Raw genomic sequence first — 576,716 nt, 5'->3', positions numbered from 1 at the left:
ACTGGGAGTTACCTGGAAGGGCTCTCTTTGGGGCGGGGTCAAACTCGTTTGGAGGTGGTACTGTATTCTCTTCTCTTGTTATTTCCTCTTACCATTATTATCATTGGTGGTAGCAGTAGTGATTTGTGTTACACCTTTGTTACTGGGCTGTTCTTATCTCAACCCCTGGGAGTTACATTCTCTCAATTCTCCACCCCATCCCTTCGTGAGTGGCGGGGGGGGTGGGGGTGGGGGTGGGGGTGGGGGTGGGGGTGGGGGCAGGGGGAGGAAAGAAAGAGGAAGAAAAGGGGGGAAGTGAGTGAACAAGCTGTGTGGATCGATTTAAACCACGACACTCTGTTCTCTTACTCGTAATTTATTCAAAATGTCTATTTGACTAACATGTATTATTTCATTCCCCAGGCTAATAAATGTCCTGAAAGCTAGAGCATCTTGTTAGCATTTCTGCTGCCATTTTACACGTTTCATATCTTCAGTGATTCGTTGCTGAATTTTCTAGATTTCCTCGTGTGTATTTGCATGCTTGAAAGTATTTCTGAAAACAGTTACACTGAAGGCTACAGCTATATCAAGCTTTTACATTTTTATTTATCTATTTTTATTCTGAAGGTTTGGTTAAGGTTTTTCAAACAATTTTTTCACTGTTTTTACTCATGTGTGAAGCCTTATTTAAAAGGATGTTCACATTTTTCAGTCTAAATATAAAACTACAAAAAAAAAAGTATTTTGATCCCTGTGATTTATTGCATAATTTATAGCCAGAATCTGAAAAAAGGGCATTTAAAAATATTACTTCCATTGCTTTAAATTAATAACTAACATTTAATTTTCTTCCAGTTTCCAGGATACTAATTAATTTCAAATTGCTACAAATAAAAGGAAAGATCTCTAGTATAACAGCGTTAAGTGGCTTATAAAAAAGCCATTACATCTTAACCTTCCACATGAAATGTACACAAAAGAGTAACATGCAGGTATGTATGATAGATGACATGAGCGAGGGAAAACAAGAAAATGCAAAAATGATGGGCTGATGACTGAAAACAGCTATGAGGTGCCAATATTACAGAAAATTTCAGTGTTAAATACTTATAGTAAATCATGACAGTTTCCAGACAGCCTTTTAAAAAACAAAAATAAAAACCCCAAGGATAACTATGCTGTACATCTTTTCTCTAAAACCCAACCATATTCTATTTGTTTTCTTTACTTTCTCCTAAATGTTCTTAAAACCAATATCCTAAAGGAGTACCTATACAACTGCATGGAATTAGGTGCTTTCTGCTTGGGGCATTAGTTTTCTTTCTCATACAGCATTTGCTACATGCTGCAGTAATTCCACAAAATCTTTAACATAGAAAATGAGGAAAAAAAATAATAAAATCCCTATTTCACATTTTGAAAACTGAAACTTAAAAAAATGGGGCACAAATTACACTAAGCTGCTACAGAACAAGTACACTGTAAAAGAAAAGCTGACTCTCAGTATTTAATACCAAGATTATGTAAATTTCTAGTGCTATTAGAAACAAATGCCTTCCTTTCAACTACTCAGGAATAAAAATTAATACATAAATTGGAAATTTCAGCCTTCCAATACCTAAAGGGGCCTACAAGAAATCTGGAGACGGGCTTTTGACAAGGGCCTGTAGTGAAAGAATAAGGGGGAATGACAGAGAGGAGACTGAGATTAGACATTAGGTACAAGTTGTTCCCTGTGAGGGTCGTTATGCCCTTGCACAGGTTGCCCAGAGAAACTGTGGCTGCCCCATCCCTGGCAGTGTACAGGGTCAGGTTGGACGGGGCTTGTAAGTAACCTTGTCTAGTGAAAGGTGTCCCTGCCTATGGCAGGTGGTTGAAACTGCATGATCTTAAGGTCCTACTAATTCCAACCCAAACCATTCCATGATTCCATGAAATTTCGTTTTTAAGCACTGGTGTGGAGTCCCTATAAACACAAACAGGACATTGACTAGGAATCACTGATACAGATAGAATACACTGAAACTTCAAGAGCTAGCTCATGAGACTTTTGCTAAAACTCCAATAGCCAGTTACAAGAGGAAGTAGAGGCTAGAAGTTGTTACCACCTGTATTCATGTCTGTTAGTAAAGACAGAAACCTCATAAACTTTTCACTAAGGATACTCTTATTTCCCCTCTCCACTTTTACTTCCGCCATCCCGAAAGAACTATATGGCAACTAACACCTCGTGTTTCAATGGAATTCCATCAATTAAAGCAAATCAAAACAAGAGAGTAAACTCCTCATCACTAAACCAGCAGGACAGACTACCTTACTGAACTAATTAGCCATTTTATGTCCCCTCCCTGGGTCATGCAATTACAACTCTCCTAGGTAATAAAAGCCACTGATTATTTAGTGAACAGTTCGGATCAGTTTATCTCCTCTATATATTTAATTCAATGAAAATAGTCCATTATCTGGTCAATAAAGAATGGGTAAGTCTATAAGTGAAATTGGTTTTTGTGGACTGTAAGACACTATCCTCCAAACACCTGAGGCAATTTCCAGTGGTGCTGAAATCAAAACACACCTATTTCAGAACTTTCTTGATATGCATATGCTGCTGTATGTGGAGAACACAGTGAACAGCACTTGGCTAGTAACAGACTGGAAAAATATTAGAGGGTCAGAGAACATCCTTCCATGCATTCTGGGTTGTCTTCCCTCTTTACACTTTGTTTTACTTATTTCTTCATATTATTTTAGCTGCCACATTATGAATACTAATGAAGCAATACTAACTACAATGCTAGTAATTTCTCTCAGTTCCTCATATAATGCAACTCCATCTTCACAGATCAAAAGTACTAGGAAACCAAGCAAATCAAAGTTAGATGAAGTATGGATTTCTCAATGTCAGGTGTTCTGCTTGCTATCTGTAGTTATGGATATTGCTCAGTTCTTCTGAACTGTAAAATGAATAATTTCCCCCACCTCAAAGCATTAGTGACATGCAATTACTCCCTCCAAAACACTTTGTAATTTTCAGATGCTGGACTTAAAAATTTTGCAAAAAGCACTAGAAAAAAAGAGTAACAAAGCAAGTCCCAAATCATCGTATTCAGTGGCTGAACACAAGTATGAAAGCTACCTTCTAGCTAAAAGCACACTTTTTCCATGGAACCTTTAGTTCCTCCAGCTCTAAGAGAAAAACATATTATCATTCCAGAAACAGTCTGCATTCCACTGCTCACTCTCATTATCATGATAGTAAGCGCTACCATTTAAAATGTTTTATAGCATTGTAAAGAACATATTCCCGTGAACTAAGTTTTGGAAGATCACAATAACCAATGGGCAAACTTGCAGTAATAAAAGCAGAAGAAAAGAAGAAATATAAAAGCATAATAAGGCTTAAGCATCCAGATTAACACACGATAACATGGCTGAACTAAAAATTGGTTGGTAAGTTGGTAAGGAAAGGATCTGTGCATAAACGTACAGATTTCTCAAAAATAACACAACTACATTCAAATACAAAATACGTTTCTCAGGTACCGGGAGGAGTTGTGTTTTTTTAAATGCTGTAAGGTTAAACACATTGTTGATTGCAGTGTTCCTAATTCAAAATTCCAAACACCTGTGCATTTCTAGTTTAATTCCTACCCTCAAAAGATGTATTGGTAACTGTTACGTTCCTCATTTTCTCTAAGTGCTTTGCTCAACTGTGGCATGAGTCACAGTAGATGATAGAAAAATACAGCATTCTATCCAAAACTGCAGAGTGGTTCAAGCGGACAAAGCATATTGCTTCTCCTGTACAGACTGCACAGCTCGGTAAGGTTAAGCAGTTAACTTAACCCTTAGTTCTACTCCACAAACCTTCATGCTATTTACTTTCCTATGGCTACGTTTTTCAAACAAGTGACAGCTGTCCTGCAGTGTACAAACATAACAAGAATAAACTTCTTAATAAACTGCTGTACAGAAAAACATATTCACATTTTTTGTACCACAGTTCATTACCACAAATGCCTTCACATACACATACTTGAAAATGAAGGTATGATGTAAGATTAAATGTTTACTTATTGCACAGTCATTTCTGATGAACAAGACAGTATGAGAATCAGCAGATTATATTCATTTTTATAGTCTGCAAAATGGTCAGTTACTAATGAACAAACACACAATCACAGTAAGGTATACCAAGAAGTAGGTACAAATATTTGGCATAAATTAGGTACATTATTTATTTTTGCAGAGGAGTAGCAAGCAGTGGGACTTTGAACAGAATACTTCCCACACTTGTCATATGTTAATGTTTCAGAGTGAAATCTCCTATTTTACTTCTTGACCCTGACGTAGATCACTCAAACCTCAAAGGTCATATCTGGAAAACCCTTTGGAGGTATAGAAGTGAAGCACAAATGCTATAAACGTTATCACTTCTCACAGTTGTCACTTCTGGTCTCCTAATACTTGATGTTTGGTGCAAATAAGTTTATTTCTTAGAGTTGAATAACTCTAAGAAATTGTGTTAAGTATATAAAAATTGAGATTCATACTTAGAACTCTAAGAAATGTGTTAAGTATGGATCTCAATTTTTATTTAAAGAGAAACTGTTTCAGATAGATAACTCTGAAGAAGAGACTGGAAATGAGTTTGGAGATAAGAGAGGAGTAAAATGAAACTCAAGCTTTCTGTTTAAAGAATGTTTTGCATCTTTAAGTGATGCAGTATTTTATATAAAACCAAGATCGACAATCCTGCATGGCAGAAAGTTATGCTGATCCAGACTCCTGCTCTGAGGAGCAACAAGGTCACTCTTGCATCTTGAAGCCTTCTCGCCTGCCTGCTCTGAGTACATTTTTACTATGAAAACACCAAGGTCACTGTCACACATTATACAGAACTTGTTATCTACAGCAGTAATGATGGAGGAAAACTGGGCAATTGTAAACTTATTGTTTGCGGCTCAGAGGTGGCTCAGGAGACTATACAGATCCACGGACACATTATAAACCTTTTCCCTTCCTTGCTTTTTACTGAGGAACGTTACTATGCATCCTACATTTTCCTACTAGGAAAAGGTTTCTGTATCAGCTCTTTTAGAAGAGATAAAGATAGGCATAGCAGACAATGCACAGCTCCTGAAGAGAATCAAAGTGGTAGACTATGAAGATGGAAATAAAGCTATAAATCAATACATCATCTATTTTTTTCCCACCTTTTTCCTATTTATGAGGTTTTCTTTACAATGCCTGCTTCTAGGGCAAAAACATTCCTATAAGCAGCATCTAATGTTTTCCTTCTGCATTTTCTCAACTCTTTTAGAACTTAATAGTTATTGTCTGCATTTTTCTGAACAATTATTTTGATTATAACTGCTTCACAGTTATTTTAGACTCTAACACCCTTCTTTGCATTGATATCTCTGTAGATTTTTACAACCCACTTTTCCTGTGCACTGCTGGTTACAGGTAATGTGCTGAGGAAAATGAGAGACTTAGGAGTGTCTAATGTTTGGGGCTCTTTTTTCCCTTGTACTTCATTTATATCTTGAAACAAAGGCTCGTCCATTAATATCTTTTGTGTGCTGATTTATTTCATTTGGCAGGAAAGCTTACCTCATTTTTGTCAAATGTGAATAACATAACAGAGTACATTATTACTTCCTGCAATTTTATAGCAATACTCAACCTTCTATAGGTAGCTGGTTTTCCTTTCTAAAATTCAAATTTTCAAAATCAAAAGATTTACACAGCATACATTTTATAACCACAAGAAAATCCTTTAAAAATTAGATCTGTGCAACTGCACAATAGCCTATCCAGCTATTTATAATTACTATTGTATAATGTAATGGCTACACCATGAGAGTGAACTCTAAAAAGAAATTTACAAGAAGCAATCCTAGTGTTAGTCTTTATGCAAACTAAGGGTCTGGATAGTTATCAGACTGGATGATAAGTAACTTTATGGAAATACTACAATATTAGGGCAACTGGAAAGTGGAAAACACTTCCCAGAAATCCCCAGTGACAAGACACACAGAGGAATAGCACCACTGCTGATTCCATGGAACCACTCCTGCAGTCTTGACACATTACAGAACATAAGAAGCACAAATACGGATACATTTATGATGTGCATGAGATTTTTATTATTCCTTAAAAATGCATTTGGTATTAACTGAAATTAAATGAAATTGAGTGTCTAAAATGTCATTATCCAAGCTGGACAATTAACCAAGAAGGACCAGATCTTAAGTTTTCATTTTGTGCCTAAGAAGGTTGCAGTGGATGTAATTCACAACCTCAGATGTTTTTAATTTCCAAAATCAGGCATACAAGTAGACTGTACTATTCATAGTAAGGCAAACAATTTTAAAGCAAAAATTTCCACAAGTATTTTATCTTTTACAGAAAGAACTAAAAGGAAACTCAACAATAAAGCATATTATTATACTAACAAGTGTATTTTTGGTGATAATATCATGGTTTTAGTCAACCTGTTTTATAACACAACACTTGCTACTATAACAGTCCTTACAATTGTACATATGGAGGATGCCTCAATCTAGTTAATTCTCAATTTAGTTCTGAATTAATATCTTCCTTATTCTATTCTATCGTATAACATCAAAGTATCATTTATTTCTCTGTACAGAGACATTAAATATTGGTTTAACTTGTTTACAAAGTTGGCAACATCTGAAGAGGGAGACCAGATATCAAAGATCATATTCACTTGTTCATCATACATCAGTGTTAGAAAACCTGGCATGCTGAATTTGAAGGAAATGGCTAAAGCAAAGTAGCTTCAAGAGCTGTCTTCCCGATGATCAAGTTTTCTAGAAAATAAATTTCTTGTTTTATTAAATAGACATTTCCTATGCTAATATTAGTATGTGTTGTATTAAGTTTAAAAAAATAATTAATTAATTGAAGACTAATAACCAAAAAAAAGAGTATGAGAAATAGATGAAAAACACTGCAACTGGAAGTGGAGGAAAAGAGAGCAGAGAAGTAATAGAACCAAATACTGCTAGATAAAAGGGTTATGTTGTAGTCCTAAGCTTTGTGGCTAGAATATAAAAAAAAAACCCAAACCCCAACCTCTTGAGTTTTTAAGAGAAAGTCATAAGGAAAATCAAAAACAAAGAGAGAGAAAAGAACGAACCATAATTTAAAGCAATTATTACACTGTAGGTGTTTCTTACTTAGAAAGGGAAATATTTCAAAGGACGGCACAAGCATGATATGCCAACAAAGCAGTCTTGGCAATGGAAACTGATTTGACAAAGATATATAATAAGACTTCATTAATTCATAATTTTCTAATCTGAGTAAAAAACTGTATCTCTCTACTTTTAATTCAAGTTTATCAATATATAATTACTGGCAGGTTAAAATATTTTAGTATTATAAAATTAGTCTGTTTTGTAACTGCAATAAATGAATTAAAACCATTGAAGATGGTAAAATGAGGGTGAATAATAATTTACTAATTGTCCTAGACATCTTACTAAGATTTGCAGTTAGCCTACAGAAATACAAAAGAAATTTTATCCAGCTAAGACATTGTAAAGAATTATATACAGAAATTGAAAGGAATAAATTGGTCTATTAATTTTCTGTAAATTCAATTAGGAAATAAATTGAACCTCCCTTCCCCCTTTTTGTTGCTATTACTTAAAATCTACAATAGGTTTTCTACCTCAAAATTAAACATAAAGGTGGAAGAAAAACTTTGCAATTTTTTGGTCATAAGAGGGAGAAGAAAGTATTTTGACAATTTGGGTGGGGTACCTGAAGAAACATGAGATGACAGTGTGCTGATTAACGATCAATCAGAAGATTAACAGGACTGCCACAGCAGGATAATTGACATGTACATGACCAAAGAGAAAGGAAGAAAGAGAAAAAAGGAAAGAAGGAAGGCAGGCAGGCAGGAAGGCGGGAGAAGCTTGTAACATGAATTCCCAGAAGCTCACAGTAGAACAGCTCTACAGATTTGTTTTTACTGTACATTTATTTCAGTTTCAAACAAAATGCACAGAAACTGATATAAGTAAATTCAAGATAGCTTTTAAAATAAATTTAATAATGGGCAGACCAACAAAATTTCAAATGCATTTTGTGACACAAGCTGCTTATTTATGTACAGAAAAGTACTATACATGTTGCCACCTGGGTACAGGTAGGTTCCTAAAAAGTCAGATGTTGGAATTTTAAATCACTGCTACATTGCCTATATTATTTGCCTCAAAACCTGAATCCACTGCATAATCACTGTAATGTAGCCTCCCCTTTCAAAAATATTGAACTTTCCTACTACCAAAAGCATGGAATCACAGCATAAATACTAAAACCCTAGGCAATTCTAAAAAAGCTGGTGAGAGATGTGGTTGCAATTTCATGAATTTGCACTGTCGATTTGAATACAAGACTGATCAAAACCTACAGAAAATTCAGTAAGTGACAATCAGTCCTTTTAGTACATCAGGGACTGATGAGACCTCATCATCAGCATTCTTTGCAAGGAGGAGATGAAATAGGAACTTCGAAGATGAGGGTTCTAGTTTTAATTATTTTGAATTTTAACCTATTTAATACCAGGGTGCATTCAAAAGGTCACTGACAGTATAAAGTAAGACAAGCATCTCAATCCTTAAAAGAAAGGCTTCCACATAGGCCAGTTGGAGGCCGGTAACCAGCAGTGTAAAACAGGTCAATACTGGGTATGATCCTGCTGAACTTAATTAATGATCTGGATGATGGGGCAGAGTGCACCCTCAGGAAGTTTGCTATGCCTCCTTTCACCAAGCAAGGCATCAACTTCCTGCCAGTTCTTACTGGCAGTAAATGTTCTATTCCTCTACACAGCTTAGCTCTGCTGACTTCTTTTCCAATATAAAAAATTTACATACGCCTGATCAGAGGGTTACAGGAGATAGGAAATATTTTGCCCGACTGTTGTAACAAAATATGTCTGCAATCTTAACCATGATAAAGTAATTGTAGTAATGCAGTATCATCAAAGGTAATCATAATTATTTATAGCTTTGACTTGGGAACATGACTTTCTCCTGCTCATTAATCCATCTGCGGGTCCTGAAGAAGCTGGCGAATGAAGTTGCTAAGCCACTGGCCATCATTATTTGAAAAATCATGGCAGTCAGGAGAAGTTCCCAATGACTGGAAAAAGGGAAATATAACCCCCATTTTCAAGAAGGGGAAAATGGAAGACCCGGGGAATTACAGACCAGTCAGTCTCACCTCTGTGCCTGGTAAAATCTTGGAGCACATTCTCCTGCACAGCATGCTAACGCACATGAAAAACAACAAGGTGCTTGGTGACAGCCAGCATGGCTTCACTAAGGGGAAATCCTGCCTGACCAATTTGGTGGCCTTCTATGATGGGGCTACAGAATTGATGGACAAGGGTAAAGCAGTTGATGTCATCTACCTGGACTTGTGCAAAGCGTTTTACACTGTCCCACACGACATCCTTCTCTCTAAATTGGGAGATAATCAATTTGATGGATGGACCACTTGGTGGATAAAGAACTGGCTGGATGGCCGCACACAAAGAGTTGTGGTCAACGGCTCAATGTCCGGCTGGAGGCCGGTAACGAGTGGTGTCCCTCAGGGATCAGTGTTGGGACCGGTCTTGTTTAACATCTTCATCGCTGACACGGACAGTGGGATTGAGTGCGCCCTCAGCAAGTTTGCTGATGACACCAAGCTGTGTGGTCCGGTTGATATGCTGGAGGGAAGGGATGCCGTCCAGAGGGACTTTGACACGCTTGTAAGGTGGGCTGATGCCAACCTTATGAAGTTCTACCATGCCAAGTGCAAGGTCCTACACCTGGGTCGGAGCAATCCCAGGCACAGCTACAGACTGGGCAAAGAAGAGATTCAGAGCAGCCCTGCAGAGAAGGACTTGGGGGTGCTGGTCGATGAGAAAATGAACATGAGCCGGCAGTGTGCGCTCGCAGCCCAGAAAGCCAACCGTATCCTGGGCTGCATCAAAAGGAGCGTGACCAACAAGTCGAAGGAGGTGATCCTGCCCCTCTACTCTGCTCTTGTGAGACCTCACCTGGAGTATTGTGTGCAGTTCTGGTGTCCTCAACATAAAAAGGACAAGGAACTGCTGGAACAAGTCCAGAGGAGGCCACGAGGATGATCAGGGGACTGGAGCACCTCCCGTATGAAGATAGGCTGAGGAAGTTGGGGCTGTTCAGCCTGGAGAAGAGAAGGCTGCGTGGGGACCTAATAGCAGCCTTCCAGTATCTGAAGGGGGCCTACAGGGATGCTGGGGAGGGACTCTTCGTCAGGGACTGTAGTGACAGGACAAGGGGTAACAGGTTAAAACTTAAACAGGGGAAGTTTAGATTGGATATAAGGAGGAAATTCTTTCCTGTTAGGGTGATGAGACACTGGAATCGGTTGCCCAGGGAGGTTGTGAGTGCTCCATCCCTGGCGGTGTTCAAGGCTAGGCTGGATGAAGCCTTGTGTGGGAAGGTTTAGTGTGAGGTGTCTCTGCCCATGGCAGGGGGGTTGGAACTAGATGATCTTGAGGTCCTTTCCAACCCTAACTATTCTATGATTCTATTCTATGATTTCCTACAATTATTCTATGTATAAACAGCAGACGTCTCAGGGCTTCCACAGTCTGAGGAAGCAAAACAAATAAAAATGAAAAAAAATTATCGAAAATAAAAGGAACGGTAGCACCAATGGTAAAAATCGTGTAAGTAAGTACAAGTTAAAAGCAGGAAGTCAAGTATTATTGTTATTATGAAGCTATTTATAAGGCAAGGAACAAAAGAAATAAATTAAATTATTCAGAACAATTGGAAGAGTAGAGTTATGAACTGGAAATGGCAATATAAATTTTCAGTATTTCTCCATGGGTTTTAAAAGTATGTTAGTGACACAGTATGTGGAATCATGGATAAAGAAGTAACATTCACTAGCTTTTCTTAAAGGTAAGAAGAATAAAACCAAGTTCATAGAAGTGTGCATATTAAACCAAAAAGAAAGATAGGTTAGGTAATTTGGAAGGGATATTAGGTAATCTTGTCACACATGAATTTTAAATATTTATCTCATATGTGTTATAAAGGAAAATACATTAGTTAACATTGCAGTCCAACATAATACGAGAGCTGTAGGCACGTACAAAACCTCTAAACTCCACCTACTGCAATTAAACAGAACTGAATCATAAACTGAGGACATTACAGGAATTCTTTCCATTCATCCCAGAACCATCTTTTATTTACAAAAGAACAGACACTTCCACAACAATTATCTAATGTATAAAATGCTTGAAACAATGCTTCTGAAGAAAAGCAATAATTTTAATAGGGATCAGAGATCAAATTTTAGCCTATCATACCTTATGAGGTAGGCAATGGTAGTGCTTTCACTTAAAATCCTTACTCTTTAATTTTTACTCTGCAAAAATATGGGGGTTTGATTTGTAATGAATTGATAATTGATAAATGCTGAATGTTCAGTTGATCCCACAGTTCTATATGCCCACACTGAAGCACTTCTCTTCCATTTTTTGCTAGATGGCTCTCACTGCAGAAACTGGGCATTTGTCAAAGTGATGCAGGCATCTCTTGGAGTACTGGGACATCCTTTCCACAATAGACCGTGCAATCTTTTAATTATGTTTTTCTTTCATGGTTTCTAAAACTTATAATCCCATGGTGATGGTGGCATGTCCATCTGGAAAGCCTGAGATCAATTCCATTATCTAGTGACATTAAAAATTACTAACATCCTTCCTCAACTGCAGCTATCATGCTACAAATCAAAAGATCTGACAGATTTCTTGCATTCACTTTTTAATTTTACCCTTCTAGCCTTTTTCTGGGGATTTTGTAATCACATTACTGGTGAAAAGATTTGCCTGCTTCTCCTGCATCTCTGTTTCTTTGAAAAATGTTTAGCTAAAGTATATGGAATATTTAGGGGACAAAGGGGTAAACTGCAGCTGGGGCAACACCACTGTGATGTGTGTGGAATAGTTTTTGTAACACACAGTTTCTACAGGACTAAAGTTCTATGCTATTTGGATATGCAAGTCAACTGTAAGTAGGACTGCTTAAACCATCACTAAAGCTGGATTTAATGATGAAAACAATCCCCCAGAAAGAAAGCCCCAGTCTTGAGCTCACAACAGAGACAAAAGTCTGAAAGAGATGAGGTTGAAATATAAACAGATAATGAAGTTGGCATTGTGAGCCAAATCTTCCTATGTGTAAATAAAAAAAACAAACAAACAAAAAAGTACTTTGTGTACAGTTAAAACACTCCATGTCTCTCTCTTAACTAATTATTTAATGTAAATGTAAACCACAGTGTGAAATACAATCCTGGTTCTACTAAAGTTAACTAACTTAATGGAACTAGGATTTCAACCACTGTTTTTAAGCTGAATTTGTTAAAACATTTGACTAGACTTTCTTCCAACTTTGTTCAGCTTTTCTAAAAGCTGATACAGAGAAATTATGCACAACTGCTCTGCATATTAATTAACAGGGGAGTGATAAACAGAAAAGTGGGAACTAAGAACTGCCCCGGTGACAGGACAAAGTAAATTTCCTTCTCCCATAAAGAATAAAAATATCAGCTTCTATTAGAAGCACATAGTTGGTGTTTGGTGGCTGCAACAATAGCAACTATGGCACTAGCATCATAAGAAAAGAAACATAGTCTCCATATCTATATTCTAGTTTTCCCTAGCTTGGGTCACGTTTACTTCATGCACTCCCTTCCATATATACACAGACTCTAAGTGATACAATATTCAGCTTCTGTTTTGAAAATATTTTCATTAGATCAACTAATAACAAAATCATTTTACTGTTTTTAGTATTCACAATGAATTTGTTAACTTTATTGGATAATTTAAAGCAAGCATTTTTATCCTTTGCATTTTTATTATTCAGCTTTCTCTGTCCATCAGTTTTGCCTATACTTCTGTTTTTCTCCCAAAGTTAGTACATTATTTGCCACTTTCTAATATCAGTGTCCAAGAGCTGCATGCAGTGTTCTGTTCACTGTATCTCACTGCTCCCTTACAGACTTTTTTCTACTGATTTCTAGTATGTGGAAAACTATAGCACCTCTCTAAGTACCTCTGTAGAAGAGATACAGGTGATACAATATACTAGATATGAAATTAATTTGTCTTGAATATACATAGAAGAAACATAGAAGCAGCATACAATTCATCAGTGAAATGAAATTTGTGTCTATAGGCCAGAATCTCTGGGGAAATATCTGAACAATATTTCAGGGTTGGTTTTTTTTTTTTTTAATATTGTCAAGTAGCTGCAGATAGCAACTTAGTCTATGGAGATTTGAATCATGTCCAACAGGCACCTCCACATTAGCAAATAATTCAGTGCAAGAGAAGCGGATAAACATACTGAAGAAGCTGGTGCAGAGGCTCCTCCAATTTCCATCATATGCAGCTACAGAGGGATTAGATGTAGTCTGGTTCTGTGTGCCAAACATGGTCTCACACTGTGTGCAGCAAAGCTACCATACAAATTTTGGCTTCCTGAAGTGCAGGCTTCTTTAGGGAGCACCATTTTTTCCTTTTCCCTACCCCATGCCAATGTCAGCAGCACATGCCCACATCAGAGCCCCTGTCACTGTTGCTCATGGAAGACTCCCCATTATTTCTGCTCATTTCCATAGCAGTTTTGAGTTATGTCATTGCTCCTGATGACTATCGTACCTTCCAGCTCCACGTTTAGACAACATCTACTGCAAGGGGTTCAAAACATTAGTAGAGGTGAGCAATATAGGTTAAAACTATCATAGAAAAATACCGGCTCACTGTCAAATGTAAGAGATTACCAAGTACTATATCAATTGCTACAAAATATTCTCCAAAAGTAAGCTGAAGCACCTCTATTTAATAGCTACTTGATAGTTAAAAAAAAAAATAAATCAAGAACTGCCTGTTTAAGAAAGATGTCTTTGTATTTGACACAGACAAATCTTTCAGAACTTTTACAGTCTTCTAAGCATTCTGTCTGCCTAACTCTCTCTGAAGGTTACAATACTCTCTTGTGGCAGGAAAGATGGTTACTTACTTGCAAACAACTAGTTCCAATTTACAACTGAAGTTCAGCTGTGTGATAGAAGAAGAATGAAATACACAGAAGTTAAACAAACCTTTAAAAACTAAAATACCTTAATACATAACCAGGATAAATACACCTGTAACCACAGTAATATTATTTCACACTTGAGTTCAGCTAAAATAAGACAATAGCAGCATGGGAAACCCTGTCATATGTTTATGATACTCAGAATTTCCATTCAGGAGCATGATAAACCCTGGTCATTTCAACCTGAGAAATACCAAATACGTATCTATGCTAATTTTTTTTTTAATCTAAGCATTTACAATAGCTCCCATAAGGATTAACTGCAATACAAAAGGGAGGCAAGTCAAGAGAATGAGGAGACAGTAGGACTTTATGATTCCATTCATGAGCCTGCAAGATGATAAGAAACTAGTGCAGATAATTATGTGCAAGAGAGTATGGTCTGCAAAAGCAATAATGGGAAGAAAAGGTGGCTTCCTTGAAGTGAATGATAAGTGAAGAAGGTTTAGGATACCAAACAGGAAGAACAGTCAGTTCATTTGGTACTGAATTGGAATGGAGGTGTTTATAAACAACTAAGAAGTAGTATTAATAGCAGGAAAGTTTAAAACCTCCTTATTTAAGAATTTTAAGCTTGCTCCTCAAAAATCAATCTCCAAAATCCCGCCCAGAAATTACTTCAAAAGCAGGAAGCCTTTTGAATCAAGTATTTTACTTACTCTGCAATCCTAACTCCTATATATAGTTTTTTTTAAACTGGGACTTGGCCCTTATTTCACTGATCTATTTTTATTTCCCAGAACCCGTAAGACTTGATGAAGTACCTAACATCCAGCTTTGCCAGGAGCTTTTTCTGTCAGGCTTGAGTGACTCAGCTTAAATCTGTGAACAACAGAATCCTGTAACATTGATTCAACAATTCCTACAGCTCCATGCACCTTGATGATCTCCGTCAATCTTCCAAATCAGTTAACATGCCAATAAGGCTTTCTTCACTTTACACTGCCTTACATAAGGGAATTTGAAATAGCCTTTGACAATGAGTCAAGTCCCTATTTCAATCAATATTCCTAGTGACTTAAAAATGTTTCATAAAAGCATATCCCTGCACTATAATTCTGTCAAACAAGATATAGAAAGGCTGAGAACTACAAAGCAATGACAAAAAGTGAGAGAATAACATGCACTTAGCATACAGTATGTTTTATTCCATTAATTCTCAGCTTCTGTGATTCCTTTAAAATGCATTAGATCAGAATCTTTTTGTGAGCAGTGTCTATGAGAACTGAATTTACCTTCAAACTGGTTTGATCATGCATAACTTCACCTAAGTTTCTCTCAGGTTTATGAGAAAAATATCTTGATTCTCAAAGATTAACAATAAACTGGGAAACAAATTTCTTTGGTATGCAGAACTACATGCCATCTATTATACAGAAGCCATATATTCTCTAAACCATAATATTTTTCAGTTGCATTAACTTTAAAACTGATTTCTTTCATGAAGGCACACTGAACCCCATTTTACATTGTTCTTTAAGCTTTTTTTTTTGCTGTGTACACAGCAACACACCTACGGTGAATGTGATACTTCAGTGGAAGAACTACAGGTGTGTGAGCCTTGGAGGCACTTCTTAAAAACCTCCTAAGGCACTGAAAGAATTACAGTAGAGTAAGGTGTATCATCAATAGTACTATCTGAAAAAAAAATAGTGGATAAACATTTCGTCAAATACACAAAACAGGTGTAACCTATTATTACTGCTTACATAAATATTTATGTATGTGTGTATAAAAATTAGAAAAGGGAAATATGTTTATTTTCCTCAGGAAAGCAATTTGCAAATTTATTACTCATTACCATTGACACACAGCCTACGATTTTTTTATTAAAATCAAAGTAGTTTCCTGTCCAAGACAACTGGAGTACATTCCTCTTCAGAAAGGCAAGAATCAGTATCAGGAAGCCAATAAAATACTGAACCAATACATGATATCTCTGTGCAACGTGTATTTCCTTTTCTAGAAACACTAATGAGAATTTTCTGCTGTTAAGAAAGTAAACACGAAAAGTTCTATACCCTAAGGAAAACAAAACAAGAAAACTTTGGGTTTACTAAACAAACACTGAAACAAACGCTATGGTCAACAGTCTCTGCTCACAGAACTACCCCACACCTCATTTCTAAAATGACTGGCTTTTAGTTGAATGCATTCTTCCTTTCCTCCCCAGTCTATCTTCTACTTTTGTCTTATCCTATCTTCTAATGCATTGCTTATCACCTACCACTAATGCAACCTTTAACCACTGCAAAAATGAAATCCTGCAGTTCATCTTTCTCTTCGGTACACATTTTCACAAAATATAGTTTAAAAATGCTGTGGAAATACCAGCAGTGGTACAGTCAGCCAAAGACATGGTTTGGATCTCCTGGTTCTGAAGTATTTGATACCTGATATTGAATTTCAATGGGAGGTTAGGACCCTTAGTTGAATAATGATTTCTCTTGACATCTCTTCATACTTTCAGGCTCACACCTTAACAAACATTTTCTCCCAATTATTATTACTAAAGCTACAATGTTCACCATATATCACTTTAAAATCCTTTAAAAACCCCTGTTTAAGGAATAGACATATACTTCAAGAAAGTGGATAACAGAGCTATTCCTGAAAGAGTATGCAAATGTTAAACTGTTAAACATTAGGTGCATTTCCCTCTCTGGAAGGCATTAGGGAATTTGAAACATATTTGCAAATTATGTGATTTGCTTCACAAATACACTATACACAAACTATCAAAATCTGGAGAAACACATCTAATGGCATACTGGAACTTCTTGTTCTTCCTCTTAAAAGTTCCACAGTAAGTAATAGAAATTTAAACCCTTGTTCCATAATGAAAGCTAAGAGAACATGGAACTGTCAAAAACAAATCACCTGAAACTAAAATACGAAGTACAGCTGTCTACATGCAACAGTAGCCTAATTAGTATCGCACACATATTGAAAGTAAATAATCTCTTTTCTGTGCATGCTTCTGCATAAAGTATACAGATATGTCCTTTGACAACAGCTCCAGAGTACATGCTTATTGACCCTGTATAACACAAGACACAAAATTCACAGACCATGAACTTCAGCCTTGTTATTTCTCTAAACAGCAGATGTCACCAAGCTTTTTACTTTTACCACAGAAATTAATTACATTTCATCCACTATTCTCCACTGCAACACGACTATGCAAGTAGGGAGAATATTATTTATACTATGTAGGAAAGCTATACAACTTTATCATCACCACAATAGCTTTCACAAATACTAGCTCTATGTTATTTTCATCTGTTTCAATATTCTCTACTCTCATTTTTTACTTTTCACTTAATTAGAGCCTGTTGCCCTCATGCAGTGAGTAGATTTATAATTATAAACCAATGTTATTAAAATGATTTTGCACGAATTATACTTGTAAATTCCTAATATTTAGCAACAAGAAGTAGAATTGCAGTTAAACAGAAACAACCCTAACATGAGACCATAACAGTCAAAATACTACAGCTTGCTAAACAGGGTGAGGGAGTCTATGAAAATTTGCTTACACTTCTTTCAATTGCATTTGCTTTATCTAGTAAAGCTTACTCATTTTTCAAGAGGGAGATTTCCATATCAGGGATATCACAGATATACACTGACTCAACTCCACAAAGGCAAAAAAATAAGATATTTTTCAGAATATGCATCTTCTGGAACAAAAAAAGACCTAAACCTTCTTTGAAATTTCTTATTCTTTATCACCAAAGAATTTCTTCTGATTTCTTACAATAATATCATTCTTTCTATAATCAGCTTTTGACACTTAAGTTTCTCCCCACTGCATAAACCCACTAATTTTTCTAATGCAACTTTGTTTTGGTGTTACACATAATAAGAACAGCTGTCTCATAAGTATAAAATAGATACACTTCTAAAAGAACAGATCATGTAACTAGATGCATTATATAAACTATTTACTACAGCATCTCAGAGTATTCTGAAGACACACTTTGTATTACCCTTTTTGACCCTCTGATGAGACTTGAGACCCAAACATGAGTTCAGCATGGCATAAAGACGAGACCACTATCTGAGATGTTGAGGTCTGGATTCATTGTTACTCACTCAAACACATAAGAGAACAAATAGCTGGTAGCTATGAAAACAGTTGTGCTTTACCTATGCTGTAACAAGGACAAGTAATATTTCCTTCCTAATAAATTTTCCTTTTGCAATTTTTTTTCTCATTCTCAGCCAATTATGCTATACAACTTGGAAAGGCAAGGACAATCGAAAGGAAAGGTACAAAATCTCAGAATGAGAAGCCCTGGACCATCAGAAAGTAAAGAAACATTCAATGTGGGTTTAGGCTCATTTTCACACAAAATATTATCCTAAAACTGGCACTTTTCCTTTCCTTTTATATTTGTATACAATGTAAACAATGCGTGCTCCTTGGCAAGGATTTCTTGTGTTCATAGAATCATAGAATAGTTAGGGTTGGAAAGGACCTCAAGATCATCTAGTTCCAACCCCCCTGCCATGGGCAGGGACACCTCACACTAAACCTTCCCACACAAGGCTTCATCCAGCCTAGCCTTGAACACTGCCAGGGATGGAGCACTCACAGCCTCCCTGGGCAACCGATTCCAGTGCCTCACCACCCTAACAGAAAAGAAGTTCCTCCTTATATCCAATTTAAACTTTCCCTGTTTAAGTTTTAACCCGTTACCCCTTGTCCTGTCACTACAGTCCCTGAAGAAGAGTCCCTCCCCAGCATCCCTATGGGCCCCCTTCAGGTACTTGAAGGCTGCTATGAGGTCTCCACGCAGCCTTCTCTTCTCCAGGCTGAACAGCCCCAACTTCCTCAGCCTGTCTTCATACGGGAGGTGCTCCAGTCCCCTGATCATCCTCGTGGCCTCCTCTGGACTTGTTCCAGCAGTTCCTTGTCCTTTTTATGTTGAGGACACCAGAACTGCACACAATGCTCCAGGTGAGGTCTCACAAGAGCAGAGTAGAGGGGCAGGATCACCTCCTTCTACCTGCTGGTCACGCAGCTTTTGATGCAGCCCAGGATACGGTTGGCTTTCTGGGCTGCGAGCGTGCACTGCCGGCTCATGTTCATTTTCTCATCAACCAGCACCCCCAAGTCCTTCTCTGCAGGGCCGCTCTGAATCTCTTCTTTGCCCAGTCTGTAGCTGTGCCTGGGATTGCTCCGACCCAGGTGTAGGACCTTGCACTTGGCATGGTTGAACTTCATAAGGTTGGCATCAGCCCACCTCACAAGCGTGTCAAGGTCCCTCTGGATGGCATCCCTTCCCTCCAGCATATCAACCGGACCACACAGCTTGGTGTCATCAGCAAACTTGCTGAGGGCGCACTCAATCCCACTGTCCGTGTCAGCAATGAAGATGTTAAACAAGACCGGTCCCAACACCGATCCCTGAGGGACACCACTCATTACCGGCCTCCAGCCGGACATCGAGCCATTGACCACAACTCTTTGTGTGTGGCCATCCAGCCAGTTCTTTATCCACCGAGTGGTCCATCCATCAAATTGATTATCTCCCAATTTAGAGAGAAGGATATTGTGTGGGACAGTGTCGAATGCTTTGCACAAGTCCAGGTAGATGATATCAACTGCTTTACCCTTGTCCATCAATTCTGTAGCCCCATCATAGAAGGCCACCAAATTGGTCAGGCAGGATTTCCCCTTAGTGAAGCCATGCTGGCTGTCACCAAGCACCTTGTTGTTTTTCATGTGCGTTAGCATGCTGTGCAGGAGAATGTGCTCCAAGATTTTACCAGGCACAGAGGTGAGACTGACTGGTCTGTAATTCCCCGGGTCTTCCATTTTCCCCTTCTTGAAAATGGGGTTATATTTCCCCTTTTCCAGTCATCGGGAACTTCACCTGACTGCCATGATTTTTCAAATATGATGGCCAGTGGCTTAGCAACTTCATTCGCCAGCTCCTTCAGGACCCATCTATGGATTCCATCAGGTCCCACGGACTTGTGCGCTGTTGTTTCTTCATGATGTCAAATCACCTTCCCATCCTGCGTGCCCAGGAACCCAGCTCCATGCTCAGTCGCATTCCTTCCCACAAATGCCTGGGCAAATGCCTGGAGAGTTTCATCACCTCCCATCTGGAAACTGCTCCCATAGCTCCCTCCACCCAGGCCCTGCGCCCCACCCCTCCCCCCCCCCCCCAACATTCTGATTTTAGAGATTATATCCCAGAGATTTTCAGTCATGTTATCATTCAGGCATCGAGGTCCTTGAACATGGAAAAGCTGACCAGTTCATTAGAATAAGGATATGATTATATGGGTGTAGTTCTTTAAAATCAGTTAATACTGTAAAATATTTAATTTACAAATGAACTTGGATACCATGATAATATTACAGTACTGTCCTGGGTTTAGCACTAGCAGTAATTCTTATCCTTCTTAATGGCTGGTGCAACACTGTGTTTTTGATTTTTGGCCTGGGAACAGAGCTGATAGCGCCCATGTTTTTAGTTATTGCTCAAATGTTTGGTCTGGCCAAGGACTTTCTGAGCTTCATGCTCTGCCAGGGAGGAGGGAAGGCCAGGAGGAAGCAGAGACAGGACACCTGACTCAAACTAGCCAAAGAGGTACTCCATACCACAGCATGTCATGCCCAGGATGTACTGGAAGTTACCCGGAAGGGCTAGGGACTGCAGGGCTGGACGAGATATTGGTCGGTGCTCAGCTGGGGAGAGTGGGGCGAGTTATTGGTCGGCTGATGTTGAGCTGTTGTATTCTCCTCCTCTTGTTATTTCCTTCATCATTATTATTATTGGTGGTAGTGATTTGTGTGATACCTTAGTTACTAAACTGTTCTTATCTCAACCCGTGGGAGTTGCATTCTTTTCGATTCTCCTCTCTGTCCCTCCGGGAGTAGAGGGAGGGAAAGAAGCGGGGGGAGTGAGAGAGTGACTGTGATTTATGGATGACTTTTGTTTAAACCATGACAATATTATGACTTTTATTTTCATTAATCTCCCCATGTTACATTAGGGAAATTTTGGTCTGCCAGTGCGTCCATGAATGCACTGAATGGAAAACCCAAGTTATGATCTTCTACCCCTCTCCTCACCCCCTTCTCGGCAGTCGTCCCCCTCCCCCCCCAACAAATCCTTAGTTAGCACCATGAATTTTCAAGAAAACAAGAATGGGTTTTAGTAGTGTAAAAAATGGGTGTTTTCAGCTACAGATACTAACTCTGGAAGGTCATTCACTTCAATGCAGTCCAGTTCAGAATGAGGCAAAATGGATGTTCCCAGTTAACTAGCATGTAATATCTTACATTCAATATAAATCCAGTGACTGTCATTATCAGTTTTCACATGGCAAACAATGTTTTCTTTAATGAAAAGACAGAGCAGAGAGGCCAAGAAACTCTAGTGGCCATGGAAACCCTGAAATCTAAGGAAATCTTTTATATCACCACATATATTTTTATTGCAATAGTTTATGGTCAATATGGATATTGCATTTTTTTTTTAAATAACAATGTCTACAAAATAATTCTACAGTAATATGCCAAACAATTTATTCTTATCTTTAGTTTAACTCTATGGGACATTTTATCCTCATCCTCAGTGACATACTGAAACATCAGAGGTCAGAAATAATTCAATATTTTCCCCATTTTACAGGGAACACATAAAGGATGATAGTCAAGCACAAGTTGAATAGGTAGCATTGGGGAAAGTTTCCTGTAAAATTAAAATATCAACATAATTGAAACCTTTAGCTGTCACTTCAAAGCATTAGTACAAAGAACTGTGTTTGGCTGATCATGCTAGATTACCCCTGGTGCCATTCAGCTGATACACAGACTGTTTATTAGCTTGATATCAGATTACATATAAAGGAAATTTCAATTAAATAAGATTAAACGTTATAACTGCCTTATCAAAAGAAAATTCAGTCAATGGCAAGAAAAACTTAATTTCCCTCTATTAATTTCATATGAAATTAACTGCAGTTTGCCATTCCAAACTGAGAAACATCCTATACTAAATCTGCCTCTGGGAACTATTAATTATTAATATTAGCCTCTGAATGACCACAGTTAAACTACAACTTTGTTTTGCACTTGTATGAATAGATGCCTTATAATTTAATATTTAAAAAGAAGAGTCACAAATGGTAGAGATAACTGGTGATGCAAATACCCAACGGCAAAAAAAATCTGTCCTAATAGCAGTTCAATAAAGTAATGTGCTATTCTTAATAAAAAAAAAAAGAAGACACCAGAATTTCCAGTTCTATCATTAATGTGTTGATCATTTAGTTAACATAACCATACGTATAATCTACTCCTTATTTATGTAATGTAAACCACAAAAATCTCCAGTTCAGAAATATATTTCCTATATATTGTGACCTCTTACCCCTCTGGTAACAGGTCTGCATTAAGCATAATTCAGGAATATATGAAAGATAGCATGGTCTTCCTGAGATAGCATGATATGTTGAGATTTACAGTAAACAAAAATGTATTCAGGAATCTTTTATATCATATTCTGACCATACAAATCCATGCATCTGCTACCCTAATTAGAAGTCTTCTGCAGCTGTGGCAAAGCTAAATCTGAGATACTAATCTGCTTATAAGAAAGGTCATGGGGAATTTCAACTAAGGCACAAAAGGTGAAGAAGTATCAACCTCTGCAACAAATACAGAATTTGTAAAGAAAAAAAATATCACTCTCCTTTTTAAAATCTTTTGTTATTCATCCATTCCAGAATTCAGTAGCTCAGGGAAACAGATAACAGATTAGAAGGCAGCTCGCTTTATACTGAGAAGCAGTTTTCATCATAGTTCACATTACAGCATGCTTAGAATTCAATAATATTTCTAATTTATTATAAAAGTTTAAAGTATACAATATCAATAGTATTTAATGTAGTGGTAGTAATATTTAATGGGTTTGGATATTTATGTTTTCCCCAGTTTTTCCTTAATACTGACAGATCAGAATCATGCAAGCTCATTGAAGAAGAAAAATAACCATGCTGCTCAAATAAGATTTCAGACAACCACAAGTACCAATTCAGAAGTGATTCAACTCAAACTGTAAATGCACTTCTCTAGAATCAATCTACATTTACCAATATGACAGTGGAGATGACTGTAAGTTTCAGAAAAAAAATCCCTTGAAAACCCTTGAAAATCTATTTTTAAAAGGAGAAACCTGGGATACAATACCATAATATATTCCCATATGAAAAAAAAAATTTCCTGGAGCATTTGAAAGCACTGACGTATTTGTTTTGATAAATATGGTCCAGAATGGAGTTTAGATAGCCACTGAGGAAAAAAGGGATCTTCCGCAGACCCACTGCCTTAACCTCTGTGCACCTTGGAGCACAGAGACAGGCTGTCAACTTCAAGAGTCTTGGTCCAGTGTGCTGTACAGCTGACTTTCTGGGCTGCAAGCACACGCTGCTGGGTCATGTTCAATCTTTCATACAGCAGGATCCCCAGGTTCTTCTCCACAGGGCTACGCTCAATCCATTAAGCCCCTGGTCTGTGTTGACACTGGGCATTGATCTGACACAGGTGCAGGACCTTGCACTTGGCCTCGTTGAACCTTGTGAGGCTCACATTGAATTATTTATAAAAAAAAAACCAAACCCCAAGCCCTGGTTCTTAATGTATTTGTAAAAGCTCTTAAAAAAGCTAAACATCAATCTACTTCTCAAGTAAGGCATAAACTGTGTGCAGATCACTATCAAGGAGCACAGTAGCTAACAGAAAAAAATAAATAATAATTTCTGCCAGTTTCAGTTAGGTTTATACATGCATTAACTGTAGACAAAGCTACAACACAATTTTCCACAGAGATATTTTTAGGACCTAACTGTATTTTTTATTTTGAAAGTTTGTACTATCAAATGATAAAATCAGAATAAATCCTACTCAAAATTGCTTCTCTCAATATTAAAATATTTTTCCAACTGACTTCTACCAGAATCTGAATTATTTTCTTTACAAAATGATGGTGGCAATGACAGTTGAAAATAAAACAAAAAACAGGTATGTTCAAATTCTCTGAATCAGATAGCTGCAGCTTCTTTCTTATACTCCTACAGACTGGTTTGGAAACTAAACATAAATTAGGAACAAATGCATTCATCATATGCAAATCAAATACTGGAAAATATACCCACCCATAAATACTTATTGAACCAACTGAAATTACTGTATCTCCATCTTTATCTTCTCTTTCTAATTAATACAAAAAAATGGAACTATCTAAACAATGCCATATGGTAAAAATGAAAAGTGAGAATTCTTCAAAATTAAATGGAGATGAAATGATTACATTCTTCTGTATATATTCAACCACTCTTTTTATTACTTTTAATAACATCTTTTCATGCAGCTTTTTTCTTCTTTTTTTCATTTAAGCCCACTCATTTCTGCTCTTTAAACAGAACAAAGAGCAAAGAACAAATGATATCTTGATGCCTGGGGAGATGAAAATGTGGATCAAATAATCACTCATATGCATTACACATTCTAACTCTGACAAATTTTCACGTTAGATTTCTAACTATTGAAACACCACAGCACACAGGAAAATAGAAAAGAGCGAGCAGATTAGGTGTTGCACTGGCTTCAGTACTGAAAGGCTAAGTCAATATATTACTCAAACAGCAATTTCAGAAAGCTAGTATAGATTTAGGTAGAATTTTAGAATATAAAGGCTAAGTATAGCTAGTATACTTAGTATACATAGTATACTATAGGTACACTATAGTATGCTGTATAGGTATATAGGTAAGATTTAGGTAGAATTTTAAAATATGAAGGCTAAGTATAGCTAGTATACTTAGTATATACTAGTATAGGGTCTACGACTAAAAAGTGGCATTAAAAATAACTTTCTTAGACTGATGAGCAGCCTTTAGTTTCACATTAACAAGAAGTCAAACACACGTGGTACTAAATTACAGCCACCTAAACTACTAAAAAACATATGAGGATTCTGAAAACAATCTGCAAAAGAAGAAACAGAATACTACAGAAAAGCAAAAGCATGAAACAAAACAATTCTGTTTTGCTGCAGCCTACATAATAGAAACTATTTCTAATTACATATTACTCATCCTTCTTAACATTAATCAAAGTAACCAAAGCCTATGAACTTTAAACAAAATAAAAAACATTCCACTGCTTAGTCCATCTTTACCTGAGACCACTTTCAGTTGATGAAGTTTCTGACAAAAAAAAAAGTTTATTGTTCTTTCAAAAAATAACTATTATTTTAACACAATGTTAAATCTTCTTCCTACTGCAAACTGATTTCTTCCATTCTAATCTACCTGCTCTTAACATTAAATGTACAAACTACTAATTTGTCTTACCTGACCTAAAAAGGAGGAAACAAGGCCTCCCAAATTCCTTGCTAGATCACACAGTCACACAGCTGCACCTTCAGTGCCTGGGTAAGAAGGGGCTGAATCTCCAGTAGGGTTCTGAGTTCTGAACGCCTGAAGCTTGCTTATACAGCATGAAACAGTTTGATTTTTCCCTGCTAGCCTGTCATTTCCTTGTCTTGTGCATCTGCAGCACAGCACCAAGAGTGTTGTTCCCACCATTGTGCAACAGGCTCAAAATACCCAGCAAGTAACAGATGCTTGGCACTTCTGTGGCAGACAGCATTTCCAGACAAATGCATCCCTAGCCACCCCTTCTCCGGAAGCCAAGAAATCACGGATAAATGCTCAGACACCTCAAGCAGGGGAACAGACCTACAAAAATGTGTATGCTAATCCCACTGAAGTGCAGTTTAGCCTTTGGTAAAATTCAGTTTAAAAATTCAAGACTGACTTTGTTTTTTTGGTAAGCATTTGCCAATTAACCTGTATTAGCAATTCAAAAAACCTCTCACTCAGAAGTCCGTCAAAAATTTCTGCTAAAATCATCTATTTTAGCAGAAATTTTAGATTGTTGCCCTGATTCAGAAATTTTCATTATATTTACCTATCAGATTCAGAAGAATTAGCTCATAAATATAATAAACATATATTATGGCCAACCACATAAAACTGGAAATAATCCTGAATATCCCAGAAAGTAAGTCTGATAAAATAATAATGGAAATGCATATTTTGATTTATTAACCTGTGAGTTTCATAAAAGTAAGCCATTTTCCTGAAGTCACTCTTTGCTTGATTGGTTGCACTTCAAAATTGTAGATTTTGTCAGGAGAGGTCTACTAAAAATTTTGTTTCTCCCATTAAGGAAAGTGGTAGCTCTCTCTGATAACCTCATATGACAATCTCTGATAAGAATAAACAAACTTTGTGAAGATTTTGAAAGTTAAAAAGTAAACACGGTGAAAGAACCCTTTCCCTACTTGTACTACAGAATGTTTAACCCAGGCTGTGTGCATTGGCAGGTCTATGGTGCCCTTCTATGATGGCGTTACAGAACTGATGGACAAGGGTAAAGCAGTTGATGTCATCTACCTGGACTTGTGCAAAGCATTTGACACTGTCCCACACAACATCCTTGTCTCTAAATTGGAGAGATATCAATTTGATGGATGGACCAGTCGGTGGATAAAGAACTGGCTGGATGGCCGCACACAAAGAGTTGTGGTCAACGGCTCAATGTCCGGCTGGAGGCCGGTAACGAGTGGTGTCCCACAGGGATCGGTGTTGGGACCGGTCTTGTTTAACATCTTCATTGCTGACATGGACAGTGGGATTGAGTGCGCCCTCAGCAAGTTTGCCGATGACACCAAGCTGTGTGGTCTGGTCGATACGCTGGAGGGAAGGAATGCCTTCCAGAGGGACCTTGACATGCTTGTGAGGTGGGCTAATACCAACCTTATGAAGTTCAACCATGCCAAGTGCAAGGTCCTACACCTGGGTCGGAGCAATCCCAGGCACAGCTACAGACTGGGCAAAGAAGAGATTCACAGAGGCCCTGCGGAGAAGGACTTGGGGGTGCTGGTTGATGAGAAAATGAACATGAGCCGGCAGTGTGCGCTCGCAGCCCAGAAAGCCAACCGTATCCTGGGCTGCATCAAAAGTAGCGTGACCAACAAGTCGAAGGAGGTGATCCTGCCCCTCTACTCTGCTCTTGTGAGACCTCACCTGGAGTATTGTGTACAGTTCTGGTGTCCTCAACATAAAAAGGACATGGAACTGTTGGAACAAGTCCAGAGGAGGGCCACGAGGATGATCAGGGGACTGGAGCACCTCCCGAATGAAGATAGGCTGAGAAAGTTGGGGCTGTTCAGCCTGGAGAAGAGAAGGCTGCGTGGAGACCTCATAGCAGCCTCCCAGTATCTGAAGGGGGCCCATAGGGATGCTGGGGAGGGACTCTTCATCAAGGAAGTTTAGATTGGATATAAGGAGGAAATTCTTTCCTGTTAGGGTGGTAAGGCACTGGAATGGGTTGCCCAGGGAAGCTGTAAGTGCTCCATCCCTGTCAGTGTTCAAGGCTAGGTTGGATGAAGCCTTGTGTGGGATGGTTTAGTGTGAGGTGTCCCTGCCCATGGCAGGGGGGTTGGAACTAGATGATCTTAAGGTCCTTTCCAACCCTAACTATTCTATGATTCTATAATTCTATGATTAAACAGATCAGACTATAGCTCTGTTTCCCAACTTGCGATCTGCATGACATTTGTATTTAGCATTCTAACTGAAAGCAATGACGCAATCAAATCTTCATATGGTAAGACACTGCTACATATATCTTCTCTGTGAAATATATTCTCTGAATCACTATTAGCTTTTTCAACATACCTTAAGAATAGCTGGTCCTATTCACTGCTAAAAACGAGTGCGCCTTTCAGAGCTACACTGAAGCCACATTTTGATCTACAGCTATTAGAACAGTACTAGCCCACACAGACATGCAGAGATACCTTCTTCCCAGAATTGAACAAAAAAAGGGGGGGAGAAGAAGGGAAAGTATTTCTCAAAAAATACTTTTTTTGTAAAATTATTTATATTTTGGAGGCATTGCTCTACCATTTAACAAATAAATACCTTACTCTTCCTCAGTAATTACAGTTATTAACTAAGACATGCAACAATACATCTCTAATAAGTTTTAGCTGTTTGGCAATTATTTTTCCCTCTAGTTTTAACTTATAAGAACACAGGAGTTCTAAACAGGCACTTTTGATTTAACACCGATCTGACAGTTACAGAAATTATTAGGCATTAGAGCATTTATGTGGCTTGTGTAAATCCCTAATGCTGTGACTTGCTCTGACTTTTTATGTTATTTTCTCGGCAAACAGAGCCAGGCTCTGAAACCTATGACACAATGCTGGGACCTTAATCCTATTTTTTGCCATGGTGCTTATAATGCTTTTCTGGGATTTCCCAAAAGGAATATTCCATAGTTTTATATTGTGTGTTTTAGGGTATTTTTTTTTTTTGTTCTTTTCAGTCCTTCTTTTATATCATGATCCTGCATAAGTTTTCAAATTAACTTGCATTTCCAAATATTTTTCGAAATTTTGCAAACAGAATAAGATTACTATTCCATTTAAGCTTCCTTTGAGACAAGGGGGGGGGGGTGTGCAAAATTACAAAATGGAATATGTAAACCTTTAGAATCAGTTTTACGTAATGTGAAGTTTGATGGCTTTGTAACGGTAGCAGTGGGAAAATTACTGAAGTGCATGATACATAAAAAAAAAATAGAGTACAGCGGGAGAACATACTGAGAATTCTTGTACAAGATAAATCGTTATAGTTGACATAGTTTTAAGAAAAACAGTCTAGAAGAACAGGATGCAAGGGTAAGGAGTATCTGGGAATGGCAGGTGTCCAGGATGGACTACAGTTAAACCAACCGATAAATAGGAGGACAGGAGGATTATGATGTCTGTGGTGCTAATGAACCAATTAAGCTGGTATAAGCATCAAAGGCTGCCAGAAGTGATGAAGATTGTTGGAAGAAGTAAACGACCCTCAGAGACCACCACCACAATTCTGTACGCAGGTGGGGAACTTTCTGGAAAATGATGTAATGTATGTATGTCCAGGGACTATATAAGGATGGCTTGTGTATCAATAGGAGAGACACACGTTAGGAGGAGCTATCCCCCATGTCTCCCGGCGCCTCAATAAAGAATACCTGCTTGTCAGCTTGAAAACTTTGTGGGCAAGTTTGTTCCTGGAGTTTTCTCTGAATCAGTTTGGCACCACAGATGGGACCCTCTCTGCTCAGCTGCAGGACCTGCTGAGGACAGGGCTCCCTAGGGCCCTCGGGAATTTTTCCTGGAGGGACCCCTCGACTCATTCGGATCACTGCGGAAGCAGACAAGGACCATCTTCATAAAAGGTATTTTTTTCTTTTGTCTGTAAAGTGCAGGGGGTATCTTGCATAAAGACTAAATTGGTAATTGGGTATTGGTAATTGGTAATTGGGTTGGTTTGGTAAGCGTACACAAGGTTTGGAAGCCTTCTATAAATCGAGATAGGAAATCTCGTAGGTAAAGGCGTATACCCAGCTGCTAGCAATCGTTTGGTATACACCCACTAGAAGCAGGGGGCTTCTTGTGGTTTGGGTCCTACAAGACGCAGGGGGTGTCTTGTGGAAATGGTTTTGGATCCTGTTGGTATTTGATTTATTTTGTGGCTTGTTACATTAAGGATTTTGGTCTTGTGATTTTGGTATCAGTGACAGACTATTATAACTAAGCAGGGGGTATCTTGTGGTTTGGGTCATACAAGATGCAGGGGGTGTCTTGTGGAAATGGTTTTGGGTCCAGTGTGCTATCAACAGCCCATAAGGGATTTGATTAGTGATGCTGTCAGAGTGGGTCCCTGAACAGGTTAGTCGAATCACCCTCCGATACAGTGGGCTGTCCAGTACGGTTCCCACAGAGGGACACAGACGGGCTGGTCAGACATAAGGGTCTTGTCCTTCTTGGGACACTGACAGGCTGGTCAAATATAAAGGGTTCAAGGAAACCCTCCTATTAATGTTACAATATGGCCTGAGCCGTAGCGGTTAGGAAGTATTGCTTTTGATTCTACTGGTATTCATCTTATTTTGTGACATGTTACAGTAAAGATTTTGGTCTTGTGATTTGGTATTGGTGACAGGATGTTATAACGGTGTTATTAGTTGTCGTTTGATTGAATTTTAGTCTCTGTCTCAAGTGTTGTAACTATGTGGAGTGTGTCTGTGGGATCCCGTGCGTGTGTGTGAATGTGAGATTGATAACGGAAAATCAGCAGAGTGAAGAGATCTTGAAAAAGAGTCCTTTAGGGTGCATTTTGGCACAGTAGAAAGAATTTGGAGGGTCTCCTGGGGGCTCAGGAAATAAGAAAATACTGGTGAAATACTGTAACTGATGGTGGCCTTTGTATACTTTGGAAGATCAGGAAAAATGGCCTAAAAATGGAACTCTGAACTGTAATACATTGTTATAATTAATGTTGTTTTGAGGAGGCAAGGAAAATGGGATGAATTAATGTATGCAGACATGTTTTTCACTTTAAGAAACCACCCAGAGTAACAGACTGAATGCAAAAGTAATACAGCTCTGCCAGATCCCATAACTTTGGCTTTGGAAAAGGACAGGGAAAACTGAAAGTTGAGATGGAGAGATGCTGTTCAGCCTGTGATACTGGGGATTTTTAAAGTTAAAAAACAGTAATCACGAAGATAGGCTGGAAAATTATGTATCATAAATACCTTGAAGAGTAGCACCCTCTGCATCTGTCCTATCAGATACTGATAAGGAGGAGGAGATTGCTGTCACTGGCAACAAGCAGCAGATCCACATTCAGATTTAAGAAAGGGTTAAACCAGAAGTGCTGTTGCAGAGGCAGGCATCTGTAACCACTGGAGAGTAGGGTGAGCAACTCTGAGGAAAAAAAAGGGAAAAACCAAGGGGGAAAGGATGGGAGCTAGAACAGCCCAAAGCACAGGAGGAGGCATGTCAGGCAGAGGTGGGGGAGTGGGCTCTTCTGTGAAAGTGGATCCGTGTGCGTGCTATGGGGAGTTTGGATGTTGGAAGTGAGACTGCCTGGGGGGGGCGGGGGCGAGGCGCAGTGCCATGGGGTGGCTCTGGTGACTGAACTGGAACTAGACTGACAGGGAGCTGGGGAATATACCCTACCAGATCCACTGGTTAAATTAAAACTAGGGATTAGAAGAAATAAAGTGGAATTTTAGTGGATACAGGAGCAACTTATTTGGTCTTAAATCAGAGAGAAAAGAATTCGTTACAGATGTGGGAGCTACTGGCCACCAAGAAAAAGAAGAAAAAAAAAAAGAAAAAAAAAAAAAAAGAAGAGAGGCATTCTTTCTGAACCCTTTAAAGTACAAATTGGGGAAAAAAAATAGCAATGCCTAAATTTTTATGCATGCCAAATTCTCTAAAATCTTTAGAAGAAAACCTTAATCAGATATATCTGGGAGTATGGGCATCTGAAGTTCCAGGCAAGGTGAAAAATGCTTTGCCTGTTAAAGTGGAAATAAAAAAGGGAGGGGCTTGCCCAATTAGAATAAAACAATATCCCTTAAAATTAGAAGATCAAAGGGAATCAAAAAAATCATTGATAAATTTTCAAATATAGATTATTAATTGAATTTGAATTGGAATATAATACTCCTATCTGGACAGTAAAGAAATATGATGGGAAAAGTTGCAGATTGGTTGAAGATCACAGGGCAATCAACAAAATTGCAGAGGATACTCGTCCAGTAGTAGCTAATTCGTATGACTTATTGACTAAATTGAGTAATAATCAGAAATGGTTTGCCATCCTGGATTTAAAGGATGCTTTCTTTTGCTTACCATTGGCCAAAGAAAGCCAAATTTACTTGCTTTTGAATGGGAAAATCCTGACACAGGTAGGGAAACTCAATTAACTCGGACGGTAGTACCTAAAGGGTTTAAAAACAGTCCAGCAATTTTTGGAAACCAGCTAGCACGAGAACTAGAATCATGGAAGCCACCTACTCAGACAGGGACTCTGTTACAATATGTGGATGACTTATTAATTGCTACAGAAACAAAGGAAGAATGTATCCAGTGGACACTTGAATTATGAAATTTCCTGGGACTGAATGGTCATAGGGTATCCAAACAAGAGGCCCAACTAATCCAAACCTGAGTTTCCTACCTAGGATATGAAATAGCAGGAGGACAGACAGAACTTGGAGTTGCTAGAAAAGAAGCCATTTGTCAGACTCCATGACCGTCGACCATCAGGGAGCTCCGGACACTCCTGGGAATGACTGGATGGTGCAGACTTTGGATCCATGATTACGGTGTTCTGGTAAGACTACTATATGAACCATTGAAAGGAAACCCTCCCTCTTTAAAATGTACTGATAAAGCAAGAGAGGGCTTTTAGAAATTTAAAAACAGAGCTAATGAGAGCTGCAGCTCTGTGACTTTCGGATGTGACTAAATCCTTTAGGCTATATTCCTATGAAGAACAGGGAATAGCTTTGGGGGTCCTTGCTCAGAAACTAGGACCATACAGAACGGCAGTGGTGTATTCAGAGCAGCCCTGCAGAGAAGGACTTGGGGGTGCTGGTCGATGAGAAAATGAACATGAGCCGGCAGTGTGCGCTCGCAGCCCAGAAAGCCAACCGTATCCTGGGCTGCATCAAAAGGAGCGTGACCAGCAGGTCGAAGGAGGTGATCCTGCCCCTCTACTCTGCTCTTGTGAGACCTCACCTGGAGTATTGTGTGCAGTTCTGGTGTCCTCAACATAAAAAGGACATGGAACTGCTGGAACAAGTCCAGAGGAGGGCCACGAGGATGATCAGGGGACTGGAGCACCTCCCGTATGAAGACAGGCTGGGAAAGTTGGGGCTGTTCAGCCTGGAGAAGGCTGCGTGGAGACCTCATAGCAGCCTTCCAGTACCTGAAGGGGGCCTATAGGGATGCTGGGGAGGGTCTCATCGTCAGGGACTGTAATGTCAGGACAAGGGGTAACGGGTTAAAACTTAAATAGGGGAAGTTTAAATTGGATATAAGGAGGAACTTCTTTCCTGTTAGGGTGGTGAGGCACTGGAATCGGTTGCCCAGGGAAGTTGTGAGTGCTCCATCCCTGGCAGTGTTCAAGGCCAGGTGGGATGAAGCCTTGTGTGGGATGGTTTAGTGTGAGGTGTCCCTGCCCATGGCAGGGGGGTTGGAACTAGATGATCTTGAGGTCCTTTCCAACCCTAACTATTCTATGATTCTATGATTTTTCAAAACAGCTGGATGAAGAGAGCAAAGGATGGCCTGGATGCCTAAGGGCTGTGGCAGCAGTTGTCATGAACACTGAAGAGGCTCGCAAATTCACCTTGGGACAAAAGATTGCTGTGCTAGTGTCCCATGTGGTATCAGCAGTCCTGGACCAGAAAGGAGCCCATTGATTATCTCCTTCGCTTTTTTTAAAATACCAGGCCACCCTTGTGGAACAGGATGATATAGAAATTGTGGTCACTAATGCTGTGAATCCAGCATCCTCTTTGCAGGAACAATTGACAGAACCACTAACACATGACTGCTTGGCCACCATAGAGACTGTGTATTCGAGCTGACCAGACTTGAAAGAAAAACCCCTTGAAGATGCTGATTCTTGGTTTACTGATGGTAGTAGCTTAATGAAAAATGGTAAACAAATGGCAGGATATGCTGTAACCACCACTTCACAGGTAATAGATGCTAAACCTTTACCCTCAAACATCTCTGCCCAGAAGGCAGAAATAACAGCGTTAATGAGAGCCCTGGAATTGGCTAAAGATAAAAGGATAAATATTTGGACTGATTCTAAATACGCATTTGTTGTGGTACACGCACATGGTGCTATCTAGAAAGAATGAGGACTTTTGAACACATAAGGGAAACAGATTAGTCATGCTAGAGAAATTCTACTGCTACTGGAAGCTGTTCAGCTACCTGAGGAAGTAGCTATTATGTACTGTAGAGGGCATCAGCAAGGTGACTCTGATCAGGAAACTGGAAATAATATGGCCGATTTTGAAGCAAAACAAGCAGCTGAACAATTTAAAATTATGTCCTTAATCCCTGATGGCAAACTGACACTTGAGAAATCTAAACCTAGGTATTCAAAAGAGGATAGAAAATCAACTGAAGATCTAAAAGGACAGGAAAATAAAGAAGGTGGGGTTCAGATACCTGATGGGCGAATTGTAATCCCCTATAACCAACTCTGGAAGTTAGTTCAGGAGGAACATAAGAAAACTCATTGTGGTAGTAATTCTTTGTATAAATACTTAAACAAACAAATTGTAGAAAGAAATCTATATACTATAGTTCAATTAGTGACAAAACAATGTCAGCTGTGTCTTAAGAATAATCCTAAAACTGAAAATAGAAATAAAATTGGGACAATTGGGAGAGGAAGTTATCTGGGACAGCAGTGGCAAATAGATTTTTCTGAATTACCAAGAAACGGGTTTATCAATATTTGTTGGTGTTAATGGATACTTTTTCAGGCTGGCCAGAAGCATTCCCTTGTAAGATAAATTATGCAAGACAAGTGATTAAAACATTATTTAACGAGATAATACCTCGTTTTAGAGTACCAGAGACAATTTCTTCGGACCAAGGTTCACACTTTAGTGCAAAATTGTTACAAGAAATTAGCAAAAAATTGAAAATTGATTGGCAACTGCATGTTCCATACAGGCCTCGGGTCAGTGGGCAACAGAAAAGATGAATCATCTGATCAAACAACAGATAAGTAAAATATGTCAGGAAATAAATGAATTTATATTGGTACCAAGCATTACCACCAGCTTTATTAAGAATTCGAACTAAACCTCGGTCGAAAGAAGAGGTTAGCCCATTTGAGATTCTGTATGGAAGACCGTATCAGTCTCAGTTTAAAGGAGAAAGTCTTCAGGATGTGGGGGAAGGCTATCTCTGACAGTTTCTGATCAATCTGGGAAAACAATTGGAGGAGATAAATAAGAGAACAGTAGGGAAAAGAACAAGAGGTTTGGATTATCCAATTCGCCCTTTCAGATCTTGAGACTGGGTTTATGTTAAGAATGTTTCAGGAGATCCTCTACAGGAGAAGTGGAGCGGACTGTACCAGATATTACTGACCACCTTTACAGCAGTGAAGATAAAGGAACAACCTGCTTGAATACATTATTCAAGAATAAAGAAACCACCAGAGCCAGAGAAGACATGGAGGATCAAACCTTCAGGACCCTTACGTATGAAATTGCGCCAGTCATAATTTGGACTCATATGGTAACTGGCGCACAAGCTTGGAACCAGAATTTATACCTGAAATTAGTGCAGAATGTCACTAAGGTTTTAATTGTAGTGACTGTTGGGTGTGTGCACAGTTGCCTAAATCAGGAGAAAGCCTGGATCTCCCATTAACTGGAGTTCCAGTTCCTAACACTGTCTCATGGACAGATTTGTGGGTGAACACTAGCAATCTGTATTCAAAGGAAAGATTAAAATTTGGAATAGTTAATCCTAATAAGGGTAATAAATATTACACCTGTGCACAAAAATGTATTACACCAGGAACCAGGGTAGGAAATCATGCTTGTTTAAATGCCACAGATGTAGGTCACCATTCAAACTGCAATCATACTATTAATATAGATGGTATCGTAGTCCAGAGGTGGCCCGTTCCTAAAGGGAAAGGATGGTATTGGTTATGTGGAGAAAATGCTTATAAGACTCTAGCCCCCAGCTGGAAGGGGGCATGCACCTTAGGTGCTGTAATACCCAATTTTACTATTATCGACAGGTATCCTTCCAGGACCTGGATTAGAAATTTTGCTAAACGGATTAAGCGAGGATTTAACCCTACTATTGAATGGCACACTGTATTTCATAGTTTTGTAAGAGGGCTAATTCCATCTTTGGGAATAAGTGAATTAGAGAAAGCAATTGTATCTCAGCAACCATAGAGGAAATAGAAAGTAAAAAAAATTATATAATCTAGGCAGACCAACAAGAGATAACCAGCCTATCTAAGGTGGTATTACAAAACTGAATGGCTCTAGACATGTTATTGGCATCACAAGGAGGGTTTTATTCCATAATCAATGAAAGTTGTTGCTCCTATATAGACCAAAGTGGCAGAATTGGAAGAGATCTGGAGGAAAATTGGAAACAAACTAAGATATTTCATGAAATGGCCATGGATGACACCTCCTGGGGTTTTGAAGAAATATGGCAAAAGTTAACTTCATGGTTACCTAATCTCTGCTGGTTGAGGCAACTGGTTGCGGCAACTGGTTGCAGGAATATTGATGTTAATTATTTTAATATTGATTACTTGTGCTATGATACAATGTTCCCTCTGGTATTATAAAAGGTCTATGATAAATAATGAAAATTGGAAGAGAAATTAAATCAAGCATCAAGTAGAAATGGGAAATTATTTCAAAAAGACTTTAGACGGCAATGGTAGTATATAAAGTGTTGCAAAAGAATTTGCAAAAGGACAGAAAAAGGGGGGATTTGAGACAAGGTGCCCAGGATGGGCTACAGTTAAACCAACTGATAAGTAGGAGGACAGGGGGATTATGATGTCTGTGGTGCTAACGAACCAATTAAGCTGGTATAAGCATCTACTGGGCGTGCTTCAAAGGCTGCCAGAAGTGATGAAGATTATTGGAAGAAGTAAACAATCCTCAGAGACCACCACCACAATTCTGTACGCAGGTGGGGAACTTTCTGGAAAATGATGTAATGTATGTATGTCCAAGGACTATATAAGGATGGCTTGTGTAGCAACAGGAGAGACACACATTAGGAGGAGCTATCCCCCGTGTCTCCCGGCACCGCAATAAAGAATACCTGCTTGTCAGCTTGAAAACTTTGTGGGCAAGTTTGCTCCTGGAGTTTTCTCCGAATCACCTTAAATCAAGTTCAACACAAAAAAAAAACAAAACCCAAAAACAAACAAACAAACAAAAAAAAACCCACACAAAAAATACATAAATGACACCTGTGATAATACTGTCAGATTTTATAAATAGGTTTTAGGCTCACTGTCACTGGAAGCGTGTTTTTAAAGATTGTCGTGGTTTAAACCCAGTCAGCCATGAATCACGCAGTCGTTGTCTCACTCTCCTTCTTTCCCTCCCCTTACTCCTGGAGGGAAGGAGAGGAGAATAGAAATGAATGCAACTCCCACGGGTTGAGATAAGAACAGTTTAGTAACTGAGGTATAACACAGGTCACTACTGCTACCACCAGTAATAATAATAAAGGAAATAACAAGGGAAGAAAATACAACACCTCAGCACCAGCCGACCAATAACTCACCCCACCCCGCCCGACCAAGCACCAACAGAAACCTCGTCCAACCCTGCAGTGAGCTAGCCTTCCGGGTAACTCAGTTACATCCTGGGCAGGACGTGCTGTGCTATGGAATACTTCTTTGGTCAGTTTGGTTCAGGTGTCCTGTCTCTGCTTCCTCCCAGCTTCCCCTCCTCCCTGGCAGAGCATGAGGCTCAGAAAGTCCTTGGTCAGACCAAACATTTGAGCAGTAACTAAAAACATTGGTGTTATCAGCCCCGTTCCCAGGCCAAAAGTCAGAAACACAGCGCTGCACCAGCTACCAAGAAGGAGAAAAAAATGACTGCTACTGCTGAAACTAGGAAAAAGATATATCTACTTCTTGACCTGCACGGTTGTGATTGCAAAATTCACTGTTAATAAAAACATACGAGAATACCACTCAGGTCTCCGATAACAGCATTCATCAGAATGATGCTAAATATGAAACAGACTGATTATGGAAGTGAAGTGGCACACAGTTCACATACAAATGTTCTATAACTCAAAGCAGAAGTTATGTTTCAACATAACAAATGAAAACTTGTTCTTCAAATTTTTTTCTGTCAAGTGGATTATCATCATGCTTATGTCTCATATTTCAGCCGTATCAGTGTAGCAGGGTATGCACTGTCATGTTTTTGGAGAAAAATAGGTGGAAATTGAGTACATTCCCTTTGACACAAACTAAGTACAAGCAGTGCCATGGCAAAGTCAAACTGGAGAAGAAAAACCAAAAAGGCATGTTATGAAGAGACATTTGGTACCCCAAGAGCATAATGCCTGATAATCTTCAGTATCTTAGAGAAAGCAGCATAGGTAATTAATATTTTAATATACAGAACTCTAGTTTTTTCCCTTTATTATCTGAGAAACCAGTGCATTTTTCTGACACACACTCCAAATGTAATTTAACTTCTTTATTGGCCAGGCAAATCTGTGAATTTCAGACAGGAAAGCCTCACAGTTTGCTTTCTGCCATGATTCACTGTCACTGTATGGATGACACTTCTTATAATGCAACTATTATTGTGAAAAATCATTATTAACATCTTAATAGCAACAAATGATACAGATCTAATAATATCGTACTTATTTTTACCCAAATGAACACAATAGTTTTAAATTAGCCAAGCAATCATTATTTGTACTAGAAATAGTCAATTTTTTGTTTCCATTGTAGACACCACCCTTGTTGATAATATGCATCATATATACTGAAACAGACAGCATTTTCAATTACGAAAATTATAGTAGTATGGGGAAAAAGAAATCTTTCTTACCTATGTATACAATTTTTGGATTCGAGATATGCCATACCAGAAGCAGCATCCAATGAAAATTTCACCAACTGTTTTGTTTTTAGATCATCCTTCTTTTTTCTCAAAAAGGACAGGAAATCACCTCCTAGCAGAACAGACAGATGGACAGTGAGACACAACAGATAGTGTACTGGCATTTACTTCTCTGAGGGGTGCAAAACCAAACTAAATGCAGCTATTTTCTCAACCCATCTGTTTGAGGTTAGCCTAAGAACACGGAACTTACCTTCCAAAATGCAGTTTCCCTAACTTCCCTTAAATAGTAAGTGCTTAAAGTGAAAACTGCACAGCATGTTTCTAATATACCCAAAATCTTCACCAGTGTACATTAAATCCAGACATATATGAAAATTGTTGACAAAACCTAATTTGTGATAAATATACTTAATCACAGAATGGTTGCTGCAGGGGGTTACAAAAATTCTGAATTAAGAGTTTAGGTCCTACTAGTTAGATCAGTGTAATTTTTAGTTGATCATTTGCATGTGTGTATCTCAAATTCTACACTGATGTGTTTGGAGGGGTATCAAATTGTTTTGCTTCTCAGGCAGTGTTAACTGCATATTTGACACTGTCAACTGAAGGCAAACAATGGTTGCTGTGACTTCACAGTCTTCTGCCTTGGAGGAACAAAACTACTGTCCCTCTTGTCTGAGGAGGAAAGGGGTCAGTATGGAAGATTTCAAAAAAAGGCATTTGTGTTTGCAAAAAAAAGTCTCTGAAAATTAAATTAGGACAAAGATAAGCAGGAGAGACATTACATGTCTGCATATATTATATGGAGACATTATATGGACTGCAATGCCATTTTCTGATTGTTATTAACTGTGTTAAGTATTTTTTCTAAAATATACTTTATTGTTCCAGACAAGGACAAAAAATTGTAATGGAGCTTTCCACATCACATTATTTATTATGTATTTATTCAACAGTCTGCTCAACCAGGGCCCCCTAGAGCTGGGTACCCAGGACTATTCCCAGATGGCTTTTGAGTATCAACATGCATGGAGACGCGAGAACCTCTCTGTGCCAGTGCTCAGTCACCATCACAGGGAAGTATTCCCTGACGTTCAGGAGGAACCTCCTATATTTCAGTGCGTGCCTATTTTCTCTCTTCCTGTTACAGGGCATGACTGAAAAGAGCCTGGCTCTGTCCTCTCTGCACCCTCCCTGCAGGTATTTGTATACATTGATGAGACCTCCTGACCCTTCTCTTCTCCAGGCTGAACAGTCCCAGCTTGCTCAGTCCTTTCTGCTCCAGTCCCTTCATCATCTTGGTGGCCCTTTGCTGCACTGTCTCCAATGTATTCATGTCTGTCTTGTACTGGGGAGCCCAGAACTGGACCCGCTCTTCCAGATGTGGCCGCACCACTGCTGAGTAAAGAGGAAAGATCATCTTCCTTGATCTGCTAACAACACTCCTCCTAATGCAGCCCATAACACAAGATACCACTGGCCTTCTTTGCAACAGGGGCACATTGCTGGCCTATGTTCAACCCTTAGTGTCCACCAGGACTTCCAGGTCGCTTTCTGCCAAGCTGTTTCCCAGCTGGGCTGTCCCCAGCATGTTCTGGTGGCTGGGGCTGTTCCTACCCCTCAGCTGCAGGACTTTACTCTTCTCCTTGTTGAACTGCATGAGGTTCCTGTCAGCCCATTTCTTCAGCCTGTCCAGGTCCCTCTGGATGACAGCACAACCCTCTGGTGTATTAGCCCCTCCTCCCAGTTCAGTGTCATCTGCAGACTTGCTGAAGGTGCACTCTGCCTATCATCCAGACCATTAATGAAGATGCTGAAACAGGCCTGGACACAGTATTGACCCCTGGAGTACACTGCTCCTTAAGGACCTCCAATTTCCTTAATACTGTGATTCCAGTTAAACAGGTGAATAAATTTACCTGATACATTCTTTCTTCAGTGACAGATTTCCAGCAATTTTTAAAAAGCAGTGCACATAACAGCAAAAGAGTCTCTTTAAGGCATATATAGTCTATTTTTCCATTTGTAAGAGTAACAAAGGGTTTGTATAAACCACATAATCCAATACTATGGATCATCTAGGTATTTAACTACCAGACTGCCAGAATACATTTTTCAAGTACAAGGATGAAAGCAAAGGTGAGCAATCTTTTTTATTCACAATGCTAGGAATTGCCCATTTTGGGCCAGCCAGAATCCCTTAGGAACTACTAAAGATAAAGATTTTTAAGATATTAGAAGTTAACCATATGCATTAAAATTTAGAAATAATACATGTTACAAATTTGTTCCTAATATTCTTAGGCAATCAAATTACGATCCTAATCTTCACCAGTTTGTTTCCGAACAGGATCAAAAGCTGCTCAGTTCCTTACACTAGAATAAGCCAAACTCGCAAGAGCAGAAACCTGTAACTTCCCAGTGCATAGCAGCCTCCCAGTATCTGAAGGGGGCCTATAGGGATGCTGGGGAGGGACTCTTCATTAGGGACTGTACTGATAGGACAAGGGGTAACGGGTTCAAACTTAAACAGGGGAAGTTTAGATTGGATATAAGGAGGAAATTCTTTCCTGTTAGGGTGGTGAGACACTGGAATGGGTTGCCCAGGGCGGTTGTGAGTGCTCCATCCCTGGCAGTGTTCAAGGCCAGGTTGGATGAAGCCTTGGGTGGGATGGTTTAGTGTGAGGTATCCCTGCCCATGGCAGGGGGGTTGGAACTAGATGATCTTGAGGTCCTTTCCAACTCTAACTATTCTATGATTCTATTGTATTCTACACCGCTACATGTTATTACAGTTAATGGCATTCGACATTTATCAGGAAATGAGGTTTGCTCCAACCACTCTAAGTACTACAGAAATAATTAGACCATTACAGTATTATCACCAAACAGAAACTGACTGCCTGTTTGGGGTTTACAGGAGGATAAATAACAGTACAGGAGTGTCTGCCTAATACAATAGAATTATTTTACTAAGTAGATGACAAAATGTAGTACCTAACCAGAAGCTCCATTAGAGCAGACTCTAGTAACTGGATTCCTGAAAACACCCCTTCATGTATTTCACTGCAAATGTGAACTATTTTGCATTATATGCAGAATTTTTAAGCATAACAATACCACATCCCAGCATCTCCTAGTGTTGGCCATAGTATATAGCGTAAACTTTATGCTGTATGTTAAACAGTATTTTATGGCAATATAACAGTTCCATTAATGGTGCACACAAAAGTAAGCTGATGTTTTGCAGGAGAAGAAAAACTATCTTTGATCTATGAGAATAAATCAAAATACAAGAAACACCAATGAAATAATTTCTAACTTTAATGGCATTTATGATCAGATGTGAGCACATAATTCAGTGTTCTCCTGAGCTGGTGCCCAAAATGGCACGCATCTACTTGTTCTACGCAGTCTTGGCACTCTGAATGCCAAGAGTGCCAATATCCACACTGAATTAAAAAACAGATTTGAAATTGTGGTGTGAAATCTCTCACTTACTGGTTTCTAGATATATAGACATACATTATATATTGTATCTCTACGTGGCATCACATAATTTAAATAATGTTATGAATAATAATTATGTAAATATGAATGTGTTAACATAACAGCAATAATTAAGAGTGATATGGAATGATAAATTATTATTTACATATAAGTTTTAATAAAGTGAGAGAATTTCCTTTATTAAACAGCCTTGTTAAGTAGCAGTTTGTTTAAAGAATCCAGTTAATTCTTCTTAAATTTATACATGTATTAATCAAGAAGATGCAGCATGCTTCTTGGCCATATTACTTAATGGTCACCTAACACAGATGACTATTTAGCGGACGAACCTGTGATGAGACCACATCTTGCACTGTGGAAATGTGGAGATGTGCAGGAGATGACCCACTATCACAAAATAACTAAATTACAGTAAAATGAAGAAGGTTGCAACACATAATGTGCTATTTCACTTAATTTAATTGGGATGACAGACTATAGATTTATAATACTGAAAATGAGGAAAATACTGACAACGGTCAGTATTTTGGATTTGTGGTGGACCAAGTAGCTACAGTGTGAAGCCAACAATCTTTACCACATTAACTAGTTATTTCCAAATGGTATAAAAGCCTGTGAAAAAATAAGTCTGTCACTATTTGTCAAGAATAAAGCAGAAATCATAGCAAGAAATCAATAGCCACTATCCCTTGTCCTCTATGCTGCACAAAATAATGCTGGCTAGACTTCTTGGACGCTTATGTTTTGGCATTGTGGCTATAAGAATACAGGACTATAGGAGTGCGTAGGTACAACCTACTTCAGAAATTAACTAAAAGGAAAATCAACTCAGGAAGTTTTGTTTCAATTCATTCTGTTTTGTTTCAATAATTCCTTTAATCAGACTATGGTTAAAAACCAATAATCACTAGCCTTGAAAAGGATTCCGATTAGAAAGTCATGACAGCCCATGTGAAGCATACGTGAAGAACATTTTCCTAATCTACAGAAAAACAATGAGGATATTTTTAAATGCACACACATTAAATAATAGATATTTTTACTTAAAAGTTGTTATAGGTAAAGCAAAAACAATTATGTGAAGGAATACCAATAAATAACAATTAAGAAATAATATGCATATAGGAGTTCTTGCCGCCACAAAAACACTACGCTGACTTTTTATGCTTGGGTTTTTTTTCATTCAGTTTTCAGATTTTCCAGTTTCATCTACTTGGTGATATATTTTTGTACAATCTCAGTACAGAATATAGTATCATCAAAGCCTAAAATATTGGAAAATATAAAAAACAAACTCTAATCTCAAATGTTATATTAAAAGAAGATGTACAGAGGGCTTCTGGTTTTGTTTTACCAAATAGAGAATCTCTGAGCCTGAAGGAGTTTTTAATCACTACCACCTACACCCTGACAAAGGAATCTGACTGCTTCCTCTCTTAATATCTTCATAGTTGGAAACCATGCAGCAAATACCAAGGCAGGGGCCCATATGAATGTACAACACAAAGAAGGGAAAGGATAAAGAAGAAATGGGGTCTGTATATCTGCATGTAAGTGTATACACCCAGAGGGCTTGCGAGGGTGAAGTTGGACATACACATACACAGTGAAGGAATCCACGGTAGGGTCACTGGTTCATAGGGTGACATGCCCAACAAGAGAGAAGGTGGCAGAAGCAGAACCATGGCAGGTTGCATGTAAGTAGAGACAAAGAAAAACGGAAGCTGGAAGCTTAGCTGAGCACAAGAGGAAAGAAGAAGAAAAAGTGCAGGGCAGACAGAAGGTGGCTTTAGCAACAGCTAGATATTGAGATAGATAAATCATCTGACTAGGAAAAAAAAAAAAAGAATGGAAAACAAAGCCAGTCACTACCATCATTAAAAATCTACACCTTATCTCTGATTTCAATTTGGCTAGGATTTGATCTTTTTTTCTTTCTGCTGCATTGATTTTTTCACCAGCATGCAGTAAAGATTCAGGATGTGACTGCAAGCTAGGACATAGAGCTGAAATTTGCTGGCAAAATTGCACAATACAACCACAGGGGCAGATCATGCAAAACTTTTTATTAAAAGTTTAAAGTGATGTCTGACAAGAAGCAATTGAGGAAAAAAAAAAAAATCTCTATAGAGATTTCAATCTCTCCAGAAGCAGGAAAGTGAAAAAAGCACCACCAAAGTCGAAAGCACAGCAGCTGAATCACATAACATGAAACTGAAAGTTCCAATTTTTTTCACCATCAACATTTCAAGAAAGTCTATGAAACTGGCTGCACCTGAGACACAGCAGGGCTAACGTTAAGCTCAGATAAGCCACAGCATATATGTACTTTAGCTACTCTTAGCATTAGCTCTCCCTTATTCAACATGATAATTCATAGAATCATAGAATGGTTAGGGTTGGAAAGGACCTTAACATCATCTAGTTCCAACTCCCCTGCCATGGTCAGGGACACCTCACACTAAACCATGTCACCCCAAGGATCTGTCCAACCTGGACTTGGACACCACCAGGGATGGGGAATTCACAATTTCCTTGGGCAATGCATTCCAGTGCCTTACCACCCTAACAGGAAAGAACTTCCTCCTTATATCCAATCTAAACTTCCCCTGTTTAAGTTTGAACCCGTTACCCCTTGTCCTGTCACTATAGTCCCTAATGAAGAGTCCCTTCCCAGCATCCCTATAGCCCCCCTTCAGATACTGGAAGGCTACTATGAGGTCTCCACACAGCCTTCTCCAGGCTGAACAGCCCCAACTTCCTCAGCCTGTCTTCATACGGGAGGTGCTCCAGTCCCCTGATCATCCTTGTGGCCCTCCTCTGGACTTGTTCCAACAGTTCCATGTCCTTTTTATGTTGAGGACACCAGAACTGCACACAATACTCCAGGTGAGGTCTCATGAGAGCAGAGTAGAGGAGCAGGATCACCTCCTTTGACCTGCTGGTCACGCTCCTTTTGATGGAGCCCAGGATACGGTTGGCTTTCTGGGCTGCAAGTGCACACTGCCAGCTCTTGATGAGTTTTTCATAGACCTATACCCCCAAGTCTTTCTCTGCAGGGCTGCTCTGAATCTCTTCTCTGCCCAACCTGTAGCTGTGCCTCGGGTTGCTCCAACCCAGGTGTAGGACCTTGCACTTGTCATGGTTAAACTTCATAAGGTTGGCATCAGCCCACCTCACAAGCGTGTCAAGGTCCCTCTGGATGGCATTCCTTCCCTCCAGCGTATCAACCAGACCACACAGCTTGGTGTCATTGGCAAACTTGCTGAGGGTGCACTCAATCCCACTGTCCATGTCACCAGTAAAGATGCTGAATAAGACTGGTCCCAACACCGATCCCTGAGGGACACCACTCGTTACTGTTCTCCAGCTGGACATTGAGCCATTGACCACAACTCTTTGTGTGTGGCCATCCAGCCAGTTCTTTATCCACTGAGTGGTCGACCTATCAAACCGATGTCTTTCCATTTTAGAGACAAGGATGTCGTGTGGGACAGTACTGAATGCTTTGCACAAGTCCAGGAAGATGACATCAACTGCTCTACCCCTGCCCACCAATTCCGTAGCCCCATCATAGAAGGCCACCAAATTGGTCAGGCAGGATTTCCCCTTAATGAAGCCATGCTGGCTGTCACCAAGCACCTTGTTGTTTTTCATGTGTCTTAGCACGCCTTCCAGGAAAATCTGCTCCAAGATTTTCTCAGGCACAGAGGTGAGACTGACTGGTCTGTAGTTTCCAAACTACAAGTTCTAGATTACTGATGTTCTTCTTAATACTAACAGGTTCCAATAGTCTATTTCTTTCTAAGCAGATTTTTTGAAAGGTATGAAAATCTTGGGCAGTATACATCAACTTGAGAATTGTACTCTGCTTTTTCTCAAGCTGATCTGAATAATTTTACTTTTTCAATACAGGATTCAAAGTTCAGGGCATGATATTGCAATTATAGTAAGATTTAGTTCACTGACATGGAATTCTCATTACCTATGTGCTAACACAGCATCTGAAATCTGTTCTTGGGCAGTAGAGACAGAAAAAGAAACAGGCAGTCAAATGCTGTTTCCCTACATCCAGTAGCCTCACTGACATCAGAATCAGTAGAGAGACTTTACCCACTGAATTGTCCCAGGTATTGCTGCAAGTTAAATCTCAGGGTCATAGATCAAGTTTACAGGCTCTTTACCTGAATAATGTCTTAGTATTAAAACACAATCCTCCACTGGATGCATATCCTTCCTGTGCATACGCTATGCAGATTATTAGCAAATGCTCAACAAATTCGTATGCTCTCTGGCTCAGGCCATCACACCATGTGCTCAGAGAGCTGAGATTACTGGAGTCTATGCATCTAGAGACCAGCATATCTGATTTACCAAGTAAGGGCATGCGCATATGCATTGCTCAGGCTCATCCTAAATTAAGAGACCTAATAGAATATGAACAGTAGAAGCTAGTAATATGAAATCAGATAATATGAGCAAAGGTAAGTGCACAGCAAATGACAGATAAAAGCCCAACCCCTATTAGGAAAACAAACAAATGCAAAAAAATCAGTATAGAAATGTATGTGTGTTGAGCTCCTCATTTTCTTTCTTTTTAACAGTCTTAATATTTTCAAATTGTTAACTACAGTCGTCATAGAGAAAGAGTCATAACTACCAAACAAGAGGAAATCTCTCTGAGATGTTCTCCATTAGCAAATGTTGTAATACAAAGATTATTACCAATACAGTTGTTTTCTCAGTTCTTAGTCTATTGAAAAATTCACAGAAAAAAAAAACTATGACATCTTAAAACTCAAGGCTAATTTTTATCACATGGTGGCTGAGAAGACAGCAGCTTCACCATTGGGCCCTTGTAAGGATCTGGGCCCAGCATTTCAATGTCATTTAGGTAAAAAAGAATAAAATTATTTGCCAGAATGCTTTAAAAGTTATTACAAATGTATACATTATGCAGTCACAAATCAACATTTTAGAACCACCTGCTTTGCTAATTGCTTTTTCAGAGCAGCTAACTAGTGCAACTTAAGCCTGCAATTCAGATTTTTCTATATATCTCTGTTAAAACGTTTGTAAGAAAAAGATTTAAAGACTGACTCAATTTCAGCAGCTCTCTTGGCAATTTTCTGAAGGTGAGGGGAGGAGAGGGAGAACAATTTGCGTGGGATTTCAAAAATCTTAGATTTTATATTTTGCTAACTCTCATAGTAAATTTCTGAACGGCAGTCTTACATCACATCTCTTCTATACATTTAACTTTCCATGTATATATGAATGACATAGTTGCTGTTACACCCCACTTTAGCTTATGTTTATACAAGACAGGGAATATTTAAATCATTTTTTAATCCATTACAAGAATAGCTTTTATAAAAGCAATAATAAATCTAAATGAAGCAATAAATAAATATTGTCCTATACAAAATAGAGCACATAGCTCCCAAACAACACTATTTAGAATACTTGATTGGGAGTTTCTTATCAGTAAGTAGCCACCACAGCCTACTGAGATACTTATTTGCGGTATGTGTGTCAGAAAGAATAAGAAACAATTAGAAACAGTTAGAAACTATTATACACCTTTACTTGGGCAATATTACAGTTGCCCACCTGGAAAACAGAACTCAGCTCTTTAAAATAATTCCAGTAGCTTTTTTTCCTATATTAAATTGCATGTTGCCTGATATACATGCTTTAAAATGTAAGAAAGATGCTTATCTTGTGATGGTCATTGGGCATATTTTATTAGAAACTGTAAATCACATATTTCTTATTTTTTATATATGTCATATATGCTATATATATGACATATGTAATGTGTATATATATATATATTTCTTTCTTCAGAAAAAATTGTCTTTCACCAGATTACTAGACTCTCTTGACATAAAAATCATGCATAGCTATTTTATAGCTTTTACTGTTGTATCTTCAATCTAGTCAAGAACACATTCTAAATACATGTCATCACAACAGGATTATCATGAAAATACTGTTATGTTTTTCCAGGCCTTCTCCTTTCTCAATTTAAAGAACTGCTGCTTTCTATAGATGTTATCTGAGAAACTAGAAGGACCAGAGTAACCTCATCCCAACCTACTCTAAGATGTCACATTCTGTTCCTCCCCTTCTCACCTGTAGAAGTTCCCGCAGAAACACCTGCAGGACAAGACTGAGAAGAGGCCTGGCCCTAACAACACATCTGATGTCAGGGAGACTGGATATATTTTTCCATATATGCATGCCTTAAAGAGAATTTATGTAAAACACATACACATGACATTGATGAGATACTACCCTCATTTCTTTACAGGTGGTGGATTGAGAAAGAGATAACAGGGTCTTTCTGTACTGGAGTAATCTATGATGGATTGGCACAGGGTGGACATATACAATGAGATCAGTATGGGCAACGGCAAGTAAGGGAATAGTAATTGATGGTTCTTTTTCATTAACATATATAATTTCTCATCTACTTTTTCACTTTGGCTATGTATCTGAAACATGCTCTTCTACTTATTTACTATTTCAGTTAATCCTTCCTACATCACCTATCTTGAAATTTCTTTATGTGATTATTACTTTATGACACGTCCCTTGTTATGTTAACGCATACACCAAGAAAAGGGACAAAGGATAACTGTCTTTGACAATTTGCTTTACTTCTCTGTTTTCTGTTGGCAACATCTGGACTATTTCTGCATGTAACAATGGGTGCACAGATGCTTAAATATGCATCTGCCACCGTCTCTATTGCTTTTACTGATGACTTTATGCAGATGCATAGTTTTAAAACCCATTTACATTTGCAACAAAGGAAAAAGACTCCTTTGCAGAGATAGCTTATGACAGAATCACTAATTGAGTAGCACCTATCTACATAAAGCGCTAAGTTTCAATTACATTTTTAATACCTGAACAAATTAAGAATCTGAACTGAAATCTGAATCCAGAGTGACAAGCAGAATTAGCTGGTACTGAGCCACACCACAGCAGTCTATAAAGATACAGTATAGTAAGTACATAGCTGACATGTATTTAGGATATAAAAACAGTAGAAAAAGTGCAAGCATTAAACAGAACAGAAAACACAAGAAGAATTCCATATTTTATGGAGATGTTTCTAATTTTTTCCTCATAAAAGCTGTCAGACATTTATTAATTATAGGCATCCTCAGCCATACATCTGCAGAATACAATTCTAAGCTAACCCATACCATTTTTAGTTATTAAAAATAATGTCACTGCTTAAACACCTTCAAGCATAAACACATTTAAAACAAAACACAGACAAAGCAGATACTGAGGGAGTTTAGTTGAGTTCAAGTCAACAAGCCTACTGTTATTTTGTTCTTCAGAGGGCAGCATTAAATACGAAATCAGAACACTAGTAATTATTATTTGAGGAAATCTCATCCAAACTTGCTATTAGAAAACAGAAAACCAGTAACAACAGAATCACTGCTTGTCAGAACTGATGCATTTTATCTTTCCTCTGCCATTTTCTTCAGAGTTCCTTATTATAGCCGATTTGGTCAGTCTCATGGTGTGCTAGCAAAGGCATAGAAGAACATGGAAAAGTGTAATGGCTTGAACATAATACAGCGTTTATGCGGACAGGCAAACACAGAAGCTATCCAGAGGAATTGAAGACCAGCAAAACAGGGTAAGAATTCAAAGAAATTCAAAGCCAGGACACAAAAGAATTTTTGATAGACTCGGACTGCAAAACAGGCATAAGAATCAGAGAAAGGTTTTCACTAATTCCTCCTCAAATTGTATGAGTATATTTCAATAGTTTGTCCTAGGCTCTGAAAACCCTGAACCAGAATGATAAAGGTGTTAAAAGATCAGGATTTATTTTTATCTTCAGAGATGCCTGGAGAAGCTAATTACTAACGTATGCCTCGAAACCTAGGACACTGCTTTTAGTCTCCATTTTAATAAAGTTAATCACGCTTACAAATAAAATACTCTAATATAATTTAATTGACTAAAGGCAGAAAATTCCAATAGGTCCTCCTGTACTAAAGCCAGTACTCAAGAATTATAAACAATCTTAAGTCTTCCTGAATGAAAGAGTTCTTAAAACAGCTTGCTCCGTAATTTTGAAGACAAACCCAGTGATATGCAAAACAAATACAGCATTTCAGTACAAAAGGCTACCAAGCTCACACATTTTTCAGCTGTTGAGAAAACCAACAAAGAAATAAAATTGTCCAATAGCTGTTATCATCCCAACACTTGAAATTCTCTCAAGCCATTCCCGAATAACATGAACTCAAGATTACAAAGATAAAGCAAAAGCTATTCATAAACTGAACATAAAAAAAATGTTGATAAAGAGAAAACCCCTTTTATATTACCAAAGATGACCCAAATCTGTATTATTAAAATTGAAACTTTACATAGCCACGACGTTTCTTTAAATAAAAGGATCTTAGCATTCACTATGTAACTCAACTGTTAAAGGAAGAATCATGTAGTATCTTGTCAGAAGGAAAACAGAGATAGAGCTGAGATACCTTTCAGCACACTCTATTATCTGCAGTGCCTCCAGAGAAACTCACAACAGATTTGTGGAGATCCCTCCACTCCAAATCTATCAGAACCTAATATTTCAAAAGATTTGCAAGAGAGGTGACTTTTGAGATCAGTCATAAGAATGGAGAAAGGCAAATAGAAAACAATACATTTTATATTATGGAAAAAATACCTGAGAAAATATGCTGAAAAAAAGGGGAAAAATTACCTGGAACAAGTTCCATAACAATATAAATAGGCTGTCGTTGTGTGCAAACTCCTATAAGTTTTACAATATTAGGATGATCATACTGTTTGAGTATTCTGCAAAACATACAGCAAGTTTATTATATTGACTTTATTTTACATTATTAATTTTATTGTACAAACTGATTGAATAACATAGGAAAATATTTTAAACCCTTAATTTTATTTTAATGGAACATGCCATTATTGTTATCATAACAAAAAAAAAAAATCAATGTAACATATCAATCATAATTCTGTTTGAAATGGAAGGCAAACTGATTCACTAATAAATCAAAGATTGAACACTGTAAGTTTACCATTTGTCCACATAACATTTGCCTATATTACTGAATAATGGCCTGACAGGTTCGCAGTTTCTCAAGAGCCCTTGTAATTAAACAGAATTTCAGTGGTGGACCAGCAGCAGAGCTACATCAAAAAAGCATGCTCAGCATGCCTCTACATTTCCATGCCTCTACATATCCCTGCTTCACTTTTCAAAAGCACATTCATTCCACTTTTACTGTCAGAGATTAATTAATACAATAAGTTTCAGAAGAATATAAGGACAGCAATTTTAATTTTGGGAAATAAAAAAAATTATATCATCTCAAGCAATACGTTATTAATAACATTTGCAGCCTAAACAAGCATGCTACAATTTATAAGTGAAATGAAGGGCAAGGAAGAATTCTACAGAGACCGAGTAACTTAAATGTTTTTTTCTACTATCTGTTGACTTAAAACACATCTTTTTCCCTCTTTTATTTCTGGGTTCTCAAGTAAAATGATAACCTACCTGGTGTATACATGTCTAGTGAGAAACAAATTTCATTTTATTTCAGACTAACACTACTCCATTAGCAGCAGACTGCTTAACAAGTGGCACTTGCCAACTTCTATTATTCAACAGATACAGTGGCTGATCTTCATTCTCTAAATGTACATTGTATCTTGTACTTTTCCATATTGATCATACTAGTTTGGGAGTAAAAATGAAAACATATTAAGCTTCAGAGCAAAAGTGAAAAAGTTAATTTAAATAATTGTGAAATTATCTCAACATACGCCTTTACTGTGAGGTCTCAGAACTTACCTATCTACATCAGGCTACTTAGCATATTGTGGCATGAATATAACTTGAAAAATAAGTATGCAATCACATGCTGCTTGACGCAACATAAAATATCTCTACTGGAGTGAACTCTTCTTACAAAGAAAATTACTAAATGGAATCTATTCAGTAACCTTGCCACATTTGATCAGCTCTACTAGTCACACATGTAAAGTAGGATTTATGACTGGTATAATCTTACTAAATCTGCTCATGATACATCTCTGAAGTTCCAAATGGAAGCACTTAAAACAACATAATTGTGTTTTATAGGCATAGCTTGCTTTGCCAAAGAGGTAGCTTCAGCAAGTGCAGATGCTACTGCATTCACATGCTAAAATGCACATCTTTAGTTACAAGGGAAACAGTTCCAGAATATACTCAGGGGAAAGGAAGGAAAACTTTGACTATTGCTTCTGTGAATTTTTCTGAAGGTCAGATTTTGTAAATTCACCTAGTAACAGAACTTGAAAAAACCCCACCCGATGACAAGTATACATTTCAATTAAATTTAGAGAACCTACCTGGCTTCTGACAGAAATTTTATTTTCAGTTCCTGAGGAAGATCTTCTTTACAGGTTTTTACAGCAACAGGAGTTTTATCTTTTAATGTTCCCTTATACACCTCACCAAAATTACCCTGAAATCAGGAAAAAAAAATCTTCTAAATAAAGAAAATCTTCACAAAACTCCACAAAAATAATGCAGAAAGCTAATGTAACTAGTAGAGAACTTTGAAATGTGTTTATGAAGCCAAATGAGGTTTTCTTCCAGTATCTGTCCCTAACACAATGCAATTCACACATAGTTATATGGACAGACATCTATTATATGGGCACAGTGTATGAGTCCTACTTTGACCTTGATGGCAAAAGAAAAAAAAACATTAATTGTATAATTACAATTTTCTCATAAAACCTCTTACTAACTTCTAAAGTAAACAGACATTGACAATAGTGCAGTTTTTTCTTTTGTTACTCCTGCACTCTTTCATTTCCACACTACTATATTTTATAAACAATTTCCAACTTGCAGTCTGTAAGTGACCACAAGATGATCTGTGAAACTAAGAGAAAATACATTCATAATAATGTATACATTCTCACATATACAGGAAATAAAAAAATGCTAAATAAGAAAACTGAATAACTTAAGGCCGCTTCAAAAAATACCTTGTCATGTCTTCCCTGAGAAAGTTACATGATTCACTCTTTCTTTTTTTTTAAACCTAAGCTCAGTACTGCTCTATATATTTGGACAAGACTTTAGAAGTAGCTCCTTTTATAATCATTTTCAGGTTTTCCACAACATACCCCAAGGGTAAATTTTTTGGTTTGGGTTTTGGTTGTTGGGTTTTTTTCATAGAAGAAAACTGAAGTAATACAGAGCATAGAATAATCTCCGACAGATGTAATATTTACTTAAATAAAAACAAAAGGAAAATTAATTAGAACACAAATGGAAGGAAGAAGGAAATTGTGGGGTACATGACAAAACACTGCTATCAATGAAAAAAATCCAGGAGAAGAAAAAAAACCTCCCAAAATTAAACACCTCATACTTTTATTAAAGTTCTGCATTTCCCAAAGAGTTAGTACAACTTAATTTAAATTAGGCATCTGATAAATTTCCATATGAATTCTACTTCTGTGTCCTGGTATCTGGGGCTGCAAGTAACTTCAAAAACCAGCAAAGCTCTGCTGGAAATGTTTTTCTTTCTTTGCTTAGTGATGAAGATTTCATTACATCATGCATTTGATTATGGTATTCCCAAAGCAAGAAGACAGAAAAACTCATGAATGGAAAATAGTAATGTACTGCTAGTAACGAGGGAAGAAATTTAGGCCTAAACACAGGTTTCCAGTATTATTTAGTATAACCTAGGATAAAGGAAGATGTAGATGGCAAGGACTGCTTAAGTACTGAAAATGTTGCTTGGGTTTTTTTAAACTTTATTCAAAATATTTCATTATTATTATAGATACATTTTTTAATACAGCATCTTTCATACAATTTTCATTTTGTGAGGTACGATAGAATTAATACTGAGTAAATAAACAGACCATTAACTCCAGAGGTGAAGGAAAATCTTCATGTTTTCTGAAGTTTGAGTTCTCTCACACATTAAGCTTTCATGATATTCCTCCTAACGTTTTCCAGGCCACACAACATTTTAAAGACCCTCAGATTTCTCACTTCCACGGTGAACGGCTGTAGTTCAACTTTTATCATACAGATGCTGATGGTCCTGTCATTTTTACCTTTTCCAGTTTGACTCTTATCTTTCTATAGATGGAGGCATAACAGATTTATACTGTATTCCAAGAAAGTTTGTATCCTTTTCTGTATATTTTAAAAAACACACCCTTCCATAATAACTTTTAAGCACTGAGGGGTCCTTATTGAATGTTAAAAATGCTTTGTGCTAAAAATACACAGTGCACATGTAAATTCAGTTTACTAAATTTTCAGATTTCTTTAACTGTCTTTACTCATCAAGACTAATCCATATTTATTTTTTAGCAAGACAAAGCTTTTTAATGCCTGAAACATCTTAATTTTTCTCCCTTGATACTGTTCTGTTTAAGAATATGAAGCTGTCACATGCAGACACAGTTCTGTTTACCAGCAGATAAGAGTTTTATGTAATCTTATGGTGCCAAAGAGATTTTGTCCTGGGTAACACAACTTTCTGATAGTATTTAGCTCACCCACTCCATGAATAGTTCATCAATTCTTTTAGTGTGTATCAAAGTAAAGTGGCAATTACTGCTTTCATTTATCTCCTCATTTAAGCTTATTTTTCAGTTTTAGGGAAATCCTTTGTAACAGTGTCCAGTGTGACACTTGGACTGTCTTTGCAGGTGCAAAGATGCTAAAAATTTAAGTGAGTTATGAGGCATACCTGATTTCAAAGAGTTGGAGCTCTGAAGCGGAATTTGTGGTATAAACTACATTATACAATTATTAATGTTGTACGTACATGCTTGTGAAGTTGCTAACATGCAATAAATCACACAAAATAGAGAACATTTGTCTGAACAAATTTTGATTTAATCTCATTATATAAAATGTTATATATAATCCCAGAAATGTCACAAATACATAAGAATATATTTTTTGCAATTTTTATATTTTGCAACATTTTTGTAAGACTACAAAAAGTAAGACAGTCACATTGTGCTTTATAGAAATCTAGTTAGCTTAAAACCCTTCAAAAAGCTAAATACTTTCAGCATACACATTCTATCTTTTACCAGTAAATGTGACTTATATAAAGTGCAATGCTGTCTTTTCTATTAAAGTAAAAGAATTTATACAAAAATCATGTACCACAGTAATTTAAAAGATACAGCAAACCAGGAAATGGCTCAATGATTAACATATACTTATTTAATCGTTATTTAGCTCCCCTGATTACTTACTTTACCCAGTAGTTCTCCCAATGTGACATCTTCATGATTGAGAACCCATTTCTTATCCTATAGAAAGAAATGTAAAAAAGAATTTTCAGTCTGTGCAAATATGTATGATTTTCTATAAGATACTTTTCACTAGTAGAAGCATTGTATTCAGACTGCTCAATCAAAAACATGACAGGAAGTTTTAAATCTTAAACTGTTATAAAACAGTTCAGAAGATTTGCTATACAATAAAATATTGAAATATACCACACAGCAAATTTCTATCAGAAGATTAAGCCTACAACAAGACAGTATATATGCAGATAGAACACTATGCAAATTTTCATACAAGCCTTGGAAATGATACCTAGCACCTGTTTTTAACAGGTCAAAATCAGATAAGAAAACTTCACTTTAGTGTATGAAATATAACATGAAATGTGACATGAAATGGTAGATTAAAAAAAACCCGAATTTTTTCTTCTCACTGCACATGAAAAAGAACAGATTTTTCTACGTATTAAGGAGACACATATTTGTGTCTCTTCTGTGGTAGTTTGAAGTATTGCAGGCAACTACTTGAAAAGACAATGTAACAAATGTCAGTTGAAGTATTTGTTGAATGCTGATGAGCAACAGTACAAATACTCTGCAACAGCCCAAAGACATAAAAAACAATTACAAACTTCTTGCTACACAGACATATTTAATAAATACCTAGCTAAAATGTTAGAATAGGATATTTTAAGTCTTAACCATATTCACTATTTTCCCATTTTACTCCTCTGTTAGCACCTCATCTACTTATCACCTCACAAACACGGTTCCCCATGGTAGCAGTAAGGCTCTAAGCATTCTTTATTACTAATGAAAAAGGCAAATATCTAAACAAGTGTACGCCAACTTATTAAATCATTTCTCATTAAAACTCACATAAAACCTAGCCAAACATGCTGGCTTTGAAGTACACTTAATACATCAGATTACCAGGTTTTCTGGACCATGGTCCAGAAGTTTCATATACTGGATCACTGTATGATCCTGACCAGAAGAAGACAAGATGCACATCACAGTGTTAGTGACCCACACAGCAGTTAACCAGAGTGAGCCCAGGCCTGTGCTCTGCTGTGCAGCTCCCTTGTCTGCAGGAGGAACTCGGCCACTACTCTGCAATGGTGCCCATAAGCAGCTCCCGCTGGGTACTAGCAACCACAGCACCTGCATCACCTTACTTTTATCTAAAAGTGCCCCAAGAATTTTCATGTGGATGTCCTATTTACCAGTACAAATAATGAACAGAGTTGCTTCCTTGTAAGAAGATCCTCTTACAGGTCGAATAACCAAAATGTGAGAATCTCTACTACAGGCAGGGATTGTTCAGCATGCTGCATGTGGAATAGTGGCCCATTCAGTACTATACCACCTGGGGCTCCCACTGTCTAAAGGGGTGCAAGACTGTCTACATTACTCTCTCCTTACAGTGTTGGCTGTAACAGACAGTATTTTAAATTATATCTTCCAGACTCTAAGTGCTTTTCCTACCGGAATCATTAACAGCACCTCCTGGTGCAAAACAGGACCTTTGCAATGTGTATAAATACCTGATGTCAGGGAATGAAGAAAATGGAGCTAGACTCTTCTCAGTGAGTGGTGCTTAGAAACAAAGCGAGAGGTAATACGCACATACTAATGCCCATTAATTAAACCATGAAATTAATTCTGATCATGAGGAATTTACTGTGAGGGTGGTCAAACACCGAACGGGTTACCCAGAATGATTCGAGAGTATTCATCTCAAATCAAAAGGCAATCAAAACTCAACTGGACACAGTCCTGGGAAACCCACAGTAGTTGAACTTGCCTGAGCAGGGCGATTGGAGGAGAGAATCTCAAGAACACCCTTCCAACCTAAATAAGCCTGTAATTTGAAGACAGAGAAAAATATTCTGTGTGTAAACAGTCCATTGAATCCTACAATGGTCTGCAGTAGAAGGGACCTTTAAAGAGAATCTAGACCAACACCCCTGCCATGGGCAGGGACATCTTTCTCTAGATAAGGCTGCTCAAAGCCCCATCCAACTTGATCTTGCACACCTCCAAGGATGGGGCATCCGCCCCTTCTCTGTGTGATCTGTTCCAGGGTCTTACTACCCTCACAATAAATAATTTCTTCCTTGTACCTAACCTGAACCTACCCTCTACCAGTTTAAAATAATTGCCCTTTGTCCTGTCTCTAAAGGCCCTAGCAAAAAGACTCTCTCTGCCTTTCTTGTAAGTCAACTTTAAATACTAAAAGGCTGCATGAATGTCTCCCCAGAGCGTTTCCTTCTCCAAGCTGAACAATCCCAACTATGTCAGCCTCTCTTCATAGCAGAGGTGTTCCACTCCTCATATAGCTTTTTGTGCCCCTCCTCTGGATGCATTCTAATGGTCCATATCTTTCTTGTATGTGGATCTCGGAGAACACAACCAGTGAAGTCTGCTGTCAACTCCTAAGGAAGGTGGAGGCTTGTACTGACTGATGGCTCCCTCTTTTTGCAAGGAGGAAATTATTCATCAGATAAGTCAGAGATGTTCTGGGCAACTGAAAGAATTAAACAAGTACAGAAGATTTAAGCTGCACTTGCTGGGAAGGTGGCTACCCATTTGTATCCTCCACATTTTTTGACTGACATGAATTCAGCAGAGAAAAAAAAAAAAAAAAAGCATGCGTGTGGGGTGTCATTGCTATGGTGACTTCTGTGGTTTTTTTTCTTCTTACATATAATGTCACAAAATCACACAGACCACTGCTCCTGTAAGCTGTGCTGTGTCCACATTCTAGAGACTTTCTGAATGCTTCTGTTCCCCCACACTTCCAGCATGCAACTCCTGTCAGCCCCATCACATGAATTTCTATGCCACGCCACCATGCTGTGATGGGATCCATACTCTGCCACTCCTACTCTTCTTGTGAGGAAATACCCTACCAACATAGACTCATAAAACAGTTTGAGTTGAAAGGGATCTTCAATATCAAATGATCTTTCTCCTATAGGCAAGATTCTTGATTAAAATACTGGCTCACTGATCAGATTGTAAGTAATGTATTTCCTTGATCTCCTCCTTTTGATTGTAGCAGAAATCATACATGTTTTATTCACTGAAGATTTTCTAGATTTATTTTTTGCTGATTGGATACCTCATTTAGAAGCTGTTACACTACAAACAGATAGCAAGAGTCATCAAAGTGCACACTTTAGCAGTAAAAATATAAGTTTAAGAAAACAATTTGCAAGTAAAGCTGTAAAGAAAAAAAAATCACAAAAATGATTACTTGGAGGTATTAGCAAATAATGGGTTTTAACATTGAGATGCAAATGTAAAAGCAAAAAATTTATACAATTAAAATATAGTGGATCTTTTACTGCTTACTTCCAATGATACAGTACTTCAGTGAATGACATTTTGAAAATATTAAAAACATGGCATTTCAAAGGCTTGTTTATGGGGAAAAAATCTGATGCATAGCCCTTCAGAAGACTAATCAAAGCAAATTGCAATATAGACTGGAACCAAGCAATCTGTGGAAGGATTTGCTATCACTGTATCAGTACACTAATCATTATCTGTACTTTTCATGAAAACTTTCAGTTATTTACTATACCAATATAACCCATTCACTACATTATCATGGTTCTGCCAGAGCTTTCACAATAAAAGGATTGTTCAAAGTTTGACCATCTTTGTAACTGAAGCTCCCGTTATTGGTTTAGAAAAAATCTTTAATGATCAGCATATGCAAATTATGCAGCCTTGCTATTACCAGTTTCACAAGGTATCAGCAGGTGAATATTCACCTCAGTGGTACATAAATGGAGAGTCTGCTGTTTATGAGATCTTTTTATGAATAGAAATCCTGAATTAATTTTGTAAGTATATAAACTACATCTTAAATTCAGAAGACTTATATGTCTCACTCCTGTGGCTACACGGTTGAGCCAGCAGACTTAAAAGGAGGCAGGTGCTGCTTCAATGATGCTTTCTGCTCCCAGATGGAATCTCTTCAGAACTGTTCTTTCACTACCCATCAGGCACCACCTGCACAGACCTCAAAAGCAGACAGCTCATGAAAATGATGCAACCCTTAGCATGTTGTACTCTTTTTGATTGCACCTCTCATAATTTGTTTAGTCTTTTAACTTATACATTTATAATGGAACCTGACACTGGCAGTATTTGCCAGATGATCCGCATGAGATTAGCAGAAGGTATATACTTTGACATAATTAACAGAACAGAAACTGTAACCCAGAACTTTTCTTTCTTTCTTCCTTCCTTCCTTCTCTCCCTCCCTACTTCCTTCCTTCCTCCCTTTTTCTTTCTCTCTTTCTTTCTTTCCATCCATCCATCCATCCATCCATCCATCCATCCATCCATCCATCCATCCATCCATCCATCCATCCATCTCATTTCCTTCCCCTCACCCATAAGCTTCTGTGTCATGCTTCGCCCTCCTGGTTTCCCTCTTTCAGATTTAGTGAAAGCCTTAAAGACTATGAGTACAGTATTTATTTCTTTTTTCCCACTGGGAAGTATCAAAACACAGTTCTCCTTCCCCTGCATCTTATATAGCCTTGTCTGAGTGTTAACATTGAGCTTCTGGATAAAAGGATGGCAGCTTTCACACTGCACTGTATTTTTCTATTTGCAAAGTAAACTGGTTCACTTGAGATACCTTCACCTGAGACACTCAGGTGCTGCAGGGCATAGGAATTACACACTGTAACTCCTATGCAGACAGAAGTGCCTAAGCCCTAGCACTAGCTAAGCCTGAATTTTCTCCTAAGACTGTAATTTCCTCCTGAGGTACATGACTCCTCATGCTGTGAACAGAGAGGCTGGAAACCTAAAACAGAGTTTAGTATTCTGGAATGGTAAGGAAGCACTTCCAATTACGGTCCCTAAGTCCATTTCTGAATTCAACTCTGAAGCTGCATTTAGTCCCTCTGTCCCATAGCACTAGTAATGTTAAAGAAAGCATTTCAAGTGAAATATTAAGCTAAAAAGGCAGCATGCATTGCAGTTTTATCTAGTATCTTCAGGCACTTGTGGAGTACTACAACCCCAAACTGTTGTTGTCACCTGCATCACACCAGTGTATAATTCTGGCGCTTGTCAAAAATCAAACTCATCTGTCAAGAAACAAACCCTATTTTCTAACTTGCAGTGTGTTGCAGATCCCTTTAAATACTGTTTCAAAACAAAGTGTCACTGGTTCAGATTTATCTTTAATTAATAAACAGCACTGCAGGGTGGATACTAACAAAGAAAAGATTCCTTCTGCAAGTATGTTGTCTCACTAATTGTGTTCAAATTGCACTGAGTTGAATAGGTCATAATCCAATATTTTTGATAGCTGCCAGTAATTAAATAAATCCTTTAAGCACACAAAGGAATGGAGGCATACTAGCATACCATTAAAAAAAGTCAGAAATAAAGACTTTTCTCCTGTCTGATCATAAATTTCATGATCTTCTAGAAGTGCTTACTTCTGATTGGGAATAAAAAGTAAGTATTTCTCAAATTGTTAAATGTGATTACTCTACAGACTAATCATGCATACAAAAGATACTGAAAGTTAGAAATGTGACAGAAGAATGTAAAATAAAAAATAATTTTTAGTGTAGGTATAGATAAACAGACACTGTAATGCCCATCAATTTAAGTCACAGAATTTTTTTTTCAATTGAGCTGCTTCGACATCAAATAGAGCAAATCCACCATGTTTCCATACCTAATCATAAACTAATCTAAATGAGAGAGGACAGAACTCTGGAAACTATTAACGCACTACTATTCCTTCCAGAAGAAACCTGCTTAGCCGCCTTCTGTAAGACAACTATAAATCTCTCTTTCACTCATGCTTGTTCAGATTTTTCTATTGTTAATATTGGGCCACAGAATATAAAAGCACTTTAGACAAATCCAGTTACAGAATTTAGTGCTTGAGTATGTTTGGCTTTTACGTTAATAATAGATCTTATTTCCAAATGGAATTAAGAAATACAGGACTTTACCACATTCTACTTTATTTATGTCCTATGTTTTACCCCATGAGGGGAAGGTGAATTACTTGACTGTCAAACTTCTTAGGCAAGCACAGTAACCAACGTGGCTCAGATCAGATACAGCTCCAGTGCCTCTTGGGAGATAACCCCTTATCAGACATGAGGAGCTATTTGGCAAAAGCAGGGTTTTGAGATTCTCTATGGAAGAATATTGCAGAAATTACAAGATACCTAAATAATAGGAAGGAACTGCCTCAAGGTGGACTTTCACCTTCCTCTTGAGAGGGAAGTCAAGATGAGCAGGAACCCTACTGAGACCACTCTAGGCAGAGATATTCTTTCTTTCCTGGCTGGGAAAGGCATCACTGTCTTCTGAAGCCATATCCTCGTACCTATTTTGTTTAAGGGCGTTACTTTTCCTTGCTTATTCATCCTCCTGATTTCCTGAGCAGCAGAGCAACAGTGTGTTGTTGTGAGAGCTGGTTGCTCCCTGGAGCCATGGGGGACCCCTGAGGCTCACCCACACCACTGCCACCAGCAAGGGAGCAGGGCAGGCTAGGTGGACAGCCCCAAGTTCAGATCAGCCACGTCCTTGGTGATAAAGCAGGTCTGGGGCCAAGCCAGGAGGTCTGCCTGTGAGTCGGGATCAGGGTGAAGGCCAGTGAGAGGAACCGGCATCAGACACAGCCCATGACTAGTTCATAGAGACAAGGCAGTGCCAGGCTCAGTCTGGAAGCAATCTGGGACTCAAGGGCCAGGGCCTGATGAATAGAGCACATGAACAGGCACAGGGCTGCAAAGCAGTGGGAGCTGGGGCTCAGCTGAGCAGCTGAGCCTCAGACAAAAGCTGCTCCCACAGGACAGGGTCTGGCTCTGCCTCAGACCTTCACCAGCTGAGGGTAGAAGGAGCAATCCTCAGTTGCATTATTTTGTTGGTGCTAAGCGCCACCCAGGATCCCATCTCAAGACCCTTACTGACCTAGCCTTTTACTAATAACATGTTTGGAGTCGTATCTCCACATCTTCCCTTTGAAGATACTGCAAGATCTGTTGGCAAAATGGTAAGAAACAAGGTGTCAACTAGGCAATCCACACAGTGGAAAACTTGGTCAGCCTTGACACTGCTACCCTTCCCCAAAGCTCAGGTACTAGCTAACTATCATCATATTGAAGGTATTTAACATGTGATTAAAGAAATAAACACCCAACTGTGAAAAAAAGTACTTCAAAAACAATCAGAAATTTCTCTTTTTACTTGTGAAATAAAATTCTCTGAATATAAGATATTAATTATTAAGCTTCATGGTCCCCTGGACTACAGTGAGTTTCAAGACCTAAGCAGTCAGTAGGGAATCAGTTGGTCCTTTCTTCAGTGAAGAGGCAGGTATTAGAGTTGGGTGCAAGGCCACTGAGGCCAAGGTATGAACAGCAGATGGTCACTGTACAAGACATAACCTCATTTTTCTTCTTCTGAGCTATGAGACTGAAACATTATCACTATTGCCCTGAATTTCTTCAAGGTAAGCTCAAGTCTGAAGTGTAGCCTTCTTCCTGCTATCCGCCTTCATTTGCAGAAACCACATCAAAGAAATCACAAATTATTATGCCAGGAAGCAGTCTTATAAATTAATTGCAGTAAATTATAACAGCTTTCAATGAGATGAAAAACATAACCCAGAACAAATACTTAGCATTCACATTCCCCTAGCACTATTTTTCTATAATTTTTGGTAACATTTTCAATCATGAAGTACTCCAGAATGGTACTTTTTCAAATTAACAACGAGCATTAACGCAATTACATATTAAGCATCTTTAAAACAGACATTTAGGGAATTAGATACGAATTTATGAGCCTCAGCTTAAACATTTGTCTTTAAAATCTTACCATTTTTAATAGGAGAGAGAAAAAGGGATAAAAAGAAAATGCCACCTGTGCTTATATTCAGTTTCAGAGTGTCATCAAACAAAACCAAGATTCTTACCCAGAAGCCAAAGCAAGATTTGTGAAAGAAGAAGAGTGAGCAAATCCTGATAAGGCTCCATCACAGTATGAATAAATAAGAACTCAATGTTATCATCACTTTATTTACTTATTTCATGCTCTCTGTCACATTATTTACTCTAGCTACTTCAGACCACATTAAAATAATAAAGCTGCATGCCATCATGCTAATGAAGGCAGTATCTACAGCAAATTCTGCCACCACTTTTAATCTTAACAGTAGGAGTAATAAAAGCAAAAAAGGCTGAAGACCTCTAGAAATTGGAAACCTTAGCTGACTTGGAGAATCCCAAAATGGCTGAAGCAAAAGGAAAATATATTGCTTTAAAAGAACTGAAAACATAAGCCTTCCTAACCTAAGAATCCACCTGAACACAGCATGGAGAATTTATGAGAAGCCTAAATATCCCTCCCTTTTTCCTCACCCCAGTAAATTAATCATTAATATTACTCAAAAAAAAAAAAAGAATTATAGTGTTAGCCTCTCACAAGTACGGTGCATAAGCATGCATTATGCTCATTTTTCCATGCTGTACACAGAAAAAATGCATTCAGAAAAGTTTTTTGGAAAGTAATATTTGCTCTCCTTCTTCCAACTGACATAGAAAATATCAATACTATGAACTACTGCAGCTAAGAGACATATTTCCACAAGAAAAACAGACAGAAAAAGTCAATCTTTCATTTTCAGTATTACTGATAATTAGAGTAAGACTCTTTTTAACGGATAAGAAAATAATAATCAGATAATTTTTTATCACATTTAGATACCACTTAACAGAACTTGATGAACCAGAGGAAATAAAGAAAGTGAGTAACAGTTGTTACATGTGGATAAGGCCTAAAAATGTGGAAATGAGAAATTATTTTCTTAGAGAAGTACTATTTTTGACATAACTTATGCCAGTATATCTAATGTGCATATCAATTTCATGAATCATAAGCTACGTGTTTCAAGTCTTTCACATTAAGTACAGAAATAAAAGTAGCTAGTGGAAAAGATTTTTCATAAGAACAAGTGAGTTTTACAAAAGGGGTTTTAAAAAAACCCTGAGGACAACTTCTTTAAAACTGTTTCAGAATAAAGACTCATGAGCTGTAAAAATTGTTATAGAAGCTGCACTATTAGCAGCACTGTATTAAGTCACACTGATGAAACTCAATGTGAGATGTAAACAGAATAATAGTGCAAATAGCTTTACTTCCTTGGAAATAAAGCGCTATTTCATCTGACCTGTTATTGTTCTATAAAAAACCACTGCGTAGTTCAACCTTTCTGCTAAACCAAATTCTAAGTCACCATAAATCTAGAGGGTAGAACTGAGATTTGTAAAAGCTACTATCCAGTGTATAAGCTGCAGAAGAGACAGATTTACAGCACAGCTTTCCTTTGAGCATTCTTTCTTGAAGATCAATAGACAAAATTACTGTGGAAGTCAACAGGCAGATCCAGTTTTCTTCAGTTTTTTAGTTGAAGGATGTGCAGTATTTCCTTACGTTTATACTCTCTTATTCATCAAAGTACTAGAAAGATGCTAAGGATCTTTCAGGAAAAAATACAGGAAATAAAAAATAAGAAGGAAAAAACCCTGAGAAGGAACCAGACATAGAATGTGAAATCCTTAAGCATAGGAAAAGGAAAGTCAAGTTTATATCAAAACCATTATATTTTAAACACATTAAAGAAACTTACAGCACTCCTCTCTACCTAATACAGTAACTCCAGCCCTCAAACCAAAGTACTCTGAATCACCTGTTAATCAAATATATGCAAACAGAGAAACTATCTGCCCTTTATCAGGTAATGCCCTCCAAAATAGTGAGAATCTTCCGTATGCTCCAAGGCAAACAAAACTGCGTGATAACATAGTTTCCCATTTAAACATTCCTTATGATTTAAAAAGAGAGGAATGCAAAGAGCCTGGCTCCATCCTTTTTGCACCCTCCCTGCAGGTGCACCCTTTAAAAGTATCATCTTCCAATTTTATTCTAAACCTGATCACAGAAAGAAATACCATACAGACAATGCTGAATCAGAAACATTCAGTAGTGAAGATTTTCAATGCTATGGCCTTTTAAACAAAGCTACAGAAAACTTTGATCACTGGATATAAATCAACTTCGTTACTCTTTGTTCAAGTTGCCTTATGTGCCTCTGCTATTATAACATATTTTTAAGAGATTTTTTGAGAAAAAAATACTCTAAATTTTAAAAGTAGTCAAGATACCTGAAATTACACATACACTTGGTTTAGTACTTTGTTAGCATAATGAGAAAATTACTCTCCTTTTTACCTTTTCTCATTAGGATGCAATATCTTGAAAGTGCAGACCAGCATTATGAAAGACGCATTCTTATTACTACCTGACAGAAATGCAACACTCTCTGCCAAAAAGCCTTAAAAGGAAATCCTGTAACACATCTATGTTCAGTGGAAATAGGAACCTAACTGAAATCCATCTCTAGTATTAAGATATGAAACTCTGCTATCAAATACCAATAGCTGCAGCCTTCTCTTCAGATTCTAGAATCAAACTTGAAAACCTACTAAAAATCTGGCCAAATTATCCTAAAAAAAAATACTACCAATTTTCTTGACATAGGAATCAAAAGCCTTCTGCATGATCATCATAATACTGAATGGCAAATACGTGGCAAAAGATTCATTTTGTGCTTATGCAATAGATACAATCATTTTCTGTAAGTACATCTTTTACTTACCATAAATCCTCACTTTGCGCTGTGGTTTCAATTTCCTTAGAGAAAAGATATATTTTAACATTTAAAAATGCATGTATCAGACTTCATGAAAATTAGAGCTTTGGGCCAAAAATCAACACACATTGACCATAACCACCAGGTGCTTCTCAGCATTGCTGCAAGCCTGGTCAGATGCATGGGTACCACACTTGTAATTCACAGATGGATCCTCCTCAGAGCTACAAACCTAGCACAGGTAAAACTGCAGTAACTGAATTGCTCACTGCTGCAGCCTGCTTCTTCCTTTCCAGCTGAGATTTCTGCTCCCTAAAGAGCTGTCCTCAGATCAAACAAATGCAAGATGATATTCCCAAAAGGCACACCATTACTGCAGCTGTTTCCCTTTCCTGTCACAAGATGAGAATTTCTAACTGAGTGATGGGATGACTTTGTGATAAACTTGAAAGTCTCTTTGGTAGGTCTGTTTGCTTCAGTGAACTTCAGCTTGTTTTTCAAAATAAAGCAAAACCAAACCAAACACCAGTAAATCCAACCAACACTAAAGAGAGGCAAAACGCAGGAAAACAGCTTCTGTTTAGCTTTCCATGGATAAGTGCATGCTAACTAAATGTTAAAGGAGCCAGTATTACTTCTGTGGTACTACTAAGAAGCTGAAACATAGAGCAGATACACTTCATGCTGTTCACCTTTGAAAGCTGAGCTCAAAGACTTGTAAAATGCAAACTACTCGAATTGGTTCAGTGACTTAAAAGTAAGCATCACGTCAGATTTTTATGAGTGCGTTTTCATGAAAGCAGTGTTCTCCATTAAATGTATATTTCTTCATCATTTCTTTCCATGTCTAACACTAACATACTCTGGCAAGACAGCATCAGATTCACAGAATTCTTACATCACTTGCAAACTTATTCATCAGTATTAGAACCACTATAACAAATCACTGTGGGTTTTTTTTCCTTAACAATTTTCATTCGTCTCACTCAGCATTAACTGGTTCATCATCTTCCCATGTACAGAAAATGTTGAGGCCGTATTTCAGGCTTTTTTGTCACATTAAAATGGAATCGGTTTTAAAATGAAAGTTACTGGCAATGTATATATGGCCTAATTATCTGACAAAGAAAAAGGGTTTTTTTCCATCACCTCAGAATCTGAATTTACTACAGAGGATCACAGAATCATAGAATGGTTTGGGCTGGAAAGGACCTTAAGATCATCTAGTTCTAACCCCCTGACATAGGTGGGGTGCCTCACCATAATCCATGTTGCCCAAGGCTCTGTCCAACCTGGCTTAGAACACTGCTCGGGATGGAGCATTTACCACTTCTTTGGGCAATGTGTTCCAGTGCCTCACCACCCTCACAGTAAAGAACTAATTCCTTATATCTATCCTGAACTTCCCCTGCTTCAATTTGAACCCATTACCACTTGGTTCTATCGCTACAGTCCCCAGTAAAGAGTCCCTCTCCAGCATCCTTTTAGGCCTCCTTCAGATACTGGAAGCTGCTATGACATCTCCACACAGCTTCTCTTCTCCAGGCTGAACAGCCCCAGCTTTCCCAGACTGTCTTTGCATGTGAGATGCTCCAGTCCCCTGATCATCCTCATTACCCTCCTCTGGACTTGTCCCAACAGCTCCATGTGCTTCTTATGTTGAGGACACCAGAATTGTACGCAATACTCCAAGTGAGGTCTCATGAGAGCAGAGTAGAGGGGCAGGATCACCTCCTTCGACCTGCTGGTCACGCTCCTTTTGATGCTGCCCAGCACACGGTTGGTTTCTGGGCTGTGAGCACAAGCTGAAGCTGGCTCATATTCAGTTTCTCTTTAACTAACACCCCCAAGTCCTTCCCTGCAGTGCTGCCCTGAATCTATGATCTGCCCAACCTGTAGGTGTGGCTGGGATTGCCCTGACCCTGTTGTGAACCTTGCACTTGACTTGGTTGAACTTCATGAGGCTGGCACTGGCCTACCTCTCAAGCATGTTAAGGTCCCTCTGAATCCCATCCCTTCTCTGCAGGTAGCAACAAGACCACAAAACCTAGTGTTGTCATCAAACTTGCTGAAGATGCATCAATCCCTCTGTCCATGTTGCCAACAGAGATGCTGAACAAGATCAGTCTCAACACCAACTCCTGAGGGATACCATTTCCTACTGGTCTCCAGCTGGACATTGGGCTGTTGACCACAACTCTGTGTGCGGCCATGCAGCCAATTCTTGATTTACCAAGTGGTCCATCCATAAAATTGATGTCTCTCCAAAGTAGAGACAAGGATGTTGTGTGAGACAGTGTTGAATGCTTTGCCCAATTCCAGGTAGATGACATCAACTCCTCTGCCGCTACCCATCAGTCTCGTAGACCCCTCACAGAAGGCAACTAGATTGGTCAGGCAGGATTTGCCCTTTGTGAAGCCATGCTGGCTGTCAACAAGCACCTTGTTGTTTTTCATGTGCCTCAGCATGCTTTCCAGGAGAATCTGCTCCAAGACTTTGCCAGGTACAAAGGTGAGACTGAGTGGTCTGTAATTTCCTGGGTCTTCCATTTTCCCTTTCTTGAAAATAAGGGCTATTATTTCCCTTTTCCCAGTCATTGGGAACTTCACCTGACTGCCATGATTTTTCAAATATATAATTTTCTTTGATCTTGGATCCTTTTTGAAGGATCCAAAGACTAGGACTTCACTGGCACTAGCGATCTTGACAATAGCAGACCTGTCAAGTGAAATGGTGCTGAGAACCTGAAATGTGCATCTGGTGGGAAAAACATTATTTCAAACTAGATGTCTACTGCTTCTGAAGACCCAATGGCCTCCCATAAGCAGATGTGCACCTTCCATTTCTTTTTCAGCTGAATGTTTGAATCCTCAGAGACTGCTCAATGATGGAAGCAAAGCATCCTAAGTGGCATGGGCAGATTTGTTTCAAAAGCGTGTTTCTGATCCAAGTGAAAACATGAATGCACATATATCCAAGTAAATATGGCATTCCTTATTTCTTGGATGATTCTCTTTTCTAGTATTTAAACTGAAGCATATTCACAACTTAAAACAGTTTTCTTACATGTATTTTAGAAAATTTTAAAACCTTCTCAAAATGATGTTAAGGATGTTAGAAAGTTAAAACCTATTTCATACGGTTAAAATAGAATTTATTTTAACAATGTCCCTGGGTGTGCACTGAGGTTATTCAGCAGCTTTACATACCAGTTACCTCATCAATAATCAACTGAAGAACCTAACATACATTTTTTCTAAAATATTATAAATATATATGAGAGACTTTCTCATTAAAGAAATCACTTGCAGATATGTTTTTAATACCTTCAGTTTTTAAATTCTATTATTACAGTATCATTAAAATTCCAAACAGACAGATTTGGTCTACATGAAATGGGATGTGGGACAAGCCTTTTGTGACACAATTAAGATTGCTCCTTTCAAGGGCAACGTCACAGAAGGTGAACACTAATATGGTAAAGAAGAATGAATGACTGGGAATCAAGGAATGTAAAAACAAACTACAAAGCATACATTTTTTTCTGTGAAGTTTTGTCATATTTAACTTTCATTTCCTAAGTAGGCTGTTACAGAGACAACAATTTGCATAAAAAGATTAAAGACTGCACAAAATGTCAGACTGCTTTGCAGCTATAGTACAAACAAAGAAAACACGGTCTTGAAGATCTTTGCAGATTAAGGAAATGATCAAAAATATTCTGGTAATAGCATATGATGCCTAAAATACCCACAACACTAGGTCACAGTGCACATGCTATTTCTGAATGCAACTTAAAATGTCTCCACTTGCCCCTATAAAAGCCAGAGCTCCATGCAAATTAAAAAGGAAAGCTCATAACACTCTTTGTCTTAGTTCTGAAATACTTTTTCCAACAACTAGTTTTTATCAGATGGGAGAGCTAAAATTATCATAACATCATAGCTCAGACTGAAAGGTATTACAAAACAAAATGATTTAGTTGGGTTTGTTGTTTTTTGGTTTGTTTGGTTTTTTGGTTTGTGGGTTTATTTGCTTGGTTTTTTTTGTTTAACAACAGCTGCTGTAAAACAATTTAAATCATCCAGCTAACACCCTTTCAATACTGTCTTCCTTGGTTCAAGTTACTGGTCATGAAGCAGTAGGTACACTATACACTGGTTTTAGCTTGCACAAAGTATAAGCACGTATTAGACACTCAGATAATATTTCATATATTCTTGAAGGCCTATGTACAATATAGAAAATATATAAATTACATAATGTATTACAAAAAGCCTATAAAGTCTTCTGTCACCCAATACTCTTCTCAACACTAGCAGTCAGTATTACCATGGACATCCTTTCCATTACTTTGTATAACCTATCAGAATGAAAACTGAAATGTTCATTAACCCTAAAGGAAATACTTCTGCATATTAAGACTGATACAAACCAGCACTAAATAAGTCATATGAAAAATAAATGGAGCCTGTGTGACTGGATTTTATGGATTACTTGCAGCACTTCAGGAAACCTGAATAGCCAAAAGTACTTGCACTGCAGCTCAAATCTACTACCAACTGGTCATAAAACTAGCATGATTCTAGAAGAAATACTAGTATTTCCACTAATTTTAGTTAAGACTAACTCAACAAGTATGGAGAGGAGAAGTCTTGCTTCATTTTCCCCCTAAAAATAAAAAAAGAATTAAAAAAGGCAACAAACCAAACAAAAACAAAAACGAAATCACACACACACACAAAAACAAAACAAAACAAAAAACCAAATAAACCAAAACCAAAAACTGTGACAGTAGAAAACCCTGTCTTAAAAGTTGTTCTCCATCCCTTTGTAATGAGATTATGACACAATGTAGTGGTATGGGTTCAAGCCCTGGAAAGACCAACCATACATATCTGCATGGTTATCACTGAGGTATTCACATGATCTCTTCGTACATTTATATCTCAAAGGCCATGAGATCAAGTACAGTCATGGAGAAATAATCAGGAAATTGATCTGGGACCGTATTTCTTCATAGTACAGGTACTGGAAAAATTTTTTGCCAATCGATAGTTACATAAAACTGCGCATAAATTAAAACTTGACTTTATAAAAAAAAATAGAGCAAAACAAAAATACAATGTCAGGAATAGAGACTCTTTGTCTTCCAAGTAAATAACAGAGAATGAAGAGATGATGCTTTCCAGATGATGTTTTCCTATTTGACTTTAACAGAGAATAACTAAGTTCTGATATCATTCAGTATGTAGTAACATACTGCACTACAGTTTTACATTTGCTAAAATAGGCCTGCTCTCACAGTAACAGGAAACAGAGAAGTCCTTAAACATTTAAGCCAAGTATTGTATTATTGTCATGGTTTAAACAAAAGTCATCCATAAATAACACAGTCGCTCTCTCACTCCCCCCCTTCTTGCCCTCCCCCTACTCCCAGAGGGACGGAGAGAAGAATCGAAAAGAATGCAGCTCCCACAGGTTGAGATAAGAATAGTTTAGTAACTAAGGTATAACACAAACCACTGCTGCTACCACCAGGAATAATAATGCTAAAGGAAATAACAAGGAAAAAGAATACAACACCTCAGCACCAGCCGACTGATAACCCCCCCAACCCTACCTGACTGAGCACCAACAGATACCTCCTCCAACCCTGCAGTCCCCTAGCCCTTCCGGGTAACTCCCCCTTACATCCTGGGCATGACGTGCTGGGGTATGGAATACCTCTTTGGTCAGTTTGGGTCAGATGTCCCGTCTCTGCTTCCTCCCAGCTTCCCCTCCTCCCTGGCAGAGCATGAGGCTCAGAAAGTTCTTGGTCAGACTAAAACACTTGAGCGGTAACTAAAAACATTGGTGTTATCAGTGCTGTTCCCAGGCCAAAAGTCAAAACACAGCGCTGCACCAGGTACCAAGAAGGAGAAAAACAACCGCTACTGCTGAACCCAGGACAATTATAGAAGACAAAAATTTGCAAATAGGTACAAAAGGGTATTTTCAGTTTGACAGCCCTTTAGCTTAAACAGTTTGTACCAAAATACAACTTATTCATGCATCAAAAATAACACCTGACATTTTCTCATATGTTCCACAATGACTTTAAGCAATATTTTACATTCAATAAAGTGCCAAGTTGGTAATCACCAAGACATTAGCCAAACATGTGTATTTACATAGCCCCATTCTTTAAATTTCAAAATAAAATAATTTGGTAAGCAAAGATAAGTGTTAAAAACCCCCACAATTCTGAGAATGGAATATGCTTTAATTTTTTAGGATTATTAGGGAAAAATGACTAGAATATTGGGGTAGGAAAGTAACTCTGAAATATAAACTGTTATGCTTCCTGAAATTCTGTACACACAGAAGGTGTTTTACACATGCTTGAAACCAGTCTTAAAAAAAAAAAATCAAGAACAAATGGCTTACTCGTAGTTAAAATGCAAAGATTTAAGTGGAAAAGAGTTTGCTTATGAATGAAACATCAATTTAGTAGATATTAAGTGCAAAACTACTTTCTAAACAGTGATATACTTTAGTATTTTCATCCCTTTAATTTCCCTTCTGAAAGACTTTCTGCAATAGCTTACTGATTAAAGAGGGACTTTTTATTTCAAACTGCAGTGATGCTGGAATGACAGTACCTTTCTCTGTGTCTGTATAACTTATTTCTGACACATAAAATACAGACAAAAGAGTTGCCATAACTTCCAAATTTTGTGAGAACTTTACCAGTTAAAGAACTACATTTTATCAAAAAAATTTCTTCATCACAACTTTATGGGCAACGAACTACTACTTTCAATTACTTGGAAATTAAATCCAAATGGAAAACAAAAAACAAAAGTAGGAGGATAGTTTGCCATTCTTTCAAGATAGTAAAGATTTACTACAAGAACTGGGATGGAGCACTATTTTAAAGAAATGTGTTGCATGGAGGAGAGAAGGTCGAAAAGCTCGGTTACAAAATGAGCAAGAACTGAAATATCTTCCAAGAAGTTGCACAGAAACATAATTTAAATAACAATACAAACATCCTCTCCAAATTCTTTTCAATTAAACAAAGTTCTTGGAATGTATGCACTACCTTAACAACAGGATTCAGCAGAACAACACCCGATTTCTTTGTAATAACTTGCTTCGTTGTGTAATGATGTTCTATGAGCTGAGGAATATTTGGAAATCCAGTTCCTTCAAAACGATACTGATTCTGTATGGAGGTAAAACGAAATAATTGTTTCTATGCAAGCAATATTTTGAACAAGAAACTGCAAAAGCGCATGACCGAGCTTCCCTCACTAGTAACAAAATAAATAAATATTTGCTTTTACAGAGCTAGATTTTTTTTCTGATCTACTTAATAGCATTTCTACTGAATTAAATGGAATGATAGTTAAGAAGATGATAAATTAGTAAATGCAAAATTACTGCATCACTCATTTATGGCAACATGATAAAATAATTATTTATTTAAACTCATAATTTAAATATTTAGGACAGTTAAAGCCCTGACAGAGTGAAAAAAAAAATTCTAAACTACAAAAAAACCTCCAACTTCCTAATTACTTAAAGTTCTAAGAATTACAGACAACAAACTAAAAACTAAACATCTGGCAATAAAATAAACAGGAGATGAGTAACACTATCTAACTTTGATCTTACTGCATTTACAATGTTTGATACAATTAATAAATCTCTAGCACAGAGCACAAGATGCATGACTGGTCTTTAATAAGCAGTATAGACCAGAAGAGTCTACAGCAGCTAAAAAAAAAAAAGGGCAGGTTATGCACAGAATTCACAGAGAAGCTGGGCAAGACAGAATTCCTCCCTCACTTCATAAATTTTTTTTTTTTTATGTATATAATTAAACACAATGAAAATAGTTAAATCCTTACTAGTTTCTTAGAAGCATGTAACATTTTCTTAGCAAAGACTGCTATGACATATAATTTTTTCAGGTTTTAAGGAGAAAAACTGGTATTGACATTGCTTACCTTTGCCCACACTCTTGATGGGGAAAAAAACAGCAAAGAAGTATTTATTTCATTCTCCTTAATGTCTTACTAAGATCACTAACATTTCTATATAGCACAGACTCAAGAAACAACAGCAACCTTGAATGACAACAGTGAATTTTGGTGCTTAAAGCTGAACACTAAAGTCATTTATCACACACATAGTTGTATTAACATTAAACTTCAAAATAATAGAGAACACTTTTGGACACCAAGTTTGGTCTCCATATGGGGACTTGTCAGGGATCCAAGAGTGTGATTTGACCCATCACAGAGACCTAATTCCACACTGTTCATACCAATGGTAACAAACAAATCCCTTGCACTAAGCTCTCCTCAAACTTCCCTACCAAAATGCTCATGAATACAATCCCTCTTGTTATGTGACCATAACAATCCCACCATCTAAACACTTCTTAGAGCCTAATAAGCCTTACACTCTCTACAATTAATGCTTTTTTTTTTTTTTTTTTGCCACAATAAATACACAAAATTCATCCCATAGGAGTACATAAAGAGTCCTGCATTTCTTTAAGAAAAAGGTTTTAACTTCTATGATTGTCAAGGAAATCAGACACAAATGCATCCCAAGAGCAGATGAAAATAATGCCTTATTACTAAACTTAAAAGCAGAAAAATTGAGTGACCTGATGATGTTTAGGCCACCCAAGCTACGCAATATTAAACAGCATCAGTCTTACATTTCAAATGTCATTCCTAAGAGAAAGTAATGAAATTATGGAAATAAAGACAGCTTTTTTTCTGGTGGAAAATTCTAATACAAAAATGAGTCATCTTACAGGCAAGCCTCAAAGTAATACTTATTAAACAAAATCCTCTATTTTAACTGACTAGGAAGTCCAATCTACATTTCTATGATCTACATGTCATGTATTTTACGCAAAACTGTTCCAGCCACATGAAGTATATAATGTGCATTTATTTCTGTGGTGTCAGCATCAGAAAGATCCAAGCACCTTGTAAGACTGTGTATCTAGGTACAGGTAATTTAATTGCTCCTATTTTCTCATTCTGCATCCTGCCATGTCAAAATGCTTTCAGGATATAAAATCAAAATAAAATCAGGTCTGACTTTGTGTAAAGGTTCACTTCTATAATGAAAACTCTAGGTGAAAATTAATTAAAACTCCAGCTGCACCGGGTTAGGGTTAGGCTTGCGGTTAGGGTTAGGGCCCATAATGATTGATATATAATTGGCTTCTGTAAGCAAAGCCACCCAACTTCTGCGAATTTTTAAAAATATCACTTCCTCTCATTAAAAAAAACCAAACAGGTACACAATGTTGACTTCACAAAGGCATGCTGCATCAGCTGGGGACTTTGACAAGTAAATCTCCCTTTGTAAATCTCATTATACGATTAAATTTGTGGGGTTTTTCCTGTATGTGGGAGACTTTATTGCAAGAGACTTAAACATGTTTTGGCAGCATTACTGAATCAAAACTGAGAATGATTTGCTGATATGTCATACTTCAAGAAGAACTTCTAGTAATGTTATAAGAACTGTCATATTTTTAATAAGTTTGAAATTCTGTAAGGTAAAGCAAATAGTACATTAAAAAACACACAATGCATTAAGAAGAGTAAGAAGAAATACACTGCATAAAGTCATATAAAAATTAAAATACTGTTTAAAATGGACAATTTTTCCTAAGTTAGAGCAACAAGGAAATAAATTCTGGTCCTTAGAAGCATATGAGCTGCGCAACGTCCACAAGTTTGTTATACTGAACAATATCCTTAGGGCTAAAAAGAACAGAAGTGCCTCTAATGTAACAGTTTAAATTCCCAGCCACAAAGAAATCAACACAGATTACTTTCTCCTCTGTGCATGTTTGTAATTTTCAATGGAATCTTTACAGTCTGAATTAAAAAGTAGCCTAGTAAGTACCAATTAAGAAAATGGGTTTAAAAATAAACGTACATGCATAAATTAGTAATAACAAATTCTGGATTTCAAAACATTTACAGAAATATCTTGACCTTTCAAAGTAAGATAAAAGATGTTGAATAACCTCATACTTCATAATTTTAATTTGTTTCCAAAAATTATCTTTCCCCTCCCCCTATTTCAGCATTGATGGAAATATTTCCAAGGGCTTTCATATTTTCGTATAAAGGCTAAAGCCATTTGCCATAGTAAATTATGCATAGGTTACACTGGTTAGCTGAAATTACAAATTTCCTAACATTTATAATATTTAGTACTATGTCAGAGACGTACATCAGCATATTGTATGATAAAGTGTCTCCGTTGTCCATCTGAAAACACAGAAAGGACATATTCACCAGGTTTCCCGTGGCTCTCTCGCACCAAGAAGTCTCCTTGCTGTTTTAACAGCTCCTGGGCTTCTATTCTTGGAATTGCACCATGATACCAGTCTTGCTCGGCCAGCGGTTTCTCGGTGGTTGAAATTACATCAAAGAACTTTGGAAAAATATTGAAGAAAAATGTTACTCTGACAGCTTATTTTTAGTTTTCTTTTACATGTAAAACATGATAAACAATGATTTCTATTTCTGTATCTAAACTATGTATTTCTGTCAACAAACAAAATCAAGGCTCTTACATTTTAAAAAATGACATAGTGATCACCTTCTTTTTATCACCTAAAAAGTTAACATATAAAAAGCAAAATATTATGGAAACATCCATAAAACTATTTAATATTTTTCATTTGCCTTCCATTTTTCCAGAGTCATACTGACCAACTCTTTCTCAAACATCACAAGTGTTACTAATAACAATTCAAAATGAACCATTTCTTTTTAAAGACAGCAACTCCTCAAATATAAAAACATAAGAAATTGATTTATACAAAGCATTCGAATTAGATATATTGTTTTCACCAGTTTATTTACCAATTGCATCCCAAATCAGTTAATAGCTCCACGATATATTTTTCTTAGCATTTACGCTGTAACACAGAATATGTACCTGGGTGTACTGGCTATAAATGGGAGCTAATGACTTATAACCACCAATTTAACATATTAATTTTAACATGCTTACATTGTTTAAGAAAACACCGAGGAACACTTAGGATTTTGGTTAGTGAACACTTTAGATTTATTTGTTATGGCTAGACAGAAAAGCCCTTACTTAAGCTCTACGTCAGTCAAAATCATTAGTGCCAGCACTCACAGAAATTCTCACCACCAGAGTAGTAAAATTGAACAAAATAACAGTGCATTCTGTATCATGAGTTGAACAGGCATGCAAATGTGTCCCGGCAAGCCTGCTGAGCTGCACTTTAGATAACAGTAGGAAGACCCATACCTCAATTATGCACAAACATATACAAACAAAGCATACAGTTCTGAATTAACCTCTCCTACTGCTCTGCCTTGATGAAAAACATCCCTTCTGAGTGGAGGGAAATGCCCTCCTATACTTCATCATGCTAGTACTGTCCTCTTTACTTATTCTGAGCCCAAATTCTCTCTCCCTATTTAACAATCCATTGAAATACCTTTTTTTACAACAATAAAATGAAGCAGTCCCAGCTGCTGCCCTTATTCAAGAGAAAAATTGAACAAACAGCAGTGTATTATTTCTAACTCAAAAAAATTACACATTATTCCTGTACTTATGCTGTCAAGGAAAAGAAAATAATAATGGGAATGATACTGTATTAAACTAATGACGCAGTATTTCCACATATATTCTGAGCTCAGACTTTGTATACTTCATTATTTTTCACCTTTAAGCAAGCAAAACATTTTCTCAGGACATTTTTGCCCCCAGTATAAAAGAGGGGCACAGCCATATATAAGAAAGAAAACCCATAGATTTAGGTTGATAAGTCATAAAAACATAGAATCATAGAAACATAGAATAGTTAGGGTTGCAAAGGACCTTAACATCATCAAGTTCCAACCCCCCTGCCATGCGCAGGGACACCTGACACTAAACCATCTCACCCAAGGCTCTGTACAACCTGGCCTTGAACACCGCCAGGGATGGAGCATTCACAACCTCCCTGGGCAACGTGTTCCAGTGCCTCACCACCCTTACAGTAAAGAACTAATTCCTTATATCTATCCTGAACTTCCCCTGTTTCAGTTTGAAACTGTTACCCCTTGTCCTATCACTACAGTCCCTAATGAAGAGTTCTTCCCCAGCATCCTTACAGGCCTCCTTCAGATACTGGAAGGCTGCTGTGAGGTCTCCACATAGCCTTCTCTTCTCCGGGCTAAACAGACCCAACTTTCGCAGCCTATGTTCATACGGGTGGTGCTCCAGTCCCCTGAGCATCCTCATTACCCTCCTCTGGACTTGCCCCAACAGCTCCATGTCCTTTTTATGCTGAGGACACTAGAACTGCACATAATACTCCAGGCGAGGTCTCATGAGAGCAGAGGGGCAGGATCACCTCCTTCGACCTCCTGGTCACACTCCTTTTGATGCAGCCCAGGATATGGTTGGCTTTCTCAGCTGCGAGTGCACACTGAAGCTGGCTCATGTTCTTTTTCTCATTAACCAACACCCCTAAGTCCTTCTCTGCAGGGCTGCTCTGAATTTCTTCTCTGCACAACCTGTAGGTGTGTCTCCGATTGCTCCGACCCAGGTGTTGAGATAACTATCCTATCTTTTGCCTCCGTATACCTGGCTCATTCATACATGCTAACATACCATATGAAAGCAACATTAATTGCACCTATTAGCCTATAAATAACAAAAAAGTTATGAACAATAATAGATGTCTGCGCTAAGCTCAAATGCCGCAGTGGCAAAAAAAAACATAGGCAGTGGGGCACATACTGGTATTCATGATGCTATGCATTCCAGCTCTTCACACGTTCATTCGTACTACTGCACTACATGTACATGAAAGTTGCCCCTTTTCTTGTGTTTTCACTCCTCATTTCATTAAACTTATGTCTCCTGCTTCTACAGAAAACTGGCTAGAATTTTGCTCACAAAAAGTCCATGAATTCTTAACCTTGCTCTTCAGACTATACTTTTTCCCTATATTATCCTTTACCTTCACATTCTGACAGCACATAAATAATTTAAGTAACAGCTGCACTCCTGGCTGCTTTTGGAAGTGCAGTTTCTCTAAGACTATGAAAAAAACCTGTTTTCTCTAATTACACAGAAAATCCAACTTCTCCCACCAGTTAAATATGGGATGGTGTTTTAGAATAGCACTGTATTTAAACCAAGATATGGCTCTACTTCTGAAAGTTTCAATACACTTAAAACACATAATATGAAAACAGCTAGTTCACATCACATTTTTTCCTATTCTGCTTCAAGATCGTTTTTGGTCTTGATCTATTAAAAAAAAAATAATAATCCTTTTACATGTGTTAAAATTATTTTATATCACACCTTCAATAATCACTTTGTATACTTTGTTGATGGATAATAAGTTTTAAGTACCAGTTTACACATTTAGCAATAAGCACAGTGATATAACCATCAGCTGGAAAAAGCCTAGCAGCTGACCACATTAGGAGCTAAGTACTAATTTGCAAAGTAAATTTTAGCTGTATATGCATGGTTAGCTTTTCTAACACACGACAAATTGCTGAATCAAAATGCGGTAAAACTGAAAATTGGTTAGTTTATATATTGTGACTCTGAAACTCATTTAAGTGACAAGTAATCAAGAGTACAGTTGTTATTCAGATTTTACTTTCTGCCTCAAATGACCCAATTCAGATCTCACTTCTCTCAAACATACTCTAAGGTTTCAGCAATCCTACCCACCATATATACACACCCAGGTTTTCACCAGCTGTCATGGAATTAACAGTGATACAGATTGGAAAGAATATCAAAATGATCCATGTAAGTTCTTTAAAACGTCACTTAAAGCCAATGCAGATTTGCCATCGACTTCCCTGACTTAATCTGAAGTGTTTTATCTTGACTCTCTTCTTGCAATTTTTTCTCTTCAAATTTTTCTCTGAAGCAGTTCTGGGTAGTATTTTTAAATATTAAAAAAAAAAAAAAAAATTAAACAAATTGCACAACACATACAAACAGACAAAGTTGTAGGCCTACACAAAGAACAGAGACCATAGCAATATACATTTTAATACATTTTTAATATGAAATGTTGCATGTTTACGTCATCTACAAGTTTTATAAAGCAAAGATTAGGATACTGTGGAGATTTTATGTATCTCCAAGGACATCTCAATATTTTAGAAAACAGTTGCATATGTCATGCAACTTTCACACTTTTCATAGGAAGAGTCTTTCTGTACTGATTTTATTTCGTTATCATATTTATTACTCCATTCCTTTATCACTATATACAATTTTCCCATGCATACAAATACACACATATATACATACATGTTTATATGCATATATGCAACTGTAACTTCTTCCACACATTCTGAAGTGTTTAGTCTAAATAAAGTTTACTGGGTCCTTTAACGGGTCCTTGGATGCAGTGCTGCAGCATAAAACAGAAAATTCATTCAGTCTAACATTTTCTCAAAAATGCTGTTTTGTTTTTTTGTGAGGTTTTTTCTGTTTGTTTGTTGTGGGTTTTTTGTTTGTTTGTTTTGGTTTTTGTTTGGTTTTGGTTTTTTTTTGGGGGGGGGGGGTTGGGTGGAGCAGGGAACGGTTAAGATGTTCCAATTCAGGAAAAAAACACAAAAAACTGTCACCTCCAGTATTTTAATCAATCTTGCAAGCTTCTTGAAAACAGTCAATACAAAAGCAAGCAAAACAAGAAAGTTTCTCCATCCATTAGGTAACCTGAACAAAAGCCAATTAGAAATAAGAGATACTCAACAAGCACCTTTAGTGGGGATCGAAGAAATATGTATAATGCCTAATTACTTAAATAGTAAAAGCTATTGAGGAAGTACAAGTAGTAGTAGTAGTAGTAGTAGTAATATGCTTATATACTGGTGCCTTTATAACAAATATGGGGAATACAGTTATTGCAACAATTTAACAAATGCATGACCTGCTACAGGCTATGACAACATGCTGCATTTCCAATAAATCAAACTCCCTGGGAAGGGTACTCCTGAAAGTATATCACCAGTCTTAGAGCTGTAAAAACCATGTAATTCTCTTTTTTTTTTTTTAAATGCAGTAAGTTGTTCTCACATACTAAGTCACAATATTATGTCTGCTGATCAATCAGAACACTGCTTTTATAACATTATTTTAACGTAATTTTTGTACATATAGGTGGAAATTCATGATGTTTCAGGGAAAAAAAAAATCCCACTTAAACTGTAAAAAAAACACAGTGTACTACAACTAGCACATTATTGAGGCTACTTACCGAGGATGAGCCCAGCATGGATTTTGGAGACCTTATAATTCCGGCTATGGAATGGCGTATAGTATCAAATCTTGAGACTTTGTCTTTCTTGTCCTAGGAGAAAAAGCAGTATCTCCAGTGAAACCTAGCAAATTGGTATGACCACTGAATTACTGAAGAAATGCAAACTTCAGTGGGATAAAGCTAATCCATTTACAAGTTCTACAATTTCTTAAATATTTTGTGTAATTATTTTAAGTATCCGTATTCCTAACTATAAAGGGAACTGAAATTATTCTTCATCCTAAAAGTACAGGACATAATTCTCAGTTCACTCTCTCCTGAAATATCTATTGCTTTAAAAGGATACTGATTTTAAAAACACGGAATGAAAAAAAAAAAAAAAAAAGCCCATATAGCAAAACAAAAATACACAGGTACATTGGCCTTGCTTAATATATGCTTGGGTTTTTTTCCTTGCATTTAAATGTTCTTCTCTAACAATAGACTACTTGTAAATACTAGTACCAATCAGTGCAAGTTATAGAATCCATCTGCTTTCTGGCATTACTGTAAATCATAGGTGCAGGTACCATCTGGATTTTAAACTCTGTAAGTACAGGGATCTAACTGAAACACTAAAACAGACCTTAAGCACCTCTAGTTCAGCACAGGTCAACGTAAATTCCAAGGTGCTCATAACCTGATTTAGCCCAAAGATTGCATATAACTTAACCTCTGATTTACCATCAACTCCCTAAGTTAGTATCAAAGAATCTTTCAAAAAACACAAAAATTGATTTTTTTTTTAACACTGACAAACTGATATAAGATATTTTAATGAGATTCTGCAAAGCAATTAAACCTGAAGCAGAGAGATCACACATGAACAACCTCATTCTAATTAGCTATAGGTTATCCATAAGCAACTGATAATGGAGACCGACTACAACTGTTTGCGAGTGTTACAAACAAAAGTTGCTTCCAGGTTTTGGACACCCTTGACTGAAGAAATTGAAAATCTGACAATATAAACGTAGCTTCGGTTTATTCCAGGACTTCAGAACGAGCAACAAAAACTGTTTATTCTGTACACAGAATATACCAGTCCTTGAAAATGACTCAAATACAATTTACTTAACAGGATACAGGTTAAACATTGTCTTAGTAATAGAAATTTATTTATTTGGCAGTAGAATTCTGCAATGTGCTTTAATTTGTATGCTGTGCAAAAGAGTACAAAACCCAGTCAAATGGTCAAAACACTAATAGGGATTTTATTATTCCTTGAAATATTCCTTAACTATGTGTCCACCAATAACCTTTTTATTCCTTTTATCAGACTCAAGTAATATTATATGCCAATTAATTTTCTTATAAGAAAAATCTCTGTGCTGGCACCTGATTTTTATTTTTGCAATATTGATGAATTAACAAAAAAAAAAATCTTATTAATGACTGAGGGTGACAGAGACTAATTTTGTTTGCACGCTGGGCATCGAATGATCCACTCATTTCACACATCTCTTCAGAAGTGAACCATGGTATTTAACTGCACTTAAATGTATTCTTCTTATAGATCAGGAAAAAATAAGTGACCAAAAAGATGCATGAATTCCATTTACCCTTCCCCTAAACAAACTCAGAAGTTTTCTTTCTATTTTCTGCTAACAGCATGTTTATCTAATGACAACACCAAACTACAAGTACGGTTCTACATTCACCAAATTCTCCTTACTGAAAAATGTTTTTTAACAACAGGGAGGTTTATTGACTCCTAAGTACCAGAAAGCCTCATGGACTCAGACACCAGAGGACTTTGACAAGCAGCACTCTAACGCTTCACGGAGGCTAATAGTCACATTAAACAGAATGAGCATTAAAATGCAGATTAAAGGGCTTTGTTCAAAACATGGTGCAAGTCCTGTTCAAACTACAATACATTTATGAACACTGTTCAGTATTTTCACAGCACTTTCTCTCTGCCATACTGAAACTATTCTGTATCTTACAGCAATGAAGACTTGTAATTTGTCGGCGCAGCAGGTATTATCAAACACGTGACACACACAACTGTAGCTTGTACTGAGTTTATTTATTCCATTTAAGAATTTTTAGGGCAACCTGGATAAAACTGAAGAGCAGCAACAGTGCTCTTTTAAAGAATTTTTCTTTTTTTTTTTTTGCCATTCCTCAGCTGCAGACCACCTTAGAAGGATCTATTTAATCTTGCAGGAAAACAGTTTTCACTGAGAACAGTATATTCACCAGCGTGAAGAGGGTTTTTTTATGCATATTGTGTATATTTTTTTCCCTAAACTTGTATAACAATACAACCCAGAACAGCCCATCTACTTTTTTTATATGCATATATTTATGTGTGTGTACAATCTTACTAGTTAAGTCAGAGCATTATTTTAAGTCTACTTTCCAAAATAAAAGGAAATGCTCATCAGAGCTATCGTTCAGTGATCTCCATCCTAGTCACATCAAATTTTGAATCTTTTAGCCAAGGCCCTCACAATTTAGCAAAGGGTTTAGTAGATGAAAGGATTATCTCAGGGTATCAGGTTATTCAAAACTTCTGAAGGAAGATAACAGAGAGCAAAGACTCTCCATGTCCTTAGGAAGAAAAGTTCATTGTAATTCCACACAATACACACTCCAACAAACATCAGATATCAGACCAACCAGGACAACCTTGCTGGCTATGTAGTCACTACATATACCTCAGACAAACTCATAAGACATGTTACTATCTTGTCTAACAAACTCAAGGAGGACATGGGAAAGTAATTGGGAGCTCTCCATGAGGGATGCTGTATAGAGCATTATGGAGTAGCATGGTTCCTAGCATACACGATCCAGCTACTAAAACATACTGGCTGATTCAGTTTCATTTTGGTTTAAATGAATGACTTTCAGAAATGTTAGCAAAATCATACTATGATTTGTCACTTCCTTCATTTTATACTACACCAATTTCATTAAAAAGAAAACTAATCTGTGGGCCATAAGATTTTATGCAATGACTGAATTATTGTTGAATAAATTGTAGTTTATCATTAAGAAGCTAGATACATATAAAAATATATACTGTCATTAGAGAACACTTACAACCTATTTCTTTGATTGTGTTTAAGTGTACTTGTGGCATGAGAGCACATCATACAAGGAATTACGAAAAATTCATCGACTGACAGTTCCCTTTTAGGACTAGTTGGTTTTCTAATTACTCTCTGGAATGAATTTAAATGAGTATCCACCACATTTGGGACTGGCACCTAGAGCAGGTAATGAATTTTCTATACATTGGACAATTACACCTACCAAAACTGCTGAAAAGCCAACTACTTACCCTGGACTGATAGAAGACTGAATGCAAAGAACCGTTTTATGGGTGGGAATTATTGTCATTATCCTGTTTGATAACAACACAAAGCACTACTGCTTTTATTTGCAAATAATATAGAAAGGATTTATTAAGAAAATGAGCTTCTATTGAGAAACTTGTTGACAGCAGCTACTTGTAACCATCAGATTAAAGTGCTCTTGTCATATTTTACAAATCAATTTTGGATGCAGCAGTGTTGTTATAATTCTGCCACAAAACAAGGAATGCTGAACTCCTGTTTCCTGCTGTATACATTTCAGTGAGACTTTTGTTCCAGTTCTCTTTTCCTTCTTAACAGTCAAAACAATTACCTCAGCCCTTTTCAAGAGATGTCACAGCAGAAGACAACCACTCAGGCACTCTTAATTTTACTTTCCATTTTTCAATTTTGACAAGATGGAGAAAAGAAAAATGAAACCCCAAAAGAAGTGCAGGATTCAGGGCAGCAGTAAAATGCAAGGGAAGCACTCCCTGGTTTGGTTGAGGATTTCCTTAGGTGCATCTTTCTATACAAAACACAGAAAGCCAAGCTTCTCTCTTTCATATGTTCACTTCAGGGGATTTTTTGCGACATGAGTTCCTGTCCATTTTAATGGATTTTTCCCTAAAATTTATCTTCTATGGCCATGCACTGCAACTGTTAGGGTCTTGTGGACAAAAATCTCCTTTTTGCCAGACATACAGTTCTGTCACTGGACAAAATCACCACAGAACTTGGGGTGCATGAAAAATAATACAACATACCCAGAACTGTGCCACAATCAAAATGACAGGCCTTAAGAATCACATTCACAACGGTATTTTGAATGAACCTAAGCAAGACAAAGCAACAGTGCAAAAGATTTTGCTTAAATTGAGCTGCAATAACATAAAAGTCCCAAGGAGCTTTTTAGCTGTATAAATCCAGAAAAATAGCTGTATCTTAGATGTTATTATAAAATATATATATACATATATACATATATATATATACACACACACATACTCTTTTTAGAAAAGCAAGGAAGAAAGAAGCTGGAGAGGGATCTAAGAAAGAAAAAAAGAGCTAATCCTCCCAAACGACAGGCTAATAGTAACATATCTCTACTGATCAAAAGGTAGAAGTTTAGCAGTAAGAGGGACAACGGACAATGCTGCATATATTTAATACTGGTAAAAACACTAGCCAGACATGTACATATAGGTCACATGAACAGGCAAATACTTTAATATTATTCCATTAAAAGAAAAACTGCCTAATGAGTCAGATACAAAGCACGGATACAGAAGTTGAATGTGAGCTTGCAAATGGAATCAGAGAAGCTTCATAGGAAATTTAGAGGAAATATGATAAGAACCCTCCAACTGAAAGAGGAATTTAATTCTCAAGAAAAGGACATTTCATCAGAAGAACATTATCAGCGACATTTAAAAGGTGAGCATGATAATACTGTTTCTGTAACTTGGATTGCTCTTGCAATTTGCTCTTTCAGCACAATACAAGAGCTCTAATAAAACCAGAAGGGAGGGGTTCCTGGTAGTTGTTGAAAATGATATGTTCAAGGGAACATACAGATAAAAAAGACATACCAGACAGTATCTGCCAGAGCAATTAAGACGTTCTCTTTCTCATAAAGTAAATGCTTCAATTTTCCTGATGAAAAAGGTACAGAACAACATTCATCTTAAGGCTTCAAATCCACATAATGGGAAGAACAAGGAAAATTTTTGCTTTTAGAAGGCTATAAATGTCTGGAATGAGAATGGAGTTTAGTGATTTATAATCAAGAATTCTTCAAAGAAGCTTTAGAGAAAATAATTTTCTGAAAATGGATCTCTGCATTAGTCACTTCAGCAGTGGGTACTAGAAGTTATTCAGGAGACACCCTAAAACTATGTAACAAACAGACTGTAACAGCAACTCTAGCCTGCCTATTGATGACTGGATGAGGATTGTAACCACAAAATCTTTGTGTGTCTGTTTTATAAGTATTAGCACACACTCGGGGAGATGTAAATGCTGATGTATGTTAAAACCTGAACAGTAGATGCCTGATATCCTTGAAGTCTATGATGTTATTTCTGAAGTAAGACTAATCTCATACCTAAAATGCCTTTTTTTTTTTTTTTCCTCTGGGTATCCCAGAAAGACCACAGGTAGAAAACAAGATAAAGAATCACACTATCTTTAGCAAACAAAACAGGATATTTTAAACTATTAACGTGGCACTCACAAATGGAATGAGTTGATGGCTGAATATGAGCTGATTATCTGAGCTGAACAGAGATCATTATTCTCAGAGCACCTTCCCAGGAAATAATAAATATGTGTTTTCTTAGTTTGTTATCATAGATATCTAGAACTGAGAGGGGCACTGTGCAGAGCCATGAAGACAGAACACAGAGTTACTAAAAATTAAAACATTCAAAGATAATTAAAAATATTGACAGTACACAGTTAAACCAATTAAAAAGCACAGCTATTCAAAAATAATTTTTTTATAAGGTAAGACTTTTTGTTCTAAACACAAGCAATAGCTTCCAAAGCAACAGAAATTATGCATAATTGAGGTACACATACTGTAAAACACTGTACTGGATGTAAATTAATGTTCTGCCTTTTGAATTGCAGGGTGTAGCTTGAAAAACACAGACTTACTGGTGTGAAATTTAAGAACAGCTATGTTTTTCTCAGACAAAAGATACATCCCAGGCTATGCCAGTGGCCTAACGGCCTGCAGGAAAATACAAATGATAATTCTTTAGAGCATATGTTTGTCTTCTTAAGTTCTGTGGTGTAAGATCTGCCTTGGTCATGTAAGACGTTATGTTTCTACATGTAACAGTTATGGAAGGAGTTTTTTCAGTTGCTTTCTGAATCTATATGAACTACTACACACCACTGCTGTGGCAACCAGTTGCACAACTTCATTACATGTTTTTGAAGAACAGGTTTGTCTGCTTGCTTTGAATCATCTGCCTCTGTGGTTATTTTGGTTATATTGTGGTTATATAAGAGACTGAACAACCAGCATTCCACATTCACTTTCTCCATGTCACCCAACACATTGTATATATCACATAACCCTTTAGTCTGCTTTTCAAGTCTGTGAAGCCCAATCTACTCATTCACTAATTCTACAGAAACTCCTCCACATACTTGAGCATTATTTTGTGTTTCAGAATTCTCCTACATAAATTTCATAATTTACAGAGCTGAAAATAAGTGATTACATGGAGGCAGATTCTTCTAGGTGATATACAACACAAGGAAAACAGCAAGAGTAGAATTCCAGTTAGATATCGAGGGGAAAGGAATCACAATAAGGACAGTGATGAAATACTGAAATAGATTGTCCACAGTCTTCCATCACTAGAGCTGCCAGAACCCCAACTGCAAGAAGGCATTTTGCAGCCTGACATAACATAAAATATGACCCTGCTCTGAGCACGAAGCAAGACCAGATGGCTTCCCTGAGATCTCTTCCAATTTAAATTATTCTGCAGTTCTGAGATATATGGGAAGCAGGTGCACATCAATTTAGAAAGTGATGTAATGTTTTCTTCTCTATCTTCTCCCCCTTTCCACAAAACTTCTAGCATAGTTTTTGGTTTAGAGCACTAACATAAATAGTGACCTGATATCCTCAGGAACATTCAGACCTTGTTTTGAGCGGTAACTCTGACTTCACTACTGCTATATGTGAAATCAAGCACTGTTACGACAATCCGTTCTGCAGGAATGTAATTACTCATATATAGCACTAACATAAAAAAAAACAAATACAGATATAATTTATAACAAGGAATTCACTCAACTTACTACCAAAAATATTTGCTTTATTTCCAAACAAAGTTTTCTACTATTTTGATTACTTATATGCATATTATTACTTATATACCAGAATCTTTAAGGTGCAACACAGACTAGAAAGTGGGTTTTTTCTGTTCAGAGAAACAGCAATAAAAAAGATCATTACACAAGAGACTGGTGAACTATTTGGAGACGAAAACCTGGAGACAAAAAAAATTTGGCAGATTTTACTTAGGAAAGCATCAGATGTCAGCATACACTTTGTATAAATGAATTAATGTTTTTAAAAGCAGCATGTATTCATGACTGACCCTTTGCTTTCTTTTTGAACGACTATCAGAACAGAATGTACAGTTAAGTTGACTGCACTGTTACCTGTTTTAATTAGAATTTCAGAGGACCAATTTTTCAAGCTATGTATAAAATGTCAGGGAAATGTCACCTTCATCTTTGAAATAATTAGTAAATCTTCCAAACACACAAATGTGTATTAGACATCTTTAAGGAAGCAAAGCACCTCTTAGTTGGGGCTAGCAATAAGGTTTCCAGGGACATGGTACATTTTAATTTTTACATGCTAAACAACCTTTTTATTAAAGGCAAAAAAATAAAGAAAAAAAAAAAAGCTGATTTCATCTAATTACCATCAAGAATGTCAACAGTTCTCTAGAGAAGATGATGACTAAATGTACTGCACCTAAGCTGAGATACAGATATCCTGCCCAATCCCTTTTTTTGTGAAAGGAAAACGTAGACAGAGAAATGCTTTTGCAAGGCAGACAGAATTTAGTAAGGAATTCCTGCTTTGCTTAATGAATGTATCTCTACACCATGAATACACCTCCATCCTCTGATCACGTAATGATGCCAAACAAAGGAGAACTGATTTCAATAAAGGCAACTTAACAAACCAGATCAGACTTCTGAAAGCTTATAGCCAAATTTGGAATGAATACATATTTTTGAAAAATTAAGATTTCTTGACCTATGCTCAAGAAAGCCATCAAAACAGGGCAATTTTAACAGAGGAAGAATTTGGTGAAAGACAGCTGTATAGGCAAATAATACAGAAAGGTGAAGAACCTCTTAAGGCTACATTTTGCATGAGGCATGACTGATTTTACAGTGCAGGTGCCTGAAGTACAGTGACTCACACGATGAACTCAGCAGATTAAACAGATATAAACACAACTTCCAGGCATTTTTACATGAGGATCTGGACCATTGAACATTAAGAAGTGTTGCACAAAATGGCAAAAAAACCCTCAATTCCTAATGGTCTCTGCAATGGTCAGTAGCTCAAGTCAGGAAAAGATGATCACTCACAGCTACTGTAAGCATGTTGGTGAAGCCCTGGAGAGCAGTGTACATGCAAAGAATGCCACACAGAATTGGAATTACCTTTACTAACCACAAACTTAAAATGACAGTAATAGGCTTGCCAGAAATCTATGTAAATTTACATACCTTCCTGACTGAGAAACACAAACCATTCTCACTTCCTCATTAAGAGCAAAAAACCCGTGTTCTGGTTATTTTAGAACTCAAAAATTGCAGATCAGAAGCCAACCTACATTTCAGCAAGGCACAAAGCATGAACTGCTCTCAGTCACTTATTCCTGATCTGCACAGGCAAACCTCCTCCAGTTCCACCAACTATAATGGCACCAGCACCCTGATGAAACATGATCCCAAATCTGTTAGGCAGTTTGCAAGGAGGGCATTAGGAGGCAACAAAGACAAAAATTGTAGCTATAAGCAGGTGAATTATTGCTGCTACAAATGCTACTTAAAAGATGTTACAGAAAAATATAGGGAATACAGAGCAAAGGTAACGGTCACATGAGAAGGGCAGTTTGGGGGCTTCTCCTTAGAGATAACTGAAAACAAAGTTTCATGTGTCCTCAACTTGAGCAGAGGTTCCCTCTAAAAGGAGATTTTTCTAAGGAGGACTTCGGAATTCAGCATTTTGTATCCAAACGAGAATAAATTGATAGACAACTGAAGCAACTTACAGATGTTGTACAAGCCACATAAAGTTAGGACTGAAGCTATGAGAGCAAGTAGTCTGTCCATCGGCCAACAAAGCAGGGCACTGTGCCAGCTGACAGCTATGCATCCCAAAAGATACCCAAATACAGCATTTATAAGTACAGCATGAACTGAATTTAGCATGCTGTTAGTGACTGCACTTAGTATGCAGGTCAATTACTTTAATTAGAATGCATTAGTCAGTAGCAGAAGGAATGACACAGTCTTTCCAGATCTCATTAAATATATATTCTAAAAGCTGTGGCTTGTATTTGGTTGCTTTTTAGTAAAAGATACATCACAGTATGTCACACAGTCACAGTAACGCCTGCTAAAGAAGTATGTCTGACAAATCCAGTGGTGGAGTCCAGATTTGAGGCATGCAAGGCCAAGAAAGTCTGGTCCCTGGAATTACATTAGAGGCACTGAAGCAGCTATACCCTGAAGTGCCAACAGCTGCTAGGGAATCAGTGGCCAGAAGTCAACATGTAAGGAAGGAACAGGGAAGAAGAAAATGCTCTTCATATTGCATGACCCTGAAATCCACAAGCAACCATTAATTCCTTCCAGGGTCCATGAGACACCAAGAACTAAGTTGCAGACTCCCTGGCTGTAAGCGGGGACTCACCCCTCAACTTTAGCACTGACCAATGCCAACCTACAGAAGACAGTACTCCATTCAGGGGAGAAGAAGACCCATATTTTCCCCTAACCTCAATGGAAGTTTCTAGAGGCCCATGAGGAACCCAGTCTCCCCAGCCAACCATTACATGCACCCACGAGAAATGAGTTGTCTGTAACTTAATCATACCATTTTGACTGGTTTAAAGTAACATTCATTGGATTCTGCACTCTACACACTGCCACCCAGAAACTGGCACCTAACAATGAAGATGCCTTTTGTGACTCCAAATGGCTGTAGATGACTCACTGACTAGTTTTAATGAAGCAGCCATGGCAAATGCTACATCAAGTGATGTGAAATAGCATTAAACACGTTATGTGTTCTGCCAGAATGTAAAACCTCTTTCTTCCCTGAACAAATAGCATTTTTAAATATAGACTTGTGATTGCATCCTGTTTTGGTAACTGTATTGTGAGATGATGCATTTGTTGGATCACAATAAAACAAAGCTTGACAAGTTAACCCTGAACAACTTCAGTCAGATGAGACACAACAGGTTCTTAAGCCATATACACACTTAAATTAGCTATTTAAAGAATAAAACTGATACTTTCATAACCAGGAAGATTTTGTAGTGCAACTAGATTCAAATTTGATCAGGTATTTCTGTTGGACAGCTAGCACAGTGAGAATGTGATGCTCTTTACAGATCCCTGCATCGGCTTATTAACAAACTCAGATTCATATTAATAGATAAAATGACAGCAACTTTGAAACAGCTGCAATACACAACTTCAGCAGCTTCCTGAGGTAGGATTAATGAGTAATCTTTGTAGGGTGCCAATTTAAAAATAAGCTTTCATTTCTATAAATAATATCTACTGGCATAACTACTAGAAATAAACTAGTATTTTTGTTCAGAACTGACACACGTAATACACAAATACCCACTATTTTTTCCATTAAGAGAAAGAGCAAACCAACATAGTGTTAAAGGTTTTTATACATTAAACAATACCACAAATATCTGTCAAACAACAGAACATGGAAAATGCAAACCCAATAGCCAGTGTTCAAATTCTAGTCTGAGTAAAGCGTATTGTCCACTGACCTCATGTCATACATCACAGGTGTATAAATCATAAGCACAAACAAGACTACTCTGAAAATACAGATATTGGAAGGAGGAAACACAGTGTGCAAGTCTCAGTAATGGTATGAGAGAGTAACAGATTTCAATCCTATCCAAGCTGAAGTTCATAAACCGTATCTAACACAATGAGCCAAAATAAATTATGCAGCATTTTTCACACAGAATTACAAAAAGGCTGTGAATTTTTATGCTCAGTAGTCAACAAGAGTCTTTCATGTGTTTCACTCATTACTCATTAAAAGAAAACTTGTCCAACCAAGTGGTCTCTCCTCAAAGTGCATCAGTAGTACCTCCTAAGCATTCTCAAGAAACTTCTTTCGCTGTCCGCTTCTCCCCCTCACCCCCCAAAGGACCAATAATTTCTACAGATTATGGATATAGTTATACATGACTCAATGAGGCAACTTCTTAATAAAGACGTTGAAGAAAGGAACTGACATGATACTCCAGTTATCCTAGTTGAAAATCCTTATTTCCTCACTAACTTTCATCACATTATAAAGCTCCATTTTTCATTATCACACTGCTCCTGAGACACATCGATGCCAAGATCGCACTGTAGATACTATGATCCATATACATAGAGTTAATTTTACAATGATACATGTAAATCCCGCAGACTGAAGAGACAACCACACAGCAGCAGCAAGCACCTGAGATGTATAACCCTCTCTAATACACACCCACAGTTTGGATACTGTCACACTGGCTCTCTCAGCAGAGCTCTCCTAAGAACTAAATTAGGGACAATAAAGAGGATGTTTCACCAACAGCCTTAGAAGAAAACTCATATTTTTCAAAAAGCCACTTCATTGCCCCATACAAAAACTACCTGAAAATAAATCACCCCTCCATCAATGGTACTTATGTACGTAAGTATGCCACATATTACTGTAGCTTGGAACTCTCATTCACAATTACTAAACAAGCACAACTACACTGTAATGAGACATCCCATTAGGTAGGAAATGCTCTCAATTCCTACCTGCAGGTTTTGTCTTTTTGTCCCACTCGTTGAGATGAGAGTCTATCCTCTCTATGCTATGATAACGGCAGACTTTTACAGCAAAAAGTTAATTTATTTCAGCTGTTCTGAGCCCCAATTTTCCTTAAAGAGAGGGGCTTCCTTTTCAGACCCATGAAAGATTTTTGTACCTAAAAGTTTATTCTTTTTTTAATTCAGAATTTACTATTTCACTTTTTTTTCAGAACTCTCTGAATATATCTTCCCTCACTTAAAAATACTAAAAAATATATTACTGAAGGATGACCCAAAAATAAATAAGTAAATAAATAAATAAATAAATAAGTCAGTGATCTCTGAAACATGCTATTTTATTAACCCACTATTACAAATCACTAACAGTAAAATATAAAAAGAGGAAAAAAAATTACTGGGTCTGTATCTTAAGGGTAGGACTCTGAAAAACAGATTAGAATGCCATTCTGTTTTCTCAGTCTGTAGCAGGTAAGAATCTCCCCACAGCTTTTTGCCATACTCTACTTACAGCAAAAAAGAGCAGAAGCCACAAAGCAAACCATAAAATCATACAATTCAATCTGGCACTAAACTACCAGTGGCACTAGATGAAACCCATAAATTCTAATTCCAAGAAGACCTTTACAGTGCATTTTAACACTTTTAGAAGCATAATAATTGCCTTTAAGAATAAGGGTATTTTTAACCATCCACTTAAAAAGGGAGATGATCTGAAGCAGCCAAATTCTATCCCACTATTACCTGTGTGTTGCCTAGGGGGTATGAGAAGTTAATAATCACACAAATCCCGTCCCATCACTATGAAAAAGATGCAAGAAGCTCATCATGATAATTCTGGCTGAGAATTACTACTTTCCTCCCAGCACACAGACAAACATTCCGAAACATACTGAAAGTTACACTGGATAATTGGATATAAGGAGGAAATTCTTTCCTGTTAGGGTGGTGAGGCATGGGAATCAGTTGCCCAGGGAGGTTGTGAGTGCTCCATCCCTGGCAGTGTTCAAGGCCAGGTTGGATGAAGCCTTGCGTGGGATGGTTTAGTGTGAGATGTCCCTGCCCATGGCAGGGGGGTTGGAACTAGATGATCTTGAGGTCCTTTCCAACCCTAACTATTCTATGATTCTATGATTCTATATTTTTGGCTGTTCAAGAGAAGTATATGTACTTATCTTAAGAACATATATTCTCCTTCATACACAGAGCACAAACTAATTCAGCACTTAAAATATTCTGAGAGTTTGTTTACTCTGAATGAGTCACCTCCCTCAGTTCCTCCCCAGTTCTAATTTTCCTTTCCCCAGTACTTTTTGATAGATAAAATGATAACTTTAAGAAATACATAATTTCTGAACCTTAGTCTGTGAAAAGGTTACAGTCATGCTAATCTTTCACTTCAGATGTTCCCAGGCATGTTCACTGGAAAGAAACTTTACAACTCCACTGATCTTCCACCTTGTAAATTTGGGACCACTCAGTAATGCCCACATGGGACAAATTATGACTGAGTTCATCTGTCTATTTCCTTAGTATCTCCTTTTGGATTGTTCTTACTTTGACGCACGTCCATCAGACAAGTAGGATTTACAAAGAGAAGAAATAGAACATGCTCATTCTGCGAGCAAGATGAACAGAGTTCATCCTCCACAGTTCCTAGAAGCATCTGACATTTGGAGCATTTTTCTCCATGTCAAGTTTGGCTGTAAGCCAGAAACACAGATCCCAGCCAGCAAGCTTGGAAAGTGGCCCAAAGCAAAGATCACACAGATGAACTCCAGCTGTCCGGGCAACAAACAAATGCAACTGTTTATTTCCGAGGCTTTTATGAATTAATAAGCACAATTTCAACATGACTGCACTGGCAGCATTTCCTCTACTGAAGAAAAAATCATTGAGAGAACAGTTAGGGATACCAACACTGCATAAACTTACTTTGGCCCAGTTTCTTTTGACAAGAAACTTAAATCCTTGGAATAGCACAGTGGAAGTCTACAAGATTTATAAATACAGAAACAACTCTGAAGGACTCCCCTACTACTTCATACTACATGCCCTCATATAATTTTTGTTTTTTATGTCATGAGACACAAATTAGTAGAGAATTACTTATATGGACAGATAAGCAAGGGAGCTGTCTGGTGGATTTAAAAAATTTAGAACTAACAAATTGATAAATTTGTCGATTATGATTTTAGTGAGAATCCCGAAAACATTTCCCTCAAACCCAAACCTGCACAGGAAGATTCTTAAGACTGCTATTTGCTGATCGCACTATTAGAAGGAGCACTGAGTCATTGAATTTAGAAAGTGGGCATGTAAATATAAAGCATTCATATTGGAAAAATACTGTTTCATGCATTTCATATTTTTCCTCCATAACCACTGAGAACTTATTGGGGTTTTATACCATAATCTTTACCGAAACCTGGATTATCTTACTTTTAAAGCTTTTACTGAGAATAGAATAGGATCTCTGAAGCCTTTGTTGAAGGAATGACAAATAGTAAAACCAGTGAGATATGACATGAACTTCTATATATTTTTTTCCTTTTGGATAATTCTGCTATAACAGATAAAACTGGAATTCAGAAATGCAAAATCTCTACAAATACCATAGTGTACCTCACTGCACACACTTTTAAGCATATCACTCTCCTGGAGGAGTGCATTATTGGTGAGATCAATCCCACTGGCTGCATCACGATATTGTGATGCTTCAGCTTCCTTCTACTCTGTGTAGCTCTCATGAATTAATGTTATCAGAGACATTACAGTCTCCTTCCTGACTCATCTGCACTCCAGAGAGCCTTCCATCCTGACAGCCAACCTGGACAGAGAGTCTTTTAAGGAGTGTATGGAAAAAGAACAGTGACATCGTACTGTTGCTCCATGGACATTCTAGCTACACAGCTGTTTTAGTTGCCTTACATACTGCTGGAGATTATGAATTAAGTTCTTTCTACAATACAGTTACATGTATTTTTTATTATTTGGAAAAAAAATACGAACAAAACAAGAGAAAGCCATTATTTCAGATTATTTAGATGTTGGACAGATGAGAACACACATTTTTTTCCTCCACATCTGTGTGCCTTACATGGCTTTTTTAAACATATGTAATTACGAAAAATTTTGATTTTCCGTCATAACTTGTCTTCCGGCACTTAGCTCCACCTGCTGACAATTCTTTTAGTATTGCAAAGTCTGCATACCAAGTCTCAGTTTTATCAGTGGTTCCAGTATAATGCTGTAGTACTCAACTCTACTTGACACATTTCTACAGGGAGAAAAACATATAAAGACATATTCTTAAAAGTAATGGGATTGCACCTATATAATATTTGCTTTTACCATGTAAAGAAAAATGAGAAAACATTTTAAAGTGGTATACAGATTTCACTGTATTATTGCTAAACAAAATTAATTACTATTTTATTTTAACTAGGCTTAAGCACTTCACTAAGATTTCCTGCTCTGTAACAACTTCCAAGCTGAAATCGATGCTGTAATTTTAAACCTTTGAAATGGAAACCACCATCATTGTACTTAACCTGAGTAAGTGTTTAACTGGCACTGCAATATTCCAAATATTCCTGGTGTTTTTATTTCTATTCAGGTCTTAGGATATGTGGTGTTGTTGTTGTATTTCTTTTAATTACAATGGACTACTGCCATGCTCTGTTAATCATACTCATATAGCAAGAACAGCATTTATACCTCAGTACAAAAGACAGGCCATACATCCATTGACCTAACACCTAAACATGAAACACTAGTTCAACCTTCCAGCTACTGGTTAATTTTTTGTAAAGTAACATAATACATATCCAATCAATTTGGATACATTTGGGAAATGAACCCAGAAGTTTACAAGGAACAACCACCTTTTTCTTAGTATTTATCTCTTAAACGTAAGTATAGAAGAAAAAGTTAACTATGATTTTTTGGATTACATAGTGCATCATATAAACTTGAAGGGGCTCAAAGCCATTATTTTAAACCTGTAGCAACTTAAGCATTATCTCTGTCTTGCATGGTTATCCCAGTAGAAAGGCATAAATACTGCGAAAAAAATATTTTTCCACATATGACGCCAAAACTGATAAATGCAATGTTCAGTAATGGCCAAAAGTAGAATTTTTTTTTTCAACTCTTTGCTATGGTACATCATTGCACAAAAGAGAAGCATCCAGCAATTTCCTTTTTTCTTAAAATGTACACATGAACACCAATACACAGCTAACATTCTGCAAACAATAAAATATATTGAATAAACCAAACCAGATTGAAGACACTAACAATGTGTGCAGTCTACAGTTAACACAGGCAAAAAAAGAGCAAGGAAACAAAGGAAGGTATAACACACACGTATAACACTGTCTATAAAAACACATCAAAAAGCATTTCAGAATTTCATTCCTTGTTAGTATTCTAGTGTACTGTTACCTAATGTATGAGATGGAAAACAACACAATTTGTGCAGTAATCTACTATGAATTTGATTGTATTTATATGACAGCATATAAATGCTCAAACAGAAAACTTTACAAAATGTTTTGTGTAACATATTTTTAATTTTATATTACAAAAAAAATACTCACTTGTGACTGAATACATTAAAATTTACTTCATATGCATGCTCACAATACAAGCCAACTATGATTTTGTCATTCCTAGGAATAGAATTCGTAAAACAAGCATTTATGATGAAGTTCTTAAGAGGAATAAATAGCCACATTCAAATGTAGTATCAGACAACATTTAGATGAACTGCTTTCGGATACAGACAAGAAACCTAAACAGAATCATAGCTGAAGAAACAACAATCCTCTTGAATGATACCACAATGAGCAATCAGCAGTAAGAACATTCCATTTTAATCATTTAACAGCTGCATAATTTTAATCAGTTTTATTAAAATAAAAAAAAAAATCCTATTATAAAAAGCATCAGGAAGCTTATTTATTTGAACAGCCTATCGGTGTATTATTTTTTCATCTTGAAATACAGTCAAGGCTGCCCTCTCAAGTTGCAGGAATTTGAAAAAAGTTACATTTAGATTTGCACTGTATCTACCACTTTTTTAATCAATTTTACTAGCACATGATATTAACTTAATGGTTACATAAAATTTAAGTGGTATCTGCCTGTTCGAAATAAATTACTCAAGGGAAATCACCCAACATTTAAGTCAAATTCCATTATTTTTAATGGTACATACAAATTATAAGACTAAATTCTCTGAAGCCAAATTAGCAACATTTTTCTTACTCTCAGCACACTTAATATATGCAAAAATGTATTTCCTGCATCATACCAGAAATTTCAGTATGCAGACACTCGGGGGTGGGGGGGGGGGAACAAACAAAAAACACACCAACAACAAAACCCCACCACAAAATTATCATGGATAACTTTTATTCCAAAAAAAATTTAGAGGTGAGTATTCTCTACTTTGTGTTGTACGTGTATGCAAGAATTATTTTCTCATACACACTGAAACAGAGATTTGGACACAGGATGACAGTTTTTAGTAACTGTACACTGAGGTAGAAGAATACCAGTCTCTTGATTAGACTCACCATCTCAACTAACCCTTACAGACAACATGCACTAGCACTACTACAGGATGCATAGTAATACTACATATAACTAACTATGAAATACTATAATTCCTATAACTAACATGAAATAACTAGCAAGATAGCCTACCCCAAAAAGATTCCAAGACTTTTAATATTTCACAATCATTACCCTGATCTTTCTTTCTCCATCTTTTTGTGCTTTAGCAACTCCTCCTAAGCATTTGTGAAATTATGTTTTGTACCAGTGAAAATGGCAACAACCTGCCAGTGCCTTGTAAATATTAAACAGTAGTGGAAGTAAGAGAATACTGATAATAAAGCCTATCTGTAGAAAGAGAATGGAAATAAAAACAAACTTGGTTCCACAAATAGAGAAAACAAAAGCATTCCTACCAGAAATAATTTCATTATTATTTCACTGAGCTAGTGCTCTGTGGGCCAAAACAAATGGCAAGCTAAACCTCCAAAGAAAACAAGTCACCAAAATCTCATATATGTCAAACCTAATCCATGAAAGCAAACACTACTGCTTTTCCCTTTAGAAAACAGAGTTTGTTTGCTTTTTTAATATAGCCTACTGTCCCTACACATAGCTTCATACAATTGAGAAAAGGAAGTCACAAAATATTAGAAAAGTACTTATTAAAATTACATGGGGCCTCATCATAGTACAAAATGTTCCTTTTGATAATTAAGAGGATGTAAATATTTAAAAGTAAGTTGCAAAGAAACCAGCATTTGTTTCTATTCAAAGAAAAGAGTAATTACTACACATAAAAGTCACTTCTTAGTTACGCAATGTGTGCAGCAATTCCAGCAGCTTTTACTGTTATATTTCTATCTACAACTGTGAAGGTTCAACAGAGGCAATCAAATTACCAATAGCTACTCAGCCATGTTTACTAAATCTATTTAAGGTTTTATACATTTGATTATAAAACAGTCTAATGAGAATCTAAGCATCAACTGTACAGAAGAACAAACTAAGCCCACAGACATACAGACAGTGTTACAAGTCATTCAAATTAAAAAAAAAAAATAAATAAAAAAAAAAAATCACACAACTGGACCTTTCTTTCAGACAAGCCTCCATAAATGGAAAGTGAGGTTTACTCACTTCAGTCACTATCCCTGTAAATATCTTGGGACTCTATCCAGAACCAAAGAACAAGACAAAGACTGCACAATTCAGTAAAAGAGATGTAAACTTACCATAGAAGTCACTGATCTGTCATCTTCTTCATAATTCACTACAGGTGGTGGCTCTTTTCCATCATTCTCTTGAACTTTTTGTTCCAGTAGTTCTTTCTGGGCTGCAAATTTTGCCTCAGAGCATCTTAATTGCTGAACTGTTTGCTTAAGTTCTTCCAGTGCTTGCTTTTGGCTCAGTAAGAGTACAATACTGCAGAGAAAAATAACAAACCATTTTAAAGAACACATGACTTAAAATACATAGTTTGTTTCATTTTTTTTTAAAGACATACAAAAAGTGCATGAAAACTTCTCAACAGAACTACCTGTTCAAAGGCATAAACACATGACACAATTCTAGAAAATCTCCAAAGCTATAAGGCAATGAAAACATCTACTTTGCCATTCTCTTCCCTCAATCTATCCCAAAATCATGTTGTAATAAATATAGATGAAACTCCTATTTTTTGTCCATTTTTGACTGAATTTATAAACACTAGGGTTCACCATTCTTTAGAGAAGAAATATAATTTTGGTTTATGATTTCCAGCAGTGAGAAATCCACTGCAATCCACATAGTTGTTGTAATACTAATTAGCACTATTAAACTCACTTTACATCCAGTATAAATTCATCTGGTGTCAAGTTAGATTTACCTGCTGTGCCTTCTGGACTGAAAGGTCCTCTACTGAATAGGTATTTCTGGACTGCAGTACAGCATTCTGCTATACAAGGCTAAGTAAAAACACTATGAGGAGCTAAAAGCAATCTGTTCTTGCCTTTTGCATGTTTCATGGCTCTTCTGTGAATACCCCTTATGCCCCTGAATACTTCAAAACAGACATAATTCAATCACCATTGAAGGACAAGCAGACCAGTTAGAACATCCGCAGGCACCTAGATGACTCGATTATCCCCAAGAACTGCCAAAACCAAAGGTGGACAGAAGCTGCCTGAAAGACAGAACCATCCACAGTACTATACAGACATCCTTAAAAGCACCCAACCGAAGCCCAATGACATGTCATCTATAAAGAAATGCAGAGTTCTAAAAATCTGCAAGCACAGGTGAAGGAGGCAGAGGGACCAGAACTATAAAGAATGAGGACAAGCTAAAGAAAAATCATAGTATTCCATTCTGATAATCCCTGAAGATGAGAGCCTCCTGCATGGCCTACCCTTAGAGAAAAAAAGTCACAGATACTAAGATTCACAAACTGATGCTGTACCAAATGACTATTCAAACAGGCTCACAAATGATAACAGAACCATGTCATAAAATCCTCACTGGCAAGAAAAGATAAAAATCATACCCCTATAGATGAGCATTGTACAAAGTCACCAAAGAACAGAATTCTCTACAATCAGCAGAATGATCATTCATGTTAAAATAGTAAGTATGATGTATAAAGACACAAATAGAGGACTTCAAACAAGGAAGTGGTGGCTACCCCATCCCTGGCAGTGTTCAAGGCCATGCTGGATGGGTCTTGGAGCAACCTGGTCTAGTGGAAGGTGCCCCTGCCCATAGTAGGGAGCTGGAACTAGATGATCTTTGAGGACCCTTCCAAACCAAACAATTCTACCATTCTGTGAAACTGAGGTTTGTCATGGAGACTGCACACATTTAAAAGCACCACACAAACAACAATTATTCTGACATTATCCTCAAGATAATGTTTTCACATAGTCCTCTTGAAAAAAGAGATCACCCTGTGAAAATGATGATCTTCCACCATCAGCAGGGCCTTGGTGATAGTGGCCAGAATGACACATCCCAAACACTGAATGGCTTCCTTCTTATCATGATCTGGAGATAACAAGACACGCCTTGCAAGTTAAAACTCACAAGCTACTCTCCCTCCTCAACTGCGGCAAAATGGATTATCATCTAATTGGCTTGCCCAAATCCAACATAGACTGCTCCCCAATCCATCTATGCATGAGGAATTAGAACCTATAAAACTATTTGCCTATGGCTTGCCTGAGTGCAAACTTTATAGTCCTTGTGGCATGTTAAGAGCTGCAAGATCTCGCAGAGTAAGATCTTGTGTGAAGAATCCTTGCAAGACCTGAAGAGGGCAACAGGTTGGGAAGTGGTTAAAAGGTTAACTGAATTAAAAACCAAATATTCAATATGCTATCATGTCAGGAAGGCAGATGGTATGTCTTACATACACATATACAAATAAAATACAAAAAACACTCCCTGTGTTATGGGTGATACTGTCATTTGAAGAAGCAATAGGATATTGATGCCAAGATAATAGCAGCAATACAGCTAATTATTGAGGAGAAACACAAAATCAGAGACCTGGAGATACAATTCTGTACATGCCCTAATTAAAAGCTTAGCACAGGCAAAGATCAATTTGTAGTTTTGCCAGAATTGGACAATGAGAAATGCTTTTAAGCCCCAACCCAGACTGCTGCTGCGAAGCCAGTAAACAACTCAGAACATGTTGTGTCATAAAGAAGTAGGAGGACAGCTGAAGTCCAAACTGCTTCAAGTGAAGAGACAGAAAACATGATTTTGCAGACTTTTACCATCATTTTGCCCAGATAAAGTAGACAAGTAGATTTCCTCAGCACTTAAGGTCAATGCTCAGCACATTGTGTGAGGCTCAACAATAACATAGGGTCTAGAGCTCTTGCATTTGGAGTGGGCCTCCTCACTCTCATTTCCTGACGACAGACTTGCACTTCACCAGCAGAATAACCTCTGGCTCAGGAAGCAAGCTTTCATTTTTTTGTTCAACTACCTTTATTTTTCGCCTTGTCTTGCAGCACTGATGCCAGTCCATATGCTATGACAGCTGTCAAGAGTGTGCAACAGTTGGATGAGAGATCTCCTGTGGACCCTAAGCACGTGCAAAAACATCCTGATCACTCTGAACTGCAGTTAAAAGGTAACAACAGGGTCTGTTGGAGGAAGTCATGACCATGACAAATCAGAACTGGGATGATTTCATGGAAGTTTTATCTGACAAATAGGTATCTAAACCAAATTTCATGACTTTTAATACAACCTACAAGTGTTGGTGCAGACTGAACTGGAATCATCTCAACACCACAAACATGTACGGGATCAGTCAAAGGAGTCTTCCCACAGTGAGAAACATAGGGATGGTCTGACCTGTTTTCATAGAGAGGTAACTAATAATTATACAGAGGAAAAAACCAAACCAAACCAAAAAGAAAATAAAAACACACCACCAAACTCATCTAGTTCAAATACAATTTAACTTAAAGGTTAAGTAACATGCAGCAAGGCAGGCAGGTCAAGAACCAAAAGACTGGAAAACATACTGTGCCAATATGTGAATCTCACCAAAGAAAGAACAGGAAAGTACCTAACCAAAACACTAATATCATATACATTACATACATGAAATTCTGTTTATGAATAAAATTATATCCAAAGTATCAAGTGACAAGCTGCCTTCAACAAAGAGCTTCAGACTTCTTCTGTGAATGAAGAAAGGAATACCTGAGGACTTGCGGTCCAATTCACTGGTGCACTAAGATAACAGCGCACTGAGAGAAGAGTGATGGTATATTGAAAATGTGAGATCTGAGCACGACATGATTGGTATGGAGTAAGGGGTGGATACTGTCCTGGGTTCAGCAGTAGCAGTTATTTTTCTCCTTCTTGGTAGCTGCTGCACAACTGTGTTTTGACTTTCAGCCTGGGAACAGGGCTGATAACTTAAATGTTTTAGTCTGACCAAGTACTTTCTAGCCTCATGCTCTGACAGGGAGGAGGGAAAGCTGGGAGGAAGCAGAGACAGGACACCCAACCCAAACGAGCCAAAGAGGTATTCCATACCACAGCACATCCAGCCCAGGATGTAATGGAGAGTTACCCGGAAGGGCTAAGGACTGCAGGGTTGGATGAGGTATTGGCGGGTGTTCGGTTGGGTGGGGTTGGGCGAGTTATCGGTCGGTTGGTGCTGAGGTGTTGTATTCTCTTCCCTTGTTACTTCCTTTCTCATTATTATTATTGGTGGTAGCAGTAGTGATCTGTGTTATATCTTAGTTACTAAACTGTTCTTATCTCAACCCATGGGAGCTGCATTCTTTTAATTCTCCTCTCTGTCCCTCTGGGAGTAGAGGGAGGGAAAAAAGGGGGTGGAGTGAGTGAACGAGCTGTGGGGTTGGGTTTAAACCATGACAGATCTTTTTGGCGCCCAAAGTGGGGCATGAGGGTTTGAGATAATGACAGATCTAACCGGATTAACAGTCACTCGTCACAATGCTGATTTATTGGCTCTCAACGTTGTTTCTCTTGATCTCACAGTTTCAGAATGCTGTACATAGAGCCGGTATTTGCTGTATTAGTGTTTATCAAGTGTGGGGCTTGGGCTAAGGCTCTTGTTTCACTGCACCTTATGGTAATGACTTGTAATACAGGCGGGCTGCGGCAGCAGGGAGGGATGGACGTGGCCGTGGACTTGTACCTGGCCGTCCCGCTGCTCTTCACCGTCCTGGCCCTTGTCCTTGCCTCCGTCTTCGTGAGGCTGCGGGGAGCCGAGGGGGAGCGGCCCCGGGAGCCGGCAGCGGGCAAAGCAGCCGGGGATAGTGGCCCTGGGGACCAGGCAGCGGTGGGAGCGGGGCTGGAGGCCGGGAGGAAGGTGGCTGCCGAGCAGCGGGAGGAGGCGGCCGAGGAGCCGAGCCCCGTGGCCGAGAGCATCCCCCAGAAGCCCCCCACCGAGCCCCAGGAAGATGCAGGAGTCCACACAGCATTTCCCAGCAAGGCAGAGGAGAAAGAGCTGCACCCAGGAAAAGAGAAGCTGGTGGTGGGAGAGCCAGCAAGCACAGGAGCTGCACCAGCCCCAGGGACAAGTACAGCAGCATCATTCGAGAGTTCTGAAGGTTCTGAACGGCCTTTGGGTACCCTTGGGACCTGCCTGATAAATGTGAGGGGGATGACCATGTTGGCACACACACAGAGTGTGTTCTACCCACGACCATTTTGTCTGATCTCAGAAGTGAAGCAGAGTTGGTTTTGGGTCTTGTCTAGGGTTAGACAACAACATAGGATGACCAGGAGATTTTCCCCAATGCTGGACAGTCATGAGTGGCAGTGTATGGGGGACAGTATGAGAGAGTATCTAGTCCACTGGGCGCCTCCAGTGCTTTGGAAATGTCGGAGATGGAAGGCAGCTGTATGGAGGCCCCAGCAACAAGCTGCAGAAACTGCTGAAGGGGATAGTGAATTATTTTGAGCCTGGTGGGCCCATGACACTTCAGGCCATCAGGGCAGAGATGCAACATAGAGATGGACTCATGATCAAGGGGTGGACTTAGTAATGGACACTATTGCCCAGGTTATTCACGAGTGTGAACACTGCACACAGCCTCTCCTGCTCTGAAAGACTGTTACAAGAGATGGAGCCTGCCATCATGGGCCAGATGGACTCAGCAGCTTTATAGGGACTGGTCCATGCACTAAGATAAGAGTGTACTGTGATGTAAGAGAGATGGTATATTGAAAATGTGAGATCTGAGCATGACGTGAATGGTACGGAATAAGGGGTGGATAATGTCCTGGGTTCAGCAGTAGCAGTTATTTTTCTCCTTCTTGGTAGCTGTTGCACCACTGTGTTTTGACTTTCGGCCTGAGAATAGAGCTGATAACATAAATGTTTTAGTCTGACCAAGGACTTTATGAGCCTCATGCTCTGACAGGGAGGAGGGAAAGCTGGGAGGAAGCAGAGACAGGACACCTGACTCAAACGAGCCAAAGAGGTATTGCATACCACAGCACATCCTGCCCAGGATGTAACGGAGATTTATCCGGAAGGGCTAAGGACTGCAGGGTTGGAGGAGGTATCGGTCGGTGCTCTGTCAGGTGGGGTGGAGACGAGTTATTGATCAGCTGGTGTTGAGGTGTTGTATTCTCTTCCCTTGTTATTTCCTTTATCATTATTATTACTGGTGGTAGCAGTAGTGATTTGTGTTATACCTTACTTACTAAACTTCTTATCTCAACCCCTGGGAGTTGCATTCTTTTTGATTCTCCTCTCCATCCCTCTGGGAGTAGAGGGAGGGAAGGGGGGGGGAGTGAGTGAACGAGCTGTGTGGCTGGGTTTAAACCACGACATATTATAATCTCATATTTATGACCAAGTTAGTAAGGCTATGACTGATTGCAACAAGAATCAGAAAAAGCATCACCACGAACAGGTACAACACATGTGTGTTGTATTAACTTCAGTTTAGACTGGGATGTGAGTACTTTCTCTAACCAGAGGTAGAAAAAACACCCTAAAGATCTTGTCCAATAATAATCTTTTAGCGATAATATAATAAGATTTTACTTATGGCACTGTAAAGCACTCATTAATCCCTCACCTTCATTATTTACAATGCTGTACTACAATATATCAGATCTACATTCAGTTTTGTAAAGAAACAAAGAATGAACTTAACCTGACGAGCTCAAACATATTCTTGCATAAGAAAAAGGACATCTTGAACATGAGTCTGAAAGTCTTTCGCGAAACTGTATCTACACAATAAACTCCACAGAGAGGCAATCTAAATTGACTGCTCTTCTTCTATCAGGCTGAAGTTACAAATGACCAAAGGTCCAATGCTCAAACATGTTCTTGCATAAGAAAAAGTACATCTTGAACATGAGTCTGAAAGTCTTTCATGAAACTGTATCTACACAATAAACTCCACAGAGAGGCAATCTAAATTGACTGCTCTTCTTCCATCAGGCTGAAGTTACAAAGGACCAAAGGTCCAGTGCTTAAGCCATCTCAACACTGTGATAATTATATTGAACTAATGGATCTGCTCAGTCCTCTACTGAATTAGGATCTGCAGTGGGTAGGGGTTATTTTAGAGGTGAGGTATTCTTTTTCAATTCTTTTCAAGATGGCTTGAGCCATCTCAACACTGTGACAATTATATTGAACTAATGGATCTGCTCAGTCCTCTACTGAATTAGGATCTGCAGTGGGTAGGGGTTATTTTAGAGGTGAGGTATTCTTTTTCAAAATAATCTCTTCTCACAAAAGCAGAACAAGATTAGCGATTGTTACTTCTTACTTACTTCTCAGGAAATCGATAAGGTACTTTTCCCTCACATTACTGTATTTTGAAATTTCATTTTGACTTACTCAGACTTCTTTTCACAAGTCTTAGAGGATTCTTCTATTTTTTTCTCCAGTTCCAAAACAAGCTCCTCTTTGCTCAAAAGGTTTTGCTGCGTCTGAATCAGTTCTTCTATTACAGTTTTTAACCTGCAAGATATAGATTTCAGAAACCCACATTATTAATATGCAAACTGTATATATTTGGGAATATTGTATTTTCTTCCTTAAGATGTAAAAGAGCATTACTCTTTACATTACCTTACTCAGTGCCTGGTGATCTTTTTTCTGTGGATGGATGTTTATATTATGTTACTAACTCAAATTATTACAGATCCCATACTAACTTCTGTACACATACAAGGTTATAGAATGATCTGCTGCCTGCAGGCTCTCCTGAAGAAAATTTCTTCCAGAATGTGTGATGAGTTCTATGAATTAATAACTTCCTAATATATTGATAATTTATGAGACATTTTATGAAAGATGAAACCCCTCCAAATACTCAGGCAAATGTTAAATACACTGAATCAGCAGCTGGGCTGTACTCATCTCTACAAATCACAAAAATAGAAATGGACACTACCTTAAGAGTGATTTGTATATTTTTCTCTACAATTAACTTTTTTTAAAGCCGCTCAATCTTTGGTAACAGTTAATTCAAATGAAAGATACCATTTATACAAGAAGGTATCAGTATTTGCTCAATACTAAAAGATAAGGGGTTATTGCACATTACAACCATTGCAATTACGCTGGCAAGCATTCCAATAACAAAAATTCCAATACACGTAGGCTCCTTCCAGAAGGCAACAGGAGACCTGGACATGGAGAAGACCAAGGCACTCAATCACCTTTTTGCCTCAGTCTTCACTGGCAAGAGCACCAGCCACACTGCCCCAGTCGCAGAAGGCTAATGTGGAGAGCCCATGGTAGTAGAAGATCAGGTCTGAAACCAACTAAGGAACCTGAAAGTGAGCAAGTCCATGGGACCTGATGAAACACATCCAGAGGTCGAGGAAACTGGCAGATTTGTCACCAACAAGCCATTATCTATTGTATTTGAGAAATCATGACAGTCTAGTGAAGATCCTCCTGATTGGAAAAAGGGAAATATAACCCCCATTTTTAAAAAGGAAAAAAAGGAAGACCTGGCTAACTACAGGCTGATCAGTCTCACCTTGGTGCCCAGCAGTATCATGGAGCAGATCCTCGTGGAAACTACACTACGGCACATGGGCAGTAAGAGGGTGATTGATGACAGCCATCATGACTTCACTATGGGCAAATTTTTCCTGTCAAATTTGGTGCCCTTCTAGGATGGGGTTATGGCATCGGCAGATAAAGGAAGAGCAACTGATGTCATCTACCTGGACATGAGCAAGGCATTTGACACCGTCTTGCACAGGATCCTTGCCTCTAAATTGGAGAGGCATGGATTTGATGGATGACCACTCAGTGGATAAGGAATCAGCTGGATAGTCAAACTCAAAGAGTTATGGTCAATGGCTCAATGTCCAAGTGGAAACAGTGATGAGTGGCGGCCCTCAAGGGTCAGTATTGGGACTGGTGACGTTCAACATCTTTCTCAGTGACATGGACAGTGGGATTGATGCACCTTCAGCAAGTTTGCCAACACCAAGCTGCGTGGTGCAGCTGACACAATGGAGGGAAGGGATGCCATCCAGAGGATCCTTGACAGGCTTGAGACACGGGCCAGTGCAACCTTATGGTTCAACAAGGCCAAGTACAAAGTCCTGCATCGGGGTCAGGGCAATCCCAAGCACAAAAACAGGCTGGGTGGAGAATGGAATGAGAGCAGTCCTGAGTGGTGTGTTGGTTGATAAGAAGCTCAATGTGAGCCAGCAATGTGTGCTCGCAGCCCAGAAGCCAACCATGTCCTGTGCGGGCTGCATCAAAAAGAGTGCGCCCAGCAGGACAAGGGAGTGGATTCTTCCTCTCTGCTCTTGTGAGACCCCACCTGCAGTCCTGCATTCAGGTCTGGGGCCCCCTAAGCAGATGTGGACCTGCTTAAGCAAGTCCAGAGAAAGGCCATGAAGATGATCAGAGGAGCACCTCTCCTATGAAGACATGCTGAGAGAGTTGGCCTTATTCAGCCTGGGAAAGAGAAGGCTCTGGGGAGGCCTTAAAGCAGCTGCCGGTACCTAAAGGGGGTAAACAAGAAATCTGGAGATGGACTTTTTACAAGGGGCTGTAGTGATAGGACCAGTGGGAATGGCTTTAAACTGACAGAGGGGAGATTAGATTAGACATTAGGAAGAAATTCTTTACTATGCAGGTGGTGAAACACTGGCAGAGGTTGCCGGGAAGCTGTGGCTGCCCCATTCCTGGCAGTGTTCAAGGCCAGATCGGATGGGGCTTGGAGCAACCTGGTCTGGTGAAAGGTGTTGCTACCTGAGGCAGGGCTTTGGAACTGGATGATCTTTAAGGTCCCTTCGAACTGTAACCATTCTAAGATCTATGATAACCAAAAAGTCAACAAATATACAAAACATTTGCACTCCAAATAATGCAGGAAAAATATGTACACCTTATTTCCTTCACAGCATTCACCTACCTGTCTTTTACTACCCTAATCTGCTGCCCCTGTATTTTGAAGTCCAATTTCAATTTTAAAAAATCTTGAAATAAAGAGTTGAACAAAGGTAAAATACACATAGTACTTGCAAATGCACAAATCTATTGCCTAAATCATTCCAGATTGGGGAGCGGCAAAGGTCAATTAAGAGTAATATACATGGACTCCAGATATCTAGGAGCCCTGTTCTACATCCAAATATACCAAACTGAATGATTTGATTCTACATGCTGATTTAGTTTTCTCTCTTCTTGATATATTTTATTCAATGTTGATTATATATATTCTTTATCCAGAGAGTTCTGCATCTTATCTTGGAAGACTTAAATTACTATAAAAAAGCCATACAGTGAATGATAAGTTTATTTCCCATATCAACAAGCTTTTGCATGTGTTTATTTTGAAGTGAGTGGAATACTCACAACATTTTTCTCAAATATCATCACAGCTCTCCTTTTAATAAACATTTTTATTGGGTTTAGGCTATAAAATTTTGTATGCTGACCTTCTCAGAAATTACAATTTTCTTACACTGGGTCACCAATTTAGTATCTACTAACTTTTTTTAGTACCTTGCTAAAAACATAATTACCAATTTTGTAACTGCAGATATTGCTCTGTGATCAGCTTTCTAATAAAAATTTTAATCAACATTGTATTGGCTTAATAACTGATTTACAGGAAGCAGATGCTACATCTAATGATCAAGCACCAATATTCAAGAAATTAAAATTGAATTAGTAAGACTGTTTATCACTGGAAGATATGAGTGTATACATGCAGAAACAATGTATTATTGTACCATTTCAAAAATATTAGATTTTATATTACAGCATCAGATTGAAACAGGAAGTTCACGTAGGTCTCCCTGAAACCTTTAAGATACCTTAAAATGTTTGTATTTACTTTAAAGGAAAAAAAACAAAGCAACCATATACACACTAAACTAACCTTTCTCCTTGTTGCAACCTCTATTTTTTGTTTTAAGCAATAATTTTCATTCAAACTGGCAAGAACTGACATATCTGCATCTGCCTTGTATTATCTTACTTGCAAGCTTTTTGTGGCCTCATATTTGCTTCCTGGATGAAATAGTTTACAAAAGGGTTTTTATTGCTAACCAGCTAGTCACTATAATCCTTCTTAGCTTTAACAGCCATGCAATCCCGAACTGTTAGGTTTCAATGGCATAAGAACACATAAAATGAGGAAAAAAAAAAAAAAAAAGAAAAACAAAACACCAACCAAAAAAAAAACAAAACATCAAAAAGACATCTTCAAACTAGGTTCTGGCTACCTGGAAAGCTGTCTTTCAGATTTCTTTAGTCATTAGCACTATTCTGCCTCAAATATCAATAAAAATAAATGCCTGTGCTTACAGACTCCTATTTTGAAGATTTTTTACATTCATTTGGATATTAATTCATACCCCCACTGAACAACATTCACTTAATCCTGGTTGGCTCCTCTCAGTTTTTAATGCATTCACCTTCAAAGCATAAACTGCCATTGTTCTACTTTTCAGAATATCTCAATATTAGTAACTGACAGTCATCAACATTTATCAGCAGAAATCATACCTCTCTCATTACTTACATGTTAGGTAGTCAACATTGACTTTTAACTACCTCCCTCTGTCAAAACATTATTTGTAAATATAAACTTCCCTAAAAAATGTAAAAGCAAGCCAGTTTTCTCCTCATGTTTCCTTACAATATTTTTTATTAAAACCTTTAAACAGTAATGTATGTAAACCTGTCATGTTTTTCTTCACAGTCAATAAACCAACTGATGCAACCAAAAATTATTGATTCCAAATCAATATACATTTTCATATCTATTAAAAGTCTGTAAAATAAATCCAGTGTGTGTACTGCATTTATTATATTTGGTAGATACTGAAGGTAGTTCTCTTCTGCCGAAACACATCTATGGATAAAGGATGTAATACTTAGCCTACTTGCCAATTTCTAGTCATACTCAGTGAGTTTATGAAAATATCAGTGCATTTTCTGGCTGTAGTGCTTTAAAAGGAAGACTAACAAATATATCTAAAAAGCAGTTAAAAAGGTGTAGGAGCAAAAGCAGTTACAGAGAACTAAGCCCTTCTAAAAGGAAAGGTTCTGACCTGCACTAAAAAGCAATTAAAAACAATTTAAAAAAAGGCCAAAGAAGATAAAAATGATTAAGTTTTACAGTGCCAAGAGCTAGAAGAGCTTTACAAAAATCAAGGACAGTTTAAACAGTGACAAAGAATGCTGACAGTACTGTTATTTGAGATAGGGGGAAGGCGCTGAAAGCGAAGAATACAAAAGGATTATTCTGGATCTTATGATACTCAATTACTGAACTGTCATTTAGAAGATTCATTTCAATGCATACTAAAATAGGCAAATATACAGTGGGGAAAAAACAATCCAAAGCTTTATTTATGTAGTGAACGGCTTTAAGGTGACTGTCACCATTCAGATACGAGATCTTGGAATTACAGCAGATGGTTCTGCGAAAGCACTGCCTCTTCTGACCACTGCAATGGTCAGAAAATCAAACAGAACAATTTCTTAGGGTTTGTTAAACACAAAGCAGAACAAGAATACAGGAAACCTCAGTACGCCTCTCTCTGAACTATGCATGTAGGTTACTTGTGCAGTTATGGTCATTCATTTCAAAAATACTACAGTAACCTCAAAAACATTCAAATAAAGATGACAATCTTGATAAAGGGTACAAGTAAATTTCATGAAAGAACAAACTAAAGCTAAAGATGCCTCTGAAAAACAGATCACCAAGTAGGAATATGACAGAAGTGTACTGTATCATAGCCAAAAAGGAATAGAATGTTCCCGTTTTCTTCCAAAACAAGGAGCTTAAGAGCCATAAAGCAAAGCTAAGAAGTAGCAGGTTCATATATGATGACAGGAAGTTACTCTTCGGAATTCCTTGACCAAAAATTCTGTGGACAACAAATACTTGAACATACTGAAACTGACTGTACAAATTCACAAAATTAAAATACCTCTGAAGGGTATTACAAACTATCTCTAAGGCTCTTATAAACAAATACTACTTCTACTACATTTCTGACCTGAACATCATGGAAAGCTAAGAGATCAATTCTGAGGAACAATCTGTTCTTGTCACCTCCAGATTTTTCCCTGTGGCTCAGTTAAAACTTTTTTGCTCAGTCCTAAATCTGTATCAGAAAGTGAACACCTTAAAGACAGCAATACTTAAAAGAACTATTTGATTCCTGTTTCAAAAATAGTCTCACACTATACAATTGCTCTCTCAAATTCACCAAAGAATTTAAAATGGGTGGATATAAGATTTCTAACAGGACATCCTGGAAATTGTATTGAAAATGCATATGTACAGGTAATTATGCAGACACACATTTATAAAAACAAATATACACTTCATGAGAATCTTTTACTAAAGAAGAAGCATTTCATCTCTTTGACTTAGATGTGCTAATGTCTTATTTCTAAACAATGCAATATGGAAGGCAAGCCCAAGAAGGTATTTCTCTTTTTGAGCTATAGAAGAGACAATCTTTGAAACATTGTAATACTTTCATGAAAAGCAGGATTTAGTATATGTATTTTTCTTGTTACTGTGCTGAAGTACATCTAGATGTACAACACTGGCATAGTTTAAGCATGAATAATCTCAATTTAGTAATGAAGCAGAATATATTATACACAGAAACATGTTTAAAGGGAAGGAAGAACTTCAGTTATCAAGGGATCCTTCTTCCCTTCAGAAAAAAGATTAAGTGTCCTCAGGATTAAGGAGTTTAACAAAGTAGGCTGAGACTTCATATTAAAAATATAATTTCAATACCTATTAAGGAATATATTTATGAAAAATAATAAGAATGCAAAGGTAAAAATGAAAAGGATGATTCACAGTCTTGAAAAGGAATTTATAATAAAGTCCAGAGATTCTGTCATGTTGAGAAAACACAGGGATATTACAGTAATCTGCAGAAGACACTGCAATGTATTTACATGTGAAATACATCACTGCTATTAGGACTCCCTATGATTTTGGTCTTCAGAAATACCTACAAGAAATATGGATCATAGACTGATTAAGCTGATGAAAAAATTTTTAAAAAACTTCTAAAACACCCACAACACAGCATTGATATTAGTTGAACTTTTTCTTCTAGAAAGCATAACTGATGCAACTAAGTCAAACACGGCTTGAAATACTGTAGAGACAACAAAAACATCATCAACAAATAAAATTCTGAATTTTCCATTTTAAATCACTATCATTAATATAAAAATAAATATATAATTAATAGTTGCAATCTCAGAAGTTTCTGTGTTAGACCATTTTATGTCAAATGTTGTGGCTGATAGAACATAATAACCTCAGCAGGAGATTTGCTCCCGAGGAACAAATAATTAAAGGTGAAGTTGGTAAAAGTCATGAAAAGATTTAACTAGACAATGTATTAACAAAATACATGGAGAGGTAATTTACCACTCCGAATAGCTGAAAGCTCCATGAAATGCAATACAACAGCTACACCTGTGTTAGTAAGTTAATCTGTTTTAAAGGTTAAAATAATGAATGTCTTTTGGAAAACAAAAGCAAACACTTAGAAAACAAGTAAAATACAGTCATGAAAATTTCACAATGCACTCTGTGGTTCCATCAGAAGATTTCAGTATTTTTCCTAGAGTACTGGATGCGGAAATATATTTGGGAAGATGAATCGGTATCAGCCAAAGGAGGACTCATGATGGATTTGGAGCATTATATTAATTGTCAAGGAGATGAACATATATTGAAAGTGCTACCAAGTTGGGGGGTACGACTGAGGCAGAAAATTTTGTGCAAAGGAACAATAAAACCAGCATGGAAAAGAGTCTATAGCATGAAAATGTTATTTTTAAGAGAGTACACTTTAAAAATGAGCACACCATGTGATGATTAAAGTGAGCCTAAATATAATGTATAACAGCATTTCCAAAGGTTGAAAAGTTTGTGAAGACTTACGTGACTTGTAAACTTTCTGCTGTCAGATTATTCCACATGATCTCATTAGCCTGAAGGTTTTCATTTTCTTCTAGTAAAGATGTATCAAACTCTATTTCTTGCTCAACAACTTCTGAAGACCTAATTTATTAAATAATTATAGTTTCAAAAATAACATTACCTTTGAGTAGATCATAAAACAAATCATTATGTATTATTTCAATAACTAGAATTAAAATTACATATGAAATAAAAGATAGTAGCTGGATACATATTCTTTTCCTTTTGAATAAAAATTGCAGTCTTAAAATCATACCAGGTAATAAAACGACATACAATTCTTTGAATCAAGACCACAGCATAATGAACGTTCTCAAGGGGTATCAATATGAATGGCTCCAATCTTGGCTAGTCCTGCTATAAACCTGCACATGACAATTATGAATTCACATGACAACAAAAAGAATGAAGTCTTAGGACTATTTCAGCATATACTAATACGGAGTAGCAGTTCAATAATGGTATAGAGTTTAGTTTTACAGTGAAAAATCTAAGTATCTATTTACTCTGTAGTTCCCAGGCACTGCTCAACCTGCACTAACTGCAGAGTGCACAGAGGTACCTAGAGTTCACTTTAAACTAGAACTTGGACAATGAGAGACATAAAGCAGAGAAAGTTTAGCCAAGAAGGCAAAGTGCATCCAAACAAACAGTGAATTAGCTTACACAGTCTGGACTGTCAGGCATAGTCTGCTGTAACTACCTAAGTTATGGTTCTTCACATATAATAAAGGTAACTGAAATTTTGTTTTTGTACTGCCAGCCAAGCTTTGGATGGTTTCAGAAAGTCAGGTACAAAACCTGACTTTCAGCCAGCTTTCTGCACATGCAAGTGGAACAATTTTCAAACTAGAGTAAATCTTTACAAGTAAAAATGTAAAAGGAGACAAACAGATACAAACTCAACTCATAAGCAGTGCTGCAGTTGAAAGCAGGGTTTTCCCAAGAAGGAACACAAACATGCACAAGGTGAAAATAGGTACCTGTGTGTATCTATGAAGTCATTATACTCAGAGTTAGGGTCTATCTGTTCAACCGAGGTCTGGATCTCTTTATGGACATTCACAATCTCTTCTGTTACAAGACTGGTGATCTGGCTATACTCATCCAAGATTCCTTTTCTAGAGAGGAAAAAAAATTCTAGAGTGTAACATGGCACTGAAGGTATAGGTGACACTGAAGATGCTTCAAACTTTCAATTTTCTGTTTCTACAAGCTCTTGCTACAACTGGCTAAAAAAAAAAAGGAAAAATAAGACAATATATTACTTGGAGAAATAACAGATCAGCTGGGGCCTTTTCTTTACAGATTGACTATGAGCCTTTAAGACCATGCTCCTTGTACTGATTTCAGTGCATCTACACACAGAGTAGCTAAAAACTGTGGGAATTACATGGAGAAGGTATCTATATAGCTCACTGATGACATTCTTCTTCACAAAGGACTTACCATGCTTGCTCTATCCTACACTAAAGCTTTTCATGTTCTGACTGTCAAAATAATTATATTCTGGCATAAGTCAAAGCAAGTCACAAAATAGTGTGCATTTCCTTTAAAACCGGTTTTCTTTAATGTTTAAACTTCTTTCATACATTTTATGATCTGTTATTCATACAAAAATAAGCATAAATCACAAGTTAGTATAGTTTTACAACAAAATCACACAAGAATTTCCTGTAAAAAAAAGTACAAGCCACACAGCCTTGTCTTTACCTGCTTCCCAGAGTGGGAAAAAACAGGTGAATAAGGAACAGCAAAACACTAGATGGTACTGTGCCACTGCTCTTCATAGTATCCAGTGACATATTCTCAGAACACCCTCCTATTCTCTTTAATTTTCAGTTTTCAATAAACAAACCCTCATAATTATTTCCTATTTCAGCTTTGTCTTCAGTAAACTTGCCAGGCTGCCAGGCCCTTAATCATGGTGAGACTTCATAAAATACGGATCACTACCGGACAGCCCAGACAAACTCTGTAGAAAAAGTTATGTGATCGGATTTTTTCAATACTTTTTCTGAGGAGGAAACAGACAAAAGAAGACATCAAATCTTGCTTTGCCTATGAACAACAGGTGTGAAAAGGCTCTAGAAAATTGTTTAAAGAATATGATTACAAGATAGGCAAACAGCAACTACAGCAACGTCATCTCAAAGAGAAAGGACATCTGTCAATTACAAAAAAAAAAAAAATCATTAGCAATACTAATCTATACTTATTCAAGTTTACTAAACTAATTTATGAGCAAAATCAGGTTATTAAGGAAGTATGTTTCACACAGATGGCCACACCAGGCTCTACACCTGAAATCACCACCTCTTTCTGTACAACAAAGTCAGTAGTCAGTAGAAAGGAGTAATTTTCCTGTACATTCAGATCTCACAAAAATGTCTATGTAGTGACAATTTTTCTTCACAGGTTTTCATTCCAGACATCACAAAGGTGAGAGGGTTAAATAGGTTCCTGTTCCATCATGAAATTCTTCAGTGAATTATCTCATAATTCTGAAAAATCACTTTAATTACAGCACAGAAATTCAACTGTAGCCTTTTGCTATGATTTTACATACAAAATTAAGATGAAAAGGTCTGTATAGAGACTACTACACAAAGGCATATTTCATTTTGATATTTGCACCAGAATCAAAGGAATTAGTATGATACTGCATAGGGCCATTAATGGCATCTGCACCATGTAAGCATGTAAAGCCTGAAATCTGCAATTCTCCCTCACTTCCTGTGTGCTGAAGTCACGATGAACACAGACTTCGGAGAAGGTAAGAAAATGAGTTAGCGTGCCTCATATCTAAATGACAAAAAAGGTAAGTTCCCTTTCTTTTAGGCTAAGTGATTTAAAGAACACCCCAGAAAAAGAGCTACAGCGCAGACTCCCATACCAACTCACATTCTTCACGAAAGACAGAGACAGCATGGTGGTTCAAAACTAGAAAAGAGAGCTTAAAGTCCTCTGAGATCATCAGCTTGCACACCTTCTGTAATGATGTTAAAAACTATCTATGATCTTTCAGGAAAAAGGTAACTGGATTTTTAAGGTTGAGCTCCTTACAGTGAGATCAGGATTATACGATCCTGTTACTTCCCCAGCACATATGATAAACCATGCATCTGCCTGGCCCTCCTCCACAATGACTTGCAAGACAGCTGGCCAGTTTAAATCTAAATTGTTGCTTAGGAGAGCTTTATAAAAATAAGACTACAGGAGATGCAACAAACTTGCCATAATATACCTGTACAGTATATATATAATACATCAGCTGAAGGACAAAGCATGAGCTCAGATATAAACACTGCACTTAATCAGTAATATTTTAAACTTTAATGACAAGACAGTGCCTTGCGACAATGTTCAAGTAACCACCCAAAAATACAGTGTGCATTTGTCAACTGAAAGATAAAACATCTTTTTTTCGTTATCCCTTGCTAAACAATTAATCACAGATTATTACTTTCAAATAATAATAAAAATTAATTAGAATGCTACATATATAAAATTTCACAAATATAAACATATAAGAATACATCTTACAGGGCTTTAATCATTTCTTCTTGCATCTTCTGTAGTGAATCAAGTAACAGAGGAAGTGTAGTGTCATAATACTGGTGCTGATGTAACTGTGCTCCTTTCAGTGCCAACACATACTGATTATGCAACATATGAAGCTTCATAGTGGCTTTCTCACACCGATCTTTTGCTTTCTCAGTCTCCTTTCCTAAGAGAAAATAAAAAAGAAGGATGCATGTGGTAACTTAGAGTATGTAAACTTGTAGATTACATAAATTTAGTGGATTTATGATAAGTTTGCACCTTTTTCTACAGTAGTCTTTTGAAGGTACTTCTCTGAAGAACACAAAATCTTACTGCTTTCAGATCACTAGCAAGACCAAATGTCTTGATTTTCTAGTTAAGAGACTAAGTAGGAAAAACCTGATGTTTTGGTTTTGGGTTTTTGGGTGTTTTTTAACAGCAATGTGAGCATTCTTTATCTAAAAGTGTATGAAAACCACTATCTACATGGTATTAAAATAACATAACTATGAAAAATATAGAACAAAACTCATACACAACAATCACAAAGCTAGTCTTATTTACCTCAAAGCAAATAATTTTTTTTTAATGAACAAAGTAAGAGATGTCCAACCAGGTCAGATCCACAGTTCAGTAAAAACCTGTCACTTACTGCAAGCAGAAATTCTATTGCTACATGTCATCCAAGTAAAGCAACAGTGCAGTCTTCATATTAGCAGCTGAACACTCACACTATTACTCCTGTCCAAAATGGGCAACTTCTCTACAATGATTTAACATTTCGTTATCACTGTTGGTATCCTAGTCAGCAGCAGGTTGGACTTACAATCTCAGCTCTATAGTGTTAGAGATTAGAAGACTTGAAATTCATGCTGACAAGAACAGTTCAGTGCTGAACTGAAGAGCTACAAGGTACTTCAAGAGGTCACCTGTTCAAATTTTTTGCCACAGTACTTGTACAAGTATATGGCATATGCTTTCATGATTTTCCTAAGATCTCCACTGACATAATTTTGCAACTTTCTAGTACCATTCAGGACTGGAGAAGGTTTCTCCTCACCTCCCTGCCCCTTCACTCTCCAATGTAAAACTTCACTGCTTTAATTTCAACCCTTACTTACTTCATATGTGCCATGGGGATAAAAAATAGATTCTACATCCTCTACAATCCATCCTTACATATTAGGTAACATACTCTTTTCTTCTGTCCAGTCTTCTAAACTTCATACTAACTGACTTACAGGTCTTCCCTTGTAAACCCTGTTGTCTTTTTTTAGTTGACTGGTTCACAATCTTACACAAGTACAACTTCAGTGAAGGCTTAAAGTCAAAGAATAACTTTACATTCTTGATGCTTCTAGCTCACTGAAAAAAAAAGTGTCTGTTCTGAATACCATACAAACATGGCATCACTCATTATTTTTGCTTTGGCATCTGATGCTGCCAAGTAACAATATTTTTCTGAGACTGACTTCTCAGTTTATCAAATTATTTCTAACTGTACAGCTGCCCTCCAATGCGCTTTTAGTCCCTTCAAAGCATAGTGATGCCTGGAAATGTAATAAGCAAACTCAGAAAGTAGGTAATGAAACACTGGCAGACCACCCAAATCTAATCTCAATAGACAACCTGCAATGTCACACAGGATACATTACTCTGCCAAGAGCTCATTAACAACAATTTTCCAAGCATCTTTATGAAAGTTTTGCACCTCTACTAGAGTATTTTCAATTTGGTTGGGCACTGCCCTTGTCATAAGAGGATATTTTTGGTCATCTGCAGACCAAGACTGATATATTATAAGGTCTTTAAGAAAAATGAAAGGCATGTGACATGGGGAATAATGGAAGGTGTCTGAAGAAGGTCTGGAAGGGAAGACGTCAAGTAGTAGTTACAGTGTAGGGTCCTAGATCAAAGAGGAGAGGATGAGGCAGGTGGAAGTCACTGGATCTAGAAGCATTAAGCTTCCCTTGCCCTGGTCCAATCCCTTGGGAGATACACTGGCCAGGGAAACAAAGAGGGGGAGAAGGCAGTACCAGAGTGAGAAATCCTGAATTATTCCTTGGCTTTTTTTGTATGTTTGGCCACCTCTACTCAAGCACGTGCCAGATTACAAAATCCAAAATTATCTTCATATGTCACAGTTTAAAATGTTAAAACCCACAACTTGTCCATGTATGTCTTTAAAATACACCCCCTATCAGCTTACCAAAATCAGCATATGTCAAATTATACTGTGTACCATCAGTACAGGCTTCTGACCTATGAACCACAACAAACAGCCTTTAACAGTTAAACTAAACTGAAGTTATCCTAAAGATCATCTCAACCAAGTAACTAGAGACTTAGCAATACTACCTCTCTCAGAAACTTCATTAATGGCTAAACTACCCCATTTTCCCTCCTGCCTTGATATACATTATTCCTCAGCAGAACACCTCTACTAACTGCAAAATAAATCAAATTATCATATATACTCAACTCCTGAATACAACCTTTGGACCTATAATTAACATAAGGAATGCAGCTACAGTATCATCTTCATATTGTAATTTTTTTTTTAAAGCAGCTAAAATGCAGTGAACCAGAGTGCACAGCTGTTCTACATGTCAATTAGCACAGAGGAAAACATCCAATTTTCTTTATCTGTATAATGAATTTCATAAATAGATCTAATTATAATCCCACTGCCATCAGTTGTTGACAAAACTGTTTAATGTTTATAGAAACTGACTGTGTATACAATGTCACTCCATAAACAGTATTATGAAGCTTGCAAAATTTAATTATGAAAGTTTGACATCTGCAAAGGCTGGCATTCTTTTTAAAGCATTCTACAGAGTCAAATATTTCAATTGCTAGTAAAAACTCATTCAGATTTTACTAAATACAGGAGAACAGAACTATCCAGAAAAAAATATTTTACGGTATTTTATATTAAAAAAGGCAGATTTGCTATTCTAAACTTCTTACTATTGTAAGTATTAGTCTCTTATTTATTATTCAGCTCAAATGGAAGAACAGAAACTGGATAGGACAATCAACTGAGGAAATATTCAGCTCATAATAATCACATAATAATCACACAATAAATAAGAAGTGTACAGTGCAAATGCCTCAAAGAAAATTACTTTCAGAATGGAAACACTGCATAGAGAAAAAAAAATCACATATTTTTGACTAAAAAGACATAATTATACTGAAAAGGTGAGGTTTTTAGCCCCTTACAATTTTTTCCAGCTGGTCAAAAATTGTAAGTCAAGGCTTACATTCCCTTATACGTTTCCTACATTTAGTTATCACTGATTTCAATAAAATTTAACACTTGTGAGGTCTTCAAATTTGCATTACAGAATTTAATGCTTTATTCAAACAGCAAAATTCAGAATCTGTGGAATACAGTGCAATGAACCCACTAATTCACATAGGACAAGTATCTGGATCCTGAAGGCTACCTGTAGCATGACATTTAAGACTCAAGACTTAGCACAAGCTTAGCTATTCAGATTTCAAATCCTGCTTCATGATAGCACAGGTTAAATTAATGACCGAGGCTTAATCTACTGTTGTTTCTGCAAAAGAAAGATCCAGTTAAGCTGGTTTAGTCACAACCCTTCCATGCAAATGTAACTAGTCAGCCTTTCAGCTCAGGCAAAATCCTATACCAATGATATCCCATTCTATAAAAAGATTATATTTTTCCATCTCCATGCTGCCTTGCAACAATGGTAAATAAAAAATGGCTACAAGACCTCCTGGAAGCATCAGCTATTAAGTTATTTGTTCTTAAGTTTCCTTTGTTTTTATTTAATTTGTTTCTTTTGGGACCTTTGAGGACAGAAAAGGAGCAAAAATGGAAAAAATAAAAACATCAAAAAGACACAAAAAGCTAAAAACTTGTCAACATCTAAGTATGCCTGAAACTCTCTAACTTTTGCATCTTTGTCCTTAAAAGACAATATGTATCATCACTGCAATTACGCAGGAGGCATAATTGAAATACTAAGTAGCTTGTGAAAACAACATAAATATGTCAGAGTTTGGCAAATTTTGGAACATCTATAATTAGAAAGAATTTCTTATCCAGTTTTCAAAAATGTCAGAAGAAGTCTGTCTTTAACTGTCTGTATTTCAAGACTTCCCTTTGCCTCCCACTCTTGGGAACTTAAGTGATACCAATAGGTATGACCTTCAGACATTCCGAAGTGATGACAAAGTTCAGTAAAGAGTCAGTGGAGATTACTGTAAAAGCTTAGCTTACAACAGATGAATTAACTTTCTGGATTTACAGCTCCTAGCTCTGAAAGTGACTTTTGGCTTCAGTGTGCAGTGAATGCTGCGGCATAGACAAACATTAATGAAGATAACATCCATCTGACAAAGGCAAATGTAATTTTATTACACAAGGCCAGTTTTTTGACAATTAATTTAATTCAGTTTCAATGAGGCACACCTGACATGGCAATGAAGGGTTATACACTCCCAACAAAAACACAGTGGGAAGACTTAAATATGGGATGACTTTGCAAACAGAAAAGCAGCAGAATTACAAGACAAACAAAATGAAAATTAAAAGGGCAACCTGAAAATCTACACAAGTAACAGGGGGAAAGATAATCTTTATACCTAAATAAGACTATGACTGACATCCACCAGAAACTTGGAGGAGAACATACATCAAGAATCCACATAACTGCCTCTGTAGTTCAAGGTGTGATGTGATAGGGATGGCAAAACAAAAAAGAAAAGTGGTGCCTTGTGTGGGGTCACCTCCAGCACCTGCGTACAGGGCATGAGGTGCCTACAAGGAACCACCATGGAAAAATCCCCCCAAATCCTCTTTAGGAACTCAAAATGATGGGGTGCCACCCTGAAGTGCCTGACTGTGGGGAATGAACATGGTGAGTTAAGAGATCTGTGTGCAGCAGGAATCATGGAGGCATAGTGGGATGGCTCTCATGACAGGAGTGTTGGAACGGATCGACATGGGCTCTTGAGGCAAGACAGTCCAGGAAGACAAGGAGAGTGAGTTGCCTGTCCTTCATGTGAGAGAGCAGCTGGAGTGCAGGGAGCTGTGACTAGGGATGACTGAAAAGCTGACAAGACAGCTTATGGGTTAAGATGGGCAAGGCCGCAGGAAAAGCCAAAAAGCTTGGCTTCAGAGTTGCAATTTTCTGTACAAAAACCTCACTAGAGTATCACATTTGATTTCACAAAATTTGAAAATTTAAAAAAAAAAAAAAAACAGGGAGTATCAGGGTTTTCTTTTCCTTTTTTTTTTTTCTTTTTTTGAATGAAGCAACGATTCTCCTCTGAGAAAATACTTATACTTTCAGTGTACAGTAATATTTCAGACAGAAAGAAATGTTTCTTTTTTGGTTTGCTTTAGAGTCTTTCATTTTTGTAAATATCAGCACTAAAGTATAAAGCTGCCAATGCATATAGTGATCTATTAGACATTTCCCAACTTTTATTATAGCAGTTTCCTAAAGCTTGACTTCAGTCTGCTTCCACATACTGATAAATGGAGAGAATACTACCGGGACCCCAGCATGATCATTCTCTTAAGTGAATTTTGGTAAGAAGTAAGCATTTCTTAAATTAAAGCAAATGTTTTTAAATACCTAGGTAAGACAGAAAACAAGACTATCCTTAGAGTGATATATCAAGCCAAGGTCATTATGTATATTCAGGGTAACTGATTCCCACTATGTGTTACGTATTGGGAATGCGGTTTTTATTGGATGTGTTACACAATTTGCAATGAATTCTTGAGAAAACTTGTTGCCCCCTTTTTTTGGAGGCAACCCTCTAATTTCTCCATTTCTTCTATTATGCAATTCCTCATACTTTGTTCCATTTTCCAAGCCAAGACACAGCTTATAGAACTTACTTTATAATTGATTAGTCTATATTACCCATTTAACTGATTTTGGGACCTTCATGACCCAAGTTATCTGCTTAAACTCAGTATTTCACACAATGCTGGGCATGTCTATTAATCTATTAATCCACTGCTGATTATGAAAATAATTTCCTCATACAATACTTCTTACAAGAAAACCAACAGTGACACAATTTTTACACAGTGACATGACTTAGTTTTTATGTAAACTGCATAAACATCCAACTAAACTAGGATGCTCTCACTGTTCTGTCTCAGGAAGCAAACTCAGAAATTTTGACTGACCAGCCTTATCATCACTCCCCACATAAAAAGATGGAAATGCAGTGCTCGTAATTAACATGGGTTTCACAAGACCAAAATCACAAAGACAAACAGAAAGATTAAATCTTGGCTTTTAATCTCTTAAGGTCTTTTCTCCCTTTATGTCTTTTCTCCCTTTATGTCTTTTAAGAGGCTTACATGAATGGAGTTTTTTTCAAGAAATAAAATCACTCACTCCCTCCTCCACTCAGCCTATTTTTAAGAAGAGGATAAGAATTTTTTTCAAATGTTGTTTAATGAATTAATGACTGCAAGCAACAATTAGTTTTCTAATGGGGAAAAGAAAAACCACTATTTGTATATACTTCCAGATTTCAAATTCACAGAATAAGCCTCTAATGCAAGAATAAGTTCAATTAAGATATCTGCTTAATGTTAAGATAAACAAATAACAGTATAAACATGAAAACTGAAGTGCAGTCTTTTGAACTGCTGTCAGACGTTTGAGCTAATAAGGACCAGTAATAAATTATATCGGAACTATGACTGCTAATCTGTGAAGACTGAGGACAGAACATCCTGGGGCTGCATGTCCATGTTGAGTGGGAACAATACACTCAAGCTGGTCTCCCACACTCCGAAAGAAGTCACCAAGATCTCTTGGCATTCTACAAGCTTTCCCACTCTAGAAGCTTTATTTTACACATAGAATCATAGAATAGATAGGGCTGGAAAGAACCTCAAGATCATCTAGTTCCAACCCCCCTGCCACAGGCAGGGACATCTCACACTAAACCATCCCACACAAGGCTTCATCCAACCTGGCCTTGAACACCGCCAGGGATGGAGCACTCACAGCCTCCCTGGGCAACCCATTCCAGTGCCTCACCACCCTAACAGGAAAGAATTTCCTCCTTACATCCAATTTAAACTTCCCCTGTTTAAGTTTTAACCCATTACCCCTTGTCCTGTCACTACAGTCCCTGATGAAGAGTCCCTCCCCAGCATCCCTATGGGCCCCCTTCAGGTACTGGAAGGCTGCTATGAGGTCTCCACGCAGTCTTCTCTTCTGCAGGCTGAACAGCCCCAACTTCCTCAGCCTGTCTTCATACGGGAGGTGCTCCAGTCCCCTGATCATCCTCGTGGCCCTCCTCTGGACTTGTTCCAACAGTTCCATGTCCTTTTTATGTTGAGGACACCAGAACTGCACACAATACTCCAGGTGAGGTCTCACAAGAGCAGAGTAGAGGGGCAGGATCACCTCCTTCCACCTGCTGGTCACGCTCCTTTTGATGCAGCCCAGGATACGGTTGGCTTTCTGGGCTGCGAGCGCACACTGCCGGCTCATGTTCATTTTCTCATCGACCAGCACCCCCAAGTCCTTCTCTGCAGGGCCACTCTGAATCTCTTCTTTGCCCAATCTGTAGCTGTGCCTGGGATTGCTCCGACCCAGGTGTAGGACCTTGCACTTGTCATGGTTGAACCTCATAAGGTTGGCATCAGCCCACCTCACAAGCGTGTCAAGGTCCCTCTGGATGGCATCCCTTCTTTCCAGCATATCAACCGGACCACACAGCTTGGTGTCATCAGCAAACTTGCTGAGGGCGCACTCAATCCCACTGTCCATGTCAGCGATGAAGATATTAAACAAGACCAGTCCCAACACCGATCCCTGAGGGGCACCACTCATTACTGGTCTCCAGCTGGACATAGAGCCATTGACCACAACTCTTTGTGTGCGGCCGTCCAGCCAGTTCTTTATCCGCCGAGTGCTCCATCCATCAAATTGATATCTCTCCAATTTAGAGAGAAGGATGTCGTGTGGGACAGTGTAAAACGCTTTGCACAAGTCCAGGTAGATGACATCAACTGCTTTACCCTTGTCCATCAATTCTGTAGCCCCATCATACAAGGCCACCAAACTGGTCAGGCAGGATTTCCCCTTAGTGAAGCCATGCTGGCTGTCACCAAGCACCTTGTTGCTTTTCATGTGCCTTAGCATGCCTTCCAGGAGAATGTGCTCCAAGATTTTGCCAGGCACAGAGGTGAGACTGACTGGTCTGTAATTCCCTGGGTCTTCCATTTTCCCCTTCTTGAAAATGGGGGTTATATTTCCCTTTTTCCAGTCATTGGGAACTTCTCCTGACTGCCATGATTTTTCAAATATGATGGCCAGTGGCTTAGCAACTTCATTCGCCAGCTCCTTGAATAAACAACCCTCATCTTTGAAAGCACTGGTAGTGTCTATGAGTTGAAATACTTAAAATAGGCAGTTAATTTGAAATCCATCCAGCCTGCTGACATCTGAGAATCAGACAGACCAGTCTGGCCAGTGTTACTTGTTTTGTCTTAACAATGGGAGAGCTTTAGTCAAAAATAAACTAAAAAAACACCCACTAGGAGTTTCCTTGATCTCAGCAATAGCTGAAGGCAACACATGCCACCAGGAAATGTAGATTTTACAGGCATCTTGGCATGAATGCACCAGCCACCTAATAAAAGTAGTTCCTGGCCACTCAGCTAGTAAAAAGAATAGTAGGACAGTAATTTGATTTAATGAACACTTTTTCAACAGCTCCTTTGTTATCACAGATATAGCTTATGGTGTCATGCAACTTTAGTATGTACCAGAGAAGTCACATCAATTCTGAAGTATTAAATCCCAGGAATTACAGGGATCAGAAAACATTCGTCCAGCAGATGCAATGTTGTATAATGTGCTGGGAATACTGTTAGTATTTCTAGTCTTCTCTAAATCGCAATGCTGTCAAAGAACACAAGCCAACCTAGGGAAACCTGGTAAAACATTTTTTTTTAATAGTGCTCTAGCAGCAAATAAATTATGACATTAGATACTTAGAATCAGTACCTTTTTCCTTTACTCTTTACTTCAGATCCATTCTGTCACACAATTATATGGTAACATAGTTTCTACATTCAACCAGTAATTAACCAGTAACAAGAATATGATAAGCAACTGTAATACATGTATTGAAATTCAAAGTGTAAAGAGATATCACTCTTGATATCTATAACTGTTCTACAGTTTCCATTTTCTGTTCTTAACCCATTATTTATGAAATTTTTTTAGAAGCTTTGTGATTTCTTTTTAGCCAAACAATGGCTTTATTGATTGGCATAAATTTTGTTCTGATGTGCAGCAGCAACATTAACATCCCACAATTTATACACCTTGTTATTGAACAGGCCTGGTGTGCCAGCACAGCACTGTAGGCTCCGAGTTGTACACAATCTGTCAGTGTTATTTTGGACCACTATTCTAAGAATTTTACACCAAATTTTTCTCAGTATCACACATCCAAAAGATTTCAGAGGCTATTTCACTATGGAAAATCAATTCAGTAAGTTTTATCTTATTGTTTGCTCCAATGACCCCAACATGCCCTAATGCCCCAATCTGGCAAACGAACATGCTGTGCATTCATAGTACATACTTTTGGGGTTTTAGAAAGCTTTTCAATCCAGAAGAGACTATGGAAATCAATCTATCCATAGACCTAGTTGCTGAAGTATGTCTCATCCGAGAGGCACTGGACTAATTCTTGCTAACTTTATTCCCTCTCAAATTGTTTTCTCTACCCATACATTAAATTGAATTAAAAAAAAAAGGGGGGGGGGGGGGGGCAAAAAAAACTTAGCAATCAAGTAACAACCAGACAAACTGCCTGACACCTGAGGTCTCCATCCCCAAGAACAATCACACAGGCTGCACTTGTGATTCCATGGTAGCAACAATACATGACTAAACGGAGTAAGGGATAGAAAAAGCAAGATAAATCAGTCAAGTTCTGACTGCGATGGCATGCAGCCACTGGTAGCCACAACAGGGCAGTGCAATCCAGTCTAAGAACTAAGTGGCAGACAAAGTTCACACGTGCACACTCTGCAACACAGCACATCTCACGGCTTCCCTGATGCCCAAGCAGAAGTGCTATGGAGGGTTAACCAGAACTCCTGAGCCAGCACCTCAGACACTTTCATCTTCCTCTAGATCTGGACAGCACAAAACCTTCCATAATTAAGCTTCCACGCTCTTCAGAAAGCAGTTCCCTCTTCCTCACTACAAAACTATCAAAAAATAACCACCAGCTTCCTCCCCACTGCCCTAATACAAACAAAAGCTATAACTAACCAGTACCATATTCAGCGCTAGGTCCTTATTATTATTACTCTTTCCACAGGTCCTCTTAGTGTTTTCACGAAAAACAGAAAATAATGTGCAACCCTGCATTAGTGTTACGAATCAACATGTTGATTCAAAGTGACTGTCCTGTTAGCTAGTAGAAAGCGTAACTCATAAATTCAAGTTTCCCCAAGTATACTTTGTGACTGCAGAAAAAAAAAAAAAAAACCATAAAAACAGAAAATCACTTTCCACTCTTTATAACTTTGCCAGACTTTACCCTTTTCAGTTAATAACCTCTATGGTGTGTGTGTTTAGCCCAGAACCTAGTATCACTTTTAACAACCCAACCAGAAAACTGGGAAACAGTTATTTTCCCAAACTAGAGAACCACTTCTATCTCTTCCACTAGCAGCAATTTACTCTCCACTAGGAGATGGTTCTGCTATTCCAAAGCAAAACACAAAAAAGTCACTAAATTTCAAGATCACTTGCAAAACAGATTATTCCCAAGTCCTTTCTTTGTGTGCCTTGCATTCTTTTCATGTAGAGCTTGTAGAGCTACAGGTACACAAATTTACAGCTAATTCAGCATACAGCCAGGGTTAGACAAACTAGTATGTCCTAAGGAGCAGTTGTCCTATTTACCTCCAGAAATGCAGGGCCATGAACTGTGATGGAGACTTGGTTTACCAAACGAACAGGATCTGTAGAGAACAGCATTACAGAAGTGGCCCAGGACTGGGTCTTTTAACTCATTTCTTACATGGGCTGGGGTCCAAAGATTTTGGGGTTTTGTCTAATAAAATGTTCCTGAGCATATTTCCAATATTTGATTATGCCCTCACAACTGTTCTGGTAGGCACTGTTCCTTACCTTGTTTTCAGTAGTTCCTGAAATCCTGAAAAACTGAACCAGTCTGTATATTAACAAAAGCAGTATTTCCTAGTGGAACATAATTTGCATAAGGACTAGCTACCAAGCTAATGCCTGCAGTAATGAAGCATTACAGTTTTTAGACTTCCCTAACTTCACAAATCAATTTGACAACTTCAGGGCTCAGAAACCCTATAAAAATACTATGGCTTAAAAAAAACCTCAAATAGCTCAGGTGATCTGCGGTCAATATACAGTTGTAGTAGTTCACCAACGACAAGTATTTGTAAACAAGAATATGGGCTGTGGTGCAACAGGGGAGAGGCAATTCATTTCTGGGAGAGAAAAATCTGCAACATTTTTCTGGAGGTCAGTGTTTGTTAAAATAGATTTACACTAAGATGTTAGGTAAAGTGAAATCAAATGTGAACTGTAGTAAGACTAAATGGAAGCTTGAAAGAAGGTCAAGGAAAACCACAGGAGAATTAAGTGTCTTACAAACAGCTATCTAAAGAAATAGTAATTCAGTTAATCAGAGCCACATCAAAACATCACAGCTGCTGACACCCAAAACACTCTTTGATTTCAATGGGAAAGTCTGGTGCTTTAGGAATGAAGAATGATCAGAGCTGTAACAGGAAGACAGGATAAAAAAAACATACAAAGATCACAGCACCCTATTAAATTTTCCATGTTATTACAATTTTCCATAATTACCATTTGGATGTATGTTCCCATGTTAAGTAGTTAATTGGAGGTAGATCAGGTAACCAAATTAAAGTTATATGCAGAAAACAGCTAGGAAACTGGACAAAATTAACAACTTAGATTTTTAAGTTAATATGAACATCAGCAAAATAAAAAAAAAAGGTGAAGCTAAACAGTGCTGACTGTAACTCTCTTATCTCATGGTGTTTTGTCATTATATTCATGTATCAGCTACTGCTCCAAATTTTAGAGAGATTTGAGAAGAAATAAATGTTCTCTCCACATTTACAGCTATGTTATTGCACTGTGAATTAGAATACAACAGAAAAAAGGACAGTAACTGTCACTTTTGGCAGTCATACAGAAACTTAAAGATGGAGCCTGGAATTCTATTTACACACTCTATCCAAATCATTTTTGCTTAACAAAAAAAAAAAAAAAAAATCTTAGAAAAGCACACATGAACAATAATTAACAAGTTATTTCAACACATTCTAGAACGCTTCATAGAACAAAGGCTCACATTTATCTTGTGATTAGCACATAAAACAATCCCTGCCATTTGGACACATCATTCCCCAAAAATATTTAAACATCTATGCAAATAAATTCTTTTCCTTTTTTTTTGCGTAAGGTTGACAAGGTCAAATCCATTACACTGCAAAGAACTAATGCTGATTCCACTAAAGCAACCAGAGTAGGTCAGGAGATGCAAGTAGCCTGCATCTACGATATGAATGAGACAGAGCTGCAAACCACTTACCACTGTCAATAGTTCATTTCAGCAAATTCTCTTTCCAAATACATTGACTGAATAAATAACAGAAGAACTTAACAGGATTACTATTCACATAAAAAGAAGGGCTATCCTTTATTTTCTCTTTTTTTTTAAAGAGTACCACCAAGTACACCTGACAACAATTAGCTTGTCTTACTTAAGATACTAAATGAGCTTTTATATTGTAACTGAATTGCTCAAAATAAAAACTTCACCCTGTTTCAATGTAAGAGTTTTAGCAGGTCTGAAGAAGTCACCAATAAATACACACAATTAATATAAGTCACTCATACCTTTCGCCACAGCTTCCTTGTACTTTTCTTTGGCAGAATTTACTTCTTTTATTAGTTGTCTATAGCTAGATTTTAGTTTCTCTAGTTCTGTCTTTGTGACCTTTAAGAAAACAGAAATGTAAGAAGTATTAAAAATACTTAATCACAACATATTAAAAAAAAAAACTCGTAGCATTAGCTTAAGAGAATTAGGAAGATTTATTTTCCAAAATGAGTATGTTAACACTTCCCAACGGCTTGAGATAATATTAATAGGATATTGCATGGTGTAACAAAATCAAATTCAACAAATGCATGGAATGAAATATGAGGCCTAGAAACATAGATCTCCATGCACATCAGTGTAATGAAAAATATGTTTAAGAAATCCAGCTAATCATAAGAATTTCCACTGCAATGACAAGATTAAAAAAAAAAAACAAACACCAAAAAGACACTTAATAAATCATACTAGATGAAAAATTTCTATGCATTGGAAGGAAAACCTTTAGCATCTTAAAAAAAAAAAAAAAAGAAGTCAGAATTTTTAGGTATTACAGTTCCTACAAATGGCTTAGAAACTGCAACTGCACATGAACCAGTCTAGCTGTTGTAACACTTAAACCCTAAATAGAAAAAGAAAAAAAGGAGGGAGAGGAAGGAAACAAACAAAGCCCCAAAACAAATTCTTGTGAAACACTGCACAGAAGAATCTTTTTGCAGTGGAAGCAGCCCCACTGAACATGACATTTTTGATCAAAAAAATAAAAAAGTTGTCTCTTCTATCCCCTGCTTACATTTACTGTTCACAAATAATCACAAAGCATGAACTTGCAAACAAAAGCTAGTAACAAACTAGCCACTACAATACCAAAAGGGTGGCATATATAGTAATGAAAAGTAAAAACTCTGACAAAAATAAACTCAAGATGGGAAAAGAAGAACTTAGTGTAATGGAAGTGCTCTCCACAATAAAAGTGCAGAAAAGGAAGTCCGTTCTACAGAAAAACTGTTTCTCTCACAGCTGGCGTGAAGAAAGCTGGAGTTCACAATTCTCCATTTTTTCATGAAGCAATGCCCAGATACCACTGCATTTACCCTTAACAGAATTCTTCAAAGATCCAGCAAGTTGCTATCTACAGCTTCTATTTCTGTACCAACTGTGCAAAGAGTTAAAGGCAGTAACTTCTCTCCGCATAGATCCCATATTCTCATCTGATATTTCTACACACTGTAAATTATACTCACAATTGTTGCTATTACAGACAAGAAAAAATAACTCTATGACAAACTTAAAACTTATTATAAAAACTCTATGAGAAACTGAGAAAAAGATGAAGTTAGGAATTAATGAACACAATTAAAACATAAATAACAAGGAACTGTTTATCTTAGGAAAAACCAGAATATAAAAGGCAGGCCTTTGCAGCAATTACAAAACGTATTTTACTGATTCTTAGACTGTGTTCTTCCAACAAACAAAACCAAGAGCACCTCCATCCCCAAACGACACTTAACTAAGATAGTCAAGAATTATCTTAAGTCAAGGTTGTACATGCATTGTATGCACAGTTGCATATAAAATAAGGAAGAAGTTCTTTACTGTGAGGGTGGTGAGACACTGGAACAGGTTGCCCAAGGCAGTTGTGAGGGCTCCATCTCTGGCAATGTTCAAAGGCATGGCTGGATGGAGTCTTGGGTGACATGGCTTAGTGTGTGGTGTCTCTGCCATGGCAGAGGGGTTGGAACTAGACGACCTTAAGGTCTTTTCCAACCCTAACTATTCTATGATTCTATGATCTTAAACCCAGTTTTTATAGCAAAAAGTCTTGCCTACCTAACTAGCACAGTACTCTACTTTTTTCCCCTCAAGTTTCACGGGAGAAAAAAAAAAAAAAAAAGAAATCCCATGTCTGAATGGGAATTGGAATAAATCTACAAGTTATGAGTTCTACTGCATTTGTGTAAAAGCCATAGTGTTTCACTGCCATTAAGAGTTTTACCAAAAGTTTCCTCAATGAAAAGGTATCTGAAAAAAAGAAAGGATGATACACATGCATTTCACCTAAAGGAAAACATATTTTTTTGCCATTGTATCCTATAAATATAAACTGCACATACACTGACCTTCACAAGGTTTGGATAATGTCCTGGGAAGTAACATGTTGCTTCTGCGTGTAACAAAAGCAGAAGTAATACAGAGACTATGAAAAGTATTTTGAATTTCTGGGAACCATTCTTTAAGTGTTGCAGTGACACAAAACCTTTGAACAAACAATGTCAGCTAACAATGCAAGAGCATATCATATCTAACCAGAATGCTATTCAATTGCCTCTTAGGAAAATCAGGAAGGGGAAAAAAACACCCAAACAACAATGCAAGCTTACTCATCAGGATACAAAATATTCGCATGGCCATGCAGCCCCTAATTAAAATCAATATGGTTTTTGAGTGCTCAATATACACTATATTTTTTTGAAAAGTCTTATTTTAAAAGACAGCTTTAGTAGAGTTTTTACGACAGTTAATTTATTAACAGAAAAAAAACATGTTTTGTGCAGTCTTTTTTAAAAGTATATCTGCACTTCCAACAGTCTTGTTTCATCTAGCCTCTCTTACATTTCTTTCTTTCTGTTTCCATTTCCTAATTCTTTGCATATTTAATCTCTATTATTTCTAACATATGCTACCAGTTTTATCTCTTCTTCCATCCTGAGTGTTTTCAGACACACCAATCCGTAAGTGGCTGTGAGTGATTATTTGGCTTGGGAATTTTATCAGATAAGATAGTCAACTGACCATGCAACAAAAAGGATGTATTCCCCACTGTCATTGCCTGGGAAAGGTGCCAAGATCCTAGCATATCATGGAAGCAGTCCCATTAGAGCCAACACATTTAACCTAGTATGTTTGCTCCTAAAGTTCTTCTCATAATTGGATGAAGAATCTTTTACTCATCAGTCCATGACATTTGTACCGTACTACTCAGATGTTACACTACTCTCAATTTCAAATTCTCTGCTGGGAGAAAGAAGAAACAGTGCTTCTTCTCTCTGCAGACCTTTCAGACTATAAATCTGAAATGTTTGACATTTGCAGTTAAACTTACCTCAGAGCACCTGAATGAAACCATGATTTCTGTCAGCTTTACTGACTGGATACACTGCTTTCAACATAAGCAGGACAACTGACATGTAATAGAAAAGGCCCTGAACACCTCCATCTGCAGCCACAATATTTGGTTTACACTTGATTTATATTTTAGAATAGAGACTAGAATCTTGTCCCACCCAAAAAAGTCTGGACTATCAAGAGCATTCATTCACAAATGTTTTCAGTGCCCTGGTCCTGTGGATGTCTGGAGTGGAATGAGAACAGGAAGAGAGATGGAACAGAGAAGCATCCAACAGAATCATCCTTTACTGGAACAAGAGCATTTCCAGTGCTACTTGTTCATATGAATTCATATAAAATAAATTTGTTCATCTCTGCCTTGTAAGGTAACAAGGGAGAGAAAATGCAGAGGAAACAGCTAAATTTTAAACTAGATTCTACGTATCACAAATCACAACATTTTTCATAGGACAACCATAACCACAAAAAGAATCCACTCTCAATAATGACTTTTAAACATATAAAACTATAATAAATTTATAAAGTACAATTAAATAACGTACCTTGTACATCTCTGCTTCAATTTGTTGATGAACACCTACAAAACTCTTCTTAACCTGCTGCTTATCTTTGATCATCATTGTAAGCCTATGCAAAGGCCCAGAATTAAGGTCTTCTGCATGTGTCTTCATTATTTTGCTCAGCTGTTCTGTTTGCTGTACCACAAGCAGCCAAGACTACAAAAAAAAGCACAAACAGAAAACACTCACTTATTCTGGCTTACAAATAACCAACAATGAACATGAACTGTGAGAAAGAATGCATCATTTAAAATTCAGTATCATTCAGAAAAAAACCCACAAATTTTAAACTTACCCAAATTCACTTCCAAAATAAAAGTTCTTCCTGCTACAGCAAAATCATGCCTTGAACTTACTCATAAAACCATAAAAAAGCACCAGAGATAAAAATACAGTACTGTAGGTTCACCCTTTCAGCATTGACTTAGTACTTCTAAACACTGATGAATGCTTTACAGCCTTTTTTTGGAATACATCCCCAACACCCCTGACAACCATGTTCGCATGTCCTTTATTTTCCTGTTTCCCAGGCACTTACTCTGTTCAAGCTGACTTCCCTTGTCTAAACACCTCACAGTAATATGCATTTGAGTGGTTACTGTTTAAGACCTGCTTCACATAACTGACAGCATCAGTCAGGCCTCCAGTACCAAAGCATAAAGTGCTTACCAAAGCTTAAGAGACACAAAGAGTTACTTCTCTGTCATAGTGATCTAGCATCTTTCTGTACCCTTATTTTAATAACTTCCTTGGCCACTCAGTCAATCTTTAGGACAGCTTAATGTGCTGTGTGTGGCTTTGAATTTTGATTTAGAACTCTAAGGTGAATAGAGACACTTCCAAAGCACCACGGATATAAATACAAAATTAAAATTCAGCTCAAACAAAAGCATTTGCTATCCTAAAGATCTCTGTCACAGTTTGTTGACAGAACAGTACTGTACTGCTTAGAGAGAACTCCCTGACACTGAATGCTATGCTGTATCTGAAATTAAAAAAAGGCTACATGCCATACAATTACAGGTTTTGAAAGCAGCTAGTATGTTAGTTTTACTAGCATTTATTTTACTCTTGCAAAAGACAGAAATTCACCTTAGATCATCAAAATTTAGAAAAATAGTTTGTTTGGTAGCTTTGGGGTTTTCCTTACATCTCAGATATAAACACACACACACACACTGAGGAAGTTGGGGCTGTTCAGCCTGCAGAAGAGAAGGCTGTGTGGAGACCTCATAGCAGCCTTCCAGTACCTGAAGGGGGCCCATAGGGATGCTGGGGAGGGACTCTTTGTCAGGGACTGTAGTGACAGGACAAGGGTAACGGGTTAAAACTTAAACAGGGGAAGTTTAGATTGGATATAAGGAGGAAATTCTTTCCTGTTAGGGTGGTGAGGCACTGGAATCGTTTGCCCAGGCAGGTTGTGAGGGCTCCATCCCTGGCAGTGTTCAAGCCCAGGTTGGATGAAGCTTTGGGTGGGATGGTTTACTGTGAGGCGTCCCTGCCCATGGCAGGGGGGTTGGAACTAGATGATCTTGAGGTCCTTTCCAACCCTAACTATTCGATTCTATATACATATAATATTTCCAAGTCTACATGACAATGCTGCAATGCAAACTGGATTCTTGAGAAGGAAACAAAAGGTAGTTAATTCCTGTATATACTATACCATCTTTAACATTTCTGTCAGTTTGTAAACATCCCATAGACTGTTTACCTCAGACTATCTGAGCTATCTTTACGTTGGATCTATCTCAGACTGCTTTAAAGTCTGGTGGTGTAAAATATCATGGCCTAAAGCTGCCCAGCTATGGCTGAACACTTTTCCACCTCTCCATTAAAGAAATCTTTCCAAATGAGATCAGAATCATAGAATAGTTTGGCAGGGTTGCCTCACCCTAGACCATGTTGCCCAAGGCTCTGTTCAACCTGTCCATGAATGTTGCCAGGGATGAAGCATTCACAACTTCCTTGGGCAACCTGTTCCAGTGCCTCACCTCCCTCACAGTAAAGAACTCCCTCCTTATATCTAAGCCATATTGCATAAACTAAAAATGTCATTAAACACCTGTCTGAGCGGAGTGGTTCTTGTGGTTACAGAAAGGTTTATAAGAACACTTTCAGAGGTGAAAATGTAGTCAGAGGTCTCCATTTTCTTTACGGCTGATTTATTATTGATGAGACAAGTACCATTTCCACCAACCCTCAAAATCACACGAAAAGCGTTTTCCAACAGGACAAGTACACTAAAGAAGTACTTAGCTTACAATCCACCAAATGAACATGAATAAGTCAGAAACACAGGAAAAATTTCCCTGTCAATTTTAAAAAATAAAGAAATAAAAAAAAATCATTTGTACATTTCCCTGTTCTCTACATCCCTCTTTCCATAATGACAAAACATCAAGATTTACATAGATTAGTAAGATTTCTGTGTTTGCTATGACTTATTTTAAAATAGGAAAAGCTGAAGTGAAAAAGTGTACTTGAGGAAAAGCTTTAAAAATAGAGATTTATATGGGTCAGAAAAGCAGTTGGGTAGAGATCAGCAGAAAAGGCAAAGTGTTTTCTTTCACAGAAAATAACCACAGTCCAGCAGAACCAATAAAATAAAGCATACTGTGGTTAAAGAGTATTTTTTAGACATGTACACAAAAAAGTTTGTACATATACACAACAGAGCTGTTGGTAAGCACTTAAAAATACTGCTTTTATAGCATTAGCAGTTGATGCTACTATGCCATCCAGCAAGCTTGCTACCTCTGCATAGAATAAACATAGGACAGATTTTCCCAAACATCTTTTCTCTCAAAGTGCTCATGCTTGCTGTATACCTAAAAAGAAAACAAAACCCAAACAATGGCACAGACACACACAACAACAACAAAAACTAAAAAAAAAAAAAAAAAAAAAAAGTATAGAATCACAGAATCTAGAAAGGTTGGAAAAGATCATTAATTCCAACTATTACCCCAGGAAAAAAAAAAATCAGATATCTCTGTATTTGGTTCTAAGGCCACATAGTATGAAATATTCAATATACAAGTATTTTAAATCCTAGAAGATTCAAGATACTAGATTTATGTCCGATAATATTTGGGTCATACTTTGACTCTGTAAAATGTGAGGAAGAGAGAAAAAGGCATCATGAAATAGTAAATTAGCATGAGGTGAGTGAAGTAAGCAGTAGTTTGGACATTTTAACTGCCAAAACCAGTAAGGCACTGTGTCACTACACAACTTCAAAATTCAAGGTGACAGTGAAATTTCAAGGCAAGCTCATACAAAAGATCTGTCAGTAGCATATGAATATATTTGCTTATATATATAAAGATGTAGAGATCAGCGTTTCTACTGATATCATTGAAAGAAAAAATGGTACCTCTCCAAGAGAAAAAAAAAAAAAAAAAAGAAAAAAGGAACAAAATAATCCTGAAAGAACAACTTACTCTGAAATCTTGTTTTGGACACAGGCACAAATTGGAAAACATGAGACACATGTACTTCTCTTCAACCCAAAAAGAACATGGCTTAAGTCAAATCTCCATTTTTTTTAAAATTTATTTGCTCACAGGAAGTGCCCATGTTACCGACATGAACCAAGGCAGACTGAGCTAGCTATACGAAGGTTAAAGATTGCTCGTACTTTATAATGCTAAATACCCTGATTTGTCTTGCTCCTTTACTTCTCTTGCCCTAATCCACCCTGTTTCATTGGCTAAAAAAACCTGCAAGACAGTTTAGCTAGCACAGAGGAGCAATATTAGTGGGGCAGCAATAGCAAGTATTATTAGTCACATCACCAATAATTCTATACAAAACTCCAAGATCCAAGAGTAGAAAGCTTGAAGACAACCCTGACTTCTGCCTATCTTAGTCTAACAACAATGCTTTCATGTTTATGTACCAAAATCATCACAACCTATAATAAACCATGTAGAAGAAACATAACTGGGTGAAATGCCTTTCAAATACACCACCAAAACACACCGATTAAAAAAACAAACAAAAAAATTTAGAAAAATTAAAAAAAAAAATTAAAAAAACAACCATCACTCTATCAATTTACACAACAAGAATTATCGTGGCAGAGGGAAGCAGCAACAGGTTTTGCTCTTGATAAACGTTGTGCAGTGCTACTTTTGGTGCAGCTGAAGCAGGATAGCTGTAACAGCGCAGCTTTCACGTCACATACCCCACCACTTTAATCCAGCATAAATCTAAGCTGTGGCACAAGCAGCAGTCACATTGCTAATGCTGCGCCATAGCAGCCACACCATAAACCCACTACATAAAAACTGCTTTGCCTAAAACTTAACTTGACCCAAAAAAGGGTGCTTTCCTGAAGAGATAAGATCAGATTCATGCCAGACTGAAGGGACTGTGGAACCACTGCTGTATCAGAAGGGCAGGGAATTAAGTAAACAGTCAAAACATAATAATTTTCTCTAGTCAGGATGGAATTCCAGTTCAGGAGTGAAGCATTCAAACAGGTGAAATATGCAAGTTTACTTCATAAGTACCTTTACTGAACTTGCTCTAAATCTGAAAATCAACAATTTTGAGGAAGGGCAGCACTACCTTTACAAAAAGTAAACACACACATTTTAAATTGGGTACAAAATAACTTCACAATTATGAGAAACATCCTGAATTAATGTTTTGTTTTTACAACACATGCTGCAGTGTGAACAACAGCTGGAATGCTAGGCTTCGCCTGGTTTCCTGGCATTTTTCTATTTCTGTCACAAATTCTATATAACATAAATAATAGTTCCTATTTAACTGTCTTAAAAGAAAAGCTTACTTACAGCATGCTATATTTTCAAAACACTAAATAAAGTAACAGGCTCAACCCAAGAACTAAAACACTGAATTTCAGAATTCAGGATTGATTCTACTTCAGTTGTTATTTTCAAAGCAAGATTGGAGCTCAAGTTCTTCATATTCCACTGAGGAACTGAAAGGAGCACATTAACCACTTTGGCAAGATTAACTCCCAAAAAGCTGAATGAACAGAAATCCACCTCAAACTAAAACAAGCAGAAATAAATCTAACAAACACTGTTATTTCCAAAGATATTCCAAATTCAAAATAGTCTTACCTTGGACACATTGCTGATAAAATCCAGTTGACAAGTGCTCTCTTTATCTACTTGATTACAAAGATTCTGTAAAGTGGAGGCATATTCCTTATCACTTTTTACTCGCATAACCATAAATTTCTTCACCGTTTCCAGCAGTCGCAGTTCCCAGTCTTGCAGTTTTAATAAAGCATCATGAGAGTACTTCAGCTCACCTCCAAACCCCATTTTTTAAGGCACTATATACCACACAGGGGAAAATACAAGCTCTTCACCACATCTGAAATCAGAACAAGATTCATGAGACACTATCAAACAAAAAAAAAGACACTTCCAGTGTGACAAAGAGAAACTATTAATGTCTAAACCCTGAAATAACTCAACTGCAAGATAAACTACATACATATACTTCTTCAAAAAAAACAGAGTCAGAGTGTTTCAAACACCCATCTATGACTGGAAGAGATCTCAGACTGTTCTCCAGTTTCCTTCTGCAAAATGCACCTCCCTAACTTAAAGTGAAACCACGGGGGGAACACATAAAAACACCTAAGACAGATACTAAAGACCAAACCACCTACTTAATCAAGTCAGTATAGCTGACAGTATTTCCACACAAGGACTGTAAACTACACTAACATACACTATCCCACTCCTGGTGAGCCAGAACATTTGTTTCTGGTGTTTACTGTCCTCTGAGCACAGAAAAATCCAAATAAAACATCAGCTCTCAAGCAGCGCACCTGTAGGAAATGGATAACTAGCTAGAAGCTAGTTTGCTCCTAAACATTAGCAGGCCATTAAACTTGTAGATTCAACCTCCCAAAAATCAGATAATATCCCAAACAAGGCTCCCCATGTAATTGTCCATTGCTCCCCCGTGACACACATTAGAGGGGAGTCCTTCAGTTCACACAGTTTCCCCTAAGGCAGTCCAGTCTTACTGTACTAAACGGAAACCTTTGATAAAACAGAGAAGAAGGGCTGCCTTATGAAATCCTATGACACAACCGCAGGTCAAAGTCATCTGTTTGAGCTAGCTCTAAAACACCTCCCTGTAATACTGATAAACATGCAGCCACATCATAGAAGACCTGAAGACACACATGAGTAATTTCCAGACTTCCACAAGTTGTAATGTGGGCTGAATCCTGTTTTCTGATCTACAAGAAACTGCTCCTACACTAAGCAGCTTCAAACTAGGGTAAGATGAATTCACACTAAACTGCAACTACAGCTCTCAACTGCACTGCAGATACAGCCTATGTACTCCTTAGTCACAAATTCTTGCACCCCAGCAAAGTCCTGGCTCTTTTGAACACAGGAGTATGATTTTTTCATAGGCTTTAAATTGCTACTTAAATTAAGAGAATGTATTTCAAATATTAACAGACTCATTTCCTAACAGCCCATGGGGTGAAGCAGCTTATTTTACACTGAGAGCTGAGACACTTAAACTAATGACAACACTGTACCAGCTAATACTGGAATGTACAGGGGTTTAAGAGCAGACTTTTCAGTGTCTAGCATTTTTAGCTTATCAAGTATCAAGAAAAAAGCAAGATGTTATCAGCTTCAGTTACCACAGAAAAATTCAGAAGATTTTGCAGATCAGCTGCCCTATAGGGTGAGCCCAACAGAACAGAGTATTTCAGTTTGAAGGGACCTACAACAATCATCTGGGCAAAATGATCCATTTAGATCAGCTCTCCATCTCCAATCATAGCACCAGGAGTTGCTGTTCAAGGACAGCAAACAAGTTGGGCTCCTATTTCTGGCATGATCTTCCTTCTGCTTCCCCACGTTCACAGTTACAGGATTACAGAAGACATATTAATAGTCCCATTTTTTGGCATTACCATACATTACAATGCTCAGATTGTACATGTAAGACAAAGATTCTGATTCAGATTTTGCAACCACATATTAGTGGCAAGATGAAGCAGTGCAACAAAATCTGACACCAGAAAAGATTTGCCGGAAGAAGATACAGGGAGTTTCTACTCCAGTGTTGAAGAGATGAAAATATAGTATCAAACATATTCTAAGGGAAACAAAATCTTGCCCAAAAGATTTTTGGGAGAATATTTTACCTTAAAGGAAAAAAAAAAAAAAAACAAACAAACAAGAAAAACAAAAGAAAAAAAGAACCCAACAACCAAAAAACACAGAGATGGCATCACGTTTTAAAGTAGCTGGATGGAAAACTGATGTCAAACATATGATATGCTAAATTCATACAGAAAAAAACTTTAGGAGTTACTTGCTCTGACTCTGAAGAGATCTTTCCTACTTCTGGCAGATACCCATGAGGCTTATCTCTTTTTCCATGTATGAACAATACTTGCATAATTTGACAAGCCAGCGAAGTCTGAATTCTAGCATGTTTTGTAAAAGTAGTATCATCCCAGTGGCATTAAATAGGACAAATTAGTTTCAGCTAGTTTATTATTTTGAAAAATACATATATATGCTACTACAAAAATTGTGGATATACAAATTAGCCAACCAATAGTGGCAAGCTTTAACAGTCAAATACGTATCAGAGCCAATTCAAAGAAAATAAGAATTTCTTTCTTTTTAGAATCACTCTCAAAAGAACAAGCTCATCACTGACAGGAAGTGAACACTCAATGTACATTTAACAACATATTGTGAATGAGCAATCAGACCCTGAACAGCAATAAATGTAAGCATAGTTACTGAAACAGCTTATAATTTGTCTTCACCACCACCACAGTGAGGCAGTCAGATTTCGAACAAAGTAATGTTTAGTTTTGTCAGCGTGACAGTAAGAAAATTCAACTAGTCACATAATTCTTCAGTACTGTAACACTTCCTTCAACAAGTAAAGCCAGTATTCTAGCATTAATAGTCTTCTTGAATTCCAGCAACAACTCTGAAGCAAATAGTTTTCATAGCAAATCTACATTTAATTTAAAGATTGCAATCTGACACATGACAGTGGCCATACCATGACAGATCCTGTGTGTCTGACAGTGGCTGAAATCATATGAGCAGGGAGCACATACATGACAACACTTTTCCATGATGCTGTCCTACTCTCATAACAACTGGTGTTTTCTGTTATATACTGCCATGAAATATATCCAAGACTGTGATTGCTAGTCTTAAAATAATGATGGATCTACATGCATCAGTGGTTTTACAATATCCATGGCAAGGTAAGCAACTGATAAACCACAGCCCAGAAGCACATCTGACCCCCAATTAAACTCAGAACAGGAAAGCACAGGACACATCTGGCCCCTACAGAGGGAGCAATACGGAATGGACATGCTGCACAGTACACTGTACTCACTCTTGATCTGCTGTCATCTCCCTTGATCCCAAACCTACACGGACTCCAAATCACTTAGCATGGCTTATAGTTTGCCTCCTAGAAACATTAATAATACTGCAAAATTGGACAACAGGAGGACTTGGATTCACAGGACAAACCCTCAAATGCAAGGCTTCTGTAGTGATTTAAAAGCAATTTTATACCAGATGACCAATTTGCTAAGACAGTCCAACTCAGTTTCTGAATGTCAGACTTATGGTAGTTATATTCCATTAAAACAATGAAGTGAATCATTCTTAGCCCTCCATCCACACATTAAATGAAAATTGAACTGTTAAAACAATTGACATTTCTGTAAGAGTAGGATCTATTCCTGGAATGTTCAAGACCATGAAACACAAAACACATGATTTAACTACTATTTGTTTATACTAACCACACATTCAGTATTTTAATGTGAAATGTATGGAATATGAACTAGCAGAATTAATATTTATATGGAGCTACTGCCATCAATAAACATTCAGAGTTGTAAACTAAAGCTAGCCTGATCATTTCAAAATTGGTCTAAATATTAGTCCACTCAAGGTAAAATAGCCAGGCTATTTTCAGGCAGGATTTTCTGCAAAACACAGCTCACATACCTTAAAAAAATGTCCTCAAGAAATGGTCCTTAGTACACTTCTCTCTATGTCAGCAGCTACTTCTGATTTTCACTTTATGAAATATACTTTTATTTTCTGGGGACTCTGGGAAAGAAAAAGAGATCAAACTTTTTTTATTATTTCAGCATTTTAAAATAAATTGTGAAACTTCAGGTTATGTAAGTTGCTTTGCATTTTCAGACTATTACCAGAAGACAGATAAATATGGGATTTTTTAAGATCATTCAAGAAAACCAAAAGAGCAGACTTCTTAAATGACTACAAGCAGCAGTAGGCTATCACTTCATACACCCAGTTCTGAGGGAAGAAATTATTTTGCCTCTACACATGTAACCAAAGATTGGGTTTTTTTAAGTTCTTGGAATTTCTTATGACAGAGTGTATTGTAGCCATAAAATTGAATAATTTCATATATTTCTGAACTTTGCCCTTGACAAAACAAAAAAGAAGCCAGTTAATAAGCAAAATGAAAGCATGAAAGGCCAAAATTCATCACATGAAAGACAAACTTGGTAGCACTGTAAGAAAACAAGTGTCAAAATAAGAAAGTGACCAATCAAAACAGAAATTTCTTATATAGCTCTGATTACTCCAGTATCTGGAGCAGTAAGAGGTCAGACAACTGCAGCACTAAAATTTCAAGCTGTAACTCTGAACTGCAATCTGGGTGAAGCAAACTGAAACAGAAGGCTGTATCTTTGAGGTTTTATATTAAAAAAAAGTATTTGAAATAAATAATAAGAAACAGGCTTTGCTATAGCTTACAAGTGTTAGATATACTGTGTAAGCTACATCTAGACCAGTATTAAGTGTTCACTCACACTCTCATACCAGAATGTCTCATCTAAAGATTTAGCTTCAGATGAGACATTCAATATTACAGAATCACAGAATCACAGAATCCCAAGGGTTGGAAGGGACCTCAAAAGATCATCTAGTCCAACCCCCCTGCAAGAGCAGGGTAACCTACAGTACATCACACAGGAACTTGTCCAGGCGGGCCTTGAATATATCCAGTGTAGGAGACTCCACAACCCCCCTGGGCAACCTGTTCCAATGCTCTGTCACTCTTACAGTAAAGAAGTTCTTCCTGATGTTAACGTGGAACTTCCTATGCTCCAGTTTACACCCATTGCCCCTTGTCCTATCACTGGATATCACTGAAAAAAGCCTAGCTCCATCATCCTGACACCTACCCTTTACATATTTGTAAACATTGATGAGGTCACCCCTCAGTCTCCTCTTCTCCAAGCTAAAGAGACCCAGCTCCCTCAGCCTCTCCTCATAAGGGAGATGTTCCACTCCCTTAATCATCTTTGTGGCTCTGCGCTGGACTCCTTCAAGCAATTCCCTGTCCTTCTTGAACAGAGGGGCCCAGAACTGGACGCAATATTCCAGATGCGGCCTCACCAAGGCTGAGCAGAGGGGGAGGAGAACCTCTCTTGACCTACTAACCACACCCTTTCTAATGCACCCTAAGATGCCATTTGCCTTCTTGGCCACAAGAGCACATTGCTGGCTCATGGTCATCCTCCTATCCACCAGGACCCCCAGGTCCCTTTCCCCTTCGCTACTTTCCAGCAGGTCAACCCCCAACCTGTACTGGTACATGGGGTTGTTCTTCCCCAGATGCAAGACTCTACACTTGCCCTTGTTAAATTTCATCAAGTTTCTCCCCGCCCAACTCTCCAGCCTGTCCAGGTCTCGCTGAATGGCAGCACAGCCTTCTGGTGTGTCAGCCACTCCTCCCAGTTTTGTGTCATCAGCAAACTTGCTGATGGTGCACTCAGTTGCCCTTTTAAGAAAGGGCATATTGAGCAAAACTGAAAGACAGTGTGTAAGGATAAACAGAATTATTTTCAAGATCACCACTACGTGAAACAAAGCACTAATCATGGACACATTTACAAAATCTTATGAAAGCATAGCTTTATTTTATACTGAAGCAGCCATTATTTAGTATTCCCTTCTGGTTACTTAGCGACATTCTAGAAACAAAGTGCTGCCTAATATAAATACAAAACTTCAGTGCTCCATGACCAAAAATAGAAAAGACTGTATGAGATGCTTACATGTAGTTACCGCAAAAAAACAGCAGCTATGCAAGCAGATACGAAAGGAGGGAAAAGAAATGCAGCAGGCTAGAAGCATTACAAAATCCACTACATTTTTAAAAAGAGATACAAAAATATTTGTTGCAAAGCCCAAGAGAAAGTCTTCACCAGCAAAACATTATAAGAAAGAGCAAAAACATTATAGTAAGCTTGGCTTTAGTCCTCCCATCACACATGCAAAACAGTTGGAAACACCAGCATATCATTGGACAGGAACACTAGTTTTAACCCCTTTCCTGGTTCAAACGGAACTCATGAAAGTAAAACACATATTACCACCAGCACCTGGCCACATTTAGATTTCAAGCAGATGTTAAAGCTCCATCTTTTGCTCTCTGCACACAGACAAAAAGCACCTTTTTTTTTTTTTTTTAAGAAAATAACTAATTTATCACTTATGGTAGAATGGAGAATTGTTTGTCAATATAAAACTAAAATGCAAACCCAACTTTTCTTTAGAATTCCACTTACTACTGACTTTTTATCTGTGTGCATATTTTCATCTGCATACAGGTCATTAGTAGAATTTAAAACCGGTAATACAAGTCCAATACTGATCTAACTGATAGGTGTATACTAGCTAGTACACGGAAGTATAATAAAAGCTTGCCAGTGAACTACACAACCATCTGTAAGAGAGCAATAAAATGCTATAGGACTCCCTTGCTGTTTCTGAGCTCAAACACAGTAGAATTTGATAGTTACAGACAGCTTGCTACCTCAATGAAATAAACCACTAGATAATGAAGATATAAAAGAACAGATTAAAAGATGATAAGATAGAGCAGAAAACCTAGGATGATCTGTTGTTTTCTGAAATTACTGCTGAGACACTCAAACCTACATCAGATCCCCTGGAGACTGGGGATATGTAAGGCATTCTCTCAAAATGAAGCATCAGAAGAGCATTAAAAAAATATCAAATTAATAGTAAGAATTCACCAGAGGCAGATACTATTCAGCTAATGTGTTAAAGCAGCATAAAATATGAAATTGCCAAACCATTAGTTTTGCAAAAACTTAGGCTTAAGGTGACCTAAGTAAAGAGGAATGGAGAATGGAAAATACATCAATTTTTTTCACAGTTTGACAAGACAATCAGCATAAGCACAACAAAGACCAGGCAAGGTGGTTAAAATCATACTGAAGAATCTGTAGACTGGAATGATAGGGATGATAAAAATACACCACCGCTTTTGTAGAAGAAAATCATGCTTTGCAATTTGAAGAGTTCTTTTAAGTAATCAAGGATCCTGTGGGTAAAGGTGTTGGAATTAGTGGTGAACAAAAGATTCCTAAGAAGTTTCTGCTGATCTTTCTCATTGGAAGCTACTACAGAAGTGAACACCTTGCAGGGTAAGACTTAGAGAGACAAAGACTCACAGGGGAGAGAGTCAGAAGCCTCACCAGAATCTAAGCCAGGTCTTGCGACTGCTGTTCAGAATGGTCACCTGCATATCTGTCATTTGTCATATACAAGATTATTATGAGCAATCAAAACTGACACATAATTAAAATTTTACATAAGAACTCCAGAACACTGAGCAACAAGCATATAAAACAGCAGATGAAGTCACGTGTCTGTAAATGCAATGTAACACACTGGGACAGAGAACTATAGGTTATTTAATGCCATTACCAGAAAAACATCTGGTAGTCCCTGAACATATACCTTCAAAAGTATTTGTTCAGTGGTTTCAAGCAGTCAGGTTAGGAACCACCCAGAATATCAGATTTTTTTTAAATGAAGGGAAGAGAGAACATAACATATTCTTACACTGCTGACACACTTGTGCTGATCTAAACCTTCAAATTATTCTAGCTCATGAAAAATGCAAAGCATCAAAAAAAGTATATGTATCCCTGCTCAGAATATGGAGCAACTTCTGCTCAAAGAAAGTAAAGAGAACCTCACAAAACAGGTAAGTATGACAGGGTGTCAGATCAAAGTACCAAAAAAAAAATTCTGATAGCACGAATTGACACAGTATGTCAGATCCCTGAAGTGTTTCTCAGAAGAACACAGGGACAGCAAATGAAATTTTTAAAAGTTGCTCTTGAGTACTTCTTTGCCTAGTAAATAATTAAATGAGAGAATTCAATGTCTAAAGATACTTTTGATACAAGAAACAGGTTAAAAAATTAGGATAAAAATTCATTAAGAAAAACACAGATCTGTTTAACAGCAGAACTTCCATCTCAAGACGTCAAAAAAGACTGCAAAAACAGGACAGGAACTACAATTCTTCATTTCTGCCAACATCCCTTCTTACCTGACTGAATCAAGTGAAGTATGTATCTCAATACCTGCTCCCATACAAGCATCTTCACACAATGTGCTCTCACTTTGTTATCCCTGCAGCTGTATGAAAAACAGCTTTCCCTAGCAGGTCTTGCAGCTGCGATCTTATTAAAAATATGTGCAAATAAGAAGGAATGAGCTCCATCAAAGAACTGGATTTCACTTGTCAGTAGTATAAAAAAAAAAATACACACACAAATCACCAAAAAAAACCAACCCAAAAACAAAACCCAAAAACCAAAACCACAGATGAAAGCACAGAAAACAACTCTCAGTCCAGATATAAAAAGTTTTCATTTACCTGTTTGAATTCTTTTCACATGTGCAACTGGTAGTAATAGACACGATGAAAGTAAGTCACTAATAATTACGTAGGTATAAGGCTTACTATGTAAAGAGCCTATCTAATCCTTTCCTGTTCCACTGAAGTACCACAGAAAGATTTTTGTCAAGACTCAGTCTTCTCAGGCTATCTGATTTAGCACTCCCTGCCCTTAGCACGAGTCAAAAAGTTTCTCAATGACCAAACCTAACCTTCCCTACTCTGTGACTGAGGAACAGAGAGAAATGACTAGTCACTTCTGTACAATCTGAATATACTATTTTTGGAATAAGCTATTTCAATTCTTTTAATTCTTCATTTTAAATAATTTTCTAGACCACTGCTGTCCTCTGAACACCCTCCAATTACAGAATCACAGAATCACAGAATCCCAAGGGTTGGAAGGGACCTAAAAAGATCATCTAGTCCAACCCCCCTGCAAGAGCAGGGTAACCTACAGTACATCACACAGGAACTTGTCCAGGCGGGCCTTGAATATCTCCAGTGTAGGAGACTCCACAACCCCCCTGGGCAGCCTGTTCCAGTGCTCTGTCACTCTTACAGTAAAGAAGTTCTTCCTGATGTTAACGTGGAACTTCCTATGCTCCAGTTTACACCCACTGCCCCTTGTCCTATCACTGGATATCACTGAAAAAAGCCTAGCTCCATCATCCTGACACCTACCCTTCACATATTTGTAAACATTGATGAGGTCACCCCTCAGTCTCCTCTTTTGCAAGCTAAAGAGACCCAGCTCCCTCAGCCTCTCCTCATAAGGGAGATGTTCCACTCCCTTAATCATCTTTGTGGCTCTGCGCTGGACTCCTTCAAGCAATTCCCTGTCCTTCTTGAACAGAGGGGCCCAGAACTGGACGCAATATTCCAGATGCGGCCTCACCAAGGCTGAGTAGAGGGGGAGGAGAACCTCTCTTGACCTACTAACCACTCCCTTTCTAATGCACCCTAAGATGCCATTTGCCTTCTTGGCCACAAGAGCACATTGCTGGCTCATGGTCATCCTCCTATCCACCAGGACCCCCAGGTCCCTTTCCCCTTCACTACTTTCCAGCAGGTCACCCCCCAACCTGTACTGGTACATGGGGTTGTTCTTCCCCAGATGCAAGACTCTACACTTGCCCTTGTTAAATTTCATCAAGTTTCTCCCCGCCCAACTCTCCAGCCTGTCCAGGTCTCGCTGAATGGCAGCACAGTCCTCTGGTGTGTCAGCCACTCCTCCCAGTTTTGTGTCATCAGCAAACTTGCTGAGGGTGCACTCAGTTCCCTCATCCAGGTCATTGATGAAAATATTAAACAGCACCGGTCCCAGCACCGACCCCTGAGGAACTCCACTAGTCACAGACCTCCAGCTAGATTCTGCGCCATTGACCACAACTCTCTGCCTTCTTCCTTTCAACCAGTTCTCGATCCACCTCACTACTTGATCGTCAAGCCCACACTTCCTCAGCTTATCTATGAGGATGCTGTGGGAGACAGTATCAAATGCCTTACTGAAATCAAGAAAAACTACATCTACCGCTCTACCATCATCCCTCCACCTAGTCACTTCCTCATAGAAGGCTATAAGGTTGGTCATACATGACTTCCCCCTCATAAAACCATGTTGGCTGTTCTTAATGACCCCCTCATCCTTGATATGCCTAGTGATGGAGTCAAGAATAAGTTGTTCCATCATCTTTCCAGGGATGGAGGTAAGGCTGACCGGTCTATAATTACCCGGGTCCTCCTTCTTGCCCTTCTTATAGATTGGTGTGACCTTTGCCATCCGCCAATCCTCAGGCACCTCGCCCATTTCCCACGACTTACCAAAGATGATGGAAAGTGGCCTAGCAATGACCTCCGCCAGCTCCCTCAGCACCCGTGGGTGCATTCCATCCGGACCCATCGATTTACAGATGTCCAGTTTGCATAGCTGATCCCTAACCCAATCCTCATCTACCAAAGCAAACTCCTCCTTTGTCCTGACTCCTTCTGGGGCTATAGAAATCCGGGGCCCTCGGGGAGAGTCTGCAGGAGTAAAGACAGAGGCAAAGAAGGCATTCAGCACCTCTGCCTTCTTTATATCCTCTGTCTCCAGGGTACCCACTTCGTTCAGCAGTGGGCCTATATTGCCTCTTGTTTTAGTTTTATTTGCTATGTATTTGAAGAAGCCCTTTCTATTGTCTTTAACCCAACTAGCAAGATTGAGTTCCAAGGAGGCCTTAGCTGTCCTAATTGCCTCCCTACATCCTCTAACAACTGTCCTATATTCCTCCCAAGCGGCCAGCCCCTCCTTCCATAATCCATAGATTCTCCTTTTCCACTTGAGTTTGCCCAGCAGCTCCTTGTTTAACCACGCCGGTCTCCTAGATCCCTTACTTGACTTCCTACTCATTGGGACGCTCCGATCCTGAGCTTGGAAGAAGCGGTCCTTGAATGCTAACCAACTATCTTGAGCCCCTTTACCGCCTAGTACACTTTCCCATGAGACTTCCCTTAGCAGTTGACTGAAGAGGCCAAAGTTGGCCCTTCGGAAATCCAGAACTGTGGCTTTGCTAGGTATTCTATTCCTCCCACACAGGATCCTAAACTCCACCATCTCATGGTCACTGCAGCCAAGGCTGCCATTGACCGTCACCACTTCGACCAAACCCTCCTTGTTGGCGAGTACTAAATCTAGCAGCGCTGCTCCCCTAGTTGGTACGTCCACCATTTGCATTAAGAAATTATCATCAATGCACTCGAGGAACCTCCTAGACTGTGAATGACTGGCTGTGCGAGTCTTCCAGCAAATATCGGGGTAATTAAAGTCCCCCACGACGACTAAGGCATGTAGTCGCGAGGCTACTTCCAGTTGCCTGTAGAAAGCCTCATCAACTCCTTCGTGCTGATCAGGAGGTCTGTAATAGACCCCCACAACTGTATCACCCGTGCCAGTCAGCCCCTTGATTCGTACCCACAGACATTCCACTTGCTCCTCATCCGACCCCGGACAGAACTCAATACATTCTAGTTGCTCTCTCACGTAAAGAGCAACTCCACCACCTCGCTTCGCTGACCTATCTTTCCTAAAAAGGACATAGCCATCCATGACCACATTCCAGTCATGTGAACTGTCCCACCATGTCTCTGTAATCGCCACTAGATCATAACCTTTAGCCCGCACACAGACTTCTAACTCCTCCTGTTTATTCCCCATGCTGCGTGCATTGGTGTACAGGCATTTCAGGGAGCCAGTCCTAGTACTCTTTTTCCCCTGCGGGACAGGGTCTAAAGAGCTATCCTTTCCCACAAGTGAAACAAGAGACACTATTTCACTTAGAGTTCAGAACCTAAAACAGTCAGGTACTGTACAATCAATTCTGAGAAAACCGGAGAGATTACTTCAGATTACTTCTGAGCTCCTGCCCAAGTGCTTCAGTCTCTTCCAAATAGCATGATACTGTGTCCTTCTTTCTTTGTGATCAAAAAGTTCCAGGTCCTTTTCCACAGAACTGCACCTTACCCTGTTTCTTCCCCCATCACATACTCATGCAGTCCAGCCTACAGACTGCATGTTGTTGCTTTTGTGCTGATCCCCTGCTCTGTTCCAAATGATGTCTCCCATCTGTCAAGATGATTCTGAACCGTAATCTCATTCTCTACAGCACCTGCAGTTGTTCCCAACTCCCCATGGCCTGAAATCTTCTGCAACATACCCTTTATTTTATCCTCTCGGGTTTCCTGTGAAAAATGTGCAAAGTGAAGGGCTGCCATGTGGTAGTGAACCATGCAGAAAGTATTCTTCAGCTGCAGTTATTCCACCACTTCTGCTTCCATTCTGTAGAATTTTCTGCCTCAAAGTCACAGGTAAATAGCAAGGCAGACACTGGAGACTGAATCGCACCAGGCAGAAAAGTACAAGAGAGTGAGGGCCTATAATCCTAATCTAAACCTAATCTACAGGTTAGGAAGAGCAGAGCTAGGCTGACTGCCACAAACCACACTCTGTCTATGAGCATCTGGACTCCATGTCATGCTCTTGTTAACACTGAAAATGGCAATGCTATGTACAAAATACCACACATGCACCTTGCTTTCAAAGGGTAAATGCACCTAGTTTCTTGCTACCTTCTACATGCTTACAAGTAAAGAAAGCTTCCCTTCCTCTGTTTTTTCCAGGAGTTAAGCTTTTCTTAAATTAAGTGCCAGGCTGCAAGGAAAGCCAAATAAAAGCCTGGCCTCAATACAAAGTACCTGACCAGTGAATTTCACTGAACTCTCAGTTCTGCAGTGCAGCCACGTTTATCTCCACACTAGATCATAACAGAAAAAAAGGATCGAGCCGGAGACTGATAAAAATTATTCTCAGGTGGCTGGCACTGCACTCCAGTATCTCAGACCCTGTTACAAGTTCTACCAGCTAAAAGACAGCACTGTTCTAGAGTTACAAAGACACATATAATGCTAGAATTACCAAAAGTTGGCCGCAAATAAAAAAAAAAAAAAAACCAACCTACATATACCAGTGACTCAAGCTTATGTACAGTGCATCTTATTTGGAAAAAAAACCCACAAACCTTATTTGGAAAAAAACCCTAAACCAAATACCTCTAAAAGTTATGTTTCCTCTCTTGATATCTATCTGCCCTGAGATAAATACATGTTAAGTCAGAATGAACACACACACACACCCCACACACAACAGAATCCAAGAGCAAACCCTCAATCCCTATACCACCTACTGAGGTATCTCTTCAGGAAGACAAAGAGGGAAGAACACTGAGGGTCTCTCATCATCACAGATTATCATGTAAAACTCATCCCTGGAAAGGTTTCATGGCCCCAAACTCTTCTAATTGCTGACATTGCACTTATAAATTTAGAAATCCAGAATACTGCTAGGAGCTTCCTCCAGAAGCACTGTATTACCTCTTGAGATTACGGACATAAAGTGTAGAGAAAAACAAAAATCCACAGGACATGAAATTCTTTTAAAAGTCTAGAGGCAGCTTAATTTCTTCCTATGGCCCAACATCCGCCAGAATTTCTCACTGCAGCCAAAAACAATTAGATTAAAAATCTGCCATTACTCTGTAAATATATAACAATACTGGTCTCCTCAGGAGAAACACAATCTAGTTCCAAGTATTCATCTCTCTTTGAAAAGAAAGTCAAAGAACAACCAGTGTGCTGCTGCTTCTTTCACAGAATCACAGAATCCCAAGGGTTGGAAGGGACCTAAAAAGATCATCTAGTCCAACCCCCCTGCAAGAGCAGGGTAACCTACAGTACATCACACAGGAACTTGTCCAGGCGGGCCTTGAATATCTCCAGTGTAGGAGACTCCACAACCCCCCTGGGCAACCTGTTCCAGTGCTCTGTCACTCTTACAGTAAAGAAGTTCTTCCTGATGTTAACGTGGAACTTCCTATGTTCCAGTTTACACCCATTGCCCCTTGTCCTATCACTGGATATCACTGAAAAAAGCCTAGCTCCATCATCCTGACACCTACCCTTTACATATTTGTAAACATTGATGAGGTCACCCCTCAGTCTCCTCTTTTGCAAGCTAAAGAGACCCAGCTCCCTCAGCCTCTCCTCATAAGGGAGATGTTCCACTCCCTTAATCATCTTTGTGGCTCTGCGCTGGACTCCTTCAAGCAATTCCCTGTCCTTCTTGAACAGAGGGGCCCAGAACTGGACGCAATATTCCAGATGCGGCCTCACCAAGGCTGAGTAGAGGGGGAGGAGAACCTCTCTTGACCTACTAACCACTCCCTTTCTAATGCACCCTAAGATGCCATTTGCCTTCTTGGCCACAAGAGCACATTGCTGGCTCATGGTCATCCTCCTATCCACCAGGACCCCCAGGTCCCTTTCCCCTTCGCTACTTTCCAGCAGGTCAACCCCCAACCTGTACTGGTACATGGGGTTGTTCTTCCCCAGATGCAAGACTCTACACTTGCCCTTGTTAAATTTCATCAAGTTTCTCCCCGCCCAACTCTCCAGCCTGTCCAGGTCTCGCTGAATGGCAGCACAGTCCTCTGGTGTGTCAGCCACTCCTCCCAGTTTTGTGTCATCAGCAAACTTGCTGAGGGTGCACTCAGTTCCCTCATCCAGGTCATTGATGAAAATATTAAACAGCACCGGTCCCAGCACCGACCCCTGAGGAACTCCACTAGTCACAGACCTCCAGCTAGATTCTGCGCCATTGACCACAACTCTCTGCTTTCTTCCTTTCAACCAGTTCTCGATCCACCTCACTACTTGATCGTCAAGCCCACACTTCCTTAGCTTATCTATGAGGATGCTGTGGGAGACAGTATCAAATGCCTTACTGAAATCAAGAAAAACTACATCTACCGCTCTACCATCATCCCTCCACCTAGTCACTTCCTCATAGAAGGCTATAAGGTTGGTCATACATGACTTCCCCCTCATAAAACCATGTTGGCTGTTCTTAATGACCCCTTCATCCTTGATATGCCTAGTGATGGATTCAAGAATAAGTTGTTCCATCATCTTTCCAGGGATGGAGGTAAGGCTGACCGGTCTATAATTACCCGGGTCCTCCTTCTTGCCCTTCTTATAGATTGGTGTGACCTTTGCCATCCGCCAATCCTCAGGCACCTCGCCCATTTCCCACGACTTACCAATGATGATGGAAAGTGGCCTAGCAATGACCTCCGCCAGCTCCCTCAGCACCCGTGGGTGCATTCCATCTGGACCCATCGATTTACAGATGTCCAGTTTGCATAGCTGATCCCTAACCCAATCCTCATCTACCAAAGCAAACTCCTCCTTTGTCCTGACTCCTTCTGGGGCTATAGAAATCCGGGGCCCTCGGGGAGAGTCTGCAGGAGTAAAGACAGAGGCAAAGAAGGCATTCAGCACCTCTGCCTTCTTTATATCCTCTGTCTCCAGGGTACCCACTTCGTTCAGCAGTGGGCCTATATTGCCTCTTGTTTTAGTTTTATTTGCTATGTATTTGAAGAAGCCCTTTCTATTGTCTTTAACCCGACTAGCAAGATTGAGTTCCAAGGAGGCCTTAGCTGTCCTAATTGCCTCCCTACATCCTCTAACAACTGTCCTATATTCCTCCCAAGCGGCCAGCCCCTCCTTCCATAATCCATAGATTCTCCTTTTCCACTTGAGTTTGCCCAGCAGCTCCTTGTTTAACCACGCCGGTCTCCTAGATCCCTTACTTGACTTCCTACTCATTGGGACGCTCCGATCCTGAGCTTGGAAGAAGCGGTCCTTGAATGCTAACCAACTATCTTGAGCCCCTTTACCGCCTAGTACACTTTCCCATGAGACTTCCCTTAGCAGTTGACTGAAGAGGCCAAAGTTGGCCCTTCGGAAATCCAGAACTGTGGCTTTGCTAGGTATTCTATTCCTCCCACACAGGATCCTAAACTCCACCATCTCATGGTCACTGCAGCCAAGGCTGCCATTGACCGTCACCACTTCGACCAAACCCTCCTTGTTGGCGAGTACTAAATCTAGCAGCGCTGCTCCCCTAGTTGGTACGTCCACCATTTGCATTAAGAAATTATCATCAATGCACTCGAGGAACCTCCTAGACTGTGAATGACTGGCTGTGTGAGTCTTCCAGCAAATATTGGGGTAATTAAAGTCCCCCACGACGACTAAGGCATGTAGTCGCGAGGCTACTTCCAGTTGCCTGTAGAAAGCCTCATCAACTCCTTCGTCCTGATCAGGAGGTCTGTAATAGACACCCACAACTGTATCACCCGTGCCAGTCAGCCCCTTGATTCGTACCCACAGACATTCCACTTGCTCCTCATCCGACCCCGGACAGAACTCAATACATTCTAGTTGCTCTCTCACGTAAAGAGCAACTCCACCACCTCGCTTTGCTGACCTATCTTTCCTAAAAAGGACATAGCCATCCATGACCACATTCCAGTCATGTGAACTGTCCCACCATGTCTCTGTAATCGCCACCAGATCATAACCTTTAGCCCGTACACAGACTTCTAACTCCTCCTGTTTATTCCCCATGCTGCGTGCATTGGTGTACAGGCATTTCAGGGAGCCAGTCCTAGTACCCTTTTTCCCCTGCGGGACAGGGTCTAAAGAGCTATCCTTTCCCACAAGTGAAACAAGAGATTGATAGTCCTCCTTAGCCCGCCATCCTTCAATCCCTAGCATGTTCCTCTTGGGCTTGTCCCCAACAGGCCCAGTTAAATCCCCTCCCCCCTTCATAACTAGTTTAAAGCCCTGTCAATAAGCCCTGCTAACTCCTGCCCCAAAACCCTTTTTTTTCTCTGGGACTGGTGTATCCCGCCTGTCACCAGCAAACCAGGTGTCCCATACAGCAGCCCGTGACTGAAAAACCCAAACCCCTGCCTTTGGCACCAGTCACGTAGCCATACATTAACCTGCAGAGTCTTCTTATATATCCCTTCACCCTCGCTTGCAACAGGTATGGAGGCAAACACCACTTGCGCTCCAGACCCTTTAACCAGCCGTCCCAGGGACCTGTAGTCTCTCTTCATTGCCCTTACGTTCCTCGTAATAATTTCGTCACTGCCAACCTGAAAAACCAGCAGTGGGTAGTAGTCAGACGGCTGCACCAGTTCAGAGAGTTTCTTTTTAACATCTCTAATCCGAGCCCCAGGCAGGCAGCAGACCTCCCTGTGGGGTGGATCCGGTCGACAAATGGGCCCTTCTGTTCCCCTCAGAAGGGAGTCACCCACCACAATTACTCTTCTTTTCTTCTTGGTTGGGGAAGTTCTGAGGTATGTGGGTGAGTGACTAGCCCTGGGTGACTCACTAGATAGATTTGCCTCACCATCTCCATTCACCTGGCCCTGAATTTCCAAGACCTCGTACCTGTTATTCAAGGGCAACTGGGAGGGAGGAAGGGATTGTGAGGGTTTTCGCTTACCTCTCCGAGGAGGAACTTCCCTCCATCCTTGTCCATTAAGCTCTCTCCTTCTGTCTGGTGGTAGGAGGGAAGGGGATCCATAGCTTGTTGAACCACTTCCCTCTGCCCTTGCCTTAGGGTGTGGTTCCACCAATCTATTTCACTTTCACACTCTCTAATGGCTCTCAACCTTTCTACCTCCTCCCTCAGTTCAGCCACCTGCCTGAGCAGGTCATTTATTTGCTCACAGCGAACACAAGCAGTATCACTGGCTCCCTCCAATACAAGTGCCAGGCTCAGGCATTCGCTGCAGCCAGAGACCTGCACAGCTGCATGTCTGCAGGAAGGCTCAGTCTGGATACCCACATTAGTACTCACTACAGCTTTCGATCGTGTTGTAACCATGATCTATCTGGTCAATCAATCCGTCTACGTCCCTCAGCACTCCTTCCCCTTCCTGTACTCCAGGCGAGTCCTCTCGATGAGGCGGTTGGAACGCTCCCCTGTCCGCTCGCCTGCCCGCTCGCCTGCCCGCGCGAACTGCCGCGCAAACTGCCTCGACGCTCTGTTTGCCGGCTCTGTTCAAACTGCCTCGACGCTCTCTGTTTGCCGGCTCTGTTCGCCGCGCTCCTGGTCGCCGCGCTCCCTGGGAAGGTTTTTTAGCCACTCCCAGCTGGTGCCACTCCTCCTGGCTCCGCCCCCTGTGAGTCAGCCCCTCGCGGGAGCTGAGCTTCCGAGTCCTGGGCAAGTCCTGTTGAGGACTTGAGGCTCCCTCCTCAGTGGCTCTTGTCGCTCTGAGGTGAGGCTCCTGGACGCTGATCTCTCCCCTCTCCGCTCCGGTGTTGCAGGCGTCCTCTCTCAAGCTACTCACCTCAGCAACTGATCGAGAGTGGCCCTTGATGGCCGGTTTGAATCTGACACCGAGCCTCCTGGCTCCGCCCCCTGTGAGTCAGCCCCTCGCGGGAGCTGAGCTTCCGAGTCCTGGGCAAGTCCTGTTGAGGACGTGAGGCTCCCTCCTCAGTGGCTCTTGTCGCTCTGAGGTGAGGCTCCTGGACGCTGATCTCTCCCCTCTCCGCTCCGGTGTCCTTCTGGTTCATTAAACCTTCTCCTTAGTTAACTCACTGTTCACTCAGTCTTCTCAAGGTCACTTATTTCCTTGGCACAATTATATCACATTTAATGTAGTCTGACTACACAGTACTCTGCACAGAAAATCAGTCCACAAGAAACACAGGTCCATAAGAAAGAGAGAGTCCTGTCACCTCCCAACAGACTGCTGCACTACAGGAATACATTGTGTGGTTCATTGAAAGGTGTTGCTTCAAGCTCACTCACATTCTCCATAACCTAGAAGATACTGTGGTAATTCTGTTAAATGGGATACAGTAACTCTCACTAAAGGCAGAGTCACCAGAAAGGCAGATAACTAAACTATGCATGTGAACCTTCTTAAGCACTCGAAGTGCATAAAAAAATTTAATGAGTATACTTTACAAATATATAAAGCTTATTTTTCAATGAGAAAACCTACCCTTTTTACATCCAGACATTTTTTTAGATAAGCCTTCCCAGTTACAGACATTCTTTCTGAAGAGTATTTTTCTCATTTCAAAATGCACAAATGGATCAAATTTTAATTAATGGGTATTATAACACTTAAAAGTTGTGAATGTTTAACCTCACAAGTCTCTGGGATAAATGCTGCTGAAGTCCACATAAGCAAAAAAAAACCCAAAACATATGCTTGGACTCGTCACAGGGAAATCTATTTGTATATGTAAGATTCAGCCTAACTGATCTTTATTGCAACAGATTATTTTTTTTGCCCCAGCTTTTCATTCTGCATATCAAAAGTATTCTTTCCACCGACGATATCAAGCAGCTAACTTTTACTTTATGAGGCCAGTGTTCTTCAGGACATAGCACCATTCATGAATGTTCTTCAGAAAAATATAAATAAACTAAGGGATAATAATGTTGGTATTGCAGAGAAAGGGTTATTTAGGTGTCTCCGAATTCTTGCCTTATTGTACTCAGAGTTGAAGGGAATCTGACAGACTGCATGTTTAACCCTGAAATCCCGCTTAATCTCAGAAAAACTCTGCAGAGGGACAGAAAGCATCTTACTGTAATAGTCAAAAAATGTTAACAACCATCTACTTAATCACTACTTGGAAATGGCCTCTCACAGCTGCTAAAAGACCCTGCAAACCCCTACATCTCCACTAGGCTCCCCATGTTGGGGTAGGGGAACTTTGGTGATGAAATACTAGAGTGCAAGGAATCATCACGTCACAGCCGTCAGAATGATGTTTCAGCAGCATGATACGCAGGGTATGCACTGAATGCTTTGCGGAAACATGAAGCCTTAGGTGTGGGGACACAAGACACACAGGATAGTAGACTTCTGGGACACGGTTTAGCTTAGGACACAAACCTGCTGCAGTGTGCATCCACATCGTGGCTGCAGCAAAGCCTGGAGAAACAAAAATCCCACCAGCTGTGGGCAAGTTTCCTTTCAGAGGGTACCAGCTGACACCAGAAAAGCAGAGTCAGGGAGCATGCAGCATGGAAAGCTAAGAGGCCATGGAGGAAGAGGAGAGCTGAATCAAACTGAGATTTTGACTTTAATGAGGATGTGTGTAATTACCTCCTCATATGAAAAAGGAACTATTCAGATAAATTATATAATCTAGATGCCAATTAAATTTGTTTAAATAAGTAGATTCAGATTTACTTAACACATTCAGTGATAAGTGATTTGCCACTCCAATGTCAACATCCACCCAACACAAATGGCAGAAGTGAGTATCAAATGGCCTTCTTCTACCTTTGTTACACACCTTTAACTCTATAATTCTTTGCTTTTTCAGCTGCACACTTCAACCACTAACATCTTTCTCCATTTGATGAATCAAGCATTTGCTTTTATCTGGTGAACTTCACTTATCACATCTGCTGAACTGATAAACAACCATATTACAAAAAATACGCAAAAGATATTCTCCTTTGGAGAAAGCACACTATTCTCAGCACCAGCAAACAAAAAAAAAAAAAAAAACAAAAAAAACCCATGCACAACAACAATAAATGAGTGTGTGGTTTTTGATTCCATGCTTTATGTTTTTTAATCAGCAAAAAGACATTCAAAAGGTGTATGATTTTCCTTAAAATTTGCTACAAGCACAATTCTCACATCATTTTGCTGAAGGGGTAGCACAATTGTTTTAAAATACAATTGTTTATAGTGTTTAAACCATCACATTTTTAAACCACAGCCACTTCACTTGATTGCACCCCTTATCTAGAATTCCTGAAACTTTCTTGAGATACAAATACTGTGGGGTACTGTTTTACATCTGTGAACATTCTGAAGCAGAAGCCACAACTAGGAAGTCCACTGCTGAAAGAAAACCAAAACATTAAAGAAAGCTGTAGCATAATTCACAAAAGCTGTATTTTAACAGACAGAATGGCAGTATGCTACACTAATGAGATTTTTAAAAACTTTCACAATTTAATAGCCAGTAAGTCAAGCTTTAGGTATTCAAAGACTAAGATTTATCTTAAGACCCTACTCTTATTTATTTATAGGTTCAGCACAGGTGAATTTCATGGTTTACTAGCCCAGCCACTAACAACTTCTACTAGCTGAGCCATTATTAATGTGTTATTTGTATTGTCTGAGCATTACAGCACCAAATATTCAATAAAATTATTCCTGCTTTTATTAAATAACCACTAAACAACCATCTATGCCATTTCCCACTCCAGTGTGTTTCGTACTGAGAAAAGCAACTTATTACTGCCATTCCCAGTTTGAACAGCAAACACTTATAAATGTGACGACAATGTAAGTTACAATATGCTGTAGATACATGGAATAAGATTTTCTAATTTTTCTAAACCAGAAAGTTAGGCATAAAGAGAACTGCACAAATGGAGTAAAACTGACAAATTAAGTACTGAAATTAAGAGATTCATAAATTGAGGATGAAAACCTACATGCCATCCTCTTTGGAATATGCATTATGTGGTCATGTAATAATTTCCATACTGCTTTTCTCCATAAACGCCTGCCTCATTTATTACAGAGGATGGACTGCTCTGGGGATGATTCAGCATTCTGTCTGAGCGGCTCATCTTCACAACTCTTATCATGCTCATTGCTGTAATTGTATGTCTCCCAATTTCTAAATAGGCAATTTCAAGGGAACAAAGGGCTCATGATTAATGTACTTTAACACTGTTCTGGATTCTATTTCTGCTTCTGGCAAGGAGCGCTTACATCATATGCAACAACTCACAAACTTTTCACAGGTTGACCCTACTTAAAAGGTAATTGATTTTTTATTAAGTCTTAATTATGGTACTTTATTTTGATGATTAAGCTTAATTTCTTAATGTCTCAGCTCCTCATGTTAAAATAAATCACTTCCAAAATCATAATATGAAAAAAGGTTTTGAGACTCTAAAAGCAAATAATGATAATTACAAGGGAGCTAGCAAACGACTGTCTTCAGACCAAGATTTGATTGCCATATAGGAAAATGCTACCATATAGGAAATACATGTATACGTGTATAAATACATGATAACTATCAAACATTTGTTAAGTATTTTCCTTACTACCGTTTAATAAGACAGGGTTCCAAATGGACTACAGTATTGTGTAAGTAATATTGCAAAGTATACCTAAAGGACAAATTAAACACTTGCAATGTTTTTAATTCTCTCTTAATAGTTGAAAGCTTCATGTGATCACCTTGATAGCGAGCCACCCCACAGAAACTCCTCACAGTACACAAATACTGCCATTACTCCATGTTCACCCTAACAAAATCTTAAGGACAAGACCTGGCCAGAGTAGTAACTTCCCCCACAACTGAAAGAGCAACCATATCAGAAAACCTAATGAAATACCCTCGCTGCTCTGGGTGCAAGTTCACAACACAGACAAGATTAAGCAGCCAGAGCTGTGTTCTAACAAGCTGATACATTTCAAAGATCAGGAGTTCTGACAAACCTGTACAACTGGCCAGAAAAGAGTCACTGAACCGCAGCACAGTTCTGAGTATGGGTAGTTGTCTCTACTCATGGTGACACTCTTGGTGAGTATTTAGTAACAAGTTCAGTTAGTGTATCATGAGCAGGCTAGTAACAAGCTCAGACATGGGAAAGAAAGTTTGAAATGGTATGTTATTAAACCATTTGGCATTTTCCCTCTAGTACAGACAGACAGAGATGTGAAGGAAGCTGGTGTCTACAGAGCAAGTGATAATCTGAGATCTAAAGTAGAATTATGTTATGAAGTACAATTCACTTAGACTAACAACAGCATTGTCTTAATTTATTAGGAATTTATTTTTATCATCCACAGGGAAACACACAGAACTGAAAAACTCCCTGCTACTTCAGATGCATTACACTCAAAAACAACCTCAATTCTGAATTCAAACTTGCAGAGGTAATTAAAAAATATTACAATCATGCTTTCAAATATGATTTCATGCTACAAGATGACAGGAATCCAGATCCCATGAAGCTGGCCTAAAAAGAGGCGGGAGAGGGAGGAAGCCATTTCAGAAGCACCCTTGCTGCTTTTTAAGAGCTATTACCAAAACTTTCTATGCACTGTACGAGACCACACATGTAGCTCTTACAAAGAAAGGTAACTACCTTCCCTACCCTTTGTCAAACCTGGGATACGCACCTACAAATGCCACTGACTCACTATGAAACAGAAATTTCTAAAATACAGTTTTTTAAAATGTGATAGTTACCTAATGCAAATATTATACAGTAGAAATGTGCTGCGTATTTACACACACAGTATTTCAAACCCTTTAATTCCCTAAAAGAAATGGATACTCAACAATTCCAAGACTATCTCTACTCTGTAATAAACCTCTCCATTAAGTTTTCAAAATACATTCTTAGAAGGCAAATACACCAACACTAGAATTCAGACAGTACCGAGCAGACAGGCTTATCTTATGACAGGAACATATATACTCAGCTCATATCCTGCTAGAGTGAACTCAAGCTTTCCTCTCTTCTCTTGCTGCTTCTCTTACCCCCACCCCCCCAACCCGGCAAGAGAATCCCCTTTCCTTTTCCTAGACCCACTTCCCACACAAGGCAGAAACCTCCTCCCTGTGCAGTGATGACCTCATGCAGCTAAGCCCATCTCCTTGTATGGAGCAGCTCCGGGCTGGCGGCCAGCTTCCTCCGCCTTCGGGCTGACACGCAGCGTATCTCCCTTCACCCACAGTCCCCAGCCCAAAGCACCCCGAGCCGCTGCGGGGTGAGCCGGGCAGGAAGGGGGGTGGGTCTCTGCATGGACAAAGAACTGACGCCAGGCGCCTGGCCCAAAGCACCCCGAGCAGCGGCGAAGTAGCATAAAACTACCTCACATCATCTGCTCCTCTCCACTGAACTATGAACACTTTCAAGCAAGGAAGTACATCCTATGTTACCTAACTGCACTGCAGCCCCACGCAGCTGGATCTTGCTTCCCTGTGTTAAATCTCTCGTTCCAGTGAGGCACACGTAGCGAAGGCTTTTCTCATCTTCCTTTGTGTCACTGTAGCCTTAAAATCCTCCTGCCCCTTCTTCACCCTGTCTTGTTTTCTCAGAGTGATTTCTACATAACTGCTTTACACACTGGCAATACAAATACCCACCGGAGAAGAGCCTTCCTTTGAATGACTCAGTTGCGACTTAAAAGTTACAGCTGCAAGGAACCTGAAAAGGACCACGGTGATGGATAACATAGCTTTTGCTCAGTTAATAAGTAACCTTGCTCTTCTCCTTCGAAGAAATAGCCCCAAAGCTCAGCTCTCCTGAGGTTAACATTCCACGCATGTATATTTTAAAACCGTAACAATGTACTGACAATCTGCTTCAACACATTAAAAAGGAATTTATAAAAGGAGAGAAAATACATTTGTCTCACCAATGATAACCACTATGGTACCTCAACCTGTATGTCCATCATTTGCAATTTGCTTTCACTGTGCGCACATTAGAATTATGAACATCTCACCTCCTTGAGTCTCCCAAGGACTAATGCATACAGGTAGTAAACTGTATCAGTCATCTCTTTATTACGTATTATTCAGAAAATAAAATTATCTTACAAAAGTACCTGGTAAACTCTTTTGATCAAAAGGCTTCAGATGTCACCCAGATTTTTCTTACACAGGAACTTGTTATAAGAAGCTGCACTGAAATACAGCAGAGCATCAAAGTCTCTTTGTGAAGGTTTGTTACAAAGAAGGAAAAATCACATCCACGTGTGGAAACACTGCTGCTTTCTTGCAAATAGAAAAAGAGTTGGCCTGTTTAAAAGTGCAATAAAACCCTGTGTATTCACATACGATGTGCCTCTTCCAAGGGTGTATGCTCATGTGAATTCAAACAAACCAGAAACATACTCCAACGTGAAAAGGAGTGTTTCACACCCTTCTGTGTATTTCGACCTCAAACACTAGATAAGTGAGCATTTAGGACTATCGCAAAGACCGAACCCACAAACACCACACAGCATAAAAATGCAAGTGAAAACACCCTGGGCAGCAGCACTGAGAAGGCCCTGCCTACGTCGGCCTTACATCTAACGCCTAAGCTCAGAAACTCCCCAGGCTGTACACTGGGGGACATCCAAAGCCTGGGGCGCTGCGTTTATTTGGGGGTGGGCACATATCACAGCTCCAAGCGGTGACTGGAGCGTCCTTCCGTTATTCGCGGCAGTCTCAGCCCGTGCCACCGGCCAGGAGCGGACATTCCGGGACCGGGAACAGACGCTGCAGGAACTGGCCCGGGCCAGCGGCATCCTCCCTTCAGCCCAACCCCGCTCAGGGCCCCGCGGCCCTGGCGCGGCGGCAGCCACGGGGGCGGGGATGGGCACCCACCGCCCTGCGGGCCCCGCTGGGGCGGAGCCGCCCCAGGGCAACAGGCGCCGCCGCCCCCGCTTGCTGGCACCACCATCGAGCAAAGACTCCAGATGCCACCGCCGCAGCACCCTCAGAACTAAAAGCGAGAGGCGCGGCTGCCCGCCCCGCCCACAGGTAAATCCCCGCACAGGGCCTACCCGCCCCCTGCACCAGCTGCCTGACGGACGGACGCGAGGGCGGGCAGGGCACGGCAGGGCAAGGGGCGAGCTCCCCCCTGCCCGACCACCGCTCCCGGGGCTGGACAGCAGTCGCGACGCCACAGTGAAGCGCACAGCACCTTCCTACCTGACAAGCGGGACTCCTCCGCCGCCGCGGGCGTCAGCCCTACCAGCACCGCGTGACCGCCGCGGGCCAATCAGCACCACGCTGCCCCTCTCCCTGACAGCCAATCCGGGAGCTCCCCGCCTTCTGATGACGCACTGCACTCGGAGACCAATCAGCGGAGTAAAATGCTCCGCCGCTCCCGCCTCCAGGCGCGAAGTCACGACGCGATTGGAGGAGAGCTCTGGTGCGTCTCGGGAGCCTGGCCTGCCGTTCCACCCCGCCTCCCTCGCGCTGGTTTCGTAGCAACGGCTGTGCTCAAGTCTCCTTGGGACGCCTCAGGGCCCGGGGAAGAGCGAGGGGGCTGGATCCGAGGGTCCGTGGTCCTGTGGGAGCAGAATCACAGCACTTCGGTGCAATGAACGCCGGGCCTGGAGCGCCTGTGTAGTCTGTGTGCTTCCATTCCCACTGCTCCACCGAGTTGACAGAAGGACTTGGGGGTGTTGGCCAGCTTCAGTGTGCATTCTCAGCTGAGAAACCAACCATGTGCTGGGCAGCACCAAAATGAACCTGACCATCAAGTCGAAGGAGGTGATCCTGCCCCTCTACTCTCCTCACCTGGAGTATTATGTGCAGTTCTGGTGTCCCCAACATAAGATGGACATGGAACTGTTGTAGCAAGTCCAGAGAAGGGCCACGAGGATGATCAGGGGACTGGAGCACCTCTCGTATGAAGACAGGCTGAGGAAGTTGGGGCTGTTCAGCCTGGAGAAGAGAAGGCTGCGTGGAGACCTCATAGCAGCCTTCCAGTATCGGAATGGGGCCTATAAGGATGCTGGAGAGGGACTCTTCATTAGGGACTGTAGTGACAGGACAAGGGGTAACAGGTTAAAACCGGGGAAGTTTAGACTGGATAGAAGGAAGAAGTTCTTTACTGTAAGGGTGGTGAGGCACTGGAATGGGTTGCCCAAGAAGTTGTGAATACTCTGTCCCTGGCGGAGTTCAAGCCCAGGTTGGACAGAGCCTTGGGTGGGATGGTTCAGTGTGAGATGTCCCTGCCCATGGCAGGGAGGTTGGAACTAGATGTTCTTAAGGTCCTTTCCAACCCAAACCATTCTATGATTCTGTGACTAATGGTGTCAAATCCTGAGAAGACAGCTCCTGGACATTGCACTTTATGGGCAGATAGACAAGGAGTCTGATGTTCGGTAACCTCCCAACTCAGTGTCAGGAGCAGAATAGAAGAAAAAAGAAACAAATGAAATCAAGAAGAGAAGTAGAAAACTACTATTGTTACACTAACTTGACAGGTTCAGGGAAACTTCATGGATATCAAAGTGTTGCATATCTTTTGAAATAGTTTGTGTTTAAAGTAAATGAACAAATTAATTTAATTCTGTAGCAATAACAAAGTTTGATACCACGATGCTTTTCATACATATGGAAGAACGTAAGATTAGAGTTGCAAACATCCTTTCTCAGTATGTCGACAGTGGCTGGTATTTCTGAAGGAGTCTGAAAAACAAGACGTGGGTAGAGCAGTCGTATTCCAAAGTAAGCCTTCTTTCTAGAACAGAGTGTTTAAAAAACACAAGAAACTTCACTGTGTGCAGCTTCCTACCTCTGTTTAAGGCATTTATGCTTTTTTCTTCCATAATGTTATAACACAAAAATAGTTTCCTTTATTTACCTGTTTAGCAAATAAGAAAGAATTAGATTCTTTTGTAGTGCATCCATATGGACCTTGAGGCAAGTTGAGACATATGTACAGTTAGAAGCAAGTTTTTATATTACATTTAAGATGTAATTTGCACTTAATTACTTTTCAATAATATTTGGGATAAAAATCTTCTATTAGATGCAAATAGTGAATTCAGTATAAAAACCATTAATATCAGAGCTTTATGACAAATTCAGGTGCAAGCAGCCTGACTCAGTTTTGGTTCAGCTATATTCAAAGATAAACTCTTTTACTGGGCAAACAATTCCTCAGTCTTACATGCCTAAAGACAATCTTTCGTGATTATGTCTGCAGTTCGGTAATTTAGCCAGCCCTGAGACGCCTGAATCTGATTAAAAGTAGTAGACAATGTTATGAGAGTAGAAAAATCTCTCATCATTAGTTTTTCACTTTGAATTTTTTAAATGTTACTGAAAAGCCAGCTTGCCTTTTAAGAAAGAAATAATTTCTTTTTCGTAGTAGGGTGTTTTTCTTTCAAAGCTTTCATATATTTGTTGAGTAAAGATGAAAAGAAAGTAGGCCTATAGTGTAGTCACTGCAGTATAAGTGTAGACATATGCAAACTATTTTGAAAATCAATTTGTTAATTTTATTTAGAAAGTGTAACAATGGAATATAAAAAGCTTTAAAATTATATTAGCACTTGCAATTAAGAGACAAATTAACAGCCTTATTTCTACAAGGCAGCAGATGCTGACCCTCTCTCTTCCCTAGCTTAGTCTTCTGGTTCTGCAGTCATTCCTCCACTCAGCTCCAGATGTGATTTCCTCTGCCACTTTCCTACCTGGCCTGATGTAGGTCCTGCTTCTAACTCCATAAGCAGAGAGGCTAGGTCCTAAATATCTGAAAGAGACATGGAAAAAAAGAAAAAAAAAGTCAGGAAAATTATTGTAGTGTTATTTCAGCACATTCTGTCAATCCGTGGACCTACATTCTTTCACCCTCTCCCCTTTGCTCCTACATTTTAAATCATACACGTTAAATCTATAGCTTCATGCTAAACCGCAGCTGACCAATGTGGGTATTTTAAACCTGCGGTTTTGACAAAGGTGACATTGAAGAATTGTTTCAGATCTTACCACAAAATTGCCTCCTGACAAACTCGGCAAGCACCTTGGCAGATTCTGAATTCCGTGGTGCGACAACACCTCAACACCTACGAAGCAGAGGACTTCATGGCTCAACTACCTGAAACTATAGCAGCTGTCTAGTAAACATACCTGAAAACTTCTGTTTACTATCCTGGGTCTGTCTTCTCTGACATGACTCATCTTGTATAAACTCATCTTCTTTAATCTCATCTGACTTCCCAACTACCAGAGAATTTTCAGCTATCATAATTACCATTGCAAACCTAGAAATACCAGAGGATTTGCTCCTTAAATTGTAAAACTCTTGACCTATTGGTTTAAGATCAAGGTTTCAAGAATCTTTTTGTTCTTCTGTTTGCTCCAACTCTTCTGGTGTACTGCCAGTCTATAATTCAGTCAGCACGTTTTCATAATTTTGAATGCTTCTTTTCTACCTTGATCTAATTTCTTTATCTATGGCTCATTGCCTCAGATTCCTGGATGTGACATGCAAGTTGTCTGCTTTGTACCGCTAATATGCATGTTGAAAAACCTTAAAGTTGTTCTCAGAGGGTAGATACTGTAACATTATGTTACTTAAGAATGATAAACTTTAAATTAGATTACATGCCTAGAAGGGAAATACGAACGTAGGAAAAACAGAGAAGGAAAGTTTCTCATTATCACTTCTTCAAAATGCTGAAGTAAAATGCAAGTCATTGCAAAGTCCAACATAAAAAAATCTCGTGGATATACTTAAGAATTCTATTATACACAAGTCAGTAATATAGAGAAGTTATTATAGCGGTATACTCAGAAGATTGCGAAGAGATGTCTGTAAGGGCTAAAAATAATAAATAGAGAAAAAAATCCCAGTAATCCCAGGGTTTTGACCAACAGTATGGTTCCTTTATCCCCAATAAGGGCATATTAATGCCTTCCTGTTGAGTTAGATTTGCTGTAGTTTCCTGATGAGTTAGGCATGAATGAGTATCTCTTTCTAAACTGTTGCACATCTTCAGGAAAAAAAAAATGAAGTTTACAATTTCACTAATTTTTTCCCTATTTACTATCAATATTACTATAAAGAAATACAGTTAAAAGTTTAAATAATTACACAAGCTGCTTACCATAGCACTGGAGTTTTATTGTCAGAAAAAGAATGCTGTTACTACCACTATTATTAAAATTACTCAGGTCCTTCTGTTACATATCTATATAATAACATCAGAGCTCTGTCATGTTAAAACAATGCAGCAAAGAGCTAAGCAAACAGCTGAACTGTCTTTTCATTTCTGCCATGCACATTCTACTAATGCAAAGGTCTCTTTGCCTCAGCATTTCTATCTATAAATGACAAGATCAATACTTTCCTTGAGGGATGTTTGATGATGTAGATTGTTAATATTTATAAAGCATTTTCAAATTGTTGTATGGAAAAGGTAAAAAAATGAAAATAATAATATGCAGAATAAGGATATTTTATTCTATCGTTTAATGGAAGTCTAATTTTCATATTCTTTTTACAGATTTTCATCATTGCATACTAGTTTTCTCTTCTCTAACCTTCTTGTCCCACCCCCATTTTGTACTTCATTTTTCGAATTTCAATGTCTGTTGCTATGACACCACCACTGTCTGACTAGTACTGCCTTCAGACCCCTTTCAAATCTACATCATGCTATTTAGAACTACCCATTTTATGTTAAAGGTGTCTGGAGATTTCCTTAGAATAACCTGACAGGTTTTTCCCAATCATAAGCTATGGTGAAGGTATGCATTCCTAAATCCTGGTACCTGCCACTGCTTTTCTATCCCTGTACCCATTACATTGAACAATTGCCTCTTTAGGACATGGCGCTAAATAGAAGATGGTGGGATTAATAGAAAGAAGAATATTTGTCAGTCTTTCCATATATATAAATATATATATATATAACACACATTTATATGTGTATGTGTATACAAAAAGGCAGGCACATGTACATATGCACATACACATTTGTTTTTCAGCAGTGTGGAAGCTGGAATCTGCCACAGGACTTCTTAGAGAAGTAAGAAAAGCCAGAAAATTCTATTTAATTTTAAAATAATGAATTAAAACTTAGCAGAGTTTGAGAAAAGAAGATTGGTGTGAGGGTATTTAAGTTGTGGTTTCATTCTGAAAAGGAAATGCTGATCCTTGCTAACGCCCAAATATAAAATACAAGCATGCAATGGAGGAGCCACTCATAATCCAAAACCAACGACAAGCATTCAAATCCTTGATACCTAAGACTATTTAAATTCCTGATAATTTTACTGCCATTGTCATTAATTAGAGTCATAGGCTGCAACCCAATAGATGGTCACAGATACGCTGCTTAAGGTACTGGAACAGACATACTGTAATCTAAATGTGGGATCTAAATGATGGACTGCATCAACTAGTGATAAAAGAAAGGACAGAAGTCCCATAGATATAAGTTCCTTAGCACTTAGACCTATTTTGAAAAAAATCACAGAGTCTATGCAAAGAATTTAAAAACACTTAGCTCCCATTCCTAACATGGTAAGCCCTAGTTTTATCCTGTACATCAGCCAGTGTTACAGACTGACACACTATTTTCATTTTCCTACCTCTAACTCTATGGAGCAAGTATTGCTAATCCATATGTCGTGGTTTAAACAAAGTCACGCAGCTCGTCCACTCACTCCCCCCCCCGCCTTCTTTCCCTCCCTCTGTTCCTGGAAGGACAGAGAGGAGAATCGAAAGAATGCAACTTCCACGGGTTGAGGTAAGAACTGTTTAGTAACTGAGGTATAACACAGGTCACTACTGCTACCACCAATGATAATGATAAAGGAAATAACAAGAGGAAAGAATACAACACCTCAACACCAGCTGACCGATAACTTGCCCCACCCCACCCAACCGAGCACCGACCGATACCTCTCCAACCCTGCAGTCCCTAGCCCTTCCAGGTAACTCCCCGTTACATTCTGGGCATGATGTGCTGTGGTATGGAATACCTCTTTGGTCAGTTTGGGTCAGGTGTCCTGTCTCTGCTTCCTCCCAGCTTTCCCTCCTCCCTGTCAGAGCATAAGGCTCAGAAAGTCCTTGGTCAGACTAAAACATTTGTGTTATCAGCAATGTTCTCAGGCCAAAAGTCAGAACACAGCGCTGCACCAGCTACCAAGAGGGAGAAAAACGACTGCTACTGCTAAACCCAGGACATTATAATATTATATTTCTGACTAGTAAAAAAAAAAAAAAAATGGTGAAATCTTCTATGAAAAATTGTTTGAAATTCCCCTTCAGCTGCTGGCTGAAGGGCTAGTTACTGCTCTTAAGCTTGAGGAATAGTAATGTCTCAGCTAAATATCTCTCCTTGAAAGTCACAGAATTTATATCTTGCTGCTTAATTAACTGAATGGGAAAAAGGCGTGAGAGGTGTTTATGATTCACACAACACAGAAGCCACTTTAAGAGTTCAACAGTGTTAAAGCGAATTAATTTTCCAGCTGCAAGAATGTGTAACAATTGTATACTGGTCTAACTAGGTAAAAGCAGACTGAGCCTCCTGTTAATATTTTATCTTGGACTGTACATTCATGATGTGAAATCTTCGGATACAATACCTTAAGTCAGGATTGCTCCCTCTGCCACCCTTCTACAGCCATGTGTTCCCCTCCTCCATCTTCGGCATGCTGTTCCCTCACTTCCGCCCTGAGAAATGTCTATGCAGTGTACCTGAAAAGTAGATATGGGAGATGACCCAGCTTAAAAAATAGTCCTGCTATTATTTTTAGATATATATAATTTCTTCATGTAAGTCTTGTTATGTTTTTTAAACCAGATGTGTTCCCTATCTGATTAACAATACAGCCAGCACAACTCAGCTGCACAAGTGTAGGTATCCTCATCAAGGGAGGAGCATGAGTGTGACAATACCTGAGTCTTCTATTGTTACTACAGAGTACAATTCTTGAAGCAGCAGGCTCAGATTACCTCTTTCCTATCCTTAGCCCTCAAAGCCTGGGATAGGAAATCTACCTCTTTTTCTGTGTCACTGCCTTTTCTGAGAAGCAGACAGTAGTGTAAGACGCATGCGAAGCTACTTCATATGTTTAAATAAATCGTGGCCTTCCCTGGTCATACATTTGTATGAAACTGTTGTCAGTGTATTAAAAAAAAAAGAGAAAAACAGCTTCAGGACAAATTCCAGCTGGCAAATTCCAGCTTAAGCCTCTCTCCCACAATGCACATTCCTTCACCTGTGCTGCATTAATGCTACTATGCTAGATTGTGCTGACACAACTGTTAGTAGGATTACATCGTGAACAAAGCTGATAAGCCTAAATAAAATCCTGCAAACAAACAAGTCTTTAAGACAGGACTTGTTAATCCATGATCTAGAAGTTGATCCTTCACCTTGAGACATTAGCATATTTTTCAGGACAGGTTCATGATTTAATCTATCCCCCTACGATGGTGAAAGAGTAGTCTTTCTAAAATGTAAGCAGCAGCAAAGATAAAAGTCATCTTGAAAATCCCCAAGAAGGCAGACAGAAAACAGAAGGGAGAATTTATAAGGCTACATATTTCTTAGGTGTTCTTCCTGTAAGGAAAACCTTTTAGGCTGAAGAGTTTGTATAAACAGTACCATAACTGGTTAAGTGGTTAAGCACCTTTATAGGTGAATTATGGAGAGCTGTTTCTCAGAGTTAGCACACCAATATATGTAACTCTTCCTCTGAATCTCTCCCTAGACCTATCAAATAAGTTGCACACACCTGGTTTATGGAATTAATTTACTCTACTTTTATTTTAGCCTTTGTTGGGTGCCAAGGGTAATTTCAGTATTAAAACCTGTATAAATCTTTTCCTCACTGTCGTGGTTTAAACCCAAGCACAAACCTCGTTCACTCACTCCCCCCACTTCTTGCCCTCCCCCTGCTCCTGGAGGGATGGAGAGGAGAATCGAAAAGAATGCAACTCCCACAGGTTGAGATAAGAACAGTTTAGTAACTAAGGTATAACACAAACCACTACTGCTACCACCAATAATAATAATGATAAGAGAAATAACAAGAGGAAAGAATACAACACCTCAGCACCAGCCGACTGATAACTTGCCCCAGTCCCCCCAGCCGAGCACCGACCGATACCTCATCCAACCCTCCAGTCCTCCCAGCCCTTCCGGGTCACTCCCCGTTACCTCTCTGGGCATGACGTGCTGTGGTATGGAATACCTCTTTGGCTAGTTTAGGTCAGGTGTCCTGTCTCTGCTTCCTCCCAGCCTCCCCTCGTCCCCGGCAGAGCATGAGACTCACAGAGTCCTTGGCCAGAATAAATATTACTTAGCAACAATTAAAAACAATCGGTGTTATCAGCTCTCTGCCAAGGCTGGAAGTCAAAACACAGAGCTTGCACCATTTACTAAGAAGGAGCAAAACGGCTCCTGATAAACCCAGGACACTCGCTTTCTCATTTTCATACTTGAGATGTTCTTTTCTGAGTGGTGTATGAGTTGCCTTATAATTTTAAAATTTTGGTTTTGCTACCTAGATAGAGCTCAAGGAAAAAGCAAAAAAAAAATTACCCTGATGTCAGAAAAAACTTATTAAAATCGCCTGTCTTTTCATAGTTGAACTGTCCTGTCAGACACTATTTTTCAGTATCTATTAGTAAGAAAACCTAGAAGGATAACATGCCATTGCAAACTACAGAGCAGGAGAATTTAAGAAGAGACAACACTGGAGCTCCCAAGGCAGAAAATGGCAATTTTGTCATTATTTACAGTGAAGGTTTTATGGAGAGACATAGGAACTTTCCTTAGAATGTAGCTAAAATTGAATTTCTTCTTAGAATCATAGAATCATAGAATAGTTAAGGTTGGAAAGGACCTCAAGATCATCTAGTTCCAACCCCCTTGCCCTGGGCAGGGACACCTCACACTAAACCATCCCACCCAAGGCTTCATCCAGCCTGGCCTTGAACACCGCCAGGGATGGAGCACTCACAACCTCCCTGGGCAACCCATTCCAGTGTCTCACCACCCTAACAGGAAAGAATTTCCTCCTTATATCCAATCTAAACTTCCCCTGTTCAAGTTTTAACCCGTTACCCCTTGTCCTGTCACTACAGTCCCTGACGAAGAGTCCCTCCGCAGCAGCCCTATAGGCCCCCTTCAGGTACTAGAAGGCTGCTATGAGGTCCCCATGCAGCCTTCTCTTCTTCAGGCTGAACAGCCCCAACTTCCTCAGCCTGTCTTCATACGGGAGGTGCTCCAGTCCCCTGATTATCCTCGTGGCCCTCCTCTAGACTTGTTCCAGCAGTTCCATGTCCTTTTTATGTTGAGGACACCAGAACTGCACACAATACTCCAGGTGAGGTCTGACAAGAGCGGAGTAGAGGGGCAGGATCACCTCCTTCGACCTGCTGGTCACGCTCCTTTTGATGCAGCCCAGGATACGGTTGGCTTTCTGGGCTGCGAGCGCACACTGCCGGCTCATGTTCATTTTCTCATCGACCAGCTCAGAATCACAGAATCTCAGAATCACAGAATCACAGAATCACAGAATCCCAAGGGTTGGAAGGGACCTCAAAAGATCATCTAGTCCAACCCCCCTGCAAGAGCAGGGTAACCTACAGTACATCACGCAGGAACTTGTCCAGGCGGGCCGTGAATATCTCCAGTGTAGGAGACTCCACAACCCCCCTGGGCAACCTGTTCCAGTGCTCTGTCACTCTTACAGTAAAGAAGTTCTTCCTGATGTTAACGTGGAACTTCCTATGCTCCAGTTTACACCCATTGCCCCTTGTCCTATCACTGGATATCACTGAAAAAAGCCTTGCTCCATCATCCTGACACCCACCCTGTATTTGACATACAAATATGTAACATATTTGTAAATATTGATGAGGTCACCCCTCAGTCTCCTCTTCTCCAAGCTAAAGAGACCCAGCTCCCTCAGCCTCTCCTCATAAGGGAGATGTTCCACTCCCTTAATCATCTTTGTGGCTCTGCGCTGGACTCCTTCAAGCAATTCCCTGTCCTTCTTGAACAGAGGGGCCCAGAACTGGACGCAATATTCCAGATGCGGCCTCACCAAGGCTGAGCAGAGGGGGAGGAGAACCTCTCTTGACCTACTAACCACACCCTTTCTAATGCACCCTAAGATGCCATTTGCCTTCTTGGCCACAAGAGCACATTGCTGGCTCATGGTCATCCTCCTATCCACCAGGACCCCCAGGTCCCTTTCCCCTTCGCTTCTTTCCAGCAGGTCAACCCCCAACCTGTACTGGTACATGGGGTTGTTCTTCCCCAGATGCAAGACTCTACACTTGCCCTTGTTAAATTTCATCAAGTTTCTCCCCGCCCAACTCTCCAGCCTGTCCAGGTCTCGCTGAATGGCAGCACAGTCCTCTGGTGTGTCAGCCACTCCTCCCAGTTTTGTGTCATCAGCAAACTTGCTGAGGGTGCACTTAGTTCCCTCATCCAGGTCATTGATGAAAATATTAAACAGCACCAGTCCCAGCACTGACCCCTGAGGGACTCCACTAGTCACAGACCTCCAGCTAGATTCTGCGCCATTGACCACAACTCTCTGCCTTCTTCCTTTCAACCAGTTCTCGATCCACCTCACTACTTGATCGTCAAGCCCACACTTCCTTAGCTTATCTATGAGGATGCTGTGGGAGACAGTATCAAATGCCTTACTGAAATCAAGAAAAACTACATCTACCGCTCTACCATCATCCCTCCACCTAGTCACTTCCTCATAGAAGGCTATAAGGTTGGTCATACATGACTTCCCCCTCATAAAACCATGTTGGCTGTTCTTAATGACCCCCTCATCCTTGATATGCCTAGTGATGGAGTCAAGAATAAGTTGTTCCATCACCTTTCCAGGGATGGAGGTAAGACTGACCAGTCTATAATTACCTGGGTCCTCCTTCTTGCCCTTCTTTAGACTGGTGTGATCTTTGCCATCCGCTAATCCTCAGGCACCTCTCCCGTTTCCCACGACTTACCAAAGATGATGGAGAGTGGCCTAGCAATGACCTCCGCCAGCTCCCTCAGCACCCGTGGGTGCATTCCATCCGGACCCATTGATTTACAGATGTCCAGATTGCATAGCTGATCCTTAACCCGATCCTCATCTACCAAAGCAAACTCCTTTGTCCTGACTCCTTCTGGGGCTATAGAAATCCGGGGCCCTCGGGGAGAGTCTGCAGGAGTAAAGACAGAGGCAAAGAAGGCGTTCAGCACCTCTGCCTTCTTTATATCCTCTGTCTCCAGGGCACCCACTTCGTTCAGCAGTGGGCCTATATTGCCTCTTGTGTTAGTTTTATTTGCTATGTATTTGAAGAAGCCCTTTCTATTGTCTTTAACCCGACTAGCAAGATTGAGTTCCAAGGAGGCCTTAGCTGTCCTAATTGCCTCCCTACATCCTCTAACAACTGTCCTATATTCCTTCCAAGCGGCCAGCCCCTCCTTACATAATCCATAGATTCTCCTTGTCCACTTGAGTTTGCCCAGCAGCTCCCCCAAGTCCTTCTCTGCAGGGCCGCTCTGAATCTCTTCTTTGCCCAGTCTGTAGCTGTGCCTGGGATTCCTCCGACCCAGGTGTAGGACCTTGCACTTGTCGTGGTTGAACTTCATAAGGTTGGCATCAGCCCACCTCACAAGCATGTCAAGGTCCCTCTGGATCCCTTCCCTCCAGCATATCAACCGGACCACACAGCTTGGTGTCATCGGCAAACTTGCTGAGGGCACACTCAATCCCACTGTCCGTGTCAGCGACGAAGATGTTAAACAAGACCGGTCCCAACGCTGATCCCTGAGGGACACCACTTGTTACCGGTCTCCAGCCGGACATCGAGCCATTGACCACAACTCTTTGTGTGCGGCTGTCCAGCCAGTTCTTTATCCACTGAGTGCTCCATCCATCAAATTGATATCTCTCCAATTTAGAGAGAAGATGTCGTGTGGGACAGTGTCAAACGCTTTGCACAAGTCCAGGTAGATGACATCAACTGCTTTACCCTTATCCATCAGTTCTGTAGCCCCATCATAGAAGGCCACCAATTTGGTCAGGCAGGATTTCCCCTTAGTGAAGCCATGCTGGCTGTCACCAATCACCTTGTTGTTTTTCATGTGCCTTAGCATGCCTTCCAGGAGAATGTGCTCCAAGATTTTGCCAGGCACAGAGGTGAGACTGACTGGTCTGTAATTCCCCGGGTCTTCCATTTTCCCCTTCTTGAAAATGGGGGTTATATTTCCCTTTTTCCAGTCATCAGGAACTTCTCCTGACTGCCATGATTTTTTCAAATATGATGGCCAGTGGCTTAGCAACTTCATTCGCCAGCTCCTTCGGGACCCGCGGATGGATTCCATCAGGTCCCACGGACTTGTGCGCGTTCAGATTTTTAAGATGGTCTCGAACCAGATCCTCTCCCACAGTGGGCCCAAGGTCTTCATTCTCACAGTCCCTGCGTCTGCCTTCTAAGAACTGGGTGGTGCAGTCAGAGCCTTTGCCAGTGAAGACCGAGGCGAAGAAGTTATTCAGAACCTCAGCCTTCTCCAAATCCTGTGTAGCCAGTTCTCCCGAGAGCTTCCTCAGGGGCCTATGTTATCCCTACTCTGTTTTTTGTTTGCTACGTACCTGTGGAATCCCTTCCTGTTATCCTTAATATCCCTAGCCAAGTTTAATTCTAACTGGGCCTTAGCCTTCCTAACCTGGTCCCTAGCTTCCCAGAAAACATCCCTGTACTCTTCCCAGGCCGCTTGTCCTTGCTTCCACTTTTTATAAGCCTCTTTTTTCCTTTGAATTTTCCTCAGCAGCTCCTTATCCATCCAAGGAGGTCTCCTGGCCCTCCTGCTGCACTTCATTCTAGTTGGGATGCGGCACTCCTGAGCTTGTAGCAGGTGATCCTTGAATATCAACCAACAGCCTTGGCCCCCCCTGCCCTCCAGGGCTATATCCCATGGAACCTTACTAAGCAGGCTCCTGAAGAGGCCAAAGTCTGCTCTTTTGAAGTCCACGGCAGTGAGCTTGCTACACGCTCTTCTCACTGTCCTGGGGATCTCAAATTCTACCATCTCGTGATCGCTGCATCCAAAGCTGCCCTGGAGTACCACATTCTCAACAAGCCCTTCCCTGTTGGTGAGCACAAGGTCAAGCATGGCACCTCTCCTTGTCGGCTCCTCTGTTACTTGCAGAAGGAAGTTGTCTTCCACACAATCGAGGAACCTCCTGGATTGCTTGTGCCGCGCAGTGCCATCGTTCCAGCAGATGTCAGGGTGGTTGAAGTTCCCCATGAGAACAAGGGCCTGCGAGCATGAGGCTTTTCCTATCTGTCTGTAGAGTGCTTCATCCGCAGGTTCTCCTTGGTCAGGCGGCCTGTAACAGATCCCCACAGTAATGTCTCCCACGGCTGTTTTCCCTTTAACCCTGACCCACAAACTCTCTGTAAACTGCTCACCTGCCCCCAGACAGAGTTCCATACTCTCCAGCCTATCCCTAACATAAAGGGCAACTCCCCCTCCCCACCTGCCAGGCCTGTCCTTTCTAAAGAGCCTGTAACCTTCCATTCCAACACTCCAGTCATAGGAGCCATCCCACCATGTTTCTGTGATGACAGAGACCAGCTCATTAGGACGCCTGAAGGAACAGACGGACTACAGCTCTGATGGCATGTAGCGAAGTTTATTATACAAGTTTCTCAATTTATAATCAAGCTAGATCCTGGTTACCTATGGCAAGATCCTGTTCTTAACATTGATTACATCTCTTTGGCTACTTTACAACTATGCGTGACAATTATTACCTGATCTTGTATTATGTTCTTAATTATGTTAATTATTTTGTCCTCATATCTTGCCAGATGCATTGAACCATTCGTTCTTACATTGTTGTTATGTTCTGTATGTTTTCTCTCCAAGGGAGGTTCAGGGAGAGGTCGAAACGTTCCCTTTCAGGAGCGTACTCGCCTTCATCTCACTAACCCTTTCAGTCCAGCTCGACTCCCTTCATCTCACCCTTTTTTCTTTTATTTAGAACTAAAGGAGAAGGTGTTTTGTGTTTAGATGTTTCTAATTGAACCTTTCTTAGCTCTACATTGATATTTTTTATTTGAGATCCAATACATCTGATAAGACAGGGACAAATCAATATGCCTATAAGGACAACAGCTGCTAAAACGATAAGGCCGTAAATATTGTTAAAAAAGGTCTGCATAGAAGGAAAGCTTGATTTTAAAGTGTCTATAAAGTCTTTTGCTGGTTGTGCTAGGGGCAGTGTTATTGGTTCAGCATTCAACATTTCTTGAATGTGTTGTCGCAGTTCTTGAAGATCCAAGGATGTGTTTGCATTATCCCAAATTCCTTGTAGATGGCGTTGAATCTTTTCCCAAGGAAACATTGTACTATTCCATTTTATTGGGATAACGCAAATTTCTTGATAGTCTGCGTGACAACGCAAGGATTCTTTTATTGATAGAATTTCTACTTGTTGACCTATTAAATCTACTGTATCCTTTATAGTATTTACCTTTAACTCAATCTTCTCATCCCATTCCTCTTGTAACTTAAAAGCATGTGATATATTTACTGACAAACTATTCACAAAAGCAGCTGTTTGAATGCTGGCTGATAGAGATATAGAAGCTATCGTAGTTACTGCGATTGCAGTGATTAAAGCAACAATTCCAGCAATTATTAGTCCTACTACTCTTTTTTCTCTACATAATAATTGTTTTGTCACTAGTTCCAGAACTTCCCTTCCACTGTCCGCATACCAATCTTGTGTGAGATTCACCGGTATAAATACATAATCAGGCTATTTTACCATCAAAAGGGAGGAACTGCTACTATTCACACAATTAGAAATTTCACAGCTGTTACAGACTAAAGTATCATTTTGTTTTGTTAAATTTCCACTTATAAAAGCATATGGATCAGGTACACATGCCTGCATATATATCCGAGTTATATTAGTCATTTCAGACATAGCCCAAACATGGTCAATCTCTGTCCAAGTAACGTTATTTTTTCTAGCCTGAATTTCCCCCATTGCCGCAACAACTTTCCATAACTGAGTATAGAAGGTTTCATTATTCATTGTCCAAATACCATAGACCAAATCTATAGGTTTTTCATTATCTATAACATTCCAATCACAGAAATAAGCTTGCTGTATTTTTAAACATGTTGTTTGATTATGATGGCATAAACGCCAATTGAGGCCAAATTTCCCTTTAATAGGGCCATTACGGCAAGGAGGGATACCAGGGGGAAATATACCTCGCCCCTATGTTGAATTTGTAAGAGACAGGTAGTACATATTAACTGCCCAATGTATGCCAGCTGTGACATTAGTATCCCAATCATTCTGTCTTACTAAATGAATACATTCCGGAATCGTTTTATTCTTTTCGAAACAAATAGGCAAATCATCACTTTTACCACTATAATTAAAGTGGGCAAAATATGGCTTAATGTGACGATTAGAATCAGGTCCCATAAAGGCTGTTTGGTTATTGTATACAGGGATGTCCACATTTTCTTTCCAAGTGACTGGGTGAATATCTGGAGGAGCTGGAACAAATGTCCAGTATTGTTCTGCAGCACAGCCACGTTGTAATATCCATAGAACACTAAGCAACAGGGTAAAAAGATACAATGACTGCACATCAGGAGGAGGACGTTGCCGTTCCAAGGTCAACCGCTGTATTTTTCGCCGTAGCTTTCCCATCTTGGTTTGGGGCATGTTTTACACAGCGCTCTGGGATCCAACGTGGAGACGGCTCGTCTGTTGGAAAAACACAAACATACCCTCAGCCCCACATTAATACTGGATCTGGACCTCGGATCGCATTATCCATAGGATCCTTCCAATAGACTAAAGGCCTTTGACTTCCAGATGGATGCCAATGACGATTTGCTGCAGATAAACCATCAGCATCAAGAATTAAAAAATTGAGAACGAAAAGAGCATGAGCTAAAAGGGAAGAAGGTGTATCCTTGATCTCCCATGTCCCCCTTTTTAGTTTTTTAAGTTGAGATTTGAGAGTGTGATTAAATTTTTCTACTATCCCTTGACCTTGTGGATTATAAGGGATACCGGTTTTGTGATGGATGGAAAATTGAGAACAGAAATGTTGAAATTTGGAGCTAAGATAAGATGGGCCATTATCTGTTTTTAAGTTTTTCGGAACTCCCAAAACTGCAAAACAATGCAACAGATGAGTTGCAACATGAGAAAATTTTTCTCCTGTTAAAGCTGAAGCTACAGCAAAGTGAGAGGAAGTGTCAATAGTAACATGAACAAAGGATTGTTTGCCAAAAGAAGGAATATGTGTAACATCCATTTGCCAAATATCATTAGGCAGTAGTCCCCTAGGATTTATGCCATAATGAGGAGTGGGCAAAAAGGAAACACAAGAAGAACAATTTTTTACAATTTCTCTTTAATAGTCCTGGTAATTTTTTATTGTTAGCAGTGATAGACTGAGCACTGTTTTTGCAATTTTTGGCAGTATGCCCCATTTGGCCACATGCAAAACAACTACCAGGCGGTCCTGGCACTCTGCCCCATTTTCCTTTAATTGCAGCCATTACCTGCTCTATGGGCATGCCTTTCATAGCAGCAGCAGAAACTACACCCTGTACACATAACACCCTGTACATAACTATATCCAATATCTGCACACAAGCGAATGTAGTCATTCAGGGTGGCTTTCCCCTTGCAAGGTCTAATTGCTGCTTGGCAAACGTTGTTTGCGTTTTCGAAAGCAAGTTCCCTTACCAAAATTAAGGCAGCATCAGTATCTTCTATCAATTTTGCCGAGGCTTGTAATAAACGAGATACAAAATCTTGATATGGCTCATCTGGCCCCTGCCATATTTTTGTTAATTCCTCCTTTCGTATGCCTGAATGCAGCAACTTTTTCCATGCAGCTATTCCCATATCCCTGACTAAATCATAAGCTAGAGGGTTTAGATTTAACTGCTGATACACATTTGAAAATTGTCCAATCCCCGCCAACTGATCATAGGTAATTCCCATTTGCATCACCTGCGGTCTTTGCGCAGTACTATTACAACGTTCAGCATATTCTGCAGACCATAGTAAATAATCTCCCCCAGATAGAACTGCCTTTGTTAAAGTTTTCCAATCTCCAGGAGGAAGCATATTAGAAGCAATCGTTTCTATAACAGCAATTTTAAAGGGTGCTGTGCGTCCATACTGTGCTGTTGCCACCTTTAATTCTTTTAATTGTTTTTATGGAATGGCTTCATAATCATTAAAAATAGCACCCATCCCATTTTGTCTCTGAATTACAGGGAATATCTGAGGAAAACCTTCTAAATCCTCTCCGTCCTTTTTTGCATTCTTTAAAGCCAATTGTAAAGGAGAACGCTGCATGAGAAGATCTTCTGGTCCTGGATGGGGGGGCATAGTTCCTGCTCTGAAAGCAGGCAACACAGTAGGAGCACAATTTTCAGTTTGAATCCCCATATTCTTTACAACTGGAAATATAAGCTCCTCATGATGATAGTCAGCAGCTTCTTTTTCTAATTCATCCAATTCATCAGGATCTAAGTCATCAACATTATCCTGTGGGACATCTTGTTCACGCAATTGCTTCACCGAATTTGATTTTAAAAGGAAAGATTCTCGCCGGAAATCTATAGGCTCCTCATATCTAGGAGGAGATGGAGGGGGAGCCGAAGGTAATTGCCCCAGCGATTTTGAACGAGACAAAGGTTTCTTATCATAGTGCGTTTCCCTAAACCAGTTTTCATCCCCAGTATCCCCTCGAAGACATTCTTTTACTAATGTCCATAAGGTAAATGTATCAATAGATACTTTCTCAGGTCCATGAACTGCATAATGTCCCTGAATCTTATCTTCTACTTTGATCCGAGTTTCAATATTAATTGTACCATTTTTCGGAAACCAAGGGCACGCTTGTTCAACAAATTCTAAAAAACGATCAATCTGCCTAGTAGTTACTTTAACTCCTCGTGCTACTAATAATGATTTCAACATAGATGCAAAAATCTTATGTTCTGTACTTTGTGCATTTCCCATCTTGTCTTTACTTAAACATCTGTCCTATAAAGTACTTCACCCCAAAATATACTCACCTACCGCGGCTTCATGGGGGAAGCGACGTCCCGTCCTTTAGTGTCGAGTTCCCCGGGTTTCGGCACCAACTGACAGAGACCAGCTCATTAGGACGCCTGAAGGAACAGACGGACTACAGCTCTGATGGCATGTAGCGAAGTTTATTATACAAGTTTCTCAATTTATAATCAAGCTAGATCCTGGTTACCTATGGCAAGATCCTGTTCTTAACATTGATTACATCTCTTTGGCTACTTTACAACTACGCATGACAATTATTACCTGATCTTGTATTATGTTCTTAATTATGTTAATTATTTTGTCCTCATATCTTGCCAGATGCATTGTTGTTATGTTCTGTATGTTTTTTCTCCAAGGGAGGTTCAGGGAGAGGTCGAAATGTTCCCTTTCAGGAGTGTACTCGCCTTCATCTCACTAACCCTTTCAGGCCAGCTCGACTCCCTTCACTGTGATGCCTGTTATATCATACCCCTGTAGACGTGCACACATCTCTAATTCCTCTTGTTTGTTTCCCATGCTACAGGTGTTTGTACAGAGGCATCTGAGCTGAGCTCCAAATGAAGCCGGCTCGTTGGCTGGAGTGGCTGGAATATATCTACATTGTTCTGAGCATTTATTATAGGTGTTGGCAACTGACTGGGTGTGTTGGGATGGAATGATGCCTCCCTCCCCCAACACATCTAATTTAAAGCCTCCTTTCTTATCAGAAACTGCTTTAGACTTCTGGAGCTAAGTCCCCTGGGATACTTTACGTATCATTGCGCTTCTTGGAACAGGCTGTATTTCACAACTAAAATTGCCTTTTAAGTGTTACATAGCACTGCAATAATAACTGGGTACAATGAGCTACCTGCCACACTGTTTCTGTTTCTCAGAGTCAATACCGAACCTCTTCCAACTATATAAGAGCTGACATATCCTTTCCTGGAAAGTCCATCTATTCAGGTCTTGGAATAAGCATACATGGCAAGTATATTCTCTCAGAAAGTAAACTGGGGAAAAAAAAGAAAGAGGGTGGGAAAGAGAGAGAGGTACAGAGAGAAAGGGGGTGAATAGCTTCCCCAGATTTTAATACATATTCTTCTACTACTACATGCTAGTGGTAAAAAATTATAGCAAGTTGATTATCTCATAGCCCTGGAATCAAGGTGGTGCTTCCGGCATATCTATCATGTTGTGCCACTGGACATTCAGCAAGTGTTTAGCAGATTGTGTGACATTTATACAGTTTAGATAGCCCCTGGCCAGCCTACACAATCTTTTAAGGATGAGTGAGTACATGCACACTTTCTAGTGAGACCTTTAATAAGTGAATCACACTGAAAACAACAGTAGAATTTGCAAAGAAGAGTTTTATGCAACAGCAATCTTTATTCTGCATAATTGGAAGCTTTTCCTATAAGGAACTGATACCTTGCATGTTGGAGCCAAAGCATATAGACATCAGTGGAGTGGGAGCACATTCAACAGCCAACGCTATAAATTCCACAGCTTGCAGCAAACCAAATGAAAAACTGGCAGATATCCATCTTCCAGGTTTGAACACTTGCAGGTGAAGCTATAACAAATTGATAAGGTGGTTTTTATTTTTTTTTCTCTTGTCTAATCAGCTGCAGTAAATCAGTCTTGCCCTCTAGAATCCAAAGCAGGATAATAAAAGTCTCTGACTTGATTCAGTTTCATTTTTTCAATATGAAAGTCAGCAAAAGGTGTTTTAAAAGAAAAGTTAATCAGAAGAGTTTGATTTGTTTCATAAGTCTTAACCTCATCTCTATTTTATTCATATCATATGTCATAAATAGCATTTCTTGTAAAACACAAGATTTTCCTCTGCTCTAATAGATAGTCTAAGATTATGATGATACCATTTTAGTAGAACCTGCACTAAAATTGTTGATGTAAGTGCAGGAAATGAAATGTCTGTAGCTTATCAGCATACCTTACTGTTAAATATTAAATTACAGAAATTGCTTGGCTAGTTTATATTAAATATCTGGAAAAATGTTTGCACTTAGCTAAAAATAAGCTTTTTCAACTGTAGAATACATTGTTTTGATCTGATTTATTATGATATTTTTAGATGATCGGGCTAGCGTATTTGAAGGCACATTCCATTTTTTTCATCTGAGTTTCTTTTTATAAGAGAATGTATAAATCAATGTAGCAAAACTGGTCTTGCTGCATTATGGTGAGTTTTCTTATTGCGGAAGACTAAGTATTCTTCAGATACTTAGATCTTCAAACAAAGTATAGAGTCCAGTGGGAGCTGGGCTTCCTTAGTCTAGAGAAGTCTGAGAGGGGATCTCAAAGATGGGTGCCAGGAGGATGGTGCCAGACTCATCAGTGCTGCCCAGCAACCACACAAGGAGCAATGGCCATAAACTAAAGCACAAGAAGCTTCACCTCAACATGAGGAAGAACTTCGTTACACTGAGGGTGGCAGAGCAATGGAACACGCTGCCGGGGGGTTTGTGGAAACCTGCCTGGACACATTCCTGTGTAACCTGGTCTAGGTGGCACTGCCTTAGGAGGGTTGGACCAGATAATCTCCAGAGATTCCTTCCAACTCAATGATTCTGTGATTCTGTGGTACTGTGATTTACATTGGCATCTTTTCTACAGATGATCCAAATAAATATTTGTAACTATCAACGTCTCACATTCAGTTCAAGCAAGACATGGCAGCATTCTTGTCTTGAATACCCTCTGTAGTAATTAGGAGAACTGTGAACCCCACAAGTACTTGTAATCCTGTGACAAGTTTGCATACCTGATTCCCAGACACCTATATATTTAAGCATTTGAACTGTGAGCGCAGAGAATCAGCCACTTCAAAATGTAATCCAGAACACAGTGAGGATCAGCTGCTTCCTAAGAGCCAATACCTCCCAGGCGCAGGAAGTCAAGGGGACCCCAGGGCTGACAAGGCAGGGGACCTCACCAGACATCTCATCACCCTAGGAAGGGATCAGGGCAGGTGCTATGGGGTGGTGAAGGAAAGAAAGCCCCAAGTCTAGGGCATCTCACAAAACTGAGGGTGGGATAGGTCCAAGATCAAACCAAGGAAATCAGACCACCAGTCAGTATTGATAAGGACTATGGGCAGGTGTGGCTGGAGACCAGCACTCCTGGGTAGGGACCAAAGGCCTAGAGCTGAACTTAAATGGAGTCCCTGTGCCCATGAGGAGGGTGGCAGTCTATTACATGTGTGAGGGTCCCATATGCAGTTGATTATAGCCATCAAGGCTTGTTAGTGCCCTACCAGGAGATTATCAGAAAGGAGATGAAGACCCTCTTGGTGGCCTTCTGCTTGACTTGCCCCAGTTTGTCAACATTTCTTGTACATGGTGTCCAAACCTGGATGCAACAGTATTCTAGATGTGCTCTAACAAGTTCTGCATAAGGCAGAATAATCAGTTCCCTTAATCTGTGCTAGTGTTAGTACAGACAAGGATGATGCTGGCCTTCCTTGCTGCCATGGCACACAGCTGTCTCATACTTGCTGTACACCAGGACCTCCAGCTTTTTCTGGCAGAGCTGCTCCCGGTTTGTTAGATCTTGCATCAGTAACATCTTAATCGGGATATAAGTATATTGCAGGGAAGGGTGTTCAGAGCCTTGTTAGTCTTGCAATATAGTCAGTGAATGAAGCTGCAAACCACAAAGGAAAAAAATAGTTCAAAAACTTAAAGGTTAAGACAGATGTTGCTTACAGGAGTTGAATTCTGTCCCTGCCTTTGTTGTGCAGACCTTATGTATGTTTGCATGTCAGTAGCAGTTCTGAGAATTATGAACTTGTGTTTTCATAGAATCATAGAAGGGTTTGGGATGGAAGAGACCATTAAGGGTAATCTAGACCAACCACCCTGCAATAAGCAGGGATACATTCAACCAGATCACGTTACTCAGACTGCCATCCAACCTGACCTTGAATGTTTCCAGGGATGGGGCATCTACCACCTTTCTATGCAACCTGTGCCAGCGCTTCATCACCCCCATCATAAAATATTCTTCTTTATATTTAGTCTGAATTTACTCTCTTTCAATTTAAAGCCATCATCCCTTGTTTTATCACAACAGGCCATACTAAAATGTCTGAACGATCTTTCTTACAAGCCCCTTTTAAGTACTGAAAAGCTGCAACAATGTTTCCTTGGCACCTTATTCAGGCTGAACAACCCCAACTCTGATTATCTTCATGGCCTTCCTCTGGACCCACTCCAACAGGTCCATGTCTTTCTTGTTTTGCAGGCCCCAGAGCTGGATGCAGGACTGCAGGTGCGGTCTCATGAGAGTGGAGGGGCAGGATCACTTCCCTTGACATGCTGGTCATACTCCTTTTGATGCAGCCCAGGACACAGCTGGGTTTCTGAGATGTGAGCGGACACTAAACCCAGGTCATGTTGAGCTTCTCATCAACCAACACTCCCAAGCCGTTCTCCTCAGGGCTGCTCTCAATCCCTTCATCCCCCAGCCTATATTGATACTGAGGGTTGCCCCGAACCAGACACAGGACCATGCACTTGGCCTCTTTGAACCTTATGAGGTTCACACATGCCCGCTTCTTGAGCTTGTTGAGGTCCCTCTGCGTGGCATTCCATTTCACAGGCATGTCTACCACACTACTCAGCTTGATGTCGTTTGCAAACTTGCTGACGCTTCACTAGATCCCACTGTTTATGTAGTTAATGAAGATATTAAACAGTACTGTCCCTCCTACTGGTTCTTTGTCTTAGAGTACTTGATGACTTGAGTACTAGCAACTTTAACAAGTTTATTTTAAGATAGGTCTTTATATGCACTTAAAATTTCACTAAGTTCACTAAGTTCTCTTCCCTGCAATTCTTTCTTTCATGCAGTACAGAAATCATTTAGCAACTTTAAATGCAAGCAGTAATAACTGTGTCTTTTGTGTTGGGTTTGTTGGTTTTTTTTTTTCCACCATTACTCAGATTATGCAAACAACAGCAGTATCTAAAAATGTTTCTCACATTCATCTTGAAATGCCATATGAATATTTAATAGTCCAGTTTCAAATCTGCATATGGCCAGCTGTCACTGGATGGTACTAAAGAGACTCCACTATAACTGGCATATGATATGGAATCATATCCAACCTTAAATATAAATTTACCTGACAGCTTAAAGACGTAGCTATCATCAAATCCAGGAATAAATCCTTTGCTGCTTTCATCTTGAATCTCATGGCTTAGTTGGCACAAACTGGCTTCTGTATATAATGAATGTTGAGTTTTACCAGTGAGCAAGCTGAGAAGTTTATTCTTTGTTGTGAAAGTCTGTAACATTTCACCAGAAGACCTGCAAAGGTATGTGGTATATTCATCTGGGTTTTGTTTTATCTTCCTTATCCTATCCCTGGAAGAAACTGGTTGACAACTACAATTGAAAATTATCTGATGAACCCCATTTAAAATAATCAGACTCATAAGTATTTTCCTAACTGTAAACAAATTGAGAGTCAGTATAGACTAGATGAGCAATAATATCATGACGCTGTAAAATGGTCACCAATATAGACAACTATCAAAATCTAATTGTTCACTTACTAAATTCCTTCTTTCCATTTAATTGATAGCATTCTTCTAATTTTCACATAAAATCAGCTGCACTTATTGAGAAAAGGGAAGATGACATTTCGCTTAAATGAAATTCAGCTTAGAATCCGCATCTTATTTTAATAAACAATGCCCCACGTTCCACCTCTGTATTAATTTTTTAAATTTCCTTCTCGTAACTCCTATCTGATAGGTATGCATTTGGGCATAAATTTCTGATCAAGACTGCATAAATCATACAGTGCTTTCTAGAATACTTTTAAGATTGGAACCCCTACTAATAAAATCTCTGAAATGTATGTGGCACTGATCATGCCCCAGAAACAAATACATGCTATTAAAATATCATGCTCAGTCTTCTATTTCTGACTTGAAATAATAGCAATGCAGTCCAGATCTGTGGGTGTGGGTGCATTTATGATAAGCCACGAAGATTACTTTCCTAGCTCTTAAATCCTAAGGCTACTAAACACTTTGGTGTCTATGCTAGGCAAATGTGCCTAACATTGCCCAAAGTTATCCCTGAAATGATGTGGGAGTCAGAATTCATTGGGGCCTTTCCCCTTCTGACAGGCACTTTGCTCACAGCCCCTCTTTTGGAGGGCTGTCTACAGACTTTACTAGAATAGCTGCACTCATTTTGTGAGTTGTTGGTCTCAGTTTTCACGAACACTTCCCTGGCACATTTTATTTACTGGTGTGAATGAAGCCTCTGAGTATACTCGGCACTAGCTGCAGTAGCACTCAATGTTGTTTCAGGTTGCATTCACATCTGCAGGGCAGGAGAAAGGGAAGTTTTCTCATTCACATGTATCTTCTAAAAGGAGCATCAATTTGTGCATGCTGAAGTGACCTAAAACTTACCCCTCATCATAATGCTCTCTGCAGAGTAGTATAAAAGCACTTCCCAGCTACTAATTTCCTAAATATATTCCAGGCTATGAGTCCCTAAGACTTACATACATTATCCTCTTTCATTATTTTCTGACACTGCACCTGCTGAAGAGTATCAGCATGTCAGCATCACTCAGACAGCAGAAATCATCTTGTCCAACGCTGACTGCATACTCATACATTAAATATTACATAAAATAAAAATATTAGCCATGCACAAGCTCTATGATGCTTAGGATCTCTGGTGTGTGTCCTGGGTTCAGCAGTAGCAGTCATTTTTCTCCTTCTTAGTAGCTGGTGCAGTGCTGTGATTTTGACTTTTGGCCTGGGAATAGCTCTGGTAACACCGATGTTTTTAGTTATTGTTAAGTCATCCTTACTCTGACCAAGGACTTTCTGAGTCTCATGCTCTGCAAGGGAGGAGGGGAAGCCGGGAGGAAACAGAGACAGGACACCTGACCCAAACCAGCCAAAGGGGTATTCCATACCACAGCACGTCATGCCCAGTATATAAACTGAGGGCAGTTACCTGGAAGGGCTAGATTGCTGCTCAGGTCGGGCTGGGTATGGGTGGGCAGGTGGTGAGCGGTTGTATTCTCTTCCCTTGTTATACTGGTGGTAACAGTAGTGGTTTTGTGTTACACGTTAGTTACTTGGACTGTTCTTATCTCAACCTGTGGGAGTTACATTCTTTCAATTCTCCTTTCCATCTCTTTTCCCTCTCTGGGAGATGGGAGAAGAAGCGGGGGGAGTGAGCTAGCAGCTGCATGGTTCTGGGTTGCCAACTGGGCTTAAACCACAACAACGTGTTACAGGCTTTCTACTAAGGACAGATTAATACTAATGATGGTGACAGAATTGACCACAAGCCGTTTTTTCTTGGACAAAACTCAGCAGCGTTTAACATCTATCCCTCATTTGTTAATGATTCTTCTGGGTCACAGTTTCAATGGATTGCTCCAGCAGCCAGAGACTGAAATACATAAATTCTCTTTTCCCATGACCACACAGTGGGACCATGAAGAAAGGTATGATAACACTGAAAGTATCTGATCAGGGCAATTGTAAGGCTTCTTCATGTTACCAGATCAACAAAGGCCTTCTGAACAGAGTAGGATTTCATTCCAGAAGATTTTCCTGTGTTAAACTGAGGGAATGAGGTCTGTAGTTATGAATTATTTGGGCTTTTCTTGCATATGGCTCCTTTTAAACAAAATAAACAATTGAGCTACATGTAGTAGTAAAGAGTGAAAAATGGCATAGGTTTATTCAAAATTTCAAAGAATATCTGCTTTTAACAAGGATTCTAAATTGGAAACTGCTTAGTATGCTTTTTAATACTGGATCTCTCGAGAAAGTGTCAGGGATCATAGAATCATAGAATAGTTAGGGTTGGAAAGGACCTCAAGATCATCTAGTTCCAACCCCCCTGCCATGGACAGGGACACATCACACTAAACCATACCACCCAAGGCTTCATCCAGCCTGGCCTTGAACACCGCCAGGGATGGAGCACTCACAACCTGCCTGGGCAACCGATTCCAGTGCCTCACCACCCTAACAGGAAAGAATTTCCTCCTTATATCCAATCTAAACTTCCCCTGTTTAAGTTTTAACCCATTACCCCTTGTCCTGTCACTACAGTCCCTGACGAAGAGTCCCTCCCCAGCATCCCTATAGGCCCCCTTCAGGTGCTGGAAGGCTGCTATTACGTCCCCACGCAGCCTTCTCTTCTCCACGCTGAACAGCCCCAACTTCCTCAGCCTGTCTTCATATGGGAGGTGCTCCAGTCCCCTGATCATCCTCGTGGCCCTCCTCTGGACTTGTTCCAGCAGTTCCATGTCCTTTTTATGTTGAGGACACCAGAACTGCACGCAGTACTCCAGGTGAGGTCTCACGAGAGCAGAGCAGAGGGGCAGGATCACCTCCTTCGACCTGCTGGTCACACTCCTTTTGATGCAGCCCAGGATACGGTTGGCTTTCTGGGCTGCGAGCGCACACTGCCGGCTCATGTTCATTTTCTCATCGACCAGCACCCCCAAGTCCTTCTCTGCAGGGCCGCTCTGAATCTCTTCTTTGCCCAGTCTGTAGCTGTGCCTGGGATTGCTCCGACCCAGGTGTAGGACCTTGCACTTGTCGTGGTTGAACTTCATAAGGTTGGCATCAGCCCACCTCACAAGCGTGTCAAGGTCCCTCTGGATCCCTTCCCTCCAGCGTATCAACTGGACCACACAGCTTGGTGTCATCGGCAAACTTGCTGAGGGCACACTCAATCCCACTGTCCATGTCAGCGACGAAGATGTTAAACAAGACCGGTCCCAACGCCGATCCCTGAGGGACACCACTTGTTACCGGTCTCCAGCCGGACATCGAGCCATTGACCACAACTCTTTGTGTGCGGCCATCCAGCCAGTTCTTTATCCACTGAGTGCTCCATCCATCAAATTGATATCTCTCCAATTTAGAGAGAAGGCTGTCGTGTGGGACAGTGTCAAACGCTTTGCACAAGTCCAGGTAGATGACATCAGCTGCTTTACCCTTATCCATCAATTCTGTAGCCCCATCATAGAAGGCCACCAAATTGGTCAGGCAGGATTTCCCCTTAGTGAAGCCATGCTGGCTGTCACCAAGCACCTTGTTGTTTTTCATGTGCCTTAGCATGCCTTCCAGGAGAATGTGCTCCAAGATTTTACCAGGCACAGAGGTGAGACTGACTGGTCTGTAATTCCCCGGGTCTTCCATTTTCCCTTCTTGAAAATGGGGGTTATATTTCCCTTTTTCCAGTCGTCAGGAACTTCACCTGACTGCCATGATTTTTCAATTACAATGGCCAGTGGCTTAGCAACTTCATTCGCCAGCTCCTTCGGGACCCACAGATGGATTCCATCAGGTCCCACGGACTTGTGTGCGTTCAGATTTTGAAGATGGTCTCGAACCAGATCCTCTCCCACAGTGGGCCCAAGGTCTTCATTCTCACAGTCCCTACGTCTACCTTCTAAGACCTGGGTGGTGCAGTCAGAGCCTTTGCCAGTGAAGACCGAGGCGAAGAAGTCATTCAGAACCTCAGCCTTCTCCAAATCCTGCGTAGCCAGTTCTCCCGAAAGCTTCCTCAGGGGCCTATTTTGTCCCTAGTCTGTTTTTTGTTTGCTACGTACCTGTAGAATCCCTTCCTGTTATCCTTAACATCCCTGGCTAGGTTTAATTCTAACTGGGCCTTAGCCTTCCTAACCTGGTCCCTAGCTTCCTGGACAACATCCCTGTACTCTACCCAGGCCGCCTGTCCTTGCTTCCATTTTTTATAAGCCTCTTTTTTCCTTTGAATTTTCCTCAGCAAAATTTTGTTTAATGCATTACAATTTGAAACACTATCATTTCTATGCTATTTTAGCTTAAGCCTCTTTCCCTATTGATAAATAAGCTGCAAAAAAGAAAGATCCATAAAATTACTATCTGAAAAAATTTGTATCTGACTGCACCAGAAATTTGTTTTGTGTCCTTGACAGATCACGTAAGTTTGTTGTTGATTTCTACCCCATGGACAAAGCAGGGTAGCAATATCTCCATTCTTTAATCCACAGTTTTCCTTGTCAGACATGGACATGCTTGACATTGTTACTGTGCTTAATTCCACTACTTTCACAGGGTCAGAGACTGAAGTGGTTTTGCCCCTTGGAAGTGCTTTTGTAATCGGATCCTGATCTCAGGGCATTTGGACTCTATTATAGTTCCAGCAAATAACAGCAAAGTGGCAGCATATATAAATAACACATAAAACATACATGGTGATTTTGAAAGATTAGCTGTAGCAAAATTGGCTTGCTTTCCTGCACAGGACAATATGCAATGATTCAGCTTGAAGCCCGTTTGGTAAATCAGTCAGGATATAAGTGGATTTTAACAATTTATGGCATTTAGTTTAGAGAGAGAATATTTTCCTCATTTTAGAAGGAGAATATATCTCAAATTGTCTTTGACTATGTCATAATCAGATCTACATCAGCAGACATATGAAAAAACAGAACAGTTGAAGAACACAAGAATTAAAAGTTTGTTCAAAGGAAGCAAATGGTTTAGGGGAAAGAAAAATAAAAGAGTATTAGTATTTACTAATGTAAAGAAGACTTTTTATTATATGCGGAATGAAAGAAATGCATAGTAATTAGCATAGGTATGTACATATATGTATGCTGTCACTGTGTCTTGCAAATATTCGTTACTGATAGTTATTATTACTGAGTTCTTAATAAAGTGTGGGAAATCCCACAGTCACCATTGCAGTGTAAGTTCATTCCAGTTTTAAAAAGTGGATATTTTTGCATGGCAGTGGGCGTCATGACAGCAGCACAATGGTAAAACACTATAAGTCATTAAAAGAAGCACTCAGGAATATTTCTTTTTTGCTACTTTTTCAGTGATATGGTTTCGATTTTGTTTTGCTGGAAGATGGAAGCTGATGACACCAATCCGCACATAGTAAGAAACAATCTATGGAAGATGCTGCTTAGTAACCCCTCTGGCTGCAGCAATTCTGTCTTGTAATTTTTGGCTATGTGGATGTATTTTATCTTCCAACATAAGCAGTTAAACTCAATAATCCCATTACTGTAGCAAAGCAGGATGCAAGAATCCTCCAAAGCAGAAAAAAAGCCAAAACTAAATTAAATACATTTTGAGACATCAAAATATCCTTTAAAAATCTGGTTTATACAGTGTTTGGATTTCTTCATAGATTTTTGTTATTAAATAAGCACGAGAATAATCATTAAATTATTTGTAGTTATTGTACCCTGAAAGATACTTGATTGGATTCTGTGTCACAGTTCTGCTCAATATAAGTATCACGCAATTGCCATTAGGGGAGTCTGTGAGGAAATACAGGTAGAAACATTTTCAAGACAATACCACGCACTCATCTTGTATCTGCAGCTCATCTCACACAGGCAGTGTGATCAAGCATCTCATTAAGAGCTTGGTAGAGACTGTGTCATGGTTCAGAGAAAATCGATTAAAGTTCAGTCGTGATATTAATACTAAGATGATGAGACTGGGGAAAGCAACCAGAGAGGATATGGAAAAGATGTCAGCCCTTTTATTGAGGTTGTGCATCCATCAGTTGTCAGTTCAGCTAACTCCAAAGTTAGAGGACATCTTATTAGATTTTCTACAGCTTTTATATCGTCATTCAACTGCTTTGATCTGGGTAGTATTTTATTTATTTTTAACCATGGATCAGGTCATGGTATTACAGCAGGCCCTCCAGCTCTGGAACTGATGCAAATGCTTTAAATATTACTCATAAAACAACTTTAAAATAGTTAAATGGAAGGCTTGTGAAATTTCTGGGGTGTATTTTCTCGTAAATAAAGGGCTGATCATAATACTTTCTACTTAATTATGTCATTCAATGAGCTCTCCTATATCTCCCTCATCTGAACAAGGTCTGTTTTGGGTAGAGATTGTGGAATAGACTCTTGTGGCCAGAAACTGTGGCTCTCTTGACAGCATACTGATAAAAGGTCAGACTGGGTATCACCTCTGTGATGATGAGGCTAGGACAGGGTAAATAACATGAAAATATATTGAGATATGTTTAACAAAAGCTGTGGTGCATTTAATAATTGGCTGCTTTTAGTTCTGGAGCTGTTATATACAAATCTTTCTTTATCCAAGCACCAGTAATAGGTATCACAGTGAACAGTATTACGCAATCTTGCCGAAAATATAGCTTTTTTTCCTTGATGAGTTTTCAGTTTCATCAGTTCCTTGGTCTGCCTCCCCACTTCGCTGCAAGAATGCCAGTGCCTGTATGAAAAAAAGTTTGAAAACAAATGTGAGTCTTAAAGATCTGTAGATATATCATCTTAGCAACAAGCATTACTGATCTGTTCTTTTCTGTATTCCAATATTTGACCCAGAAGCAGCTGTTTCTATATGCTTTCATAGATTATTTTGAATACCTAATTTCTATATGTTAATGAAAAAGTTTTTAAACAACAGTCAAAACAAAAATACAGGGATTAAATGCCCATAATATTAAAAATATTAAACTTCCCTTTAAAAAAAAAGCACAGTTCAGACTTCTTATACTAGAAAGGAAGAAAAAAATTTCATTGTCTCAGTCACATAGAAAATGCTGACTGCTGAATTTACGTTCTTTCTCTCCCGGACCTGAAAGTGGGTACCTCAATTTTTACAGCGCCAACAGAGGCAGCAGTTTGCACAAAAAGGGGCCTCAGCTGAGAGTGTATCTGCATTAGCCATGCCAGGTATAGTGGTAACGAGCCACAGGTCAGTCTCCCCAGCAGGTGTTGGAGTCGCTGCCCCAGCCAGAGTAGAGGCTTTCACACAGGCAGAGCCTCATATCGTGGATGCAGCCCTCCAAGCCCCAGGCTGCAGGGAGCACCTCGTGTCTCTCTCTGACGCCAGGAGCAATAGCCCTGTGTCCTTCAGTGCAGTCTTAGAGGACCTGTGCTGCCAAGTGGAGGAGTTACATGGAGAAGTGAGCTGGCTATTTAGCATCAGAGAAGATACAAGGGAGATAAACAGGATCTCTTCTGAGATGCAGCAGCTTGAAGAGCATCGTCTCCATCTGCAGCAGAGATGCTGGCAGTGTCTCGCCCTGATATTAAGGTAAGGGCAGCATGCGGAGAAGGTGAAGGGTGGAAGCTCATGACTTCTGACTTCAACGGGAAGGCTTCTGCCCCACCTTAGAGCTTACAACCATGAAACAGGTTCACCACCCTCAAAGTGGAAGAAGACCCAGATATACCTTCAAGAAAAGCATATGGGCCACCTGACTATAAACCATGCAAGGCCATCAGGAAGAAGTGGTAAGAGGTTGTAACGGACAACTCCCAGCTATGGGCGACAGAGACACCAGTCTACTGACCTGGCCTATCACCACGAGCTTTGCTCTCTGCTGGGGTTCTGGGTCCATTGTGTTGTGAAGGAACTGTCAAAGATACCACCCCCTCTTATTTTTCCATATAGGGACCAATGATGCTACCAGGGTGACAAACAAGTGGATGAAGCCCTCTAAAGATAGGATAAGGCCCTGGAGTGGAAAGAGACCCAAGAAAACTGGTTCATACTCAAGGATCACCTCCTCCAGGCTCAAGAGAAGTCCCAGCAAGTAGCAGTCAGGCAAAAATGCCAGGAGGGCTGCATGGGTGAACAAGGAGCTCCTGGCAAAACTCAGACACAGAAAGGAAGCAGACAGAATGTGGAAGCAAGCCAGGTAATGTGTGCTGAATATAGAAACATCGTCTGAGCATGTAGGGATGAGGTTAGAAAAGCTTAAGCCCAAATGAAACTGAATCTGGCCAGGGATGTCAAAGGCAACAGAAAGCCCTTTGTAAGTACATAGGTGACAAAAGAAAGGCTAGAGCACACTCATGAAGGATATGGGGGACCTGGTGACAGGACATGGAAAAGGCTGAGATACTAAACACCTTCTTCACCTCAGTTTTCACTAGCAAGACTGGCCTTCAGGAATACCAGGCCCTAGAGACCACAGAGAAAGTCCGGAGGGAGGAATATTCTCTTTCTTTGTGGAAGAGGATCAGGTCCGGGGATTCTTAAGCAAACTAGACTTATATAAGTCTGTGGGCCCTGACTGTATGTACTCATGAGAGACCTGGGGGTGCTGGTGGACACTAAGGGTTGAACATGGGCCAGCAATGTGCCCCTGTTGCAAAGAAGGCCAGGGGTATCGTGCTATGCGCTGCATTAGGAGAAGTGTTGCTAGCAGATCAAGGAAGATGATCTTTCATCTTTACTTAGCAATGGTGCGGCTACATCTGGAATACTGGGTGCAGTTCTGGGCTTCCCAGTACAAGACAGACATGGACACATTGGAGACAGTGCAGCAAAGGGCCACCAAGATGATGAAGGGACTGGAGCAGAAAGGACTGAGTGAGCTGGGACTGTTCAGCCTGGAGAAGAGAAGGGTCAGGAGGTCTCATCAATGTATATAAATACCTGCAGGGAGGGTGTGAAGAGGACAGAGCCAGGCTCTTTTCAGTCAGGCCCAGTGGCAGGATCAGAGGCACGGGACACGAACTGTGAGAGTGGCTGAACACTGGCGCTGGTTGCCCAGAGAGGTGGTGAAGTCTCTGTCCTTGGAGATATTCAAAAGCCATCTGGGAATGGTCCAGGAACTGGCTCTCGGTAGCCCTGCTTGATGAGAGAGCTGGAGCAGATGGCCTCCAGAGATCCCTGCCAACTTCAGCCATTCTCTGGAAAGATAAGGAATAAATTACATTGTATTTTCTGATTATTCTTTATAGCTTATATTTATTTTATAATCCATCATACTATATCATGTACGTACAGTACTGCTACAGTCTTTATGCTGACAAGACACATTTTCCTTGTCTATTTCTTAGAGCAGAGGCGAGTGCATTGTACTGGATGTTTAAAAGTAGTTTGCAGCTTTTAAAAAGAATATAACAGGCAGGTAATTTATTTAAAAGTAGTTCAGCAGCCCCATCTCTCAGTTCTTGAACATTTCACTGTGACTGGTAACAGGGCTTATGTTTAAACAAGGTAATATGAAAGTGTTCAGCCAGATAGGAGGGGAGACTGCTGTAATATGGTTATGAAGCTCAAGAAAGGAGCACTTTTGTAGGAGGCCAGAGGGAGAATGTTAGGACAGTTCAGTGCATGAAAACATGGTTACAGTTGCATGTATTCCTCTAAGTTCGGAGAATGAGTCTGGAGTGACTGATATGTTAATACTGACTGGTTAAAACTGGCTACATTTTACATTTACTGCAAACCGTGACATTTCTAATGCAAGATGGGCAGTCTGGCAGTTTTCCATCCTTCTGAAAAATCTTGTGAATGAAGAAGGAATACTTTGTTCCGTTATATAATCTTCACACATTGATTTATTTTCTTTTTTATTTTTTTTTAAGATGCTGTGTTCTGGCCATCTGGCTGCCTTTCACTTCTTCTGTTATTGAAGCAAACAAGACAGATAAACTGTTGAAAAGACCAATATTTAGTGAATCTCAAAGACATTCATGCTCAAGTTTCTCACTCTTCTGATAAGCTTTGTTGGAAATAAAACAGTCTGGAAATTACTGCATGTAACTTTATCAGTGTTTACTTACTGTGAGGGGAAATTCAAAAATGTCACAGTGTGAGAGCCTCAGTCTCTTTTCAAATAATGATCTCACACTAAAACCAGATTGCCCAAGCTATGTGTAGCCCAGATCCAAAAAAATGTTTAAGCTCCTAATGTCTGTTTAAGGCCACAACTTTCTTTCAATTTCCTTAACTAGACAGTAGTATCCTAAATATTCTGTTGTTTCTGTGACTAGTTATCTAATGATAGTAATAGGCAACAACTTCTACCTTGAGAAGATTCTACCTTGAGAAGAATCTATGTAGATTTTGTCTATGTACCTACATCTGTAATTTCCCATCTATTAATGAAATGCGTTGGGATGATTCATATAACAGATAAAAACTAGTTGTCGTAATCTATTTGGAAAACGTTAATTGTTCAGAAAGAAATAAGATGTGGTATTACATGCCAAAAATTCAAGTAATTTAATTCAAGTAATTTACAACCTGACAGCCAGTTATCTTGAAGGCATTGAATCTTGAATGGATTATTTTCTCATAGACCTGTGTCTTTTATACATCATATAAATGATATATATAATGAAATGTCACTGAAATGCTGGGTGAACAGCTCATTGCATAACAATATATAATGTACATGCCGGGGTACCTAATGTTGTCCCTCAGGCAGGAGACATCCAATACTCTTAAAGACCAGAGAGTTTCCAGCAGGCTTTCAGAGATAAGACACCTAATGAGGGAAGAGTAGGCTGTATGTCCAGCTGTTATGTCTATCTTCTATTTACTTAGATCCATGATAATAATTTTATCAAAAGAATTAAAGTGTATTATTGAATAGTAATTATATGAACTGCTTTGTAATATAACTTTAAGAGTAACTTGAATTAGTTTTTCTTGTATGACATGCTAACCTGAAGGCGAGTAAAACTAAGAAGCACTGTCAAGCAGGAACTGGCTGCTGTATATATTTAAAATGAAGGAACTTAAACATCAATGGCATTTGAAGCCCATATTTTATGCTTACCATCTTTCTAAAAATGGGCCTCTAAAAACAGGCATCTTGCTCACCCAGAGCCTGTAAATCAGCCTCCAGGCTGCTCTTGTACTGGTTTAACAGTAAGAACTATGATACTTGAACATTTAAACATCTTCTTATTCGATCCAATTCTAAGGACAAAAGCTTTTCCTCTTAATTATTAAATCTGTATGAAAGCAGGCTGAAGACACCGGGATTTTCACTCCAGTTCTGTCAAAAATTTTCTTATTTTCTACCAGCTACCTGATAGAATAAGAAATAGTAACTGTGAATTTTTAAAAAACATCAGTTTAAACAATTTTAACCTCTAGGTCAAGTTTTGGCCAGCATTAGCCAGCTGAAATTAAGTTTTTCTTAGACCTATAGTCTGATATTAGCTTTTACCAAATACTTCTCTTGCTAGCTACATAAGTCTGTCATCAACATGTAACAATTTCAAAATAAAATGGCTGGATTTTAGAAAAGCCATTTAAAATAGGTATCCTTTGCAAACATACATGGTTTTTCACATCCGTTAAATTACTTATATTCCCCCTTTCCCAAGGTTTGCTTAAGTGAGAGGAGCTGGCTACAAAGGGATTGCTGTGTCCTTTATACTTGCTTGGCAGGCTATGCCATCACCCACCTTGTCATGTCAGTTACTAAAAACCAGGAAAGGCTTAAGTTCAGGCCAATTAACATACTGTATTCAAATGAAGGAACAGGGAAGCTATCCACAAACTTAAGGACAGAACATCCAGCAAGTCTGTCCAGAATCATATCTTTACAAGAGTGTTTGCAAGTAGATGCAAGTTCCCTGTCTTTCTAAAAACATTTGAATCCAGGTGTAGCTGTATTTCTAGTTGTTCCCTAGCAACAAAAGATGGGAGCAGTTAAAACTCAAGAACTGACAAGATCTTGGTATCACTTTTTTGTTGGTGGTATTGAAAACTGCTGGGATGATCAAGCTGTTCATAACTGAGGAATGTTCTTTCTAATTTTATGAGATTCTATGGATTACTCTGAAGAGATCCAAGAGCAAATTACCAGTGACCTAGGAAACTTAAAATCTCTAGCTTCTTCAAGAATTGCTCCAGCAGAGACCTAAGGAGAAGAAAACATTTTCCCTGAAATGTGAAGTTATTAACTGTTAAAGATCTTCATGCATAGATGTTTTGCTTTCTCAAGTTCTTTAACAGATGCAAACCTTATTGCAGTGCTTTAAGATGTAATTTCCCCAGATGTGTGACTGCTCTTGTGCTGAAGAGTAAGTCCAGTAGCAGCATCAGAAAGTCAGTTTTTAAGATTCTGTTCCTCTGTAAGCCAAACCCTTAATGGAAAGTTTGGCTGACAAAGGTGGGCTGTATTATGGACCTGACCTCTGAAGTATGTTGACTTTGTCACATATAAGTGACTTCCACCAGACATTTGATGACAAGAAACTGCAAGTTCATAAAATCATAGATGGCCACAGCTCTTTGACCATATGTTTCAGAGTTCTTAATCTGTTTTCTATCTGAGGGATGCTTAATTTATCCTACATGAAATAGAGGTCTTTATAGTGCATTTCCCACAATCAACAAAACTCTTTAATGATTAAATTAAACACAGCTGATACACTGGTTGACAATATCACATGAGGGATGAGTAAATTTAATGACTGAGCTGCTCTTTTGTCTAAAATAGAGATCAAATTGCTAATTGCTTGTTTAGATATAGCACGAAGAATTACTTTTCAATATTTTTTTTTCTAGAAAAATACGCTTACAAGAAAAACACTGGGTTTTTAATTTTTGACATATATACCAGTCTATCAGGAGAGTCTTTAATTGGTGATTCTAAGCAAAAGCATTCACTCCCATCAACATATTAAAGACAGATTAGAGCAGGTACCCAAAAAGCTGTACATGTAGAGCCTCCTTTTGACCTGATGGAGAGCTGATGAGATGCTGAATGATTTTGTGTGAGCTTTATGAACTGAACCTGTCTAACACCAGGCCACAGGCACAATGAGCAGCATGGATTTGCCTCTTCATGCTACATTTATCCAGTTATTGGACCCAAGATAGAGAGATCAGGCAATTCCTAAGAAAGGCTAAAAGAAAGTGAGCTGGAATGGACTAAGTAGTATGTTATGGTTGCTTCTTCATTTCATCTCAGAGAAGAGAGAGGTAAAGGCAAAGGACCCTGGATAACTGAAACCTACTTGACTAGAGATTATTTTGCTTACATTTATTGTGCAGTTTTCATTTGAATGAATGGAGAGAAAGGCTTGAATACATTTTGGGGCTTCTATTAATTACTGTTGGAGTGATATGCCTTTAATTTAAAGGCTTTTCAGAGAACAATTTCTCCACAAATTAAAGGTTGAGCATTTCAGACATAATTCTTTAACATAGTCTTCCTGTGCCCAATATATTCCCATCCCCAGAAAGGTTGTACTGGCAACCCACTAGAACTTGGAGAAAATAAACAAGAAATCCAGTATACTTAAGAGTTTTGATGATTATCTGTCAACACCTGTAGCCAGTGAGTCCTTTGAGACCATGGAAACTGTCTAAAAATAAAATCAGTCATGAATGCGATGGCCTTTGTAATCATTACTATCACTGCTCTGCATAGTGGCTTTCATTTCTCACAGTCGTTTCTATCCGCTTAATAATCTGATCCTTCATAGACTTGGGAAGGCTTTGAGATGCGCAATATTTGTAAATAATAGTTGTTTTGGACCATGTTAATTTCCTAATGCTAACTCTATCCTAACTCCTAATCCTAACTCTACCAGTGAGATGATCCCATTGTCTCTAGAGCACAGTCCTTGAGTACGGTTGGCACAGGAGCACATGTTCAGTCTTTTGTATTTGCAAGGCTTCTGCCTACAAACATTTCCAGTGCTGATACTGAAGTAATATAAAGAACTCACACTATTGTTATTTCACTAAGAACAGGGAGAACAGGGTGTTTTTATTATAATATGACTCCTCGGTCACATACGCCCATGGGCAGGACTTTAAAACTACTCCTTTTCTTCTACCATTCAGTAATGCATGAAAGTTTTTCTAAAATCTGGTATTTACACCTTTCTAAGCTTATAAAACACACAAAACAATAACCTGTTTGAGGTTACAATGCATGCTAAATTTCTCTTGCATAAACCATCCTCCTTGCTCAATTGCTAAGATGAGCCTATTCAAAGATTCTTTCTTTTCTAGGTAACAATTAACCACTCTCTCTGCATTGCTTATTCTCCTTTCTGGACAAGTAAAGAGCATACTTTTTCACTGCCACCTGAGCTGTGTGACTTGGCTTTGGTTGTGCTGCTTGGTCAAATTAGCATCCATACCTTCTTGCCTTTGGCTTTTGCCAGGTCCAGCTCTTCAGTCGCAGTCAGCACAGGCAAAACAGCCTCCGTTCAAGCCATGGAAAGTTTCTATCAGGTATTAACTCACTTTTCCTATTTCTTTTTTATCCCACCCACAGGTGACTCAGCCCACAGTTGGAACGAAGATTCCTACTACATCTGTGAAGCAACATATTACAGTACAGATCTAGAACAATTTGATTCTTGGCAAATATTTTGTTTTCTCCCCAATACTGAGGATGAAACACTTTGGACTATCCAATGGAGTTTAATGAGTCTGGCAAAATAAAGCTAAGACTTCTCCAATGAGTGTGAATTTTTAAGTATGTTACTATATATTTAAACTCTTTCCTAGCTATCTGGTTTTGGCTACTTTTGCAGGTAAGTTATTGACCTTCAGTTTGACTGAGGAAACCTCTAGTATGACTTCTACATTTTTACAGAAAATGCAAAAATAAATCATTCAGGAAAAGAAAAGAAAAAAATTAAAGCGTCACAAAATTGAGATAAGTCTTCCTTTCATTATTTTTTCTTTGAAAATTTGGTGTAGGTGAAGCTGAGATAAGTATAAATTCGGGTGCAAATGAACTCAGGCAATTTTTTTTCCCTTCCCCCCCCCCCCCCAAGATATTCTGTGAAGCTGTTGGGACTACAGAAAACTTACTGCAAATTAAAATCTTAGTTTATTAGTCAGTGGTAGAATGTTTGCCTTGCTGTCAGCCATGCTTTTTCGTGCTGCATATTGCTTAGTCTCCACCCGGTGTGAAGCCACCTGTTGTGCAAACACAGCTACCTGGCAAAGGAGGGCCGCATGTACACACACGAATCTGAATTCTGAAACTTCTGTTTTGCTAAGTTTTTTGTCAGATTAGTTTCCTGGTTTTGTCTACAGGATATCCTCACAAGTAGTTGTGCTGGCAATACTAAGGATAAGGATGGAGGTGGATTCAATGTTGCAGAAGTAGGCTTGAGTCAGTGTAGTGAGTCAGTCAGTAGGGCTGAGTGAGTGGTTTTAGCTGGGGTATGGTTAAGAAATGAGGAGCAACTAAGTCAAAAGTAGAACTGTATCACTGCTGAGTGTAGACCTTTATTTTCAGGAAGGAGACATTAAAGTGAAATATATGCAGCCTACGGAAGTTCAACCATACCAGGGGCTTTGATGGTGAAATAAAGTTTACAGGATCTCTTGGCTTCTTTTCTCCCTCACCTCAAACATCATTCAGGACAATAAAATGGTTAATTTCTCAAGGCACCAGTAGTCTCCTCTTATGATAAGTTCAATTTAAAATCTTTACTCATAAATCTGCTGTGATGTGGTATAACGTCAGTGCTGGCAAAAATATACCAATGATGCCATTTGTTGTTGGATTGGGTACAGATGTCAATTCTTTAACTGGGCAACCAACCTGAATTGTTCACAGCAGGAATAAGTAGGGTATCCTCATTGATCACATCCTGAATTGGCAATCATGTTGACCAAATGGTAACTCACTTATTATTCAGCAGCTAAAAATATCCTCTTATCACAAATTAGACATTTAACTTTTACCCTTTTAACTTCTCAAGCTTTAAAATTAAATAGGAGTATGTTTCTGGCAACTGAAAATCAATCCGAAGGCTTTATGATCAGATATCTACCAATAATACACATGAACAAATTATTTTACATTTATTCTATTACTAAATATGAAGTTACAACTTAGTTTTCGATCTTTCTTTTCTGCTAGTGCTTTAAAGTTCATGCTTGTATCAATAAAGGTGAGAGGATAAATATCACAATGTAAGAATCACAAAGAGTATCACAATGTAAGAATCAATTGTGAAATGTTTAATGAAAATTCTGTGAACCCAAGAGAAGACCAGATGTGAACTTAGTGACAATAGCAGTGCCTTTTTTATATCATGCCAGTTCAAAATTAATGTGAGAGATAATGATGTATTACATGTAAAAGTATTATTACAGTCAGTGTAATATCCACTGTAATGTTTATTTTATATTACCTTCAAATAATTTCTAGCTGCTTTTGACCCAAGCAGCTAGACAAAAGCCTGGAGAATTGATGGTTGTTCTAATTAGGAAAAAGAGTGATGATGCCCTTTTAAAACCTCCATGCACTTTATTCAAAAGTAGCCCATTATTTTCCTTGTTTGTATTAACCTCTATTTTCCTGAATGCTGGAAAAACTGGACAAGAACATTTATCCCATGTTCAGTATCTTATGCTATGTCAACTATGCCTACATCAAAAGGTCATTCTTGAGTACTCTCTTGAGTAGTTTTAGGAGTAAATCCTGGTCTTCACATAAGATTTCAGCTTTACCTCAGGCTGTTTCATACCATGAACATAATGTACATTCAGCCCCTTACTCTCAGCCACTAACAACAGCATTGGCATCTCTTGCTTTTACAGAGTGCTGTGGTGGCATCTTCCTTGCACCTGGTGTTCATAAACCCCAAACAAAGGAGGAAAGGTTTGGACACAGTGCTGCAGCCAGTGATGAGCACCCCAGTGCACAACATGTCCTGCTACCATGGTCCCAAACACAGCTCCTCACTTTTACTGATTCAGCTTGCTATTCAAACGTAGGTTGCAGAGCACTGTTCACTAGGAAGAGGTAAAAAGTGTACTACATACTGTGGTTGTTGAACTCTGAACTATATGAGATCCTTGATTAGCATAAAGAATATCCTGGAAAAGAGCACAGTTGTGTGATCATAACGATCATACTTGATTGATCTTTTCAATTCTAGCAGCAGAGAGAAAAAGCAATAATACAGAAAGAGTTATAGTACTAGAACAGAGAAAATATGTTTCGAAAAAACATACATTAATCTATGCAAGTAACTATGAACTGACCCTGGAATGCCTTTGCTTCTATTCTGTGTCTCACTTAAAAGAGATTGAATGTAAGCAGCTGCTCTATACAATGGAAATAGCTTGTAACAGTTACTGTCAAATCTGGGGCAAAAACATTTCTAAATTAATTTTTGCACTATTAACACAGTCCAACTGGTGTTTGGTGAACCAGATCTGGCTCACAGGCTGCTTGCATCCAGCCTTCTCAAGGGCACCAGAGTGCCTACCTGCTCTGCCACAGAAACCTCAGAAAATGCTGCAGTTCCTGCTACTTGGGTATCCTTCTATGCTGTCAGAAACAGCAGTGGCTCCAGGAGAGCCCCAGACTTCAAGTGTAGCCACTTGGGGATTGCACTGGGGGTAGATAGAATAATCAGCCGTGGTTGCTTCTTCACGTCCCAAGAGTAGCTACTCTAGAATGAAGAAAGGTGGGTGTCAGTGATGTCCCCCAAATAACCTGTCTGCAAGCATATTCAAGCACCCCTGAAAATCCTGATCTTTCTGCTTAAACTCTGAATAAATATTCAGGTCAGTACTTCTCATTTTTAAATTCTGTCTGACGTTCTCCTTGAAGTAATGTACAGAAAAGATTGGACTGCCTCCATATCTGCAGCTGAAAAGACAGTCTTGCCTGTTACATCCTGTAATTCTGAAATACAACAAGAATTGTCTGATTTCAATAAAATTGCATTTTAATTATTTAGTCTCTTTATTATTGAAAAGCTCTTATAATATAGCTCTAGAAAACAGTCCTATACTAAACCGAGGTGTTGTTTTTTTTTTCTGGCATTGTATCAAAGATTTCTGATATTCTTAATTAATTATAGCCAGGTTATGTGCCCTATAAAATTAACAATATATGAAGCTTCAGTATTTCATTTGATCTTAAGAAGAATGGTCCAAGGGATCCAGTGAGTTTTTCAAACTAGATTAAGCTACAAAAATCAAATAATTAAACACAGATTTATTTTTAAAACCAGACTATCATTCTCACGTTTCTTCAGCACTTTCTGCAATTAGAATATTAGTATGTATATGTAAGCCTTTATCTAAAAGCTGATCCTCCCAAACACACTTCTCATTGAAAATAAAAAGAAATCAATATTTACTGATTGTGCACTTACAAATTCTCTAAGGATTTTGGAGGTCTGTAACTCTGATAAGGTTATTGGAAAGGAAGGTGATCCTTTAAATTCCAGCAAGCGTACTGTTGTGGTTCTAACCCAGTCAGCCACACAGTTTCTAGTCCCCCCACCTTTTTCTTTCCTTCTCCTCCCCCCATCCTCCCCTCCAGGGCCCCCAGATGGATGGGGAGGAGAATCGAAAGAATGTAACTCCCACTGGTTGAGATAAGAACAGTCCAGTAACTAAGGTATAACACAAACCACTGCTGCTACCACCAATAATAATAGTGATAAAGGGAATAACAAGGGAAGAGAATACGATACCACCCGCTGAAACAAGCCTGACTGAGAAGAGAAAGTGTCCTTCTGGGTAACTCTCAGTTACCTCCAGGGCATGACATGCTGTGGTATGGAATACCTCTTTGCCTAGTTTGGGTCAGGTGTCCTGTCTCTGCTTCCTCCTGGCTTCCCCTCCTCCCTGGTAGAGCATGAGGCTCAGAAAGTCCTTGGTCAGTCTAAGCATTTGAGCAGTAACTAAAAACATCAGTGCTATCAGCTCTGTTTCCAGGCTGAAAGTCAAAAACACAGCTCTGCACCAGCTACTAAGACAGAGAAAAAAATGACTGCTACTGCTAAATCCAGGACAGTATCCACACCTTATTCAATACCATTCACGTCATGCTCAGATCCCACATTTACAATATACCATCGCTCTTACATATATACATCCACGTGCACACACAGACAAAGAGATCATTTCTTAGTGCATGGACCAAACCCTATAATGCTGCTGAGTCCATTTGGTCCATGACGTCAGGTTCCATCCCTTGTAACAGTCTTTCAGGGCAGGAAAGGCTGCGTGCAGTGTTGGATCGTTGCCTGCTGATGCTGATCATTCCTTTACTGCAGAACTCGTCTGGTTCTATCAAAGTTCATTCTCTGTTGGGATGGTGGTTGGAGGGAAGTCAGGGCCAGCCACTGGTGACCTGAAGACATCTATTTGATGGGCTATAAAAATATTACATAGCAGGCAACAGCACATAATTAAGTTCATTGGTTGTTTTCCCCTAAAATCAAATCCCCTTGAGGTATACATTGGACTTCCCCATCTTCCCACATTACCCACCAGGTATGCGGGTCCCTGAGCAAAAGCAATCCCACGAGTGGGTTTGTCTTTACCTGAAGCAGGAATAACCCAGACTGTCTTCCCCAGCAAATTCTCCATGTGCGCCACAGGAACTTTGTCCCCCTCTACAATATGTGAAAGTTCTGACTGGGCTGGGCCAGCCCTGTTGGCAGATCCTCTGGTGTTGACCAACCAGGTGATCTTTGGTAAGTGTGTATCCCAGTGCTTGAAAGTTCCCCCACCCATTGCTCTCAGTGTGTTTTTTAACAGCCCAGTGTACCGTTCGATTTTCCCAGAGGCTGGTGCATGGTAGGGGATGTGATATACCCACTCAATGCCATGCTCTTTGGCTCAAGTGTCTATAAGTTTATTCCGGAAATGAGTCCCGTTGTCTGACTCAATTCTCTCTGGGGTGCCGTGTCACCACAAAATCTGTTTCTCAAGGCCCAGGATGGTGTTACGGGCAGTGGCGTGGGGCACGGCATATGTTTCCAGCCATCCGGTGGCTGCTTCCACCATGGGAAGCACATGGCACTAGCCTTGGTGGGTTAGTGGGAGTGTGATATAGTCAATCTGCCAGGCCTCCCCATATTTGTACTTCAGCTATTGTCCTCCGTACCAAAGAGGCTTTAACCGTTTGGCTTGTTTAATTGCAGCACATGTTTCACAGTCATGAATAACCTGGGCAGTAGTGTCTATTATTAAATCCACCCCTTGATCATGAGCCCATCTGTATGTTGCATCTCTGCCCTGATGGCCTGAAGTGTCATGGGCCATGGGGCCAAAAATAATTCACCCTTATGTTGCCAATCTAAGTCCATCTGAGCCACTTCAATCTTAGCAGCTTTATCCACTTGTTGGTTGTTCTGGTGCTCCTCAGTGGCCCGACTCTTGGGTACATGTGCACCTACATGACGTACCTTCACCACCAGGTTCTGCACCCGGGCAGCGATATCTTGCCACAGTGCAGCAGCCCAGATGGGTTTACCTCTGTGTTGCCAGTTGTTTCGCTTCCATTGCTGCAACCACCCCCACAGGGCATTTGCCACCATCCATGAGTCAGTGCAGAGATAAAGTACTGGCCACTTCTCTCATTCAGCAGTGTCCAAGGCCAGCTGGATGGCTTTCATCTCGGCAAACTGGCTCGATTCGCCCTCTCCCTCAGCAGTTTCTGCAGCTTGTTGCCGAGGACTCCATACGGCTGCCTTCCATCTCCGATGCTTTCCCACAATACGGCAGGACCCATCAGTAAACAAGGCATACTGTTTTTCACTTTCTGACTGTTTGTTATATGGTGGGGCCTCTTCAGCACGCATCACCTCCTCCTCTGGTGACATTCCAAAATCTTTGCCCTCTGGCCAGTCCATGATGACTTCTAGAATGCCTGGACGACTGGGATTTCCTATTCAAGCTCGTTGTGTAATTAGTGCAGCCCACTTACTCCATGTAGCATCAGCTGCATGATGTGTAGAGGAGACCCTGCCTTTGAAGATCCAGCCCAGTACGGGCAACCAGGGTGCCAGGAGGAGCTGTGCTTCAGTGCCAATCACTTCCGAAGCAGCTCGAACCCCATCATAGGCTGCCAGTATTTCTTTCTCAGTTGGGGTATAGCTGGCCTCAGATCCTTTGTATCCCTGACTCCAAAAGCCGAGGGGTTGACCTCAAGTCTCCCCTGGAGCTTTCTGCCAGAGGCTCCAGGTAGGACCATTCTCCCTGGCTGCAGTGTAGAGCAGATTTTTTACATCTGGGCCGTTTCGGACTGTTCCAAGGGCTACTGCATGAACTATCTCTTGTTTAATTTGCTCAAAGGCTTGTTGTTGCTCAGGGCCCCATTTAAAATCATTCTTCTTCTGGGTCACATGATAGAGAGGGCTTACAATTGAACTGTAATTTGGGATGTGCATTCTCCAGAACCCAACAGCACCCAAGAAAGCTTGTGTTTCTTTCTTATTTGTTGGTGGAGGCACTGCTGTTATCTTGTTGATCACATCTGTGGGGATCTGGTGATGTCCATGTTGCCATTTTATTCCCCAAAATCGAATCTCCTGTGCAGGTCCCTTGACCTTACTCCATTTTATGGCAAAACCGGATTTCAGCAGGATTTCGTTGTGTAATTGCTAAGCACTTCTATTATATACCTCCCAAAGTATAAACGTGGTGACCACACTGGGAACGCAAGCCAGATCAGTTTCATGATCAATGAGTCTATTGTATTACAAGTCATTACCATAAAGCACAATGAGACAAGAACCTTAGCCCAAGGCCCCCAGCTGATAAACACTAACACAGCAAATACTGGCTCTAAGTAAGTTGAAAGTAAGTAAGTATGTTGAAACTGTGAGATCCAGAGCAACAACTTTGAGAACCAATAAAACAGCATTGTGATGACTGACTATTAATCCAAAACAATGAATGCTTATCCCAAATATGATTAGACACACTCCGGTCAGATCTGTCGTTATCTCAACCCTTCGTGCCCCATGCTGGGCACCAAAAAAGAACTGTCGTGGTTTAAACCCAGTCAGCCACACAGTTTCTACTCCCCCCTCCCCCCCCCAGCTAGGAAGGATGGGGAGGAGAATTGAAAGAATGCAACTCCCACGGGTTGAGATAAGAACAGCCCAGTAAGTAAGGTATAACACAAATCACTGCTGCTACCACCAATAATAATAATGATAAAGGAAATAACAAGAGAAGAGAATACGACACCACCCGCTGAAAAGAGCCTGACCGAGAAGAGAAAGTCCCCTTCTGGGTAACTCCCAGTTACCTCCAGGGCATGACATGCTGTGGTATGGAATACTTCTTTGCCTAGTTTGGGTCAGGTGTCCTGTCTCTGCTTCCTCCCGGCTTCCCCTCCTCCCTGGCAGAGCATGAGACTCACAAAGTCCTATAGCCAGTCTAAACATTTGAGCAGTAACTAAAAACGTCAGTGTTATCAGCGCTGTTCCCAGGCTGAAAGTCAAAACCACAGCACTGCACCAGCTACTAAGAAGGAGAAAAAAATGGCTGCTACTGCTAAACCCAGGACACATATATTCTCATTCAGTCAAGGTCAGTTATCAATATAATGAATGCCATTTCATAAACACCTCTGAACAACTGTGTTCTATTATGCAAATGGGAAGGAGAGGTGTTAATGGGTGTCTAAGGAACAAATTCAGCTTGGAGGCACTCAGCTGTTAGAACAGTTGTGAACATGTCTGGCTGCTAATATATGTTGATTAGTATTAATATCATACGATGTCTGAAATGTGGCTGTCATGACATTTCTAAAACAATGAATGGTGATTACAGCTCTGTTTTCTTTATTCCCTTATCTGAGTAACCACTTCTGGCTGGGTGGACTATCAGGTTTGCAACCAGCACAGTACAGAGTTTGAAGATTTGTACCCACAGGCATCTTCTCATTGCTGTGATCCTGTTGCAGAAGGAAAATAAAGAGCATTTGACCTGTTATTTACTGGCAGCAAAGGATTCTGCATAGCCCATTGAGAAAGTCACAAGGACTTAAACTGAATTAGAAATACAAGCATATCTTTGTATGCTTGATACTTATGCTGACAATATATGCTTGATGTGTTGATGCTGACAACTCGAAGTAGTTTTCAAGTGCAGAATTACAGAATAAACTTGCCTTTGTAGGGTTTATCTTTGATTATTTTTCTTTTCCCTAACATGATGCATGACGGAAAAGTTTAGAGCCAGAGGAGAGACAACATTGATTAAAAGTATCAATAAAACAATGACAAAAGTTTAGTTGACTTTGCAGATGAGTAACCTGTCTACTGTGCCATTTCAGTAAAAGAATGCAGAGGGATTATGAAAAATTAGGGATGCCCAGACGTTCTGCACCATCCTAGTATATCTCACCATCCTATATATAATACTCCAGTGAAGAGAGCTTTGCAACGGAAATAAACTGGGGCCACCTGTCCTTGAAAAATAATCTCTTCCTAAAAACTATTCAGAAGAGATGATGAAATCAGTTCCCAGAAAACTCCCCCCAGTTTATATACTGGGCATGACGTGCTGTGGTATGGAATATCCCTTTGGCTATTTTGGGTCAGGTGTCCTGTCTCTGCTTCCTCCCGGCTTCTTGTGCCCCTACTCACTGGCAGAGCATGAGAGACTGGAAAGTCCTTGATTGGAGTAAACATTACTTAGCAACAACTGAAAACATCAGTGTTATCAATGTTGCCCTCAGGCTAAAGTCGAAAACACAGCACTGCACCAGCTACAAAGAAGGAGAAAAATGGCTGCTACTGCTGAACCCAGGACTCATGGGAACTACAAAGCTTCATTCCTGTACTAAAGGATGGAAGGGTATGCTTTTTCTTTAAGCATCTGCAACAGTAACAGGCGTGGATGTCCTCCTTACTTGATGGTCCATAACGCTTCCCTCTGTAGCTCTACTGATCCAAGTTTTACATCACTAGTATATCCCATGGCCCACACCTTATGGACCTCCTATGGACAATAAGAAATCTTTTTCTGAATCATGTGTCTTAGTCTGATTTTTCAGTAAAATTGCTGCTATACAAATGGTTCCATAAGAAACGGAGGTGTACATGATATCAATGACATAGGCTGACCAAGCAAACAAAAAACCTCTCAAAACCCCCAGCCAAACAGAAATATCGAGGAGCCATTTTATCTCACTCCAGACTTGGTTGTCTATAATTAAACAAGGTCAGACTCTGTGAGTAGTTGGTAGGAGAATTTAAAAGAAAGACTTATTCAAAAGAAAAGCTATCTAACTGGCCTTATGAAAAGATCCAGTTTTTGGTACTACTGTTTATCATCTCCTCTGCCCCATGATTTTATCTAAAGCCTTACCATACTTATTTCTGTAAAATCTATTGGGAAGCTGATTTGGTAAAACATGATTAAATGGAATTTTAATAGATGATGAGTTCAGATCAGATTTAATTTCAGAGTCTTATTCTGCTGCCTTGATATTGCACAGAACATTTTTCCACAAAGTTCTTACCTATGGTATCTCTACCTACTCAAGAAATATCAAGTTAAATGGAGGTCATGATTGAAAATGCTGAAGTGTTCACAAATGTGAGCGCAATGAATTAAAAAAACCCCTAGAAATTAAAGTAGTGTTTTTCTGCCTATCTGGGCATGCTAACTGGATTTGCTAGCACACAGTATAACATATAACATGCTAACTCAGTATCTAGGATGTATCAAGACAAACGTCCTTTTCTATCCTTATGACCCCCCAAAAGAATTGTTATAGGGTCAAGGGACAATTTAGTATTGTACTGTATAAAAGAGGCAATACATACATATATTTTTCACCTCATCCTCATCACTTCTTATTAATGCCACAAAAGGTTATAATTTCATAGGCAAGTTACTGACCTGCTTCTTTTGTAATGTTTTCACCCTTTTGTGATAAAATGTTAATCTTCAGCGCTTTACAAGAAATTACCAGAGCAAAATAGTTTTCATAGATTAATTCTTATTCTTCACATTGTGTGTGTCCAAGTATCAACGCAGTGGCAGGTTGGCAATGACCAAGATGAACCATACCACTGTGAAACTGTTGGAACCCTGGTGAAAATGGTCATCTGGATGTTATAACTTTCACTGTGCCTAGAAGTCATCACATAAAAGAGGTAAAGATTGTCTCCAATTTGGCCTTAAGTATCACACCACTGACAAAAGTTTGTCCAATTAATTTATGCTGTGGAATAGAATTTCAGTATATTTTCTAAATGTGCAGCAAAAAGGCAATATAAACCTGCCGCAGGTCTCAAGCTGGTGTCTCCTAAGGCTTCTAAGTTTGCAAGTAGCAGTAAACTGGCCTGTTGTGCTATGCCCTAAAGCAACACAGCAGTGTTGAAACTGTCTAATTAACCTCCCGCTAAACCTGAAATGTCAGGAAGGAGTATCACTAAGTCTCAAAGGCTTTTTAACCTAGTAGATTTGGATAGCACGAGTTTTTCTAGAATTCAAATCAATTGCACTAAAAATTGACTAGACAGTAATGGAGAGGCAGTTTGTGTTTAAAGTCCAGGATTTTGCCAAGAGGAAATTTTTAATTTTGTCTCTTTTTAATGTTGTCTATATTTTCAACTAGTGTGTTAGTGTCATGGTTAAGCTGAGTCAGTAACTAAGTACCACACAGCCACTTGCTCACTCCACCGTCCTTCCTCCCCGCTGGGTGGGATGGGGAAGAAATGTGGAAGAAAATAGTATATTACATGGTTCATATCTTATCCCAACTATAAGAAGTCTCTTTTGAATTAATGTGTCTTAGAATGTTTTGGTTTGGTTTTTATTTGGGTTGTTTTGTTTTGTTGTTTTCTTTTGTGTAAAATTGCGCTATACAAATGGTTCAAAAAGAAATGGAGGTGTACATTACATTAACAGCACAGGCAGAGTAAAAATCCCCACCAAAAAAAACCCAAAACAAATGAAAAGAAATATTTAGGAACCATTTTATCTCACTCGAAACTTGGTTATCTGTAATTAAGCAACATTGGACTCTGCAGAATCTAATATGTGAGATTACTTTTCTGCTTTACAGTTTTTAAAGTAAGGTTTATTTGTAAGCAATTGCTTTTTACTTCTGCAGAGCTTTCTGCTCCTGTGCATAGAACAATTTTAATTCATGTAAGTGTGGTAAAAAGAAGTGATCATGTGTAGTAATTTAAATCTGAGCATTTTATTTATGTGATTTAATTCTAGATTGTCAAAAGTTATACCTGGATATTATGCAAAAATATTAACATTTTTCTAGGTAGCTTAGTAAACCCAGATGAGGGGAAAAAGGAAAGCTTAGAAATTAAATCATCCTGTATAAATCTCTGGCTGGCTGTCCGAATATTAGTTGTCACATATCGATCTCGCAAGCATGCATCAGAAAATAGGGAATATAAATTTGAATATCTTAATTACAACTGCAGGTTGAATGAAATACACCATTAAAAATCTGGTGATTGCTCAGGTCACAGTTATCTTGTTTATTACATAGAGTTGAACAGGTTTTTTGCTTTTAATTTAACTTTTTCATTTTTATTTCTAGTATTTTTTCATGCCTCTATAGGCTATCAAATTTTAAAGAGATGTGACTGAGTGCTGTTTTAGTAATACTAGCTCTTTTGTAATTTTTTTTTCTTCCAAGAATTTATAATAATCTCAAGATATATAATTTAATAGCAATTATCACTCACAAACAACTTTCAGTATTCAGAAATGACAGGTATCTGACTTTTTTTTTTTTCCCATCTCAGAGACAATTACTTCCTGAGACAATGAGTTAAATTGAAAGAACATTTATAAAGTAGCAGTGGGATTTTAAGAACATTTCTTCTGTATTTTACATTTTACTGATAGGTAGGTATCTGTTCTGCCTCCCAGAACACCATGCAAATGAATAGACATGGAAAAAAAGAAAACCAAACAACTCCTATGGGACACATTGCTCTGGCTGGCTGAGTTAGAATTACAGTTCCTAGTGAGATAAATGTCTTTTATTTATTTAAAATGTCTTAATTACCACCTGCTTGACAAACTCCTTCTTAAATCTGGCAGATTAGTGGACCTCCCTTTTGCTTTGCCAGGCGTTTATATTCTGTCTTTGAAATCTGAACACAAGTCTCACATTTACAGAGCCATTTGACTCTGTCTTTTAAACTGTTTCATATAAAAAGTAATTTCAAAACAACCTTCCTGGGGTCATAACTAGAAGCGTGGAAGAGTGAACAAGTGGTTAGGTCCGACCTAAGGGCAAGGAAATGACCTCCCTTCCATTGCAGAGTCAAGGGATAAGCAGTATATAATTACGCTGCCTTTCTGCCTTTCAGTGCTTCCCATTGAGAGTGCCTTTAGAAATAACTTGTGTGGGAAGGTACAATTTCTCTGAAGAGCAGGCTGACTAAAGAGGTTGTGAAAAAGTAGGAAGAAAAAGCAAAAGACACACAAACAAAGCTAGAACATCTGCTTTAACTGTCTGGCAACTTCTGTTAAACACACAGACCAAGAAGTCTCAATAAGAAGTTCTCCAGCATGATAAGGGTGTGATTGGAATAGAACCATAGAATCATAGAACAGTTAGGGTTGGAAAGGACCTTAAGATCATATAGCTCCAACCCCCTGCCATAGGCAGGGACACCTCACACTAAACCATGTCACCCAAATGAATGATAGGAACCCACTGAGTTTCAGTGGAGCTTGTGTGTGCAAGAGATCCCATGCAAGTCCAACCATCCTCCATACTTTTCCTCTTTCTTATTTTCTTCCCCTTTCCTATTAAGAAGAGGTGAAAAGGATATGTTCTCCTTACATAAAGGAAGTCCTCCTTTGGAAATTGCAATCTGAATTCAGTTAATTTTTTCTTCTTTGCATACTAGAGAGTGCTTCAGCAGACAAGGGAACCCAGACAAAGCATTCAGTAACTGTTGTGCCAGCCAGTCTGTTAAGCATGGGGACTGCCACATTTCCAGTTTTTTAACTTTTTGTGTGTTTCATTTTCTTTTTTCACCTTAAAGTAAAATAAAAAGCAGTGTATCTGTCAGTCTTTAAAAAAATCCCCACAAACCAAAACCAAAAAACCAGCAACACCACCTGCCCCGTCTCACAAATGATTTTCCCTTCTGAAAACCATTCTGTTGTCACTTTTCTTTATTGTAAAATGTTGAGTTGTTTCTTTCTAAGTAACATTGCAAGTACCTCGTTTTGATAACAAGTACTTGACCAGTAAGGTTGACACATATTTTGTAAACAGTCTGGCCCCCAAATCAGTTTAAAAAGGATGTTGCTGGGCCAGAGTGTTGGGAATGCAGAACAAATTACAACTAAGTTTAAAGGTATATTTGCAGTCATGGCTGAATAGTGCTGAAGTAGTAGTATGCTGATCTTTCACTTTTGCACATAGAATCATAGAATGGTTTGGGTTGGAAAGGACCTTAAGATCACCCAGTTCCAACCCCCCTGCCATGGGCAGGGACATCTCACACTAAACCATGTCACCCAAGGCTCTGTCCAACCTGGCTTTGAACACCGCCAGGGATGGAACATTCACAACTTCCCTGGGCAACTCATTCGAGTGCCTCACCACCCTAACAGTAAAGAACTTCTTCCTTATATCCAATCTAAACTTGCCCTGTTTAAGATTTAAACCATTACCCCTTATTCTATCACTACAGTCCCTAGTGAAGAGTCCCTCTCCAGCATCCTTGTAAGCCTCCTTCAGATACTGGAAGGCTGCTATGAAACAAGGTCAAATTGTGTTCCAGCTATTCATTTTGCTATTCAAGATGAGACATTATCAATGCATTTTCTGAAAACTCAAACCAGATAATAGCACCATACTGAGTTGGAAGGAGATCTCTTACAAGGAATTACTCTTTTTAAACTTTAGATCAAGGGCTGAAAATCCAGAACAGATTTATTACCAAAAGTGAATTCAATAATACTAAATTACACATTTCTATTGAATATTAATGAAGTTTTTTAGGAATTGACTTAGAATTAGCTCACCCAATCAGACTGCAGAGAGTTTGTGCAGTTGCCGACCCATAATGAGGGGGTTTCTCTCAGCGTATGCATTCTGAGCGCTCTAGGTCACTGATTTGCGTAACACCATTATGTTGTTAATTCTCTAGGTAAAATGAAAACGTACATATCTCTAAAATGATCACCACAATCTCACCACTCTGGCTAGCTATAAGCCACAATTTTAAAACCTTTTTTCTGTCTGTATAGTCGTACATTCTCTGTTTCAACTTTCCAGAAAGTTAACAGTAACAAACACTTGCATGAAAATAGATAGTTTAAAAGTTGAAAAACTAAAGTTGTGATGTGAAACTGAGAGAGAAGGACTAAGACTGAAAGCAGCTACTTTTACTACACCCTTTCCTCCTCCTTTTTATCCAGTTCCCCTCCTTCCAGATTCTGGTTTTTGAGTGAGTGCAGGTTTTCTCTGCAGAGTATTCTTGCTTACCACAGTTCTTTCTGTAAGAAGTATCCCTTTTAAACTCAGTTAAAAATAATAATCCTAATAAACTATAATTTTCTTTTTTTTTTATTTGATTCTACATTTCTCTCTTGCACTAAGATGCCAATATATTATGCATCTTCTATTTTCAAAATAGTACATTTAGGTCAATGTTAGAATGAAGCCTGAAATGCACAGAAATAAGATTAACATAATAAATTCATAACAGCCTAGACAGCAGATTGAAAACAGAAACTAGAAAAGGTGTTGCTCATGCTTACTAGGATGATCAAGGGAACAAAGGATCCATATTAGAATAGGTGTCTGGAAGAGCACAGTTTTTCTTGTGCCTAGCAACGTGAAAGAGAAAACTGCTCTTCATATATGATTACTACGGAAACAAAACCAAATGGTTTTAAAATGCTTGTAAGTGTAACTAAGTTGTACATTACAGTATTGTTTCTTACTTTCAAAAGTGTTCAGCAACAGTTTTCCTGTGGAATAACAAGGGTTTGGGCTTCCTTTTGAAAGTGTTGGTGTAGCATCCTTGTCTAAAATAGACGAGATGAGAAATAATGAAATTAGTTGAACAACAGGTATCTAAACTCAAATCTGGCAGAACTGCTAACAGATTAAAGGGACTGATGAAAAGCTTGTCTCTTGCTGCTATTTTTAAAGAATATTATCTCCTACTGACAGGAAGTTAAGTAAGGAAAAAAAAGCTAGTAGAGTTTTGTCAAGCAAAAACCACCAAACTAAGTATCTATGTCTCTTCTGACACACAGTCTCAGTGGATAAAGGCAATGCAGCATATCTGAACAAAACTCATCTAACCATACAGCACAGATAATTCATGGAAACAGCAAGAAAATACTGCATTGTTAGCAGTATAGAGTAAGTGAGTACACTTCATCCTTAACAGGTAAATTCACAGCAATGAACGTAGCAATATAAGCACTCAATATGAAAACAAGCGTAGTTCATGTATTTAGTAATAACCTAGAGATGATGTTAATTGAACAATAATTAGCTTTGGTAATGAGAAAAAGACAACGGTACAGCAAACACAAAATGTTTAGTGTACACATGGTCTTATTTTTCTCATCTTCTTCTGATCTATGTGCTAGATAAATATTGAATATAAACCACCTTGCTATGATTATTATTTGTCTTTGTAATCTATTTTTCGTCTACAGAAAAATCAATGTAAGCTATACCATGTGTCTGATGCCAGAGAAAAGGCTGTGTAGGAAAAATTTCAAGAGTGCGATTTTTTGATTCAATACTCTGGGACTGAAATATTTTAAAGTTATTTTCTGCACTTGTGACTTCATATAATTTAAGTTATTCAACTCCTAGTACATTCCACGACCTCAGAACTATGAATGCTTTTCTGCTTATCTTTTTATTCTAGTTAAATGAAAAAAAAGAAGTATGAGCACTTATCAAAGCTGCTCTAGACAAAGACTCCTGTTGGTAAAGAACAGAAACTAGTCTTTACTTGGCTCTTTTTGCTAATATTGATTTTAAATAAAGAGGAAAACAAGCAAGGTGGAGTATCCATTCTTTCTGTTTGGGACACCTCCATGCAGGAATAACTGGAGAATAAAGCTTGGAAGAGAGTGTTAACTGAAAATCAAAGAAAAACACTGTGGGGAAAAAAAAGTTCTTCTGTAGCTATACTAAAAACTCACATATATACTTGATAGTTTTTGCTGCCTGCTGCTTTAAAGTTTAGGTTTTGAAGGAAAAATGGAGCCAATAAATATATTTGAATGGTGTTTATGAAATCTACTTAGATAATTGCCATGTGACCTTGCATTTGGTACAGCAAGAATGATAGTAGATTTTGTGAAAAGAATTAAGTCAACTTGGAAATGATTTTGTATTACAGAAATGTAGGCTACAGCCTCCTTGTTTGGGGAAGACAACTTACAACTATCTTGTCATGTCCAAGAGCAGAAAAGAGTCCCTGCTAGAAAAGTAATGCAGCAGTTACCGGGCTTTCTTCTCTATCTAGTTCTAAATAGATGTCTAGCCTCACTCAACTCAGCTTCAAAAATTTATTTCTATAATAAAAATGTAGTGTATTCAAGGTAATTTTTACTAAAGCATGTCACAGATTAATAAGAAATTCTGTGCCTTCTTCACATAGCTGAAGAACAAGCGCAGCATTATGTGGAAACACATGGGGTAGGAGCTGTGGGAAAGTAAGAAAAGGGCATAAAAAGATTATGAGAAATATGAAGTTTGAAAGATGTGACAGTTTTATAAATAACGTACATAAAGAGCAAATTCTGCAGGCAAGACCAGCAAGCCTCTGCATACAGCCTTCAGAGTCACGTAAAGCAGATGACAACATATGGTAGTAGATTATTAACTCTTCTGTGGATTGTCTCTTTAAGAAACAATAGACATTAAAAGAGGGAGAAAAACAGAAGCGTTCCTGACTCCAAATAATCTTGGAAAGAAAGAAAACTCATCAGAAAATAGGTATTCAAAAGTTACAGCTAGCTTGAAGTTACGATATAAGAAATCAGAATGAAGTTTTTGATGAATTACTTTTCAGAATAGTATAAATAAAATGTTTGCAAAACTAGCAAAAGTTTTTTCTTGGACTAATAGACTAAAAGTGTCAAAAGCATAGACTTACAAAATTATCTAAAGACTTCAGTGTTTTTTTCAGTGGAATTGATAATCTGGAATTAAGTATCTTAGCTATCCTGTTCACTACATGGAGATGATTAGGAACTTGTAGAACAGGAAACATATAAATCAGCGTTCTCTAAATATGCTTATCACATTGTGGCTCAAATGAGAGACAGCAGAACACCTTGTATCTAAATCTGGAATACATGGAGTACCACTAAGTTTGGTGTAGTTAAGATTCAGGTATTGCCCATGACAAAAAGTTGGAAGTAATGCTTTGGGAGACTGAGCTGGTGAAAATTCAATATGATGGCATTTTGCACCAGCTGAGTAGCTGTCTGCCAAAAACTGGGTTGGAATCTGTCTCCAGAAATACTGGTGCACTTTAGCTCAAGACAGAAGTAACAGTAGATTCAAAGGAGGCAAGATTCTAAATTAATAATTTTGAAGTGAAGAGGAAAGATAATTTAAAACTAGAAATCTACATGTTTAGGCTTTTTCACAAGTGTCTCCAGCTTTTTTTATTTGCTACAAATTCAGAACTTAATGCTGATTTGTTTCTTTTCCAGAAATGAAATATCCTGAAGACAGGATCTTGTCCTATTCATTTTACACTGCATTTTGTAAACATCAGGTTATATACTGACCTCTGCTCCTCCACATCAATATTTCTAATGTTTCACATCTCCAAATGGAGGAACTGCTGGGCTACAGTAAGCTGTCACAGATGGCTGCATGTCTGCCTGTCAGCGTCAGTACTCCTTTGCATTAGACTAAAGCATCAAGCAATAACCTACTTAAAGTCTATTCCTTAGAGGGTGTTTCCTTCAAGAGGTGAAAAAATTGATTTTTCTCTGTCAGTAGTTTTCATCTTATACCTGTATTGTTTATACCTAAATTGACATTGGAACAGGAATCATTACTAATGGATGAGCTTTAGCTTTTTCTGATAAAGTTCAGGTTTAAAGTTTATTCTGTTTTCACAATATACTCCAGCAATAGGTCTTAAAGCAGGACAGCACAAAATTCAACTAAAAGACCATTTTTTAAAATTCTAAAATAATTAAAATTGCCTAAACTTTTCTAGTGATACTTCTTTTTAACCAATCATCAATCGAAGATTGTCTTACTCAATAGGCAAACCCCCTCAAATTTGTAGGGTATTAAACATTCAGTATTGCTACTTCCTGGGGATAAGTTTCAATATTACAATAACCTGGGACTTGCACATTTTATGTTCTCTCACATTTTTTTAATCGCCAATATTTTACGTAAATGTCTTGTACTTTAGAATATGGCTTTAACCTTGAACTCATTGTATCTGAAGAAGCTGCTGTCATTGAATTTTAAGTGAGTATAGAATCCGTATTTATGGGTAAGCTCATAGTGCAAAGTGTCTCTCTAAAATACTAAGCAGCACTTGTTCAGGATGAATCTGATAGCTTTCATGCAACAAACTCACAGAAAAGGAAGCTAATTAAAAGTTTTTAAATTAATTACTAACAAATCTGTCATTAAGCATTCAGTTCCAGACACATATATATGACCTCTCTTACAGGTCAAAACTGACCTTCTCAACTTCAGGGGTTCTTCTTATGTATTTTTAGGCAGCCAGTAACAAAGCTGTTTGAGAGTTTCTAAATATAAAGGCTTTTTTCCTTTAAACACCGAAAGTACCTTTTGCATGTGGTAGCACCCTATCAGACGTATGCAGAAATACAGAGCTTAGGCTGAAAATTCGTGGTTGTTCATAGTACTAATGATAATAATTTAATTTTACGTATTCTGTACGTACGGAATGCTGTGCCAACATGCAAACCCCAAGTCTGAATCTTCTAAAAAGACAACTAGGCTTAAAGCAACTATTATTACAATGATTTGAAACTCTTTTAAACGAAAACATTAAAATTACTAATGAAAACTAGAAATTCTCTTGAAAAATACCTTACTGAATACCAAAAGCCATTATTCCATAGACAGAAGCTGAACTGTGCAAGAACTCATTTAAGGCAGATGTGGTGATCAAGCATTTTTCATGATGGATGTGCTTTCACATACAGTGTAAAACACTGAAACTAAACATCAGTGAATATAAACTTTAAAATGTAAACATGGGTTCTTAATGAGGAAAATTAGAAACATATCAATGGCCACTACAATCAAGGAATCAAGTAGGCCCCCTTAAGTCCTATCTTCAGATCATTATAAAGACTCCTGTCAATGTGTGAAGCTTTGGCTTTTATAGTGTTAACTGGTGGAAATATCAGCGTGACTTGCTGAACACTGACTGCCACACACCCATTACTCAGTACCTAGAATCACTGACACTAAGGGAGCACCTTAGGCACTGACTGCACTAGACTATCCCATGCAGGTGGCATGTAGTGTTATGGCTACAGCTTTCAGAGCTAATGTCAAGGAGCTGAAGGTTTTCCTGTAAGTGTAATCTTGTAATGTTTCAATAATTTACCTCTGAATTGATCAGCACAATGAAAGGACCCACCAAAAAGCGTTCTGAGCAAACTGTTTTACTATACATGAATCGTATGTCTGCAGCAGCATAACTATGTCAATGAGAGCATTGCTTTGATAACAGATACTTGACAACAAGGTGTAAATGGTGAAACTGTAGATGGTGACTTAGAAAAAGTAGAAGTTTCTGCTTTGTAACTGGAACAATGCTGGAAATTGTAGCTGTGAAGAATTAGATTGTGGACAAAAAAAATCAGTCCTACACCCTGCTTTGTTGTTGTTTTTTTTTTTTTAAATATTAACAGCTTTAATTCAAGATAATCACAACACTTATACTCCTTCAGAAGGAAGAAAAGCAGTTAAATACAGAATTGCATGCAGTCCTGGGACTGGAGTCCTTAGTGTTAGGACAGTATGATTGAAGAATGCAAAAAAAAAAAAAATACAAAATAATAGGCCAAACCCAGTCAAATATAATCAAAGTAATTTAACTGTAAGATGAAACCTGTAGTTCTGTCATTAACATGTTTGTCCAACAGTTGACAGTGTATTGGTTATTGTAAACATGGAATTTTGCAGACATTTTATTTAGTACCATATTACTTCAGTTGCTTAGCACAATGTTGTAAGGGTCACTTGTATTTCTTGATTCTTTAATGTATGTCATACTAATGCTTGCTGTAAGCTAAAAAAGAACATGCAATTGCATTAAAAATTCTTTCTGACAGACTTTAAAATGGTATCAAAGATGTGAGGTCACTGAACAGGGCACACAGATTTCTCAGGAAACAGGCACTGGCCCAGGATTTTGGTATCTTTCTCAGTAACTCAGAGGAAGTCAAGTCTCTACTGATAAGTTTTGACAATAACACAGTAGGAGATATTGAACTTGATGACAAGTTGCTGTTCACTTTAGATCACTTCCCTGGTTAAATGCTTGCACCCAGTGTGAGGCACTTCTAGATTTCTGGTTTGTGTATTGAACTTATACACTGAAAGGAAACCAGTCCCCAAGTCTGCAGTTTACATTTAGCATTTCCAGTCTGATAAAGAAAACCCAAAGCAGTATTTTGTATCTTACTTCCCTATGACACCTCTGCAGTTGCAATGTTTGGGGCACAGTTTATCACTCCTTTTTGATACTTCAGTTTTATTCATGTGCTCCTGGAGCTGCTGTGGCCCACCATGAAAAAATAGCTTGCACTGCAGGAGTGTAGCTGCCCCAACCATCAAAGCTGGTTCACATCATCAAGGAAGAAAGTACTGTAAGTTATATGGTGCTATATGCACAGGTCTGCAACAGAGGTACAAGCAGCCATATGGTCAGTGTATTTGGAGTGGTACTCAAGGTTTGGGTTCTTGTGCTCTTTCTACCTTTCTCTTGTTATCTAGGAAGAGATAAAGCTTTTCTTTTTTTTTTTTTGACAGTTGGGAGGGTGATGTTTTTTTTTTTTCTAGTGCGTAGATCCCTACTGTAACTCACTGAATGCAGCGGAAAGTAATTTTACATTAGTTCCTGGCCTACGGTGTTACTCCTATCACCTGTGAAGCTATAAATAAAATGAGATCATACTATTCATTGATGTTCAGCAGCTACAAATAATAAATGCACTTAAGCAACGAATATTACTGCCTTTTTTGAAAGCACTGTGACTCAGCAAGACAACAGAAGCAGCTAGTATATAACCTATTTGGCGAGTGACCAGTGACCAGCAGTGCTCCTCAGGGCTCATTTCCATTCTGTTCAATATTGTTAATGATCTTGACGCAGGATTGGAAGGCACCAGTAGCAAGTCTATCAATGATACCACACTGGGAGATGCTGCTGACCCTCTCAAGAGACAAGGTGCCTTGCAGAGGTATCTAGAGCATTGGGCAACCACCAATGGCATGAGATTTAACAAGAACAAATGCTGGCCTCTGCACTTTGGACAGAGTAACGCCAAACACAAGTATAGATTGGGAGCAGAGTGGCTGTGGGACAGCCCTGCAGGAAGGGATCTGGGGAGCTGGTTGACAGCAGCTCAGTGTGAGGCAGCAGTGTGCCCTGGCAGCCAAAAGGGCAAACTGCCTCCTGGGGTACATCACACACAGCATGGCCAGCAGTCACAAGAGGGGATTACACCGCTGTGTTCAGTGCTGGTACAGCCTCACCTTGGGCGCTATGTGCAGTGCTGGGCCCCACTGTTGAAGAAGAATGTGGATTCCTCGAATGTGTCCAGAGGAGGGCACAAAGCTGGCAGAGGGGATGGGAGGCAAGTCCTGTGAGGAGCAGCTGAGGACTCTGGGTTTGTCTGGTTTGGAGACAAGGAGGCTGAGGTGCAACCTCATTGCTCTTTGCAGCTTCTGAGGAGGGTAAGAGGAGAGGGAGGTGCTGAGCTCTTACCCCTGGGATCCAGTGATAGGATGCTTGGGAATGGCTCAGAGTTGAGTCAGGTGAGGCTTAGGCTGTACATTAAGAACCACTTCTTTAACAGAAGGAGTGGTCAAACACTGGAACAGGCTTCTTAGAAAGGTGGCCAATGCTTCAGGCCTGTCAGTGTTTAAGAGGCATTTGGACAACAAGCTTTGACTTTTGGTTGCCCCTGAATTGGTCGCGCAGTTGGACCAGATGATTTTGTCATTTTGTGTCTTGTGCGTGTTCTCCTTGTCTTTAAGCCTGACCCACAAGCTTTGCCATCTTTTTTATTCCCACACTGAATTGACAAGGGGGAGTGAAAGAACAGCTAGGTGGGTATCCGGCAGCCAGTGATAAAGAGAAAACTCTAGAACAAACTTGCCAACAAAGTTTTCAAGCTGACAAGCAGGTATTCTTTATTGTGGCACCGGGAGACACAGGGGATAGCTCTCCTAATGTGTATCTCTGTACTGCTACACAAGCCATCCTTATATAGTTCCTGGGCATACACACATATTCATGAGGCCATGTATGGATTACATTATTTTCCAGAAAGTTCCCCACCTGCGTACAGAATTGTGGTGGTGGTCTCTGAGGGTCGTTTACTTCTTCCAACAATCTTCATCATTTCTGGCAGCCTTTGGAGCACGCACAGTAGATGCTTATACCAGCTTCATTGGTTCATTAGCACCACAGACATCATAATTCTCCTATCCTCCTACTTATCAGTTGGTTTAACTGTAGCCCATCCTGGACACCTGCCATTCCCAGATACACCTTATCCCTGTGTCCTGTTCTCCTAGACTGTTTTTCTTAAAAAAACTATGTCAACTATAACAATTTATCTCGTACAAGAATTCTCAGTATGTTCTCCAGCTGTACTCTACTTTTTTTCTATGTATCATGCACTTCAGTAATTTTCCATTGCTACTGTTACAAAGCCATGAAACTTCACATTACTTAGAAGTGATTCTAAAGGTTTATATATTCCATTTTGTAATTTTCTGCCCCCCCTTGTCTCACCCGCCAAGGCTGACCCACCACAACTACTCTCCCCAAGTCCAGACTAGAGCTCTTTTTTTCAAAGAGATTTACTCCTATGAATAAGTTGCCAACAACTTTGCCTTGAGCTTTGGGAAGCTGAGAAGCAAGTAACATGATAAAGGCAACATCCTAATTGCACTTCCTGTCAATGTGGGTTGCAAGGACAGATGATTTGTGTGGCCATAAGTGCTATTTAAAAAAACAAAAGCAAAACCCGCAAACACAAAACCCAACGAATTCTAGTAATGTCTTTAAAATGCTCTGAAATTGGATGCAGTGCAGGTGGGGAAGAAGGACGGGTTTATAATTTTCCATCTACATACTAATTAAGACTTGGTTTTCTTATATTCTAGGACCTTTCATGCTGATAGATCACAAGTTGTATGTCAAGAAATAATATTTTATTGTCTGAAGACTCAAAATATATCACTTTAAACTGGAAACTCTTCTCTTTTAATCTCCAAATTATTACATGCACTTTGCATCATGAAGTCTTCAGAGCATTTAATCCTAATGAAGTTGAATCATTTCACACATTTTAAGACACTCCAGCACTTTAGGATTTGTCTCAGAGATAGTGTTACTCAGGGAAACAAGACAGTCCTAAATACTCCTCCCCTCTTCCCCTGTATGAGATTCTAGTATTAAGACGTGGAAATAAATTCATTCCCAGCCCCCATTATGGGGTAAATGAGCTAAGTAAGGAGATCATCGGAAATGTTTGGCAAATTTTTCATCCTATTTCTTATTCTGCCACAGCTTTCCTATGTGACTATAGGCCGTTTTATCCTGCCTGTGCCTCATATTCCCCTTCTGTGCACGTAGATAACAGGTTTTTTCTCTCTTTATGGGAATGTGAATTCATTAATCTTTAGAAGTCACTCTTTCCTGTAAGAGACACATTTGCTGTGTACAGCTAACTTAGTAAACAGGGAAAAGGCTCACATTATTATTTTTTCTTCTTTCCTGCAGTTTTGAAACCATTGCTATTTCAGTGTCAGCTAAGACTTCCTTTCCAAGACAGCAGAAAAGCCCTCTGTCCTTCTCTCAGTTATGGCTGTGACTGGCAGTGCCAACATCAAGGCTCTTCTTTAAGAAAAGCTGTTTTCTGGACTGCAAGAAAGAGAAGGGAGGGCTTATATTTTCAATGAACTTCCAGAAAGTTAAGTATTAGGAAATTGCTACAGGGGAATCCATTTTCCAGCTCATCTATGCTATTCTCAAAAGTGCCTCATTGATGTGTGTGAAAATTCTTAACAATTAAATATAAGAAGTTATTTTAGGATCAGACAATGATCAGAAAACAACTGATTGGAACAGCTGGTTTGGGTAGAAATGTTAAAAATGCTTTTGCTGATAAAAGATTCAATGTTTCCTGGAATGGAGTGCCTGTAAGTAGTATGCCAACTGAAATGGGACATGAGTGAACTGAAATAGTTGTATTTCACTGTTTTCCCACATTCAGATCAAAGCTTTAATGGGCAGACTCTGATTTTGATTATATTAAAGTAACTTGAAATACTATTCCTTTTAGAAAAACTGTTTTGAACATGAATTCCACATGCCTTATGGAGGAAAAACAAGATTACTTTGTGTGTGCCCTACTACTGTATCTGGGAACTTGAAGAGCTATACACAGAACTAACTGGCTTTTCCTTTCACCAGCACAGACTCCCACAGGGGAAGAATTTACCTAGGAACCACCCCCTACTGGTACAGTACTATGTAGCCCACCTTAGTGCTGACAATCCTGTATCAACAAATATCTAAACACTTTTAAGACAACGCAGAAAACAGTAAAATGAGGTCAGGTACATCTTTCCTTTGATCTTAGCTCTCTGTTCCAAATGTCTACCAAAACAACAGCTTCACTAAGCTATTCCTACTAGTCCCTTCATCATTCCTACCTCGTTCAACATAACCACACCTTATGCAATTAATACAAGCTTGATTTCATAATTTCCAGCATCTACTGCCAGCCCCTGCACAGAAAGTGTCGTGATACATCTGAGGCACCTGTTAAAATAATATTTTTGCTTTTCAAAGTCTTGTCACCACACATGACACTCTGGAAGAACATAAGGCACCACAGGGAAACTTTTAACTCTACATTAATAATACTGAAAGGTGACTTTATCTTGTTTTAAGAAATCAGATTTTGACCAAAGCATTTATTTAATAACTTTGATCTGAATATTTAACAGGAAACATAATCATAACCAATTTACAATGGAAAGAATAAGACACTGGAAAATCCATAGGGAATATAGGTCTTTAATAAATGAATATTAGGCACTACTGCCCAAATTAAGTGCAGCTGAGAGAGTACTTCTCAAGCAGTGAAGGAATATTGCATGTGACAAGCAATTCATGCAATTACTTCTAAATAATACCACTTTGCAAGAAGACAGATTGCATGTTTCTGAAAAGAAGCTGAGTAAATACTAAATTTCAGAAGTATAGCTATGCCACTCTGCAAAATTAGGTAGCATATGCTCTAGTTCTTGCAACCACTGACATGCAGTTGTTTTGCTACTGATTTCCTAAGATTGCATGATGTTTTCTACAACTACCATAGCCATGCCATGCTGTCCGTTGCTCATACTGCAAAATGGAACAGACCTCATTTTGAATCCTCCACATTATGTTTGCCTACAGGCTACATGATGTCATGAACATGCAGGTAGAAGAAGAATATATTCTACTTTATGTATTGCAGCAATAGTATTAGGAGATGTAGACTTTACCAAAGAAAAAAACAAGCACCCATTAGGGCTCAGGTGGGCAAAGGAATATGCTTTTAGCTGTATGGGTGAAAATGCTGGATACATTTATACAATGAAAGAATGGCTTTACATTTTTCCTCAGGTACTTTGATGGTTTTGGTTTGTACATCCAAGACACATTTTCAAAACCTGAGTTAGACATTCAAGGCTAAGTGTTTTCCCTGAGCATTGCCCTCAGATCTGCAAAGGGCAACAGCTTTCAAGATTCCTCTTAAAATACTTAAAGAACTCTTCAGGGTTTCTGCAGCACCCTGAGCAGTTACAGCAAGAATCACATCTTCTATGTATATTTTCAGACAATTGTTTGAATGTCCTACTACCCATTGTATTCAGTGTAGTTTTTAACAGCCCATTGTACCGTTCGATTTTCCCATGTGCATGGTAGGGGATGTGATATACCCACTCAATGCCATGCTCTTTGGCTCACGTGTCTATAAGGTTATTCTGGAAATGAGTCCCATTGTTTGACTCAATTCTCTCTGGGGTGCCGTGTCACCACAAAATCTGTTTCTCAAGGCCCAGGATGGTGTTCTGGGCAGTGGTGTGGGGCACGGTGTACGTTTCCAGCCATCCGGTGATTGCTTCCACCATGGGAAGCACATGGCTCTTGCCTTGGCGGGTTGGTGGGAGTGTGATACAGTCAATCTGCCAGGCCTCCCCATATTAGTACTTCAGCCATCATCCTCCACACCAGAGAGGCTTTAACTGTTTAGCTTGCTTAATTGCAGCACATGTTTCACACTCATGAATAACCTGGGTAATAGTGTCCATTGTTAAAACCACCCCTTGATCATGAGCCCATCTGTATGTTGCATCTCTGCCCTGATGGCCTGAAGTGTCATGGGCCATGGGGCCAAAAATAATTCACCCTTATGTTGCCAATCTAAGTCCATCTGAGCCACTTCAATCTTAGCAGCTTTATCCACTTGTTGGGTGTTCTGGTGTTCCTCAGTGGCCCGACTCTTGGGTACATGTGCATCTACATGGCGTAACTTCACAACCAGGTTCTGCACCCGGGCAGCAATATCTTGCCACAGTGCAGCAGCCCAGATGGGTTTACCTCTGTGTTGCCAGTTGCTTCGCTTCCATTGCCCCCACAGGGCATTTGCCACCATCCATGAGTCAGTGCAGAGATAAAGTACTGGCCACTTTTCTCATTCAGCAATGTGTAAGGCCAGCTGGATGGCTTTCACCTTGGCAAACTGACTCGATTCACCCTTTCCTTCAGCAGTTTCTGCAACTTGTCCTTGGGGACTCCACATAGCTACCTTCCATTTCCAATACTTCCAAAGCACTGGAGGGGCCCAGTGGACTAGATACTTGCCCATACTCTCCCACATACGCTGCCACTCATGACTGTCCAGCCTCAGGGAAAATCTCCTATGTCGTTGTCTAGCCCTAGACAAGACCCAAACCCAACTCTGCTTAACTTTCAAGATCAGACGAAATGGTCGTGGGTAAAACACACTCTGTATGTGTGCCAACATGCTGATCCCCCATCACAATCAGCAGGCATGTCTCGAGGGTATGTAAAGGCCATTCAAAACCTTCAGAAGTCTCAAATGATGCTGTAAACGATCTGGTGTGGGGGCTGGGAAGGTAAGGGAATGTCTCCTTCACAGGTTGACCACCCAAGGAGGGAAAAAAAGATGTGTAATTGCTAAACGCTTCTATTATATACCTCCCGATGTATAAAGGTGATGACCACACTGGGAATTTAAGCCAGATCAGTTTCATGATCAATGAGTCTATTGTATTACAAGTAATTACCATAAAGTACAGCAAAACAAGAACCTTAGCCGAAGCCCCCAGCTGATCAACACTAAAACAGCAAATACTGGCTGAAAGTAAGGTATGACATGCTGAAACTGTGAGATCAAGAGCAACAACTTTGAGAGCCAATAAATCAGCATTGTGATGAGTGACTATTAGTACAAAACAATGAATGCTTATCACAAATACAATTAGACACACTCTGGTCAGATCTGTCATTATCTCAACCCTTTGTGCCCCACGTTGGGTGCCACAAAGAACTGTCGTGGTTTAAGCCTAGCCAGTAACTCAGAACCATGCAGCCACTCAACACAGCTCCTGGAGGGACTGGGAGGAGAATTGAAAGAATGTAACTCCCACAGGTTGAGATAAGAACAGTCCAGTAACTAAGGTGTAACACAAAAACACTACTGCCACCAATAATAATAATGATGAGGGAAATAACAAAGGAAGAGAATACAACCGCTCACAACCCACTGACTGATACCCAGCCCGACCCGAGCAGTGATCTAGCCCTTTTGGGTAACTGCCCCCAGTTTATATACTGGGCATGACATTCCGTGGTATGGAATACTTCTTTGCCTAGTTTGGGTCAGGTGTCCTGTCTCTTCTTCCTCCCACTTTCCCTCCTCCTTGGCAGAGGCTGAAACTCAAAAAGTCCTTGGTTGGAGGAAACATTACTGAGCAGCAACAGAAAACATCGGTGTTATCAGCATTGTTCCCAGGCTGAAAGTCAAAATCACAGCACTGCACCAGCTACTAAGAAGGAAAAAAATGACTGCTACTGCTGAACCCAGGACAAATACATATCATGTGCATTTCCCTGTGCTGGTGAAGATGGAAGATATGTGCATTCCATTCAACATGGGTCAACCCTTTAGGAATACGGCCTATCTTACTAAAATTTCCAAAATGCAGAAACATAAATGGTCATAACAGCAGCATTTGTATTACCCATCAAGGTATCTCTCATCTCTTAGACTTTCTATATTTGCCTTTAGTTTCAGGGATATACATTTTGCAAAATCATGTATTTGTTTATAATAGCTGATGTCATGGGAGCAAGCTGGTGAAATTTTGGGAGGTTACTGAGAGATACAGTTTCTCTGAAATGTGGTGCTGCAGCTGCTGCTTCCAGATAAAGGGCCAGTTTGGTGTGCCTGTACGTTTTTGCCAGCAGTAGTTAACATGAATTCTGGCAAAGGCCCCAATTTCTTTTCAAAGATAGAGACTGCAGGGAGCTGGCACTGCCTGAAATGTTGCTACAAGACTACCCTTTCAAAAGATGTTTTAGCCATGCTTGATTGTATTTTTTTTTTAATATATATGTACATCTGCCAAGGTTATAAGTTTACACCATAAGCCCGATAGACAGACGTTAACTAGGCAAAATAATACAGCAGTGTGAGAGATCTCTTTTCAGCCATTCTGCTGTGTGGCTGCTTAAAACAGAAACATTTGTGGGCAGGACAGAGAGATAAAGAAGTGAATATGACATGAATTATGTTACTAGTTTATAAATTCATCATAAATGCATCTTACAAATTTTACTTGAAAGTCATTCTTCAAACATCTCTCTTCATGGAAAGTTATCATGAGCTATCTTACTTCCTCTCATGTGGTTTATTGAGACAAAATCCTCTTTACCTTGCTTTATTTCCATTAAAACAAAATCAGAGAATCTTACCTTGGCAGGGGTTGTTCTCAGAAGGCTTTCTTAGCTACTTCTATACTTAGATATATTACACCTGGATAGATTGTATTCTCTGTCTGTGCTTGCCTGCAATCTAATTTTCCTAAAGTCTAATATTCTCCCTCTTCTTCCTTAGAGGTATATGGGAGAATGAGGAGTGGCACGGGTGGGATCTGTTTTGTTTGTTTCCTTGTGCTTGAAGGAACATGTATGAGTCCTGTTTAAGAACCATCCCCAAAAACACATCCTGTTTTTAAAAAAAAAAATTCCTCCCGTCTCTTGTAACACTTTAAATGACTGTGATTGGTTTTATTAAAAGTCCTTTCCAATATCACTCTCCAACTGAGATTAAATGAAATCTGCTGACAAGCCTTGATTAGAAATAATGACCCCAGTTAAAATCAGGAACTACTTAAAATGTCACACTTCTGTGCATTAAGGAACTTCTCACACAGCTTCTCCTTTCTTTTTCTTTGTGTTGAAATGACTGTGAACTCGTGAGACAAAAAACCCCAACAATACAGACTAAAATCCTGAAAAAAAATAAAAATAAAAATCTCAGAGTTTCTGGAGTACCGGGTTGCAGTACTGGTGTCTTGCAACAGTTCTGGTGTCTTGCCACATTTTCAGGGGCAAAATTATAAGCACTGCTCTGGACTTGCCAAAGGCTTCCTCTGCTCAGTCTAGTTGTAAATGTGTACCAATCACTTGTACTGGAACATGAAAAGCTGCAGTTCTGACGCTTCCTGTATTGTCCTGATGCATGGCACTGTTGACAGGAACTCCTGAGCTTCATTAACTGTGAGGATTATACACTCTCAGGTAAAGTATGTAAGGCTCTGAGCTTTGGAAAATAATCACTGAGAAAAAGAGTATATCTACAAGGTTCACCCACACCCTGCCCAACCTGGTGTATGCAGGAGAAAGGGGGAAAAAGGGAAGGGGCACAGCTCCAGTTCTGCAGCAAGCATTCCCTTGATGGCAGGTGATGCTGACCTGCAGCTCTCCACTGTTATCTCTCGTGACTTAGTAGCAGGTGCTGCTGGCTGTAAATGCTCATAAGCCAGTTTCAAGGTGAATTCTTCTAATGTGGCCTGGACTTGACTGATACTGATTTGGTTGCACTTCATATTCACTGTTAGAGTCCTAAAAAGCTATTGCCCCTTTCCTGACACACAGTGTTTGAGTATGACAACAGAGATGTGGTCAGCACACACCAATACATCAAATGGATGCAAAAAGTCTATGGTCTTAAAAGTAGCATAAGCAAGCCCAGGATGGAGATAAAACTTCCTAAACAGATAATAAGTGAGGAAGAGAAGACACCACGTCTTTTAGAGGAATTAAAATGTCATACATTTAAGTTTTTCCTCCATTAAAGGTCAGGTCACCAAAATTTGCCATAAAAGAACTAATCTCATGGTATAGAGAACTCCACTTAGGAGCACGAGAGTTTGTCTCTGGTTATGAGGAGGAAAGGATTTATGGATCCAGAATTGGTTGGATTCCCCAACTTCACCTTTCTTCTGATCTTGCAAGCCTCATAACCCAGTTTGGGAATCACAATTCTACTTTGGAAGCAACTATCATAAATAATAAAAGGTGACCATATTCCCAGAAACTCATTTCTCACCTTTGTAACCAGCTGAGATAATTTCAGTTATGATGTCCACTTACAACTGGCCTTAAACCTCAGGAGTATTGTGGTGTCTTTCATCAAAGCAACTGTCGTGGTTTAAACCGATCCACACAGCTTGTTCACTCAGTCTCCCCCTTTTTTCCTCCCTCTTTCTTTCCCCCCTCCCCTTTAACTGTTGACAGCCTGTCACTTAGGTGCTGTGGTACTATGAATAACAAAATAGTTTCCCATCTGCACTTCTTGACAGGTTTTATTCTTCCAGATGAAATACTGCCATCTTCAGTCAGACCATGTTTCATGTTTACCAATTCTACAGTGTTTTTAACTGCTGAGTAGATCATAATGTGAAACAAACAAACAGAAAAATGCTACTTCTGTGCTTTGCCAGGTAAAGGATTGATCTTGAGAGGCTGCCTTCTTTCTTAGGGTATAGGGTTAGCACTACCAAAACACACATAGCTGTTATGTTGGCCCAAACATTAACAAAAACATCCAACTATTTCCTTTGTTATAATGAAAGATGAGCAGTTAAAATTACAGCCATAGTTAAGACCTTAATTGCTAAACACTTATGATTATGCATACTGCATGTTGTCAAACACATCGGCAGGTCATTGTAGAAGCAGCGTAAACTAGTACAAATAAGTGGGTTGAAATTATGTGTTATTTTTGTACAATTTTTTCTTCCAACAAAGTAGAACTTGAAGATGCCATTTGAATATCAGATCATTATATATGAAGAACAAATGAGAAAACACAATTTACCCCAGCAAACTAATAATTATACAGCATACAGTAGTCAAGTATTCAGCAGAGCAGTAACATTAATGTTCCTTTTTCACTTACAGTGCCCTGAAACTGAGATGACCTTCTATACTCGGTCATAAGGATCACATAACAGATTGGACAGTACGAAAGTTGAAATGAAGACTAGGTCTGTAAAGGTACAGGTAAGCAGCTGAGCCAAGTCCTTCATTTAAACACTGAGACATAGATTTTTAAAATTCTTTATTAGAGTGCAAAATCAGATACTTTTATTTTCCCCAAAATATTTCTTTCATACTGTGAATTGTTGCTGCTATCTGTTCTACTGGCAGGATATGATATGATATAATACATACATATTGCATTCAGTGTAAACACATCAGAATGCCTGCCAACAAAATACAAGTCAAGAGCAGCCAGATGCTGACTGCTGTTTCCAAACAAGCATGCAAGCCAGTTAAAATCAGGTAGGCTTTTTCTTTTCCTTCATATTCTATGTTTCACCTCTTGCTTGTGGTGCTTCTAAAACTGAAATTTATTATTAGGTGTGAGCTCTCTGCTATTAGAGAAAGTATTCAGTATGCTTTAATATTCTTTATACCTTCAGATGAAGCATCTGTGTTGGGGAACTTAACCTGCAAAGAGATATCTTCTGCCTTCCAAAGAACCACCTTTTTTCTTTCTTTTTTTTTTTTTTTTTTTTGCAGAAGAACAGTATCTTTAGAAACTCTATAATTCATCCAACGTAAAACGATTTCAAAAATCTCTCCTGCTTCTCCACCTAATCCTGAAAACGCTACTAAAATGTGAAACCTCCCACACAGCACAGACTGAAATTTCAATCTCTGCTAAGTTTGCAGGATAAGGAATGTAAGAAATTAGTCTGCTCAAATTCTGTTTCTTCTCTAGGCCTACTCTAAGAGTTGGCCCTATCTTACTATTTCCAAATACTTTATTTTTTTCCTATTTCTGCTTAAGCCTTTTGTGCCACAAAAAGATCTAAGACTTCTTTTAGTTTCTTCTATGCTTCCTTTTTAGATTTTTTTATATAACAGACAAACTTGTAAATTAAATAGGGCTCTCAGGTGTTCAACAGTTGTTCTAATTAGTTTTTTTGGGTGCCTCCTTGCATTATTACAAGGTATATAACATGGAATATGAATACTGTTGAATTATCACTCAGGTGTTCAACAGTTTTCTAATTAGTTTTTTTGGGTGCCTCCTTGCATTACTACAAGGTATATAACATGGAATATGAATACTGTTGAATTACCAGTTGCAGCTTCCTCATCCCCAGAAGAATTGCTTCCTGGTCCATCAGGAGCAGGAACTCATGACTGCTGCTCTATCTGCCTCTCCCACTGAAAGGAGAGCATACTTCTGATCCTTAGTAACTAAAGTTTTGCTGTTTGAAATATGAAAATTTGACACTGTAAATTGTTCTGAAGCAAAGTCAGTAAGAAATTTTATACAAATTTGTAATATTACAAGATATTAGATAATGATACCTTTTGGAGTGAGGGTGGGAAGGAGAAGGTGGAGAAATAAAGTACTTTTATGCATGCTGAACAAAATTCCAAGGAATTTGAAGGTTTCCAGGGACTTTCAGTAAAATTTTATAAAGACACATGCCTAGAGGGACCGAGGACCGGGAAGCCACCATTCATACTGATGTAGACTAAAGGTACTGTTGTCGTTTAATCCCAGCCAGAAGCTCAGCCCCACACAGCCATTCACTCACTGTGGGATGGGGGACAGAATCAGAGGGTAGCAGTGAGAAAATTCATTGGTTGAGAAAAAAGACAGTTCAACAGGTAAAGGAAAAGCAGCACACACAAGAAAAGTAAGGAATTAATTTACCACATCCCATCAGGCAGGTGTTCAGCCATCTCCAGGAAAGCAGGGCTCCAACATGTGTAATGGCAACTTGGGAAGACAAACACCATCACTTTGATCATGCCCTGCCCTGTTCCTCTTCCTGCTCCCTGCTTTACATGCTGAGCATGATGACAGATGACATGAAATATCCCTGTGGTCAGTTAGGCTCAACTCTCCTAGCTGTGTTCCCCCCAACTCCTTGTGCACCCCCAGCCTGCTTGCTGGTGGGGTGGGGTGAGAAGCAGAGAAGGCCTTGGCTTTGTGTATGCACTGCTCAGCAAGAACTAAAACACCCCTGCGTTACCAACACTGCTCTCAGCACAAATCAAAACACAGCCCCAGACCAGCTACTATGAAGAAATTTAACTCCACCTCAGCCAAAACCAATACAATAGCAAAACAAACAGGATTTTGTGAGAGAACTATTATGCTGTTTCTAAACTCAAGGTGGAAATTCTGCTACTTTCTACCATCTTTTTCTCATTGGCATTCCTAAACACCATTTAAAAGCTAATCCATCCTTTAAAAACCTGTTCTATCGAATTGGCAATATTATGAACTGTTGGTGGGATCAACCAGCAACAAGCTATACCAATATGGCCAAAAATTTCTTATAGACCCAGCTTCCTTAAGGTCAGTCCCAAAATTCAGGTGAACATGCACTTACAGGTATCAGGACCACACACAATATCATGACTATTTTCTTACTTATTATTTCTCGTGTTCTTTTGTAGCTCAAAAAATTAAATATCATCCTAGTCTCGGGTCCTCAGTCATAGAATCACAGAATGGTCTGGATTGGAAAGGACCTTAAGATCATCTAGTTCCAACTCCCTGCCATGGGCAGGGACACCTCACACTAAATCATGTTGCCCAAGACTGTTGTAATGTGGCCTTGAATGCTGCCAGGGATGGAGCATTTACCACTTTCTTGGGCAACCTGTTCCAGTGCCTCACCACCTTCACAGTAAAGAACTTCTTCCCTATATCTAACCTGAACTGCCCCTGCCTGTCTGGTCTACTTAAAAATACACAGAGATAACATAGAAAAAATTCACAATTTATTTCTATGTATGTAATCGGCCTTTAATGTCGTAAGTTTGAGGGGATTGTACTGCTTAATTCCTAGATCTTGTTAGCTGCAGTGGCTTTCAGGCTTCCATCATTACTGGGTTTATGACTTCTAATTTCATTAAATATAAGCAGTGATACTGAAAAAATGAACTGTTAATTATATCTTCCTTCTGACATTAATGTGGTGAAGATTTTACAGCTGATAAAGATATTTGGTCATGCAGTATTTCATCCAGCTTCCACAGCAAGCAATAACTGTGATTCTCTTGCATGAAGCAGTAGTGACACCCAATGTTAAACCCCTTGCACTGACGAGAAGCACTCCCTTAAATTACCCAGAGTTGTAATTTAAAATTTGTTCAGCTCTTGCAAACAGTCAGGAAAAGAACAGCCTACCACCTTCAAAAATGGTCTGAAGCCTCCCTGTATGTTTGTACTGAAAAAGTCTTGCCTAGATTATTAAAAACAAATTAAAGCCTATTTACGGTACTTTCATCAGTCTCCTTTTGAAATGAGATCTTGATCAGATTGAATTTGTTTCACAGTTGTGAAATTGCGGTGGATGCTGTTTTGAGAGAAGTGGGTTTCAACTTCAGATAGAAGAGCGAAAACAATGTAAAGAATTCGGTATTCTCCAGCTGCCTACAACTATTGCAAGGCCTTGGGGAATGTTGCAGACCTACTTAATTGAAACAGCTAAATGACAAGACACAAATATGTTTAAGTAATAAAGATATTTGAAAAGAATGCTGCCAATTAGAATGTGGATAAACACCTGGCCACAGCTGTTAAATCCCTGTCTCTCCCTCCCTGCCATTTGGGAACCCCATGTGGTTCCTGCTGCCCTGGCCTCCATGACAGCATCATTGGCTTGCATCTTGCCTAATTATGGGGTTCAGAAATTTTCCTACATGGGGCAACACAAGATATATTATATTTACTATGTGCATATATATATATATATACTTATTATGTCTGCTAACTCTTTGGTAACAGGGGCCCAGATGTACAAAATATTCCATTCTGTGATAGCGGTGGCATAAAACCACTGATAGAAACCTGCTTGGAGGGGAAATAAACAAACTGAAGGCATTTATGCTAAACACAGCTGTTGTAGTTTAACCCAGCAGGCAACTAATCACCATGCAGCCACTCCCTCCCTCCCTCCCTCCCTTCTTCCTTCCTCCTTCTTCCTTCTCTCCCTCTGCCTCTACCAAGGTGAGATAGGGAAAGAATTGGGAGAGTAAATGCGAGAAAGAAACTTATGGGCTGACATAAGAACATCATCATCATTATTAATATTATTTGGTATTAGTATTACTAGTAGCAGTAGTTGTAGTAGTATACATTGTAAGTAAAAGGGGCGGGGAGCAAAAAGACTGGAAAATAAAACTCAAGAAAGACAAGTGATGCAAATGGAAACAATTGCTCACCAGTGTCCCCCTTGCAAGCCTCCTCCCTAGTTTTATTGCTGAGCATGATGCTATATGGTATGGAACACCACTCTTTGGTCAGTTGTTGTGGCTGTGCCCCCACTGCCCCAGTCTGCTCGCTGGTGGGATGAGAGGTAGAAAAGGACTTGGTTCTATGTAAGCACTGCTCAGCTGTAACCTTGTGTTATCAAGGCTGTTTTAGTCACATATCCAAAACACAGCCCAGTACAACCTATTGTGAAGAAATCTAACTCTATCCCAGCCAAAACCAGTACAACAAATATACAAAAGAAAACTCACAGCTACATAAAAGAGGATTGGTAGGTTAAAATACTACCTGCTGTACATTACCATGGGTCATTCAGCTGTCTGACACCACAGGGTAGCTGGTGCTCCCACAGAGGGTAGTTGTACCCTCCATCACACACCCCAGACCTTTGCAAACAGCTCAGTTACGCAGCACACCTCAGAAAGTGCTACAACTATTTGTAGGCAGTTGACTCCCACCCTCTGAGACTGCATTCAGGTGATCTTTTCAAAGCATTTTTCTGATGTCCAAACCTCATGATTCCACATATTAATGACACAATTTTACTAAATCCTAATCATGACAGAGTGGTGAGATGAATTCAGTAAAATAAAATACCAATATAACAGATGGGCAGAGGAAATAGAAAAATGAGCAGCAGCAAGTAAAAATTTGAAGCTACTTATTACTTTAAAAATTTGGTAAGGGAAGCAGAAATCATTAGGAGAAATCCCTGGTCACACCAATCTATAAGAAGGGCAAGAAGGAGGACCCGGGTAATTATAGACCGGTCAGCCTTACCTCCATCCCTGGAAAGATGATGGAACAACTTATTCTTGACTCCATCACTAGGCATATCAAGGATGAGGGGGTCATTAAGAACAGCCAACATGGTTTTATGAGGGGGAAGTCATGTATGACCAACCTTATAGCCTTCTGTGAGGAAGTGACTAGGTGGAGGGATGATGGTAGAGCGGTAGATGTAGTTTTTCTTGATTTCAGTAAGGCATTTGATACTGTCTCCCACAGCATCCTCACAGATAAGCTAAGGAAGTGTGGGCTTGACGATCAAGTAGTGAGGTGGATCGAGAACTGGTTGAAAGGAAGAAGGCAGAGAGTTGTGGTCAATGGCGCAGAATCTAGCTGGAGGTCTGTGACTAGTGGAGTTCCTCAGGGGTCGGTGCTGGGACTGGTGCTGTTTAATATTTTCATCAATGACCTGGATGAGGGAACTGAGTGCACCCTCAGCAAGTTTGCTGATGACACAAAACTGGGAGGAGTGGCTGACACACCAGAGGACTGTGCTGCCATTCAGCGAGACCTGGACAGGCTGGAGAGTTGGGCGGGGAGAAACTTGATGAAATTTAACAAGGGCAAGTGTAGAGTCTTGCATCTGGGGAAGAACAACCCCATGTACCAGTACAGGTTGGGGGTTGACCTGCTGGAAAGTAGTGAACGGGAAAGGGACCTGGGGGTCCTGGTGGATAGGAGGATGACCATGAGCCAGCAATGTGCTCTTGTGGCCAAGAAGGCAAATGGCATCTTAGGGTGCATTAGAAAGGGAGTGGTTAGTAGGTCAAGAGAGGTTCTCCTCCCCCTCTACTCAGCCTTGGTGAGGCCGCATCTGGAATATTGCGTCCAGTTCTGGGCCCCTCTGTTCAAGAAGGACAGGGAATTGCTTGAAGGAGTCCAGCGCAGAGCCACAAAGATGATTAAGGGAGTGGAACATCTCCCTTATGAGGAGAGGCTGAGGGAGCTGGGTCTCTTTAGCTTGGAGAAGAGGAGACTGAGGGGTGACCTCATCAATGTTTACAAATATGTAAAGGGTAGGTGTCAGGATGATGGAGCTAGGCTTTTTTCAGTGATATCCAGTGATAGGACAAGGGGCAATGGGTGTAAACTGGAACATAGGAAGTTCCACGTTAACATCAGGAAGAACTTCTTTACTGTAAGAGTGACAGAGCACTGGAACAGGTTGCCCAGGGGGGTTGTGGAGTCTCCTACACTGGAGATATTCAAGGCCCGCCTGGACAAGTTCCTGTGTGATGTACTGTAGGTTACCCTGCTCTTGCAGGGGGGTTGGACTAGATGATCTTTTTAGGTCCCTTCCAACCCTTGGGATTCTGTGATTCTGTGATTCTGTGTTTGTAATGCTTAAAAAAGTAATATGACGATAATGTGTTAGTGTCATAATCAAAAGCCACTCTACAATTTGAATTGCTGCTGGTATTCAATCTGGCATCTTCTAGAGCAAAAAATTACTAGCATATACAATTTACTGGAGTTAATATTTCCCAAAAGATTTCATCAAAGAATAATTCTGGGAGATCCAGAAACTTGAAAGATGTTAAAGCCAAGAACTGGGCTTTTCACAGATAAAACCAATTTGTCTATAAATCTATGGAAAAAAACCCCAAACACCAAAACCCAAAAAAACCCCAAAAACCAAAACCCCACCACCGTACAAAATTGAATTTAACTCCAGGGAAAAAAAAAAAAAAAAAGAAGTGATAATTCTTATGGTATTTTTCGTGACTGTTCAGTCATGATTTGTCATGTCACACATTTGTGTGCTATCTGTAATGTCATTAACAGTGAGTTTATGTTTTACCTCTGTTATGGATTGACACTGGCCAGCATTCTTAACCACTGCAATTATTTTAGGTAGTACTTTTAAACCCAGAGTTTCTTTCACTAGCTGAAGTAACCTTGAAAAGTTCAATTCTAATGGATATAACATCAAAAGAATTTATATCAGATTAAGTGAAAGACTAGTTAACTCTGATTTGAATATTGCATTAACCTCACTGTTCTTCCAATCTCCTACAAGTTCTGCTTACTCTGTCTGGCTTTTGGGCAGAGCACTTGGAGGATGAAAAAGCTTTTTTTTAAACAAACAAGCAAACAAACAAACAAACAGAAAACCCCCCAGAAAAAGTCTCTCCCCAGCTTCTCCTATTCAAAATCCTCAGGATGCTGAGTAACAAAACCATCCTTGGTGATTAATGTGACATGGTCTAGTGTGAGATGTCCCTGCCCAAGCGGGTTGGAACTAGATGACTTTAAGGTCCTTTCCAACCCAAACCATTCTGTGAACCCAGGACAGAAGGGAAGTGGGGTGGGAGGGTGGGGAATGCTCTTTCCTTACTTGAACCATAAAACATTTAACTAGTACAGCAGAAAGGATTTGCTGGTATAGCTCTACTGAAAATGGGGCACAACCAGTCAACCACTTTCATAGGTAAGTTTTGATTTACAAAATCAATGAACAAGCTATGAACACAGTCTCAGTTCCTAAACAGCATTCACAACTGAGATAACACAAAAATACAGAATCATAGAATCATTTTGGTGTGAAAAGACCTGCAAGATCATCAAGTCCAACTGCTAACTTAGCACTGCCAAGTTCACCACGAAACCATGAGCCAAAGTGTCACATCTACACCTCTCTTAAATTACCTCCAGGGATGGAGACTCAACCACCTCCCTGGGCAGCATGTTCCAGCGCTTGACAACCCTTTTGGTTTGTCCTAATATCCAGTCTAAAACTTCTCTTGTCCTATCACTTGCTACTTGGATGAAGAGGCTGACACAGACTTTGCTACAACCTTCTCTCTGGTAGCTGTAGAGAGCGCTAAGGTCTCCCCTCAGACTCCTTTTCTTCAGCTCCCAAAACTAAATGCAGAATTTAAGATGCGGCCTCACCAGTGCCCAGTTCAGGGGGAGGATTATTGCCCTGGCCCTGCTGGCCACACTATTGCTGATACAGGCCAGGATGCTGTTGGCCTTGGCTGCCTGGGCACAAGCTGGCTCATGTTCAGCTCTATCAATCAGCACCCCAGGTCTTTTTCCATGAGCAACCCTATAGACTTGTGTGTCTAAGGTGGTGTAGCAGGTTGCTGACCACTTCCCCTAGGATTATGGGGGCTTCATTCTGCTCCCTGTCTCTGTCTTCCAGCTCAACAGGCTTGAGAACAATTGGTCTTAGTAATTGAACACTGAGGCAAAAAAGGCATTAAGTATCTCAGCCTTTTCCTCATCCTTTGTCACTATGTCATCCTTTTCCCCAATATCCTTAGCCCATCTTTTGTTGCTGATGTATTTATAGAAACATTTTTATTGTCTTTTACGGCAGTAGCCAGATTAAGTTGAAGTTGGGCTTTAGCCCTTCTGATTTTCTCCCTGCATGGCCTCGTGACATTCTTGTAGTCCTGAGCTTCTTGCCCCTTCTTCCAAAGGTCATAAACTCTCCTGTTTCTCCTAAGTTCCAGCCAAAGCTCTCTGTTCAGCCATGTCAGTGGTCTTCACCGCCGGCTCATCATTGAGCACATGGGCATGATCTGCTCTTGCACCTCCAAGATTTCCTTCTTTGAAGAATGTCCATCCTTCCTGGACTCCTCTGATGCTAGAGGCTCCCTCCCAAAGGACTCTGTCAACCAGTCTCCTAACCAGGCCAAGATTTAACCTTTGTAAGTCCAGGGTAGCAGTTCTGCTGAGCCCCTCCTTTGCCAAGAGTTGAAAACTCTTATCAGAGAGTTGCCAACCATCACATCACCCACAAGTCCTTCTATGTTTGCAAAATTACAAACATTAAGCTAAGATTATTTTCCCTTACACATTATTATCTCAGTTTCTCACTCCTGCTCAATGGACAGTCAACACTCATGTGTTGCATCTCATGCTGGAGCAGACAAATCACATGTGCTACACTGATTCAGCATAAGTTGTTCTACAGATATTTATGGTTCTAATACATTAAAAACTGCCAGTGGAACAGCTGTGCTGTCATCTCTAAGGCCAAAATCTTGTTACCAGCTGATTGACAGAGCACTAAAGGAATAAATAGCCTATGAAAACTTATTGTCTTAGTTGTCTTTCATTCTGCAGTCTTTGTAGCAAAAAAAAACCAAAAAAAACCCAACAACCCCCCCCCCAAAAAAAACCAAAACCAAACAAAAAACGCCACCCACCGTCAGAAGCAGTGCCCCAAAGACCAAATTCAGACTGAGCTTTAGTTATCAGGAGAAGAATTAAAAGGATTAGGTAGGAAAATTATCCGAAGGCGAAATTGCTTTGGAATGAGAACGTGAGATGACATATGTCCTTCTCTACATTATGTACAAGCCAACTTAGTTCAAAAGGAGGTAATAGAGATGGATCATGTTGAGGTAAATATTAGAGGAATGGGTAGAATGACATATATGAGATTTATGTGTACATACAGTGTGTATATATCTCAAAATAATGGGGCAATATATATTGGACTATCAGACACGAAAGTGGCACAGAAATCAGGGACCTTCACCAGCATTTCTGTAGGAAATACTACTATAGTATTATAGTATAGTATAGTATAATATAGTATAGTATATTATAGTATAGTATAATATAGTACTATTTCTGTAGGAAATACTACTATAAAGACCATGTCACAACAGCTATACAGAGCTGCACCACCAGATTTAAAGATAAGATTTATTTTTAATATCTGACATTGCAAACATTTATTCTGAATGCCCTTTGACTTGAAAGCTTGACCTGGACTTTTGTCTTCTGTTAATGTTGCTTTTGTTTGCTACTGAAATACATTTTTGAAATCCGAGGGAGAAAAAACCTTGCCAGATTTCTGGATCTCAGTGATTTATAAGCTTAGATAACATACTCTACTACTCTACTTTTATCCAATGTTATTGTTAATATTTTTCTTGCAGCGAACGCATTGTTACTGAGCTGTTGAAGACTAGTAGTACTCATAACAAACCAAAACAACAGTGTCGCAGATATCTTAATCTGAACATAATTTGTTCCTGAGCAAAAGGTCAAAAGATCTGCTTCACAGTATATAATCCTGTGCATTTCTTCTGCTGCCCTCTGTTAATTAATAGTAGTACTAGCTGGAACTTGTCTTCTCCCTCCTTTTTACAAAATTCCAAATGTATTTTAAACCTGTGTATCTAAGTCAATTCACATCAATAATTTAGAACTGAATGCTGAAATATGCAATAATTTTTGGTAGGCATTGAGAAGAGGCTTAACTAAAGCATTACTGTATTTAGTTCCAGATTTCTCACTACAAGAGAGATATGGAGTATGGGTTCAGAGAAGGGCAATGAAGCTGGTGAAGGGCCTGGAGCACAAATCTGGGGAACAGCTGAGGGAACTGGGTTTAGTCTGGAGAAGAGAAGGCTCAGGGGGGACCTTATCGCTCTCTACAACTACCTGAAAGGAAGATGGAGTAAGGTGGGGGTTGGCCTCTTCTCCCAAGTAACAAGTGACAGGCCAAGAGGAAACAGCCTCAAGCTGCACCAGGGGAGGCTTTGATTTGAAGAACTCGCCAAGAACTAGTCAGCAAAGTTTAAGAGGGCAAGCAGGTATTCTTTACTGCAGCACTGGGTGACATGGAGGATAACTCCTCCAGGTGTGTCTTGTCCCAGCATCAATCAGGCTGCGATATTGTTTCTTAATATACATATTCCAGTACAGATTTCCAGTAAATGACATACATGTTCATAACATTTCCCAGAACTACTTTACATAGGTTTACACCTATTTTCATGTGTTCTCAACAACATGGCAGTGATCTTTGGGACCCTGGTGGTCGTTTCTTCATCATCGCCATCCCTTCGTTCTTCGGCTGAACTTTAGGTGTGGAAAGTCCCCTTGTCAAGCTGCCCACCACTAGTCCAGTTCTAACTGGACATTGTGAAACGTTTATCCAAAATGTTTCCTTCTTGCTATTATTACTTGCCATCAAGGTCAGCATTGCTTAGCTACAAAGCAGAACTAAATTTACTTATATACAAAGAGTATATTTAATTTTGTACTTCAGTGTCTCAGTTTAGATTGGATATTAGGAAAAATTGCTTCACTGATAGAGTGGCATCGGAATAGGCTGCCCAAGGGTAGTGGCATAATCATAGTCCCTGGAAGTGCTAAAAAACCATACAGATGACGCCCTTAGTAACATGGTTTTCCCAACCTAGCTGACTGTATGATTCATTACAGCCCACATCTGCAAGGATTTATACACCCTGCACACCTGTCACAAGACACAACACTGCAGTTAGAAGTGAGCATCCTCAGAGCAGAAATGCACAGGCGCAAAGGCGCAATGCTGGCCCTGGTTCTGTCCCGTCACTGACTTAAAAAGGCAGAAAGCAGATACTTGCGAGCGTGCTGGGTGGAAGGTGGCGTTGACAGCCTAAAACTGCAGGAACCCTTGTGGTGGTCTCAACGTTTATGTTACCTTACCACTGCAAAAACTCAGCCCATACATATGATATGCTCATACACTGTTAACATTCTGCTCACCCGTCTTTACATACACAGTGCAGTTCAACAACGCACAGACACCTGCAAAGGCTGCGAGCGGAGGCAGTGAGAGATGAAAGACCCCAGGGGCCGCGGGCCTCGTGGGGCAGCGCCGGTCTACCGGCTCTGTGCCGGCCCGCTGCCAGCAGCTCCGCCATGTAACCGAGCACCGCCCCTTACCGCCCCCGGGGGAGGTCAGGGCGGCGGTAGCGGAAGCTTCTTCCTCCCAGCGCCGCGTCCCGGAACCAGACGCGCCGCGTCCTGGTCCGTCCCGTCCTGGCCGCGCCGCTTGCAGCCCCCGCGGGCAGCATGACAGCGCCAGCCTCCACACCCCGCAGGTGACACCCGCGGGCCCTTCCGCCTCGGCCGCCTCATATATGGGCCACCTGCTCTCGAAGGAGACCAGCAACCTGAGCCGGGACCGCCGCTGCCGCCGCGGGGGAAACGTGCCGCCGCGCAGCCGGAGCTGCTTCCTGCGCGGGCCTTGCATGCTCTGCTTCATCGTGCAGAGCGCCAGCCCGCCCGCCTCGGAGCAACCCCTACCCGCCGGAGACCCCCGCCTACCATCGCCGCCCTACGCAGCTCTCGCCACCGCGGAGCAGCGCTCCGCCTGCTGCCTCCTCCGCCTGTCGCCCGCCGCCTGGGAGCCGCGGGGCTGCTTCCAGCGTCTCCTTCTCTCGGGCCTGCTGCCCTCGCCAGTGAGGGGCCTCCTGGGGGAGACCAGACCATCCGGCGAGGCCGCTTCGGAGATGGTGTGCAAGCGCAAGGGGGCCGGCCTGCCCGCCTGCCCGCCCTGCAAGCAGCCGCGCTGCGCGGCCGCCGCCGCGGCGGAGCCGGAGGCAACCTGCCAGTGCCCGGCGGAGACGTCGCTCTGCGCTCTGCCCGCCGCCGACGGCTGCGCGGCGAGCGGTGAGTCCGCACCGGCCCGGGACAGCGGCGGAGCGGAGCAGCGCGCCTCGCCGCCTTCCGCGTCTGAGGGGGAGGAGGCAACAGGGGAGAAGGAGAGCGGCGGAGAGGCGGGCTGCGAGGAGCCGCTGGAGCGCCCCGCTGACTGCTGCCGGGAGCCGCCGCCAGATATTAACCAGCTGCCGCCTTCCATCCTCCTCAAGGTGGGTAGAGACGGGAGGGCGGGCCGGCACCCTGCCCGCTGGGGCCCGGGACTGAGCCTGCAGCGGGGAGGTCGTAGGGTGCCTGTGTCCCGGGGCGGGCGCGGTGGGCTGTGGAAGCGGGGGTCAGTGCAGTGCCCGGCCGCCGTTCGCTCGCTTGGGGTTTGGGGGTCGGTAGGGAAGCGGGTGTGTGTTCTGGTTTTGTTTAGGTATTCTTTCCGCCTTTGTTTTGGTTTGTCGCGGTAAGCGGCGTTGTGAGTCGTTGACTGAAGGTGGAGACCGACAGAAGTGCAGCAGAAGCTGCCCCGTGAACATTCTGAGCCTTACTTGTTAACTTACTTAAAATACGTTCTTTGCAGGTAGCTCCTTGTATCGTTGATGGAGTACTTATCGAAAGGACAGTCACTGTATTTACTGCTTTTGTGTAGGTCATAACTACATAGGCAGATTTTCAATGTTGCTATGGGGGGTAGAGTGGGGAAGGTGTTATTGTGTGTTTTGTATCAGTTTTGGCTTTACCATTTTCACAGCCTGTAGCTGTCTTGGATTACATGTTTTCATAACCTCACTTTGTATCTTCCAAAAACACGTTTCCTGTCCTTTTTGCTTATTGTTCCTTAATGCTGTTCTTTTTTGAGAATGACCTTTCCATTTTTAAGCTACTCTGTTGATGTAGTCAGTATGACTTTCTTCAGCTAAACCTTAGTAGAAAGATGAGTCTGGCTGGAACTGAAGCCTGTGATGTTTACCATAGTTTGATATGAGTGTGCCTTTATGTTTTGGGGAGTAGTGTTTCAGTATCACAGAAGTTTACTCTGGGGTCAGATGGCTAAACTTAAAGTAGGGCATGATAATGGAGGAGTCTGAGACAGATAACTTCTTGTTCTTGGCATATTGCTAGTTGTACAACACCAGTGTAGAAAGTACTTTCTTTACTCTTTTGTTGTCAGACAATAACTTCTCCCTAAAGTTGCCCTTCAGTACTTAGCTAGACTTACGGATTGTGTTGGTTATTTTGGTGGTTTTTGAGATGGTCGTGTTTTTTTTTTTTTGGTTGGTTGGAGGGGTTTTTTTGTGTTTGTTTGCTTGGGTTGTTTGGTTTTGTGTTTTGTTTTTTCCTGCTTCCATAGCACCCTGGTCAGGTTTCTGACTCGATTATACAGCCGCTTAAAGGCCTTTCACATGCTGAGTCTTGATACAGATAGACTATTCCAAATACAATCTTTTCTTCAGATGTACAACATTATAATCAGAGGATGTGAGCCAAGTATACCGAAAGTCTAAACTTCACAGCAGGTGCTGAAGACACAAACTTTAATACAAGGACAAGAGATTTCATCCTCTGAAGTCCTGGGAGCCTGATCCTGTTTGTTTTGTTTTGTTTTGTTTTTTATTCCTGTTTCCTTCCCTTGATTCATACCTCTGTGACCTTCAGATTGTGTGAGCGCACGAGTGGCTGTACCCATGTCTGTCAAGAAACATTTTAGGAAGTCCTAAGTAATGGCTGGCCACTTGAGAGGTGTCTTGTCACTTGGGGCTGCTCAGATGCTGTTCTGCTGTAAGCAGTTGCTGAGTCTCCCCAAAGTGAAGGATACGGAATTGGATGGAAGGCTTTGTCAGGCTTAACTTGGCCTGCAGATCATCAGAAGGGCCTACTGAGCCAGGAAGTTCATAGTGCAATGTGCCAGTTCATCCTGTTCCCCTGGTTGGGGAAGAGGGTCTCTGCATCTGTATGGCAGGGGGAGGGGGGAAGGAAATGAAAGAATTGCAGTTCTATAGATCAAAAAAGCTTACAGGTTGTTTTGCTTTTCATTTGGTCATTGAAACATGAATCAAATAAAAAGTGTTACACAATGGGCAAAATTTCATCTTTAATCTTTTTGGGTGAGGGTGGTTACCTTTAACTAAAGGATAATTTAAATCTGTTCCCTTTAGAATCTAAGGGGAGCTAAGGAATTAAGGTCAGTGAGCTTGACTGTAGCCTAGACACACGTGAATGGAAAAAATTCAGGGAGCTGTTTGTAAGCATGCAATAAAGATGAAAAATCTTATGCTATGTATCACTAAGTTTTTGAAACTTTGTGCTATATATCAGAAATCTGTTCCTGTTGTAATTTCACTGCTATTTATTTCTGGAAAGCAGAAATAAATCCCCTAGTTGTACTTGTTACCTGTTTGCAGTACTGTTGTTTAATTGAAAAAAGTGAACTTGTGTAAAGTGGTCTGCAGACTGGGTGAGCTTAGTAACGACGAGTGAAACACATCGGGTTTCCTTTTAAGCTGTGTTAACAGTAACTGTGCATGAAGAGTATGGAAAGGAAGTTCTCTGCTGTGCTTGGTACTTGTAAAGGCTGTGCTGTGGAGTACTGCATTATGCTGTGGGCTATGGCGTCTCCTTAAAAGAAAGCAGGCAAATTAGGCATCAGAGGGGAGCTAGAGGTCATAGAAATGTGGCTTGTGAGGTAGTTAGAAGATTCTGCTAAAGCTGAATGATGTATCTATTCATAAAGGAGACAGAGATGCACTTTTTTTTTTCTCTAAGAGAAAATTGGTGGAAAAAATCGACCATGTTCTTGTCCTGTGTCAAATAAAGATAAATAAGCTTAATTTGATGTGGGGGAAATTTGGGTGAGATACTTGGAAACTGACAAGCTTCTCACTGAGTGTGAGAACATTTAGGTCCTGGCAAAGATAGCTTCCTGTCTCTGAGGTTGTGTGAGAAGTTGGGATTTTTATTTATTCTTAACAGCAAGGGGTAAGCCCTTATCAGGGATGCTCAAGGTGTGTTTGAAAACACTTCAAAACAGAAGGGTCTGGAACAGATGACCTTTTAAATGTCTTCTTCCTTGGTTTGCTTTGAATTCTATAAAGGATGGACACATCCTGCCCTGCAGCAGTGAGCCTGTCAGTTTTATCATAGAGCTAATGCTCTCTGAAGGAAGAAGTGTGTATTTAAATTAAGGTTTTCATAAATATTTGAAGCACTAGTAGCTCCTTTTCTTGCATCTTTACTCAATGTTTTTTACTTACTTTACTCATTCTTCCCTTGCCATAAGGAGTCCTATGTTTGCTTTGGTTGCTGTAATGATGTACATGTTCGCTTTTGATAATGTTGATACTAAATGTAGTGTTGCTATTACTGTCCTAGCACTGCACTTAAGATTAGCTGAGTGATACAAAGTAAGTTTGATAGACCAGAGGCAGACCTTTGGTCTTGTATTCTGACTTCTGGATGCTGGCATTTATTTTTAATAAACTGATACCTGAGAAGACTGGATGTACATGTTATAGCTGCACTGTGTTTATGGGGTTTTTTTTTCCTAGCCTAGTCAGGAGGCAGAGACATCAAAATATGTTGGATTGGACGTCATCCACAAGTTCATGGAGTCACTGCAGTAATACCAGCTTTCTCTTCTTTTTGTGCTGGTGTTCCCATCAGTTTGTCCTGTCTAGAGTTTGTGTTGAGCCTTAATTTTAGCTATAGCATGGAGAAGAGTGGAAAGGGCTTTGAAACTTTGTGGCTGATGCAGGGAGGTAAATATTCTTTTATTTGAATTTTTGGTTTAATTATATCTTTTCTCTAGCAATGGACAACACAGCAACACTGTTGTGTTGTGTGGGTTTTGTGGTTTGTTTGTTTTTTTTTTTTCCTCCCTCTCTGGTGAAGCTCAATGTCACCCTGTGGTTGCAGTGGGGAAATGAACCAGCTTTAATTTCACTATGCTGTTGCTTAGTTTCTGGAAGTGCAGCTGGGGGGTGTAGTTGTGAAGAAAAATGTGCCAGTAGATTAGCCATAAAAGCAAAGATAGTCTATTGCCATTAATTCAGTGTTAATAGTCTGAAAGATGTCCTGATACACTTTGTGATTTATTGCAGAATTACGAAGATAAATATTTTGCTTTCCACGGGTGTATGTGTAAAGGTGGCTTTTATGTAATCATGTAGGTTTTCACATTACAGAATGAGTTATGTGATGGAGGAGACAAAAGACTTGGAATGAAATTTCTGCTTTTACAGAAGGCAGACAGATGCCTTGACACTCAGCCCCTGTAGCTGATAAAACTTTTCCTCATCTTGTGTATGTGTTGCTTGGCTTGCTCTACATCACTGAAGCTATGTATTGCTGCATGGAGAAAACTAATAGATAGCAAGTTGTGAAGTGCTTGAATGCAAATCAGATCAAATGTAACTCTTGCTTTCATTTTGTGTTCACCTATTTCTTCTGTTCAGGGTGCCTGATCCGTGTTTGATCTTTCACAGATTTTTGGTATGTTTTAGTGTCTCTGTTTTTAAATTGTTGTGGAGATGGCGAAGCAGCATAGATGTCATTCAGGGAGGACAGTTGCGTGACTGGGAGTTAAAACTTGATCAGCCCCTTCAAGTAAAGGTATCTTGAAGGTCCCTTCCAAACTAAACCATTCTGTGATTTACGTTATGATTCTATGACATTGTCCTGGGTTCAGCTGTAACAGTTATTTTTCTCCTTCCTAGTAGCTGGTGCATTGCTGTGTTTTGGCTTCAGAACAGTGGACAACACACTGTTTGTAGTTGCTCATTAACACCCTGATCTAGGGCTTTTCAGTCTCATGCTCTGCCAGTGAGGAGGGGCATAAGAAGCTAAGAGGGAGCAGAGACAGGACACCTGACCCAGAGTAGCCAAAGGGGTATTCAATGCTGCAGCACATCATGCCCAGTATATAAACTGGGGGTGTTACCCAGGAGAGATCCACTGCTGATATAATCAGGTTGGGTATTGGTCAGCAGCTGGTGAGCGATTGTATTGTGCACGGCTGCGGTTTGTTGGTTTTATTCCTTTCCCCTTTTCTCTGTTTCTAGTGTTTTCTCCCCTTGTTATTTCCTTTAGTAGTAGTAGTAGCTTCATTATTATACGTTAGTTGTTGGACTGTTCTTGTCTCAACCTGTGGGGTTTACATTCCTTCATAGAATCGTAGAATAGTTGGGGTTGGAAAGGACCTTAAGATCATCTAGTTCCAACCCCCCTGCCATGGGCAGGGTCACCTCACACTAAACCATGTCACCCAAGGCTCTGTCCAGCCTGCCCTTGAACACCACCAGGGATGGAGCATTCACAGCTTCTTGGGCAACCCATTCCAGTGCCTCACCACCCTTACAGTAAAGAGCTTCTTCCTTATATCCAATCTAAACTTCCTATCCCACCTAGACTGGGGGGAAAAAGGGGTGAATGAGTGAGTGGCTGTGTGGTTCTGAGTTACCAGCTGGGCTTAAACCGTGACAGAAGTGTACATGATTGAGTATGATTTTCAGGAATTAAATGTGGTAACTAGGGGACCTACTGCCCTCAGAAAGTTATCTGTCATAAGTAATTAAATTAACAGGCTTGGGGGTAGGAATGGTTTTAGCTTTCAGCTGTATTTATAAAACCTTGGGAATTAGAAAACAATTTAAAACTCTGGATAATCAGTATGTATCTAGAGAATGAAATGAGTGGTGAAGATCATCAAAGTGAGTTGTAGCTGTTTATGCATTAGTGTAGTATTTTAACCAGCACCTAGGATAATCCCTTAATGTAAGGATGATGTGCCACCAAACTGGAATATGCACAGGCTTTGCTAAGTTCTATATAGTGTAATTCAATAACATCTTCTTTTAACAGCTGCAAGCTCTGAAGAGAAATTGATGTTTTACATGGTGCTATTCAGAATCCTTTTGTAGCTGGAACTTGCATAGCTACTGCAGGCGATAAAATGGGCAAGACTTTGTCTTTGAACATGGACTGCTTGTGTAACCTCTGTGGCTACTCCTGTCCATGCTGGAACTTGAGCATGGACTTTGTCAGCAGCTGCTCTCTCCACTGGTGGCTTCACGCTGAGGGTTGTTTCTACAAGAAGCCAATGTGCAACACCTCTCTGTACACTCCTTACTTGTCTCTGCAGCATGGGCTGAAAAATGACCACAAAAGCTTCCATACATTTATTCCAGAATAATACTGTCTGTACAGAAATTCTGTGTGTGTTAACTACTGAATCAAACTTGCTTCTTTTTTGTTTCAGCATTGCTACTTCTATGTCTTGTGCAACAGCAAAGCAGTAGAAGTAGGTTTGTGATTTGTGTGGGCTTTCAGCTTTTGATAGGATGGTAGCTGGGACAAGAATTATTTAAGAGTTTTGATATTCACAGCAGCAGCTGGATTAGCAAGTCTTTCCTGTTTTGCTATGTTCTTGTTTTAAGAACTGCAAGCTCTTGTTTCTTAAAGTCAAGGTGATCTTCTACAAAGAAGCATATTTATTTCCCACTGTAGCAAAGATTATTTAAAGTATTTTATAGTGACAACCTTGGCATCCCTTCTTAGTATTAGCTAGAGTCAGTCTGATGTCCATCTAAACTAAATGTGGGTCATATTGTCCTGTTCTCTTCACAAGACTTTAACTGTTGAGAGATCAGTCTTCTGTTTCATACAGAGGTATGGTAGTAGGAACTCGAGTTTCCTCCAGCTTTTATTAACTTAGAATTGATGAGAATCATCAAGACTCATCTTTTTGGTTGGTGTTTTTTTTTTTTTTTTTAATACTTAGAATTATACTTTTACAGTATGAATGTTGGATGCCAAATTGCCACTTAGTTTTTCCTTGCTTGACTGGGGCTGGTAGTGTTTTCATTAGGTCACTAATACTAATGACAAGTATTGGTCACTTCCGTGGTCTGTGCACGGATTCACCATCAGTCAAAGAACCGCAGGGACGAAGCAGGCATTGGTTGTTTCGTCCACCTGCGTTCACCTGATTCCTTAATAAAAAGTGGCCATTGACTCTGGTAATGGTCAAGCCAAGGCCTGCGGGAAAACAGGGGTCATGTGCAGCCCTTCAGCACTGCGAGGTGTCTTGCATAAGAAATTATGAGTTTCCCATAGCTGGAAGAAGATGGGAGTGATAAACCTTGCGAGCATTTGCAGAAGGTGGTAAATTTGAAATTTGAGTGGTGGTGTTGTGTTGTCTTTTTGTCCCCCCCCCCCCCCCCCGCCCTGTTTTAATCCCCGTATTATATTTTGCAGATCTTTTAGGAATTGTCAACCAACTCCCTGCAGCCAAGGGAATTTTCCAGGGATATACATACTTAAAACTGCTAAGCTAAGCCACTCCTAGAACAAGGGGTTAGTAATGGTTGTCCCTGTTGACAGCTGATTGTCCAGTCTGTTCTAAAGACCACCCAGTGATGGAAATTCTGTAAATTTACCAGGTATTATATTCCAATGCCTGATTATCCTTAGAAGTCTTAACAATTTTTGAGTGCCCTGCCTACCACAATGAAGATGAAAGTGGTCTCTTTAGTTTGTTTGGCATCCCTTTTCCTTGGTTAAACATTCCTAGCCTTTTCCTTTCATGTTCTCTAGAGATCAGTGCTTTCCCATGGACACTCTCCAATACTTTCAGATTTTCTTGAGCTCGTTGCCCTGAGGTTGGCTATAGTGCTTCTGTTTAGTACTTGATGTCCTTATCAGTTTAGCAGGAGGACTGTTTCATGTTTTGCAGTCTGTATTTGTGTGTAGGTATCTTAATGTTGTAATGGCCTTTTTTCATAATAGGATGACATGTAGATTAAAGTTCATTTGTAGTTACAGGGTACCTGTGTATGTAACTCTTGACAGACTTTCTTTTTATATTTATTAATAAGAAATAGCTCTTCAGAGGAAGGGCTGAATATAATAAATTTTAACTGCAGTTTAGGAGCCTGCCATAAAGTTACAGTTTGTTTTTGCAGGCTGCTATTGTGCTCAAAACCTTGGGGTACAAAATGCTAATTCTATGCTTAGTTTCCTTGTATGACACTGATTTGCTCTGCTGATCTGCTCCACTGTCTCATGCCTTCTTCCTACAAGACTCATGTTTTAGTACCCTTGTGACTCTTCAGTTAAGAGTAGGAATGAAAGCACGTTTTAAATGACTTGAAAATAATGTTGAGCTGACATTTCTATTTGTTATTCTTCAAGTGTGCCATCTCAGGAGCACATTTGAATTTGTCTAAGAAATGAGTGCTTAAGTAGGAAACATTCTGTTGTTGGTTGTGCTAATGTGATTTATTAATATTGCCAGCTGTTGTGGGATATAGTTTTTTTTGTTATTGTCCTTGATTAATCAAGTTCTGACGAATTCTAGAATGTTGCAATGCTTTCTAATACATTTGTTTTACAAGATGGGTTAGTAATAAAATATTTCTGTATCTAAAATATGATTACTTCTGACAATTAATATTGTTTCCACTTTACAGGTATTTTCCAACTTATCCCTGAATGAGCGTTGCCTTTCAGCGTCACTAGTCTGTAAATATTGGCGTGACCTCTGTTTAGATTTTCAGTTTTGGAAGCAACTGGATCTCAGTAGTCGTCAACAGGTATGAAGATATCATATTTTGACTACTCAGAATTTGTTCTCAGAGCTTGTACTTTAACCGAAGCTGAGCCAAAGAGCCACATAAAATGGTGCCTACAGCGATTTTTCTGCTAGAGACTGAAAATATCAGGACCCTTAGATTAACTCTTTTAAATGTAGCTTCTCCCAGCTGTTCAGTTTTTAAACAGTGTGAGTTCAAGTACTGTTCAAAATGAATTGTAGGTGCCTGTCTTGAGTCTGCATCAGGTAGTGGTAGTTGCATTCATAAGAACTATCAGATTTCATTTTAATTGAAGGACACAATTAATGAGCTTTTCTAAAGATGCCCTAGTTTGAAGAATGGTTATGTAACTGGTGCTTGCTCTATTTGTTTTAACAAATTTTCTTTAATTTTTCTTCAACTGATTTGGTTCCTGCTGATCACAAAACAGACAATGTCTTTTTAGGCCTTTATGTGATCCTTTAATAACCTATTAAATATGTTTGGGGTTCATGGATTTAATTTAGTGAGATCCTTACAGAGCCTAGCCTGAGTTTGCTGAGAGAACTTTCCTCCTTGGCAAACTTCTTTTAAGGGTGTCTGTGTTGTTTGGCCACCTAATTTAGCTTTCTTGTTGTTCAGTTACTTGCAGAGATTTATGAGTTTTATGAAAATATAGGGTGCAAGGAAATGAGAACTGGAAGGTCCCATTTAAAGCAGCAGCAACATTAAGTCCTCTGTGTTGGACATAAAGAGTGCACATGGGATATTATTTTCAAATCACCAATGCATAAGAAAGCATGCAAGTTCTCATGCTTTTAGAGTTACTATATAACATATTTCTGAACCATTATGGAAAAATCATATAGTAGATGGTCTGGTTTTTCTCAAGTGACTCCAAAGCGCATCCAGACCAGAGGTCCATCTTTCTGCCTTGCAGGTAGTATGTGTCAAGTTAAGTCCTTTTTTTTTTTCCTCACTATCTTGAGGGTTAGCCTTATTTCTGCTACAAAGGTTTTTCATGGTTTTGCCTGTTAGGTAGTTGGGATCTCAGTAAAATTGAGTTCTTAATATTAAGCAAAAATGTTATCCTTCTGTGTGTGGTGGTGTGGGTTTGGTGGTTTGGGTTATTTTGGTTATTGTTGGTGTTGCTGTTTTTTTGTTTCAGTGTGTTTGTTGTGTGGCTTGTTTTTTTTGTTTGTTTGTTTGTTTGCTTGTTTTGAGGGGAGGTGTTCATTTAGGTGGTGTCTGTGGTTTATTTTTTGTGTTTTTCCAATTTGTCATGTTTTCTACCTAACAGCTGCCTGATGAAATAGCAAGAAAAAAAGACTAGACTTGCTACTAATGGAAAAGTTTGAATGTAGCAAAGTGTTTGGTTCTCAGCTGTTTAAGAGAAAGACAAAAAGAATTTGTGCTGCTCTTTTGCCCTCTCCAGGCTTAAGACTAAATCTCATCTATGCTAAGTGGTGGATATATGTTCCTGAATGGTATTGTTAGAAAGACTTTCATCATGTGTCATGTCAGGTGACTAAAACTTTTAAAGTGAGGGTGTTCATGCGTTGTCTTACCTGGTTTGGTTTTGTTTGTTTTAACTTGGAATTTTACCATGAAGAATAACTTGGGTTTCTTGCCTGTTTTGTAGGACTGGCTTCTTTTAAAATTATTGGCGTATTAACTAAGTACAATGTCTACAGGTAGAAAGTGGATAGAACCTTTTTTCTTCAAAGGATCACTGGGAAAATAGTGCATGTATCTGTTTTAATGGTCTTTCTTAGACTAACACTTAAAATATGTAAGTGTTCTGTTTTAAAACTGAACAAATAACATGAGGAAATTTCTAGGTTTTAATTAGTTTTTTTCTGCTATGCTTTTCTTTCCTTCTGATCCCTTTCATTCACTACTACCTTTTAGGTGAATGTTTTCTGCTGTTAAAAACCCTATTAGTACCTGCATTGCAATGGTATTTATCCACTGGCAGCTGGTTTTGGATGATTACCAAAGCCTAAATAGAAAAACTGTTGCATTTCAGGGACTTATAAACTCTTTACTTCTTTGTAAATGCTACCTTAGGTATGTAAGTAGAGTGCTGCTATAGAAGGGCAAGCAAGTCCTTTATTTTTCTAAAGCATGGAGAATTGTCTAAAATATGCAGCAGACCATTAAAGAATTAGAGCAGAATTCTTTTAGAGATAACTGTAAAACTGATTATACCAGTATGCTCTTATCTTGGGAAAACAAATATTTTCATTCACCCAATAGCTTACAAAAATGCATCTTGCAAATAGTAGGTTTTGTGCTAATGAAGTTAAAGATGCTTATGAAAAAAATACTTGCTTATGAAAAGAATATTTGGATTTTCTTTGCAGGTCACTGATGAGCTGTTGGAAAAGATAGCATCAAGAAGCCAGAATATTACTGAAATCAATATTTCTGATTGTCGCAATATATCTGATACAGGAGTATGCATATTAGCGATTAAGTGTCCTGGACTCCTAAGGTATACTGCCTACAGGTGTAAACAGCTTTCTGACACCTCTATTATTGCAGTTGCCTCTCAGTGTCCTCTTCTTCAGAAAGTGCATGTAGGCAATCAAGACAGACTCACTGATGAAGGCCTGAAGCAGGTAACCATCCTTTCCACTGATTTCTGTATAAATTAGTATCTTCCAGCTTCTTGCCAAGTACAGCCCTCCTCTAGGATTTAATTAAAATCAGATGACCTCTTTGACTTCAAATACCGGCTTATGGATGTATTTTCTCAGTACAGTAAATGTTATTTTCCAGAGCCTGTGTGTACTTTTTTAAAAATATCCAAGCATTGAATGAATGTAATCTTCAGTTTGACATCCTATACTTGACCTCTGGCTGATTAATTTTTGCTGAGCTCAGTTGCCACTTGGAATCAGTGCTTAAGTAACTCTTTTTGCATCATGAAAGGCAAAGGTGGCTGAGATCTTTATTTGTTAGACACACAGGATGTTTTCATCAACTCTTTCTTTTATGTTAAAGGAGCATTTAAGGGTAAACTATGACGTAGTTGTGTTAAATATGCTATCAGTGGTCTGGCATAAAGGCGCTAGCTATTTATATATGCTATAAGTGGTCTAGCATACAGGCATTAGCTACTTATATATATGCTCAATAGATAACTTGGTTCTTAGGTGCTGCTTTTAGATCCATTTTGTTGACTGTGGTTAACAACTTCATTTTGTCATGTATGTAATTATAATATTTTTTGTTTGTGTTAGTACTTACAAAACCTGTAAAGAAGGGTAATTTTTAAGGAGTGGCAGAGAAGCAGCAAGCAAGCTAAACTCCCAGCTTTCCAGTTCAGTCAGATCCTGGCAGCTTTTTTTGTTTTGTTTTTGGTTTTTTTTTCTTTCCTTCCCCTTTATTTTGAAGTAATCATTTTGATTTCTTTAATTGCAGCTGGGTTCAAAATGCAGAGAATTGAAAGACATTCATTTTGGGCAGTGTTACAAGATCTCAGATGAAGGAATGATCATTATAGCTAAGGGCTGTCTGAAATTGCAAAGAATATACATGCAAGAAAACAAATTAGTAAGTACACGTCATGATTTTTTTCCCCACAGTGTTTTCATTGTTAGAGCTTTCTCTTGCCTTTCATTGTCAAAACTTTCTTCTGAATAGCTGCTTTTTGACAGTGAATTGCTTAAAAATGTTGTCTAGCTGTGAAAATTTAGGCTCTACAGAGAGAGCTCAAAAGATCACTCAAACTAGAAGTTAAACTAATGCTAATCCTCATGCATATTAACTTTTGGGTTCAGCATGATGTTATATGGGAGTAATTGTTTGGAAGATGACCAGTATGTACAGGAAAATGCTTAGTCCATACGGAATGTTTCTTTTCTTCATACCAGTATGTTTTCCTACAGTAAAAAGTGCATATTTACTGAAATGAAAAGGTTTTTGGAGGTTGGGTTCTTGATTACAGATAGTATGCTCTGATAATCTTTTCTTGAAATATGTCACTTTTGTGTCAGGATGCAGTAGAGTAGTGTGCCTGTGCTGGTAGAAGGAAGCAATAAAACTGTCTTGTGTCCTTAATTATAAGTAGTCTTTGAAATGATTGTTTCTAATGTGAAAAGCCAGTATCTGGTAAATGGTATAGTAGAACACTGTCTTTTTCTAATTTTTTTTTTTTTTTTCAAGAAGGTAGACAAGTTTACTTGCACTTGAATTCTTAATTGTGAGCTGACATCAGGGTTATAACCTTTAGTTTGAAAACTGTTGAACTGGAACAAGTAAATTGTATTTGTAAGAAAACAGCATACCTTGTACTCAGTCATTACGTATTTGGCTTCAAGTAGAAAACATGAACTAATGCCCGAGATGGTTCATTTGAAAAAGGCTTCTATTTAAAAAAATCCACAACCTGCCATTTACTGGTTTTGAAGAAATGTACAAAGTTGAGAAATAGGAGCTAATGACCAAAACTGAGATCTTGAAATGGTTCATATGCAGAAAAAAAGGATGCGTCCTCTCCTCCTGTGTCAAAATCTTGAGTACTGTCAGCATTAGTCCTTGCAATATTTATCTTAATGCATGAAAATATTTTGGTTAAAATAAATAAATAGAAATTCTGAGGAGTGTGGAAGGAAAGCATACTCCTGAAAAAATTAACTGGAAGAAGGTAGGGAAATTCAAAGTATTATTTGTCTTTGAATGAAAGAGAAGAAACTTTTGCACGCTTAAGGTCTGCATAGCTGTATATGGAACATTACTTAATTGTACATAAAGATTGTTTTATATACAAATGCCTACATAAGTGCATGATCATTAGAGAATATTCTTATAAATATGTATTGCACTTCTTTACATTGAAGTTTTTATTCTTTTTATAGTCTGAAATGTAACTTAAGAAGTTGACCCTACAGTTGTTAAAAGTTCTGTGGTTTTATCATCTGAAATGTCATCTAATTTCTCAGTTGAAATAGGACATGGGAAGTATCTTCCTGTTTTTAAGACAAACAGGAAAGATATTCTTCACTTGCACTTTGGTTGCCCTTATTATTGGAAATGTAACATTAATTTTTCATTGGAAATATGACAAATACATACTCTCAGAAGTTTTGTTTTCATTATTTCATCATTTCTGAAATCTTGTCAAATGAGTTATGAAACCTAACCCTTTGCACAACTTTTCATGAATGTAGGGTTTTTATTAATGTGTAATGTAGTTTAAAGCTGCTGCCTAATCTTAATTTTTAAGTAACTTGGGTCAGACTTAGTTTAGCTTTGTAAAGTCCAAGTTCAGCTCCTTAAATCTTAGACTGGAAGTGCAAACATGAGATAATTTACAAAACTGTGAACTCCATGGTGCTGAATCTTTAGAATAAAATAACTCTTGAATGATTCCACTAGATGACAGAGCTGCAGAAACTGATGTGCTTTTCCCTTGCTAGGGGGAAGAGACTTTCAAATCTTTCTGGAAGTGTAATTTTGTATGATGAACCAAGACAACTTGCAAGAAATTCTCATGCAGTTGTAAAAGAAACATTTTCACTTTCCAAAATAATAGAAAGACAAGATAGGTATGTTTAATGCTGTGGAGTTAGCTCACAAGGGTGTCATGGTTGGTGGCAAATGATAATTCCACTGTTTGATTTGTCAAATTCTGTGGGCTACATTTGTTTCTAAGAGTGCCTTCTAAAATAAAACCACTGTTAATATTTGCTGTGGCACTTCCTGCAGTTTTGGGGAAGAAGGTGGTTTGGGGAAGCATGTGTGTTTTCAAAACTACTAAGTATTCATTGTCTGAAATCAAAATATTCTGTGGCAAGATAAGTATCTGATGTATGAGTTTGTGTATCTGAAGTTCATAGATGGTCAATCTGCTGTAGGAAGAAGACTCCTTTCTCTCCTGCCTCCCTTTTTAAACAGCTTCTCTAGCTTCTGTGTAAATACTTTAAATCTACTCTGGGTGTTTCATATTGTTTCTTCCTTTTCAGAGGTGCTCAAAATCATATGACTCTTACAAGCAATTTCTATTAATTTCAAAATGTGTCATCCATTATAGATGGTATGTGATGCCTCCGTTTTCATGTAGGCTTGTCTTGGACTAATGGATTTTATACTTCAAAAATAGATCTATACAGAGGCAGCCATCAGCTAAATAATGCCTTTGTGAGTGCTGCTTTACAGTGAAATGTGGATCAGGCAATACAGTTCAGTTGGTTCATCTGTTGCTAAGTAACTATCAGGCTGCTGAGCAGAAACAGAGAAGGAGGAATTCATGTTCTGATTGTTTAATATCCCAGGCATTTCACAGAAAAATAGACACTTTCCTTCTCTGAAATGCTGATCATGTTGCAGTAACAAGTGAAAGCTGCAAACAGTAAGTGGGTGCAAAGTGATGTATGAGGAAAAAGTGAACATTGTAGAGCTAACTTGACAATGCAAGGTTGTTGTTTTTTGCATGACTGTTTGATTCGTATGTCTTCATAGTGTGGGGTGGTTTTTTTTTGTTTTTTTGGTTGGTTTTTTTTTCCCCTCTGTCCTTTGAATGGAAGAATAATTATATACAAAGCATCTTTTCTGAAGAATCTGTCTGATTTGAAAACCTAGGAGGGAAAGAAACCCTAAAATATTGCAGGGCTTGCTGAGTGTGCCAGTACATTGAGTTTGTCTTTCCTTATCTGTTCCCAAGCAGTCTGGTGCAATCAGTCAGTCTCATAGAAATTCAGTGTAAATGGAAGAACAGATTATAATGCAGTCCAGAAAAAACTGGGAGATTTCCTAGCTTCCTGGCTGCTCTTAATTTGCCTTGGTATTTTATGGTCACGTTTGGAATTGAATGCTGTGATTATAAGTTTCATGTTTGCCATGTGAATAATTTTAGTATGAATGAAGCTGGTGGAAGATGGATTGGTTAATTTTATTGTCAACTTTCTGCCAAGTGCTTTTTTTGTTGTTAAACTCCAGATAGACAGTACGTAGCTTCAGCTGCAAAATAAGAGAACTGCTTCACACTGACATGCTGTACTCTTTCCGAGTACTTTTCTTTGCAGCCCTCTCTAGAAGAATGAAGCCCTAAAAGGTTTTAAAGGTTCTGTGACTTCTTTGCAGAGTGATGCAGAGCACATCTGTTGATTACTAAGTGCACCCTAAAGGAAGGATTGCTCCCAGGAACTATTTTGTGCAAGCAGTTTTTAAACTCTCCACTTTGTTATGAATACAGTAGACCTAAATTTGAGAACTCTTTTTGAGCTGGGAAAAGCCTTTTCCGCTTAACTATGTTGATTTTACACACTAATTTGTTTTTAATTGCCTTTCCTTAACTGAGTGACTTAATGGCTAAATTATAGCACAACAGTTGCTGAAACTTAGCAGGTGGCAGTTACAGATTTGTACCTCCCTGTTCCACCCCGGGTCTGTGTTCTTTCCTGGTGAATTAGTGTGAATGAGGAGGAGAAGCTTCTAAAGTTGAAGGGCAGTGGACTTTCAGATGCTGCAACAGGATGACAGCACTCCTAATTATACTTTCTTCTCTTCCCATATTTTCTATTTTTCAAGGTTGTGTAGGGGTAGATAGTAATACTGCAGCGAAGCTACTACAGTTAGAATGCTGGCAGCATTTTTCCCTTTCCAGTGAAATGATTTTGTGAAGTCTGTGATTTAGACATATCATTTGTCTGATGGTTTTCGGATGTGTTAAGATGATTATGATCTAATGTGGTTACATTTCTAGTATGACTTTGTCCACTCACAGTAAACACTGTTGCTGTTTAGGGTGTTTAAAGATAACCTGGTTTTGGCCCAAGTAGCAGTGTGTTTTGTGTCCTGGGTTTAGCAGTAGCAGTAATTCTTTAACTTCTTAGTAGCTGGCGCAGCGCTGTGTTTTTGACTTTCAGCCTAGGAACAGCGCTGGTAACACCAGTGTTTTTAGTTGTTGCTAAGTAATGTTTACTCTGACCAAGGACTTTCTGAGTCTCATGCTCTGCCAGTGAGGAAGGGAAGCTGGGAGGAGGCAGAGACAGGACACCGGACCCAGACTAAGCAAAGGGGTATTCCACACCACAGCACATCATGCTCAGATCCCACATTTTTCAAGATACCATTACTCTTGTCTTTTGTGTGTATACACACACACACACACACACACACACATATATATATATATATACATCCAAAACTCTTCCCAGTTCCCAATCTTAGTTCCACTAATGAGGATGCTTTCCTCTTCCCTCTTTTCTCTCTTAGGAGTTTTGCTGGGAAGGTCTTCAGCAGCCTGCATTATTAGGTGATTTATCTTTCAGCCTAGAAGCTAGAGGCTTGAGTATTTCCTAGTTCCTTTCCCCATTTGTTGGCAGAAGAGGATTCTTCCCTCTCTGGTAACCTACATGTGTGGTTTGCCACACGTGTGTCTGAGTTAACAGCTGGTCTTAAACCATGATGGTTTGGTAATGGTCTTTTTCATGCTCGATGCATGAGAGCACTTTTATGATAAATATTTTACAGATAATTATTTAATGGTGTTTTTAAAGATGAGTATTCTATTTGTGTTTTGTCCACCTCTCCAGTTGTAGCAGATAATGCATAGCAGAAATTTGTGCTATGATGCTACATTTGACAGAAACTATAATACTTGGGATATGTGAATAATATACTTTTTTATTTTCAGTAAAAAAGAATTAAGATGGGCTAAATCAGACATTTCAGTTTTATGTCACATACTTAAATACTTAACATACCCTGTTAAAGCATTGACTGGAATAAACATAGTATGAAAATCTATAGGACAAAATAAACTCATGTTTTCTGAAAAATCACAGTATAGTGTAATCTGATTTATTTATTGTTACAGTTTTTTTTTACTGAGGCTTTTTACCTCCCCACCACATTTTTGACTTTGGGAAGTAGTTATTTTTTTTCTTTGTACACATCAACTACAAACCACTTAAGTTCAGCAGTGTGGCCTGTTCATCACATAGGGCAAATGTGGAAAGGAGTACTTTGCTTTGGGTTTACTCCAGGCGAGCTGACTGAGGACAAAAGTCAGTATTATGAAGCTTATAAACTGCACATCATCTGATGATGTGAACTACTGAAGTTTAGAATATATAGAAATGCTTTGCTTTTTTCACTGGTGGCAAATAAACAAAAGGGACTTTTGGGGAAAGATATTCCTAGGGAGTGTGCTTTACATACAGCTACTTAAAACTGTTCTTCTACTTGGAGAAAATTCAGAAAATGAATCACTTCCTCATGTTTATTTATTAATACTTTCCCAACATACTTTCTCACTATTTTATTTCATTGTTTTGAAGTTGTGAACTGTAACTTGAAAATTTCCTTCCTTCTCCCCCCCCTTAAATTAAAATCTCATGTTTCCAGGAGTGTTGCTGGTTTTCTTTCTAGAGATAGAATATACATATAGGACTGGTTACTTGCTAAACATATGCATACATATTAAGGATGATGCCAATACTGAGACTGATCTCTCTATACGAACGTTGTATATCATAGCTTTGTGCAAGGATGCCTTCATCCTTTGTCAAGCATTACACTAGAGCTTCCTAAAGCGAAAACTCCTTACAGATGACATTGCTGATAGTATTCACTAGTAATAATAAAGTCCCTCTTGTATTTTAATTTGTCAAACACGTTACATATGCACCAAATACATAAATACAATACTTAGTCATCACCGTTAGGTGGCAGTATTGGCTTTGTAGTGGTAACAGGTCTTTGTGTTCTTACTGTAAACAGCAGATAACTTCTGAATGTTATGCTAGCTCTACAGATCCTGTTTTCTCTTTGGTTCAGCTGCCAGGCTTGCTGTCTAAATAGTTCCTAAATGTCTTTAGACTGTTACTATAACAAAGCCTACTGAAGTAAGTACCATTTGAGTCTTGCAGTATAGTTGTGCAGGTTTTTATTGAAGCATTTGAAGAGGTTTGCTTGTGTAGCTCATTAAATTTTAGAAAACGGGAAGGAGAAAACGGCTAGGATAGGATCACTGTAGGATATTTTATGCTCTTTTAAAATAGAGTGAGTTTGAAAAATGTCCCAGGATGGTGACAGATGCTCTGGAAACATTGAAGGCCAGGTTGGATGGGGCTTTGAGTAACATGATCTAGCACAAAGTGTCCCTCCTCATTGCAGGGGGGTTGGTCTAGTTCTCTTCCAACCCAAATTATTCTGTGATTATAATCATAGAATCATAGAATAGTTAGGGTTGGAAAGGACCTTAAGATCATCAAGTTCCAGCACCCCTGCCATGGGCAGGGACACCTCACACTAAATCATGTCACCCATGGCTCTGTCCAACCTGGCCCTGAACACCACCAGGGATGGAGCATTCACAGCTTCCTTGGGCAGCCCATTCCAGTGGCTCACCACTCTCACAGTAAAAAACTTCCTCCTTCTAGCCAATCTAAACTTCCCCTGTTTAAGTTTTAACCTGTTACTCCTTGTCCTGTCACTACAGTCCCTGACGAAGAGACCCTCCCCAGCATCCCTGTAGGCCCCCTTCAGATACTGGAAGGCTGCTATGAGGTCTCCATGCAGCCTTCTCTTCTCCAGGCTGAACAGCTCCAACTTCCTCAGCCTGTCTTCATACAGGAGGTGCTCCAGTCCCCTGATCATCCTCGTGGCCCTCCTCTGGACTTGTTCCAACAGTTCCATGTCCTTTTTATGTTGAGGACACCAGAACTGCTCACAATACTCCAGGTGAGGTCTCACGAGGGCAGAATAGAGGGGCAGGATCACCTCCTTCGACCTGTTGGTCACGCTCCTTTTGATGCAGCCCAGGATACGTTTGGCTTTCTGGGTTGCAAGCACACACTGAAGCTGGCTCATGTTCATTTTCTCATTGACCAACACCCCCAAGTCCTTCTCCGCATGGCTGCTCTGAATCTCTTCTCTGCCCAACCTGTATCTGTGCCTGGAATTGCTCCAACCCAGGTGTAGGATCTTGCACTTGTCGCGGTTAAACTTCTTAAGGTTGGCATTAGGCACCTCACAAGTGTGTCAAGGTCCCTCTGGATGGCATTCCTTCCCTCCAGCGTTATCAGCTGATCCACACAGCTTGGTGTCATTGGCAAACTTGCTGAGGGTGCACTCAAGCCCACTGTACATTTCACTGACAAGGATGATTCTATGATCTGAACTGAATATACTGAGTACAAAGTGAATGAGTTGAAACTAACCATTACTGGAGATCCTGAGCAAAACATTGTAGAAGACCAACTGTTCTTTGATTCAATTTTTTTACTTACTACATTATTTTTTTTATAATATAACCAGAAGTATTTCAAGTGCCTCACTGGTCAGTTATATTTCAACAGAATATGTCAGAGGCAAGCTAGTTCTGATTAAGCCCTTGTTGTCAGGTAAATCAGGAGCCCCTTAAGGTAATAAATTTCAGCTTACTGCTTAACCCCACGTTTTGGATTTTTAATGAAATACCTTAAGTTTTACAGAAAGTATTTTTCTATATTGTATTTTTCAAAAGACATCTCTGAAAGAGGAGATTTTACTCAAGAGGTGTGGACTGTTTGTTTGGTTTTGGTTTTTTTTTTGTTTTTTTTTTTTTTTTATTTTTGCTAATGCTTTTCTCTTTTTGCATGATTTCTGTCCCACATCCTCTGCCCCCTTCCTCCTCAATATTTGTTTTCAGTGGGGAAACTTTGTATGTAAGCAGGTGAAAGAAATTTTCATTTTAACATGAATTCAGAGTTTGTGAAAGTCTTTAGACTGACAGCACTGGAAACTGAAGTCCTCTTTTTGTCCGTTAAAGAGGTATGATGTGAGCAGCAGCAGCAGTGCAAAGCTACACCCCACTGCCCCACCAAAGTCCTGCAAACCCTGACCTAGAGAGAGACCTCTAGCAAGGGTAGAGGCTTGTTCAGTCTCCATGCTCACTCAGTCATTACTGTGGCTGCCAACTGGAATGCTCATTTCTGATAGTGGATAGATATCCACATCACAAAAGCATCAGGAACTGGACTGAAAGCACCAGCTTATTTTATAAAAGCTGACCATCTGTCAAATTGTTTAACTTCATTTGCCATAGACTTGGGCTACTGGTAGAAGTGAATGACTCCGTGTCTCATTGCCAGTTCCTCGAGTTAAATCTCTTACTAAATACTAGTGCAGCTTCTTTATGCAGTATGCTATGCAGAAAAAAAATGTGTGTATAGACTGTGATTTTCTTGTAAAGCTAGTTTTATACCTCTTTCAAATGTTTGTGTGTGTAAATACTCTGGCTTAATAACAAGGTCAGTTTCGCTACTCTGTGCTTTCTTTTTTCTTTCTTTTTTTTTTTTAATTTAAACAAGTAGTGCATTTATTAAACTTTCAAACCAACTGATGTTGTGAGTTGACTTGTCATGTACGGTGTGAGTGTGTGTGTATGTATGTATGGAGTTGTAATCTGTATTGCTGACTTAATGCTTTTTCACTTTTGTTAGATTACATGTGATGGATTAATGATGCTGCCTCTCTATAGTTTAAAAAACTTTTTTTATATTGATAAAAGATTAGTTATTATGCTACTCACAATAATTCTTTAGGCTGTGGTTTGTTACCACTTTTTATGAGTATTCTATGTATAAAAACGTGTAGTACCTACGCTGTAAATTAATGACAAATGAAGAATGGAATAATATAGGAGTGGAAAAGTTGCTGATGCAGAACTTTTTTCCTATTTCTTGGTCAACAGTATAAGGTGATAATTAATTGTATACTTGCAGATGAAATATTTTGTATACAATATTAGAAAAGGTTATATATTTTTTCATATATTCAAGGGATGTCTGCTGATGCCTGTGCATGAACAACTGGCATGTTAGTGAACTTGTATATCAAACTTACTAAGTCCTGTAATGAATAATATTCTCAATATTGAAGATTGAGGTACTGAAAGTCCAAATAGATGGAGATGTTGTGAAAAACCTAAAAGCAGCCTACAAGCAATTTGCAGCAAGGTGGGAGTTTTACATATAAATTGATTTTTATGTGCTCTGTATAGGTATTGAAAGAGCCATTGTATATTGTAATTGAAACACATACCAAAGGCAATGGCAATACAGAAACAAGTAGTATTTATAGGGTATTTCTGTATTTCTAGAACATGCAATGTTTTGTTTTTATTAAGTGCTCTGTCAAAGTGCAAATAGAATGTTAAAATGTAATTAGTAGTCAGCTCTGAAGATGCCCATACAATTTATTTACTATTGTGGTATTTTGTCTAATTTGTCCTGTTAGTGTTTTATGTAAAAAGAATGAATGTAAGTAAAAGCAGATGTAAATAAGAAGTTGCAATAGCACATTGCCTTCAAAAGAGGCTTTTACTGAAGCTATAAAATGTCTGTAATAATGTGTAACTGCTGTACTGAAAAAGATGTATGCAGTGAATTTTTTTTCCCTCTGGATTCCAATAATTAACAAATTTTGTGAGAGAAAACTTACACTTCAGTCTGCTTAATGAAATGGTACTGAACTAAGCAAAATGTCTGATTATGTAGGATAGATTTATATATATTTTAATGGACATAGTAGATCTTGAATGAAACTAGAGTGTAGGGCCCTTGTTTAGGTTTTTTTTGGTGATGGTTTGTTTTGTGGTGGTTTTGGCTTTTGCTGTTGTCATTGAACAAGTTATTTGAGCTTTTAATCTAGTTTAAAAACTTGGTGACAAGGGATTGGTAGCTGGACATGGAGCCTTTTTGATTGTTTGAAATATCCGTATTCAGCTGATGTTTGGGTTAAGGGTCCAAGTGTTACTGCCGTCCTTTAGTCACAAACAGAATTACATGGTACTAGAGTGAAAAATCTTCCCACTAAAATATGTGTTTTAGTAGAAGGTGTGCTGCTAGATAGTAAAGTCACCTAAACTGAGTTGTAATAACAGTCATCTGTTTCCACAGGGTTTTCTTTGGGGGGGAGGGGAATAAATCAAAACTGATGATATTGCTCCCAGTGAGCTGTGATGCTTCCTACTAAAAGTTATCACAAGTATGAAGCAAATCCTTAAGACTGTCAGTATCATTATTTTAAAATGTTGGTAATTTGCATCCATCAAAGACAGTACAAATACTTTCTTATTTGTATAAGGCAAATACAAGATTATGTAAAAATAATGAATGAGAGACAGGTGTCATTCTTTATATCATCGGTTTCAGCAAATTCCAGTTGAACTTTTTATGAAGCTAGAAGAATGAACTTGTCAGATTTCTGAAGCTGGATGAAAACATTTTGTTTCCCAAAAGACTTGACTGTACCTTTACATGGCTTAAAGTATAAGAGGTCAAACCTTGTATGAGTTAAGTGTAGTGGAAGTAAATTCTACAAATGTCTACATTCCCTCTTCTCATGCTGTTATGGTGGCCAGTATCTGTGAATAAATATATTCTCTCATTGATACATTGGGGTGCTCTTCAGGTAGCAAGTCACCAAAATACCACATTGTTGGCACATATGTTACAGGGCAAATTGAGAGGGCATGGAGAATGAACTGCTCAAATTATTCTAAATACTGTCTTTTGTGAGTCAAGGTTAAATTGTTGTAATTTTGTGAATTGCAGCATCAGTGCTCCAGATGCAAAAATCTTTATGCTTAGCTGAAGTCTTTTGATTGTAAACTTACCATCCTGACCTAAACCTGGGTTTGGTGTTCCACATTTTACATGCTTTCATCATCCTAGAAATTCCAGCCTTATTTATTGCAGAATTTGCTATGGTCTTTGAACTGTTACTGTTATTTTTATCCAGAATGCTGTTGCTTATGACAGTCTGTTTGTCTGGGATTTAGACATAGGTGTTGCACATATTTTAGATAATCTTGAATATACAGTTCTGCTTTTCAGAGCTATGTGCAGCTTTGCTCCAGTGTTTTTCCCAGAGCTTATCTTAGTGTTCATCCTTCGTTCTGATTTGTATCGTAACTTGTTTTTTGTTTTTATTATTTTTCTCATATTAACCATTTGAAAGCTCTGTTGTGCCTGAGGCTTTCCTAAAGACTGCCCTGCTGGTGTGGTCTTCAGTCATCAATTTCTGTCTGTCTTCTGGTCTCCTTGCTCCATGGCGTTCAGAAGTCGTTTTACATCCTTGTGGAGTTTGTACTTTCTTCTGACATTATGCAAAAATATATATATTTTTTTTAATAGAAGTACAAAATTATTTTTAATCTTTTGAAGTTTTTCAAGGGTTGAGGATTATAGAGGTATGTCTGTCTGGGAACTCCTGAGTGTAGCTAAATGACCATAGGAATGATTTTGTGAGTGAACTGGTTGGGGCTGGGATAGAGTTGAATTTCATCACAGCAGCTCACATGGTACTCGATTTTGAATTTGTGACCACAACAGTGTTGGTAAGTGAGCAGTGCTTACACAAAGCCAAGGCTGCCTCTGCTTCGCACCCCACCCCACCAGCAAGCAGACTGAGGGAGCACAAGGAGGTACACAGCAAGGACAGCTGACCCCAACTGACCCAAGGGATATCCCATACCATATGATGTCATGCTCAGCATGTAAAGCTGAGGAAAGGAGGAGTTAGGGAAGACATTCAGAGTTACTGCATTTGTCTTCACAAATCACTGCTGCACATGATGAAGCCCTGCTGTCCTGGATATGGCTGAACACTGCCTGACCATAGAAAGTGGTGAATGGATTCCTTGTTTTGCTTTGCTTGCATGAGGGGCTTCTTCCTTAGAGGTTAAACTGTCTCCATCTCAACCCACTTGTTTTCTCACTGCAACCCACTGATTCTCTCCCGCATCCCACAGTGAGTGAGCGGCTGTGTGGGGCTGAGCTGCTGGCTGTTGTTAAACCATAACCATGGAAAAGATTGTGCTAGTGTTCTGTCTTCCTACCAAAATTATAAGGATGGTTTAAAAATATATTTTCTATCTAAACTATGAAAATACAAATTAGAAAAAAAAACTTAGGTTACGAAATTATGGTGAAAAAGATCAAATGTGAATGGGGAGTACTTATTTTTTAACACTTTCCTGCTTAAACATAGACAAAATGTCTGAGCTGTATATAAGCTGAAATGGAGAACAGTAATAACATTTTTAAGGGTGAATGAAAAATGGTTGCTACTGTTGATATTATCTGACTAGTACTTAAATTTTGTAGAATAGCCACTAGTATTTGGAGTGCTAATGTATACAAGAAATAAAAGTAAGCTTGTTTCTTTTAGGCTTCATAGTGGCTAATTGAGAATGAAGCAAAGACATGCAAATAAATGCTCTGAATTGAACTTGTCTTACTAGTAAGGGCTAAAATCCGCACATACCCCCCCCCCCACCCCCCACCCCCAGAAGCTTGATATTGTAGCTCTCAAGAAGTGAAGGCTCAGTAGGGTTGAAGAGTGTCTGTGAGCTCACTAGCTGTTTGCATGCCATTTGTGAAAAGCAATCACAAGCTATGGCAAGGAGTCAGTTCCACTGCATGCTGCACTTTACATACTTCCCATGTACTGTGCTGCTCTGACCTGGGTGATCTCAAGCAGGGGACAGATGGGGGGCATTAAAAATGAGTAGTTTTCTGCTGGGTTGATAAGATGAGGTCTGTATGCAGTGAGCTTGAGAAGGTCTGTCAAGCAGCATGGCTGATACAAGGGCAGGGGTGTGCTTGAGGGTATACAGTCTGAAGGGCACATACTGTTCCTCATAGATGATAATTTCTCCAGATTTTGAAGCAGTTGCAAGAAACTTTAGCAAATGTGTATAGCAGTGCATTTAATGAGAGAAATAGTATTTTTTTTGAGCTAAAGTTGCTTACAGTATGTACACCTCATAGATTTTATTTGCCCTTTTTTATTCTACTGTAAAGGTTTCATCTCACTAGGGAGAGGTACTGCACATAAACTGTTGTGTAAGGGTTGCTGCAGTTGACCTTTTGTTTTTTCAGTTGTGATACTAGTCCTTAGTGAAATAATACGAAACTTGTGGAACTCTAGTGGCTGTAGATGTAAGTGGTTGACTTTTTTCTCCTGAAAGAAATCTGGGCAGTGGGTTTTAAGCTTGATAGGCTGTTACACAGACTGAAAATAAAAGAACATGATTGTAGAGTAGTCTGGGTTGTAAGAGACTTTAAAAGGTCATCTAATCCAGCCGCCCTGCAGTGAGCAGGGACTTCTTCAACTAGATGGGGTTGCTTAGAGCCACATCCAGTGTGGCCTTGAATGTCTCCAGGTATGGTGCATCCATCCACTAAATCTCAGGGCAAACTGTGCCAGTATATTACCACTCTAATTTCAAAGACTTTTTTTCCTTGTATCCAGCCCAAATCTCCCCTCTTTTAGCTTAAAACCATCACCCCTCATCCTGTCACAAGAGGCCCTGCTAAAAAGTCTCATCATGCTTTGGGGGAAGTAATTTTTTTGGCATAAGGTAACAAAGTTCTTGTGATTATATCTGGTAGGTCTGTGAAGTTCTCTGCCCACATCCTCTGTATGTGTTATTTCTGTTGTGGGTGGAGTTATCTGGAAATTCAAAACTTCTTTAACTCGGAAGGTAATTCCAGGTATTTTAGATAACATGGCAGTAGCTTACTTGTTCCTCTCATGCGGGTGACAGTTTATCTGCATTAGTGTGTGGACGCAGTAAAGGACTTGGTAACATAAACTTGCTCATGTAGGTAATTGTTTTTCTCTTGTGTAAAGCATTCTGTCCTTGGACTGAAAAGAATTATATAAAAAAGGGATATCCTGTATTGGCATGGTGAGATACTGTTGGTTTAGTTTCTTTTATTTTTGCTTTAACATGGAAGTAGCCATTTATTCAGAAGTATACTGGACTGTAGGAACAGGTCTAATGAATCTGTGAATCTGCACCTTACTTCCTTAAAATAAAACTCGGGTGAGGTAATGCAAAAAGTTGCTCTGTTAAGGTTTTGGGTTTTGTGTGTGTTTTTGTTTGTTTGTTTGTTTTTTAATGCTAACTTAGGATTTGCTAGTAATTTGCTGTCATCCTATAAAGATGATGATAGTACAGTTGATTCATCAAATTAGACACAAGTAGAAGTTTGCAGCAAACATTTTAAGCTTCTGTTCTCAAACTACAGCTATTTTTAAGGAAAATTCCAAGTACATTTTAAGTGTTGTAACAATAAATAACTAAACTTGGATACCTATTTTGAACATTTTTGTCAATTTTAAGCTATTTAGTAATACAAAAAGAAGGTGGTATCCGTGACAAATCTAATGATTTGTAAGGTGTGGATATTTTGTATCTGCAAAACAATTCCTTGTGATTTAATACTGGCTTTTGAGTTTGACGATTAATAAGCCGATACTAAAACATATTAAAGATGCTAAATACGCATTAAAAACAGTTGCAAACTTGTTTTTTTTAGTAGAGTTAGCATTTTTGATCTGAAAAGTATTCTGATTACAGTTGGTTTACAATCAGATGCTACTAGCTGAACAGAAACTTTTGTAGTATAGTATATTTATCTATAAATCCTCCACTGTTCTTAGCATGTATTTTGAAGAACAAGAATTCAAATATTTCCTTATATATTATTATTGAGTTTGTAATTTTAAAGAAAATTTGTAAGCAGAAATGCAATATTTTTGCCAGGTGGTTCAAAAAGAAATTTTAATAGATTCTTCTTAAACATGCTTTATATATTTCTACAACCTGTACCTGTGGGAAGTGCTGCTTTGAAAGAAGATAAATTTTGATGCATAGTAAAAGGCAGCAGGGAGATCAAAGATTTAGATACCTTGGCTAAAGACTTTGTGCGCAAATAAATTGCTCCTTTTATCTGGTAACTGTTAATGATGTCATTCTTTATGTATCAAATCTGCCATGCTGGAAATGTTGGTATGCTGTGGCTATGTTTGCTAGGACAACTGACTTCTGCAGTCCTTAGTCTTCGTCATGGGAGAGTGCAGTTCTCTTCCATCTATCTAATCCTCCAGGAACATTTGTTTCTGACAAACTTAGCTGTCTTCAATTCAATTTCTTTAAAGTTGAAATTAGTGGAGTTTTATTTTATTTTTTTAAGGTAAACACGGCAAAACTTATTTTTTTGCTGAACTGCATCAAAGGGAACAATTATTACTGTTACCGCTGGTTAACTTGTTTGTAGTTGCATTCAGAAGATGTGATGATGGCTTTCGTGATTTAAGCTTGTCATGCAGAAAAGTTAGGCTCCTGAGTATAAGGAGTAATTCCTAGTCTTGTATACATCACAAAATCAACATTTTTGTAAAAGCAACTTTTGATTTTTGAAAACAAATGTTGTTGAAGAAATGCCGATTCATTTAGTATTGCTGTCAGTGCAGGTTATAGCACCTACATAAATATAGCACAACAATTTCCATTTTAAGACGTTAAGTTTGCAGTTGCATGTAACAGATCTTCCTTGTTTACTTTGGACAAAAATTTCCCTTCTAACTAAAGAGTATGCGTGTGAACAAATATTTTGATTAGAAAAGTTATCATTTTCACAAAAAGAGAAGTCTGTAAGAATGTCTGCTTATGAATCTTTACAATTTTCTGTACCAGTTAGCAAGGGAAACCACCACGTATAAAGGATGTATAAAGAGCTTTTTCTCTTTCTGTGCCCTCTGAAAAATGCAGCTTGCCTGTGTTTGAGCCAATGTTTGGTAAGAAACTAAAATTGTTGTTTTCTGCCGATACATACTGCCTATGTTAAAGATAATTCAAGTTGAGATGGGTTACTAGCTAAATGTATATAGAGCAATGTGGCATGACATGGCACCCCATGAACATTTTCAGTTTAGGATGTGAAAAGATTTGATAAGGCTACCTGAAATTTCCTTGCCTAGGATCTGCTAGGATCTGCTGGAAGTGTAGGATCAAGTAAAATTAAGCAATTATGGTTTTGTGTTGTTATTGGGGTGTTTTTATTCTTTTGTTTGTTTGTTTGTTTTGTTTTGGGGTTTTTTTTATTTGTTTATATGGCTTTTTTGTTGCTTTATTTTTCCTCATCTTTATGTTTTGTACTATGAGGAGCAATGTATGGAACAGGATGAAATGAGGTAGCTGGGACTCATGTAGAAAATGCATTCAGCCATTCAAAAAGAAGTCACACTCCTTTCTGAGAGGTTTCCCATGCCTGTAGCAAAATCTGGTGGAGGGAGTTTGCTGAAGAACACAGAGCAGTGCCATGAAACTATTTTTCGGGATGGTGAGGGGCAGCTTTGACTAAGATTAGTTGGATTTTGTGTTGTAAAAGTTAAGAATAAAGTTGCTTGGATGCTTGGTTGGTTTTGGGGTTTTGTGCGTTTTTTTTTTGTGTGTGTGTGTGTGTGTGTTTTGTTTGTTTTTTGTTTTTTTTTTTTCAATGATCAATTGGAGAATATAGCCTAGATATTAAAAAGAATGAAGAAAGTTCTCAAAAAGCCTTGTTGGTCAGTTCTGCAAGGCAAATAAACTGCACTTGCTTCCACAGAAGTTATATGTTCTGTGATATTGAAAAGAGACTTTATAAGGGGTCCGCTGAACTTCATTCCTACCTTTTTCCCCATAGATCCCCTTAAAGTTGAGGCCAGGCCTAATTAGAGGATAGGTCGGTTATCTTATGGAGTGATGCTTTTCTTCAGACGTAACCAGTCTTGCAGCCTGCTGATGGAGAAGAACAGGGATTGGTGGCTAAATAGCTTCCTTTTTTGGGGGGTTGGGGGGGAGTTACATAAACCTGTCTTTTTAAAAACAGTTGTGTGAAGTAAAGGCAAGGTGAAGGCAAGGCTACTAGACAGGTACCCATTCAGTGATGGTGCCTCATTTATAACTTTGGGAACTTCTAACTTAAGTTACATGTATTCTGATGTCTTGGTGAAGTCCAATCTCTTAGAGTAACACTGTGATTTTTTTTTTTGATTTTTTTTTTTTATCAACTAAATAAAAATTTTCATTGTCAGTTTTTAAGCTATTTATGTATGAGTCTACGAGCAGCAAGTACGAGCAGCAAGTGCCAAAATCAGTTCTTACACTTTTTATATGTGAATTACAAAGATAGTGAAGCTTTAAATTACTCATTATCCAGTAGCTGCTGTTTGTACAGTTCTTGAGTTACTGTTGGAATTGAAGGCGTTTTGTCGTGCCGCGTTCATGTTGTTGCTTGTTTTCCTCCTCCTAAACACAAACTTGCTACTGTAAATACTTTCAGTATCAATTTATGCATTGCTTACATTTGCTATTTTACAATTTTCTCGAAGTAAATTGTATGCATCTGTAAGGGTGAAGAACTCTACTGTCAAAATTGTGGTTTGTTTTATTTTGCTTTGTTTATTTTATTTATTTTTTTCAAGAGTCCAACACACAACATGATTTGATGAATCTTCTGATGGATTGAGGTTGACAGTTCAGCCTCAGTATTCTATTTCTGGAATTACAAGTGTGTGTTTTCTGACCACTGTGAATTGCACAGGATGGGTGGTGGGTGCAGAAAGAAAAATTTCCGCAACCTGATTATTGTATATTTCAGGGGAAATATTTATTATTGTAATGAATGTTGGCCTTTGGAGTGGTTTTAGTGTCTCATCTTTTTCAAAGTGCCCTGCTCCCCAGATAAACTAACAGAAACAGAATTCCAAAGCTTCAGGTAAAAGGAAAAATGGGATTCTTTTGTTGATTGAGAATTTTGATTTAACAGTATCAGCATTAAATGCTGACCTTCATTAAACGAAAAGTAGATGTTTACATGAAGTACAAAGTTGGTTTTGGTTTTTTTTCTGTTCTTTGTATATTTTTGTATATTCACCATATTTCCTCTGAAATCTAAATGATCTTGCAGAGGTTTTATCTTTGTTACTGAATCTAATGTCGTTAGACAAATACCATTTATTTTTCATAACTAACTCACTTTTTTTCTATATAATGCAAGTGGTCTGTACTGAAAAAGTTTATTGAAATGTTTCTCTCAGAAAGATTTTGTATTATTATTTTATTGTTATCTTTTGCTCACTGTTTAAAGGGGGCAGAAGGTAGCTTTTTTTGCAGATCTTAATTCCTTGTCAGATTCAAGGAGCAGTTACAATTATGATGCAACCCCATAATTTTCACCTTGTTGTTATTCAGGGTTACTGAGATCCTTTTTAAGTTGATTAAAGTGATTTTTTTTTTTTTCCCCCTCAGGTATTCTGTCTGTTGAGCACTTTTCTCTTTGCCTGGTATACTGCAACTGTTTATTTTCAGTATTTGCTTTGTGACACCAAATATGTTCAAGGTCAGCTTGTTTAGCTTTAAATCTGTTTGATGCCATTAAGAATTGCAGACTCCTTCCACCCAGTACAAAAAAATATTTTTTTTTTAATTGCTATTCCTTGCAGAACAATATTGTTAAGACTTGTATGAAAAGGGAGGAGAAATGATCAGCAAGAATCCCCAAGTTAAGGGCACCCAGCTGACAGCGGGATCTGTTCGCTTTGCACAAGCCAGTTACACACTAGGATTTGATCTGTAGGGAGAAGCTGGTGTGTGTGAGGTGCGTGCGTGTATTTGGTTGTTGTTCTTTTGTTTCACCCTGCCATGTCCCAGGTAGTAAAAGTAAGTGCAAACATGTTGTATGCACTACTGTTAGGGAGTGCATGCGATTAGTTACTGCGTTTAGTGTGTAGGCCTGGCTTACATGTAAGACAAGCTTAGACTTCGTGTTATGCTGACCTCATTCAGATGGCTTCCATTTTGTCTCAAGTAAAGATAAGCCTGAAATGAATCCTGTATTGATACAACTTTATACTCAGTCACTGTAAATGTTCCTCAGTGTCCAGGATCTGTACACTGTTTTTTATCTTGTTTGATAGAGAAAACATGTCTTTCCTTCTTGAAGTTGGTTATCTATTCCCTTTAAAGTCATAATGTCAATGAACTTTTTAGTTGGTTGTGGAAAAGTACCTAGCAGTCTATAGATGCCTGCTATCTTCCTAATTATTGCTTTGATTACCTTTCAGGATTGCTAAACTTAAGTTTTGTTCTTTTTTTTTCCACTGTCTGAGTCATTACTGGAGTTTTTTTCTTTGGGTTGGTGGTTTTTTTGTGTGTTTTTTTTTAATTCTACAATACTTGAAATATTTGCCTTCTGGGCAATGTTTAAAGTTTCACATAGGTTGCCATATGCAAAGATGTCTCATCAACTTCATTCATGTGCATTTTGCTATATTATTCTGTTCAGAGAAGCCAAGAAGTATTGCAGATACTTACTGTTTTCATTTACATAATATTTATCCAATAAGACACTTCTTAAATTAAAAAAAATCAGTTTGCAACAAAGATGATGGAGGTATAGACAGTGATGTTTAGGCATAAATTGTCAGTCAAAATGGAATTGTTTTATTTGAGAATGCTGTGTTTTGTCAGCAGACATGGTTATGTTAAAATCTCCGAGAATCATTGTCTTTTAAGGTAACCAGCTTCCTTCAGTATAGTCATATGGTTGCAGTACTTCAGCATTCTCAGTTAGTGCCTTGCACAAAGTCTGACAAAGCCACTTGTAGTGTCTTCCTTTACCTGTATGTTTTTTGTCTGATACTGCAAGGATGGATTTCAGTATTCAGTAAGTCACAGTGATGTTAATATAGTGGTCTAGAGCTTCTTGATGGAAAAGGGCTGAGCAGAGACCTCTTTCACTTCATTTCAGGATTATTGTAGGATGCATGTGGGGATGTCAGCAGGTTATGATGTACTGTTATCTTGTCACATGAGCCTTCAACGATACTGTTCCAGCTTTTCAATTTTAGCATCAAGTTAAATTGTGAAATTTGATTACTATTTTTAAGAAGAAATAATTGGAAAAATGAGTTGAATTTTCAACAGAACTTAGTTAAAATTTAAATAGTAACTGGAGGTACTGATTCTTAACCATGTAAGTGTTAATTAGACCTACTATTTAGAATGTCTGATTTCAGTTTTGGAAATGGAGCAGTTTGCATAATTGTGTTCCTGAACTCACACTTAGGTCCTCAAAAGATTACTTCCAAAGACTCCTAAGTAAGTTCAGTCCAATTAATTTTAAAATATCAATATGGAATATTCTGTAGAAGTCAAAATCTTTTTATTTAGGGTATCAAATATATAATCTTTAAGAATAGACTGACCCATGCCATGCAAATCTATGTTTCCATAGTAGTGGAAAAGTGAGATTGTGTCCTTTGTGATGTTTCAGTTGTTTACTTGGACTTCCAGACCAAAAAAGGATTTACATCTTTCAAATATATGTTACCACACTGAAATTAAAACAACAATGCCATACTTGGAAGTAAAAGCTAAATCAAAATGAATTTATATTTTGTGTAGGACTACAGTCTAGTTTTTGCCTTTTTTTTAAAAAATATATTCCCCAATTAATGTGAGCTGATTTAAAATCCTGTATTTTTCCTTACCAGCTTTTAAGCACAGTTCCAAATTAAAAATGGGTATAAATAACTCACTGATACAAGTCTTGAACATTTTTTGTCAATAAAATGAAAATCATATCCTACCCCTCTCACTTTCTCTACCCTTTAAGTGCTACCAGCCAGCTGGCATCAGTGACCTCTTACAAGATCAGTTGGAAAACTCTAATAATAATAGTTGGAAAAAAAAAGTGCTTCGTAGTTTAACTAGAGGACATTTCACTGGCTTTTCTTTTCCAGGGAAAGAGGATTTAAACAAATTTTCCATAACGTTTGTTGGACGTGTATTTTATAGTAACCACCATGAAGTTCTCCGCATTTAAGGGCACGATGAAGCCGAGATGAAAAGATAAAAATTCATGAAGGCTCAGCTTCACAGCTGGTGTATAATCCTTTCTGTTGTCACTGGTGCCCTGGCCCCTGTACCCAGCAGAACAAAGGGAGCTGAATTGGAAATGGTGGGAGCTGGGGAGCCTTTCACTAGCAGCACATCTCATGGCCATAGGCCTTGTCAGGGCGCAGTGTGATACCCTTTATTCTGGGTGACAGATGCGAGGTGGTTCTGCGAGGGGGAAGTCATTACTGGCGTGAGGGCAGTGTCAGATCAAAAGTAACCAGCGATCAAACAAGGTAAAGGGCTGTGGAAAACAGGCTTTCTGTCTGGCCTCAGCACCTGCCGGATCACTAAGGGGAATAGTCCTTGTGTGTGTCAGGTTGTGCTGATTCCCTTTGATGTACGGTAAATGAGTGAAGATAGAAGCTGGAGTGGATAGGGAAGAGTTTTATTTCCCTTTTCTTTGGGGCAATTAAAGGTGCTTTGCTGTGTAATGCTGACATGGACTTTATAGCCTCAAAAAAAATCTCTGAAAGTCCCTATTTGAAGAGAAATGTGCAGGGCTTGGGTTTTCTATTTCCAGCCCTTTGTATCAATGATGAATTTTTCAACAGTGTTGCATTCTGACAAAGGAAAAAACAACATTAGTATTTTGTTTTAGTATTTAGTATTCTTGAGGAAAATTATAAATTGCTCTAATGGTAATTTTTGAATCTGCTTAAAGAATTACTGCATACAAAATATTAATACTTTTTGATTTGCTCAGTACTGCAGCGTTTAATTTTTTTTGGGGGGGGGTAATGTATTCGTTAAGGCATGTGTTAGGCTTGCTTTCTGACTTCTGTCGTGTTTCATAAATACCAAATTTTTTTAAACAGGAGCGGAGATGTGTAAGTGTATACTACAAGTACACACTGTTTTTTATGTAGTAGTTCTTGGTGGTTTTTTTTCTTTTTGTAATGAGTTTGTGTTGTGTTTTTTGTTAAATCTGGAAGTGTGACTCTATATTATCAGATATTTCAGAGAGTAAAAAGGTTCCATTATTATTTCCCTTGATATCTTAGAGTAAAAACAAAATTAAACGTTCTTTTAAGAGAAACTCTGGTAGCCATAGTTCAGTATTGACTAAGCATAATTTAAATATCTGTGCAGGTCTGTAAGCATTTGAAAGATAGTGTAGTATTAATAGAAACAGTAATATTTGAACTATTGCAATGCCTAAGAAAATACTGGTGTTCTGAGATTGTTCTGTACATTTGTGGTAGCTTTTTCTTGATTGTGTAATAGTTCAGCTTTCATGAAGTGTTTCAAGTTTTACTGTTACATTAATTGACCTCAGAGTCTTCCATTTCAAGTGACCATGTGGTTTAAAATCAGTATAATTCTCACACATACAGTAATTGCAGTCAGTGACTATTCTATATCTTCTGGAGAAAAGCGTATTTAGTTTGGTTTATTCTTTTCATTTCTGGCCTACAGAGAAATAAATACTAATCCACCAAAAAGGGAAATTCAAAAAGCATCTTTATATTCAAAGAGGAGGTTAGAGTCTTTTCTAACCTAGGTAAATGGGAATGAATTTACTATACATGTGTGACTGCTTTATATATTTATATATTCCTATGAGCATTAAAGTACAATGCAAATTCAGCTGTAGTACTGTCTGCATCCTTAGAGTCCTTTGGCCTAAAAATTTAGAAGAACCCTATTAAATTTTGCTTACAGGTTTTGTTCCCTTAGCAGTTTTATCATTTAATATGTAGCTTCAGGTGGCATGTTTATCTTCTGAAACTTAATGTTCATATTGGGAAAAGATAAAACCCTAGCCAAAACAAAAATGTCTTCCCAAATTTGTTCTGAATTCTGTTTGGATTTACAACCAGTGGAAGAAAAAAAGCAAACCTCAAATTTGTTTGGGACCCTGCTGAAGGAAATGTGCTGTTTGTCTTTTACTTTTTTTCTTGCTTCTCTATAGACTGTATTAGAGCTACTTAATGTGATACACCTGTTTTGTAGCTCGAGCTTTAGGCTTGAATTAAAAATCAACCCTCCAAAAACCACACACTAGAAATTACCCATATTTTATAAATCAAGCAGCCTCCTGTATTAGGCTAATTCTAATTTTGTTCATTTAGAGTTACTTTTCATAAAAGATTGCATAATCTTGGGGCTATTTTTCATGCGTGTAGGAATTGAGGTCTCTTACATAAAATTAAACTGTTCTGAATTGTTCTTCCACATCCCTCCAGGGGTGGGTTTTTGTTTCCTGTCTGAAAAAAAAATTAAAAATGTGTTAAAAGCCTGCTTTTTAAAAGTAGTGTGAACCTGTACATCTGCATTGTAATCCAAAGTATTTTACTCTCCAGGCTTTATATTCTCTAGTATGCTGACTCCCTCAATATTTGATTCAAATTTAGATGCCTTCCTCCCTTTTCTTTTTTTTTTGTTTTGTTTTGTTTTGTTGTTTTTCTTCTTAATTCTAAGTGTGTAAAGAATTTGCTTTATTTAGATTTGCTTTATTTAGATTTACTGTTGGATCACATTTTTTTTTACTGCAAAGCTAAATAACTTCGCAGTGTTAAAATGGAAGTTCTGAGTTTTAGCAGGTGAACTGAAAATTATCTGAGCTTTCCTGGGAAGTTACTATAAGAGAGATGTGGGTAGATGTAAAGTGGAGAAACATGATTAAATAAAGGGTAGATGGATATCTTTATTATGTAAATACAAGCTAATCAGAGCAGTAGACCTCAGAAAGAATAACCAAGTCTATCAGCCGGCCTTTATAGTTAATAGTTGCTAGAAAGGTTTAGGTCAAATCTTAGAGCCCTCCATGAGCATCCAAGTTCCAAAACAATAGTTGCTTATTTTTACTGTGCTGTCATTTAAGAGGAAAATATTGTATTATAAAAAGTGTTTTAACCAATATAGGTAAGGGTCTTGGAACTTGGGAGAACAGGAAATTGAAAGGGAGCATAGATTTATAACACTGAATAAAAATACTTCTTCATATCTAATGCATGAGAAAAGTCACTTAAAAGACAAATCATTAATGAAACATGTACTAACTCAGAGGTAGAAATTGCATGTGTTCTTCAGCCTGCAATTCCGAATCACACAGTCATCTAATGGTAATAATTCCACCTATACACTCAAGATTTTTTAAAGGCAGTGATTGGCACTTAACCTGATATAAACCTTGTTTATACCACTTAACTGTGCAGGAACATTGTTGTGATACAGGAATGAAAGTGTCTAACGGGTTGTCGTGGTGCAAGCCCACCCTGTCACTCAGAAACCACACAGCCCACTCGCTCACTTCGCTGCCCCTCCCCCCCCCCCCCCCCCTTCCTCCCCCTGCTCTAGGCAAGTTGGCTACATAGCACAAAACTTGGTGTAGTGGGATTTGAATGTTATGTGTGGTCTTCATCTGGCATTGGTATGCACGGAGTCATCCATCAGTAATATAAGCAGAAATTATTTTACTTCATGAATTCAGTAGTTTGCAAACTGATAGATGTTTAATTCTGTAGTCTTTTGAAAATGATAGAAGTGCTTTCCCTGTAGGCTGTCTGATAGCCTATCAGATAAGGTATCTGTAGCCTATATGATAAGGTATCATAATTTGGGAAACTAAATTAAGGTGTCAGTTTGGGCTGGTTCACTACTGTGAATGTCTAGAGAGATGTTGGGCTGTGCCCACTGGTTTTGCCTTTTAGAATTGCTTTTCATGAGAATTCTTGGTATATGTATGATTAGAATCTTGCTTCCAATTTAAGTTTTTTCCTTTTAGCAATAACTTGAACATAATCTTGTGCCAACTATTGCTAAGTTGATGCTGAAAGTACAACTCTGTGTGTGTGTGCGTGTGCTGGGTGCTTTAGTTATTTAGATCAATAAGCATTCTACAATATTGATGCAGTTAATCTCATAAGATAAATTTGCGTCACAGGAGACTGTGACACCCTGTTTGTTGAAGTCTGGAATTACTGATAATGGTTCACTTGCAGAAATTATTCAACAAAGACCCTGACTCAAAAACTGTGTTATATCTACTGATTTCAGTGTTGTTGCTGTTATGGTGTTTGTTGTGTCTGTTGGTTTGGTTTGTTTTCTCATTAAAGCCACTACACTGGTACAGTGTGCATTATTGTTGTAATGCACTTACACAAGATATAGTCATGTAATGGAGGACAGAGCTCATTGTTAAGTATTACAAATTATTAAAAAACACCCATGAAATTTTAAAAGGGTCAAAAGATTGCTGTTTGTCACATCTTACTGCGGATATTCAAATGAAGATCTTTGACCCACAAATGTATCTTCTTTGACATGTCAGGTATTTATGTACTGACTAATGTTAGGATACCCCTGTTTTACATACTTTGCATAGGATGTGTGTAACTGGTGAAATAGGGTGTGCTATGGTGAGATTAATGTAATTTCTGTAAATTGCCTTTGATGATAGCATTAGTAATATATGTAGCCTGTATAAATTTGTGAGGATTCAGTTAAAATTATTGTTCTAACAGGATTTCAGAAGATCAAAATGGGCTTTTAAACTGTTCTGTTAACAGTGACTACACCAGTGATAATAACTCCAGCAGAAGGAATGTATTTGCAATTACAAAAAAAGGCTGCAAACTGACCTTACGAACTACACTGGAACTGCAGTCGTGTTAAAAATCCTGCTCGGTGTTCCATACTTCAGTGAATAAAGCAACTTTGAAATCTTGAAAAAGATTATTAGCGTGCTTTGCACATCTTTGAATACTCTGTTACAGTTGATGGAGCATCCGTTTGCTAAAAGATGTCACTTGGGCTGTAATATAAGACCCTTGAGGTGTACCATAGTGTTGACTACCACTTAAGTTTCTTATCTATTTGCTAGAGTGCAGGGAAGGAACAGGAGGGGAGAGGAAAAAGGAAAGCTTGGACAGTTTCCAGGGCCCCAGCATATGTGTATGAGAAGTTATAATTACAGGCTGTGAGGCTGACTTTTATTGGGCAGGCTTTTCTAGTGGGCTTAAAACCCCCCTTCCATCCCTTCCCAGGTGGTAGCTGGCTTTCATAGACAGAATTGCTTGACATTCTCAGGCATGGCTAAATGGGACCTCTGCCCCTGGGTTCACATGCTGCCAGCAGAAAGAAAGTAACAAATGGGAACAGATGACAAAACAGAAGTGCATAGTAAGAAAGGGGAAGAAGAAAAGCAAAAACAAAAGGTAGGAATAAGAAAGAAAAGTGAAATTATGAGGGAGGAAGGGATGGTGAAGAAATGAAGTGGTGGTAAATAGTGAGCTCTAGGAAGTTGTACTTGCATGGTAGGCACTTTTTTTGTTGCAACAAGAAATACAGTAGAGTTTGCATTTGATATTTTGATAATCTTTCTTGTACAGTGATAGTATTCATAATGATAAAAGAGTTACCAGCGTGATAAAATTTGAGGGATATGTAATGGTATTTCTTGACAAGGCCATGTGGTTGTTGATCCTCTTGTAATAATTTTGCAGGGTAGCTCGCTATGTTTGTTTTTGAAAGAGATTTCTTAAAATACTTGTTTTAGTCTTCATTCTTACTTGCATAAGCTGTATCTTTCAGTTGACAAAATCCTCTATGATGTAGAGGTCTCCCCTTTGTTTGGAAAACACATATTAATAAACATCACAAAAAATTATTAAAGAAGAAGGAAATTGAAATTAAAAAGGAGGGCAATATGTCTGTAAATGAATTGAAAGAAATTCTGCACTTGACATGCCAGCATGAGTTCTAAACTACTTGGTTTTATATTATCTATGTCTTTGTTTACTGTTCTGAAGGGAAAGAAGGCCTCTTTTTCAGATTAGATTGTTTTTCACACAACAAAATTTCTTTGTGGTCAGAGGTGCTCTTAATTCCTTTTTAGTCTGCCTGAACTGTGTAGCATACAAAGTTCTACTAAAAAATCAAGTCAGAAATTGTTACATATTTCAAGTATTGATCTCATCTAATTAACTTCGATTCTGAAGATGAATAACCTGCTATGATTTACCTTAAATAATAAGTATTATAAACATAGGAATTTTTATTTATTTTTTTAAATGAAAAAGCACTGTAAGTCTCAGATGGTGTCTGAGCATAGTAAAGCATGGTGTCATGCATGTGCAAGTCTGCATTGGCTATTTTGAATGTAGTGTTTCTTGTCCCTTGGATTTAAGACTATCTGTAATATTGCTTGCAACGTGAACTGGGTTTATTGCATGGAATAAGTGTGGAAGAGGTTAAAATAGTGTATAGTTTTTATGTAAACTTCTAAAATGTAAAAGGCAGTAGGTATTAAAAAAGTACCTTGCACAACTTGCATAACTATTCAGTTACACTTGAATACCTGGCAAATACAGCCTACACATACTTCGACAATGATGGGACCTTCCATTAGTCTCTGAATTTGTAAACTCAAATATAAGTCTTTGTTGTTTAAAATAATAGAAAGTAGCTAATGTAGATGAGTGGTGTGGATTGTTCTTATCCACTCTTAGCTTTTTTTCTGCTTCAGACTTGATGACAAGTCATCTGCTGTTTAGTCTTGCACTGCTGAAGCACAAATGAAATAGTTTTCAAGCTTGATTTAGAAGGGTAAAATGCCAAGCTGTAATGTGACGACAGTAGGAAATGTGAAAATCGATAAATTTACTTTGAGCATGATTTAAGTAATGTGAGGGATGAGTCCTGTTGCAACTAATAATTCTCCAAAAAGAAAGGAGGGTGTGTGGGAGATGTGTGTGATTTGACAGATGAATTTTTAAAATATGACCTGCTCATCAAATTCTGTGAAATTTAATGCTGTTTTTTCCTTATTCTTGTATTCTGGTTGTACTCTTTCTTGAAAACAAACAAACTTTGCAGCAGAATGTGATGATAGAACATTAGTCATACAGCACTCAGATTAATTCTAGGGTTCCAGTTGCTGCAGCTTCATGTACAACTAGCTTATCACCTCATGAATATATCTAATTACTATTACAAATTAGTACCAGTCATTTTTATACTGCCAGAAAAGCTTTTGTAAAAGGTAGCAGTAAAAGTATGGCCCATGCTTGTTTGTATCTCACCTATGATTTGGCAGGAGATGGCTGGAGCAGGGTCTTTGATTATTAACTTGTTTCATTTACTATACATTCATTTTCGTATTACTGGATTACCATAGTATTTCGTATTTCCAAGACTTACGTTGGATGTTTGTGTCTAAAATGAAGAAAATCCTAAGAAAATATTCGGTGGTGCTCATGCTTCCCTTTTTGCTGACATTTTTTGTGATAGTGCTTTTCGTTGCACCTGTTAGTAAGGTCTCACTTGGCGTATTGTTCGCTCATGGTGATTTGATCCGTATCCAGAGAGTCTTACATTCATTATTGTTTTATAATTTCAATAGTAAACTTAAATATAATAGAAATATGTAAATGATGATATTAGTTGTTAGGGTTTTTTTCCTTTTCTGTTTCTCTTGGCATATATTGGCCATGTGTGTGCATTTCATAGCTTTTTGTTCTTCTGTAACTGTATTCTGCACTTAACTGCAGATGTATCTAACAAGGACTTGGCTTTTCTTTTGTAATTCTTGTAAGTCTAATGAACATAACTAACTTCAAGGAAGAAATGTTTGCTTTGTTTATTGTTAATCATGCAGTTATTTGCAGAGTAAAGAACGAGTAAATTAAATCCTTCAGAAAGGATGCATGTTACTACCTTGATTATGTTTACCAGTTCTGCTGAAATGTCATTTCAAAGCTGAATGCAAAAAATATGAATCACACAGCAAAACAACAATAGATAAAAATGGCCTGTGTGCACTTCTCCAGTGTGCTTTCTGTATTTTGAACTTCTTTTTGAGACTGTGTTTAAGTATTTGAAGAAGGAATATTTTTATTAAACCTCTCTGAGTGCAGCCTTTTAGGTTCAAGCTTTTATTAAGGGGAAAGAGTATTCATAGTTCTTAATTTTCAGCTTCAACTAGAAAATGCTTTTAATTTATCATTCAAGAAAATACCATTCTAAACACTTGTTATTTTGTTGGTTTGGGTTTGTTTTTTTTCTGCAGGGTCTTTCATAAGGCTATGCTTATTGAGAGATTTGTTTTTAGAAAAACATGTTCTGATTAGTGTAATTAGTGTTCGATTTTTCCTTTCCTTTTTTTTTTTTTTAGTTCTTTATTTTAATGAAGACATCAGTGTTATTGTGGTTGTGGAGTTGTGGAGCTTCCCTATGAGCAAAAGAATTTTCAGGTTATGCTAGTCCTATCTGGAAGTATCTTTCTGTGGCAACAACTTGGAGATTTTTCTTCTGCTTTTGATTGGAACATTGGAGATCAAAGATTACATTTTGCTCAATGTACTTATTGCTGCATTTTGTGAAGGGAGTAAGATGAAAATTGTAACATTATGATCTATGTGCTTTTAATATTAGTGAGCACACCGACTGGTATTCTAAATATTGGTATGTGTAACAGCATGTATTCAGCAGGGTGTTGTTCTGCTTTTCAGTTTGTATGAAAAATGAACAAAATCATACCAGTGTGCTATTATAATAGCATATAATAAGTTTATAGTAGTGTGTCATAATTTTTTATGACAAATATTAAATTTGTCATAAACCACTATTTCATAAAATAATACTGCATTTATCTATTTCTATAATACAATAAAATTAAAAAAGATAAGTGTTTTATGTATGTATGCTTTTAAGTTGTGAGTTTAGGAATGTTCTGCTTTATAAGATGTGATGTCAGTGTGTCAGTGATTTTATATGACAGAAAAAATTTCTGTCTTTGTGCAGTTACAAATATAATTGAATTTATGAGTTAATATAAATCTGTTAATAGAGAAACTATTTAGCATTTGCAGACACAAATTAAGTAATTTTTAAGTGTTATGTAATGTTTTTTGAAGACAAGAAAACCCCCTCTGCATGCGGTATTGTGAATGCATTACTGAATTCCCAACAACTCTATGTTCGATATCTAGGCATGCACGTGAGGGGGTGTGTTAGTGTTTATCTTAATTTTGAGCTTTGTGCATGTGGAAAATCCACAGTAGAAGAGTTTGTAAATTGATGCAAGGGATTGACATTTTGCTTTCTAATAAATTGTGAAGAAGTTGGTCACGTCATACATTCATGTGTGCATACAATTTAATAGTAGAAAACAAGGCTGTTACAAGACTTTCAGTCTCCTTCAAAATTGAAGACATAGTATACAGTACCCTTTTTCAGTGAGCTATCTGTGAATCACTGTAGATAGCATATTTGACGGAAAACACTTTTTAAATTAATGGAAATAGTACCATTAAATAAAGAATAAATATATTCTATTAAAAATTTAAGCTAATTAATTAGTATGTAGTAGTGTTCAGTTAATATTAAGGGTATTTTCCTTTTAGAATTATTCCCAACTATTCTGAACAGTAAGAGAAGACAAAAATAGTAATACGAATTTAATAAATTAGATTCTGTTCCTGACGGTTGTATGTGATTAGCCATTATGTTGTTATTCTTCAGAATTGTAATTTCATTTCTAATAAATGGAATTCATTTAAAAAAAAAAAGTAGTTTTAATTATAATCAAGAATTGGCTGGCTATGTAGAATAGTTATTGCTGTACTTCAGAATTGCAAAGGTGTTTTCATACTGGCCATTTGTATGCACAGGTGTGGTTGTCACAATTTGCTTATTAATACTGCTTGTTCTGCAGCATTAATTTGAATAGTAGTACTTACAAAGTATTAAAAATTAATGTATGCTATGCAAGATATTAATAGAAAGAATACTAGAATATTTTCTATTTCCCAACTTACCGAAATAATCTTGAGAGGCAGTATGCAAACAGTTTCAGGTTTGATGCTGGATAGCTTCATAGTAAAAAATCATCTCTTTGTGCTATAGCTAATGTAAAATTCTGATAATTGTAAAGCATTTAGTGTGCAATGTAATTGTTGTGAAGAATGGTTAAGGTGTGTGATGAGAGGAATGGTAGCATGACACCTTGGGTGGTTTCACGTATCTTGAGATCATTAGCAATCAAAGACTGTTATTTACACCCTTTCTTATTCCTGTATGTGTAATAGGTAATTGTTTTAATCCTGTGATAAGCTAGACTATCTTCTTGCTGCTGTGAGCATTAAGGAAGTGTCTCTTTTCTGTAGCTTTGTTTTATGTCTTCCTTTCTCTTGTGCTCTAGTGTAGCATCTCACTTAGATTCACCATTTTGTGAAGGCTAGTAAAAATATATATTTACCTTTTTTTAGGTGAAAGTAGCTCAGAGTAGCTGAAAAGAATTAATTCTAAAGGTCAGGCTGTACAATATAAAATGTATCATTATATGATTATTTCATAGTCCTTTTTGCGTTGTAGGTGTTTTGTTTGAGCAAGTCCCTTTTTTCCTGTTCTTGACTAACGTTAACAGTGTAAGATCCATATAATGTTGAAAGGGAGCAGCTCCATTTGCTCTTTATAGCTCAAATAAAGCAAACCAGGTTGCCACCTTACTGTTCACTCTTTTTATCTTCGTATATGGCTAATAATAAATCCAGAGAAAAGGGGAAAAAAAGGTATGTAAAAGCAAGCACCTCATCACAAGAGAAAGGGCTCATTTCTGAAGAGGGACTAATCAAATGACACTGATGAAAAGAGGTCTTTGAATCTTTATTATCTGATGTAGATGGCTGAGCTCTCGAATTTTGTACTTATGAGTCACATTTTTCACTGCAGTTTGTCAAAGTGGAGTGTGATTAATCTATCTGTCATTCTGAATTGATATCGGGGAACCTTGTCAGAGTGTACATGATGATGTATGACTTTGCGGGCTTTTGATAGTAATATTATATTTACAACTAACAATTTAAACATGCATCATTTTGACCTTGAAATGAGCTTTTTCTGTTCCCTTTATTTGTGAAAACACATGGCTCTTGATAAAAAGAAAAAACAGTATTTTGCTGGAAAAGTGTAGCTTATTTAGGTTTTTGCACTCAGTAATTAAGAATGCTTGTTGTTGCACACCAGCTCATGTGCTAACAGCTTGTTTGAAATTTGATTATAATTTTTTTTGTGTCTTTCCTTGCTGCTTTTGTGTATATATCACTTCAGAGACATAAAAATGTTGTAAAGTAGCATTCATATTTTCAGTTACTACCTAAAATATCAAATTATTATTTTACAATTTTGTCATGTGGTCCTGTGCCAAAGACAAGATTAAGACTGAAAAGAAGTGGGCAATACATAGGCAATATATGTATTTGACTTGGAAGTTAAAGTGATTTTTTTGTCACTGCCAGAAAGCCTGCAGAATGTCAAGGCAGAGGAAATGTTTGTTTTTCCTCTGTGATAAGATTTTCTGGATGCTGTAGCACTGGAGTTTTCCAAATAGGACAAGGTTTCCTTGTCGTCTTGGATAACTCACCTGACTCCTTTATGCATCGATTTCCCCATTGTCATAATGTTGCTAATAAGAGCTACCTCATGAACTGTTCTTCAAGCACTTAGTATTTTCAGTCTGCTTCATGATTGAGATTTAAGCCTCATGGAAGGTATTACATGAATTGTTCAAACTTGAATCTTGAAAATACATTAACATAGCTGGGAGTCAGAATAGCTGTTAAGCTATGTGCAAAAATGTTTGGCAGTAATTAACATTAAGTAAAAAGCATGTAGTCATACAATTCCTGGAATTGTCTGTTGTAAAAGGACGTAGATTGGAATAGACCTCCAGAACTTAATCTAGTCCAGCCTTCTGGTCAAAGCTGGAGCAGGTTGTCCAGGTGACCTTTATTATCTGCAAGGATGGAGGTACTGCTGGCCCTCTGGGCAGCCTGATCTGGTGCCTGATCATCCTCCTTCTCTTGTACACTTGGCTAGCACAGCCTGTTACTCATTCCAGTGAGACAAATACTTGGATATCCATTCCTCTGCTGTGTAGCAGTATTTCATAGCACTGGTGGAGACAGAGAAATTAGTGAGGCTGTAGTGTTTGATGAATTATTTTTTCCAAAAATAGGATTTATTTTTTTTAATCAAAAACATAGGTTTTATTTCTTCCAGACTTTGTGTGTAAGAGCTCCACATATCAGTGATTTAATAATTATTAGCAAGAATAAGAAACTGGGCTAAGATTTTTGTATGTTTTAAAATGTTAACCTTTATTTATATATAAAGTAAGTATATTGAGAAGTCTTTTAAGAAAGGACGAAGAAAGATGATGTAGCGATAAATAGAATGGAAAAACGTATTGGAAGTTGTAAGAATATTGTCAGTTCATGTACTATGGTGTATTGTAGTCATGGAATGGTATCTGAATAATTCATCTGGCAGTTTTGGGGAGGGGTGGTTACAATAGAGACAGATGAATGAGAAAATTCTTGCGCAATTTTAAGGTAAGTGAGCAAAGAATATTGACCTTTTCAACATTTCACTAAGATAATGAAATGTGAATGATGTAGAGAAAGTTCAGAGATACTGCCCTATTTGCAAGTTTTTATTTTCTAGAGAAGTATGGTTGGAACTGCAGTCCAGTAATTCTGAAAATCCTCTTTTTAATGCATTTGATTTTTTGGAAAAGGATAGTATCTTGTATTTAACTTATTGGCCAGAATGCTTTGACTAGTAATACCTGGCTCCTATATAATTCTCTGCATTTCTAAAGTACGCTGTAAATACGGAGTAGTTAATCCTTTTGAAGTGTATCAAACAAAGCAAAGCTTCATGAAGCCCAGACTTTTTTGCTACCTCAAATCCTCAGGCCCACAAGAATTAAAGCTTCTTTTGCCTTCTCATAGGATATTTTTATAATTGTATTTTGATGGTAACTGTAATTAATGTGATCATTTTCAGGATATTAAAACCACATATTTATTCTAAGAATTCATTTACCTCCACTTATGTATTTTACAGCTAGAGGATTACATATGTGCTTTCTGATCTTGTAACCGCAGAACTAACTATAAGAGAATAATGGTGGAAACTAGAATAGTGCCTACTAAAACATTGGTTCAGATTAAAAAAAAAAATGAGATTTTGTTCTTTTAAGTGGTCTGTGAGAAGATCACTAATACATGGAAATCTGTTAATGTTCTACTTAATGCTAAAATTCTAATGTCACTGAATGTTATATATATGGCTCTTATGGAAACTACCAAATAATGTAGCTAGAACCAGATGCAACCCTGCTCTCTCCAGTTTTGGAGAGCTGGTATAAGCATGGGGTATATAGCTAATTCAGGATCAAGGAGGTAGAACACAGTTGTTACCTTTGTCCTGTCTTTGTAAATCCCCTTTGTAGTCTACAGTATACTTGAGGAAGTAAACCCAGGGTTTCAGTTGGACAGTAGCAGATAACATCCACATTGATAGCTGAAGACCTGCTATCAGTAATACTGGTATTAAATACTTACAAAAAGAAACGTAAAGTCAGTATATACACATATGTGCATAACTATGTATAACCAGTGTATATAGTTAGGACTGTTAGACTGGAAATATTAAAATAATTTCTTCCTGTAATTAAAGATGCAGTTGTTGATTTTGTTGCTTATTTGTGTCACTTCTGAATCAGTCTGCTATTGTATAATTTTGTTTCCAAATTACCTTAGCTCACCTGAATATTCAACATCATATCTACTCCCACAAGTTTCATGTTCCTGCCTTCGTCCACCTTGTGTCAATGTTGAATTACTCTCCCTTTTAGTTCATAAGTGTTACTCTGTCATTACACCAAATGAATGAAGGAATACCAGGAATTTTTCTTTATTCTGAATCCAGTTCCAGTGGCTTTATATAGTTATTTCACTATGTAATTGTTTTGCATTCTGGGCTTTCACCTGGAGTATATTTTAGACTATTTTGGGCTGCGTTAACTTCCTGGGGTGCTTGCTGCTGCCCCTTCTCACCTGTACCCTCCCAGCTTCCCAACCTCAAGCACAATGTGGTGTAGAAACTGGGGAATAAATTAATCTGTCATAGGAGAGAAGAAGTGTTGATATAGTGTTATACCTAAGTAAAATGTATCTTTTCCTCCTTTGTCCCAAACTTCCCAAGGTCTTTTAAAAGCATATTTAAGAACAATAAAATTAGAAAACATGGTTGGAGGATGCTTAAGAGAAATAGTTTAAATATTGGTTCACTGTTGTAGCATGCTTTTACTGAATATTACAAGACTTTAAAAATATAAATAAAATCTAACTTACTGCCAGAATGACAAATTATGTTATTCTATCACACAGTTACATGAATTTGTTGGCTTAGGAAAATAATAGATAGTCTAGGACATGGGATAGATTGTCCTTACCTTCTTGTGTTCACTGAAGATTTTTTGTTGCAACTGAACAATAGAATATCTGTAATTCAGCTAAAACCTATGAAAGATTTGAAATACCTGTTTTTCTCAGAATCTTTATAAACAGATGGTTTCTTGTGTGTCACTTTATTCTCTTCCTGTTTTCATTATTGAGGAAAAACACTTAAATTTTTAGAGGTAGAAGAGTATGCCCCCAAAATGTGGTGCCACTCTCTTGGGTATGTTTTTTTTTTTCTTTTAATAAAATTCCTTTAAACATTAAGTGTTAGAAGCTCAGCTATGGTAAGAAAGAGTTTTTTTCTCTTTAGAAACGCCACAGAGTGAGTGGACTTTAGAGGGAACCTATATAGATCTGTTAATTACAGTTCTTGAGTTTTTCCCCCTACCTGTTTTTTGGCAGTGAAGTTCCACATCAGCTTAAATGGATTTGATGTATGTGGTTTCAAAGCAATGCGTTAGATAGAAAATGCCTCTTAACTTCATATGCATAAGAGGGGATGACATAGTTCGGAACAAATACCAAATTTTGATAGGGTCCCCCATAAATGCAAGATATGTCTTTGACAAGAGGTGTGGTTGAAGATACGACGCTGATAAGTTGATGATTATGTTTTATGTTAAGGTAAAAAAGTGTGTGACAGGTGTTTCTTGCTTTGAGTTACCTGTGGCAACAGGTATCTTGTTCAGTATTAGCATGCTCACAAATCTTTACTGTAATAGTTCAAAAGTATGTATTTTCCCTATTAGAGCTTCATTTTGCTATAGATATAACTTTTCAAACTTTCTTGTCATCTGTCAGGGTTTGAGCAAACAGATTTTGACACAAATCAGGAAACTATGACAGTTGTGTGACAAGCTGTCAGAGGTACCAGATCAATTGTACAGCTTATTGCCTTAAGCTCTACTAAGCAGATAAATACCAGGAACCCCCCTGAAATTAATCATTACAAATACTGCAGAAATTTAAGTGTATTAAGAAAAATAGATTTTGAGGATCTTAAGTTATTTCAAGGCTAGAAAGAATGTTGCAGCAAAGCTTTTTATAAAAATAATTAATGCTAAATAATGCTTCATATCTTAGGAATGTTAATTTGAACATTTTTTAAAATTGTAATAGAAACATGAGTTAAATTTTGGCGTCTAGAGGAAAGCATGGAAGCTAAAAGTTCAGTAAGCCATTTTCATCTTTTGCTTTTATAAATACTGCATGTATTGATGAGGTCTAATGTTACCTTAATGGGGTACATTTAATGGGAGGGCTTACATTGATGGCTAACCCGCAGTTGGAGCACTCTGCCCTTGGAGTCTTGCTGGGTTTGAGTCAACCTTATTGCCACCCGTATGGTGCTGAACTTCGCTTTGGTGGCCGAACAGTGTTGATAACACACCAATGTTCTAAACAGGTGTTTGCACAGCATGATAGAATCATCGAATCATAGAATAGTTTAGGTTAGAAAGGACCTTAAGATAATCTAGATGCAACCCCCATGGGCAGGGATGCCTCACGCCCGAGGCCAAGGCCCTGTCCAACCTGGCCTTCAACACTGCCAGGGATTGGAGCATTTACCACTTCTCTGGGCAATCTGTTCCACTGCCTCACCACGCTCACAGTAAAGAGCTTCTTCCTTAGCTCTAACCTAAACTTCGTCTGTTTTTGAACCCACTGTCCTATCACTGCAGTCCCTGATGAAGAGTCCCTCCCCAGCATCCTTATAGTCCCCCTTCAGGTACTGGAAGGCGGCTATGAGGTCTCCACACAGCTTCTGTTCTCCAGTCTGAACAGCACCAACTTTCTCATCCTGTGTTTATATAGGAGGTGCTTTGGCCCCTTTATCCTTATGGCCCTCCTCTGGACTTGCTCCAACAGCTGCATGTCCTTCAAGGATTTAAGCCTGAAGCCTTGGACATAAAGCATCCCAAAGGTCAGGAAGCTTGGGGTGGATGAGTTGTAGCATTGTCCCATCATTTCTTTGTAATTTGGTGATAGTTGCCTAAGGTAACTAAGTATTGCATGAAAAATAAGAAACAAAGCTAATTCTGTGGCTGAAGCAATTACCTCTCAAACTCAGCACGCCAGTTCTTTACTGGTGGACTGATAAGAGTGATTTTTCTGAGAACTTGGATACCTATAGATATTAAAAAAAAAAAAAAGTATACCTTTGAGCTGTGGGGTAATTAAAATTTTCCTCTTTCAGAATAATGTGATTGAGTTATCCTAGAAAAAAAAAAATAATCTTCAGTCAAATTTCAACGTTTAGTAAGACTAATTAATTACATCTTTTATTAGTGATTATTTTTTCTAGTTTTCCTTGAAGCTGATACTGTCATTATGAAATTGATCTTAACTATCTGATCTTGTACAAAAATTTGAAAAATATGTTCATGGGAAGGACTTTAAGTCTTCAGATGTGATTGTGTAGTGTATCTCTTCTTTCACTTTTCTTTCTTCTGATGTATTTCTTAAGGAGGAGTAACTGCTAAACATTTATTAGTTCAGTCAGTAGAATTGCAAATGTGAAATTTTTATTGTGTAGAGAAGTGAATGTTGAAATTAAATATTATGGTGAAAATGTAAGGCTTGTAAGTTGTTTTAAATTATTAAAATTTGGATATCAATAAGAAAATGATCTTCATTTTTAGGTCACTATAATAGATTTTATGACTAATTTGCTGTAGCATGTCTAGTTGCATGACTGTTGTCTTGGCCAGGTACACATTTGTACTTGATGAAAAATGTCTGTCTCTGAAGTAAATGTCTCTTTTTGGTGTTACTTGAGCAGTCTGAATTTAGAAAGCTAGGATTTTTTTTTTTTTTTAATGTTTGTTTTCTGGACTATTTGGGATGAGATGCCATAAAAATAACAGGTTATCTTTATTTAATGTAAGTAGAAAAACAAGTGATTGAGGAAATATGCAATCTGTCAAAAGACTTATAGTCAAAAGACTGTAAATGTCTTGCATATATGTTTTTCTTTATGGTGCTCTCCTGCAAACCATGGATATAACTTCTGCATTCTATATTGAAACCTGAGGCGGCTGTTGCTACACAGGTGCTTGCACAGCATGATAGAATCATAGAGTGGTTTTAGTTAGAAAGGACCTTAAGATCATCTAGTTCCACCCCCCCTGCCATGGGCAGGGGCATCTCACACCAAACTGTGTCACTCAAGGCTCTGTCCAACCTGGCCTTCAACACTCCCAGGGATGGAGCACTCACAACTTCCTTGGGCAACCCATTCGAGTGCCTCACCACGCTTACAGTTAAGAACTTCTTCCGTATATCTAACCTGAACTTCCGTTGTTTAAGTTTGAACCAATTGTCCTATGACTGCAGTCCCTAATGAAGAGTCTCTCCCCAGCATTCTTACAGGCCCCCTTCAGATACTGAAAGGCTGCTATGAGGTCTCCATGCAACCTTTTCTCCTCCAGGCTGAACAGCCCCAGCTTTCTCAGCTTCTCTTCAGATGGGAGATTGCTTTTTCCCTTCTTCATCTAAAGTTAAAAGATTTCATTTGCTAAGAATAAAAATACATAACTATTGCAGTCACAATATTATGGTAATTTTTTGAAAAAGTTTAATTTAGAAAATGAAAACATTTAATTTAGAAATAGTATATTAATGATGGTTATATTTATTTTGAGTTCTGGTGTATGAATGTGGCATTAGTAAGCAATGGTTACTTTTTATAATATTACTATTTCCAAGTAGGCTATACAAGGTAGATTAACATATTTTTTTGTGGCTTAGACTTTATATATTTGCAGAAGCAGCATTTTACTTCCCATTAGTATAAAGCTATTTCATGAATTTGTGTTTGCATTTATATACAGTAGAAGGGAAATTATCTTTAACCTTCATGTCCAGCAATTCTGTGTATATTTAGGAAGCTGTAGTCTGTACGCAAGAATTGCGCTACGTGTGCAATTTGTGTGAAGTTTGGGATGTGGGATTTTTAAATTTTAAAAGTGGAATTTTATGTATCTAAGCTTCATGTCGTAAATTCATCTTATTCATAGTGCATTTAGAATAGCAAATATTTTTTGAATGCTTGTCTTATTTTAAGAAAAATTTTCATAAAAACTGAAAGTGAGGTGACCTACAAGATTGGGGTGAAAAGGGATGAAAGGCTATTAAAGGGTTTTCTTTGAAGACAGGCACTTAAAAATTTTCAGAATAATGTATTTATGTTTATATTTTAGAAACATTTTAAATTTACTATGTATTTATTTTATATTTCTGTATAGTTATCATGGTAATGAATCCAGGACAATGTGGTTTAGGTTGTTGTTTTGAAAAATACCAGTATTAGGTAAATATTTCTGTTAGTCCATTAACTGAACTTCTGTTCTAGCATTTAACAAACAAGGCTTTCAGGTTAGAAATATGCTGAGTTCCATTGAATGTCCATTGCAGTAAGATAAATTAAAAAAACCTGAACAAACCCACAAACGTTAAATTTGATCTAGTGAGGAAAAACTCTAACCAGAATTTCAGCATTCTTTTTTGTGGGTTTTTTTTTTTTTTTATTTTAGTTCTGAATAGGTATTATGCTCTGTTTTTACTTATTTGAACTTAAAAGATGAATTTGATTCTTTACGTTTAGTAAACAGTATTTTTAAATGTGAGCCAGAAGAAAAAATAGTTTCATGTTATGGAAGAATTCCTTTGATTTTTCTAATACAAAAAAAATGTTTACTTTCTGTGAAATTTTCTAAAATTTTCACTCTGAAAGACTGGCAGGAAAAAAAAAAAAAGTTTTACCATTATGTTAACATCTGACTAAATTGAACACCTTTTTTTATGAAAGACGGGGGTGTATTGGTCCGGGACATTCAACTTCTTCATATTTTGTCCAGTATTATTTGAATTTTAGCTTTTTCGAAAAGCTGTTCTATCTTTATTTGGTATTATACAGCCATGGAATGATGCACAGGGAAAAACTGTTTGATGTGCATTTCACTTCTAATAAGTTCTGTATATGAAGACATCTCTTAACCTAGGTGGGAATGAGGGCAATCAGGTCATGAAGGTAGTGAGTTACTAAAAGAGTTTAGGATTGGATCAAATTAACAGAATGATCACCACACAATGCAAAATTTTAAAGGTAGAAGTGCTAGGCCTGAACAGGAATGATATAGTAGTTTCTGGTTACTGACAGCTTGACCAAGATGGTAGCATTGGCTTTATGTAATACACTGAAAGAGATAAGAGAACAAGAAGAACAGTGGTCTTGAATTGCAGTAGTCAAGGGAGACAACAGTTACAAGAGAATTCCACACTGAGATGCAACTAAAGTGAGATTTATAGACCGTCAGTGATATACAAGAACTGGTTATGTAGCATGTAAGAGGAGATTTGACTAAGGGGGAGAGGGGCAGTGCTGAGTGCACAGTCTTGCAGTATGAGCACCCATCAATAGATCTAACCATTACGTGCTGCAAATCAATATAAAAAATAGACAAAACAGAAAAAAAAAAAGAACAGCAGAATGACACTCCTCCACTGTGTTAGTGTGCACAACTTCAAGGAAATATGCAAAACAAAACAGCTTTTTGAAAAGAAGGTAGATTGTGCAGTAAAGAAAATTAAATCCTTGTAGCCAATGGAAGATACCTGAGGAAGCACACAATAAGAAAGATTTAAGAAAATGGAAAAAAGTTAACAAGGAAGGTTAAACACGTTGGTGAGAGAAATCATTGGAGGCAACAAGGCAGCCATTAGAAGTTGAATTATAGTCAGATGAAGGAAGCAGCATCATAAAATCTGGCAGATTAAGTATGCAGTAAAGCAATAAAAAACAGTATGAGGAACAGCTAGCAAAAGAAGGAAGCTGTTGAGGAACCTTTCTGCACATGACATTGGTGTGGAAATGTTGGGGAGGTTGTAATGCCAGCTTGTACAGATGCGAAATTAATTTCTTGCATTACTATTCACTGTGGAAGGCTCCCAGTCCAGAACCTTCCATCATCAAGAGCTCACCAGAGGTTGTGTTTGCAATTGGAATGCTTACAGAGCCAGTGTGGAGCATATGCACATACGTTCATGTTTGTAGTGAAGTGATCATGAACAAGTTGCTGGACTATCTGGCATTCAATGCAGAGTTCTTCAAGGAACTCCAGCATAAAATACCTGAATTACCAGTGGGCATATGTAAAACCTCTTGGCTGCCTTATCCACTGAGGACTGCAGGGTGGCAAATGGCATTTTGATTATTTTTGTTGGTTTAAGTATTTCTGTCAATTATCCAGGGAATAACGGGACAGTAAGCTATGCAAATGCGCTTGAGAAAGTAGCTGAAACAATAACAGAAAAATGCAATTTGTGGACACTTAAGTAAGATCCATTTGGGAGGAGTGTTTAAAAAGAGAATTATTTTGAAAGGTTTAAAAATCATAGAAAAAATGTTTCGATTGATATAATCCATTTGGATTTCCAATAGATTTTTTTTTTTTTTTATAGTCACCCATTGAAAACTTCTCAGGAGACTAAGCACATTAGTAGGATACAAGGAAATATCTTTGAATATTTGAAAATTTTGAATGAAGAAGACTTTAAAACATAGGAAACAAAAGGGTAGGGGCAATGGGTCATCAATTATGTTTAAAAAGTGAAATAAACAAGTTGTTGAGCTTAATATAACTTTGAAAATGTAGTTATATTAAGCAATAGTTAATTCATGTTTTTTGCAATCATCCATGCTAAGTATAGTGTAGAAACCTTAATAGTTGGAATTTATTTTATTAAAGTGACCAGAAAATAATCCGTTTGCTCTGTACACATTTAAATTTCTTGATTCATTGTCATGTTTATGTAAAGAGGAATAGCATTGCATTACTGTTGTGTAAACAAGCAAGTAACTTTTGTGCTTTTGTTTTATAATGTTGATTATAGCTAATTATGTGTGGAAGAATAATTTGATCATTAGTGAAGCTGCTCTTTAATATGCTGTTGTATATTTAAGGTTAGCTTTATTAAATGTTTTTTATGTTTATTTGCTTTCATATGCAGTGATCATGTTAAGGCAGATAAATAGATTTTAGTCAATTTTATTTTATTTTAGTCAGTAACGTTACTTAGCATATTCTTACATAGTTGTTGCATAATGAATGTTCAAATGGGGGCATTACTTAGAACTTTTGACTAAAAAATATTTAAAATACTTCTTAAAAGTCTTAATACCTTTAACTTGTGTGTCAGATTTTTAACCTTGATTTTTCCTGTGTGTCTCTTGTGTTTTATCTTTGTATTTTTAAGAAAATGTAGCAAAGTGGACATACGATAATAGATATTGAGAGATTTCATTTAAATTATAGCAAAGAGTTGAATAATAGATTATTATGAAATAGTTAAAAAGGTAGGTATTTTGTTTGCCCACATATATGCTGACATCGAATATACACTGAAATTAAGGGCAGCTGGGGTTGTGTGTTTTTCTGGTTTGTTAATAAGCTTCTTGCATTGTTAGTATCTTTATTAATAATCTTAATACATTTTTAGTATAGAAAAATAGTTGGCAACTGTGTAGCATCAGCTAAGCAGGCACTTTCTTATGAGGAGATCATAGAATCATAGAATCACATGCTGTTTTAGTTTGGAAAGGACCTTAAAGCTCATCCAGTTCCAACCCTGACATTGCCTGACATTGGCAGGGGTATCTTCCAGTAGACCAGGTTGCTCCAAGCCCTGTCCCACTTGGCCTTGAGCACTGCCAGGGATGGGGGAGCCACAGCTTCTCTGGGCAACCTGTGCAGTGTCTCACCACCCACATCATAAACAAATGTCTTCTTAGACTAAATCTACCCTCTGTTAGTTTAAAACCATTACCCCATGTCCTGTCAGAACAGGCCCTGCTGAAGTCCATCTCCATATTTTTTACATGTGAGAAGTTTGTGTTCGAGGTATGAATAGGCACAAAAGTTAATACAAAACATTAATACATGTGTTCCCAGAAACAATTTAGCAATTACAAAGAGGCTCTAGAGTTAAATGTACCTAATTCAGAAGTGTAAGAAATGGTGCCCTTCCCCCCTCCCCCCCCCCACCAAAGGAAATGTTATTTCTATTCTCACTGTTGGTTAATGATGAGGGGAAAGTAGTTCAGTCCTTCCCTGAGGCTCTATCATGTCTTTTGGTGAAAGTTTTGCAAGTAAGAAGATAGGTCTGTGTTCTTCCACTTTGTATATGCAGAAGTGAAAGGAGATTTGATTGATTTGTTTACAACAGTATGTCTTTCTCAACTGGAAGATTTCTCATGTTTTTGTCAAAGGCATCTATTTGGGTATCCATTCAAATCTAATTAGAAGAGGAGAATAGTAATTTTTCTTTTTTTAAAGTCCCTTCAAAATTATCACTGATGTTGATAAATTCCAGTAATCAGAAAATTATTGTCAGTTTTCTGAATGATCTGATTACAGTTTTAGCAGGCACAGCACAATATGGTCTTATTTAGATGCTGTCAGTGCAGTACTAATTCTTTAACTGTTTGTGCCTTTGAGCTCCAAATTTTCTGCAAGCACTTCAAGGATGTAAACATAGAAAGTATGACTTAATTTGGTACAAAGCAACACAGCTACAACAAAATGCACAAAAGATAAGTGACTTCCATCTTTGAAAATGTTAAGCAAACCAGCAATGATGTATTTATAGTAAATGTATTTTCCCTCCATTATTTTTACATAACCAAGTTAGAGACAGAGACATACTGTATGCTGACCTGTCTGAAAATGTATTTTTTTGTCAAATGTGTATACATGTGGTGTATTTTATAATACAGAGTATGTATTCTATTTTTATTGGTCACAATTTTGTTACGTACTAGCACAGATGTGTTTCTTAGGCTGAGATTTTTTGTATAGTTTTATACATAGCTTTGCAATGCTTTACATAGCTTCGCAATGCTTTACATAGCTTCATATACTCAGGTATTCAGAACTGCTAAATGTGGAAAGGCCTTATTAAAAAGTAAGTGAAAAACTATTACCACCTTAAAAGACCATGTGCATTTAGTACTGGGGATGTTCATAGTTTTGCTTGTAACTCCACTTTCTTCCTCTGTAGTGGAATCTTTTGAATATTCTGCTTTGACTTTTAGAAAAGTATAGTTGATGTACATGAAATTACAGTTTATAGTTGAAAATATTATGAATAAGTTGCTGTGATTTCAACTGAGAGGTCTTTAAAGCTAAAGCAGTGCTTCAGTGGTAAAGGCAGAGTAGTGGGATTGAATTGATTAGCAGCCTTTCATGACCTTGCTTCAGGTCTCATCTGTCATCTTCACAACCTGAAGCAGTTGAATCTGCATCTGTGTAATGGAATAACGTAGCACTTCTAGTAAAAACTGTGGAAACTGGCTAATGAAAACAGAGCTAGGTAATACGTTTTAAGTGATATCAGCCAATATATATAACTTTGCTGTAAAATGTTTTTGTGTATTAGAATCCAGAAGTATGTGTCAGGGTGTGGGTTTGAACCTCAACCTCACTGGAGTCCAAGGTAACTTGGACTGGAGTCCAAGCAGTAACTTCTTATTAACTTAGTCACTGTTGAGAAATCTACATCTAGTTGCCTGCCACCTTCAGATGCCTTATACAGTATGTTTATCTTGCTCTTACATAGTCAAGTGCCAAGGAGTTACTGGATTCTTTTCTGGTTTTGGTTGGTTGGGGATTTTTTGTTCATTTGGTCGTGTTCATTTGGTGGTCGTGTCTATGGTGAGGTGATGGCAATGGCGAGGCTGTAGGGTGGCCATTGTGAGGAGCAGCTGGGGCTGCCCTGTGCTGGACACAGCCAGTTCCAGCTGGCTCCAGCAGATCCAGCGCAGGGCACAGCTGAGCCCCTCAGCCAGGATGGTGCTGCCTCTTGGAAGTGCATTTAAGAAAGGGGGAAAAAATGCTGCACAGCAGATTGTGAGAGGGGAGTAAGGAAGAGTGTGAGAAACAGCCCTGCAGGCACCAAGGCCAGTGAAGAAGACGGGAAGGGGGTACGGTACTCCAGACACCAGAGCAGAGATTTGCCCTGCAGCTCCTGGAGAAGACCGTGGTGGAGCGTTGTTTCCACTGTAGCCCATGGAGATGCCTTGAGGGATGCTGCAGCCATGGAGAGAGAGCAGATACCAAAACAGCCTCCTGGAGCTGTGGCCTGTGGAGGGAAGCCCACACAGGAGCAGGAACTGTGGTCCGTGTGTGACCTACCTGGAGCAGTCTGTTCTTGAAGGTCTGCATCTGCTATAACGGATCCATGTTGGAGAAGTTCGTCAAAGACTGTATCCTGTAGGAGGGACCCCACACTGAAGCACTAAATGAGTGTGAGGAGGAAAAAGTAGCAGACAGGAGCTATTATGGAGTGGCTTCAACTCCCATCCCTCATCTGCCTGCTCTCTCTGGGAGGGGAGGAGGTGGAGGAGTTGAGTCTGGCCATCCTGTGACAGTATCAGTGAGTGACCTCTTTAACTTGATTTGTGAGCTTTTCTATCTTATTATCTCCCATGTTCTCTTGAGGAAAGGGTGCAAGAGAGTGGCTGGGTGGGTGTCTGGCAGCCCACCACAGGGTATTCTGCGTGTAGCAATTTGGTGTGCCATTTTTGGCAGTGTCTCTAACTGGTACAGATCAGTAATACTCACTTGGTGCCTGAACCTGTCCAAATGAAGTTCCTGTTGAAGGCTGCCTTATTTTTGTTTCAATTTTTAGTAAACAGAGTTCATCTGCAGAGGGATTTCTTCTTTCCTGGCAATTGTCTCGATTTTGCCTTTGAATTATTGAAGAGAGATCCTTTTAGAGCATTTGGGCCTGTGATGTTTGTGAACCTGTCTGTGAATGAGAAAAGCTTCCTGATCTTACACAGGAGATGTACTATCCTTTGTACAGAGATACAGTTGCTTCCGAAGTACCCTATCCTGAAGTACATTGTCAGCATGACTTAATTAACTGGGCTCCTGTATGAATTAAGATGTGCTGTTTTCAGAGACTGAAAGCAATACAGACATTTTAATCATGCCTAGAGCCTGGATGGGTAAATGCTCTCAACCTTCTCTGGCTCCTTTCAAAGCCCTTCTGGTTATAATTACATCCTGCAATTCACCTGAACAAAATGTCAGGGAAAAGCAGGTCAGGCACACTTGAGTAGCTCAGCACGACAGATTGTGACCGTGTAAGTCTTGAATATACATGTTGCTTGTGATTTCTTTGTTAATCTTTTCACTTTCTTTTTTTGTCTGAGTCAGTGAGGAATCATCAGCACCCGATATTATTCAGAATCTGTAGAATTCTCCAGCTGTTCATGGTGCTGGATAAGTGCAAACTAGGTTTGGATATTATTTTCCTGTTACATAGTAATTATACTCTCTGCTAATGCTCTGTCACAGCACCTCATAAGCTGAAAGATTTAAAATTTTTGCATGTTATTGATCCATAAACACTTTCAGTCTATTGTGAGATTGCTGTTGAAAGACTAAGGAAAAAATTAAGAAACTGCACTTACAAAAGTCATCATTATAATGACAGGAAATTTAGTTTGAGGTAACTGGAGCAGTGAAGAATGCAATCAGTCATATCAGCAAGTATCTTTACAAATTTTATTAGCCTCTGACAAATGTTATACAGATCATCAAGGTAATTTCATAGTGAATCTGAGATATTGTTTTCATACCCTTACAGCAACAAGAGTGCTTTGAATAAACTGCACGTCAAGTTCCCTGGGGTTCTTGCAGTGCGGTGAAGCAATAAGACAGGAAATAAAACCAGCTGCAAAATCAGGCAGATGCTTTGTCCTCATTGTGGGACAGCTTTTCAGGCTAACAGTTCTAACTTTGAGGGAAAACAACCATTTTAGTGACAGTCACTGTCAGCTGTTAAGTAGTCCTGTCTTTCCAGACCTTGTTAAATGACTTTACACCAGTAAGCACTGTGCCTTGGCTTAAGAATGTCGGCACAGAGCACTTACTGGATCTATTTCTCATGAGAAGATTGCCATTAGATTTGGTAGCAGGTGGGAACAAATGTGCCTTCCTTAGATAAGGTCTCTCTCAATTGGAAATGCAAAAGGTTTATTAGCATAGATGCAATTCTAATTTTTGTAATACAGGGGTTTTGGTGTATAGTAAGGATATCGTCCTCTTCTTTCAAAAAGTCTTTTCTTATTACACTCCCTTTATTTGCATTTACCCAGTAAGCTTTTGTTGTTGTCATGTATGCAGTTTGGAAGATACCAAATTTGTTATTCCCCCAACTATACATTTTTATTTTTGAAACAACTACTTTCTGCTGGCTGCTTGCTAATATATGTATCTATGGTCACTCTGAATGCAGAATGAGAATCCCAGCCTGGTGGGTGCAACTGGTTTGGGGTTTGGTGGTTCTGTTTTTTTTTGCTTCTGCTTTAATCTGCGAAAATGATGTACTTTCTGAAGGATTTGTCATTGTGAACTGGAGGACTATTTGGCATTTTAAGTCATTGAGAAGAGTGAAAACCATGAAGGGAATATGCTGGCAGCCATGACTACAGTTGAGTTATGCTTCTATGCTCAAACTAGTATACCGCTGTTTCAGCAGGATGGCCGAGATTACAACACTTACACAATTTTCCCATGCAGTAATATTCATTGAATTCTGTTAAATAGTACAGACTTTTTGGAATTTCTTGTTAAATGTTGAGGTTCCTAAAGCCTCTGATACTTGCCTGGTTATTTTAACTAATGTAAGGAATACATGGAAACTTATGGAAGAGAGACCTGTTGCGTCAGGGAGTCCCTTGCTACCATAGCTAGTCACATGATTTAGTACTGTTTGGATGTAAAACCATTTTGATCCAAAAAATAGTTGCATTGCTTACAGTGTTAATACTGGGAAGTTGACACGCTGTAAAATGTGGAAGTTTATTTCAGTTCTTAGTCTTTGTTATCAGTATTTCCACATAAGATCTGTGATTATAATTGTCCTTAGCTAGGATAATTTTTTCTTAGTTCTCAACTTCTAGTGTGTCTCAGGTGAGAGATAGGATCCTGACTTTGGTAAACACTGTGCTCTTTTGAAGTGTCTCATTTGCTTCCATTCTATTTCATGATTTTGGTACCTCTTTATTTTCTAGTCTGAATATGAGTGAACAGAATTGAAAGAGCTTCTTTCAAATACTTTTCACTAAATGCATTGCAAGACTGTGTTCCTTCTCTCTTCTAGGGAAACCTTACCTGGTGTCCTGGGTTTAGCAGTAGCAGTCAGTTTTTCTCCTTCTTAGTAGCTGGTGCAGCACTGTGTTTTGACTTCCAGCCTGGGAAGAGAGCTGATAACACCGATGTTTTTAATTGTTGCTAAGTAATGTTTATTCTGGCTAAGGACTTTGTGAGTCTCATGGTCTGCCAGGGACGATGGGAGGCCGGGAGGAAGCAGAGACAGGACACCTGACCTAAGCTAGCCAAAGAGATATTCCATACCACAGTACATCATGCCCAGGGAGGTAACTGGGAGTTACCCGGAAGGGCATGGGCTCTCTTCCGGGGAGTCGAACTCGTTCGGCGAGTGGTATTGTATTCTCTTCCCTTGTTATTTTCTCTTATCATTGTTATCATTGGTGGTAGCAGTAGTGATTTGTGTTGTACCTTAGTTACTGGGCTGTTCTTATCTCAACCCGTGGGAGTTATGTTCTCTCGATTCTCCTCCCCATCCCTCTGGGAGTGGGGAGGGGGAGGGGGAAGGAAAGAAAGAGGGAGAAAAGGGGCGGGGGGTTGGGCACGGGGGAGTGAGTGAACGAGCTGTGTGGCTTGGTTTAAACCACGACACACCTGGTAGGTGATATGATGTTGTGTGGTTTTTTTGTATGGCTGTATCTAATTGGTGCTTGTAGTACTAATCAGTAACCAGACAGTACACCCAGTATCTTCTCCTTTGATGTATTTCTAGCAGGTAAGATCTGAGTGTGTAACAGAAGTTCTAGTGAATGCTCTTCACATAATGCTGTTCAGTTTCATACTTTTTGCTTTACTTGAGTCTTCAGACTCGTCCAGTTCTTCATAAACAGGCTTGTTCAGTATAATCAACACAGTTATTCTCATCTGTGTTGAATATACTCCAAACTTCACCAATAAAGTTCATCGTATTTTGATTTTTGGAGATGGCATATTCTTCTTAATAGAACTATTTAATACCTATTACAAGACTCTGTTTTACAGATTTACTCAATTACTCTCCTTTCAGACAAGTTCATGGCTATTTGCATTTTAGCCAGTTTGTATCCTGTCCTTTAATTGTTATATTGATTTCCATTCCTCCATTTAATAACTTACTTTGTATTATCCTGTGAAGGGCATTACTCGTATAAGTTGTTGTTGCTGTGTTTTGTCCATTGAAGAAAACTCTCCCAGGCAGCTGTAAATTGACAGTAGCCTCATTTAGGTAAATGTGTGGTTTAGATTTTTCATTTACCTCTGCATGCTTTTTCTTTCTTCTATTTTTTTATTGGCAACTGAGTAATTTATACTCTGAAGGTCAGAAGAGGAATTGAATTAATGAGTTTGCAGAGAGAGAGAGACTGGCTCTGCAATTCTTATTTTGAGGTAGTGAGACTAAGGCAGCTAAGGGTCCAACTATCCAGGGATAAATGAACAAGGTGGATGATTTTTATGATTGTCCAACTGGTCATTCTGTTTTTTTCTGAGAAGGAAGTTGCCAAGGAGAGCCTGAAGAGGCCTGAGTACTCATTTATATTCTGGTGGTTCTGCAGATATATGAGGATGAGAGATTGAGTTGGGAATCCAGAAAGACAAAAATAAACTTATAACAATTTTCCAGATACTACTTTGGGAATAGAAATAACATAATTGTTATTCTGTTTATAGTTCTGGGTACAGAGAACTTAATTCTTGACCTCTGTCTCTCTAGTCTCTGCCTCCCTACCCCAAAGAAAAAAAAAAAAAAGAAATTGCTGATGCAGTGCAAGTGGAAGTCATTAAGCAGTGTACTTGGACACTACTGATGATTATTTGAGAGCTGACCTAATTGATTGCTTTGCTAGAAGCTGGAGATGTTAAAGATCCATTGATTATACAAAGCATTGGATATTGTGTTGTTCGCTGTTTTTCATAATTGCAGCTGATTTGTGAAGGAATTCATCAAAAGATTTAGGAGGCTACCAATAATTTGTGTATTTTGCAGTAAGGTAATGGCTCATCTTCCCTTATCGATTTGTATAGCTTGTTTTACATCTCTGGCATCAAAAATGACTTTCCTGCTTGTAGTTTTATTTACCAGTAGGGAATAGTGGGATAAAGGTGAGGGATGTTCTATTGTCAAGGATTAAAAAGATACACAAAAAAAATAAAGTGTAATTTGTTTCAAAAAAATGTTGATTAGCTCAACTAGAAAATGTTCCTGATGTATCTGTTACTTTATGCATTTATTCAGAATTGGGCTTATTAGTTTGAAGGTGTATTGGTTTGGGGTTTTGTTTTTTTGGTTTTTGGTTTCATTGTTCTTGTGCCTTTTTTTTTTTTAAGGTTATTATTTCTCTGGTTTTTTGTTTTTTTGTTTGCTCTTGGTTGGGGACTGGCTGAAAATTGGTTCATTGGCCATGAGCAATTGTTTTGGGTATTTTTGCATCGTCGTTTTCCTTGGTTAGTTTCCCTACCCCTCTTTATTCTTTTTTTGCCCCTATGCTCTGCTGTTGTGAGACCTCACTTGCAGTACTGAGTACAGTTCTGGTGTCCTCAACATAAGATGGACATGGAGCTGTTGGGGCAAGTCCAGAGGAGGGCCGTGAGGATGATCATGAGGCTTGAGCACCTCCTGTACGAAGACAGGCTGAGAAAGTTGGCACTGTTCAGCCTGGAGAAGATGTGTGGAGACCTCATAGCAGCCTTCCAGTATCTGAAGGGGACCTGTAAGGGTGCTGGAGAGGGAATCTTCATCAAGGACTGTAGCGAGAGGACAAGGGGTAATGGGTTCAAACTTAAACAGGCAAAGTTTAGATTGGATATAAGGAAGAAGTTCTTTACTGTGAGCGTGGTGAGGCACTGGAATGGGTTGTCCAAGGAAGTTGTGAATGCTCCATCCCTGATGGTGTTCAAGGCCAGATTGGCTGGAGCCTTGGGTGACATGGTTTAGCGTGACGTTTCCCTGCCCATGGCACAGGGGTTAGAACTAATGATCTTAAAGTCTTTTCCAACCCCAACTATTGATTAAAATGTGCCTGGAGAATTGTTATAGTTGTGATCTCTATTTTCTCAATGTGCTGCACTCTGGGAAGAGCAAGTAGGTGTTTCTTTTTCTTTTCTTCTTTTAAAACTGAATTTGTGAACTTCAGCACCCTCTTCTGCTGGTCCTGCCATTATCACACAGCATGCAGGGCTCCAGACTTTCAGGGTTTCAGCCTGTCTGCATGGAGGTCTGGCTCCATTAAGCTTAATCAGGGCTGTAGTCATATATACTCATATACATATATACTCATATAGCAGTCCCACTTGCATTTCTTGTCAGCAAGATGCTGTTCTTGAATGTGTGTGTGTAGTGATTGAGATAATCTGAGTACATCTTTCATATTCTTTAGACAACATGTAAAGATAAAAAGTAAAATCTAACTCATGTTCACATTCATGTCATATCACCTACTTGCTTCTAAAACATTTTCTAGTGTCTCAGCCATAATTTTGGAACTGTTTCAAGTTCTGCATTGATATGATGACAGAGGGAAACATCCTTAATTTCTAGTTACTTTGTGCTTTTCTTGGAGCTATAGATTGTTATTCCTTCACTTTCTACTGTGTCAGTAAGAGCCCTTGTGAAATTATTTGTGTTCGTATTTTAGTCTTTGGTCTTGGAAATGGAAAAATTGTTTAATCCAGATGACAAAAAGGCAAGACTATATTTTATTTGTTTATTGTTTTACTGTTTTGTGTTTATTGTTACGCATTTTCTGTTTCTTTTGCCATATGCAACCAGATGACCTCTTCAGACTTAACTCCGATAGGTCAGAATTAGTGATGTAATTTATACCAACCAAATAGACTACTGTATATAAAATTGTCTTACCAAACAACATCTATGAGTTTCTTGTTTGCTGAGTTTCCAGGGAGGAAATGTCAAGACTGCTTTTACCAAAAAAGACCACAATTTTTGTGTTCTGACAAACTACTTGGTTCAAAGGTCTGTTAAAATGAAATCCTGAAGGAGCAGGTCTGTTATGAAGAAGTTGGGTAGACTGTTACCAGCTATAATCACCTTCTCTTTAATGCATTTTGGAAGTAATTGGTTTCCCTTGCTATTGTGATTAGGACAGAGAAAAAGTTTTGATGGTTGGTTGGGTTTTTTTGTTGCTGTTTTCTTGTTGTTTTTTTTTTTTTGTTTGTTTGTTTACTTTGGGTTTTTGGTTTTTTTTAGTGCAAACATTAAAAATAACACAGCTCAGTTTCTATTGTGGTGTTTTCAATGTTTTGTTGCATGGTATAGTAGTGTACTACTTGTCTCCATATAAAGAAGGATATATAAGGAATAAAGCATAGAAAGTGTACTTAAGAGTTTTCTTTTCTGGACTAGACATGACAGTTTGCTAAAATCTATAAATCAAATTTCCACTGAAGTGTATGAAAGAATATGTATCTGTATCCTATGTGATACCAGTTTTTATTTTAACTTTTTTTGAACCAAACTGTGTTATTGCATTTGAGTCTTTGTTTATATGCATAGTAAAGCTTTATTTCTGCTGTTTTATTTTTTTTTATTGTTGCTATGTTTGGAGATCGCTCCTACCAGTTACCACTGATACCAAACTGTGATTGTAATGAAATAGTGAATCACAGCAGTGAATGCTGAAGATTACCATTTTAATGACTAATTTTCCTTCAGCTTTTCATTGTAGGCCAGTACCATTCACGTAATAACTCTCACTCTGTAGCATGTTTACTTCTTACTGTAGAATTTCTTGGCGAACTCAGTACCAATTCATAAACATAGAGAAAAGACTCTAAAGCTGCTGTTAAGAGAATCGTAATGTGTTACACTAGTGTCTTTGCTAAGCAGACCATATGTCTGCTTATTGTAGGGCTGGGTGGATAAGAAAGCATGAAAACAAACATATTTCATACAAGTGCAAAACTTAGAGGACTACCTTAAATCACGTCCTCTTTTTATTAGTGTTTTCATCATGTCTCATGCATTTAAAGATTTTAACTACTTTATGGTTTAAAGCTGATTCTGCTTCAGATTGGTAGAATAAGTCAGTTGGTGTACTACTCGATCAGACTTCTGTATCAGTAGTTAAACTAAATTAGGAGGAATGCATGCAGATCACTAAAGAGAATATTACAAAGAAAAAATCTTCTTGTTGCTTCTAATTACCAAGTGTTTCTTTTTACCTGTAGTTCTGTTGTGTGAAGATAATTTATAAGTCAAACCAAGACCATTTCAGTTTCTGTGCAGTGTGCATTTCCCGATTTCATCTGAACTTATGATGCTGAATAGAAGTGCTTTGAAAACATGTCTGCTTCAATCAGGATTTGGATTCTTACTCTACCTGTTGTATATTTTGTTTTTGGCTTTTTTGGTTTTGCTTTTTTTTACCTTTCTTTCTATTTGGTTTTTGTGGTGTTTTTCTGTGTGGGGTTTTCTTTGTTTGGTTTTTTTTTTTTTTTTTTTTGCTTGTTTTGTTGGGTTTTTTTTGTTTTTTAGGCTTGAATAATATAGAATATTCTTGATTTTTCATCAGTGAAACTTGAAGACTTACAGTACTCAGATTGAGCAGGATGAATAAGCATTACTACTAAGTACCTAATGCCCTTTCTGTTAGCCAGTAATAAAATTATACCATGTCCATTACTCTTTATTACAAGAAAGTTCTTTTTTCGCCTGCATGTGTAACTCTTCTTTTAGAAGGATTTCTCATAGGGAGAATATAATTTCATTTTAACATCTTAGAATATCAGAAGGAAATGTGAAGGGCTGGTTAAAATTTTAAAGTTTTCTGTCTTCCTTAAGAGATGCATTAAAATAAATTCAGTCTGTAATCTTCTTTGCATCTGAAATTTGAGTAACATTCTGTGTGTTGCTTTCTTGTTTAAACATTGTATAATAAGTGTGTTACCCAAGAAGGCTAATATGTAAGTTTGAGTAAGGTGTAATGATTTTAAGAAGCATGTGGTATCCCAGTGAATGGTGATGTCTATTTAAATTATATGTATATTTTGTGAGCTTTGCTATACAATGTTGGATTTATGTATTATGTAAAGAATCATTTAATATTTTTCAGTAAAATGCCTTTTCTTTTTTCTCCTTGTGGAGTATAAAGTATAGAAAAGGAAACCCACTTAATTTTGAAATTACTTTCTATGACCTACGCAGTTGTAATCATAGTTCTGCTGTCTTCATGTTAACTTGTATTTATTGCTATGTGTAGGATTCTCTCATTTTATTTCTTCTCATTTCCTATGTGACATAGGAGACATTTAACCAGTTAAAGAGCATATATATGCTTCATGCTGAAGAGCATAATTTGCAACATAAGACTTCTTCTCCCCTCCCTTAACATATGTATTGATCCCATCATTTGTAACATATGGTGATTGTATGCTTCAAGTAGAATTCATGTAATCAGAATTGTAAAGTTCTCTGAGTGAAACTTACTTTGGTAGATTGGCCAGACAGAACTTTTCCACCTGTAAGCTATAGAGGAAAATTTTGGAAAACCTTGTCTTTCTGTGTTCGTGAAAGAGGAGGTGGTAATGAATCTGTAAATTGTGTGTATGGAATGCCATCTGATAAAATATCTTGGAGGTGGGTTGTGAGAAAGGTTTTTGTAATTGTGCCCACTTTCAGGTTGTGCAGTAGCAATTGTTGCTGATGGCAGCCTTACCTGTTTGTTACAGCTGACGGTACCAGCTTCATGATGTCACATTATATTTCAGTTGAGGTATAGGTAGATTTAACTTTGAAAAACCCCAACTTTAGCTGCATGAAAAACAGATGCAAATGCTGTGATTCCTTTAGTGGTTTTTATGGTGTAGAAGGTACTGTGTGTATACGTTACACTACATTTTTGACTGCTACAGGAATTTCCCTACTCATTAAAATTAAATGGTATCTCTGAAACTTGAAGATTTGAACAAGAACTGCATCATTTTCTACCTCTTTTACATGTTCTAAGTGTTTAATATTTTTAGGAGAAAATGTTCACATTATTTTAAAAGATTACTTTTTCGGTCATATCTACTAATGCTTAAAATAAACTTATGATACTAAGGGATATATACTACTTTATCTCTCAAGATTTCTGGATGATTTTGTAGGTATGAGTAAATACCAGATATTTGCAGTCTTTGTGTGCATATTAGCTTTTAGAGGCTACAATACCTGTGTTGCCACTGTCCTATGTATTAATACTATGTAGGTGTTACAAGCCCATATTGCTGGTTGCATTGAATACTAGGAATATGCTTGTGTTGACAAGTTGGAGAGTTTTGGGGTTTGGTTAGATATATCACTCTTCTTACCGGTGTTTTGACTTATTTCAGTTTGTTATAATTCTTTTCCCTGAGGAAACTTCTTCAGACATAGTGAAGAGTCTGGACCATATTTATCCCTATAGCATTCCAAAACGCATACATTAGGTTTTGATGGGAGAGTTACAGTATATTCATACTAACCTGTTGCTTTGTTAATGTACAAAAGTTTTGACGTGAAAAACTGCCAGAACTATTTATTTCTGAGTTGGTATAGTGTGATAGCAGTGAGAGTTTTGCCAAAGTTGCTATTTAAATTTCTTACCTGGTGTCGTGGGTTAAACCCAGCCACGCAGGTCGTTCACTTCCTCCCTCCCCTACTCCCAGAGGGACGGAGAGGAGAATCGAAAAGAATGCAACTCGCACAGGCTGAGATAAGAACAGTTTAGTAAGTAAGGTATAACACAAATCACTACTGCTACCACCACCAATAATAATGATAAAGGAAATAACAGGGGAAGAGAATACACCGCCTCACCACCAGCCGATCCAAAACTCGCCCCACCCCACCTGACTGAGCACCGACCGATACCTTGTCCAAACCTGCAGTGAACTAGTCCTTCCGGGTCACTCTCAGTTACATCCTGGGCATGACGTGCTGTGGTATGGAATACTTCTTTGGTCAGTTTGGGTCAGGTGTCCTGTCCTTGCTTCCTCCCAGCTTTCCCTCCTCCCTGGTGTAGAGCATGAGGCTCAGAAAGTCCTTGGCCAGACCAAACATTTGAGCAGTAGCTAAAAACATCGGTGTTATCAGCACCATTCCCAGGCCGAAAGTCAGAAACACAGCGCTGCACCAGCTACCAAGAAGGAGAAGAAATGACTGCTACTGCTGAACCCAGGACACCTGGAGTAAAAATATTGAAGAAATAACAATTAGTTTTGCCCATGCAATGATCTGACAAGAGAGCAAGCTTATGCTATGATCATGATGGTGCTTTTAAAGGAAGGAACACGGACTTGTCGGATTCTTGACCAAGAAAGCTGAAGGGTTTATTTGGGCATTTAGGAGGCCTTCAGAAGATAATCAGAGTAATGAACAAAATGAAACAGTTAATGTTTTTTGATGTACAAAAATTGCAGCGTTCTTCGGATAAAGCAAAAGGAAGTAGAATAACGGTGTTTAACAGTTTACAGGCATAATGACCTAAGTAGTTCAAGGGTTGTGTGTGAACAAGGCCTCTTGTATTTCTGAACATTAATAACGCTTTTCTGGATCCATTTTAGTGAGGAAAGAATGTAAGCACAAAGCAGTTACAAGAAAATGTACTGTAAAATAAACTTCCAGCCACTTAAGAAGCCTTAAGTTGTGGTAAACAGATAAATGTGCCAGAGTGCATCATTTTAATGGGAATGTGTAAGATCAGATTTTATAGGGAAAGTGAAAATAAAAGTTAGTTTCTTCACAAAAGTATTTTAATGGGCATGAGATCTGTTCTGTTAGGGTGGACAGGTTCTGTTGAATAAACTGGAGTTTTATGTTATTTCTCTACTCGTAATACAGAATAGGAAATACACTTTTATAGCTGTGGGGACGTTAAATTGGGAGATAATGCAGAGTCATCTTCTGTCACATAATGGTTGAATATTTGATTCATACACTCCTTACACAGGGAGGAAATATTGCGTGGCTACACCAGTAAACCATGGACCTATCTTGCAGTTGCATTGAAACATTTTTCTTGCTTTCTGTTCCGAGTGATTCTAAATGAAAATGCTTGATCTGTGTCTCCCAGCATATGGACACACTGGTCCTTTTGATTCAGTATTGTGAATTAAAGTGGATGGTTAGGATATTATTTTTAATTTCTAGAAATTATTATTAATTCTTTTTAAACACTTAGTTTTCCCATAACATTTTGTAAATACACAGTATCTCTGATGTGTGGTTTTCGTTTGTAATGCAGGAGCATTGTGTGTCTGCAAATGAGTATATATTTTTTACAATTTTCTGAAATTTTAATGCTTATCAGGTTATGACTCAATGCAGTTTGAGGAAACATATAGGGGGTTTTTTTTGGAAGCATTTTTTTGCCAAGCCAGAAAAAATACATTTTCATAGAATTATAGAATCATAGAATAGTTAGGGTTGGAAGGGACCTTCAGATCATCTAGTTCCAACCCCCCTGCCATGTGCAGGGACGCCTCACAGTAGACCATGTTACTCAGGACTCCATCCAAAGTGACCTTGAACACTGCCAGGGATGGAGCTAGAAGGGCAATATTTTATAAACTGAAAAATTGCTTTTACAACTTTATTTGTGTTTTGCAACAAACAAATTATGGTGTGCTGATAGGCTTGTTCAATGTAAGTACATTCAAACTGTACTTTGTGTTAATGGGAATCAGAGATAATTTGTGTTGAGATTTGAGATTTGTTTTCTAACCCAGACATTTAAACCAGTTGGAAAATAGTAGTTGTCAGTAGTTACCTATTTTTTCATACTTAATATGTTCCAAGTGTGGTTTTCGGTTTAATATTAATTAATTCAGGGGATAAAATAGATCAAAATTGGAAGAGGAACTAATATGTTTTGATGGCTGCGTCATTATTAGTGAGAAGAGAATAAGACTAAGCAGTAATAACTCTGTGCCATGGTTGATGTTACCAGAATGTAACAACATTAGGCCAGCTGGTAAATACAACATAAAATACTTCTTTCAGAATACTCCTTTCAGCTCTTTACATTAGTCCTTATGCTCTTGTCTATCTTTTCCTCTCATATTGTGGACATACAGTAATGCTATATCCTAAGCTTGGTTCTGCATTTTGGCAGAGCGTCTGTCTGCGCCTCAGCTAACTTGATAAATCGTAGCCAATCAAATGGTGTAATCTATTGTTAATAAATCGTATTATTAAAATGAGGTTTTAATAATTTGTTTATAAAGTAAGGTTAGAAACTAGTGAGTGCCCTAGTATATTTAGTGGAATCTTAAGATTAAATCTCTGAGTAAATAATTTTGAGTATAGCAGCCTCCTCTAGAAGTGAATTTAAAAATTAAAATGAATTCATATTTTAGCTCAAAAGTGGTTAAAGTGGTTAAATTAAAACAATTTGCTTGTAAATACTTTGTGGATTAGGAACGTATGTGTAGTCTTAAATGTAAGTTTAGTAGTGTAAAATTTACTAGCATTTAGCTTCTAGTCTAATATTGTGATTGTGTTTGAGCCTCTGTTAAAAAAGTAATTTTGAAACTGTTAGTAGAGGGGCAATGCCATGTTTCTCTGTGTGGTGAAGAGGGATCATCTAATCATAATTCTTTGCAATGACTAGCCTTTATTTCCCTCTTCACCCTTTGACGAAATACAATAAATTCAACAACTTTTACTTTGCATAATGGTTAACTGTTGGTGGTTGCATTTTAGCATTGCAGTGGCAATACAAATTTTAAGCTAAGCCGGAAGAACCTATGTAAATATTTACATATATCCAGGCAGTTACTCTCAGAACTGTTTCATTACTGTGATCTGCTATTTAGTTTTTATTTAATGATGTTTAGTCTTTCCTGCTGATAGAAGAGTGGTAGTCTGGATGCTCTTTGTTTATGAAAGATACAGATCTTTCTGTATATGAGCAATCTCATTGATTTACGGTTCCTTTTTTTTTTTTTTTTTTTTTTCCCCCGGTATGTGTTACATATACCTTGTATTGGGCTGTATGTATCCCTGTTTGTAATTTGGCTCACCTGTAAGCTGGTGGACTGAGTTACTCCAGGATAAATGCCTTTGCTTTGTGTGATATACATGTATCTTGTGAAATTAATACATTTCAGGAGTTTCTGTAAAAGAGTAAAACAAAAGTTATGCCTGAGGTTAGCCTAATTGCATGTCATGGTCACTTACTGCATGCAAGGATTTTAGGGAAAACAGACCAGGGAAAATGCATATTGTTTGAGTATGTGATGTAAAACACAGATTTGGAGGCCCTAGCTACATGGTCCATGCAGGGCAGATTCCTGGGTGGGCCTTGGCATGTAGTATATAATAATGCACAGGTAAGGTAGTTTTAGGACTGAATTAGCATATGAGCTCTTTGTAAACATATCTCTTTTCAAACATAAAACTGAATTTTACTAAGTCCTCCCTAGCCCTTCCCCTCTTCCTGTACTGCCCAAAAATAAGTGAGGTTAAGCTGGTGTCTGATCAAGGTTTATGGAGTAATGAACTGGGAGAAGAGGGTTTCTTCTACCATTAGTGCTGACTTGTGCAGTGCATACTTACATGGCAGACTGACTCTCTGCTTACATGAGAACATGTTTTACTCTGGCCGAGTTATCCTACTAGGTGTCTTTCTTCTGAGGAATATCTGACATACTTTGCGTACTTTTATTTATGTATATTACATGGAAAAAATGGCACATTACTGAGACTGCAGTCCACCTGAACATGGTGCATTCTGTGGCAGTCACTATTTGTATTCCTGTCTCTCTCTGAGTTATTTCAGTTTGACATTCTTGTTTTAGTTATAATTTAAGTGGCTTGTATTTTTACACCTCAGACTTTCTTTTTGAATTACCGTCTTTGCTTCAGAGCTGTTCCATTTTGCTCCTTCAATTATTGAATAGAATGTGAAATAAAGACTAACTTGGAATAGTCAAAGTACGGTGTTTCTGTAAAACAATGAAGAACTGAAATTCATATATTATAGGCTACAATACATAAAAAGAAAATTATTAAACCATATCTCACCTATCTTAGGTCTTTTTAATAGGAGCAAAATCTGTGCCATTAGTTCCAGACCATCGTATTTCCCATTCACAGTGCTTTAGTGCATAACTTATAAATTTGTCCTCATCATCCTATATTACTTTTTCAAAGCAAGACTAACATCAAGCAAGCCAGGATGAATGAAAGTCGATGAAGGTCGACTAGACAATCCAATTATTAAAGATTCATGGAAGAACAGTACTGTGATCTGTAAAAGAATTGGGTGTGAATTTCTGTATCTTTGTTGACAAGGGTCACTTCTGTAGAACTGCAACATATTTTCTATGGTAATGTGGTTTTAGATTATTCCAGTCAAACTTGTTCCTATAGCATGTCTGAATGTCAGTTGTTTATATTCTAAAATTCTGCATTCTATACTCTATTATTTTGCAGAAGACATATTTATAATACAGGCCCTTAAGGAAAATGTACTATATAGTTACATATTGTATTACAAAGAGCAGTGTTAAGATTGCATAATTGTGTAATACGTGCCATTGCTAATTTTCCACACTTTTTTTTTTCATCAGTTACTTACCTTTTATTCTGCAGAACAGGCCATCTCTTGGGAGCATAGAACACTTTGTGTACAAAAGCATACAAACACTTTTGTACAGTAAAAGAAGTTACTATTTCTGGTAACTACTTATAGTAGAAGTAGTGAGCTGACCAGCATGTTTTAGTTTAAATGTGAATGTTCAAGTATGTGTATAAGCCATCTGTGCTAGACACTTCAGATGATAGAACAGAAGAAAGTTTAGTTAAGCAGAAGAAAGTTGTTTTCAGTCTTAGGGACTGACTTGAGCTTTAAAGTTTGCTTTGTTCCTTTTATTTCAGGTGTGTCTGAAACCTACCTGCTGGTTTGGTTTTTCATTTTTTTGTCCCCTGTATGAATAGGTCTAAGGAAAAATAATACTTCTACATACAAACCTTGTTCCATTATGGGTTTTTTTTGAGTCATACATATATCAGGACAGATTATAGTATTCGGTGACAAATTATATCTGAAGACTAATAGGTAAAAGTACTAGACTATGCCACACATGTTTATAAATAAATTCCGAACTAGTACATGCTCTTACTGTTTTCTACCCTTGCAAAAAAACAAAACAAAAAGACTCAATATAGATGTTATTTTGTACCCTGTCATCAGATATTAGCTTACAAGATTTTTTAACTGGTATTTCTGTACATCTTACATTTATTCCGTGGGAAGCCATTCCTGTGAAATTGCGTGTGTATATATATGTATGTAGAGAAATACATATTTTTCTTCCCAACAAATACAATTGCAGGAGAGTGTGGTCCTGTGTTGAGTAGCTAACCAAACAGAATATCAAGTGGCCTTCATTACAGGCTGTGTAGGAATCATGTTACTAAAATATCAATTGCTATGAATGACGTAGGAGCTGGAAAAGAAGTAATGTATTTCCTAGGTACTGGACAACTGGTGTAGTAAAGGATGTGAAATGACACATAGGAGCTGAAAAAGAAGTAATATACTCCTAGGTAGTGGACAACTGGTATAGTAAAGAATGTGAAGTGACAGTGCTGAGAAAATTTTTACATTGTTTCCCAATAAAAGTTGAAGTTAGCTTCTGCAGCTGATGGAGTTTTATTGGCTGACAGCGAAGGACAGGATCTTTTACTGAGCTGAGCTTAAAGACAGCAACAATTTCAATGATCTGCTATTTTATTTATAAATCAAGATTTAAGAACAGAAATTGCTGTTTGCAGTAGCAAAATGTCTATGTAAAGGGGTGATTTCTACAACAGTAATTTTAAAGTATATGTGGGTAATGTCTGACTGCTTTTTAGAGATTGTAAACAATTTTTCTAAACCTGGAAAATACAGAGGTAATGAAGACTCTTTTCCTGACTAGATGATGCATATCTAACGAGCACTGAAAAGGTTTGCTGCTAATCTGTAAACTGTTTATTTATATCTATATATAATCTACTAACTTTTACCAAAATTATTTTTTCAGACATTTTATTTAGAATGCAAAATACTCCATAGTATGAACAATGAAGTGACGTGTTAGGCAAGTGCAAACTGTGGATAAAGGTGTTTCACAGCACAGCAGGTGTAAAGTTCCTGTGTATGTATTCACATGAGGCTAAGTTGTAGACTAGTATTTCAAAATTTGTTTTGCTTTTGAGTTCTGTGATAACAAGAAGACATCCTTACAAACCCAGAATGTCCTTAGCATTCAGGATTTATGATTCCAGATGCAGTGAGACATTCCTGAGCAGTTTTGCTGACAAATACAGGTTTTGTCCTAAAATCAAGATAGAGTTTTGCATTGTTGTCATTTGCACTAGGTGAGGGGAGGATGGAGGGGAGAGGGAAGGGAAAGAAAGAAAAGAAAAACCAAACAAAAAACCCCCAATGAACTTGTATAAAAGCTGGTGTGCAGGTGCATTAAGTATACCCACATCAATATTCCTCACAGAGTTCACAAAATACTGTCCTTTTAAATAGTCTACATACAAAGCATTACATTTATGTGATGGGTTGTGTTTCATAGTTACTAAAGTTTGTTAGACAAATTTAATTATAAAGAAACAAAGCAGGTGTAGAAATAAATAAATTACAATAGTAAATTAGGTAGCATCTCCATTCAGCTGATAACTGACATGGGTGTATTGCCAAGATATGCAAGTCTCATGTGGGGCATACAGATGGAACACTGCATTTAAGTTAAAATCATCAATTGTTTTGTTTTAGTAAAGATGCTTACAAAAGGAATATAGACTTAAGCTACCACATAATTAAAATTCTGTGAGGTCAACAATCGGTATAGCATGAAATTGCAGAATCGTAGTAACATTTTTTTAGTATTTTAAATGTTTTTATATAGTTTATGAGAATGGTGGATGAATGGTTTCTTGGGTTATTTACAGGATGACAATAATATTTGTGTTTGGAGCCATCGTTCTCTCACTTCTTCATATTCTTTTCCTCCTCTAAGAAGGTGATCTCCTTTTGCCAAAAAATACATTTTCCTTCTTCTTCATGCACATGTATAGATGTGTGTGCATACCTAGTATTTTCTCTCAAACTCTTGAAATAAATAATAATAGTGATAGTAATAATAAAACTATCAATGAGCAGCTTGTCAATGTTACAGAGAAACTGCTTAGACTGTGTTAAGTATGTGCTTGTATCAGGTATTCAACTATTACCTGTGTATCTTTTCCACAGGTGACAGATCAGTCAGTGAGAGCTTTTGCTGAACATTGTCCAGAGCTTCAGTATGTTGGTTTCATGGGCTGCTCTGTAACATCGAAAGGAGTCATTCACCTTACCAACGTAAGTATCGTACTCCTTTTTGCTGGTCACTGATGTGTTGGACTATTGTCAAACCATAGGTATCAGCTAGGCTAAGTTTATACTATGATGGATAACACTGTTGTAGGCAGAAACATGACAAAATAAATGAACTTTGCAGTATTTGAGCAGACACGTTCCAATTTCCCTGTGTAAAAAGCCTGTCGCAAAAATATATTCAAGGGATGAAACTTTTGCATAGAAATAACAATACTGTTCAGGTCAAAAGTCTTTAAAATGACTTTCGATTCTATTGCAAACAAAAGAAATGTCTATAATTGGAAGTGGAAAACTCATAGTGCTAAAGATTTAGACACTTTGTATATATCCATCTTTGTATTTTAACATAGTGTTATTGATACATTTTATTTTCTTTCCTTTTTCTTTTCTGTAAGAGGAGTGATGTGTGAGGGAACTAACTTGAGTAAACATGCAGGAAATAATGGAAACATTCAATAAAATTAATGAGTAGGGTGAGGTAGATAAACAGCATATTAATTAAAATTCATGACTGAAAATAAATCCAGGTATCATGCGAACATCATGGAGAAGAGAGGAAAATACATCAGGAATAGATAAATTAATATTTGCAGCCAAGATTTATTTTTTTTTAAAGTTCAAATAGGAAAATGAAACTTATTACAACTGGTAAAGATGGCTGTAGAAATTGGTATTGGTAGAATATGAAAAGTTCTGGTAAACAGAAAAATAAACATAAAAATGCTGGTCCTGAGGGAACTGATGGATAAAGTTGCCAAGTGATAATCCATCATATTTGAGAAGTCGTGGCAGTCTAGTGGAGTTCCTTGTGACTGAGGAAGAAGAAATCTAACCTCATTTTTAAAAAGGGAAACAAGGAAGACCCAGGGAAGTACAGGCTAGTCAGTCTCACCTCTCTGTTCCTGGCAAGATCAGGGAACAGATCCTCCTGGATACTATGCTTAGGGCACATGAACAATAAGGGAGTGATTGGTGACAGCCAGCATGGCTTCATTAAGAGCAAATGATGCCTGAAAAATTTGATGGCCTTCTATGATGGGGTTATAGCATTGGTGCATTAGGGAAGAGCAACTGGTGTAATTGATCTGAACTTAATGCAAAATATTTGACACTGTTCCACACAACGTGTTTGTCTCTAAATGGGAGAGGCATGGATCTGACATAGGAACCACTTAATGGATAAGGCATCAGCTGGATGGTCACACTTAAAAGAGTTGTGATCAACAGCTTGAGTCCAAGTGGAAATCAGTGGCAACTGTTTTTTCTCAAGGGTCTGTACTGGAACTGGTAATGCTCAGCATCTTTGTTGGTGACATGGACAGTGGGATTGATGCACCCTCAGCAAATTTGCTCGTGACACCAAGCTGTGTGGTTCAGTTGATACACTGGAGGGAAGGGATGCTATCCAGGGGGACTTTGACATGCTTGAGAGGTGAGCCAGTGCCAACCTCCTGAAGTTCAACAAGGCCAAGTTGCAAGGTCAGGGCAGTCTCAGCACAAATGCAGGCTTGGTGGACAATGAATTCAGAGCAACCATGAGGAGGACTTGGGTGTGTTGGTTGATGAGAAGCTAAACATGAATGTGCATATGCAGCCTAGAAAAGCAGTTGTATCCTGGGCTGCATCAAAAGATGCATGACCAGCAGACTGAGGGAGGTGATCCTGCCCCTCTACTCTGCTGTTGTGGGACCCCAGCGGGACTACTGTGTGCAGTTCTGGGGTCTTCAACACATGAAGGAGATGGACCAGTTCCTGTGTGATGTACTGTAGGTTACCCTGCTCTTGCGGGGGGGTTGGACTAGATGATCTTTTGAGGTCCCTTCCAACCCTTGGGATTCTGTGATTCTGTGACCTGTTGGAGTGAGTCCAGAGGAGGCTATGAAGATGATCAGAGAGCAGGAGCACCTCTCTTGTGAAGACAGGTTGAGGTAAGGCTTGTTCAGCCTGGAGAAGAGAAGGCTCTGGGGAGACCTTATAGAGCAGCTTCCAGTGTCTAAAAGGGGCCTACAAGAAATCTGGAAAGGGACTTTTTACAAAGGCTTGTAGTGACAGGACAAGGGGGATGGCTTTAAACTGACAGAGGGGAGAGTTAGATTAGACATTACGAAGAAATCTTTAGTGTAAGGGCGGTGAGGCTCTGTCAGAGGTTGCCCAGAGACGCTGTTGCTGTCCCATCCCTAGCAGTGTTCACGGCTAGGTTGGACTGGGCTTGGAGCAACATGGCCTAGCGGATGGTGTCCCTGTCTCTGGCAGGGGCTTGTAAGTAAATAATCTGTAAGGTCCCTTCCAACCAGAATTGTTCCATGGTACAGTGAAGAAGTTTTTTATGATGAGGGTGGTTGGAACAGGTTGCCAGGAGGTTGGTAGATGTCCCATCCCTTCAAACATTTAAGGTCAGGCTGTACGGGACTCTTAACAACCTGATCTTTTTGAAGATCTCTGTGCTTATTGTAGAGGGCTTGAACTATGTGAACCTTAAAGGTCCCTTCCAACTCTCATGGTTTAAACCGATCCACACAGCTTGTTCACTCACTTCCCCACCTTTTTTTCTCCCTCTTTCTTCCCCTCCCACCCCACCCTGCTCCCGGAGGGATGGGGAGGAGAATTGAGAAAATGTAACTCCCAGGGGTTGAGGTAAGAACAGCCCAGTGACAAAGGTGTAACACAAATCACTACTGCTACCACCAGTGATAATAATGGTAAGAGAAAATAACAAGGGAAGAGAATGCAATACCACCGCCAAAGGAGTTCGACCCCCCAGAAGAGAGCCCATGCCCTTCTGGGTATCTCCCAGTTACATCCCTGGGCATGACGTACTGCAGTATGGAATACCTCTTTGGCTAGCTTAGGTCAGGTGTCCTGTCTCTGCTTCCTCCCAGCCTCCACTTATCCCTGGAAGACCATGAGACTCACAAAGTCCTTAGCCAGAATAAACATTACTTAGCAACAATTAAAAACATCGGTGTTATCAGCTCTCTTCCCAGGCTGGAAGTCAAAACACAGTGCTGCACCAGCTACTAAGAAGGAGAAAAACAGCTACTGGTGAGCCCAGGACACGAACCCAAACTATTCTGTGATTCTATGATATAATGTCTTCTGTTAAAGTTTGCTACGTACTCTTTTACGTACGAGTGACTTTCTGTGCACAATAAGACGGTATATTTTTATTTGTTGTCAATTTAAGCTGAGGTATATATGGAGGCAAGTGGGATGATACGATTTATTGAGGGGAAAAAGAATAGGAGATTTTTCCCAGTCAGACAGTGACTGGGAAGTTGTATTGGAATTCAGGGTTCTTTACTCTGAAGCTATTAACAAATGATAACTGGTTAATTTTGCCAAAGTGACTTCAGTAAGTGGTGTTTCCTCCACCTTGTTTTTCTGCCAGGTCAGAGAAGTACAGAAGGCAATGTTAACAAAAACTCTGAATTGCACTGAAGCAGCTGCCATAGACACATGTCCCATTTCTGCAGTTCTTAGGAGGAAATAAGCTCCAGCAGGAAGTTAAATATCTAGGGAGTAGTAACACAATCTTTAACTGCTGCATCTGTCTTTTCCAGAATTCATCTTTTTTTTAAGTTCTAACCACTAAATATTTGTGTGGTCAGTTTTGTATTGAGTTCTCAACTAGTACTTCATAAGTGCTTAGTAATAATTCCAGTCCCATGTTCATAGAGAATGTGGAATCTGTTCTTTGCTCTACATGGCCTGTGAGTGGATCTTACTAGGCTGTACAGAGCTACGTCCTTTCTGTCTGCTTTCTGTGTGCAAACTGGAGGCAACAGCACATGAGAAGTTGTGAAATTGCTTTGAGGCTGATGGATGTATAAAACTTGAGTGGTTTATTATTAGTCTTTTTCCCCTAGTAATGTAAGCTCTCTTTAAAGTACTGGCATTTGAAAATACGGAATTATGGCACTGCTGAAACACAGAGATTTTTAATAGCTAAATGTGGGTTATGTAGTGAAAATGTGAATTACAGAAAAAGAAGAAGCATTCAGGACAAATTTTCATTATTTTTCTGAATATAGTGACATTCGAAAAAAATTGCTTCTAGTTATCACACTAGTACCTTTTTACCTTAAAGTTATTGTAAACTACAAGAAATGCACCTGATGCAAATAATCATTATTGGGTAAGATGAGAGGCATTGCTTGTACATACACTGAGAGAGAGAAGGGGAAAGAAGGAGTGTGTGTATGCAATTCACAGTTAAACTCCCAGTTGAAACCACTGGTTTGTTCTCATGACCTAGAATGTTTTATTTTGCTTTGTAGCTGTAATGTGTCAAACAGTGTCACCAAAGATCTGAATGATCTGTTCTGTGACATTAGAAAAATTACACCAACATTTATCAACTTTGTTTCTGTGGAAGACAGAAGAATATGTCGTGGATATAGTATTGTAGTTTTTACCTTCTGTTTTCATTCCGTCCGCAATTACTGTTTCTTTGTTTCATCTTTTTTTCTGACTTGCGTTATTATATACTTGCCTTTCCATGTTAATTTTTTTTCTTGTTTTCTCCCTTCGTTCCCTCTTTACATCCTTGTCTCTCAAGAACTTATAGCTGTTCATTTTTTCTTTTCACTTTCTTCTTTTCCTGTAAGTGTGAAAATAGGTGTAAATGTGCAAAGTACCTATGCACATTAACTAATTATGTTGAAGACAGAATAACCAGATTGAGTAATTTTTCTTCATTAACTAAATGTGAGAAAGAAACTTTATATGCTAATCAGTAAAGTAATCATTTTATCATTTTGTACCTATGACCACAAAACTGGTGGTATTCTCTTCCCCTCCTGTGGTAGTTGCCTCTCAGCAGTTTAATTGTTGCACTTGTCATAGAATTTTAACAGCTGGTATTAGCAAATTTCAGCATAGAACCATGTTTTATTTCCAAGCCACTTCCTTAACTTCTTCCTTTGGGTTGTCAGATAAAAGCAAGACTAACTGCTTTATAGCAGTATATGTAAGCAGTATAGCTTCTACACCATGTCCTGTGACAGACTATGTCTGGTAAAGTTTATGAGAGACATTTTTATTTAAATATCTGTGAATCCTTGGGCAGCATCTTGTTAGAATAAAGTTCTAATTTATTCTTCTAATCACTTGTACCTGCTCCTGGTGATCCATGTGGGTGCTAGGGATATAGGTAATAGTAGACTGGGGACCATAAAGAAAGACTGCAGAGTCCTGGGAGAGGTAGTTAGGGGCTCTGGTGCTCAGATAGTCTTTTCGTCAATTCTCCAGGACACAGGGGAGGACCAAGAAAAAGCTAGGAGGATTGGCCAGGTCAATAAATGGTTAAAAGGGTGGTGTCATAGTCAGGGGTTTGGGTGTCTTGAACATAAGACTGAAGTTAGTAGGCCAGATCTACTGGGGGCTGGTGGAGCTGCTGTGGTAAAGAAGGGGAAGAACAGTTTTGGTAGGAGGCTTGCCAGACTGGTCAAGGAGGCTTTAAACTAGATGTGTTGGGGGAGGGGGGCATTATTCCATCCCAACACACCCAGTCAGTTGCCAGCACCTATAATAAATGCTCGGAACAATGTAGATATATTCCAGCTGCTCCAGCCAATGAGCCGGCTTCAATTGGAGCTCATCTCAGATGCCTCTATACAAACGCCCGTAGCATGGGGAACAAACAAGAGGAATTAGAGATGTGTGCACATCTACGGGGTATGATATAATAGGCATCACAGAAACATGGTGGGATGGCTCCTATGACTGGAGTGTTGGAATGGAAGGTTACAGGCTCTTTAGAAAAGACAGGCCCAGCAGGCGGGGAGGGGGAGTTGCCCTTTATGTTAGGGATAGGCTGGAGAGTATGGAACTCTTGTCTGGGGGCAGGTGAGCAGTTTACAGAGAGTTTGTGGGTCAGGGTTAAAGGGAAAACAGCCATGGGAGACATTACTGTGGGGATCTGTTACAGACTGCCTGATCAAGGAGAACCTGTGGATGAAGCACTCTACAGACAGATAGGAAAAGCCTCACGCTCACAGGCCCTTGTTCTCATGGGGGATTTCAACCACCCTGACATCTGTTGGAACGATGGCACTGCACGGCACAGGCAATCCAGGAGGTTCCTCGACAACTTCCTTCTGCAAGTAACAGAGGAGCCGACAAGGAGAGGTGCCATGCTTGACCTTGTGCTCACCAACAGGGAAGGGCTTGTTGAGAATGTGGTACTCCAGGGCAGTCCTTGGATGCAGCAATCATGAGATGGTAGAATTTGAGATCCCCAGGACAGTGAGAAGAGCGTGTAGCAAGCTCACTGCCCTGGACTTCAAAAGAGCAGACTTTGGCCTCTTCAGGAGCCTGCTTAGTAAGGTTCCATGGGATATAGCTCTGGAGGGCAGGGGGGCCCAAGGCTGTTGGTTGATATTCAAGGATCACCTGCTACAAGCTCAGGAGTGCCGCATCCCAACTAGAAGGAAGTGCAGCAGGAGGGCCAGGAGACCTCCTTGGATGGATAAGGAGCTGCTGAGGAGAATTCAAAGGAAAAAAGAGGCTTATAAAAAATGGAAGCAAGGACAGGCGGCCTGGGTAGAGTACAGGGATGTTTTCCGGGAAGTTAGGGACCAGGTTAGGAAGGCTAAGGCCCAGTTAGAATTAAACCTAGCCAGGGGTGTTAAGGATAATAGGAAGGGATTCTACAGGTATGTACCAAACAAAAAACAGACTAGGGCCAAAATAGGCCCCCTGAGGAAGCTTTCAGGAGAACTGGCTACACAGGATTTGGAGAAGGCTGAGGTTCTGAATGACTTCTTCGCCTCGGTCTTCACTGGCAAAGGCTCTGACTGCACCACCCAGTTCTTAGAAGGTAGGGGAGGGACTCTTCATCAGGGACTGTAGTGACAGGACAAGGGGTAACGGGTTAAAACTTAAACAGGGGAAGTTTAGATTGGATATAAGGAGGAAATTCTTTCCTGTTAGGGTGGTGAGACACTGGAATGGGTTGCCCAGGGAGGTTGTGAGTGCTCCATCCCTGGTGGTGTTCAAGGCCAGGTTGGATGAAGCCTTGTGTGGGATGGTTTAGTGTGAGGTGTCCCTGCCCATGGCAGGGGGGTTGGAACTTGATGATCTTGAGGTCCTTTCCAACCCTAACTATTCTATGATTCTAAGACATATTTTGTCTAAGAATTATTTTTTTGGAATAATGTGATCTTTACTCTTCGTTTATCTCATAATTGCTACTGTACAGATATGTTGAATGTAACTCAGTCATGCCTGTGTCCAAGTTGGTGGCCAGTGTGAAATCAATAAAAATTCTGATGTACAGGGCAAATATTTATGACTCATTCAGTGCAGGCATCATCAGCTTGACAGTTATGTAATGATAATCTACACATGACAAGGTTGATTTTACAAGAGCCTTTTCTAAAGGTACTGTATGGTCCTTTAGTAACTACTTTGTTTTGACACATAGTTGCTTTATGCTTTTTTTTGTGGTAATATTTTAGCATACCTTCTAATCGTAAAATTACCATGCTTCCTAACTAGGAACATGATTGCTCTTCTTTGACAAGATCTAGAGAAAACAGGTTTTTAATCAATTTATATAATGAAGTATATTTCATAAACTGGCCTATGATTTGAGTCTGTCTGAATTTAATAAGATGTCCTTTTAAGTGATAGTCTTCCAATCATAGGAAAAAGCCATTAAGGATTTCTGAACATAAGGATTCTGGAAGATCCTTCATGAGGATCGGATTGGCACTTTAAATGATGTGGTGCTATAGATTGTGTACGAGAACCTTTTTAGCATCTTGTCAAACTAAAGCTGATCATTTTGCTGAATGAAGTTAATGGTGTTCCTCCTAAGAGATACTTTTTCATCATTTTTAAGAATTTGATATTCTCTCTCTGTAGTTTCTAGCTATGTAACTGCAGTTTCTTTCAAGTTGCTATGAAGTATAAACAGCAGTGCCGAGAAGACTGAATGCATAATTTGAAAGGGTTTCAGTGCTCTGTGATTGTGCAAAACTCTCCAAAAGTTTCTTAATTTACTTGAATAAATAACACAGAGAATCAGTGATACTGTAATCCGGCAGCAACTTTTGGAGTTTCTAAACTGGAAATAAATCTTGTGAAGCGGGTACTGTATGTTCTCATTGTATGTATATGCAAGTAGCTCTTCCACAATGGATCTCAATTTTAGAAAGGAGGACAGTATGTTTATTTTTATAGCATAACTTGGAAAAAGTATGCATGCAATATGTAAAAAAAATTTATTAGCAGTCATGGAAGAAATAGCAGCTTTAATACTAAAGTAATTCACTTTCCTATTGTATTTTGCTATGCTACAATACAAAGCAAAGGAATCTATGAAATAATTTTTTTCTTTAATTATGTTTTCAATGCTCTTCTCAGGTATCATTTTTTACAAATACTTGCACTCTTCAAAATGGACTTTTCCAGTTTGTTTTTTATAAGTGATGCAAATTAAATATGTGATTATAAGACAGGTTTTTAACATTTATTTCTTATTCAAGCACTGAGAGCTCGATGTTCTGCAGTATTGTAAAAAAATTGGAAGTTGTGAATGTGCAGAACATAAGATCAGTCTATGGGAAAATAGTGCCTTCTGAAACCATTGAATCATTTTCCAGTTCTTTAAACCATGAATGATTGTTGTTTCAGGAACACAGTATATCTCGGTAATATAGTTCAGTTACTTCAGCTCTTAAGTATAAATTAATGGATGTGACTTTTTAAAAAGTAGTTTATAAATTATATTGACATCATAGTAATAGAAAGAATGTGATTTATAATTTTTTCAAGTTGCTGGTTTTTATTTCCTGCAATCACACATGTTCTTTGGGAGACTTACATCAGAGAGCTGTTTATTCCCTGAAGGCACATATACACATATAACACAGAAATAATTTGGCCATAGTTCTGAAGAGGATTGATCTTCTGTGAATTGTTCAGAGGTGGACTTGGAAGTGTTAGGTCTGGACTCAACCTGAAAGGTCTGTTCCAACCAAAATGATTCCATGATTCTGTTCTATGATTGTTAAGGAAGCATATCTCTACAGGAATTGTGGAAGCATGTGGGGAACAGAAGAAAAAAAAGAAAAAAAAAATAGTGGTACACCCCTACAATAGTAGCTAAATATTCATAGGAGTTAATACGTCAACACTGAAAAATTACCTGTCATCGCAATGGTAATAGTAATTTTTTATCATCTAAAGTATATGAAATTTATCCTAAACATGAACAGTCTCAAATCAGGCATATTTTCCTCTTCCCCCATTTGTGGTAGTTTTCAAATGGTCCAGCTTCTTGACTAGATGTCCTGTGTTTACCAGTAGCCGTTTTGCTCCTTCTTAGTAACTGGTGCAAGCTCTGTGTTTTGACTTCCAGCCTGGGAAGAGAGCTGATAACACCGGTTGTTTTTAATTGTTGCTAAGTAATGCTTATTCTGGCCAAGGACTTTGTGAGTCTCATGGTCTGCCAGGGACGATGGAAGGCCGGGAGGAAGCAGAGACAGGACACCTGACCTAAGCTAGCCAAAGAGGTATTCCATACCCCAGCACGTCATGCCCAGGGAGGTAACTGGGAGTTACCTGGAAGGGCATGGTCTGTCTTCGGTGGGGGGGGGGGGTAGAACTTGTTTGGTGGTGGTATCGTATTCTCTTCTCTTGTTATTTTCTCTTATCAATATTATCATTGGTGGTAGCAGTAGTGATCTGTGTTATACCTTAGTTACTGGGCTGTTCTTATCTCAACCCGTGGGAGTTACATTCTCTCGATTCTCCTCCCCATCCCTCCAGGAGCGGGGAGAGTTGGGGGTGGAGGGAAGGAAAGAAAGAGGGAGAAAAAGAAAAGGGGGGTGGGGGTGGGGGAGTGAGTGAACGAGCTTTTGTGGTTGGGTTTAAACCATGACAGTTCTTTTTTGGCGCGCAGCGTGGGGCACGAAGGGTTGAGGTAACGACAGATCTGACTGGATTAATAGTCACAATGCTGATTTATTGGCTCTCAAAGCTGTTCCTCCTGATCTCACAGTTTCAGAACGCTGTGCATTACATACAGCCAGTATTTGCTGTGTTGGTGTTTTTCAAGTGCGGGGCTTGGGCTAAGGTTTTTGTCTCATTGTACTTTATTATAATGACTTGTAATACAATAGAATCATTGATCATGAAACTGATCGGTCTTATGTTCCCAGTGTGGTCACCACCTTTATACTTTGGGAGGTATATAATAAAGGTGCTTAGCAATTACACATCTTTTTTCTCCTTCTCGGGTGGCCAACCTGTGAAGGAGACATTCTTTTACCCTCCCAGCCCCCCCCCCGACCATTTACAGCATCATTTGAGAGTTTTGAAGTTCTTGAATGGCCTTTTAATACTGTTGAGACCTGTTTGCTGATTGTGATGGGGATCACCATGTTGGCACGCATACAGAGTGTGTTTTGCCCACGACCATTTCATCTGATTTCAAGAGTTAAGCAGAGTCAGGTTTGGGGTTTGTCTGGGGTTAAACGACAATATAGGAGGACCAAGAGATTTTCCCCGAGGCTGGACAGCCATGAGTGGCAGGGTGTGTGGGATAGTATGGGCAAGTATCTAGGTCAGTGGGCTCCTTGAGTACTTTGGAATTTCACCACCGAACAAGTGCAAAATCTGGAAGAATTAGTAAAACACTTAAATGAGGTGTGTGGTCAGTCTGGCCATACCAGAGAGGGACAAATCACGGCAACGTGCTGGGGCTTGGCCTATGCTTACAGGGCCTTGTTCAACACTATCCAGCACTTTCAAAAGGAAAAAAATGCCCCTGCGTCTGAAGGCAAAGCAACAGTCAGCACAGCTACTCCAGCTCCAAGCACAGCAGCTACACCACCCCCAGCGACGAGTACAATTGCTACTCAAACCACAGTGATAATCACTGCAGCTAAACCAGAGTACCAATTCATACCAATATCGGTTGCCCCTGTAAGCAAGAGAAAAAGCAAAAAGGAGGCAAGAAGGGTGAATCAAGATGAAGAAACAATGTACTCACTACCCGGTTTAGTATTTGAGCAGGAGTCATCATCACATGACAAAGAAGAAGAAGAGGTGACTTCTCGACCTCAGACCTCAACTGAGCTATGGAATATGTGAAAAGATTTTACCCGTCACCTGGTTGCTCCGATGCTGGGACAATGGGGCCGATGGTCACGAACTAGTAGTTAGAGAAGCTAAGCAGCTGGGATCACTTGCTAGAGAAGGGGGAATTGACAAAGCAATTGCAAGAGAGGAAACGTCCCTCAGTCTTTGGAGGCGGCTCTTGGCAGCTGTGAAAGAATGATGAGTCTCATGCTCTGCCGGGGACGAGGGGAGGCCGGGAGGAAGCAGAGACAGGACACCTGACCTAAGCTAGCCAAAGAGGTATTCCATACCACAGCACGTCATGCCCAAGGATATAACTGGGAGTTACCCGGAAGGGCACAGTCTGTCTTCGGGCGGGGGGGGTGGGGGGTGGGGTGGGGTTGAACTCATTCAGCGATGGTATCATACTCTCTTGTTATTTTCTCTTATCAATATTATCATTGGTGGTAGTAGCAGTGATTTGTGTTATACCTTAGTTACTGGGCTGTTCTTATCTCAACCCGTGGGAGTTACATTCTCTCGATTCTCCTCCCCATCCCTCCGGGAGCGGGGAGGGTCGGGGGTGGGGGGAAGGAAAGAAAGGGAGAAAAAGAGAAGGTGGGGGGAGTGAGTGAACGAGCTTTTGTGGTTGGGTTTAAACCACAACACTAGCCTTGCACATATTTTAATATTACAAGTTCCAGTAATCAAAACAGAAGTCTTATGAATTCCATAACATTCAGGCATACAAGTAGTATGATAATCTCTGAATCTTTAAATATATCTATCTCCATAAAGTTTCATTTAAACCAACCAACGAAAGTACCTGAAGCTCTGCTTTTCAAAATTCCTTTGTTTGAAACCATTTTGTGATGTAAATGGTTCTTTTGCATCTGTCATTCACACTGAAACAATTCCCTTTCAGTACATTTTAATAGGCGATCTCCTCACAAAACCTTTACATCCTGTACTGTCAATTTTCTGTCTGTTAAGTGGGACTGAAAGGAACGGACCAATGCTGTGTTCCATTCTGATCTCAATCATCTAACTATACTCACTCTGAAATATAAATGGTTTTATTACACTGTCTCATACAATTTTAACGCTGAATCAATATTTAGTAATTTCAACAAGGATGTCTATATGAGTAGCATACAATTTGCTTAACTGTTCTTCCTTTCTCATTTCTTTTATTTTTTATTTCATATTTTAAAGCCCTTTGCCTGTTTGCATCATCTGTTTTATTATCACATTAAGTATTCTGTTTCCAGTGAAAACATTTTGTCTGCTGGAGCTGAGTTCCAAGTTTAAATTCTGCTCAAGCTGAGCATTCTTTGTTGAGCAATAAAATTAAGAATTAAAGTGTGCATATCCGTAGAAGAATGGCCCTCAAATTGCTCAATAAAATGGTATTGCTGCATGAAGAAAATTGATTTTGATTAACAGAAAACCCCAACAGTCTGAACACAAGAGATTGTTCATCCTTGTGTCCTCAGATTAAGTATTTATGTCACAGAATATCCTTTTCCCTTGGAAAAATGCTGATTAAAGGTATGTTTTTTTAATCTCAAGATTTATGTATGCACTGAAGATTTGAACATCCCAATTGTCCAGTTGTCTGCTTGGAGGTAGAATATAGAACTCAGGTAATTTTTCTTGCCACTTTTTTATAATACTAGTGATTAGTAAAGGAGTAAGCACTGTAGCATTATCCCCTTACAATTGCTTTTTCAGGTAAAATTTAAAATAGGACATTAATGTCTATTTTAATGAAAAATGGTTGTACACACATTTGTAGCAGTTCTTTGACCTGTAATAAGATGTTGATACCGCTGATTTAAATAGGCAGAGAGGTATTCTTTTCACCTATCATGTTCAGATTGATACAATGTTGTTTCAGAAGGTCTAGTACTTACAGACCAGAATGTGTATCCAGTTCTGCAGATCTTGACAGTCAGTCAGTTATGTGAAGTGGCAATAGTGAGGTTGTATAGATCAAATTATACCTCAGGACTTTGTATCAGTTTATGCCATCTCTTCAAACTTCTAAGACAGTAAGATTTTCTGGATTGAGTACATTGTGCCTAATAGAAGAATTTTCCTACCAAGTAGGCCAGGTGTCAGGCTGTTTAAAATGAATAAATGTGACAGTAAAAAAGGCAAGTGATGGTTGAGTTACTATATATTGAATATAACTGTAGACCATTACTAGAATGAGGGAAAGAAACAATGAGAATGATAGTTCTCTGGTGATGGTAAAGGATAAAATCTACCTTGGAAACTGTATTAATTTAGTCAAGAAGAGTACTAGGAATTCAGTTTTGGTTTTAAGTTTATCCATACAATGCAAAAGTGTTGTGATTTGGTTTTTAGGTTTGTTTTTTGTTGTTGTTTTGGATTGGGTTTTGGTGGTGATTTTTTCATTAGGTTTGGGGTTTCTTTTTTGTGGGTTTGGGATTTTTGTTTTGTTTTGTGTTTTTTTTTTCCTGGGAAATAGCAGATTCTTTCTTCTGTATCTGTTATTGTCTCAGTGAGGTAGACACAGTACTGTTATCTCTTACCTAATTTGAAGCCATGTTAGTTAAACTGTTACTAAAAAAAGCAATGACCTAGTGTGTAAGTCCAGATTTTTTAATCTGTAAGTAATAATACTGAAAGAAGAATCTCACTTGCTCATAAGAAGAGTGTGGTCCTTAAAGAAAGCCTATTTTAGTTAAAAATTCTGTGTGTTTTTATAGTTTTTGTGGGGTTTTGTTTGTTTTTAAATGGGAAGATTTTTTACTTGTCTTCGAGGTCTTCTGGTAAATATTTGTTTACTGTCATAGAACATATTCATTGTTGCGTTGACCAGTACGTATATTCCCAATGTCATAGGCACTGGCCATGTTATTGCCAATATGGTATAAAAGACAAAGTATCTAATGTGAATAGCTGTATGAAGATGAAGAAAATTCAAGTTGCTCTAAGTTTCCACTTCTTTTTGTAATTAATGCAGAAAATATGAAGGGTAGGCTGTGAGCTTTTTTTGGGTGCTTTGCAGGTAAGTCCTTTAAACTTCCTGGTAAAGCAGTATCTATAAAATGCAGAGAGACAGAGCTTGTAAAATCTGTCCATTTTACCAATGCAATATCAGTCATTATGTGCTTTTCTCTCTAGTAGGCAAATAAGATAATCAGAAGTTCAATGGGATTACAACAAATACCTCCATAGTACACCTGTGGTAATATCCTAGTAATAGGAATATAATTGTTCTATAGGCATACCCTGCAGTTGTTTCTCAATTGTCAGGTTCCTTAATTTTATGCTTGTTCTGCAGGATTTTTGGAAGCAGTAGTGGTTTATCTTCAGCTTCAGTTTCGAGAATCAGAGAATCATAGAATCATAGAATAGTTAGGGTTGGAAAGGACCTGAAGATTATCAAGTTCCAACCCCCCTGCCATGGACAGGGACACCTCACACTAAACCATCCCACACAAGGCTTCATCCAACCTGGCCTTGAACACCACCAGGGATGGAGCACTCACAACCTCCCTGGGCAACCCATTCCAGTGTCTCACCACCCTAACAGCAAAGAATTTCCTCCTTATATCCAATCTGAACTTCCGCTGTTTAAGTTTTAACCCGTTACCCCTTGTCCTGTCACTACAGTCCCTGACAAAGAGTCCCTCCCCAGCATCCCTATAGGCCCCCTTCAGGTACTGGAAGGCTGCTATGAGGTCTCCACGCAGCCTTCTCTTCTCCAGGCTGAACAGCCCCAACTTCCTCAGCCTGTCTTCATATGGGAGGTGCTCCAGTCCCCTGATCATCCTCGTGGCCCTCCTCTGGACTTGTTCCAGCAGTTCCATGTCCTTTTTATGTTGAGGACACCAGAACTGCACACAATGCTCCAGGTGAGGTCTCACAAGAGCAGAGTAGAGGGGCAGGATCACCTCCTTCGACCTGTTGGTCACACTTCTTTTGATGCAGCCCAGGATACGGTTGGCTTTCTGGGCTGCGAGCGCACACTGCCGGCTCATGTTCATTTTCTCATCGACCAGCACCCCCAAGTCCTTCTCTGCAGGGCTGCTCTGAATCTCTTCTTTGCCCAGTCTGTAGCTGTGCCTGGGATTGCTCCGACCTAGGTGTAGGACCTTGCACTTGTCATGGTTGAACTTCATAAGGTTGGCATCAGCCCACCTCACAAGTGTGTCAAGGTCCCTCTGGATGGCATCCCTTCCCTCCAGCGTATCAACCGGACCACACAGCTTGGTGTCATCGTCAAACTTGCTGAGGGCGCACTCAATCCCACTGTCCATGTCGGCGACAAAGATGTTAAACAAGACCGGTCCCAACACCGATCCCTGAGGGACACCACTCGTTACTGGTCTCCAGCTGGACATTGAGCAGTTGACCACAACTCTTTGTGTGTGGCCATCCAGCCAGTTCTTTATCCACCAAGTGGACCATCCATCAAATTGATATCTCTCCAATTTAGAGAGAAGGATGTGGTGTGGGACAGTGTCAAACACTTTGCACAAGTCCAGGTCGATGACATCAACTGCTTTACCCTTATCCATCAATTCTGTAGCCCCATCATAGAAGGCCACCAAATTGGTCAGGCAGGATTTCCCCTTAGTGAAGCCATGCTGGCTGTCACCAAGCACCTTGTTTTTCATGTGCCTTAGCATGCCTTCCAGGAGAATGTGCTCCAAGATTTTCTGGAACAAAGCACCACAACACCAATTCTGTAGAAGAAATTTCTGTTAAATACACTGACTTAATAATTAACTACTGAAGTGGACCGATTATATGATCTCAGTTGTATGCCTTTACTTAATCGAGTCCTTCATGACTTAAATCACTGAATAGGATTACTTTTTTCTCTCTTACAGGGAAAGCAAATTTAATTAAGGTCTCAGTATTACCTAATGCAATTATTTTTTAGAGTATAACAGAGATTATTTCAGACAGTTTAAAAAGCAAAGAGCACTTGGAGGTTATTATGACTAAACTCATCCATTGTTTAAGGATACCACAGAAATCTGTAAAAATTTTCTCCTTTGAATCCATAGCTCATAAAAATAGTAAGACAGGTTTTTTTGCTTTTTAAGGACATCGTGATGATTAACAGTAGTAATAGATCAGATTAATCAGTGCATAAATCTTAATCATATTGTTCTGTGACTACAGAATTGTTCAGAATATCCAAGTTAGTCTTGATGGCTGAGCAGGTAAGACTACAGTACAAATACAGTATTTTCCAAGGAGTTTCTAATATTTACTTAGTTTGAAAGCCTTATACTCTGGAGTCTTTAATCACGTGCATTTGAATCTAAGCACAGATGTGTTCTTTTGATGCCATATTTTTCTTATAATTTAAGAGTGGGTATGTTATCTTGGTATTTATATTCCATATGGCTAAAAGGAGGAAGGCCTAGGTCCCTTTTGTAGGTGTTTTGGGTGCATGAGTGAGAATGTCTTGATGTCATAGAGTAATTGAGTGCCCGAATTACAAATTTGCTAAAGTTGGATTGTATTAGTATCTATTTTCTTTTTGTGAAAAATATAGTATTCTTATCTTTCTTGACTATTTTGCACATATTATACGTGGTTCCAAAAAGGTTAACAGGTTTTATAAGAGTCATGTAGTGAACAATTTCAGATTATTTCTTTCTTTCATTTTTGTCTCAATAGCTAAGAAATCTTTCCAGCTTGGATCTGCGTCACATCACAGAACTGGACAATGAAACCGTGATGGAAATAGTAAAGAGATGCAAAAACCTTAATTCCCTCAATCTTTGTCTGAACTGGATCATTAATGACAGGTAACTTTGTTGTAGGATCTAAAGCCAGTTGAAAATAATTCCTTATGGCTCAGAGGGTGGATGAAATAAATGAAAGGAAGAAGTTTTTTCTGCATGCTTATTCTTGCTTGTTTTGGTTAAGCCATCTAAACACATTTTATAGAGTGAATATTTCTGTTAGTGGAGAAAGGTTTAGTTATAAGTCGATGGCAGCACTAATCTGTTTCCTGTAAATTTCATGAGAATGTTCTCTTTACTGTGTGTGATTGAAATGTACAATTGCAGTTATGTCTCCTTCAGTAGTTAGCCAGGATTTAAACAGACTTATATCATATTTTGATTACATAAGGAAAAATAAACTGCTTATAGGTTAAGTAGTGGAGTTAATATCTTTTTTTAGAAATAAACAAATCCTTCATGTTTTTGGCAAAGAGACTGCCTAGAATGAGGCTGAAAGAATAAGTAGGTATTACCTTAGGCTTTTCCTTTTGACTGGAATGCCTCCTATCCTGCTGTATTCCCTCTTTTTTATCAAGTAAGATTAAGTAAATGCGCACAGATGCTATGTAGTTATATAGATAAAAAATGAAAAATATTGAGAATTGAAGAAGCAGAAGTTTCCTTTTAAAATGAGAAGATTGAGCAAAGCCACTACCTCAGGGTATACAGGAAAGAACATTTTCAATTACATTTAGTGTGTTGGTTTGTTATAGCTTGTTCCTTAAACAAAAAGAAATAGAGTATTTCAGCAGTTTTACTTATTCCTTATGGTTACAGATTTCTTTCTAATATACTCTCTTTCAAAGTTTTCTGAAGTCTTTAAGGATGTTCTAAAGCGCAAATGAGCTTAAACTTTGGTGAAGGTGTAATGTTCTAAAAATACTAAAATTGAAATTTGTTAAATAGGAAGTACCATTGAACTTTGACTGTAGCTATGTTTAGCCTTAAGACTGTTTTTTGGTTTTGTAGGTTTAGGTCAGACCCTTATCTGAACTTCACTGTGGTTATAAAAGCATTTAGTTACCTCATCTCTCTCTGTCTGAAATTACTTTACTAGAATTACTGGAATAAAAAGTATACATTTTCATTATATTCATGTAACTGTAAAACTTCATGTTGAATATGGTTAGAATTGTGAAGCTTAACAAGAAAATGAAACCTTTTCCCGCCATTACAGATGACCTGATGTTATATCTGACTTTTAGATTGTTGACTTTTGTCTCTGTAGTTCTTTTGATTTTGTGTTTATTTCTGATCATACCTGTCAGTACTTTTACAACATGTAAAACTTGACTACAAATTTAAGTTTAATTATTCAAATTAGCTCTAGATAAAAGCAAACAAAGAGAGATTTTAGAAAATAACTGATGCATTTGTCAAGTCTTACAGGCAGGTATTTGGTAATTCAAGTATTCTTCCTCTTTTTAAAAGTGAGATGAGGCTCTGAAAACTAGTCTTAGCTGAATAAAGTTATTTCCTCTGCTCCTCTTAAATGCTGAATTAGGAATTGCTGAAAAGTATATAAACAACCATGATACATCCACTGGGCTTTAATCAATGTGGACACTAGTTCAACAGAGTATTATGAGTGTATTGTCTTTGAGGATATCAGTGATCCTTTGGAAGTTTGCATGATTGTTCAGGTGCTTACCTTGGGTAAAAACCTAAGTTAGTTTAAATATTAATTTATTGATTACTTAAGGCAACATGAGTTTTATTTTGGGGTATTTTTTATTTTTTATTTTGGAGATTTGCAGAACATTTGGAGGTTGTTGAGAGTAAGCTATGGTTGTGACTTGGAGGCAGATAATGCGGTATCTGCATGGCACAGTAAAACAGCAAGTAATGTTGGTTGGTGAACTTGTAGTAGTTATCACTAACTGCCATCAGAGTTTTGATCAGTGATGTGGGTAAGATAAGCATTCTGTACACCTCCCTGATCTTTCAGCAGAGATGGGAAGTCTGGTTTTATTCTAATTATACTACTTTTACAATACTGGCCTTCTGTACAGTGCTTTAATGAAATATCACGGTGAATAATCCATAGTAAATGCTGTAATAAGACAGTCTCCCCATACTGTAGTGATAAAGACTTGTTAGTGAGAAGCCTAAGGTGGAGGAACTTGGAAATACAGATTTCAACGAGGGTCAGGAAGTCAAAGTATGTAAGAAATTCAAAGGAAATGTGGTAGATGGTTGGAGGCCAGACCATAAGCCTGGAAGCCAAAATGTTTGTACAGCATCACAGTCAGAAGAAAGGAACATTTTCTGCTTTGTAGAGGCTCATCTGCTTTGTTCTGCTGGGTCACTAATGCAGCATTTTCTCAGGACTGGGCGTCATACTTGTAGTCATAGAGGATATAGGGAGTTCTGCATTATTAATTAGCAGAGTAAATAGTTAATGTGGCCTTCCATAAGTTAGAAACGTATTTAAATGATGTGTGTTGACTGACTGCCATGAGTTCACATGAACCCATGTAACCAGCCTTGGGAGCATCTGCTAAGGTCTGGAAGTGTTTTGGGTAGAGGATACAGGGCTCAAGATGGTCTCAGTGGGTGATAAGATCATTGTGTTTAGTCTCAGAGCTGCTGCATGTCAATGCCCCAACATTTCACCAGCAGACATGAGCATCAAAATAGTAGGTCAGCTCTTACAGTATATTTTTTATAACATGCAAGATTAATGAATGCTAAAATCATTTTCAAGAAAGATAATCAAATTAATCTTCTCTTCCTGGAATTATAAGTCTCTGCATTTTAAGTGTGAAAATTATTTTAATAAAATAACTTCCAAAAATATATATAGAGCTGTCACCATGCTTCTTTAATTTTGCAGAGGCAGGTGTTTGTTTTATGTATGGCGACTACAAATGCTAATACAGCATCTTTGTGTTTATCACCTTTGATCTGACTGAGGTGGAAGTGTGCTTCAGGAGCAGTGGTTCTTACTTCTGTCATTTTGTATAAACTGTACTTGGGGATATAGTAGAGCCTTCCAGAAAAGTAACTGTACTTTCATATAGTATTTGTTATTTATTGTTCCAGGTGAATGCTAGCATTTCTTAATTCTAATTTAATTTCATCTTTTCAGTGTTATCTGAAAGGTGATCTCCTTTGAGTTCTCTGCATATTTATCAGCTAGTTAGTCAGCTACCTTAGAAACTTGAACTCCATAAAAAGCTATATAATGTAACACAAATTATACTTTTAAAATTACGCTTTTTAGTATCAGTTTTTAATTAAATTTATAAAAAAAATTGCATCACCATGCTGATGTGTTTTGTAAAATGATTCAAGGCTGGCTTTTACATTTCAAAATAAAGCATAGAACTTGTACAGAGATAATCAGCATGCTTTGGTAAATGATCTCCTTAAAATTCTGGGTCTTTTTTCTTTTTAAGTGATTACGAAAAAATAATCCTTTGTGATTAGTCCAGAGTGGTAGGTGAATGTTGGCTAGCTGCCTGATGCCCATCCAGCTGCTCTGTCAGTCCCCTCACCCAGGAGGACAGGAGGAGAAAATAAGATGGAAAACACCATAGGCTCATATAAAGACAGGGAGGTCACTCACCAGTTACTGTCATGGGCCAACCAGACTTGACTTAGGGAAGATTAATTTATTACCAATTAAAAATATAGTAGAATAGTCAGTGGGGAAAAAAGGGCAAAACCAAACCACCTTCCCTCCCCCTCCCCTTTGTCCAGTTTCAGCTTTAATCCTTCATTCCCAACTAGTTTAATTCCTCCCCCTGAAGCAGCACAGGGCAGTGGGGAGCAAGGGTTGTGGTGAGTTCATAAGACTTCACCTTTGTCACTCCATCCTCACACTTCTTTACTCCAGCTTGGGCTCTGGTACTGAATTTATACGGCAATGTTTTGCAGGAGTGGCTTCTGTGAGAAGATGCCCAAAGCTTCCACCTTGTCACATAGAGCCAGTTCCAGCTGGCTCCAAAACGGCCCCACCACTGGCCAAAGCTGAGGGAATCACTGATGTGCTAACATATTTAAGAAAGGTAAAAACTTCTGTTAAGAGAATCCAGGAGAGGAGTGATAATACGTGAGAGATAACAGACACCCAGGTCAGTGCAGGAAGGGTGGAGATGCTCCAAGCACCAGAGCAGATTCCCCTGCGGCTGTGGTGTAGCCCATGGTGAGGCAGCTGTGCCCCTGCTGCCCAGGGAGGTCCATGGTGGACAACATTCCATCTGCAGCCCATGGAAGACCCCACACTGGAGCAGCAGGGTATTCCGTGACCCCCATGGAAAGCCCATGCAGGAGCAGGCTCCTGGCAGGAACTGCAGCCCATGGAGAGGAGCCCATGCCGGGGCACATATTCTAGCGGGACTTGTGACCATGTGGGAAACCCACACTGGAGCAGACTGTTCCTAAGAGATTGTACCCTGTGGAAAGGACCCATGCTGGAGGAATTCTTGAAGAGCTGAAGCCTGTGAGAATGACTCACATTAGAGAAGGTCATGAAAACTGTCTCCTGTGGGTGGAACTACATGCTGGGGTGTTACAGTCAGTATACCATGATTCCTCTCTGCTGCTCCTTTCCCCTCACAGTTGCCTCTGCTCTGGTGTGGGCTCAGAATGCTTCACAGCTCCTTTAGGAGTACATGTCTACTCTGGAAAGGGCTCCTCCACTCAAGAGTAGGTATCTGCTCCAGTGCAACGAAGTGCCTTCACCTCCACCTTCCCTGACCATGGTCTCTGTACTGCTGTTTCACATGCTCTTTGTATTCCCTTCCCCTCTTCGTGTTTGGTGTGGTTTGGTTTAGAATGATTTTGCCATTTTAAAAGATGCTTTCCCTGAGGAGCTCAGCTATGTCCAAACAGGGCAGCCCCAACCACCCTGCAGACCCCCCCGCCAGCACATTGGCATCTGCACTCAGTGCAGTGGTTTTCATTTCATAGCTAAGAACAGGTTTCTGCGGATCAGGTTTTATCCTTCAAATGTGAAGTTGCATGATTCTTACTGTGATTATCAAAACAGGTGTTCATCATTCCTCCTATTGCACAATACTGTGTGAGAATGACATCATAGATGCCCAAAAATGTGAGATGTTTTTCTTGTGGAATCTAGCTGTGGCCACACATTTTTGCCATTCTGTGTAACTTTGTTTTAAATATTATGTTACTTCACAGTCTAGTCTGCAAATGGTTTGAAAAAAAATACGGGGTATGGTTCCATACATCCCCCAAATCATTATCCTTGGCAGAGTTAGTAGCCCTTTCGGCTTCCATTTATAAGCCCTGAACCTGCTTTCTAAACGCTTCTGAGAACAGTTTCATTGGCATTGTTATAGAAGAAATTATTTTTTGCTAACAATTGATTGGACCAGATCATTCTCATAGTGTCTGCAAAGTTTAACCAATGGTAAAAATTAGAATGTATTTTCTATAATGCAGTGTAACTGTCCTTTTATTAATGTTTTAGCCTGCTGTGTCTATTTCTATGATGGTATTAAAGTAAATAGTTTTTAGGAATGATTTTCTGGTTGAAATCAATGTTACTGTAAAGAGTAAAGCTTCCAGCTTATTGTTGTGATTTGCCACTCTTATCTTTTTTTGCGTACTTGACAAGTGGGAAAAACAGTCCACTGTTGTCACACTGCTGAAATGTACGATAAATGAAGCTCTCTAAATTGTGAAAATATGAGGAGGGTGATTAAGTCTGACAATTCTCATATAAAAAAAAATTGAGATGATAAATATCTCCTGTGATTAATTATTAATTTAGTGCAAGGGACTAGCATCAGCCTAAACAATTTTATGAGTTTTGGCGTAAAAAAAATAAATTGGAAGATAGGTGTGCGCTTGTCAAGCTAAAGGAGAAATTTCTTAGAATTGATTGCTAATAATTAAAAATGGCAGACTTGACACAAATGTGGCTTGACTATTTTCTGTCTGACATTCCTTACAGAAATTAAGAAAGTGTAATGTTCCCTGAAGGCATGGAAACGATAGTGTGGTATAAATCTGAGTCCTTAGTGCATCAAGAAAATAGAAAGGTTTTGTATATATATCATTTCTGTACAGGTAAAATATTTGCAGTCTTATAATTTGAAGTAGTACAGAAAAGTAAAAATTCCAGCCTATTAGAGTTTAGAATAGAAGGTGTAATCCTTAACTGCAGTTACGGTGCATTCTAAGGTTACAACCTGTAATTCACCATGCAGTCAGAATAGACACAGTACTTGGAGTCAAAAAAGAGAAGAAGGGGTGGCTGTCTCAGTGGTTTACTGCACTGACTATGTTGCTTAGAGTCTATCAGTATACCCATTATAAATAGTATTTGAAAGGCATATAACCATGTTCTAAATTTGCTTTAGGCTATTCCTTGCTGCATGGGTTATAAGCTGAAATTGAAAATAATGCAGCAACTTTGGTGTTTTGTTTTTTTTTTTTTTTTTTTTTTTGTTTTTTTTTAATCTTGATGTGGGCTTAAGACCTGTGTTATTGGTGGGATCATGCCATCATAAAACAGGAAATGTGTCAAAGGGTATATGCTAATTGCTTTCAATCTTGATCAGGTTAACTCAATGATTCCTGCCTTTTCTCTTGTTAAAATCAAAGGTGGCTGGTATATGCTGAATTTTCTGTGATGTTAAATGTGGTTCATTTTGTGCTTTTGAAATTCATGATTAACCAGTAAGTACTGGCTTGCAAAGGAGATGAAAAATTAATGTACTTTTGAGAAGCTGTAGTAAGCTTGAAGAGGAAGATAGTAATGAAATCGAAGCTGAGTTGGCAGGATGCATGACTACGTAGTTCTGGGATTAGCAGTAATAATGTAATAAGGAAAGTAAGCAGTAGCTTAAACGGAAAGTGGTGATCATGGTCGTGCCTGTAGGATATAGGCAATGAACGAGTTACACAAAGGAAAAAAAGGTGAACAGTGACTTATGTTTGGATTGGAGTTTCATTAACTTCTCTGCATACATGTGATAATGATCTAGTGATTATCGGAACTGTAAACTGAGATGTCCCCCAGTCTATGCATCTAGCTTTTATTCTCCTGAAGTGAGGAAGAAACTGATAAATACTCACCTATGTGTGCCAGAAGGGAACTGCAACTCAGCCAGGTTGTACAGCTAACTTTCAGAGGAGCAGAGTGTTTCCAGGCCTCGGAGTTCCAATCTGACCACTCATTAAAAATAACCTGCCTTTTTCACTGGAAACCATTTTCATAATCTGTAGAGTGTTCGCTGGCATTGTGGCACACCTCGAGTGCTGTGTCCGGTTTTGGGATACAGAGCACGAAAGAGACATGGACATACTGGAGAGTCCAGCAAAGAGCCACAAATATGATGAGGAGTCTGGAGCAGCTCTGCAGCGAAGACATGCTGAGAGAGCTAGGACTGTTCAGCCTGGAGAAGAGAAGGCTTAGGGGGTTATCATCAATGTAGATAAATACCTGCAGGGAGGGTGCAAAGAACCACCAAGTTTTTAGGTGATGCCCGGTGGATTTATCAGAAAAAGGGCATGCTGGTTTGGAAGAATACTGAAATAAATCTGATTTTCACAATACAAACAGGAGATGGAAGGCCTTTTATAGTTCTTAGTTTTACTCCTGTTATATAATACAAAATGCATGGATTCAGACGTTTTCAGCATGTTTATAAATAACCTAAGATCTAACTAACTTAATTTTGTATTTTCTGTGACTGAGAAGATACCTGCTTTTATAATACACAATTAAAAGCACAGTTTAAATACGCACTTCCTTACCGGAATTTTTTCAGGGAAAGTTTACTTGCAAAGTCTAGATATCATCCTATGGTAGAAGTTGCTTTTCCATCCTGATCTCGGCAGCTATCCATCAACAAGGCACAACAATAAGCTTGTTAGGCTGATCAGTGTAACAAATGCTACTAAGCAAGGTCCATCAAATGGCGTTGAAATATACATGCAGTCTTTCCAGGTGCTGAAAATAGTTTCCTACTGTGAATAAAGTACATAAAGCAGAAGGTCTCACCTTCAGATTTTATAGCTCTGTTGTTTACAATATATATATTTCTTTTCACTGACAGTTTTCAGTACTTTTCTATAGAACTCTATGCAGTGAGTGTGATTTTTTTAAAAGTGATCCTTTATATTTTGCCATATGTAGGCTATATGGAGAGAATGCCTTTCATAAGGTACCTGATAGAGATAGATTTGATAGATATTTTGTTACTCTTGTATTTCAAAAACTGCAGAAAAACTAAAATTGTTAAATAGTTTGGTTAAAAAATCAGATTATTAATAGTGTATTATTTGTGTTTACTGATATATGACCCCACTCCCTAAAAATAGTTCGTAATAGTGTGAAGCTAGTCATTGACTCTTCTCATAGAAACATATGTAAATTCAATTTCTGGGTTCTAAGAATGTTTAAAACTTTGAGTTTATAGAACAAAAATGTAATCGATCATTTAGGCTTTAAAGAAAGCATTTGTCTAATCTATAATGCAAACTGTAGTCCCGTTTTTACTTTCAGACATCAATTAAATATTGGCCAGCTGAATTTGGTTTAAAAAGTTTGTGCCATCCTTTAGTATGCCAGCAGGGGAAAATTAAAACATGCTTTCAAAGGTTTTCTTCCATTAGTAGTCTTCTGGCCCAGGAGACTGTGTCAGGAATTTAAAATAGTATTAGATGCCCCTGGGACAACCAAACACAAACATTCTTTACAACATAGTTGTGCTTAGTGATCTCCATTTGGATTGTTTTTCTGTGTATTTCTGGTTGTATTGTTGATGGCAGTAGACAGAATTGAGAGTATTTTTTATAGCTTGGAGTTGACTGTAATGGACATTCCTGGTTTTGCAGAATAGCAGTAGTACCTTAGAAATTTCAGGTTACCTTCAGCCCTCAATTCATTATTGAAACAAAAAAAAACCAATTCATTTTAGCACTCTGTAAACTTCCAGGGTAAAATGTGTGGTTTTTTTTTTTTTTAATTAGCATTTAAAATTCAAAAGAAAAGAGAATTCAAATACAACTAAAACCTGGCTTTACTAGTAATATTTTACTTTTCCAAACATTGCTTGGAAACCAAGGCTAGATAGATGCCGTTTGCTGTATCAGTTAATTTTTACAAATCATTTAATGATAGTTTCTGCAGCTTAGTGAATTGCAGTCTACATGAATTCAGAGAGTGAGTGTAATACAAAAGTATCCTGTAGACAACTCATCAGAATAACCTCTTGTGTATTCCCTCTTTACCTGTAGTGCTAAACAATAGTTTTAAACATGTGCTATTAGCAAAAAGATAAAAGTTCGAACTATGCGGAGATTCTTGTGTCATTCTCACCTAAAAAAATGTGGTTATTTTGGTTATGGTTAATATACCAAAATATATTTTGTCACTATGCTTGACAGATCTCATTTTCCAAGTAAAATGTCTTGTTTTGAGAAAAAAATCTTATCACACTACTGCAGGCTGTTAAAAATTTGCTAAAGTATTTGAAATCTGAGGTCAAGTTTTTCAAATAAGCATTTCAGAAGTTTTCAGTAGCACATACCATTTTATTTTTGCCTGTAACATTGTTTTCATTCATCTTTCCTACATAGTATATGTAGCTCTGTAGACAATACAAATATTTGCTGAATAAACTTTGCAGAAATGTGTCCTGATCAGTTCTGATCTAAGTGGTGACATATTAATGTATCTATGAATCTGAATACCTCTGAGTGTTAGGAAATAAATAAGGCAGAGCAGTGTGAAAACTAGATTATTTATAAAAAGCAGTACAAAAGTTGGTTTGAATTTTCACTGTTGCGGACATTTTTTGCTAACATACCAATAACAAAACATATAATAGTGGTTTATTGTCTGTGTGTTAAAAGAATTATGGATAGGTTGGTATCCCTCAGGACTGTTCCAAACACAATACAATGAATGCACAAAACTGTATGGTAACGTACAGTAAATATGAAGCACGTACCTTCTAGAAATGAAAGGAATTTGCTCTTTTCACATTGATTTTTCCTTTTTTGGAAAATATTTATGCATGCTTTTACATTGCAAGTGGCTGTAAGTGAAGGATGGACTTTAAAAAATCTCCTGAAGTGGTTTTTGTATTGGCTGACAAAATGGGAACTGATAGGATAGAAATAATAACAGGTGTTAATATTTATTTTTTTTTCTCTAGATCTTGCCCTAGTCTTTATCCTCTCATTTACAGGCTCATTAAAACATTAATGTTTATTCAGTTTTTACTGGCTTCAATTCAGATTTGATTGTTAAGACATCTAGACATCTAATGAACACAGAATTTAGCAGTTAAGTTTCCTGAGTTCATCCTAAATTTCTGTAATTGTTTTCCTCTTGTGTACATAACATACTGTATAACCTTTTTAGTTTGTTCCTGATTTTGGTTTGGGCTTTTTTTAGTGCATAGATGTCCTTTGGAACAGAGATGATTAGTATGATTACAAAGCATTATTCAATATGTAGCTGAACAATGGACTTTTTCCCAGTAAATAAGGCCTTTTCAAACAAGTAACCATGCTTGAAACAAGAATTATATTGGAAATTATACCATGTTATTTGGAGATAGTTTCATGTTGTTAAAATGTACCCTGTGATCTCGATATCACAGAGTAGCTGTGGCTTACTGGGTAGACCGTAAGACAGTGACAGTTTGAAGGCTACAGCTGACAGGATCTCTGATATGTGGGAAAGGACTGGGATGGATTTAAGGCTGTTTGGCTGCCCCCACCACTCTGAATGTTATAGTTTACAGTGGCATTATCTGATACTATTCTGTTAATTTTGTCTGTTGGCAATTTTTGCTCTCTGGTACTTCTTCTTCATGAACTGTCCTGATGCTGTCCGTAGCTTCACTTAATTTTCTGTGAGTTCACGTCCCACTCACCATCCTTTCCAGTTTATTTGGACATTATCCTTTATTTGTCTTTGTTATTTTCTTTATCGTTAGTATTTTGGGTCAAGCCCATATCTCCTGTTTGTGCAGTGTTTTAACACAATCTCCAGCCCAGTCTTCATGTTGGCAAGATGATGCTACAGCCCTCTGCCCTACCTAGCGTGTGAACAATGAGAAGGCAGACTGCTGTGCCTCTATGTCTTAGTAAATTTGTCCTTGCAACCATAAGCTGGAATTCCAGACCCTGCATGCTACAGTTTGACAGTGGATGAATAAAACTAATGTTGTACTGTAGTCCACTGGTGGTTTAGGTGATGATTTTGAAGTAATTGTTTCAGTAGATATTCCAATACATATATGACAAGGACTCAAAAAATGACCTTGCAGCTAAAATACATTTATCACTGGATCTTCAATTTAATTTCAGAAAATTATTTTGTCACATTTCTTTTTCCAGCTTCTTTTTGCATACTTTGAGTGTTCAAAGGGTAAAATAAAAGTGTTGCAAAGTAAAGCTTCTCCTTCTGAGACTGCAGATTATGTTAGCCATTTTATCAGGAGAGAGAGCCTTACAAGCATGCACACTTTGTATACTGCCTATTGCCTATCACAATTAATCTTTTTCAGGAAATGGCTTGAAAATATTGGTATTAAACAGACATATCAAAGTGACTTCTGTTATGATGTCATACTGTTGTATGAAGATTCATATATATTGTTCATTTGCACCCTAAAAGAGCTACAGGAAAAGCAAATAGTTAAATTTTTTATGTACTTTGGATAAGCAGCAGTGCTGCGTTTAACAGTGGTGGTTAAAAAATGGTGGTATAGTTTAGATAAGTAATCCAGCTATATTCAAGTTAAAAAGCATCATTTGAATAGCAATGCACTTCTAAATGTTTACAGACAAGAGTTGCACAAAATTCCCTCTGCTTTTGGAAGCAGAAATTCAGCAAATACATAGAATGTTAATTACTCTTACAAAATATTGTCAGAATGTGAGACTTGCATGTGATTTAAACTTGTTATTTTTACTCACACTACGTAAGTGATGTCCTACAATTTTTACCATAAAGATTCCATCATCTAGTGTAATATATTAACGTTTCCTGAAATTTCAAGATACTTTTTTGCACTGAAATATTAAATGATGTATAACATCCGTATACTTAAGTCTGTATATACATGCATGTTACGCAGAATTTGTTCAGGAACTTCAAAGTGATTTTTTTTCTACAGAACTTTTCATAAAGAGTGTGTGATTGAACATAGAAGGAGAAGTTTTACTGGTGATGTACTTGTATTATAGTGATGTACTGATGTCAAGACTTTTAAAAATCATGCATCAAGATCAAATAGTATTCTAAAATATTAGATTAATAATATAATAATATTTTATCATTAAATCTGTTTCATGTACTTGTTCTCAGTCTTAGAAAATTTTTATGGTTTTCCAAGCTCATCATAACATCATTTTTTAAAACAGGATTAAAATCCTAATAACACAGATTCTGTAAGAAATTAATATCACTGTTTTTCCACATTTACATTTCTAGTAGCTGTCCACATCTACCTTGAGAAGTAATCCCTTCCTAAAATAGGATATTATGTAATTTGCCATTAGCAATCATGGGTATTTTGATCAATGCGTAGCAGAAAGATCGGAATATATTATTTTTTTGTCATCTCACCTTTGGCATCACACAGTACCTGCAGAGGAGAGCAAGGAGTAATGAAAAATGAGGACACGATTCTAATACTGAATTGTTCAATGTAAAATTCGACTGTGAGGAATCGCTAGTCCTTTTTGACGTATATAGGTGGTTTAGATTGTGTCTATATAAAACTAGATACTCATTTTACTACTTAGTAAACAGGGGCTCATTGTGAGTCAAAGGATAAGTGAAAGTGTGAATTGTCAAAAAAAGAATCTTTTGTTATGGTAATAGTGAAGGACACAAATGTTCATTGAAGACAGTATTTGGGAGATCAGATGTTGAGTATTTCTTACATATTTGTCACTTTTCATTATTGTATGTGATTTAAGACAATTTTTTTCATTCCAGCCTTCATGAATGTAAATGTAAAATGCTGTTCTGCTGTAATACCAGCATGAAAAGGTGATTGAGAAGCCCATACTTTTGCTTTTTAGTTAATATGTGTGGAAAATGATAGTGGTGATGATTTGTCTAATTGCTCTACTGTAGTTACAATTACAGAGAAAAGGTCAATCTAGTCACTGTCAATTAAACTACGAAAGAAAACATGTTTATAGCCCTGAAGAACCATTATGTCAATTTTATGCTGCTCATCAGTGCCTAACACATTTACTTGGATATATAAATCTTACCTTTCTTGGAATTACAGCAGACTTGCTCTATTACAGGCACTTGGTGCTGCTGAGTAAAGATAAACTTAAGTAATGTCTGTTAATTGCACATTCTTTCATTGTCCCATGTTTCCAAGATTTGTGTACAGTAAAACCTGGGTAATTTAATGAGTAGAACTGGATCTGCCAGATTGCAGTTTGCACCGTTTTTGCATAGTTAAAACACTGTGGGTGACAGGACAAAATCTGGAGCTTGTAGCTGCTATAGTTGTTGGCATCAACTTCAACAAATGATAGGGGGATACTGTTAAAATTGCAAATGCTCTGGTTTAGGTACATTCTGTGCTCCTTGGGAAGGTTTAGTATCTCCTGTGGGTACTATTGTAGGGAACACTTTGTAAGGGCTTTGTATACTGTGGTTACTCTTAAGTGATAGGAGACAAGGTAATGAGCAAGCATGAAAAAGTACAGCAACTGTGTGGATACAAGTATTAAGTGAAACTCCTTGTGATTGGCTAGTAGTCATTTTGCCTTTCTGGTCGATTCTAGTATGATAAACAACATGACCCTTTATTGATGTGTTCCTTCTCTTTTTCACTTGCTAATTGTTTGTGGGAAGAGTTGTATCAGGAACATATTCAGGCATAATGAACAGTACCACTTCCAGCAATGCTGTTTCCTGTATGGTATGCCTGTTACCTGCATACCATCTCCATATTCATAGAATCATAGAATAGTTACGGTTGGAAAGGACCTCAAGATCATCTAGTTCCAGCCCCCCTGCCATGGGCAGGGACACCTCACACTAAACCATCCCACACAAGGCTTCATCCAACCTGGCCTTGAACACTGCCGGGGATGGAGCACTCACAATCTCCCTGGGCAACCCATTCCAGTGCCTCACCACCCTAACAGGAAAGAATTTCCTCCTTATATCCAATCTGAACTTCCGCTGTTTAAGTTTTAACCCGTTACCCCTTGTCCTGTCACTACAGTCCCTAATGAAGAGTCCCTCCCCAGCATCCCTATAGGCCCCCTTCAGGTACTGGAAGGCTGCTATGAGGTCCCCACACAGCCTTCTCTTCTCCAGGCTGAACAGCCCCAACTTTCTCAGCCTGTCTTCATACGGGAGGTGCTCCAGTCCCCTGATCATCCTCGTGGCCCTCCTCTGGACTTGTTCCAGCAGTTCCATGTCCTTTTTATGTTGAGGACACCAGAACTGCACACAATACTCCAAGTGAGGTCTCAGAAGGGCAGAGTAGAGAGGCAGGATCACCTCCTTCGACCTGCTGGTCACGCTTCTTTTGATGCAGCCCAGGATTCGGTTGGCTTTCTGGGCTGCGAGCGCACACTGCTGGCTCAAGTTCATTTTCTCATTGACCAGCACCCCCAAGTCCTTCTTCACATGGCTGCTCTGAATCTCTTCTTTGCCCAATCTGTAGCTGTGCCTGGGATTGCTCCGACCCAGGTGTAGGACCTTGCACTTGTCATGGTTGAACTTCATAAGGTTGGCATCAGCCCACCTCACAAGTGTGTCAAGGTCCCTCTGGACGGCATTCCTTCCCTCCAGCGTATCAACCGGACCACACAGCTTGGTGTCATCGTCAAACTTGCTGAGGGCGCACTCAATCCCACTGTCCATGTCGGCGACAAAGATGTTAAACAAGACTGGTCCCAACACCGATCGCTGAGGGACACCACTCGTTACTGGTCTCCAGCTCGACACTGAGCCATTGACCACAACCATCCAGCCAGTTCTTTATCCACCGAGTGGTCGGTCCATCCATCAAATTGATATCTCTCCAATTTAGAGACAAGGATGACATGAGGGCCAGGGATGAATGCTTTGCACAAGTCCAGGTAGACGACATCAACTGCTCTACTCCTGCCTATCAGTTCTGTAGCCCCATCACAGAAGGCCACCAAATTGGTCAGGCAGGATTTCCCCTTAGTGAAGCCATGCTGGCTGTCACCAAGCACCTTGTTGTTTTTCGTGTGCCTTAGCATGCCATCCAGGAGAATTTGCTCCAAGATTTTACCAGGCACAGAGGTGAGACTGACTGGTCTGTAATTCCCCGGGTCTTCCATTTTCCCCTTCTTGAAAATGGGGGTTATATTTCCCTTTTTCCAGTCGTCGGGAACTTCACCTGACTGCCATGATTTTTCAAATATGAAGGTCAGTGGCTTAGCAACTTCATTCGCCAGCTCCTTCAGGACCCGCAGATGGATTTCATCAGGTCCCATGCACTTGTGTACGTTCAGGTTCTTTAGACAGTCTCAAACCAGATCCTCTCCTACAGTGGGCCCAAGGTCTTCATTCTCACAGTCCCTGCGTCTGCCTTCCAAGACTCGGGTGGTGCGGTCAGAGCCTTTGCCAGTGAAGACCAAGGCAAAGAAGTCATTCAGAACCTCAGCCTTCTCCAAATCCTGTGTAGCCAGTTCTCCCGAGAGCTTCCTCAGGGGGTCTACGTTGTCCCTAATCTTGTCTTTTATTCTCTGCATACCTATAGAATCCCTTCCTGTTATCCTTAGCATCCCTAGCCAAGTTTAATTCTAACTGGGCCTTAGCCTTCCTAACCTGGTCCCTAGCTTCCCGGACAACATCCCTGTATTCTTCCCAGACCACCTGGCCTTGCTTCCACCTTCTATAAGCCTCTTTTTTCCTTCTAAGTTTCCTCATCAGCAGCTCCTTCTCCATCCAAGGAGGTCTCCTGGTCCTCCTGCTGCACTTCCTTCTAGTTGGGATGCAGCACTCCTGAGCTTGTAGCAGGTGATCCTTGAATAACAACCAAGAGTCTTGGGCCCCCCTGCCCTCCAGGGCTATATCCCATGGAACCTTACTAAGCAGGCTCCTGAAGAGGCCAAAGTCTGCTCTTTTGAAGTCCAGGGCAGTGAGCTTGCTACACGCTCTTCTCACTGTCCTGAGGATCTCAAATTCTACCATCTCGTGATCTCTGCATCCAAGGCTGCCCTGGAGTACCACATTCTCAACAAGCCCTTCCCTGTTGGTGAGCACAAGGTCAAGCATGGCACCTCTCCTTGTCGGCTCCTCTGTTACTTGCAGAAGGAAGTTGTCTTCCACACAATCGAGGAACCTCCTGGATTGCTTGTGCCGCGCAGTGCCATCGTTCCAACAGATGTCAGGGTGGTTGAAATCCCCCATGAGAACAAGGGCCTGCGAGCGTGAGGCTTTTCCTATCTGTCTGTAGAGTGCTTCATCCACAGGTTCTCCTTGATCAGGCAGCCTGTAACAGATTCCCACAGTAATGTCTCCCACGGCTGTTTTCCCTTTAACCCTGACCCACAAACTCTTTGTTAACTGCTCACCTGCCCCGAGACAGAGTTCCATACTCTCCAGCCTATCCCTGTCATAAAGGGCAACTCCCCCTCCCCGCCTGCTGGGCCTGTCTTTTCTAAAGAGCCTGTAACCTTCCATTCCAACACTCCAGTCATAGGAGCCATCCCACCATGTTTCTGTGATGCCTATTATATCATACCCCATAGATGTGCACACATCTCTAATTCCTCTTGTTTGTTCCCCATGCTACGGGCGTTTGTATAGAGGCATCTGAGACGAGCTCCAAATGAAGACGGCTCGTTGGCTGGAGCAGCTGGAATATATCTACATTGTTCCGAGCATTTATTATAGGTGCTGGCAACTGACTGGGTGTGTTGTGATGGAATAATGCCCCCCTCCCCCAACACATCTAGTTTAAAGCCTCCTTGACCAGTCTGGCAAGCCTCCTACCAAAACTGTTCTTCCCCTTCTTTACCACAGCAGCTCCACCAGCCCCCAGTAGATCTGGCCTACTAACTTCAGTCTTATGTTCAAGACACCCAAACCCCTGACTATGACACCACACTTTTAACCATTTATTAACCTGGCTAAACCTCCTAGCTTTTGTTTGGTCCTCCCCTGTGTCCTAGAGAATTGACGAAAAGACTATCTGAGCTCCAGAGCCCTTAACCACCTCTCCCAGGGCTCTGTAGTCTTTCTTTATGGTCCCCACTCTACTACTACCTATATCCCTAGCACCCACATGGATCACTAAGAGTGGGAAATAGTCTGTGGAACTTACTAGAGCAGTCAGCCTCTCTGTAACAGCCGTGATCTGTCCTCCTGGTAGGCAGCACACCTCCCTTGAGACGGGGTCAGGCCGACAGACGAATGCTTCCGTCCCTTTCAAAGTAGAGTCCCCTATTACTACAGCCGGCCGCTTTTTCTTTGTAGCGCCAGTAGAGATCTTTACCCGTGCATAATCCGGCTGTTTGTGGTGCAAGTACGTTTCCTCGTTAGCCTCCTGCAGGACAGCAAAGCGGTTCTGCGTGGGGACAACAGTTTTAGGAGGAAGCCCCTTGCTTTTAATTGTCTTTTTCCTCCTTCTTTTGTTATTTTTCTTTGTCACCAATTCCCAGTTTCCCGGGTTTATGGCCTCCTTCTTTTCTTCATGAGTTGGAGGGGAAGCTTGAGGCCCCCGCACAGTATGGGCCTGCAGCAAGCAGCCCCGCTTCCTCATATTGGTTGTGCTCACTGCTGCAGCCACCTCTGTCTGACTTAGTTAAGATCAGGTGTATATGGGTGGACAATATGAAATGAATTTGCTATGTTCTGCAGCTTTAGGGAGCAATAACGACTTTTTTTTTTTTTTTTTTTTAATCTCTTACTGTTCTGCCAGATCAAGCTTAGATCAACTCTCACAATCAGCCTTCTGGTCTTAGTAGTGCAGACTAACATTTTTGGACGTGGAAGAGCTTGGCACAATCATAGGAATAATGGGAAATAGTCTTATGAGTTACAGTTTACTACAGATACTATAATTGTATTTTAGCAGCTTATACTTAAAGACAGTCTTTGTTACCTGCTGTCAGGTTGTGTATGTAAAAATGATTCAATAATAAAACTTACAAAGACTTTCTGTTATTAAATGGTTAGATTAGATGTATTTTTATTAGATGTATTTTGAAATTTAAAGAAATATATAATTAGTCTATTTCTTTCTGCCCTTTGTGGTGGTAGGGAATTTTTTTGGGGATGCTTGTTTTGCGTAGACACAATCTTTTACACACAAGTAAGGCAACATTGTGCAAGTAGCTCTACGACCACAAACATCCAGTAATGCAGTACTCTCTAAATGAGACCGTACTAGAGAAAAACAGCTTAACAGCTCTTGATTAAGAATAAATATGAAATATTTATTTAGTAAATTTCATTTAAAAATGAATAGTAAAAGTTACTGTTTCATCAGATCCATGAGAGACTAGCGTTCAGTAATGCAAAGTAAATTCTATTGCAGTTCGTACTTTATTTAACAAGGTGGTGCTTGTAATGCAAATACAATCTTATATTGCATTGATAGAAGGCCTTTTTTTTTTCCTGCTTAGACATTAGGTCTTCCTTAAACTTTATATTAAATTTACATACTCTGAAAAGGTTACAGAGTTACAGTAAGTATCTAGATTATAATTCATTCAAACTGGTAATAAGGCTAGGCAAAGAGTATGCTTCATAGAAGTGCTAAATATTGGCGTAATTAAGGTAATTTTGATATATTACATATCAGAAAAGATAGCAGTATCTTAACCGTGGCACCTTTTTATTGTACTTTCTTTTCTTTTGCTACTCTTTTTATTTCACTCTTGATCCTCTCCAGAATACACACACAAAACAAAGGTTTGTTATTAGCATAACTAAATATAAGTACCTTCCTGACAACTGTATTAAATATGGTTATATATCCCGAAAATGTGTTTTGCACTAAGAGATTGAGACCATTTTCTATCAAAAAAAAAAAAAAAAGTGTCCAGGACTCTTTTTGTATGGTAACATCTTATCTGCAAATTTTGTTATAATTCACATAATCAGCAAGGAATAAATTAAACGAAAATGTTCAGAAATGGAAGAACACTAAAAGTTTTATAAAATCGGAAATAATTTTAAAGAGTTGCAGCAAAATGGATAGATTGTTAAGGGCAAGCTGACAGAAACAAGAATCAATTCAGTGAAAACAGAAAATATGCCTATTAAAGACTGACAGTTACAATCACGGTTAAGCTTGGTATTGACGTTGTTATTGGTTTTGTTTGTGAAGAGTACTGTAGAGGAACATAAAATGATACATCAATCTATGATTAAATATTTGTATGTCTGAAGTAATTTCTTGTCTAACGTGAAAATAACTCAAGATACATAAATGTGAAAACCAGATTACTACACTGTTGGAACATGATGAAAAATAGAGGTTTGCCTCCAAATAATCCAGTTGTTGATCCACATTAATGGAAATACCCTAAGAGAAAAGCTGAGTCTTTCATCATACCTCAAAAAGGAAGATTTTCACTGTGTCATACCACAGGTTGTTTTCTTATGTTGCCAACACCTAGTAGAGCTGTAGATGTCAAATTGGAATATTGAATCAAAATTAATAAAAAAGTAATCTAGAAAGTGACTTAACCTCTCAGTTATGCCTTTAATGTAAAGACTTATTTTATTGATGTATGATACAAACATAGGAAATAACACTGCTGAAAGATGGATTGCCTTTGGGATACATTCTCTAGCAAAGTGATGGAGATATTCAAGGAGGTGTTCAGAGCAGGAAAGGTGTCCAAAGTACCTAGAAGGCAAAACAGCAAATACTAGGGCACCATTTTTGGAAAGAAGGCTTAGAAGGGTAACAGGACGCAGAGGCAAAGACAGCTGCTTATAGCTGGGCCAAGAAGAGCAGGAGCTGTTTTTTCTTTTATTCAGGTGTAGTTCAAATGAACACACATGACAGAGTGTTTGTGCAGCTGCTGTTTCTTGAGAAGCATTTGCCCATGTATCACCTGACTGACTGCAAGACCTACCAGGCCCTCCGTGGGTTCCTGGACAGACCTACCTTGGTATTTTCAGTTAAAGCAGGCTTTGGAGTTATTTCAGCAGCCTATCATTTGTTGTGTTTTGAACCAAGATTTTTGCCATGCAGTGCATTTTTGATCAGTTTCTTTTCAGGGCTTGTGGGGAAATCCTCTTGAAAGGCCAAATGAGTGTTGGATGAAGCATGATATTTTCCGTACTCTGCGTACCTCTGTGTGTAGCGCTTTTTTTTCTTTTTTTTTTTTTTTTTGGTGGGGTTGGGGTGTGTTGTTTTTTTTTATTAAAAAAAAAACAGAACAACATTTGATGAAATTGTGAAATCTGATAGAGCTGGTATTAATAGGAGCTATGACTCAGGATTGCAGTTACTGTGGGTTGACATGGGAGTGGAGAGGTCTCATACAACTGCAATCTCCTGCTTATTTTCCAATAGAAAGAATAAACCGATAGTATATAGGACTTATTATGTCTAGATATCTATATTAGTAGTAATATATGTTGTAAGTAAAGTTGCAGCTTTTGTTTATCCCAGTCATTCTGTGTCTGTGTTATCATTTGGTTATGGAGTCAAACATTCTGGCAGATAAAATTTTTGTACTTTCAGTAGGAAGTTGTAGAGCAACAGGTTGCAAAGAGAATAATTGTGCAGGGTTTGGAGGCACTGTGACCCTTGCACTTCTGCATCATACAAAAAACGGGATAATGGGGAAGCTGTTGTGAACTGATTATTATTTCATAACCTTTGAAAGGTTATGGTATATAGGATATTTGTCATTTGGGGATTTTAATCAACCTTGTAAAATAATTTTCCATTACCTATGAGTGTTTTTGAGAATTTCTGGATACCTGCAATATCTGTCTTGAGCTCTTGGTACAGAGAGCAGGAAACTGGTTTTTGGGGAGGGATCGATGGATTGAGACACTGAAATTGACAAGCTGAAAAAGTCTTGTATATGATATTTGGTAGTTCAGGTTCTACTCACAATTTGTGCTGTTATTTGTTAAATAATGTTTGCTCAAAAGAGTAGTTAATTTTTGAAGTTTTAAATTTGTTTTGCACTAAATAACAAGTACCTGAGGAAGAGACATTTGATTTTTACATCATCTAGTATTGCAAGAATTAGCAGCTTTATACTTCAGAAAAAGAAGAAAACCTCATGGGTTTTTTTTGCATAATAGATTGGTTAAAAAAGAAAATTAAGATATGCTGAGACTTTTTGGGAAACTGTATGGTCCTGTGAATATGGTATCAGAATTGAGTACTATTATAGACTTTACTGTTGCTGTATTTTTTAGCTTACCTTATTTAAACTCTCAATGTTTCCATTTCATCCTTCATTAAATAAGAAGGGAAAATTACCTTTTTGCGGACTAATAATGAAAAGATCACAAGTATTCATTTTCCATCTACAAAGCACAGCTGAAGTCGAGGCAGGTCATTCATTGTGTGAATTTGGAATTGAATTTAAGAAAAGCAGAAATGTCTATATTTCAATAATAATAATAATTTGAGTATCTGTCTTAAGATTTAAGAGTCGGATACCATACATCAGATTTGTAGTGTTTGTATCTCTGCAGAATATTTTTCATATATTGAAAAAAGACTAAATGAAATAGAGTGTGCAGTTATTTATAAAGACAACATTTTATTGTTTAGAGATTTACTGTATTAATTTTTCATTTGTGTTGTGATTCCCCCAAAAAGGAATAAGAATCTATTGAATACTGGCAGAAAGAGATCAGAATGCGTCACTTGCTGCTGTAGTACATTTAACAGAATTTGAGATTATTTGTTGTAGTATTCCCTTGCAAAGTAACGTAACACTTGATTGCTTGGCAAGTTGTTTCTTTCTTCTTCCTGGGTAGTCTTGTCATATTTATTTCTTTCTCAAGCAACAGAATAGGGGCTATGAAATATTTATTTATTCATAAATTTGACTAGTCTAACTCATATTTATAAATCCAATTTTTTATATCCTTCAGAATGAAGTTAATATAATCTTCCTTTTATTTTAGGGTCTTATTTTTTCTATGCATTTTGCTTTTGTAATTTGAACAGAGGTTGGTATCACATATTGAAATATTGGTAAGAAATCAACAGTCATTCATTATTTGTGTATATATATTCTAGGTGTATATAAAATTACATCTGGTAAAATCTGTGGATGATGCAAGAAGATAGAAGTAGTAAATAACAGTGATGCCAAGCCATCTAGATTATTTTAGTAAACTAAGGCCATGCTGAGAAAAGTGCATTTCAGTATAGCCGTGCACAAAATTGTATATTTAGGAACAAGGAATGCAGAATGTACCTACACAATGGGGAAAGAGTCACACCTTTGAGAGCAGTGATTCTGAAATAGATTTAGGGACTGTGAAGAAAGAAGTGCACTCAAACTATTATCTAAATGTGACAATACCATCTGTTGAAAGTGGCTAGTGTGAGTTAGCTTATTTAATCTTTGCATATACCTTTTAAAAGGATAATATCACACTGTGACAAACAGTTCCAATATTAATATATTTTAAAAATAAAGGAATATGGTTTTCTAACATTTGGGTCAATTCTAACAATTTCTAACAATTAGGTCAATTGCTGAGGTGAGTAGCTCGAGAGAGGGTGCCTTCAGCACCGGAGCGGGGGGAGATCAGCTTCCAGGAGCCTCAGCTGGGAGCGGCGAGCGCCACCAAGGGAGCCTCAAGTCCTCGACAGGACCTGACCAGGAGCCGGCAGCTCAGCTGACGCGAGCAGGGACTCACAGGGGGTGGAACCAGGAGGAACGGCACCAGCACTGCCTGGTTAAAAACCCGCCCCAGGGAGCACGACCGACCAGGACCATGGCGAACAGAGCAGGCAAACAGGGCGGGTTGAGGCAGTTTGCGTGGCCAGGCGAGCAGGATGGTGAGCGCTCGCCATATGACCAGGACCCACTCTGGGAGCTCTGCTCTGGCTGCCCTGGCAGTGGCCAGCGTAGGCACCCAGACAGAGCAGATGAGAGGGGAGGCTGCAGGGCAGAGCTCGGAGTGTAGAGGGTGCCTGCACTGGTCTTGTGAGGGAAAGGTGCGCAATGGGCAGGGCTGCACTCTGTGCGCACTAGTGGAGGTCCTCCTACAGCAGGGGCTGAGCTGCGGAATGCTATTAACGGGCTGCAAGCTGTCAGGGAAGCTGAGAGGAAGCAGGGCTGCTTGCTGCAGGCCCAAACTGTGCAGGGGCCTCAAGCTTCCCCTCCAGCTCATGGAGGTAAGAAGGAGGCCGTTAACCTGGGAAGATGGGAAATAGTAACACACATACAAAAAAAAAAACAAAAAAAGGGAGGAAAGGACAATGAAAGGCAAGGGGATTCCTCCTAAATCTGTTGTCCCCACGTAGAACCGTTTGCTGTCCTGCAGGAGGCTAATGAGGAAACGTACTCGCACCAGAAACAGCCGGATTATGCACAGGTAAAGATCTCTATTGGTGCTGCGAGGAAAAAGCGGCGGGTCGTAGTAGTAGGGGACTCTATTTTGAAAGGGACAGAAGCACTCGTCTGTCAGCCTGACCCAGTCTCAGTGGAGGTGTGTTGCCTACCAGGAGCACAGATCAGGGGTGTTACAGAGAGGATGCCTGCTCTAGTAAGTTCCACGGACTATTACCCACTCCTAGTGATCCACTTGGGTGCTAGGGATATAGATGGTAGTAGCCTGGGGAACACAAAGAAAGACTACAGAGCCCTGGGAGAGGTGGTTAGGGGCTCCGGTGCTCAGATAGTCCTTTCGTCAATTCTCCAGGACACAGGGGAGGACCAAACAAAAGCTAGGAGGTTTAGCCAGGTCAATAAATGGTTAAAAGGGTGGTGTCATAGTCAGGGGTTTGGGTGTCTTGAACACGGGACTGAAGTTTGTAGGCCAGGTCTACTGGGGGCTGGTGGAGCTGGTCTGATGATAAAGACGGGAAAGATCAATTTTGGTAGGAGGCTTGCCAGACTGGTCAAGGAGGCTTTAAACTAGATGTGCTGGGGGAGGGGGGCATCATTCCATCCCAACACACCCAGTCAGTTGCCAGCACCTATAATAAATGCTTGGATCAATGTAGATATATTCCAGCCACTCCAGCCAACGAGCGTCTTCATTTGGAGCTCATCTCAGATGCCTCTATACAAACACCCGTGGCATGGGGAACAAACAAGAGGAATTAGAGATGTGTGCACATCTATGGGGTATGATATAATAGGCATCACAGAAACATGGTGGGATGGCTCCTATGACTGGAGTGTTGGAATGGAAGGTTACAGGCTCTTTAGAAAAGACAGGCCCAGCAGGCGGGGAGGGGGAGTTGCCCTTTATGACAGGGATAGGCTGGAGAGTATGTAACTCTGTCTGGGGGCAGGTGAGCAGTTAACAGAGAGTTTGTGGGTCAGGGTTAAAGGGAAAACAGCCGTGGGAGACATTACTGTGGGGATCTGTTACAGACTGCCTGATCAAGGAGAACCTGTGGATGAAGCACTCTACAGACAGATAGGAAAAGCCTCACGCTCGCAGGCCCTTGTTCTCATGGGGGATTTCAACCACCCTGACATCTGTTGGAACGATGGCACTGCACGGCACAAGCAATCCAGGAGGCTCCTCAATTGTGTGGAAGACAACTTCCTTCTGCAAGTAATAGAGGAGCCGACAAGGAGAGGTGCCATGCTTGACCTCGTGCTCACCAACAGGGAAGGGCTTGTTGGAAATGTGATGCTCCAGGGCAGCCTTGGATGCAGAGATCACGAAATGGTAGAATTTGAGATCCTCAGGACAGTGAGAAGAGCGTGTAGCAAGCTCACTGCCCTGGACTTCAAAAGAGCAGACTTTGGCCTCTTCAGGAGCCTGCTTAGTAAGGTTCCATGGGATATAGCCCTGGAGGGCAGGGGGGCCCAAGACTCTTGGTTGTTATTCAAGGATCACCTGCTACAAGCTCAGGAGTGCTGCATCCCAACTAGAAGGAAGTGCAGCAGGAGGACCAGGAGACCTCCTTGGATGGAGAAGGAGCTGCTGATGAGGAAACTTAGAAGGAAAAAAGAGGCTTATAGAAGGTGGAAGCAAGGCCAGGTGGTCTGGGAAGAATACAGGGATGTTGTCCGGGAAGCTAGGGACCAGGTTAGGAAGGCTAAGGCCCAGTTAGAATTAAACTTGGCTAGGGATGCTAAGGATAACAGGAAGGGATTCTATAGGTATGCAGAGAATAAAAGACAAGATTAGGGACAACGTAGACCCCCTGAGGAAGCTCTCGGGAGAACTGGCTACACAGGATTTGGAGAAGGCTGAGGTTCTGAATGACTTCTTTGCCTTGGTCTTCACTGGCAAAGGCTCTGACCGCACCACCCGAGTCTTGGAAGGCAGACGCAGGGACTGTGAGAATGAAGACCTTGGGCCCACTGTAGGAGAGGATCTGGTTTGAGACTGTCTAAAGAACCTGAACGTACACAAGTGCATGGGACCTGATGAAATCCATCTGCAGGTCCTGAGGGAGCTGGCGAATGAAGTTGCTAAGCCACTGGCCATCATATTTGAAAAATCATGGCAGTCAGGTGAAGTTCCCGACGACTGGAAAAAGGTGGCCTCCTATGATGGGGCTACAGAACTGATGAGCAGGAGTAGAGCAGTTGATGTCATCTGCCTGGACTTGTGCAAAGCATTCATCCCTGGCCCTCATGTCATCCTTGTCTCTAGATTGGAGAGATATCAATTTGATGGATGGACCACTCGGTGGATAAAGAACTGGCTGGATGGCCACACGCAAAGGGTTGTGGTCAATGGCTCAGTGTCGAGCTGGAGACCTGTAGTGAGTGGTGTCCCTCTGGGATTGGTCTTGGGACCTGTCTTGTTCAACATCTTCGTCAGTGGCATGGGCAGTGGGATTGAGTGCGCCCTCAGCAAGTTTGCCGATGACACCAAGCTGTGTGGTTCGGTTGATATGCTGGAGGGAAGGGATGCCATCCAGAGGGACCTTGACACGCTTGTGAGGTGAGCTGATACCAACCTTATCAAGTTTAACCATGACAATTGCAGGGTCCTATGCCTGGGTCGGAGCAATCCCAGGCACAGCTACAGATTGGACAAAGAAGAGATTCAGAGAAGACATGTGGAGAAGAACTTGGGGGTGCTGGTCGATGAGAAAATGAACACGAGCCGACTTCAGTGTGTGCATGCAGGCCAGAAAGCCAGATGTATCCTGGGCTGCATCAAAAGGAACGTGACCAGGAGGTCAAAGGAGGTGATCCTGCCCCTCTACTCTGTTCTTGTGAGACCTGGAGTATTGTGTGCAGTTCTGGTGTCCTCAGCATAAAAGGGGCATGGAACTGTTGGAACAAGTCCAGAGGAGGGCCACAAGGATGATCAGGGGACTGGAGCACCTCCCGTATGAAGATAGGCTGATAAAGTTGGGGCTGTTCAGCCTGGAGAGGAGAAGGCTGCGTGGAGACCTCATAGCATCCTTCCAGTATCTGAAGGGGGCCTATAGGAATGCTGGGGAGGGAATCTTCATTAGGGACTGTAGTGACAGGACAAGGGGTAACGGGTTATAACTTAAACAGGGGAAGTTTAGATTGGATATAAGGAGGACATTCTTTCCTGTTAGGGTGGTGAGACACTGGAATGGGTTGCCCAGGGAGGTTGTGAGTGCTCCATCTCCAGCAGTGTTCAAGGCCAGGTTGGACAGATCCTTGTGTGGGATGGTTTAGTGTGAGGTGTCCCTGCCCATGGCAGGGGGTTTGGAACTAGATGATCTTGAGGTCCTTTCCAACCCCAACTATTCTATGCTTCTGTGATTCTGTTTCAGAAAGATTCAAAGGCAATTCAGTTGCAAAACAGGTGTAGAAGTGTTTAAGATAACAGTGAAATTATTAAATATGTAAGTAAGAATGAAATAACTTGTATCTGGAAATAGACATACAAATCTGAAATGGAATAATTTAAAAATAATAATTGCCTCTTAGAATTGATTGCAAATGAAGTTGAGGTCTTCAAATTTTTTTTTGTTTTTATTTTTCACATTTTAACTGACATGTCTTAAAATTTCCATAAACCACTGGCTTACTAGTATATAATATAATTAGAATAGGATCAGAGAGCTTAGACCTCAGGAGGTCTCTACTCCAGGCCCCTTTTCACAGCAGTAGCAGCTGTGAGACAAGACCAGGACAGCCACATATCACAGTCTCTGAGGATGTGTTCTGCACAACCTTGTCAGGGCAACCTGTGCCACTGCTTGCTCTGGTGGGGGAAAATCTGAAGTTTTAGTGTGCAGTTTCAACTTACAGTGTTTTCTTATTCTCCCATCATGCATCTATATCAACAGCCGCACTCCGTCCTTTTGATGATCTTCTAGGTACCAGAAAACTGCTTTGTGTTCCCCCAAAACCATCTCTCCAGGCTGAAAATGCCCCTCTCCCTCTTCTCAAAGGGCCTGTGCTCCATCCCCAGGCCATTGTGGAGGGATACTGCTGGCCTTCTTTGCTGCCACAGTGCACTGCTGGCTCATGTTCAGTATACTGTCTCCCAAGATCCTTAGTCCTTTTCTACAAAGCTACTTTCCATCCAGTCAGTCCACAGTCTGTACCCATTGCAAAGGGTCCTTCCCCATGGGGACAAGTGTGGATCACAGAGTTATAGAATGGTTTGAAAGGGACCTTAGAAATATCTAGTTCCAACCCCCAAAAGGTGAAGATAGCTAATAAATTTCAAATTGATTTACTGCAGTTATTTCATTGTTATAAACTCTGGTGATGTTTGATGGGAAGTAGGAACTGTTATGTGGGATCTTTGTGTGACATAAATACTTTAGGATTACTCGCCATTTATGTAGCTGTATAAATTTAGTATGGCTAAACTGTAATATACTGTACAAAACTCTTCCGTTATCTATCTATCTATTTATTTATTTATTTAATTAATTAATTTAGATTAGTTTCTACCCATTTCCTTTTAAAATTTAATTTTAATGTAACATTAAATTAACATTTTATTTTAATGTGACATTGAAAAAAAGCTAGAAAAGTTGCAGAGATCTCTTCTAGGATGGCCTGGAATAGATTCCTGCAACTTCCCTAGGACCATTGTGTGCCAGAGTGTTTTATTTCTCTTCATATGCTTTCTGTCTTTCATGTAACTGAAAGCATGGCTACAGTCGGCATGACGCAGCCTACAATAACCTTTAACATATGAGAAAGTCTCATATGTTTTAGGCAGTGATTAGCCTCATAAATTCTGGCTCACAGTACATCTGTGTAATTATTGTTAAAGCCTTAGGATATGAGCAGGACATTAAGTAGGCCATGTTTTCTTCTTTACCTATTTTCTGATGCTTCAGAAAAGAATTGGAATTTAGATATAATTAACGTAAAAAGCTTTTAAGAGACTACAAATTGAGCCAGGCATAACAGCAGAAGCACTTCATGTTTTATTAAAGAGCCTTCTTGAATGGTTTGTACTGTCCCATGGCTGCAACAACTTAAATGTGAGCTTCTTCTTGTTTTTACTGGGTATAATCATGATTCTGTTGCATGTCCTATGGAAGCTACATCTTATGTAATCTTTTCATCAGAGCCTTGTGTTTAACTTGTTCAGATTTAAGGGGGTTTTTTGTATAAGAAAAGAAGTTCAGGAAAGAAGTCAAGTAACAAGTAATTTGGAGAGCATACTTGAAGACAAGATACACAACATTAAACTGCAAGGTCTAAGTGTTTACAGTAGGCTCTATGGATTTATGTATTTTCCTAAATAAACAAAAAAAGTACATTCTGATTATTGGAATACATGCAAGGTGTTGGCAAAAAACACTGAGCCTGATGGGAAAATAAACGAAATTAAAAATATTTCTTGAAGAAATAGTAAGAAACTTGTTCAGTTTGCATCTCAAGGTGACTCTTAGTCCCAGGGTTGTGTATTCAAGCCCCATGCTGGGCACACCAGGTTGACTTAAGAAGGAGAAAAATGACTGTTAGAGCTGAACTCAGGACATGTGGTTATTTAGATAAGATGGGCATAGTACCAGTAATATTTACTTTTTACAGAAAGCGGACGATAATATTAGACTAGTAAACTTTATTGATGTTGTGTGAAAACCTGGAATTTACACACTTAATTTTAGAGAAACTCGCCTATTTTTAAAATGAGGGACTGTGAATATTGATGAAATTATGTGTGCAGGTGTAATTTACACAGATTTTATTAAAGCCTTTAATGTTCTTTGTTCTCTCTGTTAATAGAGATTAATATTATTAATATAGATGAAGAAATAGTTTTGCACTAGTCCCTCTTAATGCCACTTTCCTGGAAAAAGTTGTGTGGATCATTTATGTATGCACCACCCATATTAAAAATAACTAATGCTGTCTTCAGAACTTTAAAACAGCATTTGACAGTGATACTGCAAGTTAATTACTTCCTCTTCCCCTACCTTTTTATTGTATTTAATTTCTGTTCTCCTTTATATTTGGAAATTAAACATATAAATTATTTAGGGCTACAGTTGCCTGAGTCTGGTTTTGGTTTTCCAGCAAACTGGATTTAGTCTTTAAATGTAATAGCAGTTGCATAATAGCTAAAAGAAACCAACAACAACCAAGCCTCAAGACAAAACAAAATACACAGAAGTGGAGAACTGTACAACATTTATACTGTTAGCTTTCTGTGAATATGTTGTATCCTCTGATGCAGATGTATATATTGCAATGCCCACATGTAGTATCAGAGTATTAAAAAGGGACTGGTAAAATATCTAGGAAGGAACTAAATATTTAATAAATTACTACATAGCTGTTATTTATCATTCTATAGCAGTCAGTGCTTTAGTCATTGGAATCTGCAAGCTGGCTATGTACATAATGATATTTCCTTGAAGTACAAAGGAAAAAAGGCTCATTCTTGCAGTTCTCAGTGGATTGTTAGGCAAACTTGTTTTGTTTTGCATGCCAAGAACTGGCAACATGGTTGTGTGCTCGATTGGGCAGGAATGGTAGATTAAAATTAACATGCTAGCAGCAGTCATCTGTTCATGCCCTGCACATACATTAAATGAAAACCAATCTTTTGAACACAGAAGCTGAGGAGAGAGTTTAATCCTGAGTTCTGACAGTGGTGGTGTCTAAATCTGAGCAGAAAGAGAATACTCACCTGATAGTTCTTTGGAAGGCAAGGCAGGAAGCTGCCTTCTGCTGTGGGGCTACTGAAATACAGGTGCCATGTATTTCTAAGAGGAATGTTTAGTCCACCACATTAAAAAATTAATACTGAAGTTACATTTTGTCTAGGGATTTCCAGCAATGCGAGGAGAAGAGATTGCTGGTTATTGTTATTGTCAGAATGCTCTGCATATGTAACTTTTATACTCCCATTAGGTAACACCATGGACAATCATTATATGTGGTGTGTATAAATAACAGCAGTGGTTTAACATTATATGGCTTGTGTATAAGTAAGAGCAGAGTTGTGGTTTAACCCTAGCCAGCAACAAAGCACCACAGAGCAATTCATTCACTGGCCCCAACAGGAAGAGGAAGAGAATTGGAAGAGTGAAAGTGAGAAAACTCAACGGGTTGAGGTAAAGACAGGTACAACTAAGTAAAGCAAAAGCCACAAGCACAAGAAAAGCAAAACATGGAATTAATTCACCACTTCCCATAGTCAGGCAGGTGTTCAGCCTTCAGCCATCTCCAGGAGAACAGGGCTCCATCGTATGTAATGGTGACTTGGGGAGACAAACACCATCACTCCTAACATCCCCACCTTCCTCCTTCTTTCCACAGGTTTACATGTTGAGCATGAGATCATATGGTATGGGATATCCCTTGGGTCAGTTGGGGTCAGCTGTCCTGGCTGTGTCCCCCCCAACTCCTTGTGCACCCCCAGCACACTCGTGGATGGGGTGAGGAGCAGAAAAAAGGCCCTTGGCTCTGTGTAATCTCAGCAGTAACAAACATAGCTGTTATCAATACTGTTTTCAACACAAGTCCATAATGCAGCCCCAGACCAGCTACAGTGAAGAAAATTAACTCTATCCCAGCCAAAACCTGCACAGGTGGAGGTCACTTGTTTCATGAAAAGGTGGTGAGCCAAGAGCTTTGTGGGTGTTGAAAGACTATCACTACAAGGATGTATATTTTATTAGGAGCCTCCAACAAAATAGTGCACAATATGCCTGATAGAAGTTTGTATATGACTCTTAAGTCACAGAACTGCTTAAAAAATAACAACATAAATAATCCTGTGCTTCTTTTGATTGCTGAAATCTTGCTAATCTCATTTGGATATATTCTAGTCATTAACTCAAACATATGCTGAAATACTTTGCTGGATTGACTCTTAAATTTGGAGAGTGGAAAAAAGGGCAATAATTTCTTTGTTCTACAGTATTTCATCTTTCAAAAAGTGGATTTGAACGAAATTTTTAAGGAATATGTAAAAATCAACTTTTCATAGAAGTGTTAGGGTTGAAAAGGTCCTTAAGATTATCTAGTTCCAGCCCCCCTGCCATGAGCAGGGACACCTCACACTAAACCATCTCACCCAAGGCTTCGTCCAGCCTGGCCTTGAACACTGCCAGAGATGGAGCATTCACAACCTCCCTGGGCAACCTATTCCAGTGCCTCACCACCCTAACAGGAAAGAACTTCCTCTTTATATCCAATCTAAACTTCCCCTGTTTAAGTTTTAACCCATTACCCTTTGTCCTGTCACTACAGTCCCTGATGAAGAGTCCCTCCCCAGCATCCCTATAGGCCCCTTTCAGGTACTGGAAGGCTTCCATGAGGTCTCCATGCAGCCTTCTCTTCTCCAGCTGAACAGCCCCAACTTTCTCAGCCTATCTTCATACGGGAGATGTACAGATTTCATTAAGAGAATTGCAGGTGTTAGTTCAAGCACTTCAAAAACTTTGTTCCAGGATAGAAGTGCTTGACAGTAACATGCAACTGGCTGTGGAATGCCTGTACTAGCATTTATGGTAGTTAAATTTATAATGCTTCTGAGCCCATTAAAACCCAGTCAAGTGTATCGAATTGTCATCTGTGGAGACAAAGAAGGTCAGATGCATGTTGGTTCTACAAGGACCAGACATATGGTTGGAGCTGGGACCTTCAAAGAGCAGAAAATTATACTTTGCCCTCATCTGAATCTTCATGTTTCTTTCTACAGAAAGTATCCTTTTGTTTTGTTTTGGTTTTCTCTATTACATTTTCCCTACATGGTACTGTGTGTTCATATAGTAAGTCTATATACCTTTCACTGTCATAATGTTAGGTTTTTAATTCATTAAACCACAACAAACTAAGAAGAAACTACTGATACAAAACTTTTCTTTGTTCTTATTTTCAAGTTTCCTCATATTCAGACATGGGAAAGGGGGTGCAGAAGAAGGGAGATCTGTCTAAAGGCGTTCTAGACTTTGTGCTGAATCTTTTGACTTAGGTTAACATATGTAATTAAGGATGCAGAGGATTCTCACACACCCATACTTTTATCTGTGAGAAGGAAAAGTCTGTAAACAAAAAATGAACACCAGCTAGATGCATCGCTAGATATGCATGGCCTGAAACCTCTTCACATCAGTTCTGTGTTTCAGCATTTCAGTCCCTCACAGTTATCTCCAAAACCTATAAAGAGCTAGAGGAACTGTCTGCAGTTATTTTGTTTGTGCTCAAGAAACCTGTGCTTTTTACTCAGTGTTTTAAAATATAAAGCAATGATAGGGCAGTGCTGCTGAGTATCTGTGCTCTGATCTGATTTGTTTTCTGGGTCTGCGAGCTGCAGACTAGCTGTGCTGACCTGCGTGATGCGAGGACTGCGGTAAGCCCTGCAGAGAGGCTCTTTGTGGACAGGCAACAGCATAGGGAGCTCAGAATACTTAAATCTCTTTGACCTCTTTTGAAGGAGTAGGGTAGGAAAGGTGGGTCTTGATGACAGCCTGTTTTGAGATCCATGTGAGAAACCGGAAATTGGACATGATTTCAGTAAGAGCTGAATGAATCTGTTCTGGAGTTTCTCAGGAAAGCCAGACAAAATTACTGTATACAGTGCTAGTATTCTGGTGTTCTGGTTGGGTGCTGCAAGTAGCACTGCTATGCCTAATACCCTTGTATTTTGTGTCTGTATCTCTTTTGTTCTCTTTATGATTCCCATGGAAAAAGTTATGGTTGAAATAGCTTAACTTTTCTTGCTTTATGATGTTGTAGGGTTTAATAAATACCTGGTTTCACAATTCCATGTATGAAAATAAATAATTTTCTGCCTATCAGCTCAAAGCTGAATTTTGTCTCTTCCCTGTCACAAGTACATTAGCAACTTAATATGATAGAAAGGAAAAGAGGTAATGAGAGACAGAGGAGGACTGTAAACCCTGCTGCATAATTAGTTTGTAAGTCTTCTGAGGCAGAATGATAAGGAGATGAAGCACAGGAACAAAACAGGTTAATTCCTGATGTTACCAGAATCACCATATTAACCTGCTGTCTCCAGAAAGCACTATAAAGGTCTAATAAGTATTTTGCATCAGTCTCTCTCCCAAAATGTTTTATTCTACTATTGATGTAATTTTTGGAACTTGCTAATGTTGATGTTTCGTTTAAAAAGCAAGTTGTGCTGTGAATTATGTAAATAGACACCAAGCATGCTGCAAAGAGCAGGAACACAGCACAACTCCCCAAAAAGCAGAGAGATGATTGAAACTAAACACCTCTATCGGTACCCTAGTTGAAAGGCTCTGTCAAGGAACAAGACACTTACCCTACAATGCGTGAAATACGTCGTTTGTTTTGTATTTTCATTGCATGTGTTGTACCTGGAATTCACCAGTCTCAATAAATTCTTCTTCTTCTACTAGTCACATATTGCTCCCACAGTGGAGATAAAGACTGGTATAAGGCAAAATCAGACCCATTAGTGCAACATATGGCTGAACCATGCTTCTGAATGTTTGTAGAGCTGTCATACGCTTCATCATTTGTGTGTAATGCTTGCCATGAATAATTCTGAGTACATGTACAACCACCACCACCATAAAAAAAAAAAATAAAAATAATGATTTTACACACTGAAGTGCCTCTCCATATTCACAGTTCCTTTGAAAGCAAGAGAATGAGAGATTTCTATGTCAGTAGCTAGTGCAGTTGTACCACGTATTTTTATACTCACTTGGGAAATTGTGTGGTGCCTGTACCTTCCCAAAGCAATGACTGTGACTGGTGCTGCCATTGGATTAGCTGCAGGCTATGTGCTTTCCTGTCTTCCTTGTTAACAGTTTTTATTGACCTTAGGTATCTGATGTCATGATTGCTTTTTTTATGCTTGTCCTGTTGCCTATACCTCTTTTTTCTCTGCTTCAGAATGCAATAGTGTTTTCTTCTTGCTTTCACTTCTCTGAGTTTGATGCATGACAATGGGCCTTAAGGTTCAGTTTTGTTGCATCATTTTCTGATCTTTATATATTCCCTGACTAGATACTGTTTTGACCTGAAGACATTTGCTTGAGTAGTAATTTAAATAAACTTCTCTAGATCTGTTAATATTCACATACTAAAATCAGGTTTTCATTTTGAAACTTTTCTAGCTTCTTCCTCTTCCTTTTCATACATGCAATTTTCGCATTAAGAATTCTTCCTTTGTCTCATGTTCTCCTTATTTTTCCTGGCAGCCCTATTCTTCAAAGTACATCTTGTAACTTTTTACCTTGAAAAACGAATACTGTTCTCTATTCTCTGCTGAATTTTTGGTTGTGTTTTTTTTTTCTATTTGTTTGTTTGTTTGTTGGTTGTTTTTTTTTTTTTTGTTCCCCTTCATCATCTCTATCCTCATTGATTTTGTATTGCTAACTGTTTTGAAAATGACCTCATCAGAATATCTTGATGTCGTGGATCTTCTAACCAGTGGTAGCTTAGCTCAGTGGTGCTAACTTGGTCAGTTGCATAGTGAGCCTATGACAAGGTCAGGTTGTTTGCTTAGTATTTAATTTTAGTTGAAAGTACAACTGAAACTCGCACTAGTCTCACTATGTAGTCACAGTCAGAATTTTAGGATATATTTATGTGTCCATGTTGATCCATTTGTTTGTGACTGCAGCTGAGTTGAATGAAAAAGGGAATCATCCATGTGCATCGGTGCTTGATTTCTTTCACCCTCTTCCACAAATCAAACTATTTAAACAAGCATAACAGGCATTTCACTGCTTTTGAGAGCTGGGGATTGTTTCATAGATCTAATGCTTGCTATATTAAAATCTTTGAATAAATTTGATTAAGGCTACCTGATAACTTTGATTTTTTGGAAAAGCTTGTGTGGAAGTTTTGGGCATCTTTGCTTTCGTAAAAAAAATTCTTACAGAGTTGCAATACTAAATTTAAGAGAGTTTAATGTCTTGCCATAACAGTCATGACATAAGCTTTTTGTAATGCTTGTTTACATTGTCAGTATCATAGTTTAGACCCGTACTTGCTTGCTTCCAAATGAAGGCTGTGTATTACTTGGAAAACCTGTTTAAGTTGTGCTTTCTCAGATCTGAATACCAGTTTCTTGCTGTCAAATGTCATTATTGCTAGTTTTAAAAAAATACAGAATTCTTATTTTTCAACTAAACAACCTTGTGTAATCTTGACAAACAAAAGACAAATGATTGTGTTTGAAAGTCAAAAGTAAGAGTCATTGAAAAACAGTGCAACTGCAAGCTTATTAGATTGCTACAAAAATTCTCTTCTTTTGTGTATCTGCTAAATTGTAGTGCAGGGCAGAAGGTACTGTCTTCCCTAGTAGTAAAAAATGGACTACTGAAAAGAAACCTTAGTCAAAATTGGGGAAGATCATTAAATGAAATAGATCACAGCATCTCAATGGATGCAGCGTTTCTTTCGGCACAAATGAGTAAAAATACTAACTGTAATATCTAAGGAAAATCAGATACTCTCAATTCTTCTTTCTACAGTCTGACAACGCTAAAGTACCTCCAAAGTGTATGTATGTGTATATATATGTATATATATGTATGTGTATGTGTGTGTGTATATATATAGAATCACAGAATCATAGAATAGTTAGGGTTGGAAAGGACCTCAAGATCATCTAGTTCCAAACCCCCTGCCATGGGCGGGGACACCTCACACTAAACCATCCCACACAAGGCTTCATCCAACCTGGCCTTGAACACCGCCAGGGATGGAGCACTCACAACCTCCCTGGGCAACCCATTCCAGTGCCTCACCACCCTTACAGGAAAGAATTTCCTCCTTATATCCAATCTGAACTTCCGCTGTTTAAGTTTGAACCCATTACCCCTTGTCCTGTCACTACAGTCCCTAATGAAGAGTCCCTCTCAGCATTCCTATAGGCCCCCTTCAGATACTGGAAGGCTGCTATGAGGTCTCCACACAGCCTTCTCTTCTCCAGGCTGAACAGCCCCAACTTTCTCAGCCTGTCTTCATACGGGAGGTGCTCCAGTCCCCTGATCATCCTCCTGTCCCACCTCTGGACTTGTTCCAACAGTTCCATGTCCTTTTTATGTTGAGGACACCAGAACTGCACACAATACTCCAGGTGAGGTCTGACAAGAGCAGAGTAGAGGGGCAGGATCACCTCCTTTGACCTCCTGGTCACGCCACTTTTGATGCAGCCCAGGATATGTTTGGCTTTCTGGGCTGCGAGCGCACACTGCCGGCTCAAGTTCATTTTCTCATTGACCAGCACCCCCAAGTCCTTCTCCACATGGCTGCTCTGAATCTCTTCTTTGCCCAGTCTGTAGCTGTGCCTGGGATTGCTCCGACCTAGGTGTAGGACCTTGCACTTGTCATGGTTGAACTTCATAAGGTTGGCATCAGCCCACCTCACAAGTGTGTCAAGGTCCCTCTGGACGGCATCCCTTCCCTCCAGCGTATCAACCGGACCACACAGCTTGGTGTCACCGGCAAACTTGCTGAGGGCGCTCTCAATCTCACTGTCCATGTCAGCGATGAAGATGTAAAACAAGACCGGTCCCAACACCGATCGCTGAGGGACACCACTCGTTACTGGTCTCCAGCCGGACATTGAGACATTGACCACAACTCTTTGTGTGCGGCCATCCAGCCAGTTCTTTATCCACCAAGTGGACCATCCATCAAATTGATATCTCTCTAATTTAGAGAGAAGGATGTTGTGTGGGACAGTGTCAAACGCTTTGCACAAGTCCAGGTAGATGACATCAACTGCTCTACCCCTGTCCATCGGTTCTGTAGCCCCATCATAGGAGGCCACCAAATTGGTCAGGCAGGATTTCCCCTTAGTGAAGCCATGCTGGCTGTCACCAAGCACCTTGTTGTTTTTTGTGTCCCTTAGCATGCCTTCCAGGAGAATGTGCTCCAAGATTTTACCAGGCACAGAGGTGAGACTGACTGGTCTGTAATTCCCCGGGTCTTCCATTTTCCCCTTCTTGAAAATGGGGGTTATATTTCCCTTTTTCCAGTCGTCGGGAACTTCACCTGACTGCCATGATTTTTCAAATATGAAGGTCAGTGGCTTAGCAACTTCATTCGCCAGCTCCTTCAGGACCCGCAGATGGATTTCATCAGGTCCCATGCACTTGTGTACGTTCAGGTTCTTTAGACAGTCTCAAACCAGATCCTCTCCTACAGTGGGCCCAAGGTCTTCATTCTCACAGTCCCTGCGTCTGCCTTCCAAGACTCGGGTGGTGCGGTCAGAGCCTTTGCCAGTGAAGACCAAGGCAAAGAAGTCATTCAGAACCTCAGCCTTCTCCAAATCCTGTGTAGCCAGTTCTCCCGAGAGCTTCCTCAGGGGGTCTACGTTGTCCCTAGTCTTGTCTTTCATTCTCTGCATACCTATAGAATCCCTTCCTGTTATCCTTAGCATCCCTAGCCAAGTTTAATTCTAACTGGGCCTTAGCCTTCCTAACCTGGTCCCTAGCTTCCCGGACAACATCCCTGTATTCTTCCCAGACCACCTGGCCTTGCTTCCACCTTCTATAAGCCTCTTTTTTCCTTCTAAGTTTCCTCATCAGCAGCTCCTTCTCCATCCAAGGAGGTCTCCTGGTCCTCCTGCTGCACTTCCTTCTAGTTGGGATGCAGCACTCCTGAGCTTGTAGCAGGTGATCCTTGAATAACAACCAAGAGTCTTGGGCCCCCCTGCCCTCCAGGGCTATATCCCATGGAACCTTACTAAGCAGGCTCCTGAAGAGGCCAAAGTCTGCTCTTTTGAAGTCCAGGGCAGTGAGCTTGCTACACGCTCTTCTCACTGTCCTGAGGATCTCAAATTCTACCATCTCGTGATCTCTGCATCCAAGGCTGCCCTGGAGTACCACATTCTCAACAAGCCCTTCCCTGTTGGTGAGCACAAGGTCAAGCATGGCACCTCTCCTTGTCGGCGCCTCTATTAATTGCAGAAGGAAGTTGTCTTCCACACAATCGAGGAACCTCCTGGATTGCTTGTGCCGCGCAGTGCCATCGTTCCAACAGATGTCAGGGTGGTTGAAATCCCCCATGAGAACAAGGGCCTGCGAGCGTGAGGCTTTTCCTATCTGTCTGTAGAGTGCTTCATCCACAGGTTCTCCTTGATCAGGCAGTCTGTAACAGATCCCCACCGTAATGTCTCCCATGGCTGTTTTCCCTTTAAGCTTGTCAGGTGCTGGCAACTGACTGGGTGTGTTGGGATGGAATGATGTCCCCCTCCCCCAACACATCTAGTTTAAAGCCTCCTTGACCAGTCTGGCAAGCCTCCTACCAAAATTGATCTTCCCCATATTTACCAGATCAGCTCCACCAGCCCCCAGTAGACCTGGCCAACAAACTTCAGTCCTGTGTTCAAGACACCCAAACCCCTGACTATGACACCACACTTTTACCCATTTATTAACCTGGCTAAACCTCCTAGCTTTTGTTTGGTCCTCCCCTGTGTCCTAGAGAATTGACGAAAAGACTATCTGAGCTCCAGAGCCCTTAACCACCTCTCCCAGGGCTCTGTAGTCTTTCTTATGTTCCCCAGGGTAGTACCATCTATATCCCTAGTACCCACATGGATCACTAGAAGTGGGTAATAGTCTGTGGAACTTACTAGAGCAGGCATCCTCTCTGTAACATCCCTGATCTGTGCTCCTGGTAGGCAGCACACCTCCCTCGAGACTGGGTCAGGCTGACAGACGAGTGCTTCCGTCCCTTTCAAAGTAGAGTCCCCTATTACTACAACCCGCCGCTTTTTCTTGGTAGCACCAGTAGAGATCTTTACCCGTGCATCATCCGGTTGTTTGTGGTGGAAGAGCGTTTCCTCGTTAGCCTCCTGTAGGACAGCAAAGCGGTTCTACGTGGGGACAACAGATTTAGGAGGAAGCTCCTTGCCTTTCATTGTCCTTTTCCTCCTTATTTTTCTTTGTCACTAATTCCCAACTTCCCGGGTTGGTGGCCTCCTTCTTATCTCCATGAGCTGGAGGGGAAGCTTGAGGCCCCTGCACAGTTTGGGCCTGCAGCAAGCAGCCCTGCTTCCTCTCAGCTTCCCTGACAGCTTGCAGCCCGCTAATAGCGTCCCACAGCTCAGCCCCTGCTGCAGGAGGGCCTCCACCAGTGCGCACCAAGTGCAGCCCTGCCCATCGTGCACCTTTCCCTCACCAGCCCAGTGCAGGCACCCTCTACACTCCGAGCTCTGCACTGCAGCCTCCCCTCTCATCGGCTCTGTCTGGGTGCCTACGCTGGCCACCGCCGGGGCAGCCAGAGCAGAGCTCTCAGACCGGGCCCTGGTCATGCAATGGGTTCGCACCATCCCGCTCACCATCCCGCTCGCCTGCCCGCGCTAACTGCCTCAACCCGCTGTGTTCGCCGCGGTCCTGGTTGCTCACGCTCCCTGGTGCAGGTTTTTAACCAGTCAGGGCTGGTGCTGCTGCTCCTGGCTCCGCCCCCTGTGAGTCCCTGCTCGCGTCAGCTGCCGGCTCCTGGGCAGGTCCTGTTGAGGACTTGAAGCTCCCTCGGTAGCTCTGGCCGCTCTGAGTTGAGGCTCCTGGACGCTGATCTCTCCCCCCCTGGCTCCGGTGTTGAAGGCATCCTCTCTTGAGCTACTCACCTCAGCAAAGTTTGTATGTTGCTGGGTTGTAAATAGTTGCTGGGTTATGCATATATGGAAAGCAGAAGGCCTGAATGTCTGTGATTGACAGGCTGTGTTAAAGTACATGGCAGGTTTTAGCTATGAGCTCTCAAAGTTCTTTCAGCTTATGGTTTTTCCAGCACCAGATGGTAACATCTCTGTGGGACTCCACTGAAAACTGAAGAACTTGTCATGGACTGTAGAGAATCCTTGTCTAAGTGAATCCTGTTTGCAAATCTAGTTCACAGTTAAGATATTTGTTACACAGCAAACATTACATGTGGTAATTGTCATGTAATGGAAAAGTAAGTCCTTCATTTATATTTCATTGAATCAGTAAGTGAACCTTTCCAAAATAGCTTTGAGTTGTATAATAAAGATGTAATTCTTCCAGAAAAACTCTCCAGATGAACTGATCCTATCTTGTTAAATACCCGATAGGGTTTTTTATGTCATTAATTAATTAATTTTAATTAATAAGCAATAATATAATAATATTTTAAATTATATTAATTAAAGATGGATGCAACAAGTATTATTGTGATAGTTGCTCTGGCGTTATCTGGCTAGGTTGAATGGGGCTTTGAGCAACTTTGCCTAGTAGAAGATGTCCCTGCCCATGGCAGGGGTTTGGAATCAGATGCTCTTTAAGGACCCTTCAAAACCAAGGGACAATTTTATGATGCTATGATTATTTGATGTTGCACTTTGTGAAATAATCTTGGTATGTTTTCTCCCTTAAATATATAATTTTAAAAAGGGGGTTCTGAATGTATGAGTTCATATTCTGAGGCTCATGGTTGGCGTCCTGATCAGCTGTGTACTGAAATGTCTCCTCGTTGATTCTTTTAACGAGTGATGTAAGAAATCAACATCTTAATAAATTTTAAACATGCATTGGAATAAAATGGTTCTGTGGAATGCCTCATGATTTTTTACCTGTGCTTTGTACTCTTACTGCGTTTGAAATTTTATGAGTGAGAAAACCACCAGAAGATTTTTGATTTTTTTTTTTTTTTTTATTACTAGGTACTTAAATGCAAGTTATGGTAAGGTGGCTGAGTAAAATCAGTGTGATGTTAACCTTTTCAATTCTCTATTTTGCAATCCTCTTGATTCGATAAGAACACAGTGACCAAACTGGTTTGGCTGCAAGTGCTCAGCTGTTTACATCTGTGATTAGGAGATAGAAGGTGTCTCCGATACTAACCAGGTGAAACTATTCTGTCATCACGTACATCAGAGCTCTTGTAATGCTAACTATATCTGTGGCTGACAGGTATGCATTTGGGCAGCATCTAAAGGAATTTGTGGATTCTTAACCTGATTATATCATGGTCTTACTTTTGGATGTCAGGACTTTTTGGACATAATATTTGCATGGTAAAAAAATACTTTTACTACCTTGATTCTCCATAGTTACGGAACAAAAAGAAATTTTTTCTATAAAAAGCCAGAAATTTCACATAATGACAGTACAGTTTTGAATGCATCAGGCTTTGCTATCACTAACTAAATATATGTGTTCTCTGAAGACATGACAACAAGTTTTTATAGATATGCTCTTAACTACCTCTGATTTGAGACTGAGCTTGCTTTTTCTGTTCCAAACTATATTCTTGTCTAGTGACTGATCTATTTTGCTGGTTTTCTTTCTGAAATAGATTTCTATTTCAGAAGAACACTGGGTTTTCTGGGTCTATATATCTATGATAGATGTATTTTTGGTTCATGGTATCTGAAGGCTACTGTCTCTCTGTGTTATATTTCTTTTTGGAGACTCAAGAATGCCAGGAGCTCTTGACGAGGTCATTATGTTGGCAGCAAGCCTCAGAGGAAAAATAGAAGGTTTTCTCGCCTGGGAGTTGAGGTGTACCTCTGCCACTCTGTGACAGAGACTCTTCCAAATACTTTGAAATTGGGTTCCTGATGAAGCCTCGAAGATCAGCCCTAGCCATGCTCAAGTTGGAAGCAGATCTAGACTCTATGCAAAGACTTACCTTTTTTAAAGATAAGATTTCAGTAGTTGCATTGTGAGGGCTGAGAACAGTGGGATCCCACACCAAGGATTTTTATGTGAATGAATTTATGTAGTGAGATATATCTGGTTACATCTCAGAAACAGGTAGGTGTAATTATTGGAGTTGAAACATGGAGATTTCTTCTTGGTCACTGTAATAAATCTTTAGAGGGAACATTTAAGTAGTGCTTTGAGCTAACACAGCAAACCTTCCTGTAATTTTTCTGTGTTACAAGTTTCTATAAATAAAAAGTTTGAGAGAAACAGCAGTTTCTGCCAAGCAGTTTCTATTTCTACTGTGTCAGTGTGCTACAAAGCACGAAGTCCCGCTGGATTTCACTGGAGCCTACATGAATTGCATAGACTGTTTGGCTTACCTCTAATCTGGACATTGCAGAATGATAACTGGAACTCCATGCATGCTTTTAACTATCTTTTCAGCACAGAAGGGTTTTAAACAGATGCCGTGTTTGGCAAAACAATCACCTCATTACTTTTAACTCTGTAATCTGAGTCCCACACTGCATTATTTGAAGTCAACCTCAATGAAATAGGCTTACAAAGCAGAAAGAGACTATATTTGGCTCTAACTGCAGTTTCCCATGTATAATTTTTCATTGTGTCTTCCTTCTGTGTCTGATATTCCGGAAAGCAGCAAATAGGAAATGTGAACTGTGTTGGATAAATGCAAAATCGTGGCTGAAGAAGAGAGGCATGTGCATCTCTACCTCTCAGTTTTCTTCAGGCAGTAAAAGAGGTGATTATCCCACTGTAATTAGTGTACTCTCACATTGAGTACTGTGTGTGGTGCTAGTAGGGGATGGAAGGCATGTCCTGTGAGAAGCAGGTGAGGACTCTGGATTTGTCTGGTTTGGAGACAAGGAGGCTGAGGGATGATGTTGTTGCTCTCTGCGGCTTCCTGAGGTGGGGAAGTGGAGAGGGAGGTGCTGAGCTCTTGATCCCTGGGATCCAGTGACAGGATGCCTGGGAATGGCTCAGAGCAGCATCAGACATTAGTAAACACTTCTTTATAGAGTCTGTTATCAAACACTGGAACAGGCTTCCTAGAGATATGGTTGATGCCCCAAGCCTGCCAGTGTTTAAGAGGCATTTGCACAGTGGCCTTCATAACACGCTTTAGCTTCTGGTCCACACTGAATTGGTCAGGCAATTGGGCCAGATGATCGCTGTAGGCCCCTTCCGACTGAACTATTCCATTCTGTTCTGTTCTGTTCTTCTGTAAAGCTTGTTTACAGACAATACAGCTTATATAAACCAAACCAGTGATGGGTAAATTCTTTCATTTGATTGCAAGATTCCTAGACTGAGCAACAGGTTATGCTCCCCAAGACTCAACTATGGCTTTTGCAGCTTTGAGTGTCTTAGACAATATACAGGTAATCAGGTGGTATGGACCTGCTCTGAGGGCCTTATGTCTTCCCATTTGTAGAGTCACAGAATGGTTGAGGTCTGCAGGGACCTCCTGCTCAAGGACCTAGAGCAGACTGTCTGGACCACATCCAGATGGCTGTTTGAATATCTTTAGGGATGGAAACTCCACAGCCTCCATTGTGCCAGGGATTATTCACTCTCCAAGTCTTTCTTGAGATTCAGGAGGACCCTCCTGTGTTTCAGTGTGTGCCTGTTTTCTCTGGTCCTAACATAGGGCACCACTGAAAAGAGCCTGTCCCCATACTCTCTGCACCCTCTCTGCAGGTATTTATATACATTGATGAGATCCTCCTGAGCCTTCTCTTCTCCATACTGAACTGTCCTAGCTCTCTCAGCCTTTTCTTCTCCCGGGGTGATACTGCAGTTCCTTCATCATCTTCATGCCCCTTTACAGGACTATGTCCATTGTGTCAATGACTCACTTGTGCTGTGGAGCCCAGAACTAGGCCCAGTAATTCAGGTATGGCTGCACCAGTGCTAAGTAGAGAGAAAGGATCACCTCCCTCTAGTTACTGGCAACACTCCCTCTGATGCAGCCCAGGATGCCATTAGCATTCTTTTCTGCAAGAGCTGACTCATGTTCAATGCTTGGTGTCCACTTTGTCACCCAGGACTACCCAGCTGTAGGACTTTGCACTTCTCCTTGTTGAACTGCGTGAGGTTCCTTTCAGCCCACTTCTCCAGCCTGTCCAGGTCCCTCTGGATGGCACCATGACCCTTAGGGGTATCAGCCGCTCCTCCCAGTTTCGTGTCATCTGCAGACCGGCTGAGGGTGCACTCTGCCTATCATCCAGATCATTAATGAAGATGTTCAGCGGGACCCAGTATTGACTGCTGGGGTACACCACTAGTTACCAGCCTCAAACTAGACTTTGTGCCACTTGCCATCACTCCCTGGATGTGGTCGTTCAACCAGCTTTACCTTCATTTCACTTTCTGCTTATCCAGCCTGTACTTCAGCAGCTTTTCTATGAGAAAATTGCGGGAGGCAGTGTTGAAAACCTTACTGGTGTCACGGTAGACTACCAAGCCATTCTTTTCATCATACTCACCAGTCCCCATGTACTTATTTATGTCCAGTTTGTATAAGTATTCTTAAGTTCTTCCACCAAAGTTACATCTTAATTGCTCCAGCCTTTCCACTTGGTCTCTGGTATGTGGGATTCATGATGTTCATTAGGTACCTTAGCCTTTTCCATGTCCTGTGTCCCCCACTTCATTAAGCAGAGGGCCTAGATTTTTCCTAGCCTTCCTTTTGTCATTCTGTACTTACAGAAGCCCTTTCTTTTGTCTTTGACATCCCTGGCCAGGATCAACCCATTTCAGTTTTGGCTTTCCAATTTCATGGATGCTCAGACTTGTTTCTGAATTCCTCCCATGTTACCTGTTCCTGCTTCCACCTTCTGCATGTTTTCTTTTTGTGTTTGAATTTTGCCAGGAGCTCCTATTTCTATTGTAGAAAAGACCTACACCAGAATTGCTGGTACTCTTCCTGCTTGCACAGGTCATTAAACAAATATCAGAGGATTTAAGCAAGTGGACTTTATTACTTTTCTTTCCAAGAGGAAAGTACATTCCAGTTGCTGCAGAAGGAATATTGGGAGCCAGCAGCTTTGCTACATAAAGTGTTGAATTTCTTGAGGCAGTTTTATCAAACTTATATATAAATGTCTTTGTGTATGAGATTTCTTTGTTTAGTATCTGGGACTCCATTTTATATTCTTGAGTATCTCAGCTTATTTATATGGATAATAGGAAGTTGTGTGAGAGCTCATTTGAAATGTAGAAGGTGTCTAAAACCTGTACTTCTCATAGCTGGACAAAATCTAGCTCTTAAGGCCGGTCAACTTGCAGGAGTATGTAACTATTTTGGACAAAGTGAGCATGAGGGGTCATAGTGTCTCATTTCTGAGAGCTTGACTTTTATTCATGGTAGTGGGAACTCTTTTTCAGTTTTCTTAAAAAAAACCCTCAAGGGTTCATTTTCTTCAGCATCACACATGTGGGCATTTAGTTTGGATGGTTTTGACCAAATATTTTTTATTCTTTATATGTTTCTCCATTCCATACAAACAGTTCTGTTCATATGGGTAGCGCTGAAAGCATCTTTATCAGACTGTAAAGATAAAATGTTCGTGAGCGTAATGACTTAAATAAAAATTATCTAACATTATGTACATGGTTGGTTTATTTGTTTGTTTTTCCCCAAAAAACATCAACCAATATAATAGACCACTGTGGCTGGGACAGTTTCCAGAATGAGCTACATCTGTGAGAAAAGAGGATTTACAGTTTTTATAAATTATGAGCTTTCTAAAGCTGTATTGGCTAGATTTTATGTTGTCAGCAACTGGAATATTGTTTTCACTTCTTCTTTTAAATACTGCTCAGGGACTTACGTACAGTATAATTGATACGCACAGAAAGATTTAGAAGTATATATTCCTTGGTTTTCCACACTTACGTGAAATAGAAAAATGAGACTGGGAAAGATGTTTTCCTCTGAGAGTGATACAGATTATTGCCTGAATATTTACAACTCCTAAACCATTTTTTTGCAGTTTCTTTTCATACAGAGCTGGTTTTGTAGCCATGATGTTGTTATAATATTTTATGACAGAAAAGATCCTTACAGTTGTTTTGTTAATGCAGTTTTAACACAAATCAGATTTATGTATGCTATTTTGCTTGTAAAATTATAAACGGTATTCTGGGAGAAGAGACACTATGCAATCATTCCTGGCCCACTGAGGGCACTGATGTTTCTATAGTTCTGCTAATAAACCATCAACTCTTACATTGCCACATGGTTGTTCTCAGTAGATGGTTTGCTTAAGGGACTAGACATATAGCATACGTGTGTAGGGAGCAAATGATGCCTCCTTTTCTTAAGGCATTTAAGCATCATAACAAAAAACATTTTCTATCTCTTTTGTTAGGAAGCATCTAAAGGTTTGTCAGGGTATATTAAAAAGAATGGTTACTAATTAACAGAATCCTTTGCCTGTGCTAAGAAAAATTTCTTGGATATTTGAATGCATTACATATATGTGTGCAAGTGTGTGAGTGAATTTGTATGTATATATAAAAACTATTTAATTCCCTTTATAATGTTATAGTGTCCCAGTTGCACAGGAATTTCCATACCAAGTAAGTTAAGTGCCTTTTCTATACATCAGAGCGGTATACTTTTCCAAGATGCTCCCTTCAAGGGCAACACAAACATCAGGGATTCAAAGGCAAGTTTTAATGGACTTCTGTGCTATTGAGTTTGGAGATTGGAGTCTTTGGTGTTATGGTTTTTGTGTTTTCCCTTTAGCTACCTGTTGTTACATATATGTCCTATTGCAAAGAGAATTAATATGACAACCTGATAACGATTAAGTATCGAGAATACAATGTAGATGCACTGACAGTGTATTTGTATAGTTTAGGAGGACTGATAGAAAATAATACAAGGTAGAAAGGACTTAGTAGGTGAACGTAGAGCCCACAATATTCAATGCAAACCTAAGTACTATCACACAAAAAGAAAGAGTAGCATCAGTACACTTGCCCAGTTAGTTTAAAAAATTTTCTCATGTTGACCTGGAATAATATAGATAAGGCGTTTTGGTATTAATGAGGAAGAAAATAATAAACTTTGTATGCCATGTATGAAAACAGGCTTGTTTTCCACAGGGGAAAAGAATAAGTGAACATCTTTTGCAGTTCAAACCACACTGTGACACATCACTCAATAATTCATCATGGCTTTTGCTTTTCCACTTTGAATGCTTCTAGAAAGTGGAGTAGCAGAGAGTATTATACTCAAGACTGTTTGAAGTGTTTGTTTTCTAGGTTACCTATGTATTTATTTTAGTTTTAGCCAGGGCAGTACACCATATACTAGCTAAGGAGTTAGTCTTTCAAAACCAAAGTAAATAGAGCTAACGGAACAAGAATTACAGGATGGAATGATAGAATGCACTGAATTAAGATATTATATATTTAATGCTTTATAGAGAGACTTTTTCAGAGATAAAGAAGCATAATGGACTAATAGGTATCCATTAAGTTCACAATGACAGCTTTAGTATTCTAGTAGTTATGTGGAGGAAAAACACTGTAATCATTCTGCAGCAGAAACCATTTGGCTTATAGAGACATCACACTGAGCTTTCAGCTCTTCTACCTTTTCTATTAAGCTTATTGATGAATATCAGTATGGATTTTTAATGTATACAAGTTAAAATTACCTCTGTTTTTCTGCATTACACATAGGTTTTCCTGCCACTGAAAATGAGTTGTACAAGAAAATAGCCTTATTTGTGTGTTTATGACCAATTGCTAAAGTACCAGCAAAGTGGTTCTCTAGTCTTTAATGCACTGCCATGTTATATTCAAGAAGTTTGAACCAGTTTGGATAGTTCCTTGTTTAGGAAAATATTCCACTTCAGAAAACCAGGCAAGTTTCAACGTGATTGTAACTTAGTCATGTACCTAATTCAGTGCTTTGCTAAACAAGGATGAGCTTAGACATTGTGCTTTCCTGATTTCTTCCTCAAATGAGCCAGTAGGTTGATGTATGACCATGTTTTTGTAATTCCACAATGTCCAGTACTTGTAGTCCTACTTTTTGAAGTGTTTGGCCCATGTTTCTTCAATTAATGACCATATTTCTTAATTGCATCTTTGCAATGTCATCCCATTTGCTAGATTGTCTCTTCTGATTGTTTTTAAGTCTACTTTGTCTCTTGTCTTCATATATAGTAAGTGAAGGGGGGTTTTCCCAATTTCCTTCATTTGTTTTTTAGTTCAAGTATCCCTTAGCTGATTATAAGTAGTCATGTCAAACAAATCTGCCAAGAGAAATTTTCTTTTTTTGTGAATGCCTTCCAAGTGCTGAATTTGCAGAAATGCCACATCTTGAGTTTTCATAAATTTGTTAGTTTTTCCCACATCCTATCAGAATGGGAAGAATCTCTTATGATGGAGGCATTTGTATGTTACAGAGCTAATTTTGGTCATAGATTCTTTATCCTGCATGCTAAAGCATGAAATAGAATGATTAAAGGTTGATTTTCATATTAGATGATACATTTCTGATCTTGTAGTAATTTTTAATTATTCTCGAAGTGACCAAACTGTGAAATCTCTAAAAAACAGTAATGATTTTAAGGCATTATGCCATTATTTATAATCAGATTAGGGTATTCTACTTCTTTAGATTAACAGAAAATTTCATAAAATGGCATTTTCTGCTTTAATATTACCTACTTTGTGTAGTCTCTTGACCTTATCGCCAAACCAAAGGGAAAAATAAAAACAAAATGGAAAATACCCAAATGAATGAACAAGCAATACTATCTTCCTCTGCCAGGTGTAAACTCAATATCACAGATTTTCAGCAGTGCTAACTCTGGGCTGTTGACTTTAAACTCAAGTTCAGTAAGACATCATGAGACCTGTGAACAACTGGAAATTTAAGAAGGAAGGACAGAGTACCTGAACAGAATTGAGAGAATTCTGTTACTGTGCTTGAAAGTGTGATGTTCCTGGAAACCACATTAGATTGTGTGGTAAAGTAAGTAAAAAAGTATTCCATACTTCTGCACTCCTGATAGCAGGCGTTGGGGGAAACAATTTTTGTGTTCCAAGCTCAGATAGAACTGTCATGGTTCCTTCTACACATCCCACAGCATATGTGCTTCTCCTGAATAGCTGTGCCTGTATGAGGCCACAGTTCAGCAACTTTTCACTCAAAATCACAGCAGATCCCAGGCTCCCAGTTTGAACAGGCACAAGAATTCTGTCTCAGTTGTTTTATTGGCAGCTTACTAGTATTGCAGATTGGATCCCTTTCTGATTTTCTGTCTTCTACAAAGCAAATGTGTATATAAGAATAGCTTTAAAGTGTCTCTGTCTTGAGTATATGATAAGAATTGTGGAGCTTTGAATATAACGATGCTATGTTCTATTATGAGCTATAAAATTTTTCTCTTGCCTCAATTGCGTCAATCAGATTTTTAGTTATGTGTGTATAGTTGTCCTTCGATAACAATAAAATTCAGTTGTGACAAATTATGATTTATATTTAATGTTCATTAATTTTCATACTGAATACTTAATGATTTTAAAGTCTTATTTTGAAGTTAATGTAATGGAATGACAACTGAATGCTAACAAGCCAAAAGCACCTTAAAAGTAAGCAAATTTTAAAGGTTGTAATGCAACGAGGTATTTAAAGGGCACAATAAATCAATAAGAAATAGTACAGTTTCTTAGAGGTGGGGTAAGCAAAATTAATAAATTTGTATCATGAAGTTCCAACTCTTCCATTAGATGTATCATTGAATATTTGTTACAGTAGGAACAATCAAAAAATCAATTAACTGACCTTCTAATTTGGCATTAGTTTATGGGAAATGTATTTGCTATTTAATACAGACTCTTCAGGAAGAAGCAAAATCTAATTAAGAGAGAGACTTTGAAACAACATGATCCAATAGGCATGGGTGACTAAAGTAACATGTTCTGTGATAAGAGTACAACTCAGATATTTGTGTAACACATTGGCTTAAATTTAGGATCACCTGTTTTTGTATCCTTGGAGTAAAGTCTTTTTATTTTTATTTTTTTTGGGGGGGGAGGGAGGTATGTTTAGTCTTCATATAATCAGACTGCATAGTTTTTCGTACTTAGTATATCTCAGCTAAAGCTGCTTGTTGAGAAACATATATTTAAAAAATTATACAGTCCAGGTTGAATTGAAGCTTATATTCGTACAGCTTTAAAATATCCACAGGTAGTTTTTCCCTTTCTAGAAAAGCTTTTGTCTTAAAAAAAAAAATAAAATATAGAGATAGTAACAGTGCTTATTTTAAGAGTAAAAATAGCAATGTAACATAGCTTTAAACAAACTTTAAGTACTTCTGAGTCAAATCTGTGAACAAATACAGACTTTGGGCTTTTTTTCATGTTCGAAGAATACATGTATTTCAATATGTTAGATAATTATAGCATTCTGAGAAAGACATAATAATGTTATTTTTTCTAACTTAGTACTTTAATTTGTTGTGAAAGGCACTATAATACTATTGCATAAGCTTAAATTCTCATTTTGTATTTTCATCGGTGTGTGTTAATTGCTTAAAACAAGTAAGTGAAATCATCCTAAAAATCGTATAAGATAAAATCAGTAATGAAGGACATCACGACTTCTGTTTTTCACTTCAAACAGTTGAAAAATAAGCTGTTCTTTATTTAGGTTTTAGTTCCTTAACCCCCTCTTTGCCTTGTTTCTGCGTGTTCTGAAAATCTCTATCTGCAGGTAGTTGTTTATATGTATAAATTCACTGGTTCATTATAGTTCGAAACAAATCATTCTGAAACAGTGAGTAATGTTACTGAATTTCAAGCAGGTTTTGCTGCTCATATGGCTCTGAAAATGAAAAGAGCTTATATTAGCTCATGTGAGGTTGCTTTATTGTGAAAGCTAGAAACCTGATACTAGTACGCATTGTTACCTGACTGTATGTGCAGTATGGGAAAGTACATTATGGTAACAAAAATATTTTATTAGAAACATTTTAGAAGGATTAAAATGCCATCCAAAGTTTTGAGGTTTTCTTTTTGATTTTCAGAGAAATACATGCCAACCTTTGATGCTTCAGTTTCTGTGTTTTCCCCTAATTTTGGCCCTCTAGTTTGCAGCACATTTTGAAGAACTGAGCCCATGTTGTCTGAATAATTCAGCCTCTTCCTAGAGTAATGATTCTGCCTTTCTTAATGTTAGAAGTCATTGTGCCTCATTTTGAAATGCATGACAATTAAGTCTGTGCTATTTGTTTTATCAGTAGAAGCTTCTTTGTGTCTCTTCTGACTGTATTACTTGTGCATATGAATTTGAGGGTGAGAGAAGATAGTAGACTACATGAGTCTTGGTCTCTTCATTTCGGTCATGCTGTACTCAGGAAACATTCGTAGCCACATTACATGCATCCAAATACTAAATAAAGTGTACAGTGTTCTGTTTCCTATTTTCAGTTAGATGTAAAGAGATTCAGTTATACTGATTTGATGGTTCATTTGGGCTATGTTTATTCACTTAGACGTTCTGAATAATGAAAACTAACATGTTGCTTGTTTATAAATAATAGATTTGGAGATTTTTTTATTTTTTTATTTTTTTTTTTAGCATCTACAGCAATTATACAGAAGAAAAATCTGACTGCTTTTTTCCTAAGGAGTATCTTGAAATCCTACTAAAATTAAGTAAAATAGTAATGAAAAGCAAGTAAATAGAGACTTTCAATGTATTTTTTTTCACTGTAATTACTGATTTCTTTTTCCATAATTAGGTCAAGTATATTTGTTAAATATAAAAATAGAAACATTACTTAAAATCTGGAAAGCCAAGTACTTCACAGAATCACAGATTATTAGGGTAGGAAGGGACCTCTGGAGATCATCTGGTCCAACCCCTGCCCAGGGGTGTAACCATCTAGAGCTGGTTACACAGGAACGCATCCAGGCTGGTTTTGAATGTCTCCAGAGAGGGAGGCTTCACAACCTCCTTAGGCAGCCCTTAATTTCATATATGAATTTTGGCCTCAATCGATTTGCTTGTGCTTATCTTCTAATGAACCAGTTTTGTTTGTGAAATGAGTTATTTTCCAAGTTCTGTGCATTTTAGTCATATGCCTGCTTCTTCTAAATAGTGCGTGAGTAAAGCATATATTTTGACTTATACGATATAACATCTAAAGCTGCATATAATATAAATTTAAATAACATAAATTAAAATGTGATGCTAACTTCATGAAACTTCCCTTCTGAAATTTGAAATGGACAGTCATTGTTATGTTAGACATAACACTGGATTAATTGTAGAATTCTTCCATTTTTGTATTATTGTCATGGATTTTTTTAAGGGAATTAAGGAGATGAAAAATTCAGTTGAGATACTGTCATCAGCATGTGTTCTACGTAAAATACTCTGATCTGAAAATTTAAGCACGAAGTCATCTTTCCCAACCATTTCTGACTTAAAGAACTTCCAAAATCCAATCTGCAAGATAGATTCTGTGTAGTTACATTTCAGGTCTGTACAAATCTGACTTTTTTTCCAGAGATAGGATACTAAAGAGCTGTGGCTTTGAATTGACCTAAAGTATGAGGGTTTCAAGTTGACAGATTTAGAAATTCTAAATTTCAGCCTCACACTCGCAGGCCTTTGTCCTCATGGGGGACTTCAACCATCCTGGTATCTGTTGGAGCGATGGTATGGCCCAGCAGAAGCAATCCAGGAGGCTCCTCAATTGTGTGGAAGACAACTTCCTTCTGCAAGTAATAGAGGAGCCGACAAGGGGAGGTGCCATGCTTGACCTCGTGCTCACCAACAGGGAAAGGCTTGTTGGAAATGTGATGCTTCAAGGTAGCTTTGGTTGTAGTGATCACGAGATGGTCGAATTTGAGATCCCCAGGACAGTGAGAAGAGCGTGCAGCAAGCTCACTGCCCTGGACTTCAAAAGAGCAGACTTTGGCCTCTTCAGGAACCTGCTCAGAAAGGTTCCATGGGATATAGCCCTGGAGGGCAGGGGGGCTCAAGACTGTTGGTTGATATTCAAGGACCACCTGCTACAAGCTCAGGAGTGCTGCATCCCAACTAGAAGGAAGTGCAGCAGGAGGGCCAGGAGACCTCCTTGGATGGAGAAGGAGCTGCTGATGAGGAAACTTAGAAGGAAAAAAGAGGCTTATAGAAGGTGGAAGCAAGGACAGGCGGCCTGGGAAGGTTACAGGGATGTTGTCCGGGAAGCTAGGGACCAGGTTAGGAAGGCTAAGGCCCAGTTTGAATTAAACTTGGCTAGGGATGTGAAAGCTAACAGGAAGGGATTCTGTAGTTACATTGAAAATAAAAGACAGACTAGGGACAACGTGGACCCTCTCCAGAAGCTATCAGGAGAACTGGCTACATTGCATTTGGAGAAGGCTGAGGTTCTTAATGACTTCTTTTGCCTCAGTCTTCCCTGCAAAGACTCTGACTGCACCACCCGAATCTTGGAAGGCAGACGCAGGGACTGTGAGAATGAAGACCTTAGGCCCACTGTAGGAGGGGAACTGGTATGAGACCATCTTAAGAACCTGAACGTGCACAAGTGCATGGTACCTGATGAAATCCATCCGCGGGTCCTGAAGGAGCTGGCAAATGAAGTTGCTATGCTACTGTCCATCATATTTGAAAAATCATGGCAGTCAGGTGAAGTTCCCAATCACTGGGATAAGGGAAATATGAGCCCCATTTTCAAGAAGGGGAAAATGGAAGACCTGGGGAATTACAGACCAGTCAGTCTCACCTCTGTGCCTGGTAAAATCTTGGAGCACATTCTCCTGGAAGGCATGATAAGGGACATGGAAAACAACAAGGTGCTTGCTGACAGCCAGCATTGCTTCACTAACGGGAAATCCTGCCTGACCAATTTGGTGGCCTTCTATGATGAGGCTACAGGACTGATGGACAGGAGTAGAGCAGTTGATGTCATCTACCTGGACTTGTGCAAAGTGTTCGACACTGTCCCACACGACATCCTTGTCTCTAAATTGGAGAGCCATCAATTTGATAGGTGGACCACTCAGTGGATAAAGAACTGGCTGGATGGCTGCATGCAAAGAGCTACAGGTTGGGCAGAGAAGAAATTCAGAGCAGCCCTGCGGGGAAGGACTTGGGGGTGTTGGTCGATGAGAAACTTAACATGAGCCGGCAGTGTGCGCTCACAGCCCAGAAAGCCAACCGTATCCTGGGCTGCATCAAAAGAAGTGTGACCAGCAGGTCAAAGGAGTTGATCCTGCCCCTCTACTCTGCTCTTGTGAGACCTCACCTGGAGCATTGTGTGCAGTTCTGGTGTCCTCAACATAAAAAGGACATGGAACTGCTGGAACAAGTGCAGAGGAGGGCCACGAGGATGCTCCCGGGACTGGAGCACCTCCTGTATGAAGATAGGCTGAGGAAGTTGTGTCTGTTCAGCCTGGAGAAGAGAAGGCTGCGTGGAGACTTCATGGCAGCCTTCCAGTGTCTGAAGGGGTCCTATAGGGATGCTGGGGAGAGACTCTTCATCAGGGATTGTAGTTACAGGACAAAGGGTACTGGCTTGAATCTTGAACAGGGGAAGTTTAGATTGAATATAAGGAAGAAGTTCTTTACTGTGAGGGTGGTAAGGCACTGGAATGGGTTGCCCAAGGAAGTTGTGAATGCTCCATTCCTGGCGGTGTTCAAGGTCAGATTGGACAGAGCCTCAGGTTACATGGTTTAGTGTGAGGTGTCCTTGGCCATGGGAGGGGTGTTGGAACTAGATGATCTTGAGGTCCTTTCCAACCCTAACTATTCTATGATTCTGAACTTAAAAAAAAATGCTCAGCTTCCTCAGATTTTCTTAGGTTTGTTCTCATTTTCCAAGTGTTAGTGACATACCAACACAATCAACACTGAATGTTCTAATCATCTGATGTACTGATTTTGCCATGTATAGCTTCATGCTTCACTTGAATTATATTTGGTTTACATTCTAAAAAGAATTTTTAGGTTTTGGGTAAAACAGAGGATTTTCATGGGAAATTGAATATTTGGACATTCCAAATAATAGGTTGGGATAGACTTTCATTTGATGCTGAGCTGTAAGCAGGCACAAATCATTTCTAGCTCACCGGTGTCACTTTTTAGCTCTGTTTCTCCTTCCTGTCTAATAAGCATAGTTTCAAAACTTAACAGTCAGGTTGCTGTGCAGGGTACTGTGAGGGATTTTTATTATACCCTTTCTCCAGCCAATAATACAGAAATTATCTGGTGCAAATTTTGGGGATGGGCTGAGAAGTTACATTGTGGGCATTAAGTATATCCCTTTTAAATACCAGGAATGTGTTTTTGAAAGAAAGAGGAAGGAAACCGTCAGTGTTGTCCAGATCACACAAAACTCTCTACTGTACTTTCTATATACTGTAGTATATGGTATATGTAACTAATATTTCTTTTAGATTTTACCTGATAGTATATGGGTTTTCAATTTCCATGGCCTGTTCAGTACTGCGGAGGAGCTTAAAAGTTGGGTTTTTTTAGGATAAAACTTGTATTTTCTAATTCAGTAATTCTAATTCCGAATTATGCTGGGTGATACACTGAAGTTCAGAGAAGAGTAATTTGAAGTCATTAAAAGCCACTTGGTAAATCAGAAGAATTAGATAGAGGAGCAGTGCCACATTAGCGCAATGCCAGTGGTTGAGTTCTACATGTAAAACACTAGCTCGTGCCTTCCTTAAGCTCCTTTGATTGACCTTGCATTCAGCTGGCATTGAATGAGCTCTTGCTGAAGCTTTGCAGGAGCTAGAGAATGTTGGTATGTGTTGTAATGATTAGTGGAACATGGAAAGGCTCAAGTGTTTTGGCACAACCAATGTCTCAATATGATGAGCTAACTGTATTATTCATTGAGAAGTCTCTGTGTCTTTTAGAAATCAAGTCTTGGCCAATGAACGGTAGGTCTGTGTACACATATTTAATTTGTATGTCTTCAGACTGAGGTATTTCATTTATAATTAAGTGTTTCAATCAAAGTTCTAAAGAGGTTCCTGAATGCATCATCCTTCAGCTATGTCCTGAAACAAGTTGTTGATGTGAGGATGGCATAGCCTTCTTCCTTTTACCTGCTAGCATTAGTCAGTTCAATTCAGTTCAGTTCAGGTCAATTAAATTCAATTCAGTGTGGTTCAGTTCAGCTCAATTTACATCAAAAACTTTAAGAACAAATTTACTATACTACCTACATTTGCTGCTATAAACTAGCATAGAAGTAATTGGCTATTACTGTTGTAGTGCTCACAAATTCTATAGTAAAAATAAAATTTACAATTAAAAATGTAAGATACAGCACATTTATATCCTGAATATCCCTGAATTTGCAGTCACACTTCCAAACCCACCTCAGAATGAATTTGAAAAAACTGTCTTCTAACAGAAGTCTGTTGTGTGAGTGCAGAATAGGAAAGAGAATTTACTGTCTAAGGTAGCAAAAAGTGATCTAACTAAAATTCTTCTTCTTGTACATTTGCAGAATTTACTCTTGTCCCCTCAATTTAGTAACTTAGCAATACAAGAGATGATTGCAGTTTCATAAATACAAGCTTTTTACTGTGCATTTCAAATATGACTAACCATTGTGTTTAGTGACTCTGCAGCCACGTAATTAATTGTGGAAAGTGTCAGTCATGCAAAACATCCTAGATCATAGAAAAGATTAAAATTATTTACAGAAACATAAATCATTACTTTGCATAGCTTTTGATCTCTGAGCTAACTTCATACTGGGGAGGAGTTTGGATGTTTAGCAACAGTCCTTGCAAGAAACTGTAATGCTTCTTCATGAAATAAATACAGTTGTTCAAAAATCTGTATGCTTCAGAGCTTTACTGAGTAAGTGACTAAGGCATGGGAGTCATACAGATACATATATGCTGTTCCATGCCTCAGGAGTTTTTTCAGTTGTGTGGGAAATGTTGCTGGACTTTGTTGCTTTCAGCAAAATTAACCAGCCTGTTTTCAATGTTCAGCCAATGCTTTGTATCATGGAAGCCTGGAATCCTAAACTGGTTTGGACTGAAAGTAACCTTAAAGACCATTTAGTTCCAGCCCCTTGCCATGGGGAGGGACACCTTCCACTAGCTCAGGTTGCTCAAAGCCCTGTCCAACTTGGCCTTGAGCACTGCCAGGGATGGGGCAGCCACAGCTTCTCTGGGCAGCCTGTGCCAGTGTCTCACCACCCTCACAGGGAAGAATTTCTTCCTAATATGTAATCTCAATCTCCCCTCTGTCAGGTTAAAGCCATACCCCCTTGTCCTGTCCCTACAGGCCCTTGTAAAAAGCCCCTTTACATATTTCTTGTAGGCCCTCTTTAGGCACTGGAAGCTGCTCTAGGGTCTCCCCAGAGCCTTCTCTTCTCCACGCTGAACAAGCCTAGCTCCCTCAGCTTGTCTCCAGAGCAGAGGTGCTCTAGCCCTCTCACCATCTTTGTGGTCTCTTCTGGATTCACTCCAACAGCTCCATATACCTCTTGTGTGATTGCCCACAGAGCTGGACACAGGACTTTAGGCAGATGTCTCACAGAAGCGGAGTAGTGTTCTTCAAAGCAACATGAGTTTATTATGGCCAGATTTTGTTTTAAAAGTAGTTTGGGATATTTTAGCACTGAGAATCTGTGGTCTAACCTCTTCTGGATTTTGAGGAGTTAAGGTGCGTGCCCCTGTGTAACATCCCCCTTTTCACAAGCTCCATACTGCAGAAGGAAGACGTAAGTATTTTGAGTGTCTAACTCACTGATCTTCCTTTACGCTGTAGTATTTGTTCAGAAGATTTGTTGCCTGTGTTTTATAATAGGTGAAGTATTACGAGAGTACTGTGACTGAAAGTGTATACCTACTGAAGGTTGTTCTGACATATTTGATTGCAGTGAAACAAAATCAGCAATGTTGAATCAGTGCAGTGCATATTATGGGGGTATTTATAATTTACAGCATTCTTCTTGGTCACACAAAGTGGCTTTCTTTATGAGCTTTGAATGATATTTTATTTCCTTATTTGTGGACAAAAAAGCAGATTGAAGTTCTTCCATTTCAAAGCAAGTTTGTTTTTCTATGGAATGGAAATGGAATGGAAAACTGTGATTTTTTGGTTTACAGCCTTTTTTAGTCAGGAATTTATAAATTACATTTGCAGAGATTAAACTGATAATTAAAACTATTGTGGAGTTCAAACAAGATAGTTTCACTATGGTAAAAAAAGTAGACTCTGTGCTGACAATCCTTGACATGTATGGTGGAAAAATGTATGTTTGACTTGTTCACTTAGGAATGAAGAAGTAAGCTTCATTTTTATAAAAAATTTTTTTATTATGATTTATCAGTCATTTTTATGAACAATTTTCAGCTTATAAAACCATTTTATTAGTTTTATTAGAAGTACAGAGATTACTGAGGTTTACTTATATTTCCCCAAACTATTTACTAGGTTCATAATTTTTCAGACTTTGTAGAAGATTCAAACAATCACCAATGCGTACATAACTCATTTTGTGCTCAAAAAAATCCAGAGGTACTTTTAATTTGTTTATGCAGGAGTATGTTTCCCTTGTGGTTTGAGCCTCTTCTTTAACTCAGTAATCTCATGGCACTCAATCTGTATAGAATAATGGGTGACAGAAAAGCATGTTTGAGTATTAGTTTATTGGACCTGTGCTTTAAATGCCTGTTATTAAATAGTTCCAGATTGGCAGTACAATACTGTAAATTGCTTTCAAAACCATGATACATTTCTTATAATTTATTCACCATTTCTGGTAAAATGGGCTGCCTATATGATTATAACACCGAAGTTAGGGGTTAATAGGTAATAATATTATACTGAGTCATTTGTGCATTCCACTTTATCAAATAATCTGTGCTTTGTTGTTGAGCACAAATGGAAATTTAAATGCTCGTTTTAGGAGCAATGCATGTCTTCTCATACGTTGCCTAGTGATTCTCATTTCATGTTTATTTAGATCACAGCAAACACTTCAATTGGGTTAGCTCATAGAGCATTTCAAATGCATCTAAAATAAAAAACTTATAAGAGGTTGCATTTGCTTTCCATGCTACTTGCTTTTCTACAGTGTGACTTCTATGTTCTGGAATGATTTTTACATTGTTATAGAAGAGGAAAGTGATTCTAAGGGACAACACAATCCTTTTACACTTGCATTATCTGCATCATATTTGTTTAAAAGTGTAAGAGCGAAAAATCACTATGTAGTATCAGGATAAATAAAAGAATAGGTTGAAAATATGTTAGTCTTGTTTCAGCTGTTCATAGTTCTAGTTGGAGTTTAGTTGTTAGTTGCCTCTTTTTTTTTTTTTCTCACTTAAAATACATTTTTAATATATTCCAGTCCATCAGTAATAGAATCACAGAATCATTTAGGTTGGAAAAGACCTTTCATGTCATCAGGTCTAACCATAAACCTAACACTGCCAAATCCACCACTAAGCAATATCCTTAAGTACCACATCTACATGTCTTTTAAATACTTCCAGGGACGGTGACTCCATCACTTCCCTTGGCAGCCAGTTCCAGTGCTTGACAGCTCTCTCAGCTAAGAATTTTTTCCTAATACCCAATATAAACGTCCCCTGGTGCAACTGGGGAGGTTTATCTGTTGTTACTTGGGAGAAGAGACCAACCCCCACCTCACTGCAACCTCCTTTCAGCCAGCTGTAGGGAGCAATAATGTCATCTCTGAGATTTCTCCAGACTAAACACCCCAGTTCCCTCAGCCATTCCTCATCAGACTTGTACTACAGGCCCTTCATCAGGTCTGTTGCCCTTCTCTGGACCTGCTCCAGCACCTCAATGTCTCTCTTGTAGGGAAGGGCCCAGAACTGAACACAGGATTCGAGGTGCCGCCTCACCAGTGCCAAGTACAGGGGGGATGATCAGTGCCCTGGCCCTGCTGGCCACACTATTGCTGATACAGCCCAGGATGCCGTTGGCCTTCATGGCTGCCTGGGCACAAGCTGGCTCATGTTCAGGTGGCTGTTGGCCAACACACTCAGGTCCTTTTCTGCAGGGCAGCTTTCCAGCCACTCTACCCAAGCCTGTGTGTCACATGGGGCTGTTGTGACCATGTGTTACCATTCTTATTCCAGTAAAATGCCTCAAGATAACAGTTAACCTGCTGAAATTTAGAAAAAAAACACCCCCAACAACAAAAAGGCAAGTTTAAAAGTTTGTCAATATACTTCAAAACTGGAAAATAGCTTTTATTGTAATTCATACTTTTCAGGCTTTCTTTATAGAAAACATTTTCAAATGTCAACGCAATTTATGTTAGAGCATTAAATGTGCTCTTACCTTCTGGTTTATTGTACTTCCTGCAAAAAGATTAAATCACCCATCTATATGGGTATGGAAAACGCAGTTAAGGACTCCTGAAAGCGTACTTGAAGTTCAGTATGGATCAAGTGAATTTCCCTTTTCTTTCCATAAAAAAGGCAGTGTATCTTAAGTGAGCCTCAATATGTGATTCACAAGAGATGTCTTTCCCTTGCAAAAATAATTTGAAATTTTGAAAGTGAGTAGAAAGGGCAATATTCCATCAGTAGATTCCAATGTAGAAAGTACAGTTTATACAGACTATGCATGTGCTGCATGGATACTTTTTTTTTTTTTTTTTTAATTTTTTTTTTACTAAGTCTATTTTGTGTGTTTCAAGTATGTATCAGTACAAATAAATGACAGAAGATCTTACAATTTGGGCAGAAGAGATGCTATCACATGCAGAGTCTTAAGGAGTAGTGCTAATGTGTGACCACAAGTCCAGAAGATTTTAATAACAGCATTTATTTAGTTGATTGAAAATATATAAGGGGACATGTAAGAGCATAATCCATTGTAATCTGGTATAATGATACTTAAAAATATGATTTTGTCTTTTAAAAAAATGCATAGCAAATGGATGAGATTGCAAGTTTAGTCACACTTATTAATTATACTGAATTTTTAGTTGTAATTAGAGTAGGTCTTTTGAGACTGAACCTTTTACCACTACTAGGCCATTTGAAACCTATGAGATAAAAAGGAAGCGTTCTTTCAGAATATTATTTATATGATTTTAATTAATGATTATAATCTCCATAGCCATTTTTTGAAAAAGAGCACTTAATCCCTTACCCAGTTTTCATAATTTGCATTTTGCAAAAACATGTAAGCCCTGCAGGCATATCAGCTCTGATTTTTTTCAAACCAAACTTATTTTTGGAGAATTTCATTTTGTTCCTGCTCCAAGTCCCATTTCCTTTCATAACACCTGTTTCTCATGGAGAGTGAACTGATTGGTAGAAAAGTAAAGTTTGCTTCCTTTTCCCAAAACAGAACATAGCCCTTGGCAAGGTTGCCTTTGAAAACAGTTTTTCATGCAGAGACCATATACAAGCAGTATTGCTGTTGCCAAGATTCTCTGACTAATGAAGGGTTGGAGCAATAGTGTATTCTTTCTCATTGCTGGTGGCTCGTTTATGTAGCATTTCTTCTGAGAAAAGGCACTATCGTTTCAAACAGAAGCTGGAAGTTTAACCTTCTAGGAGGAAGGTCGGTGTTAGTTTTTATTGATAACAAAGAAGAAAGCAGCTATATAGGAATATGAAAGATAAATTCTGTGGCAAGCTGAAACTCTTAAAAACAATGAGTTCTCAAATGTTTTTTAACAAAAAGTAGTTTAAAAACATTTGTGTTTACAGTTACTTCTTTGAATCTCAGAGCAGGCTTATGCTTAGTGTTCCATATTGATGATTCAGAGAACCAATTCCTAACAAGGGGGGATTAGCATATAAACTGAATTTAAAGGTCAAAATTTCAGGAATTCACTTACAAAATAATATTTTTCTTTTTTCCCCTCATTGGAAAAATGTGTAGCAAAAAAGATGGAATATCCCTTGTGTTTACAAATCCTGGCTATTAATAGCATTCCATTTTTTCCAATGTGTGTAGCAAATAATCTTTTCTGTGACAAAAATGAAAAATCAGGTATCTTTAACTCATTTTTTTAAATAAAAGCTTTCAGTAAAACTTGTTTATAATGGATAGACTATAATCTGTGAAGCCAGGAATTTCTAAGTGCAATTTTAATGAAAATATTGTCTCACAGGTATAGAAATATCAAGTAACTATATATTCTGTCAACAAACAAGCACATGAAAACAAGATGAGGGAAGTTACTTCAGGTAACAAAATTAATAGCTACTCTGGATATCCTCAGATAGTTAATGAAAGCTCTCAGAAAATTCCTTGTGGGCTTCTTGTGTGTTATGATTCTTAGAAGGAGTCTTAGCTGAATTAGCAGTAGCACTCATGGTGATTAGGATTGGCTGTGTATTAACAGCAATTGAACTCTCCTTTTATAACGACAATTTCTAGAAAAAAAATTCTGAAACACATCCAAAACATAGTCCCATGCAAGCTACAGTGAAGAGAATTAACTCTATCTCAGCCAAAACCAGCCCAAACACTTCAGAGTGTCTGAAATAATTTTGAAGCTTCTATGAACTGCTTCCTTCTACGAGGTGTGTATATTGTTATGTGTATAAAAAAGATATGTACTGTTGAACCTTGAGCTTAATATCAGTATCTTGACTTCATTTTTTTGTTGGATGGTTAGTCTTAGGGCATGGGGCTGAAATGAACAACACCATAAGAATGACACTGTTTCTTGATCCGAATTAATTCTTCTTTCTCCAGTTTTCCTAAGTCACTTTTGAGTAATTGTGGAAATTGGACCCATTGCTATAGCTGTGTTATAAATTACCACCCATTATTGGTCTAACATATAATGGACCACACACTTGATAATTCTCAATAACGTTAATGTGAGAACTGATAAAAATTCTGTATTTGTACAAACAAGTAGCAGGATGAGTTGATTATATAGTTCCAGTCACTGAATTAGATCTCAAATTTTGTCGCTAAATGGTTACAGTAGTAGTAGTTCTAAAGGTTTTATCAATCTAGAAAGCCAGTAACTACCTAAAGGTATTTCCCCATCAGCCCTACAGTACAGAAATCCTAACAGAGAAATAACATGCTGAAGAAATCTTTTGGAACTGGAGATATTTTGATAGTTTGGTACTATGCAGAAACCACTTACTTGTATGACTGTGTCATTTTCCCACTAGCAAGTGGTCTTATGAACATTTCACGTTCAAACAGCAACTCATCTGTCAATTATTTGACAGAATCTGAGAGAAATTTGGACAACAACCACTGAAATTACCCAATTACTCAGCTGACAAAGAATTCCTTAGGTAGGGTTCATGGTCTGTCCTGGATAATCAGTGGTGCATGTTTTTAGAAATCCTGTCTTGATGCTCCTCTGAAACATTCAAAACTCTCAGTTTCATTACGTTATAGTAGATGTATGCATCAGTTTATATGAGGAGCAAGTCCAGAGGAAGTCCACGGTGATGATAAAGGAGCTGGAGCACCTCCCGTATGAAGATAGACTGAGAAAGTTGGGGCTGTTCAGCCTGGAGAAGAGAAGGCTGCGTGGAGACCTCATAGCAGCCTTCCAGTATCTGAAGGGAGCCTATAGGGATGCTGGGGAGGGACTTTTCATTAGGGACTGTAGTGATAGGACAAGGGGTAACGGGTTCAAACTTAAACAGGGGAAGTTCAGGTTAGATTGAAGGAAGAAGTTTTTTAATGTGAGGGTCATGAGGCATTGGCACAGGTTGCCCAAAGAAGTGGTAAATGCTCCATCCCTGGCAGTGTTGAAGGCCAGGTTGCACAGAGCCTTGGGCAACGTAGTCTGGGATGAAGCATCCGTCCCGAAGGCATGGGGGGTTGGAAGTTGGAACTAGATGATCTTAAGGTTCTTTCCAACCCTGACCATTCTGTGATTCTGTGATACTGTTTCAGCTATCCTATGATTCTATGATTCTATTCACATTTGCTCCAACATAGCAAATATGACTTGGGATAAAATTGCAGAATTCTAACTGGAAAAATGTAACCAATAGTAGAAAGAAACCCCAACACCTGATTATTTTGTTCCTTATTTCACACTTTAAAATACAGACGCAGTATCTGTAGCACATTCTTCTTTTATATATTTTAACATTTTCTGCAAGCTTGTTCAACATGATACATTTGATAACCAAGGCAGCCGGTTAAACTGAAAATTGCAATTGTAAGGTCTGTTCTGAATTTAATACAGAATCATGGAAAAGTCTATGTGGCAGGGGTCGGTGGGATCATCTGGTCCTACCTGCTTCTGAAAGCAGATCCTTAGTTTATCAAGCCAAATCTTGAGAATTTCCACTGGGGGAGATTCTAGCACTTTTAGGAAATCTACTCCAATGCTTAAGTTTTCTGAGAATTGTCTTAGTCTTTTCCCAGTGGAAGACTCAAAAAAAAAAAAAACCAAAGGAGAGAAGTTGTATCATCTCATTCCCCACGCTTCTCCAACGCACCCTCCCACTAAAAGAAAAGTCCAACATTATAAAACTCTGTATTTCATTTGACTCTCATTAAAATTGCAGCCAGGAACTGGAGCTTTGTATGTTGGTTTAGACCTTTATGTCAGCAATGACAAGTTCAATCATACTTTCTGTCATCTTTTAATTGTTAGTAATTCATCAAAGAAAAATCACTACTCTGAACTTTGAACATTAGTTCTTCAGGGAGTTTGCTGAGACATACCCAGTTACAAACAGTATCGAATACCTCTTGTTGAAAAAGTAATTATTAGATCCTTTTCCATTGTGTTTACAGGGCAGCAAAAAATACTGATCAATTTTGAAAAAGAGTAAGTCATAAAAACTATTATTTTTACACTTCACGTTATTCAAACACAGTTTCTTATTGCTAAATATGTAATACAGCTTTTTTTTCGAAAGTCAGTTTTTCCAAATTTGAAATCAGCAACAAAGTCTAACTTAATATGTATTTTTGTACTGATGAAAATCTAATACTGTGTTTTTTTCCAGAATTAGCATATTAAGATTCAGTCTTTTAAATTTTTGTCATACAGAGTGAGTAGGTCACCAATAAACTGATTAATAATATTAAAGGTGATTTGACCAGAGCTTTGCACTCTTGCTTATTATTGTATATAAAACTTTCAATTTGTAAGTCACTTTTTTAGAGTGAAATTCCTATTCAATTATTTATTTACTGCACTAACCTGAAACAAAATTTAATAAAATAACTGTGTGATATGGCTGTAATATGAGCAGTCTGAGGCACAGCTACAGGTTGGGCAGAGAAGAGATTCAGAGCAGCCTTGCGGAGAAGGACTTGGGGGTGCTGATCGATGAGAAAATGAACATGATCTGGCTTCAGTGTGCACTTGCAGCCCAGAAAGCCAAATGTATCCTGGGCTGCATCAAAAGGAGCGTGACCAGGAGGTCGAAGGAGGTGATCCTGCCCCTCTACTCTGCTCTTGTGAGACCTCACCTGGAGTATTGTGTGCAGTTCTGGTGTCCTCAACATAAAAAGGACATGGAACTGCTGGAACAAGTGCAGAGGAGGGCCACGAGGATGCTCCCGGGACTGGAGCACCTCCTGTATGAAGATAGGCTGAGGAAGTTGTGTCTGTTCAGCCTGGAGAAGAGAAGGCTGCGTGGAGACCTCATGGCAGCCTTCCAGTGTCTGAAGGGGGCCTATAGGGATGCTGGGGATGGTCTCTTCATTAGGGACTGTAGTGGTAGGACAAGGGGTAATGGTTTAAAAGAGGGGAAGTTTAGATTGGATATAAGGAAGAAACTCTTTACTGTAAGGGTGGTGAGGCACTGGAATGGGTTGGCCAGGGAGGTTGTGAATGCTCCATCCCTGGTGGTGTTCAAGGCCAGGTTGGACAGAGGCTTGGGTGACCATGGTTTAGTGTGAGGTGTCCCTGGCCATGGCAGGGGGGTTGGAACTAGATGATCTTGAGGTCCTCTCCAACCCAAATAATTCTATGCTATGCTATTCTAAATACAGCTATGAAGCCCCTTTTGATTATGGCATTAGTGAAGTGTGATGGGTTTACATTTCCATAAGATACTCATCTTTAACACAGTTTGTGTGTTAATGCATTTTCTTTTTCGTGTAGGCGTAAATACAATACTTACCTCCGAAATAACAGAAGTAATCTTCTTTCCGTTAAGAGATTGTAGATAATTTTTTTTTCTCCACAGATGATGTCATAGTAAAATTTCTACTGGCTTTTCTTGGCCTAACATAGTGTACTCAGGGATTATTTTACTAGGGTTGTATCATAATAGGGAAACTTAAATTCTTATAACACATAATCTAAATTTAATTGCTTTGAGAAGAAACTTCATCAGCTTCTTATGAAGGAATGTCCTGGAGTAAAGTGCTGTTTGGGTTTTAAGTCTAAAATACCCATATAGAAGAATATTCCACCTGAATATTATAATAAAATGTTTTTTTTAATGTCCTTCTTTACAATTTTTTTTTCTATATATATCCAGATAGAAGACTTTTGTTAAGTGAAAATTGTTAATTATTGAAGGGTTTCTGCCATTACAGGGTTGAAACAAGTGGGTATCCTTCTACTTGAATTTAGAGGCTCTTTATGTTATGAAAAAGGTATACTCAGGATGTTTTATGTATTACAAAGCATGGAATTAAATTATAAATTAAGTAAAACTATTATGTGTGCCTTAGTCACACAGTAAAACTGATCTGTTCAACAAACCAGTCAATATGGCTGAACACTGGTACAGTAAGTGTTTTTTAACTAAGTTATACATGTTTCAAACAGTAACTCAGTTACAGCATATTTTTCTGTGATGTTATTTAAACTAATGCAAGTTCAATTGTTGTTAAACTTTGTGAAATTAGAAATTCAAGATTACAGAGACTCGATTTTAAAAATTCATTTAATGTAAACTTTGGCCCATTTTACAGTTTCAAAACACCGCAAAGGACAAAAAATGTGTCTGCGTATATGAATGCCGTATGTTCTTGTATCTATGTATAAAAGCTAAATGATGGCTAGTGAACTGTCACCGGTTCAACATACTTCCATGTAATCTCTGAATGAAATTTTTATCTGTTGCTGACAGCTTCCATCTCAGAGAAATTGCTTCGCAGGTAGGCAGCTTGGGAGGATCACTGGTAAAGGCAGGAGGGGATGCTGCAGAACTGTACGGTAGTGTTGCAGCCTACACGAGCAAGCCTCCTGCTGCAGGGTGTACCACAGGGCTCCATTCTGCATCACCACATGCAGCAGTGATGGTGCAGCAACCCAGAACCTCCACAAGGCAGAGGTGGTTTTGGCACAGCAGGGACATTGTGCCACAGGTGGCTATCCCCAGCTGCTTGGAGCTGCAGTGGCAGCTAAGGCACTGCAGTAATAATGACACTGTGCTGCCATGCTCATGGTCAGGTTGCAAGGCAGAGCTAATGGGAATGAACTGTTTAACACTTGTGCCAGTTCAGATTTCCGTGCTGCAATGAAACAGGATAGTGAGTTTTGTCTGGAGGTGTAAATATATCATTACTGTCTTTTCCTTTTCAGAAACATTTTTGCTTACTTTCAAAGCAAATACAGTATCTTAATACTTTAATTTTTTACCGCTTCTGAGTTTATTATTAACCTTAAAGATCCTGCAGGGATCAGGTATTTGGTCTAGGGAGCATAAAATTTGAATGATGGCTCTGATAGATTAGGATAAAATGGACAGCAGAGCACAGGAGAATTTTTGTTTATTCATAAGTCATGATGACTCAAATAGCTGCAATGTACTAAATAATGTATTCTAGTTTTGTGAGGAGGTGAAACAACCCTAGGAACTAAGCAAAACTTAGGCTGTAAGAATTTGAATTGAGCCTGCAATAGAGAAAATCAAGTTCAGTAATGCTGTTAAGTGAAGGAATAGAGGTATCCCAGAATGTTGTCTGCACAGGCTGGGAGGCTGGCACAACTTGGTCCTGACAGTCAAAGGGTACCAGCCTCCTCCTCCCCAGGGCTTCAGAGTTGTGCTTACAGTCTCCTTGCCCTCCTTTCCTCCACTTAGTCTCCCCTAATAGCTCTTGCCTGTGTGAGAGAACCGCCCCAGGTCAGTGACATGCCTATCTTGTCTTAAGGCAGTCTTTAGAGTTTCTATGGAACAGTGATATACGGAGCAGTTTTCATTTTATCCCTCTTTAAATCTTCAAGGGCTAAAGCCTTACCTTGAAGGGAATCCACACTGAGGCTTTTACTGGGTTGTGGTGTTCATGGAACAGAACTAGCAAGAAACAGGGAGAAAAAAATGTTTTAAAAATTAGATATATTACAGTAAATGGGGTGATAGAGGGCAGAATCAGTGTTTATTATTATTGAATGCCATAGATGCACAGTAATAAACAGAATATACTTATGGAAGTCTTAATGCAACATTATGTGGTTTCATTTATTCTGGACTGTAGCATAATTTTGTATTCAGTAATCTCTTTAGAGTCATTGCCTCCAAATTTTTAGTTTTTTACACCAATTGTGAGTAGCTCTAGAGAGGACACCTTCAACACTGGAGCCGGGGGGGAGATCACCGTCCAGGAGCCTCAACTCAGAGCGGCCAGAGCCACCGAGGGAGCCTCAAGTCATCGACAGAACCTGCCCAGGAGCCGGCAGCTCGGCTGAGAGCAGGGACTCACAGGGGCTGGAGCCAGGAGCAGCAGCACCAGCCCTGACTGGTTAAAAACCTGCACCAGGGAGTGTGAGCAACCAGGAGCGCGGCGAACAGGGCGGGTTGAGGCAGTCCGTGCAGGCAGGTGAGCGGGATGGTGAGTGGGATGGTGAGCGGGATGGTGTGCACCCATCGTATGACCAGGGCCCGGTCTGGGAGCTCTGCCTCTGGCTACCCCGGCAGTGGCCAGCGTAGGCACCCAGACAGAGCGGATGAGAGGGGAGGCTGCAGTGCAGAGCTCGGAGTGTAGAGGTTGGCTGCACTGGGCTGGTGAGGGAAAGGTGCACGATGGGCAGGGCTGCACTCGGTGCTCCCTGGTGGAGGTCCTCCTGCAGCAGGGGCTGAGCTGCGGGATGCTGTTAACGGGCTGCAAGATGTCAGGGAAGCTGAGAGGAAGCAGGGCTGCTTGCTGCAGGCCCAAACTGTGCAGGGGCTTCAAGCTTCCCCTCCAGCTCATGGAGATAAGAAGGAGGCCACCAACCCGGGAAGTTGGGAATTAGTGACAAAGAAAAATAAGAAGGAGCAAAAGGACAATGAAAGGCAAGGGGATTCCTCCTAAATCTGTTGTCCCCACGTAGAACTGTTTGCTGTCCTGCAGGAGGCTAACGAGGAAACGCTCTTGCACCACAAACAGCCGGATTATGCATGGGTAAAGATCTCTACTGGCGCTACAAAGAAAAAGCGGCGGGTCGTAGTAATAGGGGACTCTACTTTGAAAGCGACAGAAGGAGTCGTCTGTCAGCCTGACCCAGTCTCGAGGGAGGTGTGCTGCCTACCAGGAGCACAGATCAGGGGTGTTACAGAGAGGATGCCTGCTCTAGTAAGTTCCACGGACTAACACCCACTTCTAGTGATCCACGTGGGTGCTAGGGATATAGATAGTAGTAGCCTGGGGAACATAAGAAAGACTGCAGAGCCCTGGGAGAGGTGGTTAGGGGCTCTGGAGCTCAGATAGTCTTTTCGTCAATTCTCCAGGACACAGGGGAGGACCAAACAAAAGCTAGGAGGTTTAGCCAGGTCAATAAATGTTTAAAAGGGTGGTGTCATAGTCAGAGGTTTGGGTGTCTTGAACACGGGACTGAAGTTTGTAGGCCAGGTCTACTGGGGGCTGGTGGAGCTGGTCTGATGATAAAGACGGGAAAGATCAATTTTGGTAGGAGGCTTGCCAGACTGGTCAAGGAGGCTTTAAACTAGATGTGCTGGGGGAGGGGGGCATCATTCCATCCCAACACACCCAGTCAGTTGCCAGCACCTATAATAAATGCTTGGATCAATGTAGATATATTCCAGCCACTCCAGCCAACGAGCGTCTTCATTTGGAGCTCGTCTCAGATGCCTCTATACAAACGCCCGTAGCATGGGGAACAAACAAGAGGAACTGAGATGTGTGCACATCTACGGGGTATGATATAATAGTCATCACAGAAATGGTGCGATGGCTCCTATGACTGGAGTGTTGGAATGGAAGGTTACAGGCTCTTTAGAAAAGACAGGGCCAGCAGGCGGGGAGGGGGAGTTGCCCTTTATGTTAGGGATAGGCTGGAGAGTATGGAACTCTTGTCTGGGGACAGGTGAGCAGTTAACAGAGAGTCTGTGGGTCAGGGTTAAAGGGAAAACAGCTATGGGAGACATTACTGTGTGGGTCTGTTACAGACTGCCTGATCAAGAGGAATCTGCAGATTAAGCACTCTACAGACAGATAGGAAAAGCCTCACGCTCACAGGCCCTTGTTCTTATGGGGACTTTAATCACCCTGACATCTGTTGAAGCGACGGTACAGACCGGCACAAGCAATCCAGGAGGTTCCTCGATAGTGTGGAAGACAACTTCCTTCTGCAAGTAATAGAGGAGCCGACAAGGAGAGGTGCCATGCTTGACCTCGTGCTCACCAACAGGGAAGGGCTTGTTGGAAATGTGATGCTCCAGGGCAGCCTTGGATGCGGCGATCACAAGATGGTTGAATTTGAGATCTTCAGGACAGTGAGAAGAGTGTGTAGCAAGCTCACTGCCCTGGACTTCAAGAGAGATTTGGAGAAGGCTGAGGTTCAGAATGACTTCTTTGCCTAGGTCTTCCCTGGCAAAGGCTCTGACCGCACCACCCGAGTCTTGGAAGGCAGACACAGGGACTGTGAGAATGAAGAGCTTGGGCCCACTGTAGGAGAGGATCTGGTTTGTGACTGTCTTAAGAACCTGAACGTACACAAGTCCATGGTACCTGATGAAATCCATCTGCGGGTCCTGAAGGAGCTGGCGAATGAAGTTGCTAAGCCACTGGCCATCATATATGAAAAATCATGGCAGTCAGGTGAAGTTCTCGAGGACTGGAAAAAGGGAAATATAACCCCCATTTTCAAGAAGGGGAAAATGGAAGACCTGGGGAATTACAGACCAGTCAGTCTCACCTCTGTGCCTGGTAAAATCTTGGAGCACATTCTCCTGGAAGGCATGCTAAGGCACATGAAAAACAACAAGGTGCTTGGTGACAGCCAGCATGGCTTCAGTTAGGGGAAATCCTGCCTGACCAATTTGGTGGCCTTCTGTGATGGGGCTACAGAACTGATGGGCAGGAGTAGAGCAGTTGATGTCATCTACCTGGACTTGTGCAAAGCGTGCATCCCTGTCCCGCATGTCATCCTTGTCTCTAAATTGGAGAGACATCAGTTTGATAGGTGGACCACTCAGTGGATAAAAAACTGGATGGTCACACGCAAAGAGGTGTGGTCAATGGCTCAGTGTCAAGCTGGAGACCTGTAGTGAGTGGTGTCCCTCAGGGATCAGTGTTGGGACCGGTCTTGTTTAACATCTTCGTCGCTGACATGGACAGTGGGATTGAGTGCGCCCTCAGCAAGTTTGCCGATGACACCAAGCTATGTGTTTCGGTTGCTACACTGCATGGAAGGAATGCCATCCAGAGGGACCTTGACACACTTGTGAGGTGGGCTGATGCCAGCCTTATGAAATTTAACCATGACAATTGCAGGGTCCTATGCCTGGGTCAAAGCAATCCTAGGCACAGCTACAGACTGGGCAAAGAAGAGATTCAGAGCGGCCCTGCGGAGAAGGACTTGGGGGTGCTGATCGATGAGAAAATGAACATGAGCTGACTTCACTGTGCACTTGCAGCCCAGAAAGCCAAACATATCCTGCGCTGCATCAAAAGGAGTGTGACCAGGAGGTCAAAGGAGGTGATCCTGCCCCTCTACTCTGCTCTTGTGAGACCTCACCTGGAGTATTGTGTGCAGTTCTGGTTTTCTCAACATAATAAGGACATGGAACTGCTGGAACAAGTCCAGAGGAGAGCCACGAGGATGCTCAGGGGACTGGAGCGCCTCCCGTATGAAGATAGGCTGAGAAAGTTGGGGCTGTTCAGCCTGGAGAAGAGAAGGCTGCATGGAGACCTCATGGCAGCCTTCCGGTGTCAGAAGGGGGCCTATAGGGCTGCTGGGGATGGTCTCTTCATTAGGGACTATATTGACAGGTCAAGGGGTAACGGGTTAAAACTTGAATGGGAGAAGTTTAGATTGGATATAAGGAGGAAATTCTTTCCTGTTAGGGTGGTGAGGCACTGGAATAGGTTGCCCAGGGAGACTGTGAATGCTCCATCCCTGGCGGTGTTCAAGGCCAGGTTTTATGAAGCCTTGGGTGACATGGTTTAATATGAGGGGTCCCTGCCCATGGCGGGTAGGTTGGAACTAGGTGATCTGAAGGTCCTTTCCAACCCAAACTATTCTATGATTCTATGATAATTTCATAGTTATTAAATTAAAAATGGGTCAGGTATTCCTGGAATTTCCCATCCCACTGTCTTGTAAATATATATCACTGGTACGTGGCAATTGATTCATATTAAAACTCTAAGAACTCGTCAACAAAGTTTGAGAAGCAGGTATTCTTTATTGTGGCACTGGGAGACATGGGGAATAGCTTCTCCGAGAGTGTCTCGCTGAAGCACTAGACAAGCTGTGATTATATAATCATTAAACATACATATTCATTACATTACATGCATATTCATGAAGTTACTTCATGCATTACATCATGTCTCTAGAAAATTATTCCCGCATGCGCACAGTAATTTGGTAGTGGTCTTTTGGACCACTGGTGGTTGTTTCTTTATCATCTTCCTCTTCATCACTTTGTCCTTCGGCTGAACTTTGGAATTGGCCAGACTTCTTGTCTGTTTGCCAGCTCTTTAGTTGGTTCTAACCGGTTTCCCTAAACGTCAACTGAAGAGTTCTGTTCCTTATCATTGTCATAGAGCCCACCTGGGTTCCAGGTCACTTGATTTCAAGCAAAAGGTTCATTCTGCATACGAGCTATCCTTCATTCTGTCCTTGTTCTTCCCCATCTCACAATAAGAAGGGCAAAATAGAGTAATACAATTTTCTCCAATTGGAGGCAGTGTTACCATTAAGAGAATCTGCCCCAAAGGTTGTACATATTTCTCAGGTATGCCACATAAGTTACAGATATATTTTGTGTTGAACATGTTTCTGTAGACCAGTAGCATACTGATTTTGCCTCTAGCTTCCTTGGGATTGACTTTTCATCCACAGAGTTAATGTTAAAAGTAATACCGGTTAAAGGCCACCTCATGGTCTCTTCTTTTAATTGTTCATCTGAGTACAGCAACTTATACTTCTGATGTCAAAATTGCAGTATGGTTACCTCTGTCTATTAACCAGATAAGTAACTTCTAACCCTATGCCGGCAACACACTGATCTGTCTCCTTTGATGAAATACAAAATTAAAACCATTACTCAAGACAGAGCTGTAATAACAGCATTGACATAAAGTGCTCAAACTTTGTAAAGTGCAGAAGTAATATCCCTCTTTGATCTTCATTTAATAATTGTGTGCTTTCACAGGCTTTTCAAGAGAACATTTTAGACACTGGCAGTACCTGGAAATCAAACCTTTATTAAATATTTATGGGGGAGGACACCTAATGACTTCTAGGGGACCCTGCAAAGAGGTTCAGTATCCATAGAGTGCACTTAGCATTATTTTTTGTTGTTATTGTTATTGTCATTAGTTATTTAAGTGCTGGCAATTTGCTTAAAGCTGTACAAGACACAAAAAAATATTATTCCAGCCTCTAAAAACTTAGTCTCAATCAAACCAACGGGTAAAGTACACTAACTCACTATGGAATACACACTTTCTAAAAGCAAGCCTGATTACTGAGAAGAGCACCTTTTCACACTGCTTCTTATTTTTTCTTTCCTTATGCCATCCTTGATGATGTGCGTTGCAAGAGCAGAAGTTGCTGCAGGAGGCAGGAGCATATTGTAGGAGAAGGAGTAAATGAAGGCCACTGTTTGCTTCCTCACATTTACAGTAACTGCAGGGACAGCTCTTTTTTAATTTCCACTGTGACATCTTGATGGAGAAGATGGGAAGGGGCACTGTTACCGTCTCCTGAAAGACAAGGTCTGTGTACTTAAAGTCTTTGCAGACCTAAGATGTGTCAGGACAAAAGAAAATGGGGCCAGAGTTCTTTGTTGACTGGCTAAAAATAAGAGATTGGCTGTTTGGCATACCAGCATGGGGTTGTCATTGCATGCATACAGGAAGGTATATGAGAGTCTGATGAAAGCTGAAGGAAAGAGATACCAAAAAAGCATAGTAACCAGTGCTGCTGGTGAAAAAAGGGATTTTTTTTTTTTTTTTTTTTTTTCAAGAGCTGTTTAACATCTAGGCTAAATAGATCCTCATGAGGTTTTTAAAAGACAAAGGGCTAGAATTTTGAAGGACAGGCTGTTTTGAAGGATAATGCAGTTTGACAGAAAGTGGCATGATGTAGCACATGTATTTCAAAATAGGTAGCTGGGAATGATACCAAACTAGCAACTAGGCATTTTAATAGCTTGTGTGGGTAGACAGCAAGGAGGCAACACTGAACTGAAACCTCTGACGTTAGATAATCTGGAAATAGTGCAGAATAAAGGATTATCGTCTACCTTGATTATTTCTGTAATGAATTTACAGACTTATGTTTTGCAAAAAAACTTAGCAGAGGAGAAGAAAACGACTGCAGAAGGAAGTTTTGAGTATCATCAGCATGTGAATGAATTTACACAAGAGCAGAGGATAAAATGAGGAAGAATTAGAAATGGGAACCACCAGTAAAATAAAATTAGAAGAAACAGAAAGCATAAAAATAAAATAAACAAAAAAAAAAAAAGGACTGCTTAAATCCCAATGCCAAGAGATATTCAGGATCTTTGGAGAAAAAAATGACTGAGAAAAAAGAGGCCTTGAGGATTTTCTGGGACAGGGAAAGAGGAGCCTGTGAGAGCGCTTAATTTGAATGAAGCTGGAAACAAGGCGTGCTAAACTGGATTGCAAGCAATTCAAATGAGAAGCAGTAGGAGATAAAGAGGTGGATGTGTATTAGTTCTTTCACAAAGCTCCTCCATGCTGTGTTTGTTACAAGTTATGAGGAGCTCAAACCAGTGTGTATATTCGTTCTCTTGTGTTAATTAGGAATTGATTATCCTATGACTGGAGTGTTGGAATGGAAGGTTACAGGCTCTTTAGAAAGGACAGGCCTGGCAGGTGGGGAGGGGGAGTTGCCCTTTATGTTAGGGATAGGCTGGAGAGTATGGAACTCTGTCTGGGGGCAGGTGAGCAGTTAACAGAGAGTTTGTGGGTCAAGGTTAAAGGGAAAACAGCCATGGGAGACATTACGGTGGGGATCTGTTACAGACTGCCTGATCAAGGAGAACCTGTGGATGAAGCACTCTACAGACAGATAGGAAAAGCCTCACGCTCACAGGCCCTTGTTCTTATGGGGGATTTCAACCACCCTGACATCTGTTGGAACGATGGCACTGCGCGGCACAAGCAATCCAGGAGGTTCCTCGACTGTGTGGAAGACAACTTCCTTCTGCAATTAATAGAGGCGCCGACAAGGAGAGGTGCCATGCTTGACCTTGTGCTCACCAACAGGGAAGGGCTTGTTGAGAATGTGGTACTCCAGGGCAGCCTTGGATGCAGCTATCATGAGATGGTAGAATTTGAGATCCCCAGGAGAGTGAGAAGAGCGTGTAGCAAGCTCACTGCCCTGGACTTCAAAAGAGCAGACTTTGGCCTCTTCAGGAGCCTGCTTAGTAAGGTTCCATGGGATATAGCCCTGGAGGGCCGGGGGGCCCAAGGCTGTTGGTTGATATTCAAGGATCACCTGCTACAAGCTCAGGAGTGCTGCATCCCAACTAGAAGGAAGTGCAGCAGGAGGCCAGGAGACCTCCTTGGATGGATAGGGAGCTGCTGAGGAAAATTCAAAGGAAAAAAAAGGCTTATAAAAAATGGAAACAAGGACAGGCGGTCTGGGTAGAGTACAGGGATGTTGTCCGGGAAGCTAGGGACCAGGTTAGGAAGGCTAAGGCCCAGTTAGAATTAAACCTAGCCAGGGATGTTAAGGATAATAGGAAGGGATTCTACAGGTACGTAGCAAAGAAAAAACAGACTAGGGACAAAAAAGGCCCCCTGAGGAAGCTTTCGGGAGAACTGGCTACACAGGATTTGGAGAAGGCTGAGGTTCAGAATGACTTCTTCGCCTCAGCCTTCACTGGCAAAGGCTCTGACTGCACCACCCAGTTCTTAGAAGGCAGACGCAGGGACTGTGAGAATGAAGACCTTGGGCCCACTGTAGGAGAGGATCTGGTTCGAGACCATCTTCAAAATCTGAACGTGCACATGTCCTGATGGAATCCATCCGCGGGTCCTGAAGGAGCTGGCGAATGAAGTTGCTAAGCCACTGGCCATCATATTTGAAAAACCATGGCAGTCAGGTGAAGTTCCCGACGACTGGAAAAAGGGAAATATAACCCCCATTTTCAAGAAGGGGAAAATGGAAGACCCGGGGAATTACAGACCAGTCAGTCTCACCTCTGTGCCTGGTAAAATCTTGGAGCACATTCTCCTGGACAGCATGCTAAGGCACATGAATAATAACAAGGTGCTTGGTGACAGCCAGCACCTTCAGTAAGGGGAAATCCTGCCTGCCCAATTTGGTGGCCTTCTATGATGGGGCTACAGAATTGATGGATAAGGGTAAAGCAGTTGATGTCATCTACCTGGACTTGTGCAAAGCATTTGACACTGTCCCACACCACATCCTTCTCTCTAAATTGGAGAGATATCAATTTGATGGATGGACCACTCGGTGGATAAAGAACTGGCTGGATGGCCACACACAAAGAGTTGTGGTCAATGGCTCGATGTCGGGCTGGAGACCGGTAACGAGTGGTGTCCCTCAGGGATCAGTGTTGGGACCGGTCTTGTTTAACATCTTTGTCGCTGACATGGACAGTGGGATTGAGTGCGCCCTCAGCAAGTTTGCCGATGACACCAAGCTGTGTGGTTCCGGTTGATATGCTGGAGGGAAGGGATGCCATCCAGAGGGACCTTGACACACTTGTGAGGTGGGCTGATGCCAACCTTATGAAGTTCAGCCACGACAAGTGCAAGGTACGCCTGGGTCGGAGCAATCCCAGGCACAGCTACAGACTGGGCAAAGAAGAGATTCAGAGCGGCCCTGCAGAGAAGGACTTGGGGGTGCTGGTCGATGAGAAAATGAACATGAGCCGGCAGTGTGCGCTCGCAGCCCAGAAAGCCAAACATATCCTGGGTTGCATCAAAAGGAGCGTGATCAACAGGTCGAAGGAGGTGATCCTGCCCCTCTACTCTGCTCTTGTGAGACCTCACCTGGAGTATTGTGTGCAGTTCTGGTGTCCTCAACATAAAAAGGACATGGAACTGCTGGAACAAGTCCAGAGGAGGGCCACGAGGATGATCAGGGGACTGGAGCACCTCCTGTATGAAGACAGGCTGAGGAAGTTGGGGCTGTTCAGCCTGGAGAAGAGAAGGCTGTGTGGGGACCTAATAGCAGCCTTCCAGTACCTGAAGGGGGCCTATAGGGATGCTGGGGATGGACTCTTTGTCAGGGACTGTAGTGACAGGACAAGGGGTAACGGGTTAAAACTTAAACGGGGGAAGTTTAAATTGGATATAAGGGGGAAATTCTTTCCTGTTACTGTGGTGAGACACTGGAATCAGTTGCCCAGGGAGGTTGTGAATGCTCCATCCCTGGCGGTGTTCAAGGCCAGGTTGGACGAAGCCTTGTGTGGGATGGTTTAGTGTGAGATACCCCTGTCCATGATAGGGGGGTTGGAACTATACGATCTTGAGGTCCTTTCCAACCCTAACTATTCTATGATTCTATAATCAATTATATGATATGATTATATCAGCCCAGTCCTGATTTGTTACTCAGCTACAATGGATCTGTGTGTGCTGTTTAATGTGTATCTGTCAGGTGGCAAAAGAAGGACTTTAAATCAATAAAACATTTGCAGTTTGATGCAGTTACTTATGGTTTTGACCATAATCTCTTTTTTTGTTAATATTATTTTAAAATAGACTGCTTTAACATCTCAGCACCAATGGATTCCTGTTTCAGTTTATTACATATTTCCGGATACGGTAATGTTGGAGAATGTTTACTTCTTTAAAAACAATTATACTGATTTTTAAGTTGCATTTGTTTTTATTTGTAAAGAAGAACAGCATTCACGATTTGAAATCTTTTTCATTAATTTAAACAGTGTCAGATTTTTTAGATGTTAAATGCATTTTAACAAAACAGGTTCTGAAACCACACACATAAAGAATGGTCCCTTTTAAAATTAGATATTGAAAATCTTGTTTTATTGAAATTTTCCGCTGCAAATGAAACAAGACCATCAAATCTTAAGCATGATCTTTTGGTTCAAGGTTAGAATGATGTAATATGTCATGCTAGTTACATGATATAAATTTGTACTATTACATGCATGGAGTAAACTTTGAAGTACGATGGGGAAAACTATGAGAAAAAACACAGAGGAAATGGTGATAAGTTTAGTTTGATGGTCACCATGGTAACTAATGGAAGATGAGGAGCTGTTCATCGTGCTACTTGTAGTTTATCTGGACATCAGTGTGTTACATTTTGGTAAAGTTCACAAAATTGCTTTTGCTCCAAAGTGTCATTTTGCATAATAAGGAAAGGAGGACAAAAAGCAGTTACAGAGTTTTGAGAGTATTAGAAGTCTCTACAAAATTTATAGTATCATAAAAATATAAATCTGGAAGACTAATAATTTACTTTAAATTCTGTCTCTGTTCTGAGTACATATTCCTAGGAATATTCATCACAAAACTGTCTAACATCTTATACCGCACAGCTTCCTTGGAAACCTGGTTTAGTACTTATCTATTCTGACAGTGAAGTGGGTGAATATAAGCAAGAGTCTGTGCTCCAAGTGATTTTTATTTTTTTTCCAAAGATCATGGAATGTCTTTTTTGATAGATGCATTTGATGTTGTCATGGTTTAACCCCATCTGGTAACCAAGTGCCACCCATCTTCTTCCCAGTCTGGGTGCAATGTGGAGGAGAATTGGAAGAACTCATATCAGAAATCTGTTGTTACGTGTCTTCATTGTAGCCTTTGTAACAGAACAACTAAACCCAGTACCTTTACCCTATCATTTAGTTGCTAAAAATCTATCTAGCACTAATTTTGTCTATTTTGGAAATCGTTGTCCTGAGCAGGAAACAAGGCAGTGTGAAACAACTCAACAGCAGAAATCAGCTCTCATGCCTCACACATCTTAATTTTATCAATACAGTGCTGAAGAAAATTAATTTGCATCATGCTGTTGTCAGCTCTTGGTAGTCTGTAGTAAGTTGAAATATTTTACCAATCTTTGTTTTGTTTGCTTTATTCTTTACCAAAATGGGAGCAACAAATCTCTCTGTTATTTTTTTCTGGTTTAGTCTGTGGAGGGATCTAAATTTGTGTGTATTTGGAAAAAAACAGATGTTAAAATCACAATTAGGGTTTCTGTTATAATAGTATCATGCATGAGTAATAAATTATTTTTAATTCTTCAAGGCTTGCCAATGAATTCGCAAGTATTTCTGGGCATGATCTGAGTTCTAAGAAAAGTGGGAAAGTAGTATTTATAGTTTTCTGGCATATGTAAAATACAAAATTTAACTCCATAACCAAAAAGAGGGATTTGATTAACAGAATTTTTGATGTCAGTTGCTTGTGAGGGAGTGTGTAAGAATAATTTTCTGACAATTCATGTAGTGGAGCATCACAGTTGTCTAAGTAGCTTATAAACTGAAATCTTGAGTCTCGTAGTTGTTACCAGATATATCTATTAGATACATATTGCGATTACAGCTGTCAACCTTTCCCTTTTCATTTTTGTACCACACGATCGCTCTTCCTTCCTGCCTCCCTCCATTCCTTCCACCTTCCATTCCTTCCCCCCTCCTCTCTCTTTCTGTCAGTCTTGCACCCCCACTTTGCTGTTGTGTAACTTCCTATAAATGCTTTTGCTACTCATCTGTTTAGACACTGAAACAGGTATGGAAAGGGCACTGTAATGTTACTGGTTGAGGTGATCTCTTCTAGGATTGCTAGAGGTCAGGTAAATCGCAGAAATTAGCAGGTGTATCTGTGTTCTTTCTGTACTGTTCACTGGAGATAGTTGATTCATCTGCAGATCACATCTGTGGAAGGACAAGGAACTACTTGGGTGTGTTTTTGTCTCTTTAAATCTTGTTTTGGAGATTAATGGGAAAGTAGTCATGATCCCTTGAAAAGTTCTTGTGCATGGTTCTGGCTTATAATGCATGTTTTCAATATTAAATATTTTGTGAATCAGTAAACAGCTGGATATAGAAGCAAGCACAAGGCAAAGCAGGGCTTACTGTTCGTGTGTGTGATATGATTTTCCACCGTCATTGATCAAGTTAAACTAATTTACTTAGGAAATACGTAAGTGCCAAACTGATAACTGAAAAGACTATTCATTCAACTGTTCACTAGTGTATAACACTAAAATAACATGATGTAGTATTTTATGTAAAAGAAGTGTAGTTTTGTTTTAATTTACACAGTATTTATAAAGCTCTGGGCATTGAAAATAGAGCAGCTTATTAATTTTCTTGTATTCATTTATTCATTTGTTTGACGTGCCAGAGAGAGTACCTTTGTGATGCTGAGTACAGCTGTCCTTCCTGTGCTTACTTTACCATCTTTGGGATTTTTTAAAGAAAAAGAAAAAGTTACATGAATACTGATTTTTTAAAAAACAATTGCAAACCTTTCTTTGCATGTTTATTTCCGATATTTTCTTCATGTTTGGTGTTTTGGTAGCCAGTATTTTTTATTAGGTTGTCATCTTTTTTACAATTCTTTTATGGTTTAATTGTTTTTCCCTTCAAATTAAATGTTTGAAATATTATTAACACAGGAATTACATTATGTGAAAAAATTATATGAATGAAAAAGTTTTCAGATAATAATGGCAATAAATCAGTTCAATTAACATTACAGAATCAAACAGCTGTGGGATTCAAGCCTTACCTAGTAGCTTTATTATTAAAAAAATAATTAAACTATCCTGCAGTATGGATTGCTTTATAATGTCTGTCATTAAACAACTCAAAGTATTACTTCCAGCCCCTATTCAGTGAATTCACTTTAGAAGGAACATCTGTTAGAACACTGCTTTATAATTTAATGCCTCTTAGAGAAAAATGTTTTTATATGTATCAGCACATCACATATCTCATAAAGATATCTACCTACATCAAAAGTATGGTTACTTTTTTTTCTGTTATCTGAAGTTGCTAATCTTATACATTTCGCTAGGTTCATTCTCATTTACTTTTTTCCGTAATATAATCATATTTTTCTATAATTTATACGTTGTACTTCTTTCAAAGCACATTTACAATTATGACACTATGAGAGAAGCTGCAGCAACTAGGGGTTTTTTTTCATCCTTAATGTATTCTTTTATGATCCCACTTTAATGTTTAATTAGCCCAATAAAAAAATTATTAGCCTTTGTAAATGTGAGCATAAATAATACTTTGAGTCTATGATTTAGTGGTATTTTTTTAATATTACGGATTTTAAAAATGCATTTTATATTAATAGCTTAATCATGAAATTATTATCAGTTTACTCAAAATACTGAATAGAGAAAATGGGAATGGTTGTATTTAATTATTTTCTCTATTTTTCAGGCTATCCAGGAAGTTCAACAAATGACCTAATTTAGTCTTACGTCACAAAGTAAAATGGTTGTTTTAAGAGCAGCAGCTATTTTATTCACCAGAAAGAAAGACTGCAGGCTTTTGTGTTATAGTGTTCATTTTGTTTTGTTTTTTTTTTTTACCTTTAATGCTTTAGTACTGATAAGCAGAGTATCTCAGATGATTCAGGTGATCACATGGACCACAAGAGTCACGTACCCTGTTTTTATTGAATTTTATACCTGTTTCTTCTTTTACTGACATTGCATTATCTGTAAATTATTAAGAACATTTTAAGATTTGAGTACAGTTTTGTCATTGTATGATATGAGATAAACCTTTCTTCATAGTGACAGACACTAATCTCTGGAAATTTCTTTGGTTTAGTGTATCTAATTTTCTTCCCCACATGTTCTCTTAAGTATTTTCATGGCCTTTCCCACTGTACTTCCCACCAGTATTCAAAGGGACAGTTTCTGAATGCTGTTGCTAGCCCAGCATTGTATGAAAGTTATATCTGAAATGTGGGACTGCAGTATTTCTACTGTTGTGCCAGAAATCTGTAATGCTGTGTTGCATGTTGCAAGCAGGGTTCTGAATAGCTTTCTGTTTTTTTTTCTGAGAATGGAGAACTGAGCTATATAAAAAAATTTCATTTTGACATCTATTGTACTAGCATAGAATTTCAGTGTTAGATTGCCATATATTCTCTGACTTCCAGTAGTGGTTCTAGCTTTTATAAACACTTACCACTTTAGAAGAGTGTATACTGGTATTATTTTTAAGATTTCCTTAGTGTAATCACACTTCATTATTATTTTTTATTAATGTGTTCTGTAATGATGTACTAATCATAGCTGGTTTGTAATTAACTGGCAACTAAAAAAATAGGGTTTAATGTAAATGATTTTTCTTATGAGGAATGTATAAACCAGTATTAGCCTGTATAATCTGTATTAACCAATACAATCTTTATGGCAAATTGGCCCTTTGTAATCTATCCTCTGTCTGGGGCAGCAAATAGTTTCATTGTCCCTTGAACAGAAATGAGTATATGTCACATTTAAATGGGCCTGCCCTTCCTCTTCATGCATTTTATGGTTAAGTTTTAACAGCCAGAAAAGCTGAACGGAACTGCTATTTTATTTCAGAATATTGTTTCCAAGTTTTCTATGGAGCTATTTGATGATGCTAATGGTAAACTTATTGAGGTATAAATGAGAAAGGGCCATAAATTAGTGAAAGCACATGCATGTTTGAGGTTTATTTTAAATGTGGCCATGCATAATATGTCCTTGTGGAAATGATTTTTGCTTTGGTTTGTGAAGCAGATAGTATATTGCAAAATGTCTGTGTGTTTTGAGGGGTTAAATTTACACACTATTAAATGAGCTATAGCAGCTGTCACAGATGCATTTGTTTAACGAATGTATTTGTGGTTAACTGCTCCCTTGACAATAAAGGGAATTGAATCGCCAAGACCCAGAGCTAAAAACGTCTCCAGATTTAGCCAAATAGCCAATGCTTTGTAACTGTGAGTTTCAGCAGGTCATAGCCTCTGTATACTGGGACAAAGAGGGACTTGTGTTGCGCACTTGCTTTTGGAATATGTATCCTCTTATACTGGAGCCAAGGTGCAGATAGTCATCTCCCATAGATGCTGGCATGTCTTAAGTGAGGGAACAACTGATTCAGTAACACGGCGGCCTTCACAGACTGTATGTAGTAATACACTGGAGGTCTTCTGGTAACACTGTTTGTCAGTGGAAGAATTTACTCCTGGGTGAAGCTGTCCTCACCAGGTGGCAGCTAAATACACTGTTCAGGATACCCATTAGAGAGTTCCTCAAATCATCCAGGATGTCATGTTCAGACATCTTTAAGTATTGTTTGGTATGTCAGCTTCACCTGGTAGGGGCTTCTGTGCATAGTATTTGCAGCAAGTCTTGAAATAATAGAAAAGCATTGCTGGTTTTGGTAAACTCAGTAAATGAAGGATTACTAGCAGGTTGGGATATTACTCTCTAAGTATTTCTGTGGTAAGGTTGCCATGCTATGCTGAATTACTTCTCTGTAGAGAAAAATGCTGTTTTATCAGCTTCACTGGGCTTTGAGTGCTTTGGGATTCATTTTAAGTAGTAATAGTGTACAAAAAAGTGCCAAATTTATTGTGTAAAAGTAGAAGATGGGTAGTAGGGTGTGACTTACCATTTTGTAATTCCTCCTAGTCCTCAATATTGTAATATTATGCATGCTGTCTTTTTTCAAAAGAACCGATCTACAGTTGACATCTATGGTCTTCAGGGAGGTCAAGGAACTTTGATGCAAGTAGTAGAGGTAACTTTCGTATCCAAAAATTTACTTGTATAGCTAGCATTTAAAAGACTTATTAAAGGGTAAGAACCAGTAGACTGATTGTTTCTCTGCTCCTTTGAAGGTGATACATTACAGGCTATGTTTTGCAAAAACAACGTTATGTCTGGACTGTGAGCTTTTTGTTCTGAAATGTTTTTATTCTTGCAGTTGTCTGTAAAGAGGATAATAGTTTTTGAAGGCTGGTATTTAGGGCCATTGGCTTGGATAATTGCAGCTATAATTTGGAGCTGTTCAAATTTTCATTCTAAATAGCTGTACTAGTCTCCTGGCAAGCTTTGTTCTTCAAACTGACTGAGCTGAGCATTTTGTCTGCATCATTGATGACTTTCTGTAGGTTATCCAAGACTCATCAAAGAAGAAAACAGTCTTGCTCATATAGGATCTTGGCATTTTTTTGGTTTTGTCTGAGGTGTTACTGGATAGTTTATCAGCCTAGGGAGGTATCGTGGGATCCATATTCCTCTATGGAAAGAGCCACTTAATTGTTCTTTAGGTTCCAGCTTATTACAGAATATTTGTTCACCCCAGTATTAAGCTGGATGAACTGTGTATTTGTTTTCACTGGGACAGAAGACACTTCCTTATCATTGGAGTGTGAACCAACAACCAAGTCAATCCATGAGGACCTTGAGGTCAAATTGTGGCATTCTTTTTATATGTCTGGCGGGAAGACTTATCAGCATTTATCTTCCCAATCTTTCTACTCCAACCCACTATATATCATAGAATTATAGAATAGCTTCTTTCAGAGCTTGTTTACGCAAGGGCAAACTGCCAGGTGGTAAGGTGAAAAGAAAACAATATAGCATACTCAGTAGTATGTTGATCAAAAGATAGAAAGAGCCACAGGGTTTTTGCTTATTTTAACTTGTTGGCATGGACAAATAGTTTAAAAAGTTAAAAGAGTAGCTTTCAATTTGGTTAAGGGTTTGGGAATCTCTAACCCTAGTGTAAGGAGGTGTTAATCCAGGATCCTCATACTGGCCTAGTTCTTAAACAGACCGAGATGTTTAGGAGAAGGTCAAGGGCCCTTTATTTGCAATGTAGATGCTGATTGTGCTTGAGTGTATATTGTAATGGTTAATTACAGTGGTGGCCTTCATTATATTTCATATTTCTATGTGGGTGTTGTTTTGTCTGATGCCAAATTTAATCGGTGCTGATACATACTGTGCCCTATTTTGTAACCCTGTGGATTTCTGTATGCTGTATTTCTAGGTTGATAACTGCTACCCTTACACTTTCTGTGCTGACCGTGTTTGTCTGGAGGCACTGTTGCTCTTTATGGTAACGGAAAGTAAGAAATGTTGAGAATCAAACTAAAAAAGCCACTTAAACAAAGGAAGAAAAAAAAGATAGTGAAGGTATGCATGTGTCCTGGGTTCAGCAGTAGCAGTCATTTTTCTCCTTCTTAGTAGCTGGTGCAGTGCTGTGTTTTTGACTTTTGGCCTGGGAACAGTGCTGATAACACTAATGTTTTCAGTTGTTGCTACGTCATGTTTACGTCTGACCAAGGACTTAGTGAGTCTCATGTTCTGCCAGGGAGGAGGGGAAGCTGGGAGGAAGAAGAGACAGGACACCTTACCCAAACTAGCCAAAGAGGTATTACATGCCACAGCACGTCACACCTAGTAGATAAACTCGGGGCAGTTACCCGGAAGGGCTAGATCACTGCTCGGTCGGGCTGGGTATCAGTCGGCGGGTAGTGAGCGGTTGTATTCTCTTCCCTCATTATTTCCTTCATCATTATTATCATTGGTGGTAGCAGTAGTGGTTTTGTGTTATGCCTTTGTTACTGGAGTGTTCTTATCTCAACCCGTGGGAGTTACATTCTTTTGATTCTCCTTCCCATCCGTCCAGGAGCAGGGGGGAGGAAGGTGGGGGAAACAGCTGCGCGGTTTCTGAGTGGCAGGCTGGGCTTAAACCACAACAGCATGTGACATGCTCCCTGCCCCGGATAATATACCAAAGGTTCTGTGTATCAGAGTATGCAAAACAATACAAGAACTGAGTGTGGAAATCAAAGTGAGAGTCATGTCCATTCTTCCTGTGATGTTGAAAAAAGTTCAGACGGACAGATGCAAGATACTTGTGTAATAGAAGAATGAAGAGATAAAATCTATTTCTGGCTGAAAATCTGTGAAAAAAGACTACTCCAAGTATTTTTTACAAGATGTCAGGAATAATTTTGAGTTTTCAGGGAGTATTCTGACTAAAGGGGAATGTCTGGTTACTTTATGTGGAACACAAAGCTCAGGCATAATTGTAAATCCACAACAGTACTGATACAGAACTACTTAGCTGAATACGTCCCTTTTTTCAGGTGATGCTTCCCCACATACACTGCACTGCTTGAAACATTTGGTATTTATATAGTTTACACTGAAACACTGAAAACAAAGTTTTCAATACCCAGCTTCAAGCAAAATGCATCTCCTTAGAAGCTTAGATCTCTTCAATAGACCCTGATTGCTTTTATATGGCTTCCTCTAATGAAAGCCAGTTGTCAGTACTATTCTCAAATACAGTTTGAGACAGTTTGTACTTATATGAGTTTTTATTAATTCTTTTCACTTCAGTGGTCTTTCCTAGCTTATGACAAAAGTCATTGTACTGATAAATATAAGGATAGTTTTAAGATTTCAAAAATTAATGAAAAACAACTTCTCCTATTTTGCATTATATGTAGAATTAGCTTTTTAATTTTGTTGCCATAAAATGCAGTTGTCAAGAGGTTTTCTATTTAGTTCAGTTGGCAAATAACTGTACTGTTAGAAATACTCCTATTTTTATATACAAGGCAACATATTTTATCTTGGTTATGAAAACCAGACAGCTGAAGCATCTGCTTTCAATGCACTTAAAAGGAATTGCATTGATATTTTTGGTGCAGAAAGAGCAAAGAATATGTATTTTTCATATCTGAAATTAGTGAACTGATGTTAAGAGGCTGCAATTTTAAAAAAGGCATATGTAGAAGTAAAATCATATTTGCTGTATTTATTTCTTCAGTAAACTAGGATTGGCTGTGACACATCTGAAAGTATGATACACAGTGTGCAGAGGTTCATTTGGAATTTCGGTTTTTACTGACTTTTTCTGATTATATAAAGTGCTTGTGCTCTCACATGAGGGTTATCTGTATGGAGCAGTCAACCTCTAATTCTCAGCTTGAAGCCCTTTGATCTCCTACAGACAGCAGCCTCTATCATTTTTACTGAACTTCCCACTTATTTTGGAAAGCTGTGCTGATTTTCTCCTATCTCATCCATTCCCAGTAGATGTTTTAAGATTCAGAATTTTGGCTGTTTTCAGGACTACTGTTTGCTGCCACAGTTTTCTGAAACATCAGTGTCAGCATGAAACACTTGAGGAAATGTTGAGACATCTTTCTGGAGGACTGGGAAGAAATCTTACTGTTGAATTGAACAACAATAAAAACCTGTTCAGGATGCTGTTATCCATTAGTTTTCTGCAATTTTCTAGGTTTCAAACATCTTTATATGGCTTTTATTTATGGGGTTGCTTGGGAAGCTATGTATCTATTTTCAGCTGTAGTCTCATGTGTACAAGCATAGATGTTGAAGTTAATACCCAGCTCAGGCTGTTGTTCAAAAGCATGGAGTGTTAGTGTATTAAGGCCTCTAGAATACTTATTAATAAGTATATCATATTATAACTACTTGTATTTGCTGTTAAGTAATGGTTATGTTAATTATTTGTATTGAATTTTCCCTGATTAACTGTAATTGCACTATTTTAAACTTCAGACAACAGAAAAAAGTCCTTTCTGGTTTTAATTTTTAAGGTATCTAGCTTTTAACACTTTTTTTGTAAGATCTGTAAATCCAGATCAAGAAATCCATTTTTCGTTATTCCATAAAGATAGGAGATAATCTTTTTTAATTCATGAAATTGTGCATGGTATTTTGGAAGGAGCTTTATATTGCTGCAGAGAGTGGGGGATATTTTTATATTTAATATAAGGAGCTATGAGCATCAATTTTTTGCCCTGTACAAGGTCTTAAAAAGAACTCTGAAACCTTTAATTAAGCCTTGCAGCATGTTTGGAAAGTCTGTGGTTATACTAAGGAATTATAGGGAAAAATCTGCACTGACAGTGCTTTTATGCCATTGCATTTTGCATTGCTTTTTTTTTGGCATAAGATACAGCATCACATCAGGGTTGTTCACTGGTAGATTAAACACATAAGTTAAGATGTTCTGATTTTAAGTATGACTTAATATTACTCTTTCCAAAGGTGTTCTTTTTAAACATTTTTCTTTAAATGTTTTTTGAACTTAGAGAATTCCTTTTCCTACATAAAACTTTAGGTGATTTATTTTCATACTAGGAAATGCGTTTTTTTCTGGTGTCTTAATTTGGTCTTTTTATTTATTTTTCTTGTCACTTAATTAATGTATTATGTATAAATAACTGTGTTATTTACCCCAGTCTACAGTTCTGGAAGCTTTTCACAGTTTATATCTCACCTCCTACTCTTCCTCTTTTTTATGAGAGGGAAACAAATCACTTTCTTGGGGTTTTTTGTTTTGGGTGGGTTTTTTTTTGTTGTTGTTGTTTTTGTTTCTTTGTTTTTTACTTGAAGATGATAGAATTTGAGTTTGTAGGGGATTACAAAGTATGATAATAAGTTAATTACATCACTGTGATTGTCGTCACAGACCAGTACTGAAGTATTTGAGAATTCTTAAGAACAGCTTATTGAGAACTTTTATGTGCCTTTGACCCTAAATTGAGTGTTTTTAAAAGATTAGTGGCCACTTCTGTCTTTCTTGATCTTGTTAGGTTGAGAGGCCTACAAGAATTATTTGAATGACTGAGGGCTTGAATGGTTTGCACAAATCACTGGGATCATAGCTGAATCCTTTTATGTGAGTCATGAACAAAATTTAGAGCTGTGTTATATATATTCTTGGTTATTTTTGTCCTGCATTTTGTTGTGGCAAGAAGGAAAACACAGATCTTAAAAGTTCTTGGCTGTTTGCAAAGCATATTTTTTGTTGTTCCCCGCCCCCTTCAGTGCATCAGGAATTTTTTGTGAAAACCTTTACTTCTTTTAATTTGTTGCAGTAATGATAGGTACGGTGGCCTTTACCTGTCTTCCTAGCATTTCCTGTTATTGACTATAGGCATAAATTCTTCTTTAATGACTCTTTTTCTAGTAAACCTACGAGGTTAAGAGAGTTTTCTAGAGTGTATAGGAAAATGAATACTCCTGCTGTACAAACATAACCTGAAAATCCTCTTCCAGGTGGTTTAGCAAGCATCACTTTTTTTACCCTTAGTAGCCATCAAAATTGACTTGAGCTGTTAATTTGTCATTTCATGTATGAAGCAAAATTAGTCTGATAGGTGGAAATAAAAATAATTCTGAGTGTTAGTCGACAGAAGTGAACACTGGAGGGAGGCTCTGTAGTTAAAAAAGTGAAAAGAGAGGTAGTTTCCCATCCCAACTCGTCAGAGTAGTTGCCAGTCCATCCTAACCATTTCACACTATAGCCATCAGTGTACAGTGATACAGTTGCCTTCCACATTGTCAGGGAGTATGCTACAGCACGCAGTGATTATCTAAAACAAGGAAGTAGACACAGACACTGAGTTCTCTATCCCTATTCCTCAGTTGCAGTCCACATCTATGGGGGCTCCTTTACCATTGCCTCTTTGGTTTTATGTGAAAAAAAACACCACATGTTCTGGGTCTGAAGAAGAACTTCTGGGACATTTGACAAAGAGTATCATAGGTTCATATTTAATATGGGAACCTATGTTGCTGGAACTGTGTAACTAGGTAAAATAGAAATGGACCCTGAGGTTTTGGCCCATCAGTGAGTTTATGATATTTTTACTGAGGTAGGAATGTAAACCTCTTAGCAACAGGACATGTCCTTTTCCTCTGCAGTCACAAATCAGTTGTGAAAATTTAGATTATATAATAGTGTAGGGTCACCTTAATTTCTTGTATTAAAATAATTCTAACTGCTCTTGGGTTTAAATTTGTGCCACAATCCAACCACTAGATCTGTAAGGCCATTTGACAGAGATCTTTTTAGAGGAGAAAAGTGCTATGTAAGTAGATACTATGGTTAATAAGTGGGTGCAAGATGATACGTGTGAAGGCATCCTGAAATCCCTGTGCCACAGCTCATAGTCTTATTTTTGAAGTAAGAAGCCCAGAGGGTGGCAGTGAAGGCAAAGTTATCCAGTCCAAGCATTTCTCACAAAGAAAAGCCACGCCAAAAAGTGGAGACATTTTAGAAATCACCAGGTTACCACTTGTAAAAAGAAACTAGCTGAAGGGAAAAGGGTAATTTCTTACTGTCTCCAGCTACCTACAAGAGAGACACACAAGAAGCCAAGATCTGAGATTGCTGTAATCACTGCAGTATTTTGTGCACGGACAGATCTTGGTTTCATAATTTCTAATACTGAAGGAGAGTGAAAATAGTTCAGAATGTGATGGTAGTTATGATAGCTGATGCCAGCTGGTAGGCAAGAATTATGGATGTTTCTTTATTCCTACATGAAGTTACTAAATGATGGAAAAGTCTTCAAATTGGGATTCGGTTGAAGAGGTACTGTGATTTCAGTTAGATGTCCCTCTCACTTGCATATGCTTAATGTGATTTAAGTTTCTTACATCAAAATGCTGAAGACTATGAATTATTACTGTAAAGCATATTAGAATAATAAAGCCTTATGGATTATTTTGAGATTCTTTTTATGTTTATCCTGGTCACTGAAACACTATTCTTCTAAATTACCCATTAGTAATTTTGTCTATATCCAAAATAAGATTAATTAAAATTAATTTTAAAAGAGGGGCCACCTTTTTTTTAAAACACTCACTGTTACTACGTTATTACTATTACTGTTTACTATTTGCTGTTACTACTGGTATTAGCTAATTATCTGGTTTTGTAATCAAGGAAGTCTGAACAGAAGATTCACACTGTCTTTAATAATTGTAAAATCTTACAGAATGTCTGAGTCAGAGTGACTGAAAGGCATATACTTTTAGAATTATTTCTGATGAATGCTAAGAGAGTGCTCCAAAAAGAACTGGTAGTGAGCGGTTGTATTCTCTTCCCTTGTTATTTCCCTTATCATTGTTATTATTGGTGGTAGCAGTAGTGTTTTTGTGTTATACCTTAGTTACTGGACTGGTTTTATCTCAACCCATGGGAGTTACATTCTTTCCATTCCCCTCCTGATCCCTCTGGGAGTGTTGGGGAGGAAGGGGGCGGGGGCGAGGGGAGTGAGCGAGTGGCTGCGTGATTCTGAGTTACCGGCTGGGCTTAAACCATGACAGTTCTTTTTGGCTCCCAGCATGAGGCACGAAAGGTTGAGATAACGACAGATCTAACCAGAGTGTGTCTAATCATATTTTCATCAATGACCTGGATGAGGGAACTGAGTGCACCCTCAGCAAGTTTGCTGATGATACTAAACTGGGAGGAGTGGCTGACACACCAGAAGGCTGTGCTGCCATTCAGCGAGACCCGGATAGGCTGGAGAGTTGGGCGGGAAGAAATTTGATGGAATTCAACAAGAGCAAGTGTAGAGTCTTGCATCTGGGGAAGAACAACCCCATGTACCAGTACAGGTTGGGGGTTGACCTGCTGGAAAGTAGTGAAGGGGAAAGGGACCTGGGGGTCCTGGTGAATAGGAGGATGACCATGACCCAGCAATGTGCCCTTGTGGCCAAAAAGGCCAATGGCATCCTAGGGTGTATTAGAAAGGGTGTGGTTAGTAGGTCAAGAGAGGTTCTCCTCCCCCTCTATTCTGCCTTGGTGAGGCCGCATCTGGAATACTGCGTCCAGTTCTGGGCCCCTCTGTTCAAGAAGGACAGGGAATTGCTTGAAAGAGTCCAGCGCAGAGCCACAAAGATGATTGAGGGAGTGGAACATCTCCCTTATGAGGAGAGGCTGAGGGATCTGGGTCTCTTTAGCTTGGAGAAGAGGAGACTGAGGGATGACCTCATCAATGTTTACAACTATGTAAAGGGTGAGTGTCAGGATGATGGAGCTAGGTTTTTTTCAGTGATATCCAGTGATAGGACAAGGGGCAATGGGTGTAAACTGAAGCATAGGAGATTCCATGTGAACATCAGGAAAAACTTGTGGAGTCTTCTGCGTTGGAGATATTCAAGGCCCGCCTGGACAAGTTCCTGTGTGATGTACTCTAGGTTACCCTGCTCTTGCAGGGGGGTTGGACTAGATGATCTTCTGAGGTCCCTTCCAACCCTTGGGATTCTGTGATTCTGTAATCATATTTGTGATAAGCATTCATTGTTTCGGATTAATAGTCGCTTGTCACAATGCTGATTTATTGGCTCTCAAAATTGTTTCTCTTAATCTCACAGTTTCAGCATGTTGTACCTTACTTACAGGCAGTATTTGCTGTGTTAGTGTTCGTTGGCTGGGGGCTTTGGGCTAAGGTTCTTGTTTTGCTGTACTTTATGGTAATGACTTATGATACAATAGACTCGTTGATCATGAAACTGATTTGGCTTGCATTCCCAGTGTGGTCACCCCCTGTATACTTCGGGAGATATATAATAGAAGTGTTTAGCAATTGCTAAACCCACGAAGGAGACATTCCCTTACATTCTCAGCCACCCTACCATACTGCTTACAGCATCATTTGAGAGTTCTGAAGGTTTTGAATGGCCTTTAGGTACCCTTGAGACCTGCCTGCTGACTGTGATGGGGATCACTGTGTTGGCAGGCATACAGAGTGTGTTTTACTCACAACCATTTTGTCTGATATCAAGAGTTAAGTAGAGTCAGGTTTGGGCCTTGTCTAGGGTTAGATGACGATATAGGAGGACCAAGAGATTTTCCCCGAGGCTGGACAGTCATGAGTAGCAGGGTGTGTGGGATAGTATGGGCAAGTATCTAGGCCAGTGGGCCCCTCCAGTGCTTTGGAATTTCACCACTGAACAAGTGCAAAATCTGGAAAAATTAGTAAAACACTTATATGAGGTGTGTTGTCATCCTGGTCATGCCAGAGACAAGCAAATCATGGCAATGTGCTGGGGCTTGGCCTATGCTTACAGGGCCTTGTTCAACACTATCCAGCACCTTCAAAAGGAAAAAAATGCCCCTGGATCTGATGGCAAATCAACACTCAGCGCAGCTACTCCAGCTCCAGACACAGCAGCTACGCCAGCCCCAGCGACAAGTGCAGCAGCTACCCAAACCCTGACAGCAGACACTGAAGCCACTCAGACCACAGTGATTATCAGTGCAGCTAAACCAGAGTACCAATTCGTGCCAATATTGGTTGCCCCTGTATGGAAGGGGAAAAGCAAAAAAGAGCCAAGTAAGATGAAGCAAGGTGAAGAAACAATGTACTCACCACCGAGAGCATCTGACCAGGAGTTATTAGTATGTGAATCAGAGGAAGAAGAGGAAGTAAAGGAGACTTCTCGACCCCAGACCTCAACCGAGCTATGGAATATGCAAAAAGATTTTACCCATCAACCAGAGGAGCACATCATCACCTGGTTGCTCTGATGCTGTTACAATGGGGCCGATGGTCATGAACTAGAAGGTAGAGAAGCCAAGCAGCTGGGATCACTTGCTAGGGAAGGGGGAATTGACAAAGCAATTGCAAGAGAGAAACAGTCCTCTTTTGGAAGTGGCTCTTGGCATCTGTGAAAGAAAGGTTTCCCTACGAGGACGATGTTATGAATCGTTCGGCCAAGTGGACTACTGCAGAGGAAGGCATCCAGTCTCTGAGGGAATCAGCCATTGTAGAGATGATCTGTCACATCAAGGTGAATAACAGGGCTATACCCATAGACCCAGATGAAGTCGAATGTACACGACCCATGTGGCAGAAAGTTACATGGAATGCACCGTCATCATATGCCCATTCATTGGCAACAGTAACCTGGAATGACATAGTACCACTAACAGTTGATGAAATGATTCATTAACTCCGAGAGTTCGGAGGCGATCTCACCCCTTACATCATTTCAGCTGTGGAAAAAAACTGTCTCATGACCTCAAACAATTGAGAGATGATCTGTCTGATTTATCCAGCTCCTTATGTGTACCAACACGCGTCTCAGCTGTTAACAAAAGGTGTCCTACTGCTCGAGAGAGAAGATATAGAAGGTATACACCACAGGCCACCCTATGGTTTTACCTGTGGGATCATGGAGAAGACATGAGGAACTGGGATGGAAAACCTACCTCAGCTCTGCAGGAATGGGTGCGTGAATTGGAGAACAAAGGTCAAGGATGCTCATGACATGAAAGCTGTGGCTTCAGTCTCTGGTGAGCAGGTTCCCAGATGGAGTGGAAGAACTGTTTTTACTCTGGCTCCTATGATAAAGAAGACTAATCCCTTTCTACAAGACTCAAGCGTCCAGCGTTGTGATGACTATTAGAGGAGCCCTGCCTCCAACCAGGTAGAGGTAGGGACAATCAGATTTACTGAACTGTGTGGATCAGATGGCCTGGCACATCAGTCCCACAGAAGTATAAGGCTCTAGTAGATACCCTGATGCCAGCAAGCTGTTGAGGGATGGAACCCATTTGTATTTTGGGAGTGACAGGAGGATCCCAAGAGTTGACTGTACTGAAGGCTGAAATCAGCCTGACTGGGAGGAAATGGCAAAAGCACCCCATTGTGACTGGTCCAGAGGCTCCATGCATCCTTGGCATAGACTGCCTCAGGAGAGGGTACTTCAAAGACCCAAAAGGGTACCGATGTTCTTTTGGTATTGCTGCTCTGGAGACTGAGGAAATTGAGCAGCTGTCCACCTTGACTGGTCTCTCAGAGCATCCTTCTGTTGTGGGGTTGCTGGAGGCTGAAAAACAAGTGCCAGTCATGACCACAACAGTGCACCGGCAGCAATATCGCACCAACCGGGACTCCCTGGTTCCCATCCATAAGCTGATCCATAGACTGGAGAGTCAAGGAGTGATCAGTAGGACCCGCTCACCCTTTAATAGCCACATATGGGGTTAAATGGAAAAATCCTACATTAACAGAGGTATAGAAAAATGTGCAGCTACTCTGTATGTGGTATGTTTTCATCAATGTTAATTAGAAATACTAATGCATTAAAATATTTTAAATACATCTTTGAAGGCCTAGCATTTTAACCTTGAAATATCTACAGTACATACAAAAATCTTTATCTGAAAAGCTTAGCATTAAAGGCCACAAACTATATCATAATGATTATCATTTTTATCTAAATTGATTCCTGCTTATTATTTACATTATTAAATGTGTAGTACCCTAATTTTAATGCTGTTATTATAGTAGCTGACTCTTTAATGTTATCAAAACTGTCTTAATCTTTAGTGAAACAAGTTAACTCTCATCTGGAGGTCATTCAAGTGAAGTACAAATACCTGATTCAAAGATTTTTTTTCCTTCTTGCACCTTGCTGAGCCAGTGTTCTTAACGTGAGCATGTCTTTCTTCTTGTATCAAATAATGGGAGGGAATCTTTGTCAGCTAAGAATCATCAATTAATATTTTTGTCAGTGAAAATACAAACTGTATCAGGGACTCAAGAAAAGTCTATTAGGAAAATTCTGTTAGGAAATAGTCACATTCTGTACTATTTGCTGTTTTGAAGTTTCTGAAAATCTTACTTTGTAATATTCAAATGTGTAAGCAACGTATTTGTAGGAAACAAATATTTCAAAACCTTCTTTACAAGGCAGAGGTGTAAAATGTATTTCGTGGTGACTGAATTACAAATTAAAGATATAGATACAAATGCTTAATGTGGTTTTGTACCTATTAGTTTGGGAACCTGATAAATTGAAAAATGTGAGTGGTGACATCCCAAGTTGCAGATTCTGTTAGCCTGTTTTCATCTATAATTGGCTGAGTAACCTCAGGAAAGAGTATGATGTTGGTTTTCCATTGACATATATGTAACCTGGACTCTTACCACAATTTTCTGATCTAGGTTAAGTCTTATTGCTGTCCCAAACCCTACCACAGAGTAGGTAAATTTTATTCAGTATATTGGAGGGGATGGAGTTAACTTGAAGGTGCTCAGACTTTATTTCATCATGATGGTGAAAAAAATTACATCTTTGAGTGCCTAGGATATGGTGATCAATTCTGCCAGATCCACACAAACAAGTCAGATGGGAGAGGATGATCACATTAAAATCATTTGAGGAGAAAGATCTCAAGGTATATGAACTCTGCTTGCTGATACTCTGCTTGTTTTCTTCTTGAGCGAAAAAGCAGAGTTGCTGTCATCATTTTCTCAACAAAACTAGTAGAGATACTGTGCTTCTGCAGTCACATATGTGAAGAATTCATCCTGATGCCAGAAGTGAACTCTCCTAAATCTAGGATTAATCCCAGTCACTGAAATAAAAAAAGAAGCATTAGAATTCCAGTTATTAACGGAATCGCCTTACTGAAAACTTAAATGCGGTTGTGTAACAACTGGCTAGAATGTGAATATGAAGAGTCTAGCTCTTCTTTTTGTGGCACAATTTGGTAGTTGTTTATTAGCTTTAGAAGGAACTGATATCTTCAAGCAGTTAACATGGCCCCAAGCAACAGATTTAGCCTGCCATATTACTACCTATATGTTTCCTGGTATGTCTGAGACTAGTATTAACTAAAACATATCTTCGTAAGAATATTATGGTGTTAATTAGTAAAGGAAGTATTTTAAGATCTTGTCAATAGTTCCATCTAACCAGCAGCAGAGGTAATTAGACCTGTCATCAAGCCAGTCTGAAGGTCTAATACTGTTTCTGTACCAAGCGTTACAGATTCAAAACTACTTGTCATGGCAAAGAATTTTGCATTTATGATTTATGGAGAAATGTGAATTTTCTTCCATGGGGAGGATTGTTCGGTCTAAACCAGACTCATCCTATGGACTTGGTACTGAAAGTAAGAAGTAACAGACAAAAAGTGATATTGGAGCAACAGGCAGGAACTTATCTTTCAATCTAATGTGAATACATTGCCTGTGCTTTGTGAATTGCTTTGGCTGGCCATTCAACTCCTAATAGAATTACAGTCCTGCACTTAGAAAGCAAGTTTTCAGTCCTCCTGTAATTTTGGGATATAAAGACAAAAGAGAAACTCAGATTTACCTGTACCTGTCTTAGATACAAGCAGGTTAGTAAGAATATAAAAAAGGCTTTTATCCAGATGACAATTTGAATTTATGTTACTGGACTGTGTCTAATGATGACTAACAAACTCTGTAATGTGTTCTGCCAATAATCTCGGAATTGCTTGAGGTTGATGTGAACCTTGAAAACTAGTCAGAACTAAGAGAGTGAGAGCATAATCTTTTCCAATTGTCTTTGTCAGTAAAGATATTTAACATTGTGAATATTTTAGTACACAGTGGATGCTACTGAAAACAAGGTATCCTCTGGCACAGTGTTTATTCTTACAATACAGAATGTGCTTATTTTAGAGATTTCTTCTTGCAGCTTATCTAATGAGGCAGAGCAAATGTGGTGGCAGCCACAGAAATTCTGAACACTATAGGTGTCAGAACTACTTTGGCAAACAGTATCTGCTTTGAGTTTATTTCTTAATAACCTGAAAGTCTGTGTTTAACGGTGGACATGTTTGCTCCAGCTGACCATCAGCATGCTGAGTTGCTTGGCTGTCTGGTAATAAAAGTGCAAAGTGAGTTTATGCCTTCTTAGTACTCTTCCTTCTGTGATTTCTCAGAGTTGCACGTATGGAAAATATGTAACATTTTCCTGCCCTCACCCCCCACTGTTTCTGTCAAGTTAACTTTGCTTTTCCTTGTCTTCCCTAGTGAGTGAAGAAATGTGCCTGTGTTACTTTTATACAGAACTGACTTCTTGCACAGAGAGACTGGCAATTCCAACTCTGTTTGACCTGGTTTAAGTGACTGACAAGTTTTAAAGCTAAGACTAATGTGGTAACACTGCCGTTTCCTTGGAAAGCTTCAACCACCAGCAATGTTTATTACTTTGATGCAATATATTTAGAATGAAAATGTGTATGTTTAAAGTTGTGAATTAAATAAATGTGGCTTCCTCTAACCTTTATTTAAATGTATTACTAAAGGAAAGTAGGGAAAGATAGATCTGCAGTTAAGTGATTTTATAGATTTTTTTATATTTTATTAATAATGCTTTATTAAAAATTCTATGGAATGATAGTTACCTATAATGATTTATGAATACATCACTAAATTCTTGCCTGAGTTCTCCAAAGAGGCGAAAGTGTAACCCATGGAAATTTCCTTCACTTTTTGAATATGTAGATTTTAATTGACTACATAATTTCTAATGGTTTGGAGAGTTGCACCCTTGTGGGTCCAGTTGGATCATTTTAAGAAATCATTTGAAGCTATTCCTGATTGTCTTGCACAGAACATAATAATCACTGCCATAGCTGAGATGCCATTAATTAATTAGATGACTATATTCATTCTGTTTCAGTGCAAAGTTTGCTGAGGCTTGCCTTAAAGACATCTAAACTTAGACTTTCAAGATTTAGGATATTTACATCAATGAAGAGAGGAACTCAGCTAGAAGATGATATGAAATTTTGGGTGTGATTGTTTGTTAAGTGCCTGTGGCAGATTAGGAAGAAAAAATTATCAAACTCATGAAATACCAGTCAAAATCATTCTACTTGTTCTTAGGTTTCTTTCTCTTATTTTTGGTGTCTCTTGCTCTTTAACAACTATATAGTGTTTGGGGTAGCCAATGAGACAACACTGTCTGTGGATGCAAGTGCAGGCAGATAACACTGGGTGATGTTTGTTTCATAAAAACTTGAACAGTGCTATGCTACACCAAATATAAGTAATCACCAGCATGCTCAATGCCCTAACAAAATCAGAACCATCTCAACAAGACTTAAGGGTACCGAAGACACAAGGGACTGAAAAAAATTTCTTCACTTCTATCTTACTGTGTAAAGTATCCCTCATTACGTTATATAAAGCTAATTTTTTTTCTTGAGCTTTTGGACTTCTGAATTCTGTAAAGATGTTCAGGGTGCTAAAAATCGTTTCTGTTGCTGCATAACTGTCCAGTCAACTGTGCATTATCTGGGAGATTCAGAACAGTCACAGGGACCAGCCTTCAAACTCAGTTAATAAAGCTGATTTTTACAAATTACATACATGCCATGTAAAAATGCAAGTCCTCGATGTACATATAATATCACTGAAGGTTTAATTCTGGTTTACAGATTTTAACTAGGAATTAACCTTCCCTTGAAACTTTTGTATTTCTACCCACAATAGCAATTTAGACTAATTTTCTGATTGATTTTTTTTTTTTTTTGGTGATACTTTAAATCAGGAACACAAACAAATGTCTTCTTCATTTCACTGGATTTATAGTTGCTCAGTTATGAAATTTCCATCTACTGAAAACTGCTGTGTTCCCTCACTGCAGATTAAAAGGGTACATTATATCCTAGTTTTCTGTCTAGCCAGATTATTTTCTGATAAGAGAACATGAAAAGTTATTCTGTTAAGTACTTTTAAGAACTGAATAATACTAGGTGAATTTCTTACATTATTAGGTGGTATTAAAATCTGTAGCTACAGAATATAATTGGCAGTCTACTAAGATTATGACACATAAAAATACTGCTCTTTCAGTTTCCAATAAATATTTTTGCTAGTATCTTGTCACAGTCAAGAGGAGGAAATTTGAGTTTGTACAAAGCATAGACAGTACCATCAAGCTTTTCTTTTGTTGTTTTCTCCAAGCAGTGTACCAGTAATAGAAGTGCTAGCCAGAAAGCAGTATGAATAGGAATTCATGATCATTTCATGAAGATGTTCTGAAATTTGCTTTTTAGCATTTTTTTTTTCTGTAAAAGTCATTGCTATCTCAGTATATTCTCTGTAGGTTAAAGTGAAGTTTCTAAGAACCTGACCAAGATTTACATAGTGCTTCACGGCAAATCAAGACTTTTAATATCTTAGTAGGTACAAAGATTTTTTTTTTTTCTCAGCTAAAATACCAATATTTGTATAATTTGTTGTCCTGGGTTCAGCCGTAGCAGTCATTTTTCTCCTTCTTAGTAGCTAGTGCAGTGCTGTGTTTTGATTTTTTGGCCTGGGAACAGTGCTGATAACGCCGATGTTTTCAGTTGCTGCTCAAATGTTTGGTCTGGCCAAGGACTTTCTGAGCCTCATGCTCTGCCAGGGAGGAGGGGAAGCAAGGAGGAAGCAGAGACAGGACACCTGACCCAAACTGACCAAAGAGGTATTCCATACCACAGCACGTCATGCCCAGGATGTAATGGGGAGTTACCTAGGAGGTCTGGGACACTGCAGGGTTGGAGGAGGTATCAGTCAGTACTCAGCTGGTGGGAGTGGGGTGAGTTATCAGTCGGCTGGTGTTGAGGTGTTATATTCTTTCCTCTTGTTATTTCCTTTATCATTATTATTACTGGTGGTAGCAGTAGTGATTTGTGTTATACCTTAGTTACTAAACTGTTCCTATCCCAACCCGTGGGAGTTTCATTCTTTCCGATTCTCCTCTCCGTCCCTCCAGGTGTAGAAGGAGGGAAAGAAGGCAGGGGGAGTGAGTGGACGAGCTTTGTGGTTGGGTTTAAACCATTACATTTGTATATTAAAATTTGTATACTAAAAATCTTTGGTAACTGTATGAAATATACATAATTGCACATGCAAGTTTTGCTGTGATGCTGCCCTTTGGGTGAGACCTTAGCCTTGGCTAAGAATTGTAGAATTCAGTTACTGCTCACATTCCCTAAACTCTCTTCTTCATAGCATTTGTCCAAAAATGTATTGAGCTCAATTTTTTATTTCATCAGTTTTAGTAACATCAGCAGCATTAAATAAATGTAACAGATCTACCAACTCACTCTAATTCCCAAAGAGAATTGGACCCCAAATCAATTCCAAAGGTATATGAATTATGATGAGTACAGGATTCTGGTTTTTTCCTTGTTGATTATCTTAGCTCTTCTTCTGCTCTATCATCATTTTATATAAGCAGAATTCTTTGCAACGTTAAGTGTCCTTCAGCAGCAGAGGAAAAAGATCAGATCTGATGATAGGACTGTTTTGCAGAAAGATTCCTTATGTCCTTTAAAAGGCTTTACTTATTTTGCTTCTAATGAAAGAGGTTACCTCTCCCTGTAAACCTTATTCATCTCTTAGATCATGATAACTCTTAGCAACACTATTGCTCCCAAGAACAGAATTGAGAATATTTATGAGACTTATATGGAGATTTTATGCTTTCACAGGACCAACATTTAATTACCTCTTTTTATCAGACAACAAAACCCCAGATTTATAGAATGTGTTTCCATTTTGGAAAAGACCTTTGATGAAGTCCATTCTCAGTCCACATCACCCACTGACCATGATCTGTGCTGTCATTTCAAAAAGGACAGTCTTTACAAGTATGCATAAAAGAATAGCTGGTAGAGGTTAGGGTTTTATCTGAATTAGCAAAAAGTGATGCAAAGGGGATTGAAAGGGTAAACCTCTATAGATTGGTTTAGCTGCGTATGAGCAAAGCTCAGTGAAGTCCACGTCAACCTCTGTGGTATGAAAACCAGGCAGTGAATGTGGTGAAATCTTTTTTTTTCATGTGTGCAGTCCTTGTTGAGATCAAGAAGTACAGAGCTGTATATGCACTGGATATTTTAAAGTATCAGCTGATGTTTCTTTCATTTTTATGGACGTATTTTAAAGTTTGCCCAAGCATTCTAAAAAGAGAGTCTAAAGAATACATTTTGGAAGTTAGAGCACAGTAGTACAGTAGTACAGTTTCTGTTTCTTGCTTTTACTATTAAACTTGGAAGCTTTTTTTGTTTTCATTTTTTTGAGAAAAAAAAAGGCTATTTTGCATACAGTAAAACCAAGTAGATTATGAATACTCTATATACTATAGCTTAATGAGATGGCATGAGACTACTTAAGAAAAAAAAAAAAAGGATATCAAAACTAAGGCCACTGTAACTCCAGGAAAAATCTTGAAGCCTGAAGCATGTAAGTATCATCTCTAAAAAGCCAGGAAGAATTAAAGCTGCCCCTGCTTAAAGCCCTGTCTTTCCATGCAAGAAATGGTGCAACTGTGATACTACACATGCTTGTGTGATTTGTACTGGGAGGCACATAAGTTAGGCATTCTCGTGAATGTCTCTTCTTCTTGAGCTCGTCTGAAATTGCAGCATGCATGGTGGTCTGTCTTTGACTTTCTTTCCATGTTCTCCATCAATTGCTGATCATTTCAGCCAGATTCATCCTAAACTAAAGATTCAGCCATCCTAATGATCCTAATAATATCAGCATCCTAATATTGCAGAGTAATCCAGCTGTATCATACTTGTAAAGGAAATACCCTACCAGTTTTCCAGTGGAAAGGCGATATGTTTGTATAATACAAAGTATAATGCTTGCTAAATAATGTGCATTGGCTTGCTGGTAGCTAAAAGTTCCTTGGTTTTGCTTACAACAGTAGATAAGTTGCCCACAATGAATTTAAGAAACTGTATTTGAAGTGCTGTATCAGATGAGGCTTTTCATCTCTCATCTGAATTCATAGAATCATAGAATAGTTAAGGTTGGAAAGGACCGTAAGTTCATCTAGTTCCAACACCCCTGTCATGGGTAGGGACACCTCACACTAAACCATGGTCACCCAAGACTCCAGCCAACCTGGCCTTGAACACTGACAGGAATAGAGCATTCACAACTTCCCTGGGCAATCTGTTCCAGTGCCTCACCCTCACAGTAAAGAACTACTTCCTTATATCTAACCTGATCTTCCCCTGTTTAAGTTTGAACCCATTACCCCTTGTCCTATCACTACAGTCCCTGATGAAGAGTCCCTCCCCAGCATCCTTATAGGCCCCCTTCAGGTACTGGAAGGCTGCTATGAGGTCTCCACGCAGCCTCCTCTTCTCCAGGCTGAACAGCCCCAACTTTCTCAGCCTGTCTTCATACAGGAGGTGCTCCAGTCCCCTGATCATCCTTGTGGCCCTCCTCTGGACTTGTTCCAACAGTTCCATGTCCTTCTTATGTTGAGGACACCAGAACTGCACATGGTACTCCATGTGTGGTCTCACGAGAGCAGTGTAGAGGGGCAGGATCACCTCATTCCACCTGGTGATTGTTTTCCTTTTGATGCAGCCCAGGATACGGTTGGCTTTCTGGGCTGTGAGCACACATTGAAGCTGAGTCATGTTAAGTTTCTCATCAACTAACACCCCCAAGTCCTTCTCCACAGGGCTGCTCTGAATTCTTTCTCTGCCCAACCTGTAGCTGTGCCTGGGATTGCTCCGACCCAGGTGTAGGACCTTGCACCTTGAAACATTCCAAAATATTTCAAAGTTATTAAAACTATAATAAAATATGCAATTTAACTGTCTTCTTGACTTTAACATTACTAGCTATGGAAAATCAGATCTGTGAGGGTTTTAGAATCAAGTTATTTTTTGTAGTTATTCATTTCTGTTAAATCCATTCATGGTATCTAGTTCCTCCAAGTCAGGAAGGAACCAAAGGCTACCTGGAACACTACTACATAAAAATGGCAGTGGAATTAAACAATTTGCTAGATCTCTTCTTACTTGGCTTAATAGCTTGCTGGATTTACATGCTGTCAGGGTAACAGGAATTTTAAGGGCACTTCATTTTAGATAAGACTACGAATAAATATTTGAAAATAGGTATTTATTGCTGAAGGGGCATACTAGCTTAAGCATAGTGCTGATTAATTTGTCTGTGTAGCTCTCTCAGTGAAGTTTGCTTGCATCTGACTAGCTCAGAGCACAAGCAGACACTGCGACTTGTCTGTCCTTGCCTCTGTAGTTTGTGAGTCCCACCGTGAAAGAAAGCTTATCTGTTTTCCTGTGCTGTAAGTGGCAAAATTGTTTGGTAAACCAAATTTTAAGTTACATTGATTTTCTAAATAATACTTCCCTGCTAATCAGAACTTAATGACTGCTGTAAGGTAATTGCTGTTAACTTGTATAGCTACTGATATGGGATATACTGATGGCATGTGGGATTGAGAAAAAAAGTGCTTTTCAAATTCAGTTTGTGTTTTTGATTGAAAGTCTTACCCTGTTTTGCTGGCTCTGTGATTAATATTTTTTCTTACAGATGCAGTTCTTGGAATTCAAATTAAAAAAAAATTTAAAACACATATTTTGAATGTGATTGGATTGCTAAAATGGCTGTAAAAACTGTGTACCAGGACAACTGAAAGACAAATAAGTATCATACCTCTTCCTAGTATAAAGTATTAGAAAACAAATACATTGAGAGAGATACATTGTTGATAATGTAAATTAAATGGTTAGTAAAAGATAATCCTGAACCAAGGATATGTATCCATCACTGTGCGAAGTTCTTAATTTATTGTTATGAGGTTTTGCAGGAGTTTATTGATCTCTCAGTGGAATGTTAGTTCTTCACTATTTTAGCCTTCGAATTATTCCTTCTGAGTGCAGGAGGCCTCAGGTTACATTTATTTCTGAATAGTCTGTGTGCGATTCTGTGGTGAGAGGTTTTGTTTTATTATGGGAGACAGTTGATTATTATACTGCATTATTGCCTTCCATAGGAATGTCTAAGTCATCAAAACCAGTGAGTGTGAGTATTATTTTATGTGCAGCTGCTGTTTTCTGCATGAATTAACCTTTGACACCCTAATTCTTGAGGAGCTCCATATATTTCTTTGTGAAAGGTTTCTGGTTTTCCATTGTATATTTTAGTGTTCTTGCTCTTTCCAAGCTCTATTTTGTTTCCCAGTAATGGTCTTGGTTATGTTTTGAAGGTTAGTAAGGTGTTCACTTTACTGCTGTCCTGGGTTCATCAGTAGCAGTTATTTTTCTCCTTCTTAGTAGCTGGTGCAGCACTGTGTTTTGACTTTCGGCCTGGGAACAGAGCTGATAAGTAAAATGTTTTAGTCTGACCAAGGACTTTCTGAGCCTCATGCTCTGCCAGAGAGGAGGGGAAGCCAGGAGGAAGCAGAGACAGGACACCTGACCCAAACTGACCAAAGAGGTATTCCATACCACAGCACGTCATGCCCAGGATGTAATGGAGAGTTACCCGGAAAGGGTAGGACACTGCAGGGTTGGACGAGGTATCGGTCGGTGCTCAGCTGGTGGGAGTGGGGCGAGTTATCAGTCGGCTGGTGTTGAGGTGTTGTATTCTTTCCTCTTGTTAATACCTCTATCATTATTATTATTGGTGGTAGCAGCAGTGATTTGTGTTATACCTTAGTTACTAAACTGTTCTTATCTCAACCTGTGGGATTTGCATTCTTTTCGATTCTCCTCTCCATCCCTCCAGGAGCAGGGGGAGGGCAAGAAGACGGGGGAGTGAGTGAACAAGGTTTGTGGTTGGGTTTAAACCATGACAACTGCTTAAAGAGAAATGCATGCCAGAAGCCATGTAAACAGTTTGATGTTCATTTTGAATCTTACCAAGGGAGTGTGGTAATGTTTGGGATTTTTTTACACCTCTACAGTGAGTGAAACACCCTCAAATCGTGATCTCTTAACTAGTGTATGGCAACTGCAATTAGCTTCTCTCAGGGCTGAAAAGCAGCTCAGACTGTAATGAGGTCTCCCAGGACCACTTTTACCACAAATACTGCAGTCATATTTTCTCATTAGCTCCTTTCGGTTGTCACAAATATGATTTTCCAATGTTTTTAGAATTAGACCAAAATCATAAAGGCTGTGTATGTGTATGGAAAAGACAATTATTTTCCATGATTCAAGGATCTTTTATATCTTTTCTTATAGGTAGAAACTTGCACAATTTAATTTGTTGACCTTAAGTTTCACTTAAGTCAAAGAATGTAGGTAACAGTTGGTTGAGAAAAGAAAAAACAGGATTTTGAATGACTTACTTACTTTTTTGTTATTTTTAAGCTCTTACATTTTGCATTACATCGTGAAAAGTTAGAAACTTTCTATGTGGGAGCCATCAATATGGCTCTAAATCTGAAGTTATCATTAGACATACCTATGTCTCAAATATGCAGTTTTGTTACTTTGAAGAAGAGACTTGTCTGCAGAGAAGCACTCAGCACCACTCAGCCTTTGTATTTGCAAGTAATTTTCCTGGTCGTGTGTATAGACCAGGTGGGAAGAGGAGTAAATTTGTCCTGGTTTTGGCTGGGATAGAGTTGATTTTCTTTCTAGTACCTGATAGAGTGCTGAGTTTTGGCTTGGATCTGAGAATAATGCTCATGGATAACATGGATGCTTTATTGTCCTTATCCTAAGTCAGGGACTTCTCGCTCTCTTATGCTCTTGCCAGTGAGGAGGAGCACAAGAAGCCAGGAAGGAGCAGAGAGAAGACATCTGCCCCAAACCAGCCAAAGGGGTGTTCCATACCATACTATGTCATGCCCAGTATATAAACTGGGGGGAGTTACGCCAAAGGGACCAATCATTGTTCAGGTCAGGTTGGGTATTGATCAGCGGGTAGTGAGCAATTGTATTGTGCATCACTTGTCTTTCTTGGGTTTTATTCCTCTTTGTTATTTCCATTATTACTATTATTATTGTTGTTGTTGTTGTTACTGTATTTTACTTTAGTTCAGTTATTAAACTGTTCTTATCTCAACCCATGGGTTTTACCTTTTTCTGATTTTCCTGCCCATCTCACCAGGGGGGACATGACACAAGTACATGTTACTAGACAAATTTCTATAGTTTCTGTAACCCAGATTGAGAGGTTTTTTCCCTGATCTGAATTGCTGGAATTTTAGCAGTATTACAGTTATGTCCTTTCCTTCTTGATATTTGCTAAGCTTTTCAAGTAGGAAGAGATTTTTAGAAATTATAGCAGTAAGAGGCAATCTTAGGTCTGTTAGTCTCTGAACATAATGAATTTGGGATTTTGGAATTTTAATAAGTTCACCATGACAGTGCTGAGCAATCTGTAGTTGCGTTACAAATGCCTATGATCTTATAACTATGTTTTGTATTAACAATAGATAGATATGATTTTGGTCATATTCTTTGTTTCTGAAACACTGTTCGACTGGCTTGTTTTTGTTAAATGAATTTTGGTTCTTTGCCTTTTTCTTGCTCTTGATTGCACTGTAAATTTCATAATGTGTGATATTAATTTCTTACTTTTAGAATCGAATGCAATAAAACCGAATTCCGTGTCAGTCTGTCAGAGGACAACATGCATAAAATATTGAGCAAATGTAAGGAAAGCTTGGTGTAAGAATTTGCTAGATATTATTTTCAGGCTTAATGAGTTGTTAGAATTGTAATTATATTATTATAATAATAATAATAATAGTTAATTTCATAAAATAGTCCATATTCTCAATTCCTGTATTTTCATATCTTGCATGGTTCAAAATAATACTCGTTTATAAAGTAGGAAGTGAAGAGATGTTAGCTTTGGACAGCTGTGGTCCAGACTTGTGTATTATCAAAAGCTCTAATTATAAGCTCATTTTTTTTTTCCTTGGCAAATGAAACCTTTTAAACTTTTGTAATAAGTTGTTTTGAGTGTGAAAATACTTTTCTTTGTGGAAGAATGTTTGTATTTTAATACATTTGGAGAAAAGATGTAAAAGAAATACATGTGTCCCTCTAACTTTCACAACTTCATCTAGATGCTGCATGTCTTTTTGTTATTAAAATTGGTAGGATGAGCTGATAAGAGCCTGTTCAGTAACTTTGGGTTAAGAGATTAAGATGTGAGCCTTCCCACACAGCTTTTGTTACCATGTTCAAGAGGCAACATGTTAGCTCCCTGACAGATGGAGGTTAGTTCCCCTATTTTATGGCGCTCAGTTACGTGTTGTGCTCACTTCTGTCATTTGCTGCTGCTTTAAATAATAACTTTGCTTCTCTTTTTTACCAGTATTATATTGATTGTTTTAAGGTTAGGCTTCTTTGTAAATATAAAGACTTCCAAAGATACGTATGACAATAATCTGGTAGAATTTTGGTAGATTATTACAACAGAATTAACATGACTTGATTCTTGCTTTGTAGAAAAGGTTAATTTTATTTTATTCTTTCAACTTTTTCTTTGCTGTCATGTTTATCAAAGATTACAAAGTAAAAGTAATAAATACGCAACTACTCTAATTTTTCCCTATAAAGAAATCAGTTGTTACTAGCAATTATGTATTGTGTGATCCTCTACAGAGCAGAGGCTAATGAGGCTATACGAAGTGTTTCTTCTGTCTCTGCAAGCTGATTTACATGGGGATGATCTGTAGAAAGGATAATAGAAATTAAAACTGAAACTTGATTGATGTACGCAAGTTATAGAAGGCAGACCCAAAAAAAAAATTCATTATTTCAGCTATGTTTACTTTTTTCTTCTCCAAACTAGATGTGTTATTACCTCATTCTTTAAGATATTAAGAGATTTTAATATTTTCAAAAAACACCCAAGAAGAAATAAGGCAGTCAAAGCTACATTATTTTTGCCTTTTTTTTTTTTTTTTTTTTTTTGTCTAATGGAAATAGATAAGACTGTGAAGGTTTTCTTTTCCCATTAGGAGAAAGTAAACAGTATTTCATTTAGATTTTAAGATGTCACTAAGAACGGGCTTGGAGTCACTCAAGCCACTTGAAAAACCTTTAACCCTTAAAGCTGGCACTAGGTGGAAGGATTAAAGGATATAATTATTAAGGTCATGCAGGCAAATACTTTTGTTCTTTGCTCCTGGAATCAAGTGACTCATGACATCTAAAATTTATTCTCAAATACTACATTTCTAGCACTCTTTATTTGTTAAGACAAGCTTGTAAAATGTACTGGCACCCTTACATGACTGAGAACAGAAGCTACAACTTCCTCTTCACAGTTCAACTGATTGTGTTTGAAGCCAGAGAACGACCAGCATCCTGAGATTGAAGTATGCAAGCATGCCAAAGGATGCACGTGCAGATACTTCTACATGCAGATTTGACACCAATTGATTGAAAATTTGTGTAACTGAAGTTGTAGTGAAAATTAGGTAGTCTTTCATGTCATCTTGACTGTCTTGTGGTGGTACTGCTAAACATTGATAGCTATATTGTATTTTTTATCAATTAATTATCTCTCAGTAACTAAAAATGATCAGAAGTAATTTAAAAACTTGTGGAATCATTAGATAGAATTTTCAAAATACTTTTGTAGGTTCAGAATTTTTATCCAAGGTAAGAAGTGTTTTATAATCTCAGCACTCTGTTAAATTATATATGTGATAAGAATTCATAAAAGCTTCTTTAAACTGCAATTTCCATTCACTTTTCAGTTACATCATATTCGCTGAAATAGCTAGTAAACATACTGTCTAATAAAACACGCTATTTTTTCTGATTATTTATATTAATAATATTAGCAACAAAATCTCATTATTAGGATGTCATTTTATGGAATAAATAATTATTTAAATTATTTATTACTAAAATTATTTCTCATGGCCTAGTTGACCTCAGTAAGCCAGATAACAAAATGAGTATCTTGTTCAAAATCGTATCTTAGAGGAACAGAAGTTTTTCACATACATAGAATATTTTTAATGCTCTAAGTCTTATCTGATTTTAGGGAAACAACTTCATGAAAATGTATAATTCTAAGGTTATTTTATACTTTACAGCATAGTCCTGGTGTAACTTCCAAAGAAAAATGTCATGCTTGCTAATTTTCTTAGCAGAGAAGGTGCAGATTTAAACAAGTATAGAATCTGGGGGTTCACCCTGTTTTTCTTCCATGTCAGGGGTTACCATGTTAAGTATTTCTCTACTTTTTTGTGTATTGATAAGGTAAGGCAACTTTTTCCCAATTGCAAAAAAAAAAAAAAAAAAAAAAAAAAAAAAAAACCCTGAACAAAGCACGTAATTATTTAGGTTATTAGGCTTTGACAGTTCTCAAGGGTTGAAAATTTATAATAGTGTTAAAGGAACTATGATTAAGGTACTCTGTCAGAGGTATACTGCTTTATCGGTAGTAGTGAATTTGCATTCTAGATTTAGAAGAAGGAAGCAGAGAGGGGACAAATAGATATGAAGGGCTATCATTCAATTATTGTGCTATTGTAAGCTATCAGTATTAGGTGGTTGTTTTTAAAATCTAAAATTGTCCACCTGAATATTTAAATCAGCTTGGAAGATAATTGTTGGTGGTGGTAAGTGCAACAAAAAGGTCTCTGAGGATGTAGCTGAATTTTGCAGAGGTTATGAGAAATTCAGAAATTGCTTTTTGTTGTGTTGGTTTTGACTTCTTTTTTTTTTCTCCCCACAATCATCCAGTAATTTAATTTTGTGTAAGGTAGGAGAAATTCTTATGATTTATCCTATAAAATACATTTTTTTAATCCCTCTATGTCATGTTAGCTGATGTAAATGAACAGTGGTGCATTTACGTGAATGTGACTGAAAATATATTTTATGAACTCTATTTTTGAGTGACACAGTATAAACAATGTGGTTTAAAAAATAACATAGACTCCGTCATAAGTATATAATAAGGTCCTATTTCAGTAAGCCATTTGTTACATTAATTAATTCATAATAATTTTCTTGCTTGCAAGAAATCAAAGCAGATTAACAAAAAAAAAGTTAGGTGTTGCAGTTGTGACAAGGCAAACAAATGAGCTTTCTCCTCATCTATACAAGCTTCTCTAGCAACATACTGGAACACTAGTGGCATGTAGCATTTCATGACCTGATGACTTCTGCAAAAATCACTGAGAAAATACAAACATGAATTTAAAATTACATATTCTTAATTTTTGTCCTCATAACTGTGAATTTATAGTTCTTCCCTAGGAAAAAAACTCTCAAAGCTTAAATCTTGCAATGTAATTTTCCCAAACTTACACAATAATAAAGAAGTGAAATTCACATTTGTATTATTTTCCGAATGACTTGTCTATATATGTTTCAAGCAACTCACATGTTTAAAGACTTATGGGAATATTGATATTAAAGCATTCAATATATGCATTTTCAATGAATTCTGTGGAACAATTCACAAAATGAAGAAATTGAGACACAGTACATTACACCTGTGGATTGTGCTCTTGCTATTTAAAAATGACCTACTGTCTTTTAACTGTGATATTACTGTATGTGTCTTCCAGATGTGTGGAGGTGATTGCCAAAGAAGGCCGGAATCTGAAAGAGCTGTATTTAGTATCCTGTAAGATCACTGACTATGGTATGTAATGTACCTATATGTTTGTTTTGTGAAGATTGAGCTCTACAGGTTTTTCACAGGGACTGTTATAAAAGTGTTGGAAATATATATATGAAAATTTTCAAAACCTTTATCCACAACAATAGGAAAAGTACAAGAAGTTTTTGATATATTTTGAAATGGAATTTTTTTAGAATTGACAGTTACTGGGTAGGCTGGATAGAGTGCTCTTTGAATTGTCCTAGAGTCTGGGAGAGCGCTTGAGAGAAAATAAAAAAATGCATGTGCATTTCTAGGTGCTGTAGAAGCGTAAGTAAGCAACTATGCCTGTTGTAGGCCATAGAATTGAATAATCTGGATGATACCTTAAGAAAGCTGTCACAATATAAATAGAAAGGAACATCTTAGAAATTGGGCTTTCTGTCTCATAGGCCAGATAGAGAAACAGAATTCATACTTAAAATTGGAAAACTTCTTAGCACTTGACTGTGTTTGCAGAAGCTGCTTTGGTTTATCTTGTTCTTTTGTTTTTGGGTTTTTTTTTTTCAAATAAGATACTGACCTCAAATTAGACACTTATTTCTGCATTAAGGCCAAATTCTCAAACATCTATCTCCCGTTTTCATGTTTACTTTTCAGTAGGATTTGCAAACTGTACCTTTGAGATGTACCTCTTATGTTTTACAAGTATTTTTTCTCATTCACCTTTTTATTTTTAGTTTTTACTCTGTAGCATTTATAAAGAATTGCTGTGTCAAAGTGGCAAATTACCTTTCCAGTGGTCACAATTTTTTTTTTTTTTATTTTCCTCTATGTTTTATTTTCCCCTTCAGATTTTGCACTTTGCTAGGGTTTGCACAGGTGCATTCAAGAGTATGTTGGTCTGCAGAGTTCAGCTCATCTCATGTCCACAGTATTTGAACATGAGTTCACAATGCAGCTGTAGCAGTTGTGGGAGCTTTGGGGCATGGCAGAGGAGAAAGGAGCGTGGGCTTATACCGCCATTTTCTCTGGTCTGCAGTTGTTTGTGCTTCAATGTGCAGAACAGATCTTGCCAAGTTGAAAATACGGATTTTCTTGGCTTGATAACACTTGCTTAAAGTGTATCCCTGAATTTGTGAAACAGGAACTGCCTGCTGGAAATTCAGGGAAGGGGATTGTCTGTAGAACACAAAGTGACCATGAAGGTGCTTCTCATCATTGCTGTAGGGTCAGAGCTGCAGGACTTCAGTTGGAAGTGTGACTGTCCTTTTGTGTATTATAGACCTACTATCTGTACTCATCCCTTATGACTTCGACAACCCATGTAGAAAGAATTATCATGGGAGTAATAGAATCGACGTCTTGAGAATCAGTAATTTCTCATTGGCTGCAGTTATTGAGAGAAAACCAGCATTTCTCCAAACATACACTGAGGAACTGAAGCAAAGAGACTGAGGATGAGTGAAGTCTTGCTTATGAGAGAATGGGAGGAGGGTAAAGGAAGTGGGGATTTCCAGATAAAAAGTGGGCTAGATTAAAAGTTTGTTTCACATAGTGAATGAGTGGAGAGATTATATTTAGAGTTTGGATGATAAGCTTGGAAACCAGAGTCACCCAGCCTGAGCTTCTGTTGGTTTCTGTGGACTATGGTTCAGCCAGATACTGAGACTGTGAGAACTTTCTCAGTTGACAGTGTTGATAGTAGGGTTTACTGTGTACTTGAAAATTTACTTAAGCTGATAAGGATCAGTTAGACATCCAGCAAAACAGCTGTGATACTGATACATTATTAAGACTAATTGATTATCATTATAATCTTCAGCATATCTCAGCATGCCAGCCTGACAAATATATTCGTCTGCTTGTGATATCTTGAGCTGAAAATGCAAAATAAACTATAGTAAAGTAGAATTATGAGCATAATTTATGCTTTGTAAGGAAGTCAAAACTTTGCCTTAGATTAAAAATGCAATAGCAAGTGAACATTAACTAACAAGAATGTTCTAGGGTGGAGCCACGCTTCACCCTTTCCGTTTCTACCTTTTTCGTTTCCTGGTACTTCAGTGGAAGACTTCCCACTTTCGTCTGTGGTGCTGTTAAGTTAAAAAGTGAGCTCCTTACAGTGCTGTGAGCTCAGTTTGTTGTTGAAGTTCCTTTATCAAAGAAGCTGCCTCTTTTTTACAATGGGAAAAGGGCAGTTTAAGTTGTAGCTGTGCACATTTTCACTGGATTTTTAGAACATACCTAGAGCTGGTAACCAGATTTCTTGCAGCTTGATGGAGTACAGATGTAGGGTTATAAAGCCCTCTTTGAAACTGTTCAAACTGTGGGACAAGAGGTCAAACTGCTTAGCAATTCATCTGGAAAAAAATAAGTAATATTGCTGATTTCCAACAAAATTTGTAAACATTTGAGACATTAATTAAGCAAAAATAATAATAACAATTGCTGTAAATAAAGAAAATAATTACAGCAAAAAACTGTTGTTGTCCTGCAATTAATACTATAGGTATGTATGTGTGAGGTAATTTCATGTAGTCTAGTGAAGACTACAAAGTGTGAACTTTGTCATTTTATTCATTCCATTTATTTTCCAATTTCTACAATAAGACAGTATGCCAAATGACCACACATACAATTATTATTTTTAAAACACACTAAAATACTATGTTCTATTTTGAAGCCTAAAATGTTAATTAAAAATTGCTACACTCTGTTAATACAGCCATGCACAGCACTACTTTCTCTGACATTTTGCTAGCCAGAAAGATATTACATTACACAAAAATATGGACAGAAGAAGATTCAAATGGGAATTCGAGTATGCGTACATACTAAAAGCTGTTAACTTGTAAAAAAAGAAAAAATTTGCTCTATTTCAAGTTACATTACAAAATAGTTAATTTTGTAATTTTTTTTATATACAAGAAAGTGCATTTTGCTTACTTCTGAAAAAAAATGTAGAATTGTATCTCTATGCTTCTCCAGCATAATTTTCTAAAAATCTGTTTTTAATTAATGATGTTTGTGACAATGTAACACGAATGCTACAGTGTAACAACTAGGATGCTGAAAAGGAGTTTTAAAGTTTCTTTACATCGAGAATATTGATAAAAAAATTATCACTAAAATTTACCTAGACTGACAGGAGAGACTGAATTAGTATTGGAGATAAACACCTGTTTGCCCAAGAACAGAGACAGAAGCTGACATTAGTTCCTCGTGTAATTTTGCCCTTTTGTTAAACAATCATGAATTAAGCATGGATTTTCAGTGTTATCTTTGAATTTCCTGCCTTTTGTTGATTTGTGTCACAGCCTTAAGTTTACTTAAACATAGGGGGGTTTGTATTTAAGCTTTTAGTAAGAATTAGTAAGAAAGCTAGGCTTTCTCAGCTGTGGGGAGACTGTGTGTCAAATGAATTAGGTTGATGTGAGGATGTATAGTAGTGGGCTAGGGCAGCAAGCACACACAGAATTGTGTAACTGTCTTTTCGATTTTATGCTCTAGTTCTGGGTTTTATTGATATCCTTAATGCTGGGAATTTGTTTTAGGTAAATTATTACTTACAAACTTTGTAAAGGTGCAGAGTGCTAGGTACTCTGAAATACAGAAATGAGATTTTCTCTTCAAAGATGAAAGGGTTTGATTAAACTAGCCTGGGAAAGAGGACTACATGTTTTAGGGGTTTGATTTTGTAGAAATGTTAAGTGTGAATTTACTAAGAATTACTCTAAAACTGCATTCTTACTGGTAGTGCAGGATAATAGTCTCTAGTGCTTTACTTCCACTTTAGAAAAGTAGACAGATCAATGGGTTTTGTTTGTATGTGCAGAAAGTAATTTAAAAAGGAAAAAGAATAAAGACTTTTGCAAAAAGTTTGAAAGTGTTAGAAATCAGCACTTTGTACAGCTGTGCCATGACAAATCACTTCAGAAATTTATGAAAAACCAAAGTACTCAAACTGCCATTAGTAGGAGTGTGGTTAGCACAGTTTGGGAAATATGTTTTTCTTGTAATGATTCCTGTCAAGCAACCTGCAGAAGATGACAATTGTCTCAATAGCTGTCTTGTAGAATTTCATTACCTAGTAGTTCTGGATTTTACCTAACTTGGAAAGCCCCTGTTTCTAGCTGTAAAGTAATTGCACAAAGCTTTTCAGATTAAATGCTTGGCGAGGGACTCAACATGAACTGTTGTATTTTGCTGATACCTTTAAGATTCTGAATATTGAAAAAGAGCTCTCTGGATATGTACCCTTTTTGTTTCCTAAAATTGTAAGTATTCCTTTTTCATATTGCCTCTTTTCACCATTTCCTGGTCTATTTAGTGTCTCTGAGGACACATGATTTTTTTAAAAGGTTTTTCTTCTATGAAGATATTTGCTGAGGCAAAAACCGAGTTTCAGCAAACTATGATTGAATTATAGTTTTTATTTTAAAATGTTATAGATGGGGCATAGCTGTTAGAAGTAGATGTCTGGAGGAATAAGAGTGTTTACACATAGTCAAAGCCAGGTGTCACAAAACATAGCTGTAAGTTGCATTTTTTCTTTATAACTGCATTATGGACTCTTTTCTGAGAAGTGAGATACAGCTAACAATGTTAAAATACTTTTCTGAGATGCTGTTAAATTCTGATGTTTTAATATGTAGGCTACATGTGCTTTCAATTTTAAAATAGAGTATTTTAATTTATCAGGGGATCGGATCTGCCTACCGAATAATGCAGATAAATCTCATGAGAATTGCTTGAGTTTTCAATTTAGCATTTGTCATGTAAATCATGAAGGATAAGCACAGGGTGGGTATTTCCTGACAAAAGAATGTTTCATTTCTGCTTCTCAGTTGGATTAGCAAATCTCTGTAATGCTTGATCTCGCTATTTCTTTCCTAATGTTAGCCTTTTAAAATCTGTTTTTAAAACACCGTATGTTTTGCAAAGTGTTACTCAGAAAGGAAATAAATTTTTGTGGGATAAATGGAGCACTTATGGATGGACAGAATGGATCAGGTAGTAAATACGTATTTGAGTTAAAAAGATTTCGTCCTCACACATTACTAGTTTGCCTTCATGCTCACACATTGTTGGCTTGCAACCTCTTTCTCAATTGATATCATTTAAATAAATACAGCTTTCATTTTCTCTTTCAAAATTGTTTTCAATTGCTGTGATACTGAATTCCAAGTTTCCCTTCTTCTCTGAATCAATCTTCTGCCTATTGTGTTTTTTATTACGCTGTGTATTTCTTTCTCTTTTGTACTCTTGTAATGACCTAATGCATGCAAAGAGCGATCAACACTGAGAACAATGTTTATGCTTATACGCAAGTGTACATATAATCTTATAAGGACGAGGGCTTATGTTACCTTCTTTCGTGGTTATATATTATGTTTATATATTTACATTTTTGTGTGTATAAAAGGGTGGTATTATATTACCTAATTACCTTATATATTTATTGCTATATATGTATGAAAGAAAAAGTACATATATATTGCTTTCTTGTAAACTTCTTTCATTTCCACATAAGCATTTTATCTCTACTTTTTGTTCTGTTACTTAATTGTTCAGAAACCTGAACTCACTGCGGTAAGTCAGCAGTATTGTTGATGTGTAGTGCCAAATTTTTAAGTTCTTTGCTTAATTTTAAGGTTCCTTTTCTATGGATAGGCTGCAACTTTAGTTCCAGTAGACTGTAAGTATTAATAACCTGGAGAATAAGTAGGTAGCAAGCAATCTATACCCTGTTGTATATATTATTGATACTTAACTTCCTTTCACAAAATTTTTATATTCCTTTAATACTGTTGTTTCAGTTTGAAGTACTTGTGCTTAAAGAGCCTTGCAGGTATTTACATGAAACTTTATTTCCATAAGGGATCCTGATGACACTGAAACCAAGATTTTTGTTAATGTAATGAAATTTAGCTGTATGCTTTCTATTTTGGGATTGGAACCCTATTGCAGGACATCTCCTTTAGTTCTGTTAAGAGTGTTCAGAATAACAACTTCAGTCACCTGTCTGGAGTTTTCAGTAGAAATTGTTAATAGAAAAAGTCAAATGAAAACTTTATCAGAAGTAATCCCTGAAGCAGAAAGAGCCCTTGAACAGTCTGTCATCACCATATATAATTCATAACTATCAAAACTCAAGTTTTCTTCGAGTTCTATCAGTATTCCCAGTGTCATGAAAATTCCATGCAGTGTTCTTTAAAAGTTGATTTGAGATACCACTGTGCGTCTTTAAGACCCATACAGTGAGATAAATTACTGCAATAGCATATTTCTCAAATAACAGGTAGCTGCAAATCCTTTTTGCTACAATATATAATAAAGGATTGTGCCTTTGAGCAACGAGATGAGACAAACTTCCAAACTATTTTTTGTCATGCTAGAAGGACTGTTGCACCCTTTAACCTGTACACTTAAAAATAATGTAGTATAATAGCCAGTTGGAGGAAGCTGGATGAAGATGTATTTTGAATCACCAAGATGAACAGAGCAGAAGCCTATAATCTGTACACTACTTGTTCCTAGTAGGTTGTTCTAAATATGAAAAATGGAGATGTGTTGTACTTTAGGTTTGGATTGTCTTGTAGAGAGATCCACAGGTAGCATGTTTTTAATTTAATTTCTTCTGTGGGAAACGTGGTTGCTTGGATTATTATTTCAATTTTTCAGTGACAAACTTAGCAGTAGTTTTATCAATCATAATTGAAAGTTTAATTTTGAGCTTTTTTATCTCTAGAAAGAGGTGCTTCATTTAATCTTTGGAAAAAATGTGCCTTGTTTCTGAGTACCAAAACACAAACTATATTTCTGATAAAACAAAAATTGAAATGGCCACAACCTCTTCCTATGTTGCCAGAAATACTTTTCCAGGTTCTTATGTATTCATTTGCTATACTTACTGTGTTAGGAAACTATATTAAGATACTGACCTTTCATTTGACCCATGACCCGGCTTCTGTTCTCCTGTGATATTTGTATTTCCTTTTTTTTATGACCTTTAAAAAAATGATATAAAACTTTTATTTCTTCAGTGCACATATTAACCCCTATATTGAAAACAGTGTGCTAGGTGCCTCTTCAGTGAGCTACTGCACAGCAAAAATATTTTTGAAATTATTATCTCTAAAAACTTACTTTTTTCAGTGAGAACAAATTATCACATGTAAACTATAATTGTGATCATATTATGAACATGAGGATCATTGCAATTTGGTTTTGTATTTTGATAAAAAAACCCTCAAACTACCAAAGAAATGGATTGTCATTTTACATTTTTGTCTTGCCTTTCATTTCAAACAGTATCTGTTAATTTCAGAGTGCAATGCAGAATGCCATTACCAACAGAACATTTGATTTTCAGTCAGATATAGATTTACTTGATAAAACCAACAGTTGAGCTTGTATTTATCATGAATCTATTTCTGGCTTGGTTAGAATATAGTTTAATTTAAATGTTTAAAACATTTAGTATTTTGTGACAAACACCAATAATGACTCACATTAACACGCTCTTGCTATAGTCCAACTTTATATTTAAGTCATTGAACTTTTGAATGCATACAAAATTTGCCTCTTAATCACTTTATTTGTTGAGTAGCAGTTACCAGTATACTTCAAAAAATCCATACCTTAACTGTATTTAAAATTATTCTTATATATAGTATTAGTCTCAGTGGGGATTATTTAAGGGTCCTTCTCATAATTCTAAATTTAAAAGCAGCATTTATATTTTTCTTAAGTGAGAGAAATCATTTATTTCTTCTAAATTCTAGGAGTCAGTTTTATGGTCCCCTTTTCAATTCACTAAAGAATATATTTTAACAAATTGCATTTTAAAATTAGCATGTTACTTCAGTGTTGCACAAGTAAAAGTGGTTATTTTCTTACAGAAGCATCTGTAAGGGAAAAATCTATTCAGAGTGCTTAAATATGGTAACTGTTGCTTAAACTTCGTAGAAATAAGGCACTTGTTTCAATATGATTACTGAAACTTAGTTTTTAAAAATACTGTTTTCTGGTACTGGGTTTGCCTTTCGGTATTCTGTTTTGTCTAGTTGTTGAGTTCCAGTAATACTCAGATTACTGAAAGGAAGGCTCATTTTGGCCATAATCTGAGTGTCTGCCTGCCTTAAAAAAAAAAAAAAAGAGTACTTCATGGAGGTACTAATAATTCAATTATTTTGAATGCCTAAATTTGAAAAAGAAAATATTCTATCCTTATAATCAGTCCTGTAGCCCCAGAGGTTGTGCTAAGAGACTGAATACCTAGAAACAGTATTTTTCTTTAAATGCCTGAAAAAGCTGATTAAAATATTGATGTAGCTCACTGGAAAAGAAATAAAACCAAATGGTTAATACTACAGTAATGTGATAAATATTGGTTTAGAGCCTTTTTTTTTCTTTTTTCTTTATAAAAAAATAAAAATGCTTAATGAAAGCAGTTCATGTTTAAATGTTTCTAAGAGTGGAAAGGAGAATATGAAAACAAATTCTTAATCTGTTGCATCTCTGCATTGTGGCAAATTACCTAAGCTTCAGTATGCATATACATGAAGAGATCTGTTGTGTCTAAGTATGTCATCTGTGGCCCAGTATTTAAATATTAAGAAGTAGAGACTGTATCATTTTTTTATACATATTAGTTTGAAACATGAATTACGAGTCAACAGCAAAAACAGTAATAAAAACTCTAATAACATGGGGTTTTATCAACTTGTCTAAGAACAGAGGATGCATCCAAAATATATTGTAAGTTAGCTAAAATGGAATGAGTTGTACTTCTACTCAGCATTTCTTTATTTGTGGTGATTCTGGGTTAGCTTTGCAGTGACAAAAACATTTGATTTTTACCTCTGTGAGGAAGTATACAAAGATGTTCATGTTGTCTTTCTTAACTACAAACTCTTTCCACACCACATGACAACAGAGTGTCGAAACTGTTATGTCCATGATGTAGAGGACATGATTCACATAATAAATAATCTGGAAAGCAAATAATGATTGGGTTTTTACAAATCAATAAATTGACATCAAAATTTTAGTTCAGTCAAATTCAAATATTTGAACAGTTTTCTGTAAAAAAAAAAAATAGTCTCAAAGTAGCTTATAAATTAGGATTATAGTTCCTCATAAATCGACTGGGATTATTTTAACTTTCGAAATGTCAAGTATCTTTCCCAAAACGCTAACAAGATTACTTTATTTTCTGGTTCTCTTTTGTTTGGTGTTATTGCCCCAAATTTTTAGCTATACATACTGAAACATATTACTTCTAATTACAAGATGCCTAATACAGAAGCGTAGTAAAATATGTAAAAAATGTATAGGTGCAAGGTTATTAATACAAAGGAAAGAAATAAAAGTGGATAACAGGAATTCTTGAATAATGTAAGAAAACATTTTACAAATATATGATTTTTTTAAATATGCAATTTGGATTCTTCTCTTCATTTTTGTGCATATTTTATAACTGATAAATGAAATAACTTCCATGTCAACCTCCTTAGTTACCTTAAAAGATTATACAAATATTGGGCATGTTTGAGTATTACTGGCTGCATATAGTGATACAGTTTTTTAAAGTTCTAAAACTTTACAGTAATCTGAAGATATTGCTACTTTATATTTTTTGTCAAGGTGTTTTGTTGGGGTGATTTAAGCTTTTTAAATATAATGTATTTTATATATGATACAATTAAATTGTCTTTTAGGAACTCGGGAACTTTAGGAACTTAGTAGTTCTGCCATGTATGGATATTAGAATAAAGATGAAATGTAAAAGAAATTTTCCATACTGCCAAAATTTGAAAGCACTGAAATTGCAGCTTGTTTTGCATAAATCACTTTAATTTAAAGGTGTGGTAAAAACATCTCTCTCTGCTTCAAGGATATAAGCATACATATTCCTCAATTAAATCTGTATTCCTCCACCAGCAATAATAGCCTAGTGTCAAAATTACATTTACTGTAATTTTGTAAATTAGCAAAACATTTACTGTAAATTTGTAAAATGAACACTGTAGCTCATTTTTATTTGCATCAACTTAAATTGTAATAAACACCAACTAGGCAACAGTGCTAGCAGTTCACAATCCCTTACCTGTGTTTTTAGAGTACCTGAGTTAATGCAGCTTAAAAGGATTTTCTTAGTTTGACCATCTGTCGGGTATCTTGACTACTCAGTCACTGTCGTGGTTTAAACCCAACCACAAACCTCGTTTACTCACTCCCCCCACTTCTTGCCCTCCCCCTGCTCCTGGAGGGATGGAGAGGAGAATCGAAAAGAGTGCAACTCCCACAGGTTGAGATAAGAACAGTTTAGTAACTAAGGTATAACACAAACCACTACTGCTACCACCAATAATAATAATGGTAAAGGAAATAACAAGGGAAGAGAATACAACACCTCAGCACCAGCCAACAGATAATTTCCCCACTCCCCCCAGCTGAGTACCGACTGATACCTCCTCCAGCCCTGCAGTCCTAGCCCTTCTGGGTAACTCCCCGTTACATCCTGGGCATGATGTGCTGTGGTATGGAATACTTCTTTGATCAGTTTAGGTCAGGTGTCCTGTCTCTGCTTCCTCCCGGCCTCCCCTCCTCCCTGACAGAGCATGAGGCTCAGAAAGTTCTTGGCCAGACCAAACATTTGAGCAGCAACTGAAAACATCGGCGTTATCAGCTCTCTTCCCAGGCCAAAAAATGAAAATATAGCACTGCACTAGCTACTAAGAAGGAGACAAATGACTGCTACTGCTGAACCCAGGACAATATCCACCCCTTATTCCATGCCATTCACGTCATGTTCAGATCCCACATTTTCAATATACCATCACTCTCATCTCAGTACACTCTTAGTGCATGGACCAGTCCCTATAAAGCTGCTGAGTCCATTTGGTCCATGATGGCAGGCTCCATCTCTCGTAACAGTCTCTCAGAGCAGGAGAGGCTGTGTGCGGTGTTCACGCTCGTGAATAACTTGGGCAATAGTGTCCATTGCTAAGTCCACCCCCCGATCATGAGCCCATCTCTATGTTGATCTCTGCCCTGATGGCCTGAAGTGCCATGGGCCCACCAGGCTCAAAATAATTCACTGTCCCCTTCAGCAGTTTCTGCAGCTTGTTGCTGGGGACTCCATACAGCTGCCTTCCATCTCCGACGCTTCCAAAGCACTGGAGGGGCCCGGTGGACCAGATACTCGCTCGTACTGTCCCACACACCCTGCCACTCATGACTGTCCAGCCTTGGGGAAGATCTCTTGGTCCTCCCGTATTGTCATCTAACCCCAGACAAGAAGCAAACCTGACTCTGCTTAACTTCTGAGATCAGACAAAATGGTCATGGGTAGAACACACTCTGTGTGTGTGCCAACATGCTGATCCCCATCACAATCAGCAGGCAGGTCCGAAGGGTACCCACAGGCCGTTCAAACCCTTCAGAACTCTCAGATGACGCTGCTGTACTTGTCCCTGGGGCTGGTGCAGCTGCTGTGCCTGCCGGCTCTCCCACCACCAGCTTCTCTTTCCCTGGGTGCAGCTCTTCCTCCTCTGCCTTGCTGGGAAATGCCGCGTGGGCTCCTGCATCTTCCTGGGGCTCGGCGGGCGGCTGCCGGAGGACGCTCTCGGCCGCCGCGGGCCTGGGCTCGGCCGCAGGGCTGGGCTCGGCCGCAGGGCTGGGCTCCTCCGCGGGGCTCGGCTCCTCCGCGGGGCTCGGCTCCTCCGCGGGGCTCGGCTCCTCCGCGGGGCTCTGCTCCTCGGCCGCCTCCTCCCGCTGCTCAGCAGCCGCCTTCCTCCCGGCCTCGGGCCCCGCTCCCCCCGCAGCCACCTGGTCCCCGGGGCTGCTCTCCCGCGCCGCTTCGGCTGCCGGCTCCCGGGGCCGCGCCCCCTCGGGTCCCCGCAGCCTCACGAACATGGAGGCAAGGACAAGGGCCAGGACGGTGAAGAGCAGCGGGACGGCCAGGTACAAGTCCACGGCCACATCCATCTCTCCCTGCTGCCGGAGCCCACCCATATTACAAGTCTTTGCAATAAAGCACAGTGAAACAAGAACCTTAGCCCAGGCCCCATACTTAATAAACGCTATCACAGCAAATACCAGCTCTGAGTAATATACTACATTCTGAAACTGTGAGATCAAGAGAAACAACTTTGAGAGCCAATAAATCAGCATTGTGATGACCATTAATCCAGTCATCTCTGTCGTTATCTCAACCCTTTGTGCCCCACTTTGGGCGCCAAAAAGAACTGTCGTGGTTTAAACCCAACCACAAACCTCGTTCACTCACTCCCCTCCCTTTTTGCCCTCCCCCTGCTCCTGGAGGGACGGAGAGGAGAATCAAAATGAATGTGACTCCCACGGGTTGAGATAAGAATAGTTTAGTAACTAAGGTATAACTCAGATTACTATTTCTACCACCAATAATAATAATGGTAAAGGAAATAACAAGGGAAGAGAATACAACACCTCAGCACCAGCCAACAGATAATTTCCCCACTCCCCCCAGCTGAGTACCGACTGATACTTCCTCCAGCCCTGCAGTCCTAGCCCTTCTGGGTAACTCCCCGTTACATCCTGGGCATGACGTGCTGTGGTACGGAATACTTCTTTGATCAGTGTAGGTCAGGTGTCCTGTCTCTGCTTCCTCCCGGCTTCCCCTCCTCCCTGGCAGAGCATGAGGCTCAGAAAGTCCTTGGTCAGATCAAACATTTGAGCAGCAATGAAAAACATCAGCGTTATCAGCTCTCTTCCCAGGCCAAAAAGTGAAAATGTAGCACTGCACTAGCTACTAAGAAGGAGAAAAATAACTGCTACTGCTGAACCCAGGACAGTCACATACAAAGAAATCATGCTAGAATAATCAACTGCTTTTTAAAGAAATACTCTTTTGCAGTTTAGTAAGCAACCAGAAAACAAAAATGTCACAGATTAAATTAGACTTGTTCATCAGCTCATTTATGGTTTGTAAGAATTCCTCAGACATCTAGGACTTGCTGTATTGGAGGTCAAACATGAACAGTAGACAAACTATTTATATGGTATGATCTAAAGATCATAGAAATTTTGGTTGAAAGAAACCTTTGTGAGTTACCAAGTCCAGCCTTGCACTCAGGGTGGGGCTGGTGATAGATGAGGTCCTCTGTGGCTCTGCCTGTCTATTTCCTGAAGACCTCCAAGGACAGAGGTTCTACCATGTCTCTAGACAATGTTTCAGTGCTGCACTTGAACTGCTAAAGACACTTTATGTTTTTTAACTCCTAATGCCTAACCTAAACCTCACAAACCACACTGTGGTCATTGACCTTGCTACATCTTCTGGTAAGCTCATGAGACAGCTTTGATTCCATTGTTTTCATAACCACCAAAATAACTCAGATCTTACCACAGCAGTCTATTTGTGGGAAGAAGAAATGTGTATTATTTTTGCATTTGAAATTAACTTGGAATTTAAAGAAATGTTAGTGAATACTCATATAAAGAACTTTCTATTTCACGGTTAGCCAACCAGTGGCTTTTCCTATCAGGAGCTTATTATGACGCATATTTATCACATTGAATTTTCCCTTGGGACACGAATACTTTTTGGATTATTTCATTTTAACTTGGAGGAAAAAAGCCTAATACCTTGTAAATTAATTATATTTGCTTTCTTTTTGCAGTTACATTGAAATATCATTAAAAGTCACTGACAGTGTTGCCTGTTATAAACCAGTGAGGATATTGGGAAAAATCTTTCTTTAGGCTGCTTGGATATTTCTATATTCTCATGTTGGTAAACCACAAATTATTTAAGTTTCATTTTATTTTGAAAGCAAACGCAATAAAGAAAACCCCTTCTGTTTAAGCAGCAATGCAGGTTAAAGTTCTCTAACATTCTAACCTACTAGTTTTGCTGGTAGCATCTCTGTTATGAGAAATGAAAGAGAGAGGAGATCATAGTACTTAATTGGTGCTGCCTAGTAAAAGGACACATACCATAACTAACTTAACTCAGTTACTGGTCTGGTGCAACAAATCCCAAATTATGGTATTTATACTCCTCTCACTTTTTGTCTGAATCCATACGATTTCCCTAGAAGAAGAGGTTTCTACCCTTCTTGACCAGTGAAGTGGAAAACAGCAGTGGAATGTAACCTTTACTGTTTGTTTGCAGTTGGCTCTTCTTCTTTTCTTTTACTATCACAGAACTTTGTTGTCTGACTTAGTGTGTCAGTTTTTCTTAAGTAATGTTAAAGAGGAACAATAACAGTGTAACAGAGTTTGGAAGCTATTTTCAGAGCCGAACTTGGGGGAGTGAGGGAAATAGGCTAAGTGTTATTGCTGTATCTGAGTTTTAGAAACTTGGTTGCACAGAAGAAATCAAGAACTGCTGACTGAGAGCATGGTATTCTTCAGGTTTTGGGGTACCTCAGATCGACAGGTGGAAAGGCGATGCTAAATTCCAAGTTATTTGGACCTGTGTTTCTAAGGAAAAAGAGCGCTGTAATGTAATTAAAATGTCACTCCCTTCTCTTTGGTTTATGCATTTTATTTACATCACATCCATTAATCCAAGTGATGGTGGCTGATGTGTCTTGTGTTGTATTTGGTGGCAGCAGCTCATATGAGGAATTCTTTGAGACCCTATACTGACATGATTCCACAGAGGACATCTTTCTTTCTGGGTCCACACAGGACTGTTTAGATCAGAGCAGGTCTTGTAGGTGCTGAGAAAATTGAAAAACATGCAGATAGGGAAATTTCAATGAAAAGGAAGTAATTTATTTAGGGTGATACTTTCTGCAGCTACTAACCAGTATATTTACTTGCTCAAAATCTTGAAGAATCTTTTTTTTGTCTTCAAATCCCTGAAACGATGCTTGTGTCTGTCACAGAAAGAAATTATAATGCCCATAGATTTCACTTTGGCTACTTAAATGATCTCTTCTGTTTGGTTTTTTTTTTTTGGTGGTTTAGGGACAAACTGGTTCTTTATTTTTCCTATATGTGGTTCAACAATTTTATGTAAATAGAACTTGTCAGATAATTAAAGGAAGATGGTTAGGAAACAATTCTGATCAAATGTTATTCCTAAGAAGAAAAAAAGAAAAAAATCTATTTTGTCCTTTAATCAATAAATATACAATTACACATTGAAACTAACAGAGACTGCAAACTTAAACAAACCTAATTCATCAAGATCTCTATTCCCCCTTCAATCCATATTTTCTTATTAGCTATGATTTATGGCCAGTGAGGTTTTGTAAAATAGGCTAAAAGATACACTGGATTTTACCTGCACAAAATCTTACTGTGATCTTCTGTAGAGGGGTTTGCCAACACCCATGTGCTTTGCATTTGTATATGTTTAACTATAACAGCACATGCATGTAAAAGCATGAACACAGAAAAAGTACTCTGGATTCTCTTTCTTTGTATTTGTTTCTTATATAATCATAATTGAAAAATCACCTTCAGAGTACACAAATAGCCCCCATCTTACAAGGGTGCCTTTAAGGAAAAAGAAGATTAAATAGCAGTTTAAAATAATTTTTTACTTATTTGACTTATTTATAATGCAGTTGAACATTTTGTAAGTGAAGTACATTACTGGTAAATTTCTTCACATGCACTCCTGGTTTTTTAATCAAAATGAAAAGGTCAACAATGTAGTCTTTCTGGTAAAAGAAAGTACAATTTGATTACTTTCTGCTAATGCATAATACCATTTAATTTGATTTTAGGAAGAGGAAAGTCTCTAATGGAAGGGAAATGGACTGTATGAATTAGGTACGCCTTATATTTAACTCTGTTTATGCAATTGTAAATATTGATGCTAATGCCAAAGAGAGAAATAACAATACTTGAATTATAAACAATTTTGAGACATATATAGGAATTGTGCAGGCACAAAACCTGTTTCAGATCTGCAAAGTGCCAGTGTCTTATTGAGGTATCTAACTGCACTGTGGTATTAAAAGAAAAAAAAAAATAAAGGTAATTCTGAAAGCTGTGAGGACTAATGATATAACACATCACACAAGAACACAGTTCCCCAGTGCGTACAGAAACCCTGTAATACTTTTTTTAGTACAGGTACGCATACCTCTTTCTTTAGATGGGTAAAATTATCTCTCCACACATCTATGTTCTCTTCCTTATGTGAGATGCTCATGATTCTCTAATCATCACAGTTGCAACTTTGTGTATTGTCATTCATCTGATTGCCAAGGATTCCATACTAGAGATTTTGAAGCATCTCACAGTTTGCAGATAAAAAGTCCTTATATTGAATCAAAGATTTAACAAAGAAGCACTTGTGCTTCCTATGGGAAGTGGCTTAGAACTGCACACAGAAAGTTAAGCTTATTACTGTACTTGATAATGGAGCTACTGATAGGTCTTTTGTTGAATGAGACTTGGTGCACATCAGATTGTGAAAGATGGAAAGTCTTGTTGGTTTTTTTTGCCGACATAGACTTTAAGTCTTGAACATCTGATGATATCACATAGGGAATAAAAGAAGCTTTAGATGTATGAGAATGAAAGCAAAAGAATCAAAAATAAAACCAATCAGTCACAGCAATAACATGTGCAGCCAGAGTTTAGGGAAAAGTCCTTGGATATTTTGCTGTCAGCTGGAACCCTGATCTCTTCTGGAACTCAGAAAAGATTCTCTCTGCTTTTCAAAGTTTTAATTGATTATGTGAAATATGTTCAAATTCTGGCACACTGAATACTGAGTTTATGGTAACTTTAACTCTGTTGATGGGTGTGGTTTAAGCCTGGCCAGCATCTAAGTACCATACCACCCACTTGTTCACACACATCCCCTGGGTAGGATGGGGGAAAAAGAAAAGTAAAACCCATGGATTAAGATAAGAACAGTTTAATAATTGAAATTAAGTAAAATATAATAATAGTAATAGTTGTAATGAAAAGGGAGATAACAAAAAGAGAGAGAGAAATAAACCTGGCTCTTCAATAAAGGCAAGTGATGCACAGTACAGCTGCTGATTGATGCCCAGCACATTCTGTTTCAGAGACTTCAGCCTTTAGTGAAAGAAAGTCATGAACTTTGGCCACTGCAAGTTTTGCATACGTATTGCTGAATTTCAGTCACTTTGTATGAAGAATGGTCTGTAAGTGCCCTCTTATCTAGACCCAGCCTGTTTGCAATTTCCTAGTTTTTTCCTAAGTGCAGCATAGATATTTTCAATCTTTTCCAAAGCTAAAAGCCAAACCTTAGTCAAGCAAGATAGCAGGCTCACCTAGAAGCAATGAACACAGGCTGGGGGCCCTTGGGAATAATGGAGAATAGGGGACCAGGGATTTGATCAGTGTAGCAGTTTGATTGGCCCACATGAAGTTAGAATGTAGTTTTAGGCAGGCGAATATAGGATGTGACATGGGGAGCTCTGAAGTGAGACACTTGAGAAAATTGGGGAATAGGGGATTGCTGGGCTGGAAAGCACTTGTGTTAAAGCACAGATGATTTTGTCTCAGGACTAGGACGAATAGCAGATATGGCTGTTAGAGTAAATGGAGTAGGGAGAGGGTATTCAGCAAGGGTTAGAGGATGCACAGGCCACCCTTTGGCTTTGGGTGGCCTTGGGGAAAGGAATACACAGGCACATGTCCTCCTTGTTCCCTGTACAGGAATGTGAATTGCCAACCCATTCAGCTGCTCTGTTGCTACCAGAAGTGTAGTATATAAGAGTGCTGTTAATAAACATGCCTTCTTAGCCCCCACTCCCCTCAAATTTAAACATTTAAATCAGCCTTATCTCATCATGATTAAATTCTTCTTTTTTTCCATGTGAAGACAGAGAACAAGAAGATTATATCAATTTGTAGCAATGACACATGCATCATATAATCAAAAACTTTTCTTAGAATTATATGCTTTGTATGATAGGTGTTTCTAGAAGAAAAGTTCCATAGCGTCAGATCTGTGTTCTGAAGCCACAAGACCTCTTGATGCCTGATGCATTGTAGAGCCAGTATTCATCTGGTTTTAAAGCTGTGCATAACAGCAAATCTTAAGGGGTTAGTGATTGGCGGGCAGGGGGATGTTAAGAAAAAAGATTTTGGTATTTTAAAATACCTGAATATTCTAGACCGTCTGCCGCAAATACTGTCAGGAAAAAAATTGTCTTGCAGTGATGGGATATTGGAATCAGAAATTTTCCAGAAAGACAGACACTTTTCTTAGTATTTTTTTCATTATTTATGACTATTGTAAATTCAACCATTTACATACGTAGCATCTTTAGCTACTCTTCTGGTTTAAGCCTGCACAGTATTGCAGACAGTTCTGTTTAATATCTTTATTAATGATCTGTACAAAGGGATTTTGTGCACCAACAGTCAATTTGCAGGTGACATCAGGCTGGGCAGGAGTGCTGATCTGCTTGAGGGTAGGAAGGCTCTTCAGAGGGATCTGGACAGGCTGGATTGATGGGCTGTGGCCAGTGGTTCAACAAGACAAAGTGCTGGGTCCAGCACTTGGGCCACAACAACCCCATGCAATGCTATAGGCTGGGGGAAGAGTGGCTGGAAAGCTGCTCTGTGGGAAAGGACCTGGGGGTGCTGGCTGACGGCTGCTGAACATGAGCCAGCTTGTGCCCAGGCAGCCAAGAAGGCCAACAGCATCCTGGGCTGTATCAGCAATAGTGTGACCAGCAGGGCCAGGGCAGTGGTTGTCCCTCTGCACTGGGCACTGGTGAGGCTGCACCTCGAATCGTGTGTTCTGTTCTGGTCCCCTCACTACAACAAAGATATTGAGGTGCTGGAGTGGGGCCAGAGAAGAGCAACAGAACTGGTGAAGGGCCTGGAGCACAAGTCTGATGAGGGATGGCTGAGGGAACTGAGGTGTTTAATCTGGAGAGGAGACCCTTTCCTGGAGAAAAGGTCCTATTTACAACTATCTGAGAAGAGGTTGTAGTGAGGTGGATGACAGTCTCTTCTCCCAAGTAATAAGCAATAGGGCAAGAAGAAATGGTCTCAAGCTGTGCCATTAGTTGCATATTAGAAAAAAATTGTTCACCAAGATTGTTGCTAAGCATTGGAACAGGCTGCTAAGGGAAGTGATTGAGTAACCATCCCTGGAGGTATTTAAAAGCCGTATAGACATGGCACTTAGGGACATTGTTTAGTGGTGGATTTGACAAGTGTTAGGTTTATGGTGACTCGCTGAACTTAAAGGTCCTTTCCAAGCTAAATGATTCTATGATTTTAATAAGTAACTTTGTGGGGGCTAGATACAAAGATTCATTACTGTCTTTACATCCTTAGACTGGAAGTTATAATAGGTGTCCATCTCTGTTTTCAATTCACAGTGTCATTACAAACATCAGCTTTACCACACACTCTTGTTTAGCAAGTACATACCTTATAAAGTAAACATTTTTGCTGTCTCTGTTAGTTTTGTTGTTTTTTTCAAATTAGAGTTTCTCTAATTTGCCCTTGTAACCTGCATATTTGCTGAAAATTGTCTTAGCTTTTGCAGATTTAAACTGCTTGTTCTTCAGATGCGCCCTGTGCCCTGTTTTAATATGTTCATGAAGCAGAAGAATCCATTATTCAAAAATGGCTTCTTAATGATAAGTCGTTCTTCCCAGCTCCATGCTCATATACAATGTCAGTTTTCAGTATCTGGTACTTACATGTACCTTTTCTGAGTGCCTGTTTTCTATCTTACCTCTTCATATAGAAGCAAGCAAAACACATACTTTCACATTTTAGTTGTGATAGTGAGGATGTGAATGCTGTGAATGCATGTGAAGCTGGGGTTTGTTTCTGTTTGCAGACAGCAATAGAATAAAAGCTACATAGTTCTGTCTCAAATATTTACATGTGGATTTTGCGACTGGAAAATCAGTCATCTGATTAAAACTAGTTGCGGTATTTATGGGTTCTGTACAAACTCAAGCATGCAATTTTTAAGCAGATTTCAGAAACGCTGTTTATGTCATTCAGTATCTGAAAGCTGTTTTGTGAGATTCTTGTGAGTGTCAGGGTTGTCACTTTAAAAGTGAAATTAGCTAACAGACATTTTAAAACACTTCTGTCTATTCAAATAGCATTTGAGCACCAGGAGAACAATATTGACTGAAAAAATATTTGTTGCTCTGTCTAGAATCTTTGGCACCAATTCATTGTTCTTACTGAAGAAAGGATAGGCTAAAATTACATAAAACTAAGTTAGGTGGGAAAAATAACTGCATTTGTGGTAGGGATACATAATATACTTGGAGCTGTTTTATGTAATTATGAAAGTATGGATTGCTCTTATAAAGTATAAGTAGTCAGAGTGGCATTTTAAAGGGAAAATGAAGATTGAAAATAAAAAATGGATGTAAAAGTGATGCGATCCAGAAAGCTCACAAATTGATCTGTTACTCTAATAGCTTAAATAGAGAACTAAAAGCTTCTTTCTAGTTTGACTCATGAACAAAGGAAAACTTAGTTTAGGAAGATGTCAAATATAAGAAGAAACTCTCTCCACTGAAAGGAACCTGGGAAATAATTCTCTGGCTATCAAAGTCCAGGAAACATTTTTTCTGTCCTGTAGGCGCAGGTAAGTCTTCCACTGTCTGGCAGCAAATAGACAGGGAAAGCTATCCACAAAATACTGTCTGCTTTAGACTCCAAATTAGGCAAGCTGAACTACAGAGCCACCACTTCAGACAGGAAAATGAACACAGCTTAATGTAAGAAGCTTTGCAAGTGCATTAGTCGGAGAGAAGTCACCAGGGCAGGACTGAAAATACAAGCAGCAGACAAAGGGATTTATTTTCACTATTCTGTAGAAATTGGCTTCCTGAAGTTTTGCTTTTGGATATCATCGATAACTAGAATTATTTTGGGCTTATCAAAACTCTTTCAGATAGCAAAATAGGTACAGAATTAGAACATATGATACAGAAAAAAGAGTTTTCCAGAGAAAGACCATGATACATTGAACCTGGAAAATACTGTTTTCATAGTCCCAGATGTTGTCTACTCTATACAGGCACAAAACCAGTCAGTCATCCTATGTGAGTGCTTCTCTGTTGTTGAGAAAACTGGCTTGTTATTCCCTGCAAAGTTCTGCCTTAATTATCAGGCCAAGTTCTTTTTATTTTTACATTTGAAACATGAAGTTGCTTTGAGTGACATGATTGGGAGAACCCTGGAAATTTTTCTTATTCAGATCTTTTTGTCTTCTTGTTGATTGAAGTGGTAGCACAGTTCTGAACTGCCTACACCTTGACGCTTGAGGGAGCGCGAGCGAACAGAGCGGGCAAACAGAGCGGGACGAGGCAGTTTGCGCGGCAGTTTGCGCAGGCAGGCGAGCGGGATGGTGAGCACCCGTCGTATGGGCAGGGCCCAGCCTGGGAGCTCTGCTCTGGCTGCCCCGGCGGTGGCCAGCGTAGGCACCCAGACAGAGCAGATGACGGGAGGCTGCAGTGCAGAGCTCGGAGTGTGGAGGGTGCCTGCACTGGTCTTGTGAGGGAAAGGTGCACGATGGGCAGGGCTGTGCTCGGTGCTCCCTGGTGGAGGCCCTCCTGCAGCAGGTGGCTTTGCTGCAGAATGCTTATTAGCAGGCTGCAAGATGTCAGGGTAGCTGAGAGGAAGCAGGGCTGCTTGCTCCAGCCCCATACTGTGCGGGGGCCTCAAGCTTCCCCTCCAACTCATGAAGGAAAGAAGGAGGCCACCAGCCCGGGAAATTGGGAATTGGTGACAAAGAAAAATAACAAAAGAAGGAGGAAAAGGACAATTAAAAGCAAGGAGCTTCCTCCTAAATCTGTTGTCCCCACGCAGAACCGCTTTACTATCCTGCAGGAGACTAACGAGGAAACAAACTTGCACCACAAACAGCCGGATTATGCACGGGTAAAGATCTCTACTGGCACTACAAAAAAAAAAGCGGTGGGTCGTAGTAATAGGGGACTCTACTTTGAAAGGGACGGAAGCACTCGTCTGTCTGCCTGACCCCGTCTCGAGGGAGGTGTGCTGCCTACCAGGGGCACGGATCAGGGATGTTACAGAGAGGATGCCTGCTCTAGTAAGTTCCATGGACTATTACCCGCTCCTGGTGATCCGTGTGGGTGCTAGGGATATAGGTAGTAGTAGACTGGGGACCATAAAGAAAGACTACAGAGCCCTGGGAGAGGTGGTTAGGGGCTCTGGAGCTCAGATAGTCTTTTCATCAATTCTCCAGGACACAGGGGAGGACCAAACAAAAGCTAGGAGGATTGGCCAGGTCAATAGATGGTTAAGGGGGTGGTGTCATAGTCAGGGGTTTGGGTGTCTTGAACATAAGACTGAAGTTAGTAGGCCAGATCTACTGGGGGCTGGTGGAGCTGCTGTGGTAAAGAAGGGGAAGAACAGTTTTGGTAGGAGGCTTGCCAGACTGGTCAAGGAGGCTTTAAACTAGATGTATTGAGGGAGGGGGGCATCATTCCATCACAACACACCCAGTCAGTTGCCAGCACCTATAATAAATGCTCGGAACAATGTAGATATATTCCAGCTGCTCCAGCCAACGAGCCGGCTTCAATTGGAGCTCGTCTCAGATGCCTCTATACAAACGCCCGTAGCATGGGGAACAAACAAGAGGAATTAGAGATGTGTACACATCTACGGGGGTATGATATAATAGGCATCACAGAAACATGGTGGGATGGCTCATATGACTGGAGTGTTGGAATGGAAGGTTACAGGCTCTTTAGAAAAGACAGGCCCAGCAGGCGCGGAGGGGGATTTGCCCTTTATGTTAGGGATAGGCTAGAGAGTATGGAACTCTGTCTGGGGACAGGTGAGCAGTTAACAGAGAGTTTGTGGGTCAGGGTTAAAGGGAAAACAGCCATGGGAGACATTACTGTGGGGATCTGTTACAGGCCACCTGATCAAGGAGAACCTGTGGATGAAGCACTCTACAGACAGATAGGAAAAGCCTCACGCTCACAGGCCCTTGTTCTCATGGGGGATTTCAACCACCCTGACATCTGTTGGAACGATGGCACTGCACAGCACAAGCAATCCAGGAGGTTCCTCAATTGTGTGGAAGACAACTTCCTTCTGCAAGTAATAGAGGAGCCGACAAGGGGAGGTGCCATGCTTGACCTTGTGCTCACCAACAGGGAAGGGCTTGTTGAGAATGTGGTACTCCAGGGCAGCCTTGGATGCAGCGATCACGAGATGGTCGAATTTGAGATCCTCAGGACAGTGAGAAGAGCGTGTAGCAAGCTCACTGCCCTGGACTTCAAAAGAGCAGACTTTGGCCTCTTCAGGAGCCTGCTTAGTAAGGTTCCATGGGATATAGCCCTGGAGGGCAGGGGGGCCCAAGACTGTTGGTTGATATTCAAGGATCACCTGCTACAAGCTCAGGAGTGCTGCATCCCAACTAAAAGGAAGTGCAGCAGGAGGGCCAGGAGACCTCCTTGGATGGATAAGGAGCTGCTGAGGAGAATTCAAAGGGAAAAAGAGGCTTATAAAAAATGGAAGCAAGGACAGGCGGCCTGGGTAGAGTACAGGGATGTTGTCCGGGAAGCTAGGGACCAGGTTAGGAAGGCTAAGGCCCAGTTAGAATTAAACCTAGCCAGGGATGTTAAGGATAATAGGAAGGGATTCTACAGGTACGTAGCAAAGAAAAAACAGACTAGGGACAAAATAGGCCCCCTGAGGAAGCTTTCGGGAGAACTGGCTACACAGGATTTGGAGAAGGCTGAGGTTCTGAATGACTTCTTCACCTCAGCCTTCACTGGCAAAGGCTCTGACTGCACCACCCAGTTCTTAGAAGGCAGACGCAGGGACTGTGAGAATGAAGACCTTGGGCCCACTGTGGGAGAGGATCTGGTTTGAGACCATCTTCAAAATCTGAATGTGCACAAATCAGTGGGACCTGATGGAATCCATCCGCGGGTCCTGAAGGAGCTGGCGAATGAAGTTGCTAAGCCACTGGCCATCGTATTTGAAAAATCATGGCAGTCAGGTGAAGTTCCCGACGACTGGAAAAAGGGAAATATAACCCCCATTTTCAAGAAGGGGAAAATGGAAGACCCGGGGAATTACAGACCAGTCAGTCTCACCTCTGTGCCTGGTAAAATCTTGGAGCACATTCTCCTGGAAGGCATGCTAAGACACATGAATAACAACAAGGTGCTTGGTGACAGCCAGCATGGCTTCACTAAGGGGAAATCCTGCCTGCCCAATTTGGTGGCCTTCTATGATGGGGCTACAGAATTGATGGATAAGGGTAAAGCAGTTGATGTCATCTACCTGGACTTGTGCAAAGCATTTGACACTGTCCCACACCACATCCTTCTCTCTAAATTGGAGAGATATCAATTTGATGGATGGACACTCGGTGGATAAAGAACTGGCTGGATGGCCGCACACAAAGAGTTGTGGTCAATGGCTTGATGTCTGGCTGGAGACCGGTAACGAGTGGTGTCCCTCAGGGATCGGCGTTGGGACCGGTTTGTTTAACATCTTTGTCGCTGACATGGACAGTGGGATTGAGTGCGCCCTCAGCAAGTTTGCCGATGACACCAAGCTGTGTGGTCTGGTTGATATGCTGGAGGGAAGGAATGCCATCCAGAGGGACCTTGACACGCTTGTGAGGTGGGCTGATGCCAGCCTTATGAAGTTCTACCATGACAAGTGCAAGGTCCTACACCTGGGTCGGAGCAGTCCCAGGCACAGCTACAGACTGGGCAAAGAAGAGATTCAGAGCAGCCATGCAGAGAAGGACTTGGGGGTGCTGGTCGATGAGAAAATGAACATGAGCCGGCAGTGTGCGCTCGCAGCCCAGAAAGCCAACCGTATCCTGGGCTGCATCAAAAGGAGTGTGACCAACAGGTCGAAGGAGGTGATCCTGCCCCTCTGCTCTGCTCTTGTGAGACCTCACCTGGAGTATTGTGTGCAGTTCTGGTGTCCTCAACATAAAAAGGACATGGAACTGCTGGAACAAGTGCAGAGGAGGGCCACGAGGATGATCAGGGGACTGGAGCACCTCCTGTATGAAGACAGGCTGAGGAAGTTGGGGCTTTTCAGCCTGGAGAAGAGAAGGCTGCGTGGAGACCTAATAGCAGCCTTCCAGTACCTGAAGGGGGCCTATAGGGATGCTGGGGAGGGACTCTTCGCCAGGGGCTGTAGTGACAGGACAAGGAGTAACAGGTTAAAACTTAAACAGGGGAAGTTTAGATTGGCTAGAAGGAGGAAGTTTTTTACTGTGAGAGTGGTGAGGCACTGGAATGGGCTGCCCAAGGAAGCTGTGAATGCTCCATCCCTAGTGGTGTTCAGGGCCAGGTTGGACAGAGCCATGGGTGACATGATTTAGTGTGAGGTGTCCCTGCCCATGGCAGCAGGGTTGGAACTAGATGATCTTGAGGTCCTTTCCAACCCTAACTATTCCATGATTCTATGATTCTGTGATAAAAATCCAGGCCTGCCTGTCATGATGTCATGGTGGTCTGTGCAAAGTAAATAATTTTCCTCAGTTTCTAATCTTTTCTTCATGCAGAGATTATTTTTCAGTCCCGTTGTTCATTCATGCCCACTATTACTGCATGTTTGACTCACACTCAGCCTAGCTTCATGTGGGTGATGCCATTTCCTAGATTTGTCTTTTACAGCCTTTGGTAGGAACGTATTTTGAGATGCAGATTAACTGTCTACTGAAGGAGTTAAGGGAAAATAAGGTTCAGTTTGCTCTCTCTGTAAAGAGTAATTTTTGGCTTTATATACCAGAGTAGGTCAAGAAGGGAATGAAGAAATAAAGGCAGCAATTGAGAGAAAAGTTCTAAACCAGCAAGAGGTATTGAAAGGAAGGTGGAGAATGGGAGGGAAGTGGAGGTATAGAATATATAACATGACTGAAAAAAAGTAAATTGTGCTTTAATATCTAACCTACCCTACTTCTCTGCTTTTGAATTGTCTTCCCAGTCTTACTACATATTGGCAAAGACAGGTTCCAGAATTGACTGCTGTCACTTTTGCCTTTTTTCTACTTCTTCCTAGGAGAAATAGAAAAAGAACAAGAATCTGATGTTTGGGGTTATTTATAGCTCTTATTACATAATAGAAAGTATATGTTCTCTACTGCTACTAGTACTTTCCATGCGCTATTCAAGTAGCTTTAAATGCTTTATGTTCTCTAGGTCTGGGACAAGACCGATTATACATACTTTGAGTTGCAGGATAATTGTATGCTCAAAGAGTTAATGAAACATAAAGTAAAATTATTAAATTCATACTCTGAATTATTTTGCTATAGATTTCCTAGGTAGGCAAGCCAGAAGAATTGTAGAGCTGTCAGACACCTTCTGGATTAATACTGTATCATGGACCAACAACTGACAACAGTCTGACCTACTCATATGCAATCAAACGGTCTAATATCATCTCTTTGTCCTAGCACATAAGCAGTAATTTTTAGGTTGGAATCGTAATGGTTTTTAAAGGAATGTTTCTGTGTTATATTCACAAATAAAAACTTTCTAACTTACATAAATTACAGCAGCTACGTGAAAACTGGAAGAGAAGGTATAAAAGGAAACAGTTAATACATGGTGAAAACGAGTTCTCTCATTTTTAATTTCAAGTGCCTGAAAGATTTTGTTGAAGAACTTTTATTTTGCTGTTGGTGGTCTTTTTTTTTCAAACAGTTTTTACAGTATATAGTAAGATAAAGCCTAAAACCCCTTAAACAAAGCTTTAAAATGGAATTGTTACTTAACTGGTCATCAGTGTTTTGATTTCCTCATGTTAATATCTCATAGTCCACAGAGAATACAGATGTATTAAACTGAAAAATGGGATGGTGATTTTATCAAATAAGCAGTCTGGTAATTGTGATGGGATGCTTTCATGAGTGGAAGAGTTTTACAGACATGCAGTAATTCTTCAGCAGATTTCTGCCTTATGATTTAGACAAGTAGAAAAGTGTTTGTTGAACTAGCAAAGAAAAAGGGCAATTTCTAGTACTGTAGGAAATATTTTTCTTACAAATAAATGGTCTATACTGAGGTAGCAATTTATCTGGCATTGGAGAAAACAAGCTATTTTCAGGATTTTTTTAGCAGTTGAAAACAGTTATTAAAACTGAATGTCTTCATGCACTTTGTTCATGAACCAGCATCAACAGTCCTACTTTTTACTGTAAATATAGTTCAGGAGAGCATCCCTGTGCGGTAAAATATTGAAGTACAAGCTCCCAAGAACAGGGATGGCTTTCAGTGCAAGTTTAACTATTATCTGAAAGTAATGCTTGTATTTACTATAAGTAAGAATATTACTCATTACATGTGGTGCTTATTTATTTATTTATTGGTGCTGTTTGTTTATAGCCTGACAATACGTGTATCTGAAAAAGTTGCATATGCTGCTTGAGGTTCATTTTCCTCCTTGTGACTTTTTTTTACTTTATAAATGTTGTTAAAAAAGGCACTCCAAGCACTGGGCAGATACTAGAAACATTTATTTCTTAGGTCAGAAAGCAGAGAAACATGTTGCCTGTACCAGAGCAATTATTGACTTGCATGTTTTCAAATAATGATATAATTTGAGATACAATGAAACTGAACGAGTTAATGAACAAAGATTAAAACATAGACTTGTGCTTAGATATCTTAAACTCAGTAGCTGACATACTAATATTTTGATTTTTTTTTCAGTGAATATTGTTTTTGATGGACGACAGGTTGGCTTTTTGTAAGGTGGAGGATAGTTATTTTCAAGTTATACAGTTTTCATTTAGATCTTACAAGATATTCTCTATAAATATACTTTGTTTATCATTTATATGGACGTTGCAGTCATAACTGGAATGCAACTTTGCGAAATTGTCAGATAATCCTTTACAAAACCATTATAAGATCATCCTTTAAAAGAAAGGTCTAACAGCATTTCTATATTAAAAATAAATTTTATATTAAAAATATTATGGCCTAAATAATCCTTTCTCCTCCTACCCATGCACCCTGCATGCAGTCACCACCAGGCTGTCTTTCTGTAGGATCTTGGAAACTTGTTTGCACAGCTCTGTCCTCGGATATTTTGTTCTATGTGCGCATGATCTCAAATGCGTACATATCTTTATTCACACTTCCATGTGCAAGCTAAAATTCTCCATTTTCACTCTAGGTATCATGCTTGATCAACCCATCCCGCTGATGATTTATCCCTTATTCAGACATGTCACATGCAGAGTATTTAAGTTCTTCCTTGTATTCCATATGAGGAAAAAAAAAAATCTATTTTATCCTGTGGGACATATTGGGAAATAGCTACATCATTATTGTGAATATTGTTCATGTTTTTGTTTTTTCTATGGATAAAAGCTAAAAAAATCTGCTAAAAGCTAGGAAGAAAGACAAAGACTTAAATAAGCAGCATATCAGCAAACTAATACAATATACAAGTTAGCTGCTTAACACCAGCAGTTATTTTAAAAGCATGTAAGAGGTTCTGTTGGGATCATCCTGTAGCTCATATGTGGAAAATTTTTCTTCTAGTAGTTTTGCATTTGATGTATGTATTCAACCAGCTTCTACCACTATCTATGCATATACTAATAATAATACTGCTGTCAGAGGCATACGCTGTAATGACAGGGGCTGTCCATACTTGCTTATCCTTGGTGCAGTAGTTCATTTTGTTCAGGTAGTCTTTTATGAAAATTAGTTATGTGCTCATGCAACAGTAGGTTTTTCAGTAATACCGTAAAAGCTGCAGAAATTAGTTTTTGATTTAACATTGCTAGTTTTTTGGAACTGAAGAAATAATGCACAATACCTGTTGATTGTCTACGAGCCTGGAAAAGTTGATGTTACATCAGTGAAAAATAGCATGTTAAGTAGTGCTGTTTACCACATTACTACGTAGTCTGTACTGTAAAAGGGGGAAAAGCTTAAGAAACGAAACTAAGATGCTTCCTAGGACAGTCTCTAATATATCAAGGAATAACATGACTTCACAGGAGTCATGCTGTTCTCCAAGGAAACCCAAGAATAGCTACACTGTCTGTACTTCATGTACTAGAATTTTAGTTTTCTCTTGAGATAGCTGGCAATGTGCCATAACAGCCTGATGCCAAAAGTAAATGGCTCATCATCTCTAAATACCCTTACATTATCAGCTACAGAGGTGTGTAGCAATCTTTCAAAACCAGAAATCTGAGCACAAGACTGAAACATCTTTTTTTCAATTAATTCTGTCACTGAAGTTTCTCAGTCATCTTTATCCTGTAAGAAGAATTTGTGATAAACCCATTTCACATGGACAGGCCTAGTTTCATGGGAAACTGAGGGGCAATGGTTTATTTTCGAGTAATTTCAATTTTGAAACTTTTGATTTTAAAATTATCTGTGTGGTTAAAAAGAAATTTAACATTTGCAAAACTGCTTGAGAAGGAGTTGGTTTGTACCTCTGGCATAATGATATAATGGGTTATAGTATTCTACATGTTAAATTTGTTCTCATTCCATAGTGATTTGTTCTAGTTCCATGGTAGATTATGTTGCCATGATGAAGGAGGAAGGACAGTGTGGGGAGAGAGAAGTTATAACTCTTCATGTCCTAGTATAAAACATACATGTGTTAAACTGATATTTTTTGTCACACAATAGCATTTGTTGTATCATCACACTAAATACTTAAATTCTTTTACCAGTGCTTAGCAAATGTCTGTTTTGACTGGGACTATTTTAGTGACAGAACAGTCTGGAATGGATATAGAACAAAACTTAAGCAGACACATTACTTTTATTTTTTTTAATGTTTTATTATTTAGTATGTTTTAATATGTAGTTTTTTCCCAGCATCTTGTTCTGTAAAAATTAACCCTGATTTTAATGAAGATGCAGCATGTTCACATGGTTGTAACTGCTGCATATATAACCTGTTTTGCAAGAGATGTGTGCTAAGTGGCCAATTGAGCCAGACATGTTAACATGACTTTTTTATTGTGTATTAATTAACCAAGATTTAAGTTTCAAATACAGAAACTGCTGTCAACTTAATCCCATGATACATAAACTACAGAATTCAAGTCAAATTCTTAAAAGTGTCCTAAGGCTGAGTCTATGATAGTAAGCTATAGCAGTAGGCCTTTTGTTTGGATTGTTTCAGTTTGTCTTCCTTCTGAATCTTTCTCACTAAAAGTTAGTAAGTTTTTGGAGTGTTTTGTAAACTTTCATTTTCTTTGCATGCATATGCTTGCAACTAATTAAAATATGTATGGCCCCAGTTATTTCAAGAGATTTCTATATCTCAAAATTATAAATGGCAGGTGCTTTAGCAATTATGGGATTTTTGTCTTATGTTGTTAGTTAGGCATTGCTCAATTTCTGCATATTTCCCCTTTAGATGTGGAACCTCAGTACAGCCTAGCTTCAGTTCTCTATTTTCATGCATTAATCTCCTTGTATCAAAAAAAGAAGGAAAATTGTCATGCAGGGAAAATGAGAATATGTTATGAATCTGAAGAATGTCAGCATGCAAGGTCCTGAATCTGGGTCAAGGCAATCCCAAGTGCAAATACAGACTGGGTGGAGAATGGATTGAGAGCAGCCCCAGGGAGAAGGACTTCAGTCTGTTGGTTGATGAGAAGCTCAACATGACCCAGCAATGTGCACTCGCAGCCTGCAAAGCCTACTGTATGCTGGGCTGCATCAAAAGAAGCATGACCAGGAGGTCAGGGAGGGGATTCTCCCCCTCTGCTGCTTTAGTGAGACTCCCCCTGCAGCCCTGCATCCAGCTCTTTAGCAACAACACAAGAAGGACACAGAGCTGTTGAAGTGAGCCCAGAAAAGGCCACAAAGATGCTCTGGGGGCTGGAGCAGCTCTGCTCTGGAGACAGGCTGAGAGAGCCGGGCTTGTTCAGTGTGGAGACAAGAAGGCTCTGCGGACACCTTAGAGCAGCTCCCAATGCCTAAAGGGGGGGCCAACAAGAAATCTGGAGAGAGACCTTTTACAAGGGCATATAGTGACAGGACAAGGAAGAATGGCTATAAGCTTAAAGATGTGAGATTTAGAGTAGCTATTAGGAAGAAGTTATTCCCTGTGAGGGTGATGAGACACTGGTACAGGCTGCCCAGAAAAGCTGTGGCTGCCCCATCCCTGGTAGTGCTCAAGGCCAGGCTGAATAGGGCTTGGATCAACCTGATCTAGTGGAAGGTGTCCCTGCCCATGGCAGGGGGTTGGAACTGTATTATCTTTGTGGTCCAGTCCCTTCCAACCCAAACCATTCTATGATTCAAATAGCTCTATAATCATAAGTTGAAGGTAGTTTTTGAGATATACATGTTCCTGTGAGGAAGCTTGCTTGACAACTTAATGATAGGTCAGGTGCAAGTAGTTGTTTTGGAGAGTTCTAAAATTTGTCCTTCCCATATTGATACCACCTTTTACATCTCATGAAGTGCTAGGTGCTGTATCAGTCTGTGCTTATTGTTTAAAAGCTAACATTCACAATTTATACATCTAATAATTTATGCCTTGTGTAGGTAGAAAATGAAGGAATTTTATAGTGGAAATATGACAGAACTTTAAATGGAAAGGCTGTGCAGGGCATTGGTGTAATCACAGAATCCCAAGGGTTGGAAGGGACCTGAAAAGATCATCTAGTCCAACCCCCCTGCAAGAGCAGGGTAACCTACAGTACATCACACAGGAACTTGTCCAGGTGGGCCTTGAATATCTCCAATGTAGGAGACTCCACAACCCCCCTGGGCAACCCGTTCCAGTGCTCTGTCATTCTTACAGTAAAGAAGTTCTTCCTGATGTTAACGTGGAACTTCCTATGCTCCAGTTTACACCATTGCCCCTTGTCCTATCACTGGATATCACTGAAAAAAGCCTAGCTCCATCATCCTGACACCTACCCTTTACATATTTGTAAACACTGATGAGGTCACTCCTCAGTCTCCTCTTCTCCAAGCTAAAGAGACCCAGATCCCTCAGCCTCTCCTCATAAGGGAGGTGTTCCACTCCCCTAATCATCTTTGTGGCTCTGCACTGGACTCTTTCAAGCAATTCCCTGTCCTTCTTGAACAGAGGGGCCCAGAACTGGACGCAGTATTCCAGATGCGGCCTCACCAAGGCTGAGTAGAGGGGGAGGAGAACCTCTCTTGACCTACTAACCACACCCTTTCTAATGCACCCTAAGATGCCATTTGCCTTCTTGGCCACAAGAGCACATTGCTGGCTCATGGTCATCCTCCTATCCACCAGGACCCCCAGGTCCCTTTCCCCTTCGCTACTTTCCAGCAGGTCAACCCCCAACCTGTACTGGTACATGGGGTTGTTCTTCCCCAGATGCAAGACTCTACACTTGCCCTTGTTGAACTTCATCAAGAAGTAATATTCATCAAGAAGTGTAATTCATCACCTTTTCTGTATACTTAGGCTGTTTTCTAGAAATCCATTTTATATGATAGGAAGATGGATTGAGGTCTGTGTGACATTATAACCGGTATGTATGGTAATTAAGATCAGCTTATAGAAATGTTGTCTGCAGGGTGCATCATTTGGCTAGAAATTAGGAATAAATTGTGGTGGTTATAACCTAGTAATTTCAGAATAACATCTAGTTATAGAAATACATTCAGCATACAACAGATATTTTTCTGAACTTCTAATTTCTGTTAATATACATGTAACTTCTTCAGGACATGTTACAGTTCATAGCAATGTTTCTGATGCTTAAATGTGAACCAAGGGCTTTAGACCTGTAAAATCAAATTTCATTTGCAACAGTGTGAAGGACAAGATTGCTGTTTAGCTAACCATACCTCCTCTGTGAGATCTTTGTATCACAGTCTCTCATGTAGATAGCAAATTGCACAAAATTCATTATCACCATATTCTGCTTTCCCTAAGAAAACTCAAACCCAAACAAAACACAGAAATACATAATATTTAAAAAGAGAGATGACTGTAAGTATATATTCTCTGTCATAAAAACAACGTAAGACGGAAAGTGCAGGTACCTGAAAAAAGTATCCCTTTTGCATGCAAGTGTAGCTTGACAAAAAGCTGGTAAAGCCTGTGACAAACTGCAGGATGGCTGAGCAATGAGTCCACAGTTGTTACTTATTAACAAAATCCATGTTTCCGCAAATGTTAGTGCGTTACATTAAGTTTGAGTCTCAAAGAAGACAAGAATAATTTTCAAAATGGACATTGGGAGCGTGAATGTAAATTTGCATGTATTATATATGTGGCCAGCCATCAAAAGATGCAAGAGTGCTGCTTTGTATTACATTTTATTTACATTCTTCACAATTTTTTAAGGGGCTGCTCAGTTAAGCTTCTTTTGTTTGAAAGAGAAAACCCAGCAGATGAAAAGATAACCAAGATTTGAAATGTGTAGTCTTCTATAATATTCTTTCTGGCATGTTTCATGGGATAATAAATGAGCCTTGTATCAGGCCCTGAAGTTTTACTAGCACTGAGGCTTTTTACCATGAAAGAGAAGCTTTAAATAATGCATTCCTTTGTAATCCATACTCAAAGAGAAGTTTGAATATAGCAGGAATTTGTCAATATTTGGTTCAGTTTTTGTTACTGTGATGAACCAGGACCCTGTTGTGAGGTACTGCAAAGCCAACATCTACATTTTAATCTACACAAAGAAATAGAACTAAAATAAAAACAAAGCAAATCATAGATTGTCATTATCATGTTCATTAGATTTTACATTCAGAAAAATCAGATTAAAGTTTCCTTATCGGTGGGGCAGTATACTCTATGACAACAGTATTTTAGCATTCATAAAACAATTGTTTCATAAAACATTTTACAAAGCAGTAGCTTTAGGGTTGAAATTTTGCAATGTTTAGTATTCATCGCAGGTTAACCATTTTGTGTTGGTCAGAATGGTTAATTATTCTGCAGAACAGTACAAGAAGAAAAGTATTCCTTTCCCCATGCCAAATGGTTTGTCGACCTTTTTGCTTGAAATGCTGTGGCACCAGCAGACTTTGAAAGAGGGGCTTGACATTTAGAAGAACATAGTTTGGGTATCAGAAACTGCCCTCCTCTGGAAAATGCACTCAGTTAAGCTAAGTTATAAACCTTTGTAGCATTGCTGCTTATACAGGCTCGTAGAATTTTCAAGAGTGAAAAGTCTGAAGCCTTATTAGTATTAGGCTTAAGTCCCCCTTGCTCCCTGAGCTAACTAGACCTACCACAGAGCAAGTAAAACATAGGGAGGAGTGCTTCAGTGTAGAACTCAAAGGAGTACTGATTCTTACTTTGGAAGCTTTTGGATGCTGGAGAAGATAGAGCATCATAAGGTTGTTGCCATCCTTTTTGAGTGACTTGGATTAAAAGTGTTGAGGATCTTTTGTTCTGATGTTAGGAAGTATGGCCGAGGAGCATCAATGTGTGGGTAGCCAAAGGTGTTCGTAAGTTCCACCCAGCCCTTGATGAGGACAAAGTTTTTTTTCCTCATAGGAAGAGATTTCAGCGTTTGCAGCTATATTAGCCAGATATATATGTAAAACCACAGTACATGACTTAAAGATGTGGAACAAACCTGTTTGTATAACTAATTGTTCCTTTTGTTAAGATTATATCCTGTATCACTAGAAATTCATTTGAGCAAGTATATGAATTAGCAAAAACATAGCTTAGTTTTAATGTTTTTAAGTTAGAGCACACCAAATGTCATAATTTCTAAATTTTTACTTTTATACACTTGTATACCTGTGATTTGTATCAAGCACCATTTGTCTGGAAATTTGGAATATATTTTAAATGTGCAAACCCAACATTTTTTGTGTTACTCATTCAATAAACTACTGTAAATACATGGAATGCATAAGAAAATAAAAAAGCTTATCAAAATATGCTTCATAGAAACAGTCTAAGCACACTGAAATTCTTATCTCTAGCTAGGGCAGCATTTTCAGGTCACTGCCTACTTACTGCCACAGATACTAAAAGATTAATGAGTACCAAATAGTAGGACTTAAATCATGGCAAAACAGATTTAAACTCTTCTTACCTTCTGAAAGATTTTCTGTTTTGTGTAAATACAGTCTCCATATGAGGAAAGAGGAGAGTTTCTTTATTCCCTCATGTTTCCACCACATTTTCCTATTGTGAATGTGAATAAGGTGCTGCAGGACATGCCTTTAGCTATTCAAGAGTTGTACATAGTATAATGTATTTATTTTTTTACATGAAGGTGGTTTTCATTAAGAAGTTGTTAGACAAAAACTAGAAGTGGTTTTGTGTGCTCTTGAGGCATGTCTGGGTTTTAATTGTGAAGTGGTACTCTACATGCCAGGACATAACAACTTAGTCTTAGATGTTTGTGATACAGTAGTTTCCCTTTTCTTTCTGACAGAAATACATAATCTAACATTTGGGAACTTTTCTTTCTTTCTCTGCATGGATATTTAAATACAGCAAGTTACTTTTTGGTCCATTTTTTCTTTTACCTTTTAACTAAATAGATGGCTTAGTGTGAGGTGTCCCTACCCATGGCGGGGGGGTTGAAACTAGATGATCTTAAGGTCCTTTCCAGCCCTAACTATTCTATGATTCTATGATTCTAAGTGGCCTTCTGTGTTTTACCTTGGAATATTTGTGAAAAAACACCATTCAGTGTTCAGGAATTGCTCACCCTGTGGATGTTACATCTTAAGAGTGGGCTTGCTAAAACTGTTGGACATCTGGGTAGGATAGGTGACTGACTTACAGCCAGACTTTCACTGATAAAAGCCTCATCTTTAAGCTGCTCTCTGGATTTCTTATGAGGCTGTGGGCTTGGCTGATCATCAGTTTTGGGAACTGGGAAAAGTGTCAAACTGCACTGTGGATCTTTACGTGGAAATCTAAATTGCAGCGTTACAACATTTTGGAAAGTCCTAGTGCAATGCAGGAAGAGGCTATGGAAGGGCTTTATAACCCACCTGTCTGGTATTTGGTTCTTGGTAGCCACATATTACTCATTTATTGAATATCATATTATTATGGTAATATAATATTATTGCTCTGGGTAGTTTGTGACTTTTTCTACCATCTTCCAGGATACCAGTGCTGTGACAGAATTAACTTTCTAGCATATGAAGGTATTACAGCATGAACCATTTCCCAATTTTTGGTCAGTTATTTCTAAGCATTAGTTAGTACCTGTCAGTTCTGTGATAAAATTGGCTTTTAGCTGATGTAATTCCCCTTACTTCAGGGGACCCTTCAGTAGGTGCCAGTAGGGAGCTCATCTTTCTGTGCCCTGCAGCACCTTGTTACAGTTTTTGCTGAATATTGCTGGTCTCTTGACTCTTCCTTTGAAAATCTTCACTACCAGCATCTGTTTGAGTCCTAGTGGGTTGCCTTAGTACTTGCAGTACTATAGAACTGGGAAAAATTCCTTGCTTATATTTTTTCATGCGTCAGAATTTGGTAAAAACTCCAGAGTAAATGCCAATTATTAATTCCATTTAATGCATTACATTGCATAATGCAGCTGTTCATACCAGGATCTAGCTAATTAAAGAGAATTTTTCTTGTTCTTGAGAAAAAAGACATTTGATAAACTAATCATCGTGGGTTTTTTCTTTTATATAGAATCATAGAATCACAGAATGGTTTGGGTTGAAAAGGGCCATCCAGTTCCAACCTCCCTGCCATAGGCAGGGACACCTTCCACTAGACTAGGTTGCTCCAAGCCCTGTCCAACCAGGCCTTGAGCACTGCCAGGGATGGGGCAGCCACAGCTTCTCTGGGCAGCCTGTGCCAGTGTCTCACCACCCTCACAGGAAATAACTTCTTCTTAATAGCTACTCTAAATCTCCCATCTTTAAGCTTAAAGCCATTCCCCCTTCTCTTATCAGTGTATGCCCTTGTAAAAAGTCCATCTCCAGACTCTGGGCCGTCTTTAGGTTTTGGAAGACCTTACATTCTATTACTAGAATTATTTATTTATTTATTTATTTTCATACATGGAATTACCTGGTTTTAATCCATTTTGACTATATTCAGCAAGGGAACAAATAACCTTGAGATATCTTGGAGAGAACTGAAGGCTAATCTCTGATGCGGTTAAAAAGCAAAAGTATTGTTTGTAGCTGGTAACCAACATTGCAAGTCAGGAAGTCAGGGTGTCAGTAACACTAACTAACCTTGAGATAAGTATTTCTGAGAGATACTTTGCAAAATGCTTTATGATCATCATGCATTCTTTGTTTTGGAGACCTGGATTGGGTGATAACACTGGGAAAAGTGAGAGCATCCTTCTTCTTTTCACATATGCAAGGAATTTCTAGTGCAAAAATTTGACTTCACTCTCAGTATCTGCCATTTCTAAGTTTGTTAAAAGATGCTGAAAAGTCAGGAAGATAGGGGACTGGAAGTGCGGGGGAGTGAAAAACGGCTAATGGGATGGAGTGCACTGCTAGTAAAGCAGGGAGAATCTGGCAGCCTCATCAGTATTCTATCAAAGCATTTGATTTTGTAGAACATACTGGTACAACAGTGTCATTAGCAGTGACGTACTTTTTGCTTTTGAACTGAATGTGTGCCATTTAGGTTTATTTCTAATGCTTGTTACTAGAGTTAATAGGTAAATGTTATTTAAAAAGATGTCCCTAAAATTTAATTAGTATTTCTGATATGTTTTAATCACTTTTAGAAATGCTAAGATGTTACGAATTGAACAATTGAATGAATCATTCCATCACTGTATAATTAAGACTGACTAAAAGTAAAATTATATTTTAATGGCCCTCTTCTTTTCCCATTGAGGCCAATGTCAAGAGTCCCACTGACGTCAGAAAGTGGAGGATTAAGACTTAATATGATCTGCCTTTTTTCTGAGTAACCTCAGTTTAAAATGCTCTGTTTCTTTTTTTTTTAAGATAAATGTTTAGCTGATTGTTTAGTTGTTCATTCAAAGCTTTTAGTTGGGAAAAAATACTTCTGATCTAACTTAAATATTTTTCTTAAAATATAGTAGATATTATATTTTTTTCAGCCCTGAAAACAGATCATTAAACCATTGATCCTATTGCTTGAGGTTTGTATATCTTATTATGTCACTAAATGTTACTAAAAGACTGACTTTATTAGTCTGTGCAGAATTATTTAGTGGGAACAACATTAAGCCATCACCTAGCTTGCTTTGAGATGCTCCTACATCTGATTGTGTTCCAGTAGCACATGCCTGAATGAAGCTCAGTGCCGTTTCAAAGCAACTATCTGGACTCAGCCACTTGGGACTTAGGTCAGCTCTTTAATTGTTGGTACAAGTTTGGATTCACAAAACTGGAAGTCTTGCTAGAATATCAGAGAACTGCAGCAGGGTGAAATTTGTCTCAGGGACATGAGAATATCAGGTCAAAGGACTGTAATACAAAGTATGGAACTGAGAAAAGTAACGGTATTGCTGTTGGGCTTCACAATCCTCCTGTCTTTTAACATATACTCTTGCAATGAGTATGTCAACTAATTGATTTTTTTTTTCAACTACTGAAACAGTAAATACAAAAATACTATTTTTTATTTAATGAGGTGAAAGAAAAATATGACATTTGTTTGATAATTGTTTGGGTTTTTTGATCGCGATTCCTCTTGCATACTTGTATGAAAAGCAGAGAATGGGAAGCTTCTGCTTTTTATCATTCCAGAGCTGGATTTCTCACTCCCTTCTAGTGATGTATCACTATTTTTCACAGCTAACTAAACACAGTCTTAGTGTGTAAGTATTTGTACAAAACTAATCAGATCCAGCTAGGAAGAACTGAGAAAGATAAAATGTTGAATAGTCTATGTAGGTTAAGTTGTTATCTGAGTACATAAGAAGCTTGTTTCAAATTCTTGGCTTGACTCAGGTGGACTTTGAAGTTGTGCTTTCTGTATTGTGGCTATTTGTGGAACCGTGGAGTGAAAAAAGGCAAAGAAATGAAGAATAAACAATGGAAATGACCAACTGCTTTTCTGACAGCTTTATCCGAACAAAATGCCAACCAAAATTGCTGACATGCGCCCAAATGCTTTAGGATAGCTGAAATTGCTTTTTTTTCTAAAAGGTGCTATATTTGTCAGGAATTTTTTCTCATTTCTAAATAGAAATACTTATGTCTTATAAATCTTGTAATTTAAACATTGTTGGTTACAGTGTAAGCAGAGTCTTGTGTGAATGCGTTAAGTATCTTAACTCATCGAAATATTACTTGGTAGTAGTTAACATTAAAAAGTCTAGTGTTTTTTGAGAGTTTTTGTATCTCTGAGAGATTCCTTAAAATGAAGTAAAAAATATGTTTTCCTGTGAAGTGGAATATTAGTGCATAAAATAGTGCATGTCTCTGTGCTACTGAGATTAAATTTGAGATCAAGATGTATGTTATAAAGAGCTCTTTCTTTCCAGATACTTAACCAGAAAGGGCATTGCTATATGCATGATTTTGTAGCTGTTGTAGTGTACTACGTTCCATTTATTCCCCTCATGAAATACATCCTTTTTGTATGGAACATTTTAAAACAGAACATTCTTTGCAGCTGATTCTCACTGATACTGTATTCATTCTAAAAGCTGTATTTTTAGGTTTTAACAGTGTAACCCAAGACATAAAGAATGCATACCTGCAAGAAAGCTTATGGCAGATTTGACGCATACAACTTTTTTGTAAATGGGGACAGAGATCTTTAACCCAGCTAGTAAATTCTCAGGTGTAAGATGTGTAGCTTGGAGAGAAGAGTGGTCAAGACAACTGGAATAATAATGATTTGTTCAGTTCATTATTCAGTGTGACTGAGGGGGAAAAAAAAAGCATAAATCAAAATTCATGTTTTGCAGCTCAGGATGAAAAAGAAATCTGAAACAGCAGTCTAATGTATCTACTGTGTGATCTAATATTATTTTATATTCCTTATTTCTTTGGAATTGCTGGTGAAGTGATTCCAAACTTCTACACAAGCTCTTAAACCTAGGTAATTTTTTTTATCTGACTTTAACATGTTTTACATATTGTGCATTTAATAATGAGCAAAGTAGCTAGGCCAATAATAAAGCAGTACAATATAGACAAAGAGAACACTGATTTAAGGTCGTTGTGTCAATTGCAGCAAAATACTCTGTTTATAGCATGTCAGGAATGGCTTTACAGTTAGCACTAATTAGTGAGAAAAAAAATCAAAACAGCAGCTTTAAGGAAGGACACTTTTCAGTGCAAGATCAAAGCCATGTCTCTACAGAATAGCAAAGCTATTTAATTGCACTGAAGTGCTAATTGGATTTTGAGGTGCTTTCATGTGTTTCCCCCAATTAGCCAGTCTTCCCTGACCAAATCCACCTATGAAGAGATTGTGAGTTTTAAAACTTTTGTCTGCACAGTTGCAACTGGGGGTACCTGTGTAAAAACAGTTATGCCTTCTTTTTATGTAAATTTAAGTCTTTTAGGTCACCTTACTAGGCTTGCAGGATGAATAGATAAGGAGCAAAGCAACTCCACACTGTGTGGTAAACAATTATCTAGATATTCTGTCATATAGATATCAGCGCAAGAAAATAGAAAACTTATAGCTAACCCCCTTTTTTGTTACTTAGTTCATTGGTACATAATGCTTAAAGCAGGATTTTAATGCATGGGGAAAGTCTTGTCTTCAGAGGCTTTATCTGTGCTCTGCATTTCTGTTAATTAGACAGAATAGTTTACTTCTAATATTTTTAAGGGAAAATTTGCAGTCTTTTCCCAACTTTTTAAATAATTTAATTTGTATTTTTCAGATTTGTAAAACGGACTGCAATGATTTTTTTCACTAGCCTTATTTATGACTTTTAATTAACATTTATAAAAGCACAGAAAGTCAAGGTAGTGGTGACAGTTGCTAAAACTCACATAGTTTCAGAAAAACTATTATTTGTCAATAGCTGAACTATGTCAAATACTCGTAAACCTTAATCCCTTCACATGAAATGCAAATGCACTGTTTTCCAAACAAGTTTTTTACATCTTCCTCTTCCAGATGCTTAGACAACTTGCTGTCATCCATTTGTAACTGTAGCAAGATTCCGAGGAAGCATGGACTTTTCACCCTTGTGGAAGAGAGGCAGAAAGCAGATTTGCCTAAATAGAGACGTAGTGAAGCCCTGAGTCAGTATGTTTTTTTTCTTTGACTCTCTAAGATGGAAGAGTGATATCATGCACTCTTGAAGAACTCTGTATGAAATCCCACCAGAAATTGCTCACGGAAGTCCTGCTGAGATTTCCCTAATAGAGCAAAAGGACTTGTGTAAACCAGAGTCCACCCAGGTTGTCAAGATTTTGCCATGCATTGTGGTAATAGGATTCATCTCATGGCTGCTGTACAAGTTACCCTACCTGAATTCTGAGTATTCACACTGTGAAGACCTGCTTTTGTAGTTATAGTGTCCTGGTGGGTGCTGTCTTCCCCCCGTATGCTACAAAACCCGTGGAATGAGTCCACTGTGGAAAATTCCTTACCATGGGTTTTTGTCACCAGTTAATTAGTTAATTTTAGCAGACTTAGACCCTTTGTGTGAGTAGTTGTGGGAAGGTGTGTGAGATGATCAGTAGTCAGAAGCTTTAAGGTTAGATACAGGAAAGGACTTGGGTGCAAACAAGCTAGGTGCTGCAACATCTGCATTTTGAGACCCTGTACAGAAGCAAGTGAGCATTCATGGAATCAGAAAAGTAAATAGGAACCAGTGTGGTTCTGTGACACCCGTGGCTTAGAGGAAAACATTTGAATTTGGTGACAAGTGTCCTACTTTTCTCATAAGTCTGTACATTTTACAGTAAACATAAAATTTATATTAAACATGCACCGATACAGTATTAAATAGATGCAGAGGTTTTCCCTCGAACTATGGCATTTACTCGTGGTTACTTGGCAAGCTGTGGGGTTTACTCTTGCTGTGATGGTTGCTCAAAATCAAAGTACTCCATCAAGCAAACACCCTTGACATGTCCTTATGCTGCACCCTAGAGATTTTATTGCGATTAAAGTCTTTCAGCCAAGGCGCCTTTAATTTCAGAGGCAACATGAACAGTAGGACTGTATTGCTGATTTCAAGATATTTTTTTTTCTGTCAGAGCATTGCAAGACAACATTAGTTTTGCAATTAGTCATTTGAATATTTGCTTGACTTTAAGGGAACATATAGCTCCCTTGAAACCATTTTCCTTACAGTTTTTGAATTGAATTTGAACTTGAGAAACATTTACTAGTTTTAGAAACCGTTAAGTTCACTTTGTAAGATCTAGTTTCATTGCTTCTTGATAGTGAGAATATCACTGGAATGGATTGTGTAGGACTTGCATGCAAAATGCATGCTTGCATGTGAAGCGTTCTTGAATTGTAATTCATTTTTATGGCTCTCAAACAAAAAGCTACTATGCTAATGAAATGTGAAAATTTCAGGACCCAAAGTACATAATTTGCTTACCAGACTATACCAATAGGCTAATATGTCCTGCATGTAAGAACAACTAAGATCACATGCTTTACAGCAAGATAAAAAGGAAACAACATGTCCATAGAGGAAGATTAATTCTAACCCCAGCCTGGTAGCGATCAACCTATAGCATTTTTTTAAGGAGTCATGACATGAGGAAGTAAATGCTATACAGTAATGTTAACATAGTCCAAATATTTATTCAAGTGTTTTTATCATACTTTTCTGTTAATTACCTATTTTATATTTATAATGAAAGGTAAAGATGTCACTGCTTACTCTTTTGAAAGTACTTAGCAAAGTATTTAGAGTATGCACTGTAGCTGTGTAAATGGTATTGTTACTATATTTACCATTTCATGGGCTTTTTATTGTATGTAATCAGCCTACAGTTGCTGTTACCTTACTGTAACAGGAAATTGGTTTGGCATAATAGTCTTAGTTTCAGTACATTGTTCATGTCTACCTATGTCAGTACATTATGTGCTTTTATCTAATGTAACCTGAAATTCGTCTGACTTATCGATAAATCGTACCCTAAATATATGCATATATAAATCTGATAGTATGAACTGTACTTCTGCCACATGCTGTATGGCTATGTTTATCCTTTTTAAAAATTAGAACTGTTACATATCCAAGGACAAGTGTAATGAAAACAGTAATTCCAATACATGCTTTCAAGCAAAAGACTTATTCTGGTTTGCTTTTATTTCCTGTTGAATTACTCCTCTTTTTCATAGACAGTTTTTATATCGGCTCAGCTCTTGGTCTTTCTTCATCTCATAGTGGCAACAGTTAAGAACCTGTAATTAAGTCAGTTAAGATTTGTTCAATACTTAGAAGCATTAATAAGAGATCATTTCAAATACAGCTGGGACAGCAGACATACATTTTACTTTTAACGCTTAATCTGCTTTCACATGTAAATGGTTAGCACTTTGTTATTACGGAATACAGGCTTTGCACCACAGCTTTTATGTCTACTAATGTGTTGAAGTGTAGTTTATTCACTGTTAGTGCCTGAGTTCAGTGAGAAACTGTGTCCTTGGTCATTGGCATTTTTATCCTTTGGTGTTCAGAAACATGTCTTTAAAGGAAACTTGAGAAGCACCAGTTTAACAGGAGATACAGTGTTTGGGAAAAAAACGTTCTAAAGTCTATAAAAAAAGTTAGCTACATTTGCATTAAAAGACTGAAGTGTTCCACTCCGTTACGCCTTTCTCTTTCTTCAATAATCCAGGTTTTTCACAGTGTCTATGTGAACATCATTACCATATTGCTCTTGACACTTCAGATGCTGCCAGAGTATTAGTACTGTGAAATGCAATGGAGGATAAGGGTGCTTTGCAACTCACAGGAACAGCCTTTGTTTGAAAGGCCTTGAAGATGAGCATCCACTTTTTTTTTAAGTTCAATGAAGTCATTGTCCTTTTCATTTTTCACCCCCTTATCCTATGTGCTGAAGGACTGGAAATGATTGGGAAAGACTGGAAGTGATAGGAAGTCCAGGCCATTCAAAGCATTCCTGTGTAGGTTTTTACTCTCACAAATTTAAAGTTGGTTTCTAACCTTTTTTCTTTTTCTTTCTTTCTTTTAATATAACTATTCTCAGTGTATTTTGGATGTCAGTGTATCATAGAATCCTCGAATCACAGAATGGTTTGGGTTGGGAAGGGTGTTGCGATCATCCAGTTCCAACTGCCATGCCACAGATGGGGACGCCTCACACTAGACAACGTTGCTCCGAGCCCTGTCCGACCTGGCCTTGAGCACTGCCAGGGATTTGGCAGCCATAGCTTCCCTGGGCAACCTGTGCCAGGGCCTCACCATCCTCAGAACTACCCTTGTATTTTCGAGCAGTTCATATGACTCCTGAAAACTATCTTTGTAAGAGTAGGTATAATAGGAAGGTAAGAGTACAGATCTCAGTATTACCATCAGAAAAATAAACTCACTTTCAATGAAAGGATAGGTTTGAAATAAATAAGGCACAGGTGATACTCTGTCACTATGAGGCAAATTTTTTGTTTAAAATAATAAATTACAGTTTTCCAACAAGTTGGAGGTTTTTTCATGAAGAAGAGCTGTTGGCGACACTCTGAAGTGCTGCAACATTTTACTAATTTAAAGAAGTCTGCCTCAGATGGATTTGACCTTATCAATAGGATAGTCTCATTCATCTCCTAAGCAGGCTGCTGTTGCATTGCACACTAATAGCTTTCAGCTGCAGTCACTCCTTTTAGAAGACTCAACACCTAGTAATGCTTTCAGATGAGCTTTAGAGAAGGTGGAGCACTGTTGGTGGCTTCTTTCAAGGCAATGCTTTTCACTAGTAAATTCCTAAATTCCAATTTACTAAACCTTAAATTATCTGAAAGTAAAGTGTTTTCTTAGGGATGACTTAGAAATATATGATAGATTTGTGGTAAAGTTTTCTGTGGTGCAATAATTAATACTATCAATAATATACTTTGAATAGTTTTCCTGCCTTTAGGTGATAAATACATTGCAGTTTGTAACTATGGCTGTTTGGCACTCAGTTTCTTTACATTTTTTCCAAAGCTTCCAGATTCATTTCTGCGTGGGAGGTTTATGTTTCATTCTGAAAGATTTTTGTGGAAGCAGAGCAGCAGTTTTAATCAGCAGAATTAACTTAGATTGTTTTGTCCATATTAACCATTAATAAAATATTTTCATTGAGTGTGCTGTCATGACTTTGAAATTACATGAATTTTGAAGGCAGGGTCATACTGGTGTATGACCTCCACCTCTCCTTGTACAAATTCATTTACATATGGCAAAATTATAAACTTGAAAAATAAAATCTGCTTGCATATATTCAGACAAGGCATACTGGAGTTTGGCAGTTCTTGGTCTTCACTGGGTGTTGTGTAGCCCTTCACAGCTCTTCATGTAAGTTTTCTTGAAAGGTGGAACATTTTGTGTCAGAAGTCTGCAGGGACTCTCAGCTGTAATGACAATTAGAAAGTAACCAACCACTTGTCCGTTCAGGGAAGTCAGAGGTGATCTTTCCTGTGCATCTTGCAATCCTTCACCCAGTATTCTGGATCCTGGAAAGCTGAAAGGAAGGAAGTTATTAGGAATGGAGAGGAAAGAGCTGAGAGGTTCAAATTAGAGGCTGGGGAGAAGGCATGCAAATGAATGCTGGGAGGCGAGTAGAAGGTGGTTGCTGAAAACATGGGTGGAGGGTGAAATAAAAATGAAGGGGAGAAATTAAATCTACAAAGAAGATGGCAACACTTTGAAGGCTAAGAAGAGAGCAGAAAGTGTCAGAATGTAAGAATAAGGAGCTGGGCAAAGAGAACAGGGGGCAGCAAGAAAAGGGGGGGGATTTGAACAAAAAAGTTTATAGTCACTAGAGCACATTCTTCCAGAATGCAGGAATTTTATATCAGCCTTAGTCTCAAGAAAGACAAACAGGATGTTTCATGTTTGTGTGAGATGCATTGATGGTGTTCGAGGATTTTTTGATCTTGTAATTTTACAGACCTTAGGAAAACTATGGGGAAAAAAGGGTATTTAAGATTCCAAGTATTATGAAGATCAAATGCACTGATGAGGAAAGTTCTGAATTACTAGTTTCCTGGTTGTTTTGTGTACGTTGTGCAATAGCTTTTAGATATCTATTGCATAGATATCCTATTTTATCCTCTCCCTTAAACAGGATGAATTGTGTAGTGCGGGCACATTGGAGTTCCAATGAGACTGTTGTCTGTAGTACATCTGCGTTTTTTATTGCGGAAGTTGGAAAATATGTAGTGAATGAATTGGAAACTGTAGAAGAAAGTATAGTTTCATGCTAAGGCAGCTGAATGCCCTGCCAGAAAACTGAATTGCTGCCAGAGAGTTCTTTGGGATACTGGGCAAGGGATGTATCTAGACCTTTTACAGGTGCCTCTGGGTTCCAGTGTATCAACCTTTATTTCTGAGGAGTAAGTGAAGTCAAGATGCTCATATGAGGTTTGGTGGAAACTTGTGTTGTTAGGCATTTCAACATTATTTGATGATTTCAACCCTCTGTCTGTTTCTGGCTTTAATCCGCATCTCAGTTCCCCATGTGTAAAATTGTGATGATAATACAATTCTATCTAGGTCACAATATAGTTATGGACATACCATCAGATCTTAATTTTTGTGAAGAACAAAGGTAACAGGAGCAGTGGCACCATATCCATGGCTTGTAAGCATAAAAGCATACTGTATGCAAAAATAACGCTTAGTATATTCTGAGGTAAATGGGAAATATTAAATATGCTCTCATTCAGTGGCAAACATTCTGTTCTGCACATTCAGCGTGGCAGGTGTTTCTTGGGATCTTATGCTTAGTTGCAATTTTGTTATCATCACATGGAGGCATGAAGGATGAAATTAAGGTAAGCAGCTAACCTTAGTACTAGTTTTGCCTAACTTCTGTGTGTTTAGATTAACAGTGTTCCTTATCACTCTGTGTTTACCTGTGTATTTGCTTCTAGTTTTCTCCTCCTACAGAGGAACGTTTTTTTTTGGTGGTCATTTGATATTTCTTTTCTCCCACCTAATTTAAGCTAAATCTCAGATGTATTAAGTTCCAACAAATTTCATTAAAACAGTCTTTTTGGTAAGAGAGAGGAAACACCAGTAGTTGCCCCACTTAGCAAAATGTCTAAAATGCCCTATGTCTATTTTTATTACATGTCCAAAGTTCCAGGTAAAAAATAGGTACTATGAATGCTCTAATTGTTACAGTAAATGCTATATTAGATGTCAGAGTACCTCATCCTCAACCAGGGTTTCTTTACCAGTTGAGTTCTTTAGTCCATGATAGCTTTTCCTTCCTGTGTTGGTTCTCTTGATATATAAAAAAGCAGAGGATTTCTGCTGTAGTCTTAGTGTAATGCAGTTAAAAACTCAATCAGTAACAGCACAAACCCCTTGGAAACCAGGCAACTCAATCAGTAACAGCACAAACCCCTTGGAAACCAGGCTTCATTAATTCATAAGATGCTGTTTCCTTTTTCTTTTTTTTTTTTTTTTTTTAATTAATGTGATTTTTAAATACTTAGTTGCTTCTCAAGCCGGTACCACTGGCAAAGTTTCTATTCCCCATACAGTGTCATCAGTAGATGGCTGGATTCTGGGGCCACATACTAACATCTTTGGCAGAGTATACTACTAAAATAAAGAAACTTGACACATTTGAAAGCATTTATCTTTGTTTATTGAAACAGTTTATTGCATTTGTTACTGTGTGTGTAAGGTATGCCTTCACTACTTGGGGTAGTGCCTGCTGTCATGATACTGTTACTCCTGTTCACACTGAGCTGCACAAGATAGTCATTAATCTGCAGTGTTACTGCACTATTTATCACAGCACCATGAGTGACTGTAAAATCTGTAGCAGCAAAGTGGGGAATTCCCTTATAGAAGGCATTATTTAAAAGCAGAACAAAAAGGACCCCGAGGTCATTGCACTTCTGAGCTCATACTCCATGTATAAAACTGGAGACTAGAAGTAAATAAAATGAAACTGGAAAATACAAAGAATCATGAGGCAATCCCGGTCAATGTGAAAGACATGAGTCCCAGCATGCCATCAGATGACACTGATGTTGATTTTTGAGAATCTGTGATACTTAGCGTGTTTAAACTAGCAGAAGTTAGACAATAAGAGATTGCAAGAGAAGTTTGACGTTTCTATCACTAAGGTCAAATGCAGTTTCTGTAGGCTGGTGTATGTTTAAAGTTGTTTAGGGATGGTTTTTCTCAAGTGGCAGTTCCTGAGTGATTGTGTGTATGACACAGAGTGTGCTGTACTAGGTTTTTTACAAATGATGAGGCCTTTCCACCAGAATTCTGAAACTGTCCTGCGTGTCCTTCAAACTGTCTCCCCTTCTCAGTTTTCTGCAACTCATGTTCTTGGTCAGGAATTTTCAGCATGATCAGTTTGAAAGAAGTACATGATAATCCTTTATGCCTTGAAATATTCAAGTCATCCAGTTCCAATCTGTCTTAAAAGTTCTTGTTTTTCTAATAAAAATGCATTTGGTTTCACTAGATGTCCTGGGTTCAGCAGTAGCAGTCGTTTTTCTCCTTCTTAGTAGCTGGTGCAGTGCTGTGGTTTTGACTTTCAGCCTGAGAACAACGCTGATAACACCGATGTTTTTAGTTGTTGCTAAACAATGTTTACGCTGACCAAGGGCTTTCTGAATCTCATGCTCTGCCAGGGAGAAGGGGAAGCCGGGAGGAAGCAGAGACAGGACACCTGACCCAAACTAACCAAAGAGGTACTCCATACCACAGCATGTCATGCCCAGTATATAAACTGGGGGCAGTTACCCAGAAGGGCTAAATCACTGCTCGGGTCAGGTTGGGTATTGGTCAGCAGGTAGTGAGCGGTTGTGTTCTCTTCCCATGTTATTCCCCTTATTATTATTGGTGGTAGCAGTAGTGGTTTGTGTTACACCGTAGTTACCAGACTGTTCTTATCTTAGCCCGTGGGAGTTACATTCTTTCAATTCTCCTCCCCATCCTTCTAGCAGCATGGGGAGGAAGGTAGGGGAGTGAGTGAACAGCTGCATGGTTCTGGGTAGTCGGCTGGGCTTGAACACTAGACAATGGAAATACTGAAGAAATATAAACAACTTAAGAACTCTTCCCTATAATAAAAGCTTAATTGCTTTTGTTTCAGACATTCTTTCAAACTTGAGTGTTCCTGAATGTATGGAAATGTATACTGGGTATAAGAAATCCTTATTACATTAAATCTTTCTTATGATTGTTAAAAAAAAAAAAAAATCATTAGAAAGAAGGTAATGGCTTTTTTGTTCTCAAAGAATTTGAAAGAAATGTAATGACCGGGAAGGTGACAAGATACAAAGGTGATAACCTCCGTCTCATTGCTAGAGAAGTTAGTGTGTGAGATTGAAAGCAAAATGAGGTAAAATTGGTCAGTGGATCTCAAAATCAAACAGAAACATGATTTGACATACATACGCTATTTTTAGGACAAAAAAAAAGAAATTGAGAAAAAATATTTGATAGAGTCTGGATAATGTTCTGGAATATCCTGTCAGTACACATAATAATAATAAAAATGCACCGCTGTGTAACTCAGCCAATTCTAATCTTGGTTGTTTTGTGGGGTTTTTTTTTATTTTAAAATTATAAAAAACATAATTTTAAATAGTGGAGGTGCCTTGCAAAAACAATCCTTATTTATTTAGTTTCTTGTGTAAAAGCATAATGTCTACAATGTGAGTGATCAGGATCGTGGCAAATACTGTAGAAAACCCTAGAATAATGTGTTGCCAGCCTTGGAAAACTGCATTGTGAAAAATGAGTTAGAATTCTGAAACGCATTTCCCTGAGCTGGTGATAAAACTTGCTTCATGCCAGTAACCTCCGACTTTAAGCATGGGTAGTCTAGTATGCTAGCAGTATCATCTGTGTGCTGTTTGCTGCAAGTCAAAGGTCTCAATGGCTTCCTCTGTTGTTAACTGTGATCTCAAAAACAGTCAGTTGTTCAAATATTTATGTTTGTTCTACATAGAAAAGGCAACAGTTTAAAATTCATTATTATAATTAAAATGTTGCCTGTGTTAATATACAGAATCTGGAATTACTGATAACATGTTAATTAGCCAGCATGCCTTTACATGTAGTGATTGTCACAGAGAATAACTTATGAATCACTACTGTGCATGAAATACAGCTTACTCATTACTAATATTCAAATCATTATCTGAGTGTTATTTGTATTTATGTCTCCACATACAGAATTATATATTTATAAACAATAAAGCTACCTATACCTTGATAAGCTTCTTGCACTATCCTTTCGTGTTAGATAAATAAAAGGAAAAACATTTTTAAAATGAGGAAGGCACTATGTAGTGTCTGTGGACAGCACCAAGAGGAAAAAGACAAATTATTGGGAATGAAGTAACTACAGAAAAAGCAACCAAATCTGTACATCTGGGAAATGCGAGGCATCTTACATTAAATATATTTTTATTATGACCAAAATGATGGCATGGGGCGTGTGTATATAAATGCATGTGTGTATATGTGTGTCTATGGATGTATACGTAAAAGATCTCAAAAGAATAGTTTTGTATTTGGCAAAGTATGATAGTGATAATTTCTATTGACAATATTATATATTAAAATAGGGGAAAAGGAAACTTCTATGGTAATTATTTTTGAACTTAGAGCTTTCTGCTAGTTTTATACTAATTGACAGCTTCAGCCGTATCATCTGAGAATATCTGATGAATTTATGACATGTATGTGTCTTTCTTTGTGCAAATATGTTGTATTGTAGAAGGTAGTTAAGATTTATGTGCACACTAAACTCTCCAAATGATGCTTTCATAGGTTTTAGCAGACTTGATCAATTACTTCATGCCAGTGCACGTTACTTACCACAGTATGTGACAAGACACAAAACAGGTCTTGTGATATGGTGTAGGCACAGCCCTGTTGTGAATGGTAGGAAGTTGTGTTGAAGTTGATGGTCTCATACAACAGCATTATTTATACTAATGTTATCTGTTGAATTTCCTTATGTATACCTGCTTTTTTCTTGTGTGGTTTGTTTGAGGCTTTTTTTTTTGGGGGGGGGGGGTAGGTTTATGGTTTTTTTGGGTGTTGTTTGGGTTTTTTTGTTTTGGGGTTTTTTTGTGTTTGGTTTGTTTTGGTTTAGTTTGTTGGGTTTTTTTCTGGCTCAGAAAGTCATTTACAAGGAAAGAAAGGAAGAATGAACACATTCTTCTGCATTTTGCTCCTATGTGAGCATTAGAGGAATAAAAATTGTGGGCTAGTATTGGTAACAGTAAATTGACTATTGAAATTATTTATGCCCAATTTGTTTAAAGTTGGGTGTACATCCTCTGCAAGTTGAGATTTTATGTTAATAGATTACCACTCTTGTGCATAATTTCAAAGATACTGAGAAGAAATGTCAAACCTTTAGTTCTTAAGGTTTTCTGTTCCATTTAGTATTTGTATCTTACAGTATATTGGATTAGAAAACAATGAAGCATGGTTTCCTGTGGATTTGCATTTGTGGGCTGAGCTTATGTTGAGCCCCGGATGTCTAAAAGCAAGGATGAGCTCACACTGCAACTGCTTCTTCCATGTGAACATTGATGGGTTCTCAGAAAACCATTCTCAAAAACCTCATAAGAAGTTAGCAACTTTGAGATGACCTTGTCAGGTTTGGTTGGAACTGAGTACCAAGTCATATTTAAATGGAGCATTGGGCTTTGCGGGTTTTGTTGATTTGTGGAGGCTGGGAAAAGGCAAACTCTGATGCACGTCATACACAAGCACTGAATGTGATTAGTTACCCTCCATTCCCTTAGGGCACCAGGCCAAATACACAGTGCCAGTTATTGGCAAGTTTTATCTTAGTCCTGCTTCTCCAAGCGACCATGCTGAGTGTACGTGGGTGCACAGTCCACTGCAAATAATGATGGAGCCTGGAATTTACCACAGTAAATTTTCTTCACTGATGTCACTAAATATGGAAAGTAGTATGTCATGGCAGTCTTCATATGCTGTAAACTGTTCTTTTGTCCTAGTAAACACATTCTGTAATCAGCTCTTCAAATCTGTTTATTTCTACTTTTCAAAGATGCAGTTTTGTAACTGAGTGGAATTTAGTGGCATTTACATTGTGATACACAGCTATTAAAAAGAAAGAACAGTAATCATTGTTAAAAAAGATGAAATTAAAAATCTTTTAAATGTCAGGATTGAAGCATGCAGGAAAAATGCAGGTTGATGTGTTTGATTTGGTTTATATACTGGATTGTAAGGTTATAAAACAGATGGCAGAAAAGGCTGCTACTGACTGTGATAATCCTTGAAATTCTTTTAGTAAATTCAAAGTTCATTGTTTCTTCTGCACTAATTATTTTGTTTCTGAAATAACTATTTCAATGGCATATCATGAAATGCATGGTGCAAATTGATCACAGATTATAAGTAAATTCAAAACCAGAGGTTAATACACTACTGTACATAATTTTCTTTATGGCTGTATTTTATAGATACAAATATTTTTTAAATCCTATTTTAGCAAAATACTGGGTTATTATAGATGACATTGGTAGTAATATTTTATCATTTATCTTTTCTGCTTCTCAAACAAATAAAGCAGATGCCTGAATTCATAACGTATAATGTTAATACACTTTAGGGCTTTTCTATGTAGTGATGAATTAGCATATATAAACACATACGAATGTGGAAAGTATAACTCAAATTAAATTAATCTTCTGCTGCTAGCATAAACCAAAGGCAGAAGAAGAGAAATAAAATCACATTTGATACAGTGTTGGGTTATATATACTTAATTTCTGTATTTGGAGTTTAATTTTGCAGATTTCTTGTGATAAGAAGTCCCATCGAAGTATAAGATGCATTTATATGTATTGGTATAAAGTACTGAAATTTGTGGAGTTACTTAGATGTAGAACCTCTTCATGTATTAATTGTGTTTACAATCACAGCATAATTGGAAATTTGTATTTCTTTTAGAAAAGGGTAAATAAAAATGGCAAAGTTACCTTGTCCCATAATACCTTGCACTTTTATTATCATTTTCACCCTGTGTGAACACTAGGAGAACATTCAGTATCTGATACCTAGAGAGTTTAGGAGGACTGGTATTTTACCCTGGTGTGTTTTAGTTGGATAAACAATGGTGTAAGTCAGCTAAAAATTAAGTAGCTAATATTTTTTGTCCACATTTTTATTGAGAATTTTTTTGCTAATCCATAATAATTAAATTACAAGACCTGTTGTGCATTTCTAAATAAAGACTACAACTGCAAACTCTTACTGAGATTAAACATCTTATTAAGTGCCTACTAAATAAACTTCAGATAAACAGATTTTCTTTGATCTCTGTGGGAACAAATCAAGCAATAAAACAAGGAATAGTGACATAATACTGAAACAGCATGAAAAATATAATTGTTGATCAATAAAAGTAAATCATGCTGTGAAAATGTTATTTCAAATGGCAGTAAAGAAAAGAGCTTCTGACTAGACTATTTCACTGTGGACAACTTTACTTTTTTTTTTTTTTTTTTTTTTTAATTCAAAACCAATGAATAAAAGTGTTCAGAAGGATCTTGCAAAGTCAACACCAGTCTCATCAGTTCTGTTTTCCTTATGAACATTAACTCTTGGTTTTAGTTACACTTTATAGTCTGAGACATGGCAAGAAAAACATGACATGAAGAAGCTTATTTTACTTTTCCACAAGAACATTTGTTTTCCTCAGTAACTTGCAGGTTTCTCTGTAACTGGATTTCAAGATGAGGGGTTGAGTCATAAAGATTCATAAATAGGTCATCTCCATGACATCTGTTTTCTCAGACCTACAGGAATCTTCTCAGTTAACGGTCTCTGCCATCAATAGCCTACCCACTGTCTTTTTCTATGCCTGTAGTGTGTCTGAATCTCTAGGAAGAGCCAGAGCTATAGAGAGAGAGGATGGAGTAAGATGGCATGTGAATTTTTTTGATTCCAGCTGTCTCTCTGCTGGTCTGAGTGTGAGGCTTGCCATGGATTTTGTGAAATGTCAGTCTGCTCTTGTGTCAAAGACTCCTTGGTGTAAGCAGAGAGATGTAAAGTGGGGGGTAGAATGGATGGAGAGGACAATCCTCTTCCAGCCCAGTCCCGAAGGACCAGTTTTACTGTCTCAGGCTCACAGCCTGAGCCTGCCCTGATAGGCAGAGTGGATGTTCAAAGGGTCCCAGGGTATTCCAGAACAATGCTGAGGCTGCACCAAGATGCAGCTTTAGTGGACTAAATTCAAGGGTTAATGTTCTTTTTCTCACGTGAATAAATGCTCACCACTGTTCTTAAGAACAGAAGGAAAAGGTATGCATAGTCAATACTGAAATATTTTCCTTTTGTAAAAGTCATTGCTGAAAACAGTCAGGAGTGTGGAAGCACTTCTAATGATAGCACTGAATAGAGTTCAATATAACATTAATTATTCTCATGCTACTTAATGCCCAGAGGTGTTTCAAATGCACAGTGAGAATAACTATAAAAATACAAGGAAGTCCTTAAATTGTACAGGTTTAAAAGTGAAACATATGGCTATTTCCTAGAAGATTTGTTACTCTTAATATAGCATATGGGTGTCCATATGGAAAGGATTTCACTGCCAGTTCTGTAGAGATTAAACTAATATATCACCACTAAGGAGGTACAAAAATGTATCTTAGTCACTTGCTCATTATCAGTGTTGGTAATGGAAGTTTTTGTTTTGTTTATTTTTTTACAGCTGCAGGGTAGATAAAGTGATTATTTGTAAAGGAATCTATTATAAAATTGTGAAATAAATCTGTAGGGTATTAGAATAGATTCATAATCTGAATCTAATTCTACTTACTGCACTTCTTCAACAGTGTACTTACTGTGCCTCAAAAAAAAAATGTTTAGATTCATTAAAACAAAGTGATTCATGCTAAAGTGATTAAGTTATACTCTGCACCTCTGTTTCGTAGGGCACTCTTAAAGTTCTTTCGTTTATTCTGTCCCTTCACTGGGCATGATTAAGTGAAGCATTTGTGTAACTTATTCTCAACCATATTCATTTATTTCATTGTTCAAACTGATCTTACCATTTTCTGTTGGTAACATCTGGAGCAGGAGGGTTTTCCTCTATATGAACTTGGCCCATTAGGAGAAAATATCAAGACTTCGCTGTCACTGTGCTGCATCAAGAAAATGAGTACTTCCCAGCAAGTCTGGCCCAGCATTTAAGTTAACAATTTTGAATACAAAAAATTACTCATTTGATCCTTGATAACCAAAAGTTATTCATTTGATCATTCCAGACAGGTATTTCAGAAAGATATGATAGCCAGGTGCATTACTTATTGCTAGGATGGATACTCTCCAAGATGAACACTTGGCTGTCTGATTAGTTTGCAGCTGGGCTGATTCAAAGATTATTCACATTCCTGCATATTTTTATTTTCAGCAATCCAGGATGTCGGTGACAGAATAGAGATTGCTGGCAGAACTTTGTAGTGCTTTCATCAAAGATCTCGATTAGATTTTTTGTTAGCCTTGTTATGGTTTTCAGTAATGGAAATAACCTTAAAGCCAACTTGGGAAGAAAAATTCGTAGGATTTTCTTGAAGGTGTATTAGGTGAGGCTAATAAAAAGTAATAATATTCCAGTCTGATGATGTTAAAGTCTGTGCCCAGTACAGAACACCCAAGTACATTGTGTATGTATCTTTTTAGCTTTTTTCTTTTAACCTGTGTAAAGGAATTATGTATTCATCTGAGATGTATATTTGCAGCAGCCTTCCAGACAATACTTACCTGTGGTGATTAAACTAATACACTTTTGTGGTGTGTTAGTCAAGCAAGGCTTGCTTTCAGTGCTGGTCTTGCAGTGATTTATACTAAGTCTACACTAAGATGAATGACCGCATGAAATATAGCCAATATCTATAATAAAGCAAAAATGTATTTACTAAAAATGGGTAAAATATGCTAAGCAGATTTGGAGTTTGAAGTGATTAAAACTGTCTAAATGACATTAATGTAAGATACAATGTAAAAAACAATTCTATAAAAGAATCTCTAATTAGGTAGTTCTAACTTAGCACATTTGCTCTTTTTATAAAAAACCTATCTTAGATGAAGTTTAAACCTGTGAACATTTTATTACACATTGTTTCATACACATCACTAGCAAGTATCATATTTTAATAATGGGCATTTTGTTAAAAAAAATATACTCTTAAATATTATAGTTTAGAAGTATGGTGTGACTATGTCATGACCATTCCCTGCGTTATGACTATATACAAATAACAGTGGTTTTCATAGAAAATATGCAAGTAATCATTCAATTTGCTTATGTTAGTCTTCCATTTTTAGTCACATAGTGTTACCCGTGTGTTAGCCACAAGTCTAAGCCATCTGTACCTCTTCAGCTGACAAGGAGCAAGACCAGTGACATCAGGATGATTCATCAGTTTCAGGCATCTCCAGAAGTAAACCTCCACTGAGCTGAGAGCAGAGCTTAGTTAAACTAACAATGAAATAAATGCCATGGCTAAAATAAAATGAGATTAATATGTCATTAGCTTCCTTTTTAAATGTTATTACTGTACCTTTAAAGAGAGAATATATCATTCTGTTGGCAAACAGTTTATAAAATGTTTAAGTGTAAAAAATACCTGGTGATATCGTAAGCAAATATAGTCCTGTCTTTCATACTTTGTAGTATTAGTAGCATTTGACATTAACCTTAGCCATGCAATTAACTGCCTGATAATTTGAAAACAGCTTACCAAAGAATATCAGAATTTGGAAGACAATTAGTTAGACAGAGCTGCTTAATGAAAAAGCACGTAAAACACCTAGCTCCTTTTTTTAATAATCTATATTTTTTAAATTGCAGGTACCTATTTTTCTGTATTCTAGTGAATTATCAAATCAACATGTACTGTAGCATTTTTACAGACTTCTGCTTAAAGCACTAAAATTCAACAGTTCAGAATTTTCTTTCAGAAATTTCAACTACAGTTGGGTATTTTGTTCTCCTAAAAATTGAGATGCATTACAACATCTAGTTCAGTTGGAACACATTAAAGTTATCTAAATGCTTCACGTCTGAGCTTATGCAGCCGCTAACTTAGTTGCGCATTTGCTATGAGATACGTCTTTCTGAGAAAGGCAGATTTGGATCCTAGAAGTTAGACCAAGCAGAAACTAAGCAAATTGTAATGGTGATGATCTCAGGTGTCAAGGGAGGGATTCATCCCACCTATAACATGTTAGCTGATTCATCTAGTAGGATCGGGGTCAGAAAGGCAAAAAGACATTTAAATAGCTTTTTAGCAGAGTCATGGAATTGCACTCAGAGTGCCAGTAAAGAAGATAAGGAGAGCTGCAAAATCAAAAAGAGAAGGCAGAAACTAATCTGGTGGAAAGAGAACATAAGGAGCCAGAAGTGTCACGTACGACTGTGCCAGCTGCCTTGAGCTTAGGTTAGTGTCTACTTTTGGATTTATGACAATGAAAGCCTACCTGCTGTAGCTTCTTCTGTATTCTAAAGGCTGTATATTATTTTAAAATCTTGAGAATAGAGTTAAGGATCATAAAGTTGAAAGTTAATGTGGGCATGTGCAGATGCCTTCAGTGCCTGTAGCTGCGCTCTGTTCCTTAGAGGTGGAATTAGATTTGACTACAAGACATAGACGTACACCTATGTTACTGTGGGCGGAGTAAGACACTATGTCACTTCAGCAGTGCATAGGCTTGCTCCAAAGCTATGAAGTGTGGAGGACTTTCCCTGCACCCACCTGTAGATCAGTGCCTCTCAAGACTTGCAAGTACGAGCTGTTCTGAAAGTTTGCTTAAAAGCCTGCAGTGGCTACTGTTTTGGTGGGAAGGAGAAAATTAATGTCAATGGCTTTTGCCACTGGTCATCCTTCTAGTGGGGCTAACTTTAAAATGTATGTGGTGGAGACTACCACCCATAGCTACCAGGAAATTCCCAGACTACATAAATTGATACATAAAAGAGAGACCCTTATTAAATACTGCACTGGTATTTTTTTTAATGTTTCAAACAGATGTACAAGTTTCCATTCTGAGAATTGACTCTTTAAAATGCCATGCTAGAATTCTACTTGTATTTGATTTATACCCAGAGCAGGTTTCCTCAATTCATAACTATGTGTTTGGGATTTGGGTTTTTTGGTTGGTTTGTTGGTTTGGTTTTTTTTTTATTTATCCTTTTTCTGCTGGTCCTGCAAAAGCCTTTGGCATCTGAACCTTAATCTTGGTTTTGCTGTGCCTCCTCCCCGATCCTGACTACAAAGTATATGTACCCTTTAGCAACAGAAGAGTACCCAAATGGAAGCTAGGACTGATTTCAGTTTGCACTCAATATCACAGCATATGCTGCTTTGCTTCTTTGCCTTGGGGATTTAAATTTTGCCCATATGAGAAGTTACACTGTTTTAATTAAAATGTTTTTTAAGTCAATGTAGTTAAATTTGTTCAAACTCCTTATACAAAAGCACTTAAACCTGCTTAACCTTTGCTAGAATTGGTTTAGCTAACATTGATAAATTGCTGAAGTAAGCTAAATCAATTTGAGTAAGGTCTTAGCTGGGGTAAGTGCATTTACAGTAGACGTTTGCACCAGTTTAACTGGATTTAGAATCAATCAATTTAGTTAAATCGATGCATTTTTTCCTTGTATACGCATGACCTTAGTTAAATAACTTTGTTGCTACATGAAGCATGGGTCCTGCAAAAAAATCCCCACCTTTCTGAAATGCTTATTTTTGTTTCTGAGTAAATTGGCTGATTTGAGCATAGTTGACCTAAGGATAGGTTTGTGATACCTGTAAATAATTTTTAAGATTCCTTGGCAGTTCTAGTCAGGATGGTTTTATTTAGAAGGAGGATACTATTCACGTTTTTGGAACTGATAGGTCTAGAATCTCTGCCAGCTGACCTTGTGACTTTTCTCATATTTTCCATCCTGATGATGTATATAAAATAGCAAATAATTGCTCACTTGACTGATATGTCCAGCAGCAAAAATATACTTCCAGAATGATTTCACCAGAAGAAGCTGTTTAAGTTATTAAAAAAGTAAGCCTCACTGTTCTTTGTTATTGTGGATTTAGTTGATAGCAGTAACATAGTACAGGCATATAATTTGAAATCCTTGATATTTTTAAGTAAAAATTCTGAAAGTTGAGCCAAAAACCTGATTGCTGGAATTCATGTTGAAAATTTTTCCCCAATTCTGCTTTCTGGTCCAGTATGAATTCTTATACCATGATCTTGGAAAATCAAGACCAGTCTCCTAATGTCCTTCCACATCCAAAAATAAACCTCAGATATATGAGAATAAAAAGGTGATTGTTCATTCATTAGGTGTGTTATCTAAGTATTGCTGTCCACCTTATGAACAATTACAATTTTAATTGTTTTTTTTAGTATGCTTTGGTCAAAGTCACAGTCTCTGGATTTGACAAAAAAAAGATTAAAAATACAATATGGTTTGCGTTAAGTACTTTGGTTAATAGTTTGAGAAACTTTATTCAGCTTTATTTTGCAAGATTCTTTACAAACTACGTTACTTTGGGAGATTCATTTTTAACTGTTGTTTTTTGGTTGGTTGGGTTTTTTTTTTTTTATTTTCTGCCCCCAAAGATTCAATTAACAAACATATAGCTGTATTTCTTGCAGGACAGTGAAGTAATTCTGATCTTTCAAGTTGGAGACTTACCTAACTGCTTTTATTTTATATGCCAGAAAATTAAATTTGAATTCTGTTTTTAATAGATATATTTTGCATAATATGATTACATATGTCGTTAATCATCCACCTATATCACATGCCAGTATTCCTGGACAAAAATAGTCTTGGGTATCTCTGATTTCCAAGGTAAAAAGGCAGAAAGGTACTTTGTGTCAGCTTCTAAAATATGTTGAAAAATAGGTGCTGTGTTACTTAAAATTGTATCTCACTGAAACTCTCAAAGACTGCATAATAAAATCTAAAATTTTCACAAAAAAAAAAAAACAAAAACAAAAAAAAAACTAAACACAAAGGTTCCCAAGGGAAAGTAATAGTAATTACAGAGTAGTGCAGCTCTTTGGAAACAGCATTTCCAGGAGAATAGAGGGCATCCCTTAGTCCATGCAAATGGGTCTGATCTCTCATAATACCCTATGATTCCTCTGTTTTTTATGGATAAGCCCCACAGTTTAATTCACATCAGGTAAAATGCTCACAACTAAAAGACACTGGTAACCCTGTGCAAGGGCATTAGAGTTTGGTGTTTTGTTTTCTCATCTCATGAACTACCATCTGCAGAAGCAAACAATTTAATAGACTTAAAAATCTTATTTCATCAGCATACACTCAAATGTCTTGTTCACCTTAAAAAAAATACTATTTTCTTGAGACAAAAGGGTTTTTTCTTTATTTTTGTAGATTTCAAAATAGACCTGTAATGCAATTGTATTGTACGTCTTATCCCAAATTATTATCTTCCTCCAACTGTCTATTAGTGTAATTAATTTTCTGTTCTATAACTCTTATTAATGGGCTCTGGATAAACTGCAATACATGCTGGGTACTGGGCTTTTGCCCAGTATAGCTTGAAATTTGAGCTATTGCGTGAATGATCCATCTCTTTTTTTATTTTCAGGAGATGCACTTTGTCAGGTTTTCTGTTTTCATATCAAAGTTCATGATGAAGAGTTTGCGGTACTTGCAGTGCATTTGTGCTGGTATCTGAATTCTGGGTTCTTTTGCTATTACCGTGCTGAAATAGCCTTGAAAATGTTCCAGTAAAATTTGCAGCTGCACATGCATTCACAGCATGATTGAATGAAAAAAAAAAAAATGGAAAGCAGTGAAAAGACCCTGGACTCACCTGGTTTGATCCTGGGCTTGTGGTTAGTATCTGATTCTTAACTTTTAATGTAGATTTCTGCAGTTGGTTTTGAAGGAGTAGGAAACAATTTCAGACTGTGGCACACTCTGTCATGTTTGTCACAGTTATTTTCCCAGCTGTTTAAATCAGCCTCTACCAAATACTCATTGTATATGTATGAATGTTTTCATATAGCTCAGGGAGTGCTCTCACTGTATGCCTGTCTTATTATATCTAATTACATTGAACTGTAGTCTCAATATTTTGTTTTTGTTTACTACATAGTCTTACAGGGAATTCAAAGACAGACCATTTACCTATGCATTTGTTTCAAACTGTTGAAGCTGTTCATAATTCATGTATTGTTTTGGGAAGAACTGCCAGGACAGAAAGTATTTTAGATGCACAGAACTGATGCATATAAGAGTTAAGAGTGATAAAATGCTTTGACAGTCTCTGAATAAAAAAAAAAAAAAAAAACCCACACAAAACATAGGAGAAAAAGTATGAGAACTGGTTCTTGTGACTTTTCAGTCATCAGGGTGTATGTATATTGACAGGTTTCTTTTTACTGTTGAAATGGCAAGATCCCTTGAGGGACCATACACAAAGACAGAGAGAGGGAGAAAGATTTTACCTTTCGTTGCTGATATTTTTTGCCCTCCATTAAATGACCTCCATTAAATGTAGATATATAAACAGTAAAAAACTGTGTTTGACAAAGCAACTTTGAAGTATTTGGTCCTATATATCTAAATATATTCTGTACCTTCAGGAGGTAAGTTTAGACATTTGCTAAATCAAGTATCTTTTTGTAGTTTTGATCACTTTAAAATGGATAATATTTTAAAATGTGGTGCTTTAAAGGAGCATCTATATGCTGTTCAAATAATTGATGTAATTATAAGTTGGTATGCAACTAACTGAAATGTGAAAGTGCTCATCTTAGAACTGGGACAAAATTGAGTTCTGTTGTATTTGTAAGAAATAATTCTAGGTCAGCAGTAAGCTTGTTAATGAAAAAACATCCTTTTTCTGAAAGCATAGTCTGTCCATCCAGCTGCTGTCAACTTGTTTTAGTGCCACTGACCAAAAAACTGCAATCATTTTTAAGGGTTTTTGACCTAAGTTCATTTTTAAACATTGGCATTTACTGAAGAAGTAAAATGGCTCTCTGCATTTAAGGACAGTGTCTGGGTCTACAGGTAAAATGCAGTTTTATTGCTGCTGTTTAGAAAAGAAATCTCTATAGAAAATGGAATCAACTTCCTGCTTGCCAAGTCAAATCATAAAACAAAACTGTCTTACATAAATATAGCATAAAAAAAGTTTAGAGTCTTGAGTGGAACGGATTGCTACTGTATACTCACTTCACTGCAAAGCTAGTCAAAGGATTCAGTTTCATTTCCCTTTTTAATCTTGGTAAAAGCTATTCCTGAGAGTTTGAACATGCACCATAGGCGTCCTATTTTCCCATTATTTGCCTCTACATGCTTCTTCTCTTCACGAGACTTTATGTTATAACCAGGTTTCCTACACCAGTGGTCAAAGAGAAACAATATATTCTCACACTTATTATTATTTAGAATCTCTTTTGTTATGGATGAGAGTATGTCCAAAGGCTGCTTTTCCCAGGACAACATTAATGTCTTTAAATGGCCTCTGCAGGCAACCGGAACTTCAGATCTCTGAGAGTGACACATGCAGCCCTGAAATACTTTCTTTTCTGCACTTAAATGCCAAAGAAGGTCAGAAGAAAAAAACCTAGGTGGCAAAAGTGTAATTCATGCTGTTGCGTGGGAACAGTGGTAGCGTTTGCAGGACAAATGCTAAGCTTTGAATTAAAAATCAGTGGTTTATTATTCCTCTCTTCCCTTTCTCGTATTCTTATTTGTTCTAAAGATGCAGAAATTATTAAAGAAAAGCATTAAAAGCAATGAACAGTGCATAATAATGCACTGTATATAGCTAATGTAAATTAAATTTTATTTTATGTTTGAATTGCATATGGAGAAGGCACTGTATCAAAAGACAAAATAAACTAGGGGAAAAATATCAGGAGGGCCATACTTTGCTCCTGTCCCAGTCACCGATTTCTTTATGTCTTGGAAATTACACTTAATCTGACATGTTCTGTTTTCCTATCTGGTAAAAATACCTTTTCTGAAAGGCCTTTGATCTGGTGTATTTTACCTATGATACCAATGCTACAGGAAAGCCTTTATTGAAGAATATTTTATTCTAATTACATATTTACATTGGAGTAGTGCTTCAAGAGCCTTACCAAGACTGAAATCTCATTTTAGTGTGTCACCAGCAAGTGTTCTAGTATGCACAGAGTCAAAAGCTTTGGCAGCGCAGCACAGCACATGAATTGCAGGCTTCTGTCAGTTGCTGTTGTATAAACATGGCATTTAGATATGGGTTTGTTGTTACACTTGGTTCTGTTTTCTGTGTGGAAATTGATACAGTGAAGAAAATGCTAGAAACAGGGGAGCAGGCAAATTAGTGGAAAGTTGCTACGGGATTAGCGGTGTGCATGAAGACAGGTCTTCTAAGCACTCAGACTTTTTATATTACTAAAAGTGAAAAAGAGAGACAGTTTTTCCATATAAAAAGTATTGCCCATGATTCCCAGTTATACGAATGAAACATGATATTAGATGCACTGCGTGTGTTGTAGGAATACACTTGCATAAATACCTTAGCTAACCTTAAAAAGCAATGAAGTTTTTGAAGGGTCAAAACAAATACACTGTGCCAAATCTTGAGGAAGGTGGTTATTTGATAATGGGCAAAATTATCTTCAAAATTATATTTGTTGTTTCTCTTTTTTAATCTTTAATGATGGTTACTGTATTTCCTAGTCCTTTCTTGAGTTGAAAGATAGCTTTTAAATTGGGTAAAATAACATCGCTTGTCCTCTCAACAGAAAAAAAAAAAAAACCCACAAATTTATCAGATGTGGGGGTTTTATTCTTTCTGGAAACACACTTCAAGAATCTTTTTAGGCAAAATAAAAAGGACCTGATCCCGTTCTTTTTAAAAAAAATCAGTGGCAACTTTATAGCTGACTGTTGGAGAGGTATTGACTCCACACTATTTTCATAAAATGATTTTCAGAACTCCACGCAGTAGTTCATCATTTGAGGAAAAAGCATATAATCAAAACCTATGCACATACACAAGAGGGAAATCAGCTTCATCCTGAGTCTTTGACATTTTCTTGCGTTTGAGTAGATATAAATAAAAGTGTGTATATCAGCTTTTCAGTAGTTACCCTGCAATCAGCTGGCCTAAAGAGACATTTCACATGTCTCAAGTTACATTTTTCATCATTTTTTCATTGAATGGTCTTTTTCTTTCCCTCTGTTTGTCTCTATCTATGTATATTCGTAAATATGAAGGGTGAAAGAGCAAAAACATGCTTAGCAAAGAGAAGTTAAGAAATTAACTGTTGAAATAGATTGTAAATTATTATACTTATCTATTACTAATGCAACTATTTGACAATAATCCTCAAGTTTGCAACTAGAGCAATCAGATTAAAAAAGGATCAAAGGAAAAGACTGTTATGTAATTAGATCATAATGTTTCTAAGCTGTGAAAGCTATTTTATAAAGAGCATACCTATTCCTCCAAAATCTTGTTTAAGCAGCTTACTTTGATTTAATCCACACATGGTTTACGTTTAGGTTTTAATTCTCCACCAAGAAGAATTTTTATTTCAGAATTTTTCTAAATTATATAGGCCGTTGCATTTGAAAGAACTGTGTATACAGACATCTCAGTTACAGTCAGGAAAATACTACTACCCAGATAAAAGTCACAATAACATAAACTTTTTACATTTTTTGAAATAAATTCTGTGGTCTACCTTTTTATTCTTCACTTATGGAGTTACTAAAACAATTTTTTTTTTAAATGTTCATTTTAAAATGCAGTGTCAAATCTAAGATTTTGTATTAGTATATATACGAAGGTCTTGAAAAATCAGGATCTTGATGAAAGGCAGTGGGTTTCAGGAAGAAATCAGCAAATTGTGCTTAATAAGAGCTGCCTTTGTAATAGTCCCCATCCCAGACTAGTTCTAAATGGACTATTATTTTTCATAAATATTCTCCATTAATTTTCTGTTTTGGTCAGCTTCCTGTTCTTGAGTCCCCTGATTAAGCAGGTTTTCAAGTGGTCTAGTCAATACGTAATCTGTTCTAATGTGAGGTATAAAGGTGAACTCCTTTTTGCCTGAGAACTTTTTTGCTTTTATTTTCTGTGCCCTTTTGAAAGTCACTTAATGAAATTGACTGTGAGTGGTGCATAAATACGATTTACATTTGTACACATGGCCAAGTATTAAGGCTTTCAGTTTCTGGTGTCTGATTGTTTACACTACCCTGAAATCTGGATCAACTTTTTCAAACTAAATGAAAAAGTTATTTTATTTTATATAGATACAATTTTATTTTCTGTAATATTTTTTTCTTCATTTCTTTGTTTTGTTACAGTCCTCCTGAATTTTTTTTCCCAAGCCTTCAAATTTTACTGGTTTAGGATTTTGCACTGATGTGATACACCTAAAGCAGAGTGAGGAGTCTTTTAATGACAGTGGTTGCTCAGGAAAGAAATGTTTGTTTATATATATATATTGTTCTTTTCAGTAATGAGCAATATTCTACATCTGTCATGGGTGTGAGGAAACCTTTCTGCTGAGATAGTGGTTTAGAGAAATAGAGCATTTAATGTAATCTAATGCAGCCACAAAATGGTCCGGATCTTTGGTCATGAAAGGCAGGATAAGTGAATGAAACTTCAGGTTATGACAGGTTAGGTCTTTCTGAATGACTGATAATGCCTGTTAGAACATGCCTGTGCTGCCATACTAATATACTGTTTTCAGTGCATCTAGAAAAGGGACTGTAGGTGTGACTGAGAACAAAAATGTTTAATAGACATGAAACATTTCTCATGTTTTGCTTGAAACCAGCTTCTCTCTTCAACGTGCTCCTTTGAATATAAGAGCACCAGCCAATAATGCTGAAAGTAACAGTTCCTAGCCATGATTTTATAGAATACTTCTTTTAATTTGGTAATAACCTTCACTTGTTGCTGAAGAAGAATACAGCTGAAGCTATTGTATGACTACCTCTACAGATTTTCTTTCAGAAATTTTCATAGAAAATATCGATGCCAGTAGAATTGTAATTTTTATCTCACAAACGTAACGTGTAGAACAGAATTGCTTTACACATATCTAAAATATTTACACACTAGGATTTTGTTATGGGTTTCTGTGGAAACATTGGTACTAAACTGTCAGTTCTACTGCCCACTTTGCGACATAACTGATGTTTGCTACTGTAGGCCTTTGACAAAACAGAACTGGCTATTACCTCTGTAAAGTTGCTCAAAGAGAGCAAGGGAACAACTTTCTGTGAAAGTATCTTAACTATAATGGTTCTTATCTTGCTTACTGAACACACTAGGCATTTATTCCTTTGCATATTATGCAAACTGAGGGCAGCTGCCTGTATGTGTTAGCTGACAAGTTGCTGTAGTGGGAATTGTACATCTGGCACCAACACTCCAATGACCAGCATCTCACTTCTGTATCCTATCCGATCTATAGTAGTTCAATCTCAACTGTTAATTTACTGCAGAACTGAAGTGTTTCCCACATGGCAAAGAAATTTCTAAGTGTCATTTAAAAAAAATACGTATTTTGCATTTACTAAATCCAAAAACCTAGGAGACAAATCTTATTGTGGTTGTGTATTAGGAAATACCATCTCATTGAGGTGAAAGGTTATAAAATGATATTAAATTATTCTTCCAGTGCTTCTTTTTGCCTGATATTTGGTCTACCTTATCTGGGGACAAATATATTAAAAAAACAAATGACAAAGACAAATGTGGTTATCTATGCTCACCAATATATTTTGGTGTCCTAACATTGTAGTTAACCCACTTCTGCAGAGATTGTGTGTGAAGCTTGTCTGAGTGTAGTCGCACTAGCTAAAAGATTTCAGAGGTTAAATAGAATAATGTCAAATGGATTAATTACGTAGTTTACGATCCTATAACTAGAGTTTGCAAATGGGTGCAGAGAAGTTGGCCTTAAATCTGAATTTTGTATGTCTGTTGGCAGTGAACATATATTTTAGGGAGATCAGCATCATCTAACTACTTACTAAAAGTGCAGGCAAATGGGAAATAATGTGAAACCTGAGCTCGGGCCTAGTGGAACTGGCAGGCACCTCTTCTAGTTGTTCTGATACAAGGAACTTGTACAGTTCCTAGTGGACCTGTGCAGCTATTTCCATGTCTTTAGAGCTGCAGCAAAATCTGCTAGTACTGACAGATTATGCTTTGGGGGCCAGTTAAACATTTAGCCATGGTGAACACTAAATGTGCTTCAGCAACAAGTTTATTACCGTATGAGATGCTTGTTTCAGGTGACTAGGTTGTATGTGTAATATTGATCTGAACTGGCAAGCTCTGAAGTTTTGCAATGTAGAATACCAGTTATTTTAAGGAATTGTTTCTATTAACAGTAGTTGTTACAAGTATTTTGTCTACATGACTGTACTTTCTAAAATTGAGCAGCAAACCCATTAACATAAGGCTTTAATAGCTGATGTTTTTTTTTACTCCCAGTAGTATTTGACATTCTTGAGGAGTTTATAATAAACAACAGGTAACAGACCTAACTCTAGGTGTTTTTCCACTATGTTAAAGGATTGTTTAATGTAACAAAGTAACTCTTCTATGGTTAATGTGCTCCCTTCTTTTTCTTCTACGGTTAATACACTCCCGTCTTTAAGGCCATCCAGTGTTTTCCCTTAGTCAGTGGGGGAGGTGCTTATCTTTTGGTTTATAATGGAATCCAAACAATTAAATTCACGTTTGCCTTTTTCTCTGAGATGAAAGAAGAAATTTCTTTCTAACTCAGGTGTATAATAAGGAGAGAGATAGGGAGGATGTCTGCCTACATAGCTATCAGGTTATACTATGTAAAAAGAGTCATTTTCGGCAAAAGCAATTAGGTTAGAAGAAGCACCCAGACAATCGATTTTATACCAAATGATACTTGTATTTGCTAGTAAAGTGTTCCGCATATGATTTTTTTTTCAGTTGTTCTCTACTTTGAAATTATTAAATAGAAGTAAACAAGCAGGAGTTATGTTTGGTGAGGAGGCTTCAGATTTTTTTCTAACACTTGTCTTCATCTGTTGATTTGAGAGCATATTAAGTCAATGTGCTCCTTTTGAAGCTGTGTCTGAAACCTGTTGTGAAATGCTGGCTAGAAAGGAATATTGCTGCCTGCTGCTTCAATGGATTCTTTGCAGAAATATATTTCCATATATAATCCAGAGCAAGCACTGGTTTTTAGGTAGCTTTTAAGTGCATTCAAGATGTTGATTTTACTGTAAGACCTTGTAGTACTTTGTTCTAGATAATTTCTCGAGGCATGTTCTGGCCTGTGAGTTAAATATAGTTCAACAGCTGGCTTCCAACAACTAGAACAAAGATATTATAGTACCTCATTGTAAAAGACTGATGATTTCATTCAGTGTCTCAGGATCCTGGACTTTAATCTCGCAATGAACCATAGAGTGTCTGTCTTTCTAAGTGTAATTTTCACATTTTTATCTTTCTATTGAGTCTTTTTTAAGAAGGAGTGGGTGTCTGTGGCTGGCTTTGGGGACAGGGAGTGTTTCTTTCAAGTTTTTAGAAATCTTGAGCCAAGTGATGAAGCAATTGATTCTTTGGGTGCGTTGTTAATCTTTTTAAGACATCCATGTGGGCTTGATTAGTACATTTATATGTTTGTGCATTTGATAAATGCATGCTTTTGTTTAAAACTGAGCATCTTTGCTAAGTGTAATATGGTATATTTGATGCTTTAAATGTGATAATAAAATTGTCAACAAACTTCTCCAGACCTCTAATGCATTTATACAAAATATAACTGCATTTTTTCTTTCAAATATACCTATAATCAGTGTATCTATTGATTCATACTAGTGATATGAATCACTTTAAATTGTGGATGTCTAAAAAAATTCCAACAGAAATACAGATGTTTTAGAATTGTGTAGGTTTCTGTATGTCATATTGGAGTTTTACATACGGCCTTCAGAAATATTGCAGATTCCTACAATCCACAGAACATTGTTTGGAAACTACTGCATTGTACCAATGAAGAGCTAATCTGTGCTCATTCTCTCTTAACCAGATCATGCAGTCGTAAGTTCACTGGTATTATAGAAATAGGGATTAGTTTGTTGCTGCATTTGAAAAAAAAATATAGTAAAGCTTTGCATTATTAGCAATGTTTTGTTTGGTTTCAGTTTTGGTGGTTTTAGTGGTTTTTTGTGAAGATTTACAGTGTAATCCTTTTAAAACTCTTAATCATCTTGGCTGTACTATTTTCTGTTTGTGTTATCCTGTTACCTCTGGCTATTAGAAGGATAAAGGGAATTTGTACCTGGTATTAATTCAGACTTATGTTCCTCTTTTACTGAATTTAAAACTGCTACCAAGATATAACTCAATATGCAACAAGATATACTTGAACATGACTGGAATAATTAAACAAGAATCTGTTGCTTACTGTACTGTATATCAGCCCTTACAGGGGCCATCTCTTTGTGGCGTTGTTATGACTAGTCTCCTTTTGATTCATCTACTGTTCTTATAACTTTCAGTGTAATTATTGCCAAGAAAACAGAATGTGTTTCATTTTGTTTATCTTTTTGAGGTGAGAGTAGAAGGAAAGATTAGTTTCTACTTACACAGACATCCCAGAAAGGGAATATTTATTTAAAACAATTTGATTTGCATGGAAAATCATTATAGTTCTTGGGCAAAAAGGACCATGACTTAGTGATGTAACTGTAAGTATGATTAAGACAAAATTTCTGATTTGTCATCTTAATGAAAGATTTTCATTAAAAGAATATAAGTTATATTAATGGTATATTCTCCAATATGAGGTCGAAAAGGCACTCAATGAAAACAAGAAAATAGGTGAAATTGGGCTTTTCTCACTGAAACTGTTACATGAAAGTTAAGTGTCTTCTTCATCACTTGCACTAAAATTTAGAAGACTGATGAAGAGGTCTTGCAGTTTGGGGATTTCATTTGTTGGGGTTTCCAGTCTTCTTGGAGGCTTTGAGAGTGACTTAATCATAATGTCTCTGGAACCTGATAAACAGAAGAGAAGAGAAACTTTGTCATCTCCTAACCTCTGGCTAGGTTTGTTCTTTTCTCCTTTCCTTACCTTCATTTTCTTGGAACTGTCATCCTTCGAATAGTAATAGGCCAATAGCAAGGGAGAAGAAAAGCCAACAGATTTTTTCTGCTTATAGCAGTTTGGTGCAGAAAAGATCATCATGGGTAAATGAAGATCATCAGCCATAATGGAGTTTTGTCTCCCACCTAGTGAAAGTTATAGCTGCTGTATGTGATTTTTTTTTTTTCCCCCCAAGATAAAGCTTGTTTTAGTGAACCAACTTTAGTTTCTTAAATTTTTAATGTGACTGTGTTATGGAGTGCAGTGAAAGAGGATTATGGCTTCTGTTCAGTTTACCACTCTTAAAAGATAAGCACTCATTACACCTCTGAAATATATATGGTGATAGACTCTAAATGAGATCTTAACTCATTTCCTTTGTGATGCTGCAGTGTAAAAAAAAGTCGACATAATTTGTTTTCCAAAGTAAATAAAAAGTAGGTGTATGGATAATTTCTAATTATCCTAATTTTAGTGTCACTTGCATTGGAAATAAATCACAAGATAATGCTCATTGTTCTTTTGGGTCTGAGTATTCTTTTGAATTTTATTCCATGTTGAATTTTACTGGAGCACTTAGTTTTCATGATTACTTAATATGGTAGGAGCTATGATATTCTTGAGTACAACTAAGCAACAACAGGGCTGAATGAAAAAGCAGAATTAACAGAAAATACTTAAAATGGCTGCCTTAGAAAGCTGGAAGAGTAATCACATGTAGACTTACCAGAAGATACTATTATCTAGCAGTGTCCTAACTGATGTCCTACCTAATAATGTGTTTTAGAAGGTAGGTTCTGTGCAACATCATATTTTTTTGAGCAACCAAAAAGTTTAAGTAGAGGTTTACAGCAGTAAGGAGAGAATTCTGACACAAGTACTGTTTTGGATGAAAAGAAGAAAAACTTTTTTTTGAAATAATTACTGTCAATATGATTGAAGACATAGTGAGGCAAAAAGCAGTAACAACAGTGGGCTGGAAGTCCATTTCAGGTTTGGGGATGTACTGCCTTGCAATATAGTAGAACAAAAGACATCCAGAATAAAAGCAATACTCACAGCTGAGGAAAACAGAGATATTGATCTATTGCAAGGATCAAAATTTTTTTTTTACACTACATGCACAAAGATGTATGTGTTCTGTGTTGAAAATTACCTGTAGCAGCACTGTTGATATTTCTGAGTAATGCTCATGGAAACGTATGGCTAGCAGAAAGAGAGGGAAAAGAAAACCCAACTTTTTTAACTCCTTGACAAAAGTTTGTCTTGCTTTTTCTCCTCTTACTGCTGAAAAAAAAAAAAAAAAAAAAAGAGGAACTGCAGATTTGAGTTTAGATGATAACCTTTTCTTTTTGTCTCCTTCCTATCTGGTCAGTAGTGTTTGTGAGCATACAATTCAACTAAATAGTAATAGTTTTGGAATCTCAGGGCAGTGCACAAATTGGATATAAGTTTTGAAATAACTTGCCAACTTATTTCCAGCAAGAAAATTGCCTTCGTGCATGCATACACTTGAAATTTCTTGCCCCTGTATGTTTAGTGAGAACTGGGGTTCTGTCACCCGTACACCAACTGGTCTGTAATGGCACATACAGCAGTACGGTCCCTGTAAAAACTGTCAGAGGACAAGCCACAGAAGAGTGAGTTTGTCTGCTGAGATCATGTATCTGGAAATTTCAGTTAGTACCCGTTCAGATTTCACTTTCGTGGTCACTGTTATGCTAACACTACAACTGCTTATCCGTCTGGATTACAGAACAGAGAATGATTCACCAAATTCTTCCTCATAAAAGTACGAAATTCATTCTCAAAAGTATAAATAATATTGAAAGGATTATTCTTCTGACAAAAAGGAGCAAATGTGTTTCTTCAGCCTGTTTGCTTACACGTCAAGAAAAGACTTCAGAACTGCTGCAGATGTGCTACCGATAAATGTTTGCCACTCTCTAACAGGATTCCATGTATACCACTCTTAATTTGGATAATGTTTGAATGTTTGGACCCTTCCCATGAGTTACAATTTACTTATTTTTTAAGAATTTACCTGATTATAGAACATACTGCTTTGACATACCCAGAAAGGTTGTTCTTACAGAAGACAATGCAAGACCTTGAACTCATTTATCTGAATGATAACACCGTTGAAGCAAAGGACTTTACTTGTGACGAGGTGAAACAAAGGGTTTTCTGAAAGACTCAAATGTAGATCCGGTAGATTTTTCATAAGACTGTTTTTAGACTGCAGGTTTTGAACTTTACTAATGAGTCAGAGCCTGACACTTCCAGTGGCTGTCCAATTTAAGGTATGTTTCCATGTGACTATCATGTCACTGTCATCATTAAGGTGACTTTCACTTAAACTCCCATTTAGTAGTTGATTAATTTAAGTATATATATGTATCTAAATGAACACGTGCAGTGCCAGTAAAAACTTCCAAACATTCTCGAGTAATATTTTAGCCACAATTTGTCAAGGACCTTTTTCTTTCTCCCGAACTTTATCACAGACAATACTCCTAGATATTACCCCTCCTTTATGGCAAACATGTTTAACATGATTTTCAGACCTTGGTTGACCTTGTACTAGGGCCACTGGTTACAGCCAGTTATATATAAATATATATATTTGCAAACAGAATGTCTTTTTCAGTATCACAGCATTCCTGATACAGAATAGGATAATTTTTTGCTTTCTAAACTAGTATTGTCTGTGTGCATGCCAACTTTCTATCTAGCCAATTAAGAAAATTACTTCCTTAAAAACTTTATTTTTGTTTCAGTTTCTAGTATCTTTTGAACGAGGTGTTCTGAATGAAGTTATTAGGTAAGCCACTGCATTCTTACATAAGGAAAAACCTCTAAAGGGAAAATTAATGCCCACTAAGCAAATTAAATAAGCAATTTCTTTATCAAGCAGTATGGCTGTGTGTGTTACTTTGTTGAAACTGTATTTATATTGTAAATTTGGAATTTTGTTAATGCATAGTACTAATAATTTGAAATTACCTAATTGGCATAAACTGTTCTGTATTTTCTGATCCAGTTAGCTAAAAATTCCAGATTTTGTCAGAGAAAATATTCTACTGTGCTAAACTGCTTTCCTTTATAGTTGCCAAGAAAATGGCCCTTATTAAGGGAATAGATTAGATACCCAAATGTAAAGTACACTGGAGAAATACTTCATAAAACTAGTATTTTTCAAGCCCTTAGGAGCTAACACTTTTTGTTTGCATTTCATCATGCTAATTATTGTTTAAAGAGTTCCTTGGGTGGTTACACTAAGCTAATTTTGTGAGGTTTTGTTCCGTTCATTATGCAGGACAGCTAATTAATGCTGGAAATACTGTTATTCTAAGAAAGATTGTGTAACCATTCAGCTACCAACATATTGCAGATGTACTGTAGATGTCATTATTTGAAGGCAGTTTGATGACTCCCCTGAAGTATTCTTTAAGAAATTAACAATAAATTATTTTCTTTTTTTTTTTTTTTTTTTATGGAAACTGAGCTCTAGCTGTCATTCTAGAATATTCACACCATGTTTTGGATATTTAACAGGGAGGATCTTCAAAACTAGTTCCCTGAAAGTAGTTTCTTCATTACTTTTCAAGCTTGTTTGTGGTGATTCACAATATGGAACCTTTTTAAATTATCTTCATTTCTCCCTGTCAGTTGTACTCACTCTCAGCATCCGGATTTACTGATTTGTATGAACAACCTCAGTTTCATTAGTCATAATGAAATTAAGACAAGTTACATCACTTCTCCCTGACTGTTTTTTCCAAAGCAGAGCAATACAACTGCATTGAAATGTATTAAATGTTAACAGACGCAAAATCCTATGTTTACGTTAATTTATGTTGAGCTGTGGAGTGATACATGCTGACAAAACCAGAAAAATACAAAATTGAGGCTGACAGTCTGTTCTTGCCTGATTGTATAGATTTGTTGCAGCACATGCAGTATGCAACTTCATGCTGTGATTTCAGACGTAAGAAACAATCAGCACAATAAGAAACAGTCAGAACAGTCTGTCAGCCACTGCATCAAATTTGATTGTCCTTTATGGATATCTTTAAAGATTTAGGATACTTTCAGTAATATATTTTAACTCAGCAATTTTAAAAAAAGTATTATATCAATTCCAGGGTTCATAAAAGTAAAATAAATGCATATAGATTATGTATAAAAACATGTATTTCAATCTTATTTTAAATTTACAACAAATGACATAAGGTTGTATCTTGACAATGGCTTAAAATATGTTTTGGCAAATACATATGTGATTTTATTAGGTATTACTGCACATCTGGAAGGTTAGTTGCATGAACTCTCTTCTCACCTTCTTCCATGAGTGTCCAGACTCCTCTTCTTTGTGAAGGTTCAGTTCTCCCTGATAAAATGCAGTGCTTGTACTTCTGCTGATAACTGCAAAGCCTTTAATGGCAAGTGGTATTCCCAGAGCTGTCTGGAACACTGATGTACAAATGTACTCAGGCATAATTAGATGAGAAGTCTGCATAAGCTTAAGGTTATAAAATAGATGCTGTGAATATGTTTGCTATTATGCTGCTATATCGTAGCTTCTCCTGTTCTACTTGGTTTTCCCTCATTAGCATTGGAATTAGAAACAACATTGTTCTTACTGTACTTGCACTATATGTATTACTCCTATGTAATCACACTGGCTGATGAGTGTCTTGAGAATCATGTTGGAGAAGACCCTTCAGTTCATCAAGTCCAACAGTTAACCTAACACTGCCAAGTCTCTCACTAAACTATGGCCGTAAGCACCACATCTTCATGCCTTTTAAATACATCAAGGGATGTTGGGTCAACCACTTCCATGAGCAGCCTGTTCCAGTGTTTGACAACATTTGCAGTGAAGAAACTTTTCCTAATATCCAATCTAAACCTCCCATAGCACAACTTGAGGCCATTTCCTCCTGTTACCTGGGAGAAGAGACCTACACCCTCCTCACTACAAGCTCCTTTCATGTAGCTGTAGAGAGTGATAAGGTCCCCCCTCAGCCTGCTTTTCTCCAGACTAAACACTCCCAGTTCCCTCAGCCATTCCTCATCAGACTTGTGCTCCAGGCCCTTCACCAGCTCCATTGCCCTTCTGTGGACCTGCTCCAGCAACTCAATGTCTCTCTTGTAGTGAGGGGCCTTGAACTGAACAGAGGATTCAAGATGCAGTCTCACCAGCTGTAGGTCTTTAGAGAAATTTTCTACATATTGATATAATGTTAACATTAGTTCAATAGCTGTAAAATTGTGGATGAAAGAAGGCAAAACTAGTGTACAAAGTTGTTTCTTCTCCGGCTGAATGAGATAGACATTCAAAATACAATTTATAGTACCTGAGAAGTAAGAAACAGTTGAAAGATCAGTGCTGGTGCACCTTAATTATTTTGTTTGAATGTTTTATTTCAGACTCTTTAATGCTGTGGAAATACCATAAGTCTAAGTCATGTTACTCAGTGATGTCTGTTGTTGCTGCCATTTTTCAGATTGCTTTTCTAATACAAGCCTAAGCATCTCTTAATTTCTTCAGTATGTTGTAGACTAGTTCTGACTTTTCTACCACCCTATAAAGCTGAGTAATTTCTTCTTATGAAGTCCTTATGGACTTTTTGAGTCTCCTCTTTTTGAAATACCAGCTTTCAAACTGCCTTTCTCAATACAGTGTGAAGGAGGCTTTGGACCACTATTAAACACTCAGGTCTTCTGCAGATAAATTTGACAATCAGGATCTGTGATATATTTTGGGATATATGGGGGCTTGTATGTTCAGATTTTTAGCAGCTCAGTGCACAGCCAAGTTATTACAGATGTGCATGGGGCAAGCAAAATGCAATGTTTGATGCAACAATTTTATTTTATTTATTTAATTTCTTTTAAGGAACAAAAAAGAAAAAGGAAAAAGAAAAAATATCTAAATTAGTTATAGAGGAAACATAATGTGTCACAGAATGATACTCTAGGGCTGTTAAGAGTTTTAATAAAGTTGTTAATATTTTATGTTATCCTATGTTCATCAATTTACGTGTGCTGTACGGATATATCTATGTATATATGTGTAATTTTTTATTTCACTTTTTCAGTTTCATGTTTTTGTCTGCTCTTCTTTCAAAATATGTTTCACTTCACATGATCGCTCACCTTCTGTCCTACCTAGCTCTTTCACACAGCTAGCTGCCTTTTCATAACATAATCCATAGTATATTGAAGTCCACAGAAATTTTTTTGTTCTGTTTAGTGCTATCTTGTCAAGCGTATATTCCAAGATCCTAAGCATACAACTTTACAAGACTATGCAACAATTCTAGCCCTATTGGTTGAATCTCAGTTTTCCAGTCTTCACGTAGCATTTTGAAGAAGACTGGGTAAGGAGAACAAATATGAACTGAGTCAGTTAGAAAAATAATTATGAAGTTCTTCATGGAAAATAACCTATGCTCCCAAAGTAAAAAACTTTAAATACTGTAACAATATCATAAAAAGGCAGTGGGTGTATTTCTGGTAGTTAAAGAGTACTGCCCACGTATGTTTGTTGAAATGCCTGAACAGTTTGTTTGGTATAACCTCATGATCTATGGTGTATTTGGGGTTTATTGCCTGTTACTTCTTGTGTGTTTTGGTGAACAGTCAAATGTTTAAGTGCTTGCTGAGTACTGAACAGTTGTACACCACGAGTTTTACAATGAAATCCAAAACTTCCCATAGAGATTTTCTTCCATTTTTAGGTTGTATAACTAAAATCTTACTTTTGTAAGCATTTTTTTTTGTCTTCTAGAAGTATTTATTTGGCTTTTCTGTCTTCATCTGATTCAGTTTTATGTACTAAAAATGTATCTATTCTATTCTGTTTGCTACTAAATTCGTAGAAACTTACAAGCTGTTATACTGAATCATGGTTTAAGTAGTCATTGTTCTCAACATCAAAAATGTAAAATTCTTTAGTGCATGAGAGAAATAATATTGTTACACATGTATTAGATGTTCTCCTTACTCCAGTCTTCTAGTATTTTTGACATGTAGTCTTTCAAATTGATATATTTGTGATTCCTCCTTTCTGAAAAGACAAAAACATGATCCTATTGTTCTTCAGCTTAGGACTTCTGCTTTGAACATTTTCCCTCTCTGGCAGAATAAGTATAGGCCTCTGTTACAGATGTTATCCTTTGTCTCGGCAAGTACTTGCAGACCATTGAGCAGCCTTTGCAAAGTCAGTATTTATTAATACTCTAGAATTAGCATATAAAATAGCTAGAGTTCTTAGGCAAGAAGGACAAAGCAAAATTTGCAAATCCCACCTTATTTAGGATTACTTTGTGTCATTTTCCAAAATTATTACCTTGGCTGATCCCACAACTGAAAAGGCTAAAAAGTTGAATTCCCTTGCTGTGAAAACTTCTGTTTCTACCCTCCCTCTTACAATCCCATGTGACTGAAAACTGAACAGAAGTGTGCTTTCTTGATGATCAGTATCTCAACATTCTGATTTTTACTTTTTCTGTGAAATTTGGACTTGCCAAACCCAAACTCTTTCACCAGAAGTTTGGAATAATAAGATTGTTAATTGAGATTGTATTATTAATTACGTATATATTATATATGTAAAATATATCCATACTATTATTTAATAGCTTGTAATTCTATATTAATAAATATAGTTAATAAGTGCTATAATGTGAATTTTCTAGCTCCTGCGAATTTATTGTTGAGCTGTTCCAGTAAAACATGGAACATCTGGTCTCTGTGTGATACTCTGCATTTTGTGACTCTGTAGGTCCTGAAGTGCTCTAAGATGCAGCTTTTCCAGAGCATTCACAGAACTTCATAAGCAATGTATATATCAGTTCACCAAAGAATACCAGGTTGCAAAATAGACTGTTTCTTTCCTGCCTCTTTAGGTTAATATGCTGCATGCACTATATGTCATTCAGGGTTACAGCCCTTATTTTTTTATCATTTTCACTATCATCACTAGTGACAGTCCTCTCTAAATGCTACTAAGCTCTTTCATGCAGTAGCAACTAGTAGTGACAGCTTTCATAGGTTAGGTACTGTCCTGGGTTTAGCAGTAGCAGTAATTCCTCTCCTTCTTAGTGGCTGGTGCAACGCTGTGTTTTTGATTTTTGGCCTGGGAACGGTGCTGATAATGCCGATGTTTTCAGTTGCTGCTCAAATGTTTGGTCTGGCCAGGGACTTTCTGAGCCTCATGCTCTGTCAGGGAGGACGGGAAGCTGGGAGGAAGCAAGAGACAGGACACATGACCTAAACTGACCAAAGAGGTATTCCATACCACAGCACGTCATGCCCAGGATGTAACGGAGAGTTACCCGGAAGGGCTAGAGAGCACTGTGGGGTTGGACAAGGTATGGGTTGGTGCTCGGTTGGGTGGGGTTGGGCGAGTTATCAGTCGGCTGGTGTTGAGATGTTGTATTCTTTCCTCTTATTATTTCTTTTATCATTATTATTATTGGTGGTAGCAGTAGTGATTTGTGTTATACCTTAGTTACTAAACTGTTCTTCTCTCAACCCGTGGGAGTTGCATTCTTTTTGATTCTCCTCTCCGGCCCTCCGGGAGTAGAGGGAGGGAAAGAAGGGGGAGAGTTTTTTGTGGCTGACTTTGTTTAAACCACAACAGGTACATGTTGTTTAAATAAGCTCAAACCTTACTATCTTATATGAAATTTATTAAATGTAATATACTAATATTTACTAATATTAAAATTTATTGTGTATCTCATTTCTCCTTTAGGGCTTCAGGTAATTTTTCTTGTTACCTTACGCAAAAATTTTTCCATCTTTGGACTGGAAATGAAAGCATTCATCTTTTAAGAGCACTTCTTGTCAATACTCTCCTGATTAAAAAAAAAAAAAAAAAAAAAGAATTGTTTATATATCCCTTGTCTGCAGGGTCAGTTATCACAGAAGAGCAGTCAGATTGACCAGGTTTTACACGTGGTAGCTGTTCCCAGTCGTCTTTGTGTCCTTCATATGTGGCTCCACGATTTTCGTGGGGTTTGAAACTTAGGCTTACTGTCTTCCATTTGCAATCAGACTGTGTCTGTGGCAATGATAGAAATTGCAGTTATGCAAAATAATGCAAACAAGTTATTTTAAGTTTTTTATAATAAGTTATAAAAACAAGTAATACTTTAGTGTCCTCAGGCAAGTGAAAATAGAGATGTTGTTAACAGCTTAGTCCACAGGGGCTATTTTGTCTTGACTATGGGGTTTAAACCAGCAGTTATTATCACTTTTGCAATCTATCTCTGAAATGGGTGGGTTTTAATATTTTTATGAGAGCTGCACAGTCAGGACAAAAACAGATATACTGTATGCCTTTCAGTTTCCAGTACTAGCATCTTTTTGCATCCTTGTATGGAAGATCTGGGGGTTTTCTTTTGTTGGTTTGGTTTTTGCTGTTGATGTGCATTGAGAGAAAGATGATGCTGAAATGTCACAGATCCTTTCTTCTGCAGTGATAGAGTTTATTTAGAACACAGATATATTTAACATTAATTCATTGTTGTCAAAGTTGATTTTTTTTTCTTAAAGAGTCCTGTATAAAATATGACAAAACACTTTGTGTGATTTTTTCCGTATTTGGCCTTGTTCTTGTTGTGGACTTTTGGAGAAACAGCTGTGTAACCTTGTTACATTAAAGATGATTTTGGAAGATCGCTCTTTTCTGCTCTTCCAGTTTCGTTTCTAGTTTATGGCGGAGTTTTGCTTACATTGTAGGACAACAGATAGGTTTTTTTAATAACCATACAAATGTGCAGGTTTGTTTATGATTTTAGTCTGGCCAAGTGTGCAAGATGAAGTAAAGCAAGCATTAAATTAATCCTGCTGGGGAAATTGTAGCCCACTAATTGCTCTCTGTTTCATGGGGTTTGAACTGGCATAAAAGTTGATTTAGCAGTCACCCTTTTTCTATATACCAGCTTATAAAGTTGGCATTGATTACTGAAGTGTACACTGTACCAACTTAAGCGTAACCGTATACTACAACTAGACCTTAGCTGCGTAACTATATGCCAATTACTTTTATGCCTCTTATAAAAATAAAAAAAACTTACTTGTATGAAGTATGTTTTATATAAAACATATAAAATAAAATACTTTTCCTGCATAAAAGCAGTCTGCCATCTTTCCTCTCACAGGCCTTCATTTTTTTCAGTTCCTTGGGATTTTTCTTGCCTCCAGAGATCTTTTTTTTTTTTTGAGTCTTTTTAGGTAACCAATACTTTAAATAATGAGATTTTGTTTTCAAAAAGGAAAACAGAAAAACTTTGTTTTACAATGTATATTTTACCTCTTTCAGATTTTTAGTCAGAATTACTGTAGCAACTTGAGTAGTTTGCCACTCTTCTTCTAAATAAAGGTCAAAATATTCATCCAGAGAGAAGGGATTTAGCCAGATTTCCTAAACTCTTCAAGAAAACAGGTTTGCTCAAGGGATACAGTCTGTATCCTTTTCATTTCCTTGAGGCATCTTATTAGATTGGTTTCCCAGTGTGGTCATGCCCCTGTATCTTTCTGCATTTTGTTGCAGTCCCATACTTCATTCTCAAGAAATGTTGTCATAGCCACTTATGCACAAAGGTATAACAATAAACTTATCACTGGAGACCTCAAGCAGCCTGAGGCAGGTGAAGACAATAGAAAAAAACAAAATACACTGTGTTAAAATTCAGGCTTGATATCCAGAGAGATGATACTATATTCCATCAGGAAAATTTTTCAGGCTAAGCAACTTCTTTTTTAACCTTCTTTAGGATTTACAAAAGCATGTCTTTACCTATTTACATACCTTTCTGGTTACTGTGTAAAATACCACTAGTAGAAAATATTAAAAAACATAACACTGACCAATCTCCCTTTTGCATCACTGCCATACCATGGGGGAAAAGGACTTAATTGCTTCCATTTACCTATTTCATGTATGTACATAGTGCCAGGGAAACTCGTTAGGGAATTAAAATTGACATGTGTTTATCAGAACGGTTATGTATTTACTTACGTTTCAAGGGTACTATTTATATAGTTAAAACCAGGAAACCATTTAAGTGCTTGATTAGAAATGAGATTAGTTGAGTTCCCTGGTATAAAGCCAGTTTTTATATAAATTCCATCTTTCTTGCTCTGCTATTTCATTGTGGCACTGAAATGTAGCTGTTATGTCATGATTATAAAAAACCAATATGCGTCTTTTTACCATCAGCTGAACATACAAAAGCCTGAGTGGAATTAGACTTTTGCCTAGGAAACCAGCATAGAAATTTTGGAGTGATAATACCTATAGTAGCAGATGAACTACAGTGTGGGGTGCATAATTTATATCAGTATATGATGAACAAACATTTATTTAGTCATCAAAATACCCTTATAAATTTGAAACAGAAGTAGATGAATTGCATAAAAAGTTACATCATGCAGTGAGTTTTATACAAATGTTTTTCATTTAAGGCGGAAGCAGTGTCAGTTGTGAGCTATGATTCCTCTGCTGGATGAGCAAAGTAGCAGAGAACTCAAGACAGTGATTTCTTCAACCACTGTCTGTAGCTGCAGCAGCGAAACATTTTTTGACACATAGAAACGGGATGAGGCGTATATTGTGTCTCTGCAAGTAACAGATTAGCAAAATTGCAAGGCCTTATGTAATTTGCATAGCAGATAACCGTCAGCCTCATCAAGATGGGAGGTAAATGCACATCCTATCTGTTAGTATCATGCAGGAAAAATTATTAAGCTTTTGCTTATGGCACCAAGATTTGCTCTGAAGAAACAAATTCTGTTGCCCTAATTCAGGGAAAAACACTTAAGTCACTTAAAAGTTTTCTGAAAACAAGTTTTTTAGGTGTGCCCTTGAAAAGCTTTTTCTATGGATAAACAATATGTATGCTAACTAAATAGTCAATATTTAATCTGTTGCATATTTTACAGAATATTTAACATATGTAAGTTACTGTTTTAATTTGTAAATATATTAAAATTAGTTGGCAGTATATTGTCCATACTCAACTGTATTTTGCAACTGACAGGTGTTTACGTCTAATTGCGGGCTAATTTATAAATGCTTTTCCACAAATCTCTGGAAGAGGAGTATCATACTAATTTTGGTGACTAGTAAAGGTTCACTGCATTCAAATGTTTATAATTTATCCATATCATTTGCATCTTTCTCTTTTGTTTATAATTCAGTAGAATAATGTAAATAAAAGCAAAAAAACATTTAAATTGGCTTCTTCAGTCTTTCTAGTATAAAATTTTCTTTTTAGTCTCCACAGAGTTTTCTCCACTCCCATTTTAAATATCTCAAGCAGATGAGAATAACTCCATAAGTCCACTAACAAAAGGAGAATATTTCACAGTCCACTAAGATGAACTGTTACAAAATTTTCTTAACATCTGAATATATAGTTTTCTTTGCCAGTTTTATTTTTGTTATATCCGCTGATTGCTATTTTACTCTCATAAATGTCCTCCCAGTTTTGGCGGTTTTTTTGGGTCCTTTAGGCTCTTCAGAAGCTAGTAGATGGCTATCAAAGCCACCTTAATAGCTTTTGGCTGTATAAGATAATGGAAAGTTCTGTAAGAAGACTATTACTTGATAATACTTAGTTGACTGATTGATTTCTACTCTGTGTAAAAGCCTTAGAGAGGTTGGAAATTTTAAATTCTAATTCTTGCACATTTAAATGCTTTTGCTGTTAATGAAAAAAGAACTTAATAAACAAATGCTGGAATGTGTTTTAAATGAATGCATATATATGTGTAATGCCCTGGTGTCAGGGTGATGTCAGTCCTAATCAATTTCTAAAAAAATTTCTGTCCAGTTCTCACCGAGGTTGACCAGATGCAGTGTCTTCTACATAGGCAGTATGTTAGGTGATGACAGGAGAAAAACACCAACACAGTTAAATCTCACAGGGGTTTATTTTCAGTAAAATTAAGGTAGGATTATTGATTAAGGAAATACTCTATTGTATAGTAGGTGCATGTCAGTAAAAAATATGTTCAGCTGGAAGTAATTCTGCATAATACACTAGATTTCCTAGAGTAGATTGGCAAAATTACGCAAAACCTGAAGTATTCATTTCCAGAATTAAAAATACACTAAGAGTGGGCCAAATACTGGTTGTTCATACCAAAGAGATCATAGAATCACAGACTGGTTTGGGTTGGAAAGGATCTTAAAACTCATCAAGTTCGAGCCATCTTCCAGGGACACCTTCCAGGTTGCTTCAAGCCCCATCCACCCTGGCCTTGAACATTGCCAGGGATGAAGCAGCCACAACTCTCTTCAGCAACCTGTTCCAGGGCTTCACCACCCTCACAGTGAAGAATCTCCCGAAACAATCCTGCAAAGTAAATAAGGCAGTCTCATCTCCCCCCAGTTTTTTTAGATGTAAGAGCTGAGTGCCTACCTCAATCAGGTCCAAAGATTGTTTAACCATTACAACTTTCATGTTGCAGAATAGATTTCACAGTTAAACGGAGACCTTTCCTCTCTGACTAGGGCTGTCCTTTCTGCCAGTAGTAACAGATGTATTTTGCTATGACTGTTTAGCTTAATCAGTTTAAAATAAAATGAGGCTAAATTACTATTTGCTTTTAATGGTGGTGCACTAAGGACAAAATTTGTCTTATTTTTCCAACTCCTCCAGCTGGTTGTCTAAAAGATGGTACCTCTGCCTACAAACCTGGTCCTGCATATGTCCTTTCACCTTCTCAGCTACAACAAAGTACCATTACAACAGGAAAACATTTTTGCTTAATATAGCTCAAAGCTGTGGAGTTGATTTTCCAGTTCCTTAGAGTTAGAGACATTACACTTTATCTTCTGCTATGTAGGAGTTGTACACCAGTTGATTCCCATTCCTCCAACATGGTGCTGGAAAAAGAAATAGGAAAACTTGGTTTTGCCAAAATAAATGGGAATGTAAAAAAGGAAAGAAAATAAGTAGATGCATTGTTAAATATTCATGTACAGGGAGGTTCATATATTAAAGCCAGCATCTTTAAACTATGTAGTGGATTCTATTGTACCCACCTCAACTTTCAATGTATTATGTTCTTCTGTTTGGTCACATAGTAGGTTTTTAAGCATGGTTGCCATTAGTGTTGAAACACATTTAGCTGTTCTTCACTGCTGATTGTGCTACATCTTCCCAAGTCTCAGGATCCAAACATAGTTTTTAAGGCTTTTACTGTATGCTTCCTTGTTAAATTACTGTCAAGCTTTCTGAGAGTAGCGATGTATTCTGATTATTGTGGGCAAATGCAGAGAGGAAGAAAAGCTGCTGAGCAATGCAAACATTTTCTTAGCTGAAACTTGTGGTTTGAACTATTTTGCTCATACAAGCAGAAGAACTGTGTGTACTCAAGTCTTCTAAAAGAACTCGAGGATGAAATAGCCAAGCTCCTAACTGCACTATGTAATCCTTCACTTAAAACTGCTTGACTACTGCAGGATTGCCTGTCCAAAGTACTTAAAAAAAAGTTCTAGGGAAGATCAGAAAAATATTAACTGGTAAATCTGATGTCTTGCATAAGGCAAGTTAGTAATGATATGGAATATTTAGTGGAGGATTAGTGAGCACATGAATAAATAAGACATATCCAGGAAGAGCTGACACAGCTTTTGCTAAAGAGGTCATGCTTCACAATCATCAGACAGAGTACTCTGAAGAAGTCAGAAAGAAATATGGAAGACCTTGCTGATACAGCCTGTTGGGATTTCCAGAAGGCATTCGCAAAGGAACTAAGTAGTCATAAAAGGGGAAGTCAAGTTTTAGGTCAGGTTCAAAACAAACAAGCAAAGGTGGTTTTTGAAAGAGAAGATAGCTGATGCAAGGGACTACTTGCTGGAGGACACTGTGGATCCTAAAAGATTTTGTGGGCTACAGGACTAATTACATGAACTTACAGAATCAGAGAGGCATGAAAACTGATTCAGAAAGTCCCTGACTGATTTTTTTTATGTGTGAGGAAGATGATGTGGGAAAGCATTGTTATATTCTCACCTGTCCTCCTGGCCTATATCTTCCACTGTTGGGTCCTGATAGAAGCTAAATAGTGTATCTTTTCTCTGACCAAGAGTGTTCTTTTGAGGGTGCAGTTGCAGACACTGAATTTTTCTGGACATATAGTCATTGGTGCTTTAAAATGGCATACCCTCTATGTGTCTGGTAAATGAACTTTTGCAATATATGACAGCAGTGTAACATTATACACTCTTCTCAGAATATTTGGTTTTCCAGAAGTCTACTAATCTGAGGACATAGAGTTGCAAAGTACAAAATAATTATGTTATTTTCTACTAGCCTATGCCAGAATGTTTTATGTCTTCAGGCATCTATAATGCAGTAATTGCACACAGTAAGTGCAGGTTTGTAGTGTAATTTGTAATTAAATTAGAAAATGCTGTCAATTGTTCTTATGTATTAGAGAATACCCAGCTATTTAATACTGCTAAACAGAAAATCAAGTATGTGCATATATGGCATTCAAGGCCAGGCTGAATGAAGCCTTGTGTGGAATGGTTTAGTGTGAGGTGTCCCTGCCCATGGCAGGGGGTTGGAACTAGATGATCTTGAGGTCCTTTCCAACCCTAACTATTCTATGATTCTATGATATGGGCGTATGACGCCTGGGGGCTCTGTAGGAGTGCTTAGGGTCGAGACAATGGCAAGGAATGCTGCAAGGGAAAGGCCAGCCAGACAAAAATACGATCCATTCAGCAGTCCCTAATCTGAAGTATACCCCTGGAGAAGAGAAGGCTGCGTGGAGACCTCATAGCAGCCTTCCAGTAGCTGAAGGGAGCCTATAGGGATGCAGGGGAGGGACACTTCATTAGGGACTGTAGTGACAGGACAAGGGTTAACGGGTTAAAACAGGGGAAGTTTAGACTGGATATAAGGAGGAAATTCTTTCCTGTTAGGGTGGTGAGGCGCTGGAATGGGTTGCCCAGGGAGATTGTGAATGCTCTGTCCCTGGCAGTTTTCAAGGCCAGTCTGGATGAAGCCTTGGGTGGGATGGTTTAGTGTGAGGTATCCCTGCCCATGGCAGGGGGCTTGGAACTAGATGATCTTAAGGTCCTTTCCAACCTTAACTATTCTATGATTCTATATACCTGATGCACAGATTAGACACTCAGATTAATTAAAGCATGAAATTTCATTCAGTTATTTGCATATACTTAAAGTGGAACACAGGTGAAGGAAACAGATGAACAGTTGTCTGAAAATCAGTTGGAAACTTCTGAACTGCAAAATGTATTCACTTAGAAAACCCTGCTCCCCAAGTGTCACAGTTGAAATTCTTTTATTTCCATACCATTTTTTATGTATCATATTGATACATAACATCAACATCATGGGGAGTTTTTTAGTACACTTTGTATTATTCTTGTAAGTATTGTTACTTTTCCAAAGCACATTTTTTGTCTCATGATATTTTTAAAGTTGTGTTCTGGCTTTCCTGATAATTGACAGAATGCATTCCAAAAATCATACATATATATAGTTTGATTTATGAAAACTGACTTAGTTTTCCAAATCACTTTTTCATTCTTTTAATACTTTGAAGAAGTAACACCAATAATAATTGGCTGGCTAAAGTACAGATGTTCAGAAGACAGGCAGTGAAGGCCAGTTTTGCAAAGAGCCTTCATAATCTGTTATAATTATTTTGTAGTTATTTCAATAATTACTAAGTCCCTTTTCTATTATGTAAAAAGTAAAAATATTTGTATCGTTGTATAAAAAAAAAAAACATGAAACTTAGCTGGGTTTTAACTACAGTCCTATGGTAGAATTAAATGCTTTACCCCAACCCCCCACCCCCAAATGCCAGAATACAGAGAAAGGTATTGAACAATGAATTAACATGTTTTAAATTATGTTTTGTTATATAGTGGTTTTCTTTGAATATTCTGTTTGAAAAAGCTGTATAAGACAAGATCTTTTATTCATCCAGTTTGTTTGGTATGTACATGTGAGGATGCCTGCATGAAATTTCATGCTTTAAGGCTTCTTTTTGCCACATTCAGGGCAGCTCCTTGGACTAATGGTGAGCAGGTTATACTTTAGTCTGAGGCATTCTGCACACGTATAACAGCCTTTTTTAGTCTTCAACAGCATCATCCCCAGCTTTCTCTCTAATCTGTCTTGTGACAGAACTCCCCAAAATTATATCTCTAATTTCCTTTGATGCTTGTACTAAAAAGAATTTTTCACCAGTGTGATTTCTTGATCTTTTATGTCACTCCCATAAAAATATTTGAAATTTTGTTTCACCAATAATATTCTAATGTATTGGCAGCCATTAAATATGCCTGCACTAATTCACATCTATAACATTTTGTATGGAGTTACAATAATTTATTATTGCTATAGCTTTTGTTATTGTTAAATATATGCAGAAAGCTTCTGTCTCTCTTTCTAAAATTGTAATTAAAGTGATATTTTAAAAGCACATTATGAAAAAAGTTACAAGTTTATGTTCTGCAATTCATATATCTGTGTATTTGCAAAATTCAGACTTGTTTTCAAGGGATGTACTGGGAGAAAGCATAAAGTTGGTATTGTCCTACAAAAATCAATGAAGCCATGATGCTACTATGTAGATGATTGTATCATAAGTTCATTATGTCAGTTACAAAATTCAATTATCATTGTCCTTTTTGGTGAACTGCTGCAAGAAAAAAAAAAAAAAAAAGTGCTACTTCACCTTCCACAGATTCTGAGAATGTATTTGGCCTCTTTTGGCCAGTTTTGTTTGCAGATCAAATCCACCTAAATATTTATAAATTATCAAATTATTCTTACTGCTGGCTACCATCAGTGCAGGTCTTTGCAGAACCACTGCAAGGCCAGGTGAGTTATTCCTCTCTGCTTCTAGATCTCACTTACACCCTGATTATCTGAGGTTGCCATCTGGCTTATCAGGAGCTGTGAGGTCTTCATACCTGCTTTTTCTTTTTTTTTTTCTTTTTCTGACAGAACGTTCTGTAGCAGGAGCAGAACTGGCCCACAGCTGCTGAAAAATCAACCGTTTAAAGATACTTACATTCTTTGGTCTGAGTCACTCATCTTTTCAGCAACTACCTTATAACTAGAGTTGAAACTGTAAACATACTTCACTCTATGCAGATGACTGACTTCTGCATCATAACCTCAAACTTTTTCTTAAGCTGCTATTAACAAATTTCTATTAACAAATTCTGACTTGTTTTTGAGCCTATATTTTCTGAAAGGGCTCTAATTCATGGTGACAAGGGTGCTAGTGGTTTGTATCTTTTCTGCCATTCCAGACTAGCCGTCTCATGTCAAAGCCATCCTAACCTGTTCAGGTGTTTTGTGGTTTCTTCTGCCTACCATTTTTCAGTCCTTTCAGAACGTCCAGATCCTTTTTCATTTCCTTTTGTAAAGGTTCAAGATTTTTTTTAGTTCCTCCTAGACTTTTTTGTTATTATTATTATTTTTATTGGAAAACACTGAGGAAAATGTTAAAGGGAGACATACTGTTGTTATTACATCATCAATATGAACAATGGGAAACAAATGCCATTTTTGAATATGGTTATAAAATGCGTGACATAAGATACCTGTAGGGCTTTCTAAAACCATGTGTTTTATTGACACAGAATATGTCCTGTTATTCTCTGTGCTGTCTTTGCAGTACTATTTTGCTGAAAAAAAAAAAAATCAGCAAAACTTTGAAGAGACAGCTATTGCCTCATTACAAATGCAAGATCTTTTACAAGGTACATGACAACTGCTTCTCAAACTTTAATTTAAACATAGTTTAATGTATACACAGAACTGAGCCTGCCATCTTCACGAGTTACATAGTTCATGCCTTTAATATCTTTACAGCTCTGATAGCCATTGGACGATACAGCATGACAATAGAGACAGTGGATGTTGGATGGTGCAAAGAAATCACAGACCATGGAGCCACCCAAATTGCACAAAGCAGCAAGTCTCTCAGATATTTAGGGCTGATGAGATGCGATCAGGTAAAGAATATATGAATTTTATGGTGCCTGTTTCTGAGTGGTGTGTGAGTGCTCATGTGTGAGTGTATCAGGAAGGGAGAGAGATGGGAAGATTTGTTTTTCTGTACAAACAGGTTCATATTCACTACTGTGATAACTCTTTCAGTGTACTGTGTTCGCATATTTAGCTAAAAAAGTATCTAGAGAACTAAAAAGAGTGTGTTAAATTTTTGCTGACACAGATTTTCAAAATACACCTACAAGCTACACCCACAGCCTGAGGTGATCACAAAAGTTTTATGTAAAATCTGCCCCCTGAGGGTTTTGAATATTTTTAGCTAAAAGTGATTGGTATGTCATGTCATTACTATGATAGACTACTTTGTTTTTTAAAAAGAAATACAAAGAACGAAAGAATTAAAAAAACAACTTCAGTGTTACTTCCAGTGTGATTTTCTATACATCTGTGGTCTTGCTCATATATAATGGTTTGTGAAAGGACAAGGATTTGGATAAAACCATAATTCCGAATAAGAAAAAAATATTTTTAATACATAGCTTTCTTACTTGGCATATATTAAAAGTGTCTCTAACTTTTAACACTTTATCATTAGAACAAAAGACAATAAGGCAGTGATGCTCCACCTCATACTGTATATAGCCTTCAGGAGTCTTATCTCTGTTGAGAGAGATCAGAAGTCCTGAGAACATGGCAGAAATAGCTAAAAGTCACTAGGTTCAGTGTCTCTGATCTCAGATCTTAAAATATACATGCAGGGATTGTTCCTTTTCCAGACATCATGGACAAAATGTCCACCTTGTGGTACCCATCAATAAGCGCATCTCGGAGGCTTGTGAATTTCTAATACAAGCTGTGGAAGCACAGTTTTTTAGCCTGAGAAGCTTCGTGCTCAAAACCATTACCTTGCATCCCTTGCAGTGCTTTCTAGAAGACAGTTACAAAACCCCAGTATTTCAACTAGTAAAGAACAGTAATTTCCAGGTCACTTGTAAAGTTAGAGGTATAATTTTGCAAACCCAGTCTTAGACGGTTTCCAGTTTGAGGAGAGGTTGAGCACTTTAGAAGAATTGCTCTGTCTGTTAAAGCTCACTCCACTTAATCTCCTAAACATTAGTGTTTTATAAGAGCCAATAGACAAAAAGAGTGTGAGAGTCTCTTTGATGGATTGTGCTAAGATTATGTACTCAGAGAATGTTCAAAGGGTTACTTGACCTTGGGAATTAGAGCTGACCCTGAATCAGCTGATTAATTTTACACGTATATTTATTTTGTGGATTTAGCTAACATAGAACAGTCAACAAGGATCTAAGTGCAATAATTTTATCCTGTCTTCAGCTGCTACAGAAAATCAATGATCTTGATGCTGAAAACAAGTTTTACTACCTCATCAAACTATGTGTATGTACTACAGTCTGTATTTCTGTCATTGCTGGTTAATGCTTTCCTAGTTCATTACAAAGGATTACACACTATCTCTTGTGTTATGAAAGTCAATTGGCAAAAGAAAAAAAAAAAAAAAGTAAAAGCCTTTTTTGAGAAAGTCAACTGCTGAAAGGAAAAAAAAAAAGATTTTTGGAGAAAGCTACAAGAAAGATAGAAAAGCAATGTTAGCTGTGTGTCTGCAAGTGTGTGTGTGTGTGGTGTGCATGCATGTGTGCATGCCTGTATAGGAATATTCAAAGTATGGTAAGCTAAAAACTTGTTAAGAAATGAGTAAATGCTGTTACAGCAAATGCATTAGTAGGAAGACTACTTCTGGGAATTATTTTCTTGCTTGCACAAAGCCTAGATGGGAAACAGCTCCACAGACACAATGAAGTAAGTATACTTAACTTGAGAATTTTTGGCAGCAAGAAGATGCCGGCTCCCTTTTTCCACTGCAAATGAACAAGAGAAATAACTGAACAAAATCATGTCTTCAACTGTCTTTCCCCGATATCATTCAGAACTAATTTTCTCCAGTGATTGCTCTATTAAATTAAAAATGTCAGTGTCCAGCACATCATTAAAGAGAATTCTTGGGTGGTGCAGAAGGGTTTATTTACATGCCCTGTTGATTTAAATTCTTGTCTTTGGGCTATTGTGAGCTTGCAGTGAAGAGAAAGTTAGAAGATTTGCCCCGTCTAACCAGCCTTCATTTTCTAAGATGTGCTGACTGTTATGCTAGTACCAGATAGCATTTATGCCTTTCTAGGAATTCCCAGGCATTGGAAGGGAAGTACTTAAACACAGTTCCATAAGCAACATATGTAAGTCAACTTCAAATGGTTACCACTAAAGTATGCTTTATGACCCAGGCTCTTTGGAATTTCTTTGATATGCAGTTGACACAAATTAGAGGCGTCAAGGGTCCTCCCAAGAAAGATCAGAGAGGCTGCAAGCCTCGGTACAGGCAGTCTCTGTTTTATGCCATTGATTATCTGAATGCCTCCAGGCAATGTGCTTCAGTAGATGCAGAGCATTATTGATCCACACCATGAAAATAACCAAATTATTCATTTTTCATGAAATTGCTGTTGCCATGACCTTTCTTTTTATCATGTTTCCTACCATCAAACATGCACACCAAAGGAGCAATATGGTCTTTTCCTCAAAATAAATGTCATTATGTCGAGAAGTCTCAAAATGCTGACTGTTCCATGAGATCATCATAATGAGGACACATATTTAAGTTGCAAGTTTTCTAATAAGCATTTTAACACTATTTTTTCAACATTCAAGTGTTGCTAAGTAGCAGTGTAATCCCTATTTGCAAAGCATATATAGAAGAAAGATTATTAAATGCTGTAAGTCATTTAGAACTATTCGTAGTCAAATTCTGGTTCAGAAAACATGTTTATGCTTAGATACACAAAATCTAAATATTCTTTTCAATATAAAAGTGTTAGAAGCAGAGTTACTGAGCAAATGTCTTTTTTTTTTTTCTTTTTCTAATTTTCACTGGCACCTCCATGACTTAGGCAAATTTGTCTTTCCCTGAGCTATACAGCAGTGGTGCCTAAGGCCCGGAGATTGTTCTGAAAGAACTGGTACTACTGGAAAGGTGCAAGGCCAGGGGGCAAATGGGCTTAAGTGCTGATATAGCGGCTGGTCTGCCAAAGTGCAGCACCTTGTCCAGGAAAATCACACTCAGCAAGGCTCATGACATACTGTCTTATAGATGTGGTAGTATAACCTATTGCTTCCATTTCCATGAGCAGCTCAGGAAAGCTTGATCTCTGCAGGGCTGTACACTGGAAACACATACCACTAATTTTCTCTGTCAGATAGGCTTCCGAGAGACTTATCCAGACCTCCAAAATTTTTTAGGGGTTCATAAAGTAGACCCTAAATATCTTTAAATGCCTATATTTTGGACAATAAAATTCCTCAGTTGCCTGCATACAAACACCAACATGTACTCGAAAGCAGCTAGGACACTTCTCCCTTCTGAACACTGTCACAGTACAGGGTGCCTAATCTAAGTCTGCAGATATTACTTTGACGCTGAAAATAAGTTTTACTACCTCATCAGTTAAACTATATGTATGTACTATGGTCTGTATTTCTCTCATTGCTGGTTAATGCTTTCCTGTTTCATGTGTTTTCCTAGTGCATGTGTTTGTGAGGGCCTGCACAGGCTCTTGGGGCTGCACAAGTTATCTGTTTTATAAAAAGGAAACATTGTCATTCTGAGTCTCCATTTCTTTTGAAAGCAGTAAGAGATAATATCAGTAGTTATTTAAGGCCTAAGCAGAACATTTTAGAGGTTTGTAATTGGAAAAGGCTTAAAGGACATAGTATTTCTGTTTTGCATTCTAGTGTTACCGCCTACATTTGTGCCAGGCTTCATTCCCTTGTTTTGCCTCTTCCTGATGCCTCTGGAAGCACAGCAAAACCACAAACTCACAGTTTCTATGCAGAGAGGAGAGCTGTGCTGTTGTGGGCTGCCGCCCAGAGTTGTGTTTTGGGACATGACATAGGGGTCTGGCAACCCATAGCTGGTTTCTGTACTGCAGGGTACACTGAAGCTCTGATGCATCCCTCAGTTAGTACCAAGAAGGGCACAAAGTTGTTTCCAGAACGAGGGATTACATTCAGTTCACCTCAGTTTAGTCCCCACAGCAAAAAGAGAATATGACTGTGTGTTCTTCGAACCAAATTTCTAAATATTTTATATTTCATATTTCCAAAAGAAATCAAAGGAAAAGGGCAATCTTCTATGTGCTGGAAAAGGGCAATCTTCTCTTATTGGTAGAGCTCATTGTAAAGATGTCTTTGTAGCAGTTCTTTATTGTGTTTTCACAGTAACCTAAACAGCTTCAAATAATGGCAGTTTAAAATCTTCACCTTTGTGGAAAATGGCTGGGTATCACATGGGAGATAGTGGCTAAAAACTCGATGTTTTTCTGGCTAGTAGCATGGCTGGTTGAACAATGTGTCAAAATAATCCTCCTGCAGCTTTTCTAATACAGATTTTCATACTTCAAGATACTTTCCTGTAGCTGTGGTGCTATTTGCAATGATTATCAGCAGTGCTACCACATAAATGCAGGAGACAGTTCTTGGGAAAATATGCAGGAAAATGACACTGAAAAACAAAGGCCGCAAAATTCCAACATTCACAGCTATGTGTGAATGAAATGAAGTGAGTCTGACAAAATTGGGTATGAAAAGATACACAGTTTCAGTTAATAAATCAAGGCCTTTACTCCTTGATTTTTTCTTGATTTTTTTTTTTTGTTTGTTTGGTTGGTTGGTTGGTTTTTTTTTAGAATAGCAGGTTGCTTTTCATGAAAATACTTCTGAAAGCTGGTAGCTTGTTCCAGATTACTTTCTTGGATGAATTGAGCATGTATTTCCTATTAACAGTATTACTGAGAAGTTTGAGCACAGAAATTGATGATCAGTACAACTGACAAAAAGACAAACACTTTTATATTACCGCAGAGAGTAAGGAAGATAGATGACCCCAAAAAATAAAAATGGTCTGTGAAGAAATCAGTTGCATCTTAAGTAAGATTAAGAGTTTTAGAAAATCAGATTTTAAATATAATTTATTACTTTATTCTTCTATAAAATCTGGTTTAGAAATATGTGGATATATATAAATATATGTACATACCCTATGCAAATTGCAAATCATTAGCCTAACTGGGATGCAGCTCCAGTTGTATATGAGGAAATGCCAGCTTGTGAAAAAACTTAATCTGAGGGCAAAAAGAGTTTTCATTTTCTTTAAATATAAAAATTGTATATAATATATGTAGAATACAGAAATATAAAATATATAAAATATATTTAGATATAAATATTTATATGTGTGTATATATACATATCATCTATTTATTGGTAATCATGACTGGAAATGTTTTTACCCTTCATCCACGGAACTACCTTTATCCACGGAACTTTTGATTTGCCTAGATAGTAACTGAAGTCAAGCAAGTGAAAATGAGATCTTCAGTTCTAGAGATACATCTTTAAATTTCAAATATGTCTTTGAGCTAAACTGTTCTTAATCAACAGTACAACAAGAGTACAGAACCATGGTTTGTTTTAATATAATTACCATAGCAATTTGCCTTCCACCTTCAGACAATACTATCAGTAGCCTGATTTAAAAACAAAAAAAAACCCCAAAAAAACTGACAAATTGGTATCATTTCTTCTTTTGTATTTTAAGGGGTTCTTTTTGAAATTTGAAGTTATGGGTTTGTGATACTGAAGAAAACTGAAAATACCCAATCCTTCCCTTTAAGAAAAATTCTATAGCACTTATTTTCCCTTAAATTACTATAATTTATTCAAGTTACGTTGCTGCATATTGAAAAGGATAGGCTGTGTTTTTTTACGTTTTACATGTATAAAGTAGGAGCTGTGATCAATATGTCTCCCTATGAATAATGAAGATTTTAGCTTTATAAAATCTGTGAATCCCACTAGAAGGAAACTACAGTTAGCCTTGCTAACCCACAGCAAAAGAAAAAACAGCATTTATTTCACTTTGGTTTTCAATACAACAATTTTAAAATACAGAACAATACTTTTTTTTTCCCGCTAGCTAACTAGGATGACAAATCCATTATCTGTGTGAATGAAAGCATCTGCTAAAGTATAAAAAAAGATTCTTTATATAAATTGAACTTTTTATACTTCTAGTTAAACTGTTTCTGTACCAAAAGATTTTTATCTTCCAGGCTGAAGGAGCAGATTTGTTCAGTAGCAAATCCATGGCAGTAGGCTGTACTGAGTTAATGAGCCTGTCCTGGTTTTTAAAAAGCGCCTACATGACCATGTCATACTGTAAGGGAAAGATGGGCCTTCAGGTAATGATCAATGGTCCAAAATTAGGATAAGGCAACTATTAAGGAAAAATGCAATGTGAAGTAGTCAGCATGATAAAAAAAAAACCCAGAGAGAAGATTTGTTTAGAAGCATTGTCCTCTCCTTGCTCTAGTCATTTTTTGCCAGCTTGTAAATTTTGAGAATAATTTGTTAGTTTTACACACTGTCATTTTGACATGTATTACTTATTGTTAATGTAGCAGAATAGGAAGGAAAATATTCAGTGCTATTAATTCAACTGGCAGAAAGAAATCTGAAAGAATATCACTATATAGTCATTTCACTGCATATGGGTCTTTATTACCTACAGTTTTTATAAGTAAGAACAAAGCAACAGTCAGAGTTTCATGATAATTTGAAATGCTTATGATACTGGTATTTTTACTTTGAAATCTTATATAGGTGGGGTCTAGAGGTTCATGTTTGAAATGAATAGAATTAGCAAACTAACCAACCAAACTAAAAGGCTCTTTGGAATGGCTTATCTGATTTAACAGAAAGTAAACCCTCACAATAAGCAATGATAATTGAAAATGGAAACTTCATAGCTTACACAACTTAAATATTAAATACTGTGTTAGCAGTAATGATTAGGAGAGCAAGCCCTGAAATGAGGGTGCTGCTAGAAAACTATGTAGATTCATCAGACACCTGAAATGGATTATTTTGTTAGTTTGCAGTAACACGGTGACTGCAGCAATTGTGCAGGGACTGGCAGTTTGAGGCAACCTGTGTAAACAACCACAACAATGAATTTCATCCCTCTAGGAATCCGCCTTTCTGCTGAGATTTAAGCAAGAACTGTAAAGGAGCTATACTCCACAAGCAGCCTTGCTGTGTTTTCTGAAATCCTTCCAGAAGGGCTGCCACTGAATATTAGAAAGTCTGTGTGATCTGTTTATTTCACATCACACAGCAGAAAAGATTACTGATACTTGTGTTTACCTCCTCCTTCCCCTTTTCAAATATAAGTGTGAAATTAATTGCTAAGATTTAACACAATTGTTGAATGTCATTATAATCAGAGTATACCTGTCAATTTCATTATTTATGAGTCCACAATACAGTGTTTGTACGTATATGTATGTGGATTGTTTTTTTTCTTTTGTTGTTTTTTTTTTTTTTAACTAATGGCATCCATTAAATCGGAATAAATTCTTTGCTGAAATCATAAGGGACTTTATTTGGACTATAGGATATTGTGCAAATATTGGCAGTGCTGTTATTTTATTAAAGCCTAAACAAAGGTTCTGCCCCTGGGCATGAGGGCAGTCACTGAAACTCTGTGGAATATGTCTGCCTTAGCTGATCAAGTGCACTTCACACAAAACGTTTCCAGAAATCTTTAATTTTGTTATGGCTACAGGCAACTGTTATAATTGGGCCACCTGAGAATATAATTCATTCAACTATTAAAAAAAAAAATTAAAGCGCACTTTTTATAAGACACTGACTTGAAAAAGCAAACTACAACTCAGAGAGAGGAAAGTGTGAATGAAAATTTGTTTCTATGTAACTCCAAGTGTGTATATTTTGGATTTTATTGTTAAAACATTAGGGAAATTGTAACATAAAATGTGTCTGAAATCCATCATTATGGATACACACAATGACTATAGAGTCATTTCTTTGTCCACTAACTATAAATTTGACTTTCATTTAGTACATGTATACTAAGACAGAAATACACGCAAATTGCAGTATCTCTAATACTGCAGTACAACTCCATAAGCACAAGTGTCTATAATGTGGTAAGAAAGCCTTTTTGGAACAAAACAGTTTTCATTTCTTCTGGGCAAAGTTGTGATTCTTTATATGTAGAAGGGTAATGATAATACTTAAATCCTGTTTTACCTCTATTATAAAATGTTATATGTATGGTAGCCCTCAAAATCTTTTGGTGTAAATGTTACTTCTCACATACTAACATCTCGCTAGAATTCTTCGCAAGCACAGATTTATAAAATTAAGCTAGAAGTTCTGTATATGATTAATGCCTTTCTGCACAGATATTGCAGACTAACAGTATTATAACTTGGTATGCTATTTTTTATTGAGTGGCCTCTAAAGTTATATAACTAAAGATACCTACCTGTATTTGTCCTCAGGATTAGAGTGCCCATGATGTCATCACTCTCGAAAGTCAGCTAGCCACATGCCTCCAAGGGTTGGGTTAGAGGTTATGCAAAAATTATTTCAGGAATCCATCCGTGTATGATGTTATAAACAGCTGAGTAGCATAAGCAAGTTTTCCTAAGAAAGAAGTTGTGCACCTTTGCCCTAATCCAGTTTTCAAAGTCTAGATTTTCTGCATGTGAGCCTAGGTTTGGGGGCTTGGGTTTGGTTTGGTTTGGTTTGTTTAGGTTTTTTTATTTGGCTGCTTAGTGGTTTCAGTTATTAACTTGGAATGGAGATAGCTTTCCCTTTTTAATTTTCAAGTGAATTGGATGTTATCCTGAAGCTTTCCCCCACATAAGAAACATTTTAGATTAACAGTGAATACTTCTTCCCTGTGTAGAGCAGCACAAAACTTGCAGTTCAGATCATAACTCTACTCTCCTTTTTCAGGATTGCTCTAAATGACACAACACAGACATTCTAGGTACAATTTAATAGTTTTAGGATCAGAGTTGCATTCAAAGACTACCCTTCATGAGGATTTTTTTAGATCAGTAGGCAGTCTTATAGTTCTTCTTAGAAGTACAGCAAAGGAGTTCTCTCATTTAAACCCAAAGCTTTTTAAAGCTCTTGTGTGTGCCACTTGGTATTCCAATCCAAAAGAAGCTGTCCTGGACATGATATCAACTGAAGACAAGTTAACTAGAAGTAGGAACGTCCTGTATAGGAAAACCTGTTTCTGTTCCATATGTGAATGAAGATACCAGTCTCATTAAAAACAATGTATAGTTTGACTGATGGTTTCAATTGTAAACCCTAATTTATCTTAACAGCATTAGGAAAATTTCATTCCCTTGAATTTAATAAGATCTGTCATAGAATCATAACGGAAGTAAAAGGTAAAGAAAAATAGATCCTGGTCCTTTGGAATCTTTTTCTATCTTTAGAAAATCCTGATTTTAGAATCTAGAAATGACAGAAAACAGTGCTGAAATTATCACTAAAATTCTGTCAAATGACATGACACAAGTAAAACCAAAACCCAAAAAGTTTCTGGTTTGCAGTTTGAATTTTCCATGAGAGCTTGTGGAAGATGACATAAAAGAAATTACTCATGGTGGTCTGTGGCAGATATAAGTGGTGTACCAAACCAGTAAATACTGGTAATCAGACCGGGTGCGTAAGTCCAGCATACTAGATCAAATATCTGAGTGAATATTTTTTTCCTGTAACTTATTAATGGAAACCTGTAGCTTCAGTTTATACTGAACCTGAGAAATCAGCTCATAAGTGCCAGTTAGTTTATTCTGGAGAAAATATTTACAGACTTGGAGGAGTTTTTCAAGCTTTCTGTTATAGATAGGTCATTTTACCTAAAGGACCAAAAGAGTTTTCAACACTGATTCACATTTTTCTCAATATTTTACCCACATTATGTGTATACCTAGCAGAGTGAGAATGAAGTCCTCTGGAGATGCACTCTCAAAACCCTTTTGTGAATGTCCTTCCACCTCAAATGGAGTAGATGGGTATTGATGTTCTTCTCTCCCACATGAATTCATAATTATCACATGAAGAAGTATTCTTTTTCTCTAGTGCCAATAATATTTAAATATGCTCTTCACAATCATATCATCATCAGTGGAAGAAATTAAGGAGGTGCCACCCAGATGATACTTGTTGCAAAGTCAAGTATATTCTCCTGGGAAACAGGCAATATGTGTTCAGATGTCTTTAAGCAAAATTGTGTTAAAGGAGATGATATCACTTGGTCTTGCCAGTTTCTATAACCTAGCTTCTTTCACTTTTCAAATCTTCTTTGGCCTGGAATTAATTTTTATTTCAACAAGAAAAATTAAGTTCAAACCAATCTGTGGTGTTGTTATCTTTTTAGTGTTTGATCACCAGGATTCCCACAAACCTAATACATCAACTCTTAGTGATAAGGAGTGCATTCTTTCATTAAGTGTTAAAATATAATTGAAAGGCTATTCAAATTCAAATGAATGATAATGCATTAGGTCATCTAATGTTTATTTTCAGACAGTAGTCTTCCTTTTGACAACTCAAGATTAATGAAAGTTCTGTGAAAGAAAAATATAACATTTTAAAGCATATTACAATGTGAAGATTTTTAGTTTTTGTTCATTGAACAAGACTGTTCAAGCTCAAAGGGAAAATTGCTCTGTTGTAAAGAATTTATTTTGGGAATGGCATTCAGTACTTTTGTTTTATCACCAGCCAGACTGCATCTTCAGGAGACAGAAGCATGTATTCTAATGGTTAGGCCTACTACTTTTCATCTTAATCCTACCATTAGGGAAACTGATGACAAGGATACTAAGGGAATTTACATAGGTATGACTTATTCATTATCAAAGAACAAAATTCTGATTTCTCTATTTTTCTACCTTTTAGGTAGTACAGTGTTAGTCCAATACTACAGGAAGTTTAGCATACTAAATTTTTACAGTGTTTTAGTGTTTGACCTGAACTTTCTCCTAGTAAAAGAAGGTTTCAAAATATTCTGATAGGGGATCAGTTGTGGCTTAGCTGTTCACATTTGTTTCTCGTCCTGGGATCCATGTAGGTTGTCTCACTGCCAAATAGAATCCTTCCTCTTCTGTTGTGTAATATTACATAGAATTTATTTTGTCCAGCATAATATTTTGCTACTTGCTGTTAGTTCCTTAGGATTAAAATATTTACACTTAAGTAGAAGTTACATTTATTTGATCATTTATCATGAAGACTGGTAGGATAATTTTTCCTCTATCATGAGAGTAAACTCAATTTTTTAAACTCAAACTAATTTGAGTAATGGACTAACCATTAGGATAGATGGTTTGCCACAGAGTTTTTTCATCAGTTTTAAGACTAAAAGATTTCACTCTAACATTACCTCCTGATTATCATGGGCCACGCTATTTTAGTTAAGTTAGCCTTGTAGTAAATACATTAGCTTATATATAGCTAGACTGTAGCTTCTGTAAATATTTTCAGTCCTGACTCAAAGACACCAAGACATGGAGATCATTACCTGTCTTCCTGTGTTTGTACATCATCTTTATAGCAAATTTGCCTTATTTGTTTCCTGTGAGAAAAAAAAAACTGCTTATGATATTGGCACTAAGGCCATAATATCCACGTTAGTCTAACAAATAAAGCCCAAATATTATGTGTCAAATCATAATAGCCTTTATCTACTGGTAATTTTTTCAGATACCTAGCAGATAAGCAGTAAGTTTCCCATTATGAAAGAGCAGAATGAGCGGTTGTGTGTTGTAAGTGTTTTGTTGTGGCTGAGTTAACCATTAAAAGAAGTTGGTGATAGTATGACAAATTCTGACATGGCACTCTGCACCACAAATCTTAAGGTAAAGAGGCTTTTGACTATTTTTGAATAGGCAAAAAGTAGCAAATACTACTACCACAGCGGATTCTTCCCTTCCAAGCAATATTTCTAGGAAGAGTTGCTGACAGTTTGAAAGTATGTACTCAGCTATAAATATAAAATATTTTGGAGGACTTGTGCTATCTCTGATTTCATTTTGATTTATTAAAAGTAACTTCTTGGTTTTCAGCACTGGAAGATGTTACTGTAACATAGCAATTTGCCGAAAGAGTACAATTTGTGCAACGAAGGAAAGTTAAACCAGTTTTCTATCCAAGTCAGTCTCAGCTAGATGAAACTTCCAATGAAGATGGAGTGTTTCTATTATAAAAGTAGAAGAACTGGCTATTAAACCTTACATTTATCTTTGTCATTGGGTGCAATCCCTGTTCAGAAGGATGTGCTCCTTGTTATCTTCTAAGGACAAAAATATTACTAGATACTGTGGTCACTGTGCTTTAAGATATTATTCCCAAGATGGATCTTCATGATGGTAGTAATCATTTTCGTCTAGTTTTTTACTTTTGGCCTTGAATGTAGAACACTGAGGGGTAAAAAAAGGAAACAATTATGTCAGTTGTACATCCTACTGATCTAGGTTTTTCAGCATTTAAATGCAGTGTCATTGAATCATGGAATCATAGAATGGTTTGGGTTGAAAAGGACCTTAAGGTCATGTAGTTCCAACCCCTCTGCCATGGGCAGGGATGATGATTCATTTCAAAATGTGCAGGTGTTCAGCAAAGATTTCAAGGAGAGCTAGCTAAAAGTGATGGTTCTTAGGTTAATCTTTGACTTATCTAATGGTTGAAGAAAGCTATCTACTTCTGTCATATGAACTGCAATCATCTTAAAAATGATTGACAAATTCATCCCCTCACAGTGCTGCAATTGCATAGGTGTTGGGTTTAGCTAGGCTTGTCTGGTTGCATTGCCTGGTCAAGAATAAAGGTGCTACCTCTGATGTCCAAGATTTAGGAGGGACATTCTGGACCCAACAAGCTTGTATGCCTTAATTATTAAACCCACCGTTTCTGCCAACAAAAACCTGCTAGCCTCACACCAAAAGACTCAATTAAGTACTCCTACCAATGACATAAGTGAAGACATGCAGTACTTTTAACCTGAGGAAAAGTTGACCTATATCGGTAATTGGTAAAATAGTAAATTGATCTACCTTCAATATAGAATAGTTTGCATTCTTTTCCCCATGTTAACTCATGTTATTTCTAATGTTTCATTGCAGCCACATTGATAGCTACAGTACAGTGCATGTTCTGTTCAGTAATGTTGATTCATAGAATCACAGTTTGGGTTGGAAGGGATCTTTTAAGGTCATCTATTTCCAGCCCCACTGCAATGAGCAAGGACATTTTCCACTAGATCAGGTTGCTCAGAACCACATCCATCCTGGCCTTGAATGTCTCCAGTCATGGTGCATCCACCACCTCTCTGGGCAACCTGTGCCAGTGTTTCACTACCCTCTTTACAAAGAATTTTTTCCTCACACCTAGCCTGAGCCTCATCTCTTTTAGTTTAAAACCATCACCCCTCATCCTGTTGCAACAGGCCCTGCTAAAAAGTCTTTCCCCATCTTTCTTACAGGCCCCTTTTAAGAACTGAAAGGCCACAATAAGGTCTTCCCAGAGACTCCTCCAGGCTGAACAAACCCCGCTCTCTCATCCTTTCCTCATAGCAGAGGTGCTCCATCCCTCTGATCATTTTCGTGGCCATCCTCTGGACTCTCCAACAGGTCCATGTCTTTCTTGTACTGAGGACTCCATTGCTGCAGTATTGCAGCTGGTGTCTTACGAGAACAGAGGAGCAGAATCACCTCCCTTGACCCACTCCTTTTGATGCAGCCCAAGATACAGTTGGTTTCTGGGCTGTGAGAACACACTGAAGCCAGGTCAGGTTCAGTTTCTTCAACATCCTGAAGTCCCTCTCCGCATGGGTATGCTTAATCCCTTCATCCCTCATCTTGTATTGATACCAGGGGTTGCCCCAACCCAGGTGCAGAGCCTTGTACTTGGCTTTGTTGAACTTCATGTGGTTTGCACGTGCCCATTTCTTAAGCTAGTCCAAGTTACTCCTTAGCATGTGTAAAAATTTACACTTAGTATGTGCCATAAATTAATTAATATATTTAATCAATTTTCATTTTCCAAAGTAAGAAGAGTCTTATACTTCAAACCTATGTCTGCTTGAGTGAGTTTGAATAAATGTTTCTATTTCAATATAGAAATATGTTATTCTGGGCAGCACTTTGTTAAATGGGATGACTTTTCTTTGAATAATTAAGTTTGGGCCAGCATAGTCAAGCATGGAATGAAAATAATTAAATAAATTGTTAAATATTGCTGCAGTTTTCTAAACAAAGCTGTTTTGAAAACAGGGACAATTTGTCTTTCCTGTTTGCTTTCAATCACAAATAATCAAAACAGAATTTACTGGAATGTTATATAAAACTTCTTCCTTTACAGTAAAATTGAGCTGTGGTGGTGCTTGGGTTTGGTTTGGTTTTTTGTTTTGTGTTTTGTTTTTTTTTAATTCCCCAACAGAACATTACATTTTGTGTATTTGTTTTGTGATAAATGCATCCAAACCTATAGTATCAGAAAAGACCCTAATCCTGCAAGTCATTCCAGGAATCCAAGGTTCAATCATTCATTTAGCTTGCACAAGGTTGGTTTTTTATTCAGTTTTTCACATCACAGATCCTTTTTTTCAATTGCAGGTGAATGAAGCCACAGTGGAGCAGCTAGTGCAGCAGTATCCACATATAACTTTCAGTACTGTACTACAGGATTGCAAGAGGACATTGGAACGGGCTTATCAAATGGGCTGGACACCCAATATGTCTACTGCCTCTTAACTTTCTATACCATCACGGCAGTTCCACTCTACTGCATTCAGTAGATCTAATGGGGATTGCAGAGGGTTCACAACCTTTTGTGTGATGCAATATAATCGTGAGTTTACAGAGATTACAATAAAAAGAAAAAGCTGTACACTGACTTTAATGTACTGTAACTAGGTACTAATATTAAAGCAAGACTTTTGAAGTGCATTGTTTTGTTTGCATAAAATATATAAAAGCCTTTGGCAGATTTTCTTGAAGTGAAATTCTACTAGTTCTCTGGATAGTTTGAGTTATAGAAGATCTTAAGCTTGATTTCCTGTTTACTTCGCCTTGGTCATATGCATTTCCTTTGATTTGTGCTAGCGACAGTGCAGTTGATCAACAGAGTCCTGTGTTGCAACTGGGAGCTAAACTTGATGCTTATTATTTACTAAAGCTATACAAGGAGTTTAAAGATGCACAGTAATAAGAAAATCTACATAGATTTGTTATTTTCTTATAAGCATGTTGATAATTAGACAAATCATTACTTTAAACACAAATCTTAGTAAATGATGACAGTGACAGAATGGATATTTAATGGACAATTTTACTTCTTTCTATCACTCAACAGAATTTATACCTTCTTTCATTTTGTGTTGTTTAAAATAACAGACTCTGTAGAGATTTCCAAATGTTTCCACCTCACTATTTTTATGAGTTAACAGTGCTTCACCTAACACTGACAACCAGTTTCCACTTCATAAATTGAAACAGTAATTGAATACACATCAGAAATAAATTATTAGACAATGTTTAAGCATCTGATTGAAAAAATGTTTAAAAAAATAAAATCATTTTTAATTTTAATTTTTTTTTCTCTTCTGACTATGCTGTTATGTTGCTGAATTAGGAAATTCAGATAAATAGGTATAAGCTGTCATATCATGTGCGGTTGTTATTTTACAACAGAGTTTACAGTGCAAAAAGTGCTTATCTCGAGAAGGCCATCTAAATACAAGTCCCATCATGGGTATAATTTTGCAGGATCAGACACTTCATAATACAGTGTATGAAAGAAAATACCCAGAGTAAATACATAAACAGATTAATTTTCTGTGCATTACAGGGAGTTCAATTAGACAAGGGGATAGTGAAAATACAGACATTGCAGTTTCAACTTGAAACTGCATTAACCTTCAGAGTATTACTGTTTGGTTAAGAATGTTTTCAGGTGTGTAACACTGGGTATTTGTTTTTCAAAGGATACAGCATCTTAAGCCGAAGTATGAAATGCTTAAGCTTCAGCTGAGGAATTGCCATTATTTTCAAAATGTTTTGCTAATCCAGAAGGTCTAACACAGCATAATCTAGGAGCTTGTTTAGTATGGCTGTATAACTCTCTGTATAACTGTTTCTTGACTTCCATAGCGTAATTTTCTACAACAGAAACATCAGCTCACAGTAATTCCAATGAGAGTGTTGACTGTTTTGTTAGTCTTTTCAAAATGGGGATGAACTAATTTCTCTGGAAAAAAAAAATATATGCTAAAGTTTTTGCTTTAAGTAAGTGGTAAATGTGAACACGTGTAATGCTAGGCTTTTTATTTACTAAAAAAAAAAATGGCCACAATATTTTCAGAATACAGGCAATGGATTATATTGCAGAAATAGTACAGAATCTCAGTCATTTTATGTCTAATGTCTTTTTATGAGTGCATTAAAACTATTCACACAATTTGTAAGTTTCTATTTTTTCGTGAAACCTTTGATCTTGCAATGGGTTTTAATAAAAGAAGATAAAGATGTGACGACTTCTGTTTATCTGTGCTGCTAGCTGTACTTAGATTATGCTGAAATAAAGACTGAAATCTTCATCCTTGAATATGCAGAACTCATCTAGACAAGGACCTGAACAAACTGATCCAACCTGGCCCTGTCATAAATGTCAGAGTTGGCTAGATGGCCTCCAGAGATCTTTTTCAATCTAAAATACTCTATAACTCAATATATTACAGATGTAGGTGGTCATTTCACTTCTGCCATTACATCACTTGCAGGAGTTTTGTCTCTTACTGGCTATTCATCTCTCTTATTTGGGAGCTGGAAATAGCTGATTTTAAGGTCCTTTCCAGCCCTAACCATTCTGTAATTCTGTGATTTTTTCTGAACATATTAATCATTATAGATCTCAGTGTGGCTAATTAATTTTACATGGATCTTGTAATTTACGTAATTCAGAAGATTATGTGGTATAAGAATTCTAGATAGAGATATGTTCTTCTAACTGCAGTGTTAATTTCCTTATAATAATGTTTCATAAGTAGTTTTATAGGACTTAATGACAGTGTTGCACACTTTTTAATGTTTTAAATGTCATTTAGAGAAATACCATTTAGGGGAAAATGAAAAGTTATTGCCTCCTGTAAAAGGAAAGCTTGCCACTGTTTTCTCTTACTGAAAATTTACCCTCAACTCCAAAAGTCACAGGTAAATTTCCTAGCTTCCAACAAGCCTGCTTTACTGACAAAATACCTTTGTTCCTTCAAAATCTTTGTGGGAACCTGACACTGAAGTAGGTAGCCTGTGACTCATCATGTCTTACCAGAGATGTTTCTAGAACATAGGACCTGGGCTTGTTCAACCTGCAGAAGAGGAGGCTAAGGCAAGCTCTATGTGCTTTCTTAACTAAGGAATAGGTAGTTATAGAAAAAAAACACAGATAACCCTTATTTTCAATCATTCACTCTTCAAAATCCAGGTATAATTCTGTATTAGTACCACTCAAAAAGTTCACTTGGTGATTGCCTCTTGCCACTTAACGGTGGTGTGGAGGGGAGTGTCGCAGCAGGAAAAATGGTGTTTCACATGCAAATTCAGATTCACTCTCACCGGGATCTCAGATTATTGGGAAATTTACTGAATTGGCACATCCAAATTGGCATACCCTGCTTCTCAACAAGTGCTGTCTTTTGGACTAGGCAGCTTCTAGTCATCTTTGAGCAGGGACAACATGAGTTTCGTAGAATTGTTAAATTTACCAATTTATCTAACTGGATTTTCAAAAGCAGTATTTGGGCAAACAAGCTGTAGTCACTTTTGAATGGAAAAGTAGCCACAGTAAGAATAATGTATCAATAATTAAATTTTTTCAGGCTGCCAGCTAGCTTCCACATGAGCTCAGTGTTGTCCATACAGGTTCTCGAGAGATAAATATGGCCTTCCTGATGCTTAATAAATTGCAGCATTGACAGGAACAAAATCAAGAAAGGCAGCAGGTTGCGTACACAATGGTTACAGGAAAACATAACAGAGGCACAAAGCAAGTTTTTAAGGAGGCTTCTTCTGGTGATGTAATCTTGAACAAGAAAAGGAGAAGGACTATTACTGCCTGCAAATATGTAGGAGAAGAGATGATAGGATAGGATAGGATAGGATAGGATAGGATAGGATAGGATAGGATAGGATAGGATAGGATAGGATAGGACAGGATAGCACAGAATAGGATAGGATAAGACACAAATGGGTAGGACAGGAACAGATAGGACAGGACAGGAGACGATATTTCAGTTGGAAGGGACCTGCAATGATTACCTAGTCCAACTCATGGACCAATTCAGAGCTGACCAAAAGTCAAAGCATGTTATTAAGGGCATCGTCCAAATGCCTCTTAAACACTGCAGGCTTGGAACATCCACCACCTCCCTAAAAAGCCTCTTCCAGTGTTTGACCACCCTCACAGTAAAGAAATGCTTCCTAATAAAACAATGCATTGCAAAATAACAATTTTAAATCATACATAAAAAGACTATGATGACTATATTCAGATTTATATTTTAAATTAGGTGATGGTTTATGCTGCCCATTTATGAAACTCCATATTAACAAAAAGTGACTTTAAAACAGATCCATTTAAAGACTCATTGGAATAAAATTGTTAAAAGCAGTGTTGCTTTTCTGCTTCTGTAGTTGTTTTTCTCCCAGCCTTCTCCATGAGTGACCAGCTGTATTGGCAGTATGGGTGACTGAAATTTTATTTGAAGTTCTGATAAATTTAGAAGCAGACTTATGAAACTGTATTTTTCAAACCACAAACACACTGAGAAATGCTCCAGGCTTGAGCATGCGATCGCCCATAGATTCTCACCACTTAAAAAACAGGTAATGCTTTGTGAGAGTAGTTGTATTTTGCCAGTCTAACGAGGGTGGGTACTCAGTGATTTTTTTGTGTGTGTATTCTTATTGTTTGTTTTAGGGTTTTTTTTTTTTTTTAAAAAAGCTGTAGAAAATATTTTCCTTGACTGAAGACTTCTTCCTTTCCTCTTCTCACCCTGCCTTTTTTTTTTTTTCACTTGTAATTTCTTTGTCTTTTCTCCTGTGGTTATCGTGTAGGGAAATGCAGAATAAGCAGATCATGGCTGTCTTAATGAAAATGCTGAGTTGACGACTTCATATGGCCATTCCCGTATTTGGTAATGTTACCTAAGATTGTAATAACTATAGACATTTACAAACACATACTTCTTTTTTTCTTCAATTTCATGGATTACAGAAGTCAGCTGGCTCTCAAAAGTACAACTGAGTCATCTGATGTCATCTGATTGACAGGGCTTTAAACTAGTTATGAAGGGGGGAGGGGATTTAACTGGGCCTGTTGGGGACAAGCCCAAGAGGAACATGCTAGGGATTGAAGGATGGCGGGCTAAGGAGGACTATCAATCTCTTGTTTCACTTGTGGGAAAGGATAACTTTTTAGACCCTGTCCCGCAGGGGAAAAAGGGTACTAGGACTGGCTCCCTGAAATGCCTGTACACCAATGCACGCAGCGTGGGGAATAAACAGGAGGAGTTAGAAGTCTGTGTGCAGGCTAAAGGTTATGATCTAGTGGCAATTACAGAGACATGGTGGGACAGTTCACATGACTGGAATGTGGTCATGGATGGCTATGTCCTTTTTAGGAAAGGTAGGTCAGCGAAGCGAGGTGGTGGAGTTGCTCTTTACGTGAGAGAGCAGCTAGAATGTATTGAGTTCTGTCCGGGGTTGGATGAGGAGCAAGTGGAATGTCTGTGGGTACGAATTAAGGGACAGACTGGCACGGGTGATACAGTTGTGGGGGTCTATTATTGACCTCCTGATCAGGACGGAGGAGTTGATGAGGCTTTCTACAGGCAACTGGAAGTAGCCTCGCGACTACATGCCTTAGTCATCGTGGGGGATTTTAACTACCCCGATATTTGCTGGAAGACTCACACAGCCAGTAATTCACAGTCTAGGAGGTTCCTCGAGTGCATTGATGATAATTTCTTAATGCAAATGGTGGACGTACCAACTAGGAGAGCAGCGCTGCTAGATTTAGTACTCTCCAACAAGGAGGGTTTGGTCGAAGTGGTGGCAGTCAATGGCAGCCTTGGCTGCAGTGACCATGAGATGGTGGAGTTTAGGATCCTGTGTGGGAGGAATAGAATACCTAGCAAAGCCACAGTTCTGGATTTCCGAAGGGCCAACTTTGGCCTCTTCAGTCAACTGCTAAGGGAAGTCTCATGGGAAAGTGTACTAGGCGGTAAAGGGGCTCAAGATAGTTGGTTAGCATTCAAGGACCGCTTCTTCCAAGCTCAGGATCGGAGCGTCCCAATGAGTAGGAAATCAAGTAAGGGATCTAGGAGACTGGCGTGGTTAAACAAGGAGCTGCTGGGCAAACTCAAGTGGAAAAGGAGAATCTATGGATTATGTAAGGAGGGGCTGGTCGCTTGGAAGGAATATAGGACAGTTGTTAGAGGATGTAGGGAGGCAATTAGGACAGCTAAGGCCTCCTTGGAACTCAATCTTGCTAGTCGGGTTAAAGACAATAGAAAGGGCTTCTTCAAATACATAGCAAATAAAACTAACACAAGAGGCAATATAGGCCCACTGCTGAATGAAGTGGGTGCCCTGGAGACAGAGGATATAAAGAAGGCAGAGGTGCTGAATGCCTTCTTTGCCTCTGTCTTTACTCCTGCAGACTCTCCCCGAGGGCCCCGGATTTCTATAGCCCCAGAAGGAGTCAGGACAAAGGAGTTTGCTTTGGTAGATGAGGATTGGGTTAGGGATCAGCTATGCAATCTGGACATCTGTAAATCAATGGGTCTGGATGGAATGCACCCACGGGTGCTGAGGGAGCTGGCGGAGGTCATTGCTAGGCCACTCTCCATCATCTTTGGTAAGTCGTGGGAAACGGGAGAGGTGCCTGAGGATTGGCGGATGGCAAAGGTCACACCAGTCTATAAGAAGGGCAAGAAGGAGGACCCTGGTAATTATAGACCAGTCAGCCTTACCTCCATCCCTGGAAAGGTGATGGAACAACTTATTCTTCACTCCATCACTAGGCATATCAAGGATGATAAGAACAAGGTCATTAAGAACAGCCAACATGGTTTTATGAGGGGGAAGTCATGTATGACCAACCTTATAGCCTTCTATGAGGAAGTGACTAGGTGGAGGGATGATGGTAGAGCGGTAGATGTAGTTTTTCTTGATTTCAGTAAGGCATTTGATACTGTCTCCCACAGCATCCTCATAGATAAGCTAAGGAAGTGTGGGCTTGACGATCAAGTAGTGAGGTGGATCGAGAGCTGGTTGAAAGGAAGAAGGCAGAGAGTTGTGGTCAATGGCGCAGAATCTAGCTGGAGGTCTGTGACTAGTGGAGTCCCTCAGGGGTCAGTGCTGGGACCGGTGCTGTTTAATATTTTCATCAATGACCTGGATGAGGGAACTGAGTGCACCCTCAGCAAGTTTGCTGATGACACAAAACTGGGAGGAGTGGCTGACACACCAGAGGACTGTGCTGCCATTCAGCGAGACCTGGACAGGCTGGAGAGTTGGGCAGGGAGAAACTTGATGAAATTTAACAAGGGCAAGTGTAGAGTCTTGCATCTGGGGAAGAACAACCCCATGTACCAGTACAGGTTGGGGGTTGACCTGCTGGAAAGTAGCGAAGGGGAAAGGGACCTGGGGGTCCTGGTGGATAGGTGGATGACCATGAGCCAGCAATGTGCTCTTGCGGCCAAGAAGGCAAATGGCATCTTAGGGTGCATTAGTAAGGGTGTGGTTAGTTGGTCAAGAGAGGTTCTCCTCCCCCTCTACTCAGCCTTGGTGAGGCCACATCTGGAATATTGCGTCCAGTTCTGGGCCCCTCTGTTCAAGAAGGACAGGGAATTGCTTGAAGGAGTCCAGCGCAGAGCCACAAAAATGATTAAGGGAGTGGAACATCTCCCTTAGGAGGAGAGGCTGAGGGAGCTGGGTCTCTTTAGCTTGGAGAAGAGGAGACTGAGGGGTGACCTCATCAATGTTTACAAATATGTAAAGGGTGGGTGTCAGGATGATGGAGCTAGGCTTTTTTCAGTGATATCCAGTGATAGGACAAGGGGCAATGGGTGTAAACTGGAGCATAGGAAGTTCCACGTTAACATCAGGAAGAACTTCTTTACTGTAAGAGTGACAGAGCACTGGAACAGGTTGCCCAGGGGGGTTGTGGAGTCTCCTACACTGGAGATATTCAAGGCCCGCCTGGACAAGTTCCTGTGTGATGTACTGTAGGTTACCCTGCTCTTGCAGGGGGGTTGGGCTAGATGATCTTTTGAGGTCCCTTCCAACCCTTGGGATTCTGTGATTCTGTGATGAGGAAAAGTAGCATTGGCTGTTGGGTTACCATATACTTGTTGGTAATATTTCTTTGTACAAAAGTGTATCAGAAATTATCTTTTGTCAGTATTGTAATCATGATCATGAATACATGTAATCATGGTCAAGATCATGAGACTACAGAATATGATACAACTTGTTTAAAAAAAGGTCTTTCTGTGTTTGAATATTTTTTTTTTATAAAAAGAGTAGGTTTCAAGTACTTTTCACTCTTTTTTCAGTTTGTATAAGCATTGATTGCAAAACATTTATTTTTCATTGATAAATATGTGAAGTCTCTGCATGTAACTGATTTTCAAATTGGAGGAGTGGAATTAGAAAGAGCTTGTGTTTGCCCAAACCTTGGATGAGATTTCCAAGCCAAAAAAACTGAGGCCTACTTTCACTTTAGGAATAGAACCTTTGTTAGTTGAATTGTGTGGTGGTTTCCTAGTTTTGCTTTATACATTAGAAACAGCTCCACTTGTTAAATTGTCTGTGGTTCTGCTGAGGAAAAGAATTAATCATTTAATTATTAAAGCACATCGAACTTAATCTAAGGATTTACTGGTAAATATTTGCTTAAGCTCCCAAATCACTGTAATCTCTTGTGCTTCAACTGTTCTTGAGCTAATGTATCATCTTTTCTCTGCTTCTAGCCACTCTGTCCCTGGGAAGTAGCATTGAGTTGACAAGTGGGTGCGTGCAAGACACTGAGCTTTACAGACAGCTGTTTATTGATCAGAAAACTGCACACAACTTCTTTTCCTTTTTTTTTTTTTTGGAAAAAAAAAATATTCTGTGCTGACATCAAATTCAAAGCAAATGGAAATCCTCTTAATTCCCGTTCATAAAAGGAAGATTAAAATATCAGTGGTTTGGGGTTTTTTAATTTCTCTGTAAAGTATTTTATATATCTCAAGCTTCCAAGGCTAAATTGAAGCAAGATTAAAATAAAATACTGTTTCGTATCTACAGGTCAGGATGTTTACATAATGAGAAAAACTTCCAAAATTTCACTTGAGTTGTTTTTCCTACAGCCAAGAAATTTTAGCCAAACTGGCTGCCTCCATTAAATATCTCCCAACTAAACTACAGACATCAATAACCTCAAGGTAAGAAACCTATACATATGTCAAACATCCAGGCTTCAAAAAGATTAAATTATTCATTTGCTATTGTGTTTTTGTGATGTTCTTCATTTATACTTTTTTATTTAAAAATATAATACCCTCTTTTTGAGCACTTCTGTTTTGGTTGATCTGCTGCTGCAGTGCTGCAGGTCAGCAAGGGAACTGAAGGACAAAGTGACTAAGGAAACAGCCATCCTGTGGATGACATGTTACACAACAGTTAGATCAGAGAACTTCAACATGTCATATTACAGCATGAAATACTTCAACCGAATGTCTCATGCAAATGACAGGGGCTGTTCCTCATTTCCCAGAGAACTTCAACGTGTCATATTACAGCATGAAATACTTCAACTGAATGTCTCATGCAAATGACAGGGGCTGTTCCTCATTTCCTTAGACAAGGAAGGGTAGAAAATGAGTACAATATTGCAATTAATTACAAGAATTCATTGGTTGTTCATTAAACAATGTTTATACCAGGAGTGTCCTGCTTTTAGCAGACAGCTCATTATTTTACTTTCTTTTTTTTTTTTTTTTTTTTTGAATGTTTCCAAGTCACACAAATTGAAGGTACTAAATTATTTCAAATTTCTTACTTACCCATGATTGGTTCCTGATGCAATCAGTGTAGATGACGAGTTGCTGAAGAACATTCAAATAGCTCAGCTGTTCCTCTGGATCTTTGTCTACATTGGGCTCAGATTAACATGAATAAACAGCCTAAGTCCTACCACTGCAGCTGTGGTTGCTTGCCTGGAGACACTTTCACAAGCTGGAATAAGGTAGCACTGAAATAAAGGTCTGTCTAACAGCTGCATCTCCACAGTTGTTAAAAAGAAACTCAGGCCAAATATTTTTTTTTTGTTTAGGTTTTGGGCTGTTTCTCTGTAAAAGCTCTCAAGATTATGCAAAGTAAATCCAAGTGTTCCAGCTTTTAAAAAATGGATTGTTTTGAAATGTTTCAAATTTCTTTCTGAGAAAAAAGTCAACAATAACAGCACACTGAACTGTTACAACTTCCATGTCCATGCAGGTCTTGCTATATAGCTTATAAAAACTGTGTATAAATAAGCTGTAGAAGTCTGAAACTGAAAAATTTTCAACCAAGATTATTGGTCTTCTCCAGCTGCTATGTAGTTATAAAGGCTTCTGGTCTGAAAATTTCATAATCTCGTGCTTTCATAATGCACCCTGTGGCATAGTGATACAGCCTTTGGTGTTTTCAGGATACCGAGTGTTAGAGAAAGCTGGAAGAAATTTCTTATCAACACTAATTACCAGAGAACACAGTAACTTGTCCCAAGTGACTTGCTCAGGATTCTCCGTAAATCGAGATCAACATCTCAGTCCTTACTTCTGGCAGGCTGAAGGATTGTCTTCATGCTGTTGTTTCAGTCTACAGTCACCTCTCTGACCACAGTGAAACATATTAGATGAGGCATGGTGTCTGAAACAGTATATAGTAAATAATTGTCCCTCTAAGGGAGGAATATTGTTGTGGTGGTTTTTTTTTTTTTCTCTCTCTCTCTAAAATAGGCAGCAAAGTAATATTTGTATTAAAAAAAAAAAGGTTCATATCTTTCTTGTAGACGTATGAGATCAAATGTAGTGAATGTTTTGATCACCTTGCTCAATGCTTTGAAAAATGCTCAAATACTGAGGTGAATGAGCAAGTTAGAAAATAGAAAAAAAATGTTTTCTTTAAGAGAAACTTGCTACAAAGGAAGGATTTGCTCCCTGTTTAGAGAGAAAATGCACCTGGAAATCCTTAATGGCAACCAAAAAGGTTGCAGATAAAGAAAAATTGCTTTTTAATGACCCTGCAGAAGTGTGAAAAGAATGCCAAAGTCCAAATACCTTCATAATATTCCCAACAGAAGAACAAGGGAAGGGTTTGTTCATTAGAAGTTTTCAAATTTCACTTTAAGAAAAATAGGAACCCAGCAATTAATACAGTATCTTTGAAGCAATAGAAGTCATCAGCCTAGGGAACTTGTGGACGAGCATTCAGACCAATGTATTTTAAAACAGCAGCAAGGCTGGAGTATAAAACCAGTCTGAAAACCAGATACAGCTTCTGTGGGGTGGTGGCCCTTGACTAGGCACTGTGTATTTTGCCACATGTGGTGTTGGTTTCTGTGGCCACACTTATCTTGGTGTGTGTCTCCTGGCAGAGAGGGACTTTTTACAAAGGAACAAGGTGACAGGACAAGGGGAATGGCTTTAAACTGACAGAGGGGAGATTTACATCAGGTACTGGGACAAAATTCTTCCCTGTGAGGGTGGTGAGCCCTAGCACAGGTTGCCCAGAGAATCTGTGGCTGCCCCATCCCTGGCAGTGTTCAAGTCCATGCTGGATAGGGCTTGGAGCAAGCTGCTCTAGTGGAAGGTGTCCCTGCCCATGGCAGGGGGTTGGAATTGGATGAGCTTTAAGTTCCCTTCCCATCCAAACCATTCTATGACTATGAACATGAGCAGTGCCAGGAGCACTGCTGAGCTGTCAGATCATTCCAGCAGCCACCAGCATGCTCTTGGCACATGACTATTGACCCTCTCTTAAACAAGTTCAGTGTTAGCAATGCCAAGTAGTCATCTTCTTAGGCTACCTGCATGCAGCCACTGCTTCATGAGGGCAGGAAGGTTTAATGGCAGAGACGTACATTGTCCTGTAGCCATCAGCCTCAGCACCAGAAAGCTGTCCTGGACAAGTTCAATTTACTCATATGAACGTAGGCTGCATGGCTTATCTGTTGTTGCAGATGACACCTATCAGAAGCTGCTTCACTGTGTCCTGAAGCACAACCCTGGTCCTGCACAGCACTGTGTCCTGAGCATCAGCTTGCTGCCACAGTAGGTCTCAATCACTTCACTGCAGGGCAGCAGCCCTTTCGAGACAACCAGGCACCCAGCAGGTGTGCACCACTGGCACCACTGCACACTCAGCACGTCTAATTGCAGACCTGTGTCAATCCTGCCTCTCTCCCAGCTGCCAAGCAAGGGTAGCAGCAGGATGGGGTGAGGCAGTGAGGATACTAAGGCGGGCTGACACAAAGAGCACAGTGATGAGGAGGTGGCATTACCACAGAGGCTCCCAGGTTCTTACAAAGGAGGAATCTTCTGGTAAACTGAAGTCTGTAACTTCATCCCCACAGCTTGTTCATGAGCTGTGCTTTCCAGCTCTTGAGCAGAAGTTCTATGGTCTGAATTCGCTCTATGGTCTGAATGACTTAACTACTTTTTACCAAAATTTTCTAAAAGCATAACTTCAATTAAGAAATATTTCTGTACTTAGTGCTTCCTGCAAAAATGGTTATTGAAGTCTTTTGTTAGCATAAAGAGCAAATGCTCTGATGGCCTTTTTGTCTGAATATATGCCATTTCCTTTATGTTCTCTTGTGTGCAGCTTCAGAAATAGTTAACAGTAAGAAGACTACTTGTATTGCATTAGCCAGAGATAGGAGAAAATGCATTTATGGATCAGTGTAATCCAGTCATTGGTTTATGGATGCAAAGTCCTTCAGGGACTGTCACAAATTTCCAGCTGTCCATGAGTGCTAGGTTTTGCAATTACACCTCTGAGCTATCTGCAGGGCATGTAAAATTGTATATAGGCAGGCAGCTCCCTGAGAATTTGCATCTGCAAAGGCTTGAGAACTATTCCAGTAAGGATGTGCAGTAAATTAAGCTCAAGAAATGTGCCTGTGAAAAATTTGCCTCTGAGAAATAAAAGTCTTAGCTAAATCTTCCATGGGTGGAAGCCTCTTTAGCAGAGGTAGGCCTTAGCAAATGCAGGCAGCTGTTAAAACTGAAATTACCAGCCCTTAAAAACTTATTTTTGTGACCTTTGTATGCTTATGAGCATGTGTACCCATCACTTTTTAAATTAATATGATGATATTCTTGAAAACTGGTGAGAAATATTACATCTGAGTCTTTTAAACAAAACAAAGCCATTTAACTTTCTTAAATATCCTACAAATCAATATACCATGACATAAGGATCAGACTTGCTACTGGGCAGAAACAAAGATGCCTTGTGTAGGATCTTTGCCAACATAGCAGAATATGTTTGGGAATTGGCAAGGGCAGCATTAAATGAAGAGAAAGTCTCCATAGGTAAGATCAGCCCATCTATCTTCTTCTTGTTTTGGATTTTGCCCAGTAGGCCTGGAGGAGGACATAGATGTATTTCCATGGCATGAACGTGTGAGGATAAGAGAAATATATGAATTGGAAAACAAAAAAAAACCCCACACACGCCCAAAAAACCTCCAAACCCACCCCCCAACCCCACCAAAAAAAACCCCAAACAAACAAACAAAAAAAAAACCAAAAAGAAAACCACCAAAAAAACCCAAAACCAAAACAGACAAACAAAAAAACACCACCAAAAAAAAAAAAGAGGCAAACAACCTAGGGACAGGTAATGACAGTAAGTGGCCACTCTACAATGTTGGAGTGTAACAGAGAAGAGTCACAGATTATTATTGGTAATAGACAAAGTGCAAGAATTTCAAAAGCAGGGCTTACGTGACTAAGTCCTTGAGGCGTTTTTCAAAATTTAACAGAAGATGCCCATATAGTATTATGATAAGGACCACAGAAATTTCTGTCCTGTTCTTTCTCTTTGTAAGTCAAGCCTGCATCAGTAAAAGCAAAAATAAGGACTTCCTTGCTCCACGTACACATGCTCTTCCATCCCCATATTTGATGATGTCTAGTAAAGTAAGAATACTTTCCCCCTGCAAGAGCGCACAGGCAAAATAAACAAGAAACAAGTGAGATATAGGTTGTGCTTTCTTTTAGGATGATTTCAAAACAATCAGCCTAATTTGCTGACAGCTACATTGCAAAGACTGTTTTTTTAATTTATTAGCTTGCCTAAAGTCACCCTTAAAGTATTTTTTTCTTAACTACAGTCTCTAAGGCTCAGTTAAACCCACTTTTAAAGATATTGTTAATATCTTAATAATTTTATATCATTTAGCTAAAACATAATACAAAAGGCACTTGTCTTTTATTACATTGTCATTACATTAACCTATCTACTTATATGTCTGTTAATTAAATTTATTATCTTAGTTACACCTTATTCTTCACCCTTTGCTTAGAAAGTGCTTAGTGTTAAGTACTAAGCATACAGCATTAGCATTTGTGCTAGCATTAGTATTAGTGCTAATACTCAGCAGTACTGAATATTCTCTGTAGATGAAGTAACAAAGCATTAAGATCCATTAAAAACTTGCATAGAAGAGGAGAGCTGCTACCTTTCTACTTTTGAGAAAAATTGGATCTTAGTCTTTTAAATAAAAATGCCATTAGACACATAAGATATATCTAAAAATTCCGGTGTCTCTTGCAATTTCCAAGTAAGTAATACACAGGAGCTAGCAGCTAGAATCACTAGCCAGTGCTGTGCCAGTTCTGCACTTGGGTTAATGGATCAGTCTTAGAGGAGGGTTGAGCCTATCTGACAATTCTTCATAATGGAGATATAATGAATTTAGGCCTCTTTAACCTCATTTATAGTCTTAATTCCTACACCACCTTGGAACTTACCTCCTTACACTGCTAGGTCAGTATTTGTTTCTTTTCAATGTACATAGTTTGAGCTGAGGACCTACAGAGTGCCAAAGACCATTAAAAACCCACAAACATAAGGACATCTACTATTCAGTCTAACTTGAGTTCTGTAAATTTCCAGACACTGAAGAGGCTGAAGTTTTTTAAGCCTGTGAGAAAGCTACTGAAGAGAATAAATAACATTTTCTCATTGAGAAGCATTGCTTTTATAAAATGCTTTGTGCTGAAAAAACAACAAGGTCTTCATCAGGTCAGTCAGGAAGTGAGAAAAGAGTTAATACTACTTCCTAGCAAGTTTCCAGTGGGACTTAGCAGTGCCTTATACAAGAGAAAACAGAAATTATTTTCAGTGCTAAAAATAAAGCTATGTCTGAAAGCAGTGCAAGACAAAGTAATAAAGTATATATTTAATATAAATTACAGTTAACATTTACCTTAAATCGTCAGACCAAGAACATACTATTAATCAAAACAGACCTTTTTTAAATGCTATTTAAAGTAGATTGTATCTTGTTCTCTCAAGAGCTGTTGACCCTGTAATAATATTAATACCGCTAACAAAAATTACAAAAGACCTTACACATTTGATGCTTTTTTGTGTTTTAAGTGTTTGCATTAATAAGTTTTTCAAGTTGTTCTAACAAGCAAAGTAGAAAATCATTTAATCCCTTCTTAGTGAAAAAAATAAAGCTGTTTGCTTCTGTCCTCTTCCTAGATGCAGCCTCTTCTCAATGCTCATGCTTTGATCAGTTCAATAGAAAAACCATAAAACAGACAAACAGAAAAGGGTCTGGTGTAAAGCCTAATTCCACTGAAATCAACAAAACCAAGATCCATCATGTGATCTACGCCCTCTCCAAATCAATGGCAGACTACTGTGGCTACTAGGACATTCTCTGTGAGTGTGCTGGTTAACAGAAAGCTATGTTACTGCTGATACTCATGCATACTGAGAATAAACCTGTTAAATAATATTGCTGGGCACCTGCACTGTAACACCTATCAATCTAAATGAGTCTTAGCACTTGAGTTTAATTGATAGGCCACATTCCTGGTGCTCTTTCTGCTCAGAGTCCTTCACTTTAGACTTTATATAGAACAAATATGGGGAAAAAATAATATTTTGTTTCAAAGCTGAATTTAATAAAATAATGAAGAAGGAAAAAGCCAACTTCTCCAGCCACTTGGATTTCAAACCCTCCCTCATAAATCCTGCTTTACCTACCTTCAAAGTTAAATTTGTTTCATCCTTTGGATTCTTTAGCATTTTCCCTTCTTACCCCATTCCTGCTCCACTTCCTCAAGGAAAAAAAGCAGACATTCAGGGTCAGCTCAGCACAGTAGTATTTCTTCCATTTCAAACCCTTCTCTATTTTACTTTGTGGCCTGCAGCTGTGAAAAAGAGCACTGTTTCATGTTCCTAACAGAATAAAAATGATGGTGTGCTTCTTTTTACTACCATTTCTTTATCCCCCAAAACAGAAAAACGATAGACCTTTGCCTTAGAGAAATTATCGTGGACGAATTTGGCCACATGTAATGAGATGAGCATTTTTCTCTTTTTAATCAAACAAATCTTCTCTTTTTCCAATCAAAATTTTAAATTGATCTTTCTATAGCACTTACATTGATAAGCAAGTGGGATTTTTAATTATTTACCCATGTTGCTGCAAAGAGGGTGTGAATGACTGCAAGTTTAAAACAAGAAGGAGAAAAATTAATTTAAAGTGATGTGTAGTAAAAAGTCCCCTCTGAGATCCTGTTGTATAATTGAACAGATTAAGAAAACTGACAGTAACTTCACGGTATGCCTAAGTGGAGGTCTCTATGGGTCAACTCTCAGATCTTGTGCCGACACATTAAACAAGTTTGTCAATTTTCCATCAGATTGATTTTTCTCACAGGTCTGGAAGCCTTGTCTCATTTCATCTTATTTCCACAGGGGTTCTTAACATTGCAAACTGCCATTTACTTTTGTCTTAGAGTGTGAGGAATGATTTTTATCTCTGAGTGGCAATCACGGCAGGCAGCTCCAGCTCTGCTTATAATATCATACATTGTCCTCCCTCACCAACTGGGGTTTCTTTTGTGTTTTTCCCCTCTTTGGGAATGATGTGGATTTTTAGAATACACTCAAAATAATTATTAACAGAATGTACGTAGGGCAGATGTCTGTAGTCTCTGAAGTGAACAAAAAAAGAAACAGAAACCGTGGGGTTTTTTCTTTGCAGTTTTCAGCATAATGAGGGGTCAGCTTGAGAAAATATGATGTCTCTGGGAAGGTCACGGGGAAGAGTATTAACCTTTCTTTACATTTCCATGTCTATTATCCCCTCCTGTTAATGTCAAGGGGAGTTATGTGCACAAAATAGAAAGAGTGCATGCTTCTGAATAGGTGAATGCTGCTGAAGATTACAATGATATATATTTGGATTAATTGCACTAATGACAAGATCTATTCTTACTCTACACTAAATAAGTTAAACGAGAGTAAAATTTGTCTGCAAGCCTGTGAGACATGATGATATTCTCACATGGCTGTACACCCATGCAATCCCCTTGACTCAAATTAAGCTGTTTGGAACTTAACCATTTAGTTGACCTAATGACCGCTTGTTGGAAGAAGACTGCCATTTACATCATTGATATGAAGGTAAAATCACTGGAGACCCAAACCCAATGTTTTCTCTTGCCTGCTGAGTCTGGTAGCTCTGGCAGTCATTTGCACATGTGAAAACTGGCTATAGTCAACCACTAAAAACATAATCATTGTCATGGTGTCTGTAAGGATTTCTCACCAGGATTTCTCTCTCTGTCAGATACAAAGCAATGAGTCTGATTCCTACTTTTCTTGGTGCTATATACATCGTTCTGGTAATAATATAGAGAGACTTATCATCCCTTCTTTTGGAGCCTTGTAAATGTTGCAGGTTTAATACAAATGCAAATAAGGTCCATCATTTTGTCCTCTAAAATGCGATATACTTGACCTAATTGATCCAAGAAAATCTAAGAAGTTACAGAATCATTTGGTTAAAGCAGTTCATCACTGTTTGAAAATATTTGCTACAATTTTAAAAGCCTATTTAAATAATACAAAAACCAAAACCAAAACAACTTGTAGTGATATTTTTTGTCATCAGCATGACAAGAAAGCAAAGTAAACATGAAGACTGGTGACTCATGGTGCAATGCTAGCCCAGCAGTGGTTCTGCCCATGCCCGCTCCTTCCCTTCTTCCTTCTTTGTTTAACCTTTAGTGGACAGTAATGATCCAAGGCTGCTTTTCCTAAGAGAGTTGTTATTCTCTCTACAACCCATGCAGTCCCAGGGGCTCTCATGGAATTGTCTTGCCAGAGACAGAAAGGTGTAGTCTCCACTTTTTACCGAGTAGCCACTTTGAGTAGCCACCTCTTTCCAAGCAGAGGTGGCTACTCAAACAGAAGAAACTATAACAGGGGTGGAATGCCCAACAGGGGAAAATACAACCAGAACTTCAGAGAAAGGGGAAATAATAGTGGCTACAAAAAACAACCTCAGAGCTACAAACAGTGGCAGCAGGGTCAATTCTGAGGTCAGAAGCCATGGAGTTAGCACGATCACCAAGGATATTATTGAATACCAAAAAAAATTGACAGATACCTATTTCTTCAAAACTTTCAGAAGAAGTCAACTGTTATCTTTAGTAGGCTAACTTTTTAAACATTCCACAAGAGGAAGTGCCCGTGGGTTCCTTTTTTAGAAGCTCTGTGGGTTGATTTTTTTCTTCTCTTTTTTTTTTTTTTGTACATTTTTAATTGCAGTTTAAAGTGATTCACGAAAGAACTTCATCATTGTGCGTGAGAAGAGAATGTGTCAATATTTCAAGGTTCTACATTCTATCTGTAAAATGTGACTTCTTTCTTTTTTTTTTTTTTTAGCACAACAAAAGTAAAACGTTGCTTTGTACCTGGTGTCTTTTTATTAAAGAATTTTCTCCTTTTCCCCCATCCCCCAATTTCTAAGAAACAATTGTGAGTCATGTCACAATACACTAGATGTTAGCATCAGATTTGCGAGGAGGCTCCTTGGTAGCCCTCCTGAACAGCAGGAGATTATGTAAAATTCATTTTACATAGTGTTTAATGAGTTAACCTTAATAATCAGTATTTAATATTGCAAATATCAGAAAGAAAGGGACATCTAATAGCTACTTTTCCTCCCACCCCCTCCCCCCCAAAAAAAAAAAAAAATCTTTCTCTAGTTCTATTTTGCATTCTTTAATTGCAGTTAGTATGAAAAAAAAAAACCTGACCTGAGAAAAAAATCCTTCCATTCTGCATTGTATGTGAGGGAGTTACTTGACTATAATGAGAGATGACTTTGTTACTTGACCATAATGAGGGATGACTTTGTTGTGCCAATGGTTGTGTCCATGACAGGTGAGTTTGATTTGCACATGTTGACTCAGCACATTTTTTTGCCAAATGCTCTGGAGAGTCTTGTGGCTGAGCCCTTCTTTTTTTGCCTGGATTTACAGAATGAAGAGGCAAACTGCCCAGTGATGCTGTGTTACAGCTTAACATGAAAATTCACTACAGCAGACTATATTAGTAGAAAAGCATGTAAACAAATACTTACAGGCTTTTTTGATCCTGGTGTAGATGCCCCTGACAATGCTGCCTGAAATGGTAATCTGTTGGAGATTAAGTTTAGTGAGATAAAGTAAGATAGATTATTAAGCTTTAAAATATAAAAATACCTTTTTCCAGCTGCAGCCAGTTTCTGTGCAAATGCTTCCCCAGAGCTGAGCCTTCACCATGTGAATTACGAACAGCTTCCACCACAGCCAGGATGGCAGAAGGATGGCGCTTGGTAGCTCTCACGTGGAGTTGGGTGCCCCAGCCCACCATCCCTCTCCCACCTACCTGGTCACCTTTGCCCAATAGAAAAAGCCCCTTGCCATGTACCCCTGCAGTGGCAATTAAGAGGCAAAATGGCCAGGCCCTGGGCTGGATTCTAAGGACCAGAGAAGGGAGTTTTCTGTGGATTACATATGTATCCCAGAAAGAGAAAATTGCAGTCTTAT

The 576,716-nt window shown here is 38.6% G+C and overlaps 2 protein-coding genes and 1 long non-coding RNA gene across 12 annotated transcripts in view; 1 reads left to right on the top strand and 2 right to left on the bottom strand.

Moving 5' to 3' along the window:
- The window catches only part of FER (FER tyrosine kinase), a 184,599-nt gene extending 18,269 nt beyond the window's left edge, over positions 1 to 166,330 (bottom strand). For 2 of the 10 annotated variants that reach the window (XM_065661402.1, XM_065661406.1), the window contains exons 1-17: positions 166,243 to 166,330; positions 144,369 to 144,473; positions 140,442 to 140,700; positions 135,322 to 135,495; positions 131,665 to 131,764; positions 118,697 to 118,880; positions 116,134 to 116,271; positions 115,112 to 115,231; positions 107,527 to 107,649; positions 100,415 to 100,604; positions 81,643 to 81,735; positions 76,602 to 76,805; positions 73,426 to 73,548; positions 55,588 to 55,644; positions 52,687 to 52,802; positions 51,029 to 51,123; positions 38,749 to 38,872 (exon numbers count right to left, since the gene is read on the bottom strand). In XM_065661402.1, the coding sequence (XP_065517474.1) occupies positions 38,749 to 38,872; positions 51,029 to 51,123; positions 52,687 to 52,802; positions 55,588 to 55,644; positions 73,426 to 73,548; positions 76,602 to 76,805; positions 81,643 to 81,735; positions 100,415 to 100,604; positions 107,527 to 107,649; positions 115,112 to 115,231; positions 116,134 to 116,271; positions 118,697 to 118,880; positions 131,665 to 131,764; positions 135,322 to 135,495; positions 140,442 to 140,648 (2,048 nt within the window). In that variant the 5' untranslated portion in view covers positions 140,649 to 140,700; positions 144,369 to 144,473; positions 166,243 to 166,330. Of the gene's footprint in view, positions 1 to 6,769; positions 6,825 to 22,485; positions 24,664 to 37,136; positions 37,280 to 38,748; positions 38,873 to 50,807; positions 50,889 to 51,028; positions 51,124 to 52,686; positions 52,803 to 55,587; positions 55,645 to 73,425; positions 73,549 to 76,601; positions 76,806 to 80,455; positions 80,794 to 81,642; positions 81,736 to 98,250; positions 98,291 to 100,414; positions 100,605 to 107,526; positions 107,650 to 115,111; positions 115,232 to 116,133; positions 116,272 to 118,696; positions 118,881 to 131,664; positions 131,765 to 135,321; positions 135,496 to 140,441; positions 140,701 to 144,368; positions 144,474 to 149,106; positions 149,143 to 166,242 lie in introns of those variants that run through there. The other 8 variants (XM_065661408.1, XM_065661410.1, XM_065661409.1 and 5 more) reach the window with 8 other exon arrangements.
- A 2,303-nt stretch (positions 166,331 to 168,633) lies between these two features.
- Positions 168,634 to 174,195, bottom strand: LOC136004553 (uncharacterized). The gene is made up of 3 exons (XR_010608534.1): positions 174,122 to 174,195; positions 172,651 to 172,762; positions 168,634 to 168,802 (listed from the first exon to the last, which is right to left on the bottom strand). It is a non-coding gene; the product is annotated as an uncharacterized LOC136004553 (long non-coding RNA).
- A 74,097-nt stretch (positions 174,196 to 248,292) lies between these two features.
- Positions 248,293 to 559,082, top strand: FBXL17 (F-box and leucine rich repeat protein 17). The gene is made up of 9 exons (XM_065662668.1): positions 248,293 to 249,229; positions 257,471 to 257,593; positions 259,939 to 260,196; positions 261,002 to 261,133; positions 324,951 to 325,058; positions 341,820 to 341,950; positions 453,342 to 453,418; positions 542,450 to 542,592; positions 557,170 to 559,082. Exons 1-9 carry the CDS (start codon positions 248,498 to 248,500, stop codon positions 557,305 to 557,307), a joined length of 1,842 nt encoding a protein of 613 aa, XP_065518740.1. The 5' UTR covers positions 248,293 to 248,497; the 3' UTR covers positions 557,308 to 559,082.
- Positions 559,083 to 576,716: the final 17,634 nt, after the last annotated feature.

The sequence above is a fragment of the Lathamus discolor genome, chromosome Z (assembly GCF_037157495.1).
Source record: "Lathamus discolor isolate bLatDis1 chromosome Z, bLatDis1.hap1, whole genome shotgun sequence".
NCBI lineage: Eukaryota > Metazoa > Chordata > Aves > Psittaciformes > Psittacidae > Lathamus > Lathamus discolor.
Note: the sequence above shows the minus strand (reverse complement) of the source record. Positions and strands in the feature narration are given on the sequence as shown.

What these genes read in the sequence shown, in the direction of transcription:
- FBXL17 (XM_065662668.1), top strand. Translation starts at nt 248,498, where the DNA reads ATGGGCCACCTGCTCTCGAAGGAGACCAGCAACCTGAGCCGGGACCGC. An exon ending in GAGTCATTCACCTTACCAAC is followed by an intron (nt 325,059 to 341,819) that starts GTAAGTATCGTA and finishes TTGTCTCAATAG; the next exon opens with CTAAGAAATCTTTCCAGCTT. An exon ending in GGCTGATGAGATGCGATCAG is followed by an intron (nt 542,593 to 557,169) that starts GTAAAGAATATA and finishes TTTCAATTGCAG; the next exon opens with GTGAATGAAGCCACAGTGGA.